We start from the raw sequence: 431,583 nt of genomic DNA, 5'->3' as shown, positions 1-431,583 counted from the left end.
CTCCTCCACCAGGGATGTGTGGGTCAGGGAGCACTTAGTGTCCCAATGGACAGTGTGCTGAAGCACCCCACCTTACCGAACCTCGGAGACCCCTTGTCTAACTTTTCCACATGCTCACTCCCATGTAGATTCTCAAAAGACTCTGTTAACACAGGCGTTGGGGAGAGTCCACGGTGGGTGCAGCCTGCTGCCCCACGTGGTGTCTGGCTTTTGGCTGGCCCAGACCTGAGCTCAGTTCTCTGCCTGGAGCTCACCAGTCCTGGGAGCCCCAGGCCCCTGGCTCCATCTGCTTCCTGACCATCAGCCTAGAGCACCATCCTCCTCACAGGGTCACTGCGAGCTGTGGGCAACAGCAGAAAGCTCCTCGCAGGGAGTGAGTGCTCACCAAGGCCTTTCCCAACTGGCCACCTGTGTTCACTCACATTGGGAAACACCAAGGGTCTCCTTGAAAACACATAACCCCTGCTTGCAAGAACTTTTTATTGTAAACTCCCTACCAGGTATTTAATGCTCTCTTTTTGAAAGTAAATTTTCTTCTTTACTCTACTGCATACTTTTCTGTAATAATAGGAAATGTATATTGGAGCACATTCCATTCTAAGCACCTCACAATCCTTTGAAGAGTAGGTATCTTATCCCCACATGAAGATAAAAACCAAGGACCATGCAGGTTCAGAAACGTACCCTGGAGGTCATTGTCAGTGACAGAGCTCGAATTCAGTCCCCAGGATATCCTACCATGTCCAGGAGCCCAACCAAGACTTGATGCTGCCGTATGAAGGACATCATGAGACAGGAAGGTAAACAAAAGACAGCAGTACAGTGCTGAGGGACATGGGGTGGCCAGAATCCCACTGTATCCCTGAGTCTCACCTGTGCATGCCGTGTGTACATAAGGAGTCAGTGCACTGGGTTGGGGCCAGATTCCCCTCTGCATCCTCCATCTCTCCACCAGACATAGAGTTCCATGCAGACCCTCAAGCTCTCCCTTTTCAAAGCTACAGGTGACGGTAAGGCTTTGTCCAAATCTCAGACTATTTAAGGGACAGCTTCCCGAGGGTTGGGTGGGGGTGGTTTGCAATAGCAGGGAGCAGGAATATCTTAAATGCTCTTGGTATATATGGCCAAATTGCTTTCCAATTTACACTCCTGCCAAAGGACTACAACCCTGAGTAGTGGTGTCCAAAGCAGCCAGCTCAGGAGCCAGCTAATCATTCTCGCCAAGAAGGCCAGCAGGCCCAGGGCACTGAAGAGACATGCCTGGGTCTTTGAAGCTCCTTGTTCCCAGCCGCGTCAGCATCACCTGAGAACTCATCAGAAATGCAAAATTCTTGGACCTCACCCCAGTTCTACTGAGTCACAGACTCCAGGGGTGGGGCCCGGCAGTCTGGAAACAAGCCCTCCAGGTGTTTCTGGTGCCCGCTCCAGTCTGGGAGCCGCTGGTCCTGGGAGAGCTGTAGCAGTTTGCAAGTGACACGCACACACTGTGCCCACCAAATCTGTGAGGCCGGGAGCAAATCCGAGAGTGAGGTCCGGTCCATCCGCAGTGCACGCTGCGTCAGCCTCTCCCAGCTGGTTCTTCTCTTCAGTTCTGATAATTGGGACCACATAGAAAATGTTGCTCTTTCTCTCATGTTAAGGGACATGCTCTCACAGACACCTGTTATTTAGACTTAGATGTTTACCATGTGCCAGGCACATTATTATCCCCTCTGTTCCCTTGGATGGGGAAAGGAAGCCTGGAGTAATTTAGAAACATCCTAACATTGCACAGCTAGTAAGTGGCAGAACTGAATTGGAATCCAGTCTGTTTGCCAGGGACTGAGCTCTTAGCGTCCACACCATCTGAGAGGAGTTGGGGTACTTACAACATGGGGGTATCAGGTGATTGGATTTGTTCTGGAATCTTCTGAAGTTCTGTCTTGAGTACCTTGAGAAATGGCTCTTCCCTGCTTTTTGGAAACTGGGACTCTGACAAACCAGAGCCAGTGTGGGGCACACATCCTAGCAGGTGAGTGAGTGAGGTGTCTTTTATTTTCCATCAACCTGTTTCATTTAAGCTTGTAGGGATTGCTTCTAGAGTATTCTGTCTCCAGACATCCCTGGTAGGTGTCTCAGTTGTATATCACTGGCCTATGATACTTCATGAGATGAGTTCTCAAATCCTGTCTCAAACAACAGGTAGGGGGCCAGAGGCACTTGGAAGCGCTGGAGTCTCAGGACAGGGATGTCGAGTGGGGGCACCTGCGGTTTGCCTGCCCTACCTCCAGGGTGAGCCTACAGTCTCGGATTCACTGTGGCATTCTGGTTACCCCTGGGGCTTTGCGGCTCGCTTTCAGGGAGCGGGGCAGGGTACATCAGAGGCCAGAGCCTGAGAATCAGGCCAAGCTTGCCACTGCCCCCAGAGGAATCCCCACAGAGAATGTCAAGAGGTGTCAGCACTCAAAGCAAAACAGAAGAGACTCCACATACTCCCTTTTGGGGCTGGGGAAGGGAAGCCAAATGAAATGTGAAGAGGTGTCTGAAAGCCCAGAGGAAACCGGTAGGCCCTTCTAGAAGTTCTATTTGTGGTAAGAAACCTTGGCATGGGGCAGGCAGCTCTACTGCAAAAATAGGCCGAAGTGTGGAGAAATGGCTCAATTCTGGAAACACATGTCCCTCCGCAGAGAAAGAGAGCTTGAGCAGAGGCTTTGGAAGTCTGCCGCTTTCCTGCTTCCCTCTGGACCCCAGCACCAAAAAGAGAGAGAGAGAGAAAAGCTGAACATTTGTTAGTGAACTCTTGAAGATAGCCATGACTCTACTCACAAATGGGGCCAGAGGGGACACAGAGCAACAGGAAGGTTTCAAATCAGTGCCTAGAAACCAGATGGGCCTTTGGTCCAGCCGTGTGTCCCTTTTGCTGCGTTCCTTCTGTCCTTTGCCTCCAGTGGGCGAACTAAGAAAATAAGGTACAACGTACAGCAGGAGGAGGTGTGGCTAGACGGGAAATGTAGACCTTGACAGTGATCAAAGGCAGGACCCCGAAGAAAGGCGATCTCAAGACCCTCCTTTGAAGCACCAGGCTGACAACCTGGTGAGTGGTTAAGACGTGGCCATGAAAGGAAATGAAGCAGGACAGCCTGTTTCCAGTGCACACTAGGAACCCACAGCCTCACTCTGGAAGTGGCCACCACCCCGCGTCTGTGTGGGGGATGGGGGCCGCTCATTTGCCTCCTGTCTCAGGCAAAGACTCCCACTCTCAGGAGTATGGCCCTAGCCTCTCTGCAGCAGTGTTAGCACAGCACAACCAGCTGCAGGTGGCAGCCCACCTCCTACAAGCCTGAATGTTCTCTGAGTGCCCCTCGAGTAACCCCACCACATTTTCCTGCCCTGGTCTCCTGGCCACGCCAAGGTAGCTGCAAACAGAGACAGATGCACAGGGCCACTGATAAAGAGTTGTGCTCTTTGGAAAGGGCACTATTTTACGGCCCCAGCAGTTTGGGGGGAAAACCATTTATGAGCTTATAGGCAGTGTTTCCTAGGTTAGAACTGGGATGTATCCAGCAAATCAGAACCACTTGCCCCTTCTGCCCGCATGAGGTGGGTGGCTCTGTGCCTCCCTCCCTTTCCCTATTTGCTGCCAAGAACGTCAATGTCCAGCTGTAGCTTTGTGCTCAGCTGCCTCTCAGCCTTTGGAGTTGAAAGGTTAAATGTCATCTGGAATTAGCAGCTCAGCTCACCAGCAGCTCTTCTGTCTTCAGAGGGCATGAGGGGAGCTGTCAGAAGGCTAAGGTGGGTAAAAGAGAGGAACTCCCTTTCTGCCAGTGGAGAAAACTCACCCTTAGTTGGGACATCCTGGAGAGAGAATGGCAGGATCTGTCCCAGGAACTTTAGAGAGGGTGGTTAAGATTGCCATGCAAACAAAAAGCAGGTAGGAGAATGGTAGAGATTGTTAGGAAGACAGAAAACGGGGCAGAGTGGTGAGGGGGACGAGCCCCATGCTGTTTCCAGGCGTGGCAGTGCATTGAGAAACCATCCTTCAGTAGGGCGCTTGGTTTTGCCCACACGCGCGGATAAACCTTCACGTATTTGCAATGTTGGACTGAAGGAGAAACAGGTTGTGTTTTTCTGGAAGTCCCCCGTTTCTCTGAGCTGAACTTTTCCATCACATATTTCTGGCAGACCCTGCCGTTGACAGCACGCCATCCTTAGCCACAGGAAGTGGGTGGGTGACTCTCCCTGGGATGGGCCAACCAGTTCCAGAGCAGGTGGAGTCACAGCAAAGATTCCTTGCCTGCTCGGGATGCAGTGCCGGAAGACCATGATCTGGGGCTGCCAGCAGTCCGTTTCCAGTGCACTCGAAGAACCCACTTGCAGCTGCAGAGAAGGACACCCAGTTGGGGAAAGTATATAGGGGGTAGCTTTGGGGTCCTGGATCTGTTTGTGCCCAAGACTAGACCCACCCTATCCTTGCCAGTTAAGTAATCAAATTGTCTCCCTGCTTTAGTTTGAGTTAGGTTTCTGTCGCTTGCCACCATGAGCCCTAGGTACTACAGGGAATATTTGGATACAGGAAGGGCCCTGCACTCTGTGAAAAGAGTCTGCTGGTGTATAGTAACCACAGACTAATACAAAGAGTAAAACAGACACGTTTCGCTCAACTTAAGAAAGTCAAGTCTTTCGCCCCCCTTTAGAAGTGTTCATCTATCTGTGGCTAATTTATAGGCTGATAACAAATCCTTTTTCTCCAGTTATCCAGGTAGGTCCATGAACGGGGTGAATGTCGTGGTTCGGGTACTGCTGCAGGTCAGGGTGAATGAATGAAAGGAGAAGTCCTTATGCATGACAAGGCTGCACAGATGTTGAGTCGACAAGCATCCCTTCACATACAAAAGGCTGCTCTCTCAGGCAGGTGCTACAGTTTGAAGTGGAGTCCCCTCCTAGGGGGCCTGCCGTCACACCCTTGAGGGGGTCCGATTAGGATCTTCTCCAGAAGGTGGTGGCCTCGTTCTTGGAGCTGCTGCTTCGTCTGTCTGTCCCTGCTCTGAGAGGGCGTCACTGTGCACTGCGCGGAGCCTGGGGCAGCCTGCTCCAGACACAGACCGTCTGGCACCCAGCCTCCCTGCTCTTCCCATCCACTTTTTCTGAAATTGGGAACGTTTCCCAAACCAACAATTGCCCAGTCCACAGGGTTCCTTGCTGAGTGTCCCCACAGGAGAGGTGGGGAACACATGAATGACACCGGCAATCTTTGCTCTCTGCCCCAGTACAGGGACTGTGTACAGGCTGCTCTCACATGCCACTCCTGACTCCCGTTTGTCTTCTCATAGTGAAAATTGTCTGGAAGATGGAACAGGAGCTCCAGTGATTCCCCCTGAAGATCTCTCTAGAAACCTTGGAATAAGGCTATGTTTTGTAATGAAACAAACTGGAAGTCAGGCCCAAGTTCAGCCGCTTACTTGCTTTGACCTTGGATGAGGTGTGTGTGCCTATGAACCTGTTTTCTGCTCTGAACAACAGGGATGATAATACTGCTGTACTGAAGACTGGCTCAGCTCAAAGTAACAGAGGTATGACTACGATGGCTTCAAACACTCATGTAAAAGACTCCCTAGGATGGTGGTTGCCAGGGGCTGGCGGCAGGTTGAAGGGGGAGTTCTTGCTTAATGGGTACAGAGTTTCAGATTTACAAGATGAAAGAGTTATGGGGATGGATGGTAATGATGGCTGCAAACAATGTGAATGTATTCAATACCAATAAACTGTACACTTAAAAATGGCTAAGATGGTAAATATTATGTGTGTTTTAACTCAAAAAATTAAAATTTAAAACATTTTTAATTGAAGAAAAATCTATACCAAAAAAAAAAAAAAAGACTCCCAAGGAAGGCAGTCAAGGGTGATAGGATGGGCCTATGAAATCAGGTCTGAGTTCCCTCAGTCTTCCCATGCTAACTTCCATTCCAAAGGTCACTCTGTGGTCCAAGGTGGCTGCCAGAGGTCCAGCCATTATGTTTCAGATTACAAGAAAGAAGAAGTACCATCTGACTCACCTAGAAAAGGAACCATCCCAGAAGTCCCCCACAAAACTTCTGCTTATCTTTCATTGGCTAGAATTTAATCATATGGCCAGCTGCAGGGAAGTCTGGGAAAGGTAGTTGTGGGAGGTAACCTCTAAAATGACTCTAATGACCCCTGCCTCCTGGTATTCACTCCCTTGTATGCAGGGTATTGCCTCCCCTGAGTGCAGGCTGGATTTACTAACTTTCTTCTAACCAATAGAATATAGCAAAAGTGATGGGATATCCCTTCTGAGATTCAGTACAAAGAGATGGTGGCTTCTACTTTGGGTGCCCCCTCTTGCTCTCTTGCTCTGAGAAAAGCCAGCTGTCATGTTGTGAGCTGCCCTATGGAGAAGCCTACATGGAAAGGAACTGATGTCCAGCCAACAGTGAATGAGGTCCTGAGGTCCTCAATCCAACAGTCTCCTGAGTGAGCTCAGAACCACCAGGAGCATCAGAGTCAAACCTTCCACTGACTGCCAAGCTCGCAGACATCTTGACCGCAGTCTTCTGACGGACTTGATCCAGAAGACCTGCAAAACTGAGCCACAAAACTGAGCTCAAAACTGAGCCACAGAAACTGTGAGATGATAAATGTTTGTTGCTTTCAGCTACTAAGTTTGGAGCTTATTTGTTACACAGCAATAACTGACTGATACAGCTTTCCAGGTGGACACATTCCAAGGATTCTGGGAGTAAAAGGAAAGGAGGCAATGGAATCAGGAGGCAATCAACAGTTCCTGTCCCCTGTACCTACCACGCAGGGCTATTGTGAGGATGAAATAGTTAAGTGTATAAAGTGCCCACCTATAGTCTGCCAGCACCCAGGAAGTGCCTAAGGAGAGGTTGTTAGTGAAGGGCATCATTCAGAGTCTGCTTCCCAGGCTTCTCACCAAGCTCTCCTGGGAGACACAGTTGTGTTGTATCTAATGTGTGATTTTTTTCCCCCTGGCTCCCTTTCCTCTTCCACATTTTAGACCCCCTCCCTCCTACCAGATCCAACCAGTAGAATAACTACTGCAAAACCAAAGATCCACAAACTGGTGGGCCCACAGAATGGTAAGAGTTTAGAGAGAAAGGGGCTAGGGTCCCTCAAATCCAATCTCGCCATTCAAAACATGAACCAGATAGAAGTGAGAGCTAGACCCTTTCTTGAAAGATTTCCCAGCTCTCTACTCCATCTTTTTTCCACACTGCAATTGCAGAGGCACAGCCTAGGATTTGGAGAATTTATAAATGCTCTCTAAAAAAAAAATTTCACTAGTTCAACCCAATTTTGAACCTGATTTTGAATTCAATTTTTGAATAAGTGTCTTATTTCCTTCTGGTTTTCCTTTCAGCTTTTTGGAGACCTTCCCTCTTGTCTGTCTAGAGAGAACCAAAGTCCTTGCAGTATCCAAAGAGCCTGTCCCCATGGGTGTAACTGGAGAAAAATCTAGAAAGTACTCCCTGGGTCCTATGGAAACATGCATGCCTGACTAAGGCAAGAATTGTGTTTCCATCCTCCTCCTCCCCCAGGAGGCAGAGATTTTGTCACCCTGGAAGAATGTGGGCTCTGAAATCGGTACACAAAGAGTGAAATCCCAGTTTTTCAGAAAGGATTAAGACCAGGGGCTTTCAGTGAAAACAAATGTTCTAGGGAGAAAAAAATTAATAAGTCCTATGATTTTTTTAAAAGTCTCCTTTAATGATGGAAGTTAAAATGTGGCAGAACTCTTGCTCCTTATTTTTATTAGTGAACTAGGATATATGAGAACTTACTAAAATATTCACAGAAGGCTCAACCACATTATTAAAACTTGTTACCAGTCCTTATTTTGTAAAAGAGACAATTTCTTTAAAATCAGTGTATATGAGGGGAGATGGGTGCATATAGGGGTACTTTTCTTATTTAATGCTGTGTTCACATGCTTTTATAAATATAAAAATTGACTTTAATAAGATTTTAGCATGAAGGTGCAGAAACTTGTCAGGGTCCTGCTTGTAAGATGCAAAGAAACCCCACCAATGTGGAAGCTGTGTGAGTAGAGACTTGCCACTAATGTCCTGTGAGCGTCTGACTTGAAAAGTCCATCGTACCTGGAGGGATCATGCCTGGAGAGGCCAAGCACTCTTGAGTTTAGAAAATTGTCACTCAAGAGGATATATGGAAAGTTTAAACACCCTCTTCTCTTGGAAGGGAGAGCAGACTGAGAAGAAAGCAGGACTATGTGTGGTGTATGTTGTGTGTGTGTGCACACGTGCATGTGTGCATGGGGGCTTGAGGTCGGACAAGAGTGGTAAGGAAGAAATTAATAATTTTATTCTTATGATAAGGAGCAGGAACACTTACTAGGCAGTCACGAGCTGGATGTGTTTCCAGCTTGAGTTTTCGCAGTGAGGAATGGATAGCCATTCACCTTAGTGACAGAATTACAGACTGATACTCCAATGATTGTTTTTCTTTACACAGCCCCCCACCATTATGTTCTCTATCAGGAATTCAATATGCTCAAAAGACAGAGTGAGTTGGCTGTTTGCTAACAATGGGTTTCTTTCAGATAATGACATCCACAGGCAACATTACCACTGGGTTTTTGTGCCCTGGCATCAGCACATAGCTGGTGGCAACTCCTTGGCACTCACCTTTTCATGACCTCAAGGGATGGCCTGGTGATGCCAGAGCTAAAGCTGCAGACACAAAGGTCATTGGTCAAAGGGTGTCCCTGTGGGGATCCAGTGCACGCCGGCATCCATCAGGCTGGCTCCCTCACCCCTTCGCTTTGTGCATGCCCACGTCTGTTTTTGGGTAAGTACGTGTTTGCAGTAAGCCATGAATATTCTCCTATCTTAATGTTTTCAGAATATGAGAGTCAGCCTCAAATGGAAGGTGACAGAGATCCGGGTGGATGGCTTATCAGGCTGGATGGGGGAATCCAGGGAAGGCACCAACATGGGGATGGCAGAGGAGACGGGGAGCCACTGGATATGTTTATTGATGTGCAGGGTGTGAGCAGAATACAAGAGTAGGCTGTTTGCTCAGCAAGTTAGCAGCCCAAGGAGGGAGGCTAGTGATGGAACCTTTCTAGAACTCACCAATACATCCTTACATTTTCTTAAGCATTTGGAAGAAAATATGTTGACTTCTTTTTCTGTCATGTATTCAGCACTTTAAGATTTTTTTCATCCCAGGAGAACATGCCAGTGTTTTACCAAATAGGACTTCTCACCTAGCTCATAAAGCACTAGACAGAATCCTAACAGTGATAATAAGCGTGTAATAATTTCACGCAGGTAATTTCTGCAGCCGTGCTGTGAGCCAGGGCTTGTTCTGAGTGCTTTGCCTGTGTTTAATAGCTGACTCGGGGCTAAGAACAGGTGGACGGGAGGGTCCACAGGCTGGGTGGGGAGTAACCAAGAGCCTTCCCGCTGGAGTCCCCCCGCGTTGGTTAGAGGAATGAATCTCATTGCCCAACATGGTTTCTTAAAATGTCACAATCCTTCAAAAAGTTTTTTAATCAAAAATTGTCTCCAGCTTTATTGAAATATAACCGACATATAACACTGTGTAAGCTTAAGGTGTACAGTGTGTGGACTTGATACACTTACATGTTGCAAAATGATTATCACCATAGCATTAGCTAATATTGCATCATATAACATAATTACCATTTCTTTTTTGTGGTGAGAATAGTTAAGTTTACTCTCTTAGCAACTTCCAAGTATGCAGTACAGTATAATTAACTATAATCATTGTGCTGTACATTAGATCCCCAAAATTTGTCCATCTTATAATTGGAAATGCAACCTTTGATCCACATCTCCCCACTTCCCCACCTCTTAGCCCCAGTAACCACCATTCTACTCTGTTTCTATGAGTTTAGGTTCATTCATGTTGTTGCAAATGGCAGTGCTTCCCTCTTTTTTTGTGGCTGCATAATATCTTATTCTGTTTGAATACCAAATCTTCATTGATATGTTGATGAAAACTTTGATTGTTATCATATCTTGGCAATTGTGACTAATACTGCAGTGAATATGAGAGTGTATGATAGCTCTTTGTGATCCTGTTTTCATTTCCTTTGAATATGTGCCCAGAAGTGGAGTTGCTGGATCATGTGGTAGTTCTATTCTTAATTTTTTGAGGAACCTCCATACTGTTTTCCACAGTGGCTGCACCAATTCACATACCCACCAATAGTGCACAAGAACTACCATTCCTCAACATCTTTGCCAACACTCACTATCTTTTGTCTTTTTGATGATAGGTGTTCTAACAGGTGTGAGGTGGCATCTGTTTGTGGTTTTGATTTGCATTCCCCTGATGATTAGTGATGTCCAGCACCTTTTCACATGTCTCTTGGCTATCTGAATATCTTCTTTGGAAAAAATGTCTATTCTGTTCTTCCACCCATATTTTAGTTGTATTTCTTTTTTTACTATTAAGTTGTATGAATTCTTTATATATTTCAGATAGTAACCCCTTATCAGATGTGTCCTTTGCAAATATTCTCTCCCATTCCATAGGTTGCCTTTTCATTTTGTTTTTTTAATTCCTTTTGCTGTGCAGAAGCTTTTGAGTTTGACGTAGTCCCACTATTAATTTTTGCTTTTCTTGCTTGTACTTTGAATGTGATATCCAAAAAATCTTTACCAAGACCAACAGTGAAGAGCTTTACCCCTGTTTTCTTCTAGGATTTTTATAGTTTCAGTTTTCATGTTTAAGTCTTTAAACCATTTCCAATTCATTACTGTGAGTGGTCTAAGATAAGGTTCCAAATCCATCCTTTTGCATGTGGCTGTCCAGTTTTCCCAACACCATTTGTGGAAGAGACTGTCTTTTCCCCATTAAGTATACTTGTCAAATATTAATTGGCTTTATATGGGCAGATTTATTTCTGGGCTTTCAATTCTGTTCCATTGGTCTATGTATCTCTTTTTTGACAGCACCATACTGTTTTGATTACTATAGCTTTGTAGTATAGTTTGAAATCCAGAAGTGTTAGGCTTCCAGATTTGCTTTTCTTTCTTACTATTTGGGATCTTGTGTGGCTCCATACAAATTTAAGGATTTGTTGTCTATATCTGTGAAAAATGCCATTGGAATTATGATGGGAATCACTTTGAATCTCTAAATAGCTTTGGACAATCTGGGCAAAATATCTGTCCCTTACTCTTTTAAATCAAGTGGAATATAATTTGAGCCATCATCTGTTCAATACCAGGGCTCCCTGCCCTCACTCCTCAGATTGGGGAGAAAGTCTCAGGATCATATAGGTTCAGGACACGTACGGAAAGGGCTTCCACTCTTGAATCCACACTAAAACTGCTCTCTGCTCTGACTCCCAAGAGCCAGGAGCCCTCAAAGATGGCAGCTCCATTCCCTGTGACCCAAACTTGAGGACCAGGACCTTTTCCAGCAGCCAGAAAGGGCCCTGTTCCTGGTATTGAGATCCCTCACCACCCCTGTCTCCTCTTAGGGAAATTTTCTAAGCTCCATGCCCCTTCCTACTCTTGGCAGACTATCCCCAAGTCTCCCTTCAGCACCTCCACTTTTATCTCCTCCCACCCCAAAATTCTTCCTTCTGGCATCTAGGCAATCCTTGAGTTTCAACCTAGGCAAACCTTCTTGGTTTTGACCTTTCTGGATATGCTTGGGGACTGAAATGCTCAAACTGGCTTTGACTCTTGACACTGTAATTGTTCCTTACCTCCCATTAAGCAGGGACAAAGCTTTGTGTAACCAGTGCCTGCTACAAAGTCAGAACAATGACCTTGGGAAAGTTGCCCAACCACACTGAACCTCAGTTTCCATTTGGGTACTGAGGTCCAATGTGCTCTCACACAATATGTCAGTTCTTTTCCACTTATCTCTGGTAGAAAACCAATTCAAACTGGCTTCAGTAAAAAGGGTACTGATTGGCCCATGTTGAAAGGTGCAGGCATAGATGTGGTTTCAGGAATAGCTGGATCCAGGTACTCAAATGTGGAATCAGGAATCTCTCTCCATCTCTTGAATCTAGTTTTATCTGTGGTGGTTTAATTAAAAAACAGTTTCTCTCCTCATCATGGCAAGATGGCTGCCAAGTTCTCAGCATCTTAAGGGTAAAATTGCAACAGAAGTCCAGGGTGAGTCTGGTTGGTGCTGATTGGGTCATCTGTCCAGTCCTGAACCAATCCCTGCATCCAGTGGGATACATTGCTTTGATTGGCTGGGCCATCCTGAGGTAGGAATGGTGCCTCTCTTACCAAGCCTTGTGACCTGAGAATGGGAGAGGGGTGAGTCTTCAAAGGAAAATCTAGCCTGGTTGAGGAGTAAGAGGAAGAGGCCAGTTGGGGGAAAAGGCTAGACACACTACATCAGGGGCCACTGCACATCCCTCACTGTCAGTTCCCACCCTGGCCACCAATGTGTCGCAACCAGCTCCTCCTCCTGCCTGGGCCCCAGGGCAGACCTAGGCAGTGGATGGTGGTCAGTGAGTGGGGGTGCTTCAGCACTCTGCGCCACAGCCTGCCCCACCTTCTAGGCATGGTACACATGGATGCCCTGCCCTGGGGGACTCTCCTGGGCTGAATAATGTTCCCTGAAATCCCACTTGAAACCTGTGAGTGTGACCTTATTTGGAAACAGGGTTTTTGCAGGTGCCATCAAGTTAAGGCAAGCTCATCCTGGAGTAGGGTGGGTCCCCCATCCAATGACTGGTGTCTTCATAAGAAGAGGGTAATTTGGACATAGATACACACAGGGAGAAATGCCATATGATGACAGAGACAGAAATTAGAGTGATACAGCTGTCTGTCAAATGGAGATAAGGCAGCTCTTCCTCAAGGACCCCGAGTAAGCACCCACCAAATGTCGCTCACATTGATACAGCCATTCAGGCTAAGACTGTGAGTGATTTAAATTGTGGGCGAAGCACACAGACACCCAGGAGAAGCACAGAGGGCAGGTCCCTGTGAAGGCAGAGGCCGAGATTGGAGGGATGTATCTACAAGCAGAGGGACACCAAGGGTTGCTGGAGGCCCCAGAGGCTGGGAGAGGGTCATGGACAGATTCTCTGCTGGAACCTCCAAGAGGAACCAGCCCTGCTGTCACTTTGATCTTGGCCTTCTGGCCTCCAGGACTGTGAGAGAATGCATTTCTGTTGTTTTAGACCACCAAGATCATGTGTTCCAGCAGCCCTAGGAAATGAATATGAGAATATTGGCATTGATCCAATTGTCACCAGACAAATGTGAAACTGCTGGTGGATGAGGATGGTGCACAGTGCCTGTGTTGGGGAAGGGTTCTCAGGGATTTGAAGTTGAGGCATTAAATAATGGGGCAGGAAAAGCATTCCAGGCTGAGGTAACAGCCTGGGCAAAGTCCTGGGGTAGGAGTCGCTCTCTGTAATGTCAGGGGAGACACACCTGGCAGCTCTCAGGCCACATGGGTGTCTCTGACACATTGTCTTAGTCACAGAGAACTTTAAAAAGCCCTAGACCCGGACAGGTGTCACTGCTGGTGGAAATTGAAGCAATTTGGCACCTGCGGTTTCAATCCCACCCATTTCACATGTTTACGTTCCCAGACTGGCCCTGGAGGGAGTCTGTGTGCCAGGCTTCACCAACATCCTCTGACCTGGTGGAGCTTCTGTCTGGTTGCCCAGACCGGAAGTGCCTGGGTGTTTGCTGTTCCTGACCAACAAGGGAGAGGGTTTTCTGCTTCCTTCCACAGCTCTGGGAGAGCTCCGAGAGGCTGGCTCAATGTGGGCCTGTGTGAAGGGCCCTGGATCTGCTATTTGCGGGGGCAGGACTTCCCTTGCAGGAGCCTGGGGCACAGGCAGTCCTGGGACACCAGTCGTCGGGGAGGGAGCCTTCAAGCTGCAGGGGAGGGAACAGGTGGGGGCGACTGATTTTGGTTCCTCCAGGAGACCAGCAGCTTGGCCGGGGACACTGCCTCTCTGTGCTTTTTTCCCTATGAATAAATCCGGAGAACTCCCTCCCAATAGCTTGTCCTTGGTCAAGCAGGGTTCATAACTGTATCTCCTACATAAAGTAGCTGTGATAACTAAATGTGATGATTAGCTCTTTGATTCAACAATTACTTCTTGAGCAGCTATTAGGTGGGAGGTACTGTTCTGGATGCAAGTGATATTACAGAAATTCATGCTGTCCTGTAACTGACATTCCAGACCAGGGGTCTGCAAACTATGGTTCACAGGCCAGATCTGGCCAGGTATCTGTTTTTGCACAGACTGTAAGCAAAAGAAAGGTGTTTGCTTTTTCAAACAGTTCAAAATAAGCAAAAGCAGAACATCCCATGACATAGGAAACCTATATGAAATTCAGATTTCAGTGACCATAAATAAAGTTTTATTGGCACACAGGCATGCCCATTCATTCCTTGCACTGGCTGTGGCTGCTTTTGGGTTATAAAGGCAGAGCTGAGTAGTGGCAGCAGAGCCTAGAGGCCTGCAGAGCTGAAAATGGTTATGTCAACCCCTCTTCTGACTGTTCTTGCTGTTCAATATACAGTCTGTGGGCCAGTAGCCTCTGCATCATCTGGATGCTTGTTAGAAATCCAGACCTATTGAACCAGAATCTGCATTTCAACAAGATCCCCAGGGGATCTGTATGCACTGTGGACTGTGAGGTGTGCTGCTCAAAAATGCTGCATGCAAATTGCTAAACACAGCACCCAGCTATTGGTAAGAGCTCAATAAATATTATCTGTTGCAGTAGGCTGAATAAGGGTCTCCCAGAGAGGCCTGGGTCCTAATTACCAGAACCTGTGACTATGTTAATTTGCACAGTCAAAGGGGCATTGCAGATACATTAAGGACATCGACATAAGGACATACACCTGCATTATCCACGTGGGACCAGTGATGTGATCACAAGGGTCCTTTCAAGGGCAGGCTGTAGGCTCAGAGAAGGAAAAGGAGCTACGAGATGGAAACAGAGGTTGAAGTACTGTGCTTCAACAGTGGAGGAAGGCACTGCATGCCAAGCCCTGCAGGTGGCTCTAAGAAACTGGAAAAGGCAAGGAAATGGCTCTCCCTTGGAGCCCCCAGGAGGAGCACAGCCCTGCTGGCACCTTGATTTTAGACGTCTGACCTCCAGAACTGTAAGAGAATACATTTATCTTCTTTTATGTCACTGCAGTAATTGTTATAATAGGAGCAATAGGAGAGGGCAGGCACACCTCTGTTTATTGTGCTTCACAGATACTGCGTTGTTACAAACTGACGGTTTGTGGCAACCCTGCATTGAGCAAGTCTGTTGGTATCATTTCTCCAGTAGGATTTGCTCACTTCTTTGAGCCACATTTTAGTATGTCACACTTTTTCATTATTATATTTGTTATGGTGATCCGTGATCAGAGATTGACTTGCTGAAATCGCCAATGGTGGTCAGCATTCTTTAGTAATAATTAAGGTATGTACATTGGTTTTTTTAGACACAATGCTATTGCACATTTAATATACTACAGTGTAAATAGAACTTTTATATGCACTGGGAAACTGAAATACTCACTTGACTTGCTTTACTGTGATAATCACTTGATTGGGTGGTCTGGAACCAACCCCACCATCTCCAAGGTATGTCCGTAGTACAGCTGTCATCATGATTACAGTTATCGTCATCATGCTCGTGGTGGTGGTTTTGTGGCATCTTGGCTTTGCCATCCATCCACTAAGCTGTTTCAGGCAAATTACTGAATCTTCCCAAACCTCAGTTTCCTGCTCTGTAGAATGGAGACGATCGTTCTTGCCTCCTCAGGGCACATGGAGCCTCGATGAGATGGCGCATGTGAAGTGGCTCATTAGTCTTGGCTGCCCCCGTAATTGTGAAGCTGGTTTGAATACAGGCTGTGGCCTATGGCTGGCTTGGTGTACTTGGGGTGAGTGGTGTGATGGCTCTGAGCTTTAATCTCCTCACCTGTGCCCTGGGGTTCATAATGGGCCTGCCTCCCGAGGCAGCTATGAGGCTGGACCCAGCAAGGCTCTGAGTGTGACCGAGGGCCAGGTCACGCTCACGACGTGTGTGTGCTGCTGGCCAAGTGGGGGGAGGCGGAATCTGATCTCTAAACTGGGTGGGCCCCTCCAAGGTGTTCTGAATAAGGAGAGCACGTAATTTGTATTGCCTCTGTTGCTGTCGCTCTCCCCTGAATGGGTACCCCACTCCTTTGCCTTTCACTGCAGACACACTGTGGGGCCCTCACAGGGCCAGGGGCTCATGCTGGCTCACTGAGCAAAGGGGAGGAAGGGCTGTGAGCCTGGAGGGGCTGGGGACTCCCGATGCCAGCCTCTCTCCTGTGCTGAGGCCCCAGTCCCCTGGGCTGGTGGGGAGTGAGCATTCCCAGGCCTGGCCGTGGTGCTCAGCTTTCTGACCAGGCCTTGCAGCTCTGGGTCCCGGGATTGGTTCCTCAGAGCATTTGCTCCAGTGGGTTCAGACTGTCTGTCTCTGGAGGGGTTCATTAAAGGCTAGGCAGGACCTGTTAGATTTAATGCATGGGCTTCTGTACCCAGCACAGGGCCCGGACCAGTGAATGAATGACCAAAGGGGCAGAGAGGCCCGGTGCCAACAGGACGGGGGCTCTTGTTAGTGGCCCTGGAAATGCTGGTTGACTAGGCATTCCCCCAGAATCTGGGAGTCCCTGAAGAGGCTACAGTTCTGAGGATCTGAGGCAGCATTTCCTGAGTGCCCACTGTATGCTGCTGTGCTGCTGAGCACTGACCTTCTCATCCAGGCCATCTACCACTGGTGTTCTGCGTGTTGGGGATGCAGGCTCAGAGGGGCTAAGTGTCGGTCCAGGGCAGCAGGCAGGCAGCCTGGCAGGAAAGGAGGGCCACCAAAGGTTTATATTTTTATTTTTATTTTTTGGCTGTGTTACTTTCACTCCATTTCATCATGAAAAATTTCAAACATATAACGTGATTTATCACTCATATGTTCCTCTCTGAATCCATCAACCATCTTATTTTTGGTGCATTACTTTTGTTTTTTTAGGGAAAAATGCCAGCATCCACCAAATAGGATAATGCAACAAGTTCCTATGTACTCAGTTTCAGTGTCATCGACATTGTGCCTTTTTTGTTTTCCCTGTCTTCTTTGTCCCCAGCTTTTTTATTTGCAGCATTTTAAGCAAATACTAGACAACATGTCCTTTTACTTGTAAATATTTCAGGAAAAGTTTTGGTGTAGCATCCTCTTGTTTGTCCACAGTAACTGGACTCTCAGGGCCTACCAGAGGCTGGGGGCCGAGAGCACCCCATCCTGCTGGGCTGGGCTGCGCTGAGCAGAGCGCTTGGCCTGAGCACACAGTAAGAAGAGAGGGAGAGCCAGGCCCGAGCCAGTCAGGCTGTGACCAGCCCTCCTGGAGGGGCTCCCCCTGTGCCTGTCCTGCAGTCCTGGACCTCCGACACCTGCAGGAGGAAACAGAAACACAGTACAGGTTACACAGGGTGGTGGGGTTCTCACCTCCCTTCCACTCAGCCACTGTGCCAGGGGCCTGGGATGCCTCCCGAGTGACATTCTGGTGCCTTCCGCGTCTCACTATTATTAACAAGGCATCCCTGTGTGCCTGTGCATGTGTGTATGTGAAATTCACATGACATAAAATTAACCATTTGAAAGTGAAGAGTCCAGTAGCATTTTGTATGTATCATTGTGTTTTGTAACTCCCTACCATATTACCTAGTTCCAACACATTTCCAGCCTCCTCCAAAACAACCCCGTATGCAGTGAGCAGGCATCCGCATTCCCCTCAGCCCTGACAGCCACTAATTTGCTTTCTGCTTATACAGATTTACTCACTCTGGATATTTCATGTAAGTGGAATCGTGGGGCATGTTCCCATGTCAGGCTTCTTTCACTTCTCATCATGTGTTCCAGGCTCATCCATGCCCACGGTGTGGCATGTGGCTATATCTCATTCCCTGGGGACATCCTTTTACACATCTGTACAAACGCTCTTCCAGGGAAACCCCCAGAAGTGGAGTTTCGGGGGGCATAGATGGCCATACCTCCCAAGCCCTCCCAAATGTCTGTGTCAGCCGACACTTAAGGGATCATTTCCAGACCCCCCTTGAGGCTTAGCAGTGTGCTAATAGCAAACATTTTGATTTGGGTCAATCTTAGGAGTGAAAAAATAGTATCTCGTTATTTTAATTTGTCTTTTTCTGATTACCAGCATGGCCGAGCATCTTTCGGAAATTTTGCTCTACAATAATAGAGCGCGAGGCGCCTGTGGCAGAGTGATGAGGGGGGTGAGGTACTCTGGGAGTTGGGAACCTTCTGGACTGATCTCACTGAGGAGGCGATCACAAGGGTAACCTGCCCTGGTGTTGGGACTGAAATCCCATGTCCCAGGAAATCTTAGTCCCAGGCAAACAGGGACGGTTGCTCACCCCAGACATTTCTTGCTGCCCCTGAACTTGGACCATGGGGCTGAGAGAGGGACAGCGGCACTGAGTGGGAGCCAGGGAGCTCCCTTTCCACAGGAGATGGAGATGGCACAGGTGCAGGTGGCTGCCCACGCTGGCATCTTCTGGTGGAGATGGTTTGCATCGGTGCAGCGCAATCCCATACCTGCACTGACCTGCCTAGTCAGGGCCTGGCAGCTGAGACAGATGGCCAGGAACAGGGGTTCCCACCTGCCCACAGAGCCTAAGGACACGAGCAGCCTAGCTTCCTGCTACCTGCCGGTGTCCATTCTGGTGACTCCCCCACCTCTCCACTGTGCCTTAAATGCCCCTCTCTCAGGACCTCCTCCTTCTAGAGCAAAGTTGACATCACCTGGAGGGGACAGCTGCTCAGCCATTTGAGGGTCAAGGGCCAGACTGTGTCTGGAGAGCTGGGAGTGGGCCCAGCTCCCGCTGGAAGAGATCCCAGGTGACATCCCAGTAGAGAAGCAGAGGGAGGTGGGCTGAACTCAAGAGGCTTGCTTCTTTGATCTGCCCCACCTTCTGTCCTTCTGTCCAGAGGACATCATGTCCTGAACGCCACTGCCCCATCTGAGACTGGGCAGTGTCTGTGCATCTGGATGAGGGCAGCTGTGAACTGTTTGCCCCAAACACAAAACATCAGCAGGCCTGGGGCAGGGGCCAGGGTGAAACCAGAACTGAGCTGGGAGGTGGAGGATTTGGGGGACAGGGAGGTCTGGGCTTGGCCATACAGGTCGGCTTCCTGCCTCTGGAGAGTGGACAGCCTCAGGACAGGGACCCTGTCTGTCACCACCCTACCCTTGGGTTTATTGCAGGCTGTGACCCCTCAGCAATCAGTTCTGGACAGGTGGATATGAGGAAGAATGGTACTAACTTACCACGCAGCCTTGCGCAAGTCCCCTCTCCTCTCTGGGTCTGCTTCCTCCCCAGCAGGGTGGGCCAGGGGGTCCCTAAGACACCTCAAGTCCACCACCCAGAGCTGCCCATCTGCCCCAGCCCATGTTCGGTCTCGGGCCATAAGAGGCCCTGGAGTGATTTGGGGCCAGAGCCTGGGCCTTGGGGGAAGCTGGGCACTTCCTGCCTCTGGCCCCGGCAGGGCCACCTGGGCTCCAGAGATCTCCCCCCAAGAGGGGAGCTTGCCGGTGGCGACAGGCCCCAGCTTTCACCCCTCATCCACACCCCAGGATGGTTGGAATAAACTCTGAAATCCTGGCGGTGGTGGGGACCCTGCTGGACCTCCCGCCCTGCCCCACCCTGCAGTTCGCTCTTGCCTCAGAGCCTCTGCAATGCTGTTCCCTCTGCCTGGAATTCCCTCTCCTCTACTGTCTGCCGTTCACACTTCACCTCTGTGAGGTTGCTGACTTCTGGCAGGCTTCCCCGGCCCTGTGCCAAAGCTGACCTCCGCCTGTGATGCTCACCGCCCCCCAGTGTCCTGTGCTTTCCTTCTTAGAATCACAGCAATTACAGATATGTGAGTTCTAGGAAACCTGTTTGCCACCCACGAGCTCCCTTTACTCTCAGAGCACATCACTGCTGACCCTTCTGGTCACCAAGCACCTGGGTTCCCCCCCCCAGGAGTTCTCTGTGCCACCAGCTGGGGAGGGGGGTCCTGCAATTTCATTCCGTCTGACGCTGACTGGAGTTAGCGCAGACCCCACAGCTTAAGGGCTTAGTCCCACGAGGCTGCCCCCCAGTTCAGATTGATCACAAGCAATAGGTCCCCAGGTCACCCACAACTGCTCCCTAACTTGGCTACAAGCTGGAGGTCCCCACAAGCTCCTCCTGCTTGGATTCGATCATTTGCCAGGACAGCTCACAGAACTCAGGGAAACATTTCCTTAGATTTGCCAGTTTATTTGAAAGACATGATAAAGGAACAGAGAGTCAGGGGAACAGACACATAGGGTGAGGCCTGGGAGGGTCCTGAGGGCAGGAGCTTCTGTCCCCATGGGGCTGGGGTGTGTCACCCTTTCGTGGACGTAGTCACTCACCTGGAAGTTCCCCAACCTCCATCCTAGTGGGACCTCATGGAGGCTTCTCACCATGTGTGACGGGTTATCACTCCGTTCCCAGCCCCTCTCTGCTCTCTGGAGAATGGGGGTGGGGCTAAAACTTTCAAGCTTCCGATCTTGGTTCGGCCTTTCTGGTGGCCAGTCCCCACCCAGGGTCATCAGGGTCACCTCCACAGCACAACAGGTGCTCCTTGCACATTTATCACCTAGGAAATTGCAAGGGTTTCCAGAGCTTGGTGCCAGGGCAGGGGGCAAAGACCAATAGATGTGTTTTCTATTATCTCACAATATCTTTTATGTATTTTCTTCTGGGGATATAGTTGGGTCTGTCTTGTTCCCTACTGTATCCCTATATCAGGCACAGAGCAGATGCTCAATAAATATCTGTCGAATGGACACAGGAATGAGGAGGATGTTCCCAGTCTTTGCTCCCTATCTTTCCCCGCCATGTCATGTTTTAACACTTCTAATTTACAGAGGGCTTCTTCTGGGCCAGGCACTGTGCTAAGCTCTCTATGTGGTAACCCTGCAATGGAGGTACCCATCGTTCTTACGCTTCACAGATGTGGCAGCTGAAGCTCAGAGAAGTGAGGTGGCAGGTACCAGGTCACACAGCATTGAGCAGGGAAGCCCATGCTCTGAGTCTCCACCCGGCCACCCTGAGATGGCTCCCCACCCCGGCCCCTGGTGTTCCCCCTGCTCTCGGCACAAGCTGGAGAATTCCAGGGGGCCCCAGATGCCCCACCTGGACAGCCGCCTGGCTCAGGGAAGATGTGCTTCTCAGGCTCCGGGTTATGTTCTGCTGTTCCTCACTGCCTCCTAAATTAGTTCCATGTTCAGCCCAGGGCCTGTGGTTTCCACTTGTTTTCTGTAACCGGAGCTTCTCCAGTGCTTGGCACTGAGATACAGGACTCAGCGCCGGCTCAGGTTCCTGATTTCCTTGGATGTCGAGATGATGTCAAATGATTCCGTTGGCAGAGCAAAAACCAGCTGGGGGTCAGTGGGCAAGTCGCCCCCACCTCCACCATAGGTAGGGAAGGAGCACGAAGTATCCACAGTGCCTCCTTTTCTTGTTTCATCCTGGCAACAGATGATGAAATGAGAGCTCAGAGAGGTTGGGTGATTTGCCCCCTTCACACAGCAAATAAGTAGCAGGGCAGACTTTGTACCTAGCACCTAAGCTCTTCCTCCCAGATGCTGGACACAACCAGACCCTGGGGACCCAGAGTGGCAAAAACCCAGGTCTTGCCCTCAAAAAGCTCAAAGTTGAGTGGGAAAAGACCAGATTGAGTGCAAACAGCGATCAAAGCCGTGCCCGCGAACATGAGATAATTTGTATTTTTAGACAGAGAGTGAGTCAGTCCTCGATGATTCACAGGCCTGGCTGGGCTTGCAGGCAGCCCCAGGCCACGGAGGGCAGGGCAGGCGACCAGCCACACCAGTGGACAGGAGGGCTGAGAAGGGGTCGAAGGCCAAGCCGGGTGGGGGCCCCTCCTTGTTCTCCATTGTTTTGTCAAGGGTTGGATTTTACTGACTTGTCCGGAAGATGCATTTTATAATAAGCGTTTGAAAACAGCTCACATTAACAGACCTGGGAAATGATGTTATTCGTGGCTTCCCAGCACTTTATAACCATCCACATGGGCTGGACACTGTTAGATGCTGGAGAGATGGTAGCAGACGAAACTGAGAAGTCCTAGCCTCCGGCAGCTGCTGAAACAGGGAGAGGCATGCTTTCTCTATAAAGGGCCAGATTGTCAATATTCCAAGCTTTGAGGATCCCTTGGTCTCTGTTGCAACTACTCAACTCTGCTGCTGAAGCAGAGACATTATGTAAATGAATAGGGGTGGCTGTGTTCCAATAAAACTTTATTTATGAAAAGAGGAAGTGGGCCAGATTTGATCTGGAGGCCATAGTTTGCTGACCCCTGTTCTCAAAGATGCCTTCACCCACTGGCTGGCTCCCCACATTTGCCCTCCACCGTGTGACTAGGAGATCCCCTCCCTAACGATGACCTTCCTGAAATAGTCTTCCCAGGTGGCTTGCTAGTTCTGCAGGTAAAAACTGCTACACTGCTTTCAATGAAGAAGTGTTTTGTTTGCCCTCATGAGCCCCCTCTACACAGGGACCATGATGGATGGTGGCCTCCTGGGGCAGCAGTACCCACAGGCTACTCTGTGTCCAGCCTAGTGCACTGGACACAGCAGGGGACAGCCCAGCATGTGCAGAACGGCATCCCAATGGTGTCCAGCCTTATCTATTTTCTTCACTTTAGTTAGGAACTGGCAACAATAAAAGAGCAGGGGTTGTGACAGATTGGGGAGCCCCTGGTCTTCTTTCCTGTCCCCTGGGGTCTTGGTACCCCCAGTGTCCCTTCCCCACCCCTTGTTCACACTATGGGAGCCCAGCAGAAGGGAGGTAAGTGGCAGTGGGAAGGGCCTTGACCCAGACCCCAGCCTGGCGTGCTGTGGGCACACGGCATTGGGCTCAGCTTTCTCATCTGTGCCATGCGTGGAGCTAAGGCCCAAACCTCTCCCTGTGCTTGCTCCGGGAGCACGCACATCATCGCTCCAGCTCACAGATGCGGAGCCAACTGTACCAAGCGTGCCTCTGGCCCTCCAGAGGGGTGAAGTTAGCTCCACTTTTACAGATCTGATAACAGGAGCTCGGGGCATTGAGGGGCTGGCTTGAGTTCACAGCTAGCCAGCATAGAGCAGGGTTCAGACCTGGCCTCCCTGGACCACCCTTGACTGGTCAGCTACATGTGATGGGCCACCCATGGGCTGCCTTCGCTAACACCTGCTTCTCCAGTCTGCAGGCAGCCTTCCCTCTTTAACCCTCCTGCCTCCAGCCCCACCTGTTCAGTGGCCCCTCTGGGGAACAAGGCTCCTCACGGCCTTGGGGGTGTTTCTAGATAGCAGCATGGCTAGGCAGTCCAGAGAAACCCCACCCCTAAAGGTTCCAGATGCCTGGACTCTGAGGGAGGTGCTGCAGGACTGGCATCCAGGGACCACAGTCCTGTATCTGAGGACAGGTAGCCTTGTGGCCTCAGAGAGGGACTGAATTCTTCCAAGTCTGTGTTCTCGTCTGTATAATAGGAGTGGTAAATCATATACACACACAGTTGGTTCTACTTATTTGTGGTAGTTACATTCTATAAACTTACTACCCACAGCAGATTAGCAGATCCTGAAGCATTGCTCTTAGGGGACTTACAGGGTTTGGTCCCGGCAAACCTCTGGTCACATTTTTGTCAAGTGATCAGTATAGACCCTGACCTTAGGTGGGTCGCTGTTTAAGGGCGCCTTCCTCACTTTGTTATAGGCTGTTGATTCATGCGCACTGAACTTGGGCCTGCGGGAAGTTTAACCCACCTTTTCTCTGTCAGGCTCCTCCATCCTGGGCCTTCTTGCACTTAGAAACATGAGGCAGAGCTTCACCGCGGTTGGGGGGCCGTTTTAAATATTGAAACCACCAATGAAAAGAACAAAACATGCAAAAAACACGGCACTAAATAGGCCACAAAAAGGACATGTGTTCACAGTGTGAGAACTGAGACAAGGGGGTAGGGTGTGGCCTTGGGTGGCCTCAGCCGGGCATGTCAATGCCAGGCGGCTTAAATTCTTTGCCATTCTGCACATGTCTGTAAATGGCTGCAAAGGCACCACAAGTATTGATTTTGGCTTTGCAAATAAATTCTAATGAGTAGGCAATTTTGCAAGTACAGGATCCACTATTAAATGAGGATTGATTATATGTGTGTGTATATATGTACATATAGGTAAGTAAATATGGGACATGATTCGTGTGTGTGTCTGTGTCCAGCCCTCTTAGGGGGAGAGGCCTTAGTAACCCTGCTGCACTTGGTCATGAGTCTGAAGCAGCTGACTGACAAAGGGTGACCTCTTTCTGCATCTGAAAATCGGTCACCTTATTGAGAACTTGCTTCATGCTCATCTGAGCTAAGCCCTTCACAGGCCTTATGTCATCTAGTCCTCAAATGGTCCTGTGGGTTTGGTGCTATTATTACAGCCGTGTTACAGACAAGGCACAGAGAGGTCAAGTTAACTCCCAGGAGTCACACGGCCAGCAAGGAGGAGGCAAACCTGAGCATCTGGACCCTGTGCACACAACACCTGTCACACGGTATCTGGCCTAAAGTGGCAGTAATGACAGTTAGCGTGTTTTGACCAGGGGTTGGGCCCAGGATGCAAAGTGCACCATATCATGGGGGAGGCACCAAGAAGATCAACAAAATTTCAGTATCATTCTCGAAGGCCATTTTAAACAGCAATGTCACCAACAAAACTCATATGGAAATGCAAAAAAAAAAAAAAAACCACAAGAGACCACAGGAAGGCTTTGCTTCCAGTATGAGAGGCCAAACAAAAAGGCTGAGCCTCAGCTGGGGGTATGCGTCAGGGCACTCAAAGTTTTGTTTACCACTCTGCATGTCCAAGAATGACTGAAAGCGCTGTGAATATGGATTTTGGTGTTAGAAATAAATGTTCACGAGCAGGTGAATCTGCAAATAATCTGAATAACGAGGATCTGAATCAGTATGGACACAGGGACTTTATATTTTGATTAGATTTTGACTGTATTATATTTGATTATATTGCATAATGACCTATAGTATAAAATATTATGATTCATTACAGTCACTATTCTTGTAGATATTGAGAAGTCCCATTTTGACCGAGGGGAGTCTCTGTATCTTTTTGACGTGAATCTTTTTGTCTCGGATAGCTTTCTCACTTTTTTGATACAAGATAGCCTAAGCTCACCAGGAATCAACCATTTATCCAGGCAGCCTCAGTCCTCAGTTAAGGGGAAATGGTATTTAGAAACCAAGACCTGAGTAGCTGGTGTGCTCATTGCTCCTGGTGTGTCTGTCTCCTTTTAGCTTTTATGGTGTGTCTCTTTACATTTGAGTATTTAACTGACCATGGGAGACTGTTTCCAGGTGAAGAAGGAATCTCGCTTTGTTCAGTTTCCAAACTGGCTGCCATTTTGAATGATCAATCCTTTGCTGGCTGCTTGGAAAATACACTTTTAATTCAGACTAAATTCTTTCAAGGACTTGGGTGTCTTTCTGGACTCTGTTCTAGTCCATTGATCTATTGATTCTTGTTAAGGTTATTAACCACTCTCTGTCATATAATCTCTAAATTCCTTCCTGGACTATAGAATCAGAATAGTGGGCCCACACTGTAAGGGTCTAGTTCAGATTAAATCACACGCCCAAGCCATTCAGGTGGTGCGTCCGGGCAGTACCTCTTGTCCAGGCATGATCTTCCAGGCCAAAGAAACAAAGATGGTGAAGGCAGGTTCTCCAGGGCCACTGAGGATGATTGCTATTGAGTTGGAGCTGAGGTTTGAAAGTTGAATAGAATTTTGATGGGTGTAGATGGAAAGGGCAATTGGGAACAACATGCATCAAACCAAGAAGGCATCAGAAGGGAGGGTTCAGGACCAAGTCACTAAGGCTGAGACAGGGGTAGGGGTGAGGGGGTATTCCCAGTGCCAGGTACCAGAGAGCCACTAAAAGTTTTATAGAAACAGAGTGGCCTGGTGGGTCTGGTTTGGTGAGATGGATCCAGGGCTGAGAAGCAGTTACTTAAAGGGGAGCAAAGGTGCCCCTAGTTCCCCAAGTCCCTCTGAACTCTTAGATTCAGAGCCAAGGGCAACTCTAGTAGGTTCTGAGGTCTCTCCTCCCCTCCCTGCCCTTCCTGGCTCCTGGGATGGGTTAGGCAGTGTCTCTCACCTCTGGCCTGAGGTCCTTCTACCCCCATCACAGGGGGCCTCCCTGCACCTCCAGAAGAATCTAGGCCCAGTGAAAATGATGTGCTTACATGCCTGAAAGTTCACACCTCCTCCCTCCTTGGCTGCAGCCTGGACACGTGTCCTGAGATGGGTCCACAGGATCCTGCTGGTGGGGTGGGAAGTGTACCTCCAGGCCTCAAGGCACTGGAGGAGTTCATGGGAGGAACCAAAGCCCAAAGCCCCAGAGCATCTCCTTCGTGACCCCCCCGGGCAGGAGGGATTGCCATTCTTGGCACCAGCAGCATCTCCACAACACCAAAGCACAGCAAGGATGGCAGAGGCCCAGAGCTCACGCCATCACATACAAATGCACTCATTCGATTTCACAGTCCCACTGTCACACTCACTGTCATACTCCCTCACTCCCATTCCCTCTCATGCACTCACACGCACAATCTCACACACTCTCACACTCACACTCTCTGTCACTCTCACTCTCTCATTCCCCCCACCTGTGTCAATTCGGGGTTTTGATATTATATAGCATAATCATGTGACGTGCAGCCACTGGGGGAATGAGGTGAAGGGTCACAGACAGGATCACGAGGTACTCTTTGCAATTCCCTGTAACTCTATAATTATTTCAAAATTAAGCGCTTTTAAAGAACGACATGGACTGTATGATGTCTGCAATTTGCTTTCACGTATTGCCACCAGGCTGAGAAAGAGCAGGAGAGGGAGTCTGCGAGGTGATGAAACAAGATTGCAAAACGTCGCCAGTGATGACAATGCTGAGGCGGAGCGCGGGGATGCCGGACTCACTGTCTGGTCCTCTTGACTTCTGGGCGTTTTTGAAAATTTCCGTAAGATATTAAATTAACACGCAGAAACGCACGAGTGGGCTCATGTCTGCCCAGACACCCACGCGCAGGCATGTGCCAGAGCACTGATTCACGGCCTGCCGCCCGCCGGCCCAGGCATCCCCTCACAGCTGGATGTGTGCACATGTGCATTAAAGGAAATAAATGCTTAACCACTGTTGTGGAATCCAGCCAAGCCCAGTCACACATTTGTCAAGCCATCTGCAGGGTGGGATGAAAAGGGGTCCAAGAGCTATTTTGAACTGTAGAGAGAACTTTCTGGAAATTGGGTGGGGGTGGGTGACTGAGATGGCTCCTAATGGGGAGCGAGTTGGAGGGGGAAGACCCCCCCAAGAAATCAGATCCACAGCACTGTCTCCCTGGGTGCCCCCTGGACTCGGGGAGCCTGGGCAGAGATGCTTCTAGGCAAGGGGAGACCTGCCACTGCAGGAGAAGGGGGCCTGTCAGTGTGCCTGTGGGGTCGTGTGTGGCTGTGCTGGATCCCCTCAGCAGCATTTATTACTTCTCAAGATTTATAAATGATTGCTTAACCTTGGGGGGAAGTTACTTACTCTGAAATTCAGTTTCTTCAACTAGAAAATGGGTCCAGTGGCAGCACAGATATTACAGGGTTGCAGCCAAGGTCAGGTGAGGTCGTCTCAACCATGCCCTGAGCCAACTAGGTGCCAGGTGTTGCCCTAAGGACTCCAAGCATACCAAACCCTTCCATATATAGCACTGTTGCCACCCCCATTTGCCAGAAGAGAAACCAGGGCCCAGAGAGGTTAAGAAACTTGCCTAAGGTCACACAGGTTGAGGAGCCGTGATTCACACTTGTGGGTAAGGCACTGAGTTCAAGGCTCTTGGTAAATGTCATTGTGATGATGGTTTTAAGGTTTAAAGCACCGCCATAGCTGAATTATGTGTTGGGAGGGGAATACGGGGTCTCCCATTTCCCATTTGAAGATCTGCCACAAGCTTACCCTGGCTAGAAAGCTGAAGGCTGAAGGGCCCCAGCCCAAGCCCAATGCTCCTACCACAAGGGCCAGGCAGACCTAGCAGGCTGTTTTAGGGGGGCCCTGACCAGCCCACCTCAGAGAATGGCCTTCTCAATGTCACAGGTCGCAGGGGAACAGGAGGATGGCAGCAGGGAATTCACGGTGGAGGAAAGGGCTTCCGGCCACCACACTCAGAGGCAGTGGCCCCTTGATCATCAGTGTGCGACCCGACCTCTGTTTATCCCTGTGTACATTAGGGCCAACCAGGCCTAGGGCCCAGGCGGCCTTGAGACTTGGCCCCAACATTCCACAGAGAATCTATGACTTCTTCTCACAGAGAAGAGAAGGCCATACCATCTGAGAACAAAGGGCCATGTGCACAAAAAAGGAGCATCTAGAAGCCACATCCCCAGGGCTCAGCTGCCTCCCGTGCCTGCTCCAGTGGTGCTGGGGCAGACGTCAGAGTGGAAATTATATTTTGAGCACCATAGGCTCCTTCCACAAAGCTCCAAGGGGCTTGGGTTTCCAAACACTGTCACCACGGGGTGCTGAGTCACTGGAAACTGTGGACAGTGCTAATGACTGAGGAAGCAGGGTGCATTCAGGTAGGGGGACGGGTCCAGGGGCCAGACAGAGGCCTCCCTGCCACCCACACACCCAGAATGAAGGTTCCCTTGAACAGGGAGCCCTGGGGGTGAGGTGGGAAGCCTTCAATCACTGCTGATGACAGCCTCTGGCTGCCTGACTGGTGCCATTTATGGAGAGTCGGATCCAGACATGAAGAGGTTCCTGGTGGGATGAAAGGTCTGCTGGAAGGGTGTGATGGGGCAGAAATGGAGGCAGCCTGGGAAAGGAGACAAACCCATGGATTGTCACTGTGAGAAACCCGGCAAGACTGGTCTGGGCTGCAGGCTGGCGTGTGCCATCCTTCCATCTTGCGCCCACTGCCTGGGGTCAAGATTTCTTGGCACCCGGGGATGGGGTGAGCACAGTGCCCTGGGCTCCTGGCACACCTTGTCCCCCTGAATCCCCCACTGCAGGCTCAGAGTCCCTCCTAGCAAGACTTCCGATTGCTCTCAGGGACCAGGCTGGGGACCAAAGAATGAAGAAGGCTGGTGGGAGACAATAGGGAGTGGTGGAGACTCTGGACAGTGGGCGATCACTGACCCCCAACATGGGTCAGCTGTCACTCAGTTCCAACTGCTATTTGTCATGAGGTCCTGTGGAGCTAGGACTGCCAGAGTTCTCCTTTGTTCAAGTCAGAAATCTGGATTGTTTTTCAATCCCGATTTATAAACATTGCAATTCCAACAACAATAGAAATCTAAGTGCTATACAAGCCACACACCTCCCATCTGTGGCCAGCTTTGCCCCTTGGCCTCCGATGAAGTGGAACCTGGTGGCCTGGCCTCTGGCCACCTCCCCAGGCTCCTCTCCCTTTTCTCCTGCCCTCAAGGAATCCGAAAGCAGCAGCGGCTCCTGGCCACTGCCAGTGTGGTTTCCAGCTTTCTGCACTGCCCCTCGCCCTGGGATCCTCGCCTTGTAGAAAATCATCCGAGGCCCCCAGAAGGCCTCTGTTAAAAACACACAGCACGCGGGACTGAGTTAACTCCTTGCCTATATTCCAAGTCACTGCTGATCTGATAACAGCATCGAGGGAGTCAAATATTTATATATATATACTGGTTCAAATTCCCACTTGTCCCCAAGGCCTACAGGTACAATATGGTGTGGCTCCTGGCAACCTCTCTGAACTTTAGCCTCTCCCCTCCTTTCACTCTGCAACAGCTTCACTGACCTTAAGGTCCTAAATATGCCAAGCTTGCACCTGCCTCAGGACCTTTGCACAGGCCAACCCCTCTGCCTGGAATGCTTTCCCAGCAGATACTGCCAAGGCTTGAGTTGGTATGGGTAGGTGGGGGAGCACATACCTCTCAGCAGACCCCAACCTTACTCCTTTGTAAAGTCACACCTTTACCAGCTTCAAGCAGCTCAATCGGACCAACACCAGAGGCTATTTCAGATCCCCTGACCCTGCCATCTGCCCTCTGTGCTGTCACAGGTGAGGAAAGAACTGGCTGGAAGCCAGAAGCTCTCACAGCAGCTGCAAGTCAGGGAGCAGCTTGCATGTGGCCATACCAGGTGGCCCCAGAGATGGGCCTGGAAGTGCTCGGTCCATCTGCACAGGTAGTGGATTAGGGCCTGGCATGAAGACAGCTGTGTTCAAGGGGCTAGCCTCTAGGGTACACAGCCTTTGTCCCCAGACTGGGGAGGGGTTTCCCTTCTGGCTGGCTCCAAACACAGGAAGCACTAAGAGATTCAGGCTTTTCTTCTTTGGACCCTGGATGAAGAATTGCTCAGAGATAAAGAAAGGCACTGAGACACTGTGGGGGCCAGGGATCTTCCAGACTTGAGCTGGGAGCAGGGAAATACACTGTACCTAGCCTTTCAGAAGGGCAGCCTGCCCCCCTCTGAGTTGACCCCAACCTTACTCTATCTGTAAGGCAACAAGAAGCTATCCAACTGGGCAACATCATGGGCTTTTTCATACCCCAGGGCCTTTGCACAGCTGCCCCCTCTTCCTGGAACACCTTCTCTGGCATGTCCCAACTCCTTTGCAGACATTTCCATCGACACTTTCTCTGACCCCTTTCCACCCTTTCTGCTCTCTGTAGGATTAGCCTCTCTGCACCCAGTATCAATTCTATCATGGTACCTCTAAAACTGCATCCCATTTAGCAGAACATACATGTGCACCTTGGCCATGTTCCTGACACTTGGAAAGGGTCAAGAGCATGTCTGTTATTAAGAAGAGACTCCCACAATGGAAAGATGGTACATTGGTGACATCCAGGGGACAGCATACCAGGTCTTCACATGTCCCACCTCTCAGCCCACACCAAATCCATAGGATGGGCCTTAGGGAGCCACCTCCCTCCTCCCGGCACTTACCTGGGAACTTGCCCCCTAGAAACCACCCCTCAGACCCTCAAAGTGAAGCGCCAACAGGGGTGACCTACAACCCCAGCCAGGGGCTGAACTGCAACTCCTATCTGGTACTCATTGTATACCAGGCCCTGCCAGAAGTGCCTTCCTATTTTATCTTGTTTGATCTGCATAAGGTACCCCAGACCCTAGCAGTCTGAGCTTTACACTGTTTTAGACACCCATTGGCCAGGGGGTCGTCTGTAGAATAGGTGACATCTTGCATCCCCTTGTCCCCTGAGGCCCTACAAAGAGGATGAGGGATGCTGTATACACAGGGGATCCGGAGAGGAGCTGATGCAGACCCCAGGCCTGAGGGCTTCTCTGGATATCAGCAGAGGGTGTCTCCTCCATGGGGCCCTGGCCCCTACCCACAGGAGGGCAGGGGGATCAAGCCCCAGGGGCCACAGAAGCTGACAGCCACAGTGGGTGGGTGCAACTGAATGCTGGGCATAGGGCCTGGCTCACAGTTGCCTCCAAGGCAGGCCAGCTGGGGGTCACTCTTGGCAACCCTATGGGCAGAGCTTGGGGGCAGCCACAGCAGGGAGCCCACAGCAGAGGAGACTGTGGGCTCTCACTTCCAGCTGCTTCCACTGAGGCCACATAAGCCAACTTCTCCCCTGGCTCTCCAGCTCCTTGACTTCTCTATGTGCACATATATTACCTCCACCACCAATTACCTAATACCCCTCATAATGGGGCCACTTAAAGAAATTCGTTATTCATTTGAAATGGAAATGTTCCATTACTATGTGGTGAAATCACAGTCTGAGAGGCTACTTATACTTCTCCCCCTGTGGCTTTATGGTAAGAACTATAAAAATCAAACATGGCTCACCCGTGTACCACCTGGAACCCCCATACATTTCACCAGCAGTACAAGTGCCCCGTTCTGTCCAGCTTCCAAAAAGAGGGTATTGGTTGCTCCCTCCTCAACCCCCAGGCCCTGGAAGCCCCTTTCTTAGCCTTTCAAAAAAGGCTGGGGCGGGGAAGTTCCAGCACATTCTTCTGAACCTGACAACCACAGGCACAAGATGTGGAGTTACAAGGCTGAACAGCTCCCCGTCTTGCCTGGGAAGAGACCTTGAAACCCAAGTCCAGTTGGCAGTGAACTGTTGAGTAGAAAGAATCCGACCAGATTAGAAGCTAGGGGCCCTGGGTCTGAGCCCCAGTCTTGAGGCTAAGTCTCTGTGTCACCCTGGGCTGGCCATTTCCCTGGTCTGGGCTACCACTGCAAGTAAGAATAACGCCCCCAAAGGGGAGTCCACTTCCATCATGCTCCCAGGATGGCTGCCGGCTCATCCTGGGCTCCCGAGAAGGCCCCAGAATGACTGGCAGTGCCCTCTCCATTCCTGGATGAGAGTGGGGGGCATTCATCCCTCAGGGTCAAGGAATGTGAACAGCACTATTCCAGCCCTGGAAAGGTCCCAGACACTAGCATATTAAGAGATGCCTACAGATGCTACTCAGCAGTTCAGTGCCCTCTCTGTCAGACAGAACACCACTGCACCTGTCCAGCTAGCCATCTTCCTCCCCAGGCTGCCTGCCTCTGTCTCTCCATCTGTGAAATGATCAGACTCCTGTTGAAATAGGGACAAGGAGGGTCTGAGATTCAAACACCAACCAGGACTTTTCATTGCAGACCAAGCCTCTCTGGGTGAGAGGGGGAAAGATAGCACCTTCCCAATTGTGGGAAACTGGGTAACTCCCCAGCATCCCCTTTAGCCTGGGAACTGGGGGGAGATGGACCCTATACCCACCCCAACCCCAGGGTGAACTGATTGGCTCAAACCAATCCCAACCCCACCCACTGTGACCCAGGCCTAAATCAGGCAGCCCAGGCCTGGGGTGGGCTGGTGGTAGGCAGTCCAGACTAGATTTAGCAAATAAAAATACAGGGTACCCAGTTAAATCTGAATTTCAGAACAAATAATTTTCTTTTAGTGTAACCATAACCCACATCATATTTGGGAAATACTTATTCACATAAACAATGAGTACCTTTTTAGTACAACTGAGTTTCTTGTGTTTTATTGGACAGTTGTACTTAGGACTCTCCTTAGTCAAATGAGGAAAGAAACTCTCCCCAAGCGCAGGACACTGGTCGAGCAGCAGCCAGTGGCCCCCTTGCTGCCGGATGCACCTTGCACAGGATGCCCCCAGTGGTGCATCCACAGCGGGAATCTAGGCTGCTAGGAGGGGGTGTGGGCCACCCAGGGCTGGGCTAGGTGAGAAATCCTCCTTAGGACAAGCAGGATGGTGAGAGGCCCCAGAGGAACTGAACAACCCTTTCTGGCTGGTCTTGTGCTAAGAAAGTGCAAGGCAGCTGTGTGCCATGCCCACACACTAGAGGGACAGCAGAGCAAGGAGCTGCTGTCCCACCAGCTGCCCCAGAGCCCAGCCCAGCCCCATCCCTGGTGACAGAGACCTTATACAGATCCTGAGACCCTGTGCGCAGACCTCTGTATCCTTGAACTCAGAACCACCACAGGAGGAGACATGGCTGGTTTACTCCCACACTGGGCTGGGCACACAGAGGTGAATGTGGCATACCTCTACCTCTGCCCCAGAAGCCCTAGGCGAGCTAGGGAACAGGCAGACACAGGCAGACAGCACCCCCTGTGCTGGAACCGAGCCTCCACAGGGCCATAGAACTCCAGGGGGATCTCCCCTATGCCCCCTGGAAGCGGTGATGCCCAGGGGCATCTAAGAGGACAGGAATCACCAGGAGATGAAGGGTACATCTTAGAATTGCCTCCCCAGTTCTCTCAGCCAGCCAGGCTTCCTAATTCTTCGACTACAGCCAGCACTGTGAGGTAGGTCACGTCCCGTTCTGAAGTAGGGCCTGAGGTGCAGAGAGTTAATGGTGTCACCCACTAAGGGGCATGGAGGGGACTGGAATCTGAGTCTGCTGATTCCATGTCTTTGGGAAAGGACAGTGCCTTCTGCTCAGGTTACCTCTTGGGCAGCTCTTAGCCAACTCACATCAGGCACCAGAGGCAAAGCCAGGCGTCCTACTGGAGCCTGGAGTCAAAGCCAGGCTTGGAGGCTCTGAGATAGACAAGGCCAGGGTTTGGAGACGCCCTCACTGGAAAGGAGAAAGGCAAGAGGCTAGGGGCCAGAGACAAGAATCTCCCCTTTCCAGACAGGTGTCACAAAAACACACCTACCCCAGTACCTCGACTGTATCCCAAGCTAGCTGGGGCCAAGAGGCACCGGGGGGGCTCTGGGGTCTGCTCCAAGCCCTCTCCAGCCTGGGCCTGCACTGGAAACATTCAGTGGCCTCCTGGGACTTGCATCCAGAATATATAAAGAACCCTTACAATTCAATAATAAGACAACAAATAACCCAATGAAAAACCAGCAAAATATTTGAATAGACATTTTTCCAAAAAAAGTATACAAAAGGCTAACATGAAAAGATGCTTGGCATCGCTTAGCCATCAGGGAAATGAAAGTCAAGCCACAGTGAGATGCCACTTCACACCTGTAAGGATGGCTGTGATAAAAAAAAAACCCAAGCAATCCAAAATGTTGGTGAGGACATGGGAGGAGCAGGAACCTTGGTGTAAAATAGAATAGCCACTCTGGGAAATGGTTTCATGGTCCTTCAAAAAGATAAACAGAGTTACCATGGGACCCAGCAATTCCACACCGAGGTATGCACTCAACAGAAATGAAAATGTACAACCACACAAAGACTTGTATGCGAGTGGTCATAACAGCATTATTCGTAATGGCCAAAAAGTGGGAGCCGCCCACATGTCCACCAACTGACAGATAGGTAAACAAAACCTGGTCTAGTCACATGATGGAATATTATTCCGCCATAAAGAGGAATGAAGCTTATGATACATACTACAGCATGGACAAACCTTGAAAACATGCTCCGTGCAGAAGTTAGCCACGGAAGACCACGTATTTTACGATTCTGTCTATATGCAACGTCCAGAAGAGGTAAATCCATAGAACCAGGTAAATCCATAGAACCATGAAGTTGACTCATAGTTGCCTGGAGCTCGGGGGGTGTGGGGATGACTACAGACGGGCGCCAGGTTTCTTCCTGCAGTGATGAAAACGTAAAGTTAGATTGTGGTGATGGTCATGCAACTCTAGTTTGCTAGTATTCACAGACTTGTATCCTTTAAATGAATGAATTTGATGGGATGTAAAATAGACCTCAGGAAAGCTCTTAAAAGAAGGTAGCCTCCCAGGACCCCGAGAGCTCTCTGAAGACCCCTGGGCAGACCCCTCCTGAGCATGGGCCCACCACCAGCGACCTTCCTGTGCTTCCTCGTCTGCAAAGGGTGTGATGTGCACACATCCAGCTGTGAGGGGATGCCTGGGCCGGCGGGCGGCAGGCCATGAATCAGTGCTCTGGCACATGCCTGCGCGTGGGTGTCTGGGCAGGCATGAGCCCACCCGTGCGTTTCAGCGTGTTAATTTAATATCTTACGGAAATTTTCAAAAACGCCCAGAAGTCAAGACAGTGAGTCCGGCATCCCCGCGCTCTGCCTCAGCATTGTCATCACTGGCGACGTTTTGCAATCTTGTTTCATCACCTCGCAGACTCCCTCTCCTGCTCTTTCTCAGCCTGGTGACAATACGTGAAAGCAAACTGCAGACATCATACAGTACATGTCGTTCTTTAAAAGCGCTTAATTTTGAAATAATTATAGAGTTACAGGGAATTGCAAAGAGTACCTCGTGATCCTGTCTGTGACCCTTCACCTCATTCCCCCAGTGGCTGCACGTCACATGATTATGCTATATAATATCAAAACCCCGAATTGACTTGGTGGGGAGGGGGAAAGAGGGAGAGTCAGTGTAAGAGAATGTGAGTGTGAGACGGAGAGTGAGAGTGAAAGAACCGCCATTGCAACGAAGACGCCCTCACCACGAAGACCTCCCCATATAGGCCCACCTGCCCCCGTGCCCCACACCATCCCTGACCCTCTGGCAAGCAGCTCTCCATTACAGATTTCCAGCTCTATCATTTTGTCACTTGAAAACATTGCATAAGCGGAATCATATAGCCTGTTCCATGATGGCCGCCTTTTTCCCCCACACAGCACAATGCCCCTGAGCGCCATCCGTGCTGTTCCGTTCTGAACAGTGCGTTTCTTTCTGTGGCCAGGCAGTAGCGCACAGGAGGGGTGCGCCACAGTCTACTTGCACGCCACCTACTCAGGGACACTCCGGCTGCCTCCGGATTTTGTCTGCTGGCAGGAAACGGCTACAGGTTTTGGGATTGATGTACATTTTTATTTCTCTGGGATAAATGCCCACCCAGGAGTAGGATTGGAAGTGTCTTAAGTTCTTGTTTAGTGTTTTAAGGAACAGATGAGCTCTTTTCCAGAGTGGCTGTACACTTTTATTGTTTGGAAGAGAAGCATCTATTAGCAGGAGCTCAGAGTGTCTGGCCTCATAGCTTCCGAGCAGCTCGTGCTCCGCCCACATCTGCTGAATCCTTACTGTGACCCCGCGCCAGGCTGCCTTTCCCGTAGCGGATGTTGGGTCCCTTTGCAGAATAGAGAAACTAAAGCTCCAAGAGCTGAGTACTTGCCTGAGGCCACAGCTGGCAGGTGGGGGCGCCAGGATTCAGATGCAGCCCACCTCCAAAGCCTGTGGGGCTGATACCTTCCCCTGTGGTGCTGAATGTCTGGGGAGCAGGGAGCAGACCAGGGGACTTAGGGAGAAAGGGTGTAGCACGGATCCTGGCGGAGAAGCGGGGATGGGGCCTGGCTTCTCCCTCCCTGCCAGGCTGGCCCAGCTCCTGTCTCCTAACCTCTGCGCGGACCCCTTGTCTCCGAGCTGTTGATCTGTTGCCAGCTGGATCTCCTTGGCCCTGCCTTCCCTGGCACCTTGGTCTCTGCAGGGGGGCCTCCCCACCGGCCCCACCTATGCCCCAGTGTGACCAGCCTGGGAAACTGTGGGTAGTGTACCAAACACCCTGAGCCTCTGCACTCTTTTCTGTGCTTTGGCATCACAGAGTCGCTGTTGGGGACAAGGATGGCAAGACCTACCGTTTGCTGGGCACCACAGCTGGTGCCTGAATGTAGGATTTCACAAGATCGGCAGGCCTTCTCACCACCACTTTTGAGAGCCCACATTCAGAGGCTCACCTGGCTCACGAGTGGTAGAACCGCATCCTTCTGGCCAAACCAGGTGGCCCCTGGCCAAGCCAGCTGGGGGACTTTCATGCCCAGGACAGGGCCACCTGGTGCCCTGAGCTGGCGGCCTGGCTGTGGGTCCCTGGTGGCCCAGGGGTCACTGGAGGGGCCTTAGGCATGAAGGCCCTGCCAGGCCTGAAGGTCTAGGCCTCCTCCTCTCCAGCCAGCCACTCCTTACCTCACACCTTGTCATCCTGGCTCTGTGAGCCCACGTAAGGGACTCGGACTCCCTGAGCCTCCTTGTCTTCTCTGTGCAGGGGAATCCGTCTTTCCCCTCTTGGGCAGGCCTAGCCGTCAACAGATTCCAAAACTGAAACACACCCAGGGGTTGCAAGAAGGATGGGTGGGCTGGCAGGTGAGGCCCCTGCCCCCGGATCCCAGTCCTGGCTCTTGTCCCAACATTCGGTGTGACCCTTGCCGAGCCACTTTAGCTCAGGGCCTCTGTTTCCGCTCACCAAAGATGACTAAAATGACAGGATTTGTTCAGTTGGCCCATGTGACAGCTCTTGGTGAACCATGACACTCTACATAAATATGGAGCTTTCCTGTTCTATCAAACCACAAGCTCGGTATTTTTATTTCTGAGCCTGCTTTTCTTCTCTGGCTTGAGGGTTGTTCCTTAAAGCTGAGGTGGGCACATATATTTCTGATCAAATCGCATTGCCTATATGGGTGGGGGAGTGGGGAACAGAATTCCCTCCTCTACGCACTTGGTTTGGCTCAGAGGCATTGCCTGAGCACCACTGTGTGCCAGGCTCAGGGCTGAGGCTGGGGTTGGGGGAACCAGGCGTGATCTCTGCCCTCCAGGGGCCCACAGCCCACTGGAGGAGCTGGGAGTGAATAGGCCATCATGATACAAGGTGGCTGTGTGTCAGTGGGGTGGTGCCAGGGGAGCAGCTCAGCTTAGCCAGGGCAGACGGAGGAGGGCCCCTCAGGGGGCTTTCTTGAAACACAGAGGCCCAAGATGGGCTGTAAAAGCTTGAGTGGGATTTGGGCAGGCAAAGAAGTGGAAGGGGGCATTCCAGGAGAAGGAACAGCGCAGGCCAAGGCCTGGTGGTAGGAGCCTACTCACACCTCCCTCCCACTGCACCATGTGTCCCAGGTGCGGGAATTCCCCAAATCACTTCTTCATTGGTCTTCCTGCCCGAGTTTCACCTTAAAACTGGGCTGTTTCTACCTGTCTGGTTTGTACCTTGAGCCTGCAGTGTTCTTCTCTATTCTTAAAGGTTTATGATGTCACCCAACCATCTGTCCATCATCCATCTATCCATTCATCCATTTGTCTATCCATCTTTCCATCCATGCACTCATCTGTTTGTTCATCCATAATTCATCCATTCATCTACTCATCCATCCATGCATCTGTCTGTTCATCTATCCATCCATCCATTCCTTCTTTTTGTCCATCCATCCATTCACCTGTCTGTCCAGCCTGCCATGCATTTAACAAGCACGTGCTGAGAGCCAGGATGTGCCAGGCCCTGCTGGGCACGGTCTTCCCCAGGGAGGCACAGGGCAGGTGCTGAGCCGCCATGGGCTGAGCTTTGCTTCCCTCCTGCTGGGGCCCTGCCCACGACAGGCACAAACTTGCTCCTGGAGTCTCTGCCCTTCCTGGGCTGCCTGGTCTTGTTCAAAGGGAGGCGGCCCCGCCTCTCAGCTTGGAAAAATGTCCTTGACAATCTGTTCTCGAGCCATCACCTCCCCAGACTGAGAGTGAGGAAACTGGCTCAGGCCACAGGTGACCGCACACCCCCAGGCCCCGGGCCCTGCGCCCAGCCCTGCCGAGAACACCGCCTTGCTGCCTTTCCAAGGACGTAAGCCTCAGCACGCTTCATCCCCACAGATGGTGTTCTCCGCTTGGCCTCCTCACCCAGGCCTTTGGGTGTCCAGACAAAACTCCAAACGTCCACGTTGCCCTTTGAGCCACTCCACGGCCCATGAGTAACTGGTCCTGGAGCCTCCCGGTGGCCTTTTTAGTTACATGACCTCAGGCAGGTCCTCACCCGGGGTGCTTGGGGAGACCTAAGCCTTACCCTCACTGTGGATCCTCCGGCGTCCTGAACCCAGATATCGCCAGCTGGGCTCCTATCTGCCTGCTTAGAGATCTGAACATTTTGAGTCCAATTTTAATGTAGGGCCATTTTGTACAGAAGTGCGGCCATTGGCCTTCTCCTGAAAATGGGAGGCTCGGCCAGCACTATGTCCATGTGCCTGTCTGGTAGGTGCGGACGAGGCCCAGCAGGACTGCCCATTTGGCCCAAGGGCGAACTCCCAGGATCCTGCTTCCTGATGGAGAAAAGTCGGGGGAGGCAGGGCTGACTTGGTAAAGGTCAAGTGAGAAGAAGCCAGCTCTTCCTCCCACCAGTGCTCCTGGTGCCTGAGTGGCGCTGGTGTGACAGCGTGGCAGGGCTGGGGCCTGTGCGGTGGGCTTTACTTCAGCTGGAGAGCCAGACCATTCTTTGCAGGAGGGGTGGTCTTCCTGTGAGGGAATGAGTGAGATCTCCCTGCTCCTGCACGGGAGGACATCTGTCCTGGGCCAGCGGGTGCGGCCTGCAGAAGGTCAAGTCTGAGAGCAGGGTAAGAAGTGACCTCTTGGGGCTCTGGGCATCACAGATCTGGATCTTGGGGTGCAGAACCGCTGTGTCCCCTTTGAGATGGGAGGTGGGTTCAAAGTAAGGCAGGTGGGCTTCAGAAGTGCTCTGAAGATGTGCCTGCGGGCTGCTGACAGCACAGCGTCTGTGGCTGGTGGAGGCCTGAGCAGAGTGCCCGGGGCACCATCCCTGGGCACGTGGGGGAAGCACAGCAGTCTGGACAAAGTGTTGGTCCTGGTGGGATCCCAGCAGAGTCACCATAATTTTGATAAATCGTGGAAACCAACTCTGTTACCACAGACCTTGTCTTTGGCATAGAATTTATTTGATAAATGCTCACTGTGTACCCACCTTGGGGTTCCACAAATAAATCGAACCACTATTCCTGCCTCAGGGAAAATTCAGTCTGGGGCCATGGAAGGCTTCCCAGAGGGGGTGACAGCCCAGTGGGAGTTTTAAAGGATGGAGGGAGCATTTGGTCAGGTGAAGGCTGAAGGAGAAAGGGTCTGAGCAAAGGGAACAGAAGGTGCAAAGGGAAAAGGCACTGAGGCAAGATGGTTCCCAGCCTGCTGGGGATGGGGGGCTGTGGTGACCCAGTACCCAGGGGCTAGAGCTGGGGTGAGTTGAGGCTTCTGGTGTGGTGATCCTTGGAGGCTGAATCAAAATGGCCTTGTAGGGGAGGCTCAGGAAGTGGAAGCTAGAAATTTACCCTGATGGCAGTGGGGGTGGTAGAAGGGTGTTTAGTAAGGGAGGTGGTGTGATTTACAGAGAGCCCTCAGCTATGTATGGAGAGTAGAGGGATGGAGGGCGTTACTGCAATGCCATGAGGTGGCCATGGGTGGTGGAGAGGGGTGACTTGTTTAGAAGGAGCCCTGGGACTGATGGCTGGTGGTGGATAAAGCAGGAGGTGTTCACTCTAGGAGATGCGGAAGCAAGGCAGGCCCCCTGGCAGTGGTGTGCTCTGGGTAGTTGCATGGAAGTCCATTCTCCAGACACCATAAGGAGGAATCCCAAGGGAACACCATGTAGGCGGGCAGGGAAGGGTTTCCACCTGAAGAATGAGGATGAACTGGGTGCATGTCAAGGGGACATATTAATATACATGCACACACCACGGGGACTGGTGGCTGCTGTACGGTGATGCTAACAGAGGCTTCCCCTGGGTGGTGGGTTTATGGATTAATTTCATTTTCTCCCCATATATTCCAAATTTTCTACCATAAGCATGCTTTAACTTTATTGAATAATAAATCCATGCATATCATAAAAGAAGAGCTGGAATGGAACCCTTACTCACCAATCTTTCCCTGTCCCCAAAGCTACTGTAACAGGAGTCAGGGGTCTGAATGGGAAACTGGCCTGCCCTGAGAATCTGCTCCAGATAAATATTTTTAGCCGTGTTGCCCATCCCTTTCAAATGTCCTGCTAATGATGTGTGGCCCTGATGATCTGAACAGGCCTTCTGTGGAGTGTGGGGCTCTGCAGTTACCTCACCTGTGTTCTCTTCAGAGGACGAGGACAAGGGTAATAATAGAACTGATCTCATGGGTGGCTGGGAGGCTTAACTGGGATAACGCACGTGAAGCCCTTTGCATGAGGCCCTGGCACTGGGGCACGCTGCTTTGAATACCCTCCTGATTAGAAAAACGCCCAGAGTACGTGGCAGACCTCTCAGTGTCCTAGTTTAATGGTTCAGCTTGTCAGGGAAAGTCCAGTAAATGATACCTCTCCCCGTTGCACATCATCCCCAGGGACAAAGAGGGGTGGTAGGGGCTTCCCACTCCAGGTGTATTTTCCCCTTTTGTTTTTAACACATCTTTTGTCCTTGTGCCCCGCTGTGCTCACCTGTTGCGGCTGTGTGCTATTTCATCCTGTGCGTTCAAGGCCATGTGCTGCCCTGCCGGTTTAGTCATGGCAGGAAGATTTAGAGGAAGCAGGTGGGGTAATGGTGAGATGCTGGCGGGCGCTAGAGGAGCCAGTCACCGGAGGGGAGTTGAGCGTTCCATCCTCTGCCCCGGCCCCGCCCCCGCCCCAACACACCCCTTGAAGGCGGTATTTCCCCGGTTTCTCCCGCCCACCGCCCAGGGCTTTGGAATTTGGGCTGAGGCGTTTGGAACCTGGCCTCCGGCTTTATTTGTCCAAATTACAAATGCAGAAACCCTCTCTGCCAGCTGAGCTGCTGCGCAACAGTAACCTACAAATTCACTGGGACTTGTGGGACGTTATTTACTCACAGGTTATCCTTTGCAGCATTGTGAAAGCGAAAGATTGAAAACAACCTGAGCTCTGACCAGCGGGGAGCTGGTTAAAGAAATTGGCACAGTCCATATAATGGAATCCTGGACTGTGCAGCTATAAAGAACACTGAGGAACCATCTCTGAGCTTTATTACACGAGAACAGTAAGGTTCAAACAGTACATGGCCCTCCGCATAGAAAGGGAGGGGTAAGGGTGTGTCTGTATTAGCTTCTATTTGTATAAACTGTGGCTCCCCACTGAAGCCTACATGTTACCTGTGGAGGTGGGGGTGAGGCTTGGTAGTTTCTTTTTTTATGGACCCATGTCAACTTACTACGCAGAATTTCAAATTTTAAAGAAATGCAGCATTTTTAAGACAAAGTATGTTTTAAGCAGCAGCTTTGGCTTGAAAGTCACACTGAATCTCACTTTGGCCTCTCACAGCTGTGTCACCTTGGGCAAGTTACTCAACCTCTCTGTTTCAGTCCCTCCATGGGTGAAATGGAGGTAGTAATAGTAAAAGCTTTAAGCTGTCGGGAGGATTAAATGAGATCAACTGTGCCCAGTGTCTGGCATGCAGTAGGCAAGCAACCCAAGTGAGCTGGTGGTGGTGGTGAACTTCCTGGAAGTGCCATAGTTTGGAACAGGCCTCGGGAGGCAGGATGTGAACCCTGCAGCCGCTGTGGCCCCGCTACCATCCATCTGCCATCCTCATCTTCCCTCTGTTGCAGGGACCCTGGCCTGATGGGAGCTGCAGTGGGGTTTCCTCCTCCACCCCGACCCCTTGCTCTGTGCAGATGGCATGGGGGGACCTCCTGGGCTTGAGTCCTGCATGTGCATCTGCCGGGGACTAGGGGAAGGGATTTGAATTAAAACACATGCATCCCAGTTAGAGTGCTGGCACTGTGTATGAGGACAGGGAACGGCAAGTCCCCCTTGGAGCAGCTCCAGCCTTCTGGCCTGCCTGCCCCTTCAGCTCCACTTCTGGAAACCCTGAGTGAGGAGCCCAGGACGTAGTCCACGGCAGTGCATCCCCTGACTGCCCCCAGCCCCTATGCTGCCCTATGACACCAGCATGAATGGGTACCACCTGCCCCAAATCAAGCAGTGAACAAATAGCCTGCCACTCCGGCACTCAGTTCAGAGGCCCTTTCCCTTCCTGCACAGCTAGAGCTTTTTCTAGAAGGTTCTACCCACCATGGTTTTAGGGGCTGGTTTCACTGAATAAACAGCAGCTGCGTCTCTCTTTGTATACCTGTGAAATGGGGGTGATAACCCTCCTGCCTCTTCCTGTGAGGACAAGGCTGGCAGTCACTTGGGAGAAAGCAGGGACCTGTGATCTCATTTGTGTGTCTGCCTTTACTCAGTGGAGATGCTCCTGTGACATGAGTCAGCATGACTTCTGTCACATTATTGCCCTTTAAAATAAGGCAGACTTGGGTGGGTGTATAAGACACAGTTTCAGACTTGGTGTGTTGGAATTAGAATTTTGTGTAAATTGATTTAATTTCTTTATGAGCCTCTATCCTGCCAAGCTGGTGGGAAAGTTTAGCTTTGGTTTCTCAGGGCTCACTTGCCTCGCAGAGTGGGGACACTGTGTCTGCTCCCCAACAGGAACAGGTGATGGGGGCGGGGTACTGGGTGCCTTGAGTTCTGGAAGTTTGGGGCTGCTTGGAACAGGGCCCTGTGGTTAGGGTCATCCTTTCTCCCCCTGACATTTCTCTAATGCTCCAGAGTTAGAATGGGGGTCTCCTCCAACTGCTCTTCTCCTACTCAGTGTAACGTTTACACTATTGGCTCCCAACATGTTCCGGCCCATGTGTGGTGGCCTGGCCTCAGTTCCCTGAAGCCCCTGAGGGTTAGGACAGGGGTTGGCAAGCCTTCTGTGAAGTGCTTAATAGTAAATATTTCAAGTTTTGCAGGCTGTGTAGTCTCTGTAGCAATGACTCAACTCTGCCATTGTAAAAAAAAAAAAAGAAGAAGAAGAAGAAAAAAAAAGGCAGGTCAAAAGCAGCCATACACAAAAGGTAAAAAATGAACAATAAAACTTTATTTACATCAATACAAAAAAGAAATGATAAGTATGTGACATGATAAAGATGTTAGCTAATGCTACTGTAGTAATCATATTGCCATATATAAATGTATCAATCCAACATATTGTAGACTTAAACCTGTACAGTGTTATAGGTCAATTATTGCTCAATAAAATTTTTTGGTCTAAAGAATAGTTAAACATTTATTTACAAAAATAGCACAGAGAAAGAGAAAATGAACAGTGGAAAGACAACCTACAGAATGGGAGAAAATACTTACAAACTACCTATCTGATAAGGATTAATATCTAAAATATGTAAGGAATTCCTACGACTCTAAATAGTAAAGCAACAAACAATTAAAAGATGGGCAAAGGACTAGAATAGATATTTCTCCAAAGAAGACATACAGATGGCCAACAGATATATGAAAAGATGCTCAACATCAGTAATCATCAGGAAAATGCAAATCAAAACCACAATGAGGTATCACCTCACACCCATTAGGATCTGGCTACTATAAAAAAACAAAGATAGCAAGTGTTGGTGAGGATGTGGAAAAATTGGAACCCCTGTGCACTGTTGATGGGAATATTAAATGGTACAGCTGCTGTGGAAACAGTATGGCGGTTCCTCAAATAATTAAAAATGGAACCACTCATATGATCCAGCAACATACCCAAATGGATTGAAATCAGGATTTCAAAGAGATCTCTGCACTTCCACAGTCATTACAGCACTGTTCACAATAGCCAAGATGTGAAAGCAACCTGTTTAGTGAGAGATGAACAGACTTAAAAAATGTGGAGACATACAATGGAGATATTCAGCCTTAAAAAAAGGAAATCCTGCCACAGGTTACAACATGGATGAACTGGGAGGCCATTATGCTATGTGAACTATGCCAGTCACAGAAAGACAGACGCTGTATGGTTCCACTCATATGACATACCTAGAACTGTCAAATTCAGGGACAGAAAGTAGACAGGGGCTGGGGGAAAAGGAAACAGGGACTTGGCATTCAGTGGGTCTAAAGTGCAGGTGAGTGAATTGTAGAAAGCTGGACAACATGGTGCCTAAGGGTAACAATAGTGTCTTGTGTGCTTAAGAATTTGAGGGGGGAGATCTATTATGTTACATGTTCTTACCACATATAAAAAGTAACAGTGGGCTGAGTCTGGCCCCCTGTAGTCGGCTGCCCCCCGCCTAGGCCTCTGGAAGCCAGAGCTGCAGAGGCCCAGAGAATGCTCTGGTCTGGGCCCAGCCCCACTTCCCCTGGGGGCCGTGAGCAGGTGTAGGCTCTTTGCTTAGAGAGAAAGAAAAGGTGAAAATGCCTAGAGGAGTGAAAAGAGAATCCAAGATTCATCCTTGAACACTGGCTTGTTTGTGAGGACTGTAACTCAAATATCACTCCTAATAAACCTTGAGGAGGAAGATACATTTTCCTGCAGTGATTTCCCAAAGCTACCTGCACCTGATGCTGCCGGGGCCGTCAGACTCCACAGCTCCTGCGTGAACATCCTGAGGTTTTACGTATCTGGACACTCCAGAGGTACGGCTGAGGCCTCTTGCCTGGCGGTCCAGCTGGTCTGGCTCAAGGTTGCTTTCTGCCTGCATGATCGTGGGCAAGATATCCTGCTTCTCTGTGCCTTGGTTGCCTAACCTATAAACTGGAAAGATGCGCACCACCTATGCTTGGGGTTAATCCAAAGCTCATGTGACACAATGTCGGCTGCGCAGCACTGGGCCTGACGGATGCAGGCATTTAATGAATGGAAACTGACAGCTTAGCATCTCATCCCAATTATGTCAGAGAGAGACTGGAGGGAACCGGTTAGAAAACTAGTTAGAAGGTAGAACAGGCAGGATTCAGCAGGTGGGATCATTCAAATCCCAATTATGTCTTTGTGTCCGTAGGCTAGCTGTATAGTTTCTCTGAGCCTCAGTTTCCTCATCTGTGACATGGGAATATTAAACAGGACCAACTTTTTGAGGACTTCAGTGAGACCATGCACAGTGCCTGGCATGCAGTAGGTGCTTAATAAGCAGCGAGCCATTAAGTGTTTACCTCCGCTGAGGGTGCTCCACCCCTCAGATCACTGAGGGAGAAAGTCCTGTGCCGAGGCTTCACTCGTCCAGACCCGGACACTGGCATCCACTGTCCTTGATCTCACACCGATACCTTCTGCTTATGGCCAACAGTTGGAGTTTTCCACTGTGTTAGATGCACAATGCACCCTTTAAGAATGTGTTTTAGTTAAACAAAAAAAAAATGAGTTGGTTTAAAAAAATATTAAGCAAAGAAAGAGTACAGGAGGAAAAATCATACATGACTCAAGTTTGGGAAGCTCTGGGGTAGAAAGCATGTCAGGGTAATATGCAAGGATTTGGAATGATGAAATAGGAACCAGATTTGGTGGAGGGGAGGTGGTGCCTGAAGGCCCTCTAGTTATGTAACATTTCTCTAGGCCTCAGTTTTCCCATTTGCAAAATGGGGGTAGTGACAATGACAAGAGTTTGCTGAGGCCAAGCACATGAGGGGCTAGGCCCAGGGTGTGGCATATCATAACACCTGGTCTATCTGGTATTAAATTCTTAGCATGGGAGGGAGAGGGAAATGCGGAGGGAGGCCCTGGATGGGGTCCTGGAAGGGGAAAAGGGCACTAGTGGAAAAATGGGGGAAATCCCAATAGAGTCTGGAGGGTACTGATTACTAATGGACTAAGGTTAGCTTCTTAACAGCAGTACAGCCGTCACACAAGGTGCGGCATCAGGGAAAGCCGGCTGAGGGCTGTATGGGGGCTCTCTGTACCACCTTTGCAATTCTTCTGTAGATGCAAAATATTTTCACTATGAAGTTTGTTTACAAACATTAAAATGGATGGGGGCAAAATGCCATAATCAACCAGGGAAGGGAGGTGCTGAGTCCAGCCTAGAAAATTAAGGAAGGGTGTCTTGGAGAGTGGGAAGTCTTAGAGGAGAAAAGGGTGTTTCTCACTGGGGGTTGGGGGGGCAGCTGTCTTGGGTGAGGAAACATGGGGCCTCGCCCTCGCCACCTCCTGGCCTTTGCACCTGCTGTTCCCCCACCCATGCACCCCGGAGCCTGCCTACTCACCACTTCCCCTATATCTGGCCCCAAACAAGTGTCTTCCTCCTCAAAGTGTGCTTGGGTCCCATTTGCCGTCACACACTCTCAGGGGCCTCTGTTCATTCCCTTCTTGGCCTGATCTTGCCATGTAATGAACTGTCCTTTGAGAGATTTGGGGCTGGCTTTGTGGGTGTACAACCTGTACAGGGCACATAGCCCTGCGAGCAGATGAGCCCCACGCTTGGCTGGGTGCTTTACTGTCATCATTTTGAAATTCATCGTAAATTTTGAACCAGGGGCCCTGCATTTTCATTTTGCACTGGCCCCCCAAATTAGGTAGCGGGTCCTGGTGGGATTCATGGGCCGAGCATCTCCCCCTGCCAGACCACTGCATTAGTCCCCTGCGGCTGCGGTAACAAACTACCACAGAGGGAGGGGCTTAACACAACACAGATTTCAGTATCTACAGTTCAGGAGGTCTGAAGTCTAACATGGGGCTGTGGGGCTGCGTTCCTCCTGGAGATGCTTGGGGAGAATCTGTTTCCCTGCCTTTTCCAGCTTCTTGAGGTGTCTGCATTCAGTGGCTCATGGCCCCTTCACCTCCAAAGCCAGCTCATAGCATCTTCTCTCCCCTGGGGCCCCTGCTTCCATCCTCACACCTCTCTGACCCTCCTCACTCTCCCCCATAAAGACCCAGCCAGATAATCCAGGATAATCTCCCCATCTCAAGACCTGGGATTTAGTCACATCAGTAAAGTCCCTTTTACCGTGTAAGATGACATGTGCACAGGTTCCAGGGATCAGGGTGTGGACATCTCTGGGAGGCTGTTATTCAGTTCACCAGGACCATGATAGCTGGGAGTGCAGGGCCTCATCTGCTCACCACGATGTTCCTGACTCGCCCAGTGCCTGGCACAGATGCTCGGTGAATAATTGATGAATGCTGAGGAGTGCATGAGGCACTGTATGGCTGGAGCACTCCACGTGGGGGTGGCAGGGCAGGAGACTGTCTGGCGCAGGGCCTGGACAGTCACTTTGCTGTGCTGTTGTGTATGGGCGTGGCTACTGAGGAGCTGGCCTCAAGTGCAGAAGCCCAGAGGACGTGGGCAGTTGCCATCATGGGCCAGCATGGCTGGCACAGTGTCTCTAATGGTCTTGGATGTCTTTGGCTGCCTGGTAAAAGGCACGTGTACTTTGCCTTCCCCCCAAAGGCCATCTCCTCCTCTTCACCAGGGCCACCCCTCCTTGGCTTTCCAGGGGGCAGGTGGGGCAGGAGCGGTGAGAGGGACTGGAACGTCACAAGCCCCTGCTCTGAAAGGTGTTGTGACCCTCGAGGGTTGTGTCATCGAGGTGGGGATGCACTGACCCCATGGGATGGCAGTCTTGCTCCCAGCCTTGGGCAGGTGAAGGGGGTCTGCAGTGGAAGCGGGCTTATTTGGAAGACACTTGGGAAGTCAGCCCAACAGGACTACTAAATGGGAGCCCACTCCCCTCAGGCCCTCCATCCAGGCCCCAATCCCAGAGCCAGGCCTGTGGGGTGCTGCGCACCAGCCTCCCTCCCTCTCCACCCTCAGGGGAGTGCTGGCCCCCGGGGAAATCCGTCATTCATTCTGAAGCAGAGGCCTGGCCCCACGAGGGTGGAGGACAAGGCTCTGCCCCTCCTTCCCTGTCTCCTCCCCAAACCATTGGTCTCTTGAACAGATACTTTAGGGACAGCAGTAGCCCATGCCTCTGACATTGACCTCCTTCCAGGGGACGCCCTCTGAGCCTTCCAAGCCTCTAGAGGCCCAGAGCAATTTCCCCTCCAGAGTGTGTCAGTAGGCCCCGGCCTCAGTTGTTCCACAAAATGAACCTCCCAGGGAACGTGTGGCTGACCCTCCCAGGGTGGTACCACGGACTGAGCTCAGAGGGCAGCACCAAGTTCTGACCAGGGAGGAGACTGGGAGTCAGTCTGGGAGCCCTGGGACCAGCCTTGTGTTGGGAAGCAATGCCCCATGAAAATCCAGACATGGAGTCATCACCAGTGCCCACCTGGGCTCCTAGTTCTTCCTGCTTCTCCAGGTCTTCCTCTAACTCCAGAAGTAGGATAGAGGGCTTTCTTTTCCCTCCCGGTGGGTGAACCTGTGTCCCTTTTGTGACTGGAGTGAATATCTGAGGCCATCAGGACCCAATCAGGCTTCTGGAGATAGCAAAAGAAATTCTGGGCCACCTGGGATCGTTCAGTCATTTAACACACTTGCTCTGCAGCACATCTGGATTAAAAACACAAAATACACCTGTGCCCATTGACCCCCATAACCGCACTTTGGAGAGTCTCTCCTGCAGAAATGAGAGTTAGACTCGAGGGTGGTGTTAGTATAGCCTGGTTACTTGAATAAACGTCTGCAAACAGCCTAAATATCCGTGGGCAGGGAAGACGCCAACACCTTGACATATATCAAGGCTCATTGCCAGTGGCGAATATTAGGAAGCTGCTAAAAAGAATGGGGTTGATTTCTGTTACAGTGGCCTGGGAAACTATGGGTGAATTAGCTCATTTCTGTAAAAATGAAATGAATAAACCACACTTATGCAAATGGTTGACTGTGTAAGCAGAAAGTTCTAGAAGGAAAAATGCCCAACTGTTACCCCTTCCCAGGGCATGTGGGGGTATAGAGGGATTTTGTGAGGTTAGCATGGAGGGGAAGAGGGAGTTTTGGCTTTTTCTCTGCTCACCTCTGCTGTGTGCTTGTTTTGAGGTACATATATTGCTTTTGTAGCTCAGAAGGAAAATCCACTCCCACATATTTTTAGTTTACTGAGCTAGTTCTGGGCTAACAGTGGGCATGGCTACATTTGCCCAGTGTGTTCTTCATGCCAGGCACTGGGCTCCCAGACGTTCATGAACGCTGTGGGGCGGGCTTTCACCACCCAGATATTTCGATGAGGCAACTGAAAATCAGTGGGGGTGAGCGACTCGTCCAAGGGAACACAGCTGCAAGACTCAGAGCTGGACCTGGGGACAGCTTATATCACATTACCCAATTACCATGTTGGGGTTGGGGGGCAGTGTAAGAGGTTGGGAGAAGCACCATGGCTGTCTGGGATTGGGGGAGCGCTGAGTGGCCTGTGGTACGTGCCGAGTGGCTGGGTGCCCCACACGCGGAAGGAACGGAAGGGCCGTTCATGTTTGCTTGGGGCTTAAATGTCCCCAGCCTTCCTGCTCAGTGTGGCGTCTCTCAGCATAAGTGAGTGTTCATGTGGCCCAGTGAGTGGCTCCGGGCCAGAAAGCAAGGTGGGTTTAGTTCTGGTGATGGCTCTTGGGCTGAGTTTCTCTCCATTTATGGCTGAGTCCAACACACTTTGGTGGCTTCATTTCTCCGCGTGAAGCCCCTTGTCTTCCAGTAGGTGAGACCAGCTTCCTTACCTGGAGGCTTCAGGTCAGTGTGTCAGCAAATCAAGTACTGGGCTTGGGGCTCCCACAACACTACTTCTGGTACATTTGATTAGTCAAAGCAAGTCACGAGGCTGGCCTAGATTTAGGAGAGGGGAGGAGCAGACTCCACCTCTTGACAAGCCAGCGGCAGGGAATTTCTAGCTGTATTTAATCTACCACAATAGGCTGTGAAGTCTTAGGTCAGTAACTAACCTCTCTAGCCTCAGTTTTCCCCTCTGTGAACTGGGTCTATCAGCATCTATTTTGTGGACTTGTCTGCGAGAATTAAAGAGGTGATGCATGTAACGTGCATAGTACACAGCCTATCTTAGCGAGTGCCCAGTGAAAAGGCACCAGTATTATTATCACTATTATTAATATTATTACAGTAATTAGAGTGGGAGCCTAGCAAACGGTGGATGGAGGGATGGTTGGGCAGGTGGATGGATGGATGGTGGATGGATGATGGCTACATGGATGGGTGGCTGGGTAGGCGGGTGGATGGATGAGTAGGTGGGTTGATCATGGATGAATGAATGACTTTTGATATTCAAGCAGCATATAGTTCTGATGATCTGTCTGGTGAGAAGTCATTTCATGGAGTTCAGTATACATGGTGCTCTGCTGCTGAGTCCAAACACTCTGATTTCTGAAGAGACCTGACCTCTTGCTCAGTTTTTTCCATCATGTGTAATGGGAACAGGGGGAGTTTAGGCAATTCTGCTTCAGGCTTTGTACACAAGAGATAATATGCGTTCTCTCTCTCTCTCTCTCTCTCTCACACACACACACACACACACACACACACCCTCCATGGCCTTCCTTAAACAACACAAGAGATAATATGCGTGTTCTCTCTCTCTCTCTCTCTCACCCACACCCACACCCACCCTACACACCCACACCCACACCCACCCTACACACACCCACACACACACACCCACACACACACACACACACACACACACACTCCCTCCCTCCCTCTCTCCCTCCCTCCATGGCCTTCCTTAAACAACCGAACACTAACAATCAAGTCGAACATGGCCAAGCTTCCTGCTGGAAAGCTACGCAGTAAACCACCTGTGGTTGGAGCGCAAGGGAGTTTGTTGCCCTGAGCGCCTGCAGGGGCACGTGTGGGAGTCTTCTGAGCAGAGCCTGTCCTCTCCTAGGTCGGGCATCACTTTGCTCACCCTCAACCTGGGTAGGAGCCTGCCCCCAGGGACAGGGGCGGAGCTAGCCTTTATGTGTACTTTGACTGGGGGCTGGCCAGGGGACTTGTGAGGGGCAGGGGTGCTGCTCCCTGATAGTGACATTTATCCCTGCACCAGCCTGCCCTTGGGTGAGGGAGAGGAAGGGAGAGGGACGGGGCGGGGAGGCTCACAGCTTCCCAGCGCTGCTGTAACAACTCCCACAAACCTGCTGGTAAACAACAACAGAAACTTACGCTTTCCTGGTTCTGGAGGCCAGAAGCCCACCTGGTGTCAGCAGGGCCATGCTCCCTCCCAAGGCTCAAAGAAGAATCCTTCCTTGCCTCTTTCTAACTTCTGGTAGCTGCCCATCATGCTTGGCGCCAACTTGTGGCTGCCTCACTCTGGCCTCTGCCTCCGTTGTCGCAGGCTTCTCCCTGTGATTGTCTCCATGTGTCTTTTCTTCTCCATACAGGGACACCAGTGAACGGGTTGAGGGCCCACCATAACCCAGTATGACCTCCTTTTATCTTGATTACACCTGAAACCCTATTTCCAAATAAGGTCAATTCTGAGGTTCTGGGTGGACTTGAATTTTGGGGGGACACCACTTAACCCAGTATGGGAGGTAAGGCAGAGGCAGGCAGATAGGGATGGGCACAGTCAGGGTGCAGAGGTCAAAGATTCTGCATATGAACAGAAGACAATGACCAGTACTCGCCTTAGGCTGGGCAAGGCTGCCCCGTCGTGATTTGGAGGGGCCCACTCAAGCCCTTCTCTGGCCAGGTCCCTTCCCACAGGGCAGGAGCCGTGGAGCTGGGGTATGTGCCCACCTGGTGCCTACACGGTCTCCGTGCTTGGGTCACATGTTCTGGGCATCCCTGACTCAGGAATTCTCTGCCCCAGTAGCACTGAGCCATTTCCAAAGCCTGCTTGGGTATCTGCCCTTGGTCTGCCCTGCTGATGGCAGACTGGTATTCTGGCGTGTGAAGCCCTAAACCTAAGGGGGCCTTGGAGCAGCTGTTAGTAAAGCTCAGTACAGAACTTGGACTTTGAGGCGGGGGTGCCTATCTGGGTGCGCAGCGTCCCTCGAGGTGCAGAATGGAGAAGGGTAGGGAGAGAAAGGGTTGGCCTGTGGAACTCCATGGAATCTGGGAGAATTCTGAATTCAGACCTGGCCTTCCACATCGCAGCAAAGGTGTTTGCCAAAGAGAGAGAACATTTTATTCACATGGTTTCTTAGCTTGATTTATAACTATTAAATCTGTAGACATATGGTACATATACCTTTATTTCTATTCATGTTCTGGCCCTGCACATGTTATAGGCTATGAATTGAGATGGAAGCATCTGGAAGCCTCTGGAAGTCTGAGGATCACCCTTGGTCCCACCATTCTGAATTATGTTGTGTGTGTGTGTGTGTGTGTGTGTGTGTGTAAATTGTTCTTGTCAGTCTATCTCGCTATTATATATGTTTCATGAAAACAGACTTTGCCTTCCCATCTGTAAAATGGGATGAATAATAGCCGCTGCTTTTACAGGGCTGCTGGAGGAGTGAGTGAGTTTGTGGCTGAGGAGCACAGAGTGCGGGGCCCGGCCCATGGTGAGCACACTGTGAAGTTTCTCAGGTCGGTCATCTCTGGAGCCCCAGCACAAATGGTGCATGGGAAGCCCTAGCGGCTATTGGTGGGATAAATGATGGAATAGCCGAGATGCAGGGGGCTGTGTCTGGCCCAGCTCTCAGCCTTAAGTACTTTGTGTCTGAAAGTTGGGCCAAGGAGGTTGCATGATTCTCAAAATATCTCCAGGGGCCGATGTATGCCATTAGACCAACAAACCCAGACTCCTCCAGCAAGGCAGTGTGATCAGGTTGGCATTTCAAGGCAATTCCTCTGGACACCAAGGGGGGTCCATATTGGAGAAGAGGGGCAAGAAGGGCAAAGGAGAGCCAGGTGGGAAGCAATTTCAAAGGCCACAGTTGTGGACTGCTTGCAAGGCTTCTGTGGAGGTCAATGGACAGGACTAGTGAGGCTTGGGTGTGACAAGGACAGGATAGGGATGACACTTAGTTTCTGGTTAACATCACCAGGTTGAAGGGGATGCTGTCACTGAGGTGGGGGACCCTGGAGGAAAATGATTTTTGAGGGAAAGCTCTCTAATTCAGTTTTGGACAAGTTGGATTTGAGGGGCCAGGAATTAGCCCAGGTCGAATCTCTGAGCACATCCTGGCAGTATTATCTGGGCAAGGCTCCTAAGCCTGTCTGAGCGCCAAATGCCATGAGGAGAAAGTGTGTGTCTGAATCACACTGTCAGAAGCAACAGATGCACAGGCAAACTGGCTTCACCAAAGATTTTATGTTTCTGTAGCTAAAATCCAGGGAGTAGATCTGATTTCTCCAATGACTGCGTTGGGGGCTCAAGCATTGTCACAAGGGCTTACCTCCCTTCAGTACCTTCCACATGTGTTCACAGTGGTCCACACTAGCAAATCCTGTGTCTTGAGGGGCCATCTTTTCCTATACTTTTGACAGAACAGTTTGTTCAAGGGAGATTCTGATTGGCCTGGCTTGGCCATGTGTCCATCCCAGAGCCAATCACTGTGACCAGGCCTGGGTCACATGACATACCCTCCTTTACCCGCATGGCTCCCCTGTTAGCGAAAGCTGTCAAGCAAAACCAGCAGATGCCCATTTGTTCTCAGTCTGTCCAGTGGGAGGTCTCAGATGGTGGGGTGGGGAGTTGTGACTAAAGTCTCTGGGGCAACAGCCAAGACATGGAAGCAACCTAAATGTCCATTGACAGACAAATGGATAAAATAAAATATGGCTTAAATATACAACAGAATTTTCCAGAAATCCTGTCATATGTGAATACATGAATGAACCTGGAGGATATTATGCTAAGTGAAATAGGCCCATTAGAGATGGCCTATTTTACATAATTTCACTTACAGGAGAAATCTAAAATAGTCATGTTCAGAACCAGAGAGTAGAATGGTGGCTACGAGGGGCTGGGAGCAGAGGGAAATGGGGAAATATTGGCCAAGGGGCAGAAAGTTATACCAGATGAGTAAGTTCTGGAGATCTAAGGGAAGCATGGGGATGATGGTTAACAACACAGTATGGTATACTTAAAATTTTGCTAACGGGTAGATTTTAACATTGAGTGTTCTTATCACAAAAGCTAAGAATAATAAAGAGGGCAGGAGGAAATTTGGAGACAATGGATATGTTTAGGGCATAGAGTGTGGTAAGGGTTTTCCAGTGGTGTACTTATCTCCAAACTTATCAGGTCGTATACATTAAAAATATACAGCTTTTTATAGGTCCACTATACCTTAATAAAGTGGTCTAAAAAAACAAAAATAAGGCTTCTGGCATACAGTAGGAGCTCAGTTCATGGTGGCTGTTTGCATTAGGATGTTGACACCAGAGCAGCCCAGCATGGTGCCCTTACCTTCCGCGTGCTTTAAAGTCCTTTACAACTGTGGTTTCCACCTTTAACAGCATCCACTTTTCCCCAGCTTCCTCCAGTTCTCGCCAAGCTTAGGAGATGGCACAGGAGAGATCAGTGCCGGGGCTTGAGGCATCCCCGAGGCCTGTAGCAGGGCCTCACGCTGTCCTTGTAGACAACTATGAGCTGGCCCTGGGCACCTGGTGAGCCAGGGACTCCCGGGTCCTCTGGGGGGAAATTCCAGGACCTCTCCTGTCCCCTGACAGCCGAGGTTGTGCAGTCAAAGATCTTTGTGGCTCGCAACATCAGCGAGAAAATTCTAAGACCCCTGGGCAAGCTGTGATGTGCGCACTCCTCTCAGCGAACACTTGATTGGAGCTGCCGGGACCTCCCTGCCAGTCAGCGCAGAACGCTGTGAAACCTGGAACTTTACAGCTTAGCAACGGGAAACCTGGCGAAACTCTGGAATTAATTTAAGGAAAGGGGCAGGAGAAAACCAAGAAGGGAATTAGAAGCCAAATAATCAGGTTGCACCGTTTTATTATTACCTTTGCGGCGAGGGTAAGTCATGAACATTTTCAGCGCTCATTACAAGCAGAGAGGGAACTAGCCAGCCTTCTTGTCTTGAACTCGGGGAATAATGTTTTGTTTTCCTGAGCTGGTGCTGGTTTAGGGAGATGAACACAGTCAAGGGTGTACAGAACAGGTACAGTAATTAAAGAAGAAACACAGCTGTTTCTCCAGGAGCTTCCTGGCCACCTTTTGGGATCAGCTTCTCTCATGTGACATCAAGACACCAGCCTGTAAAGGATTTCTTTTCAGATAGAGGCCCAGTCAGAGGTGATAAGGGCATTGATGGGTCCATTCCATGAGTATTGATGGAGTGTCATTCACGTATCATCACTGAGGCAGGGGCTATAAAGCAGAAGTGAGCTTCACATATGGGCCCCTGCCTCTGTGGGCTGATGGTCTAGCTTCTAGTCAGGGTGGGGGAGACTAACTAGATATTAACAGTCAGTTATACAATAGCTATGTGATTACAATTGTACCGAGTCTATGGAGGAAAAGGGTTGAGTGACAGGAAAGAGGTGTATGTGTCGGAAGAGCATGGTTGGAAGATTCCTGGTTATCTTGGTCCTGCTTGGAATATCGTAGTGGGGGGACGGGGCCAAGAAGGAGGCTGGGCCAAGAAGGAGGCTGGGCAGCTGGACCAGGCAAGCCCACAACAGGATCTCCCAGGCCTATGAAACTTAGAGTCTGTCCTAGAGCAATCAGGAAAATGAGAAACCATTTAGGTTTCTAAACAGGGGCATGGAGTGATTAGATTTACATATCCAGGCACTCTGGCTGTTTGGGGGGAGATCAGAGTAGAGAGGGTTAGGGAAGGATGCTGGGAGATGGACCACTAGGAGGATGCTGAGATGACACATGGGTGATGCCTCCAGGGACCACAGGCATGAAACCCCAGTCCCCCATCAGGGCCTTGTTGACTCTTAGCCAGCTCCATCCCAGGGCCTTGTGCCTTGTGCCTTGGCAAACATCCATTTAGATGCCTCGCTGTGAGGTAGCATGACCAACTCTTCCTGGTTGGCCCAGGCCTGTCTTAGTTTTAGTGTGTAAAGCCCCCAGCCCCAGAAAACCCCAGGATGGTTGGTCAGCCACTCTGGGACTGGATAAAATAGGGCAGCAGAACCAGCTTCCCTACTGCATGGGGCTTCCCGCAGCTTCTGTCCAGGCAGCCTAGACACAGGCTCAGCAGCTAGTTTGCTGTGTGGCCCAGAACAAATTACTCAGCCTCTCAGGGCCACTGTTTCCTCATTTGCAAAGTGGAGTTTGACCTGGAGAGCCACTGGTCTCCTGGCAGCTCTGATATCCTGGCCCTGCTGTCTTATTTCAAAGCTTAATCATTGCAGAGGGTCAAGCTTAGATGACAGGGCCGTGCACCCATGGTGCAGCCATGGGCAGGGTACCTTCCTCTCCGGGCCTAGTGTGCTCCTCTGAAAAATGAAAATACTAGGACTTGTCATGGAAGTGTGAGCACTGAGTTAACTGCGATTATTCTGTGGGTTCAGTATAGCTGGATTCTTGGCAGTTGGGAAGTGTGGGTATAGTGGTTTATGAAAAGTGTGAGAGAGAGGACTTTTCTTGAGTATTGAAAACTGCGAGTTTTCAGAAAAATGAGGATGTGATTAAGCACTCTTGCATCTCATGTCTGATGACTTGGACTTCATTTAGAGCCATTACACTCTGAAGGTTGCCTTTCACCTCCGAGTATCTGGTTCTGTGAGGTGGAGACTCGGTCTTTTCTGCCACTGTCCCCCACTCATAAAAAAGTTTCTTGAGTTAGTTGAGGTCATGTTATACCCATTTTATGAGTGAGAAAACCAAGGCTCAGGGAGGTTAAAGGTCCTGCCATTAAGTGAAGTAGGAATTTGAAACGGGATCTGATTCAGACTCAAGTTCTTTCTACCAATTGGCCTCTGCTTCTTCAGGGGGTGCCCAGAGAAGACAAGCATGATGAGGAAGGGGTGGCAGGGCAGAAGCCGAGGGAGTACCCCCTGTGAAGACCTGGCTAGGAATTCTCTGGAGGGCGCAGCTATGGCAGGCCTGGCATGGTGCCAGCCTCCTGGCCTGGTCCTCATGAGGACAGGGGCCTTCAGATGCTGCTTTCTCGCCTTGCTGGTTGCCATGGGGATGGAGGGTGTGTGTGCGTGAACGTGCATGTGCACATGCTGAGATGTATCTCAAATCTGCTACTCAGATTTGCCCCAGAGATGCCAACAGTGGGTGGGCAGACCAACCTGATAATCCTTGAGAGAAGGGGAGGAAAAGACTGGTTTTTCTTTTTTACTGTGAAAAATTTGAGGCATACACAAGAGTAGAGTATATGGTACAATGAACCCCAGCTACCCACCATCCATCTTCAACACTCATCAGCTCTTAGCCAATCTTGTTCCATCTGTACCCCCTGCCCTCCTCCCTCATCCCAGATACTCAGAAGCAAATTCCTGGCATCATCTATTTCTTTTGCAAGTATTTTAGTATAAGACTCAAAAAGGTGTTTTTTTGTTTTTTTTCTTTAACCATTATCACACCTGCTAAAAGTAACAGTAATGCTTTAATATCAGCTAATATCCAGGGTTTATTTCTCTGACTATCTCAAATAATTTCTTTACTGTTGTTTAAAATCAGGATCTCTGTAAATTTTGTACTTTGTGATTTGATAATTTGTCTCTTTATCTCTCTTAATCTGTGGGTTCTCTCTCCCTTTCTTTTTCTTCTTTTGTAATTCACTTGTTGAGGAAACTGAGTTGATTCTGTAGTGTCCAACAGTCTGGATTTTGCTTGTTGCATTCCCATCTTGGGGTTACACTTGTTCTTCTTGATATATTTCTTGTAAATCGGTAGTTAGATCTACAAGTTTGCTGAGATTCATGGGGTTTTTGTGTGTGTGTTTGCATGACTACTTCCTGGGGCTGTTTTGTATTCCCATTTAAAGGCACATATTTCTGCTTGTCCCTCTTTGTGATGGTAGCAGCCATTGATCACCGTCTAGATCCATTAGAGATGGCAAAATGGTGGCCTAATTTCATCCTTCTGTTTTTGTTTGTTGGCTGGAATACTTTTATAAAGAGAAACTTCCCCTTATCAACTATATGGTTTCTGTAAGATATGGTACATACCAGAAAAGACAACTGCTTGATTCTTTTCCTTAATATGACAACCTCCAAAATAATGAGCTGGCTTCCCTAAATCCTCAAAAGATGATAAATGATTGTGCTTTTCTGTTCTTTGAAGTATTGTGAACTCACAGATTTGGACGCATATGACCATGTTTCAATCCACTGCAGTTATTCTTATTGATGCCCAAATAATCCCCTTTGGCCAGTGGGGGCCCCTTCACATTGTCCCCATGTTCACATGCTTTTTAACATGACCCCAAAAGTGTTTGACAGCTTCCCTGTTACCTGGGTTACAAGATGTTCCAGGTTCATTCTGTACATGCCTTCCTCAGATCTGGAATCAGCCATGTCGCCCCAGAGCCCGGACTTCCAGTGAGAAGTGGTGTTTAGAGACCATAATGTGGGTGCTGGGAGTGCTCACTGCTACTCCACTTGTCATGATTTCTAACTTTTTCAGTGGACAGAGGTAGGAAATAAGTATTTTGTAAGGCATAATGTAACAGGAGTTCCTACTGATGCTTCTAATTCAAATGTGGAACTGTAGGTTTTCTACTTTGTGACCTTACATCCACATCTGCTTTCTTCTGTGACAGTGACAACCCTGTCTCAAAGCAGAGCCTCTTGTTGTGTCTCCCTTTAAGCAGGAAGCATGTTAGAAAGCACTGAAGTCTTTCCCTCAGAAATGAACTTGAGTTCTCCAATGAGGTTTAGAAAAGGCCTGGGAGAAGCTCACATCTGGGTTCTCAAGGGGCCACATTCTCATGGCTGATGAACCAGCTCCTTCCAGTATTCTGCATGTAGATCCTCTGATCTAGCTGCTTTCAATCCTGGCTGCACATTTGAATCACATGGGGATTTATTAAAAACCCCTCCTAATCACAATTAAATCAGAATCTCTGGATCTGATACCCTAACATTAGTGTTTTTTAAAGCAGCCTGGGTAATTTTAATGTGCAGCCAGGATTTAAAATCACTACTCCACCCCTGCTCCTCAGCCAAAGGAAGAAAAGAAGGAAGAAAGGGGTAATGATGGAATAGTGCTGCCTTTGAAGCCCGTTAGCCTGGCTCTGAATTCTGGCACTGGCAGTTCTACCTATGAAATATCTGGAACAGTGCTGATCAATAGAACTTTCTGCAGTAATCAAAATGGTCTGTATCTGTGCTGCCCAATGTGGTACCCACTGACTACATGTGGTTAGTGGGCACTTGAACTAGTTGTCGGTACAATCTAGGCAGTGAATTTTTTATTTTTAAGCTATTAACTAATTTACAAGTGGCCAGCAGCTACTGTCTTGGACAGCGCCACCCTGGAAAACTACTTAACCTCTAGGAGCCTCATATCTATAAATTAAGGGACAAATAAGAGTTACTTCTCAATTGGGCTATTGTCAGGATTGGAGATCATGTATACTGAGCACCTGGTAATGTGCCAGGCCTCCAATAAAATGCTGCTTATTTTCCTTATTAACGTCAGAGTTTCACTCTTTAAAAACAAAAAAGCAGCTTGCCTGGAAAATGAGTGCTCAGAAGCACCCCAACAGAGAGACTAGAAATTCTAAGCCTTTCCCAGAGAAACCCTTGGAAAATATTCCTTAATTGTTAGAAGTTCAATAGCAGCAGGAGGTTATCAGTTGCAAGGGCTGTATTTCATTACAGATCTAGCGGCAGCTCAATAAATTAAGCAATCACTCAAAATAACATGTTGCTTTAATCCCCTCTTGGAACAATTTCAAGTCGTTTGGTTTTATATTAGCACAGCTCTTGAAAGGCGACTCACATTGGCCTCGTTTCTTTTCCCTCAATTCATCAGCCCCTCTCTGGATATATCTTTGCATCTCCTGGCTAGCAGGAGGAAGGATTCCAAGCTGAGCAGACCTTCTTTCATCAAAACTGGAGCGTTTTTCCATCCTCTGGCCTTTATGCGTTCCACATTTCATTTGCTAAAATTATTGGCAGGTTTATCTGCAACTAAAACAGAAAGAGACACCTCTCAGCAGCCAGTTCTGGATGTGGAAAGCTAACTTGTAGAGGCTTTTCCATTCTCATCGTCTCCCTACTGGTTTATGATCTCACTGTAGAATTTCATTTCCCCTAGAAACTTGGCACTGGAGGTGTCAGCCTGGGAACATATTTGTTTGTGTAAATTAAAAGAAGAATATGTTTTGACCATATTTAAGTTCTAACCGAACCAAAGAAATAAATACTGAGTCGTACAACGCTTCTCACGACAGGGTTCTGGCTCCCCTCCCCAAACTGTCTTTGTTTATAAAACCCAAACCAACCAGGCCTCTGAATGGCATATTGCTTCCCAAAGTGACAAGGGACAACCTCAGAGGCCATGTCCACCCCAACCCAGATGCACATGGAAAGTCCCCTTACCTCATTTGGGATCTGCTTCCCCGACACACTGCATTCTTGCAAGGGTGTGTGAGGGTGCTGGAAATAGGCACCCTCACACGTGCGTTGTCGATGGGCATGAATGGATGATACTTTCTGCACTGGGAAATAGCTACAGAAATTAAAAAGGCATATATCCTCTGCCCAAGAAACTCCACTTCTAGGAAGGTATCCTATGAACGTACTTGGATACATGCCAAAATGTATATACGTTATAACAGCAAAATCCTGATTTGGGAGGCTCTGGGCTGCACAGGAACCTGAGTTGATCCGATTAACATAAAAGGGTTGGTATGGGGGGCCTCATTACTCGGGTGGCTGAGACCGGAAAGGGAAAGGCCGAGCTGCGCTTGAATCTGGGGCCTGTAAGGCTCTGGGGTCTGACTGCCTGGTGGGTCTCTCTCCTGTTCCCTACCCTACCCGGTCCCTGGTGTCTCCCTCCCTCTGCTTAGAGATCTCACTCTCTGGAGCCACAGCTGGCTCTGGACGCTGGAGAAGAGGGGAGAAGAAACCTTCCCACCAGCTCCAGTTAGGACAATCCTGGATTGGGCCTGGTTGGGCCACATGACCCCTCCTGAACCAATCACTGTGGCCCAGTGCAGAAGTGGGTTACTGTGGTGGGTCAGCCTTGGTCATGTGCCGATGCCTGGCCTCATCAGCTGAGGGACGGGTGTTGTGAGCAGCGATCATTGACCATCTTCACGCTGGGTGTCAGGTCTGTTGCGGGAAGTGGGGGAGAAAGTTCGAGAAGAAAAAAAAGCAGCTAGAACCCAGCTACCTACCGCCTCTGGAGACTTCTCTTGGCTGTGCCGCATCTACATCCATTCTGCTGAGACTTGCCTCTATCCTGAGTTGGACTTTGCTCTAAGATCCACTTTGTGGTCTACCAGCCCAGAAGCTGCCAGCAAGATTTACTCAGACCTGTTGTTTTGCTATTGTCATTTGTTATTTTTATCACATTAGAGGTTTTTTAAATCTTTGGTTTATGATTGCCTCTCTTGCCCCAAGGGGTAGGAACTGCCGGGTCTTAATTACCATGTTGCTTACGCCCAGTAGGCAGCGCCTTATACACGGCAGGTGCTCAGATAATTGAATGAATGACGTTTCTTCACTCCCTGAACATCCCACAGAGAACAGGAGGAGCCCAAGGTCCTTACCTGTTCCCACCTTGACGAGTCTCCCTCGTCCCTCCTGTCCCGCCCTGCCACCCTGCTGCCCACCCTTCCTGAAGATTCCGGTGCTGTAAGCACCTCGTTGGGAGCTCTGCATCTCTGGGTGTCTAAAGACGATGAATTCTTGGGTTGAGCGGCTAAATAAGCACAGGAAATAGGGTTCACTTAGTGGCGATTATCCTTGAGAAGGACAGTGGAACTCTGAGCTGGGAGCGGTTGGGCGCCGTGACTGGTTGCCGGTGTCGGCCATGACCACCTGCCTCTAATGGGCACCCCTGGTCCCGCCACTGTCCTGGGTGGTTTGCCACCCAGTGGGCCTCTGCTCTGAAGACCGCAGCTCTGTCATTTGCTGTGAAAGCAGAGTACGCTGGCAGTCCAAGACAAAATGGTGTGATGGAAGAATGCAGCTGCAGGTTCTGAGGGAGGAAGGCTTAAGACAAATGGTCATTTTTCAAAAAGTACTTTTAATTCACATGTCAGCTGAGGTCAGCTTGTTTTTGAAGATTCACATATAATGGGCTTGAACCCTGCCCCACATGCCGCTGTCTCCCAGGAGGGAGACCCAACTGTGCTTGGAACCTTCCAGGGGTTGGGTGAAGGGTGCTTATGCCTCTCCTAGGCACCAAGGCTCTAAATTCTTATGTCCCACGAATTAGTTCTGCTTGGGTGCCCTTTTGCTGGTCACTTGGTCATGTGACCTGTGAGCTGCACAGGGCCTATGCTTGGTTTAATGCTCTGCTGTTGTCTTGAACTTCTTAGTAATTTTTGGACAAAGGGCACATTTTCACCTTGCAAATTATGTAGCCAGTCCTGCTTCACTCAGGAGCTGTTCCTTTCCCACCTCACACTGACCCATGTTAGCCTCTGTCCCAATCAATTCCTTCATTCTCACCAAATTCCATCCACACACAGATGTGGATGTAGGAGACTTTGAGGGTTTGGGACAAAAGAAAATGTTGACCTCTTGGCCCAGTTAACAATATAAAGGGCAGTGTTTGAATAGGCTCAAACCGCTCAGTGGGAAACACACTTGGAGGGAAAAAAGTGGAGGAGGAGGGAAAGCAGGATGAATTAAGACTGGCAAAGGTTGGTAATTGTTTAGCCTGGATGATGCATATGGGCTGCTTGTTACAGAACTTTCTCTACTTTCAGTATGGTGGGAAATTTTCATAATACAAAGGTGAAAAAGGCAATATATAAGATGTGCCTCTGGTGATTTCTCCGTGTTAAACGTGGTGTGGCATATGACCCAGGAGTCCATTTCTAGGTATATACCCAAGAAAGATGAAAACACAGATCTCCATAAAAACTTACACGTGAATGTTGACAGGTGAATTATTTTCATAATGATCAAAAAGTATACACCACCCAAATGTCCATCAAGTGATGATGAACGGGTAAATAAATTGTGGATGTTATTCAGCCATAGAAAGGAATGAAGTTCGGAGAGGCCTACAGCATGGATGAACCTTGAGAACATAATGCTGAGTGAGAGGAGCAATTCACAAAGGCTCACATACCATGTTATTCCATTTACATGAAATGTCCAGAACAGATAACTCTATGGAGAAAATAGATTAACGTTAGGATTGGGGTGGGGAGAGCTGGCCACTGATTGTTAGAAAAGGGCATTTCTTTTTGAGGCTATGGAAATGTTCTATAATTGTGATGGCGGATGCAGAACTCTGAATATAGCATACTTTAAATGGGTGAATTGTATGATAAGAGAATATCTCAATGAAGCTGCTAAAAAAAAAAAGCCATCCCCACTCGTCTCCTCCACTTTCTCCCTGCACTTGCTCACGAATTTTAAAATCCCCACTGTGCTCTGTTCTGGCAGTCACTGACAATTCCTAATAGTTGTAAACTCCAAGGGATTCAGAATTCCCTCAAGGAGAGAGGGGTTAATTCAGTATCTCCAGAGCCAGTGAGCTCTGGTCTAAAAAGTAACTTTGTTTAGGTAGGGAGAGAGGTGGAGAAGAGCATTGTCATGACCAAGTTCTTCCTAACTGGAAGGTAGGTTTCTGGGTCTGGAACAGGGGTGGGCAAGCTATAGCCTATGGGCCAAATTCAGCCCACATCCTAATTTTGTGCATACAGACACTTCTGTTCGTTTCCAAGTTGTCTAGGGCTGGTTTCTTGTTATGATTAGGAGAGCTGCAACAGAGACCATGTGACCTGCAAAGCCTGAAATATTCAGTATCTGGCCCTATAGAAGGAAAGTGTGCTGGTCCCTGAGAAGGAAGAGTCAGGGCTTGAACCCCAGCTCAAGACATGCTGGGTGTGTGACCTTGGACATGTCAATTCCATTCTCTAAGCCTATTTCCTCATCCGTAAAACAGAGATAACAGTTCTTCCCTCACATGTTGCTGGGCAACTAAAATGACTTCATATGTGTAAAGTGCTTAGTACATATAAAGCATTCAGTGTGTGTTGGTAGTTATTTAGAAAATGAGGAGAATTCCCACTTCACAGGATTTTCTGAAGCAATGGAGATAATGTGGTGAAAACAGTTGGCAAAAAGTGTACAAACGTATACACTTGTATTGTTACAAATATCTCAATGGCTTTTGAAAGATTCTTTGCTTCTTAGTAATATTTATAACTTGGAGCTTTGAGACAGTAAAAGAACTATAATTTCAGAGGGAAAAAAATACAAAATCCAAAAATCCAAGCCTTCTCCTCTAACAGTCCAGGAAACTGCTCCCTGACACTGCCTGGGACCTGAGCCCCCCAGAGCTAACTAACCCCAGGATCCTCTTGGCTGACCCCTGCATCTTCCCCAGTAGGAGGCGCCCTGGAACCCAGGTCCGCATGGCTTTAAATACTTGTCCCTGAGCTCACCAGAACCGCTTAAACAGTAATCTGCTACAGGGTGTTGGCACGCAGATTTGGGGCAGTGGGAGGAAAGGGACCTGCATCTCCACCCCCTGAAGGGGCTCTCCAGAAGCCTGCTGGGCTGACACCACCGCATGGACGACCTGCTTTCCTGGAAGTTGTCACTGAAATAGGTCTGGTTCCAGAGACATAACAGCCTCCTATTCACTGGCCTCATTTCACAACTATTAACTGAGCAGCTAATACACACTAGGCTCTGGGAGTACAGCAGTGAGTGATACATGGTCCCTGCCTTCTCACAGGGGGACCAGACAAATGAGTAGGCATTTGGGCCATTCTGCCTGGTAGTTAAGTCTTCATACTCTCCTCAGGATTTCAGTCCCACACTAAACATTGTAAGGATGAACTGAGAAACTACCCTGGACCTGGCTATATGACATCTGGAAGTTAGGAGATAAGAGTGACAGCTCTGGGGGAAGTCAGATGTGGGCAGGACCGGCTCCATGATTGGCAAAATGAAAACCTGGGGCGGGGCCCCCTTCTTCCAGAAGTACTAAGAATTTCCAGATGACAACAGAACATTAAACCAAGTGCAGGACCCAAGACAGTGAAGCCAGCCCTGCACCTGGGCTCAAACCCCTTTCCAGCTGGGTACCCCTGGTCGTATGTCTTCACCGGCATAAGTCTCCACTTCCTCATTGGAACAGGACACGTTGAGGCCCGCCTGAGGGTTGGCTGTGGCTATTAAGTGAGGTGAGGCTTGTAAGGTGCTTAGCAGGAAGATGGACTCAGCAGTAATACTGATGTTCTCAGCCTACTGTGACTGCTGCCTTTCATCCTGTAAGAATAGCGCACATGTATTATTCTCAGATAAGAGCTAAGACTTATATAGCACACAGTCAATGCCAGGCACTGTTCTGAATTCTTTGGGGACATTTGTTGAGTTCATCCTCACCAATGCCCAAAGGAGTAGGTACTATTATTTATTCTAGCACCTACAGATGGGGAACCTGAGGCCCAAAGAGGAGGGGGACCTTGCCTGAGGTCACACACTGGTCACTGGAAAAATCCAGACTCAAACAGGGGACCTGCGGCCTCTGGTCTGAGGTCTTACCTGTATGTCCCAGGAGTTGGCACAATACCGACACACACATGTGCACACACACACACGTGTACACGCCCCTTCTCCGAGTTGCTGCCACCAAGCTTACAGCGTGCAACCTTCCCCATAACACGGGATTCATTCTTTTTGCCTATTCTTTCCCCCATCTCCCCTGACTCAGCTTGGAGGCCCAGGAGGCTAGGAATGTCTTCTCCCCACTGTGTCTGTGGCACCTGGCTGGGTGCTTGGCGCACAGTAGGCCTTTAGCAGATATGTGCCCAGGGAAGGGAGGCAGGAAGCAGGCAGCAGGCATCCAGCCAGGGCACTCGGATCCAGAATCAACAGCTGCAGTCCGTGGAACCTTAGGACAGCGTGGCTTATGAACTTGTTATTCGGGAGACCCCACAGCTAAAGAAATGATCTCACCTGCTCCTGGTTTTTCTTACTTGGAGTGCTCCCCACTGCATGGGGGAGGTATTGAAGGGGTGCCCAAGGGCCCAGCAGCCCCCCTCCTGGCAGGTTGCAGGGCGGGGGCAGTGGTTGTGCTCTGGCAGCCAAGTGGCAGCTGTCCACCAGGCTCTCAGTACTCGCCCCAGCTGGCCAGCCAGGCCCCAGTGCCACCCCGCACCCCATGACACAGCAGAAAGTGAAACCAGAGTCCGCCCTTGCTGGCTGGGACCCAGTGCCTGCTGTTCCCCTGTAGAGCTACTATCCTGGGGGGGGAGGCAGGGATCTGGTGCCTGGACCTGGCACAGGGTGGCCTGTCGAGGCAGCGTGCCTCCTGGCCGAGGGCACTACTGTGGCCCCCATCTGTCGCAGGGCTGTGGGTGCACACTGCCCTCTGAGCTGGTGGCCTGTTTGTGAACCATCATAGCTGCCCAATTGAGCCCTCTAAACCCTTGATCTTCCCTCTGCTGTGGGAGAGAGGGTTTTTATTCTCCCCATTTCACAGAGAAAACTGAGACTCAGAAAGGAGGGTGCTGGGTCATCATCATCTTAAAATAAAAACTAATCAGAGCTATGAGTGGGTGTAGGGGTGAAGAACTGAGGGGTCTCACTGGTGGTGGTGAGCAGGGAAGGGGGGTGGTCCTCCTCAGAAGGGAAGATGTGACACCAGGTTGTCACATGGAGCCATCTAGAGATTTGAGTTGGCAACCCACCCCTCTGCCCACTGACTTTCTGGGTGCAGAAAATCCTGTAGACAAATAAGAATTCTTAAAGTTAAGGGGACCCAAGTCTGCAGCCTGCCAGGAGCGGGGCTGGGCCCTCGGGCACCCCTTCAATGCCTCCCCCGTGCAGTGGGGAGCACCCCAAGTTTGAAACTTTACAAACTACCACCTTGATGTCTGCTCCTTCCTCAGGCCATCTATACTATCCTTTGCTTCATATTTTTCTTCCAAGCAACTTACCCCTTTTTTTTTACTAACAAACTGATGTAACAAAAGGGCCCTTCTATCCCTCCCCTAAACTGAAAACCAACCACTTGCTATAAATAGAAATTAGCTGTATGAGACTAGCTTACATCTTTAGTCAGGTACCACTTAAATCACTGAGTAGATATGCATACCAGACTTAGGAAACTTCTAATTCAAAATGTGGGTTTCATGCATGAGGCAATAGAGGCCCAGAGAGGTTGAGTCACTTGCCTGGGGTGTCACAGCAAAAGAGTCACAGAGTTTGGACGGGCTGATTCCAGAACCCATGCTTGTTGCTGGGCTGCAGTCCCCCCACCTGTCTCGACTATCTCAGCATATTAGGTGTATCAGTAAATATTAGTACTAGAACTTTCTATGTTTAACTCTTTAACTTCCCCATTTCCAAGGCACCCTCACAGCCTGTATATTATGCCTTGAGCTCATTATCACACTGGGTACACCCAAGAACCCTTTGAGGCCAGAGCTTGGCATGATGTCCGCCCCTTGTCAGAAGGGGAAACTGAGGCAGAGAATGGGAAAGTGGCCTGTCTTGGGGAACTGGCGAGCAATCTAGGACTGCCCAGGGCCCCCTGCCAAGGAGAAGATCCCAGAGGCTCCACTGGTAAGGCCAGGCTGGGGTGGAATTCGCCTGTCAAACAGGTAACACTTGTTCTTATCCACTTTCCCACCTCGCCCGACAGCCCCCAGAACAAAGGCTGCCACTAGCCACAGTTGCCCTGTTTCTAACATTCGGCCCCTGGAGGGCAAAAAGCATAGTGTCTGTGGATGGTGTCTTTATTTTTCACAGTGGTCACCAGTTCTGAGCACTGGGCAGGGAGATCTCCCAGGGACTGGAGGAGAACATCCTGGGTAAATGGGGGGAACATGTTTCTCACTTCTTTTAGCTGTTGGAGGCACTCCGAGCCGCTGTCTTCCCAGCCAGCCCAGGGACCCCCGAGGAATACTGCAAGAGCAATAAGGATTTTTAGGGGCATTATGATAGTAGAATGGAAACACATCTGCCCCCAAAAGTCCCTCATTTTCCCTGCGGTAACGAGCCAGCTGGGCAGGAAGTGGTGGCTCTCCGAGCACCAAGAGCCAAAACTAAAAAGGAAAAAATGTATGAAGTTAAGAGCAAACTTGCAACAAGCCAAAGCTTTCACGGTGTCCGGCGGCCCCACCCAGGCTCCTGACAGGCCTGACTTTCATTGGCTGATAATTGGGTAAATGTGTCTCTGTGCAGTGGCTTCAATACAGACACGCCTCTGCTGTGCCCAGGAAACCAGGATCTGGAATCTCAAAGCAGGTTATAAGGATGGCTCCCTAGCCCTTGGGGACTTGCAGTGGCCTGAGGATTTCCCCAAGACCCCAAATGATTATTCCACTCTAATTACCGATCTAATGAATCACGAATTCCATCAATATCTCCTCTGGAATGGGGGAAAGTTAGTCAACTTGGAAACCCCAATGAAAATATCTGGAAAGGGGGCAGCTGTTTCCACAGCTGTATAACCAACTGAAGGTCAAAGGCTTAGGCAGGGAGGCAGATGCTTACCGCTGATGAGGCGTAAGAGGGAAAATCACTTCTCAGGTCCCACCACTAATGACTGAGAATTGAGGAGTTCAGCAGCACTGGTGGGGACATGTGGCATTCAAGGTCTCTGAAGGTGAAAGTCCCCATGCCAGCTAGCAACCCCGGGGACTTGAAAGGGTTAGCCCCGCCAGAGTTGCTGACACCCAAGGAGGAGGAAGAGGCTGCTCACTCAGCAGGCTGGCATATCACACTGGGCCATCTAGAGAAGAGGGGAGCTGAAAACAGCCTCTGTGAGTTCTGTGAATGGAAGTGGTCTTATCGCCATCAAAATGAAAATGGGGTGCAAAGCCTTCCCAACACAGAATCCACTACCTGGGCGCTAGCTGGCTCCTTGGCACCTGTCGTGTGGCCCCAGAGCTCTGGCAGGGACTCTGGGCATCTGTGCCAGTAAGCACCCAGCTTCCTTGGCCAGGCCTGGGCAGGAGTGATTCTACACTCCCCATGTGACAGCCTGCAGCCCAGCTCTTTCTTTCAAGCAGCACCTAAAATATTCTCTGGTTGAACCTGAGGCTAAATATGGCACCACCTATGAGTGCTCGATCTGGACCTTGTAATGCCATTCTAAGATGCAGTCAGGAACCCACGAGGCCTTTTGGTGGCCTGGAGTCCAGTTACTGAGGCCAAATGGGAGACCCGTGGGATTGGCTAGGTCAGGCTGGTGGGATTTCCCCCAGAGGGGGCACTCCATTGCCAAGGCTGAGCAAGCTGCTTTCCTGCATGTTTTGCCCCAGAATGCCCACCCAGGTCTTTCTTGGCAGACCCCTGGGGTGACTCTATGTTGGCCCCTTCATCTGCCCAGCTGGCCCTCTGATGGCCCTCTAAAGCCTTCTCCCACTGAAGGCTGCCACTCTGGCTCAGGTTTTCCTCTCTGCCGGATGAAACAAGGGCTCGGCTCCCCGGGGGGTGGGAGGCCCATGGCTGGAGGGGATGGGAGCAAAGGTAGGCTTCCGCGGCTTGCACAGGAACCTGGGGGTGTGTGCCCGCTGCAGCCTGGCGCCATGCCCCCTCAGATTACCCCGCATGGAAGGACCGCAGTCCTGTTGCCCCCAAAGCCCAGCTCCGTTCCTGAACCTTCTAGACTCAAATCTGCAGGGAAACCTCCTGTTTCCCTTATGAGCATTTGGGAGGCCGTTCTTTGCAGAGCAGGCTTCTGCCCTCGCCTGTCTCTAGGGAGGCTGTCTTCAGGAGCGAAACACCCCTCTTCCAGGTAAGGAATGCTGCAGGCTAGGTCCCAGAAGATACCCTCCCCCCCACCCGCCCCGACACCTGTCTGGGGCCCCAGTGGTGCCTCTCAAACCACTTTCAGGCGTGGCTGGCAGTAGTCCAGGCTGTCTTGCACAGAGAGGCCAACAGGCCTGGGCACCGATCTCACGCATGATTCCAACGAGAGAGCCTAGTTTTCTGCACACCTCTGAGAAAAACCTTTGCACCACACTGCACATCTAACTTAAGGTTCAAGCCAGCTCCTCCCTCCCTGCCAAAGCCAAATCCTCAAAAAGCTAAATTTGTCCCCATCTTCCTAATGCATTTTTAAAATGGCTGTCTTATGACCCCCAACATCAGTTTTAATTTTCTAGGTGTGTGTCTCTTTTATGTAGTGGTGCAGCCATACAGGGACACTGAGAAACAAATTTGCTTTGAGGTTCCTTAAACTCAGATATTTTATATAAGGAAGATGGTGTAAAAATCAGAAACCGAGGCTTTGTAAATATTTGCACATGCCCTCTGAGGACACTGAGGAAGCAGTATCTGATCCCTGGCTGCTCCGAAAAGAGGCCACAAGGACAGCTGGGGGGATTGGGGTGGCAGAGGGACCCACAAATCAACTCCTTGGAAACTCTCTTTCACATTCCCCCTTTTGCCTGAACTGCCTGGGCCTGAAAAGTCTAGGCATGGTTTATACCATGTTTGTGTCGGTGTTTTAGTTTTGTGTTTTGTTTTTTTTCCACTTTGTTGCAAATATAAGAAGCAAAAAGGCCTTTACATGTTCCCAAGTTTGGGATGCTGGGCAAGGAAGAAAATTCCAGCTTAAGTGAACGTTGATCAACAATGTTTTTTTCTTTGTATATACTTCTGGCAATTGATTCTAAGGACTGAGTTTGCCTTAACTTTCATCAGACTAATTTCTGCTGCCTCAGGTAGCTGTACTTACTCTACAATCCCAATTAAAAGAGGGTGAGCTGGTCTACTAGGAAGCTGTAAGTTTATCTGGCAAGAATCTTCTTTCTGTTCTTAATATAAGGTGGCGTGTATATAGGGAAGTACAAAATAGGAATGTTCCCTTGTAGGGATTTTTCCAACTTTCATTGGTTTGAGTCATAAATGTGTGTTTTATTTTTAAGGAAGTATTAGTTTCATTGCAGCCCAGCCTTTGATATTTTACCCCGAGCTTTATCATATTCCTTTTTATTGAGACTTTTTTTCCCTGTGCGATTGCTAAGAACTAAATTCGAAGTTGCTTTTTTTTTTTTTTCTAAAGCCACACTTCTTCGCGGGGGAAAAATAGCAACTGCTTAATGAAATTTCACACAGAGAGGCAAAAGGAGAAAAGACAAATGTATTCAGTGTATTCAGCAGTTACACTTTCAATTTTTTTTTTCCTTATGGGGGGAAGGGGAAGGTGGTGGTAAAAATATGAAAAGAAGCTGTGATTCTTGGCCGAATTAATGACGACTTCTCACTGCAAAGTACTGATTTATAATCTCTTCACCATACTACTCTGCCTGTTTCCAGGCTCGGGGTGGAGCGGGGGCATGTTGGCTAAATGGTTTCATAATTACATGCACGGTTTCAGAGGGCTGTGTAAGCAAGGACTGCACTGTTGTGAGTGCTCATGTTCAACCAGGACCCACTTCCCATTCAGCCCTAAATTCTGTCTGATTTGCCACACTTAATAATTCAGTAATTTAACATACAGCTTCATCGTCTTGATTATAGCTCAGTATCTTGGCATACCATTCTGTGTTCTGACCTCGTTAATTCACGTAACACACCCTATTTGTGCAAGTATCATTAAAGGCTAATTTGGCGAGATATCCTTATTTAGCAAAGCAAATAGGTTCTGACAGTCGGCTCTCTGGTGCTATAGGGGGATGACGATTCAGCAAAGCACAAACAATTTAGCTCACAACATGACAAATTCCCATTGCCGAGCTACGCTGAAATTGTGGGCTCCTGAAAATCGTGCTGTTTCATCGTGTCCCATAACAAAGAGTAAGAATCTGGAAGTAAAGATGTTTTTGCCAGGGCCCTGGGAGTGCAGATGTCATCTGTGTGTACATGTGTCAGGTCTATTCAACACAGAAATCTTCTTTCAAGAACTTTGTGTTTGCAACTTTTTCAGGTACACCTCATTTGGCTATTCTCTGCTGTGAACATTTTATTGAAATCCAGGTTTGCATGTAAATAAACTTAAGGTATGTGGTTGTCTACATAGGGTACAACTGGAGGGCAGAGGTGTATGTGTATAAATTAATACCATTAATAAGGTGTGTGGTTCTGGGAGGTTTGTACCCCCACACCCTTGTCTTAAGAGTTCCCTGTGAACACATACTATCTCGAGTTTCTCATAAAATGACTTAGCGCAAGTGGCAGAGAAATACTGCATTTCCGTGTGGAAGCAAACAGACAGATGTAAAGACACATGTAATGGTGATTCTCTATTTCAGCAGCTTTGGATTTGGGGGTGTGTGAAATGCGTTGTGGGGACCCATGTGCCACTCATTCCCTGCCCACTAAAACGTCTCATTAAACCACCCAGCAACAAATATTGTACTTTCTGCCTTCTCATCTCTGACCTCCCAAGGAAAGAGGCCCTTGAAAACAACAGGTTCAACAAACTGAAGACAGACACACGCACATACGCATGCACACACACGCGCACATAGAGGAATGTCCCCCCAGTAGCCTTTCACTTTTACCAAGAGCAGCAAACCTCCCCCCTCTCCTCCAACCCGCTTTGCAGCAGGCAGCTCAGGGTGTTGGCTCTCTGCCCTCACTCTACGGGGGCTGCCCAGGCCTGAATCCCTCGCTGTTTGGAATGACCCCAAAAGCGGGACTTTGTGGGCCAGTTGGATAAAACATAAACTCATCTTGCCCTCAAAACCCCGATTCTGGGACCACAGCCTCTAAAACCTTCTGCAGAAAGTGTGTTCCCTTCCACGCTCACAGCACTGGGGCAGACTGCCTCTGAGGGTGGATTTTGGAGAATCCTAGATAATTAAAGGAATCATTACTGGGTTTTCCTGCAGGAATGTCAGCTCATCTCACCGAAAAGCCGGGGTCCCGGTACTGACAAGGGGGCATTATTTGACTGCCCCATTAGGGTATCTTTTCTCTTTCTTGACCTCAGCTTCACAGTTGGGCCTGAAAGCTTCCCAGGTAAGACGCTGGGCGCCCAAAATGTCCCTTAGCAAAGCGCAAAAGGAGCTCCTGAGGTGCCTCGGAACTCGCCACCCTCTCCACATCCAGCTAAAGTTTGGTTATTTATGTCCTTAATTGTCTCTCATTAAAGTCAAATTTGCTGCTTGCCCCGATTGGGGGAAATGATTTCCACCTTAATAGCTCAATTAGCCTCTGGGTTCTGGAAAGGCCATCCCCCTCTACACATACCTTGCCTCCTCATTTTAAGCCCCCTCCCTTTTTCACAACTTCTCCTAAAAATAAATTATAAATATGGATGTGTCCTCAGAGGATCTGCGCCGCGCATTCCAACGCTCCCCACGGTGGGGACTGGAAGCAGGAGAAAGCAGAAAGGCCACTCCCCTAACCCCAAATCAAAATGTCTTTTCTGTTCACCCGAACTTTTGCCAGAGCAACTCGGTGTGGTCCCGGGCCCTGACACCCTGATCCACACCCCGGAACCTAGTTTTTTTTTCTCTCCTGCCCAGTAGAAGCAAGGAGCTAACGTACTATGGCCGCCGCCTTCTCGGAGGGAGGGAGGAGGCAGCCAACTTTACTTCAGGGAGGTGACAACTCTCTGGGGACCGTCCTCCGCCGCCTTTCCGGGCGTCTCCAGGGCCCGGCCCCCGGGAGCTGGCGCAGGCCCCCCGGCCCCTGCCAGCGCGGCCCGGGCGCACGTGGAGTGGCGGGGCGCGGCGGACGCGGGCGGCCTGCTATCCGCATGGCATTGATATCGGGGTCACGCAGCGAGACAGTTTCCCGAACGGGCTTTCCGGGGTGGGGGCGGGGTGGCTGCCTTGCAAACCACCCATTAATTCCCAAGCCTCGGCATTAGGGAGGTGGGGGGCTGCCTCGCCCCGATCTCACCTCCTCGCCTAACACGCCCATCTCGGGAGCCAGGGAGGCGGCTGCGGGGGGAGCCCAGCCCCGCCGCCTATGGGGGCGGCAGCAGCGGCGGATCGCAGCCAAGACGAGCCTCTAGTCCCTCTAGTCTCGCCAGGTCCCGGGAGAGCCGCAAGCAGCCCTCGCTGCCCCCTCCCGGCTCGCGTCCCCACCCGACCCCCGGGCGGCAGCCCCGCACCCCCCTCAGCCCCGGGGGCCTGGGCACCCACCTGCCGCGGCCCGGCGTGAGGTGCCGCGCCGGGAGGAGGGGGAGACTCACCGCCGCTGCCTCCTCCGGGGGTGCAGGGTCCCCGGGGCTGCGCCTTTCAGGGCTCCGGGGAGGCGTGCGCGGGGCGGGGGGCGCCCGCAGGCCCTGCAGCCTCCGCCTCGATTGGAGCCCAGCCTCAAATCCTTCACCGCGGAGGTGGCGGGGTGGGGGGGACTTCCAGAAAAAAGCTCCCACCCTCCCAGGCAAGATCCCAGTGATGGGCGTGGGGCGCAGAAAACCCTTCCGTGCCGGGAGCGCGGAGCCGACGGGGCTGCACCCGGCCTCCGCGGGCCGCCGCCGCCACAAGGCCGCGCCCCCGGTCCCCTCCCCCGCCCCCCCACGCCCTATGGCCGGCCCGGGGCGGGGGCTGGGCCGGCCCGGGTTGGCGGCGCTGGGGAGGCGGTGGCGGCGGCGGCGGCCCGGGCGGCGGGCGGCTCCTCCCCGGCCCGGGAGCGAGGGCCGGAACCTGGAGGGCCAGCGCGCCGCCGGCCCGGTGGGGGCTGGGGCGGGGGCCGGGGCGGAGGCCGCCTTCCTAGAAACCCTCGCCAAATATAGTCAGCGGATAGGGGCATTCCTAGAAATGCGGCGGCGACGTCAGCCTCGACCTGTGAGGACAGAGCCTGGGGTTCTCCAGACTGGGGGGGCGGGGGAGGGGGAGATCCCCCGCTTCCAGTACCCCCGTGGCCCGGAGGAGGGAGCCAGGCTGGGCCTCCCTCGCGGGGCGCGGGCGGGATCCCTCCAGATGCGCTCGAGGGATCCCTCGGCTGGGGTTCCGGGGTGCCCGAACAGGGACACCTCTAGTTCAGATTCGGACTCGCGCCCGATCGCCTTGTCCCTTTCGGGCACACTCAGGGACAGCACCGGCGGGCGCGTTTAGCCCTCCTTCCGATTTCCATCGCTCTGTCTGCCCCCCCACGAGCGAACTGGAGGAGGAGGAGCACCGCCAGGACGCGCCACCCCCCCGCGCCTCCTCACCACCCCTTGGCGGCCTCTGACCTCCCTTGCGATGCCTGGAGCCCCCCCACCCGAAGCTCCGGGCTTGAAATTGGAAGGACGTCTGTTCCCAAGATCTCCCCCGAATACCAACCCACCTTCAGGCCAAGAAATAAAGTTGTGCTTCCTCCTACCCACTCGAATGTCACTTTCTTGCTCTTCGCAGCCCCAGGATCTGGGAGACACACTGGAAATTGGGGGTAGGGCGTGAGGATAGCCTCTCCACCTGGCAGAGATCTGGCCTCTGGGGCTGACACCCGCCCGTCTCTCTTCCCTCGGCCCCCGCATAAGCTCCGTGGTTCCGACAGTAAGGGAGACCCTCCCCCACTCCCAGCTCAGCCCCCTGTCGTGCCCTTTGCTCAGAGACCCCCCAGATCATCACAGAAGTGTCCCTCTTGCTCAAAGAGGATCTGAATAACTGAGACATGACTTGTCCCCCTCCACCGCCCAGCCTCTTTTTAAGTAAACGTGACTGGACTGAGCCTCCCAGGGTCATAAAAAATGTATTTGCTGTCCTCTGTTGGCCGATGCGTGTCACATTCAAAAAACACATCACCCAACCTCGTGCGTGTTCCTGATGCCAGCTGCAGAGTCCCAGGACCCCAACCAGAAGGAGTGAGTGAGACAGCCCCCTCCTCTTCTGCCCCAGCTGCGCCTCTAGCCTCCCCCACTCCCACCTGGGTGTGGTGGGGGAGAGGGGCTGACTTGCAGCCGCCGCTCAGGTCTTGGGCCCACTGGCCTTGTGGCTCATGTCCCTTCTCCCTTGTTGGACTCTTAATTCCAGACACCTGGAGGGCAGTGCTCAAGGGGAGGCAAGGCAGGCTGCAGTGGAGGTCCTGGGCTCATTCAAGGTTGGAGGCCCCCTAGAATGGTTTTTCCAGAGCAAATTGGAGGGAGAATGTGGCCAAAGGGGAATAGATCAGACCCCCTCCTAAGGCAAAGGGTTACTCACTGATAATCATCAGTCCCCGTTTCCTTCTGAGGACCTACTATGTGCCAGCAAGTGAGGTATACTAGCTTACTGAATCACCCCATTTTCCAGATGAAAAGACTGAGCTCAGAGGTCTGTTGCTCATTGAACTAATGTTTGCACTCTGTATCCCAGAGCCGATGCTGGGGCCACAGTGGCAAACAGGACATGTGCCCACCCTGAGACACTCATGGTCTTAGGGAGAGACCCAAGTCGGCAGGTGGTCATCATGCTGCCTTCAAGGTCCAGGGCACAGCTCTGGAGCCCGGCTGCCTCGGGTCAGGCACCACAAGACACCATAGCTGGCCAGGGCCCTCCTGCCTGACCTCTCCTGCTGGTCCCACTCAGGGCTGTCTCCATTAGGCCTGCCTGCCCTTCCCTGTCCCTTCTTGTGGGGTGGAGCAAGAGAGGGACTGTGCTCTCCCTGCCACTTCCTACCAGCCGGGAGAGCCTGCGCACTGCCCAGCCTCCCTGGGCCTCAGTTCCTCATCTGTAAACCAGGAGTTATAATACTTGCCTTACAGGGCTTTTTGGGAGGATTAAATAAGACCAAGTCCTAGTAGGTGTGTTTGGCAGGTATTTTTTTTCATTTCTTCCTATAAATATTCTCTTTTTATTTCATGTTTAGAAGCTGCAGTTTTAAGTACTATTAACATAAAATGCATAACTAAAGTTTTGTAATAAGTGAAAAAAATAATTATAAATGTTGGAAAAATTGGCCTCATTAACATATTTACAGACTTACTTAATACATGCTCTGTTGGAAATTGATAATATAACACTCACCCAAGCATTAACATTCCCAAATTTCTCTGCCTATGGACAAGTCCATACTTTACGGTCTGTAGCGACATTCAGAGAACCCAGTTTCTGAGGGCAGTACAGACAAGCGTCAGAAATGGTTAAACTGTGAAACTGTTGACATATTGTTCTGCTCCTCAGTCCAAGGTGTTTTGGTTGAGTAAATGGCTTTTCCTCTTTGCCCTGATCTTCCTGCAGCTTCTGGATTATGTTTTGGATTTCTTCTCTTTCTGCGCTCATAGTTCAAAACCAAGAATTGGATTTCTCTTGGAATTTTAACAACCTTTGACAGAGAAGGGCCTCTGAGTGAGTCCACAGGATGCTTGGCTGTGCTTGGTCTTATTACCTGGAGGAGGTGATGTCTATGCTGAGCCCAGAAAGAGGAAAATAACTGGGCCAGGGGGACGGGTGGAGTCCAGGCAGCAGAGATAGCATGTGCAAAGGCCAGGCCGCTCTGGGGAGCTGAAGCAGCTCCCCGCTGTCACAGCAGTGCCACTCAGGGGCCTGCAGGAGCTGACTCCCCCTACATTTGTGACTGAGCCGCAGGATTCTGGGAGCTCACCTCACTGCCCCCAGTTCAAGCCCTAAAAGCAAGATGCAGAAGGAAAAGGTGGGCTCTCGTAGGACCAGCAGGCCTGTGGGCAAGGTCCCACCGAAGGCAGCGAGGGCCGTGACTTTATCTTACACTTTAAAGCCTCCTCAAAGATGCCCTCCTGATCCCTTTGAAGCCTGCCCTTGACCATTCTGGCTCAGCTTACTGTGACTCAAGCTAGCGGCAGGCCTGAAATCCAGTTTAGCAATGGAAGCGTCTTCAGACTCCAGAAAACAACTGCTTTTCGGCCTGAAGCCTTGGAGGCCCACTCTGGCCTTCTCCCAGGAGGGAGCCCCACCCGTACGCAGGTTTCTGGCCCAGGGATAATGCCAAGACCCAGGCCAGAAGTGCAGAGAGGCCACACCAGGCAGACAGAGCTTCCAGAAAAGGCCTGGACTCCTGGGTCCCAGGCCCATAGAAAAAGAGAGAGAGAAAGTGGGGCAGGCCTCACCCTGCCTCTCTGTAGGTTTTCCTTGGGGCCTGTGTGGGGAATGGGAGGAGGGTTGCCAATTCCCCAGTCACTGCCATCTCCTGAAACTCCCAGAAGATCAAAAATGGAAAACTTCTGAAGCAGACATACAAAAACTATACTACAATAGGTTTTAAATGTTTGCATTGAGCACCTGTGTGCTCTTAAAAAGCAGACACATGCAAATAGTAAAGCAGGGAGGGCATGCAATTATGCCAGACATGGGGCAAGGTGGAGGTTTGTAGACAGTATGTCCTTAGGGGCTTCCAGTGGGGTTCACGGGCCCCAGGTGTGAAGTGGTGTTATGGCTGTCTCTTCCTCCCTTAACCCCATCAGAAGAGGGCTATGACCATCCTTGCGATATCTTCTGGAGATAACTTAAGAATTTAACCTAAAAAAATCTTATTATTGAATATGAGGACTTAGGCCAAGTGGTCCTCCCAAGTTAAGTCTGCAGTACTCTAAAAACCAAAGTTGCCACCCACATCTCAGACCCCTGACAGGAGGCTAAGCGATGGCCTTTCCTTCGGCCCTGCCCACCTGCCACAGTGGAGCCTCCCCCTGCATCCCTACCCCCCCAAAAGAAACAACAGAAGTTGGGGTCAAGGATGGCAAAGGGAAGCCAGTCTCTGTGGCCCTGGCCCTCGGGCTCTGCACTGTTGGGTGGAAAGAGCTCCCGGCTGCCTGGGCTTTCTTAAGGCCATCCAGCCACCCAGAGCCACAGGCCCCTATGAGCCTTTAGCCTCCCACTGCTTATGGAAGGGAAACCACGGGGCCACTCCTCTCTTGTGAGCTTTGGCCCTGGCACCCTGTCCCGTCTGGCACATGGTGGGGTGAAATAAAGAATGTTATGATATGAATAAAGGGAGGGGAAAGCCCTGGGAAGAGAGGTGGCAGAGATGGGACTGTAGAGACATCCTGTCTGTAAGGTGGTTGGGTTCCCAGGAGGTGGAGAGGCACAGGGTGGGTGGAAAGACCAACTGCCATTTGGTGAGACCGAGGGGTCTGTGGTTCCTGGTGGGCTGGGAACAAGCTCCTGCTTGCTAAGGGGATCATGACATGGGACTCAAAAGGTTTTCGAAAGGCTTTGCCATGGAAAGCAGAGCCAGAAGTCAGGCTGTGGTCTGGGACAAGTCCTTAGCCCTCCTGAGGTTTGTCGCATGTTGCCCGCAATAGGGATGTTCAAAGGCTCAAACTGCATGATTTGCACAAAATGCTTGTCGGGATCTGGCGTGTATGAAAAGCACAATAAACTGTAGCTGCTACTTTTCTCTGTTCACCACTTAGGGTGGCGAACCGGCTGTGTGTGTGGGCACTGTGAGCAGCTTCACAAGCAGCAGAGGTTCTCACTTCCCTCCTTTAAGAGGTGGACAGTGTCCCTGGCAGGTCCCCTCCCTGCCCCTCTGTCCAGTGAAAACCAAAATGGAAGTGGAACCAGAGTCTGGGCAGGTGGGCCAGACCTGGTCACCTAGAAATGCAGAGCCAGCTTCTTGAAATCTCAGCAGGGTGTCCAAATTGTGTCTAGAAGCTAGAACATTCCACATCCAGCCCAGGTGGAAATGAAATCATCAGTCGATGTCTCCATCAGCAGAGAACTCTTCCCCAGAACCCACGTGGCTATGGACCCAGCACCGCCTCTCGGACCAATACCAACTTAAAAATCATGCTGTTGGATATGGAGGTTTTTGACCAGAGGTTGCAACTGGCAGTCCACAGGCCCAGTGGAGCCCACAGATGTGTTTTCTTTGGCTTGCAGAACACTTAAAAAATAATATTGAATTTGATTTGGTTGCCAACATTTTTAAATCAGGAAATTTCATATTTTAAAAAATCCAGATTTCTGGCTTCTCTAAAAAAAAAATAAGATGATCAAAATATTTGGCAGGAGTGGGTCTGCGCTCCCACTGGAATGGGCAACTGGTGCAGACCAGTGGGTAGCAGAATATTCATTAGGGAAGGCTAGCTGCTGAAACAAGCAACCCCAAGCTTTCGATGGCTTATCGCAATATAACTTTGTTTCTTGCTCGTATCACAGTCCAAGAAGGATGGGGGCAGGAGCCCCTACAAGTCATTTAGGAACCCAGGAGCCTTCCATTTCACAGCTCTGACATCTAGGGCTTCATTCTTTCTATAGTGAACTGGAGGATCATGCAGGAAGTGTGGGAAAAGCAGACCAGCTTTTTACTGCATCAGCTAGGAAGTGTCCTACATTGGTGAGAACCAGTCAAGAGGCCCACCAGGGACCCAAAAGAGCTGTGAAATGTGGTCCCTGGCTCGGCGCCCAGGAGGAAGAGGAAAACACTGAGGCTTCTAAGCACCAGCATCTGTGTTTCAAGTGGCTGCCCTACATGCTTTCTTCATTTTGTCATGGAAATTCTCTTCCTGTTGTCCTTCCTCACCCCTCCCCAGCTTAGCCATTTAGTTCACGGGAACCTGCTTGATGTTGGCTGGAGAATGGTCATGTGAAACAATCCCAGCCAGTGAGACAAGATGAATTTGGATGTGATGTCTGGAACTGCAGCAGCCATTTTGGGCCAGGCTTGGGGGTGAAGCCAACATGGTGATAGCAAAAAAGAGAGATGGAAGGAACCTGCATCTACTGGTAGCCTGGTAGAGCTGCTCAAACAACCAGTCCAGAAACCTATCCTGTCTCTAGATTTGCTGATAAATGTGTAATAAATTCCCTTGTTTAAACCACTTTGAGTCAGGGGAGCTCCAGTTTCTTGTAGAATAAAGCATCCAAACTGCTAAAGGTATAGTCCCTGCCTGGCTAGAGTCACTTAGTTCACCTGCCTAGCTCTGCAGGTATTTGAGTTTTGACCCCTAAACATAAAATTCTTTCTTCCTCTAACGAGGAGCTGAGGTCAATTTGGCCAGACCTGACCTTTGTGGCCTGGAATTGAAATTATCTAGTATGCACCACTTGAGGATACAGCATACAAATGTCAGTGCTTCCTGGGATAACATGGTCAGCTCTGGGGTCTGGATCTCCACCTGCATCTTGGGGAATGCAGCAATCCACGTGTAATACACCGTGAGATGAGCAGGTACAGGTTTGAGCCCAGACTCCACCACTTCTTAGCTGTGTGAATTTAGGGAAATCACTTAACCTCTCTGAACTTTCAATTTCCTCAGCTGAGCACACCCTGACACTTGGAGCACTGTGATCATTGCTGGAAGATTCGATGACTCTATGGTGGAAGTTCTTTCCCCAGGCTCAGCATCTGGAGAGCTCACAGGAGATGCTGGCTGGTGGCATGGCTGCTGCCCTGCAGCTGAGATCCACTGAATGATGAGATGGTGAAGGTTTTCTACCAACCCTTGGGTTTTTAGGGGAGACGTGGCTCTAAAGCACGAGGCCCGTACAGTGGAATGCATTTGACTGTAGATACTGCACAGAGGAGACATCAGATGGCTGGAATAACCTAGTAGAAATATATACCCTTTTCATTTTTCTTATACTCCTTCTTATTTATGAAAGACAAAGTCTCAGTGAAGTGCTGCTCCGTGTTTAACACCTTTTTAACACGTATAAGCCCCCCGATTAAGGAAGAGAGCCCAGCTTTTGGCTCAGAACAATTCATCGGTAGCAGCATCGAGACAGGATATTCTAACACTGCTTGGTTTTTGTTCCTTTTGTAAGTGATTATCACCTATTTATGGCAGGTGGTGCTGTTTCCACTGGTGGAAGAGAGATACAATTTTCTTTTGAAATGAAATAGTCCAGGTTATAAAGATGAGTTAAGGTGAATAAAAAATTAGTGGACTCCAGAGCAGGAGGAACATGTGTGGCCAAAATCGAGAAGTTGGAGAGTGAGGGACTCAAGCTTGGGGCGGCATTAGGGAAAGCCACGGGGCCTGGAGGTCCGGGCAGGTAGGGCCTCCCATGGTCAGGGGCTGGAGGGGATGCCCATCAGGAGTGATGGGAGCTGGGCTGGCCTGTTCTCAAGCCTCTTAAGAGAGTCCCTGAGATGACGTTCAAACTGGCTTCCTTTGGAAGGAAAGACAGGTGGGGTGACTCATCAGCCTGGTTTCTTGGGACTGATTTCCCGGGTTTCCCAGGTCACTGGACTCTCAGTGATCAAATGGGACAGTCACAGGCGAACCAGATGGTGGTCACCCTGCCTGTCCTGGACAGGGTTGTGGCAGGAGCAGAGAGCTGCTGGTTCCGGTTCAGTCCGTGGGAGTGGCTGTCACTGTGGAGGCAAAGAAGGTATCTTTTGAATGCTTATAGCTTCTCCCCAGGGACTCAGAAGATTCCATCTTAGCCTTGTGAGGTATTGTTGCATCCATAAGGGCGGTGGTGAGGGGACCAGTCCGAAGGGACCTAGACAGGTTGGAGACACATAAGGAAGGGACAGAGCCTGAGAAAAGGAATAGGTTGTGCACGTGACAAGTGTAGAGCGGGTCAGAGAGCCCAGCTGGGTTGGGACAGTGTGGGGAGAGGCCAGGGGCAGTTTCCTGCTGAGACAGGCAGGCAGTGGAGAAAGAGGAGTGGGAGGGATTGCAAAGCCATTGAGCTGTGTTTTTATTGGAGGCCCCTCCCTGCCAACACCCCCTCAGATACCTTCTTGAAGTCACAGCGGAGATTAAAACGGTTGTTCAGCTCCTTTTTGCTATGTCTTGCAACGCCCTGTTCTGCAAACATCTGCATAAATCTGAGGTGAGGAGGGCTGGTTCTGCATCTGCCCATTCTTCTCCATCCCTTTACCCAACATCAATAAATGCTCCAGAAGCTGGAGAAAGTTCCTCCTCTCTCTTTCTCTCAGTTTTCCCATCTGTAAAATGGAAGTATTTTCCTCATCCTGTATAGGCTCTGTGCCGGGTGGTAAAATGCGGGTTAGACCACATTAGACTCACTTTTTTTGGTTTGTTTTGCTTTTTTTTTTTTTTTTTTTGAGAGGGCATCTCTCATATTTATTGATCAAATGGTTGTTAACAACAATAAAATTCAGTATAGGGGGGTCAATGCTCAATGTACAATCATTAATCCATCTCAAGTCTAATTCTCGTCAGTCTACAATCTTCTGAAGCATAATGAACAAGTTCTTACATGGTGAACAAATTCTTACATAGTGAATAAATTCTTACATGGTGAACAGTACAAGGGCATTCATCACAGAAACTTTCGGTTTTGATCACGCATTATGACCTATAAACAATCAGGTCAAATATGAATATTCGTTTGATTTTTGTACTTGATTTATATGTTGATCCCACATTTCTCCCTCTATTATTATTATTATTTTTATTTTTAATAAAATGCTGAAGTGGTAGGTAGATGCAAGATAAAGGTAGAAAACATAGTTTAGTGCTGTAAGAGGGCAAATGTAGATGATCAGATGATCAGGTGTGTGCCTATGGACTAAGTATTAATCCAGGCTAGGCAAGGGCAGCAAGACATCCACGGATGCAGAAGATTTCTCTCAGAGCAGGGGGGGTGAGGTTCTGAGCCTCACCTCTGTTGATCCCCAAATTCTCACCTGATGGCCCCCCTGTGACTGTGCCTGTCTTAGGTTGTTCCTCCCTTGAGGAATCTTACCCGTCTCTGGCTAACCAGTCATCTTCCGGGGCCATACAGGGAAATGTAAAGTTGGTAAGTGAGAGGGAAGCCATATTGTTTGAAAAGGTTAGCTTTTTACTTCTTTGCAGATTTATGCCCTGTGGCTTCTATGCCCAGCACTTGTCTCGAGGTATCTTTACCACCTGGAGGAATTATGATACTCGGTAAATTCGATATGAGGCACGAATTCTATTTAAGGGTTGTAATTAGGAAGAAAGAAGAAAAGCTACAGATGTAGCATATGAAAGGAAACATGGGAGGATTGATTATTTCTTTGACATATCTTCTTGTAGAGTACCTTAAGTATGTATAGGTTTTAAACTACTAACTAATTTGCACACACATATTAACATAATAGGAATACGGTGACATAAACAAAGCAAATCTATAATTACCATACATCTCCAGTGAAGCCAAGAAAACCATTTAGGCACCCTAGGCATTTGTGAAAATTTGTCTATGATATGATGGATATTGTCCAACTGTACTTGAACCGTCTGAGAGAAATCAGACAAATTAAAGCAGCCCATTTCTGGGATCTGTTCACATCCCATATGTTCTTTTAACTGTAGATAGTCTATAGTCATAAGATTTTGGAGTGCTACACCTTGCACCCCTCCCAACTCCTGGTTGAGTTCCAACAGTACAGATCCGGTCAAATTCGTTGTCTCACTGTATGCACATGCCAGCCTAGACATCTCCCTCCTCATTCCTATGGCAAGTCCAGGAAATGGTGGGCTGGATGCAGCCACAACCGCAGCATCGTCCGGATCCCTGTGGAGGCTTTTTGATGATCATCCCCCGGCACAAGTCCTCCAGAGAGTGCTGATGCCGGAAGCTCCTCCTCATATCGTATCTTAGTTCATTTTCTGGGTATCCAAGCTAGGCCTTGATCTTCTGCATAGAAACAAACAGACCCTTTGCCCACACTTTGACATGCCCTCTATACCACTGTGTATAACTCATTGGAGGTCAGCACACAGTAACTGCTTTTTTTTTTTATTAAGAGAAAGGAATATTATCAGAAAGGAGTACCTCCATAGCTGATCATCTGACACCCTTTAAGTGATCAACATTAAGGATATTTAAAGCATGCGTTGATCTTTGATTTACCAATAGTTTTATCCTATCAAGGAGTAATCCCCCTTTTCTTTCTTTCTTTCTTTCTTTCTTTTTTTTTTTTTTTTTAATTTTTAATCTATACTTACATGAAGAATACTATGTTTACTATGCTCTCCCCTATATCAGGTCCCCCCTAACAACCACATTACGATTACTGTCCATCAGCTTAGCAAAATGTTGTAGAGTCACTACTTGTCCTCTCTGTGTTGTGCAGCCCACCCTCCCCTTTCTCCCTCCCCCCCATGCATGCTAATCTTAATACCCCCCTTCTTCTTCTCCCCCCCTTATCCCTCCCTGCCCACCCATCCTCCCCAGTTCCTTTCCCTTTGGTACCTGTTAGTCCATTTTTGGGTTCTGTAATTCCACTCCTGTTTTGTTCCTTCAGTTTTTCCTTTGTTCCTATACTCCTCAGATGAGTGAAATCATTTGGTATTTCTCTTTCTCCGCTTGGCTTATTTCACTGAGCATAATACTCTCCAGCTCCATCCATGTTGCTGCAAATGGTTGGATTTTTCCACTTCTTATGGCTGAGTAGTATTCCATTGTGTATATGTACCACATTTTCTTTTTCCATTCATCTACCGATGGACATTTAGGTTGCTTCCAATTCTTGGCTATTGTAAATAGTGCTGCGATAAACATAGGGGTGCATCTGTCTTTCTCAAACTTGATTGCTGCATTCTTAGGGTAAATTCCTAGGAGTGGAATTCCTGTGTCAAATGGTAGGTCTGTTTTGAGCATTTTGATGAACCTCCATACTGCTTTCCACAATGGTTGAACTAATTTACTTTCCCACCAGCAGTGTAGGAGGGTTCCCCTTTCTCCACAGCCTCGCCAACATTTGTTGTTGTTTGTCTTTTGGATGGCAGCCATCCTTACTGGTGTGAGGTGATACCTCATTGTAGTTTTAATTTGCATTTCTCTGATAATTAGTGATGTGGAGCATCTTTTCATGTGTCTCTTGGCCATCTGTATTTCTTTTTTAGAGAACTGTCTGTTCAGTTCCTCTGCCCATTTTTTAATTGGGTTACTTGTTTTTTGTTTGTTGAGGCGTGTGAGCTCTTTATATATTCTGGACGTCAAGCCTTTATCGGATGTGTCATTTTCAAATATATTCTCCCATACTGTAGGGTTCCTTTTTGTTCTATTGATGGTGTCTTTTGCTGTACAGAAGCTTTTCAGCTTAATGTAGTCCCACTTGCTCATTTTTGCTGTTGTTTTCCTTGCCCGGGGAGATATGTTCAAGAAGAGGTCACTCATGTTTATGTCTAAGAGGTTTTTGCCTATGTTTTTTTCCAAGAGTTTAATGGTTTCATGACTTACATTCAGGTCTTTGATCCATTTTGAGTTTACCTTTGTATATGGGGTTAGACAATGGTCCAGTTTCATTCTCCTACATGTAGCTGTCCAGTTTTGCCAGCACCATCTGTTGAAGAGACTGTCATTTTGCCATTGTATGTCCATGGCTCCTTAATCAAATATTAATTGACCATATATGTTTGGGTTAATGTCTGGAGTCTCTAATCTGTTCCACTGGTCTGTGGCTCTGTTCTTATGCCAGTACCAAATTGTCTTGATTACTATGGCTTTGTAGTAGAGCTTGAAGTTGGGGAGTGAGATCCCCCTACTTTATTCTTCTTTTTCAGGATTGCTTTGGCTATTCGGGGTCTTTGGTGTTTCCATATGAATTTTTGAATTATTTGTTCCAATTCATTGAAGAATGTTGCTGGTAATTTGAGACGGATTGCATCAAATCTGTATATTGCTTTGGGCAGGATGGCCATTTTAACGATATTAATTCTTCCTAGCCATGAGCATGGGATGAGTTTCCATTTATTAGTGTCCCCTTTAATTTCTCTTAAGAGTGACTTGTAGTTTTCAGAGTATAAGTCTTTCACTTCTTTGGTTAGGTTTATTCCTAGGTATTTTATTCTTTTTGATGCAATGGTGAATGGAATTGTTTTCCTTATTTCTCTTTCTATTGATTCATTGTTAGTGTATAGGAAAGCTACAGATTTCTGTGTGTTAATTTTGTATCCTGCAACTTTGCTGTATTCCGATATCAATTCTAGTAGTTTTGGAGTGGAGTCTTTAGGGTTTTTTATGTACAGTATCATATCATCTGCAAATAGTGACAGTTTAACTTCTTCTTTACCAATCTGGATTCCTTGTATTTCTTTGTTTTGTCTGATTGCCGTGGCTAGGACCTCCCGTACTATGTTAAATAACAGTGGGGAGAGTGGGCATCCCTGTCTGGTTCCCGATCTCAGAGGAAATGCTTTCAGCTTCTCGCTGTTCAGTATAATGCTGGCTGTGGGTTTATCATATATGGCCTTTATTATGTTGAGGTACTTGCCCTCTATTCCTATTTTGCTGAGAGTTTTTATCATGAATGGATGTTGAGTTTTGTCAAATGCTTTTTCAACATCTATGGAGATGATCATGTGGTTTTTGTCTTTCTTTTTGTTGATGTGGTGGATGATATTGATGGATTTTTGAATGTTGTACCATCCTTGCATCCCTGGGATGAATCCCACTTGGTCATGGTGTATGATCCTTTTGATATACTGTTGAATTCTGTTTGCTAATATTTTATTGAGTATTTTTGCATCTACATTCATCAGGGATATTGGTCTGTAATTTTCTTTTTTGGTGGGGTCTTTGCCTGGTTTTGGTATTAGGGTGATGTTGGCTTCATAGAATGAGTTTGGGAGTATTCCCTCTTCTTCTATTTTGTGGAACACTTTAAGGAGAATGGGTATTATGTCTTCTCTGTGTGTCTGATAAAATTCCGAGGTAAATCCGTCTGGCCCCAGGGTTTTGTTCTTGGGTAGTTTTTTGATTACCGTTTCAATTTCTTTGCCCGTAATTGGTTTGTTTAACTTTTGTGTTTCTTCCTTGGTCAGTCTTGGGAGGTTGTATTTTTCTAGGAAGTTGTCCATTTCTTCTAGGTTTTCCAGCTTGTTGGCATATAGGTTTTCATAGTAGTCTTCAATAATTCTTTGTATTTCTGTGGAGTCTGTCATGATTTTTCCATTCTCATTTCTGATTATGTTGATTTGTGTTGATTCTCTTTTTCTCTTAATAAGTTGGGCTAGAGGCTTATCTATTTTGTTTATTTTCTCAAAGAACCAGCTCTTGGTTTCGTTGATTTTTGCTATTGTTTTATTCTTCTCAATTATGTTTATTTCTTCTCTGATCTTTATTATGTCCCTCCTTCTGCTGACTTTAGGCCTCATTTGTTCTTCTTTTACCAGTTTCGATAATTGTGATGTTAGACTATTCATTTGGGATTGTTCTTCCTTCTTCAAGTGTGCCTGGATCGCTATATACTTTCCTCTTAAGACTGCTTTCGCTGCGTCCCACAGAAGTTGGGGCTTAGTGTTGTTGTTGTCATTTGTTTCTATATATTCCTTGATCTCTATTTTGATTTGTTCATTGATCCATTGATTATTTAGTAGCATGTTGTTAAGCCTCCATGTGTTTGTGAGCCTTTTTGTTTTCTTTGTAGAATTTATTTCTACTTTTATACCTTTGTGGTCTGAAAAATTGGTTGGTAGAATTTCAATATTTTGGAGTTTACTGAGGCTCTTTTTGTGAGCTAGTATGTGGTCTATTCTGGAGAATGTTCCATGTGCACTTGAGAAGAATGTATATCCTGTTGCTTTTGGATGTAGAGTTCTAGAGATGTCTATTAGGTCCATCTGTTCTAGGGTGTTGTTCAGTGCCTCTGTGTCCTTACTTATTTTCTGCCCGGTGGATCTATCCTTCGGGGTGAGTGGTGTGTTGAAGTCTCCTAAAATGAATGCATTGCAGTCTATTTCCCTCTTTAGTTCTGTTAGTATTTGCTTCACATATGCTGGTGCTCCTGTATTGGGTGCATATATATTTAGAATGGTTATATCCTCTTGTTGGACTGAGCCCTTTATCATTATGTAGTGTCCTTCTTTATCTCTTGTTACTTTCTTTGTTTTGAAGTCTATTTTGTCTGATATTAGTACTGCAACCCCTGCTTTCTTCTCACTGTTGTTTGCCTGAAATGTTTTTCCATCCCTTGACTTTTAGTCTATGCTTGTCTTTGGGTTTAAGGTGAGTTTCTTGTAAGCAGCATATAGATGGGTCTTGCTTTTTTATCCATTCTATTACTCTGTGTCTTTTGATTGGTGCATTAAATCCATTTACATTTAGGGTGACTATTGAGAGATATGTACTTACTGCCATTGCAGGCTTTAGATTCGTGGTTACCAAAGGTTCAAGGTTAGCTTCTTTAGTATCTTACTGCCTAACTTAGCTCGCTTATTGAGCTGTTATATACACTGTCTGGAGATTCTTTTCTTCTCTCCCTTCTTATTCCTCCTCCTCCATTCTTCATATGTTGTGTGTTTTGTTCTGTGCTCTTTTTAGGGGTGCTTCCACTTAGAGCAGTCCCTGTAGGATGCCCTGTAGAGGTGGTTTGTGGGAAGCAAATTCCCTCAGCTTTTGCTTGTCTGGGAATTGTTTAATCCCACCATCATATTTAAATGATAGTCGTGCTGGATACAGTATCCTTGGTTCAAGGCCCTTCTGTTTCATTGCATTAAGTATATCATGCCATTCTCTTCTGGCCTGTAGGGTTTCTGTTGAGAAGTCTGATGTTAGCCTGATGGGTTTTCCTTTATAGGTGACCTTTTTCTCTCTAGCTGCCTTTAAAACTCTTTCCTTGTCCTTGATCCTTGCCATTTTAATTACTATGTGTCTTGGTGTTGTTCTCCTTGGATCCTTTCTGTTGGGGGTTCCGTGTAATTCCATGGTCTGTTCGATTATTTCCTCCCCCAGTTTGGGGAAGTTTTCAGCAATTATTTCTTCAAAGAGACTTTCTATCCCTTTTCCTCTTTCTTCTTCTTCTGGTATCCCTATAATACGAATATTATTCCTTTTGGCTTGGTCACATAGTTCTCTTAGTGTTGTTTCATTCCTGGAGATCCTTTTATCTCTATGTCAGCTTCTATACGTTCCTGTTCTCTGGCTTCTATTCCTTCAATGGCCTCTTGCATCTTATCCATTCTGCTTATAAATCCTTCCAGGGATTGTTTCACTTCTGTGATCTCCTTCCTGACATCTGTGATCTCCCTCCGGACTTCATCCCACTGCTCTTGCATTTTTCTCTGCATCTCATCCCATTGCTCTTGCATTTTTCTCTGCATCTCTGTCAGCATGTTCATGATTTTTATTTTGAATTCTTTTTCAGGAGGACTGGTTAGGTCTGTCTCCTTCTCAGGTGTTGTCTCTGTGATCTTTGTCTGCCTGTAGTTTTTGTCTTTTCATGGTGATAGAGATAGTGTGCAGAGCTGGTACAAGTGACCGCTGGAAGAGCTTCCCTTCTTGTTGGTTTGTGGCCTTCCTCACCTGGGAGAATAGCGACCTCTAGTGGCTTGTGCTGGGCAGCTGTGTGCAGACAGGGCTTCTGCTTCCTGCCCGGTTGCTATGGGGTTTATCTCCGCTGTTGCTGTGGGCATGGCCTGGCTAGGGCTGCTCCTCCAAGGTGGTGGAGCCCCATTGGAGGGGGAGTGGCTGGGAGGCTATTTATCTCCGTAAGGGGCCTCTGTGCTCCCTGCTGCCCAGGGGGTTAGAGTGCCCAGAGATCCCCAGATTCCCTGCCTCTGGTCTAAGTGACCTGTCCTGCCCCTTTAAGACTTCCAAAAAGCACTCTCCAAACCAAAACAACAACAGCAACAATTAGAGAGGGAACAGAAAAAAAAAAAAAAAAAAAGGAAAAAACACTTGATTTTGTTTTTTGTCTTCAGGGGCTGGTCCCAGGCACCCGCTCATTAGTCCTGCTGCCCTGCCTCCCTAGCACCAGGGTCCCTGTCTCTTCAAGGCTTCCAAAAAGCACCTGCCCACTGGTCCCGCAGGGAAAAACGCGCGATATTCTTTGTCCTTAGGCGCCGGTCCCAGGCACCCGCTCACCAGTCCCGCCGCCCTGCCTCCCTAGCACCAGGGTCCCTGTCCCTTTAAGGCTTCCAAAAAGCACTCGCCAAAAAGAGAAAAAAAAGGGGAAAAATGCGTGATTTCCTCTGTCCTCAGGTGCCGGTCTCAGGCACCCGCCCACCGGTCCCGCAGGGAAAAACGTGGGATATTCTTTGTCCTCAGGCGCTGGTCCCAGGCACCCGCTCACCAGTCCCACCACCCTGCCTCCCTTGCACCAGGGTCCCTGTCCCTTTAAGGCTTCCAAAAAGCACTCGCCAAAAAGAGAAAAAGAAGGGGAAAAAGGCGCGATTTCCTCCATCCTCAAGTGCCGGTCCCAGACACCCGCTCACCGGTCCCGCCACCCTGCCTCCCTAGCAATGGGGTCCCTGTCCCTTTAAGGCTTCCAAAAAGCACTCGCCAAAAAAAAAAAAAAAAAAAAAACCGCTCTGGTTTCTTTCCACCCGCCGGGAGCTGGGGGGAGGGGCGCTCGGGTCCCGCCAGGCCGGGGCTTGTATCTTACCCCCTTCACAAGGCGCTGGGTTCTTGCAGGTGTGGATGTGGTCTGGATGTTGTCCTGTGTCCTGTGGGCTCTATTTTAGGAAGATTTTTCTTTGTTATATTTTCATAGCTCTATGTGTTTTTGGGAGGAGATTTCCACTGCTCTGCTCACGCCGCCATCTTGGCTCCGCCTTTCCTTGTTTTGCTTTTAATTATGAGATATTTCAGGCCAACCACAAATGATAGGAATTAAGTTACAAATACCCATGTGCCTACCACCCAGCTTAACTAATACATAATCAAATCCAGGTTCAACTAAGACCCCTCATGTGTCCCTTCTCTGTCTCAGACCATCTTCTATGATAACACTGTCCTGAATTTAAACTTTCTCACTCCCAGGCATGTTTTATGCCTTTACTCCCTAAGTAGCCAGAAACAACAACTAGAGCATTGTTTGTGTCATGTTAACTCTGTATAAACAGTACCCTGGTACAACACCGTTCTAACCTGCCTTTTTTTTGCTCCATATTTTGTTTTATCCATGTTGAGCACTGTTTACTTATTTGAACTGTGAACTTGATTCCACTCTGTGAGTATGCCATGGTTTGTTCTTCCATTTTCCTTGGCGGACGTTTAGCTCTTCCCAGCAATGTTGCTCTGAGGAGCCTTAGAACACATGAGTAAGAATTTCCACATGGTTTACATCTCAGAGCAGAATTCCTGGGTCTTATTTACATGGGGTTTTCAGAAATGTGGTGGCCATTAGCCTGGCATGGGCTCTTAAGTTTTCCTCAGTCCCCACTCATCCTTATTGTCTTATACCCAAGTGGTTTCACCGTTCACATGATCTATCTGGCTCCTGTAGGCATTTGAGCTTTCAAGTTCTGGTCTGTTAGGATATGTGGGCTTGTAAGCTAGCAATTGTACTATCTCATGATGGGTGCTCTTAAGAGAGATAAATCCAAGATGATGGTGGTGCATAGAGAAAGAGTAACTCCAACCGAGAGGTTAAAGAACAGTTCAGAATACTAGTTAAATTAGTAGTTTTTAGGCATGGTTTTGTAGTAGGATTAAGAGTTTTCCAAGAAGATGTGAGGGGAGGATGGACATTATAAGCAGAAGGAATAACATATGTACAGGCATGGGGGAGTAGGGAATAAGCTGAACCGTAGGAATAAAGGCTGGTGTGGCAAGAGCAAGAGGGTGCATGGTAGGAGGGCACTTGGGGACTGGAGAGCCATGCTCAGGAGATGGGGTTCACCTTGGTGGTGTGTGTCTCTCGTGATGGACTGGAGAGTGAGAGTGATGTGTTCCCACCATGGCTGAGTGCTGTCAGGGGACAGTGGACGGCAGATGCAGGAGAGACAAGACTGAAAGCAGGGGATATCAGTCAGGAGTCTCCTGTAGTGGTCCAGGCTATTCAAAAAAGGCTGAAAGCAGCACAGAGGAAGTGACTATTTGAAGAGAGGTTTCAGCAGTGACAAATCAGGTGAGCAGGTGAGGAAGGAGGGGTGACTCAAGGGTGGGAGGTGGAATAATGGTCTCCCAAATATGTCCATACCTCAGTCCCTGGAAGCTATGAATATATATGTTTCATGGCAAAAGGGACTTTGCAGAGGTGATTAAGATTATGGACTATAGAACAGAGATCAGTCTGGATTACCAAGGTGGCCCCAGTCTGAACACATGAGTCCTTAAAAGCAGAGAACCTTCTGTGGCTCGCATGAGGAAGGTGCAGAAGAAGTAAGAGGGATGTGTCCTAATGTGAGAAGGAATTGGCGCTGAAGTAGGGACACTGTGTACGAGGACTGTGGGGGGGGCCTGTGGGGTCAAGGAAACAGAGAACTCAGTCCTGCAAGTACCAGGAGCTGAACTTGGCCAGCACCCCGAGGAAGCAAGGAAGCAGATCCTTCCCAGAGCCTCCTGCTAGGAGCCTGGCTGCTCCACACTTTGACCTTTGACTTGTAAACCCCAGAACCCACTGGGGCTCCTGACCTACAGAAACTGTGAGATTAGTAAACTGCTAGTAAAGTCACTCTGGCAGTGGGTAACTTGGTACAGTAGCTGTAGAAAATGAACTCCATGTGAATCCCGGCTCTCCAGCTGGGCCATGGCAGATGGCACCGCGAACCTGGTTGGGGACTTGGACGGAAGATCAGATTTTAGTATCCGTATCAGACTCTTTGTGTCAGTTACCTATTGCTGCCTAAGGCATTACCACAAACTTAGCAACGTGTAATAACCCATGTTTAGTGCCCACCGGCTTTCTGGGTCAGGAGTCCAGGAGCAGCTATTCTGGGTCCCCTGCAAGGCTGCATTCGTGCTGTTGGCCAATCTCAACACTCAGCGGGTGCCTTCGTCCACCTGGACTGCTGTAATGGAGACCGAGGGCTTACACAACAAAAGCGTATTTCTCTTTGTTCTGCAGGCTGGGAGTCCAAGATCAAGGTGCTGGCAGATCTGGTGTCTGGTGAGGCCTCTCTTCCTGGCTTACAGACCACTGCCTTCTCACGGTGTGGAGAGAGAAAACTCTCATGCCTTGTCCTCTTTACAAGGGTCCTAATCCCACTGCGGGGGTCCCACCTTCATGATCTCCCAAAGGCCTCACCCCCTGATGATCACCCTGGGGATAAGAGCTTCAACACAGGCATTTGGGGAGGGCACAGAAACATTCAGTCCCTAGCAACTGGGAAGAATGTGCTTTCAACTTCACATGGCTAATGACAGAATTCAGTTGCTTGTGGCCTGTTGGACAGAGGCCTTCCATTTCCTACAGGTTGCTGGCTGGAGGATGCCTTCCATCCCTTGCCATGTGGGTCTCCAAACACGGTTATTTGCTTCATCAAATGAGCAAGAGAGAGTCTGCTAGCAAGGGTCTTGACATCTTATGCAACAATCAAAGATGTCCCAGTCACGCTTGAGCGAAAGGGATTATATGAGGCCATGGACACCAGACAGCAAGGCTAACTGGACAGCTTGCAGTCTATCTGCCGACACTTCTCCAAGGGAGACCTAGAGTTTCAGATCTGGGTGTGCATCAAGAATTGTTGCAGGTTTTACAATCCAGCAAAGCCTCAGCTTCCGGGGGCTCTTTTTTACCCACAGTGAATCAGAATCCTCTCTGCTCACCTGGGTTAGGAGGGCAGGGTAGGGGCCATAGGGAACTGGGTCTCAAGAAGTGTGGTGTGGCAGCCTGGTGATTTGCTAAGCAAATCTCAAGTCAGTGCGACATAAACAACGTCTGTTGCTCCCAGGGGCCTGACACAATATTTTCATGTAAGTTCTACTCATGCCTGAAATATGCTTTTGGTTTTGAAATGTGGTTCTTGGATCCTGCACGACTAGCAGTCACTCATTCCCTTAGCACGAGGACCACCTTTTCACTTTAATGCAGGTTTTCTCAGCACATGATGTCAGCCCAGATGGGAGAGATGCCCAGGTGGTGGCCTGGACGATCCTCTTTGGACAGGGTCAGTGTGGACGACAAGAGTGAGCTTTTCACTACAGACCTGGAATCTGTTTACTCCATTTTCTCTTCTTTCTGTTAAGTTTATAGGTGTTCACTGACAACATAGTGAATCCAGAAGTAACAAACCTTCTCTTTCTAATGCTGTGTTAAGAAAAAAAATCAGTGATTTTCTCTGCCCTTCCTCTCCACCTCTCACCCCACCTGGAGGTATTCATTGCCAATAGCATGATGGGGAGCTTCTGTGTGGGGTGTGGACTTTTCTTCATGTTCTGAGAAACCCATATATCTGCCCATAGGTGTTCTGGCAAATGTGCTTCTTTATTTTTACAAAAATGGGACATTAAGTTACAGTTAGAGAAGACAAACAGTTCTAGGAATCTGTGGTACAACACACTTACTGTTAACAGTAGTGTACTGTGTCCTCACAAATCTGTTAAGAGGGTAGCTCTCATGGTAAGTATTCTTATCACAGACCCAGAAAAGGCAAAGGGACCCAGGAAACTCGGAGGTGATGGCATGTCCATTAGCTTGAGTGTGGCAATGGAATCCCAGCCTTATTATGCATATATCCAACTCATCAAATTGTGTACATTAATTATGTGTGGGGGCCGGGGGGGGGGGGTTGCATATGAATCAGACTTCAGTAAAGCTGCAAAACGCATACCAAGAAGTAGGACCTCAACTTTTCTCACTTCAGTGTGGCTCATCACCTCTTCAGATCAATAAAACAAGCATTCCTTTTAAAGGCTGCCCTTGAGGCCATGAGCTGGATGGATGGATGCCCAGTTATATCCTTGCTGTCCTCAGAAGAATTCCATGACAGGGGAGCGAGTATATATGTGGGTCATTCCAATTTTAGAATGGGAGAAACTGGGGCACAGAGAGGTTGTCCGTGGCTCCCACCAGTTCCCAGTAGATGTGGAGCAGAGACAAATCATGCCAGCACACTCCTGCTTTGCTGGGACTTGCTCCTGCACAGCCTCTGTGGACCACCAGCCCTTCCCTGACAGTACTGGGATCCTGGGCTCCCTTCTTCAGCTTTGAAAGTCCTATTAACTCTTTTTTGGCCATTGCCTATGATGCCCTACCCTTATAGGTCTCTCTAACTTCGAATAACTAGGAGGGGGTTGGAGGAGTTTAATGTCTTTTCTGCCAGAAAGTCCTGGGCTCCTTATGCAAATCCACCTTCTAGCCCACGGTCAGGCTAGCCCGGTGGGGTCTCAGAGGGCCCTCTCGGCTCAGACACACCTCCTCCCCTTCATCTTCCCTTTACATTTCTAAGCGAGACCAGTGATTCTTCCCAGAACAAAGACATCTGACTTCAAGGTGACTTTCCAACACGCAACTCAAACAAAAGTTATAGAAATCCAAACACGGCTTTACATATTCAGGACACAAGTGGTTTAAATCAACATAAACGTCTGGCTTATTCAGACATATGATTAGCTTTACTCATTTAAGTGTAAACAGGACCCGAATTCAGGATTTGGCTCGCTGGTTCCTGATGCTGCAGCATGTGCCAAACTGGTTTTACAGCCCTGCGGCACCCCCAGATTTCAACCAGAGGTGATGGTTTCATGTGTAACCTTCCAGGCCTAAACACACACACACACACAAAACAGCAAGCACTTTGGCACATATGAACGTATACCCTTAGATATTTTGTGCAATTTTTTTGCATAAATTTCACAGTACTTTATGTAAATTGCCTTTTACTAAAATCCTTCCTTCACCTCAGGTGGGAGAGAGAGGGAAGGGGGCAGGTGTGGGAGGTGTGGGGGCAGTTGAGAATGATGTCACAAAGGAAGCCTGCTCCACTGTTTGGAGGAAGGACATACCTGTTGGGGACAGTGTGTGGTGTGTGTTTAATGGAGAGGAATATTTTGGGATATTTTTAATGGGGAGGAACTTGTGTTTTTCTGCAGCACTTCTCAAAAAAGAACTGAATGGACACCCAGTGGAAAGATGAGAATGCTCATTTATTTGTCTTAATTCTGGATCATTCTAATTTGCCTGAGTTTTAATAGGTTATCTTTGTGTTTGTGGACTCTGGAGGTGATTTACAAAAAAAATTAGTACATACAATACAACCATCTCTTAGAAAATCAAAACAATGTGAAAATTCACAAAATAAGAGGGAAGGAATCCTTCCAACAGCATTGCCCTTCGAGATACCCCCAGAGAGGCAACAACGGTTATTTCGCTGTGGCTCCTGTCCTCTGGCTTCTCAGAGAGCGTGGGGACCAGCTGCGTCAGAATGTCCATGGTGCAAGTTACAAGTGCAGTCTCAGGCTCCACCCCAGACCTACAGAGGCAGAACCTGTATTGTAACTCGACCCCCAGGTTGAGGTGTGAGAAGCACTGGTGGTCACTGTTTTTACGTGTCCACTTACATATCTGAGTACATGCATACACATTGTGCTCCTGGGGTTAGAATGCGGCCTCAGCATATGGCGCCCTCCGGGGAGCGGTTCTCAGTGTGGTCCGGAAACTAGCGGCGTGGGAGGTAGTTAGAAATGCAAACCCTCAGGCCCCTTCTCAGACTACTGAAGCAGCTCTCCAGGTGAGTCCCAGCGATCGGTGTCTTAACAACTCCCACGGCGGGGTGCTGATGAGCGCACAGGCTTGAGAACTTCAGCTGCAGAATCGGGGACCCTTACCTGCTGGCTGCCCCTGCCAGGCTACCCGCCCGCCAGCAAAGCCATCTCCCCCTCTATCAGAGAGCCCGCCTTCCTCTGGCTTATTCCCCAGAGTCCCTCCACCAGGCATACACCAGGAGCTCCCAATACTTTCTTCAATTAGGAATCTCGAGTTGATACAGGTTTCCCCAATTTAGATCAAGATGGCTTTAGCATTATACAATAAGCCAATTCCTGGAGGTCGAGGTCATCGCAAAGTATCTTTCAATGCATCGGGGCAGCCCCGCTGCGCCTCCTTTCGTGATGCCCAGAAAACAGGTGCCATATGAGCGTAGCTGTATTTACTGAGGCCGCTTCTACCGCCAGTCTCTGGAGCTGCTACACAAACGCTTACCGGTGGCCAGCGACCCATTTTACAAAGGGGTAAACGGAAGCTCAGAGAGGGAGATTTGGATTTTCATATCAGAAGTGCTTCCTGTCTGGGCAGGATTTCCTCTCTCCCACGCAATGCCTACAGTGGATTTCCTTTTAAAAATAACAAGCCAGGCACCAGCTGACTCTGGGTGTGGGCTCGGTATTAGGGAGGATGAAATTGGACTTTAAAGTTCAGAAAAATGCTTAATGGTTCTGGAATCAATTGCCATTAGCTGTAGGTTTTTTGCCCGAAGGATGTCGGCCTTTGCTGGGGCCACGGCATCTAGATGACACGCGCTCACCGGGAGCCCCCTAACCTGCTCAGAGGGCCAAGACCCCGCGGGTGGTGCTGTTTGCAGGGTGCCGAGAGCTAAGAGGGCCAAGTTCGCGGCGCAGACGGTCCACCCAGACCTGTACCTCCAGTGCGGGTGAGGGCAGAGTCTGAACCCAACTGAGTGAAAACAGTTGGCGAGGTCGGCTCCCAGGAACCAGGATCCAAACGTGGAACCCGGAGATTCCGGAGGTGTCGACTCTCCGGGACCCTTGCTGAAAAGTGCTTCCAACCCTTAAAAAGTCTCTTCGTTGACAAGCCCGACGGCAGGCACGGACGGGGTTCGAACCCGTGATCTTCGGTTTACGAGACCGACGCCTTACCACTTGGCCACCGCGCCTCCGTTACAACCTTGGCTCGGCGAGCCTCCACCGTGGTGTCCTCTCCGCGAGGTCGCCCCGCAGGCGCAGGCGCGGGCGGGAGCGCGCCTGGCCCCACGGCGCTCGTGCGGCCCCGCCTCCTCGCCGCGGCCGGCGGGCGGGGCTCCTGCGGACTCTGGCCGCCGCTAGGCCTGGAGCTCCTCCCGCCCCGCGAGTCCGGGTGTGGCCTCGGAGGCCGCCCCGGCCGGAGGAGTGTCTGAAACTCGGGAGCAAGCAGGACTCGGGCGAGCGTCTCCGAGCTGCGGGTTCGAATCCCAGCTTCTCCCGCGACCTCGGACGGCGCGTGTCGGAGCCTCAGTTTCCCCGCTGGGGTGCAGCAGAGGAGAGGGGGCAGTTCTGGTTACTAGACCGCTCCCGGCCGTCCGCTGCGCTGCGCGGAGCAGGCGCTCGGCAAGGGCTGTTGAATGAATGCGTGTCATGAAATAGGAAGCCACAAACTTTTCTTCCCCTACATGGCCGCGGGTCAGCCGGGGGGAGGTGTGCCTGAGCTCGGGGCCGGCAGCCTCACCCGGGAGCGTCTCCCGGTCACCCCAGACCCGGCAGATTAGACCTGCTGGCGGAGCCCAGACACCTGCGTTTTCACAAGCCCCGCAGATGCTCCTGATGCGCGGAAAGGCTGAGCCCCACTCACTGGTCTAGACGACTGACAGGCATGTTCGCACTTCATGCTCAGCGGGCTTTTTTATTTCTAGACACATGGACTGCCTTTACAGTTCTCTGCACTCAGAGTTCTCACGAATTAATGTAATGGTGTGTTTATTAATACACTGGCTTGCACATAATACAAAGTAATCACAATAAGTGATTGCAGGATTACTTAATAATTTCTATTCATTAATAGAATGTGTAATATTGACAATACAGTATGGTAAATTATATTTAGTATATATGTTAATATCATTGTGCACGAATGCATTATTCTCCTGAATAAGGTCACATGGTTTCCCATTGAGTGGCTTTGTCTCATTTGATGTCATGATTTTCTGGGAGCGGGGCCTTGGGTTATCTGCAGCCTTTTTGCTGCACAGAACGTTCTGCTCTCTGTATCTCTGCCACCTGGTACTGGTGATGCTGGCAGGGTACATGGAGACAGGTGTCAGTAGCAGGTGTATGGGCAAATACAAAATACCGGGAAGCTGTGTTCACCAAGTTGCTTTAAATGTCAAGGCCTGGGTAGGTGAGTGGCAAGACACTGGCATTTACCCTCGGAGGCTGGGGCAGGAACTGTGGGACGCTGCACCCACAGTGCATGAGATCTACGTGCAAACCTCATTCAGCTCCCCACTTAAGGAAAAAATCGAACATTTTCAGAATTAAAACGCATTGCCGAACATGGCTTCCAATTAGTTGGTAAAAGTGGTTCCATTGCCCCCTTCTTTGTTTGATATTCATTGAGTTGTTGGAATTATTGTGCAGAAATGACAGTGGCTTATAAAAAGTGATAAGAAATGAGTAAATGAGAGAAGACCACATGGGAGCTGAGCCCAGAACTGACGAACAGGTGGAATGGGAATCAGATTCTAACAGGTGCTTTGTCTTGTGAGGCAAGAGAGGGAGCTGAATGACGGGGGGCACCTGGATGGACAGGTGGGATGCCCAAAGTGACCAGGGTCCAGGGGCCCTGAGAGAGGCTGGCCCTCCAACCTTCTCTGAGCCCCGAAGTGGGAAGCCTGGGTGTTGAGTGGTCTGACTCTACGTACCTCACAGGTGTAAGGAGCCCTGAGAGGCCACAGGCCTTGAACGCATGGATGGAGGATCCGTCTGTCCCGGCCCCAGAGCCTGACAGTGCTGCCAGCCCAAAGTCAGTCCTCCAAATGTATTACTGAGGAAATAATATACAGGGTTCCTTTCACTGTGGATCGGGGGAACCCTCTTGGCCAGTGTACCACAGCCATGGTTTCAGGGCTGTCCTGGTGCTGAACTTGTGGGAAGCCGTTCCCTAATCAAGCAGAAACTTTCAATTTCTCATTGATAAGCTGTCCCTTATTCACCTAAAGGAAAGAACTTAAATCCTGCAAATATTTGCTGTGCCTTAGAGTCCCTGGGGCAGGTGGGTCTTGAGGACACACAGATAAAAGTGACTCTATCCCAGGCCTCTCAAACACCAGGGGGAGCAACCAGGGTCGGCTGAAGTAGATGGTGTTTTGAGGAGACTGGAGAAGTGACATTTCAAGTGACAAAGTGTCAGAATTGATCTGGTGACAAAGCCAGGGGACATGACTCAATACTTTTTCATCTGTATAGTTAAGTTGCCTAGATCTGAATAATTTATAAGCATCCACATTTCATCTGTGTTTAAACTCAGTCATTCTTTTCCATTTCATTTTTTCCCCCACCTGCACCTCTTTGTTTCTCTGTGCTCATCTCTGGAGCAGGAATTCTTAACCTGGGGCCCATGTGCCTCAAGGCCAGGAAATCTCTGAATTCCCCCAAAGCATATGTAACTGTGCGTGTGTGTTTCTGGGAAAGGGATGTGGCAATTTGTGTCAGGTTTTCAGGAAGGCCTGCTGAAGGTCTCAGAAGCGTTCCAGGCTTTTTGCTTCGTCTCACCTATGGTTCAGGACTCACCCAAACCCAGGTGGGACCCTGTAGCTGTCCAAAGCTGTCAAACCATACTTGAGGTTGCTTGAAAAAAAGAAGCTGTCTCTGAGACACTGTCCCCACCCTGGGATGACTCTGGCTGTGGCCAGTGCCTCCATGCTGGCTGCCCTTGCCCCTGCCTGCTGCCCTCCACAATTGCCGTCGTTTAAGTGAACTTCACTGTCTGCGAGCTTCTACTTACAGCGTCTCGAAGGAGGGCCTGGCAGTGCCCCTCGCTTGCACCTGCATATCTCACAAAGATGCAGACTGACTCCGGAGGTCTGGGGCGGCACCCCAGGTTCTTCCAGTCTAATGACCACCCAGGTCAGGCTGGGTGACCCCCACTTTGAGAACCATTGCTCTTTAAATATCCTTGGAGAAGTTCATTTGCATGACAAAGAAGAAAAAACCCCAACCCCCCAGGCTTGTATATTTAGGTTGGCAGGCTATTTACTAACAGCCCAAATCAAGACTTCTCCTAGGAAAGTGCACTTAGCTGCTCAAGCATCCTGGTGACCAGTTAGTGATGGCTGGTTTAGAACCCGGGACCAGGGCCAGAGAACACGGCTCCCTTGCATTGCTTTGTCTGATGAATTCACCTTTTTGAAGCAGGATGAGCACCTCAAATGCCTGGTGGGGTTCAGGTGGGTTATACGAACCTATGAATCAGCAGGTGTAGGACCCACAGAGTAAGGGGCCTGGGGCACAGCAGTGCCATTGTATATTCCCACCAGAAAGGTACCACTTCCAGTATTTCCCATCCTGTCTTTAATTTTAGCATTTCCAGTGGGTACGTGGTGGCCTCTTGTTTGAATTTGCAATGCCCTGATGACCAATGATGTGAAACACCTTTCATGTGCTTGTTAGCCACTTGTGACATCTTTTGTGTCTATGCGAATCTTTTGCCCTGTTTTATAGCTTGTTCTTCTTCCTACTGGTCAATCACCAGGTTCACTGTATATTCTGGATACAAGTGTGCTGTCAGATACCCGTGTTGTGAGTATTTTCCCCTAGTCTGCGGCTTGCCCTTTTTGTGTTCTTTATGGTGTTTTTGAAGTGCAGACATTTTTAATCGTGATGAAATCCATGTTTATAATGTTTTTCCTCTTACATTTCCTGCTTCTTATGTCCTAAAATCTTTATCTACGCAGGTCACAAAAGTTTTCTTCTAGAATTTTTATCATTTTAGCTTTCACATCGAGGTCTGTGATCCATTTGGAGTTAATTTTGTGTACAGTGTGAGGCAGGGCTTGATGTTCATTTTATCCTCTGGCACCACTTGTTGAAGTGATTATCTCCACCCCACCCCCACCCATGGCAATTGTTATGGTACCTTTGTGACAGTTCAGTTTTCTGTCTATATGTGGTCTGTTTCTGGAGTTTGTTATCTTAACACTATTAAGTCCTCCCATCCCTGAATATTTCATCACCAGTTTGTGGGGAACTCCTGTGAATCTTGGATTCTCAACTCAGTTCTTTGGCAGCTTCCCACTCCACGCAGCACTGATCCCTGCCGTGTGTAGGAATTGCGCGGGCCCCTGCGGAGTGCAGTGGGAAGACGCAGCAAGCACGAGGAGCTACCCCTGTGACCTCTGTGACCAAACTCGGAAGAAGCAAAGGTCCCCCAGCTTGGAAAGAGAGGGAGTTGCTGTTTCAACACCTTTCACAAATAATGCTGACAGTAGCACACACAGTGGTACACAGGTGAAAAGTGAATTTTTCTGCAGAAAAAATGTCACAGTTGTGTACAATGCCCTGGTATCACCTCATCAAATCCATCTTAGAACCTCTAACCTCAGAAGAGGATGTTTCAGTGGAGTCATTTCAGAGCCAGAATAAGTTCAAGTTGGCAGCTCTTAAAATCTCATAAAATGTTTTGGTCTTTTTCTATTCTCTTTTGCTTTTTTCCAGCCCTCAGAAAGGTCAACCAGATGATCTAATGTACAAACATGAGCATGAAGAGCTGACAGTGGTTTTATGTATATGTATGTAAAGCACTAGACAGAAGGAAATTGCTATTTTGTCTTCATTTTTGTTCTGCCTATAGCAGAGGACCCCACCCAGTCCCAGTGTTCACTTCCCTCTTTCCCTCCCTCTCCTCCTAATGGGAGTTTATTCTGGATTTTTCTATATCTTTTTGTATGCTTTTGTGTTGATATGTATTTAAACATAGGAAATAGAGCATTGTCAGAGGGATTTTTCTCCCCACAAATGGTATCATATTGTACACATTTTGTAACATGCCTTTTTTACTCTTCCGAGCATTGGATGTCTAGCCATATCATTCCCTATGGCTCCAGCTCGTTCCTCCAGCTGCTGCATTCTGGTCCACTGGGTGACTAGCACAGTTCTAACAATCCCCTATGGCTGGACACCTAGCTGCTTCCAATTTTTCTTTGTTACAAACAGAGCTGCTCTTGCGTCTTTGCTCTGCTTCCTGGGCACACGTGTGGATGGTTCCCTAGATGTCAGGGTCATTGCTTTCCTAAGATAACTTTTCTGTCATATTTTAGCAGCCTTAAGCAAACAGCTCTGCAAGCCTCTTCTTGCCGGTGGGTGAGCTGGCCACTAGTGCCACTGATTTGCAGGAGTGATATTTGCTCTTGTGTGAGTCTCTCATTTTTGACTTTGTGTAGAGATGGTTGGGAGGAGGCAGAAACAAGTGGCCACACACTTTGTGCGATGGCCTGGCCGAGATCTACCCAACTGGTCGAGACATGTGTTACAGGGTGTGCATGTGTTAGTGTCAAACTGAACAAAGATCTTTGGTTCTTTACATCATTATGAGTTTGTAAGAAACAATATTGAATATTCACATTGGTTCCTTTGCATATGTTGCCACTATGTATAAAGTAGTACCAGCATCTTGCTTGAATCAAACACTTGAATGGTGTGTTTCTTAAGACAGCAAAGAATCATTTGCTTTCTTTAGTTAATTAATACCATATGATATTTCAAAACCTCAAACCTTTACTCGTGTTAACCAGGAAGTCATTTTGATTGATGGATAGATAGTAAGATGGATAGATAGTGACCCTTTTCTAGGCTTTGTATTTTAAGATTGCTATTACATAAATGACCCTTGTTCTTCTGGGCTGCAATTTTCTTTTTAACCTGTACAAAGTTCTGGTGAATTTATGTTTGCAACTGGGCTATCTTTTAGATGTAGAATTTGAAGCAGTATATATATGGTTAAAGGTGAAATACATGTTACGAAGTTGAAAGTGACTATTTAAAAATGTCATCCCCTGTCAGTTATACCCAGCTTTTGGCGTGGGAGGTGATTATCCCCAGGGCTGTTCTCAGCAGCTTGAAAAGATAAATGGGTGGAAGGAAATGAGAGCAAATGTGAAGATGAATTTACGTATCGAACTGAACATAATCTTCGCATTTTTCCTTTGTGGCTTTGCGTTAGTGCCATAAACTGTAAGTGTATGTCTGGAAATCATGTATAAAAATGTCAAACATGAAATACGACTTTTCCCTTTTCTTCATTCAATTAGGAACACGTTAGAATTTTTTTATGGAAACATGAGTAAGATTTTATAGGAAACACTGTGTTGTTGTTCTGCCTCCTTTTGTGGTTCTTAAAAAGCTGTCACTGTTTTCGTGCGATGCTTTCTGAGTCCATAGCTGCTCTTAGGGTGCCAGTTGGATGGTCTGGAATCACAAGCGTTTTCTCTGGGGTTTCCCTCTGTGCACTTGCCTGTTGTCTTAGTATATTAGAGATTGCTCTTTAATCCCCTGCTATCTCTAAAAGTAACACAAGGGAAAATATTTAGAGACAGTGGAAACACTACATCCAGACCATGGCTTATCTCAAAATCCACTGGTTCCATGTGGGTAAAACACCTGTTGAAATCTAGTGTCTTTTTTTCTTTTGAATTGATTTTTTGGTGGTGTTTGATTGTTTCTTCTTGCCTTTGGTAATCCTTCCCCCCCCTCAACAACCACAATTCTGCTTCCTGTCACTCTATGTTGATTTGTATACCCTAGAATTTTCTATAAATCAAATTAATTAGAAATAAAGCTACTATGAACATTCACATACACACTTTTGGAAGGACATTAAAAGGCTTTATTCCTTTTGGATAAATAAATACATAAAGGGGGGAGGGCCTGGCCCATCTGTGTATCCTTTTAAGAAATTGACAGACTGTTTCCCAAAGTGGTTGTGCCATTTTACATTCCTATCAGCAGTATAGGAGAGCTCCAGTTCTTCCACATCCTCATTAGCACTTGGTACAGTCAATCTGATAAATTTAGACATTCTAAGAGGCATACAGTGGTATCTCATTGTGGTTTTAATTCTGCATTTCTCTTTCGACTAATGATGTTGAACATTTTCCATGCATTTATGTTACTATTCATCTATCTTCTTGGAGAAGTGATTGTTCAAATCCCTTATGCATTTTTATATTGGATTGTTTTATTATTGAATTTTGAAAGTTCTTGACATATTCTGGATGCAAATCCTTTATTAGATATATGATTTCCAAATATTTCCTGTGGCTCTGTTCATTCTCTTAACCATTCCTTTTAAGAGCGTAAGTTTTAAATTTTGATAAAATCCAATTTATCTGTTTGTTCCTTTGTGCAGCATTCTTTTCTTGTTATATCTAAGAAATCTTTGCCGAACTAAAGTCACAAAGGTTTTTTTCCTCATGTTTTCTTCTAGAAAAGTTTGGATTTTACATTTAGGTCTGTGATCCATCTAGAGTTACGTACTTGTAGACAGAGTGAGTTATGAATTGAAGTTCACTTTCTGGTAGATAGAGAACAAATTGTTCCAGTCATCTTGTTGAAAGATACTGGAACATACCATCCTTTCCATTGAATTGCCTTTGTCAAAAATATATTGCCTATAGGTGTGAGTTTATTTTTGGGCTCTACTTCTCTTCTGTTGATCTATTTGTCTAATTTTACACCATTCCACACTGTCTTAATTAATTAAAGCTTTATAGTAAGTCTTGAAGTCAGAGTTAGTATTCCAGCTTTGTTTTTCTTTTGGACTATTCTGCTTCCTTCGCATTTCCATGTGAATTTTAGAATCCAGTAAAAATTTCTGCAGAAAGCCTGCTGGGATTCTATTAAATCTATAGGTCAGTTTGGAGAGAACTGCCATGTTGATAATATTGACTTCTTCCCATCCACGGACAGGATATATCTGTTGATTTATTTAGGTTCTCTTTAATTCCTCTCAGCAGTGTATTATACTTTTCAGTGTACATATCTTTCACAACTTTTGTCAGATTTATTCCTATGTAGTTCATATTTCTGATGCTATTGTAAGTGACGCTATTTTTAAAGTTTCAATTCCTGATTGTTCATTGCTGGTAGATAGCAATGCACGTGAGTTTTTTGTATTGACCCAGTATTTTGTCACCTTGTTAAACAAACTTAGTAGTAGCATTTTTTTTGTATATTCCTTTGGATTTCTATGTAGACAATCATACTATCTGTGAATAATGACAATTTTACTTCTTGCTTTCCAATCTGAATGCCTTTTGTTTATCTTTTTTGCCTTATTGGCTGAAACTTCCCATATATTGTTGAAAAGAAGTTGTGAAAGAGCGTGTTCTTAGCTGATGTCTGATCTTAAGGAGAAAGCATCAGCCTTTCGTTGTTAAAGTGTGCTACTAGCTCTGAGTTTGTCATATACATCTATCAGGTTGAGGGAATGTTCTTCTATTCCTACTTTGTTGAGGGATTTTTTTTTAAGTCAGGAATAAATGTCACATGTTGTCAAATGCTTATTTATGTTTATTGAGATGATCATGGTTTAAAAAAACTTTTTTTAGTTTGTTAAAATGGTCAATTACATTGATTTTTTCCCCCCCAAATGTTAGATCATCCTTACATTCCTTGGATATACTTCATGTGGTCATGATGTATTATCCTTTTTATGTATTGTTGGATCCAATTTTCCAAAAAATTTTTTAGATATTTCACATGTTCATGAAGGATGTTGATCAATAACTTACTTGTCTTTGATTTGGTATCAGGGTAATACTGGCCTTATAGAATAAGGAAGTATTATTCTAGCAAAGGAAGTATTCCCTTTTTTTCAATTTTCTAGAAGAGTTTGTGTAGTACTGGTATTATTTCTTCCTTAAATAATTGGTAGAATTCACCTGGAACTCCATCTGGGTATGGACATTTTCCTTGTAAAATGGTTTTTCACTATTCCATTTCTTTAATATATATGGGCTAAGTATGTTATCTGTTTCTTAGGTGAGCTTTCATAATTTTTATCTTTCAGGGAAGTTGTTTCATCTGAATTGTTGAATTTATAGACAATGTTTTTCATAATATTGCCTTCTTATCCACTTCTTATTTGTAGACTATTGTGATGTCACCTCCCTCATTCTTGATTTTGGCAACTTGCATCCCCCCTCTTCATTTTCCTGATTTGTGCAATATAGGTTTGTTAATTATTGAACTTATCCAGGGACCAGCTTCTAGTTCCAATGGCTTTCCCTATTGCTTTTCTGTTTTCTATTTTATTGAATTCTATTCTGACCTTTTGCTATTTACTTCCTTATGTTAGGTTTAATTGGCTTTTATTTTTATAGTTTTTTTGAAGGTGGAGACTGAAGCCATTGACTTAAGACCTTTGTTTTCTAATAAAGGCATTCAGTGCCAGGTGCATGGAGAACCACTGGCTGGGGTGCATGCGGGCAAGGTCCTTGGCTTGCCTTCATTTTTAAGATATTTTCACAGGTCAGAGAATGCTAGGTGCTAGGTTAATCACTTTTCTTTCAGTATTTTAGAGATGATAGTTCACTCCCCCGTCACTTGCATCATTTCTAACATGAAATCTGCCCTCATCCTTACCTTTGTTCCTATACATAATACATCTCTTTTCCTCTGGCTGATTTTTAAGACAGTGTTTAATGATGGTACAATGCACATAAATCTTGCATTTTAATGATTTTTAAGTGTACATTTGAGTGGCATTAAGTAAATTCATATTGTATAACCATCATCATCATCCTTCTCCAGAACTATTTTCATCCTGCAAAACTACAACTTTGGATCCATTAACCACTAACTCTCTGTTGTCTCCCAGGACAACCCCTGGCAACTACCATTCTACTGTCTGTCCATGGGTTTGACCTCTTCAGGCACCTCATGTGAGTGTAATCACATAGCATTTATGTTTTTGTGTCTGGCTTATCTCACTTAGCTTAATGGCCTCAATGTTCATCCACATTGTGGAATGTGCTGGAATTTTCTTTTTAAGGCTGAATAATATACCACTGTATGTATATACTCCTTTCTGTTTGTCCATCCATTCGATGGACACTTGGGTGGCTTCTACCTTTTGGCTATTGTGATAATTCTGCTGTGAACAAGGCTGTGCAAATCTCTCTTCAAGACCTTGCTTTTAGTTCTTTGGGTATATATCTAGAGTGGAATTGCTGGAGCATATGGTAATTCTATGTTTAATTTTTTGAGGGAAGTGCCATTTTGTTTTTTACCGTGGCTCACCATTTTACATTTCTACCAACAGTGCATGAGAAGTCCAGTTTTTCAAATCTTCACCAATACCTGTTTTTTTTTAAAAAATCAAAGCTGTTCTAATGGGTGTGAGATGATGTCTCATGTAAGATTTTGATGTGTATTTCCTTAAGATTAGTGATGTCAAGCATCTTTTCATGTGCTTATTGATCATTAGTATACCTTCTTTGGAGAAATTCTCCAGTTGTTTGACCATTAAAAAATTTTTTTTTGAGGTATAAGAGTTCTTGATATATTTGGTCAATGTTTACTTTTTATACTTAGAATCTGATGTTTGCATGTTTGTGATCATTATATTCCTGGAAAATTGGCCCTTTTGTCATAATAAAGTATTCTTCTCTATCTCTGGTATCAGTTTTTCATTTAAACTCTTATTTTACTTGATATTAGTGTAGCTACCCCTGTTCTTTTGTGGTTACTATTTGCATGGAACAACTTTTTCCATCCTTTTACTTTCAATCTATGCATATTCTTAGGTCTAAAGTTAGTCTCTCTGAGACTGTTTTTTTTTTTTTTGAGAGGGCATCTCTCATATTTATTGATCAAATGGTTGTTAACAACAATAAAATTCTGTATAGGGGGGTCAATGCTCAATGTACAATCATTAATCCATCTCAAGCCTAATTCTCGTCAGTCTCCAATCTTCTGAAGCATAACGAACAAGTTCTTACATGGTGAACGAACTCTTACATAGTGAATAAATTCTTACATGGTGAACAGTACAAGGGCATTCATCACAGAAACTTTCGGTTTTGATCACGCATTATGAACTATAAACAATCAGGTCAACTATGAATATTCGTTTGATTTTTATACTTGATTTATATGTTGATCCCACATTTCTCCCTTTATTATTATTATTATTTTTATTTTTAATAAAATGCTGAAATGGTAGGTAGATGCAAGATAAAGGTAGAAAACATAGTTTAGTGCTGTAAGAGGGCAAATGTAGATGATCAGGTGTGTGCCTATGGACTAAGTATTAATCCAGGCTAGACAAGGGCAGCAAGACATCCACGGATGCAGAAGATTTCTCTCAAAGCAGGGGGGGTGAGGTTCTGAGCCTCACCTCTGTTGATCCCCAATTTCTCACCTGATGGCCCCCCTGCGACTGTGCCTGTCTTAGGTTGTTCCTCCCTTGAGGAATCTTACCCGTCTCTGGCTAACCAGTCCTCTTCCGGGGCCATACAGGGAAATGTAAAGTTGGTTAAGTGAGAGAGAAGCCATATTGTTTGAAAAGGTTAGCTTTTTACTTCTTTGCAGATTTATGCCCTGTGGCTTCTATGCCCAGCACTTGTTTCCGAGACTGTTTTTTAATCCATTCTGACAATCTGGTTCTTTTAATTGGGGAGTTTAAGCAATTTACACTTAGTGATAGGGAAGGACTTAATATTGCCTTTTTGTTTTCTGTATTCCTATAGCTTTTTGCTCCTTATTTCCTTCCTGCCTGCCTTTGTGTTTAGATGATTCTTTCTAATTGTGACACACTTTGATACTCTTCTCATTGCCTTTTGTGTATATTCTCTATTTTCGTTGTGGCTACCATGAGATTACGCATAATATCCTAAAGCCATAACAATCTAAACTGATAGCCACTTTACTTCGCTCACATACAAAACTGTACTTCTTTACGGCTCCACTGCCACCCCCTTATGTCACTGATGTCACAAATTGTTACGTTATATACCCGCCTATATAGATTTAGAATTACTTTTATGCTTTTGTCTTTTAAATCCTCTGTAAGAATCAAAAGTGGAGTTAAGAATCAAAATAGTAACAATATTGGTTTCTATTTGTCCATATATTTACCTTTACTGAAGAACTTTATATTCACACGTGACTTTGAGTTACTGTCTTTTCCATTTCAAATTGAAGGACTCCCTTTAGCATTTCTTATAGGGCAGGTCCAGTGGTAATAAAGTTCAGCTTTTGTCTATCTGCGAATCTCTTAAATTCTTGCTCATCTTTGAAGGACAGTATGTTGTGTAATAGAATTTCCACTTGATGTTTTTTTTTCTTTTCAGCACCTAAAAAAAAATGTTCCCCCTGCCTTACTGAGGTATTACTGACAAAGAATGTGTTTAAAGTGTACATTGTAATAGTCTGGCATACACTGTGAAATTACCACAGTCAAGCCAATTAACATTCACCATTGCAGTTACCATTTTTTTTGTGTGTGGTAAGAGCACTTAAGATCTACTCTTTTAGCAAATTTCAAGTATCTATACAGTATTATTAACTATAGGCACCATGCTGTAAATTACATCCCTAGGACTTACTCATCTTAGAACTGAAAGTTTGCACCATTGACCAACATCTCCCTATTTCTCCCACCTCCCACTCCCTGGCAACCAGTTTTACTCTGTGCTTCCCTGAGTTTGATTTTTTAGATTCCACATGGAAGTGAGATCATACAGGATTGTTTGTTCTGTGTTTGGCTTATTCACTTAGAATTATATCCTCCTTGCATGTTGTTGAAAAAGGCACCATGTCCTTCTTTTCTAAGGTTGAGTAATATTTCATTGTTTTTACACTGTAGATTTTCTTTACCTGTTCATCTGTCAGCTGACAGCTTGTTTCTGTATCATGGCTACTGTGAAAAATGCTGTGGTGAACGTGGCAGGGCAGGTATCTTTTCAAGACAGGGATTTTATTTCCTTTGGAAATGTATGCCCAGAACTGGGTTTGCTGCATCAATTAGTAGTTCTGATAGGTAGTTCTATTTTTAGTTTTCTGAGGAACCTCCATACTCCCTCTCATAGTGGCTGCACCAGTTTACATTTCCACTAACAGTGTATGGGGTTCCCTTTTCCCCACATCCTTGCCAACACTTGTTATCTTTTGACTTTTTCAGAACAGCCATTCCAATAGGTGTGAGGTGGTACCTCACTGTGGTTTTGATTTGCATTTCCCTGACGACTGCTGATACTGAGCAACTTTTCACAAAAACTTATCCATATTTTTCCAGCCAAAGCTTGGAGGCAACCAAGATGTCCTTCAAGAGGATTAATAAATTGGTACATCCAGACAGTGGAATATTATTCAGTGATAAAAGGAAATGAGCTTTTAACCCACAAGAAAGATACGGAGGAATCGTGAATGGGTATCACTAAGTGAAATAAGCCAATCTGAAAAGGCTACATATTGTGTGATTTAAATCATATGGCATTTTGGAAAAGGCTAAACTATGGAGCCAATAAAAAGATCAGTGGTTGCCAGGGGTTGGGTAGGGATGAGGGCTGAATGGGGAGAGCACAGAGAATTTTTAGAGCATGAAAAGCCTCTATATGATAGCTTAATGATGGGCACATATATTTATACTTACATGCAAACCCACAGAATGTACAACACCAAAAGGGAGCCCTAAGGTAACTACAGGACTTTGGGAGATGATAATGTGTCATGGTAGGTTCATCAGTTGTAACAAATGTCCCCTTTGGTGGGGGCACTGGTAACAGGGAAGGCTGTGCGTGTGCAGGGGAAGAGGGTATGTGGGAACCTAAAACTGCTCTAAAAGAATAGTTTTTTGTTTTTAATCAACTGGTCATAAATAGGAGAGTTTATTTCTGAACTCTCCATCCTATTCCATCCATCTCTATGTCCTTTTGCAAGTACCACATGTTTGATTACCTTTCTAGTAAGTTTTGAAGTCCAGAAGTGTGAGGCCTCCAACTTTATTGTTCTTTTTCAATATATTTTATGGCTATTCTGGATACCTTGGATTTCGGTATGACTCTAGATACAGCTTGTCCATTTCAGCAAAGAAGTTAGCTGGGATTTTAATAGGGAGCATATTTAATCTGTAGATTGGTTTCGGGAATATTGCCATCTTAACAATATTAAACCTCTGATCCATGAATATGGAATGTTTTCCCATTTATTTGTGTCTTATTTTCTGTGATGTTTTGTAGTTTTCAGAGTATCTTGTCCTTCTGTTAAGTTTATTTGGAGGTTTTTTTATTCTTTCTGATGCTATTATAATGGAATTTTTTCTTCATTTTTGGCTTGTTCATTGCTAGTGTATAGAAATACAGTTGGTTCTTAGTGGATTCCTTAGGATTCTTCATACATAAGATCATGTGATCTATAAATAGAGGTGGTTGGTTTTACTTCTTCCTTTCCAATCTGGATGCCTTTTTTTCTTGCATAATTGTCCTGGCTAGAACCTCCAGTAGTTTCAAATAGTGATGGTAAAGGTGGACATCCTTGTTTTATTTCTGATCACTGGGGATACACATTCAGCCTTTCACAGTTAAGTATTGATGTTAGTTGTGGGTTTTGTTTAGATGACCTTTATCATTTTTGAGAAAATTCCCTTCTATTCCTAGTTTGTTACATGTTTTTATCACAAAGCCATGTTGAATTTTGTCAAATGCTTTTTCTGCATCTCTTGGGGTAATTTATAGCTTTTGTTGATACTGTGCATAAAATTAGTCATTTTTAGATGTTAGGCCAACTTTTCTGGGCTAAAACTCACTTGGTCATAATGTGTAATACTTTTTATATGTTGCTGGATTTGGTTTGCTGGTATTTTATATATATATATATATTCATTAAGATGTACTAATGTTTGTTTTCTTATGGTGTCTTTATCTGGTGTTGATAGCAGGATAATGATGGCTTATTAGAGTGATTTGGAACACGTTCTCTTCTATTTTTCAAACATTTTGTGAAACACTGGCATTCAGTCTTCTTTTACTGTTTGGTGGAATTTACCAGTGTAGCCATCTGGAACTGAGATCTTTTGTTTTCTAAAAATTACTAATTCAATTTTTTTTTACTTGTTATAGGTCTATTTATAGTTCTCATTTCTTCTCAAGTTGATTTTTGGTAATTGTGTTTTCCTAGGAATTTGTCTAGTTCACCTATGTTAACTAGTTTGTTGGCATGCAGTTGTTCATAGTTTTCCCTTGTAATTCTTTTGATTTTTAAACTAATCCCTCTTTACATGAAATGTTTTCAACTCACAGAAAAGAATGGGGAAGAAGAAAGAGGTCAATTGCTGGTAAACAAATGTTAGTTTAGTATTTTGCTTGATGGGTATAGACTTATTAGAGAAATGAAATATAGAAGAAGAAATTAAGGAAATAAAATATGCAGTATGAATTGAAGCTTCCTTTACACCCCTCCCCAGTTGAATTCCTTTTCTTTCCAGAAGTATCCTAAATCTTGAAATTGACATAAACCCTTACCACTCATGTTTTTATACATCTAGAAAAATATTATTTTGGAATGTTACTTGGATTACTATGACTGATTCCACACTTCCCCTTAGCATTCTATTTTCAGATTCTTTTACACTGACACATTAGTTCATTTATGTACATTTGCTATATTTAAACATTCTCTAACTGAAAGGCACGGGGTCATCTTCAGTGTTTGCTCTCCTGTTATTCTCGCACGTGTCTTCAACTTATACTAGCTATTATAAAATTGTTATAACCCCTGGGCTTTTAGATGTGCTCAAATGGCTACAGAAGCTCCAGGCTGGATCTGCAGGGTGTCATAATGAGTTACTGTGTGTGGCTCTGGCCCTGGGGTTCATTTAAGATGCCCGGTCTTTTCAGCTAGGGTGTGGCTGGAACTAAAACCAGTAAAAGCTGTACCATGGGTCCCATTAACCATTTGTGTGAGTAGCTGCTTTGTGAAATGTGTGTGACTGAAGAGATTTGAGAGACGCCCAGTCTGTATGAACCTCATGAATGATATGAATTAAGTCAGCACTAATCAGCTGAATTCATATCTGAGCAAAGATGGAGAGGTGAAGTGGATGTACCGAGTCTACAGAAGTAGCCTAGGTTCTGGGGTGGCAGAACCTTGGTCTCAAATCTATGCTCTACTTCTTTTAAGCAGGATATTTCTGCACTGAGTTGCCACTTGGTCATCAGTTCCCAACTCACAGATTCAGGGTTCAACGAGGTCATGCCTATGAAGTGTTTGGCACAGGGCCTGGCATCTCACAGCATTTAATGCGTTTGCTCCTGTTATTCTTCTGTCACCACCTACGTCCCTCTGCATGGGCACCATGTGTCAGGAGTGTGGGGAGATGGGCTTGGAGTTTGGTCAGAACACCTTTTTTTGGGTTTCTTCTTTTTTTTGGGTTTCTTCTTGCAGCTTCTGTGTCTCTAGTGAATGTGACGTCCTGGTCAACTTTCCAAGCTGCTTAGCATAGTTTAACATAGAGAAAATACAGCTACTTGTTAAAACAGCTTTGCAGACCTTTTCTAGTGCTTAAAGAAGTGTTGGCACAGAACCACAGAACTCTCTGTCCCGAGAATGTTACGGGCGGGCAGCTTTGTTTGCCCGTCTGCTTCATGTGACTTGGACTCTGTCCAGCTGTGGGTGAGAAAAGGCAGTGAAGCTCTCAAAGGCCTGGGTTTGAGTCTCTGAGGTGAACACTTGAAATTCTTAGCTGTCAACCTGAATAAGAGCTCCTCCTCACCATCAGTCAGACTACAGCTTCGGACAGGAGACAGCCAGTGTTGGCGCTGTTTGGGTTTGGGATGTTTGCGAGTCTCCCATAGGTGCGGCATACCTGTGGGAGTCCAAAGGGGTTTCATCCCCCTGGCTGCCGTCAGCAGATTCCTCCTGGAATGACTGGTGACAGTTGTATCCAAGAAGAGGGATGTTCAAAAGCTGATGAGCGTCCTTGTGTTTTGTCTACTCCCACAGTGTGGGTTTAATTTTAGTAACTTGTCACAAGAATCAGAAAAGACAGGTTATCAAGATGAGGTTTCTTTCTCAAAGTTAGGTTAAATTTAAAATCCAACAAGACTATCAGAAGATGAGCCGTTTGTGGAAGGAGGGGCGAGGGAATGGTCATTAGGTGACTTGAGAAAACTTTGAGAGGCTTATGTGGCCACATAAAATTGGTGACATGTAATTTACATGTTTAATGGAATCGGTCTGTTCGTCTAATGTGCAGTAGCTATAGTTCATTTCCACTGGCCACTAAGTGTGTGGGTGTGTCTGTGTTACAAATGACTTGGTAGTCATCTCTGTTCTAGAGCAAATGAGCTTAAAGGATTATGCTTAGTGATGACTGTGTGCAATACATGAAAAGCTTTCAGAGCCCTGTATTACCCAAAGCTAATAGAATTACCTGTAGAAGATTCTGAAGCCCTGCAAGGACTGGGATCCTTGAAGGCCCAGATGTCTCCTGCCTTCCCAGACTTAGTTTCCCAGCACTTCCTGTGTGGACTCCGTCCTGCAGGCAGACTGAAGCAGGGAGCCCATGGCCTGGAGCATTTTGCATGCTCCCTTTGACATTCTTTTCTCTCTTAGGTGAATTTAAAGTCCACATTTCCTCCCCTCCAGGTCAGGATTTTGGCAGGTAATTTGTGATGTTACCAGTTCTTTAGCCCCTTGGAAGCATCACCTATTCATGCATCCACTGAACCTGCTGTCTTGGTCCTGAAACACTGCAGAGAGCGAACATTTTGTTGTATTTAAGTAACCAGTGTTCTTTCTTCCCCCCTTTCTGTGGTGGATACAATGCTAATTTTCATAATCAGATGCTGACGTGGAAGTTAAGGTTGTCAACCAAGTATACTCATTACCATTTTATTTCATCAAAGTAAGGGGGAAAATATGCTGTCCTCCTGAAAACTCTTATTTTAACCATGGGCTTTGGGCTGATAATTAAATGCCATCTTACTAAAAGAATGCTGAATTCTAAAGACCATTTTGTATGGTCTATACAAACACCTCATATAAGTGGTTACTTTTGAAACTTGGCAAAATTGAAGGATTATCTGGGGCCTCCAGGGACTTCGTTGGTGGTGCATTTATTACTATGAGAAGCATGAGTACGTTTCACTGTGCGTGCGCCGATCTACCAGCCCCTGGGGGACCTACATGCTTTATCATGTCTTTTGCTCAGTGTTTACTTATGACTGTGGGAGGGCAAATGTACTTTTGGTATAAACCTTCAGCTAGTACCTGTTTCCATCTTGTACCCCCAGTCCTGCAGCTGGGGAGGATGGCTCACTGGACGTGTGATGTACACAACCCGTCTCAAGTCTACTTGCTTTTGGTGATTGTCTGCTGTGAGGTATGTTCTAAAGATGGTGTCTCCTCCCAAATCCATCTCCACCCAACAGGTCTATAGGGGCTCTCCTGACCTATAGGCTGTGGCCTTTTCTCTGCATAGCAAGAATCATAGTACGTCAAAATGTTTTTTATTTGAGACACAAAAATGCAAAATTGCTGAGATATCAAACATTTCCCGATCAGCTACAATACTGTCACTATGTACAAAAGATCTGATGATAAATGTGCACACATATAAAAATACATATGCATTACCTATGTACAGTACATGTGCAAAACGTACAGCATTCAGACATGGTACGGAGTTGACTTCAGGGGTGCAAACAGCAAAATACAAAGGCATCATGGTTTTTCTTTAAAAAAACAACATAAAGGCAATACATGAATGGACCCCCGATTGCCATATCTTTTGTTTACTCAACTAGTGCTTTAATAAGCAGGGCTCTGTAGATTGGTATCTTTCTCCTTTTTTTCATAAAGTGAGATGCTAAGACATAATGTGACCATGAAAATAAGAAGAGAAACACCTATCACGTTGCGTTTCTATTGCAAGCCAGAGAAGAGGAGAACTGATTTGCACATAGAAAGGAAGGAACTTTTTGTATTACTACTAAATATACATGATCCTTAAATCAACAAAACAAACCTATGCTATTTTTACATGAAAACAATAGAGAAATATCTACATCTTTGTGAAAATCATAACCTTAAATGGGTAATACCTTTTTGGGATCTCATTAGCCTCAAATTCTAAATAAAAAGTGCCTCCTTTTGGCAAATACTTGGCAATGCCTTTGGTTCCTTTAAAGCAAGTTTGCATTACTATTGGTTACTTGAGGTTAAGTATTTTTGGTAGATACTAAACCCTTTCCTAAGCATTTCTTCCCCCAACCAAATTAGCAAGTGTCCTTACAGCATAATGTAGAGAGGTAACTGTGATGAGTCTTGGTGATTCTATGAACTTGGTTAAAGCTCTGCCTTAGTAGTTGGCACAAAGCTCTGTTAAATGCGACAGCTGTGTTGGTATCGCCAGTGACATGTTTTGATTGCTTCCAGACAGCACCTTGTTGAGCTGAGATTGCCACCCTGTTGTCACAAAACTGTGATTTCCCAATAATGCTTCACAGAACAATGTGTTCATGGAGGGTAAGAGCTCTTTTGTAAACATGTGCAGCCTTTCGAAGCACAGGCCTCAAACCAAGGATGTCAGGTAGAAACCCTCTGCAGTGACATACTTCCTTGAACACAGGAGAGGGTGAGCGGGTGAGGCTGCAGACCTCTAGTTTATTGTCATGCAGACAGAGTCCCTTCACAGGTGAAAATGAAGCCCAGAAAGATCCTTGAATGAGTAAGTTATGAAGATTTGAATCAGGGAATCAGGGAAAAGAAATACTACATCTTAATAGTTACTTTCCAGTTCTGACTGAAACCACTTAAAAGATGAGTGGAGATGCAGGTAGGATGCTCTCCAAAGACACATTTCTGCCTTTGTAAGCTGTGTTCCTTGATAAACCTGACTTTCCAGTTAACATTCTTTGGTAATTTGGTTGAATTTTCTGGCCTCCAGGCCAGTGGGCAGTTTGGTGCTCTGCTCCGTTGCCAGAAGTCGCCAGGACTCAAATGCAGGGAGGGATAGCAACACACAGGGGGTTATTTGTGAAATCTGGCTGAATGGACCTGGGTTGTTCTGCTGGTTGACACTGAATCGCTGTTCTCACTCAAGTTTTCTACAACGTTCCCAGGGTGCTTGGTGCTCCCCACCAGCACAATGGCGCGAGGGTGGGTACTGAGCCCACAAAACACCTCCCGCTTCCCCAAGGCTGAGCCTGCTGCGGACAGTGGCGGGCCTATCCCGCCACTTGTGGGGATAGCTGGTTTGTCAGCGATGGCTGCTCCCAGCCTGGGAACTCTGAAGGGCCTCTGAGGAAAGCTATGTGGCCGGGAAGGGTCTGGGCTGTGGGGGTAGAGGTGGCCTGAGTCAACTCTGGTGCTCAGATGGGTGACGTGCCTGGTACCACGCTCAGGGCGCACTGACTGCACACTTCAGCGGCGTGATCTTGTGGCTGGGACTTGGCCTTGAGCTGAGAGGCAGCAGCCTTGAGGACGCAGCAGACTGCCTTTGCCCCTGTTCCAAGCTGCACTTGCAAAAGTATCAGCTGGGTGGGTCATGGAACTGTGCAGTTTTGGAAAAGGGAACTGAAGTAAGATCTCCTTATATTAAAAAAATATTCATCCAAAACAAACAGATATAGTATGTGAGCAGAAACTTCCATGAATTCAGAATACATCTATAATTAAAACATGTGGCAAATACTATACAACAGATTGCACGTTTCAGGAGAAACACTAAAATGTGAATGCTAACCCTGTCCTAACAGCTTTCCTAGTACATGCTTTGCTGAAATGTACAAGATGACCATATACCTCTAGGCTTCCAAACTCTGTAGAAGCTTTGGTATAACCTTGTTCATTCCACCCCCAATGACGTGACCTGACACTTACATACACCAGAAAGGCAGGATACTACTGTACTTCAGGAATATTTAGGGATGTAAGACTGGATGTGAGAAAATATGTTTCTAGGAGTTGGCTGTTTTCTTGGCAGTGTGATATTCTGCAAACTGACATACAACTTCTGCATACTGGAAATCCAACCGGCTGTGCTGACTTGTGCTTTAATGGCTCTGAAACTCGTCTTAAACAATAAAAATTTCTTTAGTAAACACATACCTTTCCCATTGTACTTACCAATATGTACAATGAATTAAGTTAGACGGGCCTTGAATACAGTGTCACCTTTGGTCATGTTGTATGTTGCACATGGTCTGTGTCCTCACCTGACTTTGACATGAAGCTGGGACCCTGGAGAGCAGCTCCAATGTCATGGATGCCTGGCTGCTGCTCAAACCAGGACAGGAGGGCCCAGTGGAATGGTGCAAGTGGTGGCTGGTAGAATTAATAACTAGAGACTCTTGCCTTCCTTTTAAAGGAAATGCCGATACATAAAGGTTTGAACACATATGTGCAGTGTGTACTTAAGCAATTTGCAGTCAAAAGAGCAGGCTAATGAGATGGCATTTTTTGCACAGCAGAATGTATTTTTGGAGAGCAACGTTCCTGTGTCATGTTGCATAACTTAGTTTGAAAAAGCAAAAGGGGAGATGAGGGCTAGAAAAAGATGTAGGTCCACAGCTCAGGATGATGAGAGAAAGTCATTCAAGAGTCAACAGCACTAGCTGCTCAGTTGCCTCCAACAGTCCCGCAGATATTTGGTGTTAATAAGCCATTTAAATCTGAATGAAGATGATGTTCAGAGGGCCGCATTCTGGTCCACAGAGCCTTACGAGATCCCATGTGCCGTTACCAACTTCTGAACATGTAAACTGCTCACTGCAGACCACACCCAGCATGACCACCTCTGCCTTGAATCGTTCAGAAGTGCTTTCACATTGGGAAAAGAGACTTTTCTTACATGTAGTAAATGTTACAAACCAAAATGAAAATTTTAAATAAATTTGTCCAAGATCAGCTCAATCCCAGAAATGATTCACAAATTCTTTCCAGATAATGGGTCAGGTTGCCCCTTGCATGTCATTGTGGGAATATTCACTGCTTACTGATCCAGAGAAGGCCACCTCCCCACTAGCCTTGACACAAGTGGGATAGTGTTATTTAACAAAACCTCCATGCTTTTTGGTAGAGTTCAGTTTTTTTTTTCTTTTTCAGTTACTTATATTTTACAATATACTTAAATGACTACCTTGAAATAGTTTTGGAAATCTTGCAATAGTTGGCATTTTAGAATATTCTTAAGAAACTACCCAACAAATATGTGATCACTTTTTTTCTATACAAAAAACTACTAATAAAATCTCCAGTTTTCCAATCTTCGGCTTGATAATATAGTGAGAGCTCGGGTGTGACATCCAGTTACGAGCCTGTAAAATGATAACCAGAGGTAAGGGACAGAGGCAGGGTGGCCAGAGCTGGGATCAGAAGCCAACCTGGCGACACAGTCTAACCTGTAACCTTCACGGGCAGGTCCGGGGTTGATGGCTTCTTCTCCCTTGTCTTCTCTGTGCAACTCACCAGCTCAGAGAGTTTACGCTAAAGCCTTTTCTTGGTTCTTTGAGATGGGTCTGGTTACCTGAAATTAGTCAGCAATTCTCTAAATACAGAAATACATGTGGCTCAAGTACTCTAGAGATATTCGAGTTATTAAAACAAGTAGGACCACTGGACACCCGATTCCTTAGCCCCAATGCAAGCTGTACAAATAACCATGTCAGAGTGTACATACAAATGCCTAATATACACATTAAAATTCATCTAATCAACCCAGAAAGTTGCTAATAGAATTTTCAGTGTTATCAATATACCTGGACTTTTTACAGTGGATTGTTCACAACAGTATTTTGTAGACATTGGTTCTGGTGAAAGATTTTCCATTTAAATTTGTTTGGAAATCTGAAGAAAGATTCCAAAAATCGTAAAATAAACTACAACACAAAAAAATTACACTGGTTTCTGAATGGAACAAGAAGTCTTCAGCTGAAGGCCGTCACTGAACTGGCTGGTGCCCTTCAGGGCCTGAGCCTTGGCTGGGCTGAGGCCATGTCTAGGATAAGCCACGTGCAGCGACCTGTCACTTCCCTCACACTGGTGTTCATTTCTGAGCAGTACTGTCTGCATCCTGCCTGGGGCCTCAGGAGGTAGCACAGAGGTGGGGGTGCCCCTGACTACCAATGAGTCTCCACATCGTCATCCTGCACACTTTGCTCACTCTTTGTGGTTTTAACTAAAGGACTCCTCATTCCTTAGTGAAGTCTGGGGAAACAGGTGGGTCTTCTTTGACTAGTGGTTTTCAGAAAGCCCTGTGCTGCTGAACGGTGTAAATGCACTGCTAGATGCAGTGAGGGGCTTTCACACTTGGTGTCCAGGCCATGACCTTCTATCTGTTCTTTCTGTGACAACATGTTTTAATTGCAGTGATGCAACTATGGCTCTGTGCTAAAAACTGATTGATTAGAATCACTTTCATCTTTTAAACCCATGAGCTCTGAGACAAGAGGTCTGTGACATTAGTCCCATGGCAACGGTAGGTCTTGTGGGTCCAGAAAGTCGGCAGAGAACATGCTCGGGGCGGCAGCACTGAGAGGGGTGAGGCCAGATGACGTGTTAGGCATAGTGAGGTCCAGCCACTCCATATTGTCCAGGTTTGAGTCAGAAAGGTCAAGGGACAGACAGGGGGTACTTGCAGCAAACTGGGCCTCGGCAGTTTCCATAGGTGAGTGGGAATGGTCCAGCACACCCGAGTGACTTAGCAGGTCATTCTGGAGATCCTCGATCAGAGAGAAGGGCTCTCGGTCATCACTGCTGCTCTGCAGGGGAGCTATTTCATTGGCTGAAGGTAAAGTTCCATCCAAGAAAGCTTCTAGTTGGTTCTCTAAGCTGGCAGATAAACTGCTCATAGGCTCTAAGGATATGGGTGGTGCCATTTGGACTTGGGGTGGTGGCCGGGACACCACTGTGTTGACTGGCATTGTGGTGATGCTCGCTGTCACTGGTCTCATTTTGGAAATAGGAGAAGGCTCCTCTTTTATAGGGAAGGAAATTTCTGTGCAAGATTAAGTGAAATGATTAGTAACAGTTTACTATTATTTGAAAGTTTTTATCAGTTACCAGGATAATTATTTGGCGATGACTTACGTGCAGTCTAGCTTTGAGGTAGGAAAAAAATGCAACTGATCAGGGACAGACATTAAGAACCTTTAGGATGATGGATTATTTTATTTAAACATGTAAGTTTATAACATTCTCATATCTAAAGCATAAGCACAGAAAGCAATTACACACCACTAGCTAGGAGCCAATGGTTTTAGATTATTTGATCTTTGGGTCCTTTTTCTCAATCACTTTAGGGTTAAGACAGGGTTCTTGTCTTATCTGCTATCACAGCAGTGTGCCACCCTTAAAAGTCCATCCTTAATATTATGAAAGAGCTAATTGTATACATTTTATAGTTGAACTAGGTGCCCAATTAGCCATATGTATTTTGTATAACATTCTGAAAAGTTAAATATCATCTACATCCTTTCTGAATTAAAACTAAAGCACAGCTCCTTTGACCTGCTTCAAGATAAGGTGTATCACCATATTTTTCTCTTTTGTCTTGTTTTCTGAGTTTATATAAAATGTTGAGAATTTCATAAATGTTTTATTTAAGCACTAATTATATTATTCCTTGCTAGATCAAGAAGAAAATCAATGGGCCATATGCTATAGATACTTAAAAAGGTTTGAATAAAGTTCTTATCTTTTTACTTTCTTATGAGGATCTGATTGGTTTCATTTATATACATATACACTAGAAAAAATGAATTTAGTAATAGTTTGTACAACTCAATGATTGGGATGCCTGAATGAGAACTTGAGATTTGATTCCTATGTGTTCACTGCCAACTGTGTGGACTGGTGTTTTTAGGACAGTTTATGTTGCTCTTCATTATAGTCACATCTGGAATTGTTTTGAGAACTGAAAGTGCAGTCTCAGGAGTCTTACAATCAGCTATTTAAATCTCTGTTCTTATCACTGGTATTAGTATAAAATAATATAGTCATTGGATAATAAATTTTGCCATTAAAAGAATCATTCCTTCTTAGAGGATAACTGTTTAATGACTTGACACATTTTAATTTCCAAGTTTAGGCTGGAAAAAAATTATTCTTTTTCATCATTTAAAAAAGTCATTATTTTCACCAGAGTTGGCAAAAAGCATTTTTTAAAGAAAATCTTAAATTCAGGCCAAAGAATGTCAGTTTCTTTAATTTACAGTTTAGATATATCATGAGTTTGTTATTGTGCAAGGCCAGCATAGTTTTTAGCAAAAAAATGCTATTTTCATTTGTAGATCTGTAGTCAAACATCAAGAATTTCCTGTTATGCCAACATTATGACAAGATTATTAACCTCAAAATCAAATAGTACCTGCTATAAATGGAGAAATTTTCATCACTATTTAAAAACTCCTTTTATCAAGGTAATTTAACAATACTTTAAAATATTCCAAAATAGCATTTATTTTTAAAGATGAGTATCTTAGATTTTGTGGTTAATGTCCCTTTTTAAGATGATACATTGTAAAATCTAAGATTTTCAATCATATGTAGAAAGTGCTTTAGAATTGCCTTTGACTTTTAATACAGGTACTAGAGTCCAATCTAATTAACTTGGTTGTTATAAAATTAACCCATGAATTGGGAGTTTTTATTTAATCACGATGACATACATATGGAACAAGTTTTGAAGTTTTTCAATGTGGAATTTAAATCTGGTTCTACTTTGCTATTTTGAGATGGTCTGTCTTTTTCAGCAGGCATGTATCTATAGATAAATCTAATACTGTAAGTTTTAATGGCCTAAATTTTACAGATTTAAAATAATAAATTCAGTAAGAATTAGAAGAATATGTTTCTCACTACTCAAAGATATGCTGTGAGCTCTGGAGGAAAACATTGACAAACTTGTAATGATAGGTCACTTTCCATGGGGTCTGATGTGACTTCTGACTTACCTCCACTCTTAATGAGGATATCAAAGAGGTCGTCCATCTGCTGACTGTGTGCATTGGCAATCTACAACAAAGGAGAATGTAGCTTAGCTTTCTTTCAGACAAATCTGAAAGCATGATACAACTGGGGGGCCTCACAGAATATCTAGTTCTACTCTATCATTTGGTAATTTTGAAAACACTGAGCTTGCCTGAGACATTAAGCCATTTTCCCAATGTACATGTCCCTTATTTTTTTAAATCACTGATTGCATTTTTAGAGGCCTCTGATACTCTTCTAACAATATCTTTATTAATCTGCATTTACCTAAAAATATAAGGTGTGGATAAGGGTGAATATACTACGTTTTTCAGCTTTATTCAGAGTTCCCTGACATACTACACTTAGAATACAGTTTGATAGTTTTATGGGTGTGTATGTAATGTCAAAACTTATCACCAAATCAAGGTAATGAACACATCCATTGCCCCTGAAGTTTCCTCATGCGTTTGTAATACAGTTGACCCTTGAACAACACGGGGGTTAGGGAGTGCCAACCTCCCCGCCCCCCAGCAGTCAAAAATCCGTGTATAACTTTTGACTCCTCCAAAACTTAGCTATTAATAGCCTACTGTTGACTATAAGTCTTACTGATAACATAACATTATACATTGTATTCTTACAATAAAGTAAGCTAGAGAAAATGTTTTCCAAATTGTCACAAATCTCCAAAAATTTTTCCAATATATTTATTGAAGAAAATCTGCACTTAAGTGGGCCAGGACAGCTCAAACTCATGTTGTTCAGGGTCTGCCTCATCCCCAGGCAACCCGGTGATCTGCTTCCTTTGATTATAGGTTAGCTTACATTTTAAGAGTTCTCTACAAATGGATTTATACAGTAGGTACTTTTTCTGAGGGTGGAGGAGGCTTCTTTCATTCAACATAGTAATTGTGAGATTTATCCATGTGTAGAATATACCTCAGGACTAGTTCATTTCTCTTACTTCACTGTATGGAAATACTACATTTTGTTTGGTTGTTTTAATTTCTTTGGCTACTATAAAGTGCTGTGAGCCTTTGTCCACAAGTCTTTGTGTAGACATATACCTTCTTTTCCTTTGGGCACATACCGGGTGGGATGCCAGCATCATGGCGTAGGTACGTGTGGTGACTTTACCTTTCCACCAGCTGTGCGGTGTTCCACTTCGACACTCACAACACCTGGCATGGTCAGTCATTTTTATGGTATGGTAGTGGCTGTGGTTTTAATGGGAGTTTCTCTGATGACTAAGAACGCTGATGCTTTCCTGGGCTTACCTGCCATCTGTGTATCTTCTTTGGTGAAATTTCTGTTCAAATCCTCTGCCTACTCCAGACTTCTGCATACTGTTTGCATGGTATATATTTTTCCAATTATTTACTTTCAACCTGCATCTTTGTATTTAAAGTATGCCTCTTGTAGATGCATATATTATCGATTGCTGTCTTACAAATGACTCCCCAAACACGAAACAATTATCTCACAGTTTCTGTGGGTCAGGAATGTAGGAATGCATTAGGTGGGTAGTTCAGGCTCTTTCATGAGGTTGCAGTCAGGATGATAGCCAAGCACAGCTATGTCCAGGCATGGCTGGAGAGGTCCTTGCACAGGTGGCTCACTGTGACTGACAGGTTGGTGCCGATGATGGGAGGCATCAGTTCCTCTTCACACAGGCCTCTCCAGAGGGCTTCACATGGCCTGACAGCTGGCGTTCCCCACAGTCAGCAATCCAAGAGGGAGCAGGGCAGGACGGGCCTGGCTTTTGTGATCTGCCAATTCTGTTTGTTAGAACCGAGTCATAAAGTCCATGCCCGGGCGATTGCAGATCTGTCTAAAAATCCCTACATGGCATTATCATTGGGGTCTGTTTTTCATCCATTCTGATAATTTTGGCATTTTAATGGTACTGTTTACTTCACTAGTGTGTCTTGTGTAATTGATACGGTTAAGTTTGGGTTTACCATTTTATTTGACCTGTTTTTTGTTCCTCTGTTCTTGTCCTTGTAATATGTATTTTTTTGAATGCTAACTTATCTATTTTTAAATACATCCTTTTTATAGACTACTTAAATTTGTACCATTGCATATAAAATAAAAAACCCTTGAAAAAATTGAGAAAATATGACTCTTTCTCAAGGAAAAAGGCAATCCACCTTGTAGATTCACTCATTTCCTCCATCTTTGATTAGATAAGTATTACATCTGTGTTTTATAAACCCTTCAAGGCAATGTTATTTTTTATAGTGCAGATTTTCTGTGATGAATTGTTAATTCTTCTTTACCTGAAAAATCTCTCTAGTTCACTTTCCTTTTTAAAAGATATTTTAACTTGATATAGAACATCGAGGCTGGCAATCCCTTCCACCTTCTTCCCCTCTAAGAACCTTAAAGGTGATGTTTTATTTTCTGGCCTCCACAGCCACTGCGGGTGGCTGTTCCCATCTGTATCGCACTGCCTTTCTCTTGAAGCTTTCAAGATTTCTCTTTAACCTTGGCTTTCAAGAATTTGACTGTGATTAATGACTAAGCCTTCTATTTATCCTGCTTGGCGTTCCCTGACCATCTCCAAGATGTAAACTTGTCGTTCATCGTATTGTGAAAAATTTGACCATTATTTCTTAAAATATTTTACCTGTCTCAATTCTCTCACTCCTCTCCTGGACTCCTGTAATACCCAAGTTAGACTGTTTGTTATTAAATAACAGGTCTCTGAGTCTCTGTTCACCTTTATAAAAATCTTTTTTTCTGTTCAGATTGGATAAGTTGTACTGATCTTCAAGCTGACTGACCTTTTATCTCTGTCATCTTCATTCTGATAATTTTTTTTTCATTTTAGATATTGTATTTTTGAATTTCAATTCCATTAAAAAATTATTTCTATATTTGCTTACATTCCTTATCTTTTCATTCACTATGAATATATTTTCTTTAAAATCCTTGTTGGCAAATTCTTGTATCTGGACCAGCTGGGGATTGGTTTTGGTTGGTTGCCTTTTTCCTTGAAAAAGAGTCACATTTTCTCAATTTTTTGTATATTGCATATTATAAATAGCTATTATCAAATTGATGAGTGGTTTCTTTCGTTTTAAGCAGGCAATTTGGACCTGACCTTTAAAATGTTTCTGGGGCAGAAATTTTAGTCTCAGTTCAGATCTTTGTCCAGCTGAGCTGCTGAGACTCTACTTCGTACCTCTGTGGCTTAGGGGTCAGCCAGAGATGTGTGGAGGCAGAATTTAGGGGTGTCCTCTCGGGTTCTTTCCCTTCTGGGCTGATCTTAGTTCCGTCCTCTGGTTTCCCAGAGGATGGAACCTTTGTGCTATGGTTTTTCTACCAGTCACTCCACTAGTTAGCTTGACCCCAGAGTAAAAGCAGCAAAAAAGGGAACTCATGCCAAATTCTTCCCTTCCTCTGAGTGTGGAGTTCTCATCAGAATATGACTACTTCTATTTACTCTTCAATGCCTTCACATAGTTGCCTTTGTATTACAACCAGGCTTTATAGCTGTCATCTGTGGGAAGACTGTGAACCAGTAGGGCCTTAGCCAACAGTGAAGTTGAAGTCCAAGTAAATATATTTGAAAAACCTTAAAATTCCTGCAGTTTGATGCTCAATGGCATATAAAAACATACTACTGATAGCTACTCTTTTGAATACCAGAAAATGATACAGAATTTGGCTATATCATTTTATAAACATTAACCAGAGACAGGTAAATGGCAGGATTCCAGTCAGCTGTCTTAGATTAAGGTGGTAGTGAGTATTAACCTACATATGAAATCCAAGTTTGGAAGAAGGACTGCTACATTTTCTTAAAAGTTACAGTTAAGCTCTGCGATTTACATCACCTCTGCCCCCACCTGGAGAGAATAGACGTCACTTCTGAATGGATGGGGGAGGACAGTGTAGCCCAGCACCATTCATTTCAGTTCTTTTCATTAATGTATAAACCCGTTTCTGAAATTTGACTTTTCCCTCACAGATAAGGGCCACGTCTGAGCCTGGAATGTTTCACAGCTAGAAAAGTTATCTTCCTTCAGCACGAAGCAAATGCAAAGCAGCATGTGGTAGCTGCTTCCTCAGGGTGGTAGGTGCCTGGCAGGTACTGAGCAGTTTGTGGCAATTAAACAGGTCAAGGTGACCGGCTTGTTTGCTGCAGAAAGTGCTGACTGAAACCGTGGCCCCGTACAACCCACCAGGCTGAATCAAGTGACCCAGAGAATGAGGGGGGGGGAGGAACCGGCACCGCTATGCTGATGTGCTTGCTGTTTGCTGTATGAAAATGTGTCACATCTTATCCACTGTTAGCACCCATGGGTGATGTCAGCTTCCCTCCTCTGAAGCTAGGAAGACCTCAGGTCTGGCCCCTCCAGAGTATATTCATTTGCTCAGTAGATGAGCAGAGGGTGGTGGGATGGCTTGATGGGTAGCAGGGTGTAGAGGGACCTGTATAAAAATACATGCCCAGCCACAGCCACATCTGTCCCTAACATGACCATTCCCTGACCCCAAAGTTAAAGACAAACCCTGGATTTTTGAGTAAGTAGGAATTGCAGATTATACAGCTACTGAACTCTTTGGGAGTGTTCATAGTGGCTAATGTTTTGATTTTAAATAGCATTTAAAATGTAAACAAGCCTCAACAGTAGTAATTTCACAGCGAGGAGCCAAGTTTATTTTGGATGGATTCGATCTGAGGATGTCATACCAAGTCTAAGCCTGTGGATGGTGGCCACTGGTCTCACTCACCTCTGGAAGAGAGGACTGGGCACTGCGTGTCTGCTTGATGGCTTCTTCATAGCGGGGAGGGTCTTTTGTCTTGGGGACTGGGCTCCCAAACAGAGAGTGCTGGATGACAAACTGCTGGGCTGGTGGGGGTGAACTAGGCTGCAGCAAACAGAGGAGGGGCACATGTCAGCTCTGGGTGGTAATCCTTCCCCACCCCTGGTGGGTATCTACTGTGGGAAGGGTCAGCTTCACAGTGGTACCAGCTAAGCTCCCCCTTAGCAATTGTTAACACGGTATTTTTTGGCTATTCCACCCCATTCATGCCGATGCTTAGTTGCTCCAAGTCTATAGCCCGGGGCCTGGGGATGGTTTTGTACCCTGGTAAGCACTGTTCCTGCTGCATGGCCGTCACGGGATTACCTTGTTGGGAGTGTTAGGTCCATTCTGCAGGGATGGAAGTGGTGCATTTCTGGATTGAAGAATGCTGTTGGCTGTCTTACTGATAAAGGGCTGCTGGACTGCGGGAGCAGGTGGTCTCTGATATGGAAGCACTGTATTTGATGCCGAGTTTGTGAAAACCTGTTATGAACAAATATTTTCCCATCAATTTGTTCTGTTCTTCCTAATAAAGAAAACCATGTTTTAACAACAGGGGTCAGCAAACATTTTCCTTAAAGGGCCACAAAACATAGTTTGCAGGCCTGCAGCCTCTGTTGGAACTGCTCACCTCTGCAGCACAGAAGCAGCCTAGACAATGTATGGCTGGGTTCGGCCCACAGACGATGGTTTGCTGACTGTTTTTTGAGTGTCAGCGGTCCTGCACTCAGTGGCCTTTGACGGCAGTGTGGCCGGTGCTCTGTGGGCAAGCAGCATTTGCTCGTGTCCTAACAGCTCCATTTCATCTACATACTCCTAATAAGGGTGATCTCATCTGTTCTCGTGGCTTTATTCACGATTAAGCTAACAATCCCCAAGCCCACCTCTCTCATAGTCTTGCTCCCAAGTGCCAAAGCTACATTTATAACATTTACAAATGGGACATCTCAAATTTATCTGTTCCAAATGAAACTCTCCCTTTTCCTCCCACCATCCCCAGCCTCTGAGGGAAAGTAAGCCTTGCTTTTGCCTTATTTTAAATGGCAATGGTAAAGGAGCCAACAGCCCCCTCTGCTAGCCTCCAGGCTGTGCCTCTCAACTTCTACTGCAATTACAGTCAACACTGCAACCAAGTCCCTCTCCTGCCCGGGCACCTCTGTCCTTAGGGTAAACCTTAATCTTTGGCTGTAAACCTTCTTACTATCTGGCCCCTTTTCCATCCTACCCAAAAGGCTACACATGCCTTGGCCACACTCAATTTTTCAGTTTTGTAGTTTCTCTAAATCCTATTAGCAAGGCCCCAGTTAAAATCTGCCCTCTTTTGAGAAGCTGTCTGCTCTGTCAGACGGAGGTGAGGACTATCTTCCTGTGGAACTATAAAGTGTTTTGTTTAGCCCCCATTAAGAGCCAAAGGTTTTACGGCCTTTTATAAATATAGACCACACTTGATATTGTAACTATATTTCACAGTACCAGTTTGCTTGTAAAAATATTATTTAATAGACCACATACAAGGTCACAAAAAGAGCCTCAGTAAATTCAAAAAGACTGAAATTCTACCAACCAACTTCTCAGACCACAAAGGCATAAAACTAGAACTAAATTATACAAAGAAAGCAAAAAGGCTCACAAACACATGGAGGCTTAACAACATGCTCCTAAATAATCAATGGATCAATGACCAAATTAAAATAGAGATCAAGCAATATATGGAGACAAATGACAACAGCACAAAGCCCCAACTTCTGTGGGATGCAGTGAGAGCAGTTTTAAGAGGAAAGTATATAGCAATCCAGGCATATTTACAGAAGGAAGAACAATCCCAAATGAATAGTCTAAAGTCACAATTATTGAAATTGGAAAAAGATGAACAAATGAGGCCTAAAGTCAGCAGAAGAAGGGACATAATAAAGATCAGAGAAGAAATAAATAAAATTGAGAAGAATAAAACAATAGAAAAAAAAATGAATGAAACCAAGAGCTGGTTCTTTGAGAAAATAAACAAAATAGATAAGCCCCTAGCCAGACTTATTAAGAGAAAAGGAGAATCAACACATATCAACAGAATCAGAAACGAGAAAGGAAAAATCATGACGGACCCCACAGAAAAACAAAGAACTATTAGAGAATACTATGAAAACCTATATGCTAAAAAGCAGGAAAACCTAGAAGAAATGGGCAACTTCTTAGAAAAATACAAGCTTCCAAGACTGACTAAGGAAGAAACAGAAAATCTAAACAGACCAATTACCAGCAACGAAATTGAAGTGGTAATCAAAAACCTAACCAAGAGCAAAACCCCCGGGCCAGATGGATTTACTGTGGAAAATTAGACATACAGAGAAGACATAATACCCATTCTCCTTAAAGTTTTCCAAAAAATAGAAAAGGAGGGAATACTCCCAAACTCATTCTATGAAGCCAGTATCACCCTAATACCAAAACCAGGCAAAGACCCCACCAAAAAAGAAAATTACAGACCAATATCCCTGATGAACATAGATGCAAAAATACTCAACAAAATATTAGCAAACCGAATTCAAAAACACATCAAGAGGATCATACACTATGACCAAGTGGGATTCATCTCAGGGATGCAAGGATAGGTATAACATTCGAAAATCCATTAACATCATCCACCACATAAACAAAAAGCAGGACAAAAAACACAAGATCATCTCCACAGACACCAAAAAAGCATTTGACAAAATTCAACATCCATTCATGATAAAAACTTTCAACAGAATGGGTATAGAGGGCAAGTACCTCAACATAATAAAGGCCATATACAACAAACCCATAGCCAATATCACACTGAACAGCGAGAAGCTGAAAGCTTTTCCTCTTGAGATCGGGAACAAGACAGGGATGCCCACTCTCCCCACTGTTATTCCACATAGTACTGGAGGTCCTAGCCACGGCAATCAGACAAAACAAAGGAATATAAGGAATCCAGATTGGTAAAGAAGAAGTCAAACTGTCGCTATCTGCAGATGACATGATATTGTACATAAAAAACCCTAAAGAATCCACTCCAAAACTACTAGAATATCGGAATTCAGCAAAGTTGCAGGATATAAAATTAATACACAGAAATCTGTGGCTTCCTATACACTAACAATGAACTAAGAGAAAGAGAAATCAGGAAAACAATTCCATTCACAATTGCATCAAAAAGAGTAAAATACCTAGGAATAAACCTAACCAAGGAAGTGAAAGACCTATACCCTGAAAACTACAAGACACACTTTTTTTTTTTGCATAACATAGGATTTATTATAAGGTGACCACCCTAATTAGCACCTAAATCAAGAACTGTAGCTCCAGAAGCTTCTCCATGCCCTGTCCCAAAAACTACTCCTTTCCTCTCCTCCAAAAGTAACTCCCATCCTGACTTTTGTGGTAATCACTTCCTTGCATTTCTGTATACTTTTATCACCCAAGTACTTTCTTAAACTTTACCATTTAATCTTAACCTACTTTAAAAAACTAATTTGTAAAATTGTAGTAAAAAATACAGCATAAGAATTATCATGTATATAAATGTTGAATCACTGTGTTGTACACCTGAAACTAATGTAATACCGTGTCAACTACCCTTCAATAAAAAATAATTATCTACCAAAAAAAAAAAAAAAGGGGAGAGCTGGAAGGCATAGGAACAGCATGAGTAAAGGGTCAAATTGCTGTGTCAAATTTCATAACAATAAAAATTATATTTAACCTTTAAAAAAAAATACAGCATAAAAATCACCATCTTAACCATTTTATGTACACAGTTCGGTAGTGTTAAGTATATTCATACTGTCATGCAATGGATTTTCAGAACTTTTTTTTTTTTTTTTGAGAGGGCATCTCTCATATTTATTGATCAAATGGTTGTTAACAAAACAATAAAATTCTGTATAGGTGACTCAATGCACAATCATTAATCAACCCCAAGCCTAATTCTCAACAGTCTCCAATCTTCTGAAGCATAACGAACAAGTTCTTACATGGTGAACAAGTTCTTACATGGTGAACAGATGGTGAACAGTGCAAGGGCAGTCATATCACAGAAACTTTCGGTTTTGATCACGCATCATGAACTATAAACAATCGTCAGATATGATTATTCATTTGATTTTTATACTTGATTTATATGTGAATCCCACATTTCTCCCTTATATATATATGTATATTTTTTATAAAATGCTGAAGTGGTAGGTAGATACAAGATAAAGGTACAAGATACTCTTAAGAGAAATTAAAGAGGACACTAACAAATGGAAACTCATCCCATGCTCTTGGCTAGGAAGAATTAATATTGTCAAAATGGCCATCATGACCAAAGCAATCTACAGATTCAATGCAATCCCTATCAAATTACCAACAGCATTCTTCAACGAACTGGAACAAATAGTTCAAAAATTCATATGGAAACACCAAAGACCCCAAATAAGCCAAAGCAATCCTGAGAAGAAAGAATAAAGTGAGGGGATCTCGCTCCCCAACTTCAAGCTCTACTACAAAACCACAGTAATCAAGACTATTTGGTACTGGCACAAGAACAGAGCCACAGACCAGTGGAACAGAATAGAGACTCCAGACATTAACCCAAACATATATGGTCAATTAATATATGATAAAGGAGCCATAGACATACAATGGGGAAATGACAGCCTCTTCAACAGTTGGTGTTGGCAAAAGTGGACAGCTACATGTAAGAGAATGAAACTGGACCACTGTCTAACCCCATACACAAAAGTAAATTCGAAATGGATCAAAGACCTGAATGTAAGTCATGAAACCAAAAAACTCTTAGAAAAAAACATAGGCAAAAATCTCTTGGACATAAACATGAGCGACTTCTTCATGAACATATCTCCCTGGGCAAGGGAAACAAAAGCAAAAATGAACAAGTGGGACTATATCAACCTGAAAAGCTTCTGTACAGCAAAGGATACCATCAATAGAATAAAAAGGCATCCTACAGTATGGGAGAATATATTCATAAATGACAGATCCGATAAAGGGTTGACATCCAAAATATATAAGGAGCTCACACACCTCAACAAACAAAAAGCAATTAATCCAATTAAAAAATGGGCAGAGGAGCTGAACAGACAGTTCTCCAAGGAAGAAATTCAGATGGCCAACGGACACATGAAAAGATGCTGCACATCGCTACTCATCAGAGAAATGCAAATTAAAACCACAATGAGATATCACCTCACACCAGTTAGGATGGCCACCATCCAAAAGACAAACAACAACAAATGTTGGCAAGGTTTTGGAAAAAGGGGAACCCTCCTACACTGCTGGTGGGAATGTAAATTAGTTCAACTATTGTGGAAAGCAGTATGGAGGTTCCTCAAAAAGCTCAAAATAGAAATACCATTTGATCCAGCAATTCCACTTTTAGGAATTTACCCAAGAATACAGCAGCCCAGTTTGAAAAAGACAGATGCACCCCTATGTTTATCGCAGCACTATTTACAATAGCCAAGAAATGGAAGCAACCTAAGTGTCCATTAGTAGATGAATGGATAAAGATGTGGTACGTATACACAATGGAGTATTATTCAGCCATAAGAAGAAAACAGATCCTACCATTTGCAACAACATGGATGGAGTTAGAGGGTATTATGCTCAGTGAAATAAGCCAGGTGGAGAAAGACAAGTACCAAATGATTTCACTCATATGTGGAGTATAAGAACAAAGAAAAAAATTGAAGGAATAAACAGCAGCAGAATCACAGAACCGAAGAATGGACTAACAGTAATAACCAAAGGGAAAGAGAATGGGGAGGATGGGTGGGAAGGAAGGGATAAGGTGGGGGAAAAAGAAAGGGGGCATTAAGATTAGCATGTATAATGTAGGGGGAGGCACAGGGAGGGCTGTGCAACACAGAGAAGATAAGCAGTGATTCTGCAGCATCTCACTACGATGATGGACAGTGACTGTAATAGGGTTTGTTGCGGGGACTTGGTGAAGGGGGGAGTCTAATAAACATATTCCTCATGTAATTATAGATTAATAATATCAAAATAAAACCATAAAAATATATTATTTAATATACTTTATAACACTAGTATTCTGAAAGAGACTTATCCCCTATATATATTTTTAAAGCATGAAAGTACGTATGTCTGTGTATATAACCCTCCTAACCCTAAGTATATAACTTTTCTGGGTAATGAGTTCCATAAGTTTGAAAAACTCTGAAAAAGTTAAACTTCTTTATGTTTGGTAAAAAAATGTCTTCCTTTAAATTGTTAGCAATGATTCCTAATTCTAGTATTTTGAGACTAAGTGAACAAGCCATTATCTATCCTCTTTCCTCCCTAAAACAAAGAAAACTGCCTTAACATTTGAACACTCACGAAGCTTATCACTACACTCAGATGTTATTTTGAGCCTAAACTAAGTAGTATGCAGTTGTACCTCCTCGCTCACTGTATTTCTCAGAGGAGATTCCAAAGGGGGGCCCAGGTTGACATGACTGTTCACCAAGAGGCCATTTCTCTATGTCTGGGTTGCCTGAGCTCTGGTGGTTCATACCATACTGGGGCATATCTACAGGTACACCTGATTATCTAGGTTCATTTAAGCTGAAGACTAAAAGTAATTCTCAAGGTTTAAAATCCTGACCTATTTTTGAGGCCCGAAGATTTTCCTGCCAAGGAGCTGTGCACATAATGCCACCTACTGGACAAGTGGGAATTTTGGAGGCTATTTAACATCATAACTTCCTGATAGGAACCCTGCGCAGAACACTGAGCCCAATACCAACACCATCGTTTTAAAGATAAGGAAACCTTAGAATTTTGCATAAGGCCCAACATGTAGGAAGTGGTGAGCCAGAATGATAACCAGACTTCGGCCTTCTGGCTCTTAATCTGTGAGATGGAAACTCACATACAGATCTTATTCAATGAGAGCGACATTCCAGAAAGTATTTTTTTAATCCTCAACTATCTTTTCCCAGGGAATAGCACTTCTTTTTTTCTCTCAAAATGATTATTTTGAAAAGAAATTTATTGTAAAACCCAGAAAATTCTACATATGGGATTAAAATATTTTTGAAACTTTCACTTGGAAAGGGGTTTAACAGTTACGACAGCTATCTTTTAGTAGTAAAGAACTCCCTCTCTCTCAAATAATTGCATAACCTTCAGCCAAATCTGACCTGAGGCTCGTCTACCCGGAGATAAGCCACAGAAGAGAGTCAACAGGAACCCCCAACAGAGGCCCCTATGAAGACACCAGTTCAGTGACTGAGCATGGCAGTCAACGCCTGCCACAGTCTGTCGCCAGTTAGCATCCACCGACCTTTCTGACTTGCTGAGGCTGAGGGAGCACGTGCGGCGGGAAAGCGTCCTGTTTCTGAGGTGCGGTCTGGGCTAAGCCCGGGGACAAGGCAGCAGGTGCAATTTGAGGCTGAGGCTGAGGCTGAGGCTGAGGCTGAGGCGGGATTCCTGCTTGTGGTGGAGTCTAGGAGGCAAATTAAAAAATCAGTTGTCAGAATCAAGAATCAGGGGCTTAAATGTGGAATAACTTGTCACTTGGGGATATCTGAAATGGAATAAGATGTTTACAAATACACCCCTCAATTCACTGACACATACATTTGAACCTTAATCCCAAACCAGAGAGTTAAACAACAGACTGGTTATTTTCATGCTGTGTTTCTTAATGTCTAAGATTTTCATTTGAAAATCTGAGAAAACAGAATATGGAAATAGAATAAATCTGTACCAAATCGACACAAATAGCTCAGGTGCTATAAAAATTTTAAGAGCAGTGAGGACATTTGTGAGGCCTGCAATCAGTGCGCTCTCGGGGAAGGTCAGCCAGGAGCGGGGCACACACAGGCCCAGAATAAAACAGTTTTTGTTCCTAGAACATCAGCTCTAATGGGAGAAACACGCTGAGCAGAGCTATCTCACAGACTCTCAGTTTCATGGCCACTCTAAAGACTGAACAGGGCAGTTAGCATTTTGCACATGCTGATGGCCTCTGAGTCATGCTTCCCAACCCCAGGGGTGCGGGACACTCCTCTCTGTTATGGGCATCTGGGTAGTCAAGGCCAAGGAGTACAGGTCCAAATGGTTTCTCTTTATTTGTGGACCCTATTTTGTTAAAACCAATCCAAACTGCCTTACTTAACGACGACTTAGAGTCAATACCCAGAGACATGAAGGGAAACTTTGTGCTCATGTGCTTTATCACCACTCTCAAGAGCACCCTCCCTCGTGAATGTGGGGGCACATTTTCCTTAGCTTGGACACCTTTACTATAACGGTGAGTTAAAAGAACTACATTTAGGAGGCAGAGTGGGTACGAGAGTGAACAGTCTGCTGTCAGAGGGCCTCGACCTTGGGCAATTTGCTAAACCTTCCGAGGCTTGTTTCCTTATCTAGAAGTGGGTATTTCACTTGGATCTTCTGGGGGTAGGGAGGATAAAACACAGTAAGCCATTTACAGTACTCAATGCTATGCCTTGCACATAAAAAAATACTCTGTGACAGTAGCTATTATGATAGTAACACAGCTGGCACTGAAAAATGTCTACATCTGAGATACTGTGCTCATTAAAAATAAAAGGTCACATTAATAGAAAAGCACCCCTTGTTTGCTTTTACTATATAGAAACAGAGCTGGCTATCCACATTTCTGAATACCTCACCCCACAACACATGCACCAGTTTTCTGCAACTGTGAAGCCTGACTGGATGCATTTATGAAAAGCTTTGTCCCAGGCAGGCAGTAAGGCAAGGCAGTTAGAAGACACACTTCACACCTGGAGCTTTAGGCTGCCTACTGGGAGCTGCACTGAGGTGACATTGGAGCCCTGGATGGACAGCGGGAGCAGCAGCTGAGCAGTCTGCGTGGTCAGTAAAGCCTGAGGCTGAGCAACAATGGTGGGTGGTGGCTGTCCCTGGGAACTCACGTAAAACTGTGGGACAACGCCCTGCTGCTCTACGAGGGCCATGGGGGCCTCTTGCTTGATCACTACAGCCTTTTTGGCAATGAGGGTCTGGCCACTGGCCGAGACGGGCTGGCCGACAGGATGGCTGGCTCCCGGGACAAGCTGCCCGGAACTGGAGCAGTCGGCAAGCGAGGTCTCGTCTTTGACGGAGGAGCTGGCGCTGGCGCGTTTCTGACCTAACTTGCTGCTGGCATTAGCTGAGGCGCTGGGCTGGGGCTCCTGTGGCCGCTGCTGCAGCCCTCGCTTCTCTACCTCCAGCTGCATCTTCAGCACTTCCACGAGCTTCTGCTCTTGTTCCAGTTTCCTCTTCAGCTCTTCGATCTGCTTCTCTTTCTCCTGAAGTTTGCGGTCCTTCTCGGCTGCATCCAGTTCCAGACTTGACAGAGTGCTGTTGGTGGGACTGAGGCTGTCCTCGTTACTGGTCCCTCGCAGGGGAGACGAACACAAGAACTGCGACGGAGACATCATGGTCATGATCTCGGTGAACGAGTCTGCCATGTTTGTGTCCTCAGTGCTGAGATTGGACTGTTCGGAAGGGGACGGTGAGATCGGCAGAGGGGAGCTAATGCTTTCAATGTGGGCTAAGCTGTGGTTCCCAGCACACGGCGGTTCTGCCTTGAACGTGGGGCCCGAGCTGGTCACAGAGTTATGTGGCACTGTGACGGGCAGTGCTACAGTGACATCCAGGTTGCTGGTGACAATGGCAGGCGCTGGCACTGCCACGCTGCCGCCGCTGTTCACTTCCTGGTAGGGCTTCAGCCGTTCAATGAGGTCGGGTTTGGTGCCTGACACTGGAAGACCCCTTAACTTCAGTTCCGTCTTCAGTTCCGACACCTGGAAGAACAAACCAATCAGATCTCTCCTCCTTTTGGGAGCAGAACCTTCTGACAAACCCACAGGACACGTCTGATGGGAAAGGTGCCTACATCTGTCAGACAGCCCTGTGTTACTGCACATCTGATTCACACACACACTCAGCTACAGACATTAAGAACTTGAAGGGCCAGTGGTGATACAGCAAGGATTTCTAGAGGTTAATTCCTGTTATGTCAAATGATTTACTGCTATAAATGGTAAGTTACATTTACTGAGTGATTACCATGGGACAGACATCATTGCAAGTGCTTTATCCTTTCAGTTGATCTTCACAAGAGGCATAGGTGTTATTATTAGTTACATCTTATAAATGAGGACACTGAGGCAAAAGCAGGCGGAACCACTAGTCTACGCTACTGCAGATAACAGAGGGCTGAGCTGGGGAGAGAAACCCAGCAAGGCTGACCCTGGAGATCATGTTCTTAGCAGTGACATTTTCCTGCTTCTCCCAAACTCAGCAATCATCAGGGAAGAAAAATAATCTGCCTCTAGAGTCAGAAGTGGAATGGCGCCTGCACACGGTATAAGCTCAACAAATCTGAGTGTTATCATGAGTCATTTTAAAAGGAACATTAATTAATGGACCTAAAAATAAAGCATAATATGAAGGTTATACTGCTAGTAAAGTTGAATATTCGTCCACTGAAAATGACCTCCATCTACTAGACAGATCTGGCAAATCATTTACATTTTGGGGGAACTTATGGGTGAATAAACTCTACTTGGAATTATCACCTTTAGGTCATCCAAGCTAGAAGGCAGCGGTCCTGGTTTCCTCACAGGAGCAGATATATTCTGTCTTGGTGTATTAGATGTGGTATTGTTTAAACCTGAATTCCCACTGTTGTTATTTTTGTCATTGAGTGGCCTTCAAAAGAAAAGAAAATTACAGTTTATAATAAATGAATTTCTGGATTTGACATTGCTTCTGCTAACAATTTGTTAACTTATGAAGAGAAAAATGTCATGATTATGCTTTGGAAGACTCAACATTACAAAGATGTCAATCAAATCAGATCCCAATAAAAATCCCCAAAGGTCTGGTTTATTTGCTTGCTTGGTAGAAATTTAGAAAGTGATTCTAAGCTTTATGTGGAAATGCAAAGGGCTGAGAATAGCCACAGCATTCTTAAAGAAGCAAAGCAAAACTGGAAGAGTCATACCACCACATAATGAAACTTACTACAAAGCCAATTGTTGAGATGGTACAAGGACAGAGACAATGGGAGAGCATGATGGGTCCAGAAACAGACCCCATACACATGGGCTCTTACATTACCACTGAGATGACACTGCAGTGCAGTGGAGAAAGGGTGCTGGGCCGAACTGGATATTCATACAGAAAAAAATAGGGCTTATGATTGACCTCTACCTCACATCATCCTAAAACCTACACATGAATTTTGCAAACAATAAAGCTTTTAGATGAAAACTTATAATAGTATCTTCATGGCCTTTGGATGGGCAAAGATTGCTTAAACAGGACACAGAGAACCCTAACTAAAGGAACACTGTTCAGAGGGTGATAATTCGAGCCATTTGTAACATGTTTCTGACGGGAGGAGGTATTTGCAACAACATGTTTCTGACAAGGCCTCCTATTTGGAACATACAGAGAAGTCTTGCAAGTCAGTAAGAAAAAGGTAAAACCCAATGGGAATATGGGAAAAGCCTGAACAAGTGCATCATACGGAAGTGCTGAGTACGACGCTTGGTGTCGTGAGGAGCATGTGAATGTGAGCCACCTGATGCTGGTGCCATTGGTGGGGACGGCAGTGGAGGCCACCCTGGGTCCCTTCCAACCTCATTTGGGCCTGCTTGCTCTCAACATAGTAACATGCTGCAAAAATTCTTTCTTCATTTCTGTGCCCTGATACTTCAGATAAAAGTACATCACAGTAAAGTCCAGATGACTAATAGTTCTTATCTTTCTGGAGGTAGCTGGATCTTAAAGAAGTGAGTTGATAATCATTAGCATTTGAGGAGAGACTGCTTAAGAAGCTCTTCAGAGGGTCTTAATCCTTCTGCACTCATAGGGAACAGGGGCTCCCTGTGGAGGATTTGCTTAGTCTGTGGGCAGAAAACAAAAGCAAGGTTCCTACAGATCACGTGATCATAAATGGAAAGAATCACTAAGAATATTCTGCCTGCGATTCGGATTTTGCATGTTTTTCTAGAATTTCTTTTGTTGAGTTGAATATAAATATCCCTTTCTCCTGAAAAGAAAGGGAAATTAATAGGGTCTCTGTATTTTTATCTATGTTTTCCAGAAAAAGCACATTGAGGACATATACCTAGAAATTTCCTTTACTACATAATTTAAGTTAGCTGTGGCTGTTTGCTATGAATTCGATCTCAGAAATCATCAGAACTCACTCCCTTCTGTCTCCCATGACAGGGCTCAAGCTTTGAAACATGTTCCTTCCCTACAGCTGTTGGACACCTAGACCTTTACTTGTCTTCTGTAACATCTGTTGTCTGTTCCTCCTCTCCATCGTCTGCGCCCTTTCCTCTTCTCACAACTACTCTATTGAAGAATTTATAAATGGTTTTCCTATTTCCAGACTCCCCTTCAGTATCAGTGTCAAACCATTCTTTGCTGCATTTTGACTTTACCAAGTCTGCTGAAACATCTACCACACATCAGGATTCAGGTCTGCCTAACTTCAGGTTCCTCCAGACGCTGGCTCTACTCAATTTTGTCTTCTGCTCTTCTTAAAAATAAATCATTATTTATGCAGGCTCCTTCTCTCACCATCCAGGCATTGCTTACCCCGCCCTCTGTGCTTGCACTTGGATCATTCACTTTGCCTGGAAGAGCCCTTCCCAAGTATCAGGCCCTTTCCCATATAGACATCCTGCCTTTTTCATAAAGTGTTCCTTGACCACTCTAGCTTTTATGCTCATCTGTCTTTTTTATTTTTAAACTATTTATAACAGGCGTTATCCTTCCAATGCTTTTCTTATAGCATCTAATACCATTTGAGTAAATAATGAGCAAATCTTTCCTGGAGTAATAATTGTGAAACTAATTTCTAACTTGCGAAGGTCAGAACTTATTCTGGAGGACAGAAATTGGGCTGAGTGCAGGTTGTTCTTACTAGTTGACTTCGGACACTGTATGATGAGCTTTGCCTACAGAATGACAATCATCATCGAGCACAAGGAAATCATAAGACCCAACCTTTAGGAACTGAGGGTTCCCCATCAGAAACTGCAGTGAACCCCCCCTTGCGAGCCAGCTAGGCACGCAGCCCGTACTTGAGGGGGGCAGGCAGGATGGTCTGGTAGCTATACTGGTGCCGCTGGCTCAGGATCTGCAGCTGCAGGAACAGCTGCTGCTGCTGAAGCAGGCGGGCGTAGTTGGAGTCCATCTGTGGCTCGTTCTTCTCGCCCTTCTGATCTGGTGGGATGTACTGGTGATACTTCAGCTTCTTTATCCGGGGCTTGGGGTCCTTGCACTTTTTGCTCCGGTGTTTGTCATTTGGATTCTTGGGATGGCTTTGCTATTTTTTGAGAAAAAGACAAGACCATTTTAAGAGATGCAGTGGGGGGTAAACAGACGTGTGCAATCTATTCAACTGTGGGGAGATGAGTGGAAATGAAAAGCAGTGCACCTTAGGGACTGGCACAGCCACTCTGGGAAGCAATATGCAAGAAACATTTCAAGAGCCGAGAAGACATCTGCTGCTTCCTTTAACCAAGAAGTCTTGCTCCTAAGAACTTATTTTCTCCTGCTGCATTGTTCCCATAGAGCAAGGGCAAGATGCTTACCTCAGCACTGTATATTCACTTTCAAACAACATTTAGTTTGGGTCTCGTGCAGACATGCTGCTAAGTGTTTACGTTTATTATCTCTGAGTGAAAAACAGGTCATGCACTAAATATACAATAGGGAAATGAGTAAGTATATTTTACTGTATCTAATATTTTATAGTCACTTAAAAAGCACAGAGAATATATATTAAAATGCTTCCAATGTGAATAAAGTAGAACATAAGCTATGTATTTCTATGGAAAATACACAAAAAAGAAAATAGTAATGCAAATATGAATTCTTTAAACAATTTCAAAATAGTACATTTTTATTTTGAAAATGGGGTGTGAGACTGTATCTAATGACTAAGAATTAGATGACATTTTCTTGAGTTCTTTTCTTCTCCAGTTATAAGTTATCAGATCACTTTTTACTTACTATTATTCGTATTATAAGATAGCTTCATCTGCAAAAGTCTGTCAACAAAGCAAACAGAACAACAAGGCATAGAAAACTATTCCTAAGCTGCTGTAGGGAAAATACTCAGTAAGATGACTTTGAGACCTACTAAATTATATAAAGCTGTTGGTGTGACCATGTTCCATATGTTCATAGTCAAAGAATTAAGAAATTACACCCAAAATACAAAAATAAAGAAGATAAAAGATAAAAAAGATTCTTAGCTTTATATGATCTTTTTAGAATGACTATAAAATACTACATACAGTAAAATATACTTACTCATTTCCGTATTGTGTATTTATTTAGTGCACGACCTGTTTTTCACTCAGAGGTAACAGCCCAGAAATCATCGCTACTAACATTCACTCCCCCTTGGCCATCTCTATTCAGTCACAGTTTTCTTCCCACAGGTACCACGCGGCTCCCTCCCTCACCTCTGTAGATCTCTGCTCAAACAAATTCTGACTCCAGGATGCTTAACGTAAAGTGGAAGCGTCTCCTACTTCGCCACGTGCTCTGCCCTCACTTCACCTTTGCCCCTTGGCACCCTCTGTATTTTGTTGTCTCTGTACCTCCCACTCCTAACCAAGGTGGGCATGTGTGACTGTGATTTTCTCTTCACTATCTACTATAGCAAATATCTATCTACTATTTTTTACTGTATGTAATAAATATCTACCTACTCCTCGTACCTACAACAATGTCTGGTACACAGAAGGTGCTCAGTAAGTGTCTGCTGAATAAATAAATGATAGATGTGTTTGCTGATTAGAAATCACTTGAACTATCATGAATTTAAAATAAATCACAATGGGAGAATATTCTTACCTGTGAAAGCATCTTCCTGCAGTCTCACAATTTTAATCAAATCACCGCTGTCTGTGTACTTTGTTATCAATACTAAATTTTACTTCTAGTCTTTTCTAAGTGATCATAACAATGAATGGGATCTGGGCTAAGGAGGTCTGCCTATAACTGTTCTATACTGATAAAACAATCAGCTCAGCCACAATTAGGAGGCTCCTGTTGGAGGAGGGAGGGGGACACAAATATAATAGGCAGTATTCCTCAGACTAAATGTATTACCTATTACTTGGCACATACCTGTTCTCTCAGGAAGTGGGGATGGGAAAGAGCTTTCTTCACAGAAAATCCCAAAGCATGTTGTTCTGTTTCCTAATATGTACCAGTCCTTTTCTCCACTGGCAGCATCCTAGGATTCCCTATCCAATGCCAGAATCTCACATGCTTAAAAAATGCTTCTTGCCCTACAACCAAGGTCCTCTTTAAAAACAGACACAGTGAAGAGCAGAAATTCAGAGACTAGGAGGCAAGAGAACAAATTCTTTGTATCTACAGGGCAGGAAGTGTTGGCATCCAAACTGTCTTTGTGCCATTAGTGATCTGTGCTTAAGGATGTAGGATGAGGAGGTCAGAGCTGATATTACTGGCACAGCTGCCACATGCCACCCTCTGGAATTTCTGGCTTCAATGCTAAGTGATGGAAGACGGTAAAATCCACTGATATGTGCCCTGAAGCCACACACACTCAGCCACTGACAAAGGGAGCCTGAAGTAGAAAGCCTTCTTTATAGGAAGACAAAGGTCAAGGTCAAGGACAGTGCCAGGGGACAGACATGAGGAATCTGCACCAGGCTCACTGCCTCTGAGGAGCTATGCAGTGAGTTAACTGGGGAGCAGAGAGAGGGCTGCACAGGGATCTGGGAGATTGGGATCCTTCCTGGTCCTGCCACTTCACTTCTTCAGGCCTCAAGTTTCCTCACCTGAAAGGTGGTGGGAGGCATAGCTGGCTCTCTAATATGCTTTTTTCATTCTAAAAGTTTGAGATCTGTGTTCTGCTAGTTTTGGCAAAAGCCACATCTGAAATGAGTACACGATTCCTGTTTATCCCCTCTCCACTTTATTTAACAGTTCTAAACATACTTTAAAAACTTTAAAAAGGTATGATATATTAAAATTTTTAATCTTTCATGGGACTTCTTCTAACTGAATTATTTTGCCAAATCAAAACACATTTGCTTCTCAAAACCTCCACCCTGTCATGTAATGTGTCTGGGATACACTGAGTCTGACCTTGTATATAAAGTCCAAAATTATGGTATCATTAAAGACATCTGTGAGATTCATGAACCTGAAGTGCTCTGCTCTTACTGGTTTCCCCTCGTTTCATCCTAGTTGCCAGGACGGTAGCAGAGCTGGGAACTGCTGATAAAACATACCCTGACCTCTTTCTGCACAGCCCCCGTAGCCGTTTGCAGACCGAGTTCTGTGCAGTTCTGCTATGACTACAGACAGCAGATCATCTGTTGGGTGTGGAAGTTTCAAATATTAAGGCCTGGCCTAGCAAGTCCTTCCATGGTTTCACTGTCTAAGGCTTCCAGCTGAGGTGGGCTGGGCAACGGGGAAACATCCTTTGTCTTGCACACACAGGACCACATACAAGCCACATCTGAAGACGCCATAGCCTGTGTGCTCACAGGTACCCACCTTTACCAGTGTTGGCCCAGGCTTTGCTGAGGACACAGTGTTCGTGGGCAGGACAGGAGTGGTGCACTTTGTGGGGGGCTGATCCGTGGTAGGAGTTTTCAAGAATTCAGGAACTGTGGCGGACACTGAAGTAAACTAGTGGGAAAGGCAGAAAGGGGACAATTGTGAAACTGATGACAGGAGAAACAGAAAAACCAGGATCACAGTGGAATGAACTCATTTTTTTTAAGTCCACCGGAAAAGAAACAAAAGAAAAATACATTATGTCTGAGACCCAAATGTTGGAATAACATGGTTTACCTCAGTGGGGCCGATCATTTAGTCTTTGCCCCCCTAGCAATGAAAAGATAACACTAAATAGGGTCAGACTGACTAAAGTGCAGTTGTTGTCTCAGCAATATGGGCAGAACTACCCTTTTTTAGCAGAAAAAAGTCCAAGACTCTTGTAAAAATGATCCAAACATTACATGGTATTCATAAGGCTTTCTTGCTGTGTATGTCACACTATCTTGGCTATTGGCTAATTTAAACATGTTTAGTTTTCGTTACCGGGCCCAGGGAATCCCTTCTATCACACCCAAGTCCATGGCTGAGCTGCATCTGCTCAGGAAGCTTCCAGTTCTTGGAGGTCCCTCCACGCACGTCAAGTTCTTGACTGTATTATTCAGTTTGTGTTCCTATCTCTGAGCCTGACTAGTACTCTCCTTAACCATCTCCTCCCATTTCCTGTAACAGGAGGAAATCTGAAGAATATATTCTGATAAGATCAACCTTTTACATTAACAGTACCTCACACTTACAGCAAGAAGCTAATTTGTAAACTAGGCCAAAATGAGCAAATACTATATCTCAGTTAACAAAGGAAACTATAGAAGGCTTTGTTATTAACAACTTAATAACCTGCTCCCATATGCAATCTAAGTAGATTTTATGTGTTCATTTACTGGAAATGAACTGGAAAGAGGTATCACAATGACAGTAAGTCACTTAAATACTGCATATTGATTACTGCTTGGACTTACTATTACCAGCATTATCTTGAGGAACAATGTCTCCCTTTATTATTTTTACTTCCCCAAACAGCTCTCAACTTTATTACATCAATCAAAATCAGTTCTCTTGTGAAAGCCTTTGGGTTTAAAAATGGCAAACTCTATTTTCTTCCTTAAAATAAACGACCTGAAAACTCAGAGGGTTATTAGCAGTAAGAAATATGAAGCTTGGCACATGCTAGTTACTCAATAAATACTTGTTTAATGGGTGAATGGAAATTTCTTGTGGCTTTACTCAGGTGAGGTCACACTCTAAGTCCAGATGAGACTGTGAGGGTGTGAGTGTGCAATGAATCGTGCATGTGCATGTCAGCTCTCTCACTGAGGTTTGTTTGCACATTGCCACTGGTTTCAGCTTTTAAGTAATTATTAGTAACAGTTAAGTGTGGACAATATAAAAGACTTGACATTTAAAGATGGCTATGTCCCTGCCCTTATCTGAGGTTTTGCATTCTCTGGTTTCAGATACTGGTGGTCAGCCTCATCCAGAAGCAGACGATGGTCCCTCTGTCTGTCACAAGGTCAAAGGAGTCCAGTGCCACATCCCAGTGCCTGTCACTCCCCTCACTCCATCTCATCATGGAGGCATTTTTGTCATCTCACATCACCACAGGGAGGATGAGGACAGTAGTTAAGATATTTTGTGAGGAAGAGAGGCCACATTCACATAACTTTTATTAAAGCATATTGCTATAATTGATTTATTTTTAGTTATTGTTGTTAAGCTCTTACTGTGACTAACTTATTAATTAAACCTTATCCTAGGTATGTATGTATAAGAAAAGACATAGTATATACAGGGTTCGGTACTATCTGGGGGTTTTGGATTGTATCTGCTGTGGATTAAGGGGGGTACAACTATACTCAATTTTTTTTTTTCAAAAAAGAAAGGAAAAGCTGATTTCTGCCCCAAACAGCCCTGAGACACCCCCTCCTTAATGAACCTCTGACATAAAGCACGAGATGATGGCAAGCTGATCACTGTGTTAAGGGATAGTTTTATGTTGTTTTCCTTTCACTGTGTACATCATTTTGGAAATAAGGATACGTATCTCCAAGTTAATTTTCACGCAGGGGAAAAATATCCTTTGGCTACTAAAGATATTTGAAAAAAAAACTCCTTGCAGATAAATTCTAACCTGGCAAGCTATTTTACCAGTCCAGCATCCACTGGATAAGATAATGATGGAGTTGTGTGCAGCGTTAGTTACCTGAACGTAACCGAGGTGCACGAATGTGGTATCTACTGTAATATTTATGAAAACATTCTGCCTTTGTTTCTAGACTGCCTAATTTACTTCAGCCTTGATTACTGATATTCCCAGCTTATTGCTTCTTTGGTATTTTGGTGTGACTTTGCTACCCAGAAAAATACAGACTCCAGCATAACATAAGAATAACCCAAATGAGATACAGTAATTGTTTACTTTACCTAATCTGAAGATAATCTGATTGGTTAAAAAAGGGCAAAATATCTGAACTCTTCTTTACATTTTGCCAGTCTTTTTTATGTGACTTAGAAGAATCCCCCCACTCCCCAAATCTTAGGTTATATCTGGAGGTAAGAATCCTAGTGGCTAGAATTACCAAACAATCTAAATATTAGTACTTCTGAAATGACAGTACTACTAAAAGGATTAAAAGGATATCCAAGCCATAAAGGATACTACACTTACTTTGTTCCATGGTAAATTGGGCAATGTTAAAAACCTCAAAGAATGCTTTAAGTATGTTTGGATTGCCACTGGGACCTAAATTCACCTTATGTACTATCAAAACATAATCTCAAAATGATTCAGAATCTTTTCTCCAAAGGTACAAAGTTTGTTTTGTTTATTGGATCTGATCACTGTTCCCATCACATGTTACAGGTCTATAGCTACAAGTTAATTGTCATCCTAACACCATGAAAGGAAATGTCAGTCAAACGTTGTTTAATGATGGATATTTGCGCTTTGCATAAAATGCAAAAGAAAGACAACTTTCTCTCTAATTAGAAATTGCTAAGGGAAAATCTGTTACAAAAGAACTAAGTCAGAAAACATGTTTAAGCTGATAAAGTTTACAGTGTTTCAGGTGTCTGCACTAGTTCCTTCTGAAAAAATACACTTGTCAAGGACCAATCACTGTTTTCTGGTAAATTCCTTTTTTATTAGGATTTCTTTGGGCAATCTGGAGGAACAGAAACTAGATGTATAAAAACAAAGCTTTTTTGTACTGTAGATTTTAAATCTGCAATAAATGTGTTTTTAATTTAGGATGCAGCAGTAATCTTAATTACGATGGCAATATGCAAATGATTCATTCAAAATGCAATCATTCTTTATATATTGTTTCCATATTCCAATCTCCAGACAAAGAAAGTGAACACTTGTCAAGGGACTGAGTTGAATACAAATAAAAAACATATGCTTTGTGTATTTTTATAGATGGATATTTTATGTAAAATTCTAGCTTTGTTAAAATAAATCACTTAGCAATGACTACTTGTTTCTGTAATATATAGTTACAGATTTAAGCATTTCATTTTTAGAACAAGTAGTTGGACATTAAAAGTAAATTAACTCATTGGTACAGTATCTAGTGGATATTCAGTCAGCATTTGATTACTTGATTAGTAATGAGGATTTGCATATTTTTAAATGCAGTTTGTTTTAAATGAGGATCTTTCATTTAAAAACTATTTTAAAACACTGTGGTAAAACATATCTAACATAAAATGTACCACTTAAGCCATTTTAAAGAGTATATTCTTACCATTACCCCTCTGCAGAACTTTTTTTTATCTCCAACTAAAGCTCTGTATCCATTAAACAAAGACTCCCCATGTTCCCCTCTTCCCAGGCCCTGGCAACCATCTACTTTTGGTCTGTATGAATTATTCTAGGTATAAAAGTGGAATCATACAACATTGTTCCTTTTGTGACTGGCTTATTTCACTTATTTAGCATAATGTCCTCAAGGTTCACCCATGTTGTAGCCTGTGTCAGAATTTCCTTCATTTTAAACAATGAATAATACTCCACTGTGTGTATGTTCCATATTTGGTCTATCCATTCATCTGTTGACAGACACATGCTTCCTCCTTTTCACTGCTGTGAATAATGCTGCTGTGAACATGAGTGTGCCAATATCTGTTCAAGCCCCTGCTTTCAACTCTTCTGGATATATACCCAGAGGTAGAATTGCTGGGTCATATGGTTATTCGATTTTTAACTTTTTGAGGAACTGCCATACCATTTTCTATAGTGGCTGTACCATTTCACAATCCCAACAGTGCAGAAGAGTCCCAATTTCTCTACATCTTTGTCAACACTTGTTAGTTTCTGTTCTTTCAACAGCAACCATTGTAATGGTGTGAGGTGATAACTCATTGTGGTTTTGATTTGCATTTCTCTAGTCATTAGTGACACTGAGCATCTTTTCATGTGTTTACTGGTCATCTGTTATCTTCTTTGGAGAAATGTCTAGTCTAGTCCTTTGCCCATTTTTTTAACCAGGTTGTTAATTTTGTTCTTGAGTTGTGGGGAGGTGTTTATGTATTGTGGATATTAACCTCTTCTCAGATACGTGATTTGCAAATACTTCTCCCCATTCTGTGGGTTCATTTTTACTCTGCTGATAGTATTCTTTGATGCAAAGAAGCTTTTAATTTTGATGGAGTGTAATTATTTTTTCTTTTGTTACCTTGCTGTCATATCCATAAAATCATTGCCAAATCTAATGTTGTGAAACTTCCCTCAATATTTTCTTTTATGAGTCTTATAGTTTTAGCTCTTATGTGTTCAGTAAGGGTGCAGCTTAATTCTTTTGCGTGTGGATATCCAGTTTTCTCAACATCATTTGCTGAAGAGACTGTCCATTTCCCATTGAGTAACCTTTGCACCCTTGTTGAAAATCATTTGCCCATACATGTGAAGGTTTGTGGCCTCTCTTTTCTATTCCTTTGCCCTATATATTTGTCTTTATGCCAGAACAATACTATTTTGATTACTGTAGCTTTATAGTAAGTTTTGAAATCAGGAATTCCTCCAACTTTGTTTTTTTCCAAGATTGTTTTGGCTATTTGGAGTCCCTTGAGGTCCCATATGAATTTTAGGATGGATTTTTCTACTTCTGCCAAAAATTGTCATTTGGATTTTGGTAGAAATTGTATGGAATCCACAGATTGCTTTGGGTGGTATTGACATCTCAACAATATTAAGTCTTCTAATCCATGAACTTGGGATGTCTTTCCACTTACGTGTTTAACTTTTTTGTAGTGATTCCTTTTCATTTCTTTTGTGTTTATTCTATAGATATTTCTCTGTGGTTACCATGACAATTATATATAACATACTAAAACTATGACATCTATCTTTCTTATATTGACACCAACTTCAGTTATATATAAAAACTCTACTTCTTTACAGCTCCATCCAACTTAGTATCACTGATCTCACAAATTACTATACTGTATAGCCATTAACACAGATTTATAAAATTTTTTCTGCATTTGCCCCATAAATACCATAGAAATAAAAAGTGGAGGTATAAACTAAAACTACAATAATACTGTTTCTTATATTTGTCCCTGTATTTACCTTTACCAGATAACTTTATATTTCTGTGTCCCTTTCAGTTATTGTCTAGCATCCTTTCATTTCAACTTTAAGGACTCTCGTTAGCATTTCTTATAGGGCAGGTCTAGTGGTAATGAACTCCCTTGGGTGTGTGTGTCTGGCTTTTGTTGTTTTAAGTTCTCCTTCATTTTTGATGGATGGTTTTGTGGATACAGAGTTTAGTTGATAGTTTTTTCTTTCAACACTTTACATATATCATCCCAATGTCTTCTGGCCTACTGGTTTCTGCTGAGATATCTGCTGCTATTCTTATTGGCAGTTCCTTGCATGTCATAAGTCATTTTTCTTCATTGTTTTCAACATTCTCTCTTTGTCTTTGACTTCTGACAGTTTAATTCTAGGGCATTTCAGTGTGGGTCTCTGAGTTTACCCTCTTTGGACTTTGTTGAGCTCTTTGTATTACTTGTATATCCACGTATTACCTCAAGTTTGCTAAGTTTTGGGCCATTATTTCTTAAGTTAATCTCTCTGCTCCTTTTTCTCTCCTCCTCTGGGACTCCCATAATGTACATATCAATCTGCTTGATGGCCCATAAGTCCCTTTAGGCTGTGTTCACTTTCCTCCTCCTCCTATTTTTTTGTGTCCTTAGACTCGATAATTTCAAAAGACCTGTCAAGGTTGCTGATTCTCTTTTCTGCCTTTTTCACTCTGCTGTTGAACCCCTCTAATGAATTTTTAATTTCAGTTAGTGTATTTTTCAGCTTCATAATTTGTTTGGCTATTATTACTGTTTTTACAATTCTACTTTTGTTGATAATCTTTTGTTCATATACTGTCTTCCTAATTTCCTTTAGTTTTTTGCCTGAGTTTTCTTTTAGCTTTTTAAGCATATTTAAGATGGTTACTTTAAAGTTGTTGTCTAGCAATTCTGATGGGCCTCCTCTCCCAATCTTTGCAAACTGTTGTGGAAGACCTTCATTAATTTGTCTGCCTCTGAACCTTAGGATCAGCTCTAGGTGGAGGCTTAGGGTTTGGCAGGTCTTTTATGAGCATGTGTTCTGTCTGGGCCTGTGTGCTTTTCTTTTTTTTTTTAATTTAAAAATTTCCCTTTATGCATGACTGCTTTTCAATGTCTTAATTTCCCCGAATCTTGTCCTAGCATCTTCTCAGACATTCTATTGTATTCCTCTGCCTGTAATCTCTTGCCCGCAGGTGTCTGCGGGTCTGCAGTCCCTCCACAGTCTTCACATGCCATGGCTCCTGCCATTGCCTTCCAGGGCTTCTGCTAGCCCGGGATCCAAACTATGTACTTCCCTAGTATGAGTTCCAAATCAGACAAGTCAGAAACCAGTCTCTCGGCAGCCCACAGACGGGCCAGGATGTTGCAAACAAGTTCTGCTGTTTCTTCCATTCTCAGAGAGGGACCCGAGTGTTGGGCCACTGTCTTCTGCCGTGCTGGGGAGTGGCTGGGCAAGGGTGAATAAACACACCGTGATGTTTTCTGCCTTTTTGAATGTGGCTTTTTCTTGACTGGACATTTGTTTAGTTGATACACATCTCTGATTGTTTTCCAGAGCTCTTACAAAGTGGTTTTAGTTAATTTGTATTTTATTTAGTTAGTTCTACCTGTGGGAGAAGAAGGGCCTGGAACTTTCTAGTTTTGTCATATTGTTGACATGCATTATCTTTTATAGTGAAATTTTCTAACACTTGTGGGAAGTGTTAAGCATGCAAATAGATGCATAAAAATCTTAAAATGAGAGTTTATTTAATGCCTCGAATTTTTAATAGTTCAATTACAATCAATACTACAACAACCAAAATAATGTCATAGAGCAGAAGGGTGGTTAGTCATTTAAAGTATCACCAACCCACTCTAAGAATTAATAAATCCATTACTTTTGGTGGTAAATTTATAGAAGGATCAACATAAACATTTCATTAATACTTTTGATCAACTTTGGAAACCCTGGATCCAATGTCCACCTTATTTTTATTTAAACACAGTCCTCTTTAAAAAGTTGTCACATATTATATTCTCCAAAATCCTGTAGAATGTCTGTTACTACATTGGTGTGACAATGTTGGTAGTTCACAAGTTAGGCAAGCAGAACATTAGGGGTCAGAATGTGGAAGCATAGTAAGTGTTAGAATGACTATTACTCATTTTTGGCAACTGAGTCACAATTCTCGATAGACTGTGTAGTTGAAATAATATTATGCTTGTGTTTCTTGAGTAATACAAACATTAGCTGTTGCTAGGAGTACTAGCAGGATGATGTGTGGGAAAACAGCCTGAAGAAGAATCTCAAACTGTTGGCCTGGTAAGAACAAAGTCATCAGTTCAAGTCCTGAGAGGGCCAGGCAGATGCTGTTTCTTCATGACCTGAGCCCCACGTGATCCACATACATCAAGTAGGTCAGTGCCTAGCCCAAGAAAGGGCCCTGCTAATGTTGGCCACTATTTTTTTTATCACCATCTCGATTATTTTAAATAAACATTTATTTATTTGTAAACGAACAGGAAAGGCCCATTCTGCATAATGCACTATTTTAGGCACTTTCCTAATGGTCACAGAATTAAGAATTGAGATGGAATGAAATTTCAGAGTTAATTAACCAAATTTTTGGCTAAGAATTAACCAAAAATCTAAGTACTAATAGTGGCAGAGTCCTCTTGATATACAAGTTATAAAAAGCATAGTTGAAGGGTAAACAATAGGGAGTACAGTCAATATCTCTGATGCCCTATTTAGGCTTTTATTGGTAAGTATTAGTAATACAGTTGGTCTAACTTTGATTATTCATATATACATGGCTTATCTATTAGACTTTGCTCATTCTCTCTGTTAGCTTAAAGTTTCTATGTTATTTGGCAGAAGGTCATTTATCCGAAAGTTACTTGATACAATGGGAAAAAAACAGTTCACCAAATTTTCCTAAGCTTGTCTTCCTGAAAATACACAGAGTAACTGACCAACAAGGTTTTTAACAGCACTACTTTGAATTTACCACAGGCTTCGAAAATTAACATAGTTCTGGTCACATCACAATTTAAAAGTTAAACATCTGGGTGTTTATAATAAATGATTAATTAAATGGCTTAAGAAATCTCTAAGAGAAAAAGTGTTTTCATATTAACAGAACCAGTATACAACAGCCCCTGGTACCCACATGTGGCTAGCTGTTCTTAATTTTCTACAGTCTTCCATTGTTCAAGAGTTACTTAAGCATAAAATAAATTGAACTTCAATATGTGACATGTGTTCCATTAATATTTTGACAAATTCCTTTCCATTTGTTCTTTGATCAGAATTGAAAAGAGAAAAGTCCAAGGGAAAGCAGTTTTAGTCTCTTACAGACCACACAGAAATACATACGTCAAAGAAGAATTTTTTTTTCACCACTGAAATTAACATTTTGAAGGATGGACATAGTGGTGTATTGTACTGTACCATACTGTGAGGTCCTTAGCATTTTAGCACTAGGCTTGCGAGAGAAGTGCCTGGAATATTTGCTCTTTACATAGATACTATGTGTTCAAATTTTTTTCTGATAGGGATAGGGAATGTTTCTTTATTTGAATACTTTCTGGTAGGACTTAATCCTCTGGTATTTACCTGTGTGTTCTGAAAAAGAATTAAGGAGACTATGTCATAAGAAATTTTGGGAAAAAAGCAAGGCTTTTTAAAGAAATCTAGAGTCTAATTTTTTCTTGACTAATTATAAATATAACTTTAAAAGAATGTAAAAGAAATTCCCTGCCCTGGCCCTGAACTTTATATTAGGCCAAATATTAAAAAAATATTGAACATTAGAGGGATTAAAGATGGTGGCGTGAGATGTGAGACAGAGGCTTCATCCTAAAAATGCATATAATATGAAAATATAATTAATACAACTAATCCTGAAAGAGCAACAGGAAAGAGGGCTGCACCACACTACATACACCTGGAGAAAAGAGCAGACCTCACGGAACAGGGTAACGTACCAAAGCTGTGGCCTGCTGGGAACCAAGCCCTTTCCCCAACTCAGATCACAGGTGGGAGGAAGATAAATGGAGTGGGGAGGGAGAGGAGGCATGGGGCTGATGAATACCTAACTCTGGAGATCTGCTCTGGGAGCACAAACCTACATTTCATGGTGCTTTCATGATACTCTTGTGATTATGGGGTTGGAAAGCTAAGAAAGGCAGAATACCTGGACAGACTGAGATTCCAGCTGCTTGTGGAAGCAGGGATCCATATCTGGCTGCTCTGGGACAAAAGAAAGGCGGACACTCTGAGAGACTTCCTAACAGCAAGAGGGCTGCTAAAGGGGCAAGGATTGCACAGAGCTTACTGCTCAGGAGAAAGGACAGGTAGACAAAATTGTCCTAGAGTACTCTGCCCAGCAGGTTGGGAACTTTCTTGATCTTCAGGCGCTCCAGCTCCCTGGCTGGCTACACAGCTCCAAGGATCACCTCTGTGATACGCAGCCTACTGCATCTTTCTCCCGGCCAGCCCGACCTGCCGCGCAAACCGGCAAACCCTACCCTGGTGTTAGGTCAGCCAGAGGGAAGATCTGTCGACAGCAACTACAAACACAAAGCATACAGGCTTTATACCTGTGTGCTCGGCCCACTGGTTCAGGCAGTGAAGGCAGGCATAGCAGCTGGGAAGCAGAAAACAGCTCTTTCCTCCCCCAAGGCATCAATACCGCTCCCCTGTGACACCTGACATTGCTTCCGGGGCTGAGCAGCTCCAGAGAGTAGAGCTTCTGGGCACTAGAGGGCGCCATATACAAATATGGAATGTGAAAGAAACCTGGTTCAAAGCAAAATTATGAATACAACACCTGAGAAAGATTCAAATGAAATTGACCTCATGAATCTTCTTGAAAGGGATTTCAAAATGAAAATCCTTAACATGCACATGGAGGTACAGAAAAATATTCAAGAACTCAGGAATGAATTCCAGCCGGAGATCCAATCATTGTAAAGCACAATGGAGGGTATTAAAAGCAGATAAGATATGGTGGAGGAGACGATAAGTGAAATAGAAATTAGAGAGGAGGAATACAAAGAAGCTGAAGCACAGAGAGAAAAAAGGATCTCTAAGAATAAAAAAATATTGAGAGAACGGTGTAACCAATCCAAATGGATCAATATTTGCATTATAGGGGTACCAGAAGAAGAAGAAGAGAGAAAAAGGGATAGAAAGTATCTTTGAGGAGGTAATTGCTGAAAACTTCCCCAATCTGGGGAAGGAGATAGTCTCTCAGGTCATGGAGGTGCACAGAATTCCCAACACAAGGGACCCAAGGAGGACAACACCAAGACATATAGTAATTAAAATGGCAAAAATCAAGGATAAGGAGAGACTACTAAAAGCAGCCAGAGAGAGAACTAAGATCACATACAAAGGAAAGCCCATCAGGCTACCATCAGAAACCTTACAGGCCAGGAGGGGCATGATATATGTAATGCAATGAAACAGAAGGACCTTGAACCAAGAATACTTTATCTGTCAAGGTTATCATTTAAATTTGAAGGAAGGATTAAACAATTTCCAGATAAGCAAAAGCTGAGATAATTTACTGCCCAATAACCATCTCTACAGTGTATTTGGAAGGGACTGCTATAGATGGAAGTGTTCCTAAGGTTTAATAGCTGTCACCAGAGGTAATAAAACCACAGTAAAGAAATTAGAACAGCTAAATACTAAGCAAATACAAAATTAAATCAACTATCCACAAAGTCAATCAAGGGACAGACAAGAGTACAGAATATGATACCTAATATATAAAAAATGCAGAAGGAAGAAAAAGGAAGAGAAAAAAGACACTTTACATTGTGTTTGTAATAGCATATTAAGTGAGTTAAGTTAGACTCTTAGATAGTAAGGAAGTTAACCTTGAAGGTTTGGTAACCAGGAATCTAAAGTCTGCAATGGCAATAAGACTTACCTGTCGATAACCACCCTAAATGTAAATGGACTGAATGCACCCATCAAAAGACACAGAGTCACAGAATGCATAAAAAAACAAGACCCATCTATACAGGGTCTACAAGAGACTCACTTTAAACCCAAAGACATACACAGACAAAAAGTGAAGGGGTGGAAAGAGATATTTCATGCAACTAATAGGGAGAAAAAAGCAGGAGTTGCAGTACTTGTATCAGGCAAAATAGACTTCAAAACAAAGAAAGTCACAAGAGACAAAGCAGGACATTACATCATGATTAACGGGTCAATCCAACAAGAAGATACAACTATTATAAATACCTATGCACCCAACACAGGAGCACCTACATATGTGAAAGAAATACTAATAGAATTAAAAGGGGAAATAGAATGCAATGGATTCATTTTAGGAGACTTCAACACTCCGCTCACTCTGTAGGACAGAATAACCAGACAGAAAATAAGTAAGGAGACAGAGGCACTGAACACCACATAAGAACAGACGGACCTAACAGATATCTACAGAACTCTACATCCAAACGCAGCAGAAAATACACACTCTTCTCAAGTGCACATGGAACATTTTCAAGAATAGATAATATACTAGGCCACAAAAAGAGCCTTGGTAAATTGAAAAGATTGATATTGTACCCACCAGTTTCTCAGACCACAAAGGTATGTGAAACTAGAAATAAATTACACAAAGAAAATGAAAAATCCCACAAACACATGGAGGCTTCACAACATGCTCCTAAATAACCAATGGATCAACGAACAAATAAAAATAGAGATCACCCTTTTGAGGATGGCGGCGTGAGTAGAGCAGCGGAACTCTCCTCCCAAAACCACATAGAATTATGAAAATATAACAAAGACAACTCTTCCTAAAATAGAGACCAGAGGACACAGGAAAACATCCAGACCACATCCACACCTGCGAGAACCCAGTGCCTCACGAAGGGGGTAAGATACAAGCCCTGGCCCGGCGGGACCCGAGCGCCCCTCCCCCCGGCAGGTGGAAAGAAACCGGAGCGGTTTTTTTTTTTTTTTTTTGGCAAGTGCTTTTTGGAAGCCTTAAAGGGACAGGGACCCCAATACTAGGGAAACAGGGCAGCAAGACCGGTGAGCGCGTGCCTGAGACCGGCGCCTGAGGACAAAGAATATCGTGCGTTTTTCCCTTATTTTTTTTGGTGAGTGCTTTTTGGAAGCCTTAAAGGGACAGGGACCCCAATACTAGGGAAACAGGGCAGTAAGACTGGTGAGCGGATGCCTGAGACCGGCGCCTGGGACAAACAATATAGCGCGTTTCTCCTTTTTTTTTTTTGGCGAGTGCTTTTTGGAAGCCTTAAAGGGACAGGGACCCCAATACTAGGGAAACAAGGCAGCAAGACTGGTGAGCAGGTGCCTGAGACCGGCAACTGAGGACAAAGAAAATCGCGTGTTTTATCCTTTTTTTTGGCGCGTGCTTTTTGGAAGCCTTAAAGAGACAGGGACCCCAATACTAGGGAAACAAGGCAGCAAGACCGGTGAGCAGGTGCCTGAGACCGGCACCTGAGGACAAAGAAAATCACGCGTTTTATACTTTTTTTTTTGTTCCTCTTTCGTTGTTGCTGTTGTTGTTTTGGTTTGGAGAGTGCTTTTTGGAAGTCTTAACGGGGCAGGACAGGACACTTAGACCAGAGGGAGGGAATCTGGGGATCTCTGGGCACTCTAACCCCCTGGGCAACAGGGAGCACAGAGGCCTATTATGGAGATAAATAGCCTCCCGGCCGCTATCCCTCCAACAGGGCTCCACCATTTTGGAGGAGCAACGCCAGCCAGGCCACGCGAACAGCAACAGTGGAGATAAACTCCATAGCAAACGGGTAGGTAGCAGAAGCCCTGTCTGCGCACAGCTGACAAGCATAAGCCACTAGAGGTTGCTATTCTCCCAGGAGAGGAAGGCCACAAACCAACAAGAAGGAAAGCTCTTCCAACTGTCACTCGTACCAGCTCTGCAAACTATCTCTACCACCATGAAAAGGCAAAACTACAGGCAGACAAAGATCACAGAGACAACACCTGAGAAGGAGACAGACCTAACCAGTCCTCCTGAAAAAGAATTCAAAATAAAAATCATGAACATGCTGACAGAGATGCAGAGAAAAATGCAAGAGCAGTGGGATGAGATGCAGAGAACAATGCAAGAGCAATGGGACGAAGTCCGGAGGGAGATCACAGATGTCAGGAAGGAGATCACAGAAGTGAAACAATCCCTGGAAGGATTTATAAGCAGAATGGATAAGATGCAAGAGGCCATTGAAGGAATAGAAACCAGAGAACAGGAACCTATAGGAGCTGACATAGAGAGAGATAAAAGGATCTCCAGGAACGAAACAACACTAAGAGAACTATGTGACCAAGCCAAAAGGAATAATATTCATATTATAGGGGTACCAGAAGAGGAAGAAAGAGGAAAAGTGATAGAAAGTCTCTTTGAAGAAATAATTACTGAAAACTTCCCCAAACTGGGGGAGGAAATAATCGAACAGACCACGGAAATACACAGAACCCCCAACAGAAAGGATCCAAGGAGGACAACACCAAGACACATAATAATTAAAATGGCAAGGATCAAGGACAAGGAAAGAGTTTTAAAGGCAGCTAGAGAGAAAAAGGTCACCTATAAAGGAAAACCCATCAGGCTAACATCAGACTTCTCGACAGAAACCCTACAGGCCAGAAGAGAATGGCATGATATATTTAATGCAATGAAACAGAAGGGCCTTGAACCAAGGATACTGTATCCAGCACAACTATCATTTAAATATGATGGCACGATTAAACAATTCCCAGACATGCAAAAGCTGAGGGAATTTGCTTCCCACAAACCACCTCAACAGGGTATCTTACAGGGACTGCTCTAGATGGGAGCACTCCTAAAAAGAGCACAGAACAAAACACACAGCATATGAAGAATGGAGGAGGAGGAATAAGAAGGGAGAGAAGAAAAGAATCTCCAGACAGTGTATATAACAGCTCAATAAGCAAGCTAAGTTAGGCAGTAAGATACTAAAGAAGCTAACCTTGAAGCTTTGGTAACCACGAATCTAAAGCCTGCAATGGCAGTAAGTACATATCTCTCAATAGTCACCCTAAATGTAAATGGACTTAATGCACCAATCAAAAGACACAGAGTAATAGAATGGATAAAAAAGCAAGACCCATCTATATGCTGCTTACAAGAAACTCACCTTAAACCCAAAGACAAGCACAGATTAAAAGTCAAAGGATGGAAAATATATTTCAGGCAAACAACAGCGAGAAGAAAGCAGGGGTTGCAGTACTAATATCAGACAAAATAGACTTCAAAACAAAGAAAGTAACAAGAGATAAAGAAGGACACTACATAATGATAAAGGGCTCAGTCCAACAAGAGGATATAACCATTCTAAATATACATGCACCCAACACAGGAGCACCAGCATTTGTGACACAAATACTAACAGAACTAAAGAGGGAAATAGACTGCAATGCATTCATCTTAGGAGACTTCAACACACCACTCACCCCAAAGGATAGATCCACCGGGCAGAAAATAAGTAAGGACACACAGGCATTGAACAACACACTAGAACAGATGGACCTAACAGACATCTATAGAACTCTACATCCAAAAGCAACAGGATATACATTCTTCTCAAGTGCACATGGAACATTCTCCAGAATAGACCACATATTAGCTCACAAAAAGAGCCTCAGTAAATTCCAAAAGATTGAAATTCTACCAACCAATTTTTCAGACACAAAGGTATAAAACTAGAAATAAATTCTACAAAGAAAACAAAAAGGCTCACAAACACATGGAGGCTTAACAACATGCTTCCAAATAATCAATGGATCAATGAACAAATCAAAATAGAGATCAAGGAATATATAGAAACAAATGACAACAACAACACAAAGCCCCAACTTCTGTGGGATGAAGCAAAAGCAGTCTTAAGAGGAAAGTATATAGCGAGCCTGGCACACCTGAAGAAGGAATAACAATCCCAAATGAATAGTCTAACATCCCAACTATCGAAACTGGAAAAAGAAGAACAAATGAGGCCTAAAGTCAGCAGAAGGAGGGACATAATAAAGATCAGAGAAGAAATAAACAAAATTGAGAAGAATGAAACAATAGCAAAAATCTAAGAAACCAAGAGCTCGTTCTTTTAGAAAATAAACAAAATAGATAAGCCTCTAGCCAAACGTATTAAGAGAAAAAGAGAATCAACACAAATCAACATAATCAGAAATGAGAATGGAAAAATCAGGACAGACCCCACAGAAATACAAAGAATTATTAAAGACTACTATGAAAACCTATATGCCAACAAGCTGGAAAACCTAGAAGAAATGGACAACTTCCTAGAAAAATACAACCTCCCAAGACTGACCAAAGAAGACACACAAAAGTTAAACAAACCAATTATGAGCAAAGAAATTGAAACGGTAATCAAAAAACTACCCAAGAACAAAACCCCGGGGCCGGATGGATTTACCATCAGACACACAGAGAAGACATAATATCCATTCTCCTTAAAGTGTTCCAAAAAATAGAAGAGGAGGGAACACTCCCAAACTCATTCTATGAAGCCAACATCACCCTAATACCAAAACCAGGCAAAGACGCCACCAAAAAAGAAAATTACAGACCAATATGCCTGATGAATGTAGATGCAAAAATACTCAAAAAATATTAGCAAACAGAATTCAACAGTATATCAAAAGGATCATACACCATGACCAAGTGGGATTCATCCCAGGGATGCAAGGATGGTACAGCATTTGAAAATCCATCAACATCATCCACCACATCAACAAAAAGAAAGACAAAAACCACATGATCATCTCCATAGATGCTGAAAAAGCATTTGACAAAATTCAACATCCATTCATGATAAAAACTCTCAGCAAAATGGGAATAGAGGGCAAGTACCTCAACATAATAAAGGCCATATATGATAAACCCGCAGCCAGCATTATACTGAACAGCGAGAAGCTGAAAGCATTTCCTCTGAGATCGGGAACCAGACAGGGATGCCCACTCTCCCCACTGTTATTTAACATAGTACTGGAGGTCCTAGCCACGGCAATCAGACAAAACAAAGAAATACAAGGAATCCAGACTGGTAAAGAAGAAGTTAAACTGTCACTATTTGCAAATGATATGATACTGTACATAAAAAACCCTAAAGACTCCACTCCAAAACTACTAGAACTGATATCGGAATACAGCAAAGTTGCAGGATACAAAATTAACACACAGAAATCTGTAGCTTTCCTATACACTAACAATGAACCAATAGAAAGAGAAATCAGGAAAACAATTCCATTCACAATTGCATCAAAAAGAATAAAATACCTAGGAGTAAACCTAACCAAAGAAGTGAAAGACTTATACTCTGAAAACTACAAGTCACTCTTAAGAGAAATTAAAGGGGACACTAACAAATGGAAACTCATCCCCTGCTCATGGCTAGGAAGAATATCGTCAAAATGGCCATCCTGCCTAAAGCAATGTACAGATTTGATGCAATCCCTCTCAAATTACCAGCAACATTCTTCAATGAATTGGAACAAATAATTCAAAAATTCATATGGAAACACCAAAGACCCCGAATAGCCAAAGCAATCCTGAGAAAGAAGAATAAAGTAGGGGGGATCTCACTCCCCAACTTCAAGCTCTACGACAAAGCCATAGTAATCAAGACAATTTGGTACTGGCACAAGAACAGAGCCACAGACGAGTGGAACAGATTAGAGACTCCAGAAATTAACCCAAACATATATGGTCAATTAATATTTGATAAAGGAGCCATGGACATACAATGGCAAAATGACAGTCTCTTCAACAGATGGTGCTGGCAAAACTGGACCTTTGTCTAACCCCATATACAAAGGTAAACTCAAAATGGATCAAAGACCTGAATGTAAGTCATGAAACCATTAAACTCTTGGAAAAAAACATAGGCAAAAACCTCTTAGACATAAACATGAGTGACCTCTTCTTGAACATATCTCCCCGGGCAAGGAAAACAACAGCAAAAATGAGCAAGTGGGACTACATTAAGCTGAAAAGCTTCTGTACAGCAAAAGACACCATAAATAGAACAATAAGGAACCCTACAGTATGGGAGAATATATTTGAAAATGACAGATCTGATAAAGGCTTGACGTCCAGAATATATAAAGAGCTCACACGCCTCAACAAACAAAAAACAAATAACCCAATTAAAAAATGGGCAGAGGAACTGAACAGACAGTTCTCTAAAAAAGAAATACAGATGGCCAAGAGACACATGAAAAGATGCTCCACATCGCTAATTATCAGAGAAATGCAAATTAAAACTACAATGAGGTATCACCTCACATCAGTAAGGATAGCTGCCATCCAAAAGACAAACAATAACAAATGTTGGCGAGGCTGTGGAGAAAGGGGAACCCTCCTACACTGCTGGTGGGGATGTAAATTAGTTCAACCATTGTGGAAAGCAGTATGGAGGTGCATCAAAATGCTCAAAACAGACCTACCATTTCACCCAGGAATTCCACTCCTAGGAATTTACCCTTAGAACACAGCAATCAAGTTTGAGAAAGATAGATGCACCCCTATGTTTATTGCAGCACTATTTACAATAGCCAAGAATTGGAAGCAACTTAAATGTCCATTGGTAGATGAATGGATAAAGAAGATGTGGTACATGTACACAATGGAATATTACTCAGCCATAAGAAGAGGAACAATCCTACCATTTGCAGCAACATGGATGGAGCTGGAGAGTATTATGCTCAGTGAAATAAGCCAAGTGGAGAAAGAGAAATACCAAATGATTTCACTCATCTGAGGAGTGTAAGAACAAAGGAAAAACTGAAGGAACAAAGCAGCAGCGGAATTACAGAACCCAAAAATGGACTAACAGGTACCAAAGGGAAAGGAACTGGGGAGGATGGGTGGGCAGGGAGGGATAAGGAGGGGGAAGAAGAAGGGGGGTATTAAGATTAGCATGCATGGGGGGGAGGGAGAAAGGGGAGGGAGGGCTGTACAACACTGAGAGGACAAGTAGGGATTCTACACTTTGCTATGCTGATGGACAGTGACCGTAATGTGGTTTTTAGGGGGGACCTGATATAGGGGAGAGCATGGTAAACAGAGTATTCTTCATGTAAGTGTAGATTAAAGATTAAAAAAAAAAAAGAAAGAAAAGGGGGATTCCTCCTTGATAGGATGAAACAATTGGTAAATCAAAGATTAACGCATGCTTTAAATATCCTTAATATTAATCACTTAAAGGGTGTCAGATGATCAGCTATGGAGGTACTCTTTTCTGATAATATTCCTTTCTCTTAATAATAAAAAAAAAAAAAGAGCAGTTCCTGTGTGCTGACCTCCAATGAATTCTACACAGTGGTATAGAGGGCATGTCAAAGTGTGGGCAAAGGGTCTGTTTGTTTCTATGCAGAAGATCAAGGCCTAGCTTGGATACCCAGAAAATTAACTAAGATATGATATGAGGAGGAGCTTCTGGCATCAGCACTCTCTGGAGGACTCGTGCCGGGGGATGATCATCAAAAAGCCTCCACAGGGATCCGGGTGGTGCTGCGGTTGTGGCTGCGTCCACCCCACCGTTTCCTGGACTTGCCATTGTGAGGAGGGAGATGTCTAGGCTGGCATGTGTATACAGTGAGACAACGAATTTGACCGGATCTGTACTGTTGGAACTCAATCAGGAGTTGGGAGGGGTGCAAGTTGTAGCGCTCCAAAATCTTATGACTATAGACTATCTACGGTTAAAAGAACATATGGGATGTGAACAGATCCCAGAAATGGGTTGCTTTAATTTGTCTGATTTCTCTCAGACTGTTCAAGTACAGTTGGACAATATCCATCATATTATAGACTAATTTTCACAAATGCCTAGGGTGCCTAAATGGTTTTCTTGGCTTCACTGGAGATGGCTGGTAATTATAGATTTGCTTTGTTTATGTCACCGTATTCCTATTATGTTAATATGTGTGTGCAAGTTAGTTAGTAGTTTAAAACCTATACATACTTAAGAAGATATGTCAAAGAAATAATCAATCCTCCCATGTTTCCTTCCATATGCTACCTCTATAGCTTTTCTTCTTCCTTCCTAATTACAACCCTTAAATAGAATTCGTGCCTCATATCGAATTTACTGAGTGTCATAATTCCTCCAGGTGGTAAAGATACCTCGAGGCAAGTGCTGGGCATAGAAGCCACAGGGCATAAATCTGCAAAGAAGTAAAAAGCTAACCTTTTCAAACAATATGGCTTCTCTCTCACTTACCAACTTTACATTTCCCTGTATGGGCCCGGAAGATGACTGGTTAGCCAGAGACGGGTAAGATTCCTCAAGGGAGGAACAACCTAAGACAGGCACAGTCGCAGGGGGGCCATCAGGTGAGAAATTGGGGAACAACAGTGGTGAAGCTTAGAACCTCACCCCACCGCAGTGTTGAGAGAAAGCTTCTGCATCCATGGATGTTCTATTGCCCTTGTCTAGCTCGGATTAGCACATAGTCTACAGGCACACACCTGATCATCTACAATTGCTCTCTTACAACACTAAACCGTGTTTTCTACCTTTATCTTGCATCTACCTACCACTTCAGCATTTTATTAAAAATAATAATAATAATAAAGGGAGAAATGTGGGATCCACATATAAATCAAGTATAAAAATCAAACAAATATTCATAGTTGACCTGATTGTTTATAGTTCATAATGCATGATCAAAACCAAAAGTTTCTGTGATGAATGCCCTTGTACTGTTCACCATGTAAGAACTTATTCTCTATGTAAGAATTCGTTCACCATGTAAGAACTTGTTCGTTATGCTTCAGAAGATTGGAGACTGACGAGAACTAGGCTTGAGATGGATTAATGATTGTGCATTGAGCACTGACGCCCCTATACAGAATTTTATTGTTGTTAACAACCATTTGATCAATAAATATGAGAGATGCCCTCTCAAAAAAAAAACAAATAGAGATCAAGCAATATATGGAGACAAATGACAACAATAATTCAACACTGCAAAATCTGTGGGACACAGTGAAAGCCGTGCTAAGAGGGAAGTATATTGCAATACAGGCCTACCTCAGGAAAGAAGAACAATCCCATATGAACACTGTAAACTCACAATTAACGAAACTAGAAAAAGAAGAACAAATGAGGCCCAAAGTCAGTAGAAGGAGAGACATACAAAGACTACAGCAAAAATAAATAAAATCAAGAATAAAACAAAAGAAAGAATCAATGAAAGCAAGAGCTGGTTCTTTGAGAAAAAAAACAAAATAGATAAATCCCTAGCCAGGTTTTTCAAGAAAAAAAGAAAGTCTACTCACATAAACAGAATCAGAAATGAGAAAGGAAAAATCACTACAGACACCACAGAAATACAAAGAACTATTAGAGAATACTATGAAAAATTATATGCCAACAAATAGATAACCTAGAAGAAATGGACAGCTTTCTAGAAATAATACAACCTTCCAAGGTCAACCCAGGAAGAAACAGAAAATCTGAACAGACCAATTACCAGCAACAAAATTGAACTGGTAATCACAAATCTATGTAAGAACAAAACCCTTGGTCCAAATGGCTTCACTGCTGGATTTTATCAAACATTTAGTGAAGACCTAATACTCATTCTCCTTAAAGTTTTCCAAAGAGTAGAAGAGGAGGGAATCAAACTTATTCTATGAGGCCAGCACCACTCTAACATCAAAACCAGGCAAAGACCCCACAAGAAAAGAAAATTACAGACCAATATCCCTGATGAATATAGATGCAAAAATACTCAACAAAATATTAGCAAACCGAATTCAAAAACACATCAAGAGGATCATACACCATGACCAAGTGGGATTCATGTCAGGGATGCAAGGATGGCACAACATTCGAAAATCCATTAATATCATCCACCACATAAACAAAAAGCAGGACAAAAAACACAAGATCATCTCCATAGACACTGAAAAACCATTCAATAAAATTCAACATCCATTCATGATAAAAACTCTCAACAAAATGGGTATAGAGGGCAAGTACCTCAACATAACAAAGGCCATATATGACAAACCCACAGCCAACATTATACTTAACGGCAAGAAGCTGAAAGCTTTTCCTTTAAGATCGGGAACAAGACAAAGATGCCCACTCTCCCCACTTCTATTCAATATAGTACTGGAGGTCATAGCCACGGCAATCAGACAACACAAAGAAATAAAAGGCATCCAGATTGGCAAGGAAGAGGTTAAACTGTCCCTGTTTGCAGATGACATATATTGTAAATAAAAAACCCTAAAGACTCCACTCCAAAACAACTAGGACTAATATCGGAATATAGCAAAGTTGCAGGATATAAAAGTAATACACAGAAATCCATTGCATTCCTATATACTAATGATGAACAAGCAGAAAGAGAAATCAGGAAAACAATTCCATTCACAGTTGCATCAAAAAGAATAAAATACCTAGGAATAAACTTAACCAAGGAAGTGAAAGACCTATACTCTGAAAACTACAAACACTGATGAGAGAAGTTAAAGAAGACACCAATAAATGGAAACACATTCTGTGCTAATGAATAGGAAGAATTAATATTGTCAAAATGGCCATCATGCCTAAAGCAATCTACAGATTCAATGTAATTCCTATCAAAATACCAACAGCATTCTTCAATGAACTAGAGCAAATCATTCTAAAATTCATATGGAACCATAAAAGACCCCGAATAGCCAAAGCAATCCTGAGAAGGAAGAATAAAGCTGCAGGGATTATGCTCCCCCACTTCAAGCTCTACTACAAAGCCACAATAATCAAGACAATTTGGTACTCGCACAAGAACAGAACCATAGACCAATTGAACGGACTTGAGAGCCCTGATATAAAACCAACCATATATCATCTATTAATAAGCGATAAAGGAGCCATGGACATACAATGGGGAAATGATAGCCTCTTCAACAACTAGTGTTGGCAAACTCAACAGCTACATGGAAGAGAATGAAACTGGATTACTGTTTAACCCCATACACAAAAGTAAACTTGAAATGGATCAAAGACCTGAATGTAAGTCATGAAACCATAAAACTCTTAGAAGACAACATAGGCAAACATCTCCTGAATATAAGCATGAGCAACTTGTTCCTGAACGCATCTCCTCCAGAAGGGGAAATAAAAGCAAAAATGAACTCATGGGACTATATCAAACAAAAAAGTTTCTGTACGGCAAAGGACACCATCAACAGAACAAAAAGGCATCCTACAGTATGGGGGAATATATTTATAAATGACATATATGACAAGGGGTTAACATCCAAAATACATAAAGAACTCACACACCTCAACACCCAAAAAGCAAATTACCCGATTATTAAATAGGCAGAGGATATGAAGAAACAGTTCACCAAAGAAGAAATTCAGATGGCCAACAGACACATGAAAAGATGCTCCACAGCACTAATCATCAGGGAAATGCAAATTAAAACCACAATGAGATATCACCTCACACCAGTCAGGATAGCCAGCATCGAAAAGATTAAGAACAACAAATGCTGGTGAGGAAGCATAGAAAGGGGAAACCTCCTGCACTACTGGTGGGAATGTAAGCTAGTTCAACTGTGGAAAGCAGTATGGAGATTCCTCAAAAAACTGACAATAGAAATACCATTTGACCCAGGAATTCCACTTCTAGGAATTTATCCTAAGAATGCAGCAGCCTAGTTTGAAAAAGACAGATGCACCCCTATGTTCATCACAGCACTCTTTACAATAGCCAAGAAATGGAAGCAACCTAAGTGTCCATCTGTAGATGAATGGATAAAGAAGATGTGGTACATATACACAATGGAATATTATTCAGCCATAAGAAGAAAACAAATCCTACCGTTTGCAACAACATGGATGGAGGTAGAGGGTATTATGCTCAGTGAAATCAGCCAGGCAGAGAAAGACAAGTACCAAATGATTTCACTCATATGTGGAGTTTAAGAACAAAGAAAAACTGAAGGAACAAAACAGCAGCAGAATCACAGAACCCAAGAATGGACTAACAGTTACCAAAGGGAAAGGGAATGGGGAGGAAGGGTGGGAAGGGAGGGATAAGGGGTGGGGGAAAGAAAGGGGCCATTAAGAGTAGCATATAGAATGTGGGGGGAGGCACAGGGAGGGCTGTGCAACACAGAGAAGACAAGTAGTGACTCTACAGCATCTTACTACGCTATTGGACAGTGTCTGTAAAGGGGTTTGTTGGGGGGACTTGGTGAAGGGGGGAGTGTAGTAAACATAATGTTCCTCATGTAATTGTAGATTAATGATACCAAAAAAAAAAAGAAGTATATGCAAGGGTAGAGACTTAATATATATATAAAAAAAGGACTGGTCCACAATGCACTGGAAATTTAAAGAACTATATAAAAAATTAACACTAGTCCTTCACTACATGCCATCCTAGGACTTTTGGTCTATAGTAACTAAACTCAGCAAACTGTTACACTGAGTTTTCATTTTAAAGATTAAAAGCTACGAATCTCAAGGCATGGGGATGAAAGGTACAGAATGGGGAATATAGTCAATAAAATTGTGATATCTTGGTATGGGAACTACACATTGTGATGAGCATTGCTTTGTGTAACGTATATACATGTCAAATTACTATGCTGTGTGCTTGGAACTAATACATATTACATCAACTACACTTAAAAAAAAATGGGAAAAACCACCCCCTAAGAATGTCAACACCCAAAATACAAGATGTTTATGTTGCTCTTTTATTACCTGTGCTTTATAAGGATTATTTTAGTAATAGTGATTAGACTGACTTTTGATAGGGTACAATGATAACTCTAAAGCAGGAAAAAACAAATTGTGGAGATAACCTCCTAGAGCTTTTCATTCATTAAGGCAGCAAGCACTTGTGATGTGCTGTACCGTGTGGTCACTATGAGGTTACTAAGGTAAAATTTCTGCCCTCCAGAAACTTGAGGTCTAATGAGAAAAGAAGTTTTCAGGTACTTTTCCCTTCAACTACAAATGTGGAAGTAATTATATTTAGGGAGATAAATATATTTTATTTTTGTCAAGTGAGATGCTTAGACAAATTCTAAAACAAACACAGGATAACTATGAAAATAAAGCACAAAATTTGATAAACTAAAACTTAATTATTACTTCTACATGACACAAAATTCCCAAAGACTTTACAGTTATCATAAAGTTTGCCTCTGTAGTTGGTGATTAAAACAACCAAACCAAAACAAATCCTACAACATACTTTGGATCCTACTTAAGGATTACTTTCCTCAATGTCCACATAGCATAGTTTACAAGGAGATGCTTATGGATTAAGTGTAATAAGAAGAATCTTTGTCAGATCCCTTTCTTATAAATAGTAAAGCACTTAATACAAGAGAGTTTTATGAAGAGTCTGTCTCAAGGTATATGGTACAGAAATTGTGGAACAGGTAAAGTTGCCATGAGCCAGCCCTGACTCTAGGTTCTTACTTGAAGTGTAAGGAGGGACTATACGTTTCTCTAACATGGGTCTTCTCCCTAAAGCCTAGTTGACAGATAAAAAGCAGACTGTTACAAGCAGTGACTCTATAGCATCTTACTATGCTGATGGACAGTGACTGTAAAGGGGTATGTGGTGGGGACTTGATAATGGGGGGAATCTAGTAACCACGATGTTGCTCATGTGATTGTACATCAATGATACCTTAATAATAATAATAATAATAAAAAGCAGATTGTTAATGGTCTGCACACAGTAGGCAGAACTGGTGTGGCAGCTGCAGTAAGGAATGTAATAGAAACTAACGTTTCGGTTCAGGAATGCCCATGGCTTAATGGGTGTTGCATTGCTAATAAACAGATCATATTTATTCTTCAAGAAACACTGCTGCTCCTTTTTTCCTTGAAGGAATTCTGGAATGTCAGCCCACTGGGTGGGACTGCCTCTGGTTAAAGTTCTTCTCTAATAAGCTTTGCTGGAGACCAGGTTTCAAGGGCCAGGTGAGATGCACAAGCAGTGCAGAGGAAGGAGCACAGGACTCTCCTACACAGGCAGAACTGTCATGAAGCCACTCGAGGAAGATGGCTGAGGTGACAAAACCCTGTTACTAAAAGGTAAGCCAGCTAATTGCTGTCTGATATCCCAACACAGACAGAAGCAGAGAACAAACGACTGAAATGAGTAAGTAGAACTGTTTTTTTTATTATGGTATCATTAATATACAATCACATCAGTAACACTGTGATTACTACACTCCCCCTCCCATTATCAAGTCCTTCCCCGCATACCCCATTGCAGTCACTGTCCATCAGCGTAATAAGATGCTAGAGAGTCACTACTTGCCTTCTCTGTGCTATAACTGCCTTCCCCGTGCTCCCCTCCCCCACATTAGTAGAACCATTTTTAATGGTACTTCCTTGTGTACTTGATATTCTTTAGCCCTATTTTTAAAGCTCAAAACCAGGGTGCAGCAGCTATGTGAGAATACAGTAGGAGCGGGTCTCCCTTGCTCTGTCTTTCTGCCTGCCTAGAACTCAGACCCTGGGCTAGTCACTGACTCTCATCCTTCCAGGCCAGGTCCCAGCAAAGCTGAGGGGCCACTCAGGCCCTGTAAACTTTAACCAGAGAATATGAACTATAGCTACCTGTATGGCCTTTGATGAACCCAAGCTGGGGAGGCTCTCCTCTAAGATGAAGAACACAAGCACTGATTCTACAAGCTGGGCATCAGTCACACTCATGGTGCTGAATTCAATTCAGTATGTCCCGAGTGCCTTTTTTACTTGGCTCTATGCTGTGTGTTGAATACAGACACACACATGTAGCTCTTGTTCTCTAAGAGCCGAAGTCCCTTTCCTCATTGGCTCACTCTTTAGTTGGAGGCACAGACACAATAAACAAACTCATGTATTTCAGATCACAGTGATAAGTGCAACGAAGAAAATAATGCTGAAAGACATGGTCCTTAACAGATAGATATTTACTAATGAGAAGAAATGCTGTAAGAAAACAGACATTTTTAATCCCCAAACTTCCATACCTCTTTGAGCACAGGCCTCCCCTGGAATAAGGGTTAAGGCAGATAACTGCTAAATTCCTTTCAACTAAAAAATTCTATGATACTTGGCTTTACAAGAATCTTTCCTACTGAACTTGACCAACCCCACTGAGTAGTTCAACAGTTCTGACTTTTAAATAACTAAATACTATTAAAATTTCAGTAAGGCAAAAACACCATAAGGAGAGATGAAAAACAAATTATTTGCAGCACAGAAGTTTTATAAAACCAAAAGAAATATGAACACCCACTGAAAAATAAGAAATGTGGATTTCCAGTGCAATTATCAAAAAATATTAGATTTCTTTGCATGTACTAGAGGCGCAGTTTCCAGTACAATCTGACACATAATAGGTGCTCAGTAAATATTTGTTGAAATGAATTTAATCTAACCAAGCTCAAGGAGCCAGTTAAAACATTCAAATCTCCAGTGTACAAGGTTTAAAGTAATAATATTAGCTACTTGTGGTAAAGATGGAGTGACTGTAGAAATCAGTATTACCTTCCTGAAAGGCAGTTAAAGTGCCTAACTAAAGGTCCAAATCCATTTTAATATCTGGTGATTATTTAACAAATGGACAAGTGCCCAGTAGTGTGTGTAGAAAACCAGGATATTGGAAATATGTAAAAAAATAAGGGCTCTTATTGTATGCATAACAGTGAAAAACAGGAAATAACTCTAGAATACCAACAAAGGGAATTGGTTAAAACACATACAATATATCAATCCAAATGAATACTATGTAGCCATTAAAAATCATATAAATGTGTATTTATTGACAAGGAATACTATTATGATTATTATTAAAGTATAAAGAAAGTTGCACAGATTTATCATATGACCCAGCAATTCTACTCCTAGGTATACATACCCAGGAGACCTGAAAACATGTCCACGTAAAAACCTGTCCACACAGGTTCATAGAAGCATTATTCTTAATGGTCAAATGTCAAAATAAGTGTCCACTGATGAATAAACAAAATATGGTATACCAGTACAACAGAATAGTATTCAACCATAAAAAGAATGATATACTAATATATGTGAAACATGGATAAACCTTAAAACCATGACCCTCAGTGTAAGAAGCCAGTCACAAAAGACCACATATTGTATGATTCCATTTTTATAAAACATCCAGAATAGGCAATTCCAGAGCTAGAAAGTAGACTGATCGTTGCGCAGGGCAGGTGGACGGGTAATGTGGAATGACTGTTGATGCGTATGGTTTCTTTTTGGAATGATGAAAATGTTCTGGAATCAGATAGTGGTGATGGTTGCACAGCTCTGTGAATATACCATTGGATTATACTGTAATATAACCATTGAATTATACACTCTGAGTGATTTTTCCCAGTGTCATTTTTTACAGACATAGAAAAATCCATCCTAACATTAATATGCGATCTCAAGAGACAGCAAGTGGCCAAAACAATCCTGAAGAACTAGGCTGGAAGTTTCACACCTCCTGATTTCAAAATTTACTACGAAGCTACAGTAGTAAAAAGTGTGGTCCTGACATTAACAACAGAGATTTAGGCCAACGCAATAGAACAGAGCCCAGAAATAAACTCTTATGTATATGGTCAAATTATCTTCAACAAGAATGCCAAGACCGTTCGATGGGGAAAGGACAGTCCTTTCAACAAATGGTGCTGGGAAAACTGGACATCTACATGTGAAAGAATGAAGCTGGACTTTTTATCAAATGGATTAAGGACCTAAATGTAAGACCCCAAACTATAAAAATACTAAAAGAGCATAAAGGGAAAAAGCTTCATGACATTGGGTTTGGCAGCGCTTTCTTAGTATAACACCAAAAACACAGGCAGCAAAACCACATGTAGACATAAGGGACCAAAAAACATCTGTGCATCAGAGGAAATCACAACAGATGGATGGGAAAAAATATTTACGATCCTATACCTGAAAAGGGATAATATCCAGAATATATATATATTATAAGGAATTCCTACAACTGAGCACTTGAAAAACAACTAACCTGACTTTAAAAATGGGCAAAGGACTTGAACAGACATTTCTCTAAAGGTGATACCCAAATGGCCAACTAGCATATGAGAAGCTCAGTATTACTAACCATCAGAGAAATGGAAATTAGAAGCACAATGAGGTATCACCTCATACCACTAGAACAGCTACTATCAAATTAACATAAATTGGCAAGTATTAGGGATGTGGAGAAACTGGAACCCTTTGGCACTATTGGTGGTGTTGCAAAATGGTGCAGCTGCTGTGGAGAACAGTATGCAGGTTCCTGAACAAATTAAAACAGAACTACCATATCATCAAGCAAACCCATTTCTGGATTTATGCCCAAAAGAATTTAAAGCAAGGTCTTGAAGAGATATTTCCCCATGCAGGTAACACAGCATCGTTATTTACAGCAGTCAAGAGATGGAAGCAGCCCAGTGTATACTGATGAATGGACAAATAAAATGTGGTACATCCATACCATGAAATATTATTCAGCCCCAAAGATGATGGAGAGCCTGTCACATGCTACATAGATGACTCTTGGGGACATTATGTTATGTGAAGTTAGTTACAGAAAGATAGTGTATGATTGCACTTGTGTGAAATATCTAAAGTAGTCCAATTCATGACAGAAATAGAATGGTAGATGCCAGGACCTTGGGATGAAGGAATGGGGAATTGCTAATTTTAATGGGCATAGTTTCAGTTTTGCAAGACAAAAATGGTTAAGAGAGTGGAAAAGAAAAAAGGCCACGGATATTATGGTATGTGAATTACATCTAAAAAAAAGTTATGTGAAAAATTGTAAAAGTGAGTTATAAAACTGTTTGTAAAATAAAAATGTGTATATTACAGAAATAAAATGTAAGATTCTATTGAAAAATGTTAACAGTGGTTAGACTAAAGGTGAAAAAAAGGTCTGTATTTTCCCACTCTCAGACTACCAGTGAAAATGTATTGCTTTGGTGTATGTTAAAACAAAGCATTTTCTCTATTTAGTGGTAAAAACAAGAAAGGTGATACCTGGGCTGGAGTGTTTGTAGTCACAGGAGATGGCGACTCAGTAGCTTTTGGCTCACTGGGGGACGCAGAAGACCCCTGGGACTCCTGGCTGGCTGGCTGGTCCGGAGATAGGGCATCACTACTGTCTTCATCAAATGAGAAATCACCCTGGGTTTGGGGATAGTCCTCCTTCCCAACACCTGAAGGAAGAAATGATTATTAACTTATCCTGGCCTTGGAATACCAAGTTTAAAGTGAAAAAGGAGAAATACTGCTTACTATGAGAACTTTAAAAGAAAAAATGAATATAATGTGCTTCCCAGGGGAAGAACACATGACGACCTATGATGAATACTTGGAAAAATAAATCAAATCTGAATCAGATCAAGCCTTTGGATCCCACTACAGTTACAGGAAGTACAGGAGGTAAGAAAGTTTTCACCAACACCTGGAGATGCAAATGCATTCAGTAAAACCCAGAATATGGAAGTGCTAGAGGATAAAACAAACCTGTTCATCAAAAAATAAATAGTAAGGAAAGAAAGGGGGAGGAAGACCCACCCAAGCCAAAGGCAATGATGGCACTAGTCTGGATTCCAGTTTGGAAGCCAACTGTTAAAACATCCCTGAGCTAAGGGAGAAGATGGGGCCCCGACTGGGTGTCTGTCTCCTCCACGTCCCACCTCATGGAGCGCCTGCTGTACTGACACCTTACCTGTTGAGGCCCATTTCTTTGGGATTGAATGGAACTGTAAATTGATGGTATGGCTTAGAATTATTCACTACAAATTATGAAAGATTTAGGTTTATACTAATACAAAATATATCCTCCCAAGTAAGTAATGGAAACTATAATAGTCTTTAAAGTAGGATATTAACTACACAAAATTTTTTACTGAATAAGTGGTGTTATTCTGGAATTTCTTTTTTTTTACCCCCCAGCCAAAGCTTATGTCAGGGAAAAAAAAAAAGGCAGCGGGGACAATGGGAACTAAGTATGATAGGACCAAGATAAGATGGACAGATACTACCACTCTTAGTCAATTAATACATCTATACTCCTTGTTAATCACCTTGTGGACTTAACACTGAATAAGCAATTTTTCTTTGTCTCTCTTAGAAGTAAACAGAAGTAAAATAAGGAAGTTTGTAAAAATCTTAAAACAACAGAAACTAAACAGTGCAGTATAACAAATTTAACTTAGAAAACATGGTAATGAAATCAGAGCTGAAATCCTTAAACCTCAGCTAAGGAATCTCTGTGTGAACTGGCAAGAGATGGGGGCTACTGCAGTATGTCCTATAACAGCACTAACAGTAAGAATGGGCTTCAGGGCAAGTGCTCATCATCTATAATTCACCTGGGAAACAACACTCATGCTTGGGGCTGGATTTTTAAATCAGTTATCTAAAACTTGCAAATTTCTCTTTCTCCCAGAACACAGTAAATTCTTAGGATCTTGCCTATAATGGCCTCCTTAACACTGGAGTCTACAGGGAGGATGTTTTTCTCCACCAGCTCCATGGGACCAGGCCGTTGAGCAATCTTCTCATTCAGATCATCGGCTAGTCGAGCCCTTTTCAACTTCATCTGAGTAGCCTGCAGGGACGGCTCTGCGAATGTTTCTAAAAGAGGAAACACAGTTTGACCATTACTTGAATTACTCTCTGTTCCACACTGTTATTTCAGTCCAACTAATTAACTTAAGCTGGTTTAAACATACTTAAAGAGTTCTCAACATATTTATGGAAAGATAAAATGACTGTCTAAGAATACTCCAGTACACATCTTATATTTTCAGTTCTGGACAGCTGTATATTGTCTATACAATATGGATGCCCTCTGGCGCAAATTAATACGAACTTAAGCTAAAAATGAAGTACTGCTATTGCTCATTTATGGCAGGAGCATCAAATTCACATTTATTAGTCACTGGGGAAAGGAAAATGAACAAGAGAGATTTGGTCCATGGCTCAAGAAGTTTATAGTTTTAGATTGGGCTTCCCTGGAAAGTAGTTAATTCCTAGAAGGGAGTACACTGTATCTTAGACTATAACCTTCTCTACAGGATTCTAATGGAAAGAACTACAAACATATTTTTGGACTGATGGTGTCGATATCATAATTCAGATTTTGGGTTTATTTCTGAATACATAACCTTGTAACATTTAATTTCATAGTAATTGATGGCCACAAGCCTCAACTCATCTACTTAAAAATGCATGAAGTTGTACAACAGATGTGAAACTACTTTAAGTATCCTGACTCATTCATTGTGTGATTCTGTCAGTTACTTGTGTTTCTGGTCATTCTTGGTGACATTTAATTACACTGTTCTAAATAATGTTTGTAACTGATTAAAAATAATAATGAGGTGTTAATACAAAATTCTGAGCTGAGAACTGCTTGCCTCTTAAATTATACCGAAGTTCTTTTAATGAAATTCCCCATAAATAATCTCAGGATTAACCTTTGTTCCTCATTCCATAGGTGTCCCAGCAGAAGCCCAAAGCTCACTGAAACCCCATAGCAATAAACTGCTTTTCAGCACACCTGAGCACTTCTCTTTCCATCAGCTGTTATATGTTCACCAAAAGTCAACTTTGATTATCCAAAAAATGGTTCTTGTCTGCTACTGTCAATATGTAACTAAATGGGAAAATGATAAACTTAAAATTATTTCTTGGAAACCTAAGTTAAATGTTTTGGAATGACTTATCATTGTCAAATTAGGATACATACATAACAGCTGTAAAAGATTTGGGAATAAATACTAAAATCTAGGATTTTTAAACAGATTGCTTTTCAAGTGTCTGTAAGTTTTTGTTCCATCATAAACAGAGACTGTAGTTTTCCATGGAAATTGTATAGTGGCTGTGCTTTATGCAAGAAAGATGATGCAAGCTCCATTCTTTGAAGCCTTCTCCAGAGTGAAGGGCCTAGCCCTAGGTCAGAAGATTGGCAAATAAATGTATATTTCTGTAAGTTAAAATAATGTGTGTGCTTGTCTCATTTTTATAATTTTCCCACATAACCTACTGTGGCCCAATACTCTTAGATAAAACACCTCTAACCACACAGGATGACAGGTAGGAGAATGATACCCTAGGATGAGGTTTAAATTCTTCTGTTATGATCTAGGTAGAATGGTCTTGTTTTTCTCCTCTCTCCCATTAACACCACCCAAATGATATCAGCAATATGTTTAGAAGGAAAGTAGTCTAAAAGCAAATAATCAGAAGCTGGCATTTTGGTATGCTTTTGTTCTTGGACTTATTACCTCCTCATCTCCATGAGGCTGAGGCTGGATTTTAGCTGCTAAACTTCAGAAAATTATTTAGACTTTTTCCTGCCAAATATCCAGCTAAATCAAAACTGAGATGTTAAAATAAGTTAGGAGTTGTTTTAAGATATTTTAAAAATTATAGATGGAATATTCTTTCTTACTTTGAGAATCCCAACTTGAGAAGAGGTGTCCTAAAAACACCACTTAAAGTTCATTTATATACATGGTTAGGCTTTTAAATGTAGAACAAAAAAAAAAAAGAATAAATATGATTCCTTTTGATAGCTAAATGTATTTGCCTTGGTTCTATTATATTAATAAAGCCTGTTATAGTTAGAAGGCAAGTTGAACAGACAGCATTGTCCTACAAAAATGTCCCTTATTTATAGGTCAAGATATTTTCAGGCACAGAAGGAGCCATTTACCCAGTTACTTACCAGTGAACTTGCTTCTTTGAAGACTCCCTTATCCCTGACAGCTGGCAGTGCTGTGACCCTACCACTGGAGTTCTGGAAAAGCTTTTCTAGTCCAGTGGACTTCTGAGAACACTGCCCAAAGTAGAGTAAGGCATACACCTCTCACTTCCCAGCCCCAATATAAGGATGTCACATTCCTTCAATTAGAAGAGACCCTGCTTGGGATTAGAGAGACGAGCTTGATGGCTGGAACTTCTTTACAGCATCCTTACTGTGTAGCCAGCCTGTGCTCACTCCCCACCACAGCAGCCTGTTTATTCCCTAGAGAGCAGTTTCCACAGTCCGGTTTGTCTATTTACTATCTGTCTCTGCCTCTAGCGTGTAAGATCCACAGGGGGCAGGCACCCATCTGGCTCACCTGTGGGGTCGCTAGTGTCTAGCTTGCTGGCCAATAAACACCTGTAAATAATGGTGACCACATCACTTCCTGAAGATTTTATTTTTGGACATGTCTGACCTTTAGGATATTATTCCTCATGTTGAGCAGCAATCCAGTGCTTTGTAAATCAACCCAATTGTAACTGTGTCAATAGGCCAGAGAGAACAAATCTAATCTTCCTTCTACCTTTTAATTGTCTCTACATGTTTGAGAAGTTTTCAGATTCTTTCTGTATCTCCTTCAGGTTTAACACACTCAAGACTATCACAGGGTCAAGTTCCCAGTCTTGCTCAATAAATCAGAAAAGCAAAACAATTTAAGAAAATGTAACGGGAATTTATGATGGAGATACCAGCTTTCAAGAATGCTCTGTCATCAGAGAGAAAAACATCCTGGTCTGAGATACAGGTCTCACCAAAGATGGAATGAACTGTCCTACCGGTGCCAGGAGTCAAGAGGCTAGATCATCATGAAAATAAGGTTGTCAGATCAAGCTGGACTGTTGTGGGTAAGCAGCAACAAGCAGAAAAGGCTAGATGTGCACCAGGTAGATATAACAGGGTCCAAGTAGTGAAAATCTAAGGTTAGACTTGTGGCCATTTTTCCCTTTATGACCCATTAGGACCTAATGAGTGGGCATATGTCCCTTACTGTGAAGAAATCCTCTGGACCAAAAATGTTTTTCCAGAACAGTATGGTAGACACCTGTGTACCAGCTAGGGGGGAAGAGTCAGTCCATCAATTGGTTATTTGGAGAATCAAACCTTCCCCATGTATCTAACATAACATTTTAGCTTTGGGTCTTCATGTTGCTATCCAATTTGGAGGATGTCAGCCTGTGGGGTAAAAAGTTATTAAAATGGGAATAAATAGAAATGGTAGAATTCTCACTTCTTTTCTTGAGAAAATGCAGTAAAATAAGCAGAAGTAAAACTTCTACCTTCCAAGATATGCATCCTGACAAGTTCAGAACGATCTGGTCGGCTCCGAATCTTATGCTTCAAAAAGTTTTCAGTCTTAAAAAGGGGGAAAAAAAAAAGACAAAGTCTTACCATAAATTGTTTATGACTTACTGTGGCTTTACATTTTTTTTCTCAAGGTACTCTGTTTAAACAAAGTGTATATACCCTTTTGGTCATGATTTTGAGAGAAAGGAAAGAGTAGAAATTAGTACTTTGAGAAACTATTATCCAATACATGATTTAAGTTGCAGCCTTCAAAACTGTACAGGGACTGGAAGTATATGTTGGTATAAAGCAAATACTTTATAGACTTACATTTTAAAACTTGGAAAAGGCAAAAGCTCAAACTTTAAAGGTTTTTGAATAGAGGATTCTGACTATTTAAATATCTAAAATCAATAAAGTCTACACTTCAGGCTAAGTAAAAAGCCACCCAGACAACAAACTTCTTAAAATCCTTGATGCATTTTCTTTGATGAGTTCACATACTTGATCTTATTTTCTTATTCATAACTCTACTCAGCTCTATACAATAGGGCCTTAAAATGGATTTTGTATTTTAGAAGACTAAGAGAACACTACTGCATCCTAAGAAAATTCTTAAGGAATTTTTGGTACATGATTATTTTCATATTGCATGATAGACATTTTCTCTATAACAAAAAGAACAAATGTGCATAATGGTACTTTCAAAGAAAAATAACAAACATAAATTCAACATGCAACTCTGATGGAATCATCTCAACAATAAAGCAGAGTTGAATGTAGCAACATTTCTTTTGTCAGCCAAACTGTCCTACCCTTGGTCAACTGTAACACAGACTCAGTGGGGAAACCACCTAAGGGCCTGGGACCAGCACATCACTTGGGCTGTCCGTCTGCAGGGGTAATAAATGGTAGGATTACTCCATTATGATTCTAAAAACCGCTGTGATGCCCTGAAAGCAATAAAGTGAGAAAGTAATGACTTGTCCTTTATGTACAAAACTAGTTACTAGTTTTAAAAGAACAAAATTTGAATGTTAGGTATTTTCTATAAACTCCATGGTAAAACTACCCCAGAATATATTACTGTATAAGTCATGTATCCTAAAAATACATTGTTTTCTCTACTGACAAATTTAGGAGTAAGGCTCCTATTTGTCCACAGGTTCTTTAAAATAAAAGAAAGCAGCACAGAAAAAGAATATTTTAACTGAAATGTCTTACTCTGGCTCGTTCTAAGCTTTTTATCTGCTCATGGAATGCTGCTGGGCTCTTCAAAGCTGCAAGAGGAAAAAAGAAATCATTTCCATGATATAGAGGAGTTAATACTTCAATCAATTGTTATAGTATATCATGTTGATTTTTCCTCTTAATCTTATTAGTTTGCATCTACAATTCCATTTATTTACTAGTGGCTCTAGGAGATCTGCAAAACTTGAAATACTAAAATGTTTCAGAATTAAAATGATGTATTTCACAATAAAATAAGTAAACATTTTCAATGGAGTTGTATGCCTAATAATGATGCAAGTATCAGATAAGACTAGTTCTAATCAATAGTTAGGGCAAATTACCATCACCAAGGAAATGGTTTGATGATTCCTTGACAGGTCTTTGCTCTTAATGTCACTCCATTAAACCTGTACTCTATGTCTAGTACGTCTGAGTTACTGTTTACCTAGAACCCACAATGGGCTTAGCCTCAGGCTCTGCGGTCAATCACAATTGCACTGCTGTTGATCATCACACACCTTGGAAGGTAGGTAATAGCTCCAGTACAGATGAAAAGCTCAAAAAGGTTAAATGAATCCTTGAAGTCATATGGCTAGATTGTGATCACAGTGGGATTTAAATCTAGTTTTGAAAAGTTCATGCTTTCTACTGTACTACAATGCAGCTCACTGAAGACACAGTGTTTCTTTAAGATGTCCACTGCTAATACAGTAAACATTCCAGAATCCCAGAGTGAGAGTAAGCAGAGTTTACTAAAATATCACCTACTATGGTGTTCTACCAACTATCTTTGCAAAATCTTTTGTGCATATGCCCACCATTGCCTGATAAGAACCTACACTTATAATTATGGGCAGTCAGAGGATGTGGATGGGATCCAGGACTCGGCTTACTCAGCTGTCATCTCCAAAACTTGGCCAATCAGCACTTTCTTGGTAGCATTATTTCCAGCTCTGGTACTTGAAGCATTTAAAAAACTCCCAGGAGCCCAGGACAAATAGGTTTGGCAAGGGACCAGCTCCAAAAAGTAGACTAGAGCTGGCTTAGCAATGGTTCTTAAACATCATGGTCTGATCCTGCTTGACTGACTGGTTCATAGTCAGGAATGTAGTGGTAGAGCAATCTGGCAGATGATCAAACCAGCTTTTAACTCTATCTCAAAGCTAGATTAAAAATATTTAGATAATTAATAGTCCAGAAAAAAAAAAGTTTTATTGGGAAAATATCAACTGCCGAGAAAAATTCCTTATCATAAAACAAAAAAAGGTAGTATTAATGGTTCAGGAGACTGGGAAGCATAAATGCACTTGATAATTGCACTCCAGTTTAAAGACAAATGAGTTACTTTTTTGACAAATCAATTTTTAGACAAAATCCATGTATATAATCTAAATAGCCCCCACAAAACCACTAGAACAGAAAACCACCTCCAAACTTGGTGATTAAAGAAGACAATTGGATAAATAGTCTATAAATAATCAACTCTCAGAAATGAAGGAATGAAGCCCAGGGATATTTGGAAAATATCTGTACTTTGGCAAAAAGGATTTATTAATTATAAATAGAATGTTTGTTAGTCCTGTAACTGAGATACACTTAACGATATAGAGCATATAATAGTATCAAAGATAATAAGAATTAAATAATATTGAACAAGGTTTTGAATTAATTTTATCATGTTACTTTTCCAAATTTAAGAAACTATTCATTATGTAGGGTGATTACTTCAGTTATTTCAAAACTAAAACAAATGTTGATGCTTGAAGTAAAAACTTAGCCTAAGTACAGGGTTTCAAAGGTGTTCTCTGTATAACATAAAATTCAAGTCCATCTTTTCAACTACATCTGGTTTTCAAAATGTATTCTAAATGATTCTTCTGGGTTGACAATGCCGATGCCTGGATTTTCTTATAAACTCATTTGGTAATGGTGTATCGATTAAATGGAAACAACTGGAGGTAGAGCATATGATACAGGATCTTCTTGGACATGCCCATCTGTTACATCACACTGAAGATGACAGTGGCACTGAAATCTTACGTGGCATGATGCCCTGGTCCACGAGTTGCTCTCTCGTTCTCCTTTGCTGCAGCCTCAGCTGGAGCACTGTGAAAGGAAATAATCAGCATTGGCGTTTATAAGCAACAGTATGAGTCAACTTACAAAGTTCCAGAGGAGACACAAGTTTTATTGAATATCTTCTTTTTATAACTGAATAAGGATACTACCTGGCACCACCCAACTTACAAAAAGAATTATCAGTTTGTGATTTCTGCCTGTTTGGTGAACTCTGAAGTTCTCTCGGCGTATTTTTTTTAGTTAGTTAATAATCTTAATTCTGATGAATAAAGCTAAGTATGTGTTGTTTAAATACAATCAGATGGTACTCAGCAAATAAAAACAGTTGGCTTATACATTAAGACTTGTTAATAAAAAAGTCTTATTTGTTGGACTAGAAATGTGAGATTCCTTGACATTCCTTGGTTTTGTTCTGATATTTAAACAAGCTAATGGCAATTTATTTTAAGGAACGACTGACTTATTTGGAGGGACTTCCTCCATCTGGAACAAATTTTAAATAGCTTTAATGAAGGCCAAATGTGTAATAAAAATTAGGCCTATGAGATATTACTAATGACCCAAAGGAAAAATTCTAAATTAAGAACTTGAAGTTTAATAATCTTTGCATAAATATAACATATCTCATTCTACAAGTTCTAAGAAAGCCACAAATCAATCGATAATATTTTAATGAAGAGTAAATACATTGTTAGAATTTGTAAAGAATGAGGTATACATTACAAAATGTGGAAATCCATTTGACAAATTTAATAAAAAATAATCCCTCCCCTGCACTGCCCCAATTTCTCAAGCAGCTTTCTCTCATAGCATCTCTATATTTTTATTTAGAAAATGAGCTGATTTAAAAAACAAGGAATCCATGAAGTAACTTTGAAAAATATTTTCCTTGGTTTTACCTTACATTCAATTTTAAGTTTCCATTTTGATTTTTGTTTCAAATCATGGATAAAAACAAGGTTAGCATTACTAGGGATCTGCTTAAGGGCTGTCAATATGCTGCAAGAAAATACCTATCTGTACTTCTTAAATGGTAAAGGAGGATAGAATTATCTAACAAGGGGGCAATGGCTGGAACAAGAGGCTGGCTCAGAGCAGTCTTGTACCCAGGCTCAAACACAGCACACATGGTGACTCCTGCTTGTAATAAACCTGAGACCTGAGCACGCAGGGCTCTGGGTCTTCACAGCCTTTGCTTTTTGCTTGCCCTTGTGCTGACTGCAGAGCACAGCACAATCCTAGGTACACTTCAAGAAAAATCTAGACTGTAACATATCTTTTAAACATATTTTTTTATTCATTGCTGGAAATGAAGGTCATTTTATTATTAAACTTTTTAAATTAATTTTTTTGTGTTTTATTAAATACTTTATTAAATACTGAATTTTTGTTTGCTTCTTTCTTTCTTTTTGGGAATATAGGATCACAAAGCTTTGCTGACATCCCAGTTAGAACTGAAGCAACTGACAAAAGATTCTACTAGACAAAAGAAAAACTTAATGAGTCAAAAAATATATGCACGTTTCTCCCATTAAAATGTTTTGTGATACTCTGAATCAATTATGCTCTAACAAAAAGATCTTTTCCCTGATAACTTACAGTTTATTGAGGATAATGAGTTCCCGCTGTACTTTACTAGGAACAAAAATAACCAAAGACATGACCTGTGGATCTGATAGCACCCAATTGCCTGTACACTCTAAATTCTTCTATAAATGCTAAAGTTAATGTGTGTCTGAAATTAAGATGGTCGTTTTCAAGAGGCAGAGTCCCGAGAAAAGGAATAGTAAGAGGAGAAAAGGGTCAGAACAACCTCCAGTTCAAAGGCTGACACTTCTGGAACATGGTGGTCCGTGTCTGCTGGAGAATGGCTAGCAGTAGTCTTTCCTTTCTCTTAAGGGAGTCCTCAGAGAAAGGACTGAAATAGAAAGAGTAATGAAAACATCAACAGCCCCCTTCTTTGGTTTAAAACAAACAAAGCACCATACTTGTGAGACGAACGTGTCAAGCGCAGCATGTGTTTTCGGGCGAATGGCATTTTGGAATGATAGAAACATTTGCAACAACTTCATCTGCAAACCAACCCTGACAACAAGAGCTCATTAGGCTTGAAGCATCTCCTGACTGTACAGGGGTCAGCTGCCCTCATGCACCTTGACAGCAGCCCTGTCAGCTACATCACCTTTGACTAGAAATCACACTTCCACCCTCATGTGTGGAGGTATCTGATACAATGAGGGTAACACACAAAATGAATGCATGTTACAATAAAACAAAACCAAACATAAACCATTTGTAGTTTCTATCCAGTTTTCTACATGGCAAAACAAACAATCCACTGGGGTCATACTGTTGGAAGGGGGGACAATGACCTTCCCAGTCAACACTTCCATCACTGCCTCATAATTTCCCAGAAGCCATATCCTTGCATTACAAGCACTACTCAGAGCAGTTGTGGTGTGCAGTCTGCCCCAGGCATGCTGACTGGAGGTTGCTTAGATTTTCTAGCCTCAGAATAGCCTGCGTCTAAGGCTTTTATCTTTTATTTACAAAATCTTATTATCTTAATGATCAGAGAGGTAGTCATGGCTGTGGGGATAAGATGCTTTATCAAGTTTCTCTGGGACCTTCATGAATTAAGCCTGGAGACCATCTTCCACCCTTTGCAGCCTCCACATTCTCATGTCGGGGTGGGGAAAAGGGAACACCCAGGTCACTGACTGCCACTGTGCCTGCTGCACATCTGTAGTTTGTTAAGACAAATGAATAAACCGGTATCCTGGCTAATCTCTGGAAAAGCTGACCCTCTGCATGTATTGACAAGGCTGCATTTCAGTAGTCACGAACGAATGGTCCCCCACTGCTCTCTGGTGGTGGCAGTGGGTGTGGTGGCGGGTACAGCTGCCTGAGAAGCCAGCTTCCCAGGCACTGCCCTCGGGTCTGACAGCTGAACCCTAGAGCATTCTCCCCCTTATGCCTAGTGGTGTTATTGGGCTAGCATTATATCCATCCTATTAGTAAGGCGCTTAATATTCGGTGACCTCCAGTCATCTTGCAAGCAATTACATGTAAAAAAAGAAAATATGTAAGTCTAAAGAATTCCAAGGGAGAAAAACAGTTCAAGACACTCAATGCGTGAGTGGCTACGTCTTTCAGAAAACAAAGGACATAGTGATAACAGAGTGAAGTAGAATTCATGCTACAGTTGTTCTTTATGTCTTTTAATGTCTTTTGTCTTTGAAAAATGTAGAAACTAAAACAAGCAAAAGCATGGTTCCAAGAAGTCCTTAGTTTAAAATGGTTGGGTCAAACCCACTTAATTTTCTCAAAAAAAAGAAAGAAAAAAAAAGATGGGGGAGAAGATATATAAAAATTTTTATCTCATTATACAACTACATTGTATTCTTTGTGTAAAAACATTTACCACAAGCTGAGAATTCTCTAACAGCTCTGTATTTCCTAATGACAAAACTCACAGGAGGTACAAAAAGAACCCACATCAACAGGGAGATGAGTTTACAGAGCCATTTGCTTACCCTCTGCAGCACATCTTTTTTAACTAGCCTTAGCCCAAGGCTTTTTTTATTAAAAAAAATATTTTCACCTATTATGAGTCATATCGGTTCATTACACAAAGTAAGTAAATATAAAAAAGGATGAGGAAGAAACTAAATAAGCAAACGATCAGTAATATCATCACCTAGAGACACATAACTACCGTTACCATATTGGTATATTTCCTCTTTTATCTAAGCATGATTTTTGATACTCTGCTTCAACATACGACCATACTGTATACACAATGATATTCTTATTTTAATGGCCACATAAAACATTCTGTTGGGCGGACATGCCATAGTTTACTACCGAGTATCTGTTTATTACTTAGGTTGTTTCCAATTTATGCAACTTTAAATAATGCTATGGTAGAATTTATGTATAAACTTAACTCCTTATTTCCAGGCATTTTTTTAATTCCTTGAGGGAGGAATATCCCTATGTTTCTGTATAATGCATAGCCATAAAGTAATGAGACTGATTTCTTCATGTACAAACCAGTATCTTCTGAAATTATAGCAGCTGGGAGGACTGAGATACAGACTACCTTATTCCCACTTCATTTAGAGAAAACATTTTTCATTACCTACTGCATTTTTCTAAGGTGATGTGTCATTATCTAACAATTTATGGTTTCCTATTACATTTCAACGAAGAGGGAAAAATGCGTATAATTTTGAAAATCCTACTTGTTATTCCTTGTTACAACAGATAAAAACAATATTGTGTCAACAGAAGAATTTTGATACTGCTTTTTTACACGAGTAAAAATTAGATTTTTAATCACCATTCCAAAAAATAAAAGGTAGCATATCTAATGGTAATGAGGAAATGCCATTCTCATTCAGCATCAGTTTTGATATTAACAAGTATCTTCTTTTAGTTCTCTTCCCATTTCTCAAATAGGTTACAGTGCTTTTACAACAAAATTTTAGGATTAGCTTCCAATATGAAAAAAAAAAACCTTAAAATAATGCCTTTTACATAATATTTATACCCCACTTCAAAATTTTCACCTGTTTTTTGAACTAAGATGATGTGTCTATTCTACTCTCTCTTGTTTCTGTAAGTAGAATGAATGTTTGAAATATGGAGTAATCAAAGTGTCCTATCACTCTAAGAAAACACATTATGTAGCATTCTAATAACATATAGCAGTTTACAATGAGTTGAAGAAAGCAGTTTTGCCTAAGGGGCTTGCAAGGGGACATCTGAGGACTATATATTATAAAAACAAGGCAGAAATGACAGTTTCTGGGAAGCAGTATGGCAGGCAGCCATGGTTTGGAAACTCTTTATAAATAGCTGGTTTCAGTTATGCAGTATGAAGGAGGGTGGGCTAAGGAGGGGAGGGGAGATGGGCTGCTGTGGCCAAGTTGGAGAGGATCCCATGTATGCTATTTAATTACAGGACACTGGACAGAATAAACTGCAGAATCATGAGGGTGAACAAAAGCACGCACCTGAGCAGTCACGCAAAGGCTGGATAAACCGGAGGCAATGGCAGACATGGAAAACTAAAGGGCACTCTAGAACTGACAATGTATTGACTCTGAAGTCAATGTTAGGTAAAGAAACAGACCCTGGTCTCATTTTTTAGTTTTTTCAAACAGATGTTTGAGTAATTGAGAGAATGGAGTGGTTGGGCTTTGGCAAACATTTATTATGCATGGTTTTAAATAGTGTTAAATTAGGGGCCTGATCCTATAAAAACAAAAACAAGTTAGAAAAGCCAACATCCTCATACTATATTTTGAACTCAGATGCAGGAGGGATTAACTAGCCCCTAAGAAACATTTCAATCCCTCCATTCAATCCTGGTTTCAGTGTTTTACCAAGGAGCAGTTTAGCAGTTAAGTTTTCCATTGCATTTGTCCAACCAGCTAATGGCAAAGGACATTTTTAAAGACTTTACATTGAAAGATCAAAGGACCGATGAACTACTTTTCCTTTTCCTTTAAAATAAGTGTTTAAGAAGGTGTCTGTTATTGTTGTTATTATTACCATTACTTTAGATACTCTGTGAAAATAACTTTTTTTTTCAAATATAAAACCATAAGGATTTTTTCTAAAGACGTTTTAGAGCAGTTTCAGGTTTGCAATTTAAATTTCTAATACTGGAACATGCATTTACAATTTTGATAGGGGTACTTTGCAACCCAACAGCCGTGTGAGGTAAGAGAGCACCTTTAGTTCATGGCTTCCCTCATAAGGTACATCATCATGTTTTAAGGTAACTTCAAATTCAAAAACAAAGATCACTTCCTCTCACCTAAGACTACAGGCAAATCAGAGCAAAATTTGATGTAACTAGTAAGCAGTTAGGGACCAAAAGTCATCAAAAGAAATCAGTGAACGTGATGGGGCTGGGTGCAGAGATGCTTAGTGGTCGTCAGAAGCTCAGGTTAAGCTTTCTCCTGTACACCACATAGCGATTTATAAATTTGGTAGAATTTTTCCAGTGTCCCCAGGTAGAAACCTGAAGCATAGACTTATTTTTTTTCTTCAAGTCCAACACAGCTGAGAGATATAATGGACAAATCTGAGATACATGTAGAATAAAATCGACAGTATGTGGTAAGGGATTGCATGTTGTTATCTGAAGGATAAAGTGGTAGCAAAGAGGATCCTGGGTTTCTGACTTACACACCTGGGTAGGCCATTTACTGAGATGAAGAGCATGAGGTGGCCTTTAGAGAGCTCAGTCTCAGACATGTTTAAATTAGCAGTGCACATGTCAAAGTGACAACTGGCTCTACGAGTCTAGGTTTCAGAAGGTAAGGTCTTGGCAGGAGACTGAAATTCAGAAGTTGTCACTAAAGTAGTATTTGAAGCCCTGGGAGTTTGCTGAGGTAGACAATATAGAAAGAGAAGGCCAGAGAAGCCCAGGACCAAGTTCCTAGGAAAGCCAACAATTAAAAGTCCTTTGTATGTCAGCTAGGGGGTGAAGTGCCAACAAAGGAAGCCAGAGGAAGCTGCCTCAGAAGGATGATGATCCTGGACAGTGTATACAAGTGTTTCTAGAAGGGGGTCATGTTTGGAGGAAGGGATGGAAATCAAAGACTGGAGTGGTTAAGCAGGGGTGTGAATGATGTTAATGGGGGCCGTGCTTTCAAGATGTTGCCCATGAAGGGTGGGAGAGAAGGGGAAAAGTCACCTGCTGAAAGTGAGATGAATGAAGAAGAAGTTCCTTCTGAGGCCAGTGAGAGAGGCTTGAAACAATCATTGCAGATTGTGAAGACCAATTTAAAAAGAGAAACATGGTTATTTATTACTGAAATGCTCCACCTAATAAAGGCAATGGCTTGGGGGAGAGAAGTCTGTCTGGAAACTGGCAAGTCACCCACTGGCTCTCAACCCTATCATTTTCAGCAGACAAAAAGACCACAAAATACAAAATTAGAATATTTGCCAGTTCTTTCTAAAGCTCAATACATAAAATTTTTGGTGTAGCCCAGCAGTTCCCCTTCCAGGTGAACTGAAAAGGTACTCAAAACATACGTGTAAACACATTGACAGCAGCACTATTTACAACAGCCAAAAGGCGGGAACAGTCCCAATGTCATCAACAGAGGAACAGATAGATAGATTTTGGTATACCCATATGATGGAGTATTACTCAGCCATAAAAAGAAATGAAGTTCTGACAGATGAAAGTGAAAAACATGATGCTAAGTGAAAGAAGTCGGAATCAGAAAGTTACATATTATACGACTCCATATATGTGAAATATCCAGAACTGGTAAATCCACAGAGACAGAGCCCAGATGGGTGACTGCCAGGAACTGGGGATGGGAGAAGGGCATGGGAGTAACTGTTTAAAGGTACAGGATTTTCTTTTGGGATGATGAAAATATTCTGGTACTAGATAGACAGGTAGTTGCACAACACTATGAATGTACTTAATGCTTCTGAACAGGTCACTTTAAAATGGTTACCTTGATGTCATGTGAACTTCAATTAAAAAAAAAAAAGAACAGTTAGTAGAACAAAATACTTTAAGAAACTAATTACAATAATCCAAATTCTTTTTTCCCACACCCCCTAGCTAGCCCCCTCTCACCACCTTAATTCCATTAACCACTAAAGGTAACTTCATCTTTGAATGACTTGATAACTACAACAGCAGCTACATTAGATATTCCTCGCCACCCTGAATTCTAGGTTTTGCTGGGATTTTTTTTTTGGCCTCTATTTCCCCTTCTAGACCTCATCCTTCTATTCTAGCACCTTCTAAAGTGCTCACCACTTGGAAGTGTGAATAATTTGGCCAAGGAAAAGAATTCTAGGCCAAATTTAAGAATATGGCACCAAAAGGATTCTCTATGGGCAAGTGATTATCATGGGGCAGAACCAACATGTTTCGCTTTGTTGCAGGAATCTGAGCTTGGGGGCAGTTTTGAATTGATGTTGGTAGAACAGAGGATAAAATTTAATGAGGTTGTTTTGAGGTAAAAGACAACCAGAAGGAGAAGGTGATGGACAAAAGAGTGAAGACCATGAAAACTGGGAGATACCGATTTCATCTCCACTTAGAATTGATGTGGGATTTAGGCTGCACTGCAGAAGAGAAAAAAAGCATGTAAGTAACTCTCATTGGTGATTAAAAAGTAGCAACCAAAGATTTCATCGGTTATATTTTCAGGGGTCGAATTTGCCAATTATAAAGTAAGGTCCTTCTTGGGACCAGCGGTTACCAAAGGGAAAGGGGTTGGGGAGGGAGGGAGAAGGGGATTAAGGGGCATTATGATCAGCACACATAATGTAGAGGGTCGCAGGGAAGGCAGTACAGCATGGAGAAATGTAATGACTCTATAGCATCTTACTACACTGATGGACAGTGACTGCAATGGGGGGTGAGGACTTGATAATATGGGTGAATGTTGAAACCACAATGTTGCTCAAGTGAAATCTTTGTAAGATTGTATATCAATGATACCTTAATTAAAAAACAAAGTACTTAAACAAATAAATAAGATCCTTCTTGAAGTAATTCTAAAAACTGGAAGGCAAACGGCCCCAAATAAAGCAGTGGTTGGTCCCGTAAGAGCCATGCCATCAGCCTGAGGAAGCACACTCTGTCCCTACTTGCAGTCCAGCAGAAGCAGTGTCACACAGAGTGCAACAAATCCAAACCTCTGGCTCCACGAGGAGCAAACAACATTTTGATCAGGAATTCTCATATTATGATTATCCTCTATTTAAGAAAGGGAGACACAACATCAAGTTAACTAAAAAACTGCCAATTAGTGTTTGATAAAGTTAAGCCTCAGACTACACAGAAAACACTACCTTCCATTTCAAGGTCAGAAAGTCTACTGCATCCTTAAGCCCACGGGGGTGGGGGCGGGGTGTGGAGGGAAGAGGCAGGTGGTAGAAACTGCAGTTCTAAACCACTGTTCCTTCAGTCTAGAATGCAGCATTTACCTTCTAAAAGCAAAAATGAAGTAAAAAACTAAAATGGAAACAGTCCAGCCTAACACACTGTAGTTTCCTGCATTAATCTGCAACATGAGGTCAGGAAGACAGTGTTTTCAGCACTCAGCCTTGGAAATTTACAGGCACTTTGATAACTCTGTGGCTTGCTGCTGCTTCTGTTACCATGGAACCAGACTGCTAAAAACAGGGTATGTTTCTTTAAACTGATCATACCTTCACACAAATTCCCTTCTCCTTTTTGTCAAAAGTTGGAATGAAATTACAGTATGCTTCTCATGGTATGACAATGTGATGTCAAGCCAGGAGGCCTGGTACAGAATGGCAGGGGTAACACTAGCCTGTGGCAAACACACAGAAAGACATTATACACATATGCATTTTAAAAAGCAGTGGAAATAAAGTACACAGTGGAATACACAGAAGTATAGTACAAATAACAGGCACTTTAAAAGCAAAATCATACACTTAATTTTCTAATAACCAGAAATGTAAAGAGGTTAAAACAATACTTGATTTGCTTTTTCAGATAATTTTTAATCTGTAGGACCATGCTTGTTCTACACCTGAACTTCTAGATTTCTTACCCCATTTGGTTCTAAAAGAAAGTTATTCTTCTTATTTTGGGGGCAATCAGAAATTCTATATTCCACCAGTATAGTAGAATTTCACTGTGCAGCTATAGGGAGAGGTACTCACAGGTTAAAGCACTTCCTAATCCCTCTAAAATAGTAAAATACATGTTGTATAAATGACTCTGAAATGCAAATTCCTTAATGCAAATTCCTATGACAGGCTCTCTGAATAAAAGGACAAGTAATAATGAAACAGGAAAACTGTGGAATATTATTTACCTCCAGTTTTTCCTCGAATGGTAAGCACACCTTACTCTCTTGATCCTGGCTCATTATGTAGGTTTTTCTCCCATTTTAGGGAGTCAGGAATGGGACTCACACACATACACATTCACAATCTCTATACATACACTCATGTATCTACCTACACACATGTGCCATTTGCCCACCAAAACATAAAGAGGACTGAGAACTCTCATCATTTATGTGCTATCTTAGTACCACAGCAACTGTGCCTGATGATGCCGATGAAAGGATGAGTGACAGCTGTTCAGGCCAGTGGGGTGCGGGTGGCACGTGCAGGGAAAGGCATTTCGGGAGAGAACAGCCACGGAGGGAGAAAGAAGTTACACCGTGCTTCTGGAGGCAGAAGCAGGGCCTCACTTAATGCAGGGGCCATCATGGGTGGGGAGGAGCCAGCCAGGCAGCTCCACTGCTACCTGAGTCAAGATTCCTGTAAGGATGTACTGATGGGGATCTGTACAAGGGTGATGGGCCCAGTGAAACAGAGCAGTGGTAAGAGCTCTTTTTGAGGTAGATTTGACAGATCTGTTAACAGGATTTGGGTGACAGATTATGAGAAGGAGGTCAAGGAAGGTGTCAAAAATTGCTGCCTTTAAGTTTCTGTGAGATGGACAGAGGTGCAGGGCACGTTTCACGGGGAAAGCGAGAGGCTCCCAGAGCCTTCAGGGAAGCAGATGGCTATCCAGGTCTATAGCTGGAGAGGCCTGGACCTCATAGTCTGTAATCTCATTCACTGGACCAAAGTATATCTGGGCTTCTTCTGCTATCTCTTCTACGTGAGTGCATACTTAATTTCTACAGTATCACGCAGTTTTTAGGTTTTCAGGCTGTGAGCTTCTTGAAATGGCTTATAGAGGTGTATAATCTCTGGCATGATGTTGTGTAGAAGTGCTCAAATTTCTGCCAAATGAAACTATTTCTCATAAAAAGTTACATAATTTCATCTCAAAAGTAACATGCACCCTTTTTAAAAAAACGTTAAATCATGTCTGGGAAGAGGAATATTTTATCTTTTCCTTCATACCTGTATGTTATTTGATTTTATTATAAGGACCATACTCACTATTCAAATTTGTTTTTAAAAAACATTAATTTAGTGACACATCACTTGTACAACACTTTCAATTATGTAAAACACTGATAGAAAACAAAGAATAAATTACCAGAGAAATAAAAACAGATGTTGCAGAATACACATGTTTTACTTAGAGAAGGCTTTGTAGCATTCTTTATTTCAAATGCCTATTTGTTTCTCCCACTGTGGCTCAACATACTTTAGTTGAATAAACAACAGAATCAGAATTCCATTTATTATTACATTTTGTTAATCTGGTGCTTACTTCAAAGAAAATTATAAGTGACAAATCAGAAAAGAGAGAGGACCTGGAAGTGGCAGATGACAAAAATCAAACAATGAATAACAATTCTAGGAATCTAGTAATAATTCTGTGCTGGGCAAATGATTTTATACACCGCAACAGTGCCTTATGGCAGCACTGCATTTGATTTTGGCTTAGCTATTAATTTATAACCGAATTATAAATTATACCTAAATGTAATATAGTTCAAATTATATTCTGTATAAGAAGGCAGGGAGAAATACAGTACTTTTTAGTACTTTCTGCATAAGAACAATATATCTGTGAGATGCAGGACACTAGGGGTGAGGTACAGGAATGATCCAAATAAGGATTTTATCCCTAAGAAATATTAAGGTCTAACAGTGAAGACAGAGTACAGATACATCTCACAATAGAAAAAATTCAAATACCACAGAGATGCAGATCAAGTTATTGGGAATATAAGGACAGAAGAAATTGTTTTCAGCTGACAGATCAAGTGACTTTCTCAGGATCGGGGCTGTAAGAAGCTGATCCTGTGAGGCTGGGGTCACAGGAGGAGCCCTGTGAGCAGATGTGGAGGAGGGCAGCACAGAGCAGCACCAGCCTGTAGAACTTTCTGCAGTCGTGGTAATGGTTTATACTGTTCACTGTTCAGTAGTCACCAACCACATGTGGCTCCTGAGTAGCTGAAATGCGGCTACTGTAATGGAGGAGTTGACTTTTTAAAAATTTTACTTAATTTTAATTATTTTAAATTTAAACAGTCATATATGGCTAATGGACAGTGCAGGGAGAGGATGTATGAGATCTTTTCCATCACTTAAAAAAGTTTTGGTGCCTTTGGGAAAGGTATTTGTTTAATTTAGTTTCCCCAGGTTGGACTGCTCAGAGCATCTTTTGCAAATGAGCATTTTTTTCTTAAATAGCTCTACACAGCCATGTCCCATTCCACCACATTGATCTACTCCAATGTTTACTATGCAATCTACCACAAACTTTCACATACTTTATCTCAACTCTTATTAACAAGCCTGTGACAGAATTGGGAATGTGGTCCCTCAAATCTCTAACTCCTCTCCCAACATAGGGCCACACAATGGAAAGAGCCCAGGCCCCAAGGCACTTCTTGGAGGGCAGCTGACTAGAACAGCTAGCTACCTGATTTACCTGGGAGGGTGTTTTGAGTAAAACATGTACTTCAGTTAAAACACTGGAGTTGCGGGGTTGTCAGAGCAGTTAGTTTTAGTCAAAGTAATTGATACACAACCCAGTTTTCTTGCAGTGGTATTTTACTCTTGCCATTTTTTAAGAGAGCTTTGTAAATGAAGCATCAAGTTTTCCTTTTTAAACCCATTTGCTACCATTTTGTCTTTGATAAATATGGGATATAACTAGCTGGTAGCACTGGTATTACGATTATCTCAATAATGATTCATATTAAAGCACTTATCTGAATTAAATCATCTCAATTTATTTGATTTCCCCTTGTAATCACTAATTCTTCAGTTGTCAAGCCAGTGACTTGTAATATCCTTCTTCAGTTCTAGACTCAGAAATTAAACTTAAATATCATTCATGTTGAACAGAATTAGAAAATGTTCTAACTCCTTTGTGGACAAGTCAAAAGTCGAGAGTCCCTATTGCTGCTTTGACAAAAGAAACTAGTCTGAGACGAATTCTTTGTTCAAATTCGATCAGGAAAACTCAAGGTACTGCTATTCTCACCTGAAGCAGAAAATAATTATATTCTTCAATTCTGCATATGGATTGGTGTTTATCGAAAAGTTAATATAAACATGAATAAAACCATGACATGATACACTGTGTTATTCAAATAATTCTCTAGTATGTGCTGCCAACTATTCAGTCAACAGTTTGAACACTTTCCTCTGAATTGTGTATAGGTCTTACACACTTTTTTGTTATGGTGTTATATAAACTCTTTACACCTACAAGTATTTGCTCACAAAGACTGTTTTTTCCCCTAATAATAATTTCAGCTAACTAGTACCAACAACTAGAGGAATTCTAAAGTATCCCAATGTCAGCAGGAAACAGAGCAACAACTTGTCAAGTAGAGTGGACTTCCAACCCCTTACAGTAGACACATGTCAGAAACAGTGGAGACCTAGCTGCGTCCATGCAATTAGAACTAAATGGACCCAAATTTATCCTTCCTTCATTCCTGGAAACTTGGCATCCAGACATTAAAAAAAAAAAAAAAAATCCCAGAGGTTGTTTTTTCAAACAAACAAAAACCAAAACCAACTTTGCTGAAAATGAATGGAAAACTGAACACTGTTGATACCAAAAACATTTTTAGTGTCCCTAATACATGAGGCATAAACCATTAGGCATTACTAATGGTCACTTACATATTTGTCTCTTTTGACAAAAGCACACAGGATCTAATTAGTCTCTAGGGCGGTTTAGTGTTAGAACAACTGCTGCTGTTATCAATAAGCTTTCGTGGGTATATACAACTGTCGTATGACCCAAGGCCTAAAAGCAGATGAAGCCAGCAGTGGCCTGTCCAAACGCTTCATTCTGTGAGTCTGATAAGCTGACCCCTGGTGTTCATCTGCAGGCAGAGATTGTGACACACTGAATTCCAGGAGTTCAATTCAATCTTACTTAGGAACCAGGTTATTTTCATACTACTCCAAATAAAAAAGCTGCTTTCTGCAGAATTTCTATTTTTTTTTCTGTTCTTATTAAATTCAGTGACTCAGGGTCACTAACTTTGAGGTAAGAGATCACCCCTGGTATCTGTTTTTTTCCTCACCATTAGCCCTCTACCAGAAAATGAGTAGAAACACAATCTGTTGAGATTAAAAGCAAAACCTAGATCAATGTAACTGTGGTGAGAGATGAATTTTATCATTCAGTCATTTCTGTCGAGTGTTTTAAAATATAAAGGTTCTTTCCCCTTACCTCCTTATTCCTATTAATTTACATAACAGTAACATATAGAATACATTTGTTTTGTAAATATACATAGGGTTTTAAAAATTAAATTTTAAATAAAAGGAAAATGTAACAGAGGGTTAAAAAATGAGGTATGACAAACTGGCATTAAACCAGGCATCTCATAAAAACACTATGAAGTATGTATTATTTCTCCTCATTGTACAAATGGGAAATGAAGGCTCAGAGCAGTGAACTTGTCCAGGGTCACAAAGCTAGAAAATGGTGTGCCTGCGATTTGATCCCAAGTTTACTTCACTTACGCATTTGTGTGCTTGCTCTTCTGCCCTTTCACTAGTTTGCATGTATAAATGGACAGCATGGTCTATTGCTAAGGAAACAATCTATACGTTATGTAATCATCTCTACTTTGCTGTTCTTGTTGACAATTCTATCCTGTTTTTATATTTTAAACCCTTGGTTTCTATGCTCCTTTATCATGCTTTGCTGTTGTGACATCTTTTTATTTCTCCTATTCTATTTTCCTTCACTTTCTCAGTTTCTCAAGCAGCACAAAAACTGTTTTCAATTAAAGGTATTAATAGGAGCTTAACATTTGAACTTGACTTAAATGATGCACAGACAATTCTTAACTTTTTCTTCTAAGTTAATAATTCAACAAATTTAAGTTCCCCTGAGTGAATCTCCAGAATGTGTCCTAAAAACTCCACTGGTATTGATTTTATACAAATCTACACTAAGGCTTGCTGTGCACAAGCAGAGGGCGACCCCATTGTTTGGTTCCTGGCAACAGCTATTTATACTTCATTGTGTGTCATTTGCTTCGATCTAGATGTGTTTTTCTTCCCATACCCAAAAGTAGTTCAACTCCAGTAAGTCCAATTACTGTTTCTTATTATCTTTTAAATTTGCAACAATTTATCATCACATTCTCATATTCTAAATATTTGAGGAAAAAAAGAAGCAATTATCTTTTTGGAAGAAGCTCAAACTGCTACTTAGGCAGATATCTCTACATTAACTCTCTGAGTCTTCATAAGATGAGCAAGAGTGAGTGAGTGGACAGGTGAGGGGGTTGCTGATGGCAGGAGCTGAAAGCAGATAAAATGAAAAGGGTATTGTGAGGCCTTTTTTTTTTTTACTTCACAAAGAACTCTACAAAACCAAATTTAAAATTAGACAAGCACTGAGGGGGTGACCTTCATGCTCAAATTTAGGAAAAATCTAATCTCTGTAGTTCCTGAATTTCTTCAGCCATAGCTCCTATCTCCAGTTGCGTGGACTGGCCTTGCCATGCGTCACTGTGCCAGGCAGAGGCCAGCAATGCCCACACCTTTGGCCATTTTCTAAAATCAATCAGTGAGGTACCTAGGCAGTGGCCACTAACAATAACTAACAGTATTCTTAAACTTATTTTTTGCTTTACTCAAAAACAACAAAACTGTGCAAATGCTTTTAAAAACAAGACAAATTGATGCAACATGCATTATAACCAGGTAAACCAGTCATTTAAAGATATAATTAAGAAAGAGCAGTTACCTTACTGGTTTTAAACAATAAAAACCATAAACATGTTAACTGGAAAAAAATTAATTTTCCTAGAATTGTGTTTGTAAGCCTAGAAGAAGCAGTATTCTGAACACTAAATAATATTGAAAAGGAAATGGCCTCTCCTACGGTAGGAAGGGGGATACCAAAAAAATTGGAGAACATGAGAAGATATACAAAATGAACCTGGAAGGATTTCACTGAAATGATGACTGGCTTCAAAGTCCTCTTACCGTATTAATTACTGCAAAATCCCTAGAGTTCTATTAGTTAATGAATCTTTAGGAAGGCTACCAAGAACAGCATTCAGCTTTCCTTTCAAAGAACTTAGACTGTGTAGGGTACATGAGTGAACAGTGGAAGCAGACACACAGCATGGGAAGCAGACAGAGCCTTGCAGCCTGGCTGATGGCAGTAGGAACGCGGGGTTTCGCCCACGTCCACGGACACACTGACCTTCCTTGAGACTTTTCTGGTTGCTCCCCTCGTGGCATTCCTTCTCTTTTAATGGTTCGAGATCCCCAGCAGTTAAAATCTCTGGGAAGCCCTGTTGCAGCTTCTTGGAGCTATCGATCATGGTGCGCGGCTTCCGCAGACAGGCAGCATCAAACAGAAGAGCGCAGTGTGCCTAACAGCAGAGGCTGGCGCTCAGCACACGCTGGTGCCGGGTCCTGGGTGCCTGCTCACAATACTCCAATCACGGGGCTATTATGTCTTTAAGCAGCCATTACCCTTTAGTCCCCAGCCTGACCTGCAAATACACTCCTGCTGCTGAGAGCTCTAAAAACCCTCTCTCACATTGGGAGGCAGAGCCACAGAGGCATGATGCTGAGATCCCACCCCTTTTCCCAGACAGCCCCCTTTCCCTTGCCGTTCTAGCTTCCCCCGCACTGGGTACTTCAAGCTGCAGCTTGATGGTCCGAATCATCTGACAAACACTGAGTCAAGCAGTTAAAAATAAATCCTGCAGTTGTTAAAAGAGAAGACTTTGCTGATCCCTAAGAAGACAAATTGCTTACTGTGGTCTCTCTCCCGCTCCCTATAAAACACGGCCGCAGGCTGTGGAAATACTTTCTATCAGCCAGACAAGCACACTCATTACTCATTAAGTTCTCCAGCTAAACAAACTGCAGTCTCGGGCATCTAAAGGAAGGGGGTCTTATCTCAGCAAAGGCACCACGCTGAACAAACATGCTACCAGCATATCTGGATACAAACAGAGGCACTACCAAAGGTCTTCTGTGGTGTGCTTTTTGCTGCGTCCTGCTCTCACAGGCAGAGCCAGCGCTCTTTGTAATAAAGAATGTACGCTCACTGCCGCTTTCCGCCTTCGCCGGTTCAGACCGGAGCTGCAGTTTTGCTTTGCGCCACTAGTCGGCCGAAGAGTTCACATCGCCATGATTGTTCCCAGGAAAAATCTCCTCCCACGTATTAAAAGCAGAGACACTCAGGGCTTCTCTCTCATACCAGATTCAACCAGCACCAGCCCAAGTTTAATGTCACATGAGCTATCAAAACAGGCACCTCTCCTGCAAGTCACAGATTGCGAGCCACTCGACACAGAGGACGCAGCCCGGTGGGAATCCCTGTGTGTGGCGATTCCAGGCAAATGGAGACATGCTTGTTTTCATACACACCGAACGTGTATGCCCGGGGCGGTAGCCAAAAGAATCTGATCTTTTAAAATGGTTCAAAGACTACTCGTTTGCTGCAAAGAGCTCCCGTAAAACCCACTAGAGGTTCTAAGAGCAGTAGACTGAATCCTTAGGGGTCTGAGCTGTTCACTGTAACCAAAAGCTAGCAGAGTTCCTGGCACATTAGTTCTCAATAAATACTTGTTGCTCAATTAAGTGAATGAATGAAAGAAGAAAGTATAAAAGGAAAATTTCTTTTGCTAATACTCAGAATTTTAAAGAAGTCCTAGGTCAATATCCAAGAATCACTCATTTTAGATGAACAACTGAATGGTCTCTAAAGGAAGCATGTTCTCTTTAAAAGAAAATACACACATACGTTTTGAATGTGACATGATCCTGCTAAGGGATAATTAAGGGCTTATATTTTTATAGCCAGAAAAATCAATATTCTCTTCACCACTTAAACAGAGATGAGGACTAGATGATTCTGTGCTTTGTTCTGGTTCCAAGGCAAGTGTGCACTAAACCCACCCTGTTCTGGGAAGTTATCTGCCCTTCCCCAACCTCGCTCAGGAATGGGATTACACGACACATGACATGCTTCTTGTCATCTGAAATTCCTTCTGAAGCAATTTAAGCCCATTGTTGGTAGGCTAAACCCCTCAGGAACAAACAGCGATCCTCTTATCACGCTTCTTAAAAATGCCCTCAAATGCTAGGCTACTATTTCGTATCCTAAAGCCTTTCTTCTTTTGGATGTTCCTGCACCTTTAAAGGTTTAAGAAAAATAACCATCATTTCTTGAGAACATACTTAAGGTTGGTCACTTTATTAGGGGTTTTGTGAAACTGACCTCATCTAACCCCTAAGAGCCTCTTGTGATTACTACGAGTATCTGTACGCTGCAGACATTTCACAGACCAAGATCGATGCCTCAAAGCTTATAAGCGGCAGGCCTGGAGCTGAACCAAAGTCTTAGCTCCCCAAAGCCCAAGTCTTTTTTTCTACTGCATGGTAATGCCTGCTGTCTTCTAGGATATGCTCCATTTCCAGGCTTTAGTTTGATCTTGGGACAGGTTTAACAGCAGAGGCTGTAATTTTTATGGCCTCCCAGTAATTCTACTCCTGGGGAGGGAGAAGGAAGCCAACATAATCACACCACAATGCTCTTATGAAAGCATTTTAACTTTTCCTGAAATAATGAGAGAAGCTGCCAACTTTATTCGGTGCTTTTAATGTGCCACAGTCTAAGTCCTTTTCATATATTATCTCACTTATCCTGTTGACAGACCTCTGAGTTCAACAGTATTATCTTAACTTACAGGTGAGAAAACTGAGGCCTAGAAAAATCACTTTGTCACAAGTCACATATCTTATATGTGGTCGCTGGGATTCCAAACAGGCAGCTTGATTCCACCTATGTTCTCAATTACTTTGTAAAAAGAACAACTAGAACAATAAACCCAACATTCTCTTTTTCAGGATGCTGCTTTTTAAATCCTGCCCAACTGTTTCTGAGGCCACAAGTTTAGAAATCTGAGTAGATACACAGGTTTATCCCAGCCACTTAAAATTCTTTATTGGCTCTATGTGTCCGTCCGTGTGTGTCCGTCCGTCCGTGTGTGTGTGTGTGTGTGTGTACTGAGTGTGTCAAGTGTGTTAAGAAATAAAACAGTTCTCTTTTAAGAATCCTCTGTAAGCTTATTATTTTTCTTTCAGATGAACATAAAACAATTTCAATAAGGAAACGCATTTTCCTGCTGTAGGTTTATGTCAAATGTGTTGTCTCTATAGTTTTGAAAGGAAATAATTTCTCTAGTGGTGAGTATGCCTGAAAGAACATTTATTTCTCTACTTTTAAAAATGTGAAATAATCCCACACTCAGAGCATTTTTTTCCTGACCCATGTGGGATCAGGCCCTGCCATGATGCTTCTTTGCCCTAAGTGCTCTGGTATGTGATTGCTGCAAACAAGGACATTCTTCTACACAGCCACAATGTAACCATCCTGAACAGGAAATTAACACTGATACATCACTACCTCTAAGCCACAGAGACTGTTCAAGTTCCACCGATTGTTCCGACATCCTCTATAGCCAAAGGGTCAGGATCAGGGTCACGTACAGCACAGTTATCAAGGCACTCTAGCTTTCCTCCATCTTGAACAGTTGCTCAGTCTTTTTTGACTTTTTTTTTTGAAGTGTGAAGATTACAGTATGTCAGTTATTTTGTGGAGTCTGTCTGATGTGTTTCATGATTTAGATGCAGGCTTTGGCAAGAACACCACAGAAGTAATGTGTTCTTTGCATCCTATCAGGTAGTGCACAAATTCAATCTGTCTTATAACTGAAGATGTTTACTTTGACCAATATGGCATTGGCCAGGTTTCCTCTTGATAAAACTAGGTTTTCTCATTGCACTTAATTATTTTGTGGGGCCAAGTTATTTATTACTATGATGATTGCCAAATAGTGATTTTGAAAATTCTTTCATTCCTTCTACATTTATCAGTAGCACCTCCTACTGTAAGAAAAAGAGTTCTCTTTTTCTCTTTATCTGGGTTATGCTGTCTATTAATATCAGCACGGACTCATGAATTCCTATTTTATTCAGGGGGTTATAACATGTTCCTACCATTATTTATGTGATGCCCAAATCATTCCATATTTGGCCAGTTGGAGTCCCTTCAGATTGACTTGTTTCTTACTGTCATGACCCCATCATTTCTTGGGCACTTTCTTACTTTCTGGTACAAGATGTTCCAGGCCCATCTTTTACCCTTCCCGCTCCCCTGACTAACCAAGGTTGGAACGCGAGGTGTGCTTGTTGCTGTTTGGGCGTTACTGCTCTCAGGCCCTCTGTAGACAGAGTTAGGGAGTATGTCTGCGAGTTTATGTGTATCACACACACACACACTCTTACATATCTCTATATTAACAGATGTAAATATAGATCTTATTTAAGTATATACATCTATACTTATTTCTATATATTGAAAACCATGAGTTCATCCTGATGCCTCCACTTCCAATCCAACGCCACAGGTTCATTACCATTTTCTCCCCTTTCTGTATCTGTAACACCTTCTCCTGCAGCAAGCCTCTTGTCTCCCATGATCTCTGCCACCCCACTCATGGAGACCCTGTTCATCCCATTACTGTCATTGCTGTAGCCAAACCCTATCATGTCTTCTCCTGCCACGTGGACTCTGAACCTACAGTGGACCGCTGCCCCCACTCCCACAGGGCAGTTGCCATGCTCAGCCCCCCATAATATCTTTTGGATTCAATTAAGGCTGGGAGAGAAGTAGAAGACATGAACTGCTTCCCAGCAGGTTTGCCCACGTTCCTCCTCACCACAGGTGCTACATCATCTTCAGTGTCGTTCGGCTCTATTGTCATGAGTGATATTTAACTTCCAATGATAGGCAATTAAAGTCACTTCGGCTATGATAAATCTGCTTCCACAGTGTTTGTATGTACACACACTCAAAAAAGCTGTTTTAGTATCAAAGAGAGTATCACAAATCAAGTTAATTTTCCCACTACCACAAGCACAGATATTTAATAAGCGTGAGAAAAACTGTACGGCTTGGCAACTAGGAACAATCCAAAAAAGGCTTCAGGGAATCAGGACAGAAACAAACACAGCTCAAGGGATATAAACACAAAAACTTGGCAGAGTCAATTTATGCTTACAAAATTGCTGATAAAAAAGATTATCGTTGTGATGATGCTGCATTTCAACAAGGAAAAATCTGAGAATATTACCAACTGGGCAGTGTTTCACCGATGAGAAAACATTCAAAGGTAATAAATAAAGTAGTAACAGAATGCAAAGAGATCGCCCAATATTGAGTTGTGCTTCACTGGCATTCTTTTTCTTTTTTTTGAAATACAGTTTATATATAATAGCATATTGGTTTTAGATGAACAATTTAGTGATTCATCGATTATATACATTATTAAATGCTCACTGTAAATGTAGTTACTATCTGTCACCATACAAAAGATACTACAACATTATGAGTTGTATCCCTATCTTATACTTCCATCCCTGTGACTAAATTGTTTTATAATTTGAAATTTGTGCCTCTTTATCCCCTCCCTTCACCCATTTCACCTAACTCTGCCCTTCCACTCTCTGTGTTTATTAAGACTACTTCTGTTTTGCTTTTCAGATTTCACATGTAAGCAAAACCATATGACACTCATCTTTCTCTTACTTATTTCATTTAGCATCATAACTTCCAGGTCCGTCCACATTGTCACAAATGCCAAGATTTCCTTCTTTTTTATGGCTGGGTAATATTCTATTGCTTATGTACCACATCTTCTTTATCCATTCATCTGTTGATGGGCACTTAGGTTGCTTCCATATCTTGGCTATTGTAAACAGTGAAGCAATAAACATAGGGATGCATACATTTCTTTGAATTAATGATTTCATTTTCTTCAGGTGGGTTTCCAGAAGTGGAATTGCTGGTTTCATTCTCTTGCATGTGGCTGTCCAGTTTTCCCAGCACCATTTATTGAAGAGACTGTCTTTTCCCCATTGCATATTCTTGCCTCCTTTGTCATATATTAATTGGCCATATAGGTGTGGGTTTATTTCTGGTCTCTCTATTCTGTTCCATTGGTCTATGTATCTTTTCTTGTGCCAGTGCCAGATTATTTTAATCACTGTAACTTTGTAGTATAGTTTGAAATCAGGGACTTTGATACTTTCAGCTTTGATCTTCTTGTTCAAGATTGTTTGGGCTATTCAGGGTTTTTTATGGTTCCATACAAATTTTAGGGTTATTTGTTCTAGTTTTGGGGAAACTACCATTGATATTTTGATGGGGATTACATAGAATCTGTAGATTGCTTTGCGCAGTGTGGCCATTTTAACAGTATCAATTCTTTCTATCCATGAGCATGGAATAACTTTACATTTATTTGTGTCATCTTCAATTTCTTTCATCAGTATTTTGTAGTTATCAGAGCACAGGTCTTTTACCTCCTTGCTTACTTATTTCTAGGTATTTTATTCTTTTTTTGATAGAATTGTAAATGGGATTGATTTGTTAATTTCTTTTTCTGTTAGTTCATTACTTGTATACAGAAATGCAACAGATTTCTGTATGCTGATTTTGTATCCTGTGACTATACTGAATTCACTTATCAATTCTAATAGTTTTTGGTGGAGTCTTCAGTGTTTTCTATATATAATACTGTGTCATCTGCCAAGAGTGACAATTTTACTTCTTCCTTACCAGGTGGATGCCTTTTGTTTCTTTTTCTTGTGGTGAGAGTAGGCATCCTTATCTTGTTCCTTGTCTTACAGGAAAAGCTTTTTAGTTATTTGCCATTTCTGGTAGCATTCTTGACACCGTATTGGGAGGAGATGCGCCCTTTCTTTTCACCTTTCACATCTTGGTGCTTTGTAACAGGTCCTTAAGTAGCCACTCACTGAACTAAATGAAGACCCACTTTAGGCCCTCCTTCACACTGTCTGAACCATGGTATTACAAAATTGATGTAGGTATAGTTAATTAGATTAGACGCATTTAGGGAGAAAACTTTCAATCCAGGTTATCCCTACATTTTTCCCCTAAGGAACCACATTTTTAGTAAAATACATATTTGATTCTTAATCTCTCCTTTTTAACATCATGAACACCATTATGAAAATATATCTATAAATAGTTACTAGATGGTTATGGTAAATCCCAATAATTTAATAATTATTAAGCCAAATTTAATAATCCTGGTAATTTATAGTATTTAAAAATAATTTTGTAATAATTTTAAATATTTTTTTTGTAAAAAAGGACAATTAAGCAGTGCTATCTTTGAAATTGGACAGCTTATCTTAAAAGTACTTCATTTTTGTCACTTTTTATTTATTTTCTCTTCTTTCGCCTGGGAGTTTTGTGCTTTCTGCCAACATCCATGAAACTGTGACTAACTTGTTAGCTTGCAAATAATGTAAAATCTCAGACCCCTTCATAATTCTTCAAAATTATTACATTCTACAGATGAAAAAGTCACAGCTCTCTCCAGAGCAGAGATCTCCAAGAGTAAGTTAGGTCTTTGAAGGGGTTATAAGAACCTTCTCATGGGATTGAATGCACTATTAATTTTTCTATGCCCAAGTACTCTTACATACTTGCTAATATGATTTTTTTAAACTGAAGTATAGTTGATAGACATATTATGTTGGTTTCAAGTATACAACATAGTGATTCAATAGTAACAAACATTATTAAATCCTCACCCCAACTAGTTCAGTTACTATCTACACAGAAAGATGTTACAGAACCACTATGTTCTCCATGCTGCACTTCCATCCCTGTGACCAACTTAGGCTATGATTGAGATTTTTGTGCCTCTTTATCCCCCTTATCTACCCCCCCACCTTTTATTACTTTTTAAGTATATGGATAGCATACATACGGCATCTCAGATATAAAGAGATTAACAAATTAACCCCTATGGAAACCACTGTTTCATGAGCAAGTATACATTTTTCTGATGTTTCTAAGATAGTAAGACTTTTAAAGAATATCAATGGTTCGAAAAATTAAGTATTGTAGCATAACTGAATACTACAACAGCCTAATATTAGGCAAAACAGCCTAATAATTTGTGTGATTTCTGCTTATTATAACTTTTCATCCTAGTATACAGGTGTGTCTAGCTAGATGACATCCACCCTCTTGTGTTTGCTTTATCCTCTGAAGATGTGAACTGCAACTGCTGGCAACGTCTTCCAGGATTGGAATTTTACCATTAATGGCTTGCTGATTAACCTCTGCTTAGATCAAAGAAGAGAGCTCCCTATAGGATGGGGCAAGCGGTGGGTGAGGCAGACACATGCGTCACAGCCCATTCTCAGTCCAGTCGCCAGTTATAACAGTGTCTCTCGGTCCAAGTACTGCTCCCGTATGTAAGTGGCCAGTGCCATTTGTCTCCCAAGTTTTCAGTTTGGATAATCCAGAAATGACAGAATATACTTCATCAGCTTTTAAAAAGTCATTTGAATTCTTCCTCTATTTCTAAGCTTTGTAAATAATTAATATGGATCTGAATTTCATTAGCTTTGTACATTTTGGTAAATCTATGCAAAATTGCTTCTGTTTTGTAGCTGTGTAAATGTTACTAAGCACAAGTTTATACTTCATTCATAAGTCAGCAATATTATACTAATAAAAATTAAGCCATCTACTAATGTTTTAAAGGTTCTATCCATTTCCTAAGCTTGTGAAACACCACTTCACCGTGTAAGTCAGAGGGCAAGAGGGACCCATGTACTATGTTGCCTGGCTTCCACAGCATTATCATGAGATGGGGACCATCCGGTGCCTCTGTCCACCTACTCTGAGTGGGTATCCTATTTTGCCATTTTGGGAGTCCTGACAAAGGTAGAGATAATCCCAAGCATGGCTTGGAGGCAGGATGACTACCAAAATCCAATATAAAACCATGTCATATTTATGTCTAATTTACTCTTCTTTGAATTAACCGTCCACTCTTCTGAAACATTACCATTTTTCTCAAGAGCACACTACATTACCATCTTCGTATTTTTCTCAGCAAGTAACCTGGGCCCCTAGATTTACTCATATTGAAGTCTTCAGACATAAGCTCCACTCGATCTTCTCACTCCTGTTCTACCTCCTGTCTTTGATGAAGAAGTTGACTCTTTTTCTTGCCAAGGGGAATCCATATTCTTTGTTTAGGACTATAGTTCCTTCCCACCAACTTAGAAAACTGTCATCAATAAATTGCATATACTTCCTATCAGAATCCTTTTACCTGCCAAGATATTTGTATTTCCCCTTGGACTCTGCTTTTTTCTAACCTCATAAGATTTTGAATAGTTCTAAATGCTCTCCCTTATTAACCTCAACCTTTGCACTGGCCATCATCCTTTAACTCTGAACATCCACCCATGCATACATAAACCCATACTCTTTCTGGATCATGCACTTCTTGTTTCCTAAATGGCAGTTACTAAATGAGTTTTCCTTCTGTAGTTAAGATACCCTTGGCTTAAAGACTTTATAATACACTCAGGACTAAATCATCTGAAATTTTGTAAGATACGTCTTTGCTTGACTTTGATGGAAAAACAAAGACAAAAAACTAAAAACAAAAAAAACCAATCCCAGCAAGTAATGGGCTAGCCTAGACCTCAGGTTGGTCCAGCTCCAAACAATGCACTTAAAAACCAGTTCATGCTGTCTTACTCATCCTTGTACTCCCAATGCCTGGGATACTATGACTGCTCAGTTAATGCTGCTTGAATGAACAAATGAATAGCACTTATTTTACCAAAACTCATCTGGGCCTCTCCCCTATCTACCTAATTCTGCCCGTGTTTCTTAGCTTGGCATTCAAAGCCATCAATGCTTTGTCTCTTACTTTCCTGAGCAGTGTTATTAACCTCTGACATGTTCCCTATGCTTCAGTTAAATTTAACTTCTCAGTATCCCCTAATGCACTCTTAATTTTCCTTGTCTTTACTCAAGTTCTTCTGCCTGAAATTCTGTTTCTGATCCCACTCATGGACACTGTATTCAGGCAATCTTCAAGAACTAGTTCCAGGATTAGTCACTTTCAGAAGCTTCCTAGGCTGTTTCAGCACCCCCAGGGAGTCTGGTCTTTTTCTCTCCACACTCAGAACACTCATAATACGGTCATGGGGGACTTAGTGTTTGGTGAATGATGATGACGACGACGACGATGAGGATGGTCCCTGGAGTTTACAGGTCGCTTACCATGTAGTGGCACACTTTACGTATGCACAGTGCTACATGCTTTACCTTCATTTACTCAGTCTGCTTTTCTCAATAACTCTGCTACTACCTCCACTGTATAGTGAGGCACTGACAGCTTAAGTAACATCCAAATACACAGCTTTTAAGGAAGAGAGGAGAGATTTTTAACCCAGGAAGAATGGCTTCAGTCTGCTAGCTTTTCTCAGTGGGTTCTGAGAGAGAATTAAGCCCTAACGCCCAAAGGCGTGCACTATATAGAGTGAATTAACTTTTCTCCTGTGTTTCTACAAAGGTATTAGCTATGTCATTCTTGGGAGAATTGAGGAAAACAGTAGCTTTAATCACATTTGTAGGGAATAATTTTCTCACAGACCCTTGGTTGAGAAAGACTAGATGCTTTTAACTACTCCTCCAGGCTTTCTCTCAAAGCCTGTCTAGAACTTTTCTTATTCCTGATGTCCCCTCCCCATTTTAGTAAATTTTACAATCTTCAAAAGGGGGAACTGCATCTCATTTACCTTTTTATTTCTTATGGTATCTATTTCAGTGTTTTAATCATGTTCACATGGTCAGTTTCTCTTCAACTGAGCAAGTCCAGGCAAGATGATAAGCATCTTCCTTACAATCAACTAACTAAAATATGTTTCATTTTTTTTTGGTTGTATCTGACATTTAAAAATCAGTGTTACTGAGCTAAAAAAAACAGTAAGATACATCCATTTAAAGTGAATGATATGGTAAGTTTTGGTGGAGGTACACACCTGTGAAACTGTGGTTGCATTCTGAGACACGGGCCATTTTCAGCATTCCCACAAGTTTCTTCTTACCCCTGCTTTGCAGTGCATCCTGGCCACACCCAGCCCCGGGTAATCACTGATCTGCTTCCTGTCACTGTAGATTCGTTTGCCTTTTTTAGAATTCCAAGTAAATGGGATCACACAGAAGTAGTCTTTCACTAAGCATGATGGTTCTGGGTTCATCCATGCTGCTGCATATATCAGCAGTTGGTCCGTTTCTACTACTGAGTATTAATTCCTTGTATGGACAGATCACATTTTGTTTATCCATTCATCTACTGATGAACAGTTGAGTAGTTTCAAGTTTTGAGCTACTATGAATAAACCTGTTAAGAACATTTATCTATAAATCTTTGTATAGATATTTATACTCCCTTCTTTTGTATAAGAGCTCAGTCATACAGTAGATTTATGCTCAGCATTTGAAGAAATTACACTTTTTTCAATAGGACTTTATTGGCAGCTTTATTTGTAATGGGCAGAAATTGCAAATAACCATCACACATAGTACTGAATAAATAAATGCTGGTGAGGCCACACAATAGAATACTACTAGGCAATAAAAAAGAGTAACATACAACCATGTGGATCAATCTCAAAAGAATTTTGCTGAATGAAAGAAGCCAGACAAAAAGAGCACATGTGACAAAGAAAGACCTCTTTCAGTGCTAAATGCCATGACCAGTAATGAGAATATGAGAATATGACACTGTACTTACACATAAAACAATACAACTACCGTCAGAAAACAAAAAGGACAGGTGATGCCATGTGACACAGTCAGAAGCACACAAACAGTAGGAGGCTCTAACCTGTCACTCTCATGTAAGACAGATGAAGTAGACGAAAAGTAAGTAGGGCTTTACAAGGCCAAAATAGCACGATCAGTAAGAAGATCTTATCAATATACAGTGAACTTTACACCCTGATGATAGAGAAGACCTTTTCTAATCTACACAGAATACTCAAAAAACAATCACATGCTAGGACACAAAGAAAACTTCAGAAAGTTCCATAAAGAAAAAAATATTATACTCAATGGAGTAATGCTAGAAATTATTAATGAAGTGGAGAAACTAAAAAGGCTTGTCTCCCTGGAAATTAATAACACCTTCCATTAACTCAAAGAAAAGAGTAAAAACACAAACTGAAATAACTGCAGAATGTATAATGACAATAATAATTGCACTTCATGGCATATGTTTAAAGCCGTGATCAGAGAAAAACTTAAAACTAAAATTCCCTGTATCAATAAGAATAAAAGAATAAAAGCAAACTATGTGCCTCAGAGGAAAAAAGATTAAAAAACAAAAACAAAAACAAAGAGTAGAGCCCCAGAGCCCCATGCAATGGTATCATAAGGTCTACCTTATGTGCAACTGGAGTTCCAGCATGTGGACAAAGAATGAGGCAGAAAACTTATTTGCAAAAAGTAATGCCTGAAAATTCCCCACATTTGATGAAATACATACATTTACAGATTCAAGAAACCTGGCAAACTGCAGGTAGGACAAATTCAAATACATACAGAAATCAATAGTCTGAAGCCTGATAAAGAAATAATAAGCAGTTAAGAGAATATAATAGAGAGAACTCCACCAATAATAGCAACAATGAAGAGAAAAACTCGGGAATAAACTTAATAAAAAAATGTGCCAAATTCCTGAAAAACAAAAAAATAGGCTTGAACAAATAGGAAAATAGTCCTTGTTCTTGGATAGGATAATACAGTTCATAAACATATCAGTTTTCTTAAATCAATATACAAATGGAAAACAATCCCAATAAAAATCCCAAAGAGCTTTTTAATGGAGCTAGACAAGCTGATACATAAGTTCATCTGGAAAAAATAAGAACACCCAAGACAAATCAAGAAAACACAGGAAAAAAAGCACTATATATGGGAAGGAGAAAAAGCCTTATTAGATAAAAATAAACAAGTGTATAAGGGATAAAAGTGTTAAAAAAACAAACCCATGAGTATTCTAAATATATACTAATGGAAGCCTTCTAAAACCTGGACATAGGGAAAGGTTTTCTGTGACCCCAAATCCAAATGCAATAAAAGAAAAGACTGATAAATTCTGGCCACATTAAAACAAAAACACAGAGGTGGAAGGGCTAATCTTGCCAGTACATAAATGTCAGGCTTAATTATCTGGCAGAAATAAACATATAATTCACCCTCTCCTCCAAAGAAAGATCCTGAAATGATCCTTACACATATGAAGAGATGTTTAAACTTACTCATAGCTGGAGAAATCCAATTAAAATTACAACCAAGTACTAGATGGCAAAAAGCTATGATAATACATTCCTGTTGGTGAGGGTATGGTTGAAATAAACATGCTCATACATTGTTGACTGGCGTGCAAGCTGGTACAACCCCTCTGGGAGAGGAATTAGGCAATACCAAACAAAACTACAAGTGCATTTACCTCTGTTTCAGCCATCTCAGATCTAGGAATCTACCTGAAAGATACAACTTCAACATTATAAAATGGTATATGCCAAGTTATTTACTGTAGGACTGTAATGGCAAGATATTGGAAACTTAAAATGTCCACGTACAGGAGACTGTTAAATAAATTATGGCACGCCCATACCATGGAGTACTACACAGCTGTAAAAAGTTGCAAGGAAGATCTCTATGAACTGATACGAGGTAGTCTTCAGAAGATGTGAAGCAAAAACTGCAAAGCATAAAACAGTATCAATGTTCCCTCTTTTGTGAGAAAGAAGGGGTAACAAGAAAATATTCTTAGAGCTGCTTATTTGAGGAGAAAAAAATGAAAGGAAGGGTAAGTCAAACACTAATGAGATGACTCCCTTCAGTGGGTGGAGGGGAGGCAGGGAATGGGCTGGAGAGAGGTGGGCAGTGACCCTTCTGAGGACATAGTTTTTTTGTATACTTTTTATTTTTGGAAACTTGTTAATAAATCACATACTCAAAAATAAGTTAATGAAATCTGCAATGATGAGGGAACAACCAAATCTGAATACAAACACAGTAAGTGAACCCAACAGTATTTCAAATAAATAACATGGACACACTGAAGGCGGATAGAAGCAAACTTAGCAACTCTGAATACAACAGTTTGACTATATACTTTTGGGCTAAAGACAAATATTCAACCCTACTTATTAGCAAATATTTTTTACACAGCTTTATTGAGATATAATTTATAGACCATGAAGTTCACCTGTTTAAAGTGGAGCAGACTATTTTTCACAGTGGTATGGGTTTAGCAATTCCAAAACTACTTTTATGTGGTTCTGGAATTAAACACATGAGAGAATACACTTCAGATGAAGGGAATAGGATTTCTCACTGTCAGACAGGGGAGTTACCAAAACGGAAGGTCAAGGCTAGGATGAACCCTGCTATTATGCTGGGTTGAAACTGGAGGTATCAATAAGGATGCCTGATTTTTAATATACACAGTGAGACAGGTGGGCAGGAATAGATATAGATGCATGCATGTGGATGTGCATAAACACATGTATTTTCTATTTCTCTCTACTGAAAGGATTTGGAAGCAATGCTAGGGCAGAAAAGTAAAAGTAAAGTCTGGACTATCATGCTGTGTCAAAAAACAAGTAAGTACTCAAAGAAGAATGGGAACCTACCAATAAGTCACAGAAGCCAGCTTGGAGGAGCTTTAAGTAGCCATATCTAAGGCAGTTTGGGTATCAAAATAAATAATAATAGCAACAGAATTACTACTAAATAGTAATACTCATTAATAAGTAGAATAAAATAAGACTCCATGAATCTATACAGATAAAAACGAATAAAGGGGTCAGAAAGGAATGCCTGTCTTTAAAGTAGAATGTCATCTAATAAAGGTGAGGAATGATGGAATTAGAAAATAACCACTTAGCAATCACCCTCATAATAAGTGTTTTAGGCAAGAATTACCAATGGATGGGTATGTAAGTTAGTTCAACCATTGTGGAAAGCAATATGGAGGTTCCTCAAAAAACTCAAAATAGAAATACCATTTGACCCTGGAATCCCACTCCTTCGAATATACCCAAAGAATACAACTTCTCAGATTAAAAAAGACATATGCACCCTTATGTTTATCGTAGCACTTTTTACAATAGCCAAGATAAGGAAGCAACCTAAGTATTCATCTGTAGATGAATGGATAAAGAAGATGTGGGATATATATATACAATGGAATACTATTCAGCCATAAGAAAGAAACAAACCCTACCATTTGCAACAACATGGATGGAGCTGGAGGACATTATGCTCAGTGAAATAAGCCAGGCAGAGAAAGACAAATGATAATGATTTCCCTCATTTGTGGAGTATAACAATGAAGCAAAACTGATGGAACAAAATGGCAGCAGACTCACAGACTCCAAGAATGAACTAGTGGTTACCAAAGAGGAGGGGTGTGGGAGGGCAGGTGGGGAGGGAAGGAGAAGGGGACTGAGGGGTATTATGTTTAGTACACATGGTGTGGGGGATCACGGGGAGAACAGTGTATCACAGAGAAGGGACATAGTGGATCTCTGGCAACTTGCTGCACTGATGGACAGTGACTGCATTGGGGTATGGGGGGGGACTTGATAATATGGGTAAATGTAGTAACCACATTGTTTTTTCATGTGAAACCTTCATAAGTGTATATCAGTAATAACTTAATAAAAAATTTAAAAAATAAAAGAATTACCAATGGATACTAAAACTATTTAGTATAGATGGGAGTTTGATGAGTAATAAGATATTTATATAATGGCAGAGTATTTCCTCACAATATACTAACTACAAAAAGAAAAATAATTTACAGTGGAGACACCAGGAGGACATCACCTTAACCCTGTGACCAAAGTTATCACCAGTAATGGGTCAAACTGATGTCTTTTGCCACTGAGAAGAGACAACATCACTTCTGTGGTGTTCCCACCAAAAAAAAAGCAAAAACAAAAAAAACCAAAACATAAACTAATCATAAGGGACCAAGAAAATGAACTCAAATGTATAGTCATTCCACAAAATAGTTGGTATATACTCCTCAAAAATGTCATAAAAGACAAAAAAGGAAAATGAAAGAGTAAGACTACAGAACTCTTCCATTTAAAAAAATATATGTACATACAATAAAAGGCATAAATCTTAGTGAACGTGAATTTAGTGTCGATGAACTCTGGCATGGGGATAAACTCATGTCACCACCAACCGGATCAAGATACCAAATGTTCTTAGAATTGTTCCATTTTAAAGGAGATGGAGACACCTGACTGTTAAATGCAACATGAGATCCTAGACCAGATCATGAAACAGGGAAAACACAGTTAGCTCTTTTGATAAAGGATATTATTGGGACAACTGGTATAATTTGACTATGGTTTGGGGTTAGTAAACAGTACTGTGTTAACTGTTAATTACTGATTTAAATAATTGTACGGTAATTGTGTATAAGAATATCCTTATTTTTAGGAAACGTACACCAATGTGTTTAGAGGTAAAAAGGCTACATGTCTGCAATTTACTCTCACATGGGTCAGGGAAAAAACACATAGACAAGAAAAGGGCATGATAAGCAAGTGTAACTCCGACATTAACATTCAGGGAATCTGGATAGAGGAGATACAGGAATTATTTGTATTGTTTTTGCAACTTCCCAGTAAGTCAGAATTATTTTAAAACAAAGTTTTAAAAAACTTATTGAACTGTACATTTTAGGTCAGTGCATTTCAGTGTATGTAAAATATAATTAACTTAAAAAAATTTAATGACAAAAATTTTTCGAGTAGTTAAGAGTGCTGTGAATGCTGTCAAACATTGCCAATAAGAATATAAATTGGTATCACATTTCTAGAAAACCACTAGAAATAAGTTAAAGAACCCATAAAGAGGTCTAAACTCTTTGACTGTAATTCAATATGCAACTTTGTTCCAAAGAAATACTCTGGAATGTGTGTGTGTGTGTGTGTGTGTGTGTGTGTATCTATGTTATATGATATGATCTAATTGTTAACCAAAAAGGAATAATTAAATTACGGCACATATATAATGATATCTTGTACAGCCACTAAAATAATGGCTTCAAAACTGAAAAATAATTATTGGGTACTTACAAATGAGCCAAAGAAGTAAAAAGTGATTCTGTTTTCAGAGGAATATTTAATAACACGGAAAAAAGTTCACTCTAAAGGTGAGAAAATGAGGCCATAAAAATGTATGTTCAATATGGTCCCACTTTGTTTTTCTAAAAATTACATGAATGAAAAAAAAGATCAGGATTAAACACTCTGGTAGGATTAACAGTTTGACTTACATGTTGCATTTTTATCTTTCTGAATTTTAAAAATGAGCATGCATTATATTTATAATGAAAAAAGACTAAATCCTAATATTACTATATTAAAATACCTTGAACTGGTAATCTAAACTGTCTCCTCATAGTAACTCCTATATGTATTTCATTTAAATTAATTTTAAGATATTATAATTCTAGATAAGTAAATACATGCCTCTATTATAAAAAGAAGCAAGACTGCCATAGAGAAAGTACTTAAGATTTCAAAGCATTTCTACAGATTTAAAATTGAGAAGAAATGACTAATTTATTTCATCAGATCTGTCAACAATCATTATACACTGACTTTTTGCAAAACATATTTCTTACCTCATGTGATTCTGATATTGTTCTAGGAAATGACTCTGATATATTACCCACTATCGTCATTCTTTATTTGGAAAATAAGTTATGCCTGACGTTTCTTTTAAAACATTAAGAATGAAGCCATTTGAAAAGAATCAACAAGATAAAAAAAAAACTTTCTGCATAATAAGGATTCCACCTAGTTTAATGTTTGAGGAACAGATGATCAAACATACTACCAACCCAAAGACACATTCTAGTAAAGCAGTCTGATGATGCAATTAGAGAAAAATGTTTTAATGAAGAGTCTATGATATAGTAACAAGCATTCCAGAATTTCTAACAAGTTAATTTATAGTATGAGGATTTTTGCCATCTCCCAAACTGAAATTCTCTTTTATCATGTAAACACACTTCTATGAACCACTCACATAAAGGAAACTGCATTTTAGGCATAATATATAAATGAGACTAAAGTTCATTTTAGCTCCTTTATCTTGTAAACTAGAAACAATTCAACAGTAATAATGACTATAGTTCTCTACTGAGCACTAGATACCGTAGACACTATGCTAACAACTTTGCATCATTTCATTCAATGTCCTCAACGACTCAACAGATACATACATTTATTGTACTGTCATCCCAGTTTACAGGTGAAGAAACCAAAACCGTGGTGAGATAACCCAGGATTCTTTGGCTCAGAGCTGTCTGTGCCCAAAGTCCATATTCTTAGCCAGGGTACATCTTAAGACTTTACATGAGCTAACTAAATATGGAATATTTTAGCAAATGGAATTAAAATGTTTTACAGTTTCAGAAGTAGTAGTGTATTATATGCAAAGATTTTAATCTATGACAAAAATAAAAACAATTTAAGTGTCCAAAAGTGAGGATCTGATAAACTGAACTATATCTGGTACACTCACAAAAAAAAACTACAAAGATGCAAAATTGGGAGGAAAAAACCCAAGAAACAAATTTATATAAATGACATTTTAAAACCAAAACAGCCTATACAGAAAAAAAGATGAAGATACTACAAAATTTAACATTGATTATCTGAGTGGTGAGAATATATATTAACCTTTTTGTCCCTCCTTTTCTTTCTCACAAGTTTGCTGTAAGAATATACGAACATTTTTAGAATCAAAATCAAACTACTTTTAAAGCACTAATAGGCTAAGTATCTAAGTAGCACAAAAGGACCAAAGGGAAAAAAAAATGCAAAACCACGAATGCCAATGAAAATACTTTGCATAAACACGGATGTTAGCTACTCACTCATGTCTGATCATAACGGTTTCTTTTTCACAATATTACGTTTGCTGTGCTTTTAATTTTTTCCCTAAATATTTTTGGAGACATGAAGATTATTTTTTAACCTTAAAGGACATTACTTCTATGTTAACTTCAGAGGAGTTAGGAAGTTTCAAAGAGGAGGGTGAGAACTTATAAGGAGGAGGAGAAAAACAGGAAAGGAAATAGGAAATAGCAAGGCAAACTTACCTAACGCAATGTCAAGGAGAAACATTTTCTTAGTCACAGCACTAGAGACTATTTATACACAGAATACAAATATGAACAAAAAAACTTTAAAAAGAAAATGAGAAGTGGGATATTAGGCGTATTCAAACATATACATACATGCATGAAATATTTAATAAGGACAGAAAAATCTTGGGAAATAACATGAAAAAATAACATCTCTATTATTTTTATGAGAGTACACACAATTTTCAAATGAGCCAAGAATATTCTGGAAATAATCTTAAAATAACGGCAAAATCTTGAGTGTAGAGATCTGTAAAGCACTAGATAAATGCTGCTTAGAAGGATATTAATGCCACCAACTCCTTTCAGATGAGGTTCATTACCACTTCAGAACATTCATAATAACATGGACCTTCATGAGCATCATATAGCCTAAATAGATACACACTCTAGGGCCTAAGCATGGATTTTTTTTTTCCCCAGAGTCTGGTGCTAGTACTACGAACCAGATGAAAAAAAAAAGTCAATTTCCTAAGTATTTGCCAGCGTGGTGCCAGTCATTTTCAGTCACAAACGGCACAGCTGCTGGAAGGAGGTGCTCCCTGGCTGCACACTAGGTCATACCTGAGCACTTACATTTCATGCATAAGCACTGAAACAAGTTAAAGAAAACAGTATACTGTTCAGTCATAATACAGAAACCCTATTTTTACTGGCAAAGAATATTTTTAAAAAACATGGTTTTTCTTGGGTTTCTTTATATTTGGTCACTCTATTTCTATAGCAAATACACCAACAGTAACACCTATCAATGGCTGTGGAATGAGCTGAACTGTTGTTTTTTGAGAGAAGACAATTGTAGCTTTCTCCCTTTGCAGCCCTAGCATTTAGCACAAAGTCCAATACTTAATAAATGTATATGCTACATCAATAAACAATCACAAAACACGTTAGGTCAAACCACATCACCAACAATGATGGTAATATAATGGCATCTACTGTTTTCTTTAAAACACGTATGTCTGTACTCACACACATGACCAAGCCCTGTAGGCACACACTCACTCTGGGAGAAAAAAATCCTTATCTGAATTGAGGCCTTTCAAAGGGGTTTCCACCTTCTGCTCCACAGAAACACAAGCTAATACGTGACTTCCTGCACTGATGACTATTGGTTAAGAAGGGTTATCAGGAGTTTACAAAGTCATCAGCAAAGCAGAGCAGAAAACACTGTTTAGGTTGTAAAGTTGGAGTGGCTGAAATAAAATTTAAAAACAATTTTATTGACAACACTGTCAAAAATAGATTTCAGTGTAAAACGTCTATACTAAAAACTAGAAAACACGATGAGAGAAATTAAGGGAGGCCTGTGTCAATGGGGAGGTACCATTATGATGGACCGAAGACATCAATTCACCGCAGATTAATCTGTGGATTTGATACAATCTTAATCATAGTCCTGTTAGGTTTTTTTTTTTTAAATCTGATTCTAAAATAGAAACAGAAATGCAAAGGATCTAGAACATTCAGAGTAATCTTGTAAAAGGACTTACCCTACCTGATTTCAGGACTGACTGTATGTAAAGCTATAGCAATCAAGACAGTGTAATACTGGCATGAGGATTAAGAAACAAACTGATGGAAGTGAACAGATAGCCGAGACAGAGATCAAATAATCACTGGATCTTAGACAAAGGTGCCAAGGCAATCCAAAGGGGGAAGGGGAACTTTGTAACAAAGGGTACTGAAACAACCAGACATCCGTATGGAAAAAGATGAGCCTCAACCCCTACCTCACTCCAGATGTAAATGTTAATTTGAAGTATATCATAAACATTAAAATCAAAACTATAAAGCCTTTAGAAGAACATAAAAGAGAATACTTCCCTGGTTTGGGAGCCGGCAAAGGTTTCGTAGGACACGGAAAGCAATAATCATAAAAAAATGATAAATTAGACTTAGTCAAAAATTTAAACTTTTGCTTTTCAAAAGACACTTTAAGGAAATGAATAAGGAAGCCACAGACTGGGAGAATATATATTTGCAAAACACATTCCTTGACAAGTGTCAAAGATATATGAAGAATTCTAACAATTTAATAATAAAAGGACAGTTCAGTTTCAAAATGGGCCTAAGTGTTTGGGGCAGTACTACTCTTTTTTAAGGAATATTCAGAATCAGACCTGAGGGGGCCTATAATCTCAGAGTATAACTGGGCAGGGAAGGCAGGCAGTGGATCTAGGTGAAGGAACATGAGAAGGAGAAGCAGATAATTTGTTGTCAAAGTAAGGACATTTAAAATAAATACTGAACTCTAAGTTAATGACATATATGTTGACATCTTTAGGGAGATGTATACAGGGTACCTGCAATTTATTTTGAGACATGACACACACAGAAAAGGAAAGATGGATGATTACACACAAGATAAAACAAGCATTGTGTATTATTAACAGTAGAACCCAGATGGCTCTCAGTAAAGTTCTTTTAACTTCACTATATTAAGTTTTCTATCATAAAAAGTTGAAAAAATGTACAAAAAGTTTGAAAAAGCCTTTCACAAAGCCAACAAGCACATTAAAAAGTGCCTAACATCATTGGATACCAGAGAGATCCAAGTTAAAGCCAGAATGATACCACGGTGCACCCACCTGCGTGCTAAAGATGAAACAGACTAACTTTGCAAACTGTCGCTGAAGATGCAGCCCAACTACAACTCTCATGCATTATGGGGAGTGTAAAATGTTAAACATCTGCTTTAAAAAAGGTCTGCGGATTTTCATAAAACTAAACAACAAACACCTAGCAATTCCTCTCCCACACAGAAAAATAAATACTTGTACAAGAATATTCATAGCAGCTCTATTCCTAACAGCCCCAAACAGAGACTGTCGCGTGGCCACTAAAAGGAAAATGGATAAACAAATTGTGATGTACCATGGATCACTACTAAGCAATAAAAAATGAAGTGCCGATGCATCATAAAATGAATCTCAAAAACATTATGCAGAGTGCAAGTAGCCTTACACAAAAGAGTACATACTGGATTCCATTTACATGAAAAGCTAGAAAAGATAACTTGGGGGTGAACAAAAGCACAACTGTGGTTGTCTCTGAGGGGTTGAGGTGAAGACTGGGAAGGGGTATGAAGTTTCTGGGCTGACAGCAGTGTTCTCTATCTTGATTGACAAAGGTTTGGGTGTATACATGTATGCAAAAACACATCTAATGGTGTGCTTTTAGATTTATGCATTTCATTACATGCACATAGTATATATATTTTGCCTAAAAAAATGTAAACTGCTATTGAACTTTATGCAATGATGGACATTCTGAAGTGTTTAGAGGTGAAGCGTACTGATATCCACAACTTTTTTTGAAGTACATGAAAAACTTGATGCATTTATAAATGGATACAGGATATATACAGAATAAATAAAGTGTAGAAAAATGTCAATTATAGAGTCTGGGTGTTTATTATATGAGCATTTAGTGTACAAGTCTCTCAACTTTCAGTATGGTTGAGTTTTTTCAAAGTAAGATGTTGGTGGAAAAAAACCAGAAAACCCAGGACATCATCTGATTTCTGTAACCAGAGAGTTATATGTCATCCTATTTTTGTTAATTTTAAATGGTAAGATTGACATGCACACTTGGAAACAGCTGCTCTGTTCTGCACAGAGAGCAAATGCAACAATTTCTTCTTTCAAAGTTATTATGCTCTACTTATTTTCAATTATGGGGAGAGAAATAGAAACATTTGGCTCTAATTGCAGAAAACTATGCCCTCTTCTCATTTCAAGTAGAACATTCAGAGAAGGTTAAATTACAAAATAGCATCTGAAAAACAGAGAACACTATTTTATATAACAAAATGTACTGGAACTGAGAAGATCCACATTATGGTAATCACAAATACAGGTTTAACACCCACGGCAAGACTGTTAACCACTTGACAACTTAGCGTGACCACTAACAGTGATTTACAGCCTGATGAAAGCCATTTCATGGTAGGTGCAAGAAGCAGGAGTGCTGGAAGGCGGAGCCGCACAGACAGGGCTGACGAGGTGGGAACAGGGACAGGGAAAGATGGGGAGAATGTGGGTAAGAAGGTAGGGAGAATAACACACACAACCACAGAGTCCCAAGAGTGAATCATGTATAGCAAAGAGCTCATGGTTCAGTAAGGCTGGGGTGTGGGGTGCAGAATGGTACAAGAGAAGACTGGACAGCTAGGCAAGATTCGAAGCATAACAGGACAAAAGTCTGAAAGTGTTGGACTTTATCTTAAAGGCAATGTGGAGTCACTCCTCAGTGGGCAGAGTGTCATGTCTAAATATACACAGTAGGAAGACCTCCCATCAGCCGTGTGGAGTGGACGAAGACCCATCAGCAGCTCCTGCAGTTCCCCAGGTTGGCAAAGGTGGAAGAGGAACAAGAGATCAAAAGTCATCTTCTTATATGGTTTCTCAGGTCAGCCTTACAGTTACCATGAGATCTATGCTTAACTGGCAGTGCTGACTAAATGTTAGAGCAATGTATCAGCACTTAAGTAATATTAACTTATAAACTGCTAATGCTAGATACATTCCCATCTTAAAGGAAAGATCAGTGATTCATCATGAGAGCTGCACTTTCAGAAGCCAAGAGAGCATCAAGTCTGACCTCTGTTAGTCTGGAAACAAATTTTAAATCTCAAATCTGAAACTTGAAGAGAAAGGAAGACATCATTTGAAATACCGTATTATTAGTCTTCAGTTTTTCTCTTCTTTTTTCTCACACAGAGTCAACCCTACACCTCAAGTAAAAATGATTTAAGAACAGGAAAAATGCTCATAATTGAGTACCTTTGGGGTCCTAAAGATCTGGGTTCAGACAAGCCCCAACCTGCCACTTTCAGCCGTGTAACTTCTGGTAAGTTTCGAAGCTTCATTCCTACTAGTTCTGTACTTGCAGAGCAGGAGAGAGAACTCTTACTTATCTTGTGAGATTGCGGGGAGGATGAGATGGGGTAATACAAGTACAGCACCCTGTGAAGTGCCCACCACATAAGAAGCCATCTGTAAGCATGGGCTCCCGCTGTTCTTCCTCAGACCTATCTATGCTTTCTAGTGAAAGCAACTAAGAGAAAGAGGATAGAAGTTTGTTTTTTCAAGTGCAATATAAACTCATGGTAACTATTTGGAAAAATGGCTTTCACATGGCCTTTATCTCCCAATAAAGAGTACTACTGAAAAGTCAACACCCTCATTAGGAAGAATATAGCTTGGGCTTAGATCTAGGCCAAGTTGATAGACAATGCTAAAATACTGGGAAATGTGCTGGTGACAGAAGTCAAGGCTGTAATGACTACTCATTTCCCTAAAATTCTTACTTGAGAAGTTGAACCATCTCTTTAAAAAGTCGTTTTAAATGTTCTTACCTGACCTGCTTCCAAGTGAGTCCCAAGAAAATCTACCCAGATACAAAAGTATGGAAAAAGTACACTATGAAATGTTACCTGTTTCAGTAAGAAAACAATAATAATGTTTTTTACAGGGAATAATAATAGTGAAAAAAGGCAGAAAGATGAGAGCAGTGGGGGAGAACAGAAGGGAAAGTAGATTCTGAGTATCATTCTTACATAGTTCTGACTTCTGGACGATGGTGATTTTTTTCCCCTTATTTAAAAGATAAAATTAAATCAATAAAGATGGGGAATAAATAAAAATTGAACACAAAGGGAAACAAATGAACCTAACTCTCCTTCTAACGGATAGTGTCACAAAAGAAAGAATTAATCCAAAAAAACTTCCAGTCAGGATTGTACACCCTCAATGGGATATAGTCTCAGGATTAAACAAACTGCAAACCATCTTGAACTTAAGAGGTTTGTTGTTGAAAGTATTATTGGAGTGTAATTCTGAAATTACTTTGTATATTGTAGAACTGAGCAAATGAGTGAATATTCTGATGTTTTGGGATTCAGGGCTTTTACTCTGGAGAAAAAACTATACAAATAACAAGTGGAGGAAGGAGAGGAAAAAACCCATGGTGTTAGATTGAAATTAGATTTAAGGATTTTTATTCTTCCACTTGTAGTTTTAATGTAATACACATACATTAAATGCACATACGCTAAGTGTACAATTCACTGAATGGTCACAAACCTCACACACCCACGCAAGCAGCATCAGGAAAACAAACGTTTCTCCTTTTGCTTCTCCTCCTGTCCCTTCTCCCCCCACCAGGGGGGCTACTATCCTAATTTCTACCACTAGAGTAGTCCTGCCTGTTTGGGTGCTTTATATAAATGGACTCATGTAGTCCATTTATATAACTGCTCAAGTAAACTTTTAACATCTTTAATTTTAGCTTTATATGTGGTTATATTAATACCTTTTAAAACTATATTCTTGATACACAAGTTAAAAGCAAGAGTCTATCTTAAAAATACCTTTAACTATCTTTGTTCCAAATAAAACTTCTTTCCTATTGTAATAGTACTCTTCATAACTTTAGAGCCAACTGTATCTTTAAAACCTGATTCCTTTTTAGCTGCTTGTCCTTGCATTATTAATTTCCCTGACCCTCAGTTCATAGGTCTTATAAAATGGAAACAACTAAAACCTACCTCATTAGGTAAAATGCCTTTACCTATTCAGGGAAGAAAACCTCTTTCTTCTGGCAGAATGTAGTACTTAAACTTGGCTATTGGCCAAGTTGGACCCAGGCCTAGAGTGTGGGCAAGGTGGGAGAGTAGTAATATGCAGAAACATGGAAAAATCCAACACAGCACACTGCTTGTAGGTGGGTTTTTAAAAGTATGTGCTGATTGGTTATATCATAGATGGGAATGAGAATAAAAGTGGTTTATTTTCGTGAGAAGACACAGGGTAACTAAGAAGATCAGACGTGTTAGGTATTTAATTACATGATTGTATTTCTTATACAGGGAACTTTATAAAATGTATACCTTAAAAATAGCTTAAAAATAAAAATTCTATTGGAAAAGATTCTGCATTAGCATATTTAAACCAGTTAACACATTAATTCAAACAGGATGTTTTCAAACATTTGGGCCAATAAAAAGAAACTGTATATATAGAATCTGACTAGACAAAAAAACAATATATGTTGAAGTGCACAGTATCAAAACATACTGATGATTCCAATTTTTAAAAACATAGTCTTTTTACTTTTCATTATTCAAGAGTGCCTTATTTATTTGGTTTCCATCCATTATTACCAACAGGTCACCCAGACCAAGAAAGAGTGAGAACCAGCCCTGACAGCTCTCTACCGGAGCTGCACACCCACTCCAGGCTGCTCTTCTGGGTTCTCTGCGGCCACTTTTGACACATAAGCCTCATTCTCCACACCTACTACTAGCAACTCCCATCTATTCTAGGAGACCTCAATGGGTCTCCTAACCCATTGGGATTCTCAGTGACCGTGAGACAGTTGCACAGGTGGGCAACAAGGGTGACCGTGTGAACGGAGGGGGGGCCTTCAACCACTGGGCCCAGGGGTAAAGCAGGAAATAGGGTCCAGGGGAGCCAGACCACAGATGCTGTGATCAGACTGCATTTCTATGACTCCCAGGTGACCTCGATCTGTACTATTCTACTCGGTCTGTATATTCTACTGTACTTTTTTACACCACTCAAAACCCTTTATCGACGTAAATTCTCCTTTAAAGATCTATTCCTCAACAAGGGATGAGAAACTGTGATGTGCTGTGAAGATCCAACCTGACACTTTGTTCTAAGTAGAATCTCCTAACAACAGAACAGAACCATGTGTTACCAAATCACTCTGAGAATCCCATTATATAACATGGCATTATTTTTAAAAGGTTTTTTTTCTTCATTGAGATAAAAGCATTACATCCTCAATATGAAATGCAGGTGAGAGTAGTGTATATGTACACAAAGTGATAAGATTGATTTAATAGAACTCAGGGCATTTTTTCTCTGTGCATAGGCTTTCTTTTTTGGAGTTGGGGGAAGATGTTGATGGGAGGATGTAAAGAGGATGGTTATATTCATTATGAATCCACAATTTATTCCATGCTTTTCCACTTAATATAACCTATAACTGCTTGACAAGAAAATTCCCATTAATACAAGTGTGTAAAAAAAATATATAACCTTTAGTTATCTCTTTTATAGGCTGAATCTTGCCAAAATGAATCAAATTCAAATACAGAGGCAAGGAGAATTATTCTTTATCTTAGTATTTCCACACAGAGAAAATAATACATAATCATTTCTTTATTAATGAAGAATGGATTCTGCCAACCAGTGAAACCTTTCGTCCTTGAGGGTTTTCCCCCAAAAATGATGACTTCCTGAATCAACTAAATAATGATGCCACTGGCTCCAAGGGATCCAAAAGGTCCTAACATGGGATCTTTATGACAATCTCGCCGACTGTTCTGTGCCAACAGAAAAAGCTGGAAAGCTACCTGCCACAGGAACCAACCGTAACCACCAGCCTCAGTTTTTGCTTTCAACAATCTGGTTTCATTCGTTCACTGATCAGAAAGCTGGGAGCAACCTGCTGTGCTCAGTAAGATCCGAGTGCATAAAATGGCACTGCTGCTGTAGTCTAGTCAGAAAGCGAAGTTACATGTATTTGGAGAGGAAACTTGTTTCGGTAGAAAAGCACAGGCTTTGTGTTACAATCCCAAATCCAGACTCTGCTTTTCAGTTATGATGGAATAACAAACTGCACTTAACCGCTGTACATAAGAAACTAGAAAACTGGATGAAACACACAAAGCAATTGGGAAACGGGCATGGCACGGCTGTGACTCCTAAAAGGAGGGAAACAAATGAGATGAACCTTGCAAAACTACTCTAGCGTTCTGCTTGGAGGCAATTCCCAGTCTGGGAGTACAAGGAGGGATAACTCAAACAGACCTAGTCGGGCTTGCTGAATGAAGGAGACAGAGATGAGGGGCCCGGGGAGGCTAAGGCAGCAGGAATTTGTGCAGATTTCTGAAAAGGAGGGACCTATACTGAAAAAGAGCTCCAGAAATCTGCATAAAGGTTTTTCTGAGCTTCAAGACAATTGCTGAATACTAAGCTACATGTGCACAGAGTGAAATTTCACAAGGCTGGGCAAGAAATGACCAGGAGTGTAAGCTAACGATTCCCAAAGTGCACCCAAAGTTGGAGAATGTTTGAGCTCCAAGCAACCTGATGAAAAGCCCTTCCCAGGGCATTTACTGGGGCATTTGGCAGATTCCAGAAGGGGTCAAACCTTTTGGTTAAGCAACCATCCCTGGTTGCTTTCCCAACAAACCTTTAAAAAGGCCTTGAGGTAATACTGAAGTCTAAACACTTAACCAAACCAAAGCCAACACACTCTGAAGACAACAAAAATAAAACCCAGCCACTCAGCAAGGGAACACTCACCATGTTACATCCAATAAAAAATTACTAGACTATTTGCTATAGGAAGGAAAAGGTCTCTTTAATAGGAGAAAAATTTGTCATTGAAAACAGACCAAGAAATGACAAGAAAACAAAACAGAAACTATTAACAGATATTGTAAATATGTACAAATATTGTAACTATGCACAAAAATGAGAAATATATATGATATGTGATAATGAATATAAAAAAACAAAATGGAACTGAGATAAAAATATAAAATATAATTATATATAATATGTAGCAGCATATTAAACCTGCATTAGAAAAGATCAGTGAACACTTGAAAAAAAAAGTATAGCTAATAAGACACCGAAAAATAACGAAATACTAAAAAAATAATTTTTTTTAAAGGCAAGAAAAGAAGAATAAAGGAACAGAGAACAGATTGAACAAACATAAGATACAAAATGATGGCTTTAAACTCAATTGTGGTAAGGAGCCTCTAAGACAGCCCCCAGTGATCCCTGACTTCTGGTGTTTATGGCCTTGTAAAATCCTCTTCCCCTGAGTAATTTGCTTCCAAACCGACAGAGTAGGACAATGATGAGGAAATGTTGCAAAAAATTATTACACTGTCTTGCTAGCAGATTGCTTTCTGAGTGGCTTTGGTAAAGTCAGCTGTGATGTTGGAAAGGCCGTGTGGTAAGGAACTGAGGGTGGCCTCCAGCCAATAGCCAGCAAGGAACTGAGACTGTCATCTCAGTCTACCAGCCCCCAAGGAACTGAATTTTGCCAAGAACAATGTAACTAAGGTTAGAGGCAGATCCTTCCCCAACTGAACCTTCAGATGAAATATCAGCCTTGGCTGACACCCAGTTGCAGGCTTGTGAGACACTCTGAGGCAGGGGTAACTAGCTAAGCTGTGCCTGAATTCCTGGCCCACAGAAACTGTAAGATGATAAATATGTCTTGCGTTAAGGTGCTAAGGACTGAAGTTGTTTTTTACATAGCCAATAGATAACTAATACACCAGAGATAGCAATAATTACCAAAAGACATCTACACATGGCAACTGAAAGACTGTCAGACTAGAGTAAAAAGAAAGATCCACTCTATGCTATCTATAAGAAATATACTTTAAATATAAAGGTACAACAGATGGGTTAAAGGTAGAAGTTGGGAGAATTATATAATACAATGCTTAATACAAGAATCTTAGAGGGACTGTTTAATATCATACAAAGTAGACCTTAGGAGAAGGATTATTACCAAGGAAGGAGGGGACATTTCATAATGTAAAGGGATCAATCCACCAAGAACACAGAACAGAGCCTCAAAATACAAGAAGAAAAAATAGTGCTGAGAGGAGAAATAAACAAATCCACCATAGCAGTTGGGGTTCTCAACATACCTCTGAGCAACTGCTGAAATGAGTAAAAAGAAAGCCAGTAAGAATATCTAAGACCTCAACAACCTTATACACCTACTGAACCTAACTGACATTGATGTAACATTCCACCCTCAAGGGTACATGAGACACTCATGGTCATTTAAGAAATGAATACATTTATTTTAATGAGAGAGTATATTTTAAATAGCTTCAGTGTAACAGATGAAGAAAACAAAAACCAAAGTACTAAGACCACTGGACTCTGAAATTCACAGTTTAGGACTAAATTCTTGGATTTTTTTAAGTTTCATTTTTTTCAAACCTAACTTGACCTGGTTGGTGTAAGTTTAAACTCCTTTTTCTGAAAAGTCCTCCAAATTATATTTGTGTGTCCAAATAAAATCTTCAGATTTTTAAAGATGTAAACATTTTTCTTCTGTGGATGGTTCAGAAAGCATTCAACAAGCAAATAGCTATTCTACTTCTATGCACAAATAAACAAACACACACACAATTATGCAACCACAGATTTCACTAGTTTATCAGCAAGTTATTTAAACAAATTCCATTTCTTTGAAAAATGAAGGAACTAACAGAAATAGTGAGAGACAGAAAAATCTGTTAGAAAAAAACATTAGAAATGCAGTACTTTCTCTTATTAAGAGCATGTCTAGTTAAATATCACTTCGTTATTCTTGAGAAAAACAGTAACATATTTATACATATCTTTTTCATCATATATGTTTTACACATTAATCAAAAGCCACACAAGTCTTTAGTACATTCAGTAATTATCTGTAACCAGTTACTGAGCAACTTATTACAGCTGACCCTTGAACAATGGTGGGGGTCGGGGGGCTGGTAAGGGCCACTGACACCCCCCACCCCACCGCTGTCAAAAATCCACATGTAACATTTGATCCCCAAAACTTAACTACTGATAGCCTACTGTTGACCGGAAGCCTTACCAATAACATAAACAGTTGATTAACACATATCTTGTAGGTACGTATATTACATACTGTATTCTTACAGTGAAGTAAGCTAAAGAAAATGTTTTTTCAAAATGTTGCAAATCTCCAAAATTTTTTTCAATATATTTATTGACCAGCAATCTGTGTTCGTGGATCCATGAAGTTCAAACCAGTGTTGCTCAAAGGCCAACTGTGTTTCACTTTCGTTTCCATTTTATTTTACTAAGGAGACCTATAAAGTATCCTCAGTTTTTGACAGGCTACTAGAATATGATAAAATGAGTTTTATTTTTACTACTAATTTTAAGAGACTTGGTTGAGACCATGTATCAATTTACTTCCATGTATCAATTATCATTTTTAAATGTGTTCAGGAAAAATAATCCTCCAAGAGAATGAGATACCAAATCGTAAGAAATTTTTGATTGTGTGGGATTGTTTTAATAGTTAAAACTCTGTACACTCATCCAAAGGATTAACTCACTGAGAAGAAACACAGAAGGAAACACCACACGAAACCCCCTGACAATCCTGAGTCTTCAAATGTGGAATGCTGTTAACCCCTGGAACTTCATACTTGCCACTCAGACCAGAATGTGACAAACATGAGGTTGTAGCACTTAAGACCAACTATAAACCAAACAAATCCTAATTACCCATTTCCTTAAGTTGTCTAGGCTCCAAATCTCTTGGGTTCTGCCCTTCACTTATTTTTAGCACTATATTCTTTTTCTTTAAGAGATATATAATAATATAGAGTAAAATATTTTAAGAGGATTCAGATAATTGAAAAACAACTTACAGATCTTCTACCAACCCAGTAACCTTAAAGTACCATCTAAACAATTGATAATCATACCAAGATTTCATAGAGGAGTATTCTACAAGAACTATTTTTATTTTCATGTATTTTAGAAGTCATTGTGAAATAGATCATATATATTTATATATGTATATTTAAATATATATTTCTTAAAAGATCATTTCTGTATTTAATCAATTTCTTCAGTAAAGTAATTGGGTTCAAAATGAAAAAAATTTAATTTAGAGATGTGATTGTGACACAGATTTCCTGGAACTGAAACGATAAAGAAAAAGAATTTAAAAGACTCAGAACAAGAAATCTCCTTAAGCATAACAAATAACTGTTTTATTACTTCAAAATACCAAATGTCTTCTGTATAGTAGTTACCATATACATCAAATGCTTTAAAAACGTCTCTGCAACCATATCTACTATCTTAATCTCTTTAGAACAAGTACATAAGAAGGAGAAAAATCTATAAATCAGTCCTTGATGACAGAGGGTTTGTTTAGGAGTTTACCAAATGGAATGGCCCTGCTGGAATTTCTTCAAGCAGCCTGTGAAAATGTCAGAAGGGAGTCTGTTTTGGAGGTCATAGTCCCTAGAGAGCTCTGAGTTTCGGCCTGTTTGTCTTTTCACATGCTTTAATATTTGAAAATCATTCCTCGTAGACACTGACTGATGCCCAGGGAATGCTAGGATTGTGGGAACTGGCAGTACCAACAAGAGACAAACTTCATGGGAAATCAGTGCCTACTACATTTGCCCCCTCCGCTCTCATCAGATACGCTGCTCTTCAAATGTTATGAAGGTACAGGGTGAGACTTTAAGAAACTGCATGTCATTTTTACATCTTTAAAAAGAAATACTCGTGGAAAATGGAGGCAAAATTCCTGGGACTACTTAAAGAAACACTGTTATAAAACACCACAGTGGAATCCTGAAAAACTGTTTTCACTTAGTATGAACTGAAACACTGCACTCCCAAATTATAGATTATTAACAACACACAGTTATAAAGTGCTAATTACTGGCCTGCACTGCTCTAACTTGATTTATATGAACTCATGTAATTTTCATATGAACAGGTCCTCGTATGATCCCCATTTTGCAGATGGGCACACGGAGGCAAAGGACCTAAAACTACCTTGTCTAAATTCACATAGCTCATAATGGTGTAGCCTAGATCTAGGATCAGGTCAGCTCCAGAGCTGGGGCTATAAGCACTGTGCATGCTGCCTCTCCCGTGGCATTTCCATGTCAAGCAGGCAATGCTGGGTACCTTTAACATGAACTGCCTGCTTACAGTGTGCCATGTGTATGCTAGTACTATGCTTTATTTCATCTAAGTCCCCCAGTAACCTATGAGGTACACTTAACATGATTCTTATTCACATATGAAACACATGGGCTTGCTGTGTGTGGCCTGACACCACACACGTCGTGAAGAGGAACAGGTTCTAGACTTGACTCTGAAGCCCTTTTTCTTTAAGACAAGGTTCTTCTTCCTCTCAGTTGCAAGAATCATCTCTAAATTAATTTTCTGTATACAGTTGAGGGAATTGCTTTCAAAAATCTATGTGTCCAACAATGTTATGAGTACATACTACATTTTGAGCTGCTAACATTGTACTAGAGGCTGAAAATCTAAGAATTATTTTATGGTAAGAGACACAATGATCATTCAATATGTATTTTCTGATGATAAAAAGTATTCCCATTTCCACTCTTCAAGTGTTTTTTTTTAGTACTTTAGGAGACTGAGAATATCTAATATGGCAAACTTTCCTTTTATATAATACATGATTAACTGCTATGTCAGGATCAACACTCTGAATCCCAAATCTGCAGAGACTGCTGACAAATTCTAACATTTGTCAATTTTTAAACTTAGCCTGCAAGAACCAAAAACAAGCTGTGGATCAGACTTATGCTTCCCTTGTTACTTCTTTATCAAACACAGAAGTCATACATAAAAATTTCCAGTCAGTGGAACAGACACCTAACTATTAGCACTGTCTTAATGAAAACAACAAAAACAACCAAAAAAGGATATGAATAATTTGGCTTAAAAAAAAGTAAAATATTGTCTTTTAACTGATAGTCTGACACTATTGTAAAACTGTTAACACATACGTGCCAACCCTTGAAAACCATTAATAGGAAAATACTGCATATTCTAAATCAGATATATATATACATATATATTTTTTTGAGGACAACACAAATTGAGTCAATTTCTCTTTCCTTTTAAGAGGGAAAGTCTTACCAATTGAGCAAGCAGGCACATATGTTTAATAATAATCTGTGAGGAATGTCTTAAACAGCAACCCTACTAATTCATATCTATGGAAAATTCCATCGGTTAACTGAGATGGAAATTATTATCTTCCATTCTTCCTGCTTCTGCTGCCCAATGAACAGCACAAGGCAAAAGTGAGAGTGAGATACAAGAACACATGAAGTAATGAGGAGGGCAGCCAGAAAGACACATGGGCTGGAAGCTACCATACAGATATTACAATGGGTGTACTGCAACACAGAGAGCTTCTGAGACTTACCCGTGCTCACAGACTGAGTCAGCAGAGGAGACTGGAGTCCTGACTCCCAAAAGACTACACTTCCTGTTAATAATAGTGAGGGCAGCAGGTGAGGATAGCCAACAGTACGGATCAATTTAAAGGAGTCAGAAAAACATTGGGCATGTTCGCTAATTAGTCTGGGTGGTTATTAACTACAAACCAGAGAAAATTACAATACAACTGTTATTCCAACATACCTGTTTTGTTGCTTTTGTCACAACAGTACTTTACTATTGATGTCTTGAAATACAAAGAAAGAAAAATAATCATGCATCATTTTTTTCTGGTATATTCCCTACATTTATCAAGCTGTTTTAGATAGCAGGTATCCAGTATCTTTCCATTCTCCCCCTTTTTAGCTACAAGAGGTCACTGTGGATGTTGTTAGGTAGCAGATTGAAGTAAAAAGAGCTCCCCCCTTAATTTCAATGAATTTGAAATTGGCCCAGTGCACAGGGTCTGATTATAAACTAATTATTGGCCCAGCACACAGGGTCTGATTGTAAACTAATTATTCAATTTCAATTACAAACTAATTATTCTTTTCACTTGAAAGGTCTAAGTAGCCAGAGGGTTGCAGTTGAGTAATATTTATTAACTAATCATTTATATATTTTTTAATTGCTTTCTGAGGAACAGGAAAGACTATTTCTTAATAAACTAGTTTCAGTTCATTCCCTGGTCCAGTGCCTAATATAATTTCTATGGTGGATTCTAGTTTTATGAAAATTATATCCAATAACCTATGTAAGAAATAATGTACTTCTGTGACTCTAATAAACTCTGGAAAGATCTTGTACACATTTTAGGCAAATATTTTTATAATTTTGAGATAATGTGATCTCATGCTGGGTTAAAAGGCTAATTACTATTCTAAATTTCACTTTTAATAAATATGTTAATTGTTGACACTCCCAAGTGCATTTCTGCAAGAGGATATAATTTAAAGACTGGATAAAAAATCTCAAAATGTGGCTTCAGGGGTGCTGTATCTGGGGCCTATGCTCTTGCTGATGCCCTCTTGAAACTGAGCTACATCTACCCTCTCAGAAATAACTAAAGCATGCTCATGATAGTGTTCTGACACTGCCAGCTACAAATGGGAGACCGTAAATCAGTGCCCAGCACCTCTTCTGTTCTCACACATACACACTGCTTGGGTGTGTTCAGCAATGCACTGAAACAAATTAAATCCTCAGTAACAGCAAAGCTATCTAAGTAAGAAACCTGGAGTTGAAAAAAGAAGGTGGACAGGGTCACAGGTGCTTATGTACATTGTGAAACAAAACATGCTATTTAATAGGGGACTTTATAAAGACCATTGTGAAAGAGAGCACCTCAACTTTAAGCTACTTACATGGCTCCTTTTTCATTTTGAAGGGTTCAAGGGGCTGTCACAAACAAAAAGTTTGAGAGCTGCCACAATCAATCAAGACTTTCATGTGCAGTTGTCAGGAGTGTCATAAGCTGGCTTTTCAACTTTATAATTGTGTTTAGTCTAAGTCCTAAAGCCTAATTAAAAAAATATATTAGAAACTGACCAGGGAAAATTAAATTTGAGTATGTACCTTTCTTCTCAATCCAAGTATTCTTAACTCCTGAGAGCAAGAAAACAAAGTATCTAAATGTAACAGAATGTTTATCAATATCCTTGAAATTGTACTATGAAAATTACTTTAAATATCCAAAATCCTAAATATGTTAACAGTAAAGCCACTGACAAGATAATTTTACAGAAAATTATTCATTTCTATTACCTCCAGTTATAGAAGGGAAAGCAAGAATCCCAGTTCCATATTTTGGCTATTTAGCAACTACTTATTTCCTTCCCATGTATGATACTATAACAATTTTATGTCTGATTCAGAGAAAAGCGGAAATATCCTCTCCTTTCCTTATCACTCTCCATTAGGCCATCCCACTTAGTGCACATTCTAGGGAACACGGTTTTGTCAAGACAAATGCTCATCACTGTTGTGCATTTCCAAAGACTGACAATAAGCCTAACGGGTGGGTTAAGGAGGAGTGGGGAAATGTTTTTAAAGCAGAACCCAAAGAAAAGACCAGCTGTGCACTTATGCCATCACTTACTATGGTACAAGGCAAGCAGTTTTCTTTGGCTAGGTTCCATGGCCAGGCAAAGTTCATCTGACTATAAATGTATTAATACCTGTACTGCGTCCAATGCAAGGAGTCACCTTGAAGTCTCTTGTATGCAACACACTTCTGAGTAATTATTTTCTTTCTAGCAAGTAATCATTGTGGAACAGAATAAAAGATAGTCTAAAATTGTTCATTGTGGTAAGTTTAATGAATGGAAAAAAAATCTTAGAAAAAAATCTTTCAAGATGGGACTACAAGCTTAAAAAAACCTAACAGCAGCAGTAACTAGTAATACCAAAGTTTAAATAAAATAAGAATAAAAAATAACTCTGCCCTCTTTACTGAGACCTAAAATGCACTATTTCATTGTAAATACAGTTTCAAAAGCCTTTTAATATGGAAAAAGAAAGGTGGCAGACACTCATTTTCCACCTACTACAGCAGCTGGCCTGTGGTATGTCTGTGGCCATCTTAACATGACTGAACTCATCCTCAGAGATGTACCAGAAAGCATTAAAATACCAACTGCTTTTATAAAAGGGGGATCTAGGTCAACTTATCTGCTTTTTCTATGATTATGCTGGCAATAACTTAAAAGCTTCAATTTGCTGAAGAGCATACTTAATCTTGCAAACGACCTCATGAATGAAAAGCTTCTTCCTCCTGGTCCCTTCTAAGTGTTAGTGCAGGGAAAGAGCTATAGCTCTTTCAGGTATGTTGTTTCCATCTGTTTTGCCTTTCCTGGCTTTTATAAAGCTATATTCAACTTTGAGCAGCTGAGTTTTTCTAATTAAACAATGAAAGAACTGTCCCTTTGACTGTTCCCTTTTATTCCCAGTGTAAACTATATGAAGGAAAGTTATACTGAAACTTGAAAATGGATCTATTTTGTGTGTAAATGTCAAAACAAAGCTCAATTTTCCCTGTATGCATCATTTTAGTAAAGCTATATTATTTATGTGTTTCTGTATATCCACTTCCTTTTATGAAGGACTCATTTTTTGGGAAGGGTTAATTGCCTAAATGGTTACCTTACTTTTGAGGTGCCATTAACCACAGAATTATTTTGGCCACATCTGGGGATAAAGGAAAACCCTAACTTATCTTTACTAAACATTTTCTGCATTTACTTCAGTAGTGGGAATATTTTGTCACTCCACTACCATTGCCAACATAAATATTAGTAAAAAATAAGGGAAGATCCTGGAATCATTACTTAAATGTCAACCTCATTTTCCTTGTAAAGCTTATTTATGAACTATTTTGGTGACACAATTGTTCTACATGCCAATCCCTGGTTGAAATACCCTCTTTTACCCCCAACAGAAAAGAAAATAATTCTAACAAGTGAAATTCAAATGCTCAGGGGTAACAATAATATACAACCACCAAGAAAATAGCTGAATTTTATTATTTCATAGTATCCAAACAATACTTTGTATTAATTAATTTTGAGGCCAACATCTACATTTTTTGTAATAAGTGTGGTATTCGGAAGACCTAAAAAAATGAAGAATCAACATGAAAAAATCATTAGGGTGAGAAAGTAAGTTTCTTCCATCTATATATTGCTTGATGGGATTCTACTCTACCCACATAATTACATCAAAAACCCAGATTTCTTAGCTGTACAAAGATTCCACTTATGCCTTGAAATGTATATACAAATTAGGCTAATACATCATAAACCTGAAATTAGAGAGTATGCCTGAATATAAGGTAAGGTTTTTAACTTCCTAAAGTCTTTTATTAGAAAAGAGGAGAATGTCTTGTATTTGAGTCCTTACACAGTGTTTCATATTATAAGATTCTTTCTCATTAACTTAATAATTGAGGAAAATACATTAGTTTAAAAATCAACTTCACTGGAGCTTATTTTAGTATGTTTACAAAAATACCTTAATAAGATCAGGAAAAAAAGGTGAGCAAAAAATCAACACATTAATTATTCTCAGGTTACAATCTTAAAATTAAAAGTGTTGCATGTTGTTACAAAGAAAACTTTCAAAAACTGCTTATTAGTAAGTAGTCAAATACTATTATTCTCTCAGAAAAGACACAAGCAAGAGTAATTAATTCTGTAGAAGTAACCAGGTAGCTAAGGGACAAGACTAGGAGGGTGACATCTTTTCACTGTGTACCCATCTGTACAATTTACATTTTAAGCCATGTGAACGTATTACCTACTCAGAGATAAAATAAATAAAATATGATTAAATTCTACAACAGAAAATGAAGCCCCATCAAATGTTATAACCAATCACAAATCAAATAAGAGTGATTATGTTACAGAGATTATGAATGTGAACTATGAGACACACACACACATACCCCAGGCCCACTGTTTTGCAAGTGGAACTTGTGGTTTAGAAATAAAATATTCAGTGTCAGATCCCACAGGTATTCAAAAATTGCTGTAACTCAAACATAAAGAGATAGAAATAAAGATGCATGCAGGATTTTAGTGCCAGATGGATGAAAAGGGGCTCCACTGATAATAAAACACCACAAATATTCATGAGTAGAATTTGAGCAAAATGGGTTTATGAACTATTGAGTGTGGACAAAGCAATTCTATATCACTGCACTGCTTCATAAAATGTGAATTATGTACATGCAACTAAATTAATAAATTAAAAATTTTACCATTTCATTTTCCTCCCTAAAAGTTTATAAGGGGAGACATCTTATATTTGAGCTTACCTCATATCCGGGCATACGTATTCTATTCAAGAGTACATTTCTTGAAGAGAATGTGGCAGGCTATATCAAGTAAATCACCATGAAATATAAACTTTCCTTACATACTTCTCTCCTCTGCTATCTATGACCATTTTCTTGAGCAACTGTATATTACTGAAATTTTACACCTGTTCCAATTTTTTTTGAAAGTAGTCATTTAAAAATTATTGCTGGTCCAAGTACACTGTGTAAATTTGATCACATTTAGCCAAGTGTCAGTAAATGTGGTTGTTAGTCTTTCAACCACTATCTAAGATAAAGCTAGGGTCCTAACTGATGGAAGGTTCTAAAGCCATCACCAGTCAACCACAGCCTCCTAAAGGTTTTGACAGTGCCTTAGCCAAAATGTTACTTTATACCAATCAACCTGGACAAGGGTTATACCTAACAAGAAGTATCAGATACAAGTACCAGACATCTTATTTGATGGGAGGACAAATATACACCAAAGACATGTATTAAAGAACTCAGAATAGTAGCATACATCTTCTATCCATTTTCCTGAATAAGATAAGGTCTGGGAAACTCAGAACCCAGAAAAATATGTTACAAGGTGCATACGGAAGCACTCTATAGGAAAATTTTATTTCTTTTGGCTTTTAAAACTGAAATTTAAAAAAAGTTGTTGTCAATTTAAGACGCATCAGAACTGTGGAAAGCATATTGAATCCAGCCGAAATTCTTAAGTCTGCCCTTTTAATATGTATGCTTAGTGTGTTTGTAAAATTTTAACTTTTTTTTAGTTTTTATGTTTTAAGTATTAAAAATTGTGTTATCACCTATGTCTATTCATTTATGTTAAACATGGACATTACTATGTTTTCTGGAGACTCAGAGATGCCCCTGTACTCAATGAAAAGTTCCTGAACAGATAGATAACAAATGAACAGAAAGCATTCATTTTGTACACCAGGACTGAAAACACAGTCATAGCCTATACCCATTAATTAAAAAAAAAAAAACTCAAATAAGAAATTCTTGCTTTCCTACTGATCATTAATATAGCTCAAATTCTGCCAATTATGAAATTAAGGTACATCACAGTGGAGATGGGAAAAGAGAGGAGAATCTAGTCAAATCCATCTATTTTCCTTGAAATCGGCATAGGAAGCTACTTTCCAATGCCATTCAAGCACGAAATCCTCTGCTTGTGCTAAAACGGTAGAATCTAAAGCTCATTTCCAAATATAATGTTGCTACCAAAGGCACTTACTGGGGAAGTAATGAAAGAAATGTACAGAAAATGAAATTCTGTTATTAAAAAGCAGTGAGGACCCTACGAGGTTCTTTCTGTGACTAACTGCTGAATACAACTGACAGGAAAAATTACCAAAGAGGAATAAGTGGGCTCACAGAGAGTAATTTTAAGTCAAAGTTCCAACTGCACATGCCAAAGAACTCACCATTCTTCCTTTCATTCAGAGGGGGTAAGTGCTGGCTGGGCTGCAGCGAGAGTTCCTGGAACTCATGGGCAACGGATTCACTCTGAGGACTTGGGGCAAGACGGGCTAAAGGTCCCAGTTCATCCTCGGTGTCTAGTGTCCCTGTGTGATCCATTGTGTTCCAGCCGCGGGCAACAGGAGCTATGAAACACCGCTTAAATGTGGCCTGCTGAAGAGACTGGCAAAATAAAGAATGTGTAAATAAACAGTATATTCATTTTTTTCTCCAATTTGCACAAAAATATTAAAATGGGAACTCTGGGTTCAGGTTCAGTTTCACTACTATGTGACAACTGCCAATTCACTTACTCTTTTTGAATGTCAGGTTCCTTGTCCAACACACAGGAAAACATAATTCCCATCTCAATAAATACCTTTGAGATTTACCTTTGGTAAACATTGAGAGGTATTTTGTGTTAATTTTTTGTACTATGGCTTAAAGAAAGTTACAGTTATTGGTGTCACTGAAGATTTTAATGCACCCTAAAATGAGACAAAAGTCAATGAATGCCGATGAAAATAAAAAGGCAGTCCAGCTTGAAAATCTGCCTTAACTCCTATAAATCAAACAACTTTATGAAGATATTCACAGCAACGAGCAATGTTTCAGATCCTGACTTCTCCATCAGCATGGGACTCAGAGTGACAACAGGGAACAGAACTCTCAGCTAACCCACAATGGACATATCACTCATGACAAAACTATTTTAAGCCACTGAGATTTAGGGTTATTATCACAGCATAACCTGGCCCTTTGTGACTGATAGAGACTTTGGTAAAGGAAGTACCAAAAATGCTAAACATGTGATACGGACTTAGTGGCTGAGTAGCAGGCAGCAAGAAAACTGTCACTGAAAGGTGAAAGCTAAAAGGACGACAGTCCACATTATGAATGGCAAAACATTTGATTAAACTGTTGTCTGCTTATTATCATCCCATACCACAGTTGGCTTATCCATTTCCCTACTGAGGGACATTTATTTCAAGTTTTTGACTATTACGTAGAAAGATGCTATGCATACACTTGTACAAGCATTTATGTGGATATATGCTTTCACTTCTCTTGGTTAAGTACCTAGAAATGAAATGGGTGGGTCATATGGCAGCTGAATGTTTAAATTTTAAAGAAACTAACAAAACTATTTTCCAAAGTGATTGTGCCATTTTGCATTCTTACCAGCAGTGAATGAGAGTTCCACATCCTTGCCAACACTTGATTATGGTCAATCTCTTGAATTTTACTTATTTTAATGTATGTGTAATGGTCTCTCACTGTGGTTTAATTTGCATTTTCCTAATGATGTTGAGCATCTTTTAATGTGCATATTTGCCAACTGTATAGCTTCTTTGGTTAAGCATCTAATCAAATCTTTTGTTCATTTTAATCTTTTGTTCACTCTTATTACTGTTCTGAGGGTTTATATACTCTGAACAAAAGTCCTTAGCAGATATGTGATTTGTAAATACTTTTTCCCAATGTGTGGCTTATCTTTTTATGCTTTCAAATAGTGTTTTTTTAATCATTAATCTACAATTACATAAGAACATTGTTTACTAGGCTCCCCCTTTTACCAAGTGCCCCCCACATACCCCATTACAGTCACTGTCCATCATAGTAAGATGCTGTAGAATCATTACTTGTCTTCACTGTGTTGCACAGCTCTCCCCATGCCCCCCCTATATTACACATGCTAATCTAATAGTGTTTTTGTAAAGAGCAAGTATTTTTAATTTGATGAAATCCAATTTGTCAATTTTTTCTTTTTATAGATGTTTTTTGTGTTGTAGTTAAGAAATCTTTAATTAACCTAAGGTCACAAAGATTATCTCCTATGTTTTCTTTTAGATATTTTATAGTTTTATGTTGTACACTTAGTCTATGATCCACTTTGAGTTGATTTTTGTATATGCTGTGAGATATGAACCAAAGGTTTTTTTTGTTTTTGTTTTGGCATAAAGGTATTTGATTGTTTCAGCACTATTTGATGAAAATGTTATCTTTTCTCCACTTAACCTTTGCACCTTTGCTGCAAGCCAACTGTCCATGTATATGGGGATCTGTTTCTTGACTCTGTATTTAGGTTCCCAAAAAGAAGTGAGCTGTAAAAGAGGTGCCCCTAAATTCTGTGTGTAAACTCTGCTCAAGTCTCTGCTGATCCCTAAATTATGTACACACAGGGCAGCTTCCCAAAGCAAAAAAAACAGAACTGAGATTTCAGCTCTTGCTCAACAAAGGAAACAAAGAGTTTGCCCAAGTGAGTTCAGTAACATTAACTGACTGCTAAAATAAAACAATACTCTTAAGAGAGAACTTCATAGAATACGGAGTCTCTACAACTGTCCACCCAGAATTCCATATCCGACAAAAATACCCTTTAATAATGAAGGCAAAACTGTCACAAGCAAAACGCACTACAAGAAATGCTACAAGAATTTCTTCAGGCTGAGGGGAAGTGATACCAGATAGAAATGTGGATCTCAGGAATGAAAAGCATTAGAAATGGTAAACATGTACATAAATGTGAAAGATTAGTTTTTCCTCTTGATTTGATATTATCATTCAAAGTAAAAATTACAACACTGTTACCTAGGTAGATGTAATACAGATGACAATTATAGCGTAAAAGATGGTAGACAGATATCCATATCCCAACATGCCTAAATAGCTACTATACATTATTAAGAAGTCATATAATTTTAACTTAAAGTAGATTGAGAAGTTAAGGCTGTATATTGTAATTCCTATAGAAATCATTAAAAAAAGAAAGTTTTAGCTAAAAAGCCAATAGGGAAATTAAAAAGGAATTCTAAAAATATTCAACCTAAAAAGCAGAAATAAAAAGAAGACAAACAAAAAATCATAAAAATCATTACCAATAATTATATTAAGTGTGAAAGGACTACACACTATGATTAAAAGACAAAGACTGACAGAATGGATTTCTAAAAAGTTTAAAAATGCATCTTCAGAGGTGACATACTTTCAATATTAAGACATAAATAAAAGAGTAAAAGGAGAAAGATAGGTCACATAAACAAGAAGCACAGGAAGGCTGGAATGAAATTAATGTCAAATAAAGTAGACCTCAAAAGGATGTGTTAGGTGGGTAAATTTGCATGTAAAATGACTTATTTTGCTTTGGAATATTAAACTATGACTCCTAGATTTTTTCTAAACTATTATTTTTCATTTCAAATTATTCACGTAAATAAATCTGTTCATTGCAAGTGAGTTCTTATGATACAAGTACCATAATGCCCTTATAATAGCAGGATGTACAAACTTTAAACACAAGTGCTAATGACTTGGAAGATCCTTTAGGCAAAAGATTTTAAAATATTTTCATGCAATATTATCTGTTCTTTATATTGAAGAATGTTTTTCAACCTATTATTCCTTGACATTATGTTCACCTTTAACTCCCACACATCCCTTCAAATTATGAAAATTATAAGCTAAGAAAATCTTTACAAAATGTAGCAAAAGGAAAAGAATATGTGTTCCAAAATTTGTTACTTAATATTCATGAATATTTTTGACTGAGTATAGACTGTACCTATTCTGAAATTCTACTAGCAAAATTGCAAGCTGTCACCTATTATCCACTTAACTACTTGATAACTGTCTTTTGAAATTAAAGTCCAACATTAAACATAAGGGAATACTCTTTGTCCAGTAGTCTCTAATTGACATGTTAAAGAAATGGCATTAGAATGGATTCTTTCATTGGGTCATAATTTAATTACTAAAGTGAAACAATCATTTAGCTTTAACTAGACAAACTGTGATAAAATATTAATGTATCTAGAATCGACAAAATGGAGTTATTATCTTACACACTCCAATAACATAACTTCATTCCAAAATGAAACTAAATAGCACCGATCAAGCACCAGATCAAAGCACAGCACAAAACTAGTAACATCAACCTGGGATATGACTTCTACTCTCAAAAACCAAACCATTCATTGTGAGATACTATGCCAGAGACAGAAAAAGTAACACAGAAAAAAACAAGAGACCTTTATACTCTCCTTTGTTTATCTACTGATTCACTTGTATCTTTCTCCTAAATGAACTCAGGATAACACCAATAATGGCCTTCATTTAAAAAGATGCTTAGCTACTGGGCTAAGATACTCCCAAAATCAGTGCTGACACTTGTTTTGAACTGAGTAAAGTCCAGACCAAATCTCTGCACTGTACCTTATTGCTTGTAACGACTAATTCCCATGAAATATTAGTAAATAAAGTGGTATATAACCATTGCTATATAGAAAAAACACTAAATAATAAAGGAGTTCAAAGAATATTAATACCAAGCTTCAGAAGTTTAATATATAATCAGCCAAATGTAAACAGGTAGAATATCCAAATATACTAAAAAGAAATGTTTTAGAAACAACAGAACTACTGTTTGTTCCTGCCCATTAAAGTTCCCCTGAATTACAAACATCAGTAAAACACCTGGCTAATAGCCTGTAAAAATTAATTTTTAAGTTCAAATAAGGTAAAACTTGCATCAAGAAATTAACTATATACACAAAGTAATTTCCTACATTAGAAGACTATTTACTACTAAATCCTGTAATCAGACAAGTTGCATTCTTACCAAATGTGCTTTTGAGAAACAGAATTTTGTGTCAGGTAAATTATTGATGTCATTCTTGGTTATCTGGTCTTTTTCCAAAGCTCAGGGTGACAATGTTAAATACCTAATGATAGGGTTCAAGATGTATACACTAATATAATAAATTCTTGTCAACTGTATATATAAAAACATTTTCTAATAATATATTACTATTTCTACATTGTCTTCCAAATGAAATTTCTTAAGTATATCAATTATTCAGGATCAAATGTGTTTACATTTTTATATAAATAACATTCACCTCCCAGTTTTACAACTGAGGGAAAAAAAGAATCACAGAAAGGAACACTTTATCCAATTTGTTTATATTCAGTCTTAACAATTAAGATGAACCAGAAAATCAGAGTTCTAAAGTTACAGGTGTTTAGACAAATATTACTTCACTTTATACTACTTTCACTCTTATTATGAGAAGTGTTTCTGTTCCCCTAATTTTTTTCTCATTTAATTCCTGGTTTTATTTTCCTAATTTAGTTCCTGGTTTGATCTTTAAATATGAAACAACTGACTTGAATGCTCTCATACTTAAAAGACTGTATAAATTCACAGACTAACAATATTTCAGCTGAAAGTTGTCTTAGAACCAATGTTTGGTATAAGCCCTTCCAACTCTCCTCACAATGTAATGATCATCTGAGGAACTTAAAAAAATCTCTGATGAGGAGGGGCTGGATACAGAAGGAAGATCTCCAGGGATTTTGATTCAACTGGTCTTGGACAGAGTGATTCTAATGTGCAGCCAGTGTTGAGAATCACTAACGTAGTGAAACCACCTTAGTTTATAGAGAGGATAAATCATTTGCTCAATGAGCAGGAAGAGAGGTCAGGAGTAAATTACTACAGCATGTATGAAAAATGACAGAATTTAAGTAGTTACAAAATGCTGTGGGAACCTGAAGAATTAAATGTCTAATTGTATTTGAATAAGTTAGTTAAGTCTACAAGGATGAATAGGAGTTTGCAGGCACAGAAGTTTTTCTCATCAGTAAAAGTACAGCAGCATGAGCAGTTAACACCTGACAGCAAAAAGTTTGATGGGGCTAGTGTACAAAGGATGGAGTGGCAGAAGATAAGGCTGATGTGGAAAGATAAAATACAACTGTGAAGGAATGTGGGCTCTAAAAAAAAACAGTGATATGATCAGATTTGTATTTTACAAAGATAATTCTGGAAGAGACAGGTTTACTGATAAAATCTCATGCTGAAATGCTGAAGGGCTGTTAAAATAGTGGAGATGCAGAAAGGGAATCAATTCAAATAATATTTAAGAGGCAAAATGTCAAGACTTGATGACTGGCTCATTTGAAAGATGAAGGAGAAAATAAGTGAGGGGGCTGAGGTTTCTAGATTCGGGCCACTGGAAAAGCTGGTGGTATCATTACAACAAGGCAGGGTGAGTAGAAGGGAAAACGAGTGTTCGCTTTGGGAAGCTACAGGCCCCCTAGGAGGCGGCTCTGAAAAAAGGATGGCTGGAAAGACAACTTTTGATTTCAGGCAAATCACTAAACCTCTCAGGGACCCAGTTTCCTAATTTTAAAAACTGGAATGAAAAATAAAAAGAAGAAAAGAGAAGAATACTTACTCCTTTTCTACTCAGCTTGGCCCAAAGTCTATTCTATGCTTTCCTTACTTTTGCCCAGTGCCCTCCCTGTGGATAGGTATTATTCTCATTTTAGATGAGAAAACCAAGGCTTGGAAAGATTAAACAACTTTGAGAAACTAGCATCAAAGCCAGGATTCCAACTTCAGGGCCCATGTTCCTTCTTCCACAATAATGTGATATTTATGTGCCAAAATGTAATCTGAGTTGGAGCAAGCAACAGAGAGAGAGAGATGATTTTGGGGCATGAGGAGTCAGTGAGGAAGGAAGTGAAGCTGTGCAATGACCCATGTGTGCAGCCCTTTAACAAACATACTGGGCTCCAAAGATCACTCAGTCATAAGCCCTGTATCTCCTGGAGATAAAGACCTTATCCTTTGGGCAATTACAACAGACGCTGGTAATTAATAGGAGCTAGTAGAACACACCTCTGTGTGTCAGAGGGAGGAAAGACTCTCCTCTTATTGTTCCACTTTATCAAACACTAAGAATGTAACCAGAATTAAAGTCCAGACTAGAAGAAAATGAAATCTACATCTACAATGGTAGATGTACTGCGCATAAACAGTAAATGTTTTTGACATCAGGTTACAATTCTTTCAAATAAACAACTTCTAAGCAGGGCTTTTATTTGTAGCAGCTGGGTTTTTATGGGTGGCCATTAAATACATTGCAAAAATGTACTATAAATATACCAAGTACTGACAACACAAATACACTGTATAGAAAAAGTTATGTAACTGTTCTTCTATGCTTGAAGTGGCTGTTATAATTCTAAAAATGCCAATGTCATGATTTATTTTTTTACTTCTTTACTGTAGATTTGTATCAAATGAACAGAACATGGAACAAATTACACACTTAACACCCTGCAAAAGGATGCATTCTTAAGTACTGTAACTAATAGTTAAGTAAACAGTGTTTCTTAAGTATTCAATCTAAATAAAAACTTGAATCAGCAATAGTTTAAAACACATGTGGCTTCTAAATTACTACACAAAAAAGACATAAAGAACAAGATTTTTTTGTTCTCCAAGTAAATTGGCCAAAACTCATCTTTTTAGTTTGAACAATTGCATTTTCAAAGATTATTCAAAATGAATGATTCTCAGAGGATGAGGATTGACTAGAGAATTAATTTTAAGCTGAGATGATATTCATATTTAGCAAATACTGGGTTAAAAACAAACTCTTTTGTTGAACCATAATTAGCACTTATTTAATGCTAAGAAGTAAACATTTGTAAACAGATTAAGCAAATGTTTTATTTAACAGATAAAAAGTATATTGTACTCCTATTTCTAAGTTCTCTGAGGCAGGGAGGGAAGGAGGAAGTGAAAAGGAGGAAGAGAAGAGGAAAAGAGAGAAAAAGAAAGAAAGCGGAAGAGAAAGGGACAGGACCAAAGAAGTATCTTCTTTTTATTTTCTAGCTCTTCACTCTATTGATATCAAGAGCTGGTAGAATTTAAAACAATTTTGCTAAACTCAAAAGTATTGCAAAATACACGGAAAAAAAAAAACAAAGTTTAATTTACTTGTCCAAGATAACCATGACAAGTTAAGTAGCTGCTGGGAACATGAGTCCCTTAACTTACCCAATTCTTTGGTACTCAATTAACCAGAGGAGAAACCCTCTTGTCTAAGACAACCATGCCAGGCAGCTAGTTGGTAAACTGAAAAACTCATTTAAAAGGTAAGTCATTAAAAATGATACACATGAATCTTAAAACATTTCTTTTGAGTTAGAGTGCATAAATGTCTGCCAGTCTTCCAATACAGAGTCAATGTCTCCTCTCTGCAGATGTGTCAGTTCTCTGGTGTAACAACCACTACCTATGATTTCTAGTTTCCACTTCTTTAAAGTAGAAAAAAAATTTAAAGGATTTTTGAGCACAGAATGTCTAAAGTTTTACAATTTTTAATCCAATTTTTTTGGCTTCACCCACACCCAATTCAGTACTATTATAAGTAACATGCCTCTGTGTTTCCAAACATTTAGCTTTTTCTGCACTCATATTTCATCAGTTGACATAGAATTTAGTTAAAATACATAATTATGATTACTATCACTCTTGGCCTAAACAGATTAGGAATAAACACAGCTGATTTTTGGTTAATATATAAACTTAACTGGTGAGAACAGAAATGCATCTCTAGACTTCAGTGTAACTTCCTCGCCATTACCATTCAGTATGTTCTGGAACAAAGGGGTTGGAGAAGGTTGATTCTACCCCAAAGATCAAGCTAAGGGTATCTCAAATTAGAACCTTAGGTCTTTTAAAGTTTTCTGGAGTCTGTTAATACAAATTACTACCTTAGATATTTTTCATTACTGTTTTCTATGCAAAATATGTTAATATTGTACTCTAATTAAGAAAGATATTCAGAGTACATATCAAATAAAAGTTCATATTCAGAGTTTTATAACAGCACCCTAGCAAACACTACAAGTATAGATAAATTTCTAATGGTATTAAATATGAAATTATCTACTCTCATTGTACTAATGTCCTTCAAACACTTGTGAACTTTTTGCATTAAATACACGTTGGCATATATCATAAAACAGCAACCTCAAACAGCTGTGAAAATTGTATTAGTTTTACAATAGTCATGGATAACAGTTTTTTTGTTGAGACATAATGCAGATGCCATAAAATCCACAAAGTGTACAATTCTGTGATTTTTACTATATTCAAGTTGTATAACCATCACTAATTCTAGAACATTTTCATCCCACCTAAAAGAAATCCCATACCCATTAGTAGTCACTTCCTATTCTCTCCTTGAAACCCCTGGAAAACACTGATCTACTTCTGTCTCCATGATTTACCTATTCTAGACATTTCCTATAAATACATTCATACACAGTATGTAGCTTTTGCATGTAGCTCCTCTCCTCCTCTTGTTTTCAAGATTTGTCCATTTTGTACCAGGTATCGGTAGCCCATTCCTTTCTATGGCTGAATAATATTCTGCTGTATGGATTTGCCACATTTTGTTTATCTGTTCATCAGTTGATGGACTTTGGATTGCTTCCACTTTTTGGCTATTATCAATAATGTTGCTAAGAACGTTCATGTACAAGTTTTTGCGTAAACATATACTTCCAATTCTCTTGGGTATATACATAAGAGTGGAATTATGGGTCACACAGAAATTCTAAGGCTTAACTGTTTGAGGAACTACCCAATTGTTGCCCACAGTGACTGACTCATTTTACATTCCTACCAGCAAAATAAGGGTTCCAATTTTTTCAATTTTTTTTTGGTTTATCATAGCTATTCTACTGAATATAAAGTGGTATCTCATTGTGGTTTTGATTTGCATTTCTGTAATGACTAATGATGTTGAGCATCTTTTCACGTATTTATTGTCCATTTACATATCTTCTTTGGAGAAATGCCCATTTAAAAATTGGGTTATTTGTCATTTTATTACTGAGTTGGAATAGTTACCTGTGTGTATACACATACATATTTATATATAAAGATATATATAAGTATATCATATGATACATATATTAAGGATATTAGACCCTTATCAGATTTTTTTGAATTTTTTCTCTCATTCTGTGCACTGTCTTTTCACTTTCTTGATAGAATGCTTTAATATATAAAAGCTTTTAATCTCAATGATGTCCAATTTAACTATTTTTTTCCTTTGGTTGCTTGTGCTTTGATGCCATATTTAGGAAACCACTGCCAAATCCAAGTTCATGAAGATTTGCAACTATGTTTTCTTCTCAGAGTTTTATAGTTTTAGTTTTTACATTTAGGTATTTGATCAACTTTGAGTTAATTTTTATATATGGTGTGAGGCAGGGGTCCAACTTCTTTCACATGTGGATATCCAGTCATCCCAGCACCATTTGTTGAACATTTTCTCCCATTGAATTACCTTGCTCCCCTTGTCTCAAATCAATTTACCATAGATGTATGGGTTCATTTCTGGATTCTTAATTTTCATTCTATTCCATTGATCTATACACCTATCCTTATACCAGTACCACACTGACTTGCTTACTATAGCTTTGTAGTAGCTTTTGAAACCAGGAAGTGAGAGCCCTCCAACTTTATTCTTTTTCAAGATTGTTTTGGCTATTCTGGGTCCCTTGAATTTCCTTTTGAATTTTAGGATCAGCTTGTCCATTTCTATAAACACATCCACTAGGATTTTGATAGACAGTGTGTTGGATCTGTAGACAAATTTGGATATACTGTCACCTGAAAATATTAAGGCTTCTGATCCATGAACATGGGATGTCTTTGTGTTTATTTAGGTCTTCTTTAATTTATTTTAAAGTGTTTTACAGTTTTCACTGTACAATTGTTATAAATTCCTTTCTAAGTATTTTATTTTTTTGGGTGATACAGTAAATGGAATTGTTCATTTCTTTTTGTTCATTGCTAGTGTATACAACTCATTTTGTACATTAATCTTGTATCCTAACTTGCTGAACTACTTTATTAGCTCTAGTAGTTTTTTTTTCCCAGATTCTTCAAAACTTTCCATAAATTAGGTAATGTCATCTGCAAGTAGAGATAGTTTTTCTTCTTTTCTAATTCAGATGCTTTTTGTTTCTTTCTTTGCCTAATTTCCTTAGCTGGACACTTTGTACAATGTTGAATGGAACTGACTAGAGTGAATATTCTTTTCATTACTAATTCAAGAGGGAAGACTTTCTTTTAGTCTTTCACCATTAAGTATGATGCTAGCTGTAGTTGTTTACAAATGCCTTATATCAGGTTGGAAACGTCTACTTTTATTCCTAGTGTGTTGGGTGTTTTTATCACGAGAGGGTGTTGGATTTTATCAAATGTTTTTTATGTAACCATTAAGATAATTGTTGGTTTTCTCCCTTTAACTGCTAATACAATGTGTATTGATTCTCAGATGGTGAACCAATTTTGCATTCCTATGACAAATCCCACTTGGTCATGGTATATAGTCTTTTTTTATGTGCTGCTGGATTTGGTTTGTTTAAATTTTGTTGAATATTTTTACATTATGTTTACAAGGGATATAATCTGCAATTTTCTTTTCATGTGCTATCTTTGGTTTGGGTGTCAAGGTAATACTAGCCTTATAGAATGAGTTAAGAAGGGTTCCCTTGTCTTCCACTTTTTGAAAGCATTTATGAAGGATTGGAGTTAATTCTTCTTTAAATGTTTGGTACAATTCACCAGTAAAACCATATGGTTCCTGGGGTTTTCTTTATGGAAAGCTGTATGATTATTAATTTAATTTCTTTATTCGTATAGGTCTATTCAGACTTTCTTGTTCTTCTTTGACAGTTTGTATCTTCCTAGGAATGTGTTCATTTCATCTGGGTTATCTAATTTGTTAACATCAGCTATTCACAGTATTCCCTTGTAATTCTTTTTATTTCTGAAAGGTCACAAGTAATGTCCCTACTTTCACTGCTTACTTTAGAAACTGGGTCATCTCTCTTCTTTTTAGTCTAGCTAAAGATCTGTCCATTTTGTTGATCTATTCAAATAACTAACTTTTGGTTTCACTGATTTTCTCTATTGTTTTCCTAATTTCTATATTGTTTATTTTTGCTCGAATCATTATTTCCTTCCTTCTGCTTGCCTTGTGTTTATTATACTGTTCTCTTTCTAGTTTATTAAGGTGAAAGGTTAGGCTATTGACTTAAGATCTTTGGGTAAGATATCCTTAAAGCTCCACACTTTTCAGTGATAATAATATACATTTGAATGCACAGTATACACATTATTTCTTATAATATGTGGTATTCATAAATTTCAAAAAATACTTATTATTATTATTATGTTTAAACTAGTTAAGCTTAAACATTCCCAGAATCATTTTTGTAACTCTGGAGAATAAGAGGGACCAAAACTGCCTCAGATAGCAGAACCACCCTATCCTCTGAATACCTAGCCTGAACATACCCAACAATGAAAACTTATCCATTCAGTGGCCATCCTTTTTATCTCAGAGAATTCCACCACAAGGCCCTTCCCTGCACTGAAAGACCATCACTGTGGCAGACTGTATTTTCTAAAAAAGGACATGACACTATCTCCAATCCCACATACTCTTCTTACAATGAAACGCTGACATTTTTCTCATCAACAGATGGGGTTTTTTTTTTTTTTTAAGAGGAAGGAATATTATCAGAAAAGTGTACCTCCATAGCCGATCATCTGACACCCTTTAAGTGATCAAAATTAAGGATATTTAAAACATGCATTAATCGTTGATTTACAGTTAGCTTTAAACAGATGGGGTTTTAGCTTCCTCTGCTTGAATATGGGCTAGTTTGTGCTTTGGAGTATGGGATATTACATGACTTTTAAGACTAGATTATAATAGGTCTGCCTGGTTCTCTTGGAATATTCATCTTTGGAGCTAATGAGATGTCATCTGAATGCTGCACTGTGAAGAAGCCAAGACTGGCCCACGGAGAACACAAGGAGCAGTCCTAAGATGATGTAAAGAGGCAGGGAGAGATGCCAGCCAGCCCCTAGCTATTTCAGTCACCTTCCCTTGTTGATGCAGTTCCAGTTACTGTCTGGCTGCAGCCAAATCAGAGACCAAGCCTGAAGTGCCCAGCTGAACCCTCTCCCAAATCCCTGAACCACAGAAATCATGTAAGATAATAAAAAATTGTGTGGGTTTCATCCACTAAATTTTGGGGTTATATGTTATACAACAATAGCAACTGGAATATTTACTCCAGGCAACATGTACTCCTTAATCTCAGGGTCTACACTTGGGATCATGAAGAATAAGTCCAATTAATTTTCCAATACTGGAAATACTAAAATATATATATAGTTATATATATAATTTTATAGATGGATAGATAGATGGTTCTCAGTCTTCTGTGAGTTTATTACCAATCCATTTGGCAAATTCTTATTTTAAAACACAGCTTCACTTTTCATAATTCTGGTCATACTACCCTGAATTAGTTAAAAAAACAGTTTATCGATATTTTTAAGTTATGAGACCTAGCATGAATCCAGTTCTTCAATAAGGGTATATATGAACCGTTGAGAAATGGAGGAAGATCACTTCACTCACTGGTGAGGCATTCACTAATTTGGTTTGAGTTTATATCCTATGAAATCTGAATAAATCCTTTTCCACAAGGGAATGATATAGTGTAGGATACCAGTTCAGAGGTCAGGTTTTGGAATTAGACAGACATAGAGACAAAGCCCAGCACAATCACTAAGAAACTATATGACCTTGAGCAAAGTGTATAGCTTCATATAAAGTTTAGTTTCTCATTTATAAACTGGGGTCACAGTAGCCAATTAATGGGCTTATTATAAGGTTAAATGTAAGCACACAAGTAGCTACTATTATAATGGTTTCTCCGATCAAAATGTTCCTCATCCTCTTCCTGTTGAACTGATTTTTTTGTTTGTTTTGATCCAAGGTCAAGGCCTCACATTTATCTCTATTAAAGTAGATCTTGTTATGTATAGCCCATTGCTCCATTCCACTTAGGATCTTTTTAACAAACAACCATTAACAGAAAATACAGTGGAAGAAAAAAAAACCATTAATAGCAACAAAAAGATAAAATATCTAGAAATTAATGTAACTGGGAAAGTATAAAATCTTTATAAGGAAAATGATAAGACATTACTGGAGAACTCCAAAGACTTGAAGAACTAGAGGATATTATATTCTTGGATAGGAAGACTTAGCATCATAAAGATATCAATTCTGACTAGTTCAACTTATAATATTAAAATGACCAAAATAAAAATATAAAAAAGGCTTTTTTTCTTCATTTAAGAAGTGGGGTGGAGAACCTGGATAAGATCATTCTAAAGTCCATATGGGAAAAAAACAGGCAATAGTCTAGAAAAGCAGTGAAAAAGAAAGAGGAGAGAGTGACAGTAGCCCTAGCATATATTAAAATACATTATAAAGCTTCAATAATTAAGCAGTATGATATTAGTACATAAAGTGACAGACAAGTGACATAGAAGAGAATGTATAAAAACATACATATATGCATGGAAATATAGTATATGATACAGTTGGTATTGCACATTAGAACTGAAAAGATGGACTTTTCAAAGAAAGGTATTGGGATAACTGAGCAGCCATTTGGGGGGAAAAAAACAAATCTGGTATAATTTGTCAAGATAAATCCCTCATGAATCAGACATTTAAAGGTTAAAATAGGAGACTATCAAGATTAAAGAAAATATGAGAAGTCCCTTCACAGCCTTATAGTGGCAAGATCTTTCCATCAGTCCAACTCCTAAAGCCATTAAAAAAAATAAATTATATAACTACATATATATATATAAAACATTAAAAATACATATATATGTACGTATGTGTTTATATAAACTTCTCCATGCCAAGAAAACCAGAAACAAGATCAAAAGTGACACACTGGGAAGTTTGTGTTTACAATTTAACAGTACAAAGGAATAAGTTCCTATAAACACATAAAAAATTGACAATAAAAATTTTAAATGATGAAAAGATGAACAAAGCTCACAGAAAAGGAATGTTTTTTTAAAATATGACAAGATACCCAACTCTCCTCAAGAAGAGAAAAATGTTAAAACTACCATGAGACACCATTTTTACTTAGATTGGCAATATTCTGAAAGTTTAAGAACACATGCCACTGACAAGCCTGGGCCTTAATTCATACATTAGAAGAATATAAATTGGTACAATGTTTATGGATAAAAATTTATCAATATCTATTAAAATTAAAAATGAATTAACTCTTTGACCTAGCAATTTATCTTCTGGGAGTTTACATGTTCAAAATGAAACTGTAGGTGGGACTTGTAGAATCATGGAGAAAAGAGGTCAGATTCTCACCCCAAACCACTGATGAAATAGGACAAAATTGTCAAAAAGAGCCATTTTAGAATTCTAGAAATTGACCAAAGGCATGTAACAAATGGAGAAGTGTATATTCAATAAAAAAATGCTACTGAATATTGATAAAAGGGATTCTGTGGCATTTTACAAATTATATTTATGATAAGGCTTGCTTGATCCAGATTATAAAGGACTCTTATAATATAACCATAAAAGACAAAAACTCCAGTTTAGAAAGGGACATAGATTTTAACAGGCATTCATTAAAGATGTACAAATGTCTAATAAACACATGAAAAGATGCTATCATCAGTTACTAGGGAAAAGCAATTAAAACTACAATGAGATACCACTTAACACTTAACTAGGATGGCTATAATAAAAAAGACAGATAATAAAAAGTGCTGACAAGAATGTGGAGAAACAGGAACCCTCACACAGTGCTGGTGAGAATATAAAATGATACAGCTACTTTGGAAAACAGTTTGTTTTTTTCTTAGAGTGTTGAACAATTTTACCACATGATCTAACAATTCCACTCCTAGGTATCTATCGAAGATAATGGAAAGCATATATCCACACAAAGGCTTGTAAGCAGATATTCACAGCAACATTATTCATAAAAACCCAGAACTGTATGCATTTTAAATGTCCATCAACTAGTGAATGGATTAACAAAATGTGGTATATCCCAAGGGAGTATTATTCATCAACAAAAAGGAAAGAAATACTCATACAACAAAATGAAACTAAAAAACATGCTGAGTGAAAGAAGCCAGATGTCAAAGAACATGTTACATGATTCCATTTCCATGCAATTTCCAGAAAAAGCAAATCTATACAGGCAGAAAGTAAACTAGTGGTTTTCTGAGGTTGGGGGTAAGAATAGTGATTTAGTGTCAATGGGCACAGGATTACTTTTTGACATGATGAAAATGTAAAATTAGATCAGTGATAGTTGCCTAGTGCTGTAAATATACTAAAATTCACTGAATTTTATCATTTTTAATAAGTGAATTTTATGATGTGTAAATGGTATCTCAGTAAGGCTGCTTTAAATAAAAAGTGATCCATGTGTGAATATTTATAGCACCTTTAATCATAATAGCCCAAAACTGGAAATAACTCAAAACAGACTCCAAGTTGAATGGAATAAAAACTGTGCTGCATCCATACACCAGAATACCACTGAGCAATAAAAAGGATGGGCTACTGATAATCTGCAACAATACGGTTAAACCTTAATGCATCATGGTAAGTGAAAGAAGCCAAACTCAAAGGGCTCCAGTAAGACACTGTGGGAAGGCAAAGCTACAGGAACAGAGAACAGATCAGCAGCCGCCAGGAGTGGGGCTGACAACAAGCTGGAAGCCAAGGGGATCTGGCGGTAATGGGACTGTTCTGCATCTTGACTGTGGTTGTTGGTTACACAACTCTATATATTTATCAAAAATTAGAACTGTATGCCCAAAACAGTGACTATTACCACATGTATACTAAAAATAAATGTAAAACAATGGTATTATGTAAGATTATTTGTCACAATATGAACTTTAGGAGCAAACAACTAGAAACAACTCCAGTCATGATCACTAAGACATGGGTTATGTAAATTATCATACATCCACACAATATAACACCATCCAGTTCTCAGAAAGGAGGAGGAGGCTCCCTGAGTGGGACTCACGTGGAAAGATACTTGGTTTACTGCTAAGAGAAGTAGTGAGTTAGGAAAAGAGAAAGAGAAGAAAATGTATTCATTTCTGCTAAAATGAAACTCTGGATGAAAACACAAAAAAGCACATGAGCAGTTGCCAACTGTGTGAGCACAGTGGTGTGATGGAGAGGCTGCTGGGATTTTAGCATTGTTTTATTATCTTTGAACTTGTGAACATATTACTTATGTGTATAAAGGAAACAAATCAAAACAAAAAGATCTCTTTGAATACTGTCTCATCCTCCACTATATATACTCTCAGCTCTGTGATCTGAAATTTGCCTTTTGTATATTCACCTTAATCAATGATTAAAACATTGAACTGAACAGAACATGGGAAATCCTTGCAATAAACTAATAAAAATCTTTCTTAAATTGATGTTAATCCATTATTCCACACTATCCCAACTTCACAAGTGACAAGAAGCACAACTGTGGGTAAGTCACTAAACTTCCCTAAGCTTCTTTGAGAAATGTGTGTAAATCATACCTCCCTTGCAGGGTGCACATTCAATGAAACAACAGATGTCAAGGCCTTGGAATCATGCTGGGCACCGAAGGGGTGTTCAGGAAGGGTCAGTGCTTCACTTTAAGTTGTGACTGTTTCCTGGCTGATGCGCTCACCTAACTGTCCTGGGTTCAGCCTCTTATTTTATGAGGCCTTGTCACATAAGGTCTGTGGTGGTGAACACTTTGTTCTCTGTCAGGCTGCTTGGGTCCAAATTCTAGCTCTAAAATTTTCTAGCTGGTGGGCAAGCCACTTAAATTTCAAAGCCACAGGATCTTTAGTTACAAATGGTACAAATGACAAAGGTACTTACTTTACAGAATAAAAAAGAGAATTGAAGAGATAATAGATGTGAGGTGCACGGCAGAGCTTTGAACACACAGGAAGTCGCCAATAAATGTTAGCAGTTAATATTAGTATTTTGTCTACCACATTCCTGGTTCCCTATTATGTGAAATAACAAAAAGTACTGCAACTATTATCTAAATTTTATAAAAACCTTATGCTGAACTTCAGTTCCAGCTTGTCTTGACTTTCTAATTACACTTCAAATTTCCACATAAAAAATGTTTATTCCTACCGACACCACACACACACACACTCTCTCTCTCTCTCTCTCTGATGGATAAATGATAATAGGGTTTTAAAATTTCCCTAAACAGGCATAATACAGGCTAGCTCTAAAAGTAATAGAGGTTAAAATCAGTATTTCCATTTTGTATTGTTTGCTCCAACGCTGGGATTTAACAGGCTTTGGATTCCTAGATATTTTTTCAGTGACAGAACATGGCTATATGTATAAACTAAGATTTTCTGACAAAAAAGCTCTGATTTTTAAAGAAATTGCTATTGTTCCTATAGTTCACTTCTTAAAACTAGGTAACCAAACTAATCTCCTTGGATTACAAGTAATCCAAAATTGTTTGCTATAATGTGCAATCAGTAAAATAAAGGCTCTCCGTGTTCTCTTTTATTCCTTATAACATTGCTATCTCTTTAGCTTCTTCTTAAATAAGCCAGAGAAATTCAGGATTCTGAACTTAGTCCTTGAGAGTAATTATTCAGGGTTATAACTTCTGTACTGGAAATGACTAAACTAATGAAGGGGAAAGCAGCTCACATTTCTGTGTTCCATAAGCCCTTTGTTTTACTATTTTAATTATTTCCTATAAATATTCCGTTGTCCTTAAGAAAAATATTTTTCAGATAAAGATGAAAAATCTTTAATCATCACTTGGAACATCACTTGGACATGACCTCAGCATATTGTAAGATCTTCTAAAACAGATTTAGTGCATGAAAGCACTAAATAAGAAAATAAGAAATACTTTTCTTGCCAAATAAGAAAAGCAAGTATTACCTGGAATTTCATTTAAAAATTTTAAACAAACTATTTTAAAAAGAAAAAAGCTTATAAGTTTTTATCAGCTGAGTGGCAACAGAATATTTTTAGAAAATTCTGAGAGATAGGGTAAAAAAAAATAAACCCTGCCAACTGGACAGAACCGAGGTATCAGCCAGAGAGAGATTCTGCTTACCCTCACCCATCCTTCCTGCTGCCCTCAACCACTCTGAGGTCTCCCTCCAAACTGCTCCGTCTGCCTGACATGACCATTCTCTTTGCCAGGCCGAGATTTCCCTTAAGCCTTGAGTAGGAATTAAGATTTCCTTTCAAATTCAAGTGAGACCTGGAGCCCAAAGTATTTATCCCCAGTGGCATTCCGACCACGAAGCAAAGACGGCCTCCACAGAGGGGCTGGAGCCTGGTGCTGCCATCACACATACCCTCGCCAACATGGCCTCAAGGAAGGTAGGGGCAGCTGCCCCCCGGCACCCCATCTGAGAGGGACAGCAGAGATATTCATGTCCACGTGCCATTCCCATCTCCTCCTAAGCACACTGCACTATTAAAGACTGTCAGCCTCAATGGGTCCTGGAGGCTTCAGGCAAGTGATTCCAGAGAGGTCTTTATCTGAAGCGTTCGGGCAATCTCAACAGGTACCAAAGTATAAAACAAAAGGCAGATTTCACAGTTTTGAACAACCCAAACCAGGGTACAACAGCAAAGCACTCAAAGAACACACAGGAAAAATATATAACTGGAAAGTGTAGAAGTTAAAAAATATGTTTACAGAGAAAAATGGAAAACTATTGCCCATCAGTGGGTTAAATATCAGTATATTCATTTCGTCGCAGTTATATTGAAAAAAAAAAAGAAATCCGGACAGATCTACATGTACTATTAAAGAGAAAATGTCCATGATACATAATTAAGTAGAAAAACTTGGCTATTGAACAGAACGGATTATGTGTATGTATAACATACATAGAGTGAACAAGAGGAAGACTGGGGCAGGTAGGCTGGCAGGCAGGGGGGAGCAGGGAGAGGATGTGAAAGGCACGCTGAGTGCCAAGAAACTGGGAGACGGTGAAAAGAAAAGAGATGGGGCAGGAGACCATGAAAGAGAAGAAATGGGCAGGAGGCAGATACAGTAAGACCAACAGGTGCACAGGGACAGACATGGAAGTGGACCCTCAAATTGGCTTTGGTGCTGAGCATCCCATACAGTAGTCACTAGCCACGTGTGTCTGTTTAAATTAAAATGAAATAAAATGAAAAGTCCAGCTCTGTACCCATACTAGGCACATTTCAGGTACTCCACAGCCACACGTGACTAATGGCTACTGTACTGGTAACAGAGAATAGAACATGTCCATCACTGTAGAAAGTTCTATGGGGTAGTGCTGTTCTGTGCCCTTTAGTATTACATAAACTTTTTTTTATAATTAGCATGATACTTTTATAGTCTGCAAAGACATTTTCAATAAAAAAAAAAATACATAGGTTTTTGGAGGTATTTCCACCCTATTCTGCATCTCCTTTTAAAATCATTCTTTTCAAACATCACAGAAGTGCCAGACATTTCATAAGGGCTTAATGACCTGTAAACTGTCAATTTTCTCTAAGTTATTTGATTCTTCCAAACTGAGTTCTACTTAACAAGAGTTCAAATGCCACCAAAATAAGGATGACGACAACGTATACATTTGGAGCATTGTGACCTCGGCTCTTGTTCTCTAAAGTCTAAAAAAAGATCATGTTACTCATTCTTAGTAGAAGCAAGCACAACTGATAGAAACCCCTTGCAGTTTAGACAAACATTTTAAATTGAAGCTTTTCTTCAAAAGAATAATAGCATTTAAAAATAGCATTCGTTTTTTTCTGATTTAATTCAGTACAAAGTAAAGAAGGAAAAAATGTAAGCCTAGAGCTTGAAAAGAAAAGAAGAGCTCCCTATTAACTGAAAAGAAAACGACAATGCTAAGAACCAGTTTTCAAATAAAGGCTATAACACCAAAGCAATGAATACTCATAATCACCAGTTTCTAAAGGCTTTCTCAAGTAATAGAAGTTTGAAGCATCTGCTGAGGTTTTAAGAGGGTAACATCTGAAAGAAAAGTTGACAGAAAGGTCCTCAGGAAGAACATCTCAGCCCCAGTCCCTACTGCTGTCACCACCAGCATCCAGTGACCCATAGGGTCCCATAGGCAGATCTGATCCGTACCCTCACAATTATCTTCAAAACCCTCCACAATATTATGTCCACCTGCTTTCATAATTTAGACACCTACTATCCTATTGCCAGACCCTAAGTTCCAATCATAATTATCTCTTCAAGGTTCTTACCACAGGACCTTAGATAATATAGAAATATACAAAACCACAGTAATTAAGGTGGTATAAAAGCAATTAAGGCCCTTGCATAATATATGAAACCACAAAATTAAGACAGCATATATTCTTGTGTATATAACATACACACAAGACTGTATTATAGACCAACGGAGCAGAACTCACGTATATTGAGCAATCCTAATACAAGGCAAAGTGGCATTACAAATCAGCAGGGGACAAGATGGACTATGCAGTCAGAGACACAGGCTCGTTCAACTAGTTTATTCACATGGAAAAGTATTCCCTGTCTCATATTCACACACAGAAGTAAATTCCATGCGGATTAGACTTATGCTAAAGAGAACAAAATTTTAGAAGAAAATATGGTAGGATCTCTTCATGACCCCAAAGTACTCAGAGTACTATTAAACATGATGCAAAAGCACCAACCATAAATAAACAGACTAATAAATGTGACTTGATTAAAACGTAAAACTCGTACACAACAAAGCATACCAAAAACAAAATGCGAGATTAGGCACTGGGAGAACATGGAAAAGGAAATATCCACAAAAGATAAATAGAATATAAAAATAACTAAAGATATATAAGGGGGAAAAAGCAATCAAACAGAAAAACATGCAAGAGAAACAGACAAGTCACAAAAGAGGAAATGGATATAGTCACACAAGCATTAAGAAATGAGGCTCACACACTATAAATCAAGGAAACTCATTATTTCAGTTGGCAAAAATTCTTAAGTCTGACAACACCAAGGTTTGACAAGGAGATGGAGCAACAGAAACTCTCAGGCAGTACCATCTGTACACCTACTCTGGAGACATTTGTATAACTACTTTGGAGAATGATCTGGCAACATCTAGCAAAGTCAAGGATGCACATACCCTATGCACCAGCAATCTACCGCTAGGTACAAACTCCAGAGAAGCTGTTAAATATGCACAAGAAGACATACCACATACAGCAACACTGCTTAATAGCAAAGCATGTTAACAACCTAAACTTCCACTGAGAATGAATAAACTGCAGTGTAACACTAGCATTCCATATAGCAAAAGTGAAGGAATTAGTGCTACACACATTTACATAGATCTTTCTCATATAATGTTAAATGAAAAAGCAGGTGCAGAAATGGATACACAGTGCAATACCATACTGTACAAAGTTCAAGATCCACAAACTAAATGCATTGTTTATAAATATATATGCATGTAATATAAACAGAAAGTTGTGCATGGGACTCACACACACATACTTCACGATGATCGTTCTTCTGTAGAAGGGAGATGGGAAAAGAGTATCTGGGAGGGGTACACATGAAGCATCTACCATATGGGCAATGTTTAATTTTTTATCATTTTAAACTTCAAACATAAAGCAAAGGTAGCAAAATGTTAGGACTTGACTAAGCTGTGTAGAGGTTATATTATTCTCTACATTTTTCTGATTTCATGAAATATATAAGTATGAAATTGTATCTTACAGAGAAAAAGCAGCACAGGCTGAAATTTACCAAAATGGTTGTCTCCTGATATTGAGCCCAAAGCTATGGGTAGCTTTTCTTTTTTTCTTTCTAGTCTTCTGTATTTTCTACTTTACCCCCCCCCATAAAGGCAAACCAGATACTTCTAGTTCAATTTATTCTCCCATCTTCCTCCCAAAACCAGTACTGCCCTTTCTTGCTCCACTGGTATAGAACCTGGCACTGAACTTGGTAAAGAATACAGACTACGGGCAGTCTCCTCCATTGGAACACAGGTTCTTGGAGGACCTACCATATGCATTCTCGTTTTTATATAAATTGTGTATTAAATGTCTACAATGTGCTAGGATTTAGAGAAACATAAATGAGCAAAACATGCATTGTCCTACCACAGAATCTCATCTCAAGGAATAGAAACATTTAAAACACACAGAAAAAAATTACGTAATTTTAAAATGGAAAGGAATACCATAAGAAAAAGAGGTGCCATGGGACCATATCATAAAAAGGCCTAATATAATCTAGACTGGAAAGGAAGAATATGAATATGCCAGGAAGGGTAGGACAGGGCCTTCTGGACAGAGACAAAACCCTCCAGTGTCTTTCTCATTAGGCTGGAGCAGCTCGAGGTCAGGGGTTTGCTTCTGATTCATATCTGTGTCCATCACTTCCATGGTGCTTTAACAAATGCTTCCTGGTTGATTCTCAGGTAGCCTCTGAGCAATCAGGAGACTCTGCCTATAGCTCTAGGGCAGGAAAGCAGTCTTTGGGAGGTGGCCAAATAGGTAAAAGGAGTAGTCATACAAAGCGGAAGCACAGAGTCTGAGCCCACTCAGTGTGGCAGCTCAGTCCCTCAAAGAGCACTTGCTGTATATCCTCTCCTCTTGTGCCCACGTCCTGAGAGAGCTGAGCCTGACGCCCATTAGCTGAGTGCCCATTCACACCCTTCCTTGCCCAGTACCCTCATCCCCACCTTAGTCAGAAATTTAATTCAACATATTTAAGGGGACCTATGGGACATGCTAGGGATATGAAAACCCATGTGAGCATAGGCTTTGCCTCAGAGAGCTTTCCTTCTAGACCACATCCCAACTGGGGGTGATTGTGTTCCCCAGGGGACACTTGGCAATATTCAGAGACATTTTTGGTTGTCACAATAGGGCAGGGAGCAAGAGGGTGGCACAGGCATCCGCTGGGGAGAGTCCACAATGCTGATGATGACAGCTCCCCACTACAAAGGATCACCTGGCCTCAATGTCAGTAATGCCAAGGCAGAGAAACTGGGAGCAGGTTATTTAGAAACTTGTCTAGAAGTTGACTGCTAAAGGGTAAATGTCAGAGGTCAAGGGCCAGAGACAAGCAGGTCAAGTGTCAGAAGCCTAGTAGAGTATTAAACACCAGGTCATTAGATAAGCACATAAAAAATGCCAATAGTGCTGAGGCTAAAAAGCTTACTCGAGAGAATTAGCAACTAAATGCAAGGGAGTCTAAGGGGTGGTCCAAAGACAATGGTGAGGTATTTGTCTAGACACAGGGGTGGAAACATTTTCTTGGTAGTAACATCTAACTCAAAACCTGCAAAATGGCTAAGCTAGAAAGGGATGTAAGGAGGCAGGTAGGATAGGGGCCATTCCAGACAGAAGGTGCAGCCAGTAGGCAGTGGGACTACAGAGCGGAAGAAATGTTTTTGTAGAACGGAGAAGTGGGGAGTGGCTACTGAGGGGCTGAGAGGCCAACAGGCCGGATCACAGTCAGCTTGAGGTTCACAGCATAAGAAGCCACAGGAAGGATTCCATGGTGTGATACAGAACAAAGCTTGTTTTAGGACAACTGCTCTGGAGAACCGGCCACTCAGGGACAGAGGAGGGGGCTCCTGTGATCAGCTGGCAGAGTTGTGGCTTGGCCAGTGGGATTTCTGTGGACTGAGGGGAGGCAATCAAAGGAATCACCTTGGGCAGTAAGGTGTGCCTATCACAGCTCTCTGCCTAGTAATTCCAAAGCCCCCAAACTCCAAGACCTAAAAGTTTTTAATTCATCTGTGGCCCAACCTAACCAGTTATTTGGCAGAAAACTGAACTGACTTGAGGCTTTTAATAGTACATTTATCCTTTTTAATACGAATATTTCAAGGCAGACATATTAATGTTTGACTATGGGGTGACAGCTCACACCTCATTGGGTAGCATATTAACATTTTTAAAATTCAAAGAAGTCTATATTCCAAAATGTAGCTAGGCTCAAGGATTTAAGGTAAGGGATTGTGGACCTATGCAAGGTACAGAATAAACTTTTGTCAAGCTATATTAAATTGGACAAAGTAGGTTACTGAATAATTATCTGTTCACAGTATTTTTCTAAGTTACTATCCTCACCCACAACAGTACAAAACTTCCAGACACCATGTACATCCATACCACATGAGTCATTTTATGGAATTCTGCCTCAAAAACCTAGAAATTTGGCATGTGATCCTAGCAGATTCACGATAATGGGATTTGGGGAAAGAACTAAAAAACACTATTTCACAGAAATTTACTTCATAACTGTTCCTCCTGGGATTGCCACACACAGAAGAAAGATACAACCAGTTACAAGAACCAGATCTCTACCTTAGTCACATAATTCCAAGTAAAGCCAGTTAGGAGTTGAAAGAGTCTGAGGTCACCCTCCCCGGTCACTGTTAGTTTAGCATAGTCACAAACACATCAGTGACTTGACACTTTCTCGGTAGAAGGGATCTGGCCACTTTGTACTTGCTTCAAGTACTGCAAACACTTGTGTCAGGTGGTCACTGCCACAGCTGTGGTGGCAAGAAGGGCCCAGGGACTTGTTTTCATTCATTGCTTCATTCAACACGTATCTGTGAAGAGGTTTCTGTATGCCAGGCACTGTTCGGTCTAGGTGCTAAGGCTCCAGTGATTCCTGAGAAAGATGGGGTATCCCTCAAAGGTTATGGATCTTACAGGGGCACATGGATAAGAAGCATGTAAGTACAATAAGGTATAAAAAGCTATGATGGGAAAGCATAATGAGGGCAATATACAGCATAGGGATGAGATGTAGTAGGAAGAAAAGAAACTAGAAAGACCTCTCTGAGAAAGTGGTATTGAAATGGAGACCTAAAGAATAAACAGAAATGACTGATCTGAAGAAACTAGAAAGAGAGGAAGAAATTGACCTGAAGCAAACTACTAAACAGGAGAAAACCAGAGAAGAGGAGCAAAGGATGGCTGAAAGCTAAGGGCGGGAGGTAGAACTCAGGGAAGATCAGAGCCAGCAGAAACAAGGTGGAAAGCAGCTCCATGTTGGCTGGGAAGGAACTGTACCTGGAAAACCTACTGGAAATGGGTCTTTACTTTCTGGTGCTCTGGATAGTATTATGCACCCAAAGATAGAATAAATGTGGCAAGTGGCGTTTAAAATACATAAACATTTATTGTGTGCTTATTTTGGGTTGGGGGAAACCCTCCTTCCGTAGTAAGGTACACAAAATGCACTTCAAATGGAAAAAATCAAGTTGTACACTGAAATATTTAGAACACAATTGTAAGTTTGAATAATAAATTAGGTCATGAGCAACATGTTGCCAACTTTGTAAAGCACTATGGTCTGGCAGGGTATTTAAAAATAATAAATTGACCAGAAACATTATTGCAATATTCAGATGTTAACTGAGACGACTTTGGCAACATTAAAGTTTCCAACCACAATCTATCAGTATAAATCGTACTCTACATTTTTGAACCTTGACAATTTGAAAAGCAAATAAATACTAGTGTTCTCCTTCAATCCAAAGGACCAGCCATGCTTAGCAACTATTATTATTGACAGACTCTTGTTATCCTATGCCAGTAACAGACTTTTAAAACCTAATGTTAGCATATTTTAGTTATATCTGCGTAATACTGCATAATCCTAAAAAAATTCAAGAGACCTACTAAACTAAAAGAGCTCACATTTAACTAAATGCACCCAGGAGAATATGGGGGAAGAAAATAAAGCTTGATGTACAGGAGCAATACCTCACAACTCTTTCTTTGTGTGTGTGTGTGTGTGTGTCTATTTTTTTAAGCCATCTCAACCCCCAGTTTTTGTTACAGTCATCTACTGACCACCCAGGTGTGCCTAATTTCCTGTGACCAGGCCTAATTTGCAGTTTTTCTGCCTACATCGTCTCCTACAAACAAGCTGGAAGAGTTGGAATTCCCTCTAATTAACCAGTGTCTCAGGAATTCCATTTCCTGCACAACAGGAACCTTCCCATTCTCTCCACACTCCCACAATAACAATCACATCCTAGACCCACCCTAGAACCTGAATTCTGAAACCTCCTCCTGCAAATACCTCATTTCCTCCTTTTAGACCTCCTGTATCTGTCCATCTGTCCATTCATCCATTCTACATTCAACTAGCATTTGTTTAATATCTGCCTTTTGCCAAGTCTGTTCTAGGTGCAGTGGGAAAAGAAGTATTAAAAAGTAAAGATACAATGACCCAGCAGAAAACTCTGCCCTCAGGGAATGTACAAAAGTAAAATGCATACTGCAGTGGTGATAAATGCTGTGGAGAAACACAAGAGGGGGTGGGGTTGGGGGTGTTAGTGCCTGTTAAGAGGAATGCCACTTCAAATAGGGTGGCCAAAAAGCTCCAGAGAGGAGACACCTGAATAACCCTAACCCTGAAGGGGGTGAGGCAACAAGCTATACAAAGTATGCAGAATAAGACATGGGAATGAAAAATCTTCCTTGAAAGCGGTCACTCTGGCTGCTGAATGAAGAAGACTGCAGTGACAGCGGAGGCAGGAAAACCTGGCGTTCACCTTGCTTCCTCTGCAGCCCTTTCAAGCGGTAGTGTTTTCCTCCCACAGCCTCACGCTGGGCGGCTTGGAGGAGAACACTAGTATTTGCTTTTCAAATTGTCACGTCATCCTTCCCACGCCTCCTCCTTACAAGGCCCTCGCTCTGAGTATCGCACCATCAGACTGTCCCCACTACTGTGCTGTTGTCCAATACTCCTCACCCCATGACCAAAATTTGCCAAACCAAGAATACTCCTCACTCCTCTGTTGTCACAATTTCACACACCTACCCTCTAACTGCCACCTCCTAGAATTCCAGCTCACGTTCTTCCAAATTCTGGATCCAACAATCTACTACCCCTCCCAGGGTCTCCAAGCCGCTGATCCTCCCACCTTTCTACTGACCCTCATTCCCTGACATGGCCTCTCCCACTTCTACTTCCTGGCCAGTCATTTAAACTCCATAGCTTTGTTGTGCCTGCTTGGCAGACCCTCAACACTGATGAAATCCCACTCCACCCCACCTCCACGCCCGCCTGAGAGGGACACGCTGACAGGGTGGAAGGAAGCCGGAAATCGGTAGAGCCGTGCTCTTGAGAAGGTAAGAGGGGGCGGTATCCGTCACAGAAGGAGGAGAGGGCACGAAGGGTCACCGCAGAGAGGAGAGAAAAAGTGAGCACAGGGCATGTGCCGGCCAGGGCCGGGTTTGGTAGGAAAAGCCTGAGGACATTCTCTTCTTGTTGCTTCCATGCTCTCCGTGAATGGGAGCAGGGCCACCGGGGTGTGTAGAGGCGAGGCAAGAGGTGCTGGAGGGCTGAGAAAATAGCAGTGGGAGAACAAGCAGACATGGGTCTTGAGGCAGCAGCACCTCCTTCTTCCAAGTTAGCCAGCCCTCTCCTGCCCTCACGTGCCTGTTTATGCCGCCCAGACCCAGACAGGGGGTGGTGGAGGGGAGAGAGCCACTCCATGGTACTGATACCCTACTCTGGGGTTCCCCATCCACAGCCCCGAAGCCAAGCACTGCTGAATGAATTGAGAAAACAAATGGGTCCATCACAAACACGTTAGTTCATCTCAACTGGAATCAGTAACCTTCCGTCACCTCTGATTAAGGACCATTCCGAAGCCCATGGCAGTGGGGATTCTGTACTTCGTTCAGGTCCCCAGCAGCCCCCCATCATGCTGAACAGATGGACTTGGCTTCGACTTCACTGAGGACAAAGGTCGCTTGGCATGATTGATTGAGTGCCCTTAAAACTTCCTTTCTCTATGACTCAAAATCCCCACATTTAACATCTACCTGTCCTTCCCTTGTTGCTTCAATGTCCTTCCCTTCCTTCGACAGCTCACCCCACCATTCTCCCCACACTACGGAGCTCTATTCAGTTACCCTACCCTACCGTTCTTGCAACTTTAATGTGTTAACAGGTTATAAAGAAAAAAAAGTTTTCCAGATGAAAGAAACAAAATGAACAGGTTACGTAAGTAGGAAGGAATATGGAATGCTTATTTAAACAGAGATAAAACTGGTCTTATTGCACAGCAGGAGTGATTTGGGGAGTGACAGAAAATTAAGCTAGATGGATAGGGTGGGAAAAAGAGTATCTTAAATGCCACACAGTATAGATTGCTGATTTCCGAACAAAGAAATGCTCACAATGAAAACAGTACTTAAGGGAGATTAGACTCAAGAGCCCAGGATGGGATGGGATAGGAATGAAGGGATTTACACCTAGAACAGGAACAGGACAGCAGGCTGGCGGCAGGGAGAGTGGCAGGCAGGATGGTAGAGCAACCATCCTGACAAGTATAACGTGAACCTGGTCAAATGTGGAAAAAAGGAAAAAAAGAAGGAAAAAAGGAGAAGGCAGAAGACATTTCCCAGAGAGAAATGGACAGAACCAGGTGACTGACAGTATACTGTGGATCAAGTTCAGCACAAATTCCAGGAGAGGGGAGGTATAACTGCTACAAGACAAGGCAGTGCACCATGCTGGTAACATTCTGAGGATCGTAAATCACTTGGAAGCGGAAGGGACCAGGACCTCTGTGCCATCATTCCCTTGCCCCTCACTTGATAAACAAGGAAGCGGAGGCCCAATGAAGTGAAGGTCTGTCCAGTCACAAAGCAAACTGCTGGGAGTTGGGAGTGGAACCCTGTCTCCTGTCTGTCTTCGGAGCTCCTTCCCCGACAACCTGCTGCCTCTTTTAGAACCCATTCTAAATTTCCTACTTGCCATGGAGACTCTCAGATACCACACTCCCACTGACAAAAGTTACACTATGGAACTAGCCACCTGATTTTGGCCTCTGTACATGATCTGGTCCAGGATAGTTGGCTTTTGACCATCAGGGCTTCAAAGCCACTGGACTATGCCTGGACCTTCCTGAAGATAAGCCTGCTCTGTCATTTTATGGGGAGACCAGCTCAGACATTGCTGTGTCTCCAGACACTGTTCTGAAGGTTCTAGTAAATCTCAAGGCAAGAGTAAATAAGACACAAACCATACTTTGAGGATCATTAATAAGATTTTGAGATTAAGGGCAAACCATGCTGACCCTTATTGTTTCCTTCTTCCCTTCCTATTCCAACTCAGTAACAGAATTTAAGATGCAGTTTGCCTCATCAGTGATGGAAATCTTGAGCCCTGTGTATGATTCCCTGGTAAAGACTGGAATTCGTGTTTGGTATTCTTCATACTGTCAGCTCATAGAATTCTGCTGATAAAAAGTAATCTGTAATATTTCTAGCAAGGCATCTGTATTTTTTCCCAGACAACATTCATTAGTAAAATAGGAGTTTCTAGGTAATTTCTCAGTGAACTCTGAGTCTTCACAGAACTTAACATGAATACAGTTTCCACTATTTCATGGAAACCAAGACAGATTATTTACACTAAATAAATATGGACAATGTGGCTGTCTCATTTCCTCTGCTGGTGTCAAGGGCTTTAACAAGCTACCACAGACTTCAGCAAGCTGTCCATACTAAAACAGATATGTCCATATTAAAACAGCAGACTCTCCTGAACTATTTAACTTACTAATAGCTTCCTGAGTGAAGTCAATGGATAATGCTGAATAATTTTATACAAGAAGTATTTAGTACTGCTCATTTTTTCTTTTGCTATTCTAAAGACTTGCAACAACAAATTTTTTTTTTTAAGTAAGAAAAAAACTGTAAAATGTGCCAAATCCTTCTTTGGCAAAATATTGGCAATTCTGTGCTTTCAAGGGCAAATTTTCAAAGTACTAGTCCCCTCAAAGTGACAGTAGTGCGATTAAAATGTACACAATTTAGGTTATCAAACTTGACCCCTTGGGTTTGTTTCCTTCCAACTTTATTTCCTCATACTATTCATTTTGAAATTTATTTTGCCACACACTTGAACATCTCAAAAGCTTAAACTGAGTATATCTGTGTGCTTAGCAGCTTCAAGCTATTCTCTTTTGTGACTAAGCAACAGGTGCTGTTCAGTTTATTTTCATGCACGTAAACTAAGCCCTTGAACTTGGGAGTGCGGAAAACCATTCGGCTTCGCATTCTGAGAGGAAGGAACCACACAACAGCTTCCTTTAGAACAGCCTGCTTTTTCAGCTTCCTGTATGAAAATAAGACTGTATTTTTATAGGAATTGCTAAGGAACAATGAAGAAGTTATATTTCAGCCTTTAGACAGTTAAGCTTCAAATCCTTTAAAGAGCAATTTTTCTCAATAATTTTGATATTTAAATCAAGCCAGGAACACAAAAGGAAATAAAAATGTGGTATATAAAGTTTAAAGTGAATTATACAATTTTTAGATTACTATAAGGAGCTCACATTTTCTTCCAGAAAATGAGAGACATTAAGACTTCTGGCTTTAAAAGTCCCAAATATCAAGCTACTGTAAGTGGTAGGGATGATGGGGGATAGTTTTTTTTTGTGGATATAGTTGCTATTGTTGTTATAAAACTGTTCTGATTAAAACACATAAACATACATACACACACCAAGTTTGTTATTAAATATGACTTATCGGACTCTAACTGAAACTGAGATAACAGTATTTTCTTTAAAAATAAAATGCATCCAGATTCTCAAATCCCAGGGGAGAAAGAAAGAACCTTCTCTGAGTGTAGCCTTAACTGTCCATCTCCCAAATTGCTATGAAGTAGCCAGGTTACTCTCTCACATGCAGATTTCAACAGCTAACATGCACACAGCCAGAAAGATGATTATGCTATCCATCGGCTCTAAGTTCTTTCCAATGCATGACTATGTTAATAACATGCATTTAGAAATTTTCTATTAAATGAAGTGAAGCTTATAATGAAATTCAACCTCTTGTTCTCACAGTATTCTCGATTCAAGTACATTAGAAAATTCTGTATACTTGGACAGTTTCAGAAAGAGCACTACAGACCTTCAAAACCGTAGGTACTATCCAGTTGCCAAGATATCCTTCATCCTACCCCAATCCTACCCCTTTGCAGCATTAGGCCCAGGAGCTGTTATGGCTCCAGGGCTCAGAGAAACATAGGGCCCTGGTCCAGGAGACCGAAGCCAGGTGGCTCCAGCCCTGGGAGCACCACAGCCCACTGCTCTGGCCTGGCCTCTGTGAAGTGAAGCTGGAGTCTCCTCCAGATCCCATGCCTGGAGGAGAAGCAGCAGTGAGAAGAGAAGGTGGTGGTGGCTGATGCCTGGAATGAGAGTGCACGGCTTCCTGTCCTAACCTAACATTGGAGAAGACAGTAAAGGCGAGTGTCTTCTAGTGTTCCCCTTGCTATGTCCTCTCCCTTGCACCTTGCCATTGACCTTTCTGCACCCTCCTCTCCAGCAACTGCCATCCATGTGGACTACATTTACCTGTTTATTCTTCTATCTGCCCCTAAGATCCAACAGTGGAGGGGCACATCTTCTCATCCCTCCATCTACCCCAAGCTTCTAACAGAGTACTGGCACAAGGTGGCTGTTCTGCGCCTGCTCAGGTGCTTTTGTTGCAGAGCTGTTAGAGGCCAAGATGAAGTCTGTCTTCTTGTATGTTCAGCCCCCTAGCTGTGCCCACCTCCTATTCTACAGCTAGTGCTCATTCTGGTCAAAAACCACTGTCAGAAAAGAGTATAGTAAACCCCTTCATTCCAAAAGGAAAATGACAAGATACAAGATTAACCTCTCTCCATGGCCCTGCAGAATGGAGGGATTTCAGAATCAGGTACTGAGATGGGAACGGGAGCAGCCCTGGAATCACCACAGGAGCGGCTGCTTCCCTCTCATGCCTGGCAGGTCCACCACACAGATTGGTTTTCTGTTTAGTTTTCTTTCCCCGCAGTTTTTGGCTCCTTTGATTCTGCCTAACTGCTATCTTCTGCTATATCTCTGGTAAACTATGTCTAGATCCTCTTGAAAACAGTAACTGGGCCTCACATGCAACTAAACTACTTTAAATATCCTGCAAACTGCACAGCCATCCAATACAACAGCCATACAGTTCAGTTCAGAGTATACTTTACTTCATATTTGTCCATTTTCATTCTCAACTAAGTTGGGAGCTGCTTACGGACAGGAGCTATGTATACTTCCCCCACACTGAATTCAGATTCAGTGCTGAGCATGCTAAGTATTCAATAGAGCACTACAAACCAGATTTGTGATCCAGCAACATGGAAAATGTTTTTCAAACTAGTACTCTCACTGTTACCAATGCATTCTGTGTTACCAGGAAGCTAGGATGAACAATGATAATATTATGCTATTAAAAAGCAATACACCTTTCCTTACAGCTGTGCTTTTCACAGATGGTCTCTCATTTAATCCTCAGGAGGTTTGGAGAGGTTAAATACCTCACAGTTACACAGTCAAGTAGGGCAGCAGGCTAAGTCCAGAATCTATATTCAACCAGCACATGAATTCAAATATTTAAGATCCCCCAAATATCTCCTAAGAGTATGTATGGCCAAGAAGATATATAGTGATTTAAAAGAACTCTGCACATCTTAGCCCCTACCCATGCAGTTTTCTGTGTGGGAATGCCATCTTTATCCCACTTCTGTGACTATGAGGCAAATCCACACATCCTCAAAGTCAACTCAGGAACTCCTTAGCTCCATTCTGCAACACTCCCTACGCCCCTTGCATACACCGACATTCTATCGACAGTCCTGCTCCAGCCCATGCATCTGTTTATTGTTTCCTTGTGAGAATCTGAGCTCCTAGAGGGTGAGAACCTTGTGTTTTTACTGTGTACCCAGGTCTTCAACAAAGTGCAACCATATAGCAAGTGCACAGTCCACATTTGCCCTTGAAATGGTTGAAGGCATAGCCCAAAGATCCTTAGTTTGCAACTTCTGCCTATCATAGCAGATCTGCATCAAGATCTACATCATAACTTTCAACCAATAATTTAAATTTGTTTCCATAGCAACTAGGCAAAGTATTCTTATAATAGTGGGAAAGGCAAGCTCTAACTTAAGGTTCAGCCCACTGGAACACTTCACAATCATTTGCTTTTGTTCTTAGTATGAAGAGACAGAATGACAGCATTTAACTTTCTGTAACTTCCTTTATCTTTGAGAACACTCTAACTTCACCACTGACAAAAAAGCAAAACTAATTTTTTAAAACATAACTAGACTATAATTTCTGTTCACAAAAGGACAGCATCTTGTTACTTCACAAATCTACAGTATCTATAGGAGAACAATATATCTAATCAGGCCATAAGCATATTTCAGACTATGACAGACCAAAAGACATAAACTGTGACATTTTATTTTTAAGGTAAGTATCACTGGTTTCTGACAACTGACCTTTTATAAAAGATGTCGTGGGAAAGAGAATAGAGGAAAAGACCTCTATGGGCTAATTCAAAACATGACCTAAATTAGGCAAGGAGGGTGGTTCCAAGACAACTTCTAAGACCTGTCTACCAGTTCAGTAATTTGAACTCAAAGGAAAGGAAAAATGGGTTCAATTTTTCATTCTTAATTAGGCTGCTTACCTTCTGAAACCTTGCTGATATAGATTAGAGGTGGTCCTTCCTCCCATTCATGTGCTCCTAATTATCAGACCAATAAAAAGCACCGGGGACACAGTGACACCCGTAAGTTCTTACAAGGAACAAAGCAGAAATGTAAATATGCTCAAGGGGAGGCTAACTACACTCAGCTATGATTTCTTCAGTACAGAAGGCAGCGAAACATAGATGGTACTCCCATCACACGTGGTATCTGGGGAAGCTATCCAGTAAAGATGGACTGTGGTGCCTAAGTCCCTGAGTTAATTAAATCCTAAAGGAAAAGATCTCATCTGAAATTTCTTAAGTCTGTCAAAGCTTACATTTTAGAAACCTTGTCTTCTCAAAACTTACTACTGGGAATAACTGTGTATTAACAGAAACAATTCTCATTTTGGTTTTGATTCTTTATGACAAATGGGATGTGCTCTGGTTTATAAGGTGAAAGCGCCACAACTTAGATAATGAAAACTTTAAGTAACACTAAGACACTGATACTGTTGAAAGCTAAGATTCAGCTGGGTAGACCGGCTAACAGATCTTCACTACATCATTCTGCTGAGTGCCAAATATACAGACACCAATCTCCTTCACTCATCAGTGTCTCTGATGATTCTGGGCAGCATCTGATGAGCATCCATTCCAGGAATAAGTTAGGAGACTATGTCATGTAGCTACCTGAAGTCTATACCAGAAACTCTAAGAAATGGTGGAAAAGGGAAGAATGAGAAAATAGGCTCAACCCAGACATGCCAACAATTTAGGCCATTCTAAGTCCTTCCTATCTGAATAGACAGTGTTCAGTCTTTTCCGACAAAACCTCAGTTCAGGACCTCACACCTAAGCACCCTCTATACATGTTGAAATTCATTTGCAATTTGTCTTCTCTAAGTTTTATCATTCTGGTGTAAGAGCATCCTGTGTAAGGAAATGATCTTCCATTAACTAGGTAGATAATCCATTAATATGTCAATGTGTGATTTCAGTATTTTTTCTTCCAGTAAGTCATGGTTTCTATGCCTCGGCCTCCAGAAACCAACCAGAACTCCTCCCCCAGAGAATGTAAGCATTCAACCTGGGGGACCATTGCACACCTTTAATTCTCTATGTTGTTCCATACTACAGAAAAGGAAAGCAGGCCAGCTCCTCTTTAAAACTGATACTCTTTCAATTTCAGTAATTTCAATTTCAGTAACTAACTTACTGAGGCTTTTCGGCACTGGCTTTGGAAGGCATTAAAAATGTACTGTGTTTGTAGCTAACCAGCCTGTGTGCCCAGCCTGAAAGAGAAGCTACATTACTGTAAGATTCCAGGATCCCTGCAGCAGTGGAAATGGGCATCTGTGGACTCCACTGAAGTCCTTGGGTCTACTAAGCATGGAACAATAACACAAAGGGTGTTGACACCATCAAGAAAACCCCTGAGCTCATTCATGTAGTTCAAATGTTACCTTAGTGAGACCCTTGAGAGGAGCCTAGAATATAGAAGAAATACCTTTGTTAAAAACAGCATATTCTCTTTTTAAAATTAAAGTATTATTGGAAGATGGCAGTGTGAGAAGTGAGACAGAGGCCTCCTCCCAAAACCACATATAATAAGAAAATATAATTAATACAACTAATCCTGAAACAGCAACAGGAAAGAAGGCTGCAACAGACTACATACACCTGGAGAAAAGAACAGACATCACTGAACAGAGCCATGATCCGGGGGCCCAAGCCCTTCTCCCACCCCAGCTCACAGGCGGGAGGAAGAGAAATTGAGTGGGGAGGGAATGGAAGCCTGGAACTGCTGAACACCTAGCCCTGAAGATATGCTCTGGGAGCATGAACCTACACTGCGTGGTGCTCTGTTGATTAGCGGGTTTGGAAAGCTAAGATAGGTGAAATACCTGAAGAGATTGAGATTCCAGCCGCTTGTGGAAAACAGGGACCTATATCCAGCTGCTCTGGGACAAAAGAAAGGCGGGCAGTCTAACAGTGAAAGGGCTGCTAAAGGAGCAAGGACTGCACAGAGCTTACTGCTCAGGAGAAAGGACAGGTAGACAAAATTGTCCAGGCACACTGTCCAGCAGGTTGGAAATTTTCAAGAGCTTCAGGCGCTCCATCCTCCTGGCTGGATACACAGCTCCAAGGCCCCCCGCCATGACACACAGCCTCCTGTGGCTTCCTTCCGGGCAGCCAGCACCTGGATCGCAAAACAGCAGCCCCTGCCCTAGTGTCAGGCCAGCAAGAGGGAAGCCCGCAAATGGCAGCTACAAACGCAAAGCATAGAGGCTTAAAGCTGTGTGTTCGGCCCACTGGTTCTGGCAGTGGAGACAGACATAGAAGTCAGGAAGCAGGAAAGAGCTATGTCGTCTTCCCTCCAGGCTCCAGCACCACTCCCCTGCGACCCCCAACATCACTCCAGGGGCTGAGCAGCTCCAGAGAGTAGAGCTTCTGGGCACTAGAGGGCACCACATACAAACATTAAACGTTAAAGGAAACTTGTTCAAAAGAAAATCTCACAAACACCAGAAAAAGGGACAAGTGAAACTGAACTCATCAATCTTCCTGAAAGAGAGTTCAAAATAAAAATCATAAACATGCTCATGGAGGTACAGAAAAATATTCAAGAACTCAGGAACAAATTCAGGATGGAGATCTGATCATTACAGAATACAATGGAGACATTTAAAAGCAGATTAGATAGGATGGAGGAGACGATAAATGAAATAGAAACTAGAGAAGAGGAATACAAAGAAGCTGAGGCACAGAGAGAAAAAAGGATCTCTAGGTATGAAAGAATATTGAGATAATTGTGTCACCAATCAAATGGAACAATATTCATATTATAGGGGTACCTGAAGAAGAGAGAGAAAAAGGGAAAGTGTCTTTGAGGAGGTAAATGCTGAAAACTTCCTCAATCTAGGGAAGGAGATAGTTTCTCAGGCCATGGAGGTACACAGATCTCCCAACAAAGAAGACAATACCAAGACATATAATAATTAAAATGGCAAAGATCAAGGATAAGGACAGATTAAAAGCAGTCAGAGAGATAAAACAGATCACATGCAAAGGAAAACTGATCAGGCTATTATCAGACTTCTCAGCAGAAACCATACACGCCAGAAGGGAGTGGCATGATATATATATAATGCAATGAAGCAGAAGGGCCTCAAACCAAGAATACTCTACCAGGCAAGATTATCATTTAAATTTGAAGGAGGGGTTAAACAATTTCCAGCTAAGCAAAAGCTGAGAGAATTTACCTCCCACAAACCATCTCTACAGTGTATTTTGGAGGGACTGCTATAGATGGAAGTGTTCCTAATGCAAAATAGCTGTCACCAGGGGAAATAAAACCACAGTAAAGAAAGTGGAAGAATTAATTACTAAGCAAGTACAAAATTAAATCAACTACCCCCAAAGTCAGTCAAGGGATAGACAAACAGTACAGAATATGATACCTAATATATAAAGAATGGAGAGGGAAGAAAAAGAAGGAGAAAAAAAAAGAACCTTTAGATTGTGTTTGTAATAGCATACTAAGTGAGTTAAGTTACACTCTTAGATAGGAAGGAAGTTACCCTTGAACCTTTTGTAACCATGAATCTAAAGCCTGCAATGGCAATAAGTACATACTTATCGATAATCACCCTAAATGTAAATGGTCTGAATGCATCAATCAAAAAGACATAGAGTCACTAAATGGATAAAAGAACAAGACCTATCTATGTGCTGCCTACAAGAGACTCACTTCAAACCTAAAGACATACACAGACTAAGAACTGAAGGGATGGAAAAAGATATTTCATGCAACTAAAAGGGAGAAAAAAGCAGGAGTTGCAGTACTTCTATCAGACAAAATAGACTTCAAAATGAAGAAAGTCACAAGAGAAAAAGGACATTTCATAGTGATAAAGGGGTCAATCCAACAAGAGGATATAACCTTTATTTATAAATACCTATGCACCCAATACAGGAACACCTACATATGTGAAACAAATACTAACAGAATTAAGAGGGGAAATAGAATGCAATGCATTCATTCTAGGAGAGACTTCAATACTCCACTCACTTCAAAGGACAGGTCAACCACACAGAAAATAATTAAGGAGACAGAGGCACTGAACAACACATTAGAACAGTTGGACCTAACAGACATCTACAGAACTCTACACCCCAAAGCAGCAGAATACACATTCTTCTCAAGGGCACATGGAACATTTTCAAGAATAGATCATATACTAGGCCACAAAAAGAGTCTCAGTAAATTCAAAAGACTGAAATTGTACCAACTAAATTCTCAGACCACAAAGGTATGAAACTAGAAACAAATTATGCAAGGAAAACGAAAAATCCCACAAACACATGGACACTTAACAACATGCTCCTAAATATCCAATGGATCAATGACCAAATAAAAACAGAGATCAAGCAATATAAGTACGCAAATGACAACAATAATTCAACACCAAAAAATGTGTAGAACACAGTGAAAGCTGTGCTAAGAGGGAGGTATATTGCAATACAGGCCTACCTCAGGAAAGAAGAACAATCCCATATGAACAGCCTAAACTCACAATTAAGAAAAAGAAGAACAAATGAGGGCCAAAGTCAATAGAAGGAGTATCATAATAAAGGTTAGAGCAGAAATAAATAAAATCAAGAAGAATAAAAAATGGAAAGAATCAATGAAAGCAGGAGCTGGTTCTTCGAGAAAATAAACAAAATAGACCTCTAGCCAGACTTATCAAGAAAAAAAGAGTCTACACACATAAACAGAATCAAAAATGAGAAAGGAAAAATCACAACAGACAACAGAGAAATACAAAGGATTATTAGAGAATACTATGAAAAGTTATATGCTAACAAACTGGATAACCTAGAAAAAATGGACAACTTTCTAGAAAAATACAATCTTCCAAGGCTGACCCAGAAAGAAACAGAAAATGTGAACAGACCAATTACCAGCAACAAAATTGAATTGGTAATCCAAAACCTACCTAAGAACAAAAGCCCTGGACCAGATGGCTTCACCACTGAATTTTATCAAACAGTTAGTGAAGACCTAATACCCACCCTCCTTAAAGTTTTCCAAAAAGTAGAAGAGCAGGGAATACTTCCAAACTCATTCTATGAGGCCAGCATCACTCTAATACCAAAACCAGGCAAAGACACCACACAAAAAAAAATTTAGACCAATATCCCTGATCAACACAGATGCAAAAATACTCAACAAAATATTAACAAACCGAATTAAAAAATACATCAAAAAGATCATCCATCATGATCAAGTAGGATTTATTCCAGGGATGCAAGGATGGTAGAATATAAAAAAATCCATCAACATCATCTACCATATCAACAAAAAGAAGGACAAAACCACATGATCATCTCCATAGATGAACTAGCAGAATGAGAAATCAGGAAAACAATTCCATTCACAATTGCATCAAAAAGAGTAAAATACCTAGGAATAAACCTAACTAAGGAAGTGAAAGACCGATACTGTGAAAACTATAAGACACTCATGAGAGAAATTTAAAAAGACACCAATAAATGGAAACACATCCTGTGCTCATGGTTAGGAAAAATTAATATTGTCAAAATGGCCATCCTGCCTAAAGCAATCTACAGATTCAATGCAACCCCAATCAAAATACCAATAGCATTCTTCAGTGAACTAGAACAAATAGTTCTAAAATTCATATGGAACCACAAAAGACCCTGAAAGGCCAAAGCAATCCTGAGAAGGAAGAATAAAGCAGGGGGGACCTTGCTCCCCAACTTCAACTTCTACTTCAAAGCCACACTAATCAAGACAATTTGTTACTAGCACAAGAACAGACTATAGACCAGTGGAACAGAGTAGAGAGCCCAGATATAAACCCACACATATATGGTCAATCAATATACAATAAAGGAGCCATGAATATACAATGGAGAAAAGACAGCCTTTTCAAAAACTACTGTTCACAAAACTGGACAGCTACATGTAAGAGAAAGAAACTGGATTATTGTCTAACACCATACACAAAAGGAAACTTGAAATGGATCAAAGACTTGAATGTAAGTCATGAAACCATAAAACTCATAGAAGAAAACATAAACAAAAATCTCTTGAATATAAACATGAGCAACTTTTTCCTCAACACACCTCCTTGGGCAAGGGAAACAAAATAAAAAATGAACAAATAGGAATACAATCAAACTAAAAAGCTGCTGTACAGCAAAGGATACACAACATCAGGGGAACAAAAAGACATCCTACAGTATGGGAGAATATATTAGTAAATAACTTATCTGATAAGAGGTTAAGATCCAAAATATATAAAGAACTCACATGCCTCCACACCCAAAAAAACAAATAACCTGATTAAAAAATGGGCAGAGGATCTGAACAGACACTTCTCCAGAAAAGAAATTCGTATGGCCAACAGGCACATGAAAAGATGCTCCACATAATTAATCATCAGGGAAATGCAAATTAAAACCACAATGAGATATCACCTCACACCAGTTAGAATGGCCAATATCCAAAAGACAAGGAACAACAAATGCTGGCGAGGATGCAGAAGAAGGGGAACCCTTACACTGTTGGTGGGAATGTAAATTGATTGAACAGCTGTGGAAAGCAATATGGAGGTTCCTCAAAAAACTAAAACTAGAAACACCACTTGACCCAATTATTCCACTCCTAGGAATTTACCCAAAGAAAACAAAATCCCCGATTCGAAAAGACATATGCACCTCTATGTTTATCTCAGTACTATTTACAATAACCAAGTTCAGTAAATAGTATATTCTTATCATTCTCTGAATGTAATGGCATCAAACTCAAGGCTTCATCTACAACACAATTTCCCTGAATACCTTTAGTCAGGAATATTGCTGGGTGCTGGGACACAGAGAAGAGTAAAACCAATTTCCTCACTTTAAGGTGTGTTAGGAAGACAAGACAATCACCACATAGTGTAGTAAATGAGAGCAAGGCATCAAGGGAAGTGGGGAGACTTTAGCACAACTGGGCAAGAGGGTCGGCAAACGGACCCCCAGAGGAACTAAGCGATAGAGCTAAATCTCAAGGAGGAAGACAGGGAACTGACAGGACGGTGGGGGGAAGGGAGCTGGGCATTCCAGGCAGACAGAGCTGACCGGCCAATGAGCTCTCTAGTCCAAAACTTTATATCTCAACATTCTCCACTTCTCTATCCTCCTTTAACCTGAAAACCTAAAGCGACAGGAAGACCCACACAGTGGGAAGCGCACATTCCAAAGCACGTCTCATGAGAGGGCAAAGTGCACATGTACACACACACAAATATGCACAGCACATAGTGTGAATGTTTTATAAACATCAAGATTTTTAATATGAGAGAAAGAAACATCGGTATGGTTGCTGGACATATCATTACAAAGTTTGAGGCCAAACAAAATGAGCCAGTCTTTGACCCTGATGAGCTAATGGTTTTTTGTTGTTGTTGTTGTTGTTTTTTATTTTGGTATCGTTAATGTACAATTACTTGAACAACATTATGGTTACTAGACTCCCCCTATTATCAAGTCCCCCCCACATACACCATCACAGTCACTGTCCATCAGTGTAATAAGATGCTACAGAATCACTACTCATCTTCTCTGTATAAACTGCCTTTCCCGTGTCCCTCCCCCCACTACATTATGTGTCCTAATCGTAATGCCCCGATTTCCCCCTTATCCCTCCCTTCCCACCCATCCTCCCCAGTCCCTTTCCCTTTGGTAACTGTTAGTCCATTCCTGGGTTCTGTGAGACTGCTGCTGTTTTGTTCCTTCAGTTTTTTCTTTGTTCTTATACTCCACAAATGAGTGAAATCATTTAATACTTGTCTTTCTCCTCCTGGCTTATCTCACTGAGCATAATATCCTCTAGCTCCATCCATGTTGTTGCAAATGGTAGAATTTGTTTTCTTCTTATGGCTGAATAATATTCCATTGTGTATATGTACCACCTCTTCTTTATCCATTCATCTACTGATGAACACTTGGGTTGTTTCCATTTCTTGGCTACTGTAAATAGTGTTGCGATAAACATAGGGGTGCATATGTCTTTTTCAAACTAGGCTCCTGCATTCTTAGGGTAAATTCCTAGGAGCGGAATTCCTGGGTCAAATGGTATTTCTATTTTGAGCATTTTGAGGAACCTCCATACTGCTTTCCACAATGGCTGAACTAGTTTACATTCCCACCAGCAGTGTAGGAGGGTTCCCCTTTCTCCACATCCTCGCCAACATTTTTTGTTGTTTGTTTTTTGGATGTTGGCCATCCTAACTGGTGTGAGGTGATATCTCATTGTGGTTTTAATTTGCATTTTCCTGATGACTAGTGATGTGGAGCATCTTTTCATGTGTCTGTTGGCCATCTGAATTTCTTCCTTGGAGAACTGTCTGTTCAGCTCCTCTGACCATTTGTTAATTGGATATGCTTTCTGTTTGTTGAGGAGCATGAGCTCTTTATATAATTTGGATGTCAACCCCTTATCGGATATGTCATTTATAAATATATTCTCCCATACCTTATGTAGGATGTCTTTTTGTTCTATTGATGGTGTCCTTTGCTGTACAGAAGCTTGTTAGTTTGATATAGTCCCATTTTTTTGTTTACCTTGCCTGGGAAAATATGTTCATGAAGAAGTTGCTCATGTTTATGTCCAAGATATTTTTGCCTATATTTTTTTCTAAGAGTTTTATGGTTTCATGACTTACATTTGGGTCTTTGATCCATTTCTAATTTACTTTTGTGTATGGGGTTAGACAATGATCCAGTTTCATTCTCTTACATGTAGCTGTCCAGTTTTGCCAACACCAGCTGTTGAAGAGGCTGTCATTTCCCCACTGTATATCCATGACTCCTTTATTGTATATTAATTGACCATATATGCTTGGGTTTATATCTGGGCTCTCTATTCTGTTCCACTGGTCTATGGGTCTGTTCTTGTGCTAGTAACAAATTGTCTTGATTACTGTGGCTTTGTAGTAGAGCTTGAAGTCAGGGACTGTAATTCCCCTTGCTTTATTCTTCCTTCTCAGAATTGCTTTGGCTATTCGGGGTCTTTTGTGGTTCCATATGAATTTTAGAACTATTTGTTCTAGTTCATTGAAGAATGCTGTAGGTATTTTGATAGGGATTGCATTGAATCTGTAGATTGCTTTGGGCAGGATGGCCACTTTGACAATATTAATTCTTCCTAGCCAAGAGCATGGGATGAATTTCCATTTGTTAGTGACCTCTTTAATTTCTTTTAAGAATGTCTTGTAGTTTTCAGAGTATAGGTCTTTCACTTCCTTGGTTAGGTTTACTCCTAGGTATTTTATTCTTTTTGATGCAATTGTGAATGGAATTGTTTTCCTGATTTCTCTTTCTGCTAGTATATCACTAGTGTATAGGAAAGCCACAGATTTCTGTGTATTAATTTTGTATCCTGCAACTTTGCTGAATTCAGATATTAGAGATAATGGGTTTTTAAGTAATTATAAATGCATGGACATTCAGTTGTATTTGTTTACTCTGGAGAAATGTTATTTGTAATTCTAAAAGCAGGTGAAGTGGATGAGGTGGCCCCACTTTATCAAACAAAAACTCCAAGTACTTCTTCTCTGTATATGATCCTTCATTATTTCCTTGAATCCTTGAGAAGGGGAAAATGGTTCCATAACCAAAAAGCATTAAATCTTTATTGAATGTTAACTCACACATTTTCTCATTTAAACCACAATCAGAAGAAAGTACTACTAGGCTAAGCTCAGGGCTACGTGGAATAAAGGAGGGAAGCAGGACTGGAATCCAGGTTCTCTGACTCAGAAGGCTGGGATCAGGTCTTGGTAGTATCATAAAGTTGTCACTTAAGCCATTGCAGTTTTCCTCCCTCAAAATTAATTTTGAGAAGCCAACTGTTAGAGGAGTAACTTCTACTTTCAACCATAAATTTTTTTAAAAGGCTCAGTTTCATGTTGCCTTTTTTTTTTTTAAAGAAACTAAATTAATAACATAACCCTTGGCCTACATGGCCATTTGAAAATAATGCCTCTATTTTTCCCCTTTTGTTTCTTCCCCACAATTGACCACTGGCCATACTTGTGCCTCCCAGCAAACAGCTGTTACGTATTTTTCAAAATCCCTAAATATAGTAGCTTGGTTCAGATTGGAGAGGAACTCAACCTTCTAATATGGACACTGAGAAGATGTTATTACATTATGCTGGTTTCATTCCATTTATAAAATAATTATAGAACTAAGCCTTTTCAATGATAAAAATACTTTTTTAAAGTTATAATGTGTTAAACAAGAAATAGTTTGTTAGACAAATGCTAGTTATTAAGTGAGACTAAGTTTGGAGTGAGATACTGATGCAAATCTTTTAACAACCCCCCACACTCCTCCCCAGATTTTCCTCCTATTCAACACAATCTTGTCAGCAACACCTGCCACTGCTGTTACAGCTACAGTTACCATGACCACCGCAAACAGTCTGAATAGAAATAAAAAGCAGATTTGTCAATTAAACCCAGGGGAACATTAGCTGTATGCAGAATTACTCTTGGAATATCCTCATTCACATTTCAGAATCCAGCAACCAAGAGGGAGTTCTGCAGCAAAATAAACTTTAGGAACTAAGAGTTACGATTTGGTCTCATAAATTTATCCTAGACTTCACCAAAAATAAGATCCCTCAGCCATCAAATTCTCCAAAGAGGCCTTCTTATACCACTCTTTACAGGTGAAACCCCTTCTTATATATTCCCATTGCACTTTTACTTGCCTCCTTCACAGCATTTATGACAGAAATGATGTAAGAAAACAGATATAAAGCTATGCATTTTAACTATTGTTTAACTTCTCTGAGCACCAATATTCTCATTTGTCTTGGAGAGAAAACAGTTTGAAACAAGACCTTACAGGAACCACATTGTATAAAACTGAAAAATTTAGGAAAAGAAAAAATAATTAAAATTATATACAGAGAGAAAGAGAGAAGGGTGGGGGAAAGAGAGAAAGCAGAAGGAATGAAGATAAGAAAATAAAATCAATGAACTAAAAAAGAGAGAAAAAGAAATGAAGGAGACCATAAGCTGGATCTTGGAGAAGGTAAATAAAATTGATAAATCACCAATTGGACTGATCAGGGCAAAAGAGAGAGAACACAAACTACCATTATCAGGAATGAGAGAGGTGGTACCACCACAGATTCTACAGATAGGAAAAGGATATAAAGGACTATGACAAAAAAAAAAACTATGGCAATAAATTCAACAACTTGGATAAATGGACGAATTCTTTGAAAGAAAGTACCAAAATCCACTCAAAAAGAAATAGATAACTTCAATAGCCCTAGATCAATTCTTAAAATTGGATTTGTGGTTTAAAATCTTCCCTCAAAGAAAACTCGGCATCTACATGGCCTTACTAGTGAATTCTAACAAATATTTAAGAAGAAAAAACAGTACAAATTCTACATGAACTCTTTTCAGATAATTAAACAGGAAGAAATAACTTCTCAACTTATCCTATGAGATCAGTATTAACGTGATACACTAAAGCTAGACAAAGACATTACAAGAAGCTATTATGTCCCTCATTAAAACAGATACAAATATTCTAAATAAAATTTTAGCAAATCAAATCCAACAATACATAAAAAAAGGTAATACATAATGATCCAGTGGGGTTTATCCCAGGAATAGAAGGCTGGTTTACCATTCAAAATACAATAAATATAATTCACCATAGTAAAAAACTAATAAATAAAAACCATAGGACCATTCCAATAAATACAGAAAAATATCTAATAAAATCCAAATCCATTCCTAATAAAAACTCTAAGCAAACTAAGAATGTAAGGGAAATTCCTCAACCTGATGAAGGGAACAATTAACATCACACTTAATGGTGAAAGACAGAGATTTCCCTCTAAGAACAGTAAGATGAGGATTGTTCACTCTCACCACTTCCATCCAATAGTATACTAGAGGTCTGGGCAGTAATGAGGCAAGAAGAAGAAATATCAGGCATCCAGATTAGAAAGAAAGAAGTAAAACTGTCTTTATTCAAAAACAACATATTTATGTAGAAAATTCAATGAACTCTAGAAAAATAATGCTGTTAAGAACTAATAAGTAAGGCTAGGATTCAATTGTATTTCTATGTTAGTAATGAACAATTTTATATTCAAATTAAGAAAACCATTTATAATAATGATAAAAAATATGAAGCACTTAGGGATAAATCTAACAACAGATGTGCAAGATCTGTACTTTAAAACAGCCAAGAGAAACTAAAGACATAATAAATGGAGAGAAATAACACATTCATGGGTTGGAAGATTCAGTGTCTTTAAGGGGTCAATTCTCTCCAAATTGATAAACAGATTCAATAAATACCAAACAAAATCCCCGCAGGCTATTGTGTACACATAACTTGATAAACTGATTCTAAACTTCATGTGGATATGCAAAAGACCTGAAATAGCCAAAACAATTTTGGGGGAAAACAAAAAGAAAAGAACAAAGTAGGAGGACTAACTATACCAAATTTTAAAGACTTATTATAATGCTACAGTAATTAAGAAAGTGTGGTACTAGTGTAAAGATAGACAAATAGATCAATGGAACAAAATAAAGTCCAAAATAATGAACAACTGATTTTTTGACAAAGGTTCAAAGAAAACTCGCTGAAGAGAGAATGGTCATCTCAACAAGCGGTGCTGGAACAGCTAGATATCCATTAGCAAAAAAACAGGAACTCTGATCCACACCTTGCTCCACATACAAAAAAATTAAGTCAAAATGGATCATAAACCTAAATGTAAAACCTAAAACAGAACTTTTCAAGAAAGAATGGAAGACAATCTCTGTGGCCTAAGATTAAGTAAAGATTTCTAAAATGTGATACCAAAAGCACAACCCATAAAAGAACAAACTGATGAACTGAACTTCATCAAAATTAAGAACTTCTGCTCTTTGAAAGACACCATTAAGAGAATTAAAAGACAAGATTGGGAAAAAATATTTGCAGACCATATATCTGACAGAGAATCTATATCCAGAAGTTATATATATATCTCAGAACTCAGTAATAAGAAAACAATCCAATAACAAATTGGTTAAAGATTTGGTATTTCACATAGAAATGACAAATAAATACATGATAATATGCTTGACACATCAGTCATTAGGAAAATGCAAACTAAAAGCACAATGAGGCACCACTACATGCTTACTAGATTAGCTAAGTTAGAAAGACTGACCATATCAATTTTTAACTGAGATGTGGAGCAACTGGAACTCTCATGCATTGCTGGTGCAGAACGTAAACAGCTACAACTGGAAAAATAACTGGCAGTTTTTAAGAAGTTAAACACACACCTACTATATGATCCAGCCATCCTATTCCTAGGTATTTGCCTGAGAAAAGAAAGCACATCCATACAAAGACTTCTACATAAATGTGCAGACAAGTTTTTATGTGTAATAGCCGGAAACCGGACTTCCAAATGGCCATCAATAGTGAATAGATACACACTTTGTGGAATATCTGTATTTCTCAGCAATGAAAAAGGAATAAACTATTGATATACTCAACAACATGGATGAATCTCAAAATAATTTTGTGAAGTGAAAGAACCCAGACAAAAAAGGGCACATACTATACAAATCCACTTACCTAAAATCTTAAACAGGCAAACTAATCTACAGTGATAACATGCAGATCAGGGGTTGTCTGGTGATGGAGCGGAGGGGTGTGAAATAGAATTATAAAGGGGTACAAAGAAACTTGGGGGTGACGGATATATTATTTATTGTGGTGATGGTTTCAAGAATATATACATTGTCAAAACTGATTAAATTGTACACTTTGAACATGTGCTGTTTATTGAACACACATCAATTATGTCTCAATAAAGCTGGAAAAAATATTAACTGCCTAAATTTTATAACACCGATTTTAAATTGTCCTTCTCACCATCAGCAAACTAAAAATCTTCCATTGTAGCAAAGCAATTGATGTAACTGCCTTAAATACACCTTTTCCTTTGACCTTTACTCTACATAAACACAACTGTAAAAGTAAGTGACTATTGGATGGAAAAGTGAACAAACTGGTCTCTCTGGATTATACAGTGATCTGTTTATTGGTTTCAAATGAAGCCTAAATGTTTAGCTCAACTACCAGTGATGAATGTCTGGTCATTTACTATTGAAAATATTAAAACCACAAGCCACCCTTGAGCAATTCATTAATTCAAATAAACACTTACTGCACATGTACTTTGTCTGGCATTGTTGTAAGTGCTGGATTTCATGCAGAACGGTCAGTACCAAATTACTAAGCTATTCTGCACCTATTCTCGTAATAATGTGTGTAAGAATTTAGTCATTGTATTTAAACAATACAACAAAAGAATATCAATGGAAATAGGCTGATTCTTCTAATTCAAAAATAAAATAATAAATGCTGGTGATAAGATAATTGAAGAATTGTACATTGACAGCTTAGAATCCCTGAATGAAGGTCTCTCTTAAAAACCTAAGTGAATTCAGGACAAACATTTAAAAAAATACTTCTGTGACAGCCGGGAGAATGCAGCTTGTCAGCTCCAAGAGGTCCTGCCAGCTTGGAAATATAAAAAGATTTGAAAAACTTAGGTAGACAGATCCAAAATGATTTATATATTTAAAAAACCAACAACAACTAGGAAGCTGTATAAGTAAATTCCCTAACCACTAGTATCAAAGACCACACTCTGTGTGCCAGCATATTCTTTCTTTACTGTCAACTTGGGAGAATTCTATGCTAGCTGCATAGAATGGTAAATTCTATGGATGGTAAATTCTAGGGATAAAGCTGACAAAAGATACGCAAGATCTGTACTTTAAAACATGGCTGAGAGAAATTAAAGACACAAACAGATGGAGAGAAATAACATGTTCACAGGTTAGAAGACTCAATATCATTAAGAAGTCAATTCTAGAATGAAGGTATCTCTTATATCCAAAATTACTCATCACAAATAAAGCTCAACATGTCCACATCTCTTGCCACAAACATGGGGTATTTTACAGTTTACTGAGGGCATCCACCTGAAAACCTTTCACTGTTTTTTTTTTCCCCTTACAGTGCTACTTTTCCTTTAGGCTTTTTCAATGAATCCAATGAACTCAGGCCATGGACGTAAAATCAATACATATCCTTTGTTAGAGGTAACTGTTGATGACACTGTGCTTCAGGTTCACCTACAAGTTATTTCTTTCCTAAAGTTTTCAGGTTTCCTCTGAACTGTCAGGTTTTGTATTCTCAAAGGAACAATTTTACTAAACGATAAGCTTTTAGAGAATTTTGACTGACATAATGATTCTGTCACATGTTCTAAACACATCACACCCATATTCATATCCACATTAAACGCTGCTAATCTTCTAAACATCCAGTAATCACAGCATTCCAGACACTGGTTCTACGTGTAGTTTGTAAATATTCTCAATCCCATAGAGAAGCAATAACCATCAAAACAAAAGATCATTCACAGTCATTTTACCTTCTGTTATTTGTTTTTCAGAATTGTAAAATGGAAATGGTTTTGTTTTAGGTAAAATGATAAGACACATATCCAAAAAGTAGATACATTAAATAATGATAGTTAACATAAAGTTCCATTATGGAATTTCTCCTTCACTCTGATACTTACTTCAGTTAAAATGGTAAGATGCTACCTACTGCAGTTTGAGTTCCACTCAAGCTGAGAACCAAACCTGTTTCTTTACAACACTTCCATGTCAATTACTGCCCCACTATTATATTTCCATTTGGAGGAAAATATTGTTCCACTGCTAACATCTATCAGCAATCTATAATGTGCCAGGCAGGGTGCTAAACACTTTATATGTGACATTTCCACTCATCCTCACAACACTATGATGGAGCATTTTACAGCTAGGTGAAGTCTTACTGAGCTTTAGGACTTGCCCAAGGCTGCAGAGCTACTTCCCACTACTGATGCACAGAGGAAATCCCGAACTCTTTAGCAGTGAGTCTCCCAAGCTAGTGTCCAAGTGGGAATACACCTGGCTGAGAATGTGGACTCACCTAACCATGAGTACCTGGTGTTTACTGTCCTCAGTGTGGTCATTATTCTCTAATTCACTTTAATAGACTGTATGCCTTAACATAATGTAGAAACATTGTGCCAGGACTAGGTATATTCAACAATATATTTTTTCATTCAGCAATTATTTTTCACACTTTGACTTTCAGGTTCCCATTGTTATCAAAATCTCACAAAGTCAGGCAAGGTCTCTTTTAAGAAGATAAGACTGTTTTAAAGCTATGGGACAGCCAAACTAGTAGTGTGATTTTAACTCCTGACCATGTATAAGATAGTGTTAAGAAAGGGCGGAGCCAAGATGGCGGCATGAGTAGGCCAGTGGGAATCTCCTCCCAAAAACACATATATTTTTGAAAATACAACAAATACAACTATCCCTAAAAGAGAGACCAGAAGACACAGGACAACAGCCAGACTACATCCACACCTGCGAGAACCCAGCGCCTGGTGAAAGGGGTAAGATACAAACTGCAGCCCAGCAGGACCCAAGGCCCCCCACCCCAGCTCCTGGCGGGAGGAGAGGAGTCAGAAAGCAGGGAGGGAAAGGGAGCCCAGGACTGCTAAACACCCAGCCCTAGCCATCTGCACCAGAGCGCAGACACACAGTGCATACGTGGAGTGCTGGAAACTAGGGAAGCAGGACAGTAAGACCTGTGAGTGGATCCCGCAGCCGGCACTCCTGGGACAAAGAAAAGCGAGTGCTTTTTGAAAGTCTTAAAGGGACAGGGACCCCACGACTGGACGGAAGCATCCCAGGTCACAGTCCAGCAGCTGGAAATTCCAGGGAACTCCGGGTGCACTAACCCCCTGGGCAACAGCTCTGAGACCCTTCACGGAGGTAAACAGCCAAACAGCCCCCCGTGCATTACCACTCCAGGGCCCCGCCATAGCAGAGCAGCAGCCTGAGGCTGGCAACGCCCACAGCAAGGGAGCTTCCTCCATACTGGCCGGGCAAGATACAGAGACCCAGTATACACACAACTGCCCAACACAAGCCACTAGGGGTTGCAGTTGTCCCAGTAAAGAAAGGCCAGGAGCAAGTGGAAAGAGTCATGGCTCTCCCAGCTGACAGATGAGTCAATAGCATACCACTGCACCTATCAACATGCAAAGGCAAAAAAATTTGATCCAGACAAGACTAACCCAGACATCTTCGACATCTTCTACATCTTCCCCTGAGAAGGAACCTGGGGAGATAGATTCAACCAATCTTCCTGAAAACGAATTCAGAACAAAAGTCATAACCATGCTGATGGACTTGCAGAGAAATATGCAAGAACTAAGGAGGGAGAATACAGAAATAAAACAAGCTCTGGAAGGACTTCAAAGCAGAATGGATGAGATGCAAGAGACCATTAATGGACTAGAAAACAGAGAACAGGAACGCAGAGAAGCTGATGCAGAGAGAGATAAAAGGCTCCAGGAATGAAAGAATATTAAGTGAACTGTGTGACCAATCGAAACGGAACAATATCCACATTATAGGGGAACCCGAAGAAGAAGAGAGAGAAAAAGGGCCAAAAAGTGTATTTGAAGAAATAATTGCTGAAAACTTCCCCAAACTAGAGGAGGAAATGGCCTCTCAGACCACAGAGGTACACAGAACTCCCATGACAAGGGATCCAAGGAGGGTAACACCAAGACACATAATAATTAGAATGGTAAAGCTCAAAGACAAGGACAGAGTATTAAAGGCAACCAGAGAGAAAAAAAAGATCACCTATAAAGGAAAACCCATCAGGCTATCATCAGACTTCTCAACAGAAACCCTACAGGCCAGAAGAGAATGGCATGATATACTTAATGCAATGAAATAGAAGGGCCTCGAACCAAGATTACTGTATCCAGCACGATTATCATTTAAATATGAAAGGAGTAAACAATTCCCAGACAAGCAAAAGTTGAGGGAATTTGCCTCCCACAAACCACCTCTACAGGGCATCCTACAGGGACTGCTCTAGATGGGAGCACACCTAAAAAGAGCACAGAACAAAACATCCAACATATGAAGAATGGAGGAGGAGGAATAAGAAGGGAGAGAAATAAAGAATCATCAGACCATGTTTATAATAGCTCAATAAGCAAGTTAAGTTAAACAGTAAGATAGTAAAGAAGCTAACCTTGAACCTTTGGTAACCACAAACTTAAAGCCTGCAATGGCAATAAGTACATACCTTTCAATAATCATCCTAAATGTAAATGGACTGAATGCACCAATCAAAAGACACAGAGTAATAGAATGGATAAAAAAGCAAGACCCATCCATGTGCTGCTTACAAGAGACTCACCTCAAACCCAAAGACATGTACAGACTTAAAGTCAAGGGATGGAAAAAGATATTTCATGCAAACAACAGAGAGAAAAAAGCAGGTGTTACAATACTAGTATCAGACAAAATAGACGTCAAAATAAAGAAAGTAACAAAAGATAAAGAAGGACATTACATAATGATAAAGGGCTCAGTCAAACAAGAGGAAATAACCATTATAAACACATATGCACCCAATACAGGAGCACCAACATATGTGAAACAAATACTAGCAGAATTAAAGGAGGAAATAGAGTGCAATGCATTCATTTTGGGAGACTTCAACACACCATTCACTCACTCCAAAGAAAAGATCCACAAGACAGAAAATAAGTAAGGACACAGAGGCACTGAACAACACACTAGAACAGATGGACCTAACAGACATCTATAGAACTCTACATCCAAAAGCAACAGGATACACATTCTTCTCAAGTGCACATGGAGCATTCTCCAGAAGAGACCACACACTAGACCAGAAAAAGAGCCTCAGTAAATTCAAAAAGACTGAAATCCTACTAACCAACTTTTCAGACCACAAAGGCATAAAACTAGAAATAAATTGTACAAAGAAAGCAAAAAGGCTCACAAACACATGGAGGCTTAACAACATGCTCCTAAATAATCAATGGATCAATGACTAAATTAAAATGGAGACCCAGCAATATATGGAAATAAATGACAACAACAACACAAAGCCTCAACTACTGTGGGATACAGCAAAAGCAGTCTTAAGAGGAAAGTATATAGCAATCCAGGCATATTTAAAGAAGGAAGAACAATCTCAAATGAATAGTCTAATGTCACAATTACCGAAATTGGAAAAGGAAGAACAAATGAGGCCTAAGGTCAGCAGAAGGAGGGACATAATAAAGATAAGAGAAGAAATAAATAAAAATGATTAGAATAAAACAATAGCAAAAATCAATGAAACCAAGAGCTGGTTCTTCGAGAAAATAAACAAAATAGATAAGCCTCTAGCCAGACTTATTAAGAGGAAAAGAGAGTCAACACACATCAATGGAATCAGAAACGAGAAAAGAAAAATCACGACAGACCCCACAGAAATACAAAGAATAATTAGAGAGTACTATGAAAACCTATAGGCTAACAAGCTGGGAAACCTAGGAGAAATGGACAACTTCCTAGAAAAATACAACCTTCCAAGACTGACCCAGAAAGAAACAGAAAATCTAAACAGACCAATTAACAGCAAATTGAAGCGGTAATCAAAAAACTACCCAAGAACAAAACCCCCGGGTCAGATGGATTTACCTCGGAATTTTATCAGACATACAGAGAAGACATAATACCCATTCTCCTTAAAGTTTTCCAAAGAATAGGAGTGAATACTCCCAAATTCATTCTATGAAGCCAACATCACCCTAATACAAAAACCAGGCAAAGACCCCACCAAAAAAGAAAACTACAGACCTATATCCCTGATGAACATAGATGCAAAAATACTCAATAAAATATTAGCAAACCAAATTCAAAAATACATCAAAAGGATCATACACCATGACCAAGTGAGATTCATCCCAGGGATGCAAGGATGGTACAACATCTGAAAATCCATCAACATCATCCACCACGTCAACAAAAAGAAAGACAAAAACCACATGATCATCTCCATAGATGCTGAAAAAGCATTCGACAAAATTCAACATCCATTCATGATAAAAACTCTCAACAAAATGGGTATAGAGAGCAAGTACCTCAACATAATAAAGGCCATATATGATAAACCCACAGCCAACATCATACTGAACAGCGAGAAGCTGAAAGCTTTTCCTCTGCAATCGGGAACAAGACAGGGATGCCTACTCTCCCCACTGTTATTCAACATAGTACTGGATGTCCTAGCCAGGGCAATTAGACAAAACAAAGAAATACAAGGAATCCAGATTGGTAAAGAAGTTAAACTGTCACTATTTGCAGATGACATGATATTGTACATAAAAAACCCTAAAGACTCCACTCCAAAACTACGAGAGCTAATATCGGAATTCAGCAAAGTTGCAGGATACAAAATTAATACACAGAAATCCGTGGCTTTCCTATATACTAACAATGAACCAATAGAAAGAGAAATCAGGAAAACAATTCCATTCACAATAGCATCAAAAAGAATAAAATACCTAGGAATAACCTAATCAAGGAAGTGAAAGACCTATACCCTGAAAACTATAAGACACTCTTAAGAGAAATTAAAGAGGTCACTAACAAATGGAAACTCATCCCATGCTCTTGGCTAGGAAGAATTAATATCGTCAAAATGGCCATCCTGCCCAAAGCAATATACAGATTCGATGCAATCCCTATCAAATTACCAACAGCATTCTTCAGTGAACTGGAACAAATAGTTCAAAAATTCATATGGAAACACCAAAGACCCCGAATAGCTAAAGCAATCCTGAGAAGGAAGAATAAAGTGGGGGGGATCTCACTCCCCAACTTCAAGCTCTACTAAAAAGCCACAGTAATCAAGACAATTTGGTACTGGCACAAGAACAGAGTCACAGATCAATGGAACAGAATAGAGACTCCAAACATTAACCCAAACATATATGGTCAGCTAATATTCGATAAAGGAGCCATGGACATACAATGGGGAAATGACAGTGCTGGGAAAACTGGACAGCTACATGTAAGAGAATGAAACTGGATCACTGTCTAACCCCATACACAAAAGTAAATTCGAAATAAATCAAAGACTTGAATGTAAGTCATGAAACCATAAAACTCTTAGAAAAAAACATAGGCAAAAATCTCTTAGACATAAACATGAGTGACCTCTTCTTGAACATATCTCCCCGGGCAAGGGAAACAAAAGCAAAAATGAACAAATGGGACGAGATCAAGCTTAAAAGCTTCTGTACAGCAAAGGACATCATCAATAGAACAAAAAGGAACCCTACAGTATGGGAGAATATATTCATAAATGACAGATCTGATAAAGGGTTGACATCCAAAATATATAAAGAGCTCACACACCTCAACAAACAAAAAGCAAATAATCCAATTAAAAAATGGGCAGAGGAGCTGAATAGACAGTTCTCTAAAGAAGAAATTCAGATGGCCAACAGGCACATGAAAAGATGCTCCACATCGCTGGTCATCAGAGAAATGCAAATTAAAACCACAGTGAGATATCACCTCACACCAGTAAGGATTGCCACCATTCAAAAGACAAACAACAACAAATGTTGGCGAGGTTGTGGAGAAAGGGGAACCCTCCTACACCACTGATGGTGGGAATGTAAATTAGCTCAACCATTGTGGAAAGCAGTATGGATGTTTCTCAAAATGCTCAAAATAGAAATACCATTTGACCCAGGAATTCCACTTCTAGGAATTTACCCTAAGAATGCAGCACTCCAGTTTGAAAAAGACAGATGCATCCCTATGCTTATCACTGCACTATTTACAACAGCCAAGATATGGAAGCAACCTAAATGTCCATCTGTAGATGAATGGATAAAGAAGATGTGGTACATATACACAATGGAACATTACTCAGCTATAAGAAAAAAAACAGATCCTACCATTTGCAATAACATGGATGGAGCTAGAGGGTATTACACTCAGTGAAATAAGCCAGGCGGAGAAAGACAAGTACCAAATGATTTCACTCATATATGGAGTATAAGAACAAAAGAAAACTGAAGGAACAAAACAGCAGGAGAAGCACAGAACCCAAGAATGGACTAACAGTTACCAAAGGGAAAGGGACTGGGGAGGACGGGTGGGAAGGGAGGGATAAGGGTGGGAAAAAAGAAAGGGGGCATTATGATTAACATGTATAGTGTGGGGGGGGCATGGGGAGGGCTGTGCAACACAGAGAAGACAAGTAGTGATTTTACAGCATCTTACTATGTTGATGGACAGTGACTGTGAACAGGTATGTGGGGGGGACTTGGTGAAGGGGGGAGCCTAGTAAACATAATGTCCTTCATGTAATTGTAGATTAATGATACCAAAATAAAATTAAAAAAAAAAAAGATAGTGTTAAATATTTAAAACAATTCTGATTTAAAACTGTATCAATGTTTATCATGTGTTTCTCATATGTTATCAATGTTTATTTACCATTCATTATAATTTTATATGTAATTATAATGAATGGTATATAAATGAGCAAACTATCTTTTGTTCCTCCCAAGATTTGACAAATTTCATTGATGACAACATGGAATAGTGGTTTCAAATGGCATTCCTGGAGTCCTGCAGAGAATGTCTGTTCAGCCTTCCACTGCCCCCTGAAAATAACCTGCTGTACATATACTGGGGTTTCATGGATAATAACTCATAAGACAAGTCTACAAACCACACACTCTCACCCTTATAGAGTGTCTGTACACTTGTTTCACTGTCTTGGAGACACAGAGTAAAACTCACTTAAATTCACACTTTACTAACATAGCAAGACTAGAGGAATAGCTTCTGCATTCTCTTTGTCAATTAAGAAAGACTTTCAGTAGAGAGCATGAACAAGATTGGTCAGCTACTCCAACCAAGAAAGTCCATTTGAAACACATTAAAATGTCTACAAACAGAATACCTATAAATGACTTAGAATCACATCAGATTCTTTATATCTGCTAGACAACACATGAGCCTAAATCCTGGACATACTTAACCAGAAGTGCATTTCAATTATCTGATACATTCCATAATTCAAATTCTTCCCCTAATTAAGCTAAATCTAGATAGAGATGAAAGATATGGGTATTCCCCTTCCCCCATTATTTAATGCTACTTTTTGAATTACATTTATCAGTCATAAAAATATCCTAAAATTAAATGAGTGTAAATAATGTGTATGTGAATGTGACCTTGTTGTTCTAGGTGGTGCAATAGAGAAGGGACCCTGCCCAGCCCAGAGACCAAGTGCAGGAGGGATTCAGGCCCTGTTGCTCAGGGCCACGTGTTCACTACTACCTGTAAGCAGCTTATTCTCTGACATTTAGACTGTCAATGTTCCTATTTTGAATGATGCTACCTTCGAAGAACTAATTATAAAGAACAAAGCTAACTACTTCTTAAAGAATAAAACCATTTCAGAATATAGAATAAACCACAGTATATCAGATACATTTTAACTATTTTTTTTCCAGGGGCTAGTAAGAGGTGGCCCCAGAAATCAATATTCTTTAGGTTCAGCTCTGTAACTGATTTAAAAGAGAAAATTTGCAGGGGCCTGGGGTCTCAGCACAGAGATCTTCCCATGTATTTATTTAACTAATTTATGCAGGAATCAAACCCATCATTTTGATCTCATTATCACTGAAATCTGAAATGTATTCTTTCCCAGTCTTTGGTAGAATTCAAAATATACAAAGTTGTAGTATAAGACATTTGTTGAAACTCTACCTGAAAAAATAATCATTAATCTATAAACCAAAAGAAAATTACCTGAGTTATATATATATATTTTACAGTAATTAAAAAAAACAGATGCTATCATCTTCTCAATCTGAGTTCTTAGACAGAAACGCTCTATTAAATTAAACTTTCTAAGACATTGACTTGCATTCATAGTCACAAAAATTTAGCGAAAGTTCTTTGGTAAAAAATTAAATGAATACATGAAAATGGCTCACATCTCTACTGCAGAGGGGATAAAAAGGAATCTAGACAATAAACAAAGACTCTAAAAATAAGTGCAATTGACTGTAATATTTTGTCATATGGCAGTGTGGTAGGAGGACAGTGTTTAGCCTACAAAAGTAATAGAATTGTATTTATGTCTTAAAATGAAACAAAACAAACCTTTGCCAAGTGTGAACACTACCTGACTACTTTATATAAGCATAACTATGCTTTTCTAATATTTAAATAATAAAAATTATGGTATACCCAAGCTACCAGTGGTTTGGTTTTCCTGAAAATAGAGGGCAGACAGCTGGAAGCACACTCCCCTCAAAATTAAAGGGTAAAAAACCAAAGTCAAATTCCATTTCTAGACTAATTCCAATGGTTATTAAAAGATAGGAATCAGGAGTCAGATTACAAGGCCAAGATTTGAAATCTGCAATTCATTTTATTTTTATATAAAAGATTAAACTAAGTTAACATCTGCTATTCAGAATACAAAATTTAAGTCTTGACATGAACTGAATTCTTACTTTTAAGGTGAACTTCTAGCCCTTTCCATTCACAAATAGGACTTGATTTATTAAGTTCCCTGCTTTGTATCTCCAGAGTTGATCAAAGCACATTTTCTCAGTACAATCTGTATTGTTCCAAATGTTTTATAAACATCTTTTGTGAGAGTTTACAGAAGTGATCTGAAATCATATCCAAGGTTTCATCCTATGAGTCAGTTATTCTTAAAAGGAAGTAGAATCTCTCTGTTTTTAACACCTTTATTTCCCTATCACAAATCTAAGTCTAATCTGTCACAAAATATTTTTAAAAATCATTGGCAGAATTATCAGTAGATAATTACTGGTATTAAATATTAAGCAGGGCAAAGAAAGAAAGATAGGAGAGAGAAGTCGAGGAGGGCAGGGGAGGAGAGGAGAGAAAAGAGAGCACAATTTTATTACCTGGACATAAAAATCACATGGTATGTCAACTTTTATAAATGTCCCTTAGCCAATAAAGGCCAGTCTACTATCTAGCCTTACACTGATAATCCCCAAATATCTACTTCCTGTCCTCATCTGAGATCCAAATGGTCCATCCAGCTGTCTCCTGGGCATGTTCTCCTGAATTCATTCATTCCCACAGATATTTGCTGAATACCTATGTGCCAGGTACAGCATGCTAGGCTCTGGTGCTTCAAAGTGAACTGACAGTCCCTGCCCTCACAGAACTTCTAATTGTGCAGGAAATCAAACCAATCAAATAAGCATAAAAATATGTGATATACCAACTGCGATGAGCCCTATATCCCAGTCTAAGCTGGTCTAAAACTGAAATTAGTTTACCAACTGCACTCCAGTCTGCTCACCCTGTGAAGGGTGGACACGGTCACATCACTGCAGTTCCCAGAGCCACACACCTGGGAGGCGCCCCTGACCCACCTTCCACCTCAGATTTGCAATCTCTGGGTCCAACCTGCATATTCCCAGAGTACATGCACATGGCTCCCAATGTGATGGTGGAAAGCTTCCAGCAAAGCCCCTAGTACCTGGGGGAGGCACAAAACCTGGGATTGTGGGAGCCCCAGGGTTTTAAAAGCCAAAGCTGGGTAACAGTGCTCTTTCCTTCCTCGTGACTGGAGAGTGTGAGGAAGCCTGAGGGAACAAAGGAGAGGGACCCCCAGGGGTAAGGAGCACCATTTCCAATTCCTGAGGCCCCCATGCTGTCCTGGTTTTTGCAGCATTTCCTTCCTTTCAGGACCTTCTCCAGGAACCTTCCAATTAATCCCCCTGCAAACTTAATGACATTTTGAATAGAGTTTCTTTTCCCTGTAGCCAAGATTCTCTGCCATGAATGACCCAGTTCAGGTCCCCATCACCTGTTCACATGGACTAGTGTAACAGCCTAACGGGTCTCATGTCCCTAGTGCTGCCCCTTGCCTCCAGCATCCATAATATGGCAACCGGATAGTGGGGGTCAGTGCACATCTGCAAACAGATTACAATTCACTGGATCGTATGCTTTAAACAGGTGAACTCTGTGGTGTATGAATTATACCTCAATACAGCTATTATTCTCAAAATGACTGCACAAAATCATATAGTAACACCTCTTTGCAGGGGCCTGAATGACTCTGCCTACTACAAGATAACCTGTCATAAAAAACACACAATCTGTTCAAACAAGGAAATTATTTACTTTCCTACCACTAAATCCCTACTGTGACCAACCATAAAATCCGAACCAAAGTAAAAAGAGGAAGGAACAAAAGAGCACACAATTTACAATTTACAATTTGCTGGGAGGTACGGGATGGAATAAACCAAAGACTGCAGAAAGAAAAATGTTTATCAGAACTGCTTTCTTCCCTCTGATTATACAGATTGAAACAAGTCTAAGTCCTTTCTAACTCATAAGAAAATGTGCCAGCTTCTTTATTAGCACAGAGCGAGGAAAAACAAGCATTCTCTCCTATAACAAAATTAACATCCCACAGAAGGTCTGTTTGTACTTGGCCATCATGAACCTTTCATCTCAGATCACTGCTACATTAAACAAGCCTATGTTGTATTGAACACAATGAGCCAGACACCCTGGCAGGCTCCTAAGCTTCATCAGTTGATGTTGAAGCACATTAGCACATTAGAAATAAAGAAGATGGCAAAATGATGGTGATAGTGGTGAGAAGGGAGTTTTATCTTCACTCTCTCCAACATTGCAATTATCTACAATAATAGAAACATTTTAACAAGTGTGAGACCCCTTTCCCTGCTGGTGTTCCTAATAGGAGAACACAGACTTCGGAGCCAGAGAGATCTGAATTCAAGTCATTGTTTGTTTAACAGACTAGCTGAGTGCCCAAGGACAAAATTCATAACTGAGGCCTTCTGTTCTCTAAAACCCGAGTGAGTATAGCTAACCTCACAGAGTGGTTGTAAGAACAAAATGAAGGAATGCCCACAAAGGGTAGAGTCCAATGCTCAATATGTATATCCCCACCACAAAAATCTTCATTGTTCTTAACTCGTCAAGGCAAATACTCATGTTAGAGCTTATATCACAGAACACTGACAATCTTTTCCTCCAAGGACACCTAAAAGACTAAAAGTTCATATGAAGATTTCATATTAAATAAAGTATTCCCTACCCACAGACTGAAAGTAAGAAAGCCATCAATAAAGTCTGTCTTAAATGTACTAAAGCAGGGTATGACACAAAGCAACCATTCACCTAGAACGTGTTTAAAAGCACTGAACTGAGAGACACACCAAGAGAAACACTATTAGAGAGAAATACCTATTTTTCAGTGCAATAATTAGTAACCTTTCCATAAAGATTGATGCAATCTGATTATAATCCCCAAGTGTCAGTAATCAGTTCTTAAGGTAAAAGAAAAAGGAAGTGGGATGGTTTCAAGCACTCCAGAAAAGATGTAGGAGGATATCCTTTCTCACTGACAGCAATTAATACCTGAGTGATAGTTGCTAGAACATTCAGACTGAAGAACTCTGTCACATTAGAACAGATTGAAATCTACTGAACAAAACACAAACACAACCCTCACTGTGAACTGGGTGTCCTCTCTGAAAGGAAAGATTTCAAACCAGGTGTTTGTCTGAAAGAAAAGCTTGCATGGAATTTCTGTATTTGTCATTACACTGCTATGATACGGAGGATCTGATGGTGTCCAGCCATATTCCCATGTTGGAAGTCTATTTAAAGATAGTATCTAGACTCTGCACTAATAGAGTCAGAGTCCCTTTACCTAGCTCCAGACAGATTTCCATCATGCCACAACATCAGGGAGAGCTTCCAGGGCTAGCAAGGAAGGCAATTTCTCGAGAATGGGACATTCAGAGGCTGGAGATATCCCTAGGGATTTTCATTAAGCACTACGCCCATCACAAAACTTGTGGCCCAAAGCTACTGTTCTTCACTCCCTTCCCAAGATTCTACTCTTAAGACTCTGAGTTAGTAGTAACACCTTTGTGAGAGACCAACTCAGTTACAGATACTGTGGAAGTCAGTCTAAAGTGTTGGCCTTCCTTGGGTTCTATTACCTATATTGCATATAAGCACCTAAAAATTATTTCCTCTCCTACTGCAGTTTAATAATCTCACCCAGATCATAAAAGTTTGTCTGAATATGCTACCACCACTAATCCTGCATGTGAAGGCAGAACTTCTCCTTTTTCCAAATTTCCAATCTAATAACCATTTACAATGCCAGTCTAAACTTTAGCTTTATCCCTAAAATAGGAAGAAACTGTTACAAATGCACAAAACTCAACCCAATAAATACGTAAGAATGTCTTGAAACCTATTTAAATACAGTATAAAAATGTTTACAAATGCAGCTAAGAGGACAAATAAATGATAAACTCTTAATTTTAATGAAGACTTTGGTTTAACTACTACTAGTAATTCCTTACTTTCCAGGAATATTTTTTGAATTAGGGCTTTAAAGAATACTATTAAAGAAATTAACTCATCAGTGAAAGGATAACTACTGTAGAAGCAAATTCCTATACTACTGTAGTAAAGAGATTCAGGAACCCAGAACTTTGGTTATTTCAGAAAACAAATAAAAGATTATACTATTAGTTACAATAAGCTTTCAGAAGGAAAAGTCCAGGAAATCTCATTAATTTAGATCCTACAAATGAAGACACAATAATTTCCTTTCAAATTTGCCTAGATTTAATTTGGACTATTAAGAAAGGAGTTGCTAAGGAAATTAATGTACAAATAAAAATTGCTAGGGTATTAGTTAGCCAACTTAAAATTTTTTACTTGCAAATAATTGCTACTAAAATACTAAGTAAAACTAGCTCAGACATTCCTTAGAATCAAAATGTATGAAACAACCACTATATTGCTTAAATCTATTAGATAATTGTTCCATCCTGTTTATTTTGGCTGTGAAAGACTCATTTAGGGAGTCAGAAAAGCTTAACAGGCAGGATACTGGACAAAGATTTATACACCCTTCTCAATGGCTGGCAATCTAATTCACTAGTTTTATTTTTAATAAATATCGAACCACACAACTAAAATATGACTCAATTTCTCTCCATTATAATTTAAAATGTATTTTGGGGCATTCACATTATTCTTGTCTGCAAATAACACCACAAAAAAATATTCCCATGTCTATATCATCAAACATAAACAGGATTCCTTAATAAGATCTAGTATCTTGTCTAGCTTAGATATTTACTTTGCCCTAACAGCAATCATCAAAAAAAACAAAAAAAAAACAAAAAAACAAAACTGATTTAAACCCAGTAGTGTATGTAATTCTGAAAAGAACTGGGATATAGTCCAAATCAATAGTCCAAACAAAACATCACAAAATGCTATGGCAGCAAGTGTCAGACAATCATGAATGTCTAGATTTAGGTGCATTTAAAAACCACAGATATTTATTTTCTTCTCCAAGAAATTTCTTACTTAAAATGTAAGGCACTTCTCGGTGGGAATGTAAGCTAGTTCAACCTCTGTGGAAAGCAATATGGAGGCTCCTCAAAAAACTAAAAATAGAAATTCCATTTGACCCGGGAATCCCACTCCTTGGAATTTACCCAAAGAATACAACTTCTCAGATTCAAAAAGACATATGCACCCCTATGTTTACCACAGCACTTTTTATAATAGCCAAGATACAGAAGCAACCTAAGTGTCTGTCAGTAGATGAATGCATAAAGAAGATGTGGTACATATACACAATGGAATATTATTCAGCAGTAAGAAAGAAACAGATTCTACCATTTGCAACCACATGGATGGAGCTGGAGGGCATTATGCTCAGTGAAAAACGCCAGGCGGAGAAAGACAAATGCCAAATGATTTCCCTCATTTGTGGAGTATAACAATGAAGCAAAACTGAAGGAACAAAATAGCAGCAGACTCAGAGACTCCAAGAATGAACTATTGGTTACCAAAGAGGAGGGCTGTGGAAGGACGGGTGGGGAGAGAGGGAGAAGGGGATTGAGGCGTATTATGTTTAGTTCACATGGTGTGAAGGATCATGGGGAGAACAGTGTAGCACAGAGTAGGCACATAGTGGATCTGTGGCTTCTTACTACACTGACAGACAGTGACTGCATTGGGGTATGGGTGGGGCCTTGACAATATGGGTAAATGTAGTAACCACATTATTTTTATAATTAAAAAATTTTTTTTATTTTGTTATCATTAATCTACAATTACATGAAGAACATTATGTTTACTAGGCTCTCCCCTTCACCAAGTCCCCCCCAACAAACTCCATTACAGTCACTGTCCATCAGCGTAGTAAGATGTTGTAGAATCACTACTTGTCTTCTCTGTGTTGCACAGCCCTCCCCTTTCCCCTACCCCCCCCATTATACATGCTGACCATAAGGCCCCTTTCTTCTTCCCCGCCCTTATCCCTCTCTACCCTCCCATTCTCCCCAGTCCCTTTCCCTTTGGTAACTGTTAGTCCCTTCTTGGGTTCTGTGATTCTGCTGCTATTTTGTTCCTTCGGTTTTACTTTGTTCTTATATTCCACATATGAGTGAAATCATTTGGTATTTGTCTTTCTCCACTTGGCTTATTTCACTGAGCATAATACCCTCTAGCTCCGTCCATGTTGTTGCAAATGGTAGGATTGGTTTTCTTCTTATGGCTGAATAATATTCCATTGTGTATATGTACCACATCTTCTTTATCCATTCATCTACTGATGGACACTTAGGTTGCTTCCATTTCTTGGCTATTGTAAATACTGCTGCGATAAACATAGGGGTGCATCTGTCTTTTTCAAACTGGGCTGCTGCATTCTTAGGGTAAATTCCTAGAAGTGGAATTCCTGGGTCAAATGGTAAGTCTATTTTGAGCATTTTGAGGAACCTCCATGCTGCTTTCCACAATGATTGAACTAATTTACATTAGCACCAGCAGTGTAGGAGGGTTCCCCTTTCTCCATAACCTCGCCAGCATTTGTTGTTGTTTGTCTTTTGGATGGTAGCCATCCTTACTGGTGTGAGGTGATATCTCATTGTGGTTTTAATTTGCATAACCACATTGTTTTTCATGTGAAACCTTCATTAGAGTGTATATCAATCATATCTTAATAAAAAGAAGTAAAAAAAAAAATTTAAGGCACTTCTCATTTACATTTTACTTCTATCTTAACAATGACAATATACACTAACCATTAATTCTTCCAAAAATTATTCTGAGTGTCTGCTATATACATGACATATCATCTTATCAGTTGATGAATGTAAGCTGGTGAATCAGACACACCTGATCCCAGCCTCAACAGTGTTAACTTGGAGAGAAAAGGTAAACGCCACATGGAAGGCAACCTATATTACAGGAAGATCTATTTTATATTTAGGAAAAAAGAGACTGATTTTATCTGGCTTTTTAATAGATCAAAGAACAGTTGGTCAAAGACAAAGATGGTGTGTTTAGTGAGACCTTCCTCAAGTAACTCCTATTCCAGAGAAATAAAATCTAAAACAAACAAAAAATCAGAGCTCACATTCATATCAGAAACTGGCAAAGTCCTTTGGACAGGTGAGACTCACATCAATATCCGCAGATTTACATGTGAATGCATATTTACATAATTCACACAACTCAGTATTTACACTATCACCCAAGGTTGTAAATCATATTCTGTATGTTATTCTGCAACAGCTATCCATGTTTTAAAGCTTCTTCCAGCTCCATTATAAATGAATAAAAATTAAAGGTAACAGAGGGAAACTGTCATTATCCAAAACAATCAGTGGCCAATAATTTGAAAATATTATAATGAGTTAATCAGGGCAACAGACCTAAACACAAAGAACTCAACATATTTTAACATTTATTTGCATTACATTTAAAGTCCAAAAGACTATCTCACTTATGTGTAATAAGAATCACAGGCACTTTCTCAATAAGGAAGTTCTTCATGTAAGTAAGAATATCAAATATCAAACACAAAAGGTTTAGTTCAGTGAAAAACTTTGCTATGTCAAAAAGATACCATTTTTTCTCCTATTGGATTGGCAAAGATTAAAAAGATTAACAAAACCCAATGTGGGCAGGGGTATGGAAAACGGGACTCTCAGGAACTTTGGGGTGGGTATTGGTAATCATGAGAGAGCGGTTTAGCCACTGTATCAACATTTAAAATGTGTATCATCTTTGATCCAGCATCTTTGATACATCTAAGAAGACAAATGGATATACAAAGATGCAGCTATAGGGTTGATCAATACACCACTATCCCCTGGAAACAATCCAAATGGCTGTCAAAGGAATGACAAAATCAAGCAGGGTGCCTCTCAACAATGGAATATTACAAGAAAATACAAAAACTTTCATTTAAGAAAGATGTATTGCTAAGGAAAATCCATCTCTTTTTCCTAGACATAAAGTACATCTTCTAATAATATCGACTGTCTTTCATGTGGGTGCTTCTCTTGTCACTCCAAGTTGACATCGTTGAGGCTGGGGCTCGGTGTGTAAAATTCACCAGCTTATATCCAAGAACTAATATGATACCTGATATGTACATGGCAGATCCTCAAAACTGTTTTTGGAGGAATGAATGATCGGTGTATATTGTCATAGTTCGTGGTTTTTAGTCAGTAAAATGACCATGTATGATTATGCACGTCTTTTACAATTCTCGTGCAGTTAATATATAAAACATACTGTTGTATTAAAAAAAGACCACCGTGTAATGTGTGAGCCAGTTTATTTAAAGATTTGTACACAAATACTTCTATACCCATAGATTAGTCTCTAAAAGCATATTCACCAAAATATTAATAACAATCACTTCTGGGTGGCTTGAGTTAGGTATTTACTTTTGTCCTTATATTGTTTTTATACCGATGCAAGTTTTTTCTCATGATAGAAAAACACAGAAATTTTCATTTAAGGAGACAGTATTGTTTGTTATCTTACCAAAAGGCTTCAAATCCCTTCAACTCCTACTTTAAAAACAAAGTTTTCATTGAAAGGTGCAAGTATTTATAACCATTAAACAGTTTATGGGTTCCCACTTGCTGGATACCTTTCTCAGTGCCATGCTTTAAACAATGAGATAATGAGAATCTAACAATTAGATTCAGAGAAGTAAGGGAAAGACAAATAACCTTACTGAAACAACCTATGTTCCTGGCATCCACCTTAAGAACCCCAGGTTCTATGAACTTAAACACTCATAAAACAATAGCCCTCTTACATCTTAAGAAAGCAGGCTTTGGAAAGGAATTTTTAAAATAATGAGAGAAGTTTCTATTTAAAAAAAAATAATGAGTCATAAAAAAACTTACCTTAGTAAAAATATTTAATTATTTTCCTGTCTTACATTCTTTTTCTTAGCACCTTTATTGTGAACCTGGGTGAGGGGGGAAAAAGTAAAAATTACTTCTTACTGAACATTTTTCCAGGAGGGGTGATCAAAGTCTCCAGGGGAACATGAAGCATAAGATAGATTGGGAAGGACAAAACAGAAGTTACTAAAATGGGATGACTGGGAAGGAAAATGGGAAGTTGCAAGTGTAATTACATAACTTGTCCTAAATTGTTAAAAAAAAACCTTGTAATGCCTGTATTTAACAAACGGGGTTATAGCACTAGCAGGTTAAGAGCTGGGTTGCTAGACTCAGATCATCTGATTTGAATCCCAGCTCTACCACTTCCTAGGCTGTGTGATCTTCAGCAAGTCCCTAAAAATGCATGTGCCTTGGTTTCCCCTTATGTATGATAGTACCCAGCTCATAGAATTGCTGGGAATTAACCATATGAGAAAATCCACATCACGGACTCGAAAATGGTTCCTGGAACATAACAAATGTTCAATACATGTTTTTATTATTATTGTATGCTCTTATGTATTTGTCCCTTACTTCCTCTACCACCAATTATTATTATTATTATTATTACTGAGGAATGTCATAATTCTTGTCTTCAAGGGGCTTTCTTTCTCTTAGGCAAAAATGTATAAGGGATTTTGCAAAATTTAGAGCCTGTTAAAAACTACTTATAACTTCAGGGTGCATCAATTTCTGTACTTATTCAGAAATCAACAGCCTTTGCACATACAAAGTAACTTAGAAAGGATGAAAAGAAGACCTCACATAAGCAACAAAATGATCAAATATGTAACATAAATTTAACAAGTGGGGAAAAACTGTAAAATGTTTCAGAAGGATTCAAAAATAAAACCAAAGAAATGAAAAAATACACAATGTTCTTTGATAGGAAAATTTAGTATCAGAAAGATATCAATTCTCACTGGGTTTATAAGTTTAACATGATCTCAAATTTTTTTTAAGTGTTTTTTTCTGGAACTAGACAAAATGATTCTAAAGTTCACATGGAAAAATAAACAAGCAAGAACAGCCAGGAAAATAAAGGGCAATGGGGGAAACTAGTTTTACAAGATTCAAAACATTTTACAAAACCAGTAATGTATACTGGTACATGAATAGAAAGACTAATGGAATAGAAGTCCATAGAGGTACCCCAATGATACCTGGAAGTTCAGAATACAGTAAAAGTATACTGTATTCCAGAACAAATGGGTAGAGATAACTGGTAGCCATATGGGAAAAGGCAACATTGAATCTAAACACCACCTCTGAACAACAGAATAAATTCTAAATGGACCAAAGATTTAAATGTAAAAGTGAAACCATAAACATACTAAAAGAAAACATGGGCAAATTCCAAATTTTTGGAGGCCTTTCTGTGACTCAAAATCCAGACACCATAAAAGATTAACATTAACTAAAATTTAAAGAAAAAACTTTCAAGCCTTTTCTATACCAAAATACCTGAAACTAAATAAATATGACAAACTGGAGAAATCTGCAACTTATATCACAAAGGGCTAATATATAATTTATAAATTCCTTGAAATTGATAAGAAAAAGACAATCCACAGAAAAACTGCAAAGAATATGAACACAGAGTTCCCAAACAGAAATAGCTTGAAGCATAAGAAAAGATGCTCAGCCTCATTCATAACCAGATAATGCTCATTCATAAAGTAAATACATAATTCATAATCAGAGTTATGATTACTGAGTTATTATTTTTCACCTACCAGACTGATACAAATCCAAAGGTTGCTAAACACAGTCTGTTGGAGAGGCTATGGAGAAACAGGTACTCTAAATGCATTACTTGCAGGAGTTCAAAATGGTACAATTCTGGGGAAAGCATTTATAGAACTATAAATGCGCTGCTCACTAATTCAGCAATCTTACTTTGGGAAAGATATCCCACAGATACACCTCACACATAAGAAATAACATGTGTACAAGCTTCTTGACTGCAACACTGTGATTGTAAGAGATGGGAAAAAAATTCAAATATTCATCAGTGGGGGCTAGTTTAACAAACTATGGTACACAGGTTACCATATGTAGATATGGCATAGAATGGAATGTTCTGAAGCTGTTAAATAAAGAAATGTTCTCTATACACCAATATGGAAATATCTCAAAGGTATATTAACAGAAAAAAGCAAGTGGCAGAATATTTTACATAGTATGCTACATTTAAAATAAAAAGGAATAAATATATGTGTGTATATATACACACATATAGATAGATATATATATATAAGTATGTTGGTATTCACTTCTATCTACACAAAGAAACAACAATTTGAAAAAGACAGATGCACCCCTATGTTTATCGCAGCACTATTTACAATAGCCAAGAAATGGAAGCAACCTAAGTGTCCATCTGTAGATGAATGGATAAAGAAGATGTGGTACATATACACAATGGAATATTATTCAGCCATAAGAAGAAAACAAACCCATTTGCAACAACATGGATAGAGGTAGAGGGTATTATGCTCAGTGAAATAAGCCAGGCAGAGAAAGACAAGTACCAAATGATTTCACTCATATGTGGAATATTAGAACAAAGGAAAAACTGAAGGAACAAAACAGCAGCAGAATCACAGAACCCAAGAAAGGACTAACAGTTACCAAAGGGAAAGGGACTGGGGAGGATGGGTGGGAAGGGAGGGAGAAGGGGGGAGAAGAAAGGGGGCCTTATGATTAGCATGTATAATGTCGGGGGGGGGGCTTGGAGAGGACTGTGCAACACAAAGACAAGTAGTGATTTTACAGCATCTTATTACGCTGATGGACAGTGACTAATGGGGTATGTGGGGGGGACTTGGTAAAGGTGGGAGTCTAGTAAACATAATGTTCCTCATGTAACTGTAGATTAATGATACAAAAAAAAGAATAAATGAAGAAGTTACTGAACTTGGTTGATTCAAAGTAAAAAGGATTCTAGCTTACTCACATGAATCATGATGGCTGATATCAACAAGACAGGAAATAATAAGTGTGGGGAGGATGTGAAATGGGAACCCTCCTACCCTGTTGGTGGGAATGTAAATTGGTGCAGCTATTGTAGAAAGCAGTATGGAGGTTTCTCAAAAAATGAAAAACAGAAATATTGTACAAACCAGTAGGGTATTTACCTGAAGAAAACAAAATCACTATTTCAAAAATATATGCACCCCTATGTTTACTGGCACATTATTTACAATAGCCAAGATATGGAAGCAAACTTAAGTGTCCATCGATAGACGAATGGATAAAATAAACATGGTACATATTCACAATGCAATATTATTCACCCATAAAAAAGAACGAAATCTTGCCATTTGAAAAATATGGATGGACCTAGGGAATATTATGCTTTCACTTATATATGGTTTCACTTATATGTGTAATCCAAACAAAACAAAACAAACAAGCAAAGAGGACATAGACTCATAAATAAAGAGAACAGACTGGTTGCCATTGGGGAGGGAAGTGGGGTAATGCATGAAAGAGGGGAAGGGGGAAAAGTGGTGAGAATGCTTGGTATCTTCATCTGGGTGCTGGTTACGTGAGTGTGTACACATGTCAAAATGCATCCAGCTGTACACTAAGATCTGTGCATTTTATGGTATATATCTCAATTTAAAAAAGGTAAAAAGGATTCCATGTTGACTCAGTGTATTAGTTTTCTACACCACGTAGCAAGTTACCACAAACTTGGTAGTCTAAATAATGCTTGCTCATTATCTCACAATTGGTGTGGGTCTGGTGTCAGGGCATGGGCTAGCTGCTGGGTGCTTTGCTTAGGCCCCCACAGGAGGCAATAAAAAAAAAAACAGACATCTATAGGAAACAAAGAAGTTATCTATCAAGGAGGGGACAGGTTAGGCCACAACAGATTTGGAAATTAGTCTCCTCACAGTATATGCCATTTTAATTTTTTAACCATATGAACATTTTATCTACACAAAAAGAATTTTAAAGTGTTAAAAGTGTAACTCACAGAAGAGAAAGAGAACTGCCTGCCTATAAACCAGAATAAAAATCCAAGTACTAAAAAAGCAAAGTTTTTTTTCTGAAATTAGATGATGACAAGCAGTTTTAGCATGGCCATCACTAAAAAATAAAAGGCAATATAATTTTTTCTTCAAACAAGCTAAAGCATATGATTATAATAATCTATAAAAAGCTATTTGGAGGGGTGACGAATCAGGAGAGAGAACAGGAAAGTGTAATCTTTAATGACTCTCAGTGGTCCTGGCTCAGCAGCATCAGCATCACCTGAGAACCTGTTACAAACCAAGTTCTCAGGCCCCAGCCCAGACCTACTGAACCAGAAGCCCAAGGAGTAGTAGGCAGCAATTCCTGTAATATACAGTCAAGTGTGAGAACCACAAATCTGGTCCAGTGCCTCCCACACATTCATGTGCATCACTTGGAAGGGGATCTTGTTAAAATGCAGGTTCTGGTTCAGGAGGTCTGGGTGGGTCCCAGGGTCTGCATTTCAAACAAGCTCAAGAACACTGCTGATGGGGTTCGGGGACCACACTTTGAGAAGAAAAGCTGAAGTCCACCTGGGGAAGAAGGTACTGCAAAGAGTCTTCATGTGACTGGGTTTCCTATGAAACCTGCCTTCATTGCCAGATGGAAGAAGTCCTTACACAGGGTTCCTGGCAAGATACGATGTAGCCTCCTATATAAATTCTGTACTTAGTAGATAGTAAATATATTTTCAAACATATTTCTTATTAAAATAACAGCTATGAATTGCTGAAAACTAATTTAGGAATGTCCCATTTGAGAAAACTGGTTTGTAGGTGGACCTATGAGCCTTCCAGAATGGAAAAAAACAAAAACCATATCCATACATCTCCCTGGTTATCCCTGTATGATTAACTTTACCTCAAACACATTAACCACACCATCCGTTCTCCATGACAAATCACCAACCAGACAGTTTCCTTCTAAACATCTTCAAAAAATGGTTCATATATTTACAAACGCTGATTCTTTGTTTTACATGTGGGTTGGGGAGAGAATTTTTACAGGAATCCTCAAAGTAAAGAATTCTAGTTTAGGCTGAAGATCTGGAAATGTGTATCTTCATTTGCAAGTCATCCTCTGGATAAAGTTCTTGGTGTTAAACATTAATCACTGTGCTGAAATTTCCACATATTCCCTTTTTCATTGAATCTACGATGCCTTCAATTTGTGCACACACTATTATTTTGTGTACAAAGAAAAATCGCCAGTTAAACCTTGACATGCCAATTTTAAGATACCATTCCATCTTAGCTGTGCATCTTTAAAAAAAATGATGAAATAGCTTAATTATAAATCCAGAGACACGTGAATAGTAAACTAGTCATTTTCATCCATACATAAAGGCATGGATTTTTGCCCCTTCCGCAATGTATCTCCCCACGCCTAAAAAGGGGAATGGTTTCAATATCTATGCAACTCATGTTATTTGTTTTTTTGTACAAACTAACACATTTTTTAAAAGCCCAAGTAGTTTTACCTTGGAACATGATAGTGCTTGCTCAGAGTAAAAAAAATTAATTACTCTCAATATGGATAATTTTTTCAACCCAAAAATATTCAATATATCTATTGCTAGACAATTTAAAATATATCCTTCTATTTTGGTAACAGCCTTTACTTGCAAGTTTGTTTCCATAGCACCTTTCAAAAGTTAACAAGCAATGAACAACAAACAAATATTTTAGGACAAGAAACAATTCATCCATTCAACAAGAAAAATAAACTGGCTTTGCAGATTTAACAAGAGTTAAAGGAATTTATAAGATTACACTGTAACTATAGAATAGTCTGAGTTGAAAGTTGCTTATTCAATTTGCATTTTCCTCTCTGCTCTAAGACTAACAGTTTCAAATGAAAGACAACTCCTAACCATCACACCAGGACTGAGGACATGTGATCATAGGTCATTTTAATTACTCCTTTGTATATTAGAGAATTTCCTAAATTAGATATTAGTAAGTAGGAAAGAAGGTTATATTTTAAAGTAGTTACGCTAATTTGTATTTTATTTAACTCGGACCTTTTTAGTTATTCTTCACATTATTGCTGTCACTTCCTAATTCCATTCTAACCTCAGACTGCTCACTGATTCAAGCACTTAGTTGTCAACATTCCTAACAAGAATTTCAATGAAAGAAAGCAAATTTTTTAGATAGAGGGACATAGGTTCTAACTTTGTCTCCCACCTAAGAGTCCAGAATAATCAGTAAAAGTGGCACTAACCAAGAGCCTGCCTTTTTGGTATGTCAGACACTTTAGAAGGAATTGGGGGGAAAAATATTTCCCAATAGAAATTGTTTAAGTGTCAGTTAAATTCTGCCTCCTTTCCCATTATACCTGAGTAGAGCAGACAATGGAGGTTGTTCTTTGCAGTAGACCTCAAGGCAGGTGGTACTGTCCCCTAAGAGACACGTTTAGTTACCAAAGTGACTGGGGGACATTACTGGCATTTAGCGTTTGGGGGGCCAGGATGCTTGGCTTCATACCAAGTTTGGGACAGACACATTAACGGAGATTCATCCTGGCCCTGAGAGCATTTTAAATGTCCAGCCAGATTAATCCTATAAACTGCATTACTTTGGAACATAATACTGAAAAGTTCTTGTAAGAAATTACAGAAAAACCCTAGTAATTTAGGAGAAAGTAGCAAAGGTGAGGCAGGTTGAGATAAAATACTAATGCCTGAAAAATTAGTGACCACTTCCCCACATCGTGCATTAACATCTAACTGCAATGTCATAACACTGAGCATATCTAAACCAGTGAGATGGGTGCTGAATCTAAACATTTCAATCTAGCTAATATTTTACTCATTATCAACAATAATGAGGAGGAGGAATCCAGCACTGTGCCTTCAAGTGCCTCAAAGCCTGTGGTACAAACACGCAATAAAATGTAATTTGAAAATATGACATCCATGGAGGGGTTATATTAATATTTATGTGTTGGTTAAGACAGTCTTGTAATTTATCTTAGCATGTTATCCCTAATTCAATCTAAGCTGTTTCTCTCTTGATCATCATAAGTAAGTTATCCAACACAGGTGTTTCTGCTCCCTCCTCTCCTAAAGTCCATCTATATCTCTGCTCTTTCGTTTTCTTGTTTGAAATAGCTCATTTTTTTCTACTGCTCTTCAATGAATCCAAACATATTCATTACAAGCAGGCATATATGCACGCCAGTGCATGCCCTCTCCTAGCACACTAGTAATGGCAATGAGTGTTAACACATTTTGTTCTCCTTTTATTTATCCCTTACATTTAAATTGGAGCATGATACTGATTTTCGACTACATGTGTAGGAAGGTTATAGTGTTGATGAATTTCATTTCAGGGCAGGAAAGTGGGCTTTACGAATGTCTGCTGCAGAGGAGACGGACCTTAGTTCTGATAAGGTTGAGCACCACTGCTCCAAGAGTGGAATCACGTGTTTAACAAAACTCCAAAGTTTCCTTTGCCCAAGCTAGGGCCGGAGCTAGGGACGTTTCACGTCCACTGGCCTGACACTCCACACGCCCAACACACACCCGCGGCCCTAGAACCACTTCTGGTCTCATGCAGGGCCTTGACCATTTCGGGGTGAGGGACCCTTCTGGGCATAGGACAAAAGCCAAGGACCCTCTCTCAAGAAACCCATTTTACACGCTGCATCAATTTCAAGGGGGGCTCCGGTCACACCCTCTGCAGCCCAATGGGAACTCCCGCCAGGAACAGAGGTCGAGCCCTAAATCCCTGCGAGTGGGGGTGGGGAGTGGGCGCTGGAGCCAGTGCGCCTGCGTTCGGACCCCGGGTCCCCGCTTCCCAGCGGCGCGCCTTTGACCAGGGCGCTTCACCTCTGCCTGCAGCCGCGGGGCAGCGCCGCGCAAGTTAAGTGCCTGGCTCATTGCAAAGGCTCACGAACTCGTGCTGCCCTGATGGGCAGCGCGGCGTCCTCGGCGCGGAGTTCGCCGCCGGAGGAAACCAAGGAGGGCCAGGGGTCGCACCGGAGAGCGGGGACCAGCGGCGAGGGGGACGGGCCCCGGCGGCCCGCAGCCCCGGCCCGGCCGCCCCGCCCCGCCCGCGCGGGTCCCGGGACGGAGGGGACGCTGCGGCTCCGCTGCAGCTGGGGCAGGGCTGCGGCGACCGCCCAGGACGCCGGCCCGCTCCTCGGCCCGGCCCTGCGTCTCTGCCGCCCTCACCCCTCCTCGGCCCCATCGGCCGCCACCGCCCGCCGGAGCTCACCTCCCCGGCCGCCGCCGCCGCCGCCGCCGCCGCCGCCGCACGCGCGATCTCGCGAGACTTCGCTGCCCTCGGCGCTCCCCCGCCTTCCCCGCGGCGCCACGCGCGCGGACCCCAGCCAGAAACTGGTTCGGCTCGCTCCCAGGAAGCCGACCCCGGCCTCGGGGTCAAGCCCAGCCGAGCTCACGACGCCGCGTCCCGTTCCCTGCATCCATGCAGCCCACCCCGTGACAGTGAAGAGTTAAAAGCCAGGTGCGAGGCGGCCGCCTCCCTCTTACCTGGCCGGCCCGTGCGCGTGCGCATGCGCGAGCCCGGGCCCTGGACCTGTGAGCCTCTGCAGAGGCTCGGGTCCCCGTGACGCTAATCCTACTAGCAGCCAGCCTGGGACTGCTTACTGTGTGCCGAGTACTTTCACAACTCCACTTCGGGCCTCAGGACTACTCCAAGAAGTGGGTGTTAACCATCTTCCCCATTCCAGGGAGGAAAAAACGCAGGTTTAAGTGACTAGCTCCAGGTCACACAGTTGTCTGACGCCCAACCCAAAGCCCCGTTTTTCCACCTCCATGACGACCCCCAGGCCCTGGCCTGGTCCCTCGTTCCGGTGAGGATGTCATGTCTCAGCCGGTCTTTTCTTCCCTCCCAGGGTTCACCAAGGTGAGGGGTGGCGCTGCTAGGAGTTCAGCTGCTTCACAGTCTCCAGTCGCTCTCGTTTTATGGAGCTTCTCCGTCATTACAGGAACTTCCTAAGGCCTCCCCCTGTGCCGGATCCTGTACAGGGCCCTGAAAACTGACTATTTCTATTCTGTCTTCTCTTTACACTCGTGTCATTCGATGATACTAAAGTGGGCCACAGGACATAAAAACCAGATGCACATAACACGAGGAGCACAGGTTAAGGTGTGACCCTTCCTAGGGGTAAAAATCTTAGCGTTATATAATCTGAAGAAGAGGGCTAGCATTCACTGAGGGCATTTCAAGGTCATTACCAATATCCTTCCAAGTTAAATCATAGGAAAATGGAGATTCAAGGAAATAAAGAAACTGGCCTAAGGTTCCATAGTGAGATAGAACTTAGGTCTGAGTCCAGAGCCTAGTACTACTTTGCACTAAAGTCCCATGAACTGACACGAACTGGTTCATCTGCACCGACAAGCTGCTGTAAAATCAAGGGCCTTGGAGGTTGGAGCTCTTCCTTCATCAGGGTCTATATCAGCTTGCTCAGCTCACCTGACAGCCACATCAGGGTCGCAAAGTCACTGCCCTGCCCACTCCCTCCAGAAACAATGCCACCCTCTACAGGCCAGAGATCATGGTGTCTCTCCAAGTGCCAATGGCACCCAGTCCACCTGACGGAGGAAGTGAGGGAGTAAGGGAAGTTCTGCCCCATCGGCAGCTACAAGCCAAGCACTCCTCCAGGGCAAGCAGTCGGAGAACTCATTCAGTCCCCCCAACAATCCCACAATGGAAGGTACGGTTGTCCTCATTTTACAGATAAGGAAATCAAGGGGCTAAAAGGGGAGTGAACCTGCCTGAGGGCAGTTGGTAAGTGGAAGGGCTAGGGTTCCACCCCAGGTTGGTCTGTCCCTAAACCCACAAACTTTGGCCTCAGTGATGAACAGATGTCTTCCCTGCCCCCAAAGCCTGTGTCTTCATGAAACCAAAACTGAGAAATCCCCTGAGGACAGGACTCCAGTCTAAAATACTGTATGTTCTCCTCAGGGTGGACTGTGCCTCAATATTCTCATCTAAAATAAGAATATAAATAGGAGATTGGGAGGATTAGCCAAGTTAATATATGTGAAATATGTTGAAAAGCGCCTTGCAACAGATTACACTTTTAGGAAATTATAGCTATTATTACCATGGGTGGGATGTCTGTGATACTTTCTTTTTTCTCCATCTCCCAATATAAACTCCAAGTTAAGTTGGAGGATGTGACCTTATCTGCTCAAACACAGGAATAAAATTAGTTCTAGCACACTGGAAACAAATGTTCCTTAATGGACAAAATTACCCCCACACTTCCTCCTGATGGAAAGAGACCTGACTCTCCTGAAGCTCAGATGCCTTCCCTCTCCCCAGTTTCCTGGGAGACTGGCAGCCAGTTTTATAAAAAGTCTCCCCTTCACTGGGAAAGCCACTCAAATATTTTAAAGTTATTTGGCAAAAGCAAAAAAGGGGAAAAAAATAACTATGCTGAAACTTCTTAAGAGAATTTTGGTGAGGTTGGGGATTAATATAGCCATAGTGACATCATGACTGGGGAGAAAGTTTTTACAGGAACTGAAGTTTCCACTACCCTCAGGCCATGGTCCCCCAAAGTAAGGTTTCTCCCCTGACCCAAGTCATGCTTCATGTTTCCCTCATGGGCAATGGCTTACCATGGAAGTGATCCTCACGGGGGATGAGGTGGGCATAGCAAGATCCATAGAGGGCAATAGATTTTGACAAACAAAAAACAAAAGACTGGGGAGATTCTAATATGCACACCTCTAAGGTATAGTTTCCACAAAGTGCTATTAAAATGTCTTTTGATCCGAGAGGAATCTTAGAAATGCCTACAGTGGGATTTGTTTAATGCCTATTCATTCAATAAAAACTTATTAAACACCTAAGTGCCAGTTAGTGTGTTAGTAGCTGTGAGCAAGACAGACACAGTCCATGTTCTCATCACGTTTATGGCCTAGAGGGAGAGAGGTATTAATTAAATAACTGAACCAATAAATGTTGAAATGTTATGTGATAAAAACAGTGAAAAAGAACAGTAAATGGCCAAAAAATAAAAAGAGAAAAAAAGAGCTGGATGAAAGGGCAGGCAAGGATTGCTTGAACTCAGTTCGGAAGGATGCATTAGAGTGAGCCAGGCAAGGAGGGGAGGGGAAGAGCATTCCAGAGATAGGGACAGCATAGATCCACAAAGTCGGTAAGTGCCGGTGGCTGGAAAGGCAGGGTGCACCAGGGCCTTACAAGGCATCTCAGCCATGTAACACCCTGAGCACATGAGGACAGTGAAGAAGAGAGAACTTACCTGGATGCAGAAGTGTGTCAGGAGCTATGCCACTGGTCCCTCCATACCCCTCCCGCTCCACTGGTCAATCCAAGCTCACTGTGGAATGCGACCACCTCTCCCCAACCAGCGCTTGCTCATGGATGAGCAGGCTGTAGTGATACAGATGTCATATATCTAGCTGATCTGTATTTGAGGGCATTTCACATTATACATCCTAGCCCCCCAGAGTAGAAATCAGGATACAAGCCTGCTGCCTCCTTTGCCCCTAGGAAAAGGAATAAATAGGTTCTACCGGCCAGATGCATGAGGCTGAATCCAGTCGTGAGCCTCATTCTGTTGATGTGCCCAGTGACCAAAGCAGCCAGCTATGGGGCTGGCAGATGCAGGGTTCAGCTCCCAGAGGAGAAGTCACACCGGTGCTGACGGCAGCAGTGGTTGAGGGGAGAACAAATTCAGGCAGGGTGGTGGTTACCTTGCTGGGCCAGGCCTGCCATGTGGTTTGGGGCATTTTTCCTAGAAGCATAGCCTCAATTTCTTTTCTCCAAGCCTCGCAATGATTCTGTGGTAACCTAACATCCTTATTACATTCTCATTTCTGCTTAAGCCCGCTAGCATTTCCACCAAGAATGCTGACCCTTCACAGGCCAAAGCCAGCTGGAGCCAATGAGACTTGGCAAGAAGCTTGCACAGGACAACGACAGGGGAACCTTCTCTGCTATAAATGAGAGCCTCAGGAAGCCAGCTCACTCTCCTTGCTTTACATGGATGCTTAGTTGCCACCACTGGTTTTTCCCACAACTGTGGGATAAGATAAGGCCTGTACTGCAGAGAGCAGAATGGATAAACCAAAAGATCCTGGGTCCCTGACTACATCACCAGGGTGCTGGACCAACCCCAAGCCAACAAGGCCTTAGACATCCCCTTCCCTGAACTAATGCATGTAATTAAATCAGCTTGAGCTCCTTGCAGCCCAAACATTCACACTGGCACAGAGATTCCAGCTGCCTAGAATCCTGGGGAGCTTTTTACATCTATCCCCCACCATCCCCAACTCCCACCCAGTATCAGGTAAGACTACCTGGTTCCACATGCTTCATTCCAGAAAACACATCCTTCGCCCTTACCATCCTTTGACTATCTCTTTGATGGGCACAAAATAGTTCTGTTATTTGCCCAGCTCACACATCTGGTAAGTAACAGAGTTGAAGGTCTGGAGGTAATCCAGATCCCAGCCATTTAACCACTAAGCTTAATGCCATACACCATCCAGCCTCATTACATTAAAAAAAGGATAAAAAAGAATGGCCTTGAGCCAGGAAAAATAGAAAAAGAGCTCAAATGCAGCTCCATATTTGCTTTCTGGCGTTGAGCAAGCTTTTGGTCTCACTTTGAAATGAAAATGAAGGTAATGATGCCAGGTTCAGAGTCTGGCAGCCATCTGAACTGTTCACCCATGCCTTCTGGCTTCCCACCTTCTGGGCACATGCAGGATTGTACTTCCTGGTGTACTTGGGTGAGGTCATGTGTGAGACTAGTCCCCCTAGTTTCATGGAGTGTGCATGGAGGGAGTATGTATCACTTCTGGGCTGCTGCTCTGTTGAGCCAAGTCCCCAGCCAATCCATCGTGGATATATACAATGAGAAAAACCCAAACTTTTTACTGTTTTTAGCCACCGAAAGTTGAGGGTTGATGGTTGTCATAGTGTGTGCTAGTCTTTCTAAGTGATACACACAGTAGGGTCATTTGCTCATTTACTCACTCCAGAAACATTTTTCTGCTGTGGTTCAGACCTCAGCTGGACAAGAGAGGGAGCTCAGGTAGCAGTCCTACAGATTCTGGTTCAATATGTCTGGGATGGGGTTCAGACCTCTGCAGGCTTCTGGGGCTCCCCAGTGATTCTGATGCACAGGCAAGCCTGAGACCCTTGCTTTACTGTTGGTCCCTTGTGATGGTAGAGTAGGACCGAGTCCCTACCCTTGAGGGCCACATAGACTGGGGACAGTGGGTGCTGAGATAGAAAAATTACAATGCAAACATGAATAAATGATCTGAACTCTGTGAAACTAAGTGAGAATATATAGGAGCTTTATGAACTATAAAGGTGTACATGTAATACAAAGTAAATGTGTATCCTGTCAAATCCATTCAACTGTGTGGCCCAAGACCAGGTACTTATGCTCTCTGAGCCACCATTTCCTCAATATGGATAGTATCATTTGTCTGTTTCCAAAATATGAAAATTGGAACTCAGAGAAGTCCTAGAACAGCACCCATGGTCACACAGCTAGGACATGGCTGAATTGGAATTCACACCAGGTCCTTTGGTATCTAGAGCCCCTGTTCTTAAACAGTGGGCTCAGCAGCTTCGTGCAAGCCCCTGCTTATCTGCAGCTCCAGCTCTTGTCTCCCTCCACCTGAAACCCTGTCTCCTAGCCACACCAAACTGCTTGGCATTCTAGCTCACACCATGCTATTCACACCTCTGTGCTTTGATTCATGCTGACCCCTCCACCTGGCATGCCTTCCCTTCATTCCTGCCACCCTGCCTCCAAACACTGGCCAAATCTTAGGGTGCTCAGTTTGATGACGCCATCCTCTGTACTCTGACCCCTCCTAACTCCAGCAAATGGTCCTACCTGCACCTCTTCCATTAGATCGCAGCCTTGTGGAGCTTTCCTTTCTCTGTGCCATCTGGCCAGCATCATAGGCACTTGTGTTGCAGCATTAGCCACAGCCACCTGAATACCTAGATTGGCAAAACCACACCACTACAGCTTACAAGACAAATTCTCCCTAGAAAACCACATGGCAACGTATTTGAGAAAGCAGGTTCGGAGTCGGAGTCTAATCCAGCTTCTGCCACTTGTAGCTTTGTGACCCCAGCACCATACCTAATTTCTTCTGAGCCTCAGTTACTTAGATGTCAAATGGGACTATTGACAGTACCTGCTTCACACAGTTGTGAGAATTCAATAAGATACAATGTGTACAATAACCTTATGCATACTGCCTGGCTCATATGCAAAAACAGAATTAAATTCCAGCCACGTTTGTTGTTGTTATCATTGTCATTGTCTCCATATTATTATTATCTACTACTACTCAGCATGCCCCCATAGCTGTCATTATTAATATTATTCCTCACCACGTCCGCCCTCCCTTCCCACCAATCCTAAGTGACTGTGCTAAGCATTCCTTCCAAGACTGGATAGTATTCTTGGAATTTCTGAAATGAGTTCTTCATTGTCCCATTGACGGTTCAGTGCCCAGAGTGATTTAATGCCCTTGGTACCCCTTGGAAGCTGCCCAGCTGGCTCCTTAGGAAGATTGCAGCTGCCATACCCTTCTATTCGGGCATCCTGGATACAGCTAAGAAAATAAGTGCTTTCTTGAGGCTGTCTCTCTCTCTCTTACTGACTTCACATCACCCTGTTCTGAGATTTTCTGGGTTCATTCCTGGTCAGCCCAGGCCACTGTGAAGGTGGTCCCCACCCCTGGCTACGGGAGTGGAAGGATCCTAGTCCAACCAGCTTGTGGGCTTCTGGAATCGCTGATAACACTGGAAGGCATAATACCTGGAATGGGCTTCTTTCTTTCTTCCCTGGGGGAACCAAAATACTCAGGCTTTTGAGTTTCAAATAATAAATGCTCTATATGCCATCAGAGTGAGCAAGTCTTGCCCTTCCTTCCTTGTCTTTCACACATCCGGAGAGTCGTGGGCAAAATTTGGGTTTTCAATAAAGCATTCCTTGAGGTTTCATGCTGAACAACTCCAAGCTGTTATGAAAGGACGGAAAAGCTGAAAACTCCCCCACACCCTAAGTGTTACAAGAACAAGGGACCCAGGAGAAAATCCAAACCTCAGACAACAAAATAAAGGAAAATGTAACCTTGGCTTTTCTGATTGAAAAGATTCTGAAGACCCAGCCATGAAAGGTTTCTGTTAGGATCCACTTTCAGGTGAAAAGTCCTGGGATCCATGAAAAGGGAAATAAAGATGGGAAGTCATCAGAGGGAAAGGGAAGAGCTTGTGTGTTGGAAGGGGGAGGGGCAGAAGTCGATGAGGAGATAAGGAGGCAGCCAGCAAGAGGCAAGGGACCTCTAGGAGCAAGTCAAGGTAAGAGGACCACTGGGTCAGAGTTTTCTCCAGAGGACTGGGGCAGAAACAGGCAAACTTTCTTTTTTCAGAACCATGTTGATACACACTGCTCAGAGAAACGTGTATTCCCACCTCAAATGACTCATTTGGAACACTGAACTCACAACACTTTCAGAGCCTGGGCTGCCCCTTGTGCACCCTGCTGCCAATAAAGTACAGTTGACCCTTGAACAACACAGGGGTTGGGGCACTAGCCCTCACAAACCCCTGCAGTGGAAAATCTGCATATAACTTTTGATACCCCAAAAACTTAATTGCTAAAAGCCTACTATTGACCAGAAGCCTTCCTGATAACATAAACAATTGATTAACACATATTTTATATATGTATTATTTACTGTATTACAATAATGTAAGCTAGAGAAGAGAAAGTGTTTTTCAAATTGCCACACATCTCCAAAAATTTTTCCAATATCCTAATTTTAAAAATCTGTAAGTGGATCTGCCCAGCTCAAACCCAGGTTGCTCAAGGGTCAACTGCATAAAATGTATAATTAGTGCTTTTTGCACTAAGAAGTACTGTGAAATATGTTGGGTTCCCTTTGGTCTAGCTTCTGACAGCAACATCCAACATTCACTGCTATGTTCCCATGTCAGCCATTTCCAGGGGAGAAAGGGGGAGCAGAGGGATGAGAAGAGAACTTTTTTTTTGCAATATATCAAGATTTACAGATCAGTCCTTCAAATAAAAAACAAAGTTACAAACAAGGAAAGTTACAAATAAGAGGGAAGCAAGAATGATCCTATGGTAGTGAATTCAAGTGAGTAGTACTGGTATGAACTAAAGTTTTAAAAAATACATAGAGAGAGATAGATACAGATACAAATATAGATGTGTGTATATGCATGGATTGGTATATGTAATATGTTTCCAATCTCCAAACACTGAAAGGGCCTAGAAGCAAGGATTCCCCAGTAGTAATGAGCATACTTACCACTCACATCTTGGTTTCCAAAGACCATTGTCCAATAAAAGGAACCAGGACTCTTTGGAAAAATACATGATGAGCCTGGAACACCATGTAGTACTGGAAAATAGGTAATTACTTGAAAAAGGTTGGGGGTTCATTGAGAGGATATAGGAACCAACCTGAAAGAACTTTCACTGGCCAAAGCTGGAGTAATACAAAAAACAAAAACAAAACAATAGTATTGGATTATAGCACATAGAATAAAATAAATACCCATGAGGCCATGTTAATGGAAGGAAGGAAGGAAGGAAGGAAGGGAGGGAGGGAGGAGGGAGGGAGGGAGGGAGGGAGAGAGGGAATCTTTCCTTAAAAAATAATTACAATTAATAAATGTAGAAGGAATGCAGGAAGTGGGGACTTAGGGAGGTGATTAGGTCATGAGGGTGGATCCCCCATGAACGGGATTAATGTCCTTATAAAAGGGACCCCAGGGCACCCCTGTACCCCTTCCACCAGGGAGGACACAGCAAGAAGACAGCCACCTATGATCCAGGAAGTGGGTCCTCACCAGACCCCGAATCTGTTTGCACCTTGATCTTGGACTTGACAGCCTCCAGAACTATGACAAATAAGTGTTTGTTGTTCATGAGCCACCAAGTTTTGGAGTTTTTGTTATAACAGCCTGAACAGACTAAGACACCAAGCCAGTATTTTAAAGTTGTGTGACGGTGTGGTACATAGTTCACATCAGGGGGGAAACTGAGCTCTATGCTACTGTCTTCCCCTGCAAAATCACATGTGAGAAGAGGCCACAGAAGGCCTGTGGCTTGGCAGAGCACACTCATGAGAGAAGAGATGTGCAAGGGGGCATCCAGAGCAGAGTTGAAACTGGGGAGCTGAGAAGCGATGAATTGTTCTAATAAGAAAAAAAGTGGAGGAGAGTATTTGGCAGGGGTAGTAAGAGAAGGGAGGGAGGGAAGGATGCTCAGCGGCTCTGAAGGAAGATACCTCATCCTCGTTTGTAGGTTGTTTGTACTGAAGATTCCTTCCAGACCTCCAGTTCCTAGTAAAGTCTACTGTGCACACAGGTCTGGTGTGTTTGTGTTTGTATGTCTCTGTGTGTATCTGTGCGTGCATGCATATGTGTGTGTGTTTGTATGAATGTTTCTGAGTCTGTGTGTCTCTGCATCTTTCTGAGTTTGTCTGTGTTTGTGTATGTAGGTCTGTGTGTGTGTCTATTTCTTTGTGAATGTTCCTGTATGAGGCTGTGTGCCTGTGCTTGTGTCTGTCAGTGTGTATCTGTGTAAGTCTGTCTATCTCTGAGTTTCTGTCTGAGTCTCAGGGTATGTGTGTGTGTGTCTGTGTCTGTGCGTGTCCATGTCTCTGTGTGTCTTTGAGTGTTTCTGCTTGAGTCTGTATATATTGCTGTGCCTGCCTGTGCTTGGGTGTGGCTTTGTCTTTATGTGCCTCTGTTTGTGAGTTCCTGTCTGTCTGTGTCTGTGTGTGTCCTTGTCTTTGTGTATGTGTTGGAAATCACAGCAAGGGGCTGAATGCCCGCCAGAGCGAAGACGAATGAAAGCTGTCATAGGCACCAGAGGAAGAAGGAGAAGTCGGCAAGAAGGAGGAAGCTGAGGCCCAGGGGCCAGGCAGATGGAAGGCCCCAGGAACTCAATGACATCTTTGCAAGGACGCTGGAATTCCCCTCAGGACCCAGAATGCGGGTAGGGGTGGCAAGTCAAGTCAGTGTTACAGAGACTCCATAGGGCAGGATGACTCACCCCCAGATTGGCATCTGGCTTCCAGGGTGTTATCTCCATTTTCAGCTGAGAAAACGGAGTGTCACAGTTAGGACCTCACACTGAAGAGAAACACACTGCAGCTGAGCTCCCAGAGGACTTGGATGGACTGGACCTTGGATGAAAACACTGAATCACACAGTGAGAAAAGCATTTTTCTTTCAATTTGCTCTCAGTCCTTTGGCTGAGAGTGTCTCATGGGCGCTACTCTACATTTAGCACCTCTTTACCACTGGCTAAAACCTTCATATTCTTTTAAGGAAAATATTTTTCTTATTATCAGTCTAGACCATCCCAGCCTCAGTCCACACTGCCTGGATATACATAATTACAGCGCTATAGATATGATATCATACCAGCAGTCATGATGACAAAACAAGTCCAGGATCATTCTTTAGTTCATTTGACCTTCTTATCAACATATGTGTGGTGGCATGGAAGTACCATTTTTCCACTTAGTAGATCTCGCGATTGTTGTTAAGTACTTTGGGGATAAAATATGAGGCATTCGATTCATTAGAAACTAATGTTGAAGCCCTCCTGAACTTTTCAAGTGTTCAAGATTTTTATGATCTTAAGGTCCATGCAGGAGACATTTTGTTTGGTTATTTTCTTACTTTTAATTTTTATTTTGCAAAAATTAAAACCTACAGAAACGTTGCAAGAGCAGTACAGTAAACCCATACTCTTCACTTAGATTCAACAACTGTTTACACTGTGCCACATTTGCTTTCTTTGTGTATATGTGTATGTGTGTTTGCGTATATGTGTATATATACTTATACACATATACACACATACATATATACATCAAATATACACATACACACATACATATATACATCAAATATACACATACACACATGTATATATACACATACTTATAAATACATACATATTTGTGTACTCATATACACATGCAATATAAACAATTTTTAAAAAGCACTTGAGAATGAGTTGCCAATATCATGGAATTCTGTTCTTAAATATAGCATGTATCTCTTAAAAACAAGGACATTTCTTAACATAACCATAGTATAGTTACTAAAGTCAGGACATGCAATATCAATATCACGTCACTATCTAGTATGCAGTCCATATGCAAAGTTTGCAAATTGTCCCAATCAAGTCATGTCGGTAATTTCAGTTTTTCTGATCCAGGATCCAGTCCAGAGTTACACTGCATGTATGTGTCATTTCTCTTTGCTCTTATTTAACCTGGAAGGGTTCCTTCATCTTTCTTAGCCTTTCATGACATTAACTAAACTCCTTTTCAACAAAGGGAAACCCAGAGCCTTGAACTACTAACAATGTCCAACCAGGAGGTAGTCAATCTTTGTTTTCTGAGGGTTTGTACTTCCAACCATCTTCTACTCATGGCAAGGGACACTGGTTTCTTATTTATGGTAGTGATATATGGTATATCTAAAGTTTTTTGGAATTTAAAAAGTGAATTCATTTAAAGGGAAGTGTTAAGGAAATAATAGAATGGGTAATGCAGTCCAGGTCTTCTCAACCTCAGCACTGTTGGCCTTTGGGCTTGGATAATGCAGCACTGCGAGGCCTCTCCGGAATATTGTTGTATGCTTAGCAGCATCCCTGGTCTTTACCCATTAGATGCCAGTCGTATCCCCTGCCCCCACTCTGGCTGTGATGACCAAAAATGTCTGCAGACATTACCAAGTATCCCTGGGAGGCAGACTCACTTGGTTAAGAACCACTGATGTAGCTCCAAGCCAGGAGAATGGAGTGTGGATGGCCAAAGTTTGGGAACCCAGGCATCAGGCCCTTGCCTGTGTCCAGGTCAGCTCAAGGAATGTTTACCATGTGCAGCCATGTGCCTGGCCCTGGGCTAGGTACTGGGAGGACACAGGAGGTCCACGAGGTAGAAAGAGTAATCTAAGAAGGATGAGCTGGGAGAAACTATCCCATCACCTAGGATTAAGGCTCCTGAAGCCTTGTGATCCTCACAATAGTTTTTCTGTCCCAATAATTCCTTTTAAGACACGAATCAGATCATTTCACTCCTCTGATGAAAACCCTCCAAGAACTGCCCAACATACGTTGAACAAGATTCAAACTTCAGAGGACCAAAAAGACCCTGCACAGTCTAGCTCTTGCCTCCTCTTTGGGTCTTGTTTGTCTTGCTCCCATTACTCTCCTGCCCCAGCCACTCAGGGCTTCTGTCTCTCCCAAGATCTCACCATGCTTGTTTCCGAAGGTGCCTCTTTGCTGTGCTATGTCCTCATGTGGAATGCTCTACCTCCAGATCTTTACAGGCTGGCCCCTTGTCATCAGCTCTCTGTTTAAATGTCATCTCCCCACCCACCCTGCCCTGTGCTATATGCAGGAGCCCTGTCTCCCATGGTCCTGTTTGATTTCTCCCATAGCACTTGCTATGGCAGGCATTGTTGGCTGGATAACGTGATTTCCACTATCAACACCCTCCTCCTTAGTGCCCATTCAGGCAGAGGTGGCCATCTGACCCATATCTGGCCAATGAGAGATACCAGGACTCCACCTTCCCCCTTTTCCACCTGCCTGCTGAGTCACAGGGGTGATGACTGGAGCTGTTTAGCCATTCTGTGACCATGAGGTAAAGACCATGCAAATATCAGAGTCTTGAGTCATAGAACTAGAACCAGCCTCTTTTTAGCACCTGCTTCACGATGCAAAATAAATCCCTAAGGATTATGGCACTATAATTAGGTTATCTGGAACTTGCAGCCCAAAGCATCCCTATATGAAACACTATTGGAAATTATTGAGTTAATTGTTTGTTTCTTGTCTATATACCTCCACTACACTTTAAGTGCCATGCGGCAGGAATTCACATCTGTCTTATTCACTACTACATCTTCAGCCCCTACGTACAGGGCCTGACTCACAAAAGAGGCCAGTAACTATTACCCTATCTGTTCCTAGTCCCCTCACAAGCTCCCCTCACAGCACCTTGAAAGACGGTAGGCATGAAATGAGTCGATATATGTATAGTGCTCACAGCAGGGCCTGGTGCATAATCATTGCTCAGAGGATTGCTGTTCTATGTTAACTTAGTGAAGTCATTAATGAGTGGAGGAAAGGATTCCTTCTCTGTGTGTTTTTTCAATGTGTCCTTTAGCTTCCTCCTCTTCAAACCAAAGCTGTGTTTACTTGGTGCTGACAAGCCAGGCTATTGATTAAGAAACATGCCCAAGGCAGCTGGAAGAAATTCACACCATTTACAGTGAGCTACTGGATCAGCACCTTTAAGGTGTAGAGACGGAGACAGACCCTGACACACAAAAGGGCAGGGTGCATAAAACCTGGCATATCCCAAAACTCAGGCCAAGAAATGCTGGAAATGAAATCTGAGATTTTGCTGTTACGGACTGTGGGAAGAACAGACCTGTGCATTGCAACTGGTATTCACCTGAAGTCACTCAGAGGTCAGTTGGAGGTAAGCAGGGACAGAGATTTAACATGTGTTGGGGGGTGGTGAGCTCTAGCCCACCAGGGTCAAAGAGGTTCATTCATTCATTCACTCAACAAAATATTTATTAAATACTTACTATATGTCATGCAAAGAGGGATCTAGCACAGAATACGAGTACTGCCTTGTTTGAAATGATTACAACTGGGTGATTCCAAAGGACCCCACAATCTGTCTTCCCTAATTGCCTTGCAACTAAGTAGATGCCAGCCCACATTCCAGATCCCATGAAATGTCGTTCACGATCAATATACTACTGCCACTGACATTTTCCAGTACTCTGTGCTAGGCACTATAATGAGACCACTTCACCAACACCTATCCAACACCTATTTCCTTCCTCCTTACTAACAAAAAACCTCACTTTTATTCAGCATGGCACCATAAAGCACGTATCCCTGAATAAAATTGGCACCAAATTTTGATAATTAGCACCCAAACACACATCCTAATGAACACAGGGGCATTATTTAATTTACTTCTCATGAATTAGTGAGGAAGGGGTTAATATCATCCCCATTTTGTAGTTGAGCAAGCCAAGGTTCAAAGGGTTTAAGTGACTTGCCAAAGGTCATAGAGCTTCTAGCTGGTGGAGGTAGAATGTGAACCCTAGTAGCTCAACTCTAGAATCGACACTCTTTCTGTTCTTTTGGTGTATTCCCACGTGTTCAGATAACACATATATACATCCCCCTTTTAACCTTCCTAGGAACCTTGGTATGTAGTGTAACAGGTATGATTTCCAAATATCTGCCAACATACATTCCCTAATCAGTCAGCTGGATTCCTTCCTTGACCCACCTTCCTCCATACCCCTAGGGCTAACCCCTTCCAGCCCAGCAGAGCGGACAGGATAGAATGAGAGAGAGAAGCCAGAAACAGTCAGCAGCTGTGTCTGGATGCCCATCTAGGCAGAACTTCCAGGAGAAGATTGTTAGATAAGGGGTGGGACAAGCCAAACACTGAAAAACTTTAGTATCATTTCTCATATGGGATTCTAGAAAGAGACAGCATTATAGAAAATCAGTACACAATATGGCTAGGCAGAGGGAAGGCTTGAATTTTGCTTCCAGAAGGTTCCATGTGCCCTGTGGAGGCATGCAGAGAATAGCTGACTGTGCCAGTGGGTGAAATGAGTGGAAGTTGCTATGGGAGAGGAGAAGTGGCTTGAGACTGAGGGCTCTGAGGTGACCAGGGATGACCAGGGCAAAACGAGGGTGGCAGCCAGACCCCAGAGGGAGCTTCCATACCAAAAATAGCTGAGGTAAGGCTGGTCCGCTGGGAGGGGCCTTGAGCGGACCGAGCTGATCAACAACTGAGTAGCGTCCACTAGGTGCAGACCCTACATCTGTGACCTGCTGGGACAGTGACCAGGGGAATGGGAATAACAGAGGCCACTGCCCAGGATTATAAGGATGAAATCAGAGCTAGGAAGGAGTGTGACAAAGGTCAAATGCTAGACACAGGACTTCAAAATTCATTGCCCTTTCATCTTGCTATCTTGCCAAGGACGTGGCCATGAATGATACCCAGAGCCACTGGGACCTGGGTGGTGGCTCAGGGACAGGAAAGGCACAAACAGGCATCATGTTAATGTTTGTGCAGAACCTGGACCTAATTTCCCAGGGTAAGGCTCATTTCGTCACCAGTCAGTGTTTATTAACACTTGGTAGATTGATTAAATGAAAGAATGAAACTACTGGAATTCTGGAAACCTGTAAAGTGATATCATTTTTGTTAGACAATGGAGACATTCAAAGGGATTGAAACCCTATTACAGAAGAGAGGAAATAGTGAATTTTGTGCTTTTTCAGCACAGAACTGAGGTAGATCATGACAAAACAGCCAGGGCCAGGGCAGATAGGAAAGGCCTTCCACTAGATACAGCCACTGGCTGGTGTGTGAGGCTCTGGAGTGCTTTGGCCGGATCGCCTAAAGAGCAGAGGCAGTCACTTTTCAGGCTCAGTTCAGATGCACCTCCTCCAGGACGACTTCCTTGATACCCCGAGTCTGGTTTAGGTGTCTTCTCTGTGCCCGTCTCCATCACCACACTCATATGCTGGTCTGCTCACTGTGGCTCTCTCACTTAAAGGTGAGAGCTTAGAGACAAGGCTGCATCTCATTTCATCTTCCTGGGTCCGGCTCAAGGTGGGCATTCAAGAAATAAGAAGAACCATTTATTGAATATTTCCTAGGTACCTAGAGCTGCACTAAGGGGTTTAGCTAGCAGTATCCTTGACTCCCTCGATAGACTCGGGAGCCAGAGTGGCCTTATCATGCCATTGCACAGGTAAGAAGGCTGAGGCCCAAAGAAGCTAAGAAGCTCCACATCCCTTCCTGATTTCTGCATCCTTCTCTGCCTGAGTGGCTCGCCTAAATTCCTGAGGTTTGGAAACAGTGGGGAAGCTCAGAGTGATGGGGCAGTCTGGCTGGGTGGGTGGCTGGGTGGCTGGGTAGGAAGATGGAACAATGAAGAAAGAGCACATGTTAGCAATCGGCATCTGTGCCGCATGCCAGACACAATGCAATCTCCTAGACCACCCGAGGAGAGATGCTTAGTGGCCTCTGGGCAAGGAGTGTGAACCACACACTCTACAGGCACCATGTGCTAACTGATTTGGAACAAATGGGCACAAGGGAGCTCGTGCTGTTAGGTGCACAATGCTTCTGGAATTGGGGGTTGGGGGAGGAAGCCCAACCTCAGAATCCCAGCAATACCTCATGGGCGAGCTGGCATGGGACATAGTGGTATGAACATACCAGTACCAACAGCCAAGAAGGAAGAAAAACCCAGCACACTGTTGCACATCCAATTTTAAAAATAAAATAAAATAGGACAACAATTTTACTTTTCAGGGGAGCCTGAGATAGACTGACCTCCCCCGTGGGACCCGTTCCTTTGTGGTCTTTCCTGATGCTCCAGGCTACCGGTAAATCTGACCCTCTCCACTGCCAGCAGTCCTTAAGAGCATGAAGGCTCACTGGAGCAAACAACTCCACAAAAACAATCTGTCCCATAAACAAAGCCGGTGGAAAGCGTCCAGCCCCACACAATGGAGCTAATCTTCTGGGCACACATTTCCTATCCAGGGTATTAGCTTAGACACCACTTCCTCCTAGGTGGAAGTAAAGCCACTTGGCCTGCGGATCCGAGAACAATAATGCTCTGTAGATTCCCTACTTGTCAGAGACAGAAAAGGCAAGAATTCAGAAGCGAGGAGTGGCTCTTTACCCTCCTTACTTTTCTTAAAGAAGCACTGCAGATTTAAAGGCAGAGTCACATAAAGGGAAGAACTCAGATGTATGAATCCCACAACCTGGGTTCTGATTTGGCTCCACTGCTGGCCAGTCCTGTGCTTTGGGACAAGTGAATGAATCTCCCAGAACCGTCGTCTCCCTGTGGTTCAAGTGGAATTGTGTAAAGATGCCCAATCTCATACTTAGGCCAATGTAAAATTACAAGGTTGAGTGGGAAGTGTCAAAAAAAAAAAAAAACAGAAAAGAACATGTAATGGTGAGGATGTGGAGAAACTGGAATCCTTGGGCACCACTGGTGGACTTGTAAAATGGTACAGCCACTATGGAGAACAATATGGCAGTTCCTCAAAAAGTTAAAAATAAAATTACCATATGATCCCACAGTCCCACTTCTGGGTATATACATAAAAGAGTCAAGAGATGTTGTATTTCCATGTTCACAGCAGCATTATTCACAATAGCCAAGAGGTGGAAGCAATGCAAATATCCTTCTTTGGATGAATGGATAAAGAAAATATGGTCTATTCATATGGTGGAATATTATTCAGTCTGTAAAATGAAGGAAATCCTGTCACCTGCTACAGCATGGATGATCCTTGGGGACATTGTTTTAAGTGAAATAAGCCAGTCACAAAAAGACAAATGCTGCACTCCTTTGAGTTGTCTAAAGTAGTGAAACTCAGAAACACCAAGTAGAATGGTGGTTCCCAGGGGTTGGAGGGAAGGGGAAATGGCAGGGGGGCTATTGTTCAATGGTTTAGAGCTTCAGTTTTGCAAGATGAAAACATTCTAGGGCACTGCTGCACAACGATGTGAATGTACTTAACACGACTGAGAGGTACACTTAAAACTGGTTAAGATAGTTGATTTTTTTTGTAATTTTTATTCTTTTTTTACTGAAGTATCATTCATAAACAATCTTATATTGGTTTCAAGTATACTACACAGTGGTTTAATAGTTACTCATATTATTACATCTTCGCCCCCACTAGTGCTGTTACTGTCAACATAGAAAGATGTTACAGGACTATTGGCTATATTACCATCACTGTAACCAACCTACATTATGATTGAGAATTTTTGTGTCTCTTTATCCCCTTCATCCTCCCCATCCACCCAGTTCAACCCCTCCCCCATGGTAACCACTAGTCACTTCTCAGTGTCTATGAGTCTGCTGCTGTTCATTCTATTTTGCTTTGTATTTATATTCCACAAATAAGTGAAATCATGTGGTGTTTTTCTTTCTCCACCTGGCTTATTTCTCTGAGCATAATACCCTCTAGCTCCATTCATTGTTGCAAATGGTAGGATTTCTTTTTTATGACTGAATAATATTCCACTGTGTATATGTACCACCTCTTCTTTAACCATTCTTCTACTGATGAATGCTTAGGTTGCTTCCATATCATGGCTAGTGTAAATAATGCAATGATAAACATAGGGGTACATATATCTTTTTTAATCAGGGATTTTGGTTTTTTTGGGTAATTTTCTAGAAGTGGAATTACTGGATTGAATGGTATTTCTATTTTTAGTTTCTTAAAGAACCTCCATACTGCTTTCCACAGTGGCTGTACCAATTTACATTCCCACCAACAGTGCACGAGGGTTCCCACTTCTCCACATCCTCACCAACACTTGTTATTTCTTGTCCTTTGGATAGTGGCCATCCTGACCGGTGTGAGATGATATCTCATTGCGGTTTTGATTTGCATTTCTCTGATGACTAGTGATGTGGAGCATCTTTTCACCTGACTGTTAACTGTTGGCCATCTGTATGTCTTCTTTGGGGAAATGCCTGTTCAGGTCCTCTGCCCATACTTTAATCAGGCTTTTTTTGGGGGGGGGGGTTGTTAAGGCATATGAGTTCTTTATATATTTTGGATGTTAAAAGTTGGTTAATTTTATGTGATGCTTTTTTTAAATTAATGTATCATTGATATACATGATGGTTTCACATAAACAACACAGTGGTTTCACCATTCACCCATATTATCAAGTTTATACCCCCATTGGAGTCATTGTCCATCAGCATAGGAAGATGTTACAGAGTCATGAATTGTCTTCTCCGTGCTGTACTACCATCCTGTGACCTACCTATATTGTGATTGCAAATTATAGTGCCCCTTAATCCTCTTCTCCCTCCTTACCCACCCTACCCAACCCCTCCCTGTGTGATGCTTTTTTTAAACCACAATTTTGGAAATTGAAACATTGTGATACCATTTCTCTACCTCTCATACTGGCAAAAATGAAAACATCTGACAATATCAAGAGTAAGTAGTACTGTCCAGAAATGAAAGCATTTTTATCTTGTGGGGGAGTGTAAATTATTTTAACTATTATAAAGAGCAGTTGGCACAGTCTAGCAGAATATAAAATATACATATTCTAGATTAAAGATGACGGCATGAATGGAGAGACAGAGGCTTCCTCCTAAAACTGGATACAATTAGAAAATATAGTTGGTGCAACTAATCCTGAGAGAGCAACAGGAAAGAGGATGGCGTCAGAATGCATACACCTGGAGAAAAGCGCAGACCTCACAGGACAGGGTAATGTACCAGAGCTGTGGCTCCACAGGACCCGAGCCCTTCCCCCACCCCAGCTCACCAGCAGGAAGAAGAGAAACGGAGCAGGGAGGGAGTGGAAGGCTTGGGACTGCTGAATACCTAGCTCTGGAGATCTGTTCTGGGAGCACAAACCTATATTTCATGGTGCTTTCATGAGACTCACATGACTACCAGGTTGGAAAGTTAATACAAGCAGAGTTCCTGGGGAGACTGGGATTCCAGCCACTTGTGGAAAGCATGGATCCATATCTGGCTGCTCTGGGACAAAAACTTATACCTCTGTGCTCGGCCCACTTACTCAGGCAGTGGAGACGGGCACAGCAGCCAGGAGGCAGGGAACAGCTCTTTCCTCTCCCCAGGCACCAGTACTGCTCCCCTGCGACCCCCAACATTGCTTCAGGGGCTGAGCAGCTCCAGAATAGAGCTTCTGGACACTAGAGGGCGCCATATACAAACATGAAACACCAAAGGAACCTTGTCCAGAGTAAAATTATTAATACAACTCCTGAGAAAGATTTAAATGATATGGACCTCGTGACTCTCTCTGAAAGGGAGTTTAAAATAAAAATCATCAAAATTCTAATGAAGGTACGGAAAGACATCCAAGAGCTCAGGAATGAATTCAGGTTGGAAATCCAATCGTTGAAGAGCACGATGGAGGGTATTAAAAGTAGGTTGGATACGGTGGAGGAGACAATAAATGAAATAGAAACTAGAGAAGAGGAATACAAAGAAGCTGAGGCACAGAGAGAAAAAAAGGATCTCTAAGAATGAAAGAATATTGAGAGAACTGTGTGACCAATATCCAAGTGGAACAATATTCGCATTATAGGGCTATCAGAAGAAGAAGAGAGAGAGAAAGGGATAGAAAGTGTCTTTGAGGAGGTAGTTGCTGAAAACTTCCCCAATCTGGGGAAGGACATAGTCTCTCAGGCCATGGAGATCCACAGATCTCCCAACACAAGGGACCCAAAGAAGACAACACCAAGACACATAGTAATTAAAATGGGAAAGATCAAGGACAAGGACAGACTTTTAAAAGCAGTCAGAGAGAGAAATAAGATCACATACAAAGGAAAGCCCATCAGGCTAACATCAGATTTCTCAGCAGAAACCTTACAGGCCAGAAGGGAGTGGCATGATGTATTTAATGCCATGAAGCAGAAGGGCCTGGAACCAAGATTACTTTATCTGACAAGATTATCATTTAAATTTGAAGGAGGGATTAAACAATTTCCAGAGAAGCAAAAGCTGAGAGAATTTACCTCCCACAAACCATCTCTACAGTCTATTCTGGAGGGACTGCTATAGACGGAAGTGTTCCTAAGGTTGAATAGCTGTCACCAAAGGTAATAAAACCACAGTAAAGAGAGTAGAACAGCTAATTATAAAGAAATACAAAATTAAATTAACTATCCCCAAAGTCAATCAAGGGATAGACAAAAAGTACAGAATTTGATACCAAATATACAAACAATGAAGGAGGAAGAAAAGGAAGAGAAATAGAAAAGAACCTTTAGATGGTGTTTGTAATAGCATACTAAGTGAGTTAAACTAGACTCTTAGATAGTAAGGCAAGTACCCTGGAACCTTTGGTAACCACGAATCTAAAGCCTGCAAAGACAATAAGTACATACCTATCGATAATCACCCTAAATGTAAATGGACTGAATGCACCAATCAAAAGACATAGAGTCACTGAATTGATAAAAAAACAAGACCCATCTATATGCTGCTTACAAGAGACTCACCTCAAACCCAAAGACATGCACACACTAAAAGTCAAGGGATGGAAAAAGATATTTCATGCAAACAATAGGGAGAAAAAAGCAGGTGTTGCAGTACTAGTATCTGACAAAATAGACTTCAAAACAAAGAAAGTAACAAGAGATAAAGAAGGACATTACATAATGATAACGGGGTCAGTCCAACAAGAGGATATAACCATTATAAATATATATGCACCCAACACAGGAGCACCAGCATATGTGAAACAAATACTAACAGAACTAAAGGAGGAAATACAATGCAATGCATTCATTTTAGGAGACTTCAACACACCATTCACTCCAAAGGACAGATCCACCAGACAGAAAATAAATAAGGACACAAAGGCACTGAACAACACACTAGAACAGATGGACCTAATAGACATCTATAGAACTCTACACCCAAAAGCAACAGGATACACATTCTTCTCAAGTGCACATGGAACATTCTCCAGAATAGACCACATACTAGGCCACAAAAAGAGCCTCAGTAAATTCAAAAAGATTGAAATTCTACCAACCAACTTTACAGACCACAAAGGTATAAAACTAGAAATAAATTGTACAAAGAAAGCAAAAAGGTTCACAAACACATAGAGGCTTAACAACATGCTTCTAAATAGTCAATGGATCAATGACCAAATTAAAATGGAGATCCAGCAATATATGGAAATAAATGACAACAGCAACACAAAGCCCCAACTTCTGTGGGACGCAGCGAAAGCAGTCTTAAGAGGAAAGCATATAGCAATCCAGGCATATTTAAAGAAGGAAGAACAAACCCAAATGAATAGTCTAACGTCACAGTTATCAAAATTGGAAAAAGAAGAACAAATGAGGCCTAAAGTCAGCAGAAGGAGGGACATAATAAAGATCAGAGAAGAAATAAACAAAATTGAGAAGAATAAAACAATAGAAAAAGTCAATGAAACCAAGAGCTGGTTCTTTGAGAAAATAAACAAAATAGACAAGCCTCTAGCCAGACTTATTAAGAGAAAAAGAGAATCAACACACATCAACAGAATCAGAAACGAGAAAGGAAACATCACGACGGACCCAACAGAAATACAAAGAATTATTAGAGACTACTATGAAAACCTATATGCTAAGAAGCTGGAAAACCTGGAAGAAATGGACAACTTCCTAGAAAAATACAAGCTTCCAAGACAGACCAAGAAAGAAACAGAAAATCTAAACAGACCAATTAACAGCAAATAAATTGAAACGGTAACCAAATTCTACCCAAGAACAAAACCCCCGGGCCAGATGGATTTACCTCAGAATTTGATCAGACATACAGAGAAGACATAATACCCATTCTCCTTAAAGTTTTCCAAAGAATAGAAGAGGAGTGAATACTCTCAAACTCATTCTATGAAGCCAACATCACCCTAATACCAAAACCAGGCAAAGACCCCACCAAAAAGAAAATTACAGACCAATTTCCCTGAGGAAGGTAGATGCAAAAATATTCAACAAAATATTAGCAAACCGAATTCAAAAATCCATCAAAAGGATCATACACCATGACCAAGTGAGATTCATCCCAGGGATGCAAGGATGGTACAACATCTGAAAATCCATCAACATCATCCACCACATCAACAAAAAGAAAGACAAAAACCACATGATCATCTCCATAGATGCTGAAAAAGCATTTGACAAAATTCAACATCCATTCATGATAAAAACTCTCAACAAAATGGGTATAGAGAGCAAGTACCTCAACATAATAAAGGCCATATATGATAAACCCACAGCCAACATCATACTGAACAGCGAGAAGCTGAAAGCTTTTCCTCTGCAATCGGGAACAAGACAGGGATGCCCACTCACCCCACTGTTATTCAACATAGTACTGGATGTCCTAGCCACGGCAATTAGACAAAACAAAGAAATACAAGGAATCCAGACTGGTAAAGAAGAAGTTAAACTGTCACTATTTGCAGATGACATGATATTGTACATAAAAAACCCTAAAGACTCCACTTCAAAACTACTAGAACTGATATCGGAATTCAACAAAGTTGCAGGATACAAAATTAATACACAGAAATCCGTGGCTTTCCTATACACTAACAATGAACCAATAGAAAGAGAAATCAGGAAAACAATTCCATTCACAATAGCATCAAAAAGAATAAAATACTTAGGAATAAACCTTACCAAGGAAGTGAAAGACCTATACCCTGAAAACTATAAGATACTTTCGTAAGAGAAATTAAAGAGGATACTAACAAATGGAAACTCATCCCATGCTCTTGGCTAGGAAGAATTAATATCGTCATAATGGCCATCCTGCCCAAAGCAATATACAGATTCGATGCAATCCCTATCAAATTACCAACAGCATTCTTCAGTGAACTGGAACAAATAGTTCAAAAATTCATATGGAAACACCAAAGACCCCGAATAGCTAAAGCAATCCTGAGAAGAAAGAATAAAGTGGGGGGATCTCACTCCCCAACTTCAAGCTCTACTACAAAGCAACAGTAATCAAGGCAATTTGGTACTGGCACAAGAACAGACCCACAGACCAGTGGAAGAGAATAGAGACTCCAGACATTAACCCAAACATATATGGCCAATTAATATACGATAAAGGAACCATGGACATACAATGGGGAAATGACAGTCTCTTCAACAGATGGTGCTGGGAAAACTGGACAGCTACATGTAAGAGAATGAAACTGGATCACTGTCTAACCCCATACACAAAAGTAAATTTGAAATGGATCAAAGACCTGAATGTAAGTCATGAAACCATAAAACTCTTACAAAAAACATAGGCAAAACTCTCTTGGACATAAACATGAGTGACTTCTTCATGAACATACCTCCCTGAGCAAGGGAAACAAAAGAAAAATGAAGAAGTGGGACTATATCAAGCTGAAAAGGTTCTGTACAGCAAAGGACACCATCAATGGAACAAAAAGGTACCCTACAGTATGGGAGAATATATTCATAAATAACAGATCCAATAAATGGTTGACATCCAAAATATATAAAGAGCTCACGTATCTCAACAAACAAAAAGCAAATAATCCAATTAAAAAAATGGACAGAGGAGCTGAACAGACAGTTCTCCAAAGAAGAAATTCAGATGGCAGACAGACACATGAAAAGATGCTCCACATCACTTGTCATCAGAGAAATGCAAATTAAAACCACAATGAGATATCACCTCATACCAGTAAGGATCGCCACCATTCAAAAGACAAACAACAACAAATGTTGGCGAAGTTGCAGAGAAAGGGGAACCCTCCTACACTGCTGGTGGGAATGCAAATTAGTTCAACCATTGTGGAAAGCAGTATGGAGGTTCCTCAAAAAGCTCAAAATAGAAATACCATTTGACCCAGGAATTCCACTTCTAGGAATTTACTGTAAGAATGCAGCACTCTAGTTTGAAAAAGACAGATGCACCCCTATGTTTATCGCTGCACTATTTACAATAGCCAAGAAATGGAAGCAACCTAAATGTCCATCTGTAGATGAGTGGGTAAAGAAGATGTGGTACATATACAGAATGGAATATTATTCAGTCATACGAAGAAAACAGATCCTACCATTTGCAACAACATGGATGGAGCTAGAGGGTATTATGCTCAGTGAAATAAGCCAGGTGGAGAAAGACAAGTACCAAATAATTTCACTCATATGTGGAGTATAGGAACAAAGAAAACTGAAGGAACAAAACAGCAGCAGAATCACAGAACCCAAGAATGGACTAATGGTTACCAAAGGGAAAGGGACTGGGGAGGAGGGGTGGGAAGGGAGGTATCAGGGCAGGGAAAAAGAAAGGGGGCCTTACAATTAGCATGTATAATGTGGGGGGTGCATAGGGAGGGATGTGCAACACAGAGAGGACAAGTAGTGAATCTATAGCATCTTACTACGTTGATGGACAGTGACTGTGATGGGGTTTGTGGGGGGGTCTTGGTGAAGGGGGGAGTCTAGTAAACAATGTTCTTCACGTAATTGTAGATTAATGATGATAAAATGAATTTAAAAAAAATATATATATATATACATATTCTATAACCCAACAATTTCTCTTCTCATTGTCTGACTTAGGATGTGTACAGGGATGTTTCAGCCATCATTGTTATAAGTGCAAAAAACTGGAAACAATAAAAAGTGGCCATTAATAGGGGAATGGATACATATAATGTAAGGGAATGAAACAGATCTACTTATATCAACACAGACTGATATCAGAAACATATTATTGATTTTAAAAAGTAGATTATATATTCATGTATAGCATATCACTCATGTAAACTTAAAAGAGCACAAAATCTTAGATATATTTTCAGTATATACAAATACAGATAAAGTGACCAGGAAAACAGTTAATCAGAAACTAAACTTCTTATAAATTTCTACTGCACGAGGCTCTGAGCCAGCCCCAGTGGTCCTGTGTCCTGGTGGTCCTGGTCCCTCCCACTAGGAACAGGGCTGACTCGTGCCGTATGCATTCCCGTCTCCCGTAGGGACACTGTAGAAATGAGAGTGTAGGACTTCTGAGGCTAGAACGTAAAAGACATTGTGTCTTCCTCCTTGTTTTCATTTTCTCCACTGCTCATTCTAAAGGAAGCCAGCTACCATTTTGTGAGGCCACTCAAGCAGCCATGTGACAAGGAACTGCGGGATCCCTCCAATAGCCTTCCAGATGTTTCTACTGGTGCTAGTCAGGCCTCTAGGTGACTACACCTTGTGAGAAACTTTGACCCAGAGCCACACAGCTAAGTTGCTTCTGAATTCCTGACCCATAGAAACTGTGATATAATTGTGAATTGGTTTAAGCCACTAAGTTTGAGGGCAATTTGTTACATAGCAATTTGTAACTAATACAGATTTAGTTGCCTGTATCTGTATTAGTTACCTATTGTGCCTGAGGCCTGCTCTCCATTTGTTCTGGCAAGTGCCAGAAAGGGATTAAAGGCACATTATTATTAAAACAAATACTTTCTTCTTCAAGTATTAGAAGGACTGATTTTTCTTCAAGGCTTATTTCTGCATTTGAGGAAAAGTCTATTGCACTAGAAGCAGGAGCCCATACAATGAGAAACATTATCTTGCCTGTTATAGATAAATTGAGCCTCCTCCACCTCCCATTCTTATGTTGAAATCTTAACACCTAGTCTCTCAGAATGTGACTATATTTGGAGATAAGGCTTTTAAAGAGGTAGTTAAGATGAGCTTCCTTAGTGTGGCCCCTAATGCAATCTGACTGGTGTCCCTATAAGATTAGGACACCGGTGCACAGAGGGACAACCGTATGAAGACACAAGGAGAAGAAAGCCATCTGCAAGCCAGGGAGAGCACACCCACCAGAACCCAGCCCTGCTGGCACACTGCTTGTGGACTTCCAGACTCCAGAATGTGAGAACACACACTTCTGTTGGTTAAGCCACCCATATGTGCTACTGTTTCTGTAGCCCAAGCAAACTAGCCCACAGTCTAACACACTCGCTTTACAAATAATGACCTTAGGTCCGAAGGGTGGAAGGGACTTGGCCAAGGTCACAGTGAGAATACAAAGCAGAACAGAACAGTGAGAGCCTCCATCTCCAAACTGAGTCCAGTGGTTCCTCCAACGAGCAAGACCGTGGAGGCAAAGTCTTGGAAAATGCTTATTGATACCATTTGAGTTCCTTGTTCCTTGTTCACGATGGCAAGTGTGTGGCCTCAGCCTGCAGCCTCCATTACCCATCCTTCAGGTGCCTCAATTTCTGAGAACCAGCCCCAGTTTGACTTTCTCTTTCCAGGTTCACCATCCATTGGAAGAGCAGCCAGTTCAGGGAACTGCTCTGCTTTCCAGGAAGCAATGGCCATCAGCCTTCAGCACATCCAACATGGAGATGGCAGCCAGAAGCCAGTGAACTTTCAGAACCCTCAAAAGCATATAGAAGGGAGTTTTTTTTAAGCCTTACCTTTAAAGAAACTGTAAAGAGAAACTTTCAAAGGAAGACCTCCCCTCCCCCATGTGAAAATCTCCTGCTTTCCATGCACATTTCCAGCGACCTCTGGACAATTCCATCCTGGGTGTCTTCTAGACTAAAACTTGACAACCTCAAAATGAATTAGCTTTCCTTGAACATCTCTGCCTACCATAATGCTGACTTCAATTCACGTCACTGCCGTAAAAATAACAGCCATCTGCCATCTATGGAATGCCAGCAGCATGCCAGGTAATTTACTTGGATCGAGAATCCTGCAAACTCAGTCACACAAAATGGGAATTACCATGGCCCTTCGACGATGAAGACCCCCAGGCTTTCAGCAAGGATGTGGTCGCAGATCTGGGGTACACAGCGGCAGAGCAGGACACAAAACCATGTTTGCCCTACTCCAGGGCAAACTGGTGGCCCACCAGCCACAGCTGGTCTGCAGGTGGGTTTCGTTTGGCATCAACCATGGGGTTTTTGCCTTTTTTGTTTTGAATCCTAATTAGTTGCTAACATTAAAGAGTCAGGACATTTCACATAAAAAGCCAGATTTCTGGAGTCTCCAGCAAAAAAAAAAAAAATGATGGTCTGGCAGTGCCACCTTGACAAGATCATTAAGTTCTCTGGACTCAGTAGGAATTTTAAAAAGGGGTGGGGGGGCAGATCCTACTGAGCTCTAGAGGGTGTTTGGAGGTGGGGAGGGTGCTAGCCTAGAGTGTCATGATGGCGGTAATGGCCAGGAGAGTGTAGCATGGCTGGGGTTCTGTCCTTGGCCAGACTCTGAGCCCCTAGGCCTGTGAAACCCTGGACTATGACAGATTTAGGCTTTCCAGGTATTAGGTACCTTGGAATTGCTCTGTGTCCCCTGCAAGACTGTGAGAATAGCGTTCAAGACTGACTCATTTCTGTCTCCCCAGAAGTTGTCCAATATGTGTTAAATCACACTGGATAAGAATTGGTGATCAATGCAAAGTTCGTTTATAGCCTGGTTGCTCAGCAACTCCACTCAGAGCATTTATCTAAAAGATAGATTTACATATACACAGGAAGCATATATGTATAAGGAAACCCATAGCAGCATAATAATAGCAAGGGATTGGATGCTGACCATATTTCTGATCAACTTCCTGACCATATTTCTGTCTCCATGGGGTGGAGGAAAACATACTCTGCCTGGAACAAAAGGCAGGGGCAATCCAGCAGAGAAGCTGTGGAGGATATTGGGGCTGGGGGCTGCAGTCTGGGGCCCTCTTTTCCATTCACTGAAACAAGCTTGTGGTGGGTTGAATTGTGTCCCACCACCAAAGCTGTTCAGGACCCCAATACCTGCGAATGTACCTTTGCTTGGAAATTGTCTTTTCAGATGTTTGAGATACAGTCACATTTGATTAGAGGGGCCCTCATAAAAAAAAAAAAACGGTGTCCTTATAAAAAGGGGGAAACTTGGACACAAGAGACAGACACATACAGAAGGAAGGTGAGAAACAGCATCCATAAGCCACAGGGCGCTTGAGGCCACCAGAAGCGAGGAGAGAGGCATGCAACAGTTTACCTCTCCCAGCTCCAGAAGGAGCCAGCTCTGCTGCAACCTTGATCTTGGACTCTTGGCCTCCAGATGGTGAGACAATATATTGATGTTGTTTAAGCTACCCAGCTTGTGGTTCTTTGTTACAGCAGCCGCAGGAAACTGATACAAGGCCTGAATGCCAAAAAGCAGGGATGAGATCCTGGGTCTGGGTGCCCTGTGCCTTGGGCCCTGGCAGAAGAGAGGCAACATAAGAGGGGCAACACAGGACCACCTGTTGGTGCCAGAACAGACCTGAGCTCACAGCCACAACACGAGGAGGAGGAATGTGGGCGCTTTCCCCTTCGCTCCCTTGTCTGTCCCTCTCTAGTAGAGGTTTTCCCTATTTAATATCTCACACCCCCACCATGGTGTTTCATGTCTATTTTAGAAGCACAAGGGCCTGATGGGACCCAAGGTCCAGAACTTCCCAACTGTCAATCATTTTCTAATAACCTTCCTGACTTTCACACACCCATTGTACCTCTGACCCTGTGACTTAACATTTTCCGTCCACTTAAACAACAAACTTGAATACTTCCTTTACATTCATCTTAATAGCATCCATTTAATTGTGGATCTGATGCATTATTTTTCTAGTACACTTTGAAATATAAAACTATTAAAATGAGAAATGTTCTGTGTACCAAAGTTTGGGAAGCTTTGGCCTCATCGACTTCTAGCCTTTCTTCCTGTTATTCCTTTTTCCCTAGTTGACTGAAGGGGGCCCAGGGCTGCATGAGCCCAGTCTTGCAGGGGTCCTGGGTGCCCCTCCCCAAATGTGTCCTCCCATCAGAGGCCTGCCATTGGGCCTGTCCTCACAGGAAGGTCCTGTGTTCCCTGGATGTGCCTAAGGTACAGGTTTCTCAGCTGGGGGCTCCTGGCATTTGGAGCAGGACAAGTCTTTGCATGAGCCTGTCCTGTGCATTGCAGGGCATTCCCCATCTCTGGCCTCCTCCCATTGCATGCTGTCCTTGGGCCTCTGTCATCATGACAGTCAGCCTTCCCCAGCCCCCTGTTTCCAAACCCCTGGTTGAGAACCACTCCTGGGGAGTGTTTCCTGGTCAAAACAATCCAGTCCCCAGCCCCACCCCATGAAGCCAGCTCTCTGAGTCTTGCCATTTTAGTGATAGGCCAACATACATGGCACACCACGACATCACCTGAGATAGTCAACTTTAATCCTCAGAGTCACGCCCATGGGTGTCTTTCACCAGCGTCAGGATATGGTTCCTAAAAGCACAGACCCAGGATCCACTGGCTCTGCCCTTGCCTTGGGTGAGTTCCTCAGTGCTCTGGTGCCCCCACCTCCCCATCTGTATGGGGCAGTTGAACAAGCACCTGTGGGTCGGGAGGATGAGGTGTGGTAATACGTGTGCAGAGCATCTAAACAGTGTCCGGCACACAGGACGCCATTGCGGTTCACTTAACACAGCCCCCACCCACTTTTAGTGCCTACCATGTTCCAGCCATGTATGCTGCCTGTCTTATTTCATACTCAGAGCAGTTCTATGAGGTTCCTACTATGATTTCATTTCACAGATGATAAAATGGAGGCATAGAACAGCAGCTTTACCTCCCATGGCAAAGCAGTTGCAGAACCAGGGGCTGAACCTGGTACATCAGCACACCCGACTCTGTGGCACCACAGGGAGAGGGGTACGCAGAGAGGGAAGCATTTATTCCTGCCTGTGTAGGGACATCGCTCACCCTCCTTGGACCTGTTTCCTCATCAGAAAATAAGGGCTTTGGACCAAACAGTTTCTGAGGCCCCCACTGACTCCTAAGACCGGTATCTTCTCTAAGACCCAGGCAGCTGGGCCAGAAGGGGCGTCACTGGCAGGCCCTGCCTTTCAGAACACAGAGTTCCCTTCCTTGCTGTGCCTGGTGAGGCTGACGCTGGCTGATCGCGGATGGGCTTTCACTCCCTGCCCTCCCCTCTCATGTCCAGGCATCTACCCGAAGAAGCTCAGGGCATCTGAGGACATGGAAGATGTTATCTGGCCCAGAGCACTGGGGCCCAGTGTCCGGGGACTGAGTCAGGTGAGGCTGCAGGTAGCCAGATAGCCACTCTCTGCACGGTCCCCAGAGGAGGCTGCCCACGAGAACTGCTGTGCCCAGGGGACAGCGCACAAGGGCAGCTGCCTCAGCTCTGCTTTGCTGGCTGCTCACTGATTCCTTATGACAGCCGTGGGGTGGAGGAGCAGCAGCTTCAGCAGCTGCAAACATCTGCAAATGAGGAAACTGAGATTCCAAGACCTTAAATATGGTGCCCAAGGGTTGACAAAGAGCAGAGCTGGGAACCAAGCCCTGGCAGCCTGACTTACCACCAAGACACTGCGTCTTGCCACCTTCGCCAAAGCCCCAACCACAGCCTGCTTCTCTGTCTCTCTGCGATTGCCCTGGGCGCCTGCTTTCACTTACTTTCAGCTGGTTACAAAGGACAAGTCAGTGGGATGGATCAGGGGAAGAACAAACCCACCCAGGATGCACTCCCCTCTTCTATTGGCGCCAGTTACAAAGAGGAAGGTAAAAGGCATCGTGTTCCCTGAGCACAATAACTTGCCTAGCCTGGTGTCATGAACCAGAATAATCGCCATAGCCACACAAGCATCTAGCAAGCTAAGGGGATTTTATTCCATTTTCACATGGAAACACTGAGGCTCAATAAGATGGTGACTTGCATCAAGATTATACAACTAGGGAAACACATAGGGATTGAAATCCAGGTCTGAGGCCCCAAGGGGGACAGGAAACTTCAGAGCGTTGTAGGCAAGCAGTTCAGAGCAGCTGAAAGCACAGGTTTGTGCCAGGAGAAGCGGCTCCCTCCCCCCAGAGCTCTCCACCCAACCCAATGGCCAGAAAGGAACCTGGGAAGATCATGTCCCCTGCCAGGCCTGGGCCAGTGCTGGCGCCCTCTGCCCACCTGTTTGCTGCTCTTGCAGGAATCCCCAGCTCTGTCACTCAGCCTCACATCTCCCTGCTCCAGGAAACCTGAGCTTCCCCACACCTGTTCACCCGGGATCCTAGGAAGCAGCCTGGGGGAAGGGCAGCAAGGAGCAGGGAGACCTAAGTCTGGGCTCCTTTTTTCCTACCTGCAGAGTCAGACCAGGACAGACACTGCACTGAGGCCATGCACTTATTTCCAAGTCACTGGCGAAGTCCTCGCTATTTGCTGTACCCTGTGGTAAGCACTGGGGAAATTATAGCAAATAAGATGGCACTACTCCCTAAAGATACTTCATCCCTTTTTATGGCTCTATACTGCTCTATGCTGTCCCTGAACTTCCTGAATAAGCCCCTTTAACGTTTTTTTTTTGTGTGTGTGTGGGGGGGAAATCTTTTTGTTTTGAAATAATTTTAGACCCACAAGAAGTTGCAAACATAATAGAGTGCTCATGTACCTTCATCCAGCGTTCCTCAGGGGCGACATCCTATATAACCATGGGACATTTTCAACCCCTGGAAACTAACAATGGTATAGCACCATGCATTAAACACTAGGTAGACCTTATTCAGGTGTCAGTTTTTACATGCATTCATTTCTGGGTGTACTCTGAAATCTCAACACGTGTACAGATTTGAGTATCCACCCTCATTATCAGGATAGAAAAGTGTTCTGTCACCACAAGGAAACTCCCTCCTATTACCCTCTGATAGACCCTCCCCCAGCCTAACCCCTGACAACCAGGAATCTGTTCTCCATCTCATTTCAAGTTACCGTACAAAATATAAATGGAATCATATAGCATGTAACCTTTTGAGATGTTTCTTTTTTTCTCCTCAGCATAACACCCTGGAGATCCACCCAAGTTGGTGGATATACCAATACTTCATTCCTTTTTGTGGCGGAGTAGTAGTGGAACTTACCCATTTGCCTTTTGGAGGACATTGGGTTGCTCCCCGTTTGGGACCATTATGATAAAGATGCTGTGAAAAATCATGTGCAGGCTTTTGCGTGGAACATACTAAAATGTACACACAGGAGTACACATGGGGAGTGCAGGTTTAGCTATAAGGAACTGCCAAGCTCTTTTTCACACTCACTGTAGCAGTTGACCTTCCTACCAGCCCTGTAAGAAAGATCCAGTTACTCTACATCCCCACCGGCATTTGCTATGTCAATATATATTTTTTAAATTTGAGCCTCTCTGTAAGGTGCTTTATTTTCCTTTTCCCTAATGGCCCTATCGTTTCATGGGCTAATCTGCCACCTGTATTTCCTCTTCAGTGAAATTTTTGTCCATGTCTTCTGCTCATTTTCTAATTGAACTTTTTGTTTTTCTGCTGTTCAGTTTCTAAAGTTTTTATATATTCTGGACCTAAGTCCTTTATATATTCTGGATCCAAAGTTTGGCAAATATTTTCTCACAGTCGGTGGCTGTCTTTTCGTTCTCTTAACTGGTTCTTTCATAATTTTCAAAGTTTGATCAAGTCCCACTTAAAAATATTTTCTTTTTTCTTCTTTGTGCTTTTGATGTAATGTATAGAACTATTTACCTAATCCTAGGTCATGAAGATTTTCTCCTATGTTTTCTTGCACGTTTTATAGTTTTGTGCTTTCCATTTAGATGGTGACCCATTTTGAGCTAATTTTTGTGCAAGCTGTGAGACTCAGTTTAGGGTTAGAGTTTTGCTTATGGATGACTAGTTGTTTTTGCACCTTTGTCAAAAATCAGTTGGGTGACTGGGGAGGATGGGTGGGAAGGGAGGGTTAAGGGGGGGGAAGAAAGGGGGCATTACGATTAGCATGTATAATGTGGGGGGGCATGAGGAGGGCTGTACAACACAAGGAAGACAAATAGTGATTCTGCAGCATCTTACTACGCTGATGGACAGGTGACTATAATGGGTTTTGTGGGTGGGGACTTGGTGAAGGGGGGAGCCTAGTAAACATAAGGTTCTTCATGTAATTGTAGATTAATGATAACAAAAATAAAAAAGAAAAATCCGTTGGGTGTACAGGTGTGGGTTCACTTCCGAGCTCTCTATACTGTTCCACTGATCTATGTATCTATCCCTCTGCCCACACCATGCAGTGTTTATTACTTTAAATAATAAGCCTTATTCCAGTAAACCTATAACCTCCCACATGGTCCTTCATTGTCAATACTGTTCTAACTCTTCAAGTTCCTTTGCTTTCCATGTAAACGTTTGAATCCTATTGGCTGTATCTATAAAAAACACTGCTGGGATTCTGATTGGAAAAGTGTTAAGCCTACAAATCAATTTGAGGAGAATGGACACAATGGCTCTCTATTTACTGACATCTTTTTCCTTTCTTTCACCAACACTATTGAATATTTATCAGTTTCTGGACACATTTTGTTGGGTTTATACAGAAGTATTTTATGTGGGGGGAGTGATTCTAAATGGGACAACGTCTCTAATTTTGGATCCACTGGTTCATTGCTAATATGTAGGAAAATGGTCAATTTTTGTGTGCCAACCTTGCATCCTGCAACCTTACTACAGCCAATTAATAGTTCTAGGAGTTGTTTTCAGTTTTGTTTTTTTTTAGGTACCTTATTGCTTTTCCAGGAATCCATAACTCTGTCATTGAGCCTTGAAGACCGCCATCGCTGTGTTCAGGGAAACCTGAGCTTCCCTCCACTTGCCCTGCCAGGATCTTAGGAATCACAGGGTCTTGGGGAAGGACGACAGCAAGGAGGATGAAGACCTGGGTCTGGGCTCCTTTTTCCTACCTGCAGTCAGACAAGGGCAGGAAGTGTACTAAGATTGTTCATTTATGCCCCAGTACTTGACAAGTTTTTATTATGTGCAAGGTGCCTTGGTAAGTGCTGAGGAAACAAATGTAAACAACTGGGCCAGAAAGACATACTTCATCCTTTTTCTGGCTTTATGCTGTTCTACAGCTATCTCAGAACTTTTGGGATCAAGCATCCTTACATTTTTGAACTTTAAACAACCATCAGTTGTTGCATATTACTTTTTCTGACATTGCAGTTGAACAAATATATTAATATATTAAGTCCCTTACAAAAAGAAATAGCTGCTTAGCATAGTGATTAATCGCACTTACTTGGGAATCAAAATTCCAGCTGTGTTAGCTAGCCTTGGGGAAGTTACTGAAGTTCTCTGTGCCTCACATTACTTATCTGTAAAATAGAGATAATCATAGTCCCCACCTCATAAAGTTGTTGTGAAAATTAAGTGAGAAAACAGGGCCTTTCTCATGGCAAGTTTGCCATTCTTATTAAAACAGGTAAAGCACAAGTAAAAATATTCCATTTAAAAATAGAGATAGAAGTTCTACATGCACTTGTGCCAGCTCTCAGAAGTTCACTGTGTTTTATTTAGCCGTTCCTCTTTGGGTGAATGTGTTGGCCGTCCCACTTTAGCTATTATGAAGAAGGTAGCAACCAGCATTCTGCTCTGCGGTATCTTTGGCATATATGCCAACATGGCTCCAAGCTGTCTTCTGAGAAGTGAAACCACTGAGTCATGAGAAATGCCCATTTTTAATTCTAATAGCTACTGCCAGGCTGCCCTCTGCAGAGGCCATATCAGTTTACATTGTTCAGGGCATTTCCACGTCTCCACATCCGCGGTGATATTTGACACTGTCAGGCTTCGGGCTTCCTCTCTCTCTCTCTCTCAGAGAGAAGGGATCAGGAGAAAACACGGTGTCCCAAATTTATCCTCAATGTTTCAATTTGCTTACAAAATGTATTCTTAATGACTTATATGATTAAGAACTAATCATAAACAATTCCCCTCAAAATAACAGCCCGCATGGTATTTAAATTTAGTGGGAGTTACACACCCTGTGCAAACACCCACACAAAAGTTCTGCTTGCAGATGGTCAGAAGGGCTGTGAAGGACACCACTGGGATGTGGCATGTGGCTGCTGATGATAAGAGAGGGTGATGGTGATCGATGGCTGCTGCCAGTAAGCCCTTAGCATATGTGAACTTTCCTCCTCGTGACTACTCTGTGGGGTAGATGTTACTCTCTCCGGTTTACAGATGATGAAACTGAAGCACAGTGGAACTTATCTGACTGAGGTCACACAGTAGGGGGGACCAGGATTTAAGCGCATCTGGCTCCAGAGTCCGGATTTACCTGACTCCATAATAGGTAACCCTTTCTGGAGAATTACTGAAGGTGGCAGAGGGGGCACCACAAACCATATGCTCAATCATAGTACCATGTGATATAAGAACAATAATAACAATGACTTATATGTGGATGCTGAACTGATGAACTGCTTTTACACACGTAATTTTATTTAGGCTGAAACTGTAAAATGGGGGGTGCAAACTTTTGCTCACATCCCTCCTCTACTGAGGTGGAAATTAGAACTCAGGGGGTTAACAGGTTTGCCCATAGTAACAGTAAGAGTCAAAGCAAATCCCATTACTCTGCCTGCTTGTCCAGAGTGATGGACAGCATGGCCCCCCAAAGATGTCTACGCTATAATCTCTGGAACCCGTGAAGATGCTATGTTACGTGCAAAAAGGACTTTGCTGATCTGATTTAGGTTATTGACCTTAAAATAGGTATATAATACTGGATTTTCCTTAGGGGTCCAATAATAATCACATGATTTAAAAAAGTCATTGGAGGCCGAGAACTTTCTCTGGCTTCCTGCAAGAGATAGCACAGAAGTCAGAGAGATTCAAAGCGTGAGAGAAACTCATCCCACTATTCCTGTATGGGTGCATATGGAAAGCATGAGACAGAATGTGGGCAGCATCAGGGTACAAAGACCACCCCTGGCCGGAAACAGGGACCTCAGTCCTACAACCACAGGGAACTGAATTCAGCTAACAACTTAAATTATGTGGGAATCAGATTCATCTCCAGAGTCTCCAGAAAGGATTATAGTCCTGCTGACACTTTGGTCTCAGTCTCATGAGACTATAAGCAAAGGACTCACTGGGTCATGCTGTACTTGGACTTCTGACCTACAGAACTCCGATATTATAAATACATGTTTTTTTTAAGCCACTAAAATTGTGGAAATGTGTTACAGTAGCAATAGAAAACTAACCCACTGTGGGGTAAACTGCAGAATTTCCAGAATCCCCTGCCTAGCCTTAGTTCATTTACATGTTAACCACTGCGGCCTCCAGCAGTTTCCAGGGCAAGGAGTGAAAAGGTAACAGCCACTCTCTCCTCCCTCCGTTCCTAGTATGTAACTGGTCTGGTGACTGCCAATCACCAAGGACTCACCAATGGAGTTCCTCCCACAAGGGGCAGGTGGAAGAGAGAACACACGTGGCTCCAGAGCACGAGCAGCGGCTAAAGGAGGTAGATGGGACCAGGCCTAGCTAGTGAATTTAAGCAAGCAGTGAGCAATAAAAACAGTTTCTCCTAATCCGTCCTTTCCTTTGACTTATTTTGGTATTACCAGTTTCATAGGGGGATTTGTTCCAGGCCCAGAACACCCTTTCCCCCTGGAGCTACATACAGGCGATTTGCAGGGTCTGAATGCTCACTGAGTCTAAAAATACCTCTTCTACTAACCTGCCACATTGACTGTTATTCCTGCTGTCAGAGACCCATTTTAAAATTAAGGCATTTTTTCCTCCAAAATTCTCTTTAATAAGCATAGACACTACCTGAGACGAAGTAATGCATTAGCAGCCTATCACTAATACGCAACCAGAGGCATTTCCTGCCCCCAGAACATAGAACAGGCATGTTTTGATGCAGAGTACAGAAGTTTCAAACAGAAAGGAACCTGCTCTGAAAGGGACGATCTAGGTAGGAGACAGAAGCAGGAGGGCCCTGAACAGCATCCAGAGACTAAAGGGCTCATTAGAGACTGGAAAGACAGTGTGGCCCCCAATATCATATAAGCCAAGGCAAGGCAACGGGACACCAAGGGTGCTCAGGCAATGGGTGTCAATCCAGTTTGGCCAGAATGAAGAGCTCCCAGACAGAGATGAATATACTTGTTAAGCTTTGGGGTGTGGCCCTTGCATGTGTTGTGCAAAGGCCCTAACAAAGTGCTCACATGGTCATATGTTTCTATAAAATTTGCAAGAATATGATAGTTTAACCACAATCAGTTAAGACCCATGTATCCTTCCAGTTGACTTCCCTATGATCTCCTCCATCTCACTCCCTCTTGTATTGGGTACCACTGGCATTTCTATGGATTTGTTTTGGATTGAGCTAAGGGAAGTTGAGTTGGGGATACATTTGGTTTGGGTTGAGTGGGATATATTTATGCAACTCATTCATTTCTTCAGATAGTTCGGTAATTGCTAACTATAGGAATAGTTTCCAGGTACTCTTACTACCTATCTGGCCAGCTCACCTGGAATTATAACACAAAGGTACGTCATGATATGACCATACTCCCAAGTATGTGGGTAGCAGAGAATGAACAAGATTTGAAACATAAAGAGTCAGAAGCTGGTCTGTGGAAAATCATTTCAAACCTTTGCTGAAAGATTTGAACACATATGAATGGAACTTCATAGCAACTCTCCCAACCTTAACAATAGTTCTAAAACTTCCTATGATATTACCAATAAAAGGTTGTACAGCTGAAAGAAAATTTTATAACCTATCAAGAATAGGAAAATCCAATTAATATGTTGATGGAAAGATGGAATGATCTTTCTATTCTCTCTCTAGAAAATGGTATATTAAAGTCACTGTCAGCTGGAGAGGCAGAGGAGAGGCACACAGGTATGGGTGGTCATGTAAGTCAAAGTCAACCATAGGGAGCCAAGGATGGAGGTATAGGAATTGTTATGCCCACCCCAAACAAGAGGGCAGACAGTGAGCAAAGGGGCCAAGGGACGGAACCTTGTGGATTATCTTCAGTTAGGCAGAGGAAAGGAACTAGCCATGATTCAGTAACTAGTATTTGCCAGTCCTTGTGCTCAGACCTGGGTATTTATTCTCTTAAATCTTTAACAACCCTACCAGGTAACAATGTGTACTCTTTAAATAGATTAAGAAACTGAAACTCAGGAGAGTTAGGATTTAACCCAGATCTGTTCTGCTCTGCAAACCATTCCCACCACAAGAGGACAGAGACAAAAAAAAAAAAAAAAAAAAAAAAGAGCTGCTTTGGGGCAGTAATGAGGAAGCTGGTAAAGGAAAGAATGTGAGAAGGAAGCAAGAGACAGACAATGGTTAGACATCTTGCAGAGCCAGAGATGGAAACCTCAAATGCCTGCAGGGGCCGGGCCGTGCTTCAAGTGAGTCAAGGTGTTCTTACAACATAAAACTCATAAGCATCATCTTTACTTACACAGACAGATTCATGCATGCTTTCTTTTAAAAATTTTTTGCTTTGGTCCAGCTTTAATTTTCCTGGGTACAAGAATGATTTCTTGATGGTAAGGAATTGGACCACATACATGAAATGACCCTGGGCTATGGATTCTTGATTGCAGTGCTGGGGACTTACAGAGAAGGATGGCAAACTGGAGGAACTTACTCAAACTTAGCCCATAACACCAAAGGGGAAATGTGGACCCAGGATTGTCAGATATGATTTTCTAAGCAGAGCCCAAACCCCAGATTTTCTTGTGCACCCTTAATTTCTAACTGTTGTCAATGAATACATTTTTTTTTTTGAATAATGTGTGGCCCATAAGACACATCTGTGAGTCAGACATGGAACCATATTTGATCTAAAATGAATGAAGTTGGTGAGAATAATAAACAATGAAATTAAAATGATGACAATAATGATGAACATGTGAGTAATATATGCCAAGCATTGTTCCAAATGCCTTGCCTGCATTAACTCATTTAAGTTGTACCAGAACTCTGTAAAGTCAGATATATGGCTTTTTTTGTAATTGGGGTAACTAAGGCTCCGAGAGGCTTATGTTTATGCTGGAAAGGGTGCAGCCAGGATTTACAACAAGCAGTCTGACTCCAGAGTCTGGGTTCTTCATCGGCAAAGCTGGGTAGGCAAAGACTCTGGATTTTGCTTTAGGAATAGGATTATTATTCTGGGGAATCGAAGTTGGGGTTTAGAAGGCACATGGACTCCTGAATTTACTTTTAAATTTTTACGTGGGTACAAGAGAGGTTTTCACTGGAAAGGGAGTCCATAGATTTCATAAGGTTTTCAAGGAGACCCCAAAAAAGTGAGGAGTGACTGATTTAGGGCCACAAGTAACTTAGGGCCAGGGAAGGCATAGACTAAAGGGCAACCAGGGGTTAAAGAGAGAGTAAGCTGCAGATGGTGCCTATGGGCCCCTCTGGAACACTGGCAGTGAAGGAAGAGAAAGCAGGGGTAAGGGAAGGTTCTTAAGATGAGGGAGAACTGGGTTTTTTGTCTGCTGAGGAAGGGGCCAAAGGAGCGGGAAAGGAAGGGACTTGGATACTCACAGAGCAAGGACACTTTGAGAAAGGGCCAGGCCCTGGCTCCCAGGTGTGTGGATTCCAAGAAGTTGATTGTGCTGAATTAAATCAGGGTTTCCCAAAGTGCATGTAGCTTCCCTTCTGTTCCCTGGCTCTCCCCGGAGTGACGGAGTGATGCTGGAGACCTTCCCCCACCCCTCCGCCTGCCCACCTCCTTCCTGCTCCCCAGAGGGCTCCCGCCAGCTGTGCTCAAGGTGTGGGGCAGGGGTGGCATCTGGTAGTGTATTTCTCTCCACAACCATCAGCTTTCACTTCCTTTCAGGACTGGGGAATGCTCACGTCCTCTGCATCCTCAAAGGAAAATGGCCTCCCTGCCCTCCAGGCTCATGTTCTTTTCCTCTGGCCTAATTCTAACTCCTTGTATCCATTTGATCTCAAAATTATACAGTGACCACTTCCATAGGCAAGAACTGTATGCTCATCTGCTGTTAGGACAGACTTTCAGCAGTATGCCTGGACGTCCATCTAGGTTACCTGCACCCAGCTGACCTATTGCTTTATCCAACAGCTGTTGACAGTGTGCTTGCCAGGCCGGGGAGCCGGGGGCTGGGGATCAGTGGTGAGCAGAGCACCTGGTCTTCAAGTCCAATAGAGGGGACGGGTTTTAAAATATGTAAGCTATGAATAAGCAGACGAATTTATAAGGACAAGGGACTATGAGCACATGCTATACATGGAGTATGTGTGTCCCTTCCGAATTTATGTATTGAAACCTAACCCCCAAAGTGGTGTTAGGAGGTTGGGCCTTTGGGAGGTGATTAAATCATAAGGTGGAGCCTCGTGAACAGATGAGTGCCTTTTAAAAGAGACCCCAGGGAGCTCCTTCACTCCTTCTGCCACGTGAGACATAGTAAGAAGAGAGCCATGTGTGAATCAGGAAGTGAGCTCTCACCAGACGCCAAATCTGCTTGTGTCTTGATCTTGTATTTTCCAGTTTCCAGAACTTTGAGAAATTAATTTCTGTTGCTTAAGCCACCCAGCCCATGGTACTTTTGTTATAGCAGCCTGAACTGACTAAGACGGTGTCTAACTGAGGATAGGAGTCAGCACTGGCTCACTGAGGATATTGGTTTTGAGCTGACACATGAATACATCAAAGTTAACTAGATGAAAAGGCAGAAGGGTGGCGAATGGGAGGTAGAGAGCAATTCAGGCAGAGTGAAATGTACGGAATTGTGAGTGGAATAAAGTACCCTTGATTGGAGGGAGGAGTGGACCAATGAGAACCATGTACACATTAGCTGTAGACATAAGGTCCTATGAGCATCTATGAGGAGGGGCCAGTGGGTGGGTCAGATAGTGGCAGTGGTGACATCTTAGCAGAATCAGAAGTTTAATGTACAATATCTTGTGCTTTTGCCTGCACCTCTTAATACAGTTCCTAGGTTTGGGAAATTTTCCAATTTAAGAATCTCTTCTCCTAAAGGAGGATTCCAGAAACTCACTTTCCTAGACTCCCTTGCATGTACGATACAGCTATTGTTGCTGGCTGTGTACCTTCCAAGTCCAATTATAGGTTTTGTGAGTTACCTAAAACAATCTAACATTTTCCCTTTCTTTTCAAAGAGGCTAAAATGGATTCTGTGGTCTGCAACCAAGAACCCTGACAAATACAGTAAGGATGCATAAGTAAGCACTGGAAAAAGGTAGGAAAAGGAGCTTAAGCATAGGGGTGAAAATAGTATGACGTGACAAGGAGAACATAATAGTTCAGGATGTGAATTTTCCCAAAAATCCTAGAAGGAAATATCTATGAAAGTAAAATAAGCCCCAGAGATGCTCTGGTACCAGATATTAGAGAGCTTGTTGGACATGTGCTACTCTGTACAGATGAGGGTTATGGGGACAGGTAATGAGGCTGCAGGAAAGAGAATGTTGGGTTCAATGAACAGTATATCTTGTTCGTGAAGTTAGGGTACTACCTTCATCTCCTCAAACCCTTTAATCATCTGCCACAGGTATGAACAAAAGACAAGTTCTGAGAACCAGAAGCCCTAGTCTGGAGGTCACAACCTGTGTGGCCTTGGGCACAAGGTCACTTCAATTCTCAGACCCTCAGTTTCCTCATCTGTAGAATGGGGGTAATACATGGTTGGTTGTATGATCCAGCACCTGTGGAAGCCTTTTGTCAACTGCAAAGTGCTGTATAAATGTGATAGATGATTCTCACCATCTTTGTGGTGCCAAAACAAAAGCAAAATGAAAAATCAAGATTAATCATTTCAGTGGGTCAGTGGGTTTGTATAGGACCTGTTAGAAGTATTGACCAGCAAGAGAGAAGCAGCTCTTAGCAAAGATGTTAAGAATACTATAGTCAGTCAGGACTCTCTCATGGGTGCAAGTGATACCAAACTCATGCCAAAGTGGCTTCAGAATAAAAAAATAAGCAAACACAACTTCCATCTCATATCAAAAAGCTCAACCATGCAGGCACAGCTAGATTCAAGGACTCGAGTAATTAAATCACAACTCTGTCTCTCCATCTCTTGTTCCAAGTCCTGTTGCTCATTCTCAGAAAATTGTCTCTTCCTGTTGCCAGGACGTCTGCAGAGACTTCAGCCCTACATCAAGTTGGCTCTGATCTATTTGAAAGGAACATGATTGCATCTCAGAAATTTTTGTAGAAGCCTTCTTGCATCTTATTTGCCAAAACTAAATGATATACTCTTATGTGAACCAATAGCTTATGACCTGGGGAATGTGATGATCTAATTGGCCAATTCTGAACCGCATGACCATATCTTGAGCCAATCAACACCACCTCACATGGACTGGGGATGGAGCAGGGTGGTTTACACATTTAGAAGTTGTTAAAATAACAGCAAATCCCCACCATGGATGGTTACTGATAGAGGGTATTTACTATGCTTTAAAGAATCTACGTGGGATCCACCCATTAAAAAATCATGCTTAAAATTGATGTTGGCTCTGCAAGTTCTTTATTTCTGCTTGGAAGGATCCTTATTCCTGGGGCCTCTAAGATTGTTGGTCATAAAGGTGACTTGCTTGAATTCAGCTCTCTGAACAGACCTTTTACATCTTATGACTCTGCAACTTTCTAAGAGCCCCCTTCTTTGTTCTTTATTTGATCTAAATTTGACAACGCTCCTATTAGTCAGAGAAGTTAAGTAACTTGCTTAAAGTCACATAGCCAGCCAGATTTCCTGCCTCCTGTGTATAAGCAGAGTAGTGAGCTCATCCACTCTAATCCTGGGGTATTAACAAGAGATATGGGAAAGTTAGCAATTGGAGAGGCAGGGTACATGAAGGACTATGAAGGCAGAATGTGAACCGGACAGATGGTCCCAGTATGCACAAGATCAAAGTCTAGGGCGGACTCAAGACAAAACAGAAGACTCTGTTCAATCCCTGTGCTTACGACACAGGTCGGCCCAGAGCTGTCTGGGAGAGCCTCCTGATTTTGATGGTGACAGTGTTCTTCAAGAGGGCCCCAAGAACAAATCAGCATCTGTTAGGATCGCACAACCCCCATCTTAATTATGAACTTGCTGTGTTATTAACTGACCAGCTGTGTGTGGCACATAACCAAGGGTCAGAACTTCGCAGTAACAATTCATTCCTGATGAGGCCAGGAGTTCTGACACCTTCTTGGGGCACATTAAGAACCTGATGAATATGGGTGAACTTCCTTCCAGAAAAATGCACAATTTGTCTGCAATTTGAGGATTCAGCTACGATTAAGGCCCTAGATATTTCCTCCCAGTGTCCTGAGGGACTACCCACATCAAGTCTAATGTCCCAGGTCCCCCGAATAATAACCCCTCCCACAGGGCTGCTGTGAGGAGAGGGGGAAGAAAAAGAGATTAGGAGGCAGGACTTAACTGTACAGGCCTAAATTATTAGAGGAAGAGAGTTCTCCTCACTGAACTGCCCTTCACAAGGGACTGGCCGAACAAATCAGTAAGTGGATATTCCCACAATAAACATGCATAGGTGCTGCATTTGTTCCCAGAACTTGAATCACACAGACACCACCTTCAAGGCCTCTGTTTCATCCCACCTGCGCTGTTACAATTTTTTTTTAAACCATACCCTTGAACTTAAATTTCTTTTAAAAGGAAATTTTCTGTCACCACCATACATGGAGGACCAGAAATATTACTTTAAAAAAAAATCAAACAGTGTTATTAAATCCTAGCTAGCCTTGGTAACTTCCTTAGCTCTGAGTCCAGAGATGTTCTTCTTGTTAAAAAAAAAGGTGGGGTGTGCGTGTAAAAGAAATGTCAGCGATACATGAACACCAAACTACCACTCTTGATGTTATCAGAAGGAATGAAATGATTGCAAAGGCAGTAACTTTCTTGCCAATGGTTAAACATACTTCATTCTTCACCCAGATTGGGGAACACTGTGATTTATTTAACACATATTTATTGAGTTGTCTATGAAGTACTCTTAACCCTATAGGAATGGAGGTGCATGGGAAATATACACAGGTCCTGCCCTCCTGGAGGGAATATTCCCATGGTGGAGACAAACAACTAAATGGAAAACAAAATAATTTATAATTGAGTACTACTAAAAAAAAAAACAACAAAAACAAGGGTTACAAAGCACACTGGAGAAAAGCATGGGAGGTGGCACGGGTGCACTTGACATGCTGGAGCCAAGGTCAGAAGTTTGGTTCTTCAGTGAGTGGGACCAGTTTCCAGGAGAAAACTCATGTTCAGGATCAGATTCTTAGGGGGTGGGAAAGTGGTTAGCAGCTGTAACTTGATATCCGAGGCATCATCTGAAGGGCACTGGAGAGACCTGCTCTTTGCCCCTGATTCAATCGGAAAGCAAAGCAGATGTTGTCTTAATAGTTTTCCAGTCCAATGGCCAAGAGAAAACAAAATATGTCATACATGTGGTTGTATTTAAAGGCAAGATTACAACACATGTCCAACAAATGCTGGTCGTTGCTAGAGCAAGAGATTCCAGTTGTAATTGCCGCTGAGTTCATCCAACTGCAAATGAAGACGCCCATTTTCAAGTTCAGTCAAAACGGTCACGAGGACACTGAATTTACAATGCTTTTGTTCCTCTTCTCTCATTTTTAAGGCCCTCACTTGTCATCCTGTTTTTAAAATGCCCAAGGGCTAGTGTTGGGGCACGAGGGTTTCTGTTTGCTGTTTCAGCTTGATCCTTGCAGAGGCAATGCCCCTCAGAGGTTAGGTCTTTTAAAATATAAATCAGAGAAGACAAGTAGTGATTTTACAGCATCTTACTATGTTGATGGACAGTGACTGTGAACGGGTATGTTGGGGGGACTTGGTGAAGGGGGGAGCCTAGTAAACATAATGTCCTTCATGTAATTGTAGATTAATGATACCAAAATAAAATAAAAAAAAAAAGAAAACGGGTATATAAGAATATCTTTAAAAATATACATGTATATAAATCAGCACTACTGGCTTTGATTGCAGTTGATCAATATCAGGTCCCCAAATGGAGATCGCACAACCCACCAGCGCACTACATGCATTCCGCGCCACACCCCCTCATCCTTACCTGGGCGCCCAGGCTCCCACCCTGCCAGCCAGTATCTCTGGGCTTCACTTATGGGGCTGTGGATAGTAAGGCTCTCAAACTCAGTTCCTAAGGTCTCAAGTCTTAGCATTGGCCTCCTCAGTGCCAGCGATTCCCAGGGCAGCAAGAGGTGGGAGGCAGCCAGGATGGAAGGTTGATTTTAGCTCTACTTTTGAGGCTTCTTGAATCATCGTTTGAGGGGTGGCTGGATAGACTGTGGGGAGGATAATGGATTCAGCTCATTCCATTTAAAAAAGCTCACTCAGATATTAGGGAAAAACCAGTTGATGACAATGCTAGCTCTCCAAATTGCAGGCTGTTTTCTTCCCTATCCCCTGAGGATTAAAATTCCAGGGTCATCCCATTTTCGACTCTGTGAGGCAGAAGGGATAGGATATGGGGCTTTGGACTCAGGCAACCTTGGGCTCAAATTCCAGCTCTATCACTTACTACCTGTTAAAATGTATGTAAACTGTTAAACCTCTCGGAGCCTCAGTTTCTTCATCTGTGAAATAGGCATGACATCACCTGCCTCTGAGAGTTGCTCTGAGGGAGTGATACAGTGCCAGATGTCAACAGCATGTAGTCTACATCTGTGTTCACTAAGGACAGCTTCTCTCTGCCACTCTGCACCTTTCCCACCTCTTCCTGCTTCTCTCTCTCCTCCTTCTTCCTCTTATGGCACCCAACTCTAAGCAATCTCTCTGATGTCATCCAACCCTGATCTTTCAAAGTCTCCTTTAGGTCAAACATTTCTCAGGGGCAATTCTGGGTGACAGCTCTCAATACAAGTACAGCCGAGGAAAGCTGCCCTTCCCTGTGAATGGCAATTCTCAAGTGTGTTTCATGTAAGAATAGCTAATACCTGTGAGCATGCCTTGGGAGAATTAAAAAGCAAAATGGAATTCTGTGATCATATCAATTTGGGAAATGCCTATAGGCATTCACAGTGCACATGAGAATATTAGAGGCTCTGAGAAGTCCTGCAGCAAATAAACCCTAAGTTTTACTCTCACTTTTCTACTTTATCTGACCCAGGAGTGTATTGTCATCCTTGGTTTTTTCCTAAGTGCTTTCCTTCGCATCCTCTTCGTTCATCCTCCTCCAAGGCCTCCCTTTACAGATGCAGAGATGGGGTTCAGAAAGGTTAAATGACACATGACTTCCCCATGATGGTCCAGCTGAGTAGCACCAGGACCATCTGCTCTTTCTGAGTCCAAGGTTCATTTCTCTACATCTGGAAGAAACAGCTTAATATATCCCTTTCTGGCTAAACAACCGTAGGATCTATAAATCACTGTGTGGGATCTTAGGCTTAGATTATCTGATTTCAATTTCTTGGAAATGAGGAAAATAAAGGGCAAGTGATCTGTCCAAAGAATTAGAGGTGGCAGAGCCAGAACTGGCAGCTAATCCACCAACCTCCAGGCCTGGCTGCCTTTACCTGTGCAGTGCTCCTGCGCCTCGGTCGTCTTCTTTAATTACATCTTCCCTCCTTCCAAGACCAGAGCAGTGCTGTCCACTAGACCTTTCTAAAATGATGATGGAAACACTTCATGGCTATGCTGTCCAATCTGATAACTGCTAACTACATGTGGCTATTGATCACTTGGAACAGATCTAGTACAACTGAAGAACTGAATTGTTAATGTTAACTTAATTTTCATTAATTTACACTTAAGTTGCCATGTATCTGGTGGCTACCATATTGGGCAGGGCAACTCTAGACACCAGAAATCATCTTTGGGCTACAGGCCACCCAATCGATGCAATTATCATATGAGTAGAAGATTCTTATAGTAACAACCAAATCTAAACTACCCAGGCCTTGCTAGGCGCTACTCCCAGTTTACAGGGCTTACAACCTCAGACATCTTTGCTCAAGCAATTTCCTCCCTTTCCTAGCAACATTCTACCCATTCTTCTAGTCTAGGCTCAAATGTGCCCTCTTTTAGGAAGCCTTTGCTGATCTACTTCCCTCACAGGAAGCAGAGTGAAGGGACTCCCCTTCTCTCTGGGACTTCCCACTATCCTATAATTGGCCCCAGATGGATGAAAAGGAGAGTTTTTGATTTTGCTGAAAGCCCTCTGGTGAGCAAGTGGATGAAAGAGGCGAGAGTTTGTCTTGGGGGCCGGAGCTGTGGGAGGGACCCCCAGGGAGTGGTGTGAGAGAGAGGAGGAAGATGTGATAGATAAAAGGAGATGGGTGGTGTGTGACTTAACCACTCCTCTGTCTCCCCTACACAGTCTCCAGTAAAAATAGACATTACGAACTATAGTGATAGATGGGTAAAGCCCACAAACAATACTGAAAGAGAATTCACAATTAAAGCACCTGACATACTAGAAATTGAAGGACGTTTCCTCAAAAGCAGATAAAGGCCATCTACGAAAAAAACTGCAGCTAACATATACTTAGTGATGAGAAAACTGAATGCTTTCCCCCAAAGATCAGGAACGAGACAAGGGTGTCCACTCTTGCCACTTCTATTCAACAATGTACTGGAAATTGTAGTTAGGACAATTAGGCAAGAAAAAGAAATAAAAAGATCAGGAAGGGAGAAGTAAAACTATCTCTATTTGCAGATGACATAATCTTGTACGTAGCAGATGCTAAGGAGTCCAAAAAGCTATTAGAACTACTCACTGGATTCAGCAAGGTTGCAGGATACAAGATCAGTATACAAAAAGTAGGTGGGTTCTGCTATATAGTGACAATAAGAACACTGAGAATGAAATTAAGAAAACAATTTCATTTTCAGTAGCATCAAAAAGAATAAATACCAAGGAATACATTTCAGCAAAGACATTTTGGAATGCTTTTGAACTGAAACTAAAGAGGACCTAAATGGAAAGCCATCCATGTTAACAGATTGTAAGATTTCATATTGTTAAGATGGCAGTACTCCTCAAATCAATCTACAGATTCGATGCAATCCCTATCGAAATTCCAGATAACTTCTTGGCAGAAGTTGGCAGACTGATTCTAAAATTCCTTTGGAAATTTGACGGACCCACAGTAGTAAAAATAACCTTGAAAAAAGAAGAACAAAGTTGGAGGACTCATATTTCCTGACTACAAAAGTTACTACTATGTCGTAGCAATCAAGACAGTGTGTAACTGGTATAAGAATAGACATATAACAATAGAATAGAATTGGGAGTCCAGGAAAAAAACCTTACATTCATGGTAATTGACCTTTGACAAGGGAGCTAAGACAATTCAACTCAACAAGTGTTTGGGAGACAACTGGATAGCCACATGCAAAAGAACAGAATTGGACCCTTAACTCACACCATAAGCAAAAATTAATTCAAAATAGATCAGAGACCTAAGCATAAGAGCTCTTAATGACCTTGGATGGGCAATGGATTCCCAGCTGTAACAAAGAACAAGTAACAAAAGAAAAAAATAGCTAAGTTAGACTTTGACAAAATGGAAAACTTTTGTGTTTCAAGACAGCAAGAAAGTGAAGACAGTCTGTGAAATGGGAGAAAATGTTTGCAAATCATGTATCTGATAAGAGGCTTGTGTCTAGAATATATCCAGAACTATTATAACTCAAAAATTAAAAGGCAACCCAATTTCAGAATAGACAAAGGATCTGAATAGGCATGTCTCTGAAGAAGATAAACAAATGACCAATAAACCCATGAAAGATGTTCAACATCATTAGCTACCAGGGAAATGCAAATCAATACCACATTGAGATACCCCTTCATACCCCCTGTGGTGTCAATAATGAACAAAGACAGACAATAACAAGTGTTGGTGAGAATACAGAGAAATCAGAACCCTCATCCACTGCTGGTAGGAATGCCAAGAGGTGCCAGCTGCTTTTGAAAACAGTTTGGCAGTTTCTCAAAAAGTTAGGCATGAGTTACCCTATGACTCAGCAATTCCATTCCTAGGTGTATAAAGAGAAATGAAAACGTGTCCACACAGAAACTTACACATGAATGTTCATAGCATTATTCATAATAGCCAAAAAGTGGAAGTCACCCAAATGTCCATCAACTAATAAAAGAATAAATAAAATGTGGTATGTCCATATAGTGAAATATTAGTCCTCAATAATGAAGCATGGAAACTTGCTCTAACATGGATGAACCTTGAAAGCACTATGCTAAGAAAAAGAAGTCAGATGCAAAAGGCCAGTAATTCCATTTATGGAATTGCATTTATGGAATGTCCAGAATAGGCAAACCCAGAAAGGATATAGAGACAGAAAGGAGATTAGTGATTGCCTAGATCTGGCAGGGATGGGGAGATTGGGGATGATGGCTAAGGGGGGTGGCAGTGTTTTGTTTTGGGATAGTGAAAATGTTTTAAAATTGGTTGTGGTGATGGACATGCAACTTTATCAATATACTAAAAGCCATAGAATTGTACATCATAAAAGGGTAAATTTTATGGTATCAATCAATAAAACTTTTTCCAAAAAGCAAATTGCATAAGCATACACACAACATGATACCATTGATATAAAAACACAAACAATGCTCTTGCTTAGGAATGCATACAAATGCAGTGAGAACATAAAAGTGCACATGAATGAGAAATACACACACTCAAGATGATAGTTACAGGCCAGGGAGGGAATGGTTAGTGGATGAGGGAGACCTAGGGTGCCTACACTCTACTGGCCACATTTGTTTCATAAGCTTGATGATGAATAGGGGTGTTCCTGATATTATTCCAGAGACCTTTTTTGTTGGCTTGAAATGCTTTGTGAAAAATTTTCAGGTACATTTCCCAGTGTTTTGGAAATTAGATATGTATGTTTGCTGTAGTGAGGTGGGAAGCTGGCCTCGGGACCCCTGGCCTAGGTGAACACAGGGCTGGATAGAAGAAAGCCAGGTCCCTGCAGGTTCCCCTCATTCAGCAAATGTTTCCTGAATTGAGTCAATCAGGTTGCCACCTCTGGGGCATCCTGGCTGATGTCCCGCAGCAAAAAGTTTGAGCTTTGCAGCCAGTAGTCAGCCCCTGGATTTTTTTTTTAAGAAAAATTATTCTTTAATCATCCAAACTGCTTTCTAGTTGGTGTAGAAAAGAACATGGTAAGCCCTGCGAGAGGGCATGCATGGTGTCTGTCTTGTTCACTGTTATACCTTCCAAATCCATCACACTGTAAATGGATAGCATATATTTACTGAATGACTGAGAATCATCTCAAGGCCAGTAATAGGAGAATGTTCCAGCTGGCATAAGATGAACTGTAGGACTCAGGGAGAAAAGATGGGTAGCAGATGAGAAAAGCCAGGATTATTAGGATAAGGGGCTTAATAAAAAAGAATTTCCAAGATGGGGAATGATACAATACAGATTTAATTAGAAAACAACTCCAGAAGTTGTATGGAATTCAAATAGGCAAAGAGAACATTGAAATGGTAATTAGGCTTTAAGGTTTTAAGTTCCAATGTTAAGCACATATCTTGAAGAAGACGTTCTCTGCTTGCATGGAGCTTAAAATCTAGCCGGAAGAGATAATTACTTAAAACAAGGAGTCATGCTAGGGAGAGGTTCTATAAACATTTTGGAGTTACACTGTATACTCCTTAATGAATATGCATTCAGAGGAGAGGACCTATGGTTTTCAGGCTCTGAAATAGGTCTGTCCAAAAAAGATGATCCCTGACTTAGAAATTTAAGTTCAGTTTTTGATGTACAACTACTACGTTCTTTAATAGTCCTAAACTTGTGTTTTAGGCATTATTTTTATGGTGTATTTCCTTTAATAGATAAAGCTGTTTAATATTGCTACTATCAGTGGGACTTACTTTTTTTTTCATTTCATAACACTAGTGTGATTATAGATCAGGAAATGTTTTATTTTAAAAATAAAAAATACACATGTATTCTTTCCCATTGCAGCCCCTGGATTTTTGAATCTCCTTTCTGCCTTCATTAGCATATGGCCTTGCACACCTTAGTTAACCTCTCTGAGCTTTCCTTTCGTCTGCCCAACGAGAATAACACCACCTACTTCTGATACCTGGTGAGGACTGAAGGCACCAGCTCTCACAAGGGGCCTGGCTTCCCCGTCTGCTGTTGATGAATCTTGCTGGGAGATCCAGGCTGTGTTGCAGCCTCCACTCCTTGGCAGGGCATGTGACTGGCCATCACTCAAAACTCACTGAGTAGCACTGACCTGCAGAGTGCAGACCTACTTCCTCTCTTCGTCCCTATTTTGGAAAGGCCTGTGAAGACAACTCCCTTCACTATTCTGAAAAGACAAAGAAATATATAAATAATCTGGCTCTGCCATTCTCCATAGGTAATTTTTGTATTCCCAGCTGTTGATCAATTCCTGGAGGCTGGCAGGGCAGGGCCAGCCCCCTGGGGCCCAAGGGAAGGGGCCATGGTGTGTACAGATCTGTCTGTAACCTCCCTGCACACAGCCAGGTGGGCTCTCACAAGCCCTTCGTGGATACTGGAGGGTCGGATGCCTTGGCCCAGGCCCTGGCAGGTAAAATTCAAGTACATTTCAGCGTTCCCCACTTGTGGTAGCCCAGCAGTTGGGTGGCAGGGGTGCTGAATGCACAATGAGAGCCAGGCAGCCGGGTGGGATCCGGGCAGGTAGCCAGCCAGGATAGATGGAGACTCTGGCTTCATGTAAGGACTTCTGGGGAATTGTACCCAAGGAGGTAATTCCAGTCACTGCCCAGAACCTGGGAAGGGCATTCTTGGAGAGCTGGAGTATTCTGCCTCCAAACGTCAGTTCCTGCACTGAGCCCTGCAGTCACTTGGCCTTTTCTTCACTCCCTCTGGGACTAGGCTGGCTGGTCCGGGGAGTGCTGCAGTCTCCGTGCCTGGCTCAGAAGTCAATGCCAACCTGAGTTCGCAGCTAATGGGAAAAGGGAACAGGGAGACTGCCCTGGCCAGTGCACAGCGTGCCCTGAAGGAACCCAAGCTGGTCAGAGCACAGGCCCTGTTTATTCCACTTCCCACTGACCTGCAGTGACCCCCGGGGGCCCAGAAAATGATGCATCATTTTAGCTTCTCCCTTGGTCCTTTGGGGTCACCTGTGGCTGCATCTGTCCAGGGACTGACCCTTATTAACCTGTGGTCTTCCTGGCCCAGGGCAGGCGAAGGTGGAATGAGACAGTTGGCTTTTGGGACTAAGGGAAAAATGACAGTCCAGTCTCTCCCCTCCCACTCATTTCTCTGGGGTCCAGCTGGGCCACTCTCCCACCCACCCACATGAGGGTCCTTGGAAATCAGGGTCCAGGGCTGCCACCAAGCCCTTGTGCTACACTGAGGGGCTCCTGGGAGTCGTAACTTGCTGCCCACTGCCACTGCCCTCCTGTCCACTCTGCTGCCAAAGCCATCCATCTAGACCTCAAATGGGACCTTGTCACAGGCCTGCCTTGAAAAACCCTACTTGGCTCCCCATGGGCTGGAGGCCCACAGCTGGGGTTCTGCTTGGACTGCATTGAGTTTTTCAAAAATTTCTAAGTTTGGCTTTCCCAGCTTATTTGCAGCACCAAGCTGTATTCCTACATCACTACAGTTGGCTGGAGCTGAACACAGCACCTCCCTAGGCAGGTGCTCCTTAGGGAACAGCTTCCTCTGTGCTTTCTTGTCTTAGGGCGAGCTGCCTGGTGCCTGCATGCTTTTGCTTCTCCCCCTCATCTCCAGACAAAGGCTTGTAGCACAGCTTGGAGGCACTAGATGACCTGCCCTCACTCTGCTTTTCCAAACCCGCTCCCACTCACCTCTCCTCTGCCTCCCTGGCCCCCATTGGCCACACCAATTTCTCTCCGCTCACCAAACAAGTCACACAGTTCCCACTCTGCCTTTCTGCACAAATGTTGAGCTCCTACTCCACATGGAGGGCCTGGGCTGGGAGAGACGGACAATAATGAGAAAGAGATGGATAATAAGACCCAATATGTCATTCTGGGTCCTCCAGGGAAACAGAACTAATAGAATAGATAGCTAGATTCTCTTATAAGGAATTGGATCAAGTGAGCATGGAGGCTGAGAAGTCCAAGATCTGTCAGCAAGCTGAAGACCCAGAAGAGCCGAGGGTGGAAGTTCAGGTCTGGGTCTGAGGACAGGAGAAGACCCATATTCCACCTTCCAGACATGCAGGTGGAGAGAGAATTCTTTCTTACTCAGACTTTTATTCTATTCGGATCTTCAATGGATTGGGTGAGGCCCACCCAGCTTGCTTTACTCAATCTACCTATTCAAATGCTAATCTCATTCAGAAATGCCCTCACAGACACACCAGATGTAATGTTCAACCAAATACCTGAGCACCCTGTGGCCCAGCCAAGCTGACACATGAAATTAGCCATCATGTCCAGCCTTAGCTCTCCTGGAGGCTGCAGCTTAGAGTCTTCAGAGAGGCAGGAAGATGATTCCGAACTGAGTGCTGGAGGAATTCTCACTTATAATCAAAGCTTCCCCTCAAACAGTACCTCCTCCAGATTTTTTCTGCTCTTCCCATACAATCAGGAATTTTCTCTTGGATGCTCCCAAAGCATGTATCTCTTACAGATGATTCTCTTTCTGTCTCTCTCTCTCTCCCCCTCCTCTAGTGAAATGTTCTAACTCTACAAAAAGAGAGGAACACAGCAAAGTCCCATATACCCACCACCCATCCTTAAAGGATGACAAGTCACAGTTAAAGCGCAGCCCAGGGTAGCCAAGTCATCCCCATCTGCCCAGAACTTTCCTGGTTTAGCACTGGAAGTTCTACATCCTGTGACTCCTCAGTCTTGGACAAACTGGGACGGCTGGTCACCTAGTGCAGCCATCCACTACCTCCCCACCCCTGTGTATACGCACCTTCCTCCGATTCATACCCCACCCTTCCCATCAGATGAAACCACTGATTTGCTAAAATTGAGGGTTACCATTTGTGCATCTTTCTTTATACTCTGAATTCATCGTTTAACGATATTGGAGTGCTGTTTTGTCCACACGCACGCACATGCACACCCCCCAGCGTGGGTCCAGAACCTTGGATAACTCTTTCCAGGTGGGTGGTGGGGATATGAGTGTGGGAAGCAATGGCTAGAACTTCCTGCAAGGTGAAAGGAAGAACTGAACGGGCAATAAACTGCACAGCCCAGAGCCCAGACACGGGTGGGAAGGGGGAAGGGAAGCTGTGGGAACCAGAGGAGGGAGAGAGTTTCCCAGGAAGGCAGTCGGAAAAGCAGCGAAGGACCCGGGGCTGGAGGAGGTGCTCGGGTGAAGGGCGCTGTGCAAGGGCCGTGTGGTGAGGTTACCACCGCCTCCCTCTTTGGATGCTCCTGTGACATACTCAGGAAAATAAATCTACAGCCCTCCCTAATGTGTGGGGGCAAATGGGTGCTTCCGGGGGGCATGGCAGGATGAGCCACCTCACCACTGCTGACCAGGCCACCCCGGGGGTCGTGGGGGAGGGGTGCGCTGGCAGACTCGGTGCCTCCCACGGCATCCAGCTGGCTTGGCCTTTGGCCCCACTAGGCTCCCTAGGGCTCCTGGCACAGGGTAAGTGTTCAGAACTGTTTGTGGAAAGATAAAATGGGAGAAGGAAGGGAAGAAGGAGGGGAAGGAGAAGGGGGGGAAGGAGGGAAGGGAGGGAAGGAAGAAAGGAGGGAGGGGAAGGAGAGAGGGAAGGAAGGAGGGCAGGAAGGGAGGCCTTCGCTCTGTGGGAGTGTCAGGCAGAAGAATAGATAGAGCAGGGTGGGGAGAGAATAAGGCCAGTAAAGCCCACTAGAAGGGACTCAGAGTTAACCAGTTAAAACTAGAGAGCCAGAGAGGACTCATGGGGGAGCCCAGAGCGCGGGGCAGGGGTCCTTCCTGCCAGGACCTAAGTGCCTGGTGTGCAGAGCAGGCCAGGAGGTGCCACCGCAGGCTGCCCCCCGCCGCACCCTGCGGCCCGGGGAGGGAGCGCTCAGGGCCTGCTCTGGTTTCCCAGCCGGCAAGAACGGCGCTGTGAGCGGGGTGTGCAGGGGGGCGGGGGGCGGGGCAGGGAAGTGCAGGGGCAGAGGCTGCTGCCTAGCAACGCCGGAGAGGAGTTGAGAGGTGACAGGCCCGCCCCCCACGCGGCGCGGGCGCGGGATCCTCTCCGGGGGTCCGGGCGCCCGCTGAGAAGGCGGCCTGGGAACTGCAGCTCTCAGTTGCCCGAGGGGGACATTCTCCTGGAAGGACGGAATGGAGCCGCGCAGGAAAGACGTGGGGCGCACCCCAGCCTCCTCTGCGCTTCTCCTTGGGCCCCAGTACCTTGAGCCTCCCACCTCCTAGGACACCAATATCTGGCAGGAAGATGTCTGGGGACCTTCCCTTCTCTTTCTTTTCCCCAGCACCCTACTAGCAGCCTGCGTCCGTCCTGCGTCTGCCTCCCCACTGAGAATTCTCGGTTGCTTTTCTTTCTTAATTTGATTTTCCCTGGCTTAAAACTGAGATCAAAAGAAGACATTCTTTCCAGCCTTTTAGGAATAATTCCCAGAATCTCCCACTGGAAATGCATGCGTAATTACCATAATTATTTTTTAAAAATCTTTCTTCTTCTCTTAATCATTTATTTTTCTCTCTCTGCTGCAGGCTTGTGGAGGAAGGGAGAGAGGGGAAGCTTCGGGCTATCTCTAGGGTTGCACGTTGACCAGTATTAACCATATTCTTGCAGGCAGAGTGTGAGACACACATCACTCCCTTACAGCCCCATGAAAGGCTTTGAGATGATGCATGAACAGCACTTCACCGGCATTAAACACCACAGAATCAGCTGCTGGGAAGTTATTCCCTTTCTAATTTGTTTTAATTGTCTTAATTTCCACCGAGTCTCAAGTTGGTGCTAAACTTCCTTTTAACGAGAGCGGCAGATATCGGCTTAGAGCATGCAAGAGCAGCGTGCTGCAACTTAATAATAGTGCTGCTTTTCATGGTGGCTATTTAGTGTGCATTGTGAGAGGGGCTTTGCGTTACGGCTGGCTCCTTTTTAGAGGGAAGACAAATCATTAGTAAATAATAATCAAGGTGGATCAAAGACATGGAGCCTAATGACGGAGGCTTTTGGAAAAGCCCTGTTTATCAGTCCCAGTCCAGGATGCTGGCTTTCCACCCTGGCAGGCTGTAGGTCCAGCCCCGGGAAGGATCCTGTTTCAGGTCAACTGGTCCAACTGGTCAGGAGCCAGCACTGAGGAGTCTGAGATGAGCGTTTTTTTTATTTTTGTAGGAGCCACTCCACCTGACTTCTCAGCCCAGTGGTAGCCCATTCTGCTCCCTGGAATTACAGAAGTCCGCTCACCAATGTCCATTTTGGGACACAAGGACACAGAGTGGGGGCAGCTGCCAAAGACAACTTTGGCAACCACTAATCTCTCCTCTCTTGGATCTGGGGTTTGAGTGGAGCAGACAACGCCCCTGGCTCTAGGGCCAGTGTGCCTCCCAGGTCTGTCTCCCCCTGCGCATCCCACTCCTCCGGCCACGGTGGTGGATGGGAAGGGTGGTGAGATGCACCGAGACTTTTGCTGGGAATGCTGGGGCTGGTTCTTTCCCTGTCCTTGATCCTAAGAATATGAGACTCGGGAGCTCCTACAGCCATTTCTGTCAACACAAGGAGGGAGCCACCAGTGAGGGAACGGGGCTGAGAAACTGGGAGAGAGAGAAACCTTATCCTGACGGTATCGGTTCCATTCCTGGATCCCCCTGTGCCTGAAGCTAGCCTCTACCCTTGGCCGCCTTTAGAGCTCTCTACTCGGCCAACAAATTCCCCTTTCATGTAATCGAGTTAGGATCGGTGATTCAGTCCCTTGCAACCACAGTCTTAACTGATGAAATGGCTCGGTGCAAATCCTGGCCACCAAGAGAAAAAGAGCTCAAAGGGCTTGTTCTACCTACACGGATGAGTGGCATTGTCATGATACACAAACACCAGCACAGGGAAAGCTGTCGTTGTACCAGGAAGCTCCAGATTCAGGTGCTCATGTACGTAGGCAGAGACAGGCTGAGCGTGTTACATACAATGGCTTATTTAATAATCCTTGTTACAATATGCATACTTTTACCACCATTTTACAGATAAGAGAGCCTCTGTGAACCTCAGTGGCAGAACTGAGGCCTGAGGCTCAGTCCTCAGTGCTGTGCAGTCCCAGCTGTGCCTCTGCACTTAGCAAGTGGATTGCTCACTGGTGCGCAGAACACTCTGAGAATGTGGGATTAGGAGGGGGCCAAGGGGTGGTGGCCCAGGATGACCGTTATGTCCCAGGGGATGTGAACACTCCTCCAGAAGTGTGGCGTGGTACCCAGCCTGCATGGCCACACACTGGCCTGCAGAAAGGGAATCAAATTCGTTTTTACCCCTGGTCAAAGGAGAGGCAGAAAAGACCCCGATTTAGATCAGCACACATTAGTGCTCATTCGCCGTGTGACTTTGGACTATTCATTTCATCTTTCTGAGCCCCACTGTTTTTTCCCTCTGGGAAATGAAGACCCCAGCCCCACCGTCCCCCAGACCCCCTGGTACCCCCCTTGCTCAGCCTCACTAAGTTACCTCCTGGAGCATCAAATGGGGACAAAGATGTGAAGGGTTATTTACAAAATAAAAAGCAGGGCTGCAGGTTGGAGGGAATCACCTAACTGCCCAGTGGTGGTGGGGCAGGCGTGGCCAGATGTAAACGGACCACCTGTACTTCCTCCTCCCCATCCGGGGCTGCAGGGAGGCAGCTCGGCCTGACCTGAAGGGACCCTTTCGGTCCCCAAAGCAGGGAGAGATAAGAACTGTGAATCGAGAGAAGCGAGCAGGGCTACAGGCGCTTGGGAGTTTATTTTTACCCCGTTATCTCTATCCTGAAATGTCAAGTGTGGAGCTGCCTCTCTCTCTGCAGCCCCCCACCCACCCCAGCCATTAAACGTGGCAACACAGCCTGGAAACAGATCCCTTTCGCCTTGTCTGGTTCTCTGCCTTTCCAAGAGCGTTACTGCTATGGTGACGGGAGGCATGGAAACCCTGAAATAGAGAAGTGGGAGGTGAAATCTTTATTTGGGTTCTGGAACAGGCTCGTTTCCTCCTAGAGGCCTCTGGGTGTAGAGGAGGCCCTCGGCACTGTCGGGTACCTATTCTAAGGTTTGCATCATATGGGCTCTTTATGTTGCAAGACACAGAAATCCCTGCTTAAAGTGCATTACATAATAAAGAACATCTAACTGGCTGAGGACCCTCAAAAGCCCAGAGTAAATGAGATTTCAGGTGAGGTTTTATCTCAGGGCTTGACACTGTTACAAGGACTCAGTTCTGTTTATCTCAGCTCTGCCTCCTGTGGTGTTTCCATCCTCAGATACCATACTAGGCTCCCCACAGACTCTAGCAGTTCCGGAAGGTTCCCACACGGTCACAACTGGCTGCAGTGGTTCCAGATCTCACATCTTCATACTCCCAAGGATGTGAAACAAGAAGAAACTTCTTTTTGCCAGATGGCCCTGAGAAATGTCTTCTTGTGTTTCATTGGCTCTGACTGGGTTCTGTGGCCACCCTGAGCCAATCACTTTGATGTAGGGGGTGGGACGTGAAAAACGCAGTGATCAGATTGAGATACACGAGATTCCCAAGAACAGGGGAAGCAGTGGTTTCCCAAAGGAGATTTCAATCACTGGATGCAGTGCAACAGAGGTTGCTGAACAACAAGCCGGAGACTGTTTTCATGGTTTATTCACTTTGCAGGTTGATCCACTTAGTGTGACTGTTCTTTCTCACAAACAGGCCAATGTTAATGTTTTCTCTTGCTATCTGTAGGTTAACCAGGGGTTCTGAGTTCTAAGATTCCTGTGCCTGTCACTCCCCAAATTTCCCTGATGCAACAGAATCTCCCCCAGGTAGATAGGCAGGTACAGGCTGAAAGGTCAGCTGTTTACCTGCCAAAGACTACCTGTACATTCAAAATAAAACTCACTAGACCTTGGCTTACTTGACCCTCCCCACCCCAGCTACATGTTAAGCTGCACCAGCTCCTCATTATGCCTCAGACAAGCCAGTCACCTTGGTGTCTCAGAATCCTCCCACTTGCTCTTGCTCTTGGTTTAGAAGGCTCTTCCTTAAATCTTTCCACAGTTGGCTCCATCTCATCCCTTTGGACTCTGCTCAGATGTTATGCCTTGTGAGAGATCTTCTCTGACTAGCATAGGATGTAATACCATCTGAAATTATTTTGTTCCTTGATGGTTTAAGCATCTCTCTCCTTCTCTAGGCTGTGAGTTCCATGAAGCCAGGACTGTGTGGGTCCTACTAATGCATGTACCTCCCAATCTTGGTTCTGGGTCTGGCATTGTAGGTGCTCGATAAATATTGTTGGATCAATGAATGAAAATTCTTTTGCTGCATGGCCTTGTAAACTTTTACAGGGCAGGTCAATCTGTTACATTTTTTTCGACTTTAACTTGGTGCCTACCAATGCACTGGGCATAAAAATGATAAAAATAAAATACCATTTTGCAAATGAGGACACTGAGCTCTCTGCTGACAGGATTTGCTCAAAGCTGCATCCAAATTAGGACAGAAAGATACCTGGGGGGCATTGCTTCTTTGAAGACTTCCCTCTCCCACACCAATACCTGTGAACATTTGAAGGCATGAAACTGCAGAGGGGGCCATGGGGCCATACATCTCCCTGGGCCTCTGAGTATGGTGGCAAGATCACCATTTACAAGCATGGAAACAGCATTGGACAATGACATCGTTCACTCCTTTCCCCAGTGAGGCAGAGTGACAAGAAACTGCCATTTAAAAAAAAGAGTATTTCACCCTATCCATTGCAGACCCAGAAGTCAGTGTCAAAGCCTCATTGTTCTGATGGGTCAGAAGGAACCGCCTTATTCTCCATGGACACAAACTTTCCACAAGGCTACCAAGACCCACGAGTCTGTGACGGACCCTGGGACATCCGAATGTGGACGGCTCAGCACACTAATGGAAACTCGAAAACACAGCTCTTACAGATAGACATCAGTTGCCTGTGTTCTCGGTAGACCCAAACGCCATTTGGAGCACCTCAAGTATTCTTAGGTATTGCTAATTCTCTGCTCACCCAACCACGTCGATCTCTCTCTTAGGCTCTCGCATGACACCCTGGACTTTGCTCACAGGGCTCCCCAATCAGTGTTTGTAAGGAGATCTATATTCAGGTGATTCTTTGATTAGTATCTATTTTCTCCATGGGATTCCAAACTCCTTAAGGGCAGGAATGGAGTGTTTTAGCCCACTACTGTGCCTCGTCACCCAGCCCTGGGACTAACATGGAGAGCGTGCCTCGTAAATACTTTTTGAATGAAAGAATGGGTAAATGAACGGTGCTCAGCACCTGCTGGGAAAGCACCTCACAGCTAGCCTTGACTACTCAGCAGAAGTGAACAAAGAGGCTGAATTTTTTTCAGTGTAAATCAGACCTTGTCACCGCATGACTCCCCCATCCTCTTCATTAAGCATCTCCGGTGCCTAGAATAGGACCTGACATCAAATAGAGAGTCAACAGATATTGGGAGAATAAATAAATGAATCAACACTGTTCTTTCCCTTCCCAGAGAAGCCTGGTATCTTCTTAAGGATAAATTCCTGGATGGGGAAAACAGGGAAGCTATAATGTGTGAGTGTACAGAGCTTAACCCAAAGGTTCCCCTGGGTCACCCCCTGCAGGCACGGCGGGTCTGGTTCTAGGAGTCACTACACCAGCAGGTCAGCACGGGGGATGCTTGGAGCGTGAATTAAATTAGTTTGCTAGAGATGATGCTCCTTTGGACTTCACACACCATGTTCTGAGTTAGACACTTAAAGTTTAAGTGAGTTCTGGCTCCTGGGCCTCATCACACACTCTGAAAAACACCCAGGAATGGTACTGTACCTCTGCACCTTATGAGATAGCCTGGCCCCAGCCTCTGCCACCAGGGCAGGAGGGCACTGGAAGGAAAGGGACATTTCTTCTCCATCACCACAGCTTCCTGAATGGGGGTGGGGGGTGGGGATCTAAGTCTCTACATCTGAAGTTTAACGACCAAGGGCTCAAGGTATTTGCTCTTCATCCCTCCTTTGCGGCTGACAGGTCCAAGATCTGTTCTTCAATCATCAACCCCAAATCAAACACCAACACTCCCCCAGACCATCCTGAAAAGCACCATAAAGCCAAGTCTCCAAATACAGCTGGTTCTCAAGCCCGCCCCAGCCCAGCAAACAAAAGTGGCTCACCTTGGAACTACAGAATCCCTTCCAGAACCAGAAGGAAAAGGAAAGGGATTTACGGATCGTCTCAAGGGTTGTAGGCTCTGGCTTGTCCCCAGGATGAGGTCATTATTTATTCTTAGAGACTGGACTCAAATTAAACAAACAGTGCCTATAAATAGAGTGGGATACGCTCAGCTCAGTGTCACTGAAAGGTCCTTTTCACAGGGATGGGCGCGCTAAATGGATGTTCTCGGGTTACCCTGCCTGTACGACGACGTGGGGAAGGGCTGTGCTTTGACTCTCTGAGTGAGGTCCAAGACGGGGGAGAGCAGGTGAGTCAGACATCGGGATTTGGCTCAGTTCTGGTCTTCGGCTCTTTTTCTAAATGTTCATTCACGGTATAACCGAGAAGGAGCTGTAGAGGAAGCATGTCACTCCATAAACACCCTGGCCAGGCCAGTCTGGCAGGTCCCTCTGGGAAAGAACCCTGGTTCAGGTTGTATTTGACAAAGGGTTCTGGTCTTTCTGATCAGATTGCAAACTCCCTATGGGAAGGGACCAAGTGCTAGGATTTCCTCTTGGCTTCCCCCACTGCTGCCAAGGGCAGGTTGGCTAGGGGTTTCCATGGCACACCCTGAGCTATGAATTTAAAGGACCCTCTTCATGCATGGCCATCTTTATGGTGTTCCGGGCCTGGAGGGACTTTGCTCTGAATCATACTGAGGTGTGTGCTTGAGAGATGGAGTAATCACGTCACCATGTAGACAAAGGAGTGGGAGGTGATGGAAACACCTGGATAACTGACTTAAATATCAAGTGATGGGCAACAAAGTGAAGTCACTATAGTAACAAGAAGATCTACCCTTGGTGCAGCCCTTGGAAGGATCCCCCAGAAACGATTCTAAGCACAATGTAAACGCTCATTTAATCTTTCCAAAAATGCTACGAGGTAGGGATTTCTCCTTTACATGAGGCTCCAAGAGATTCTTGTACCTTTGCACAAGATCACACAGCTGGTAAATCAGGATTATAAGTCAGGCAGTTAAGCAACAGAGCTGGTCTTCTGTAGTGAAAATTAAGTACGCAGAGTACATATCTGTTGGTTTTATTGCCTGGTGCTGGCCCTAGTCTGTAACTCCCCATCAGCATGAGACACAGGTCAGGCCAATCACAACAAACGTCAGGACTTCTGCTGGGAATACAAGGATAAAGTCACGCTGAATTTCCCTCTGGATTTGCACCGTAGGCAGGCGGCCTCCGAAAGCATCACAGCCGTCTCCCTACCCCAGGGTGAGCCTGGCTGAGAGCGCAGTCAGCCCTGAGAAAAAGCAGAGCTGCAAAGCAGACCCTGGTGACATCATTTGAACCCTGAATCCAGCTGAACCTGATACTGGAACCTACATTTCAACTCTGCACTTTCATGAGCCAATATTGTCCTTTTGCTGTTCAAGCCAAAACTGGTTTTCCCTCACTGAGTGAGGCTGGCCCACAATGAAATGCAATTTGGCCAAACTAATTACCCAGCCCTGTCCATAGCAAGAGCTCACGCTGTTAGGCTTTTCCAGAACCAAGTACCATCCTGCTGCCAGTCACTTGCTTAAAATCTCCATTCTCTGTTTACGGAAATCCCAAATCCCTGCTAAAGCTTCTTGGTCACACCCATCAGAACTGCCTACCACTTCCCTTGGTTGCCATGATATGAAGCTTACTTAGAACTTAGTCATTCTGCCTTGAAATATGGCTAGTTATCTACAAGTCATTGGTTAACACTGACTATGTGTGATCCTCAGCAAGGTGCCAGAGATTTGGAGTGAGTAATAGCATATATCTAAGGTCTTTCTAAGTGCGGGGCACTCTGCTTATTAGCACTTTGCATCCATCAATTATGTCACTGTATTGTCAGGACATCAATTATATCCTTAAAAAGTCCCACAAGACTGTGAAGGGGTATATGGGGGGGACTTGATGAAGGGGGGAACCTAGTAAACATAATGCTCTTTCTGTAATTGTAGATTAATGATACCAAAAAAAAAAAAAAAGTCCCACAAGGCAAGTATGAGCAATATCTCCACTTTACAGGATGGTGTAATAGGATGGTGATTTAGGAAGTTACGGTTAGGAAGAGACACCACGATGGAATACATGGGAAACTGTAAGACAAGTTACTAGATCAAGATGTAGATTTTCCCAGCAAATACTTTAGACCTAGTTTCTCAGTTATAATCCCTCTAGTTCACAAATCCCTAATCCACAAAGAGGATATAAAAGGCTCAGTAGGTATTAAAAGAGGATTTTATAAAGATTTTTTCTTTCTTGAATACCATGTCATCATTCACCTCTCAAAACACACACATAAAAGGTGGGGGTTTAACCTATTCTTGCAGCTCATGTCTGGTGAGAGCAGCTTCTTCAAGGTGCTGTAGAGAATTTGGTGAGGGGTCCCTGTAGTTGGAGAGATGGGAACAAGGGACTGTGATCTCTCCTGAACAGTGCAGAGGGTGGGACATGGCTAGGAAGCTGACATGGGCTTGCACAGCCAAAGCTCATTCTGGTGAACAGCATGAGTGTTTCCTATGATCTTCTGTGGACCTCACATGAGTAATCTGGCTGATGGATCATCTTAAATATTACCTCACAGGGCAGCCTAGAAGGGCATCAAGCCCTCATCAGACAGGCTGAGGTGGATTACCAGAGTCCTAGGGGTGTGAAGGGGCTGGTGATCTGATTTGCATCTCCCAACGCTGGAGACCCTCTAATACCCACCCGTCACCCCATTGGGTACTTGAGCAAATGCATAGTGTTCAACACCATCTTTTGACTCTTAACAGTTACATAAGTACTTCTCTCCTCCACCTTTATTTGCTCTGTAGTTTTTCTTCCAGCCCCTTGTAGGTGTGAGCTGGGGGGAGAAAGTGTCTATTTCCCTCTTCCCTGAAGGCAAGCAGCTCACTATGATGGGTTGCCGATGGAGGAGGAGGAAAAGAGGCTGATCTTTAAATGAAGTATTGATTAATACATTGTATTGGACATTCTGATTTTGGAAATGGGACTGATTTATGACTTAGAAATCATAAACTTTTTTTTTTTTAACTAAGAGTGAAAAGGAAGGTCATGGTGGCCACCTGAAGTTCATCCAGTGCCAGGATAAGGACTTGGCCCGCCCACTGAAATTTTAAAGAGATAAGAAGAGGCAAAACTCAGGTTGCCTTGGTGATCTTACTCCATGTGTTCTCCTAGACAGGCCAGACAGGTTAATGGACCTGCTGAAGGTCACAGCTAATAAAAGGGCAGAACCACATTAAGAACATGGTTAACTACTTAACCACAGTGCTACATTATTCTTCCCTTGAGGAAATTACTGCCTTTCCAGTTCCTAGCTGGCCCATCCTTCTCCTCTTCTTCTGTTTCTCACCTTCTTGAATTCCCTTCCCTTTCCTTGACTTATCATAAATGGATCTGGACCACTGCTGACAGATCAGAGGGCATATCAGAGGTGAGTAAGGTCATGCAAGGATGACTTCAATCAAGAATATGATTCAAAGACCAGCCAATCCCTTAGCACCAAACTGGAGCATTTCCTATTTCCATCTACCTGAATACTTTGATGATGACTGAGGATACTGGTATTATTAACATGTTCACTGAGACTAAGATCTAGGCATGATGCCAGGTCCTTTTCACATGGTGTCCAGTTGAATCTTGTGAAATGGATCCTTCCACGTTTTATTCCCATTTACACAGGAGGGAACAGAAGCTTGGAGGAGCACCTTGGCCAAGGCTTCCAAGCCAAGTCAGCTCCTGGAGCCTGTACCCCTGACCACTACCCTGCACTCAGCACATGATACCTGGAACCCCACAGTCGTCCAACCTTCATGGCACCCACCAGGACATGGGCAGAGAGATACAATTTGTAGTTGTGAAGGAAGTGGCAGGACCAGTGGTCCTCTCCACCTTTCAGGAGATAAATTACATGGACTCTAGTATGAGGCAGAAACTAATATCCAGCAGAACTTGGTGACTACCATATGGATCTCTCTAGTCCTATAATCTATCACTTTGTGGATCAAGCAGACCTGTGCCAAAGCTTTTCACCTACCCTCCCATGGGGAGGTCCCAAAAATCTAACGGCAATGAACAGAATCTTGGAAACTTTAATGTAGTAGTTGAGAATGCAGGCTTGGGAATCACTCCGCTGACTGGGATCACCTTGGTGTGATCGATCAACTTCACGTCCTCTGCCAAGGCACTTGGGCTCTGAGCTTTAGTTTCCTAGCCTGTGAAATGGTGATAGCAGTACCTTCCTCTGAGTATTTGTGCAAGTCTAGTTCATCTACTCACAAATATTCCCATTCCCCTTCCCCTCCAGGTACACATAAAATTATCATTATAATTTTTCCCTCTTTGAAGTTGACCATGACCGTGTGACTTGCTGGCCAATGAAATAAGAATGACAATGATTTTTCACTACCAGGGGGAGGCTTTAGGAGCTGCTGTGAAGTTTGTTTTTTAACTTTAGGAGTTTCTAGTAGCTTGGGTCCCCGAGTTTCTTTGATGAGCACCACCCTTTCCCCTCCTCCCTGCTTCTAATCATTGCTGGACATGCAGCATAAGTGAGAAATAAACTTCTGTTGCTGTAAACCAGTGAGGTTTGGGGAGCTGTTCGTACCACAACATGACCTAGCCTATCCCGAGTAACACAATGCTGGGGGAGGATTAGCTATGAAAAAATAAGCATACCTCTAGGTACCTCTAGATACCCACAAGATATGGCTATAATAAGATACCTTTATACGCCCACAAGAATAGCTATAATCAAAAGATAGATAATAGCAAGTGTTACCAAAGATGCAGAGAAATTGGAAGCCTCATATGTTTTTGGTGCAGTTATAAAATACTACAGTCACTTTGGAAAACAGTTTGGCAGTTTCTTAAAAAATTAAATGTCAGCTACTGTACAACCCAGCAATTCAAGTCTCAAGTACCTACCCCCTCAAAATGAAATCATACGTCCATACAAAGACTTGTGTGTGAATGTTCACAGCAGCATTATTCATAATAGCTAAGAAGTCAGGACAATTCAAATGTCCATCAACCAGTGAACAGACACATAAAATGTGGTATATCCATATGATGGAATAGTATTCAATGATAAAGGAACAAAATCCTGCTAAAAGCTCCCACATAGATAAACCTCAAAAACATTGCACTAAGTGAAAGAAGCCAGATGCAAAAGACTACATACTGAATGACTCAAATTCTATGATACGTGCAGAAAAGACAAGTCTGTAGAGATGGAAAGCAGTTGGGTGGTTGCCTGAGGCAGAGAGAAGGAAAGGGAAGTGACTACAAGTGGGTTTGAGAGAGTGTCGGGAAGTGATGGAATATTCTAGCTGGATTGTGATTGTGACTGCACAAATCTATACATCTTTTGAAAATCATTGAATGGTACACTCACAATGGGTCAATTTTATGGTATGTAAATTCTATCCCAATAAAGCTGTTAAAAAAATAACTAGTACAATACCTGAAACATAGCGAAAGTTCGGTAAATGTTTGTTATTATGTACCAAGTTAGGAATGAAATCCTAGGACTGAGTCTCTGCAGTGTATTGACTGGGAGTGAAGATCTACATTCAGGGAAGAAGGGAGACCTGGCAACTGGGGCTCAACAGAGACCTCACCATACCACTCAGACCTAAACTGCTTTATGTTTAGGTTATTTAGTCAGCTCTCATCACAGTTTCCCTTTGTCTTTATCTTTATGCTCCTGAAAGAGTCCTTCACAAGACTCTCCAGGGGCAGGAGGAGAGAAGTGCTTGCTACAGAGATCAAGGCAGGCATGGGGGCAGGCTCTTGTGCCAGGTCTAGGACTCATGCCCAGTGCAGTTGTCTGTCATGTCTAGCCACAGCATTCTCAGGCTGGTTGATGCAACTCCAGACAATCACCACTTAGGCCCCTGAGCCTCCCAAATAAGAAAAAACTGATTCAGAGAGGCCTTGAATCCTGTGGGATAAAGGGTCACAGTTATAGTAGCACTGCTGGAAAGATAAGAGTCCAGCCCTTCACTACTGTATTCATCTGTTTGAGCTGCTATCACACAATATCACAACCTGGGTGGCTTATGAGCAACAGAAATTTTTGCTCACAGTTCTGGAGGCCGCAAGTCTGACATTTGGTGGCTGGTGAGGGCCTGCTTCTTGGTTAGTAGATGGCTGTCCTCTTGCTGTGTCCTCACATGGAGGAAGGGGCTCTCTTGGGGTCTTTTTTAGCAGGGCACTAATCCCATTTGTGAGGGCTCCACCCTCATGGCCTAATCACCTCCCAAGGGCCCCATCTCCTGATACCACCACTTTGGGGGTTAGGGTTCAAGCTATAAATTTGAAGAGGACACAAACATTCAGGCTCTAGCAACTAGGAACCATGTGGGCCCTCCAGCAAACACTCAGCAGGAAGCAACAGTAGAGAACAGACAACGCGTGTGGGAGCCTTATCTGAACAACCAGCTTTTTGAGGCACGGCCAGGTCTCCAACCGAGAAATGCGTTTTTGATCTTTTCTATTTCTTGGCCTTCTCTCCTAGCTACAATGTTCTCACAGGGGATCCATCTCTCTGGCTAAACACTAGAGAAAAGATAAAGCTTAAATGCTTTTGTTATTGAATAAAAATGAAAAATAGAATACCAATTAACTCAAAAACTTAGAAACAAAAGGAATAAAATAAATCTAAGGATGACAGAAAGGAAAAATGAAAGATGAGAGCAGAAACAAACAAATTAGAAAATGGAAAACCAATCGAATAGACGAGATAAATAAAAAAGCTGGCTCTTTTAAAGGTCACACACACACAAAAAAGAAAATACAAATAAAAAGCACTAGACTGTGAAAAGGAATACAAGCAACAGTACAATAAGAATCGTGTTGAGAGTATACTGTGTTTAAATTCATGTTCATAAAATATTAACCCAAATAAGACAGTGCAATTCACTAAAGAAGAGGTAGAAAAATCCAACTAGACAAAAAGTTGGGGAAGAAACTGGTAAAGAACTCTCCACCACTTTGACGAAACATATAGGCTCAGATGATTTGGGGCAGATTCTGTCAAACCTGAAGGTCAGAGATAACTTCTTCATGATTTAGTCGGTTCCAGAGTAGTAAAAAAGCTTGAAAGTGCCTCTATTAATTTTACAAATCTAACCCACACCTGATAACCAAATACTATGAAGAGGCAGAGAGACAGAAACAGAAACACTGAGGCTGACAACAAGAGCACTAGAGGCCAAACTTACTTAGGGACAGTGTACTAGGTTGAATCATTGAATATGGAGACCTCAAACCCACATCCACCCGGAACCTAGGAATGTGACCTTACTTGGAAATAGGGTCTTTGCTGATGCCACTACTGAGATGAGATCATACTGGGATTTAGGGTGGGCCCTAAATCCAATGACTGGTGTCCTAAGCAGAGGAGCGGACACACAGAGACACATTCGGAAGGATGAAGGCCACGTGAGGGTGGAGGCAGATGCAGCTGGAGGTCTGGAGCGACGCAGCAACATGGAGTGTCATGGATTCCTAGGAGTCCCTAGAAGCGGGAAGAGGCAAGGGAGATTCTTCCCTAGAGCTTTTGGAGGGAGCACAGTTCTTGTTTGACACCTTGATTTTGGATTTCTGGCCTCCAAACTGTTGAATTGGAAGAAAACAACGTTCTGTAGTTTTCAGCCATCCGATTTGTGGCCCTTTGCTATGGCTATTCATCAGGAGATGAACACAGATGGGGATTCGAGTATTTTTCTATTTCATTAGTTATTTCGGGAGTTTTGTAAGCAAAGAGAACGCATTTACCATCTGGGAAACAAATGAATACAAAAGTCCTGGCACTGCTGCCTATTGCATCTCCCCAGGTAGCTTCCAGCCCACCTGGAGGACGGCCTCAGCAACAGGTTCATCCCCGGCACCATGGGGACTATGCTGAGAGTACAGAGAGGCCCAATGCTGTGTGGCCCACGTATTTAAAAGCTTTAAGTCAAGCTAACAAAGTGTGTTTAAAAACTGTTATGCTTCTACTGGATAAATTTATTTCCTAACTACCTGGGATGCTAACTTTGGATTTTGAATTCTCCCAGGTTCCTTGCCATTCTGAGATACTATCTGGGGGTGTAAAGATGGTTGAACACCCTTTCTGCATGACTCCAAGCTCTGTCTACATCCTGATGGGCCTTGTGAGAATGGTGTGGACACTCCAGTGCACATATCCAGGCTTCGCCCACACTCCACACAGTCAGTCATCCTTAGTCACCTCTCAGGCCTCTCCTTCCGTGAGGTCACCCCCTGCGATAATGGATGTAGGAAAGAAGCCCACACAGGTCCTGGGTGCAGGCGAGGTCCATTTAGGTAGAGAATTCTGGGGTCCTGGGTATTCAGAATATGGTCTAGAAGGCAGGGGATGCTGGGCCCAGGCAGCTAGGACCTTAGAATTCCCAACCCAAACAGGCCTGGGTATACCTTCAGGGCCTCTCTCCCTGGCCCTGTGGTCTCCTCACCTGCTGGGGAAGTGTGGCCAAAAGCGGGACAGAGTGGGGCCCTACAAGGCACAGGCAGAGCCCACCCTTGCTTGGGTCTAAGGGTCGTGCTGCTAAGCACTTTGTCATATTGCAATGAAAGATTCAAGTCTCCAGCACAATAAGACATATGGATACTTTATTAATAGTCTTGTGGGACATCAGAGAAAGAAACCACAGTATAAACCACAGCAGACACCATTAGATGGTGCCAGTCCTGTCCCCCAGGTTCTTTTCCTCTCTTGCTTCAAAGAGCCTTTTAAAAAATAAGATTTCTTTACCAAGAACAATCTAGCTTTAATCTTTCTCTGCCAGCAAAACAAAAGCCAAATAATTATCTCTCAATCCACAAGTATGAGTGGGTGGGTGGGATGAATTAACCCCTCCCATCCCTCTAACCAGCAAGTCACACTATTTACCTAAGAAGACACATGGGGATAGAGACACAACAGGTGAATTTTGCTGCTAAAAATAAAACAAAACTTTCCCCCTTCCTATTTGGAATCATTAAATAAAACAGAAAATGGAATAGAACAGTATATATAAAAGAATAATATAGCATGACTGAGTGTAGCTTAATTCTACAAATCACAAAAGCGACAATGGTGTGATAGTAGAAAATTTAGGGAGTCATCATATTCACAGGTCAGAGAAGAAAACCCTATCAGCTAAGAGAATTCACATTTCTCCAGTACTCACATTAAATGGAGAGAGACAGAAGCTTAACATGAAACATGGTAAATCAAGGGTCTACACAGTAACTAATTGGCCAAATGAGAGAGGCATTTTTGGTAAACTAGGATAAGACAAGACTGCCTGGTATTCCAAATCAATACATGCTTAAATTCTGGAAGTTCAAGCCCAGGTGGGGCGTACTGTGAGCCTGGATTGAATCTGACCATCAGATATTCTGTATTTGACTTGCCTGATGAAATATTTGATTTTCAACATTTAAAAGAATTTTAGACTTCACATTAAAAAGTGATCTTTGGTATCTTTTCTTAAAGAATCTGGCCATTTGTCAGCACTAGGCCTCATTCCCAAATGGCAGAAATTGGCAGGAGCTGAGGAAGAACTGCCCCCTTTAGAGAAGATCTGGCTCAATTCACTCACTTATGTTACTTGCCTGGGCCCCATGGGCATCTGAATTCCTTAACCCATGCAATAAGACAAGAAACAGAAAAAGAGGTATGGCTATTGAAAAGAGGACAAAATTATCATTATTAGTTTTGAATGATGTGATGGCCCACTTGTAATATCCAGAAGAATCAACTGAAAAACTATTACAATGAATAAGAGTTCTGTAAGAGGGTCGGCTGCAAAATCCATAAAACTCATCCCAGAATGACGAGGGGTTGGAGGAGAGAAGAGTGTTTAGTCATAATTTGTAAGGACAACAATTAACTCTGGATTAACTGGGCAAGAAATGTGCAGCATATATAGACTCAAGCTACCAAATGCTACTTAGGAACATGAAAAATGACTTCAACACAAGTAAAAACACGCCATTTTCCTAATTTTGTAAGGATGACAATTATCACCAAAAGAACAGAAATGTAATGTAATTTCAACAAAAACTGAAGCATAACTTTTTGGGGGAAATTTGACCAGAAGAGTCTTAAATGTTCATCTGGAAGAATCAAAGCTTGAGAGTAGCTGGCTGGCCAATAAAAAGTTCAAACAGCATCATCATAGGGAGGCACCTGCCCAACAAATTACTAAAATTTATTATGAAGTGATAACTGAACTTAAGAGATGTTATTACAGGAACAATCAACATAACAACAGAAATGAGAGCACAGAAACACATCCAAGAGTAAACTGTTATGAACAGAGTATGACAAAGGTGCTAATTCCAATCAGCAGGCAAAGCAATATATATTTTTTTAAATGGTGTTAGGCAACTCACTAACCATTTTCTTTTAAAGTTAGCCTCATACTTCAGATCATAGACATAAGTTTTGGATGCAACAGAGATTTAAATGTTAAAAAAAGAAAAGAATACCAGAAGAAAATTTAGGTGGATTTACACACTCTCAAAGAAAAAAGACATTTTTAAACTGAAAGATTTGACAACATACATAATTTAAAAAATCTGAAAGGCAAAAGCACAGGAAAAGAGACAGAAGACACAGTTAGAGAAAGATGTGTAATACGTATGACATTTATTAAAAACTCACCAGATAGAATTCTTACAAATACATAACAGAAAGAACAGTGGATAAAGGGGCAAATGACACTAGTAGGCAATTCACATATGCACACATGCAGAACAAGAATGCACACTGAAAAACAAATGGCCAAGAAACATAGGAAAAGATTTAACCTCAACAGTAATTGAAGAAATACCAACTATAATAGCGAAATGGCATTCGAACTCAGTGTATTGATGAGAAAGGCACAATTCTCCGTGAGGGTGTGGGGAAATAGGCTCTCCTATCGCCCGCTAATGTGACTATAAACTGATAAAAAAAAAACCTTTTTGGAGAAGCACGCAGCTGTGTATATTAAAAAGTGAAAATGTGTTCCTTTTGACAAGGAATTCCCACTTACCAAAATTTGTCCTGGAAAACATTATCATGGATATGCACAAAGGGTTAAGATCAAGGTAACTTATTTTATCATGGCTTCTAATAGGGAGGAACGGGAAGGGGAAGGGTCAAACAGTTCAGAACTGATTTAATAAAGGGCAGGGCTGATGCAGTGTATGAAGGTGCAAGTCCGCATCCGTTCAGATTAGTCAGTGTCTGTAATGCTCTTTCGATGAATATTTTAGATGTCACTCACACAAGGAAATACTCCGTATCACTCAAATAATGGTGCACATATATCATATTGAAAAACTATAAATGCCAGGCAAAAAACCTACAGAATACCATATATAGGAAGATTTCATTTTAAATGAAATGAAATATGGATGTAAGTAAAGACAGAAAAAGTCTAGGATACATCAAAATGCTAGAACAAAATGCTATGTCTCTGACTAATAAAATGAGATTTTTTTCCCCTCTACCCTTATTTTCTAATAGTTGTACAAGATTGTTCTTTACCAGTAGTTTGTTGTTGTTTTTTTTAACGTGATAGTCAACACTGGTAGAGGCTATTCCTGGGTCAAGGAAGGTAATGTCTGGGAAGTGTCCATGGCCAGTATCAGGGTGTGGGTGGCATGATAAGTGGTTGCCTCCTTTCCAGAGACGGAGATTCATGTGTAACAGGAAATATGTACAGAAAAAACACCTGAGTAATGGAGTTACAGTTTTCATTTTCTTTTCTACATTTTTCTCTATAATCCAAATTTGATGACATTATGTTACGACTATAACCAGGGGACAAAACACAATATAACTAATACATATTATAAAAGGCTACCATGGCTATAAATCCCACCAGGACCTGGCCCTGCCACTCCCGTGTCTACCCCGCAACCCCAGGCAGCTGTGCTCCAGTGCTGGACTCTGCTGCTTCCTTCTTCCCACCTCTACTTCCACTTTCTCTACTGTGGAAGAGCCTTTCCATGTTTAGCATAAAGTACAGATATCTTTTTGACACTGTAGTATGAAAAGATTTATTAGGCAATCTCTTCAAAGATTTAAGCAAAAAACACTATAAAAAGAAAGGATCCAACCATTTCACTACACTAAGAATTTGTATTCATCAAGAGATACCTTAAGGAAGGTAAAAAGAAGTACAGGAAACAAAGGTTTAGCATTAAGAACACATCAAGTACTCCCGTAAAGAGAACTGCACAAACGTGTGGAAAAATGGACAGAATACATGGACAGACACTTCTCAGAAGAAAGGAGACGTGTCCAGCCAATCACATCATCGGTAAAAAAATGCAAATCAGCCCCTTGACCTCATCAAAGGGCTATTTCATGCATGATCAGCAAAAATAAAGAGTCTGCCAATACTAGGTGTTGTAGAGGGTATGGATCCATCAGTTACACACAATGATGATGCAAATGTAAATTGTTTGGCTTTGCACCCTAAAGTTGAATATCCATATACTGTCTAGCTCAACAATTTCACTCCTAAGCATGTGCCCAAGAGAAATGTTTGCACATGTCCAAGATTAGGCACAGAGTGCTCATAAAAGTAATGTTCATGATACCAAGAGTCTGTGAACAATTCTAACGACTGGTGATGAGAGGCATAAACTGTTGTTGAATAAACTGTTCATATACTGAATATTGTAGAGTAGTCATAACAAATGAATGACAGCAACATGCACCAAGAGGATGGACCTCACCTATCAAATCTGACAAAATTACATACGATACGACATGACATCTTGTTTTATAAAGGTAAGAATAACATATATACATACACATACACACATGCTTTTGGGAATACCTATAATGCATATAAGAAGAAATGAGTCTAGATAAAAAAGAAAGCATGAGAATATTGCACACAGTCAGGATGAAGGTTGACTTTGGCTTGGGAGAACCACGGATACAGGGCAGGGAGTGGATCCATAGGGTTAGCAAAGGCTATGATCTTATCGCCAAGGTTCTAGCTTTTTTTCAAGGGGAGGTGGTAGCTTCATAAGCACTTTCTGCCTTATCAAAAATTAAATGAATAAAAGCAGGCCACGCATAGATCAATGGTGAGCCTGTTCACAACCCAGGGTCACAAGAACTCCAATTCTGCACACCAGCAGTCCAATTTAAAAAAGAAAACCTATGTCCAACAAAAGCTTGCATAGGAGAAGGCAAACAACATTATTAATTAGAGGAAACAGCTTGAATCTGGACAACAGACTGAAGATTCAGGGTGAAGGGACAGGTCCAAGATTTGGAGCACCCGCTGAAAGCCACATTATAAAGATACCTCCTAAACTGCTCTAAGGAGTGAGGGAAACCGACCTACCTGGAGAATGTCTATTCTTTTAGAAAATTTCTCTCCCATTTCTGACACCTTCTGTGGGTAGCAATAAGATCTGAATGACTGAGGCCGGGGGTTCCTTGGTTTTTCAAGACAACCAAACTCTGTCATCTGCTTGAAGGAAACTTCGTCTCATGCTCTCTTACTCCTACAGGGCATTAAATGTGAAATAAGGCCTTGCTTGGCAATTTGCCGCGAAGTATACTTTTACAACTTCTGTAACCTATGCTCACAGCACTGCCCAGCTCTGTAAAGCGTATCACTGTGCTTTGAAGGTGTGGCCATTTCCAAGCAATGAGTGTTTGTTTTTTGATATATATATACATGATACTTATATTCCTCTAATTCCATTATTACTGGCTCAAAAGCAGACTGTTCTTTCTGGACTCTTTAAGCCCTGGAAAAAACAACCCGTAGCTCCAATCAAGGGGCTGTTCTGGCGCACGGTAGGCACTTCACGAATGTTTGTTGAGTAAATGAGCATTTGCTTTCCAAATAAAAATTTTAAAGACCCCAAATTTCAAGAGAAAACATTTGTTGAGGGAAGCATCCTTCCTACAGATTGTATTTATTCAGCAAAGATTATCTAAAAAGTATAAATGCATTTATGGGTGTATGTCAAAAGAATAGTTGGAATTTGGGACTCTGGAAATTAAGGGCAGAGAAGGTTGTTCTATGTGAGATCAGCTGCTGTGACAAGAACATACCTTCAAAGTATATTCAGAACCCAGGGAGTCAGAAAATCACACACACACACTCACATTTAGCAATAGTGGACTACTGAGATGTTAGAGTAAGACAAAGCCCTCCTACATTAATTACCCTTTTGTCAAGGTGATAGCCAAATTCTCCAAATCACTTTGATGCGTACATTGAATTTGTTCACCGACAGCAGCAGGAAATATGAAAGAAATACTAAAGACCTTTCCTGTAAGGTTTGCAGTCTGAAGCAGTTAGCAAGAGATTATCTGTAGCAAGAAGGAAACGTCAGTCTTCCTTTCCACTAAGGGTATATGATCTGAAAGGGCGAAACTATCACACCTTTTCAGAAGATCTTAAGTCCACACATTAAAAAACAAACCCATGTTCATATTTTCCCAGTTGAAATTGTTTACATTTAAATGTTCTGGGCCACCCCTGTCCTCATCACTGCTCTCTCACTAGCCCCACCTGCCAAATGACTTTTTTTTCCCCCATCTAAGCACATACGTGTTCATTTCCCCCTAAATTAACTTGCTTGCTGGGTTGCTGGTTTCCAAGTGTTAAGTCATTTCACGTGCACAGGATCTGTTGGCACAGCCCATCAGCGAAGCTCTTGAGATCAGTCATGCTGGTGGCCCGGCCTGACTTGTATTCACTGAAATATGAAGGCACCTGGGGCATAAACAGACTTCTACAGTGTGGTGGCTGCCCCGGATGGGGTGGGGGCAGGCACGTTAAAGGTGCTTCATTTTCCCTTTGCTACCAACCTATGCTTTTCCTATCCCCACTGCTTTCCTTCCTTCAGTAAAAATAAAGCATGCACTGAGCATTTGGGATCAACATACCAGCATTAGATGCAATGACCTCAGCATCTCTTCAGGCATGTCCCCTCTGTCCGTGTTTGCACCCAAACACAAAGCAACAGATGGCGATGGGTGGGGAAGTGCTCTGGTTCACAGAAGGCTTTGTGCCAAATCACAATTAAAATGGGTTGGCCAGTTCCCACCCCCACCACTAAATTAACTATTTCTTCTTAAACATCTTCGAGGTATAATTTACATACAATAAATGGCACACATTAAAGTGCACGCTTTGATGATTACAGGCATATTATGTTTTGAAAACCAGCATGCAGGATTCTGGACATTTCTATAAGCTCCAATGAGTTTCCTTGGGGTATGGCCAGTTATTACCTTCCACTGGGAAGCCTTTTTGGGAATTTGACCTCTCCTAGAAGCCTAGGGCTCACTATGGAGTCACTGATAGGGTTTAAGAAATCAATAGCACTCCCCCCAAAATCCACCTCTTCCGCAGTGGGGTAAAAATCCCTCAGACCAACAAGATACTTGAGACTTCCAGTCTGACTCACCCTCAGTCCTGGGGCGCAGACTCAGGCTCTGATACGAGACAGTCAATCTGTCCTCCGTTTGTTTATAATGAGTCATGCTGGAAATCAGGCAGCTACTTTTTCTCTCCCGTGTCATGGTTAGGCAAGAATCGGAGGCAGATACACCCCCATTCACAGGCGCGGTCATCTTTAAAGTGTCCGGTGACTCCGCGGCTGGGTAAGGACCTGTGACTCAATGGGGTCCCCTACCGGTGGAGACGAGGAGTGCCACATCTTGGAGCTGAAGTCCGCCTTTTCTCCCCACACTTCAAGGACAGGTCTTTAGCAAGTTACAGATTTGCAAGAGGAATTGAAAGGAGCAGCTGAGTTTTCTGTGCATGCATCCTGTCCACCCTCTCCCAATTGTTAGTGACACAGTGGAGCGTGAGTCACAACTTTCAGTCTGGGCCTATGCCGGAGCAATTAACCACATAATTGCATCAATGATTAACCTTCCCCAGCTGCAACCCACCCCCGCCCCCATGGCAGAGCTCTAGGCCTGGGGCCAACAGTGCTCACTCCTCTGAACTGAGAAGGCCCCGGTTTCAAAAGCCCAAGCTTAGATTCTTTTAGCCAAAGACTTCTTGGCCCCAATTTAAAATTCCTACACACAAGTCCTGATGGGAGAATGGGGGTGTTTCAAGTAGAATTAATGTCACGGGCAAGTCAATATAGAATAGATTTATCTTCTGTTTCATGTATTGCGGCAAAGTACTCTGTTTTGAGAACAGATCACCATAGCAACTCAGCCGCCCCTGTTACAGTAAGCTCAGTAGGATGAAAATAACAATGCTTACCAAGTTTTAGGATTGGCTAGTGAGAGCTGCTCAACTTCGACTTTCAGTTTCCAGACATTAGCCAGCACGATTTTGGTCTCATAAATCACTGCAAAGGATGCTTTAAATAATAATACTATACAGCCAGGCTACAAACACATGCGCTCTGGGCCCTTGCCCCAGCCAGCTTAGACACAAGCAGGCCTCTCTGCCAAACAGCAGAATTTTTTTGTTCAAATAGAAGGCTTCAGAAAAGGGCTCGTTGTTATTTATTGTGGCTTGCCAAGTTGGGGTATGTGGTTCTTTAGATGCTGGTTTTTAAGAAGAGGTCAATCGACACAAAAACAGGTTTCTGTAGGTACGAAGGAAGAAAAGCCAAGCTATTCTTGTTTTTCCCCACTCCCCTGACTCCCCATACGAGCTTTTAGTTCCTTTAATTCTGTTCTCTCTTTCCCTAGCATCTTCCTTTTCTCACTCCACTCTGCTCCTTCCTCAGACCAAAACCACCTTTGACACTTGCCCATTCTTTTTTCTTCATGGACGCTGTCTCATGACTTCCGCAGCCGCTCAGGCTGGTGTGTGTCTGCAGACGTCATCCAGGATGACCTTCTGCAGCAGCTTCTGCACTGGCTTCTGCACTGTTGCATCCTGAGGCCACCGGCGTTCATATTGCTCAACTCCTAACCCTGTGGGCCACTCCCTTGAAATTCTCTCCTGCTTTTGATTCTGATGGCTGTGTGATTCAGAATCTTCTTCCAATAGTCTGCCTCCTCTATCTTCTCACCTCCTAAATTTAGGCTTTTCCAAAGTTGTTTCCTATTTCTTTGCTTCTACCATTTATCTGATGTGTTTAACTCTCACTTCAGTGCAGATGCCTACAGCATCTTAAATTGAGACCGTCTGCCTATTGGCTCTCTCCAAATCAACTCCATTGAAACTGAATTTAATCTTCTTCCCAAACACAGTCAGGTCCTTCTCCAGACTCTGTTTTGTTTAGTAGCATCATCATTTCCTGAGCCTATGCTCAAAGGCTAGGTCTGATTTAGACTCCTCCTGGGCATATACTCTTTGTCACATTCCACAGACTGTCCTTTGATGCTTCTTTAATTTGTGTCCTTTCCATTTCCAAAGCTATAATTAGTTATGGTGGCATTACCTGGTACTTTAAGATTGTTACAACAGCTTCCAAAATGGTCTTTCCACCTCCAGTCCTTCCTTCTAGGTATAGTGGAAAGAAAGCAGGCTTTGGAGTTGGCACATCTCTGCCATTTACTTCCAATGTGACTTTACTTTCTTGATTTCTCAGGGTCTTAGTCTCCTTGCCTGTCAAGTAGGTGTAATCCCTGTATCAGGTGTGAGGATTTAGCATGGTAACCTACATACAATACCTGGCACATTGTAATTGATCAATTAACATTAGATCTTTTCATTTCAGACTCACTTCCCCTAGACTGACATTTTAAAACAGGCTTCTTGATCACACCCTTCCCTTGCTTAAACATTCACTTTTCTGCCAAAATAATAACAAACTCCTTAAGCTTACCTGTTAAGAAACTCCTAAAATAATGGCCCCAGGGCTTTGCTCCAACTCTACTGTTCACAACTCTTTATTTAAACACCAACCGCTCTGTTTCTTATTTCTTTGCTAACACTCTGGACTTGGTCTGAAGTGCACTGCCTGATCTCTGATGAAATCCTAGCCATTTATTAAGACTCCTCTTGAATTCTACCTTCTCTGTGAGGCCATTCCTGATGCCTACAACTGGATGGTATCTTTCTCTGCCCTCCAGAGCACTTACACCTCTCTTGTGGCATTTTCCTTACTCTACTTGCTCAGCATTCTGTGTTTCACTTCTCTTCACTGCAAGACGAATGCTCTGTGACGGCCTGGACTGTTACACCATCAGACCCAGAGAGAGTCCTCTGCCTTACTCAGTAAATACCTTATGCCCAAAATAGACCTGCCTAGTCTTGCTTCCCTAACCTACTAAACTATCTTCTTTCATCTAAGCTTCTGTTGGGTGTCACTCTTCCCAGATATAAAGTTGCCCGGGGAAGCAAATCTCTTACTCCATGAAGGGCATTCTCTCATTTACACCAAAGTCTGGGGCTTGTAATTACAAGAAAAATGTCCCCACATATCACCATCTTAAATATACTGTGCCACCGTTTCATTAGACCTGGTTTATTCACTATTTTGGTGAATCCCAGGAACAAGTTGATTTTGTTTACCTGTCTCCCAGGCTTTCAGGGAGTGGTGTTCTTTTGATGTAGAAAGAAATATCTTCGTCATGCAAATGGACCCTTCAGAATATCTAAAATTACTCTTTTCTTTTTCATTCATGAATCAGTCTCTTTAACACAGTCAATGGCTACACAGAAAAACCTTGGATTAAATATTTGGTTGAGTGTTTACAATGTAATACTTACTCGTTTGTAATCAGATGAGAAACAGGGTCCACTGAGCCAGCATTTTAAAATGAGTACTATAGTTCTTAATATCTGATCAATTTAGTTTTAATATTAACATCTTAGTATCAAAGCACAATTCTTGAATATATATGTATTTATGTGCATATTTAAATTATCCATCTTCTAGTTTACAAGTTTTAGGTTGAAGGAGACTGCAAATATGCTTTAATCATTATATGGGTGATCATGTTGACAAAACCATTTGCAAGTATAATTTTCAGAAAGTTAAAAAGCAAGACTCTCACACAAATAGGAAGAAAACCAGAAGTCTTAGATTTTGTTAGATGCAATTAATAGAGAAACCAGGGAGCTGTTAACACTGATTCAAAAGAAAATTCAAGGACCCAGAGAGTTATAGGTGGTTGAAGGATTGCAGAAATAGATTTGCTAACAAATGCAGACCTGGTTAACGTCCCACTGGGCAATAACCTTTGCAATGCTAACTGGAAAAGATCACTTGTACTGCTGTCAGGGTTTTCTACAAGTTAACCTCTATTCTTATAAACCTGCAAAATAGCCTTCCTGGTCAGACAAAGGTACACAGACCTGAAACATTGGGAAATCCCCAGGCAGCATAGGCTGCTAGATAACATCTAGCTCCACACAGAAAGGGTACTCAGGATTTTCTCTGACCTGTTCCCATTTTGCATACTTGCTCTTGACCATATTAACTAAGAGAGGCATGAAAACAAATCAGTTTGCTTTTTCTGTGACCTATTTATAATTAGATATATAAAAGTGGACACAAAAAATCTCCCATTGGCACACCTCCCCTCTCCACCACTCGCCCCCCATGTTTCATCTTGGGCTCCCAGTCAGATGGCTTGGGTTCAAACCATGGTTCCATCATTCACTACTGGGTGATCTTGGGCAAATATTTAGCCTCTCTCTACTTCCGCTTCACCATCATAAAAGAGGATTTTAAATGATCGTACCTTTATGGCCTTGCTACGAGGATTAAATAAGATCATGCACAAGTGCCCAGGAAATGTGAGTTGTATTATTAGTACTAGGAAAAGGTTAATTATTTTACCAGAGTCTTTATGCCAGACATGAAACATTTTGAGAAATAACCTGTCTTAAGTCTTGTTAAAAAGGGATTGGCTCTACATTTTAAAGCAGAAGAAAACTAATTAAATCATTGAAATGAGCCAATGAGTAAACTAATAATTAAACTTGTTTAAGAGATTATAATAAATTCTAGATGGTCAAAAGGATAATTCACTTCAACTTTGATGTTAAAGGAACAAAAATGTATGAGTCAGGGGTGGCAGAAAATTAATCTCTGTTGAGTTAAGGTGTCCCAGGCAGTGTGTTCACACGTCAACAAATGAGTATTTTCAGAAAGAGAATAACTTCCCCCCATTCTTAAGGAGCCATGTTAAAAATGAAAAGCAAACAGAACCAAGATGGCAGTGTGAATAGAGCAGTGGAAATCTCTTCCCAAAACCATATATATTTTTGAAAATACAACAAATACAACTATTCCTAAATGAGAGACCAGAAGACACAGGACAACAGCCAGACTACATCCATACCTGCGAGAACCCAGCGTCTCACGAAGGGGGTAAGATACAAGCCGCGGCCCAGTGGGACCTGAGCGCCCCTCCCCCCAGCTCCTGGCGGGAAGAGAGGAGTCGGAGTGGGGAGGGAGAGGGAGCTCAGGGCTGCCAAACACCCAGCCCTAGCCACCTGCACCAGACTGCAGACACACAGTGTGTGTGTGGGGTGCTGGAAACTAGGGAAACAGGACAGTAGGACCAGTGAGCAGGTCCCGCAGCCGGTGCACCCAGGACAAAGAAAAGTGAGTGCTTTTTGAAAGTCTTAAAGGGACAGGGACCCCACAGCTGGACCGAAGTGTCCCGGGACACTTAGAATCCCAGGGAACTCCAGGTGCCCAAACCCATGGATGGCAGCGCAGCTTGGAGGCACCTCACGGCAATAAACAGCCTCCTACCTGTTCCCCATCCAACACGGCTCCACCATATTGGAGCCTGACACAGGCCACACCCACAGCAACTGCAGAGCTCCACAGTGGCCAGGAAAGAATTAGAAACCCCGCCTGCACACAGCTACGCAGCACAAGCCGCTATGGGTTGCTGTTCTCCCAGGAGAGGAAGGCCACAAACCAGCAAGAAGGGACTTTCTCTTAGCCAACACACGTGCCAGCTCCCCACAAATACCTCTATCACCATGAAAAGGCAGAAGAATTTGATACAGACCAAGATCACAGAGGTAAACCCTGAGAAGGAGATAGACCTAACCAATCTCCCTGAAAAAGAGTTAAAAATAAAGCTCATAACCATGCTGATGGCCATGCAGAGAAATATGCAAGAGCTAAGGGATGATGTCCAGAAGGAGATTGCAGCAATGAAACAATCTCTGGAAGGATTTATAAGCAGAATGGATAAGATGCAAGAGGCCATTGATGGAATAGAAACCAGAGAACAGGAACGCATAGAAGCTGACGCAGAGAAGGATAAAAGGATCTCCAGGAATGAAACAATATTAAGAGAACTGTATGACCAATCCAAATGGAACAATATTCACATTATAGGGGTACCAGAAGAAGAAGAAGAGAGAAAAAGGGATAGAAAGTGTATTTGAAGAAATAATTGCTGAGAACTTCCCCAAACTGGGGAAGGAAATAATTGATCAGATTACAGAAGTACACAGAACCCCCAACAGAAGGGACCCAAGGAGGACAACACCAAGACACATAATAATTTAAATGACAAATATCAAGGACAAGGACAGAGTTTTAAAGGCAGCTAGAGAGAGGAAAAAGGTCACCTACAAAGGAAAACCTATCAGGCTATCATCAGACTTCTCAACAGAAACCTTACAGGCCAGAAGAGAATGGCATGATATATTTAATGCAATGAAAGGGAAGGGCCTTGAACCAAGAATACTGTATCCAGCACGATTATCATTTAAATATGAAGGAGGGATTAAACAATTCCCAGATAAGCAAAAGTTGAGGGAATTTGCCTCCCACAAACCACCTCTACAGGGTATTTTAGAGGGACTGCTCTAGATGGGAGCACTCCTAAGACTAAATAGATGTCACCAGAGAAAATAAAATCACAGCAAAGAAAGCAGACCAACCAAATACTGACTAAAGGCAAAAAATAAAATCAACTACCCACAAAAGCAGTTAAAGGAAACACAAAAGAGCACAGAATAAAACAACCAACATATAAAGAATGGAGGAGGAGGAATAAGAAGGGAGAAAAATAAAGAAGCACCAGACAGTGTTTAAAATAGCTCAATAAGCGAGTTAAGTTAGACAGTAAGATACTAAAGAAGATAGCCTTGAACCTTCAGTAACCACGAATCTAAAGTCTGCAATGGCCATAAGTACATATCTTTCAGTAGTCACCCTAAATGTAAATGGACTGAATGCACCAATCAAAAGACACAGACTAATAGAATGGATAAAAAAGCAAGGCCCATCTATATGCTGCTTACAAGAGGCTCACCTCAAACCCAAAGATATGCACAGACTTAAAGTCAAGGGATGGAAAAAGATATTTCATGCAAACAACAGGGAGAAAAAAAGCAGGTGTTGCAGTAGTATCAGACAAAATAGACCTCAAAACAAATAAAGTAACAAAAGATAAAGGACATTACATAATGATAAAGGGCTCAGTCCCACAAGAGGATATAACCATTATAAATATATATGCACCCAACACAGGAGCACCAACATATGTGAAACAAATACTAATAGAACTAAAGGAGGAAAGAGAATGCAATGCATTCATTTTAGGAGACTTCAACACGCCACTCACTCCAAAGGATAGATCCACTGGACAGAAAATAAGTAAGGACACAGAGGCACTGAACAACACACTAGAACAGATGGACCTAATAGACATCTATAGAACTCTACATCCCAAAGCCACTATTTACAATAGCTAAGAAATGGAAGCAACCTAAGTGTCCATCAGTAGATGAATGGATAAAGAAGATGTGGTACATATACACAATGGAATATTATTCAGCCATAAGAAGAAAACAAATCCTACCATTTGCAACAACGTGGATGGAACTAGAGGGTATAAATAAGCCAGGTGGAGAAAGACAAACACCAAATGATTTCACTCATATGTGGAGTATAGGAACAAAGAAAGACTCAAGGAACAAAACAACAGCAGAATCACAGAACCTAAGAATGGACTAACAGTTACCAAAGGGAAAGGGACTGGGGAGAATGGGAGGGAAGGGAGGGATAAGGGTGGGTAAAAAGAAAGGCGGTATTACGATTAGCATGTATAATTGTGGGGGGCATGGGGAAGGCTGTGCAACACAGAGAAGACAAGTAGTGATTCTACAACATCTTACTATGCTGATGGACAGTGACTGTAATGGGATATGTGGGGGGGACTTGGTGAAGGGGGGACCGTAGTAAACATAACATTCTTCATGTAATTGTAGATTAATGACAACAAAAAAAAAAAAAAAAAAAAAAACAACAACAAGAAAAAATGCTGAGGCCCTAGAAAGTGGGTTTAGCAAGCAAGTCCAATGCAAAAGCAGTGGTTCAAAGACCAGTTCAGCTTTAGTCATTTATTCTGCACAACAGAAAGCAAATTAAATATTCTCTGAATTCTAAATGATATTTACCAGCATACTGGTAAATATAATGCCTTGGGAATATATGCCCTTTCACTACACATTGTTTTTTTACTTTGTCCACAGACTGCTGGGGATAATACTGAATAAATAGACATTGTATTAAAAACACACACAAAAAACTGTTACAAATTGATATAAATCAATTACCTCTCCCTCCCATCTGTATTTTGGCTTACATACCCTAAAATCAAAAACCAACAGTGGTGTAGGCCACCAAAAACCTGTGGATAAAGATGGTAAAGTAAGTACTGAGGTCCAGGATTGGACAGGAAATAGCTATATACACCAAAATAGAAAGCAAAATAATGAAGACAAATGACAATGCATGGGTAAGTCTGGACACATTTTAACATATTCAAGCCTGAGAAAAGAATTTTCCTAAAATGTTGATGTTTAAGAGGACATTTCTAGGCTAAACTGCACACAAAAGAGGAGGGAATTTCCCTAATGAAGTTTTCAGAGCCAAAGAAAATAGAATTATCCTGGAAAAACAAAAGCAAAGATTAATGTTTGTCTCTCTCCACCAACCCTCTTCTTCAGATTTGCTTGTGTAGATTTCCTGCTAAAGGCCATTTTAAAACTCTACACTCTGTTATCTCAACACACCCAAATCTGGACTTAACCCTTTGTGTCCCAGTGGGTCGATGAATGGGACAATAATTTTCAGTCTGTCTGGGAAATTGCATGCTGAAGGCAAAGTTAACAAAATGCTAGGAAATATAGTGAAAGGTTAATGTTGCATTAATTAATTGATTAATTAATTAATTGTGTGCATTTCTAGTTCCTTTGCCAAAGACTGTTAGATTGTAAAAACCTGTAAAAGAATTTGGTAAAACTAAATAGGTGATGGTTGTATTGAATGGAGCCTTTAATGTGAAGACACATAAAAATATATTTATTTAGTTGGAAGAGGAAGTGGCAGTGAGACCCTTTCATCTATCAAGGGATCACTTTTTAGAGTTCATTAGAAACAATCGTTCACAATTCAAATACACATCAGACAGTGCACCTGTCTTCAGATGTCCAGTAAGTATAACAGCAAATAACAGAATTCAGAGCCAGAAGATACTGGGGCTGTCCAAGCACAATTAAGACAATTATCTATATTGTGCTAGATAACAAGGACTGTTTAAAATGGTAGCTTTAAGAAGAGCTTATTTTTGAAAACTTCACTTGGAAGTAAAACCCTTATCAAAGAATGTGCTATATTAGGAAAGAAGAGTATGTAATGAAAACGACAAGATGTAATTTTTATGTAACGGAAGAACAATAAAAATCAGGTTCAATTACACAAGAAGAAAACATAGAAATTACACACCACAAGCAGAAGTGCTAGAACAGGGTGAAGAAAAATTATAACAACATTACTATTTGAGGCGGTATGTCTATTTTAATGCACTTTTAACTATGAAGGAACCTTAAACAAAGAAATACATATGCAAGTGAAAGCTAACACATGTATCAGACATTTCTGTTTTCTATTCTCAAGGCTATCTTTTTGACCCTGGGACAAAATTAGTAGCCAAATCTTTATTCTACTTTAATTTGTGTTCGTGTCTTCTTCTTTATGCCTCAAGTCATTGTACAGAGTTCTATGATAACAATACGGTTCTGCTCAATGTGTTCTTCAGTACCCTGTATAGAATTCAAAATCCACACATACTAAGAGTATTAACATATGGTAACATACCAAGAAACCAGAAGTCAAGATGAGAGGTTCAGTGAGCAGAGGACAGTTGGAAGTGCTTTTGTGCAAGGTGGACACTATTTCATATTTCATGGCCCACTGTCTATTCTGAGTTTAGTGTGACAAAAACACACGGGGCTGACATTGATGGGTGACATGTTAAAAGTATGTGATGTGGCTCGCAGAACTGATGTCTACATCTACATCACCTTTTCAGGTAGAAAATTTACTTGTTACCATGTGAATAATACTTAAGTTAATAATGTTTAAATATAAAATTTTAAAAACTACACAAAGATGCTATGAATGTCTTGTTTGTACACTTCAGTAAAAAGCTAAACTAAATCAATCAGGAGGAGGTTTACAATGAGATTGGTTTCTTTATGGATTTTTAAACATATATTTTCTAAGAATTCTTATATATTTGGTGCATTCATCTTTCATTTACTTACAACTCTTGTATCTCAAGTCAAGGAAGGTAAACCAAGTCTTAAAAACTTTGTGGGCCATTCATTCACTTGAATTTTAGTTGAAACACAGGGATGGAAATAGGCACCCTGCCCAGGAACAAGGAAAGTGGAGAATCACATAGGATGAGTTTATGCTGCCTTTTGAGAGAATATGGTGCTGGTGGTTTTAGGATACTTGAAGAGAGGCTGGAAAAGAGGAAGTCTTAAGAGACGCTGTACCTAGTCATTTGGGACTAGATATCTGTGGGATTTAAGTTAAATATCTGCAAAAACTAAGAAGTCTACGGGCTCCTTCATCTATACCATCAAATTCTGTAAATAGGTAATTCATTTTGTTTTAAAGGTACTGGTTTTGCACAATTGAGGTAAGTTCATGCTACATATATTCAGGGGATTAGAAAATTCATCAGCTGGTTTCAGAGGTGGCTGCCTTAAATTAGCAGAAGTCCCCATGAATTTTAGAGGGAGACAGGTGGAAGAGGTGTGCGGGTGAGACAATGTGGCGGGGAGAAGTGGTCAGGAATGGCAGAGAGGCTCCTTCCCAGTGTGCAGGGGCCCTCTGTCAACAGTGGGCTAGGACACAATGGTGTGTTATCAGTTTGTATAGGAAATGCAAATTTCTGCTTGTTTCAACAATGGCCTTCTATGAACACTTGTAGACACTTTACCGGATCCTGACACACCTCATTTAAAAACCCAACCTACTGAACCTGGCATGGACAGCGCATGAGGGAGGGGAGCAGGCACGGAAAGGTAAAATGATGCCAAAATGCAAAGTGCAGAGAGAAACTGGCTTCTGGTCCACTGACCTAGGAAACAGACCACACGATTATTAAAAAGTGCTGGAAGAAAATGGAGCTGATTAATGATCTCTTAATGCTGGCAAAGAGGTGCTGAAAACTGGGATAAGAAAACGGCCACGTTTGTTCATGTTTTCACTTTTCCTTTAGAAACCACCTCCGCGTAAGAGGTGTGCATGAAGTCATACAGCTGCTTGGCGTTTGCAGCATTGCCCAGCACACCTGCGAGCTCGTTCTGGGGCAGGCTCGCCAACTCCGCGATGCTCTTCACGTGGCTCATCAGGGAGCGGCAGTTCTTGGCATTTACCCCGGGCATTTTTAACAAGAAGTCTTGGGGGCCAGGATTATACTTTTCTGACTCGGGGAGTGTTTCAGAATCCGCTGTGACGGCCATGGCCGTCGTGGCGTCGGGCTGCGGCTTATTTTGCTTCAGCTCCTCGAACAGCTCCGCAGTCGCGTGGGGGGAGGCACACCAGAGAATCCGCAGTCTGGGGAAGTGCAGCGTGAGAAGGGTGAGTTTGGAACTGAGGTCGCTGCTGGAGATCTCCTGGTGTAAGGCACCCCGGGAAGTGAGAGAGAAGGGCTTACTGGGGTCAAACTCGATCAGCAGCACTGGTCGCTTATAGTAGCGGGACATGGAGATGCACTGGCTGTACAGGCGGCCGTTATTTAAAGAGCCAATCAAATCGCTGATACTCTTGCGCTCCACGCACATTTCTGGAGTCAGAATGTAATCTCCAACCTCTAAGGTGACGGGGTCAATGTCAATGCCCCGACGATGGATCAGGGACGGGAGTTCACTTCGGAACTCACGCATATCCACAACTATACTTTGCTGCATACTGTTCTGCTCCTGGCCACCTAGTAAGAAGAAGTAGCATTTTAAGTAATGTCAATGAGGCAGTTAAAGAAGCAAGAACAGTTAAAGTTTAAAAAGCTGTATTTCTGTGTGAACCTCTGATGCACGGTCACATATACATGTTACTATTCCATATCTTTCTATATTTTCACAAAGGCCTATTCACAGAGTTAATAGAGGCAATTTCCCTTAAAGTAAATAGAGTTAATGGTAAAGTTAGACTGTTGGTGGTGCCTTACATAGGACAATTCACAAATTCCAGCATTTTCTATCACCTTCCTTCTGTGCTCCCTCACTGCTGCACTGACCACAATTTACTAGCCATTGTTTTCCCACTTCCCAGGACAGAGTCTGGCACGTAGAAGATGCTGAAAAATGCTTGGGTTGTGGTAAGTTTTCAAAGCAGCAACTGGAGACTAATATGGAGGGCATGGAGGACTGAACTCAAAGGACAGACTTCTATCCATAGCCTTCTGTGGGGTCCCTACGTGCTCGTCTGCCTTCCTTCATATTGCCTGATGCTCTGTGGTTCTGCATGAAATGTTACCAATTTACCTGAGTTAATAAGAATTTTCCTTCCAAAGTGTTTTCCAGAGGATATTTAAGAACCACATCCATCAGAAGCCCCTGAGACACTGACCACATTTCAGACCCACTCAATCAGAATTTCTGTGGACTGAAACCTGTGAATCTGTAGTTTCAGCCAGCACCTGAGGTATACTTGAATACTGAATCCTGACTCCTAAAGTGTACTAAGTGCTGACACCCACTGCTCTCGCTGAGCTTGACTCCACCAAAGAGGAGATCGACTCACTTATATTGCTCTTCTCGTGCCACTCAGCTGGTATCAGCTGCTGCCATGAGGAAGTGAGATCCAGGGAGTGGGGAAACAGTTATTCCTGTATCACAGCTGGAACTCGGCAGGTCGTGGTGGTATGCCGAGGTTCGGAAATTGCACAGCGATGGGAGCACCACACGTGGGATACGCATAAGTGCCAAGAAGCAGCAAACGAGTCCAAAAGGACAGGTGAGAATGTACCCCTAAATGACTCCCATCCATGAGTTAAGGATGAGATAAGAACCTAATCACCATTTATAAAAGTTTCTTTTGCAAAAGCACATTCTGAGTCTCAACTGACCACATTTAAAACCAACCCTAGAACTTAACTGTTTTCTAAGTTGGGGTGCCTGGAACCTAAACCCTCTTCCTTTACAGATGAGAAGCCTTAGACCCAGGAAGGACACATGGGTAGTAAATGGCAGACCTGAGACTAAGGTTTGGGAGCAGACATCCATTTCAAAGAGGTTGCTGAGGAAAAACAGGCATCTATAGAAAACTCTGGAACCACCTTTAGTGGCAATGGGCATGCTTGGAAGGGTAGGACTCACCTGCCTTCCGAGTATCAGTGGAAACACTTGCAGACAAGGAGCCCCTCACTAAGTCTAGGTTTGTTTCATCTCTGCCTTCTCTTCCTTCAGGGACAACCATGCTGGCTTTTTCTCTGGGGGAGAAAAACATTTTAGACATTTGCAAAGCTAATTTTAAAATTCAGATTTTAATCTTCTGTAAATTATTATATAGGAAATGATCTATATGACCATAATGTTAAAAAAGAAGTACATCAGAAGTACATATACACAGACAAGTAACGGGTAAAGGAGGCAGGAAGATTTCTTGTTTGGTACTACTTCTGACCTTCCAGAATTAAGGAAGCTGCTTATTTTCTGTTCTATGTATCCTTCAAATCCTCTGAGACATGAAATTAGCATGTAAAATATGCCACAGAGAGACTATTGAGAATTTTTATAAACATGGTATGTGTTACTGAGGATCAAAAATAAATAGTTTATATTCCAATATTTTCAGTTATCATAAATAGAGATGGGTTAAAAATCAATGCTTAAGAAAATTAAAACACCTATTACTTTGATTTAAAAAACTCCAGGTGGGAGGCCCCACTAAACACTCTCAATTTTAAAAGAAAATTAAGGTTAGTACACGAAAGCAAATTTCCAGCAGAGATTTAAACAAACAAAAAAAAATCAACATCTCAGGTTATGTGGTAGAGCCGTACTGATTCACACATTCACTCATGCGTTTATTTAAAAACATTTATGGAGTGCTCCTACATTTTGTGGTAGGTATTTTGGCTATAAATAAGGTTACACAGTGATTCCTGGTAGCTCAGTGTCTTATATATGGTAGATCTACAGGACTGTGCAATCATAGGTAAAATTTGTAATAGGGAACAACAATCATGACAAGAGCCAGAAACCAAAGAAAGAATAAGCCAGGTTTGCTTCAGTCTGATTTTTCAAAACCAGTCAAGTATGTTATAATCAATTCATGAAACAGCAAATACAATGTGTCCAATGTATGCCAGGTAAGAGAAAAGATGTGTGAGCCGGATCTCTTCCCTCGCAGGGGTGGCCTGCAATGGAGTCAAGGAATACAAACTATAGTAAAAAAGCACAGAGGGAGACAGAGGGAATCTTCAATATTAACTAATAATTTCTACAAGGGCTAAAACAACAAAGATCTTCTGATTAAAGGAAATAAAACCAGATGGACCAATTCTCCAACCACTCTGGATAAATGATGTTTTAGAACAGGGTACCACTCAAGACACCATGAAAGAACAGAAATGATGATTCTAAATTCTATGCTACTTGAAACAATACACAGATGCAGACATTATTAGTGCCACATTTTAGAAACAGATCACCAGAGGGCAGACAATAGTCCCAGTTCCACTTTTCCTCTTGGTTCTCAGTACCTGTGTCAAGTGCTGCCCCCTGGAAAATTCTTTAAATGGCAATGGCCTTGGCAGCCACTCCTTACTGCTCCATTACAAGTACCAGATTTTAGCTGAGGGCAAAGGTCAAAATGTTCAAAAGAAACTATTGCTCTTCAATTCCTTCCTCCTTTCTCCCTTCCTTCCCTCCTTTCTTTTCTTTTTTTGGTAAACATTTGGGATTAACATTGGGGAAGTTTTTTTTCCCTCTTTATTTCCACTTACTTTACTGGCTAAGCTACATATGACACAAAGGGGCCCCCAATTACCTGACTGATCTATAATCTGTGGGCAGACAGTACAGTGGGTTATAGAGCAGACTCTGGATCCATATTTCTGGCTATGTGGCCGTAGGCAAATTGTTGAATGGCTCTGTGCCTCGATTTCTTCTGTAAAATGGGGATAATAATAATAAAACCTACCTCAAAAGACTGTTGGGGAATGCACACTATGTATAAGGAACTCAGAACAGTGCCTGGCACGTAACAGGCATTATATACATGTTAGCTCTTACTGTAATTGTGCTTTTCTTATAATGTGGTGACCCCACCTCCTAATTATCCATGATTATGGATAATAAAACTGAAGATTCACTTTCAAATGCTTCCCCAACTATTTCAATTAATACTACTATATAAAAACAGCTAATTTACCATGAAATATTGTAACATAACTGCAAATTGAATCAGAGTAAAAAAAAAATCTACTCCTGAAATGAAACCTGTGGTGAAGAAAACAGTAAGTCTTCCTAAGTATTAACTCAAATTAATTTGAGATATTTGCCATAATCATAAATATTCAGTTCCTTGTTTTCAACCTTTAGCATAATTATCCAAGTTAGTCTGTGTGATAGGCACAAAATAATAATTAAAAAATTCAGATTCCTATTTCCACTTAAAGTCCTGAGGTATCTTGTTTTTGCTTTAACATCTTCAATGATATTTGAATACTTGTGGATGAAATAAGGGGGGAGGCACTGAACTAGAAGTCTCTTCAAACGGGCATTTATTCAAGCCCTCAGACTAATGCATTTTGTCATCGTATTTTCTAATTATAAAATTTCAAATAATATTCTCCTTCCTTTGAAAAGCAGTGACCTCCTCCAAAACTATGTATGCTCAGAATGTTACCACGAATTTTTCCACCCAGGGAGACTTTTATTATCAATACTTGAAAGTGTAATCTTTTCTCTTGTCATCTATAATCTACTGATCTTTATTTAGTCCAGCCAACAATCCTTCCACTGCCAGTTCGCCTGATTCATCCCTTTCTGGTTATTTTAAATAGTAGCAATGCTTTTGTTCTTAGACTATCATCCATGGAGGTCCTGGCAAAAACACATTATTTTATTCTCACATTAAACTTTCCTCTCAGCACAGCCTCAGTGCAAATGCTCTTTTGCTGATGCACCTCACATATATTCTGCTTTTCAAAATAAACACCTCTCAAATTCCCCAATTTTCCTGGGGAAGTAAATATCTTAATATTTTAAATGGTGTAACTATCTGTCTCATAGCTAGTAATGCGAGAAGATCTAACATAATAATACAAAAAGACATTGAAAGAGTTTAGGAAAGTTATGCCAGACTATAGATAAAATTACATTACAATCTGATATGAAAATTACTGTATACGCTGAAATGTGGGAGATTGTCTGTATGCCAGGTCCTGCTGCGTGAAGTTTCCAGTATGTACCAGGTTTATCCACATCTTGTCACCAAGCTCTCTGATGCAGAGTCACTTGTGTAACCCCAGGAATAACATGGGGTCCCCAATACCTTGCTACAATTTACTTAAAGTGTTCTTTTCTAGATTTGGCTGCCTGGGGTACTGGAGAAGAGGCAGCCATGAGAAGAAAGCCTGGAGCATAAAAACTCACTGACTCAGGTGCCTTCTTCCCTACAATGAACTGGGCGCCTTTGCCTTCAACAATGCAGGGAAGGGTTAACTCAGCAGGCCTGGGCTGCTCAAACCCTACACTTTCCCAAGAAAGGTCTGTCTGTATCCTTAGGTCTGGCCCTTGACCAGCTTCTGGGAGTTGAGCTCTGAACCCTTGGCATATTCTGCCTGACGAGGGTTTTGTATGGTTGAAGCCTGAGGCCATGCGGCACCAGCTGGATCAGATGTTTACACTAACAGTGTGACGTATGGTGCATACCTGTTTTTGTTCTGGGGGCTGGAGTCAGTCACAGAGGCTGGCACTGTCTATGTAACTAACCACCAGTAAAAACACTGGGCCCCAAGGCTTGGGTGAGCTTTGCTGTTCACAACACTTAGTATGTGCTATCTGTCACACACTGCTGCTGGGAGAACTGAGGCACATTTGTGGGACTCCACATAGAGGGGACACTGGGAAGCTTATGTCTGGACTTTCCTGGACTTTGCCCCATGCCTGCTTCCCCTTCACTAACTTTAATCTGTGTACATTGGCTGTAATAAACCATAACTGGGAATATACCAGTTTTTCTGACTCCCATGAGTTCTTCTAGTGAATCATCGAGCCAGAAAGTGGTCTTGGGGACCCTCAAAATGAACACCAATAACCTCATCTGAATTACTGTATTATCTCTGTGCTCACTGTAACTTGGTGACAGTCACTTTAATTAGAGATGCCTCAGACAGCAGGTGTTTAAAAACAGTGAAGGAATGATTAAGAGGTACTGACCCACACCCAGTATCACCAATTCTTTGATTCCATCTCGTAAATACCTCTTAAATCTGTTCCCTTCTAGGACTAGTGGTGACCAAAGGGAAGGGGCTGGGAAGGGTGGGTGGGGAGGGAGTGGGAAGGGAGAAGGGGATTAAGGGGCATTATGATTAGCACACAATGTAGGCGGGTCACGGGGAAGGCAGTACAGCACAGAGAAGACAGGTAGTGACTCTGTAGCATCTTACTACACTGAAGGACAGTGACTGCAATGGGGTATGTGGGGGGGGACTTGATAATATGGGTGAATGTTGTAATCACAATATTGCTCATGTGAAACCCTCATAAGACCGTATATCAATGATACCTTAATAAAAAAGAAAGAAAAAAAATCTGTTCCCTTCTCTCCATTAGCTTAATCTTGGCTACCACCTTTTCTTATCAGACAACTGCAGTGCCTCCTGACTAGCTTCCCTGCTCCATCCACTCCTCAATTTGATCCAGAGAGAGCCTTCACAATATACATCAGTGACCCCTTATCTGCAGGGCATATGTTCTAACACCCCTAGTGGATGCAAAATCATGGATAGTACCAAACCTGATATGCACACACTGAGCTTTTTCCCATATGTACATACCCACAATAAAGTGTAATTTGTAAACTAGGCACAGTAAGAGATTAACAACAGGAATGGCAATGTTGTAATAAATACAACAGTTGCAACAATATACTGTAATAAAAGTTACGTGAATGTAGCCTTGCTTTCTCTTTCGAAATCTCTTACTGTACTGTACTCACCCTTCCTGGGATGATGTGAGCTGATAAAAAGCCTACATGATGAGATAAAGTGAATCATGCAGGCACTGTGACATAGCATTAGGCTACAATCAACCCTGCTGATATGTCAGAAGGAGGAGCATCTGCTTCTGCACCACGGTTGACTGAGGACAACTAAAAGCTTGGAAAGTGAAACCACGGATGGGTGGGGGGAACTACTGTACTTATGCCACTTTCTTATTTAGAACCCTTCAATGCTAACTTATTGCCCTTAGAGTCAAATTCTAAATCCTTCACAGGGCCTCTTGCACCTCTAAGGCTTTAGACACACCCTTGTTCAACAGAACCCATTTTTCCACCTCATCTACTTAATGACCAGCACACATTTTTCATGTATTAGCTTAAACATCACCTCTTTAGTGAAGCAATGCTGATCCCGCACACAGGGTAGGTCTCTTTGACATAGTCTCTTCTGCCCCTTTTCTTTCACTTTGCAGCCGGCAGTGCTCTGAACGGGCCTGCTCATTAGGATATTCACAGTCACTTAGTGTTGTGTTGGTCTTTCACACTAGAGGACAAAATCTAGGCGGGCACAAGCTTTTTCTGCACCACTACAATTTCAGCACTTTAATAGCAGCTCAGGGCTTGGCACATAACAGATGCTCAATAAAGATCTGTTGGTTTGTTTCAGGCTTGGGAGAGTGGGATCTAGAAGACAGAGATGTGCCAAAAGCTTTGGACAAGAGGGAGCCTGAAAAATAACTGGTTTGTTACAACATCTTCTGAAACATTTTTTCAAAAAGCATATATACATACATATATACCATATAAATCACCCGACAGAGACATTAATAGGAAGTATATTTCCATAGGCTGACAGGACTGACCAATAACTGCATGACTAGTAGCTGGAAGAATCCATGCCAAGGCATGTCACCATCACTGAGGACTTGAAAGGAAGAGTATGGCCCATGCTCCGTGAGTCCTGCACAGGGACTCAATGGCACTGATTCAAGAAGTACCCCTATATCCTGGAATGCATGCCCTGCAATACTGGGGTATATGTTTACTTCATTCATAAACCAAGAGCCTGCAGCCAGTGTCGGAGGATGGCTGTTCATTTTGAGACTCTGTCTAGGGCCCTGGCAGGCTAACTGTCACTAGAAATGATTTCTGCCCTTGGGCTGCCACCGATACATTGTCAATGTCTGAGGCGTGGAAGCTTGGTCTGGCCCAGTCACACTCAGTCCGGGCCATGGGTCTCCTCTGATCTAGTCTTTTCTGTGGCTCAGCTCAAGGATGCCCCAATCCAGCCCCAGCCCTGGCCTCTGAGTCCCCTTAGAAACCATCTGATCAATCTTCCTCACCAAGCTATAACCACCCAGACAACATCCCTGGTGGAAGGCTATCAGATTTCTCAAACACCTGCAGATGTAAGTAGTGGCTATCCAGTTTGTGAATATCTCACTTAGAAACATTTCCCTTGTGTGAAACTGAAAAGCATTTTCTATTTGGACTTGGAACATTACTGGACAGCTATTCTAAAAAACAGACACATATGTTCAGACAAACATTACAGCTTTTAAAACATATATTCCCAGAGTGATTCTATTGATGGGATCTGAACTGACTGGCTCTTAAAAGCATTTCCCAGGAAATCATAAAGCAGTAAGCCACCCAAAGCAATGGACATTTGATGAAGAGAAAAAGAATCATAACCCAAAGGGAAGAAATCTTGTGCATGGGGGAAGGGGCGATTTAAGAATGTGTATCTTAGAAAAGTAGGTGTGAGTTGTATTTCTGTGATGTTATGTTTCTGTACAAACAGAGGAGCAGTTCTTTTCATATTTGTAATATTCTATTAAACCACTGAAAGGCTGGTGGAAAAGAGAGGGGCAGAGAAACAGGCAATGTGCTCTGATCTATAACCTGGGATGAATCAGACCACCTGCTCATCTTGATGTGATCCTCACTAACTTCTTCCCCTCTCCATCTTTCCTGACGGCTGTTAGCTATTCCCCTGTCCAGAGAAGCCTCTGGATCTTGAAAGGCCTCCAATACTTTCATATTCATCTTCTGTGTGTTACCTGATCAGTTTTTCAAAAGCTTCCTTTTCTTTCCTCAAAGCAGTGAGATAGCGTTGTTCCTCAGTGGACCCTCCGTATATGAGAAAGTAAACCCTGCAAGTTAAGAGAACTCTTTTAGGCTGCAGAAACATAATTTTTAATCCCCAAAAGTTATGAGTATTTGAAATCAGCAACCTGGAGTGCTCAAACAATACATCTTTGACTAAGAATAAAAGCTTCCATTAATCACATACTTACTAAAATTAAGCTGCCTAAACCCCACCTACTAAAGGTCTCATTACCACATTTTTTTTTCTTTCGTCAAAAGGAGGAACACAGTTTAGGTAAACACTAAAATACCATTAGAGGGATAGAATAATCCTTTCCTCTTAACTGTAAACAAACCAGAAAACACAAAAATCTTAGTGGCTGCTCTTTTTTCAATTTTTTTCTTTATACTTCGGCCAGGCAATCATTCAAAAAGTTGAACAGTAGTTATAAAAAGACCAGTTTATGAAAGCTCATGTTAGTGTAAAATAGACAAATGAAATCTATATGGCCTTTATTTCCAGAAGTAATTTCTCAGTTCTTTTTATTCATGTCTTAACATAACCAAATCACCACACATTGCATGGAAACACATGGTCATGGACAACGTATGGATATCAGGCTCCTCAAGAATAATTTCAAATATTCTTCTCCCTTACAAAAGGCGTTTCTTTCTTGTTTGTGGCTAAGATGCTGAATTAAACAGCTTCTCTGTCTCTTTTCTTTACCTTCCATCAGTTATTTTCCTTTTTTAGCCCTCGATTTTTATTTTAGACTTTATTTTCCTGGATTATATGTCTTGAAGTATGGGTAGAGAAAAGACCACTGGACAGTGAGTCCAGAGACCTCAGTTACCCGCAAAATGTGCTGTGTGACCAAAGGCAGGTCATTCACCATTTCTGGGCCTCAATTTCCCATGGACTAAGGGGTTGAACTCACAGGTCCCTTCTGATTCCGACATTTTGTTTCTAAATATCACATTATTCTGTTCTCAGGCAATAAAGAACTCTGGAGCACACAAGCTATCTACAAAGTTGATCAATAAATAGCAAAGTATGAAAGTTTTACCAGCCTCATCTAATCTCTCGATCCTGCATGGTTTCTGCTCCACCTCCCCCAGTCACCTTTACTCGGAAAGGCTGCATTAGTTAAATTGCTCAGAAGCTTTCTTTTGGCTTTGTTTTTGGTTCAGACTGAGTTCAGGATATTAATTTTGCTGTTTATTTCCTTCAGATAATTGGAGAGCCAGAACACTATATTCTTTGGGAGGCAATGTTTTCTGATCTGGTATTTCTGTAGATTTTTCATCTGATACTTCTTGAAACTCAAGACAACTTGGTACAATACTTCCCCAAATATTTGAGTTTTATATGGCTATAACTTAGAGTCACTTTTAAAATTTACAAGAAAGGCATTTTTAGAAAACTGAAATTCTTTGAGTCATAATTCTATTCATTTTTGGTAGAAGTTAGCATATTATAAATTTCCTAGAGTTGTTCAGATACAGCACCCCGTGAGCCACACAAACACATGAAGAACACGGTAGAGAACAGGAGAGCAAGGTCATGAGAACACCAGAGTCCCCTCCATCTGCTATCCCACTACAACAGCTGACCGCCTTCCTCTGCAAACTTCCCTGATTGATGAGAATGCAAAACAGTTTCACAAACTCAACCAACATGATAACAATGGAATGCTAAAGATAAGAAAACCCATATACCAATAGGTATAGTTTCCGTATTAAAGCCTAAAGAACTGTGAGTTTGAAGCCTTTGAGAAACCTTGCCATATCTGCTATAACTTGCCTCAGAGGTTTCCCAGGCCTGCTTGCCCTGTAAATTTCAAGCTGACGAACGAACGTTAGTTCTGCGTCATACAGAACCACATATCTTGGCTCCACTTCATGGAGAACCCTTGTCAGAGCATAGGGGTCACTACAGCCCAGAAGTGGATGGATTATAGTGAGGGGGTCTTTCAGGATTCCATAAGCGGCATCAGATGACAAGTTTAAATCAAATTCTTCATGCTTAATTTCTTCCAAGGAGCTTTCTGGGCTGCTGCTTAGGTTTCTAGGATATCCTTCCTTGACATTCCCTTCTTCCTCTAGTTCTTCAGGTTTTCCCATCATCTGAGTTAAAGTTAACCTTCGTTTTTTCTTTCTCAGAGGCCTTTCTTTGGCAGGAGCCCTTTTGTTTTGGGGGTCTTTGAGTCGTTTGTTAGATTTCACAACTCTCTTCGAACTGTCCTCCTTTCTAAATTTCACCCACGCTTCCTCAGTGCTGCTGTCCTTCTCAAAGGTCTTCCTGTACAGTTTCAACAGGAAGGCCTCGGCTCCAACAGCGACATACTCCCTCAGCTGGGAACATGTGCGGTCATCACTCGCACAAATAAGTACTTGACCTAAAGTTAGAAAATGATGCTATGTTACTATTACCTCACATGTTCCCCTACTCCCCCTGTGCCCCCTTGTCCCATCTCCCACAAGGAAGACACATCTTACCCCTTGGCGCTGACAAAACAGGACATTTGAAATTTGTTGAAGGAGTCTCAGATGCCTATCCACTGCTGTCACCTCTCTGGCAGGATTAGTTAAAGCTTCTGAGTAAAGTTGAAGCCAGAAGTATTTAGAGCCTTATGAAGCCATGGTATAATGGAGGCTTTAAGAAAGCTCTTCTTAACTGATAATTTTCCAGAGTACTTTATGCACCAAAATAAATTCCAAAAGGATTACCGAGGCAAACATTAACTATTAATCATGAAAAAAAATAAAAAGGTGACTATTCTCCATCTCTCTGGCTGGAGGTGAATTTCTAGGCTTAAAAGCAACAAAAGAAATCTCAAAGAAGATTGATATTTATAGTCTAAGATTAACTCCATTATAATAAAAACTGCATTGAAAAATGCTAAAGACAAAAATAACTTTCTGCAACAACTATGATAAAGGGTAGTATCTTTGATATATATAATGCAAATGCCAACACAAACACAGGATATAGCTTAAATTGGCAAGGGAAACAAAGATAATTCACAAAAGAGGAAACTCATTTGAAAAGATATTAAGCCCACCAAATATCAAAATTTAAGAAAAGATAAGATTTTTCTCTAAATTAATAAAATTGTTATACATATATATTTATATACACATACACATAGATTTCCAGTCACTGTTAGCTAAATGAAAAATAGATAAGCTCTCAAACTTCTAGAAGAAATAAAAATTGACAAAATTTTTCTATAAATCAATGTGGCAATATGTCTCAAGAACTTTATCACTTCACTTATTAATTCTACATTTGGAAATTATATCTACACTATGACTTTAATAATATGAAATAAAAAATGCATAAAAGAAAACCTGGAAGGAATTAACCCAAATGGCTCCCAGACATAATTTCTCCCCTTTTTTTCTTCATGCTTTTCACTTTTCCTACAGTGAGCATATATGACTTTGGGTCATATATCATAGCACCCTAACTTTTGGGATAATAGCAGCAGCATATTTACTAATAAAGGATTGTGTGCTTGCTTTTATTGCTCTGCAGGAGTTCAAAGTCTTAAAAGGTAACTTTTTTTGTTGTTGTTATTGTTATCATTAATCTACAATTACATGAAGAACATTATGTTTACTAGGCTCCCCCCTTCACCAAGTCCCCCCAACAAACCCCATTACAGTCACTGTCCATCAGTGTAGTAAGATGTTGTAGAATCACTACTTGTCTTCTCTGTGTTGCACAGCCCTCCCATGCCCCCCCCACATTATACATGCTAATCATAATACCCCCTTTCTTTTTCCCCACCTTTATCCCTCCCAGATAACTTTTTAAATCTACTTTTATTTTCTATCTGATTTTATTTTTTAAATTTAGTTCACGTTTGGTCTACTGTGCTAATCTACTATTATATTCATGTTGAAAAGAGAAGCCCTAAAACTGGGGAACAGTTGAGACTTTTTTGAAACGATGCTTGCTGAGAACATAGAACAAGCTTATTAGCTCTCTCCTTGGGGAGTCCAGGTTTAAAGCCTAGTGAATATATAAGTGGAGATTAGCAGCATCACTAAATAGAAATCCTCAGAACCCAACCAGTAAAAAAAAAAACCCTGCTTTCATGAATATCCAGTGATTAAACCTGGAGAAAGTCACATCAAATGACCAGGAAGGAGGTTGCTGCTAGGATTTCACTGTTCATTTGGCATTTATTCTGCTACATTTTATAACAAAGTAATAGCTATTTTTAAGGACCAAAGAGACTCATTTACTCAGTTTGGTAAGTGTTACCTCATTACCTCCTTTTTTCCTACCTGGACCACCAAGGGCTTCACTCTCCTTGTTTTCTGCCTCAATTTCTTTCAGTACTTCAGTTAGCGCTTCCCACTTTGGGTTGCTTTCTAGGACGAGTTCCTTTTTTGTTTCTATATAGAAATAAGAGACAGCCTCATTCTATGATAATATTTATCCCAGAAATATTCCAAAGGCTTTCAAAACAACAGATAACGCAAGCATCATTCTCTTAGCCCTTTCCTTTGTGGGGCCTTCATAATGCTAGACAATCTATTTTCCTGAAAATTGTCTAGTTATGATCTAAATGAAAGATGCTTTAAACAAACATTAATACAGGTTTCATAATGCCTCGATAGAAAGTTATATGCATGGTCACTAATACTAGATTATTCTGTGTTAACTGTCAACTGTGACACTATGTATAAGCTGCTATACAGATAAAGGAACCAGGACAGAATAACAGCATTTATTATTTCTATAATCATCATGATTTTCACAACCCTGAACATGCAATAGAAGTAGACAACAAACTTTTATTTCTGTTAGTAAAGTACTCAAACACATCCCTAAAATATTTAACTTTTGAACTAGACCTTTGAACTAAGCAGAAAGTAAGCATTTGCCCTCTCCTATACCTTAAAAAATAATATTTATTATATCTACTAGATGAGTGTTGGAATAAAATCCATATTTGTCTCATTCTAGTATATTTATGTCTTTTAAAAGCCAGGAGGGATGTTAAAACATTCCATTAAGACTTTAAGTGACAGAAGTGGCAATTACTCTAAAGTTAAAAAAAATAAATCTAGTTCTTAAGTAGAAGTAAGAATGCTCTTATTGATACTTGGCCTTTGTTATCCAGAATCCCCAGCAACAGATTCTAAGACTTGTCACGTTAATACTTTTAACATAATTACATACAACATACATTTATCATACAGGCATACATTTTCTGATGGCTAAAGGAGACTTAAAATCACACATTAACTTGTTAAGTACTTCCAACCAATCACTGAAATAAAAGACACATTTAAAGATAAGCCTACGACATACCCTGCCCCTCTTTAAACTCCATTTTTTCAGACATTTTTTCTTTCCTGCTCATTTTGGCATCTGGAACATGATAAACCCTTGCTCGAGCATTTAGAAACATCGAGGTGCTGGAGTCCAGAAATAGCCAACCTAGTATGAAAAGTTTTGAAAAGCTTTCAATTTACGATTCATTTTAAAGAATCTCTGATGGTCACATGACTTACATATATCAAAGTGTGGCCGATGGATACCTGGGGGCCCCCAGGATGTTTTCAGGGGGTCTGTAACCTCAAAACCATTCTTACAATAGTACTAACTCATTATTTGACTTTTTCCCACAGCATTGCCATTTCCAAAGATGGCGCAAAAAAGTGTTAGTGGGTAACACTGCTAGTGCCTAAATACAATCATGGCACTAAAACCAAAGTGTGCTAGCAGTCAATGTATTCTTTAGTTCTAAGTGTTTGCAGTTTATTACTCACGAATGTCCCTGATGAAGCAGTAAAAATTATTAATTGTATTAAATCTTGGCCCCAGGGGCTCATGGACCACACTTTGAAAATCAATGATCTAACCAGTGACAGAAAACAGTGCGGGTAAATGTGGCTGGTAGGAAAACAAGATGGTGGCTAGTTGTATTTGTATGTTTCTCTTCCAATCTCTCCTCTTCAGTCTTTAGCACTCGAGCTAATGGCCCACACTCTCTGGCTGTTTCTTTGGAGAAAATGAATTTTAAGTTCTTAACAACCAAACTTCCAAAACACACCTATTTCTAAGTTGGGGGCTGCCTGTAATATATGCAGTCTTTTCTAGAAATAAAATTGCCTGGAATAGATATGAATATTTATTATTATACAGAACAGACGTTAAGTAGGTGGAAACATTAGCTATCAATAAAACCTACATCCTTAAGCTACGAACATAAAACTTAATTTGAAATCTTAGTATACCATGCAGTTGAATACAGTACTCCCCACACCCGATTCCCCAACAAAACCCAGCACTGTATTCAAGTCAGTTCCTAAATAATATTAGCATTTTTATCTCCCACCTGAATTCTGACCAAAAGCCTTTTCTGTTGCTCTCAGAGATTCCAGAAGTTTAAGAAATGTGATACAATCATACTGAGAAAGATACTGCAGCAAAGTTCGTAGTATCTTCAAATCCTGAACCAAGGATTTAGTCTTGGCTCCAAGCTGGTGCCACAAAGGATCCAGATAATGGCGGATTGTCTAAAATAAGGGTAAAATTTAATATTGCTAAAAATATGTTCTATGTAGCTACTATTAACACTATAGTTTCAATAAACACTATCCCTGTGTACCTAAAAATGGTTAAAATAGTAAATTTTATGTTCACGTATATTTTTGTCACACACATACAAAAAATCCAAAACATTATCTCCCAAGAAGGTGGACAGAAAATTTCAGTTCCTAAGATTCTAATAATATGCTTAATTTTTCAAAAATGAAACAGAGAGTATCTTATCACTAAAATCTTTATGATCAGGTAGTCAATTCATAATTATCTACATTCACTTTATCGGTCAGGCGAGAAAAGACCCGATAAACATCAGCTAATCAATTGTTTGTTTTTATGAAAAGTCAAAGCAGGTAGCTCAGAAACACTCAATTTCTGCCAAGGTGGGCTAAGATCTTATCCTGGATAGATAAAGATGTGGGATCCAGTCAGACAGATGATGAAGCTGAAGGGAAACAATGTGGTATCAAATTAAACAACAATATATCAAATTAAACAACAATGTATCTTAATTTGGTGGCATAAAATATTCGTTAATTTTTTTACCACTGTGCTTCATGGATGGGAAGATATTTGTTAAATTAACAGTGGGCTAAGTTTAAATATTTTTTAAGATCCTACAAAGCTGCCTAAAACACAGAACAGCTTTTGGTATATACTATGTGGGTTATGTGGGTATAAACACACATACACACACACGCACAAACACACATTTCCTGTCCTTCACAAACTTATTCTGTAATTAAAAAAGATAATACAGAACATAATATGGAAGCAGTATCACTACATGGCATCTTATCTAACAAATTTAATACTGAGCAGGAGTAATATTTAGAAGATTTATTGCCCAAAACACAACTCTTGTGAAAATGAAATGATACTATTAATGATTACTCCAGGACAACGGGCAGATACCAAGGCTGTCTTAGATATACTGGGACATATAATATTTGCATGCTTGTTTTATAAAATCATCTAGAAAAATCAAATTTTCTAACAAGATCCAAGTTGTACTTAGATTTGGTTACTAAAATTAATTTTGATGTTTGTTAGCCAGGGGATGATAAACAGAAATTTAGTGCAAAACATACTAGGCTACATTTTGTTTTTCTAGGAATATACAGTCTATTAAAAGAATGTGAAGATGTGGGGCTGTTTTTGGTTTCACTATGCCCTAAGCTTTAAGAGTAGAGGAACAAACCACATGAAATTAGTTTTATGCATCATTATTCCACAGTAAAATAATTTTTGGAGGAATCAGAGAAATGAGGAGTTAAATTTTTTCCTTTTCCAGCAACAAAGAGATCGATTCAGAGTTTAAAAGGCAGGAACTTGTTCTACCAAAATATCTAAATTAAGTTGTCTGGAATTTTTAAAAAGTCAGCATTTTCAGGATCTATATAATTCAATCTGTATTAATATTAATCTATGATGAAAAAAAATCAGAATAAAAATTCCTTGAACTAAAGTCTTACCATTTTCTCAATTCAGAATGTAATTTTAAGACAGAGCAAGTGTCACATTCCTCAGTAATGAAAACTCATCCAAATTATTTTTACTCCAAACAAGAGGTCATAAATTATGAAATCACTTATGTAAAACTCTTCTACCTGTAGATACCCAAATGTCGTTTCAGAGCAAAAAGGTATTTATCTTTTTCTTCATTTTACTTAAAATGAGAGATAATCACTGTATAACTGCAAATTAGAGTTGTGCTGATATGCCTATCCATGTATATTACTATAAATTATTACTTTCCACTAAACCAAAGAAGCTATACTTTAAATCACTTTCAATTTAATTTTAAAATAACAGCAAATTCCTATTAAGAATATGGCAGTACTAAATTAACTTGCATTCTCTACAGTTTTAACAGGTCAAGCTATGCTTAAAAGGGAAAAGAAACAGAATACCTTGTCAAAGGGTTTTCCAATAGCATTTTCTAAAGATAAATCTTCAACTTCAAGTGACGGGTTATGGCACTTCAGTTCCTTCAAACATGCATTTAAGATGTCCAGTATGGCAGTCTGTATAGCAAGCATGGCTGGTGTCATAGAGACATGAATTTCTACGACTTCAGGTTTGTGCTGTTCTAAAAATGAGTTTACTGCTACATGGAACCTAAAAAGACAAATGTTTTTGAAATATTTTCTAGAGTTTCAAGAGCTGCATATTTCTGGTTTAAAACTCCAATGGTTTCTTTGTAAATGCAATTAAGAAACAAAATGGAAAGCCAAATGGCAATGTTTTCAGGAATACTTTGAATCTCAGTGAATGGAAGTATTATTCAAATAAGGCAGGGGTCTGCAGACGATGATCTGGGTCCAACCCAGCACCTGTTTTTAGCATCTTAGGAGAACACAGCTGCCCTCATTGTTTATGTATTGTCTATGGCTGCTTTCACACTCTAACAGCAGACTTGAGTAATTGTGACAGACGGCAGAGACTGCAAAGCCCAAAATATTTACTATTTGTCTTTTTATGGGAAAAGTTCATTGATCCCTGAAAAAAGGTATCATCAAGAAAGAAAAAAGATCACAATCACCCTTAGATAAGATACAGTGTAACCAAAACACACATTAGCATAGGCGGCAAAATGTTCAAAAGTTGAAACCTATGGCTTTTTTCCTAGAAAAGTTATATAAAACTTCTTCAAGATCTTTGTTTTATTGCATTGTTTTCCAAGTGGAAGTGGAAGTCTTAGCCCATAAATCTGTAGTTCACTGGCCACTGTTTTGTATGTGTCTCTCGAGCCCTGTACAAGAAGGAATAAAGTGGCTGCCCTTGGAGATATTTGATGGGATACCAGAAAAAGACTATCAAATCTCTCTCTCCTTTAAAAGAATCACAAATGTGGCACCCACACACTTACCTTTGGAGTGTACACCAAAGGTAAGTGTGGCACCCATACACTTGTTATGAGCCTGACTACCACATGCCAAGCACAATCACAGTACATTTTTACATTACGTTCACTGAAGTGCAAAACTGAATTATAGCAGGTGCACTCAAAGATGTCTGCCACATAATGCTGTTTACCTGGGCCACAGATACAACTTCCTTACGAAGAGATTTCTCATCACTCTTTCCACGTGACAAAAACCAGTGTCAAAGGCAACAGCATTGTCTGTGAAAGCTTTAATGAAGCCACATTTGTTTTTCTGGCGGAACAGGCGCAAGATGAATGCTTCTTGACAGGACTCGATGATTCTGTGAGCTCTGTACACCAAGATGCCTGACAGAGGAAGTTATCATTTATTTCACAGAACAGACATGGAATTTTCCCACTCGTGTTCATTCACTTACTCATCCCATTTTTCTTCAGCACCTGCATAAGCTCGGGCAGGCACTGTTCTAGGCTGGGGACACAGCCATGGACAAAACAGATGCAAACCCCTGTCCTTATGGCACTTACGATAAGCAATATAAAGAAGTATATACAGTATTTGGTAGTATAAAGGTGATAAGTGCTAAGTAGAAAAATTAACCAGAGGAAAAGAGGGAGTATGTGTGAGTATGATGGTGGGCTGCAACTTTAGACAGGGGGGCCTCACATCTGAGTAGAGGCTTAGGTGAAGTCGAGGACGTGACCTGTGGGCCAAGAGGGCTCCAGGCTGAGGAAACAACAAAGAGCAAAGGCCCTGGGGTGGTGAGTGTCTGGCATGGTGGAGGAGAGTTTCTGAAATCAAAGTGGGTCACTGATTTTCCTTTTATATCTGAATCAGCTGTGAATTACACAAAAGAGCTGCATTTCAGAAGTCCGGGCAACATCTGTGTTGCCTACTAGAATAATTCAGTTATCAGAAGCAGAGTATATTCGATTGAGAGATAATACTGAAAATACAAACCTTTAATGATATATTATATTTAATTAATCTGGTTTTTTTGGAGATGGTATGATAGTGACACCTTTGAATCACAAGAACAAACACCGTTATGCATGTTTCCTTAGTTATAAAATGAAAGCCCTTGACCAGATTATCGATCTACCTATCATCTATCTATAAAATGTCTATATAATATATATGTATGTGCCATTTTGGTACAGTGTGATTAGTGATAAATTAGGGAGAGACATGTGATGATATATACAAGTGCATAAAAATCATTTATGGATCAGAAGTGCAATTATTTATGACGATTCTGTCTTCTGGACTTAAATCAAGCCAGTTACCTTTTACGTGTGTGTATAAATGTGCTCATGTGTTTTTGTTCCAGTTCTCCTCATTCCTATAGGGTTTGGAAAATGACACTAATAGTAATTTATGATCCCTTCTACTAGTTCAATAAACCCAATGCAGATTCTATATTTTGGTGTTTAAAGTCTGGATTGAGAGGATGGAGTTAACATTTATTCTATCTAAACAAACTGGTTTCCAAATACAGTAAAAATTAAGAGTGTTACTTAGGAATTTATAGATAAAGGATTTTGAATTACCGATGTATATAGCTAATTTACTACTCAGAAAACATTCTCTACCCAGTAAGTGGGCTTTTCCAAGTATTGTACTGGGCCACATTTGCTGGCCTGCATTGAAATATTACGTGAAGTTAAAAATAATAAAAATGGACTTTTAAAGAAAAGGAGACCCTTAATTTAAGGAAATGTGCTCTAAAAGGTTGTCATTCTTTCAGAACCCAGAAGGAGGAAGAAGAGAATATTATATCCCAGGCACTGGGTTTGAGTACTTTTACAGTTTTTTATTTTATTTAACCCTCACAATGATTCTATAGGGTAGGTATTATTATGTGACCATGGAAGGACAACTTGATCAAACAACTTGATCAAGATCATTCAGCAAGTAATGGGAAACCAGAGGTTCCAAATCATGTGCATCTGACAAGCCAGGACCTGCCCTTTCAAATATAAAAATGAAGATACCACAAGCAGGTTATATTTCTGGAGGCAAGTCAAGAGTCCCACAAAAGCATACTTAAATTTTTATGCACCGATCACAGCTCCTATTTCATATTATAATTACTTCTTTCCATCTATCTGCTCCACTAAACTGCTTGGGGACAAGAGCATTCTAACAAGCAGAAATCACACAAATGTTTATTATGTGCCATGCATGATGCTAAGAATCTGATATGCATTATCTCATCTCACCATCACAACAACCTCAGAAGGGAGGTACTATTACTGTTGTCAATTGATAGATGAGTAAACTGAGTCACATGGAAATTAAGAAACTTGCCCAGGGTCACACATTTAGTTCGCCGTGAAGGTGAGCTCAAACTCAGGGGCAGCCCTAAGAGTTCAACCACACTGTGCAATTTATCTTTGTCTTCAGCACCTACCACATTCCTGCCAAACATGGGACACATGGAACTACATGTTTGTTGAATGAATGCAAAGCTGAATTATGGCACAGTGGGCACAAATCTAACGTGATTTACTTTTTTTAAGTGTCCTATGGAAAGTGTGTTCTGAGTTCTGTTTGGAGCTGTAAGGAGCTGTTCTAGAAGGGAAAGCATTGTCCTGTCCCCATTCTTTTCAAAGTACAATCTGCGTAAATACTTACACAGTTCTCTCACACTGTTTAGGAGATGTGGTTGACAGGTGCCCCTAGGGTGGGGTGGGGTGGTGATAATGGGTAGTAACAGGGGCAAGTTATGGCTGGGGACATACAGCACTTCCCAAATGATGCATGCTTTAGGGACTGCTCTTTGGTCTGTAAAAGCTGAGGTGAAAGCACAAATGGGCTCCTGGGATGTGATCCCAGGGGGTGGAGAATTTGAAGGAATTCGTTTTTGGCATTTATTTGCATTCTATTCATCTGAGCAGCAGTGGCAGCTCCAGCTTCATTACTGGTTGGAACTAATCAGAAATGGGAATGGAATCTGGCATTTTTAATCAGGAACTACCCATAAGCTACGGACATTGCTTTGACAAACTGCTTTCTGCCTCATTAGGTTGAACTGTTCCTGTAAATCTGAGTAATACTGACATCTAGTGGTAGTCTCAACACTTTTTTTTCATTATACCAATTTAAAAACAGCTTATAAGAAAGCAGCAAACAGCAAAAGAATTTACGACATATTAAGATTTCTAGTTACAAAAAGACAATACTTTTTTTGCTATTATTTATGAATTGTATATTATGTATCAGGCACCATTCTAAGCAATTGACTTATTTTATCTCTCTTAGTCCTCATGATAACTCTAAGGAGCAACTCAATCTCTCAATTTAAGAAATGAGAAAAACGGAGGCTCACGCAATTAGGTAACTTGCCTGTCAGCAGTAGCATTACCAGTCAGAGCCAGGTAAGTCTGACCACATGCTTGTGCCATAGTTTGTAACAATTATTGATGTTATGAAAGTATAATGAAACTTTTCCTTCATCAGTTTACTATGAACCGTATAAAGCATTCATTCATACATTTGCTTATTAACTATTTCTTCAGGGTCATCTAAGTCTCGGGCAGGAGGATAGATACAGTGGGAAGTATGATTAAGAATTTCATTTTCTCTCTGCCCTCCAGAGGTTCACCAAAGATCCCAGGATAGCCATGAATCATTCATCCAACAGATATGTGTGTAGTACCTGCTATGGACCAGCTACTTTGTCCGGGATGAGTAAATTGTTCCTTGTACTTACGAGGCTTATTATCTCATAAGTGAGATGAACAAATAAACAGCAAATACACTGTAGTGTTTTGAAGCGCTATCACTAGGGAGAAGCACAAGGTAACTTGAGGTCACAGAAGCAAGACCCCTACATTAATTTTAGTTAAATCATTAAAGGTTTCTGAAAGGACAAATAATAATGAAAAATAATTCACGTTCTATGTGAATTCTAGCTAAGATTAAACCATTCTTCTCAAAATAACTAGGCAACTATGTGGTTTAATTTCAAATGAAGGGAAAAAACAGTCTTTAAAGAGGAAAACCAAATATTTTAGGAAATATACAAAGAATATTTAATAAACGCTTCAAGTCTGATCAGGTTCGAAAAGCAAAGGCCAGCCAACTACTAAGTGTTTACTGGATATGAGCTGAGAAAACAAATAAAAGTCAATCTCACATTTAGTTACTTATTCAGGCCACAAATATTTATTGAGCATCTAAAATGTGTCTGGTATTGTATTAATGCCTTGGACGCAAACGGTTGAGCAAAAACGCCTAGTGCTACCCACAAGAAGATTCTAGTTTAGAGTAGCAGAGGGGACAGACACCCCAAAAGTGCAGATTTATATATAAATAATAAGGTTTCTTACCAGTAATTAAATCTGAAGGAATTCTGTCAGTCAAGAAATCAACCACAAGTATTCGACTGGTTGCAAATATCACACCGCCTTGTGTGTAAACCTCATAGCGACTGTTACTTGGGATTTCATTTGTTACACGGCGCGGAAGGTGTTCAACTCCTTCTATCTTCAGCTGATTGATAAAATATTCCTAAATCAAATCAAATTTGATTAGTCAGCTGTTTAAAACAGGGCAGCTTTTATTAGGGGGCATTATTTGCATTTAAAATGATAGGCTGCCCTTTCTCAGAGATAACAAACTTAATAATAAATTCACAAGTTAAGTTCCTCTTTCATGGTGATCAACCAACCACTCTACATTTAACTAGCGTTTTGTTTTTGGGTTTGCACTAAGGACATCATTGCCCTTGAGATTTTACTAGCATTTTAACAACAAAAAAGACTTTTTTAAAACCCTGGGTTAAAAGACTTCTGCTACCTAGAAAATACTTCCCACCTAAGCCAGGTTTTGCAGGCAAGATAGTACTGTGTGAGAAGTTAATAAGGAATCCTTTTCCCAGGCAGGGTTTGGTCTATTAGTTCTCTGTCTCCAACCACCCTAGAGGGGATTTCATAATGCCAGTGTATCCCCTTTCCGTCCTCAGCGGCTCCATCCTCCTTACCCCCAGGTATCCCACCCCAATATCTTCAGCTTCCAGCTCCCTTCAATTCTGACCCCGTGTCCCTCTTCCCACAGCCCGGGTGACCCCCTCAGTCCCTCTTCTTACCTGGAGGGCTCGCCCCAGCCTCTGCGGCTCCTTTCACACGTCCCCATTACCCCTCAGAGGTTCCTCCATCCCCATCACAGTTCCGTTTCACAGACCCTATCCCTCTGACCCCAGCAAGCCCTGAATATCCGACTCTGGGATTCTCTCGTTATTCCTACCCACACCCACCTCCAGACAACCCCCATCCCTTTCAGGGACCTCCCATTCTCTCGGTTCTCCTCCTCAAATGACTCCCCTGACCCTCCCAGGCCTCCTCCGCCCCTCTCAGCGTCAGGGACCTGCATCCTCCTCGGGACCCTCCTACCCCATCTGTGTCCTCGCGCCCTGTCAGGGACCCTCATCTGCCTCAGGGACCCCCCATTCAACGCCCTCCCGCCCGCGTCAGGCCCGGCCTCGCCCTCAGAGGCCTCGCGTCCGCTCAGGAGGCCCCGACGCAGCCGGGGTCCCCTGATCGCCGCGTCGGCCGCCGCACCTCCTCGGCTGGCTGCGTGTTGAGCACCAGCACCAGGCATGCCGGGTGGCAGTGCAGCCGGAGGAAGTGGTAGAGGAGTCGGTCCGCGCCGAGCCCGCGGGCGCACACGACCAGCCCGTCCGTGTCGAGCAGCTCCAGCACTAGCTGCCGCTCATACTCCAGCAGTGGTGCCATGGCCGTTGGGCTAGCCGGTAGGCCCGGCTCCATTGGCGCCCTTCCGGGGCCGCGGCCGAGTTTAGCCGAAGAGAGCCGAGCCCGAGGACGAGAGCCGGCTCGAGGAAGCCGAGACGAGAATCGGTCGAAGGAAGCCGAAGAGAGCCGAGAAGTGGCCGAGCTCAGCCGAAGAGAGCCGAGCCTGAGACAAGCGTCAGCCGAGCCCGAGAGGACTGGGGCTAGCCGGGCACAGCGGAAGAGCAGAGGCCGAGAGGAACCAATGCTTCGAGTCCCTGGGAGGTGCTGGCGCCTCAGACAGGTGTCCCCTCCCGGCCTCAGGCTTCGCCCCGAGCCTTTAGAGATCCCACCTTACCTGGTGGCTTGGGGCTGAGATTCGGGCCGCCTAGTCCTAGACCTAAAACGCAAGCTGCCAAAATGCAAGGAGAGGAGAATTAAATCCAAGGAGCTTAATCCTACGAACTTGAGAACGGAAAAGCTAATTGTCAATCTTCCAAGTGAGCCTAGAATTAGTAGTACCTGTAGAATGGGGTGATATTTAATAAGCAAAGTAGTTTAGTACTTTCAGTCTCTTGTTTCTCTCAAGGTCTGGAATACAGTACACTATTTTAAAAAGTCGCCACTAGGTGTCGCCGCAGCAGCCGCATTCCCTTTTCCCCTGGTCCGCACCACTGAGAAACGCTTGTCAAACTAACACCCAATCTTCATTGTTAGAACGTAGGAAATAAAAATAAGTTAAAATAAAAATCTCTTGTTATTCCATTACACAGAAATAACCACTGTAACATCATGAAATCTGTACTTTTAGTCTTTTTTCCCCATGTACACACACTCTCACGGCACAGAGTTCTTATGTTAGGAGATAATAAATAACCTTGACTTAAGTCCTGAGTTTGTCACTAACATTTGACAAAACTCTAGACAGGGTATATAATATTATTATACAAAATCCTTTTCTATGGCTGATGACATTTCTGTACTGAGTTTGTATCGTACTTGTTTACCTAACCCTTTGCTAAGACATCTATTTTGTTTCCATCCCCCACTCCAAGTATTATAAATGATACTTCACTGGATATCTTTGTACATAGACTCAACCATGTCCCTAAGACACACTTTAAAAGTGCATAATTACTGGGATAAAGAGATCAAACATTTATAAGGCTGTTCATTATATTCACAGTGCCACATGGTTGGGAAGGGAGGGATAAGAGGGAAAAAGAGGCAGTACAATTAGTACACATAATGTAGGGGGGTGGGTGGGTACAGGGAAGGCAGTATAACACAGAGAAGACAAGTAGTGATTCTATAGCATCTTACTACGCTGATGGACAGTGACTGTAATAGGGTATGTGGTGGGGACTTGATAATAGGGAGAGTCTAGTAACCATAATATTGCTCATGTAATTGTACATTAATAATAGCAAAACAAAAATAAAAATACAAAAAATAATAAAAATAAATGAAAGGCCTTATCCTACAGTAGGGGAGAATATATTTGTAAATGACTCATCTGATAAATGGTTAACATCCAAAATATATGAAGAATTCATATGCCTCAACACCCAAAAAACAAATAACCCAATAAAAAAATGGGCGAGGGAAATCAGGAAAATAATTCCATTCACAATTGCATCAAAAAGAATAAAATTCCTAGGAATAAACTTAACCAAGGAAGTGAAAAACCTAGGCCCTGAAAACTACAAGACACTCTTAAGAAAAATTAAAGAGGACACTAACAAATGGAAACTCATCCCATGCTCTTGGCTAGGAAGAATTAATATTGTCAAAATGGCCATCCTTCCCAAAGCAATCTACAGATTCAATGCAATCCCTATCAAATTACCAACACCATTCTTCAATGAACTGGAATAGTTCAAAAATTCATATGGAACCACCAAAGACCCCGAATAGCCAAAGCAATCCTGAGAAGAAAGAATAAAGTGGGGGGGATCTTGCTCCCCAACTTCAAGCTCTACTACAAAGCCACAGTAATCAAGACAATTTGGTACTGGCACAAGAACAGAGCCACAGACCAGTGGAACAGAATAGAGTCTCCAGACATTAACCCAAACATATATGGTCAATTAATATATGATAAAGGAGCCATGGACATATAATGGGGAAATGACAGCCTCTTCAACAGCTGGTGTTGGCAAAACTGAACAGCTACATGTAAGAGAAGGAAACTGCATCATTGTCTAACCCCACACACAAAAGTAAACTTGAAATGGATCAAAGACCTGAATGTAAGTCATGAAACCATAAAACTCTTAGAAAAAAACACAGGCAAAAACCTTTTGGACATAAACATGAGCAACTTCTTCATGAACATATCTCCCCAGGCACGGGAAAGAAAAGCAAAAATGAACAAATGGAACTATATCAAGCTGAAAATCTTCTGTACAGCAATAGAACAAAAAGGCATCCTACAATATGGGAGGATATATTCATAAATGACATATACAGCAAGGGGTTGACATCCAAAATACATAAAGAGCTCATGCACCTCAACAAACAAAAAGCAAATAATCCAATTAAAAAATGGGCACAG

General features: G+C 42.1%; 2 protein-coding genes, 1 long non-coding RNA gene and 1 other non-coding gene across 14 annotated transcripts; all 4 read right to left on the bottom strand.

Moving 5' to 3' along the window:
• Positions 1-60,626: 60,626 nt before the first annotated feature.
• LOC118967291 (uncharacterized) lies at positions 60,627-75,148 on the bottom strand. 2 transcript variants are annotated; one of them, XR_005054206.2, is made up of 2 exons: positions 75,019-75,148; positions 60,627-66,182 (listed from the first exon to the last, which is right to left on the bottom strand). It is a non-coding gene; the product is annotated as an uncharacterized lncRNA (long non-coding RNA). The 2 variants fall into 2 exon arrangements; XR_012122308.1 differs by having other exon boundaries at positions 74,969-75,087.
• Positions 75,149-99,081: 23,933 nt separating this feature from the next.
• TRNAT-CGU (transfer RNA threonine (anticodon CGU)) lies at positions 99,082-99,153 on the bottom strand. The gene has a single exon. It is a non-coding gene; the product is annotated as a tRNA-Thr (tRNA).
• An 18,308-nt stretch (positions 99,154-117,461) lies between these two features.
• On the bottom strand, positions 117,462-393,954 carry MRTFB (myocardin related transcription factor B). Of its 9 annotated transcripts, none has more exons than XM_073215546.1 (18): positions 317,028-317,050; positions 308,462-308,526; positions 240,802-241,018; positions 234,533-234,595; positions 184,389-184,454; positions 182,340-182,395; positions 181,109-181,184; positions 177,491-177,652; positions 176,048-176,226; positions 146,342-146,476; positions 142,876-143,120; positions 140,350-140,482; positions 138,550-139,572; positions 137,079-137,240; positions 130,088-130,246; positions 129,689-129,826; positions 124,924-124,984; positions 117,462-122,966 (listed from the first exon to the last, which is right to left on the bottom strand). In XM_073215546.1, exons 3-18 carry the CDS (start codon positions 240,953-240,955, stop codon positions 122,431-122,433), a joined length of 3,348 nt encoding a protein of 1,115 aa, XP_073071647.1. In that variant the 5' UTR covers positions 240,956-241,018; positions 308,462-308,526; positions 317,028-317,050; the 3' UTR covers positions 117,462-122,430. The 9 variants fall into 9 exon arrangements, with proteins under 9 accessions (XP_073071647.1, XP_036847957.2, XP_036847961.2 ...); XM_036992062.2 differs by lacking the exon at positions 317,028-317,050 and adding an exon at positions 316,753-316,963; XM_036992066.2 differs by lacking the exon at positions 317,028-317,050 and adding an exon at positions 316,753-316,962 and having other exon boundaries at positions 138,700-139,572.
• Positions 393,955-402,558: 8,604 nt separating this feature from the next.
• Positions 402,559-429,254, bottom strand: ERCC4 (ERCC excision repair 4, endonuclease catalytic subunit). Of its 2 annotated transcripts, XM_073215544.1 has the most exons (11): positions 428,859-429,252; positions 427,629-427,809; positions 423,446-423,641; positions 422,320-422,527; positions 420,198-420,378; positions 419,168-419,296; positions 418,135-418,245; positions 415,640-416,234; positions 413,808-413,900; positions 406,890-407,002; positions 402,559-405,502 (listed from the first exon to the last, which is right to left on the bottom strand). In XM_073215544.1, the coding sequence occupies exons 1-11, from the start codon at positions 429,063-429,065 to the stop codon at positions 404,769-404,771; spliced, it is 2,748 nt and encodes a 915-aa protein (XP_073071645.1). In that variant the 5' UTR covers positions 429,066-429,252; the 3' UTR covers positions 402,559-404,768. The 2 variants fall into 2 exon arrangements, with proteins under 2 accessions (XP_073071645.1, XP_073071646.1); XM_073215545.1 differs by lacking the exon at positions 419,168-419,296 and having other exon boundaries at positions 428,859-429,254.
• Positions 429,255-431,583: the final 2,329 nt, after the last annotated feature.

The sequence above is a fragment of the Manis javanica genome, chromosome 10 (genome assembly GCF_040802235.1).
Source record: "Manis javanica isolate MJ-LG chromosome 10, MJ_LKY, whole genome shotgun sequence".
In the NCBI taxonomy this organism is placed as follows: Eukaryota; Metazoa; Chordata; class Mammalia; order Pholidota; family Manidae; genus Manis; species Manis javanica.
This window is presented reverse-complemented; position numbering and strand designations above follow the sequence as displayed.

Excerpts from the sequence above, each read along its gene's own strand:
- ERCC4 (XM_073215544.1), bottom strand. The coding sequence starts at position 429,065 with ATGGAGCCGGGCCTACCGGCTAGCCCAACGGCCATGGCACCACTGCTG. Across the intron at positions 418,246-419,167 it reads GGAGTTTAAAGAGGGGCAGG|AAACAAAAAAGGAACTCGTC; the intron begins GTATGTCGTAGG and ends ATTTCTATATAG. Across the intron at positions 407,003-413,807 it reads GCTTTTGAAAAACTGATCAG|AGAAAAAGCCAGCATGGTTG; the intron begins GTAACACACAGA and ends TTTCTCCCCCAG.
- MRTFB (XM_036992063.2), bottom strand. The coding sequence starts at position 240,955 with ATGGATCACACAGGGACACTAGACACCGAGGATGAACTGGGACCTTTA. Across the intron at positions 181,185-182,339 it reads AAAGCTTAGAACGAGCCAGA|ACTGAAAACTTTTTGAAGCA; the intron begins GTAAGACATTTC and ends CCCCTTTTTAAG. Across the intron at positions 130,247-137,078 it reads AGCCTCAGCAAGTCAGAAAG|GTTTTCACAAACTCGGCATC; the intron begins GTCGGTGGATGC and ends TGTTCATAACAG.